Source organism: Oncorhynchus masou, chromosome 11 (genome assembly GCF_036934945.1).
Source record: "Oncorhynchus masou masou isolate Uvic2021 chromosome 11, UVic_Omas_1.1, whole genome shotgun sequence".
NCBI lineage: Eukaryota > Metazoa > Chordata > Actinopteri > Salmoniformes > Salmonidae > Oncorhynchus > Oncorhynchus masou.
Genome location: NC_088222.1, coordinates 35,087,976 through 35,664,691, shown reverse-complemented (window position 1 = coordinate 35,664,691; position 576,716 = coordinate 35,087,976). Strand labels below are relative to the sequence as shown.

General features: G+C 43.3%; 7 protein-coding genes, 1 long non-coding RNA gene and 3 pseudogenes across 19 annotated transcripts in view; 7 read left to right on the top strand and 4 right to left on the bottom strand.

The window, feature by feature from the left end:
• LOC135548594 (active breakpoint cluster region-related protein-like) overlaps positions 1 to 111,389 on the bottom strand; it is a 229,614-nt gene extending 118,225 nt beyond the window's left edge. For 2 of the 7 annotated variants that reach the window (XM_064978349.1, XM_064978350.1), the window contains exons 1-5: positions 110,330 to 111,389; positions 32,272 to 32,450; positions 8,826 to 8,924; positions 5,309 to 5,494; positions 447 to 554 (exon numbers count right to left, since the gene is read on the bottom strand). In XM_064978349.1, coding sequence (XP_064834421.1) covers positions 447 to 554; positions 5,309 to 5,494; positions 8,826 to 8,924; positions 32,272 to 32,450; positions 110,330 to 111,164 — 1,407 coding nt within the window. In that variant the 5' untranslated portion in view covers positions 111,165 to 111,389. Of the gene's footprint in view, positions 1 to 446; positions 555 to 5,308; positions 5,495 to 8,825; positions 8,925 to 14,518; positions 15,077 to 32,271; positions 32,451 to 44,596; positions 44,813 to 77,750; positions 78,493 to 110,329 lie in introns of those variants that run through there. The other 5 variants (XM_064978354.1, XM_064978355.1, XM_064978352.1 and 2 more) reach the window with 4 other exon arrangements.
• LOC135548595 (uncharacterized) lies at positions 110,489 to 117,755 on the top strand. Its single transcript, XR_010456852.1, has 3 exons — positions 110,489 to 110,510; positions 111,920 to 112,014; positions 117,491 to 117,755. It is a non-coding gene; the product is annotated as an uncharacterized LOC135548595 (long non-coding RNA).
• A 6,865-nt stretch (positions 117,756 to 124,620) lies between these two features.
• Positions 124,621 to 135,032, top strand: c11h11orf54 (chromosome 11 C11orf54 homolog). Its single transcript, XM_064978348.1, has 8 exons — positions 124,621 to 124,759; positions 124,870 to 124,968; positions 125,085 to 125,158; positions 125,246 to 125,347; positions 125,703 to 125,879; positions 126,265 to 126,414; positions 132,933 to 133,049; positions 133,131 to 135,032. Exons 1-8 carry the CDS (start codon positions 124,693 to 124,695, stop codon positions 133,302 to 133,304), a joined length of 960 nt encoding a protein of 319 aa, XP_064834420.1. The 5' UTR covers positions 124,621 to 124,692; the 3' UTR covers positions 133,305 to 135,032.
• Positions 135,033 to 146,615: 11,583 nt separating this feature from the next.
• On the top strand, positions 146,616 to 165,556 carry akap10 (A kinase (PRKA) anchor protein 10). Of its 3 annotated transcripts, none has more exons than XM_064978346.1 (15): positions 146,616 to 146,819; positions 150,888 to 151,022; positions 152,034 to 152,219; positions 154,030 to 154,566; positions 154,944 to 155,042; positions 155,328 to 155,412; positions 157,106 to 157,229; positions 157,445 to 157,581; positions 158,701 to 158,845; positions 160,691 to 160,855; positions 161,093 to 161,205; positions 161,809 to 161,891; positions 163,257 to 163,309; positions 163,411 to 163,503; positions 163,791 to 165,556. In XM_064978346.1, exons 3-15 carry the CDS (start codon positions 152,138 to 152,140, stop codon positions 163,794 to 163,796), a joined length of 1,722 nt encoding a protein of 573 aa, XP_064834418.1. In that variant the 5' UTR covers positions 146,616 to 146,819; positions 150,888 to 151,022; positions 152,034 to 152,137; the 3' UTR covers positions 163,797 to 165,556. The 3 variants fall into 3 exon arrangements, with proteins under 3 accessions (XP_064834418.1, XP_064834417.1, XP_064834416.1); XM_064978345.1 differs by lacking the exon at positions 150,888 to 151,022 and adding an exon at positions 150,798 to 150,845 and having other exon boundaries at positions 161,812 to 161,891; XM_064978344.1 differs by lacking the exon at positions 150,888 to 151,022 and adding an exon at positions 150,798 to 150,845.
• A 419-nt stretch (positions 165,557 to 165,975) lies between these two features.
• Positions 165,976 to 391,746, top strand: LOC135548591 (LHFPL tetraspan subfamily member 7 protein). The gene is made up of 3 exons (XM_064978343.1): positions 165,976 to 166,840; positions 245,201 to 245,339; positions 388,721 to 391,746. Exons 1-3 carry the CDS (start codon positions 166,523 to 166,525, stop codon positions 388,945 to 388,947), a joined length of 684 nt encoding a protein of 227 aa, XP_064834415.1. The 5' UTR covers positions 165,976 to 166,522; the 3' UTR covers positions 388,948 to 391,746.
• Positions 391,747 to 393,451: 1,705 nt separating this feature from the next.
• Positions 393,452 to 397,076, bottom strand: LOC135547864 (spermatogenesis-associated protein 22-like; annotated as a pseudogene).
• A 25,031-nt stretch (positions 397,077 to 422,107) lies between these two features.
• On the top strand, positions 422,108 to 487,212 carry LOC135548590 (clathrin heavy chain 1). Its single transcript, XM_064978342.1, has 30 exons — positions 422,108 to 422,407; positions 439,315 to 439,522; positions 443,328 to 443,596; positions 443,767 to 443,928; positions 444,180 to 444,293; positions 446,173 to 446,346; positions 460,119 to 460,316; positions 460,659 to 460,859; positions 461,256 to 461,408; positions 461,738 to 461,860; positions 462,965 to 463,102; positions 463,233 to 463,397; positions 463,589 to 463,769; positions 465,297 to 465,460; positions 467,122 to 467,247; positions 467,446 to 467,588; positions 467,789 to 468,023; positions 468,229 to 468,351; positions 468,612 to 468,757; positions 469,051 to 469,234; positions 469,862 to 470,054; positions 470,262 to 470,419; positions 471,715 to 471,987; positions 472,235 to 472,552; positions 472,749 to 472,880; positions 473,039 to 473,149; positions 475,987 to 476,157; positions 476,511 to 476,732; positions 485,259 to 485,334; positions 486,757 to 487,212. Exons 1-30 carry the CDS (start codon positions 422,366 to 422,368, stop codon positions 486,891 to 486,893), a joined length of 5,040 nt encoding a protein of 1,679 aa, XP_064834414.1. The 5' UTR covers positions 422,108 to 422,365; the 3' UTR covers positions 486,894 to 487,212.
• On the top strand, positions 473,607 to 475,835 carry LOC135547974 (general transcription factor II-I repeat domain-containing protein 2-like; annotated as a pseudogene).
• Positions 487,213 to 498,919: 11,707 nt separating the features above from the next.
• Positions 498,920 to 500,647, bottom strand: ptrh2 (peptidyl-tRNA hydrolase 2). 2 transcript variants are annotated; one of them, XM_064977176.1, is made up of 2 exons: positions 500,586 to 500,647; positions 498,920 to 499,606 (listed from the first exon to the last, which is right to left on the bottom strand). In XM_064977176.1, exons 1-2 carry the CDS (start codon positions 500,623 to 500,625, stop codon positions 499,065 to 499,067), a joined length of 582 nt encoding a protein of 193 aa, XP_064833248.1. In that variant the 5' UTR covers positions 500,626 to 500,647; the 3' UTR covers positions 498,920 to 499,064. The 2 variants fall into 2 exon arrangements, with proteins under 2 accessions (XP_064833248.1, XP_064833249.1); XM_064977177.1 differs by having other exon boundaries at positions 500,576 to 500,646.
• Positions 500,648 to 511,824: 11,177 nt separating this feature from the next.
• LOC135548589 (general transcription factor II-I repeat domain-containing protein 2-like) lies at positions 511,825 to 514,071 on the bottom strand (annotated as a pseudogene).
• Positions 514,072 to 538,558: 24,487 nt separating this feature from the next.
• The window catches only part of LOC135548588 (vacuole membrane protein 1-like), an 80,393-nt gene continuing 42,235 nt past the window's right edge, over positions 538,559 to 576,716 (top strand). The window contains exon 1 of one of the 3 annotated variants that reach the window (XM_064978340.1): positions 538,559 to 539,242. In XM_064978340.1, the coding sequence (XP_064834412.1) occupies positions 539,144 to 539,242 (99 nt within the window). In that variant the 5' untranslated portion in view covers positions 538,559 to 539,143. The remainder of the gene's footprint in view (positions 539,243 to 576,716) is intronic. The other 2 variants (XR_010456849.1, XR_010456850.1) reach the window with 2 other exon arrangements.

Here is a 576,716-nt window from a genome sequence, read left to right as displayed (position 1 = left end):
CGACCTCTACCAGAGACACACACACCCACAAACATGACACACTCAGAGACACACACACCCACCAAGAGACACACAGACACACCCAGACACCCACCAAGAGACACACAGACACACACACACCCAGACACACACCCATACCCAGATACACCCAGACACACACCCATACCCAGATACACACACACACACACACACACACACACACACCCACCCACCCACCCACCCACCCACACCACCCACCCACCCAGAGCCTGGTTGAGGCTGAGTGGAGCTAATGAAGAGGAATGGAGCTGATGAAGCAGACTGTCGGGCTGGGAAAACACACAGCCCCAAAACTACACACACAAATACACACAACACCATATATTAGTACACATTTCAGCCCTCACAACTGATGTGCATGGTGTGAGTGTGCTTTGTGTGTTGACGTGTGTGTGACTAACATCTACCTCAGAGATCTTCTGGAACTGGGTGTTGGCCTGGCTGCATTTCTCTGCTGTCTCCACCGCTGTCTTGTAGTTGTCAACAAAAGCCTTGTACACCCCCAGCTGGCTGGCCTGGAGCACAGAGGAAGAGGACACGATATTAACACAGTGGACAGAGGAAGAGGAGGATGAAGAGGAGAATGAAAACGACGTTGTCTGGAAGTCTACTCCTAAATTAACTTTCCTTTATTTTATTCTATGTTTAGAACTACTCATACTACACCCAAGACTGGAGAGGAGTATTGGATGACGCAATTCAACTCCCTCTAAGAGGAACCCAATCACAATTCTATACAGTGTAAAGCTTAAGAGCAGGAGTGTCAAAAATACAGCCCATGAGATAAATACAGTTAAATAAATATATATATATACACAGTGCATTCAGAAAGTATTCAGACCCATTGACTTTTTCCACATTTTGTTACATTACAGCCTTATTCTAAAAAATTTGTTTTTTTAAATTCCCCCTCTCATCAATCTACATACAATACCCCACATAATGACAAAGCAAAAACAGGTTATTATAATTTTTTTCAAATTTATAAAAAATACCAAAGTGAAATATTACATTTACATAAGTATTCAGACCCTTTACTCGGTACTTTGTTGAAGCACCCTTGGCAGTGATTACAGCCTCAAGTCTTCTTAGGTATGAAGCTACAAGCTTGGCACACTTTTATTTGGGGAGTTTCTCCCATTCTTCTCTGCAGATCCTCTCAAGCTCTGTCAGGTTGGATGGGGAGAGTCGCTGCACAGCTATTTTGAGGTCTCTCTAGAGATGTTCGATCGGGTTCAAGTTTGGGCTGTGGCTGGGCCACTCAAGGACATTCATAGACTTGTCCCAAAGCCTCTCCTGCTTTGTATTGGCTGTGTACTTATGGTCGTTGTCCTGTTGGAAGGTGAACCTTCGTCCCGGTCTGAGGTCTTGAGCGCTCTGTTGCAGGTTTTCATTAAGGATCTCTCTGTTCTTTGCTAAGTTTATAATTTTCCCCTTGATCCTGACTCCCAGTCCCTGCCGCTGAAAAACATCCCCACAGCATGATGCTGCCACCGCCATGCTTCACCGTAGGGATGGTGCCAGGTTTCCTCCAGACGTGACGCTTGGCATCAGAACTAAGACTTCAATCTTGGTTTCATCAGACCAGAGAACCTCGTTTTTCATGGTCTGAGAGTCCTTTAGGTAAACTCCAAGCGGGCTGTCAATGTGCCCTTTACTGAGGAGTGGCTTCCGTCTGGCCACTCTCCCATAAAGGCCTGATTGATGGAGTGTTGCAGAGATGGTTGTCCTTCTGGAAGGTTCTCCCATCTTCACAGAGACACTCTAGAGCTCTGTCAGAGTGACCATCGGTCACCTCCCTGACCAAGGCCCTTTCTCCCCTGATTGCTCAGTTTGGCCGGGAAGAGTCTTGGTGGTTCCAAACTTCTTCCATTGAAGAATGATGGAGGCCACAGTGTTCTTGGGGACCTTCAATGCTGCAGAAATGTTTTGATACCTTTCCCCAGATCTGTGCCTCGACACAATCCTTTCTCAGAGCTTTGTCATTATGGGGTATTGTGTGTAGATTGATGAGAAAAATGTATATTTAATACATTTTAGATCAAAGCTGTAACGTTTACCAAAATGTGGAAAAAGGGAAGGGGTCTGACTACTTCCCGAATACACTGTATAAAAATGTAACTCAATATACTTTAAAATGACTAAAACCAAATGGAAACAGTGTAGTAATGATAATGGATCTACATTCATTCAGTTTCTTGACTGTGTCCAGCTCACTAAGAATCCCCCAAATGAAAACTACACAGTCAGAGTGCATAGCAAAATAAAAGATGGAGAGGACTATTATGCGTCCCCAGGGGCAAAGTGAGTTTGACACCAATTTAATACCCATTCAAATGATCTCTCCTGAGAGGCGTGAAGAACATCTATTGTGAACGATGCAGACTATAAATTCCATCGAGTCCAGGAGTGATTTGAAATCAACTCCGACACACTACCAGAGTTACCAGGGCCGCGGCTCCGCTGGCTAGAAGCCATCTCTCCCTTGGACACCTTCTAATCACATCCCCACAATACCCTTCCCTGCTTCGGGTCCCACGTTCCTGATTGGAGCACAGTCAAATCAGCCAGTCGCAATGCCCAGGCCTCTCTGTGCATTCTAATGAAGGCAATTGGACCAGGAAATGAATATGCATACATAAACAGCTCTGGTGAAGGGACAAGGGAGAGCTGGTCAAGACATTGATTGAGGGAGTGGGAAAGGTATGGGTCTGTGAAATAAATGAGAGGTAAGATTAATTAGAACTTGTTAAGCTACTGTATGTGTGCTCTGCCCTGCCTCCCCCATCCCTCCCTCCCCGCTCTCGTCCTCTGCCCGTGTGGTGTGATGCATTATCACTGTTGGAGAGGAGAAGTGGAGAAACCATGAGGTCTCTGAGGACACTTCAAAGCAGAGATCAATATTATTTCCCTTCTCCTCTCTCCCCTTCTGGCTCATCTTCCATTATGCTCCCCTGTACCCATCTTTCCCTGCAGATTTGGAGAGAACCCTCTGACCCAATCAGTCGTCATGGCAAAGGCTGTCTCCTAGCAACATTTACATCCTTGGCAGAAGCACTTCGGTCTCTCACCAGAAGCACTTCCGTCTCTCACTTAGGTACTAGAAAACACCCTGAGACATAGGAGAGGGTGAGAAATAAGTATGAGAGGATAGGAGAGAGAAAGAAAGAAAAAAATAAATAGAGGGAAAGAAAGGAGATGGAACACTGACGATTTCATCCCTCTTTCCCCCTCCTCCCTCTTTCCCCCTCCTCCCTCCTCCCTCTTTCCTTTGATCCCCCTCCATCTCCCTCTCTGTTTCTACTGTAGTGTCTCCAGTGCCCCACACAGGGAGCAGTGGGGAGTGTGCTGTGTAATTATGACACCATCTGTACACTGTTTGGTGGCTCCCTCACAGACAGGCCTGTCTAAATGTTTAGTCGCCATGCGACACACACACACACACACACACACACACACACACACACACACACACACACCTCGCAGATGGAACTGGATGATTCTGCTAATGGATGTCAGCGAGACATCTGTGGTGTGTGTGTGTGCGCCTGCACATGCGTAATTTGATGTCTTCCACTGAAAACGTACTAAATGAATTAACCGAATATACAGTTACGTCAGTATAATGAACATTTAGAATCTTTTCTATCCAATTGAAAATGGAGGTTAAAACTTTGCTTCTACGACAAACCAATACAGTCACATAAATGCAGAACACCATTCTAAGTGGAACACCGTACTAACTGCTAATCACATCAGTCTGCTCTGTCAGAGTGGTGTTGTATCACATGGAGAGCCCTAACTCCTTTAGAGACCTCCCTTATGAGACAGAACACTCCTAACCCAATCAGATTCATGGAACCGTTCCCTAAACCAATCAGGCTCCACACTCTGGGGTTTAATGAGCAGTGTAATCCAGGAAAGAGACGGTGTACATTATATACAAATTGGATTCATAACACATAATAAGAAATGTAAAAATGCGCACGACATACCAAATGGATGCTGTAGAACACCAAAAATGGGGACCCGTTTTGGCTAGAACACCACTTTCAAAACTACTGTCTACTTATATATATATATATAAATATAAATAAGAGCGAGAGAGAGAGAGAGAGAGAGAGGGTACAAGGGACAGGAAGAGGGAGATAAATGTCCACAAGACCCTTGTACCCTACAGTACATGAACATTTAATTGTCAGAAATCAGCCTGTTAGAGAAACTGATGTAGGGAGAGAGATGGATGGGGGAGTAGGAGCAGAATAGAGACAAATGTCTGGGCAGACCCCAGTGTAATTGAATGTTTATCCTAGAGGGGTATAGATTGAACAGAGGGAGGTGATACCATACATGTGAAATCTATGGAGTTACAATCAGGGGTTGGAATCAAAATCATTTTCCAATAATTTCATTAATAATTTTTAAAAATGTAATGTTCCGTTCCACTGTTCTGCCCAGCAAAATAAAGTTCTGAACTGGTTCAGATCGAACCCCAAAAAACCAACTGTTTATATTGTTCCTTTCTGTTCATTTTTAAACCTCCGAAATATATATTTTTTAAATCCGGCATTAAGCGAATTGAGCAGCTCGGATAGACAAGTGCAGGGCGCGATTTGCGACTGAAATTTTACGTGTGGGAGAGAGAGCTAGGAGGAAGTGCTGGGCATCTTGTTGTTAATGACACCTGAATTAGGCATAATTATACCCACGGATGACCGGCTTCTATGAAGGATCAATGAATGTATTTGAAGTTGAACTTCAGAATGTTGGCTAAATGCTGGACCAGAGTTAGCTAGCTAGCTAACAAGCTTGCGTGTGTGGAGCAGCACCAGAATATAAATAAAAATACAGCTAACATTTTTGTAGTTAATAAATCCAATGGCAAATGTGATAATTACAGTATTCTTTACTAGCATTGTTAAGGATACTAGAGTCTATTTTTCTCTAATAAAAATTCTCTCCCCCTAATTTCTGAATAACGCTTGTAACGTTGGAAGACTAGTAGATTATGCTTTGGAAGGGGAGGCACTGGCAGGCAGGCAGACACTGGAATACAATTCATTTGAACTAGATTTCCAACTTGTCCACCAACTTCCTGTTCTTCCATCTTTCTGGAGTCTCAAGAGTTGTGCAGGTTTGTATTCCAACCCAGTACTACTAACACACCTAATTCAACTCCATCAAAAATCAATCTTGATGATAAATTGATAGATTGACCAGTTGAATGATTGACTGACAGGTTGGTTGATTGATTGATTGCCACCCTTACCAGTTTCTGGAAGAGGTGTCCGACAGCGACCTTCTCATCCCACTGCTGGATGTGAGGGAAGAGGGCGTCGTAGAACTCCTTGTGGATCTCAAAGATGTCCTGGATCTTGTAGAAGATGGTCTCTACCTGCTGTATGGTCAGCACCGGCTGGGAGGTGGTGGCTGTCGCCTTCAGGGGGCGCATGGGCTGCACACACACGCACACACACATTCAGAAAAGAGTTAGTGTGTGTTGTGTGTATACCTGCACTGACGCTTTCAACACATAAATCATCATGATCCTGGGCGGTGCTCAGCAGTGCTTTATTATTAGGGGTGGGCGCTGCAGCATGACCAAAGACTAGAGAACAGAGTAGAATAGAGCTGAGCTGTTCCTTTTAGTACTGATGGAAACACAGCTCTGAACAGACCACGATTACAAATCGAACCAAACATCCCAAAATGTTGTTTAGAAATGTTTGCGCAGGCACCAAGCCGGAGCACCACAGTGACATCACTGCCTCTTTTTTTGGATTTCACTCCAGATAGCTAAACTCTTATCTGTACTTGATAAGCCAGGGGCTGGCGGATGATCCTTATCAAGTACAGATAAGAGTTTCAATACCCTGAGGGAAATCCAAAAGAGAGGATATCACAAATAGTTTCCCTCCAATCAAAACAGATTCACACCACCACGTCATTCATGTGTTGCTAAGGTCCTCCATCTCCACATCCCGGTTGAAAATCAGTGTCATAACAATAGTGTTGCTATGAGAAAGCTATTCATAAGCTTACAGAATGTTAGCTTTCATAAGCAATGCAATGGGCTAAATGCCCTTGTGTTGACCCATTGTAATAAACATCTGTGTTTATAATGATAAATTGTAATTATTTTGCCTCTGTGGCCTATTTATTGCCTACTTCCCTACTCTTCTACACGTTCACACATTGTACATACATTTTTCTACTTTTCTTTTATTTTGTGTTATTGACTGCATGTTTATGTGCAACTCCATGTCGTTGTTCGTGTCGCACTGCTTTGCTTTATGTGGCTCTCAACTGGCCTACCTGGTTAAATAAAGGTGACATTTGTAAAAAAAAAAAAAAATATAACAAAAATAATGTCCAAACAATTGGAATTGGCCACTCGTGGACTCCAGTCAAGTTGTAGTGACATCAAGGATGACCAAAGGGAATTGGATGCACCTGAGCTCCATTTGGAGTGTCATAGCAAAGGGGTGTGAATACTTACGTAAATTAGATTTCTGGATTTAAATTTGCAATAAATTTGCAAAAATGTATAATTCCATGTTTTCCCCTGTCATTATGGGGTATTGTGTGTAGATGGATGGAAAATATACATTGCATCCATATTTTATTCAGGCTGTAACACATTCAGTCCATAAAAAATAATTATTAGCCCACTTTATGAAATTCTTTATTTTTGCATATTTTTGATAATGAATGTTATCAGATCTTCAACCAAAACCTAATATTAGATAGAGGGAATATGAGTTCACAAATAATCAAAACATTGACACTTATTTAAATGTATTTAATTAACAAAGTTATGCAACACTCAATTCCCCTGTGTGAAAAAGTGATTGCTCCTTTCCACTCAATAACTGGTTGTGCCACATTTAACTGCAACCAAATGCTTCCTGTAGTTGTTGATCCGTCCCTTACGTCACCTTGGAGGAAATTCGTCCAAGTCTTGTAGAGAGAACTGCGTTAAATCACTGATATTTGTGAGTTTTCAAGCATGAACTGCTCATTTCAAGTCTTGCCACAACATTTCAATTGGGATTAGGTCTGGACTTTGATTAGGCCATTACAAAACCTCAAATGTGTTGCTTAACAATTTCCATGTAGACTTGATTGTCTTGCTGCATGACCTAGCTGCACTTCATCTTCAGCTCACAGACGGACGGCCTGACATTCTCCTGTAGAATTCTCTGATACAGAGCAGTCTTCATGGTTCCTTCTAGTAAGACAAGTCATCCAGGCCCTGAGGCAGCAAAGCATCCCGAAACTATCACACCACCACCACCATGCTTGACTGTTGGTATGAGGTTCTTCCTGTGGAATGCACTCCACAGCGACGTGAGAGACTGATCAACAAACTACAGGAAGCGTTTGGTCGGAGTCATTGCAGCAAAAGTTATTGAGCGTAAGTGGGCAATTACGTTTTCACACAGGGGCATTGGGTGTTGCATAACTTTGTTCATGAAATAAGTACGTAATTGTTGTGTTATTTGTGCACTCAGGTTCCCTTCATCTAATATTAGGTTTTGGTTGAAGATCTGAAATATGCAAAAGTAGTCAAAATTCGAAAGGGGGAAAATCCTTTTTCACAGCACTGCAATGTGGAATAAATTCAATGGGTATGAATACTTTCTGTAGGAAGTGTATGCTGTATCCAGATAGTGTTGTACCTACCACGGCAGGACGTCATTGTTTTCAATGCAACGCTGTGTGTGTGTGTGTGTGTCTGGGCAGAGTGGCGCTGGTCGAACAGGTGGAGCCAAACCAGATAAACACAACCACCATTCATCACCATCACCTTTCAACCAGGAAAGCGCCCCGGTGTGTCGCCAGACCTGCCAGGCCCACTGAAATCTTGCAGGACGCACCACAACACACAGCCGTCCATTCAGTCCTCTGCCCTGCACCACTCCACATAAAACTGAGGAGGTTGTGGAACCAACTGCTGTTTATAGTTATATATATATATATTTTTTTTATTGTCACATACACCAGGAGAGGTACAGCGAAATGTGTTGTTTTACAAATTAGGGTTAAGTGCCTTGCTCAAGGGCACATATTTTTCACCTTGATGGACCAGGTATTCAAACCAGCAACCTTTCGGTTACTGGCCCAACACTATTGAATGTTAGATCTCAACTTAATTTAACTAGGTAAGTCAGTTATGAAGAAATTCCTATTTACAATGACTGCCTACCCCGGCCGAACCCTCCCCTAACCCAGACGATGCTGGGCCAAATTGTGCACCGCCCTTTGGGACTCCCAATCACGGCTGGTTGTGATACAGCCCGGGATCGAACCCGGGTCTGTAGTGCCTTAGACTGGGGCGCCACTCAGGATCCTGTTCTAACCGCTAGGCAACCTGCTGCACTCGTAACGGTTGTTCCTGTTTAAGACCCTGGTTTGCAATACTGAACCCATTTTACAGTTGTGCAGAGATAGACAGGATGTGACATCAAGCTGAAGTTGCATGGGGTACACAGTCATCCTGGTTCAGGATGCGCTTGGCCTTTGTTCTGTTCTAAATATGACTGACCACTAACCACTAATAGCACTCACAGAGATGAGAGCACAACTTCTCGAAAATGCATAATGCTTTTAGGAACCCAGTCTCTACTTGGAGCCACCATGGTGCCGACACACTGGCCTGAGGGCTAATGCTGTCCAGCACAGTCCCACACAGACAGCACTACATAAAGGAAAAGGAAGAGCGGGGGGGAAGTCCGCCATATCGTGTCCTTGATAGTGAGCGTGTGTGTGCGCGCACGCCTCACCAGAAGCAAAGCCTCCAGCTGGTTGATGTAGATCTCCTCACTGGCTAGGAAGCCAGACAGAACCAGTTTCTTCATCTCCAGACCCTTTTCGATGTCACCCTGCAGAAAGGCCAAAAGAAAAGGACATCAGTCAGACATGCTTCTATACACTACTATGATACTACAGCAGGTCAAACAGTGGTGGCAGGGTGGTGTTCAACACAGTACTGGAACAAACACATTGGCTCTGTCTGTAGGGCCACAGCCACGTGCACAAACACTATGGACTGGCTCATAACTTTAAGTGAGGACTCTCACTGGAAAGGAAAAGATCCAAGCAGATTCAAATCTTGATGGGAGTTTTTGTGTACATAGCTTGTATGAGTGCACATATATTTGTATTTGTACAAGAGAGGCCATTTTCCTGGTGCCCTCTACTCTCCTCCCACAATTAGTCATGGGCACTAGGCAGGCAGAGGGCAATCAAGTCCAAGTGGAGGTGTTTGTGTTGGCCCTGAGAGACAGCGAGGGAGGAGGTAGGAAGAGAGAGTGCGAGGGAGAGTGTGTGTGGATAAGGCTGTGCAGGTTCAGACCCTTCTTGTTAAAGCAGGACCAGGAGCTCACCCTGTCTGCTGTCCTACTAAACCACACCTACAATCACACACACCAGGGATGCGTTTCAAAACGACACACACTAGCCTTCAACAGGTGACACGCACACACAGTGTACACCCAGAGAGCACAATGTAACCTACAGCCCTAGACAGGTGCTTTCATGTGATCAAAGGGCCCAGTTCTGACAATACAAACCCATATTACAGTTCATTCTGACTCATGTGGCTCTTAGGGTTGAATTAATTAGTTTCATTCCTCCAGTTCCTTAAAAGTAGTCAGTATGGATTTCAGTTACAATACTATTTCATGTGAAAGGAGAATAGCAGAAGACTCAACAGCCAGATCACATGAATTAATAAAATACTGGCTGTTTATTTTAATACCAAACATGTCTGGAAAAAACACGGGTTTATTTTCCTTTTGGAAACATTACATAAATGGTACAGTTGTTGTATTGCTCAGTCTTGAGGAAGTCCCACCCAGCAGACTAATAGCCTGTAAACCAAATTTAGAGGCTTTTTGAACACTCCCATTTATATGCTTTAATTTAAATTTATTCACACTAAAACTTAGTGGTAATCTGTGAGTGGTCCATCCATTTTTGGAATTCTAAAGCAATGATATCCATTGATTCTTGAAGGACAGTCATATCCCATCAGAAGCCAAAATATAAGCTGGTTTTATTCCATTGTTTGTAAACAAGGTAATTGTAAACAAATATTGTATAGCTTGAAAACATGGTTCAAACTATCATGTTGATATCATTGATGGTGAGACTTCCCATCCATAGTTCTGTCTACGAATATGGGAGTGGTTACATTTCTCCAGCCCCATCCCTGAGCTTTTTACCAAAACAGGGGAGGGAGTTATTTGAACTGCAGATTGCCTTTAAGGAAAACAACAGACTATGTTCTCATGAAACCTGTTAGATGAAACTTTTTGACAGGGCCCAGTAGTATAATGTATTATTATAGCGTACGGTCTCTCTCACCACACCCATAGAACTCAAGGGTCAACTTAATGACCAACCACACAAACTAGTCCCATGGCTCTTATAATGTATCCACACCAACCCTTTTTAAAGATATTATCTGGTACTTTGTGTACTTTTTTGCCAGTAGTTCTGAAAGTAGCGACCACGAGCCAAAAAGTGGTCGCCAAAAAGTGGATGAACACGTCACAAATGTGCTGATATGTGCACCACGTCATTGCTCTCTCTCTCTCTCGCTCTACTGTGGGAGGTTTAAGCCCAAAGCGGGAGGTTTAAAAAAAGACTTCCTAGCAGCCAAAGTACCGGAGCATGTCTTTAACATATAGCTGCAGTCAACAGGTGAAGGTGACAAAGGGAAAGTAACATATTGTATCAGAGCAAACAGACAGACAAATGATACATGTAAAACAGAATCTTTGATACCATCTGACAACTGTTGATGCGGCTGTCTACTGGGAATTTCTGCTGAATTGTGTGTGTGTGGGTGCGACTGTGTGTGTGTGTGTGGGTGCGACTGTGTGTGTGTGTGTGGGTGCGACTGTGTGTGTGTGTGTGTGTGTGCGACTGTGTGTGTGTGTGTGTGTGTGTGTGTGTGGGTGCGACTGTGTGTGTGTGTGACTGTGTGTGACTGTGTGTGTGTGAGTGTGTGTGTGTGTGTGTGACTGTGTGTGTGTGTGTGTGTGTGTGTGTGACTGTGTGTGTGTGTGTGTGTGTGACTGTGTGTGTGTGTGTGTGTGACTGTGTGTGTGTGTGTGTGTGACTGTGTGTGTGTGTGTGTGTGTGTGTGTGTGTGTGTGTGTGTGTGTGTGTGTGTGTGTGTGTGTGTGTGTGTGTGTGTGTGTGTGTGACTGTGTGTGTGTGTGTGTGTGTGCAGAATGAGGGGAAGCGGGAGGTGGATTAATTATTAACAGGAGCAAATCCTTCCCATGTAATCAACAGGCAAAGCTGAGGCTGATAAGAGACAGGCAGGGAGACGGAGCACCAGGAGTTCACACTGTACCTCACCTTATTAACCCCAATGACCTCACGGATCCCACTAACACCAAGTCACAGTGACGGGACATGGGAGGTTCCACTTCCACTGTTAAGGGTAAGAGGTCTTACTAGTTAGTGGCATCAGACTGAACCACCAGAACGGAGTACAGTCGCTCTCTTACCAGGTCCTACTAGGTCTGCCTTGCTTAAGAGATTCCATCTGAATGAAACTAACCTGGATAAATTATGCTAAACAAAACCTTCATATAGTGCTGACCGCTGATTGCTACTTTATGTGGTTGTCCCACCTAGTGAATGCACTAACTGTAAGTTGCTCTGGATAAGTGTCTGCTAAATGACAAAAATGTACACTACCGTTCAAAAGTTTGGGGTCACTTAGAAATGTCCTTGTTTTTGAAAGAAAGGCACATTTTTTGTCCATTAAAATAATATCAAATTGATCAGAAACACAGTGTAGACATTGTTAATGTTGAAAAAAGACTATTGTAGCTGGAAACGGCAGATTTTTGTTAAATGGATTATCTACATAGGCGAACAGAGGCCCATTATCAGCAACCATCCCTCCTTTGTTCCAATTCTGTTCGCTAATCCAAGTTTATCATTTTAAAAAGGCTAATTGATCATTAGAAAACCCTTTTGAAATTATGTTAGCACAGCTGAAAACTGTTGCCCTGATTTAAAGAAGCAATAAAACTGGCCTTCGATTACAGGCTCAAAATGTCCAGAAACAAAGAACTTTCTCCTGAAACTCGTCGGTATATTCTTGTTCTGAGAAATGAAGGCTATTCCATGCAAGAAATTGCCAAGAAGCTGAAGATCTCGTTCAACACTGAGTACTACTCCCTTCACAGGACAGCACAAAAAGTTTCAGAAAAAGTTCTTAGTTTCTGGCCATTTTGAGCCTGTACTCGAACCCACAAATGCTGATGCTCCAGATACTCAACTAGTCTAAAGACGGCCAGTTTTATTGCTTCTTTAATCAGAACAACAGTTTTCAGCTGTGCTAACATAATTGAAAAGGGGTTTTCTAATGATCAATTAGCCCTTTAAAATGATAAACTTGGATTAGCTAACACAACGTGCCATTGGAACACAGGAATGATGGTTGCTGTTAATGGGCCCCTTTGTAGATATTCCATAAAAAATCTGCTGTTTCCAGCTACAATAGTCATTTACAACATTAACAATGTCTACACTGTGTTTAAGATCAATTTGATGTTATTTTAATGGACAAAAAAAAAAGGCTTTTCCTTCAAAAACAAGGATATTTCTAAGTGAACCCAGAGGTTTGAACAGAAGTGTAAATCTGTGCCTCTCGGCTCGACCAGGACACTGAGAACGGTGCTCCTCTATTAGTTCTGATAGGAGTCAGGATGACTTAAGAGGTTGCCAAACGCACTGCTGAATGAAACAGAAGTGGAATCGGGGTCCTTTCCAGGAAATGCTGGGGTGTTTCTGATGGCCATGCTCTCGCAAATGGAAAATGAAACAGATAGAGTCAGGACTTCCTACAGTAACAGCGTGCTAATACAGGCTTTACAACGCTGCACAACGCTGCACAACGCTTTACAACGCTGAGGCGGTTTGACAGGTTTGCCACTATATAGGGCTTTTGTTCGACAGACAGGCAGCAGTCTGACAAGCACTGTGACATGAAACACACACAGAGATGTGGCTGAGCTACTGAAGGCCAGGCTCAGGTTCTGTGTTCTGTGACGTGGCACTGTGTTTGTTTGCACAGATTGTTATTTCATTAGACCAAAGAAAACACACTTAAGTCACAGTAAATCCTCTCTCCTAAACATTGGCCTCAAAGCACTCTGCTTGTAATCATCCTGAGCATTCTGGAAGACACACAAACAGATAAATATGCCTATAAAGAGCCAGTAGACTTGTGTAATTCCCAGGCCCAGTGTGAAGTAGTGGAGTTTGAGGACAGACAGGAAAAATTCTTCTCCAGAGGGCTACTGTATGTCTGGAAGACGCTCCCGAACCTGTAGGCACAACGTTGTGGAACTTTCACATATAAATATATTCTGTAGCACAACAAACACACCTTTCTGACATGTGGAATAAGGAACTACCGATTACATTTCTATCTGCAGCAGTCCACAATATTCGGGTACTAAACGTGACCGAGGAGTTTGCTGCACCTTTTCTAATAAACCTGCCTAGTTTATGACTTAGGCATGTAGTGTACAGTACTCAACAAAGCTGAGTTCAATGCTCTTTTCCCAATCACAGTGAGGCACTGGTTAATGAGTTATAGCCAGGTGACTCAGCTGGTAAGAGGCTGGCTAAGAGCAGCATTGTCTTTATCAGTCCAACTCAACCTGTAGGAACACACACACACACACACGTCAGTCAGCGTGAGGGACGTCTCCTACAGTTTTATACTGACACCACACAGTGTACACCTGGCCTGCATTGGGTGTTTCTTCTCCGTCCGATCAGTAGGCTGAGGACAAATCTGAAATGGCACCCTATCACCTACATAGCGCACTATGCGATCAAGCCCTACCTGTAGGAACACACACACATGGTCTGTGATGTCAGTGATGTCAGTGAAATATTTATTCTGACAGCATTAACTTCCTCTCTTCCTCCTTCGTTCCACCCCTCCTCTCCCCAGAGATAAATACGACGTGACAGGAGGAGAGTAAATCTGGTTCAGACTGGAGCACGTCTCCACCCATCAGGTTGAGGGGTCTGTAAGGAGCTCTCTGGCCAACACACACACAACCCTATCACAGTGGAGGTCTGCACACACACACACACACACACACACACACACACACACACACACACCATGCAGTGAGGCCACATTGTGAAAAGGCACCAATAAGACTACCCACTTGGTTATTTTTAGCCAGGCACACAGTAAAGACCTAGGCTGTGTATGAGTGAGCAAGCAGTGGTGCGTTGGCAGTTTCTTCCTGCTGTCAAATCCTGTTTCAGTGGAAGGCTGAGGACAAATCTGAAATGGCACCCTATTCCCTACATATTGCACTCTACTTTTGGCCAAAGCCCTATGTTGTCAAGCCCTATCTGGTAAAAATAAGTGCATTATATAGGGGATAGGGTGCCATTGTGGACGCAGCCTGAGACTCACCCTGAACTGCCTGTGGACAGGAGTCATCAGCATGTCTCCTGGTGGGAGTGGACTCTCCAGGTCCATGTCTCCACACTCAAACACATTCTCATCCTCATCCTCCAGCACTTTATCCAGGTAGCACAACACCTTCTCTTCATCCACCTCCATGGTCCTCCTAACAAGGCCTGCTCCCCGTCTTGCTACTTCTCACCCTTCCTTCTTCAGGCTTCTCTCGGCCTGACCAGGCACATCAGTCCTTCCTCCAGTGCAGAAAGCCGGTCTAGTCCTTCCTTCAGGGCCCACAACCCTCCTCAGCCCTCCTTGAAATACTTAATGTTCTGCTGTTTAGTCTCTCTCGCTGTCTTGTCTTTATTTTCTTCCTCTTCTTGTTCCTTATCCTTCTGTTAAGAGCCAGATAGCCTTTAGCTGGAGCTCCACTTCATTCAGCTGTTGCTGGTGTTGTGCGCAGCAGACACACACATACACACTCGCTTCGTAACACAAAACGAACATGAGGAGAGAGCGAGCCCCGCCTACCTCCTTCCCTTCCCCCGTCTTCCTGGTGTGTGTCACTGTTCTGCCTCTGTCGATGAGGCCTCTCCCCACCTCCCCTCCCCTCTCCACAGCAACGGCCAGAGAGCACAACCCCCAGTCACTTCCTCAAAGGGTCTTGCTCTCTCTCACTCTCTCTCACTGAGTGAATGCTGTTCTAGGTGTATGTAATTATAGGTCAGAGTTCAGATGCCGTTTCCTGAATATATAGAGGTTTCTGCACAAGCACAGAGTAGGCCCATAGAACAATCGCTTCGTAACCAAATAAACATACCACAAACAAGAGAGGAGTAGAATGGCTTTGTGAGTGACGCATCACCACAAGAAACATGACCACATATATATTAGTTAAATGAAAATAAATGGACATAACAGAAATAGCTGCTTTATATTTCTTGATGTAAAGAGACAGTCAGCACTTGGAATTAAAAAAACTACTTTAAAAAACATTTTCAGCAGTCAAACTGATCTTTCTGACTTCCAGTGTGATCTAGTGATGAAGATCAGAGTGCATAACATAAAAGACGTTACTTATTATGTCCGCATGCGTGAGTGTACACACACACACACACACACACACACACACACACACACACACACACGGAGCTCTTCAGCATTGCAGAGCGTATATTTCCAGCAGGGTGGAAACTTTGACACTTATTTTATTTGCACTGTTGGTTTTCTCCTAATAGACCCATGGCCATGCTCCCTTGTTCAGCACAACCAAACAGTGAGTCAGTGACTGGACAGACAGACCGAGAGACACTTATAACAGGCCTGTGGAAAGGACCTCCCACTGTCCAATAGCCTTCAGACTCCATGGAGAGGGACTCAGTGTCGATGAAAAGATCTAGTCAATGAGAAGTACTATGGGACACTGTTAGACATAGGGGACACTGACACACCCAGAGGAAAATCCAGCTATGGTCAAATCTCACACACTTCTACTGTTAGGGGTTGTATTAAACCTTTTACGACCTGCATTTCACAAGAGAAAAGCATTTATAGCTTTTCAGTTCTGCACAAAAATATAATCATATCTTGTTCTCTCCTCTATTGACCATACCTTATAAAATGTCATTTGTCTGTACACTTGTATCAAGTTAATTGAGGATATATATTTTTTTAATAATGTGAAAAAAACAGAAAATAAGTAGCAAACACCTCAAAACAGGGAAATGGCATCCTGCAAGTCATGAAGAAAAATATTTGGGTTTGAGTGTTTCCCCTTTCCTCGGAGCTCTGCAGGCCAACCAACCAGATGTCAACATGTTGATCATGTGACCTGAGGCAGCAGTATTGCTGACATAAAGCAGAGCAGATTGTGGGATTTAAAAAGTAAAGATAATACTTGATGGAACTGACTGAGACACACAGGGAAATTATTGCTACTATCTCCCAAATATACACACACACACACACACATACAGTGCCTTGCGAAAGTATTCGGCCCCCTTGAACTTTGCGACCTTTTGCCACATTTCAGGCTTCAAAACAAAGATATAAAACTGTATTTTTTTGTGAAGAATCAACAACAAGTGGGACACAATCATGAAGTGGAACGACATTTATTGGAAATTTCGAACTTTTTTAACAAATAAAAAACTGAAAAATTGGGCGTGCAAAATTATTCAGCCCCCTTAAGTTAATACTTTGTAGCGCCACCTTTTGCTGTGATTACAGCTGTAAGTCGTTTTTTTATTTTTTTACCTTTATTTAACTAGGCAAGTCAGTTAAGAACAAATTCTTATTTTCAATGATGGCCTAGGAACAGTGGGTTAACTGCCTGTTCAGGGGCAGAATGACAGATTTGTACCTTGTCAGCTCGGGGATTTGAACTTGCAACCTTTCGGTTACTAGTCCAACACTCTAACCACTAGGCTATCCTGCCGCCCCAGGGGTATGTCTCTATCAGTTTTGCACATCGAGAGACCGAAATGTTTTCCCATTCCTCCTTGCACACCTGCCTGGTGTGTTCCTTGTTCTTCATGATGCTCTCTGCGCATTTAACGGACCTCTGAGACTATCACAGTGCAGGCGCATTTATACGGAGACTTGATTACACACAGGTGGATTGTATTTATCATCATTAGTCATTTAGGTCAACATTGGATCATTCAGAGATCCTCACTGAACTTCTGGAGAGAGTTTGCTGCACTGAAAGTAAAGGGGCTGAATCATTTTGCACGCCCAATTTTTCAGTTTTTGATTTGTTAAAAAAGTTTGACATATCCAATAAATGTCGTTCCACTTCATGATTGTGTCCCACTTGTTGTTGATTCTTCACAAAAAAATACAGTTTTATATCTTTATGTTTGAAGCCTAAAATGTGGCAAAAGGTCGCAAAGTTCAAGGGGGCCGAATACTTTCGCAAGGCACTGTACATACATACATACATACACACATATTTTGTTCAGTGTGTGTGTGTATATACAGTTGAAGTCAGAAGTTTACATACACTTAGGTTGGAGACATGAAAACTCGTTTTTCAACTATTCCTCAAATTTCTTGTTAACAAACTAGTTTTGGCAAGTCAGTTAGGACATCTACTTTGTGCATGACAAGTAATTTTTCCAACAATTGTTTACAGATTATTTCACTTAAAATTCACTGTATCACAATTCCAGTGGGTCAGAAGTTTACATACACTAAGTTGATTGTGCTTTTAAACAGCTTGGAAAATTCCAGAAAATGATGTCATGGCTTTAGACGCTTCTGGTAGGCTAATTGACATCATTTGAGTCAATTGGAGGTGTACCTGTGGATGTATTTCAAGGCCTACCTTCAAACTCAGTGCCTCTTTGCTTGACATCATGGGGAAATCTAAAGAAATCAGCCAAAACCTCTGAATTTAAAAAAATAAATAATTTTAGACCTCCACAAGTCTGGGTCATCCTTGGAAGCAATTTCCAAGCGCCTGAAGGTACCACATTCATCTGTACAAACAATAGTACGCAAGTATAAACACCATGGGACCACGCAGCCGTCATGCCACTCAGGAAGGAGACGCGTTCTGTCTCCTGGAGACAACGTACATTGGTGACCTTGTGAAGATGCTGGAGAAAACAGGTACAAAAGAATCTATATCCACATAAGCTGAAAGCTCAGCAAGAAGAAGCCACGGCTCCAAAACCACCATAAAAAGCCAGACTACGGTTTGCAACTGCACACGGGGACAAAGATGGTACTTGTTTGTTGTGGGAAGCTTGTGGAAGGCAACCTGAAACATTTGACCCAAGTTAAACAATTTAAAGGCAATGCTCTAAAATACTAATTGAGTGTATGTAAACTTCTGACCCACTGGGAACGTGATGAAAAAAATAAAAGCTGAAATAAATCATTCTCTACTATTATTCTGACATCTCACATTCTTAAAATAAAGTGGGGATCCTAACTGACCTAAAACAGGGAATTTTTACTTGGATTAAATGTCAGGAATTATGAAAAACTGAGTTTAAATGTATATGCCTAAGGTGTATGTATATTTCTGACTTCAACTGACTGACTGACTGTCTGTACACACACACAGTAGGAAGAACAAGTATTTGATAGACTGCCGATTTTGCAATAAAATGCAAATGAATTACTAAAAATCATGCAGTGATTTTCTACATGCTCTGTAAGTAGGAAAACCTGCAAAATTGGCAGTGTTTCAAATACTTGGTCTCCCCACTGTATGCATACACATATACACACACATATACATACATACACACACACACACACACACACACATATACACATACACACATACACACACTTATACATACATATACAAATACAGTATATCACAAAAGTGAGTACACCCCTCACATTTTTGTAAATATTTGAGTATGTCTTTTCATGTGACAACACTGAAGAAATGACACTTTGCTACAATGTAAAGTAGTGAGTGTACACCTTTTATAACAGTGTAAATTTGCTTGTTTAGCCATTAATGTCTAAACCGCTGGCAACAAAAATGAGTACACCTCTAAGTGAAAATGTCCAAAATAAAGGGCCCAAAGTGTCAATATTTTGTGTGGCCACCATCATTTTCCAGCACTGCCTTAACCCTCTTGGGCATGGAGTTCACCAGAGCTTCACAGGTTGCCACTGGAGTCCTCTTCCACTCCTCCATGACGACATCACAGAGCTGGTGGATGTTAGAGACCTTGCACTCCTCCACCTTCCGTTTGAGGATGCCCCACAGATGCTCAATTGGGTTTAGGTCTGGAGACATGCTTGGCCAGTCCATCACCTTTACCCTCAGCTTCTTTAGCAAGGCAGTGGTCGTCTTGGAGGTGTGTTTGGGGTCGTTATCATGTTGGAATACTGCCCTGCGGCCCAGTCTCTGAAGGGAGGGGATCATGCTCTGCTTCAGTATGTCACAGTACATGTTGGCATTCATGGTTCCCTTAATGAACTGTAGCTCTCCAGTGCCGGCAGCACTCATGCAGCCCCAGACCATGACACTCCCACCACCATGCTTGACTGTTGGCAAGACACACTTGTCTTTGTAGTCCTCACCTGGTTGCCGCCACACACGCTTGACACCATCTGAACCAAATACTGCACTGACAGGCTGACCTCCCACCCCTTCAACCTCTGCAGCAATGCTGGCAGCACTCATACGTCTATTTCCTCTGGATATGACGCTGAGCATGTGCACTCAACTTCTTTGGTCAACCAAGGCGAGGCCTGTTCTGAGTGGAACCTGTCCAGTTAAACCGCTGTATGGTCTGGGCCACCGTGCTGCAGCTCAGTTGCAGGTTCTTGGCAATCTTCTTATAGCCCAGGCCATCTTTATGTAGCGCAACAGTTCTTTTTTTCAGATCCTCAGAGAGTTCTTTGCCATGAGGTGCCATGTTGAACTTCCAGTGACCAGTCAGTATGAAGGAGTGTGAGAGCGATGACACCAGATTTAACACACCTACTCCCCATTCACACCTGAGACCGTGTAACAGGAACGAGTCACATGACAACGGGGAGGGAAAATGGCTAATTGGGCCCAATTTGGACATTTTCACTTAGGGGTGTACTCACTTTTGTTGCCAGCGGTTTAGACATTAATGGCTGTGTGTTGAGTTATTCTGAGGGGACAGCAAATTTACACTATTATACAAGCTGTACACTCACTACTTTACATTGTAGCAAAGTGTCATTTCTTCAGTGTTGTCACATGAAAAGATATACTCAAATATTTACAAAAATGTGAGGGGTGTACTCACTTTTGTGATATACTGTATAAACATACATACACACATTTTTTTTTTAATACAACATGTTTCATGAGCTGAAATATAAGATCACAGAAATGTTCCATATGCAAAAAAAAGCTTATTTCTGTCAAATATGGTGCACAAAGTTGTTTACATCCCTGCTAGTGAGCAATTCTCCTTTGCCGAGATAATCCATCCACCTGACAGGTGTGGCATGTCAAGAAGCTGATTAAATGGCATGACCATTACACAGGTGAACCTTGTGTTGGGGACAATGAAAGATCACTCTAAAATGTGCAGTTTTTGTCACACAACACAATGCGATAGATGTCCTGCGTTGTCTTGGTCATATGCTTAGGGAGGTTGTCCTGTTTGAAGGTGAACCTTCAACCCAGTCTGAGGTCCTGAGCTCTCTGGAGCAGATTTTTAATCAAGGATCTCTGTACTTTGCTCCGTTCATCTTTCCCTCGATCCTGACTAGTCTCCCTGTCAGGCGGCCAGCTCTAGGAGGAGTCTTGGTGGTTTCAAACTTTTTCTATTTGGGAATGATGGAGGCCACTGTGTTCTTGGGGACCTTCAATGCTGCAGATATTTTTTTGGAACCCTTCGCCAGATCTGAGCTCTATGGACAATTCCTTTGACCTCATGGCTTGGTTTTTTTCTCTGACATGCACTGTCAACTGTGGGACCTTATATAGACAGGTGTGTGCCTTTTCAAATCATGTCCAAATCAATTTAATTTACCACAGGTAGACTCCAATCAAGTTTTAGAAACATCAAGGATGCTCAATGGAAACAGGATGAAGCTGAGCTCAATGTTCAGTCTCATAGCAAAGGGTCTGAATACGTATGTAAATAAGTTATCTGTTTTGTATTTTTAATCAATTTATAAAAAAATTATAAAAACCTGTTTTCACTTTGTCATTATGGGGTATTGTGTGTAGACTGCTGAGGATTTATTTTTATTTAATCCATTTCAGAATAAGGCTGTAACATAACAAAATGTGGAATAAGTCAAGGGGTCTGAATACTTTATGAATACACTGTACATATAGAAACAGTCTCCATTAAACAACACTCATACAGTAACTAGCCTACATTTTCATCATTAATAATTTTCAACACAACACTAGATTCTCATCACTGCTCAATCAACAGCAAATAATGATTTTAGTCAGTCTCCCTGGCAGGAATGTATAGCCACTATTTTCTTGTTCACACTGCATGCCTTAATGCTCAAATCAGTTCTGTTTTTCTATTCCGTTTTGGAATACTGACTGTCCAAATGGCAAGTTACAAGTGACCAAATCAAACGTGTGTTCAGACAGCAGTCATCTGCTGCGCTACTTGTCATTGTAACGCCGGATGTGTGCACTGTCTTTTTCCGCCATTTCACCCAGTGGGTGGTGCTATAAGACACCATGGGTGTGGGTTTCAATGTGCAAGGACTGTCTGATGCATGTCAACACACACACACACACACACCTTTTTTGCACTATTGGTTAGAGCCTGTAAGTAAGCATTTCACTGTAAGGTCTACACCTGTTGTATTCGGCGCACGTGACAAATACACTTTGATTTGATTTGAACAAAGCCAGAGCTATTAAGATGGGGGGGGGTGAGCTGCTGAGCGGGAGCTGACCTCCCATAGGGGTGTCAGGACAGAGAAGAGCTTGGACTGGGCTGAGTGGGAGCTGCCCTCCCATAGGGGTGTCAGGAGAGAGAAGAGCTTGGACTGGGCTGAGCGGGAGCTGCCCTCCCATAGGGCTGGGAGGGCCAAGAGACCAGTAGCAGAACAGAGTTCTCAGGTTGGGAAGTAGGGTTTGAGGAGAGCCTGACATTCATGAGAGCCCATGAGCGCAACATTTCTATAGGCTATGCAATTGCAGGAGAAAACTGTGATGGCTACTAATAAAAAGATGAGGATCCCATCAGCTTTCTGTAGGCTAGGCCTACTATATTTATTTCTCAACTTTCTTTATATTAAGCACATTGCTTATCTTTACAACAGGAGTATAGCCCACACCTCATGTAGCCTAGCCCATAGGCCTATTTGTTTTAATGAGGTTTGTATCACAACTAAAGTGGCCAAATAACTTCTTAAAATTAAGCAGATTCATCCGCTTTACAAGGGGTGAAGAGCCTAACTGGCATTTATAAGCAGTGCATGAGTTTCAAATTTGGGGACGATAATTTTTACTGTAAAAATGCAACTTTATGATAAAAGCATTACATGCATAATTGCATTTGCGGTCACTTTTGATAATGGTGTTTTCCGCTAATGGAAAATTTGCGCTTTTAGCCTAACTACAGTACCATGTGTGCATTGCTGCGCTTATAATGTGACGAAATAGCCTAATAGTTTTTGATGCTAATGGTTGTATAAATTTGGGATCTATCGCATCCCACAACTGTCCCTGACTATGTTTGGAAAAAGTATTTCTCGCACAGAATAGAATAGGTTGACTTTTGTACTATGGGGGATTGTAGATTGACATAGGCTAGTACTTTTGCTGTTCGTTAGGCCTCATCTTGTTGGCTGACAAAGTAAATGTGGACAGTTCTTCCAATATCTTCAATATGCACCTCGGAATTGGATAAGGACACACGCAGTTGCGTCCACGATGTGTCCATCTTCACTTGTAGCCTGTGAGAAAGACCCACACACACGTGATGGAGAGCCATGTGAGTGAGAGACGCTTTGGATTACACAGCACACACAGGGAGAAGGGCACAACTCAGCACTCCGGCCTGCAAAAGGCATGGATTTTTTTTAGGGTGCATTACGGCCACAAAGGGGATGTCACCATGAAACTCGAGGCATTATCAAGTGCTTGTCAAATTTTGAATGAGAGACTATTGGAGTGAGTACAGCCTGCCCAGAAAACTAAGCAGAGCTCATGGCTTTCAAGCAACTTTTTCAAATCATCATACAGTCATATGAAAAAGTTTGGGCACCCCTCCGAGGCTGCATAATCATTTACTCTGTCGTTACAGAACATGATCACAGTGGCATGCCATTCATTTTCTAATGAAAGCCGAGTACTGGGGTATTGTCCAGACAAAGATTTTTAGTGTAGCAACATTAAGTTGTATGAAATTAAATGAGATGTGCAAAAATGTGGGCACCCTTGTCATTCTGTTGATTTGAATACCTGTAACTACTTAGCACTGATTAATTGGAACACACAATTGGTTTGGTGAGCTCATTAAGACTTAATCTTCATAGACAAGTGCATCCAATCATGAGAAAATGTATTTAAGGTGGCCAATTGCAAGTTGTTCTCTTTGACTCTCCTCTGAAGAGTGGCAACTTGGGGGCCTCAAAACAACTCTCAAATGACCTGAAAACAAAGATTGTTCAACATTATGGTTTAGAGGAAGGCCACAAAAAAGCTTGTCAGTGTCCACTGTGAGGAACATAGTGAGGAAATGGAAGACCACAGGCACAGTTCTTGTTAAGGCCAGAAGTGGCAGACCAAGTAAAATATCGGAGAGGCAAAGGCGAAGGATGGTGAGAACGGTCAAAAACAGCCCACAGACCACCTCCAAAGACCTACAACATCATCTTGCTGCAGATGGTGTCACTGTGCATCGTTGAACAATTCAGTGCACTTTGCACAAGGAGAAGCTGTATGGGAGAGTGATGCGGAAGAAGCCTTTTCTACACACACGTCACAAACAGAGTCGAAAAAAGGAGGCTCTACTAAATATTGATGTGATTTTTCTATTGGGGGGCCCAAATTTATGCACCTGTCTAATTTTGTTTTAATGCGTATTGCACATTTTCTGTTAATCCAATAAAACTCATTTCACTACTGAAATATTCCTGTGTCCATCAGTTATTGATATATCAAAATGAAATTGCTGATCCAAACACCCAAATATTTATAAATGGAAATCATGGAAATTGTCAGGGGTGCTCAAACTTTTTCATACAACTGTAAAAGTCTCATCATGCAGCCTTACAATGTATTAAAAATCAAAACATTTAGCCCAACGTTTGTAGAACAACTAAAGTTACATAAATAACTCTAAATTAAGAATATAGGAGTACCTATTTATTTGTTAACAACTCAACAGATTAGCCGCATGTGAGCACACCCCCAAATCGTTTGGAGAAAATAAACTAATTTTTATTATTAGTTTTTAAAAATGGCTTGTAGGCGTGTGGAAGCCAGAAGATGCCAAATGTCTTTGTTAATTAACGGTAAATTTCTGTGAGACCGACAGTGATTTGTTGGAGAATCACCAGCTGACGAAATGCGTTACCGCCACAGCCCTAATCATGGCTAGATTTAATCTAATTTCACTGTGATTGGTGAAAATCAACATGCATTAATATCTGTATACTGTCAATCACAGACATATGATTTGCATTTAGAGGAACAAAATAAGACAAACTGTTCCCTGTCCATACTTCAGGTCAGTATGATCAATGATCATGCCATAATACATTGATGCGCATGATGTGTGTGTGAGTTGTACAGTAGTAGACCGAGCTGCATACACTGTGTTAACATCTGTCTCTCTCCCTCTACTTCACAATATGTAGACCTCTTCAACTACTAAAAACAGACTTTAATCCAACTGAAGCAGTCTATTAATGTGTGATATAGTGTGTGTTTTACAGTATACCTAGCTTCATAAGCTGTATGTGTGTGAGCATCTCTCTCTCTACACCAATGTGATATGTACTTTACACTACTGAAAAAATAAATAAGTTAATACTTTAAAGACTTAAAAGTACTACTTTAGTATTTTTGGGGGGAATCTGTAATTTACTATTTATATTTTTGCCGACTTTTACTTCACTACATTCCTAATGTAAATGATGCACTTTTTTACTCCATAAATGTTCCCTGACACCCAAACGTACTTGTTATATTGTTACAGGAAAATGGTCCAATTCACACACTTCTCAAGAGAACAATCCCTGGTCATCCCTACTGCCTGATCTGGCAGACTCACTAAACACACATGCTGTTTGTAAATGATGTCAGTGTTGGAGTGTCCCCCCTGGCTATCCATCAATAGTGTGCCGTCTGATTAATATAAGGAATTTGAAATGGTTCATACTTTTACTTTGATACTTAAGTACATTTTTTGCAATTCCATTTACTTTTGACACTTAAATATATTTAAAACCAAATACTTTTGGGCTTTTACTCAAGTAGTATTTTACCGAGTGACTTTCACTTGAGTCATTTTCTATGAAAGTATCTTAACTTTTACCCAAGTATGATATTTAGGTAATTTTTTCACCACTGTTTTTATTTATTTATTTATTTATATATATATATTTTTTTTTATATATATACATTTGGCATTAGCATTGCTAGCTTCATTAAAACCTGTTAACTGATTTGGGATGTCCTTGGTCTTATCTATTTGTTAGAGTGCCTATACATGAGGCCAACTTTACCATATTATCATGGAGGTATACTTGCAATCCCAGTCTCATTACTTTGTGTAAATAATATCTCCTAACTTTAAAAATGCAAAATTCAAATACAAAATAAATTGCTTAGCTTATATTTCTTCTGTGGCTGGATGAAATAGCAAACATGATGAGAATTCAGCGAACACATTACTTCATCTTTGTTACTAATCAAATCAAATGTATTTATATAGCCCTTCTTAGATCAGCTGATATCTCAAAGTTCTGTACAGAAACCCAGCCTAAAACACCAAACAGCAAGCAATGCAGGTGTAGAAGCACTCCCTGAAGAAACAGTAACATCCATACTGTAGTTTGGCAGATGTAATAGATTTCGTTCTCAGTGTGTGCACCCTTATGCTCACTGAAATCTATGCCCACTGTGGAGAAGAGCATCTCCCAATGGGCGAAATGGCGTGGAAAGGGCCTCCCGAGTGGCGCAGTGGTCTAAGGCACTGCATTGCAGTGACACTAGAGATTCTGGGTTCGAGTCCAGGCCCTGTTGCAGCCGGCCGGCCGGCTTATGTGTTCTGACCATTGCCTCATGAGTCATCCTTTTGCAGATCAATTTGCTGTGTAAGCCCACTGCAGAAGTTACTGCTGCAGAGGAAATGTCTGTTGGTGCGATGTCTCTCTCCCACCACTAGGTGGAGATGGAGCTGTACCACTGGCCTGTACTGAACCATAGTACATGAGGAAGGAAACCTGTCACAATGATAGAGATATGACTGCAAGCTACTCTGTTGGAACAACTGACAATGTTGTTCTCTTCAGCATGAAGTAGAGATTCCAGGTGTATAAAATGAGTCAGTTAGACTAAAAGCGGTTGCTCCTTAGTTCACAATACAGTGTGACGTAACAATACAAACCACACACCAGGCCTCAGCTTTTTTTCCATAAACTTTTTACACACATTCCATTTTTGTATGGCTGTTTCACATGACCTTTCAGTCAGCCTGAGGCCTTTGTGGAAGATAGAGGTCAGGACGGGTTCAGCTCTGTCCCTATCCTGACCAGGGCCAGGTCGATTAGAAACGCAACAGTTGGATGTCGAGAGCTACCTTACTGTAAGGCTCATTTCATTACGGCAGAGTGGGAGGTAAACAGCCATGTGTTTCAAACACGTCCCCTTGAGAGGAGTCACACCAGTGTAAACTTGGGGGAGGAGCTAAGGGAAGTAGTTGCAGTGTGGAAGTTGGAGAGGGATAATGTAACGATTCCTGTGACCACTGACAAAGCTAGAAATATTGCAAATGCAGTTGCACGAGCTGAATTGGGGCCACAGATAGGATGCTTTGCTCACGTTATTAATCTAGCATCTCAAAAAGCAATGTCAGTGAATCTAATCTCTCGTCTAATAGCAAAGATCAGGAAGGTGGTATCCTTCTTTCATAAAAGCACAACTGCTGCACATGTTTTCAAGACAAAACAGGAGATGCTGGATCTGCCAAACCACAAACTAACCCAAGATGTCCCTACGAGATGGAATTCAAGCCATGACATGGTTGAGAGATACCTTGAGCAGAAAGTTGCGGTGTATTCTACACTGACTGAACAAGCTGTGAGGAAGAATGTCAAAGATATTGTGACTTAGTCTGAAAATGACAAACAAGCAGAGGAAGGTATCAAAGTGTGCAAACCTCTCAAAACAGTCACAACACTGAAATGCACTGAGCATTCCATCAGTTTCCATGGTCCTGCCTATGAAAACAATGATCCTGAAAACAATGGTGGCATCTTTTATTTTTACTTTTATTATATATATTTTTAATTTTACCTTTATTTATACAGGTTTTTTCTCATTGAGATAACATCTCTTTTCCAAGAGAGACCTGGTCCAATAGCAGCAAGGGGAACAACGTTTCAGACAAAACAACATACACTAACACAACATTAAACAAAACTATAAACACACATACAGTACAACATATTACATTAAAAACAAACATCGACTAAAAACAGCTGGCCTAAAAACAATTACACTCTTCTCTGATATATACATCGATCAAGTGTTTAAACTCCACCAACGAAACTAGATCATCACATTTTAAAATGTTCAGGAGAGAATTCCAGGACCACGGTGCGAAGTAACTAAAACTATTTCTACCATGACCTGTTCTAATTTTTGGTACTGTTAGAAGCAAATCAGAATGTGACCGTAATTGATATTTATTTATGAACCTGACTAAAAAAGAACAGAGATAAAATGGCATTTTACCCAATATGGCCTTATAAATCAGTGTATACCAGTGTTTAAGCCTACGCAAGGTCAATGACGACCAGCCAACAGCGCTGTAGAGATCACAATGATGTATTAGACATTTCTTATTTGTAATGAGCCTGAGGGCTGCATGATACGCTGAGGCCTGCATATATATAACATCAATAAAATCTTTATTTAACCAGGTAGGCTAGTTGAGAACAAGTTCTCACTTACAACTGCGACCTGGCAAAGATAAAGCAAAGCAGTACGACTGAAACAACAGAGTTAAACATGGAGTAAACAAACATACAGTCAATAACACAACAGAAAAAATAAAGTCTATATACAGTGTGTGCAAATGGCATGAGGAGGCAAGGCAATAAATAGGCCATAGTAGCAAAGTAATTACAATTTAGCAGATTAACACTGGAGTGATAGATGAGCAGATGATGTGAAAGTAATGATACTGGTGTGCAAAAGAGCAGCAAAGTAAATAAAAACAATATGGGGATGAGGTAGGTAGATTGGGTGGGCTATTTACAGATGGACTATGAACAGCTGCAGCGATCGGGTTAGCTGCTCAGATAGCTGATGTTTAAAGTTAGTGGGATAAATGTCTCCAGCTTCAGCGATTTTTGTAACTCGTTCCAGTCACTGGCAGCAGAGAACTGGACGTAAAGGCGGCCAATGGAAGTGTTGGATTTGGGGATGACCAGTAAGATACCTGCTGGGGCGTGTGCTACGGGTGGGTATTGTTATCGTGACCAGTGAGCTGAGTTAAGGCGGAGCTTTACCTAGCATAGACTTCTAGATGACATGGAGCCAGTGGGTCTGGCGACGAATATGGAGCGAGGGCTAGCCGACTGGAGCATACAGGGCGCAGTGGTGGGTGGTATAAGGCACTTTGGTAACAAAACAGATGGCACTGTGAAAGACTAAATCCAATTTACTGAGTAGAGTATTGGAAGCTATTTTGTAGATGACATCGCCGAAGTCGAGGATCGGTAAAAGAGTCAGTTTTACTAGGGTAAGTTTGGCGGCGTGAGTGAAGGAGGCTTTGTTGCGAAACAGAAAGCCGATTCGAGATTTGATTTTGGATTGGAGATGCTTAATGTGAGTCTGGAAGGAGAGTTTACAGTCTAGCCAGACACCTAAGTATTTGTAGTTGTCCACGTATTCCAGGTCAGAACCGTCCAGAGTAGTGATGCACGGTCGGGTGGGCGAGTGTGGGCAGCGATCGGTTGAAAAGCATGCATTTGGTTTTGCTAGAGCAGTTGGAGCCCACAGAAGGAGTGTTGTATGGCATTGAAGCTCATTTGGAGGTTAGTTAACACAGTGTCCAAAGTAGGGCCAGATGTATACAGAATGGTGTCGTCTGCGTAGAGGTTGATCAGGGAATCACCCGCAGCAAGAGCGACATCGTTGATATATACAGAGAAAAGAGTCAGCCCAAGAATTGAACTCTGTGGTAACCCCATAGAGACTGTCAGAGGTCCAAACAACAGGCCCTCCGAATTGACACACTGAACTCTATCTGCGAAGGAGTTGGTGAACCAGGCGAGGTAGTAATTTGAGAAACCAAGGCGATTGAGTCTGCCGATAAGAATACGCTGATTGACAGAGTCGAAAGCCGTGACCAGATCAATGAAGGTGGCTGCACAGTACAGTCTTTTACCGATGGCGGTTATGATATGGTTTAGTACCTTGAGCGTGGCTGAGGTGCACCCGTGACCAGCTCAGAAACCGGAATGCACAGCAAAGAAGGTACAGTGGGATTCAAAATGGTAAGTGATCTGTTTAACTTGGCTTTCAAATACCTTAGATAGGCAGGGTAGGATGGATATAGGTCTATAACAGTTTGGGTCTAGAGTGTCACACCCTTTGAAGAGGGGATGACCATGGCAGCTTTCCAATCTTTAGGGATCTCGGATTAAACGAAAGTGAGGTTGAACAGACTGGTAATAGGGGTTGCAACAATGGCGGCGGATAATTTTAGAAAGAGAGGGTCCAGAATGTCTAGACCAGCTGATTTGTACGGGTCCAGGTTTTGCAGCTCTTTCAGAACATCTGTGATCTGGATTGGGTGAAGGAGACGCTAGGGAGCGGGCAAGTAGTTGCGGAGCTGTTGGCCGGGGTTGGTGTAGCCAGGAGGAAAGCGTGGCCAGCCGTAGAGAAATGCTTATTGAATTTTTTGATTATCATGAATTTATCGGTGATGACCGTGTCGCCAAGCCTCAGTGGGCAGCTGGGAGGTGCTCTTGTTCTCCATGGACTTTACATTGTCACAAAACCTTTGGGAGTTAGAGCTACAGGATGCACATTTCTGTTTGAAAAAGCTAACCTTTTACTTTCCAAACTGACTGTGTGTATTGGTTCCTGGCTTCCCTGAACAGTTGCATATCGCGGGGACGATTCGATGCTATTGCAGTCCACCACAAGATGTTTTTGTGCTGGTCGAGGTCAGTAAGGTCTGGAGTGAACGAAGGGCTATATCTGTTCTTAGTTCTATATTTTTTGAAAGGGGCATGCTTATTTAAGATGGTGAGGAAATTACTTTTAAAGAACGACCAGGCATCCTCTACCGACAGGAGGAGGTCAATATCATTCCAGGATACCAGGGCCAGGTCGATTAGAAAGGGCTGCTCGCAGAAGTGTTTTAGGGAGCGTTTGACAGTGATGAGGGGTGGTCGTTTGACCGCGGACCCATAGCAGATGCAGGCAATGAGGCAGTGATCGCTGAGATCCTGATTGAAAACAGCGGAGGTGTATTTGGAGGGCAAGTTAGTCAGGATAATATCTGAGGGAACCCATGTTTACGGATTTAAGGCGGCCAAAGGAGGTGAACTGATGGAATTACGTCTGCAGAACAGTCGTAGTGGTACCGCGGTGTGCCGTGTTGACGAAGGGACCGGGCCAGATGGCGAAAGAGGTATTGTAGTTGTGGTAATTTTGTTTGCTTGCCGGGAGAGGCGCCTGGCTCAGGGCTAGCTTCGAGGCTGGGTCACTCAGTGGCAGCTAGCTAGCTGTGAGGATCAATGGTTCAGGGTTTACGGCAGGAATCTGACGGTGTAGTGGAGAAAAACAGTCCGAGGCTGGCAGGTATTATCCAGGCAAAAATAAATGTCTGGTGCCTGAGCAGAGGGTAAAGGCCGCGAGCAGTGGCTAACAATGACTAAATAGCTATTAACTTAGATAATTAGCTGGCTACCTTTTGATGAAAGTTTTGGCTATAGGGTCTAAAACAATAGCAGATTCGTGTCACATTGAGTGAGGCGGGTTACCGGAAGGTATATTTAATTTAAAAATGGAAAAAGAGATTGAAAAATAAATTGGAATATATACAAAAAAGACGAGAAATACAAAAAGTAAACGAGAGGACAAAAAAACCAAGTCTGCACTGCTACGCCATCTTCATCTGAATTAGATGAACCCTCAGTAAGGGGTTTCATGACTGCTATCAGAGTTAACCTGGAGCCTAGATATGCTGGCCCCGGTGTCAAAGACTTCTTACACAAGAGCACTGCTTTGGACTCCCGGCTCAAGTCCCTACTGCACCTGGATGCTGCTCGTCTGAGAGTCTACAATGAAATCACAGCAGAGATTGTGACCAATATACAACAAATATTTTTTTTATTTTGTTAATGTGACATGTATTAATTCATGATTTAACAATTAACTATAAAGCAATAATTGTAATTGTCATAATAGTGTCTGGAGTTGTTCACGACACAGGAGCAGGGAACCAAGTCAAAGGTCAAGGTCATAGAGGAGGAGGTGACCTCATACAGGGAAGTGGACTGTATTCCCCAGATGCTGGTCCGCTTACATGGTGGAAGACCAAAGAGTTAATATACCCTCATGTTGCCATGTTAGCAAGGCACGACCTGGCTGTGCCTGGGACCTCTGTCCCTCGTGAGAGGCTATTCTCCACAGCAGCTGACATTGCCACAGCAAGCCGATCTGTGCTCACTGCAGATAGACTAATCTTCTTAAAGAAAAACTTGAAAACAAAACAAACTTTTTTATCAGATTTTCAAGTAACCAGTCTTAAGTGGTCCTATTTTGTTTAAGGCACTGCTATGTGACTTAATTTGGATATATGCTGCTGGACTATGCACTCCTGTTGAAATTCTGTTTTAATTGACTATTTTATTTCCGTTTTAAATTACTATTTTATTTCATGTTGTAAGACAGGCACTGCTGTTTTTTGTTGTCCCTTTGTTTCCATCTGCTCCTGGGAATTCAAGCGACCCATGTTTACTATTATAATAAATGGAAAATACCCAACTGTGACACCACCGTATCGTACCGTGAGATTTGTGAACTCTTTCACCCCTAGTGTCTGTGCGTAAACGCATGTGTGTATGGGACTCACCCCGGGCAGCAGGTCCTCTGGTGGGACAGGGGAGATGGCATCTCCATCAGGGCCGCATGCACACAGGCTGGGGGAGATGGTGGGGGACTCGTCTATGAAGGGCATGGTCTCTGAACCGTCCTGACTCTTATGATCCTCTGCTGCATCACCGTCATACCCGTCTGTGTTATAGTTGAAATCTGAAGGAGAGAGAGGAGAAGGGTTAGGATACAGTGCATAAAGAATGATGGGAAACACAGACCCATGTTGAAGAGAGAGAGTAAGATGGAGAGGGTGGGTCGAGAGGTTGGGTCGAGAGGTTGGGGGGGGAGCGAGAGAGAGGTTGGGGGAGAGAGAGGGTGGACAATGAGAGTGCAAGAGGGAGAGAGCGCGAGAAGGGAACTAATGTGGGAAATGTGTAGGCTGGACATTCTGGACAAGAAAGATTGAACCTGCCCCACAACAAGCTGGACACAGCTGAATGAATACAGTAGTGCAAAAACTAGTATGTTATCCAGGGCTATAGGCTACTACAGAATAACTACTACAATACAGAGCAGCCGGGGCATTACTAGATAATGCCATTACTGAGGATACTTGAATAAGCACATATAGTACCAGTCAAAGGTTTTAGCACACCTACTCATTCAAGGGTTTTTACTATTTTCAACATTGTAGAATAATAGTAAAGACTTCAAAACCATGAAATAACACATATGGAATCATGTAGGAAGCAAAAAGTGTTGACACTTTGCATTGATGACATCTTTGCACACTTTTGGCATTCTCTCAACCAGCTTCATGAGGTAGTTACCTGGAATTTATTTCAATTTTAGGTGTGCCTTGTTAAAAAGTTCAATTGTGGAATTTATTTTCTTCTCAATGCATTTGAGCCAATCAGTTTTGTTGTGACAAGGTAGGGGTGATATACAGAATATACTGTAGCCCTATTTTGTCAAAGACCACGTCCATATTATGGCAAGAACAGCTAAATAAGCAATGAGAAACCATAGTCCATCATTACTTTAAGACATGAAGGTCAATCAATCCAGAAAATTTCAAGAACTTTGAAAGTTTCTTCAAGTGCACTCACAAAAACCATCAAGCGCTATGATGAAATTGGCTCTCATGAGGACCGCCACAGGAAAGGAAGACCCAGAGTTCATTTGGGTTACCAGCCTCAGAAATTACAGCCCGAATCAATGCTTCAGAAAGTTCAAGTAACAGACACATCAACTGTTCAGAGGAGACTGTGTGAAACCACTACTAAAGAACACCAATAAGAAGAAGAGACTTGCTTGTGCCAAGAAACACGAGCAATGGACATTAGACCGGCGGAAATATGTCCTTTGGTCTGATGTGTCCAAATTTGAGATTTTTGGTACCAACAGCCGTGTCTTTGTGAGACACAGAGTAGGTGAACGGATGATCTCCGCATGTGTGGTTCCCACCATGAAGTATGGAGGAGGTGGTGTGATGGTGCTTTGCTGGTGACACTGTCAGTGATTTATTTAGAATTCAAGGCACACACAACCAGCATCGCTACAACAGCATTCTGCAGCGATATGCCATCCCATCTGGTTTGCACTTAGTGGGACTATCTTTTGTTTCTCAACAGGATAATGACCCAACACACCTCCAGGCTGTGTAAGGGCTATTTGACCAAGAAGGAGAGTGATGGAGTGCTGCATCAGATGACCGAGCCTCCACAAATCACCCAACCTCAACCCAATTGAGATGGTTTGGGATGATTTGGACTGCAGAGTGAAGGAAAAGCAACCAATAACTGCTGAGCACATGTGGCAACTCCTACAAGCAAAAGCTGAAGCTGAAGCTGGTTGGGAGAATGCCAAGAGTGTGCAAAGCTGCCATCAAGTCAAAAGGTGGCTACTTTTGAAGAATCTCATATAAAATATATTTTGATTTGTTTAACACTTTTCTGGTTACTTCATTATTCATTTATTGTGTTATTTCATAGTTTTGATGTCATCGCTATTATTCTACAATATAGAAAATAGTCAAAATAAAGAAAAACCCTTGAATGAGTAGGTGTCCAAACTTTTGACTGGTACTGTACATAACCAATGTACTGTTTTGTAAGATGTAACTAAGACAAAATGAAAAGACTGTGGGTATTGGGTGCCTACAATACCCACTGTAGTGTGCATAGGTCACAAGCCCATAGTAAGTCAATAGAGCTAACTGGCTAGCTACTACTGTTATCTTCTTGATGCACCCATCCCATTAGCGGGATAATTTTCGTCAACATCCGTTGAATTGCAGAGCGCCAAATTCTAATGAAATTACTAAAAATATTTAATTTTCATGAAATCACAAGTGCAATATAGCAAAACACAGCTTAGCTTGTTGTTAGTCCACCTGGCATGTCAGATTTCAAAAAAGCTTTTCGGCGAAAGCATACCAAGCATTTATGTAAGGACATCTCTCTCAGCAGACAAAACATTACAAACAGCTAGCAGCCAAGTAGATTGGTCACGAAACTCAGAAAAGCAATAAAATTAATCGCTGACCTTTGATGTTCTTCGGATGTTTGCACTCAAGAGAATCCCAGTTACACAAAAAAAATGTTCCTTTTGTGCCATAAAGATGATTTTTATATCCAAAATACCTCCATTTGGTTGGCGCGTTATGTTCAGAGATCCACAGGCTCGAGCAGTCATGACCGGGCAGACAAGAATTCCAAATAGTATCCGTAAAGTTCGTAGAAACATGTCAAACGTTTTTTATAATCAATCCTCAGGTTGTTTTTACAATATATAAAACGATCATATTTCAACCGGGACTGTAGATTCTTCAATAGGAGAGAAAGAGAAAATGTCTGCTCCAAGCAGTTGAGCATGCAAAATGCTGCTGGCACCCAGCCATACAATGACTCGATGTGATCATTCAAAATAAAAGCCTGAAACTATGTCTAAAGACTGTTCACAACATGTGGAAGCCATAGGAAAAGGAATCTGGTTGATATCCCTTTAAATGGAGCAAAGGCAGGCAATGGAACAGAGAGCTTTCAGGAAAAACAGCACTTCTGGGTTGGATTTTCCTCAGGTTTTTGCCTGCAATATCAGTTCTGTTATACTAACAGACAATATTTTGACAGTTTTAGAAACTTTAGAGTGTTTTCTATCCTAATCTGACAATTGCATGCATATTCTAGATTCTGGGCCTGAGAAATAGTTTCATTTGGGTACATTTTTCATCCAAACATCAAAATACTGCCCCCTACACTCAACAGGTTATCTAACCAAAGAATTGACATCTACTTTGGATACCATTGGTTTTAGTACATTTTTGCCTGTTATACTATCTACTTAGCTACATTATTACAATTCACATATAGCTAGCTGATAGTTACAGTATGAAGTAAAACATTTGCCCCTGAACAGACAGTTAACCCACTGTTCCTAGGCCGTCATTGAAAATAAGAATTTGTTCTTAACTGACTTGCCTAGTTAAATAAAGGTAAAATAAAAAATAAAAAAATAGCTTTCTGTATATCTTGGTTCATCTCTATTGCCATTGTCCTGGCTAGACGGAGGAAGGTTCAGTAAATGGGTTTGTCCATTCTCAGTCAATATGGCTACGTGGCTCGGAGAATGCACTTGGAGCATGAGAGTGTGGAGCACGGTAGTATGCATATTATTAATGTCTAGGCCCTTCAGCAAGAGAGACTCTGGCTAGAAAGCCTCTCTCCACAACACACAGTAGTATTGATAGAATCTAGCTGTGATGACCAAATTGAAAATTAAAGCAGTGTCAGAGAGAATTTGAAATCCTCAGTGGCATATAGGCCTACATAGACAAGAGGCCTAATATGAACCGGACCAACCCATGTGTCAGTCACTGACGTGGTTGACAACACAGCTAATGGACCACCCACCTGTCACTCAACTACTAGGTCATACCCATACACCACAGGGGCTTTCCTGTGTTGCCATGCAACGCGTCATGCCATCTGTTGTGCTGGGTGACAAGGGCATGAGAGCCAGCTGACTGAGCACAGGGCTATAAAGCCATTCTAACTGCAGCCATATGGCTTTATATGCTTCATTAAGCACTGCTTATTCAAAACATAAACCTTCTGTACATGACTGGTAAATTCAGACTCATGTGAAGCCCTATGGACCCCTTTATATTCCACAGTGTAAATCTTAATACAGCATCATTGATTTGTAATAAAACGTGAGGCCAGCAGCCTGTCATCGTTGCCAGTATTGGCTATTAAAATATTGCCATTGTGGTGTCTGGTAAGTAAAATATGTCAAGGAAAATCACATAACGGAGAGTTTAATTATTTTGTACATAATGTTGCTGCCACCATCTCTTATGACCGAAAATAACTTCTGGACATCAGAACAGAGTTTACTAACCTCGAACTTGAAGAAGCTGTAGACCACACCATCTACCAAGAGAGTTCTCATCTATATTATTCGTAGATGTCTACTTACCACCAAACTGATGCTGGCACTAAGACTGCACTCAAACAACTCGATAAGTCCATAAGCAAACAAGGAAATGCTCCTCCAGAAGCGGCGCTCCAAGTTCCCGGGGACTTTAATGCAGGCAAACTTAAGTCAGTTTCACCTCATTTCTACCAGCATGTAACATGTGCAACCAGAGGAAATAAAACTCTTGACCACCATTACTGCACACACAGCTCTTCACCACCCTCCATTTGGAAAATTCTTAGCATAATTATATCCTCCTGATTCCTGCGTAAAAGTAAAAACTAAAGCAGGAAGTACATGTGACCTGCTCAATACGGAAGTGGTCAGATGACACGGATGCTACGCTACAGGACTGTTTTGCTAGCACAGACTGGAATATGTTCCGGGATTCATCCAATTGCATTGAGGAGCATACCACCTGTAACTGGCTTCATCAATCGGTGCATCGAAGATGTCTTCCCCACAGTGACCGTGTGTACTAGGGGTCAACCTAAGACGATTTTTCAACACTGATACCGATTATTGGAGGACCCCAAAAAAAGTCAATACCGATTATTGAAGATAGATAGATACGCACTTGTAATAATGACAATTACAACCATATATGATTTAATAATGAACACTTATTTTAACTTAAAATAATACATACATAAAATCTATTTAGTCTCAAATAAATAAGCATTCAATTTGGTTTAAATAATGCACAAACACAGTGTTGGAGAAGAAAGCAAAATTGTAATATGTGCCATGTAAAAAAGCTAACGTTTAAGTTCCTTGCTCAGAACATGAGAACATATGAAAGCTGGTGGTTCCTTTTAACTGGGAATATTGAAGTCTCATGTTAAGAAGTTTTAGGCTGTAGTTATTATAGGAATTATGACGCGTCGACTATTTCTCTCTATACCATTTGTATTTCATTTACCTCTGACTATTGGATGTTATTATAGGCACGTTATAATTACCAGCCTAATCTCAGAAGTTGTTAGGTTTGAAGCCATAAACAGCGCTGTGCAGCAAGCATTGCTAAAAGCTGCTGGCAAATGCAGTAAAGTGCTGTTTGAATGAATGCTTACGAGCCTGCTGCTGCCTACCACCACTCAGTCAGACTGCTCAATCAAATATCAAATCATAAATTTAATTATAATATAGTATTCACAAGAAATACGAGCTTTTGGTCATTAATATTGTCAAAACCCGGAAACTATAATTTCGAAAATAAAACGTTTATTCTTTCAGTGATATACAGAACCGTTACGTATTTTATCGAATGGGTGGCAACCTTAAGACTAAATATTGCTGTGACATTGCACAACCTTCAATGTTATGTCATAATTATGTAAAATTCTGGCAAATTAGTAAGCAACGAGCCAAGCTGCCCAGACAGTTGCATATACCCTGACTCTGCGTGCAATGAAGGCAAGAGAAGTGACACAATTTTACTAGTTAATATTGCCTGCTAACAGGGTTTAAAAAAAATACTTCTGTGTATTGATTTTAAGAAAGGCATTGTTGTTTATGGTTAGGTAAATCTGTGCAACAATTATGCTTTTTTCACAAATGCGCTTTTGTTATTAAAGCATCACCCGTTTGGCAAAGTAGGCTGTGATTCGATGAGAAACTAACGGGCACCGCATTAATTATATGCAATGCAGGACAAGCTAGTTAACCTAGTAATATCATCAACCGTGTGTAGTTAACTAGTGATTATGATAAGATATCAAAAAAATCTAAGATAAGTTTATGCTAGCAAGGAACTTAAGGCCAGCATCCCAGAGTCGCCTCTTCACTGTTGAGATTGGTGTTTTGAGGGTACTATTTAATGAAGCTGCCAGTTGAGGACTTGTGAGGCGTCAGTTTCTCAAACTAGACACTCTAATGTACTTCCTCTTTCTGAAGCGTGTAGCACGTAAAATGTGTCTGTCCTCAGCTGCAACACTCACTAAAGAGTTCCAGACGGCAACGTCCATACAAAGACTGTTTGTCGGGAGCTTTATGAAATGGGTTTCCATAGCCGAGCAGCTGCACTCATGCCTAATATCACCTTGCGCAATGCCAAGCGTCGGCTAGAGTGGTGTAAATATCGCCGCCATTGGACTCCGGAGCAGTGGAAAAACGTTCTCTGGAGCAATGAATCACACTTCACCATCTGGCAGTCCAACGGACAAATCTGCGTTTGGCGGATGCCAGGGGCTGCTACCTGACCCAATGTCATGTACCAACTGTAAAATTTGGTGCAGGAAGAATAATGGTCTGGAGCGGTTTTTCATGGTTCGGGCTAGGCTCCTTAGTTCCAGTGAAGGGAAATATTAATGCTACAACATACAAAGACATTCAAGACGAATCTGTGCTTCCAACTTTGTAGCAACAGTTTTGAGAAGGCCCTTTCCTGTTTCAGCATGACACTGCCCCTGTGCACAAAGCAGGGTCCATACAAAAATGATTTGTCAAGATCGTTGTGGAAGAACTTGACTAGCCGGCACAGAGCCCTGACCTCAACCCTTTCGAACTCCTTTGGGATGAATTGGAACACCGACTGCGAGCCATGCCTAAATCCCCCAACATCAGTGCCCAAACTCAATTTTTATTGTTTTATTTCACCTTTATTTAGCCAGGTAGGCTAGTTGAGAACAAGTTGTCAATTGCAACTGCGACCTGGCCAAGATAAAGCAAAGCAGTGCGACACAAAAAACAACACAGAGTTACACATAGAATAAACAAAACACACAGTCAATTATACAGTAGAAAAAATGTGGCTGAATGGAAGCAAGTGCCCGCAGCAATGTTCCAAAATCTAGTGGAAAGCCTTCCGGGAAGAGTGGAGGCTGTTATAGCAGCAAAGGGGGGACCAAGTCCATATTAATAGCCATGATTTTGGAAAGAGATTTTCGAGGTGTCAACATAGGAATATGTACACTACATGACCAAAACTATCGTTATGTTACGAAGTTAGTCTAAAGTTTTTATTACCGAATGTATTCCCATTCCTTATATTATAGACAGAGTTCGAGGCCTGCATGCTTGGGAGAGAATCGCCATATCAGACAGAGCTACATGAAGATGGAGAATATGGATAACGGCCTCAAAGACAAGTAGATAGTCAAACATTCCCCACAAACTGTCCCAACATTCCCTGCTCTTCCAGAATTCCCAGTTGGAAAATTCATAGAATAAGCTGAAAATCCAGTGTAACTTGTGGACTGCCACCTCCTACCCATGGTGTATCCAGTGGCAGGGGGTTGAGGGGATTGGGGTGAATGTAGGTCAACCAGTCCTTCTACCACGACACTGCCTGCAGCTCTCCAACACACACAAACACGCTGGCCTTTACTGTCGGTCTCCACCGCTCTCCGTTTTTAGGTTTGCCGGTAATGGGCAGTCACTACCATCATGGGACTTTTATTAATTGTTTTATTCTGTGTTGTTATGGAATTCAACCCACATATTGCATAGTGCATTTCATGTAAAATAAATAAATAATTTAGAACCGAAACAACCTCAAAAAGCACTAATCGCTCTGCACTAGCATGTGTCTGTGTGACTTTTATGTCTCAATAAAAGTTAGCCAGCATGAGAACATTGTGTGAGTGTGGAAGATTTTTTAATTTCACATTTATTTAACCAGGTAGGCAAGTTGAGAACAAGTTCTCATTTACAATTGCGACCTGGCCAAGATAAAGTAAAGCAGTTCGACACATACAACAACACAGAGTAAAACAAACATACAGCCAATAATACAGTAGAAAAATAAGTCTATATACGATGTGAGCAAATGAGGTGAGATATGGGAGGTAAAAGGCAAAAAAAGGCCATGGTGGCGAAGTAAACGCAATATAGCAAGTAAAACACTGGAATGGTAGATTTGCAGTGGAAGAATGTGCGAAGTAGAAATAGAAATAATGAGGTGCAAAGGAGCAAAATAAATAAATACAGTAGGGGAAGCCGTAGTTGTTTGGGCTAAATTATTGATGGGCTATGTACAGGTGCAGTAATATGTGAGCTGCTCTGACAGCTGGTGCTTAAAGCTAGTGAGGGAGAAAAGTGTTTCCAGTTTCAGAGATTTTTGTAGTTCGTTCCAGTCATTGGCAGCAGAGAACTGGAAGGAGAGGTGGCCAAAGGAGGAATTGGTTTTGGGGGTGACCAGAGAGATATACCTGCTGGAGCGCGTGGAACAGGTGGGTGCTGCTATGGTGACCAGCGAGCTGAGATAAGGGGGGACTTTACCTAGCAGGGTCTTGTAGATTACCTGGAGCCAGTGGGTTAGGTGACGAGTATGAAACGAGGGCCAGCCAACGAGAGTGTACAGGTCGCAGTGGTGGGTAGTATATGGGGCTTTGGTGACAAAACTGAAGGCACTGTGATAGACTGCATCCAATTTATTGAGTAGGGTATTGGAGACTACTTTGGCGATGTCATTTACAAAATAAAGGATCGGTAGGATGGTCAGTTTTATGAGGGTATGTTTGGCAGCATGAGTGAAGGATGCTTTGTTGCGAATAGGAAGCCGATTCTAGATTTAACTTTGGATTGGAGATGTTTGATATGGGTCTGGAAGGAGAGTTTACAGTCTAATCAGACACCTAGGTATTTGTAGTTGTCCACGTATTCTAAGTCAGAGCCGTCCAGAGTAGTGATGTTGGACAGGCGGGCAGGTGCAGGCAGCGATCAGTTGAAGAGGATGCATTTGGTTTTACTTGTATTTAAGAGCAGTTGGAGGCCACGGAAGGAGAGTTGTATGGCATTGAAGCTCATCTGGAGGGTTGTTAACACAGTGTCCAAAGAAGGGCCAGAAGTATACAGAATGGTGTCATCTGTGTAGAGGTGGATCAGAGACTCACCAGCAGCAAGAGCGACACAATCATCTCCTGTTTAACTGATTATCCTAATTAGGCATGTGTAGCTGTGACAGACAGACAGGGCTAAACTAGAAAGGTCTGCCTGACTGCCTGGGAAACACTCATTAAGAGGCTTCTTCATTAAGGAAAAATTAAGTGAACAACTGACCAGTTCCCAGAAAGGCTCTATGTGCGTGCGTCTGGCACTGCTCTGCGTTCAGATAAAACATACAGGCTTCCGGACTCCCGAGTGGCGCAGCGGTGTTGAGGCGTCACTTCAGACCTAGGTTCAATCCCGGGCTGTGTCACAACCGGCCGTGATCAGGAGTACCATAGGGTGGTGCACAATTGGCCCAGCGCCGTCCGGGTAAGGGGAGGGGGCAGGGGGGGATTTACTTGACTCATTGCGCTCTAGCGACTACTTGTGCCTGACCTCGGGCGCCTGCAGGCTGACCTCGGTCGTCAGGTGAACAGAGTTTCCTCCGACACATTGGTGCAGCTGGCTTCCGGGTTAAGTGGGCGGGTGTTAAGAAGCGCGGTTTGGCGGGTTATGTTTCGGAGGACGCATGACTCGACCGTCGCCTCTACCGAGCCCGTTGGGGAGTTGCAGCGATGAGACAAGATCGAAATTGGGGTAAATTAAGAAAGTGTAGTAGGTCAAGGAGATAAAGACATCCGCCATAAACAACCATGAAGTCCCAGTAAACACTGAGCTTGTGCATCACTAATTCATTGTATGGTAAAGGCCAGAGGGAAAGGCCACCGAGAGAGACTGGCCTTTATCTGTAGTGATGGACTACTAAAACAACAGGGCAGAGAGAGACTGGCCTTTATCTGTAGTGATGGACGACTAAAACAACAGGGCAGAGAGAGGTGCTAGAACAGAGCTGGTTGAACCACTGCACTGAAAGAGACAACTGAAACCAACACATTGTAGAGCTAGGCTAACTAATACAAACAAATTCTGTGAACAGTAGTACCATTCCTAAAGAGAATCCAAGTCCGGAGCAGTCGTCATGTTAAATTACTTCAGGAGCTCTAATGGTCAATAGAGACATGAGTCCATGAGACCCTGGTCCGACTGTGCCAATGACGCAGGAGTGCCCACATTGTGTAATTACTGAGGCAGAATGTACTTACTGTTTAGTCAAGCAATAGATCTGTTGTCTACTCAAACTGAATATCTACTCTAAAGCTTACTGAGGCATTCTCCAACTATTCTGATTTATCATCTTGCAACAGCAGTTGTATTCAGAACATCAAAATGTGCATCCCTCATTCTAGACATTCCTCACAAGAATGACAAAGTGTAAGCATATCAGTTATTTAATTTTCAACAGTTCATTTCAATTAATTTCAACACAAGGGGAGAAATAGCCACAGAAACCCATTGTGTATATACAGTGAGAGGCCATTCTCTGGAGACTAACATAGCAAGGAGGCTGTGTGTGAAATTCAGGAAGAGGAGGAAGAGAGTCAATAATCGTAGCGCTCTGTGTGCGTTAACAAATTACAAATGCAAACAGGGAAGAGGAAGACAGGTGGAGCATGAAGAATTATTACCTTTCTAGTGAAGAGATAGAGAAGTGATAAGCCTATAGCCTACCTTTGTACTTTATACAAGCAAAATACCATTTACAGAAGGCAGCTGTGCAATGAGTGGTGAAAACTGAAAACGGGTCAGTCCACTTAACACAGGCCCTGGCCCCTTCCCCAAGGTCCACTAGTGCTCAGTGGTAATAACTGCCTTCCCAAAGGACACACACACACAAACAAACATCCATTCGCTCGCTCACACACACACACAAACATCCACTCGCTCGCTCACACACACACACAAACATCCACTCACTCGCTCACACACACACACAAACATCCACTCGCTCACACACACACACACAAACATCCACTCGCTCACACACACACAAACATCCACTCGCTCACACACACACACACACACAAATCAGCTAATGCTTTCTGACATTCTAATCTCCCCCATTGCCAACACGCACAAAATCAATACTCTCCTATGTCTGTCAGTCGGTCAATGAGGGATTCTCCAGTTGAGCGGCGACATACTTACCCAGGCAAGTCTAACCTGCGATTACTTTTCAATGGAGTAGATAAGTACTACCCCTGAGACTGACGGGTTTAGATGGGCCAACTTTAACATGAACGACACACAACTGACATGCTATTACATGACAACGTCACGTAAGGGGATCAACTCTCCCAACTGAAGATGGTAATTTTATAGAGAAAACAGACAGGTCCATAATTTATGGCACCCTTCATGGAAATGAGCTAAAATGTGTAAAATAAATGATACAAATACTAATCAATATCGCATGCAATTATTTATTTTTGTATTATATTTTATACTAATACAATTGCTCAGAGAAATAGATTTAGTTTAACAAGTAATACAAAAAAACTAAGATATGGGTACTGGGGCCCTTGTTAAGAACCAAGACAATAAAACTAAGCACTAATCAAAATCCACAAAGAAATGGTTAATTAATCACAAAATCAATATTTTTCCAATGGCCATCTCAGTCTCTGGACATGAATCCAAATGAAAACATGTGGTTTGAACTGAACAGGGCGTCTAAATCTGGAAAGATTCTGTATGGAGTCGTAATGGTTCAAGACAACAAGGGTGCCAATCATTTTGACCTCTGAATTTGAAGAATAAAATAAATATTACGTTATAGAAAAAAAAAATCTTTGAGCAAATGTATTAGTATAAAATAGTATAAAACATGTTTTTTTGCATACAATATAGCTCAGTGTTTGTATTATTATTTATTTATTTAACAGACTTTTTTGCTAATCTTTATCAAGGGTGCCAATAATTATGGACCTGACCTTACACAAGGGTCACAAATCTCACCATTTCAGAATGCCCACATAATAACACCACCATTCCAGAAGTGAAAATACAATTTCAATAAAATGCCAGGAAGGCATGAATCAATCACATCAAATACATTGACTACAGGCAGAAATGGACAGACAACACAGATAAACACAGTGAACCAACTTTACCATGATGATCGTGGGGTGAGATGAGCGAGCGAATGGCGCACACAGCCTCAAAGAAAAAAGCCATATGTCCTTAACTTGTGTCACTTCAACACAACAAACAAAATCATCAGATCAACCTCAACACTCTATACCAAATCCACATAGGCAGTCCCCCGCACTGAACTCAAAACACACACAGTTAAAAACACACTCCACAGCACAGGGCTCAGCATAGGAGTAAAACCAGTGAGGTTTGTTTCAAATGGCCTCATTCAAATTCCCATAGTCAAAGAGCTCAGGAGGAAACACACACAACCCAAAATGTTGTCTTCCCAGCTCTGATGTGAAACACCACAGCCAGTTCCTCTAACATACGTCACCTGGTATAACCTTGGAATAGTCCTGATATTAGCAGCACTAAAACACACACACTATAGCCCTGATATTAGCAGCACTAAAACAACACACACTATAGCCCTGATATTAGCAGCACTAAAACAACACACACTATAGCCCTGATATTAGCAGCACTAAAACACACACACTATAGCCCTGATATTAGCAGCACTAAAACAACACACACTATAGCCCTGATATTACCAGCACTAAAACACACACACTATAGTCCTGATATTAGCAGCACTAAAACAACACACACTATAGCCCTGATATTAGCAGCACTAAAACACATACACACACTATAGCCCTGATATTAGCAGCACTAAAACAACACACACTATAGCCCTGATATTAGCAGCACTAAAACAACACACACTATAGCCCTGATATTAGCAGCACTAAAACACACACACACACACACACACACACACTATAGCCCTGATATTAGCAGCACTAAAACACACACACACATACACACTATAGCCCTGATATTAGCAGCACTAAAACACACACACTATAGCCCTGATATTAGCAGCACTAAAACAACACACACTATAGCCCTGATATTAGCAGCACTAAAACACACACACACTATAGCCCTGATATTAGCAGCACTAAAACAACACACACTATAGCCCTGATATTAGCAGCACTAAAACAACACACACTATAGCCCTGATATTAGCAGCACTAAAACACACACACACTATAGCCCTGATATTAGCAGCACTAAAACAACACACACTATAGCCCTGATATTAGCAGCACTAAAACAACACACACTATAGCCCTGATATTAGCAGCACTAAAACACACACACTATAGCCCTGATATTAGCAGCACTAAAACAACACACACTATAGCCCTGATATTAGCAGCACTAAAACACACACACACACACACACACACACACACACACACACACACACACTATAGCCCTGATATTAGCAGCACTAAAACACACACACTATAGCCCTGATATTAGCAGCACTAAAACACACACACACACACTATAGCCCTGATATTAGCAGCACTAAAACAACACACACTATAGCCCTGATATTAGCAGCACTAAAACACACACACACACACACACACACACACACACACACACACACACACACACACTATAGCCCTGATATTAGCAGCACTAAAACACACACACTATAGCCCTGATATTAGCAGCACTAAAACACACACACACACACACACACTATAGCCCTGATATTAGCAGCACTAAAACAACACACACTATAGCCCTGATATTAGCAGCACTATTACAGTGACGTAGGTCAGAGGGCCATGGTAAATCATTGAATCAGTCGGTGAATTACATTAACAGTACAGTGTTTCCTCTCTCCACTGACTGCCTCTGATAGGGAAACAAAAGATTTACAACAGCGACAGTACAGTAAATGACAATGTTGCTATAGGAAACATGCCAAGTCATGCAAACACAGCATGAGCATACATACAGATTCATCTTCAATTCATGTGATTTAATGACTCACAATTTTATGTGTCACGGTGATCACAAACAATGGATGATTATTGGATTTAAAGCCAAGTTATCAAGTCATTAGAGTGTAGTGTGTAATTACATTCCCTTTGCAGTTTGATATCATGTCTACTACTCGAAAACCACTCCTGACCCAAAAGCCACTGTCTGTGTACTACAGAGTATCTATGGGGATCAGGGCTGCTTTGAATAGACAACAGGCAGTCATTTGTGTGATAGTGTGTTACACTCACTCTCTCCCTCTAAAATCACTTTCACTGTTGGTTTCCCTGAGGTAACTCCAGTTTGACAGTGCTCAGGGAAGGAAATAAGCGAGGTACTGAATGGAATATGTGCATACTGGATAACACAAAAACACACAGGTCACATAATCTGTAGTATCTGAAGATTGCCTACAGATGTAGACCAAGTAGATAAGAGCTGTGTGTGGAGTTCGGAGGTCACTCATTAGAATGCCTTTTAATCAATATAATCAATGTCCTATCTGTATTCTCTGATTAAAGTAATGCAGCAGCGTGTGTGTGTGTGTGTGTGTGATTGAAGCCTCTAGTTTGATCAATGAGATCCCTGCTAATGGGCTGATAATCACAGTAACATAGAGGTCTTGCACTTAAAAAAAAATGTATTTAGCCTTTATTTAACCAGGTAGGCCAGTTGTTCGGCCAGTTGTTCTCATTTACAACTGCGACCTGGCCAAGATAAAGCAAAGCGACACAAACAACACCGAGTTACAAATGGAATAAACAAACGTATAATCAATAACACAATATGAAGAAAAAAATCTATATGCAGTCTGCAAATGAGGTAAGACTAGGGAGGTAAGGCAATAAATAGGTCGTACTGGCGAAGTAATTACAATTTAGCAATTAAACACTGGAGTGATTGATGTGCAGAAGATGTGGGTCTCCAGCTTCAGTGATTTTAGCAATTCGTTCCAGTCATTGGCAGCAGAGAACTGGAAGGAAAGGCGGCCAAATGAGGAATTGGTTTTGGGGGTGACCAGTGAAATATACCTGCTGGAGCGCGTGTTACGGGTGGTGGCTGCTATGGTGACCAGTGAGCTGAGATAAGGCAGGGATTTACCTAGCAAAGACTTATAGATGACCTGGAGCCAGTGGGTTTGGTGACGTATATGAAGTGAGGGCCAGCCAATGAGAGCATACAGGTCGCAGTGGTGGGTAGAATATGGGGCTTTGGTGACAAAACGGAAGGCACTGTGATAGACTGCATCCAATTTTCTGAGTAGAGTGTTGGAGGCCATTTTATAAATGACATCGCCGAAGTCAAGGATCGGTAGGATATTCAGTTTTACGAGTATATGTTTGGCAACATGAGTGAAGGATGCTTTGTTGCAAAATAGGAAGCCAATTCTAGATTTAATTTTGGATTGGAGATGCTTAATGTGAGTCTGGAAGGAGAGTTTACAGTCTAACCAGACAGTTTGTTTACAGTCTACTGAGTGATGAAGACATGCTGAAAGGGATCTGATACTCAACAGCCTCACACTGTGGGCCCCATACGTCAGGCTTCAAATGATACTGTTCCAAATCAACCCCTGGCACCTAGTCCCAACCCCCTGGAATATTTACATGTAAATACGATGGGCATGAGCAATATGGTATAAGGTTCTTTCTATAAACTGGGGTACCAGTGAGCATTTATTTCTCTCTCATGTTTGGAGTCTTCACAGATTTTACAAAAAAATAGTGTGACATAATACTTTTCTTTCATTAAATGTATGATACTGCTGTCATTATATATCATGTAACCTCTCTGTTACTATGTGAAAACAGTTTTCATGGACACACATATCCAAAATAATGTCTGGATTGCAAAATCAAATGCTTCTAACAGAAAGTGTAACTTTACCAAGATGAATCAAACAAAAATCCATGCTGTCATTGACAGGGTTCTTCAATAATTACGCATAATAGTTGATTGATGCTCATTTGATGTCTCGCTGTTTAGTTAGGTGGGGAAATTATCACACAGCATCAGCTGATTCCAGTTAAGGATGTGTGAGATACTGTATGTGATTGAACAACAGCCAAAGTGAGGGAATTAATGTTGATCTGGAGAATTTACAGAACATTTTGGTGTCTATATTGTTCCGGCGGTCAAGATAATGTCATGGATATTATGTCAAGAGGTAAGATTACGGTCCATGTATGTTTTGATCATTTGTTTTCCAAGGTAAAACTGAGCATTCAGGAATGTGAAAAGGGCTTGTTTATTCGTTTTTGCATATAAAACCAAAAAAACACCTTGATATTTTTATTTTCACATGTGGTTGGGGTTAAATGTGGAATGCCTGTCATTGGTTAAGTGCACAGCCAACACGTCCTGTCCTTTCAGTTCATCCTTCTAACTCCATTCTATGAATCTATTCATTAACGTCATTGGGATAGGGGGCAGTATTTTCACATCAGGATGAAAAGCGTGCCCAAGGTAAACTAGGATATGCATATAATTGGTAGATTTAGATATACTCATTTAACAGTTTTAGAAACTTTAGAGTTTTCTAACAGAACTTATTTGGCAGGCGAAACCCAGAGGACAAACCATTTAAGAAAAAAAAAATTGAGGTCATTGTTTTCAATTGGAAACTATATTTATGAGGAACCTGGTTGCAGTTCCTATGGCTTCCACTAGATGTCAGTCTTTAAAAATTGGTTGATGTTTTTCTGTTGAGAAATGAATTAGTAGGGCTGTTCATTGTGAGTGTCAATCCAAGTAGAGTCTTCTGTTTCGTGTGCATGACCAGGAGCTTGCTCCACGTTGTTTTTATCTTATATTTTACACAGTATATTCCATCTTAAATTTGATTGATTATTTACTAGTTTAGGATATCTAAGGTTGGATTAGTAACATTGTTTGAAATTTTGACAAAGTTTACAGGTAACTTATTAGATACTTTGTAGTCATGTTGGGCAAGTTAGAACCGGTGTATTTCTGAATCAAACGCACCAAATAAATTTACATTTTGGGGATAAAAATAAGGAATTTATCAAACAAAAAGGACCATTTGTGATGTTTCTGGGACCTTTTGGAGTGCCAACAGAAGAAGATCTTCTAAGGTAAGGCATTTTTTAATATCACTATTTCTGACTTTCGTGTCGCACCTGCCTGGTTGAAATATGTTTTTCATGTGTTGGTATGGGGGGGCGCTGTCCTCAGATAATCGCATGGTTTGCTTTCGCCGTAAAGCCTTTTTGAAATCTGACACGGCGGCTGGATTAACAACAAGTTAAGCTTTATTTTAATGTATTGTACTTGTGATTTTATGAAAGTTAAATATTTATAGCAATTTAACTTGAATTTGGCGCTCTGCAATTTCACCGGATGTTGTCGAGGTGAGACGCTAGCGTCCCACTAATCCGACAGAAGTTAATTGATTATTAGCTGCCCATACCATGCCACAGTTACAATGTAAGATTCCTCAATTTCTGCATAAGATTTAGTGTGTATTTACTTATTAATGAACTGGATGTGAGGAATCAGGTAAATGCTATATCCCCTTGTTTCCCCTGTTCCTCGCCTCCCTCTCAAAGCACATAGTGGGAGAGGAGTGAAGGTTCCTCCCCTCAAGCTACAATGCACTTTCAATGAGAGGCAAGGAGTGGAGGAAACAAGGACAGAAGAAGCAAGAAGTAGACTGCTAGTTTTCAGACTTAGACAATTCTTTTAGTTTTTACTGATAATGATTTTATTATTGATAATTATTATTGTCAATGATTTTACTGACAAAACCCAGTGTTATTGTATTATATCAACTATTAAAACATATAGAAATGCTGTTTCATTTTCATTCTTCAGCAGTGTTTAGCATGGCTATAACCAATAGAGAATTTGACAAAAGCACAAAAAGACCTGGCAACTAGGCATGAAAGAAACATGCGGTGTCCATGTTTCTTGTGACATTTTGAATGACATGTAGATATTTTATTGTTGCTAGGTGGAGTTACGGTCTCATTGTTCCAACCTAGACTTATTTTTTTTAACTACACATATGAAGCTGCAAGAAAATCATATTTCAATGTATATCCAAAACATTTTGAAAATGTTGACCCCTTTATTTATTGAAAGACCCATTCACCCCATTTTGCTCTAGGATAGGTGGAATGTTCTGCATATTGGACACAATTATCTAACCGTTACAGATCAACAGGGTCCATCTGGAAGTCAAGCATTAAACTGTAAAACTCTGACAAACTGACCCACAGGATGGTTCAATCTGCCATGTCTCGAATGTAAAAGCCCATAGCTTTCAGCACGGCTTTGTTCAAAATACACAAATAAAGCATTTACTTCATAAGCCCAAGAGGCATTCAATAACTGCAGTAGCCTAAGTAACACATTAGTGAACTGACAGGGTCAAAAAAGGTCGCCACTGCGTTTAAGTGCCACTGTGCAGAAGGTGACTGATGTATTCTGTCCCTGTTCCCGGTCTCAGTACCATCAACAACTGCTGCAGTTTCACACTGTGGTCAGATTTGTCTAAGACATTTAAGAGGCCAGAGGAATAAGAAACAAAAACATTTGAGAGAGAGAGAGATGACACAAGAGCAATATTGCCTACCGGTACAATGTATAGTATTATGGATGATAACTTTTCACTTTAACTCAGAGATATCATGGTATTTGTGCACTGAATGCTAACTCTGTGAGGTCAAAAGTCATGTGTCCCTATAGTTCCATCTCTGTCCCCTTCCCAGTGTTTTGATGTGTGTTGCGTAACCAGTGAGGCCCTAGGGAGCATTGAAGCATGCTGAACCTTGGGTCTGCAGATTCAACACGCTCTCCTCCCCTCCCCTTCTGTCACTTCCTATTATTCCCTTAACCTCTCCTGATGGACAGCTCCCCAATGCTTCTTCCCCCGCCTGACTGCCACACTCCATCACAGTCTCCATTGCGAGGGCAAAACATGCCATGACAACTCGCCACCGTCATTCATGCTTCCCTGAATGAGATGTGTCAGAGGCGAGCTTCTGATGGGGATGAGCCTATTTACACCACAGTAATACTGAGAAAGTTAAGGAAAGGTTTGAGTCACTAACTAGTCTCAGTGGTGCTCTATCAGACTAGAGCAACATGTCGCATACGAACACACAGTGCAAAGAGCCGCGGGCTGAAGTGATCGAGTTCATTAGCCAGAGTTAGTGCCATAGCAACTACACACTGTGTGAGGCTGTGATTCACTGCATAGCCTAAATACCAAATCCATACCTGCATAATTGCAGTCATTTCTGTAAGTACAGGCCACATATTCACTGGATCATTGTTACTACGGAGCTAATTAGGCCTAGTTTATTCTATTGTTGGAACCGGCCCCAATTATGGAAAACAAACTATCGAATGAGTTTTCCAGGAGAGAATGAAATATGGACGTTTTTGAGAGAATAAATTGTCAACGTCCATCTAAATGTGGCCTGACAGAATGTATTTCACACTATTTTACTCTGCTTCTCTCTCATACATTCAATCAATACAATTAAAATGGTATCATCAGGCATACAATCAGTGGAGGCAGATCTGACTGATGAGTTAAGCATGTTTGGCACACAGCCCTCTCACACACACACAGTCCCCCTAGTCCTCTGTGGGCTGGAGGAATGGAATGATGGCTGTTGTTAAATCAGGGAAATGTTTTGCTAATGTAATTTGGAGGTTACTCGGTGAACCGTTATGGGGATGGAAGTGATTTTAGTGGGCGGCTGCGCGAGATACTGATAAAGATATACCGATATACCGATAAAGAGCGAGAGCTGCACTTCCTAACCTCCAGCCAAATGTATGACTATAGAGACACAACAAAAAAGAAACGTCCTCTCACTGTCAACTGCGTTTATTTTCAGCAAACTTAACATGTGTAAATATTTGTATGAACATAAGATTCAACAAGAGACATAAACTGAACAAGTTCCACAGACATGTGACTAACAGAAATTGTATAATGTGTCCCTGAACATTAAGTACTAAGTACATCAGTGCACTGCAGTGCATCTCCTCCTCGTGGACTGCACCAGATCTGCCAGTTCCTGCTGTGAGATGTTACCCCACTCTTCCATCAAGGCACCTGCAAGTTCCCGGACATTTCTGGGGGGAATGGCCCTAGCCCTCACCCTCCGAGCCAACAGGTCCCAGACGTGCTCAATGGGATTGAGATCCGGGCTCTTCGCTGGCCATGGCAGAACACTGACATTCCTGTCTTGCAGGAAATCACGCATAGAACGAGCAGTATGGCTGGTGGCATTGTCATGCTGGAGGGTCAAGTCAGGATGAGCCTGCAGGAAGGGTACCACATGAGGGAGGAGGATGTCTTTCCTGTAACGCACAGCATTGAGATTGCCTGCAATGCCAACAAGCTCAGTCCGATAACGCTGTGACTTACCGCCCCAGACCACAACGGACACTCCACCTCCATCCCGCTCCAGAGTACAAGCCTTGGTGTAACGCTCATTCCTTCTACGATAAACGCGAATTCGACCATCACCCCTGGTGAGACAAAACCGCGACTCGTCAGTGAAGAGCACTTTTTGCCAGTCCTGTCTGGTCCAGCGACGGTGGGTTTGTGCCCATAGGTGACATTGTTGCCGGTGATGTCTGGTGAGGACCTGCCTTACAACAGACCTACAAGCACTCAGTCCAGCCTCGCTCAGCCTATTGCGGACAGTCTGAGCACTGATGGAGGGGTTGTTCGTTCCTGGTGTAACTCGGGCAGTTGTTGTTACCATCCTGTACCTGTCCCGCAGCTATGATGTTTGGATGTACCGATCCTTTGCAGGTGTTGTTACACGTGGCCTGCCACTGCGAGGATGATCAGCTTTCCATCCTGTCTTCCTGTAGGGCTGTCTTAGGCATCTCACAGTACGGACATTGCAATTTATTGCCCTAGCCACATCTGCAGTCCTCATGCCTCCTTGCAGCATGTCTAAGGCACGTTCACGCAGATGAGCATGGACCCTGGGCATCTTTATTTGTGTTTTTCTGAGTCAGTAGAAAGGCCTCTTTAGTGTCCTAAGTTTTCATAACTGTGACCTTAATTGCTGTTCATGTCTTAATGACCGTTCCACAGGTACATTGTTCATTAATTGTATATGGGTCATTGAACAAGCATGGGCAACATTGTTTAAACCCCTTACAATGAAGATCTGTGAAGTTTAGATGTTTACAAATTATCTTTGAAAGACAGGGTCCTGAAAAAGGGATGTCTCTTTTTTTGCTGAGTTACTTCCCTCAGATTACACAGATCCACAGAGTATTTGAAAATTCCCATATCTATTGGGTGAAATAACACAGTGTGCAATCACAACAGCAAGATTTGTGACCTGTGACCTGCCACAAGAAAAGGGCAAACAGACAGACATGGCGGATTGATGCAGTTAGGGCTGGCCCTTTGGGTTGTAGAGAATATTCATCACCCCTTTCCCTGGAGGCAGCTGAGACAGACACGTTTTAAATGGGTGTGAAAACATTGACCGATGGGGCTGCCTTGTCCCCCCCTATGTTCCCATACCAACGTAGGCATCTTGCTGACTGTGAGCTCTGCTCTGAAGCTGCATCAGGGTCAGAATAGACATCTTGGGCTAACCCGAGGCCGGCCTACCACTCATGATGACACTAGACTAGAGCCAAAATGGCTGGTATGAACCACTATTCTGTCACTTCATCACCTTAAGCACAACATTTGGCATATAATAGTTTTACACTTCAAGGGGTTTGTCAGCCCCCACCACACACAGTCATGAGACTGGTATTGAACTCATATGAGAGGCTGGCTGGGATGTGGCTGTGTGGTGGTGTAATGGGGATGGGTGAGTGGACCAGAGAGACTGCTAACACATACGTCACAGCTCAGCTCTCCACAGGATGATGCAGAGTGACAGGGAGAGCCATCACATGAGCAAGTACACAGACAGAAGACATATCTGGTGCACATCACCTCCATCAATGACAGCACTGTATCGAGGAAGGAAAAGCTTGAGGCTGCATTTGAACTGACAAAGAAAAAAGGGATGTTACTATACATCACATGGTTCATCTGATTTTCATGTGTTGATATTCTGTGTGGGTGGGTGTCAGCCATCAGCAGTGGTGTGTTGTTGTGGGATGTTCTAGGGAAGGAGAAGTGCATGTGCTGTGTGTGTGTGTGTGTGTGTGTGTGTGTCTTTTTGTAAAAAAGTCAGTCACTCTGTGGACTCGCAGCTATTTTAACTCGGCACTGCTCTGACACGTATTGGTCATTCATATCGCACGCACACACACTTCTCCTACTCTCTCCATGTCCGTATCAACAGCATGTGTTCATGATTGAAAAATCTGTCCGACTACAGTGCAGTAACTTTCCTGCAAGTTTCACTTCGGCAGTGAGCAGAGCAAACAAACCCTATCAGCACGTTTCTCCTGCCTGGCTGTCTCAGCACCTTTCTGCAGTGTTCTTTGGTGGGAGGTGGTTACATAACCCCTGGCAGCCAGAACCGAACCCTGCAGCTGGCACTGGTAGAGCTTTTTGTTCAGTTTCATCTTTAGCAACAGGTAAGAACAGGACACACACACTGTTCCCCAGTGGAGAGGTGGAGTGTATGGTCTCATCTGGAGAAGACCTCAAGGGGGCCATATTGCACCTTGGTTTTTATTCGGGGAGGTCATTACGAGAGAAATATGAATGACTGTGCATTCGCCTGTGTGAGTGTGTTTGTGCTGGACTGTTGACAAGATATTCTACAACAACACCCTGTGCACCTCTCCAAAAACAGGACAGTTCTCTCAAAATAGGACCCACACTACAACAGAGCCATATTCTGAAACACACTGCTGACGAGAGAGAAAAAGAGAGAGAGCGAAAGAGAGCAGGCTCAATGTACATCCAGGTCCCTGTGAGATTAGAGCATTTACAGGCGTGATCGATGATGACAATACGCCATAGTGGATTTAAGTGTTGCCTGTGCATGTCACTGTGTACATGCAGACCTTTGTGCTTCCCACTGTCGTGTGCTGGGCTGGCAGTCAATCACAACGTGACACTGGGGAAATTAAAGTATTTATTAAGGCCTCGCTCCATACAGTGCAGCACAAGGCAGGGTGCTAAGTGATGTTCATAAACAACATGGCCAGACAGGGTTGAAACAAACATTATATAGCTCCTACACAGCAACAGCCCAATGCCTCCAGAAAATAGCAGGCATACTGAGATCCTTTTAACGTAATTTAATCAACTGATACACAGACAAAATGGTGCTGACATACATGGCAGCTCTGCTTCTAGCTCCCAAGCAACTTTGAAGTTATTTCTTACATTATTAGCCCAGAATGTTTTTTGTGTTATTACATACAGCCGGAAATTACTTTTGGATACCAGAGGAGCGCTAACTCCCCCGTGTTAAGACCAGAAATACAACTTTCCCAAATCCGGATCCTTTGTTCGTACCCCCCAGGGCAATTTTACTTAACCCAGAGGCTGCGCCAAGGCGCCGCCGGGCAGAGAAGAGGTATTAGGAGTGGACCGACCCAGGAAGCTTGCACAGCATCCACCGCTTCAGAGTATATTACTCGCTAATGTTCAGTCCCTGGACAATAAAGTAGATGGTCAGGGCAAGGATCTCCTTCCACAGAGACACCAAGGACTGTAACATACTCTGTTTCACAGAATCATGTCTCTAACTGGGTATACGGTCCCCGTCCATACAGCCAGCTGGATTCTCAGTTCATCGCGCAGACAGGAATAAAGAACTCTCCGGGAAGAAGAAAGGCAGTGGTGCTTGATTCATGATTAACTACTCATGGTGTGATTGTGATAAACTACAGAAACGTAAGTTATTTTGTTCAAAAGCCAATGGTATGACCTCCCAAGAGAATTATCTTTGGTTATAGTCATAGCAGTGTATAGTCCCCCTCAAGCCGAAACCACGACAGCCCTCAAGGATCTACACTGGGCTTTTTGCAAACTGGAAACATATCCTGAGGTCGCATTTATTGTAGCTGGGGATTTTAACAAAGCACAATGGAAAACACTACCGAAGTTCTATTAAATAATATTGCCTACAGTACTCACGCTTCAGAAACTCTCATTGACGTAAACACGGATACGGTGATGGAGTCCATCAGGAAGTGTATAAGGGATGTTGTTCCCACTGTGACTATTAAAACCTACTCAACCAAAAACCGTGGCAAAATGGTAACATTGACGCAAAACTGAAAGCACGAACCACCGCATTTAACCACGGCAAGGTGAGTAGGAATATGGTTGATTTCAAACAGTGTAGTTTTTCCCTACATAAGGCAATCAAAAAGAAAAAACATCAGTACAGAGAGAGACCACCTGGGTGGAGTGTTAACAGACATATTCAATCTCTCCCTATCCCAGTCTGCTGTCCCCACTTGCTTCAAGATGTCCACTATTGTTCTTGTAGAAAGCAAAGGTAACTAAACTAAATGACTATCGCCCCATAGCACTCACTTGTCATTATAAAGTAGAGGTTGACCGATTAATCGGAATGGCAGATTAATTAGGGCCGACTTCAAGTTTTCATAACAATTGGAAATCGGTATTTTACACCTTTATTTAATCTTTATTTAACTAGGCAAGTCAGTTAAGAACACATTCTTATTTTCAATGATGGCCTAGGAACGGTGGGTTAACTGCCTGTTCAGGGGCAGAACGACAGATTTTCACCTTCTCAGCTCTGGGGCTCCAATCTTGCAACATTATAGTTAACTAGTCCAACGCAATAACGACCTGCCTCTCTTTCGTTGCACTCCACAAGGAGACTGCCTGTTACGCGAATGCAGTAAGCCAAGGTAAGTTGCTAGCTAGCATTAAACTTAAAAAACAATCAATCATAATCACTAGTTAACTACACATGGTTGATGATCATGCATTGCGTATAATCTGACAGAGCATACAAGCATACAAGTATCTAAGTATCTGACTGAGCGGTGAAAGGCAGAAGCAGACGAGTAAACATTAATTCAAACAGCACTTTCGTGCGTTTTGCCAGCAGCTCTTCGTTGTGCGTCAAGCATTGCGCTGTTTATGACTTCAAGCATATCAACTCCCGAGATGAGGCTGGTGTAACCGAAGTGAAATGGCTGGCTAGTTAGCACGCGCTAATAGCGTTTCAAACGTCACTCGCTCGTTCTGAGCCTTGGAGTGGTTGTTTCCCTTGCTCTGCATGTGTAACGCTGCTTTGAGGGTGGCTGTTGTCATTGTGTTCCTGGTTTGAGCCCAGGTAGGAGCGAGGAGAGGGACGGAAGCTATACTGTTACACTGGCAATACTAAAGTGCATATAAGAACATCCAATAGTCAAAGGTTAATGAAATACAAATGGTATAGAGGAAAATAGTCCTATAATTCCTATAATAACTACAACCTAAAATGTCTTACCTGGGAATAGTGAAGACTCATGTTAAAAGGAACCACCAGCTTTCATATGTTCTCATGTTCTGAGCAAGGATTGTTAACGTTAGTTTTCTTACATGGCACATATTGCACTTTTACTTTTCTTCTCCAACACTTTATTTTTGCATTATTTAAACCGAATTGAACATGTTTCATTATTTGTTTGCGGCTAAATATATTTTAATGATGTGTTATATTAAGTTAAAATAAGTGTTCATTCAGTATTGTTGTAATTGTCATTATTACAAATAAATAAAAATAAATAAAATCAGCTTTTTTGGTCCTCAAATAATCGGTATCGGCGTTGAAAAATCATAAATCGGTCAACCTCTATTATGAAGTGCTTTGAAAAGGCTGGTTAAGGATCATATCACCTACACCTTACCGGACACCCTAGACCCACTTCAATGTGCATACCACACCAATAGATCCACACTGCCCTATCCCATCTGGACCAGAGAAATACCTGGACCAGAGGAATACTGTTCATTGACGACAGCTTAGCATTCATCAGCATAGTACCTGCCAAGCACATCATTAAGCTTGGGGCCCCGGGTCTGAACCACGCCTTGTGCAACTGGGTCTTGAACTTCCTGACGGGCCTCCCCCAGGTGGTGACTGTAGGAAACAACACCTCCACGACACTGATCCTCAACACAGGGGTCCCTGTTCACCCATGACTGCATGGCCACGCACACCTCCATCATCAAGTTTGCAGACGATACAACAGTAGTAGGTCTGATTACCAACAATGACAAGACAGCCTACAGGGAAGGATGGGAGGGCCCTGGCGGAGTGGTGCCAGGAAAATAACCTCTCGCAATAAAACGAAGGAGCAGACCGTGGACTTGTGGCAGAGGGAGCACGCCCCCATCCACATCAATGGGACCACAGAGAAGGTGAAAAGCTTCAAGTTCCTCAGCGTACAATCTGAAATGGTCCACCCACACAGACAGTGTGGTGAAGGCAACAGCGCCTCTTCAACCTCATGGGGCTGAAGAAATTAGTCTTGGCCCCTAAGACCATCAAACTTTTACAGATGCTGTCAGGCTGTTTCACCACCTGGTACGGCAACTGCACCGCCCACAACCGCAGGGGTCTCCAGAGGGTGGTGCGGTCTGCCCAACGCATCACCGGGGGCACACTGCCTGCCCTCCAGGACACCTACAGCACCCGACGTCACAGGAAGACCAAAAAGATCATCAAGGACATCAACCACCCGAGCTGCGGCCTGTTCACCCCACTATCATCCAGAAGGTGAGGTCAGTACAGGTGCATCAAAGCTGGGACCGAGAGACTGAAAAACACCTATCTTAAGGCCATCACACTGTTAAATAGCCCTCCACCTTAGAGGCTGCTGATTTGAGTGTTATGTCACGGTGGTAATTAGCTCAACTTGAGGGCTGCTATGAACATCATCCAGCTCATTTTGCACACATGAAATCGGGTGTGTTAGTGCCAGTCTGGAACAAAAGCCTGAACACCCTGCGGCTCTCCAGGACACTAGTTGCCCACCCCCGGCTTAACTAAAAGGCACCGATTTGTCCATTGAGAGAGTACAGTAGAGACCGCAGAGATCAATCAGGTTTATGCATTAATCAATACACACAGACAACCACACTCACATGTGCTGTGCAGATCCTCTGGAAGTGCCTGGAAGAGCGGTTCAGGCACGCAAGAAAGGAGAGAGATACCAATTCATGGAGCTGGCTGAGCATTACATTTGAATATTATTTTACATGGAAGCCCTTTACATTAGACCTGGTTATGCAAGACCTGTGCATTTGGCTAGCCCGCAGGCGCACGGAGTCGCTAGAGTGCGATGATCCAAGTAAAGCCCTCCGGCCAAACCCTCCCCTAACTCGGACGATGCTGGGCCAATTGTGCGCCGCCCTATAGGACTCCAGATCCCTGCCGGTTGTGATACAACCAGGACTCGAACCCAGGTCTGTAGTGACGCCTCTAGCACTGCGGTGCAGTGCCTTAAATGCTGACCATACCACTCGCGTCGCAAAATAAATTTCACACCTACATATTGTTCAAGCATTGCACACACACTGCATGTGCGCATCAACTAGCATCTGCATAGCCTGCCGCTAAAAATAGAACTTGGTTCTATTTGTGGCGCTTGATGCACTGCAAGCCCCGCCTCTCCCATCGGTGTTTAGGAGCATATACCCACGTGGGTAATTGAATGATGAATTGAGGTCCACACTCCAGTCCAGTTGGTGGTGGTAATTCACCTTGAAGTTAGTTGCCAACCACCATATAAAGTCTAAAGAAGAAGAAGAAGCCTGAAGGAGGAGAGATTACTAGAAATGAATTCTGTTTACCCTTTTATCTGTATATTAAATTGTATAGTAGAGGACCTTGTGCATTTCAGGTAAAATAACAACCCCAATGTTTATATCCGAGGATAAATTAGCTTGCAACTGCAAGCTAGTTAGCTAAATTGCCAGAAATAGTTGCTTATCGACTGGTCCCCAAATCAATATAATTGGATCAGAGTTCGTTTTCATATTTCAACCTGCGTGTCCTGATCGCGTCTTGTGTGGGTGGACAAAATCAACATGGCGATGGTCTGGTCAGCATGCTAGTCCGCAGCGCCACTTGGGAGGCCCCAAAGTGCTGTGTTTAATGGAAGCGAAGGAACAAAACAGAGGAAATTACAGAAGCAGGAACAGGTTTCTCATCATCAGATGAGGCTGTTCAGCCGTATGCCTGTAGAGAGAGATAAGGACCCCCCCTCCTTCTCAAATGCCACATGCATACATCAACTACCACCAACCGCCGCTGTTACCATGGCACCCAGCGCTGTACATGCTAATCAGCTGGCCACCCCGGTGAGGTAGGTACTACGCGATTATAGTTATTTGGGTTGCAAAGATTAGGATGTGCACACAAACACACACACAAGGTTTGGGCGGTATCCAGATGATCAGATCGTCATACCCGTCCTCAATTTACGTTATTACCGTCTTAGTATACACGGGGGTGCCAAAAACGCAAAGAAAGCAATCTGGTAATAGATGCCCAATGGGCTAACAAAATGTGCACAAATAATAGCGAATTTCCATGAAGGCTGCTAGGTAAAACATGCTAATGAGTGCAAAATAAACAACTTGCAAAGACTGGCAATCCAGCCAATAAAGTTTTACATATATTAGGTAGAAAATATAGAATGTAATTTTTGGTATGTTTGGACAATTACAAAATAATGTGAAAAAGAGAAATTGTGGAAATGAACAAAAAGTTGATGCATGCTTGTCTGAAGGAAGAACAGTGCTGGCTTTGGAGAAGCATGTGTACACGCTGTGTCTGTTTGGACTCTGGAGTAATTAGGGCAACAGGCCTGCCTGCTTCTTGTTTCCTCTGACACCAATGTGTCGGACAGTACTTTGTCCAGTGGAGCCAGGCTATTTTTCTCTGGTAAAATGCAAATGAACTTTAATCAAAACATTAAGAATTGTAGCTAGCTACCTTCTTTCTATGATAAACATTCAAAATAAATACAGTTGAAGTCGGAAGTTTACATTCAACAATTCCACAAATTTCTTGTTAACAAACTATAGCTTTGGAAAGTCGGTTAGCACATCTACATTGTGCATGACAAGTAATTTTTCCATCAATTGTTTACAGAGATTATTTCACTTATAATTCACTGTATCACAATTCCACTGGGTCAGAAGTTTACATACACTAAGTTGACTGTGCCTTTGAACACTTGTTAAAATTCCAGACAATGATGTCACTGCTTTAGGAAGCCTCTGATAGGCTAATTGACATCATTTGACTCAATTGGAGGTGTACCTGTGGATGTGTTTCAAGGCCTACCGTCAAACTCAGTGCCTCCTTGCTTGACATCATGAGAGAAACAAAATAGCAGCCAAGACCTCTGTCAATGACCTCTGTCATTGCCAACAAAGGGTATATAACAAAGTATTGAGATAAACTTTTGTTATTGACCAAATACTTATTTTCCACCATAATTTGCAAATAAATTCATTAAAAATCCTACAATGTGATTTTCTGGATTTTTTTTTTCTCATTTTGTCTGTCATAGTTGAAATGAACCTATGATGAAAATTACAGGCCTCTCATCTTTTTAAGTGGGAGAACTTGCACAATTGGTGGCTGACTAAATACTTTTTTGCCACACTGTAGCGTAACACTTCTACTGTCATTGGATGAACATGATGCTATTTTCTGCCTAATATATGTGGCACTAATATATTTTCTGTGAAGTGAAACTATAGTTGCACATCCCTGATCACTCTATTAAAGCAAAAAAACACATTTGACGATCACTATAAAACAACCTCAATGCACAGCTGGACTCACCTTCTCCTGCTTTCTCCAGATGTGCTACTTACAAACACATGACAGGGTAAGCTTCATAATGTAAAATAATGTGACAGGTGAAATGAAGAACACAATCTGCTTTAAAAAAAATAAAATAGTAGCTACAAATATTTAAATTGATTGAAAAAAATAAAGATATTTCAACGGAATTGAAAAACCATCCCATTTCCAAATACCTTGGTATACCGCCCAAGGCAAGCATATACACACACCTCCCCCACGTCCCAGCAAGTGGTAAAATAATATCCATCTGCCCATTCTCTCCCTTTGGCCCTACACAGGTGGGTGGGTGATATATCACTGCCTACTCCTTGCCAACACACTCCCACGCACAGTACATGAGTGTGTAGGTGTGTGTGTGAGAGCCTATAACAATGCTGAGTACCATTGCATCCCACTGAATAAGCCCCTAGTATGACAGGGCCAGCTCACGCCCCATGACAGACCTTGACAGAGCCTACTGCACGAGGCATTTACTGTCCTCTCTAATGTAAGCCCTGAGGAATGTGTGTGTAAAGAGAGAGTTTGAAGAGAGAGAGAGAGAGAGTGTGGGTGTGGGTTATGTAATGTCCATCCAGCCACCACATCCATACATCAGTATTCTTCACAGAAAATAGAGTGAACTGCACTCACTCTGCACTGGAGGAGAGGAGGAGGACCGGATTTGATGACCTGCACAGGTGTGAGCAGATAGGGAAATGAGGCTGAGAATGTCTTTTAAAAGAAGCTTTGGTTCTATTAGAATAATGCTAAAGCTACTGTTTTGTCATTTGTCAGTCAGACAGAATGAACACAAGCTATCCTGCTGAACAGGAACACCACGTATCCTGTCTAAAGCAAGACTACGAGGATAGTACGCCGTTTGTTTGTTTGTTTGTAGCAGATTGTCTGACAGCAGCGATATCATCCCAACCTTGACAATCTGACAATCAAGCTTGATGGAAGTTTCTCTACATGCTGGAATGACAGAACAAAATCTCACCGATAGCTGCTTCTCTCTGTATTCAAATCAGAGACTACCAAGCACGCACACTCCAAATCAAACAGAGAAAATATCATTCGTGTGACCCCTACCATCTCCCTCTCGCTTGCTCTTTCTCTCTCCCTCCAAATTTGACATATCTAACAGTCTCTCCCTAAGCTCTCCAGTACAGAATACTGATGTAGGTGAATCAGGTGCAACAGTCAAATGATTCCTCCACCTCTCTTACTCTGAAACAGAGACAGCCGGAGAACAAGAGAGAGAAAGAGACCAAAAGAGATTTCACCTTTATTTTAATGGGGAAGAACAATATGGGGTAGAGGGAGTGAGGGGGTTGCCATAATGTACAATCCAGGATTTACTCTTTCCATAATAGGTCACGACATAAAACACGGTGCTTGGGAGAGAGTGAGTGAGAAAGAGAGAGAGACACTGAACAGCAGTCCTAAAGGGAATTTCCATGTAAAAAGGACCCATGAGCACCAACATGTGAAGTTCATAGGAGCATTTCAAATCTGGTGTCAAATGAAAGCCAAGTCTTTTTTTATTTAGCCATATTAGGGCTGAGCCCAATAGGTTGTTGTCAATAGGTTGTTGGTCGACCAAGATTTTTTAAAGGCCCACGAGACACCGGTCTTACTCATGTCCATCTCAGTGAACTAATCCATTGCGGAGGCCGTGAGGATGGCACCGTCCAAGAAGAAGTGGAGTGTGGCTGCACAATGCACGTCTCTCTCCAGAATGAGCTCTCCTGTCAATTTGTGCACATTCATTGTTTCATAGTGTGAATTGTTTGCGTTTGATTGTTAATGTCTATCAATTCCCCATTACATATAATCACCAGCAGTACATTTACCATTAATTCCAATAATCTTGACTCTACAATCTTTGTTTGGTTAAGGTAATGTCTGTTAATGCATTCAATATATAATTATTCCAGTCTTACCATTCTCATTTTCGGAGTGGACATGTTTGCATTGCGCACTACTTATGCTACACTTGTGAGAAACAAGTTGAGGTTTATTTCATTCCATGTACAAGTTTTGTCAATTTGGTCATTGTATTTTGTTTGGAGCACTCCTGCCAATGTGCAGTAAGGATGTGCACCTGATTACCCATAGAACGCACCACCACAAATGAGCTGTGGAGCTTCTCAAAGTAATGTTTTCTTCTCCTCAAACAGCAAGCAAACTAAGTCTGTTTTTACATCCATTGAGAATGACAATAGTTCCTTAAAGTATTTGACAAATCTTTCCAGCTCTCTCCCTTTTGATAACCACTCAGCGTGAAAGGGAAAAACGTCATGCTTTGATCCAGTGGAAACGTCATAAAATAGGCCGACCTGATTACTTCTATTCCCTTGCGCAAATAGCCTACAGCTGTGTCTGTCCCGAGCTCACTGGCTGGGGAAACTGAGGGCACAGAATATTTTATACCATGTTGCAAGGAGCTTCAGGCCACACCCAAGTTAATAGTTGATTCAATGTGTCAAGTTCATTGTCGAAAGGCTATGCATAGCCAATGTGATTTAAAGGAGATTTTTTTATTTTTAAATCAGGATATTTTCCTCCAGGCTGCAATGTTTTTATTTGATGGCTTTATAGGCTATTTTTACATAATTGGCAATACAATTTTCTTTTTAGGTTTGTATCTTTTTTATTTTGATTAACCACATGACAATGATTGAGAAGACGTTCTTCTAAATTAAATAAAACTGTTCCAAGAAAATGTGCAGTTCGCTTAAAGCATCAAACAAACTCAATGCATAAATGGTTGATTGTTATATTTAGTTTTGGATAAATCATTTGCTTTCTGTAAGTTTCACAAAACTTTGCCTTGTGCTTTGTAATTCCGTTCAAAAACTCACATATCTTTAAGATATTTTCTGATCTCTCCCTCATGAGGGAGGATTAAGAAAGTTCACAGGAGTAAGTCGCTCTGGATAAGAGCGTCTGCTAAATGACTTAAATGTAATGTAATGTAACAAGTAAAAGGTAGACCTACCAATTAGTTAGTGTTTTTACTGATATCAAGATCTTTTATGAATTATCAAGTGATTAAAACTCGTAATTCATTTACCAAATCAGTAACGGAATTACCTAAAAATCTATGCAATTGAATTGGCTACAATGGGAAATCATAGTAGTCACAAAACACAGTTGGGTCACCTGCTACTGTTTTCCCATCCAGTGGCCTACTGTTATGTTCAAATTATAACTGTTGTTTTTTTTCTCTTTCTGTCTTCTGGAGTTCAAAGCAAGACTGAAAATCTGGACAACCCCTCCCTCTCACCCACTCTCCCTCTAGCTGCCGCTCTCTTCTCTCTCTCCAGTTAATGGTACGTCTCCCGGCACCTACCCGCTTTCCATTTACTCTAACAAGCATCCTCACGTACTGACCGACACCGGACGTCCATTAACGTTGAAAAGTAGGTGAAATGTGGTCAGACCAATCCTGGCTGGATCATCATAGATGTCTGTTTCACAAGTTCAGACGTCACAGTACAGTAAAGCACAGTACTGTAAAGTGGAGTACAGTAGAGCACAGTATAATGTACTGTACTCTACTGAACATATCTACTTTACTGTACTCTACTGAACTCTACTGTGATGTCCGAACTTGTGAAATATTGATGACCAAATGTGGTATTGTTTGGGGGCAGAGCTCATTTTAACAGCCACTTTGTAGAACACCCAAATATGCAAAAGCAGCATATTGCATATTTCTACCTTTGTGTAATAATATAATAATAATAATAATATATATCCCATTTAGCAGACGCTTTTGTCCAAAGCGACTTACAAGTCGGCTGGGGCCACTACTTTTACATATGGGTGGCCCCAGCGGGAATCGAACCCACGACGCTTGGCGTTGCAAGCGCCATGCTCTACCGACTGAGCCACACAGGACTATTCAGGATACATCACCATGATCTAATTCCGTTACAGTAAATCCACTTGAAGTGTATTTGAACTACAGTAGGTTATCAAACTCAAGGTGTCATGTTATAGCCAACACTCCATTCTTTTGGAGTTTTTGGAAAATGTGGTCGTAAAAAAAATAAAAAAAAGAGGGACATTTTACCGTAATTCTGTTAGCAAACGTTGCATCTGCACAGTTCTTTCAGTAAACATGTTTTTGTGAAATGTTTTGTATTAATTATTAAAAATGTCCTTGTGCATAGAGTTGTATGGTTTGTTAAAGTTTGAAATCAATGTTTTTTGTTTGGCATACATTTTTAAGAAAAAAATCTGAGTCAAAGCTTAATTCCCTTACTGTGGAATTGCCCTACAGTAGAAATACCAGTCATTTGCTGGCCTTAATCTGGACAATAATTATGCTTCTCTCTCTATGTGAGCGAGCTGAACTTTTGAGAGTAGACACAGTCTTTCTCTTAAACCCGTAGAAGATGAGAAGCCATTTTGTTACCTCACATAAATACTGTAACACCACCTGGCAAAGAGCCAAGAGACAGACACCTCAGGGAGACGAGTGGTGAGGGAGAGAGTGTACCTACAGGGGAAAGGGAAGGGCACTCCATACCGTTTCAATCTTTAATCACACAGAAAAAAAACAAGGAACTCAAATTAGCAGTTTAATGGGTATTTGGTTTAAAGGTGTCACAGCTGGGATCAAACAAACTAATCAAATAGTGACAGATAGGTAGTTTGCTTTCCACATAATAAATCTAGTGTCTAATAAAACGGCCTTAATGGATAGTTTGATCTCCTATTGAACAGTCTGTGTTTGTTCACCTGTGTCTGTCTGTCTGGCCCCAGCTCCCATTCAGTCATGAGGCCCGATTCAAATAACATTATTTATGAAAAAACGGAGTTCAAGGATTTCAAGGGGGAAAAAGTTAATCAGATCGTTCTCAAAATGTTCTTAGTAATTCATAGTTTTATGAACTTGGTAAATATCTTATTTTGTGGCATTGACATTGAAACCAATAAATATACCTATGTTTATAAGGATGATAGGATTTGGCCCACTATAATAAAGTGTTCATATTTCCATTTTATTACATTTATCTGCTATATGGCTCTAGATTATTGTAATTTAGGGGGGGGGGCTCAAACCCTTTATGCACAAAAACAAACGTAATTGTTTCACACATTATAGTCTTCAGACTAGCTATATCAAAAACAAAAATGGATAACCATGAAAAGCACAATAAAAACTTCCGCAAACAAGAGCTTGAAGTGATGGTGGAGGAAATAGCAGCCAGGAAAAGGTTGCTGTTAGGGACACTCCAAAAACTGCAGAGACCAAAAAGAGAGGATGGGCGAGAGTGGCAAAGTAGGTCTCTGGCGTCGGAGGTATGGCAAGGGACAGTGATGATGCCGTAAAAAAGTGGTCCGACATCAAGTCGGCTGCTAAGAAGACGGGAGCTGAGAGATCATTCATGTGGACTAGCTGGTGGAGAAGGCGTTGTACATGGTAAGAGACGATGGTGGTAGAGGGACTGCACGACCGGTAAATTAGGTACCTACGTTTGCTAGCTAACGCGTAACGACATTGCTAACAACGTTAACGTTAGCCAAGTTCTTCTTTGCAAATTGGCGAGTGAACGCTAGTTATTTAATACTTCTTGAATATTGTAATATATTGTTAATTACTAGCTAGCTAGATAATGCGCATTTAATTTGTTTTCTTGCTGTGTTTAAATGTCCGGTAGCCAACTGTTTGTCACAGTGGCGCATGAAAAATGTTCATGGTTACAAAAGTATCCATTCGTCACAAGACAAGGGTTGAGCTGTTCTAATGTTAAGTACATTTCCAAGAAGAAATCCTAAAACATTTTCAAGAATCCAATTTCTTCAACTATTTTCTTAGGGGGGGGAGAATTAAGAATATTTCCAATAACTTAATTGAGGAATAGCAATTTGGCTTAACTTTCTTCATAAGTCTATACTTAAGGAAAAACTGGCAATTAAGACATTTCTTAAGAAGGTTTTGTGAATCCGGACCCTAGAGGTTATCGGGCCTCAAGTCTTAATGAAGGAGAAAGCTAACCCCCTCTCTTATCCCCCCCACTACTCCTCCTCCTCTCTTATCCCCCCACTACTCCTCCTCCTCTCTTATCCCCCCACTACTCCTCCTCCTCTTATCCCCCCCACTACTCCCCCTCCTCTCTTATCCCCCCCCCACTACTCCTCCTCCTTTATCCCCCCCACTACTCCTCCTCCTCTCTTATCCCCCCCACTACTCCTCCTCCTCTCTTATCCCCCCCACTCCTCCTCCTCCTCTCTTATCCCCCCACTACTCCTCCTCCTCTCTTATCCCCCCCCACTACTCCTCCTCCTCTCTTATCCCCCCCCACTACTCCTCCTCCTCTCTTATCCCCCCCACTACTCCTCCTCCTCTCTTATCCCCCCACTACTCCTCCTCCTCTCTTATCCCCCCCACTACTCCTCCTCCTCTCTTATCCCCCCACTACTCCTCCTCCTCTCTTATCCCCCCCACTACTCCTCCTCCTCTCTTATCCCCCCCACTACCCCTCCTCTCTTTTCCCCCCACTACCCCTCCTCTCTTTTCCCCCCCACTACCCCCCCTCTCTTATCCCCCCCCCCCCACTACCCCTCCTCTCTTATCCCCCCCTACCCCTACCCCTCCCTCTCTTATCCCCCCCACTACTCCTCCTCTCTTATCCCCCCCACTACTCCTCCTCTTATCCCCCCCACTACTCCTCCTCTCTTATCCCCCCCACTACTCCTCCTCTCTTATCCCCCCCCCACTACTCCTCCTCTCTTATCCCCCCCTACTCCTCCTCTCTTATCCCCCCACTACTCCTCCTCTTATCCCCCCACTACTCCTCCTCTCTTTCGCTAGACTGCTCTGAATGACTAAATCGTGCCATGCCTTCCGGGAGCATGTAAACAAGGCAGCCAGCACATTGGTTGAGGGAGTGGTGTTGCTGTGCTGTCATTGGCTGTCTGTGATGGGTAGGGGCGGGAGGCTGTGGTCACCAGCACCTGAGGGTTAGACTAGATATTCTACTAGCCATAGTAACAGTCAGAGCCCAGCCCCAGACCACCACTCATACACTCAACTACCCCCATTTCTAATACATTTTAGGGGTCTTAAAAAGTATTAGAAACGCATCAAGACACAATGCTGAAGTAAAGATCAATGCAAACTAATAAACATTTAGTTTAGGATCTTTTTTTCTGCTTTCTTTAAGTTTAAGACATTGCCATGTGCCTTGAAATTCAGTTACTAAAAACCCACATCTTTAAGATATGTTCTGATTTCTCTCCCTGATGGAGGATTATGAAAGTTCACAGTAGTGATAAGTAAAAGGTAGACCTACCACTTCGTTAGTGTTTTTACTGATATCAAATTTATGAATTATTAATTGATTAAAACTCAATATTATTTTACCAAAATCGGTAACCGAATTTCTGCAATTGAATTGGCTACAATGAGAAGGTAGTAGTCACAAACCACAGGTCACCTGCAACTGTCCCTCCTTCACCTGGCATACTGTCATGTTCAGCTCACAAATGTTTGTTTTTTCTTTCTGTTTTCTGGTGGTCAAAGCAAGTCTTGACTCCTTCTCCCCTCCCTACTGTACAGTAGAGAGGTGTGTAGAATAATACCCACACTTAAAGGATTACATATTGCTACCTTTGTGTCCATATTTACGATACATCACCATGAAGAGAATGACATTCATATCCATAATTATGCACTTCTGTGTAGTACAGATCAGAGACCCATGATGAAATTCCATTACTGCAATTCTGTTACTGGGTGTAAATCCACTTCACTTACTGTAGTTCAATAACCAAAATAGATTTTTTCAAACTCAAGGTGTCATGTTATAGATGTCTGCAACCCCATTATTTCTGCAGACATCTTTTGGGAAGACGTGGTCACAAACAACTGAAGGAGATTTTACTGAAATTGTGTTACCAAACTTTGCATCTGCACAGTTCCTCCTGTAAATGTGTTTTTGTAAAATTGGCAGTGTAAATTGTTAAAGAAGTCCTTGCACATAAAGTTCATGTTTGTTTTGTGTTCCGTAACCATAAAATTGCCCATAGATCTGTGTCCGTTTCCCTCTCATTCGCCGAGATTGTTTCCATTCTCATCTCTCAGCAACCCCTCTCCCACCTCTCCTCTCCCACTCAATCCCCACTCCCTAAACCTCTCTCCCTTCTCTCTCTCTCCTTAGTTAACCTCTTACACTTATGGTGGCGCTATTTCATTTTTGGAAGAAAAACGTTCCCGTTTTAAACAAGATATTTTGTCACAAAAAGATGCTCCACTATGCATATAATTGCTACTGTTCGAAAGAAAACACTCTGACGTGTCCAGAAATACAAATATCTTCTCTGTGCGTGCCCTTTAACGTGAGCTTCAGGCAAAACCAAGATGACTTGGCATCCAGGAAATGACAAGGATTTTTGAGGCTCTGTCTTTCATGATCTCCTTATATGGCTGTGAACGCAAGAGGAATGAGTCTGCCCTTTCAGTCGTTTCCCCAAGGTGTCTGCAGCATTGTGACGTATTTGTAGGCAGATCGTTGGAAGATTGACCATAAGAGACCACATTTACCACGTGTCCGCCCGGTGTCCTGCGCCGAAATTGGTGCGCAAAAGTCACCTGCCAGTATTTTTCCATGGGGCACAGAGAGAGAAGCAAGCTTCCACGAACTGCATGTCAATGAAGAGATATGTGAAAAAACACCTTGAGGATTGATTCCAAACAACGTTTGCCATGTTTCGGTCGATATTATGTAGTTAATCCGGAAAAAGTTTCACGTTGTAGGTGACTGCATTTTCGGTTCGTTTCGGTAGCCAGGCGCAATGTAGAAAACGGAACGATTTCTCCTACACACAGACGCTTTCAGGAAACACTGCGCATTTGGTATGTGGCTGGGAGTCTCCTCATTGAAAACATCAGAAGCTCTTCAAAGGTAAATGATTTTATTTATTTGGTTATCTGGCTTTTGTGAAAATGTTGCGTGCTACATGCTACACAAAATGCTATGCTAGCTTTGCATACTCTTACACAAATTAGTCAATTTCTATGGTTCAAAAGCATATTTTGAAAATCTGAGATGACAGTGTTGTTAAGAAAAGGCTAAGCTTGAGAGCAAACGCATTATTTTAATTTTATTTGCGATTTTCAGAAATCGTTAACGTTGCGTTATGCTAATGAGCCTGAGGCTTAGTCACAATCCCGGATCCGGGATGGGGAGTTTCAAGAGGTTAAATCTCTCATTAATTTTCTTTCTCACATGCACCAACATTACATGCCCCAAGCCCTGTTGTTTCAGTTGATTTAGTATGGGAAGGGATGTGCTACAGATTACAAGGCCCAGCCCCATTCCTCACCAAGCACCAGCACAAACAGACATCCAGGACAAGAGACAGAGGCTGATGCTGGAGGAGAACACATCTCATTCTTTATCCCTATGCACTGAGCCATCACCTACAAGACCACAGTACTGCTACGTATTGCTTTACGTTCAATCAAATGAACAGTTACAGCACCTTCAGGAAGTAGTCACACCCCTCAACTTTTTCCACTTTGTGAAATTACAGCCGGTTAAAATATATTAAAATGTACATTTTGTGTCACTGATCTACACACTCACACAATAGCCCATAATGTCACAGTGGAATTAAGTTTTTATACATTTTTACAAATTATTAAAAAATGAAATGCTGAACTGCCTTAAATCAATAAGTATCCAACCTCTTATGGAAAGCCTAAACTTCAGGAGTAGAAATGTGCTAAACAAGTCAGATAAGTTGCATGGATTAATTGTGTGCGATAAATGGTGTTTACCATGATTTATTCATGACTGCCATCTCTGTATCCCACACATAGAATTACAGTGCCTTCGGAAAGTATTCATACCCCTTACGGATTCTACATTGTTGTTACAGCCTGAATTTTCTCACTACACACAACACGTTTTTAAATTAAAACACAGAAATATCAAATTTACATAAGTATTCACACCCGAGCCAATACTTTGAAGCACCTTTGACAGCGATTACAGCTGTGAGTCTTTCTGGGTAAGTCTCTAAGAGCTTTCCACACCTGGATTCTGCAACATTAGCCCATTAATCTTATCAAAATCCTTCAAGCTCTATCAAGTTGGGTGTCTAGCAATGATCAACAACCATTTTCAGGTCTTGCCATAGATTTTCAAGTAGATTTAAGTCGACTGTAACTCAGCCACTCAGGAACATTCAATGTCATCTTGTTAAGTAACTCCAGTGTAGATTTGGTCTTGCGTTTTAGGTTATTGTCCTGCTGAAAGGAGAATTCATCTCCCAGTGTCTGGTAAAAAGCAGACTGAACAAGGCTTTCCTCTAGGATTTTACCTGTGCTAAGCTTCATTTCCATTTAATTTTTAACTGAAAAACTCCCCAGGCCTTAATGATTACAAGCATACCCAGTAATGTGTTGGATTTGGCCAAAACATAAAACTTTGTATTCAGGACAAAACGGTGAATGGCTTGGAAGGAGAGGAAGGAAACTATACTAAACTAAATGACAAAGTGAAAAGAAGGAAGCCTGTACAACATGCATCCTGTTTGCGATAAGTCCCCAATGTAATACTGCAAAGAATGTGGCAAAGAAATTAACTTCTTGTCCTGAATATAAAGCATTATGTTTGGGGGAAATCCAACACAGAGTACCACTTCACTCTTTATTATCAAGCATGGTGGTGGTTGCATCATGTTATGAGTATGCTTGTCATCGGCAAGGACTATGGAGTTTTTGGGATCGATAAAAAGAAAAGGAATAGAGCTAAGCACAGGCAAACTTCTAGAGGAAAACCTGGTTCAGACGACTGCTTTCCACCAGACACTGGGAGACAAATCCCCCTTTCAGCAGGACATTAACATAAAATGCTAGGCCAAATCTACACTCGAGTTACTTACCAAGAAAACCTTGAATGTTTCTGAGTTGCCTAGTTACAGTTTTGACTTAAATCAGCTTGAAAATGTATGGGAAGACTTGAAAACGGCTGTCTAGCAATAAACAACTTGACAGAGCTTGAAGGATTCTAAAAATAATTGAGAAAGGATAAAGGGAACGGAGGGTAATGGACGTGCTTTACACAGTAGGAACTAAATCTATTCAAATCCATATTATCTTGTCTATCTAAATCAATGTAAGAGCCAATATACCGTACACAAACAGAGGTGGAGTTCACAATCAGACATGATAAACTGGGTGGTTCGAGCTCCGAATGCTGATTGTCTGAAAGCCGTGGTATATCAGACCGTATACCACGGGTATGACAAAACATGTATTTTTACTCTTCTAAATACGTTGGTAACCAGTTTATAATAGCAATAAGGCACCTCGGGGGGGTTGTGGTTTATGGCCAATATACCACGGCTAAGTGCTGTATCCAGACACTCAACGTTGTGCCGTGCGTAAGAACAGCCCTTAGCCGTGGTATATTCGCAATATATCACACCCCCTCAACATAATTCAGAGCCACTGTGGGAGCTGTAGGTCCCTTTCAAGGCTGTGGAGGCCCAATCTAAAACATGATAGGCAGTGTGGCGAGCTCGTCAAGGGATCTGTTCTGTGGTCGGGACCCGATTGATGTGTTTGGAAACACAATCAGGCTCCAGTCCATCTGCAGTGGACCAACTGATCTGGACCCACACCCCACAACACAATATGGAGTGGGGCTGTTCTTTTCCCGAGATAGCAATACGTTCAGATCATTTTTGCAGGAATGAATGTGATGAATGCGCTATACACCTTCAGCTAGTATTATTTTACCCTCACTCCTCTCTGCCCCCTTTCACATCTTTCGCTCTAGTTTCTGGGAAGCTCTCCAAAATCATTTTGTTTTCCCCATTTGCTGATCCCTGCGAGCCAAACACACACATCCTGATGCCCAGAAACACTCTAACAACCACCATTAAACACTCTGCCCTTTAAGCATCAGGGGCTAGTGCGCTGCTAACACAATGGATCCACACATGGGCGTAAATAGGGCTGCAGAGACTCCCATTATTTTCTTGGCGAACTCCTAGAAGTAGGATCTATTCCCTCTATGTTAGCACCAACCCACTCAGTTCAACCCACAGAACAAGCTCATAATTAGGTAGGCCGCTGATGTTAGCACTTCTATTGTGGGCTGGACATTGGCTTCATAACGAGGCACTCAGACCTAAGTCCTAGTATTGCATCCTCTATAGGAGAGACAAATGTAGCAGCAAAAGCAGTTTGAGGGTGACATAAGCTAAGCCATATTTTATACTGGAAAGCCACTTAGTCCCCATTTCAGAAACCAACCAACTTCCCGCCCCACTCATTCATTGCCACACAGCACTCCATCCACTTTCACATGGAATGACCCTGTGGGGAGTGTATTAACTGAACCCAAGATCAGCCTAACATACAGTAGCTCGAAAGCTTCTCTCATACTGCATAGGCTCCAAACCCTGCTTCATAAACAAGCCTCCACTCAAATCGCTACAGCCAAAGACAATAGGATAATTGTACAGAATCAGAGTTCAACAGCAGCCACAAGGAGATGAAACCTCAGTGGCATGTTCACATCTGAAAATACCTCGAAACACCATGTAACGTACTAGGGATTACAAATTAACCTCTGCTGGGACTCTAATAGGTGATATTACTACACAACCACCCAGGATGGCCTGATTTAGCCTGCACCCTGGCATCCCAGTGGCGTGATGACTGGCATCCCAGTGGGCAGTCCGGGCAGACGCACTACAGGCAGCTGGCTGTAGCTGTACAACTGGCACAACAGTGGCACTGCCAGCCAATCTGCCCCCTCTGCCTCTTGATAAGTGTGTGGCGCTAAAACCCAAGTTAGCCTTCCCTGCAGTGACTAGGATTATGGGGGTATGTGTGTGTCCTCTGCTGCCATATTGAAGGCTCTTACATAATCTCTATCCCTTGATGTTTTGCTTCAGCATCAACGTGACATTACAGTAGTTTAGGGAATGTTTCTGGAGAGGTCTCTAAATATATATTATACTGGACCCGTACGGTTGGCTTGGGCGTCGAGCTCAAGGGACAATACTGGAGACGAGACACAAACCATTCCCAGTGCTCATATGGATGGAAATAGCATATTCAATTTAACTGTTACAAGAACAAGCTATTCAGGTAGTTACAACAAATGACAAGCTGCTAATGCTAGCCTAGGCTATATATTGGTACAGCCATGTCTGGCTGTGCATCGTATTGTACCCAAGGAGTGTCCAAGTGCATGTGTAAGCTGTCAGAGACAATTGGTCTCTGAGCTGACTGGTGACTCTGACAGAGGAGGGGAGACGTCTTGGAACTTTCTCTGAAGAGAGAGGAAGATATTTGTATGAATGAGTGATAAGTGTGTGTGTGTGTGTGTGTGTGACAATGAGAGTGCGCGACAGTGGAACCGCCTCGGGTACCTCCTACTACCCACCACTCTGTGTTAACATGTCATGTTTCATACTGACTATCATTAGACACAGAGGGGCCTGGCTGGCCGGGCCAAGATTGGTGCAGTAAATGAAGCTAACCAATAAACACTGGAGTACAAAATATCACCACAACGTGAGTGTGATTTACTGCAACATTCATCATGACCAACACCCTCACCTGTCCACTAGATCTGTCTCTCAACTCATGACAAGCCATAAGAGGAGGAGCAACTATAAAGGGAGGATGGAGAGATGAATGGAAGGAACATGCATAGCCTTCAATATAATGGAAGTAGCCCTCAAGATAATCTAACAATGTCTAGGGATATCTGAGTCAACACGGTCTCCTGTTGTGCTAATATTCCTTCATTGGAAGTTCTTTGTTTGCAGTCTAACCTATTCACAAAGGGAACGCGACGTGTAAATGACACATTCATTGTGTTATTTTGTCAGCGCTGCTGCCAAAGGAGACCATTCAATCAATCACTGGCTGCTCGGCACTTCACTCTGACCCATATTCATTATTAGACAAACATCGGTCTCATAATGTCTTTCAAATGTGGTCTATATTTTTCCATCTATTTTAGTAGGTAGGCTAACTTGCCCCAAGGAATAGGGGGGAAAAATGAACACAATTGTAAAAAAATAATAATAATTTGCATCATTGTTTGTGATGCTCTGTGTCCAGCATGGCAGGTTCTCAGATGAAGTCAGACACAAAGCGTTACCTGGCCGCCAACAGATCGTTTCCTTGGTAAACCCATTTGGCCTGATAATATGGTACTTTATGCTCTTAGCCCCCCCACCCAATTGCTAAAACCCCTCCACCAACCCCGCTCTTCTCCATCGCTCCCACAGTTCCTCTGTCAGCCCCAGAAGGGGCGGATTAAGTGAAAACAGCAGAACAAACAACAACAAGCTGTTACATAACCTAATCTCTACTTCTCTGAGAAAAGACTGAATCACGACACACTCACGTAAGGGTAACTCATCTAAATGTGTGTGTGTCACGACTCATTTTCCCCAGTTAATGTAGCTCTACAGGCAGCATGTATCAGTGCTCCCATCACTGTCCAGTCAAGTGTACAAATCACACACACCATAGAATCCTGAGTTAATACAAACTACATCTTCTGTACATATTTAGAATATCCTAATCCGAAATGGAAAAATACATTAAATCATGATAATTCATGATCACAGTCATGTTCTAAACCAGTGTTTTGGCAGGTAGTAGGTTGGGCTACTTACAGGATAAAGAAAACATCCATTCACAGAAACTGTACAATAAAGACACTGACCACAGTGAAACATCGACATGGATAAAACCAGTGGAATGGATTCATCTCTATCAGCACGTGTGTCCTGGTTACAAAAGTACATGGCGTTCTCTCTGCAATCAACACGGAGTCTATCGGCCCAAGTTGGTTAAATATGCTCCGATTTGAGCTCTTCAAATGGTGGAAGATAATTTGAGTGATTTCAGTGCAGAATTGCATTGTTTTGAATGTGTATTAGGATATTTAATTCAAATTTCATGTTTCTGAATGTGTAACACACAAGTTGTATTTCATGATTTGAAACTGAACTGAATATTGCATTATTTTAAAAATATGAGACTTTTATGCATTTGTAAACTTGATACCAAGACAATGAATGCAATATTTACCATATTGAAACTGAACACATAAATATTACATTTGAATATTCAATTGAAATCAAATTTTGAAACGAAATGCAATATTCAGTCGATTCAGTTTCAAATCATGAGATACAAGTTCAATTTATGAATTGAATGATTCAATGTGATATACAGCTCTGTACACACACACACACACACACACTTTAGATTAATGAGCAAAACAGTGCTCCTGGAAGGTGAAATAACATGTAGGACTGGGGTGTCTGGTTATGGGTGACTACAGTGATGGACTCTAATTGGGAGCGGTGACTAAACACAAAGTGTGCTCGCCGTGTGTCTCTGGTCCGAACGTGATCAGACATCTCAGCTCCAAGAAGGGGGTGGATGGGGGCTGGAAGGGGAGTGAGGAGATGGAGGAAGAGAGGAGTAGAGAGTGATACATACTGCTGTAGAGCGTATCTATCCAAGAGAGTCGGGGGAGGCCACGAGTGCTCAGGGGCTCCATCCTCCTAGCAACGATTCCTGTTAAAAAAACAACCTCCTTTCCCTTTCTGTTCTTCTTCTTTTTCACAGGTGAAAAGCAGTCGTCATCTCGCGCAACAAAAGACCAGCAAAAACAAACACTTTGGGTCCAACAGGCGTACGGACAGAGAGAACAGGAGAATAAACGAGTGTCCAGCCCTCTGCTTTAATGGTTGCTCTCAGACTGAGCTCCAACGACAGGCAGAGAAAACAAACCGACAGGCTAGAGACGGTCACAGCCAACCGTTGCTAGGGAAGAGGGAAAGCTCTCTCGCTCCCTTTTGCTCGCTCACTCCCACCCCCTCTTTCTATCTCTCGAGCATGCACGCACAGCTCCTCTTGCTCAGTCTTCCAAGTCCCTCTCTCTCCTTGTGTGTTCTCTTCCTCTGAATGTCTCTTGCTCTGGTATGAGCACATCAACATCAGAAACTCCACATGACGTTTCTATGTCATGTCTTTTTTCAGGGACAAGGAGACAAACAAAAACAGACCTGTCTCTCTCTCTCTCAAGAGGTTGCATTAGCACAGTTTTCTGTACTGTAATACTCTGGTACAGCCTGTGTACTAATGGACAAGGAAGACTAGCCTGTGTGTCCTAATGTGTTTCTGAATGGCTCCACAAATACACCCCTCTCCTGACTGGACAAGACATGTGCTGTTGGCTGTACAGTATTGGCCAGTACTAAAGACACCACTACCAGCTTGTGATTAGGGCAGGAACAATACCAGTATCGCGATACTCGTTAGTAGTGTGACAAGGAAACAAAACATGAAGCAGATTTAAGTTGTTTAGGAAAACAGCCCTAATGTTAAAAACAAATCATTGTGTTGTCATCCAGTCACGTATTTATTTTCCAAGCTATAGCACACAATATGTTACATACAGCAGATGTTTAAAGGACCAAAGAATTGTCTACTTCATCTTTCCATTTTTGCCATGGATTGTTTTGGGGCGATATTGGTATCGTCACAGTCCAATCTGTGATATGGAGCGATGCAGATCAACCATGTGTTGTAACCGGTTTCTGAGACTGATGGTGTTCGGAAGTGATGGGGGCAGAGGGGTTGTTGTGATCGTGTCAGAGACAAGAGACTAGTTTGTGTGTGTGTGTGTCTCCAGACTGACTCTCTGGGACACTGCTGTGGGGGAGAGAGAGATCAGAGGGGAGAGCATGAAAGAGATATGAAAATAAAAGGAAGTGTACAACAGATGACAGTAAAAGGGCCAGAGAGATGTGGGTGTAGAGAAGGGTAGTGCTGAAAACAATAGAACAAGAGGTAGAGAAAGGGAGGGGCAGATGGCTCTGTCATCTTTTCTCTTCTCCATTCCCGTGACAACGAGCCCTATCATCCTCACTGTTCGGCTGACCCCCCCCTTCGTACTAGAAACAGACACACTTTCGGAATCAAATTAAAAAGACCCTCCTGTTAGCAGGAGTGTCTCTCTCTCCTGTTCTTCGCCAAGTAAACCTAGCAAACCAGTGACCATCACTACATGTCCCGGCTCCTCACACACTACTGTAGTAGTAATAGTAGTTTTGGTAAATCTCATGTGTGTGTGTGTGTGTGTCTGACATCTCCACAGAGACACAGAATTGAGTGGGATCATTAGAGGGAACTGAGAATCACAACAGCAGTACACACACACCGCAAACTTGATATTCACCAAAATTCAGTTAACCACCAATACGCACCGCTCAATGTCCTTCAGCATGGCCACGGATACAGACTGCAGTTGTTCAGGCTTGTAGCAGAAAATAAAAATCTGACAGTGTCAGGCCTTTAACATTGAGGGATCACTGTTCACAAGCCGCTCTCCTCCCTAACAATAACAAACCAATTAACTGTGTGTGTGTGTGTGTGTGTGTGTGTACAGAGATCTTAAAGTCATGCATCACAAAGACCCTCTGAAGTGCTCCCTCTTCCCTCCACCCCCTTTTTACTTTCAACCCCCAAACCACCCCCTCTCTCCTTCAACATTGTGGGAAGATGAGGGAAGTGCTCTCCTGCAACCCCCATCCAACCCGCCCAAAACATCTCTCCTGTTCTCTCCCCCCTTTAGGATGGGGGGGAACATGTGAGGCAGAACAACATCAATTAGAACACAAAGCCTTGTGGGAGGATCCCCTCCTAGAGACACAGTTGGCCTAGAGCGCTGCTCTTTGTCTCTCCATGAGAGACTGGAATTGGCCAGTCTGTGGGGCCTCCACACACACACACGTGGCCACGCACATGCAGACACACGCAGGTCTAATCTAGCCAGAGGTCACGTCTGAGGAGATATCCATCCCTGCCTTATTTGCACCGCTAGCTCCTCTGTGTGTTTGTAAGTCTGCATACATTGTATCTGATGTGTCATTCAAACTAAAGCATATCATTGTATGTTTTTATGAATCAAACAGCAGATGTAGGCGAGAGAAATCATTTGAAAAGACAAACATTTCTAAGGGTTAGCGATGTGGGTTTAGACAAAAAAAAAGCCATGAGAGAGAGAGAGAAAGCGAGAGAGGTAAGTGGCTCTTCATCAATGATGGATTCATGAGCAGCAGAGCTCTGATCATCATCCTTTGTCTTCAATCTGGGACAACGGGCGGGCCGTGCTCTCTCACATTCTGTCACATCACAGTCACAGAACCAGGACAAAGTGTGTGTGCCTGTGTCTGGCACACTCCATCTTACAGGGCATTGCGAGCCAAAACCAACCTCCCCCACTCTCACACACGAACACTAAACACCAATCTGCGGGAGGGGCCAAACAAAGAGAACACATTCGCAGTGCCGCGTATTTCGCCTTCCTGTTGAGTCATAGTGAGCAGTCACGCTGTGGGGTAAAACAGGCCAAAACCCAGTTTCTACAGTAATGTGACAGACACAACAAAGTTAATGCTTTACTTCTAAAACTGTGTGTGTGTGTGTGTGTGTGTGTGTGTCCTAAACGTCCCCTCAAGGATAGTAAAATAAGAAGACATTTCCTTCATCCCCATGAAGACAAAAACTTTTTGAAGCTTAGTGGTTAGGTTTAGGAGTTAGGTTAGGGTAAAGGAAAATAGGATTTTGAATGGGAATCTATTTTTGGTGAGAATAACAAAATGTGTGCGCTTGCGAGTGAGCAGGGCTGAGCATCTGCATCCCGTTGTTCCACCCAGTTCAGGCCTCTCTACAGTATTGGGTACTCCTGTGTGATGGCAGAGGGTACCAGATGGTAGGGGTAGACTGGATACCCCACCCCAGTCAATCATAGTGGGTAACATGACCCCATCAATACCCTCTCTTGGGAGCCAAGCTATCACACATATGACCCCTCACCTCCTTACAGAGACCTTGGAGCACCAGTCGCAGAGAATCTGCTTAGCAGTCATAATCAACATCAATGTCTGTTAGTGGAATACCTTAACATTTAAATGAAATAAACAATAATCATTCAATATTATACTACCTAATGGATGAGGGTAGAGGGAGATATTACAGCCAGTTGTCCCTTCATTGTAGATCCCAGGCAAACAATGGGCTAAGTGATGTTTACAGAGAGGGAATTAGCCTACTCAACTCAACTCCACTCCCAAACAGTAGAGCAGTGAACCTTGGTAACAAAGGAATGGCAATAATGGCAAGGCACCAAACCATACACAACACCAGACAAAGACAGACTGGTTAGCTGGCTGTCACAGGGGGCATCATACCACTTAAACTGGGCTCCCCAGGTTAGGCATGACCCCCCATACACTCCTTCCCCTCCTACATTATTCAATACAGGATGTGGCTATGGCACTCCCCAATCCTGCTTGTTATGGCAAACACAGCCTATTGGCATGGGAAGAGGGCGGGGGATGCATGTGCATGTCTGTACATAATTAGCAGGCCAGCCCACCAGCCAATCACCAGGTTGTGTTCTCCCCAGCTCCACTCTGCCCAGATACCCCTGAACCCCTCATCTACCCCTCCCCCTCATTCCTGTCACCCCACCAGCCCCGCCCCTGGCCTTGTCGCCCTAGGGAAAGACAGGGAGGAGAGAGGGGGTAAGAGGGAGAACAGAGGAGCGTGGCTGCAGGTGCTTCTCCTCCAGTCAACTTGCACTATCCTCCCTGCCCTCCCTCCTCAGTCTCTCCGGGGCAGTCAGTCTATACCAGGGGGTGTGGTGCCACACTGCCCTCCGCCTCCTCCATTCGCTTGGCTGATGTTCCCTCCGTTCCCACATCGCACCCCCGCGGAGGGGTGTGTGTGTGTGATGGAGAGTTGTGATGCCCCTTTAGTTCCATACACAGGAACTTGACTTATTTCCACATGACGAGCTCCATCACCAGGAGGGATGGAGAGAGAGGCAAAAAACCATGCTTTAAAATGGGGTCCTGATGCACAGCCGCTCTTGAATGAATAGTGAGTGTTGTGTTCTGATGTGATAGTGATGGCACTTGAGTCAACTCATTACAGATTACAATCATGACAAATTGTTTGAAAAATAATATTTTCAATTCAAAACAAAACCAGAGGACAAAAGTAAGTAACTTATCTATAAAAGCCATTAGAATCCTTCTGATTAGAGCCCGACCGATATATCGGGTGACAGATGTTGTCGGCCGATATTAGCCATTATCGGCTGCCGTTTAATCCACAGAAAAGGACCAATATAAAATGTGGCGAAAACACTTTGAACCACTAACCCCTTATGCTTTTTTGCATTTAATGTACTTGTCCTGAAGAGGGCACTCTTTACGCGGCTAAAAGCCTATCTTGCCTTGGCGCTACAGCAAGACTTGACACGATCCCCCAACGCAACTACACCAAGGAGCGTGAACTACTGTGAACTAACTGTTACTGCTTCTACTGTGAGTGCTGAGTAGATAGAAGCTTGCCAGCTCAATGAAGTGCCAAAAATGAGCACTGGTCATATACTGTTACGTGAAATGCAATGGTAGGGTGTTGGGTGTGGTGACACATGGATGCTATTCCCACATGTAAAGAAACTGCCATGTTAACGTTCAACTCTGTGGTAAAGTTAACGTTATAGCCATTTCGTGAAGCCCGGGAAATCTAGTGTGTTATATTTTCTTTTTGTTTAGAGTATTCCTCATGCTCTGTCATTCAAATGTTGTCAGAGACAAACATAGCCGGTTACAAAGTAGCACTTCGTAGCTACGTTTTAATGTATGGATTCATTGTCACTTGTCAGGGACTGGTCCAAATTCACGTTTCGCCACCCCCATTTCCATGACGAGTGCTAGCTAGCTAGCTATGTGAGAGTACTTGACGCCTCATACACTGAGGGTTAGTGCAATTAAGTATCCTTGGGTTGTCCCAATGGTCAACCCTTACCCGAACCTTACCCCTTACTACCGTAACCATTTTAAAGTGTAGGTAACATAAACATAACCATCTCCTACTCTGGCCCTATGTGCAGGCTGCTTCCCCCTTTATCCCCAAGCACTCCCTGGCCTAACAACCCCAAAGCCTTTCCTTGTTGGGGGTGGAGCCAGCTACATGCAAGATAGCTCTCCTCACCCTGCCACAATATTTACATATGAGTAAAGCAGTATGTAAACATTATTAAAGTGGCCTGTGATTCTATGTATATAGGCCACAGCCTCTAAGGTGCAGGGTTGAGTAACCGGGTGGTAGTTGGCTAGTGATGGCTATTTAACAGTTTGATGGCCTTGAGATCAAAAAATGTTTCGGTCTCTAGGTCCCAGCTTTGATGCACCTCCAATGTTTGTAAATGTAAAAAACACACTGTATAGCCTCTTGACATGGTTAAAACAATCATGTTATATCATGGATGGTCTGTCCTTGCATCCATTGCTCTGTCTATTAATCTGAGAGTGCAGGATCCACAGCCTGTTCATCCCGCTGTCACTCAGAAGGTGAGGTCAGTACAGGTTAGAGGTAGACCGATTATGATTTTTTTTTAACGCCGATACCGAAACCGATTATTGGAAGACCAAAAAAATCGTTACCGCTTAAATCGGACGATTTATTTTATTTGTAATAATGACAATTACAACAATACTGAATGAACAATTATTTTAGCTTAATATAATACATCAATTAAATCAATTTAGCCTCAAGTAAATAATGAAACATGTTCAATTCGGTTTAAATAATGCAAAAACAAAGTGTTGGAGAAGAAAAGTAAAAGTGCAATATGTGCTATGTAAGAAAACTGACATTAACAATCCTTGCCCAGAACATGAGAACATATGAAAGCTGGTGGTTCCTTTTAACATGAGTCTTCAACATTCCCAGGTAAGAAGTTTTAGGTTGTAGTTATTATAGGACTATTTCCCTCTATACCATTTGTATTTCATTAACCTTTGACTATTGGATGTTCGTATAGGCACTTTAGTATTGCCAGTGGAACAGTGTATCTTCCGTCCCGCTCCTCGCTCCTCCCTGTGCTCGAACCAGCAACACAACGACAACAGCCACCATCGAAGCAGCATTACCCATGCAGAGCAAGAATGAGTGACGTTTGAAACGCTATTATTACTACTGGCTAGCCATTTCACTTCGGTTACACCAGCCTCATCTCGGGAGTTGATAGGCTTGAAGTCATAAACAGCGCAATGCTTGACGCACAACGAAGAGCTACTGGCAAAAACGCACGAAAGTGCTGTTTGAATGAATGTTTGCGTGCCTGCTTCTGCCTACCGCCGCTCAGTCAGATTATAAAAGTCGGCACCCAAAAATACCAAAATCCGATTGTTATGTGTACCTGTGAATGTATTTCAAGGCCTACCGTCAAACTCAGTGCCTCCTTGCTTGACATCTTGGGAAAAATCAAAAGAAATCAGCCAAGACCTCAGAAAAAGAATTGTAAACCTTCACAAATCTGGATCATCCTTGGAAGCAATTTCCAAATGCCTGAAGATACCACGTTCATCTGTACAAACAATAGTACGCAAGTATAAACACCATGGGACCACGCAGCCATCATATCGCTCAGGAAGGAGACGTGTTCTGTCTCCTAGAGATTTACGTACTTTGGTGAGAAAAGTGCAAATCAATCCCAGAACAGCAGCAAAGGACCTTGTGAAGATGCTGGAGGAAACAGGTACATAAGTATCTATATCCACAGTAAAACAAGTCATATTATCAACATAACCAGGTCGCAGTTGCAAATGAGAACTTGTTCTCAACTAGCCTACCTGGTTAAATAAAGGTGAAATAATAAAAAAATAACCTGAAAGGCCGCTCAGCAAGGAAGAAGCCACAGCTCCAAAATCGCCATAAAAAGCCAGACTACGGTTTGCAACTGCACATGGGGACTAAGACCATACTTTTTGGAGAAATGTCCTCTGGTCTGACAAAACAAAAATAGATCTGTTTGGCCATAATGACCATTATGTTTGGAGGAAAAAGGGGGGGGGCTTGCAAGCCGAAGAACACCATCCCTACCATGAAGCACGGGGGTGGCAGCATCATGTTGTGGGGGTGCTTTGCAGCAGAAGAGACTGGTGCACTTCAAAATAGATGGCATCATGAGGGGAAAATGATGTGGATATATTGAAGCAACATCTGGAGACATCAGTCAGGAAGTTATAGCTTGGTAGCAAATGAGTCTTCCAAATGGACAATGACCCCAAGCATACTTCCAAATTTGTGGCAAAATGGCTTAAGGACAACAAAGTCAAGGTATTGGAGTGGCCATCACAAAGCCCTGACCTCAATCCTATAAAAAAATGTGGGCAGAACTGAAAAAGTGTGTACAAGCAAGGAGGCCTATGAGCACAAGCTCTGTCTGGAGGAATGGGCCAAAATTCACCCAAATTATTTTGGGACGCTTGTGTAAGGCTGCCTGAAACGTTTGACCCAAGTTAAACAATGTAAAGGCAATGCTACCAAATACTAATTGAGGGTATGTAAACTGACCCACTGGGAATGTGATGAAAGAAATAAAAGCTGAAATAAATCATTCTCTTTACTATTATTCTGACATTTCACATTCTTAAAATGAAGTGATGATCCTAACTGACCTAAGACAGGGAATATTTACTAGGATTAAATGTCAGGAATTGTGAAAAACTGAGTTTAAATGTATTGTGGCAAAGAAGGGGGTCGAGTGGTAAATGGCAGATATGTGAGAGCAGAACTAATAAACGGGCTCTGCCCGATCACTAAAATGGCCACCCCTGTCAGAACTACAGATCACAAAATGGCCGACCACCAAAACTACAAGTCCCAGAAGCAAGGGGAACCCTCAGAAGGTGGAGCCAACCCACAGATAAAGGGTCAAGAAAAACCAGGAAGAGAAGAAGAGAGTGCTGGAAGGATCTATGAACAATAGAGAAAGAGACAATAGAGATTGGCTGGATTTACCGTGTATGAGCTGGACTGTTTTGGACTTACCTGTTGGCGTTTGGACCTGGACCTACCGAGAACCTGATTCGTGTACCGAACCCTGCTATCCTTGACCTCGCCTACGGCCTGGGTGGACCAGGACGGAGAAACAAACACACAGGTACTGTCCTGTTCGAAAGAACTCTCATTCTTGGGTGATTTGGTGACAGTTTACCACTTAGTTTGTGACAAACGCTCCTAACCTTGAAGAGGTTTGCCACAGTATTTGGCTAAGGTGTATGTAAACTTCCGACTTCAACTGTATAACTTACAAGTCCAAAAATGGATGTAGCAACTACAGATTGCCCCTTTAAGTCTATCAAAAGTGTGTGAGTTTGAACGTGTCCATTAGGCCTATGGATTTTTTTTATCAGAATGAATTAGATTAGAATAAAATTGAGGCTTTTAGGCTTGGATCCACAAATATGCATCTGTTGCAAGAGTGCATTTTTCACTGGCTGTCAACTGGTTTCAAAAACGAAATGATTGATGGTCAGCTTAAACTACTTGAATTCAACCATTATTGGGTTGAAATACACATTTGGATTTGTGAACAGCCATTCACAACAACCTTAATCCGTCTGGCGCAAATAGCTAAATGAGAGAGCAGCAATTTGATGCACAATGCGCTAAGTAGATATCAATAATAAGTGATATCTGTATCGCCATAGACTACACCACTACGGTCATCCTTACCTCCATGCGTTTGGATGCCGACAGCAGTCGCACCATTGGAAGACATAGCTTGGACTGTAGCCTACAAAAGCCTATTCCTGCTCTTTTACCGAGCTCAAGCAAACACATTTGGTGTGTCATCACAGTTACCGGCTTTTTTGTAATCCCTTACTTGTCATCCGTTAGTACCCAACCTTGTTTATTGGTTAGGATAAATATTCCAAACTCCCTTTTATTTCATTTTAAAACGAAAATGCTTGAAAGCACTTCGAAGCATGATTCACTCGTATGCTGTGTGATGACATGAATGAATGATTGGTACAGTGGCCCATATATTGAAATATAGACCTAAGTAAGTTACAGTATTAACATTAAACAGGACGCGTTCTAAGCAATTCAGCCTGATGGTGGTTATACAAGGTACCTACTTACTATAAGAAGCCTACAAATGATAATGATAATTACAGGAAAAAGAGGACCGAGCACGTCCCCATTCTCATCGACGGGGCTGTAGTCCACTACAGGTTGAGAGCAAGTTGAGAGCTTCAAGTACCTTGGCGTCCACGTCACCAACAAACTAACATGGTCCAAGCACACCAAGACTGTCGTGAAGAGGGCACGACAAAGCCTATTACCCCTCAGGAGACTGAAAAGATTTTGGCACGGGTCCTCAGATCCTCAAAAGGTTCTACAGCTGCACCATCGAGAGCATCCTGACGGGTTGCATCACTGCCTGGTATGGCAACGGCAAGGCACTACAGAAGGTAGTGCGAACAGCCTAGAACATCACTGGGACCAAGCTTCCTGCCATCCAGGACCTCTATACCAGGCGGTGTCAGAGGAAGGCCTTAAGAAGTGTCAAACACTCCAGCCACCCAGTCATAGACTGTTCTCTCTTCTACCGCACGGTAAGCGGTACCGGAGCGCCAAGTCTAGGTCCAAGAGGCTTCTAAACAGCTTCTACCACCAAGCCATAAGACTTCTGAACAGCTAATAAAATGGCTACCCAGACTATTTGCAGTGCCCCCCTTACACTCCTGCCACTCTCTGCTGTCATCTATGCATAGTCACTTTAATCTTTAATAACTCTACCTACATGTACATATTACCTCAACTAACCGGTGCCCCCGCACAATGACTATGTATCGGTACCCCCCTGTATATAGTCTCGCTATTGTTATTTTACTGCTGCTCTTTAAATTACTTGTTGCTTTTATTTCATATTCTTATCCGTATTTTTTTTTAAACTGCATTGTTGTTAGGGGCTCGTAAGTAAGCATTTCACTGTAAGGGATACACTTGTTGTATTCGGCACTTGTGACGACTAAAATTTGATTTGATCATTACTTATGACAATCATAATTGTAATAACAATAAGCACAAGGAGGGTATAGGAGCGAACGCTGTGTGCCTATTGTCTGAGACAACAGTAAATCAATTATAAATAATACTAGAGAGTCTGTCCTAACAAAAACAACATTGCAAAGCCTTTATTACAGCAAAGACCAAAAACAGCTGAATTTGTGAAATTGCTTTATCCAACATTGTGAGGCTTGGTGCTCACGGAATCAGAAGGATATTAAACAAAAACACTAACTGGCACAGGAGCTGTCGTATTTCTGCAGATATATATGGATGAAGCCAGGCACGTTTAACAGTAATGGTATTGATTATAGACCTAGTTAAGTTGAGGTTTCCTCTCTCCTCAATTTTCTTAGGGTGAGGGCTGTTTCCTCACTCCACTGCCACCACTGCCTCATTGTTCTCAACACCAGTATGCTGAATTAGTCCACTGAGACACGTGCGAAACAGACAAATGTCTTGTACACCCATGAAAAAAAAAATATATATATATTTATTTATTTGCAACTGTTTGACTAAAGAAATCTTGGTTGACCAAAAGTCTATCAACCAGTCGACGATATGGGGTCAGCCTTAGAGGAGTACTACAGTTACAATACCAGCTCCCTATGTGTAGGGCTCATCAGGCATAGTCAGGTAATATATCCTTTACAGAAATATAAAAAGCATCATGCAAGAGTTACTGTTTATATAAGGAAATCAGTCAATTGAAATAAATTCATGAGGCCCTAATCTATTGTTTTCACATGACTCTGCATGGGCGCAGCCATGGGTGGGCCACTGGAGAGCCAGGCCCAGCCAATCAGAATGCATTTTTCCCCACACAAAAGGGCTTTACTATGACAGACAAACATTTCTGGGATCAAGGTAATCGAGGAGAGACGGTGAGGAGAAGGAACGTGGAAGAAAATGTGATTGTATGAAATGAGACTCCTCGCATCCTGACAGGTGGTGGATCCCAAAATACATGTGTAGAGTGATAACAAAATGTAGCTAGTTGTGCAAGACATTTTCTAGATAAAAGGATAAATAGCATATTGTTTAAATGTCCTTCAGGAAAACAACTTCTTCAAAGGGTATGTGGCAGCAATCTAAACTTTTTCACAAAGAACTCTAGTAGGATACACATAACTATCCCGCAATGAAAAGGTGTCTATCGAGGAGGGGAGGACACTCTTCCACTCTTCTCAACCAGTTTCCATGTCACGGAGGAGAGAACAGACTTTTACCCAAATGAGACAAGGCCTCAGTGTTGGTTTTGTTTAGGGGGGATTGGGTGGAGAGGGGGGAATGAATGTGCATTATTTAAAGAGAATGTTAGGGTGTAGTCTGGTGCTTGTAATAGCAGACAAGGTTGATAGATGGAAGAGGATGCACGTTGCCCCTAGACACTGATCTAAAGGCCAGTCTGCTGTTTTAACTCCTAACAGAGAGAAGAGGGAGACGTGTTATCAGTGGATGGTCTTTGATATCACGACACACATCTACCGTAATACAGCTGCACCACCACAACCTTTTGAAGAATGAGAGGTAGTTCAGCAAGATCCATATGTCTGTCTGTCTCCATGTCTGTGTCAGTGTGTGTGTGAATCTGTGTTCATTCTGTGCCCGGTGCAATCACTGATCTATTGGAGGTGAAATGTTGCATCCCCTGAATTGTGCTGTGATTGGGCAGACAGTGGATTAGGTGGTCTGGTAAATCCAAACACACACTGACACATGTCACATGTGATATTCATGCTGTGTTTTTATCATTAGTGTTTGTTTTCATGCATAAGGCTGTGTTTGTCCCATTTCTGCTGTCACACGGGGAGTCCCACACAGAGAGCAGAGCATACTTTAAAACACTGCCTTCAGATTCCTGGGTCACCCTACTAACACTACCACGTTTTAACTGGGCTAACCTTTCATCAACACTTTCACATAACACTAGTCTACACTGGGGTTTAGGATTTACTGAATTATTGGGTTTTACCAGAAAATGATCCTAATCCATTGGATAATTTGTCAAGTTACATACATTTTTAGCTAGTCTGTATAATGTTTTTAAAGACCATTTTATAAATGGTATACGTGTAATTGCATTTTGCAACCCCGCTCCCCCAGTCGTCCCAACATGGTTTTGACCAGTAAAGTGTTGCTTCACTGCTTGCATAGCAGCAGCAAGAAAACACGCGTGTCTATCCTGTTTGAAACCAATGCGTAGTCGAGCTACAGCACCCCTGATAAATGTAAATACAATTTGCCAAAGTTAGAGAATTTCTGCAGTCTGTTCATAAAGATATTACATCATTCAGAAAGGCCTATAACTTAGTCACAGAGGATCATAAGATTCCTTTTTAAAAACTGCTGTGGATTGTGTGTAGATCCTGTGGCAAATCGGTCAGTGATGACATGTCATGAAGACAAAACAGGCCTTACACAATATTTAAAATACAATCGCGGTTAAACAGGTTTGAAAGCAAATTGCTCCTGCAGAAAAGATTAGACTCTAATCTGACTGCTGTCGGCAACCAACATATTTGATCAACTTCCAAATATTGTTTCACAAAAGTAAAAAACGAGAGAAAAAGGCTTTTTGCACGAACACATCAGCCATCACCGGCTAGTGAGCTGTGCCTGATTGGTTGAGTCAGTGAAACTGGAAAGCATCATTTCCTCTCCACACACCTAGTCCTAGACTATTGATGGATTCAAGACAACGTTGTTTTATTAAGCTCAGATTCTCAGTTTGACAGTGGCAAAGTCACCTGTCATTTTAATCATTTGTGCAGTAATAAAAAACATCCTTCCAAAGTCTCCTGTAATGTAAAATTAGGCAGAATTATATGAAATGTGTTTATAAAAAAAAGGCAGGTTTTTTTCCCAGACCCTAGGCTACTAGAGTGTTCCCCATGTGTGTGTAACTTCTGGAAGTGCATCTACTCCACTGATCTATGCCACCACGCAATTGTGATGACATGCATGCAGTTTTTTCCCCCTCATGCGATCCGGTACTTCTGAGCTCCCTCGGTTACACCCTCTTGCGCTCACATTTTGTTCTGGCACAGCCCGATTTACCAATTAAGCACTGTTTACCTGTCAGTGTTTTGATTGGCTGTGATATTCGCTTATTGTTTTCTCCTGCCGGATTGGCATCTGTTGTCAAAATTGGAAAGCTGTTTTGACTTTGGCTGTGGAAATCAGGTCAAGTGGCCAATAACAAAAAAAAAACGAATTCCTGGTTGCTATTATTCTACACTGTTTGATGAATTTCAGTGTGTGAGAAAACCAGCACAGAATAGTGTAGTGAATCAAAGTGCCATTTAAATCGTTGAGAAATATATATTTTAATACCAAAAAATATCGTTTGACCAGCTGTTGGAAGCTGGTGGACCAAAACCGAAAGCAAAAAGGCTCAAACGCAAGTCTCAGCCATGTTACTTGAATTATTGAATGGGAGTTTCAAAACATGTCCTCAAATGGAATGAAATTGACAGCCAACCGTGGTGCTATCTAACAAACCTGAGAGAGATACAACCAGACGACTTCGTGCAGAGAGAAGAATAATAGCACCACAAAACCATCCATAACAGACGTTGCACCTCACGAAATGCTTTGATGAAATATCAAATAATCCAGAACCATAACCTGAGGCTACCGCTCATTCCTGAGATAGTCAAACTCATCAGTCACAATAACACATCCTTACAGGTTTAACCCAGTTACACATAGATAGATGACACTGAAATGTTATTACTGAGGTTGCAGGCTCAATGGCTGCAGACTTAATGGCCACTGCTGCTAGAAAGGGTGTTCTGCATTTAAATGTGCCCCCATCATATTTCCTGTGTCATGTTCATATTAACAGATACTCTAATGCCCTCTAGCGTTCTGACTATGCCAACACTGATTCAGGTCCTCAAGTGCAGAGTTAAACTAATTCTAATCAAGCGAGAACAGAATATCAGTGTTTCAGCTTGGATTTTTTTCAGCAGCAGTGACAAAGTTAGAACAGGGAGGGGGTGGGGGGGAAATGGCATGGTCTCTGTCCCAATTTTTTGCTGTTTTATCCTACACATTTTGCAAGGGCTTATGCTATCTGAGTGACTCAAATAATAATAAAATATATATATATACACACACACACACACACACACACACACTACTGTTCAAAAATATGGGATCACTTAAATGTTGTGTTTGAAAGAAAAGCAATTTTTTTGTCAATGAAAATAAGGTGTAGAAATTGTTAATGTTGTAAATGACTTCTGTAGCTGGAAACAGCTGATTTTTAATGGAATATCTACATAGGCGTGCAGAGGCCCATTGCCAGCAAGCATCACTCCTGTGTTTCAATGGCACGTTGTGTTAGCTAATCCAAGTTTATCATTTTAAAAGGCTAATTGATCATAAGAAAACCCTTTTGCAATTATGTTAGCCCAACTGTTGTTCTGATTAAAGAAGCAATAAAAATGGCCTTATTTAGACTAGTTGAGGACCTGGAGCATCAGCATTTGTGGATTCGATAACAGGCTCAAAAATGGCCAGAAACAAATAACTTTCTTCTGAAACTCGTCAGTCTATTCTTGTTTTGAGAAATGAAGGCTGCGCTGCGAGAAACTGCCAAGAAACTGAAGATCCCGTAAAACTCAGTGTACTACTCCCTTCACAGAACAGCGCAAACTAGCTCAAAACAGAATAGAAAGAATGGGAGGCCCAAGTGCACAACTGAGCAAGAGTACAAGTACATTAGTGTGTCTAGTTTGAGAAACAGACGCCTCACAAGTCCTCAACTGTCAGCTTCATTAATAGTACCTTCAAAACACCAGTCTCAACGTCAACAGTGAAGAGGCGACTCCGGGATGTTGGCCTTCTTGGCAGAATTGCAAAGAAAAAGCCATCTCTCAGACTGGCCAATAAAAATAAAATATTAAAGATGGGCAAAATAACACAGACAATGGACAGAGGAACTCTGCCTAGAAGGCCAGCCTCCCGAAGTTACCACTTCACTGCTGACATTGAGACTGGTGTTTTGCAATCTAATTTACATAGGTATTCACACTCCTGATTCAATACTTTGTAGAAGCACCTTTGGAAGCCATTACAGCTGATTACAGATTCTTTCTGGTTAAGTCTAAGACCATTCCACACTGGGATTGTGCAAAAACATTTCATTATTCTTTTCAAAATTCTTCACACACAGTCAAATTGGTTGATCATTGCAAAACAACCATTTAAGGTCTTGCAATAGATTTAAGTAAAAAAACAGTAACTCAGCCACTCGAACACTCACTGTATTCTTGATAGCAACTACGGTGTAGATTTGGCCTTGTGTTTTAGGGTATTGTTAAGGTGAATTGATCTCGCAGTGTATGGTGGAAGACCGACAACCAGGTTTTCCTCTAAGATTTTGCCTGTGCTTAGTGCCATTCTATTTTTAAAAAATATTCTGAAAAACTCCCCAGTTCTTAACGATTACAAGCATACCCATAACATTATGCAGCCAGCCCTATGCTCGAAAATATGGAGTGGTACTCAGTAATGTGTTGTGTTGGACCAAAATATAACATTTTGTATTCTTTACAAAAAGACAATTGCTTTGCCTCATTTTTTGCAGAATTCATATCGTGCCTTGTAAACAGGATGCATGTTTAGGAATATTTGTATTCTGTACAGGCTTCCTTCTTTTCACTCTGTCAATTAGGTTGCAGAGTAACTACAATGTTGTTGATCCATCCTCAGTTCTCTCAGATCACAGAAATTAAACTCTAACTGTTTTAAAATTACCATTGGCCTCATGGTGAAAACCCTGAGCGGTTTCCTTCCTCTCCAGCAACTGTGTTAGGAAGGATCTTTGTCGTGACTGGGTGTATTGATACACCATCCAAAATGTAATTAATAACTCAAAAGGGATGTGTTCAATGTCTGCTTTATTTTGTTTTACCCATTTACCAATCTACCCATCTTTGCAAGGCATTGGAAAACCTACCTGGTCTTTGTAGGTGAATATGTGTTTCAAATTCAGAGATTCAGCGCCCCATCTGCCTGTTTTGCATGTTATTTTGGCATGAATACATGTCACATGTTTGAAAACGTAAAATATATATATATACAGTTGAAGTCAGAAGTTTACATACACCATAGCCAAATACATTTAAACTCAGTTCACAATTTAAATCCTAGTAAAAATTCCCTGTCTTGGGTCAGTTAGGATCACCACTTTATTTTAAGAATGTGAAATGTGAAAATAACAGTTGAGTGATTTATTTCAGCTTTTATTTATTTTATCACATTCCCAGTGGGTCAGAAGTTTACATACCCTCAATTAGTATTTGGTAGCATTACCTTTAAATCGTTTCATTTGGGTCAAACGTTTTGGGTAGCCTTCCACAAGCTTTCCGCAATAAATTGGGTGAATTTTGGCCCATTCCTCCTGACAGAGCTTGTGTAACTGAGTCAGGTTGGTAGGCCTCCTTGTTCACACATGCTTTTTTCAGTTCTGCCCACAAATGTTCTATGGGATTGAGGTCAGGGCTTTGTGATGGCCACTCCTATACCTAGACTTCGTTGTCCTTAACTTCTTCGGTATAGGGGGGCGCTCTCTTAATTTTTGCATAAAAAATGTTCCCGTTTTAAACAAGATATTTTGTCACGAAAAGATGCTCGACAATGCATATAATTGACAGCTTTGGAAAGAAAACACTGACGTTTCCAAAACTGCAAAGATATCATCTGTGAGTGCTACAGAACTGATGCTACAGGCGAAACCAAGATGAAATTTCAAACAGGAAATGGCCCAGATTCTGAAGGCGCTGTGTTCCAATGTCTCCTTATATGGCTGTGAATGTGCCAGGAATGAGCTTACACTTTCTGTCGTTTCCCCAAGGTGTCTGCAGCATTGTGACGTATTTGTAGGCATATCATTGGAAGATTGACCATAAGATACTACATTTACCAGGTGCCCGCTTGGTGTCCTCCGTCAAAATTATTGCGTAATCTCCAGCTGCGTGCATTTTACCATTTGCTTCAGAGGAGAAAGGCAACTGCCACGAATGATTTATCATCGAATAGATATGTGAAAACACCTTGAGGATTGATTCTAAACAACGTTTGCCATGTTTCTGTTGATATTATGGAGTTAATTTGGAGAAAAAAAACTTGGCGTTGTAATGACTGAACTTTCGGGGGTTTTTCTTAGCCAAACATGATGAACAAAACGGAGCGATTTCTCCTACACAAATAATGTTCTTGGAAAAACTGAACATTTGCTATCTGAGAGTCTCATCATTGAAAACATCCGAAGTTCTTCAAAAGTAAATAATTTTATTTGAATGCTTTTCTTGTTTTTGTGAAAATGTTGCCTGCTGAATGCTAGGCTAATGCTATGCTAGCTATCAATACTCTTACACAAATGCTTGTGTAGCGATGGTTGAAAAGCATATTTTGAAAATCTGAGATGACAGTGTTGTTAGCAAAAGGCTAAGCTTGTGAGTGAATATATTTCTTTCATTTCATTTGCGATTTTCATGAATAGTTAACGTTGCGTTATGCTAATGAGCTTGAGGCTATGATTACGCTCCCGTATAAGGGATTGCTCGACGCCAGAAGTTAAGCAATTTTGTCACACCTTTAGAAGTATGCTTGGGGTCATTGTCCATTTGGAGGACCCATTTGCGACCAAGCTTTAACTTCCTGACTGATGTCTTGAGATGTTGCTTCAATATATCCACATCATTTTCCTTCCTCATGATGTGAAGGGCACCAGTCCCTCCTGCAGCATAGCACCCCCCACAACATAATGCTGCCACTCCCGTGCTTCACGGTTGGGATGGTGTTCTTCGGCTTGCAAGCCTCACCCTTTTTCCTCCAAACATAAATGGTTATTATGGCCAAGCAGTTCTATTTTTGTTTCGTCAGACCAAAGGACATCCCTCCAAAATGTACAATCTTTGTCCCCATGTGCAGTTGCAAACCGTAGTCTGCCTTTTTTATGGTGGTTTAGGAGCAGTGGCTTCTTCCTTGCTGAGCGGCCTTTCAGGTTATGTCGATATAGGACTCGTTTTACTGTGGATATAGATACTTTTGTACATTTTTCCTCCAGCATATACACAAGGTCCTTTGCACTTTTCACACCAAAGTATGTTAATCTCTAGGAGACAGAACGCATCTCCTTCCTGAGCGGTATGACGACTGCGTGGTCCCATGGGGTTTATGCTTGCGTACTATTGTTTGTACAGATGAACGTGGTACATTCAGGTGTTTGGAAATTGCTCCCAATGATGAACCAGACTTGTGGAGGTCTACAATTTTTTTTCTGAGGTCTTGGCTGATTAATTTTGATTTTCCCATGATGTCAAGCAAAGAGGCACTGAGTTTGAAGGTAGGCCTTGAAATACATCCACAGCTACACCTGCAATTGACTCAAATTATGTCAATTAGCCTATCAGAGGCTTCTGAAGCAATGACAATTTTCTGGAATTTCCAAGCGGTTTAAAGACACAGTCAACTTAGTATATGTAAACTTCTGATCCCCTGGAATTGTGATACAGTGAAATAATGTCGGTAAACAAGCATTGGAAAAATGACTTGTGTCATGCACAAAGTAGATGTCCTAACCGACTTGCCAAAACTCTAGTTTGTTAACAAAGAATTTGTGGAGTGTTTAAAAAACGAGTTAATGACTCCAACATAAGTGTATTTAAACTTCTGACTTCAACTGTATATTGTTTTAAAAAGGCAGTAAATGAGGCTGAATGAACTGTTTTGTGGCCAGGCTAGGCTCTGCTGCCAGACAAGGCTCCAGGTGTAGCAGTGGTAAGATGTTGGGAGAGCTTTATGTAGGCCCTAACAGTTTGTAGGCACTATTTGTCACCGTTATAGTGCAATTAATGTGTTGTTTAGTGTTGTGGCTTTGCCACTTTTTTTGCCCCACCAAGAGTTACATGCTAAAAAAATAAATAGTAATAAAATAGCCACTGATTTAATAAAGAAATTTCCGCTTTTCATTTTTTATAATTTGTCAAATTAAAAAAACATATCCACTGACATTATGGGGTAGTGTGCAGGACAGTGACCAAAAATCTTAAACACAACAAAATGTGGGAAAGTCCAAGGGTGTGAATACTTTCTGAAGGCACTGTATATTCTTGCCATGTAACTACTGTGAAAAAAGTCCATGTATTTAAAATGTGTAGAATGAACATGAAAAAAAAAAAAATGTTGTCAGCATCACATGCTGATATGAGCATCAATCATTTGATTGGATTCAAGTGGTTCTCATCCGCCACACCTCGCACCAGTTAGACACAGCTGAGGTTTTCCCTCAAGGTTTTCCCTTTCCCTGCGATGGTGCTAGTGTGAACTATGGTGGCACTGACAGGTTTATTGACACACTATTCCCTTTAGTGTTAGTTGCAATCTGCTTTGTATACACTTCAACCAGCTACCCGAATGCTCTGACAAAGGTTGTGACTCATGAGGCTGAAATGTTGACACCAAACTTACAAGTGTTAGTTTGCAAGTGCTCCTTCTCCTTTATTCAACATTTCCTTAAGTCTTAATGTAATGATATTAAAGGGATCTACGCTGACTTTTATTTAAGTATTTATTTTTACAAATATTTTAGGTAATAAGACTACAATTCTTAATTTTTCTTGACGCACTGGTGCTCCTAAATTGAAATTACAAATCGCACAACAAAATAGTGCTTCCGAGTGCTTCCTCATAGTTGGATAGATCGCAGGTTGCACAGTAACGTAGTTGCACAGTTGAATTCCAATATAAAATGAATTCTCTATGTAGAACCAAAGTTCATAACCATCTCCGTGAAGAGTTCTCAGTCATTAAGAGGAAATTAGTTAAGTCATATTTGAGAGCTCTGTGTGTGTGTGTGTGTGTGTGTTTGTGTGTGTGTGTGTGTGAGAGAGAGAGAGGACTGAATGAGCTGCTCTATGAGGGCCTAGTCCACAGAGTAGAGACACACAAGCCAGCTCCCACAAACCACCACAGCAACCCGCCACCACATATCTAGCACCTCACCAGGGTCTCCATGGCAGCGGGAGCAGGCAGCCAATCAGCAACAGCCGTTGTTTCTCTGATTTCAGATCCGTGGGAGGCAGAGAGAAGAAAAGGGGGCCCTGTTGCCCCGCTATTAAAACCCGATAGCACAATGAGCCACTGTGTGACTATGTGCGTGTCACAGTGTGTGTGTGTGGGGGGGGGCATGTATGGGACCGTCTATGTATTAGATTAAATCAGTGACTTGAGAAATCAGTTGGCTGACTGGAAACCACACTTTGTTCTTTAAAAAAGAGGAAGTGTCTGACTGCTTTGATATTGTGTGATGGCAGAAGCAAAGATATGAAAACAAACTCACCCTAAAAACTGTATAAAATTTCATTTTAAGGCATGGTTATGAAATATGGAAATATGACTTTCATAAGAGAAGTTGCCTTTACTCCATACCCCAAGTCTACAAATATGTGGTCTAAACAGTAGCAAAGACAGCTTGGTAGTTAATCTTTTAGTAGTTTGATTATGAGCTCCCGAGTGGCGCAGCGGTCTAAAGGCACTCCATCTCAGTGCAAGAGGCGTCACTCCAGCCCCTGGTTCGTATCCAGGCTGTATCACATCCGGCTGTGATTGGGCCAATTGTGTGCTGCCCTATGGGCCAGTGTCGTCCAGGTTTGGCCGTCATTGTAAATAAGAATGTGTTCTTAACTTGCCTAGTTAAATAAAGGTTCAAACATTTTGATGGTGTGTTTGGCGGATTCCCGATACATTCAGTAACTCGGTGACTCCCCCCCCACCCTTGGGTTCCTGTAACAACTCAGCAATTCATCCCCCTCAGGGAGAAGACCACTCCTCTACCACCCCTGGCACACACACAAAGAGCAGCAAGTCAGATGACACACACACCAGATATACAGAGTCCCCTATGTATTTATTTGGACAGTGAAGCTGACAATTTAGCTCAAAACTCTGTTTGGATTTGAGATCAAATGTTTCATATGTTTTACCATTTAGAAATGAAAGCACTATGTATCTCATCCCCCCATTTGAAGGTGTCATACATTTTTGGAGAAATTCCCTTGTGTATTAAAGGAGTCAAAAGTTTAGTATTTGGTCCCATATTCCTAGGACACAATGCCCACATTGTGACTAGAACCTTTTTGGATACATTTGCAGTTTGTTTGGTTGTGTTTCAGATAATGTTGTGCCCTATAAAAATCAATGGTAAATAATGTGTGTCAATTTGGAGTCACTTTTAATGTAAATTAGAAAATAATATGTTTCTGAACAGTTCTACATGAATGTGGATGTTACCATGATCATGGATAATCCTCAATCAATAGTGAACCATGATGAGTGAGAAAGTCAGAGGCATAAATATCATATCCCCCCAAAAATGCTAACTTCCCCTGTTATTGGTAATGGTGGAAGGTTAGCATGTCTTCGGGTATGATCTTTGTGCCTCTAACTTTCACACTGTTGAGTTAATAGGAAACCTATTGCAATAATATAAATAATCGCTAATAGAACAGACGTGACTATTTACGATGACAGTGGGTAGACCGGCGGCCATCTTTACAATATTAATTAGATGTTAAAATTGCAATTCAATAAAAATGTAAATGGTGTAGCATTCTAAACGGCAGTGGTCTGAAGGGATCCATTCTATGATTATATTTCTATGATTGAAATGCCACCCACCCTGTATTCAAGAGCATGTTGTGTCTCAACCAATTGAGGGCATAGCAGAAAAACCTCATGATGTAGAATAGGGTCTAAGCTGCAACATATGTGTATATGAAAACAAATTTAGTTCACATGTTTGGGTAATTGATGTTAAAAAAGTGCTATACATAAGATTTTTTAAATTGTTATTTCTGAAAATGTCCATAATATACGGCATCTGCAGTAATAGCGGAATGACTGTTCCACAGTATTACTTACATGCCAGTGTTGTGATTGGCTGTGATATCTGCCTATTGATTTCTCCCGCATGAGCGGCATCTTTTGTCAAAATGGGAAAGTTGTTTTGACTTTGTAGCTGTGTTATCAATGCATTATGTGCCAGTCTAGAATTCAGCCAATGTCAAATTGATGATCTAAGGAAAGAGAACACAGAGCTGAAAGGTACTGAAGACTATTCATGGCAAGGTGGAGGTGGAGCCAAGGGAGAACAAACAGCTTAAAGAAACCTTGCTTGATATACAGTGTCGATCAACGCGGGACAATCTAATATTTACAGGGATACCGGAGAATACCGGACAACAGCAGAGGCTGTGAGGATACTCTCCGAGAAATTATGTCAACTCAACTAAAACTGCCCACTGATGTTGTGTGCAATGTCACTTTCTCCAGAGTCCATAGAATGGGTAAGGCCTCTGGAAATAGGTCACAGGCTATTATTGCATGTTTTGACAAATTTAAGCAAAAGGAAATGACAAAGAGCAGAGGTAGAAAACTCAGAAACAATGATTTTGGAATGAATGGTGCATATGGCTCTACAGTGTCCTATCTGGATGTATGTAGCCCTTCCTAACAAAATACAGGAGCTTTTTAACTTGGTCAACATAAATAATCACATTTTGGATTTGACCGAAGTGCATTTCGATGCATCTGTAAATGATGGGCAAATAAACATTCATGGATATAGTCTACTGAGAAGAGACAGGAATAGGAATGGTGGGAGTGTAGCACTGTACATTCAGAATCATATACATTAAAGTCATCCCTCTTAAAAGGTATGTCAAATAGAGACACTATGGGCTCAAGTACATCTGCCTCACCAGGCAGCCATATTGGTTGGATGTGTGTATTGACCTCCAAGCTCTAAGGTGTCCTATCTGGATGACTTATGCACTGGGTTTGACCAGACCACAGATAGCAACAGAGATGTAATTATCTTGCGAGATTTTAAAATAAATTTCAAGGATCATAATAATTTGAATAGAACAAAATTGATGAGATTTGTTTCAAAACCACAGTTCTCGGCATATGGTTAATGATACTACTATGATCAACTAAGATGGGTCATCGTTCAGACACATGCATTGACCTGCTCTTCTGTAATATACCATTACAATGCTTAAAAGCCAGATCAATGCCAGTGGGCTGGACAGACCATAATATTGTGATCATAACCATAAACACCAAGGTTCCAAAGAAACTCCCAAGGATTGTGGTCAAGAGAAATATGTAAACATTTAATCATGAACTATTTCAAAATGATTTGGCTGCTGTACCCTGGGAGCTGATTTATCTAGAAGATGATTTAAATCACGCTACAGAATGTTTTATTGATTTGCTCACTGAGGTAATGGACCATCATGCCCCCAGTAAGAAAGAGTACAGTTGGGGCACGTCAATCTCCATGGATTGATGAACTAGGTGAAGCTTTTTCTCAAAGAAATATGTAGAAAGTCTTAGCAGCCAAATCTGAACAGAATTATAGAACATTGTGTTTATGCAGTTAAATTAAATCGTAAGGGAAAAAAAACGTTATTTTAAAACAATGCTTTCATTGATTGGAAAAATTATAAAAAATAAAAAAAGAAGTATGGAATACAGTTAACGGCTTACTTGGTACATTTTTCTCATCATGCCCATCTAGTGTGGAGGTTGGCAGGAGAACAATAACAAAACCAGCTGATAGTGTCAATCATTTTGCAGATTTTTTTACAAAGATATTTGATTTACTGAGCAATAATGTAAACACACATTCTTCCTAACAAGCTATTGTCCAATGGATTGATGATCATATTATGAGCAACAAGACCCGCTCCTTTCGTCTACAAATGGTGTCAGTAGGAGGTGTTAAATCTATTGAAGTCATTACCCGATGGTAAATCTACAGGTTATGATCTTATGGATATTTTTTTTTACTTCGCTATGCTGTTCCCAGAAATACATATTTAATTGCTCACTGGAAAAGGGGATGTTGCATGTATGGAAGCATGCTAAACTGAGTCCTATTCCAAAAGACGGCAAAGAACCCATTACTCCTGCCAATAGTCGACCAATTAGAGTACTCCCTTCACTCAGTAAGATATTGGAGAGTATTGTGAGTAGACAAATATGGGACTACATGGAAAAGAATGATCTGATTACAGCCAATCAGCATGCTTATCGCAAAAACCATTCCACTACCACTGCATTGGTTTACATGACTGACCAGTGCCTCAATGCTATTGATAATGGCAGGTTTGTGTACAGCATTTTAGTACAGCATTTGATTAATTTTGACAAAATTTTAAGTAGGTAGCATTGAATTGGGTACAGTCATATCTAACTGACAGGAAACAGTCCACCTATATCAATGGTTCATTTTCTTCCCCCCATGCTTTAAACTGTGGAATACCGCAGGGCAGCTGCCTTGGGCCACTTCTTTAATTAATATATACCAATGACCTTAATTATGCCTTATCTGAAACTCAAGTTACGATATTTGCAGATGATACTACAATTTATACAGCAAGACAATTGGTTCAACAGGTACAGTAAGCTTTACAAGGAGATTGAGAATATCAGGGAGTGGGTTTGCCGGAACAAACTTGTTTTAAACACCAAGGAAACCAAAGTTATGTTGGTCTATTCCACTAGGAAAAGGTCAACACAGCATGGGATACAATTAAGTATAGGGGGAGTACAAATTAAGGAAGTGGCAGAAACCAAACTACTGGGAGTGCAGCTAGACAACTGATTATCATGGTCGTCTCAAATAACTACTCTATGTAAAAAATAAATAAAAAACAGTATGCGTGATAAGAAGGATAGCTAACTATTTACCAGGAAAGATTCTTAAGCAAATAACACAATCATTAATTGAGAGAGGTGAACTACTGTTCTGTTGTCTGAGGAAATGCATCAGCAAGTGAAATTAGGAGGCTACAGACTGCACAGAACAAAGCAGGAAGGATTGTTTTAAGGTGGAGATATGGTTATTCTGTTGTAGTCATGGACAATGCTCTTGGTTGGTCATCAAGAAACAAGATAATAAATTTAAAAAACATGCTTATTTTATTTAATATACACCATTTAAAAACAGCCAAACTCTATTCAGTTGGTAAGAGACAGACATTCAGTAAATACTAGGAATATATTGTCCACCATCTGTGTTATCCAGACAGAAAAGAGAAATGGGAAAAATAACATTTCGATATAGAGCAATAAAGAAATGGAATAATTGAACTGAGCAAACCAGAAACCTTTAAAACCATTTAAATATCATACACAGGAAAGTTGTGCTGGACTATGGTAGATGAAGAATCAAAATATATTTTTAAACTGTATTTATCGGGTCAATATGTTAGTGTATTATGTCTGTAACAGTGTGTTATGTGAAAATGTGTTCATATTATAAATTGTATTTTAATGTTTAAGGACTCTTGGAAGATTAGTCCAAGTGAGGATTAAAAGAGATCCAAATCAAATCTAGTGGAAATCAGGTTGAGTGGCCAATATAGAAATACCTCTCATTTCCTGGTTGCTAAAATTCTACGTTGTTTTCTGAACTGAAACTGAGCGAACAAACAATGTAGAGAATCCTTGTATCATCTAAATCACTGCGAAATTATTTTCAATAACATAAAAACATCATTTTTATAGCAGTTTGAAGCTGGTGGTTCAAAACCTTGAGTAAAAGGCTCAAGCGCGAGTCTAAGCCATATTATAGGAAATGGGATGTGGGCGAGGGGCGATATTTGTTCTGAATGCAACCAAGTGCTATTGCAATTCATCTTAGCTTCCACATTGGGGCGCAATTCAGGGAAATTCTAGGTGTAGCACCTTTAAAGGATTCCAAAATGTCCAATTTTTTTTTTTATATATTTTTTTAATGTATCCAAGAAATTGTAAAATAGGTTGACAACCCTGTTTGTAAGATTAAATTATATCAAACTAAGCCGTTCATCTTTTCCAGTGATGAAGACATTGATGTCTCATGGTATGGTGGGGTATGCAAAGTTGGTCAACTTTGAGCACTTATCTCGTGAATGTTTTGGCATTCAGGTCAAAAAAGTCCCTTTCTAACCACTTCTTCCATGGGCAAACATGTATGGAAAGTTGTTTTAATCAAAAATGGATGCTGTCAAAAAGTGATGGAATTCAAATGGATTTACCCTTTCAGAATCCACATTCTAGCCCGGCTTCTCTCCTCACTACAAACTCTTCACTTGAGCTCAGCAGTTTAGAGCGTGAGCCTGTACTTATTGTTCACACCTTCGGCAGAAGCTATTGTGTGTGTCATTTCCCCACAAACACACATCCTGCCTGCCTGGCTGCCAAGATGACACGCTGATCACCAAGGTAACACCACAGATAGGCCGTTGAGAACAGGCACTAACAGCCTGAGTTAATAGCCAAACAGCTTGACTTCCATATTTAAGCACATTCTCTAAATGGCTGAAATAAATGGGAAATCTCATTTTAAGTCAGTCTCCTTACAAAGGGACTAAATGATGACATAAGCCACATAAATTATCCTATGTGGGGAAATGGAGGATGTATGTTGCTTAGAGGACAGCAGCCTCAGCTCAATGTAGTATAGCCTACTGTACTGAGCTGTCAGGGCCAGACACACACACAGCACATGTAGGCAAAGTACAAAAACATATTCCAGACACACACGTTACATTGGGTAACAGCTGGCTGTGTTGTCGGCATACCAGCTAAGCAGGACGGGCCTCAACAGGCCCTACATTTCTGAGAGGAGAGAGACGTGGATAAGGAGACGAACGTGATATAAAATTAATCTCCAGCAACGTGACAGAGATAGGTTTGTTCTCTACTCTTCCAAAGGAACCCTGCTGTTAGAAGTACAGCAGCCACATGGCGGAGTTCACCCCAATTCTAATTGCATTAGGTTAACCAAAACAACATGCAATGTCATGGTGTCAAACGTATAGTACACATAAAAGTAGAGATGGGAGTTGGTTGTAGCTTTTGTCATTATTGTTGTTAGTTTGTCATTGCTCATGAAGAACAGAGAAAGTCTAACAGGCAGGGAACTCGAAGCAGATGCAAATCCTCTTTGAGGTGAAATATAACCTCAGCCAAGGTGTGAATTACCATGGAAATCATGCATCGTATCAAAGAGAGTGACTGGAATCCAACTGACCTCGTTTTCTCTGAAAAAGACAAGTGACAGGAATGAGCAGAACTCTATGGTCTGATGGCTTGGTCCCAAGTCCCATACCATTCATCTGGAAGTGTTTCCCCTATATTCATTTAGCAGTGGCGCACTGCCTAGACTAGCTTTTAAGATCAGAGTGATCTTCCTCAGATTCTCATCAGATCGTCCGAGAAACATCCAAGGTAACTAGCTAGCTTGTAATCCTGTAAGTGTTGACAACCATATTCATAGATGTAATAATTGTTAGCTAAAATACAGTAACATTACACTAGATAAATAATTATTTGGGTTAATATAAAATTGGTTGGTGAGGTCATTGAGATCCCTAAAAAAATAAAAATAAAAAAATTATCCAAAATTATATTCACAGTGCAGTTATCACAAAACTACCACTAACAGGGGTGGCAGGTAGCCTAGTGGTTAGAGCATTGGGCCAGTAACTGAAAGGTTGCGTGATTGAATCCCCGAGCTGAAAAGGTAAAAATCTGTCGCTCTGCCCCTGAACAAGGCAGTTAACCCACTGTTCCAAGGCCATCATTGTCAATAAGAATTTGTTCTTAACTGACTTGCCTAGTTAAATGAAAGACTGCAAATGCCATTTGTGCCACAACGCGCACTACTGAAAACAGGTGCATCTTCCTCATCAATATCAATGTTCATCGTTTACTCCTGTTTCAACAGGGATTCACTTAATAATGGCAGTTGAGACATACAGTTAACATTAGAAAGCTACAATTATTTCATTTTTTAACCAATAGAGACCCACATGTGGAGGAGTTTGTTTTCTTTTGCCCTGTGTTTGATTTGTGAGCTCAGCTTAAACTTGGTGGGCAGGCTTTTGTTAAACCCTAGACTAATGAAGAAGCAATTTGCCTTCATCAAAACAATGTTTTTGTTGCATATTTCAGTCTGGAAACTGCCTGGGTTTAGGGGGAGTTATCAATGTAATCTATTCTAAATGGCACACTAGCGGTTCGCAAAAAAAGCTTTAAATAGACGAGACAAATTTATTATTCCAAACCGTGGTTGGAACCCATATTCCCCTACTTTAAATCAACCAGTCCATTTTGAATTTGCGATAAAGATGTCGTGATTTGTCAAGAAATGTATCCCAACAGTTAGTTTTTAAAGGCAGTAATTTCTGTAGGCCTAATGGGAGGTGTGCAGAGCGTGCGTGTGTGTGTGCTTGTGTGTAGAGGGAATGGTCTGATAAAATCGAGTGAGCGACATGTAATGGAGGGAAAAGAACTGATCACTTGGCTAGGTTTATTTTTTGTTGCGAGTCGCCAATGGACATAACAAATAAAAGAAACCATAGACGAGTTTTAATTCAAGTTGATTCTTCGGGACAAAATTTCACTTGCCCGAGACCACCTGCGTACCTTCATTGCTCCCCATGTAATATTTGTGATAAAAAATGTATATAAAACATAAACAGTTTTAATGCTAATAATTATTATTTTCTCCATTTGTCACTTTCCTAATTGAGACGAAGAGATCAAATTCAGATTCACTCGATTTTCAGATGAGTTTCAAAAGAAGAGAACACAAGAAAATGTTTATGCATTTTGAAGTATAATGTCCTTTAAAAAGAGTAACCTGAAGTGACCTTCTTAGTCATTCAACAACTTGGAAGCCCACTTAGTTGCCCACTTTCACTCAGTCGGGGCTCGTGAAACCTGTTCTCAAAATGACTAACTTACGACAGTTTATTTCGTAACTGTTTCCTGCTCAGCCCTCTCAGCAACAGAACTGATTGACTCAAATCAACATAGAAGGTAAATCTGCATCTGGTTAACTCACAGACCACAGAGTGTATTGGAATTCATTGTCTATTCATCTTATTCAACCATTTGCTCCTGCAAGTGAATGTTATGTTTGTGAAACTAAGGACATGCTGATGCTGTCTGTCAGAGCCAGACTGGAATGTGCTGCTAGAATTTAGATTGTCATTGCTCTAGCACCTGGTCATTAGAGGGACGATGAAGCTGCACACTCTCTCCATTAGCCCTAATCAACCACTCATCCATGTCAAGTCCCTCTCCTAGGGTATTTCCCTCGATACATGAGCATCATAGAACTATATACAGGTAAATGCCAAAATAAAACAAACACCAGCATAGTGTCTTAATATGACGAGCCACCAGAACAGCTTCAATGCGCCTTGGCATAGATTCTGCAAGTGTCTGGAACTCTATTGCAGGGATGTGACACCATTCTTTTACAAGAATTTCGATGGTTTTGTGTTTTGTTGATGGTGGTGGAAAATGCTGTCTCAGGTGCCACTCCAGAACCTCCCATAAGTGTTCAATTGGGTTGAGATCTGCTTACTGAGAGAAACACACTTTAAACCCCTCTTTCAAAGTTAGAGATCTCTTCTTTTGGCCATGGCAAAATAATGGGAAACGTGACCCTAAGCATGATGGGATGTTAATTGCTTAATTAACTTAAGGAACCACATCTGTGTGGAAGCACCTTCTTTCAACTTTGTATCCCTAATTTACTCAAGTGTTTCCTTTATTTTGGCACTAACCTGTAGATACTGCCCCTCCTTACTTTCAGGCTATGCTCAAACCCTACTCCCCAACCCGAGTACTCCGTTCTGCCTCCTCAGGTCTCTTGGCCCTCCCACCCCTACGGGAGTGCAGCTCCCACTCAGCCCAGTCCAAGCTCTTCTCTGTCCTGACACCCCTATGGGAGGGAGGCTCCCACTCAGCCCAGTCCAAGCTCTTCTCTGTCCTGACACCCCTATGGGAGGGCAGCTCCCGCTCAGCCCAGTCCAATCCCTTCTTGGTCCCTATGGCGGAACCAGCTTCCCCCTGAAGCTAAGACAGCAGAGTCCTTGCCCATCTTCCAAAAACATCTGAAACTTCAAACAGCATCTTAAATAATTCTCCTCACCTCAACCCCTCCACCTTTTAATTTAAAAAAAGTCAAAAGTTTGGACACACCTAAAACATAAGGGTTTTTCTTAATTTTTTGTACATTGTATAATAATAGTGAAGACATCAACACTATGAAATCACACATATGGAATGATGTAGTAACCCTAAGTATTAAACAAATCAAAATATATTTTATATTTGAAGTTATTCAAAGTAGCCACCCTTTGCCTTGATGACTGCTTTGCACACTCTTGACATTCTCTCAACCAGCTTCACCTGGAATGTGGTTGCCTTTCCTTCACTCTGCAGTCCAAATCATCCCAAACCATCTCAATTGGGTTGAGGTTGGGCGATTGTGGAGGCTTGGTCATCTGATGCAGCACTCCACTGCTCTTCTTCTTGGTCAAATAGCCCTTACACAGCCTGGAGGTGTATTGGGTCATTGTCCTGTTATAAAACAAATGATAGTCCGCAGAATGCTGTAGTAGCCATGTTGGTTAAGTGTGCCTTGAATTCTAAATAAATCACTGGCAGTGTCACCAGCAATGCACCACCACACCTCCTCCATTGTGGGAACCACACATACGGAGATCATCCATTCACATGTGTAACCTTTATTTAACTAGCCAAGTCAGTTAAAAACAAATTCTTATTTAAAATTAAGACCTACCGAGGAACAATGGGTTAACTGCCTTGTTCAGGAGCAGAATGACAGATTTTTACCTTGTCAGCTCGGGGATTTGATCCAGCAACCTTTCAGTTACTGTCCCAACGCTCTAACCACGGGGCTACTTGCCGCCCCTTACAAGGACACGGCAGTTGGAACCAAAATTCGCAAATTTGGACTCAAAGCAAGTCTCTTCTTATTATTTAGTAGTGGTTTCTTTGCAGCAATTTGACCATGAAGGCCTGATTCACTCAGTCTCCTCTGAACAGTTGATGTGTGTTACTTGAACTATGTGAAGCATTTATTTGGGCTGCAGTCTGAGGCTGGTAACTAATGAACTTATCCTCTGCAGCAGAGGTAACTCTGGTTCTTCCTTTCCTGGGGCAGTCCTCATGAGAGCCAGTTTTATCATAGCGCTTGAAGAAACGTTCAAAGTTTTTCAAATTTTCCAGATTGACTGACCTTCATGTCTTAAAGTAATGATAGACTGTTGTTTCTCTTTGCTTATTTGAGCTGTTGTTGACATATGGACTTGGTCTTTTACCAAATAGGGCCATCTTCTGTATTCCACCCCTACTTTGTCACGATACAACTGATTGGCTCAAACACATTAAGGAAAGAAACTCCACAAATCAATTTTAACAAGGCACACCTGTTAATTGAAATGCATTCCAAGTGACTACCTCATGAAGCTGGTTGAGAGAATGCCAATTGTGTGCAAAGCAGTCATCAAGGAAAATAGTTGCTACTTTGAAGAATGTCAAATATAAAATATATTTTGATTTGTTTAACACTTTTTTGGTTACGACATGATTCCATGTGTTATTTCATAGTTTTTGTGAAATTTTAAATGGGTGGTGAAATTGCACTTGCAATACACCCACCTTCTAGCTTTGACTCTATGGACAGCTACTTTGAGGAAAAATGTACTTTATATGCCTGTGGTGTGGTTGTCCCGCCTAGCTATTTTAAGATGAATGCACTAACTAAGTCGCTCTAGGTAAGAGCATCTGCTAAATTACTAAAATGTAAAATGATTCAAATGCTAAGTTAATCTTTTCCTTGCTGTCATTTAGTCATGTGTGAACTGCCATGTCAAACATTCCTTGTGACTGACAAAAACCAGAACAAAGTATTGCCTAATAAAGCCCAACAACCTGAGTAAATATTGACAAACTCCTTCAAGGATGAAATGTGGTTTTACCTGCTATTGTGGAATCTGGTGCAAAGGTTAACACTTTCCAACAATCTTTACTCAAACTTCACAGCCACAATCTCGTTCACTTATAATGCACTGTCATACAGTGCCGGCCATAGGCTAGTTATAGAGATGGTGCAACACCAGTCATTCTCTCATGATTGTCTTATCAGTGCCATTGTCATAAAACTTTGACTCCACAAATAGCACCTTCCAGTGCTGTGTAAACCCCAACTGTTGTGACCAAGGAAATAAATATATTACCTGAAGAGGAGTCTTCATGGTCGGAGCTCAAGTAGCCTTCACTGCGTCTGTCTGGAGTGCTGCACCCGGAACCACCGGTAAGGGATGCAATGAAGGGCGCAGGTATGCAGGAAGGAGACTGCCTCCCATCATCACTGGAGTCGAAATCTCTACTCTGGCGGAATGGGCAAAGGGTGTCCGGGTAGGGTTTCGACCTCTGGCTGTCTCTGGTGGTCGTTTTGGTGTTCACCAGGTTGCTCTTGACGAAATTCTCATTGAGCTCAGCATCCTCGTATTCATGGTCACTCGCCTCCCTGCTATTGCTATCAGTACCGGAATTCAGTTTCCCTATTATGCGGCCGATGCAGTTTCCATCAGCTTGAGAGAGCCCTGATGAGATCGCATTCCCTTGTTTCTGGAAGCTTGGCTTTCGCGGGGGCGCGGGGGGGATAAGTTTACCTGTCCTACTACTGATCCTGATCGGCGGCTCTGGTTTGCTGCCTGGCGTCTGTAGTTTCATGCTTGCACTACCAGTAGCAGGCAATTTCATACTTTCGCCGTCTACTTTTTCATTATCCCATTTCCTTTCTGTTTCTGTCTTTGATAATATAGGTTCAATATTCAAGTTTTCCCATCTTTCCATGTCAGAACTTTTATTCTGTCTAGCGATGGTGGTCTGTAGGTATATCACCTTGAATTTCTCCTCCGACAGCGCCTGCTGCAGCGTTTTGAGATTGGCTTTACGTGTTTCTAGCTCCGTCTCAACATCTTCCACCGAGATTAAATCCATTTTAGGTGCTTCCACGTCAGGAAATTCCCTTTTCCAATGTTTTTCGAATTCCTCTTGATCCCACATATTGTCTCCTGCGAAGATCGGCGATTCCGTGTAATTGCCCCTTGAGGAAATTGTTCCCTTTTCAAACAGTATTGATTCTGTCGCATATGGAACCTTTTATCGGCTAAAATTCCCACAAACTCATTCCATACTTGCCACTCCGTTGTACATTAACACACACACTTGTTAAATCTCCAACGCAATCGCTTGATCAGTTTGGTATATCCAAATAAAAAGTTTCGAGTTCCGGTAGATAGTTGGTGACGTAAACCAATTAAATGCGACAGTCGTATGGCGCATTCTAATCAACTGGAAACTGGTAAATCTCTGACCGCCGACTTCAGTGCGTTCAAGTCAACTGGGAACACGGGAAGAAACGAGTTCCGAGTGGGAGAAATCATTTGAAATCACCAACTGTCAGAGCAGCTCACAGATTACTGCACCTGTACATAGCCCACCTATATTCTAGCCCAAACAACTACCTCTTTCCCTACTATATTTAATTTATTTATTTTGCTCCTTTGCACCCCATTATTTTTATTTCTATTTTGCACATTCTTCCATTGCACATCTACCATTCCAGTGTTTTACTTGCTATATTGTATTTACTTTGCCACCATGGCCTTTTTTTTGCCTTTACCTCCCTTATCTCACCTCATTTGCTCACATCCTATATAGACTTGTTTATACTGTATTATTGACTGTATGTTTGTTTTGCTCCATGTGTAACTCTGTGTCGTTGTATGTGCAGAACTGCTTTGCTTTATCTTGGCCAGGTCGCAATTGTAAATGAGAACGAGATCGAGATAAGACCGAGACCGGGAGGTGGTCAAGGGAACCGAGACCAGGTCAAGACCAAGACCAGAAAAATGTTAGTTCAATTCAAGAGTTCAAGATGTCCAGTATTTCTGTGTTCATATTTCAGAAGAACATATGTATTCTTTAGGTATTCAGTAGGGTGAAAAAAATGCATGCTGAGGGCAAATAAAGCCACTTCAAATTATTACTAACCCAAAGATAATGGGGGACAATGAGGGCCTTCTACACCTTCAGAGAAAGGCCAAGGATTTATTAAATAAAAATAATAATCATTCTCATTATATTATTATTTTAAATTATGTTCTGTTTCAATCTCTTCAGTTTTTCTTAGAAAGTAAAGGGTTAACACTGAAGTTAAAAAATATATCCAATCAGGATTTCTTTGGTCTTCTCTGCTGAGATAAATGAAGCTAGCTAAATCAGCCATTGGCTCAGCCATCAGAAGCTAGATAGAAGGCATCTGCCATTAGGGTAACATTTGGGAGTGACATTTTGACTTGAGTAGGACCGTTTTTACAAAAAACGTTTAGAAACTTCTGCCTTCTCAAAGGCCAACAGGTCACTGTGTAATAGCGAGCAGTAATTTTCCCACGGTCTAGCTAGCTATCTTTGGTTGTAGGTTAGTTTGCAGCAGCTGCAGCTGGTGTTAACAAAGAGGATGTTGTTGCTAATTTGTTAGCTTCTGCCTTTTCGATAATAACTTTCAAAAATAAGTAACCGTTCACTGCAGTGGGCTAGATCAGGGTCACAGAGAGGGATTTTTGTAGTCTTAAACAAATCTACTTAACCATGTGTGAGGTGTATACATTTGTTTATGTTTTTTGAAGACACCTGTACCATGTCAGATGAAGAGTGGGGTGCAAACTAAAAATGTGTCCCAATATTACACTTTATACACATCACAGGAGACTGAAATATAACATCATTGTTTGACATAGAAACACATTGGATTTTCGTTGTTAATTATAATTATGATTAACAATTATGATTTTTTTAAATAAATTGTGAAACTATGAAAGATATTAATAACATTACACCCAAGAGGCCAAAGAGGGTGCTTTTGGTCATTGACCATTGCAGGAAAGGGTTGTTTCAAATCATCATATGGTGAGTGGAACTTTGTTTTTTGTAATAATAATTGTAATAATTTTTTTGTTTTTGCTCAATCTGATTGGGTGGGCCTTGCAGGGTCTTGCTCCCTAGTGGGTGCGCCTGTGTCCACCTAGGCCCACTCATGCCTTCGCCCCTGATGCAAACAGCACATGACCTCTGAATAGCACATCACAAATATTCTACTAACCAAGACTTCGGGAGACAATCTTTTTCAATACCTTTTTTGCATACCCATTGTCAGTGGTGTAAAGTGCTTATGTAAAGATACTTTAAAGGATTACTTAAGTTGTTTTTTGGGGTATCTGTACTTTACTATTTCTATTTTTGACTACTTTTACTTCTCTACATTCCTAAAGAAAATCATCTACTATTTACTGCATACATTTTCCCTGACACCTTTCTACTAAGGTATCTTGACTTTTACTCAAGTATGACAATCGGGGACGTTTCCACCACTGCCCATTGTTGCCATAGTTAGCGTTTACTGGTAGATATCATACATTGAAATGTCTTTTCTACCTACCTGCTCCACGCCAAAACCAGTTGAGAGCTACATGCTCTTGCTGCCTGCAGATGATACTCTGCTGAAACTAGGCTATGTGAGGCACATGTGAATATCTTTCACATGCTTTGCGATTTTGTAGACTACTTTGTGAATTATTTCACTATTGTACTACATGATTGATACAGCTTATACCTCCACTACACTACTTTGATACGCTTCAGTGGGGATTAAGAAGTGAGTATACGCAATGCCAACTGAAAATAAGTGGGTATATATCTGCATTTATAAACTGGGTGGTTCAAGCCCTGAATGCGGATTGTCTGACAGCCGTGGTATATCAGACCGTATACCACGGGAAGGACAAAACATTTATTTTTACTGCTCTAATTACATTAGTAACCAGTTTATAACAGCAATCAGGCACCTCAGGGGTTTGTGGCGTATGGCCAATATACCACGGCTAAGGACTGTGCGTAAGAATAGCCCTTAGCCGTGGTATATTGGCCATATACCATACCCCCTAGTACCTTATTGCTTAAATAGCCTCCACTACACCACTGGCCCTTTGTGTTTTACAGAAAGTGCCTTCTCCTACACAAGCACGCTGGTATTTCCGCTGCTGTCCTTTCAGCATCAATAACCTATCACACACTGAAGGCCTTGGTCCAATAGGTTTGTCACCGTGCAAACATGTCTATACTAGACATAAAGACTGTTCGGGTATTAATGTTTCAACAAAGGAGTGTATATATTTGGCCTGGCGAGGCGGTTTTATACACCAATTGAATGGAAGCTGATAATTATGAGTTTTTTATAGTGGTGGGAAAAAATACCCAATTTTCGCACTAGAAAGCTACTCAAGTAAAAGTGAAAGTCAGCCAGTAAAATACTACTTGAGTAAAAGTCTAAAAGAATTTGGTTTTAAATATACTTAAGTATCAAAAGTAAATGGAATTGCTTAAAATATACTTAAGTATTAACAGTAAAAATATAAATCATTTAAAATGTATTAAGCAAAGCAAATGGCAACATTTTCTTGTTTAAAACATTTACTGATAGCCAGGGGCACACTCCCAACACATTATTTACAAAATATGCATTTGGGTTTAGTGAGTCAACCAGACCAGAGGCAGTAGGGATGCCCACGTGTAAGGGCTGAATTTGACAATTTCCTGCCCTGCTAAGCATTCAAAATGTAATGAGTACTTTTGTTTGTCAGGGAAAATGTATGGAGTAAAAAGTACAATATTTTGTTTTGGAATGTAGTGAAGTAAAAGTTGTAAAAAATATAGATAGGAAGGTACAGATACCCTAGAAAACAACTTAAGTAGTATTTTAAAGTATTTTTACTTAAGTACTTTACACCATAGTTTTTTTTACTCTGCTGGTCTCACGAAGAAATTATGAGTATTCATTGTCCAAGACAGAGTACAAATGTATCTGACACCGAGACAAGACAGAGACACTCAAAATGTCAAAATGTACTACAGCACTGCTTCAGTGTGTAACTGCTGATAGAAATATTTACATTGACAACTGGTTCTTGTATTAATCATGTCTCCATTTCATCAGTTTTGAGGCATTCTGTTTTCAGGCAGATTCCATTACCCATCCTTATGTCTACACCGTTAGGAGGCCCAGTACACATTTGGTATGCGCATGCTTTATTTTTTAAAACTGTACTGTAAGTTAAGGGCTCGTAAGTAAGCATTTCACTGTAAGGTGAAATACCTGTTGTATTCGGCGCATGTGACTGATAGAACTTCATTTGATTTTGATTTGGGGTGGGTTGCTTTCATTCTGTAGAGATGGTGTGCTCTAGTCTAATGTTGTAGGCTAGTACACAGTTGACTGTTATCATATGATAGAAGCAGCAGACATTACCTTTGGAGGGGCATGTGCTCAAATAACTATGCAACTCATCCAACTATTGACTTTTCTTCAGAAATGCCACTAGTTCGTTGCCAAAACATTGACAACAAAACATATCGACATAGTAAAATAAATAAATGTGTGTCAAATAAAAATAAAGGATATTTCATACTGAAACACTCATATTAAAACCCAATGGTATTCACTTAGTTGATTGTTTATATTTAGGATGATGTTGTACAGCTTTGCCATTCTATTTTTTATTTAAAAAAGAATCTTATTTAATTATTTCAAATATTTTAACATGTGATAAGGCCCACAGTGGGCCAGAGATAATTACAGACACCTGTAATAATCTGAAGTACCCAGAAGGGCCACTAGATGTCATGTGATAGATTACATAAAATCCTTGAACGATACCAAAATTCTGGTAGTTTACTGGTAAACTTCGAAAGTTTCCAGTAATTTACCATCCCTTTGCAACCCTCGGTGGGCTATCATCTGATCATCGTGAATGCAGATTATGTAAATCAGCCTGTTAGCTATCTAGCTATACTGTTGAAACAAAATAACTAGTCTTTACCTGTAGCTGTGACTGGAGTTTATTCTGCTGCTGATATCTGTCTCTTAGGCCTACTAACAAATGGTCAAATTAAAGCCTTCCCTTCCCTGTTCCTGACCGTAGCTTCTGCTTGCAGGACGAGGGCAGCATGCGCAACATTTAAATAATGGGAAATTAATTTCAATAACGAGAGAAAAAATGGACTTAAAGTTAAATAAAAATGGTATAGTTAAACAATGCCACCAATCTGAAAGGGCACTTTTCTCATAGGAAGGCAAAAGGGAAGGTGCTCAGGCACCCTTAGACCTTTCTCTGTGCACTGGCCTGGAACAGGATAGTATGCACTGAACACGCAAAGCTTTTCTGCTAAACCAGCTTTTCTACTATATGTCACTTGAGTGTTGGTTATCTACATGAAAATGTTATGCAGTTGTGCTTTGTGTATTTTATCAAATTGTATGCAAATTCGATATTATGGCACCGTGCTGAATGTGCATTGTTCTACCATTGCTAACTGGTTAATCAAATCCTATCAATTATGAAAATAAACTTTTCACAAAGATATGCCACAGACTTACACAACCCAAGAATGATGATATCTGCGACATGAAAATCTGTCTCTTACAAGGGAAACCCAAAACTTGATTAGATCATCTCAAATATGTTACTGTACACATGGCTGCATTCACCCAGACCTCCAGTAATCTGAGCTGTAATGCTATTCAATAGAAACCAGAACAATTCTATCACTCTTGAGAGTGGAGGGGGATATAATGACACAAGATGGGTTTGAGTGGCCTGTTGGATCCTTGCCCAGAACTGAAATATCATTCTCCTAAAAGCTTTCTTTTGCCTGTGGGAATCATAGAACCCAAATCAATAGTTTGAGAGCTTGGTTGGATTGCCATACAGCAGGCATGACTGTAACTGGCCAATGTACATGCAATTGTGAGACAATTAGACAAATCCGATTGCTGCCTGGTGGTGCAAGGTGAGATGACATTACAGAAAATGTGTGTGAACCTTCTGCTAATTTGTTCCTACTAACCGGATTTCTGGTATGTAAAAATACAGCTGTCAGATATGCAGGGCAAGGCTTCTTATCTAATCATTAACCAGGAGACTTCCGACTTTTTGATCTCAGTAAAAGTGACACATTGAAGACTACAACTCCAACCTATGAAAGCAATTTAGTATTAGACAAATTTGTTTGGATCCAATGGTTGGAAAGGGTACAATTACCATTCCATTGACCACAAGACCAAGAGGCCATTGTTATAGCAATGATGTCAGTTGAATTTGGTGTCTTGTTAATGGAGCAGTGCTGTCCTCTTGTGGTCAACATAATGTGGAAGGACCACCAGAGGGCAGGCTGGGCTCACGGATAGTAGCACAACCAGGCATGAGAGACAAGGTAACCAGAGGCAATTAAGCACAGCTGATGGTACTAATGACATACTCTCCTTCCCCTATAAGAGAGAGAATGGAACCAGCAGAGAGAGGAGGGGAAAACTATCTCTGGAAGATGGCCACCGAGACAGAGGAGCTATCCAGGAAGAACCACTAAGACGGTGACAATCCAGTGACTTTTGTTGTAGTTTAAAGATAATCCAATTGTGTCCCTGTTTCATCTGGAGAAGATGTATGTTTTTCCTTGGAAGATTTTCATTGATTATGTTGGAGTGTTTTTGTTGACCAAATGCCCTCAATAGAGAACTGTGTTCAATCAAGAAAACCTACTCCTGACTCGTTTATTCCACCTTCCTGCTTTAGTGACGCCCAATTACTTGGTCTGCTCACAATAATGACATTAAAGAGATGGCCTATTCTGAAAACAAAAACGTACAAGACACACAAGTTTGTTTTTGATTCCAATAATCAGAAGATATGAGTGCGTGTACATCTGCCTTCATTTTTTCAGAATTGTATAATGAAAGACAGTATGATCACATTGCTGATTTAATGCAAATTGTCATATTTATTGATTGTCCAATTTACAACAAAAAGGCATAGGATATACCACAATTGAACTGTTCTGAGGGATTGGAATTAAATATTTAAATCAGTTCCCTATTGCCTCAACTTTTTAACATTTCAGCAAACAGCAAATGTGTAGGACATATACATACATACATACAGATTTCACATGTCCACTTATGTTATTTAAAAAAATAGACATCACAGGTTAAAGCCGACTTATAATACATCAATAATATCAAATCCTTTATTCCTTCTGACAGCAAACACATGTACATGTCTGAAACACCTTGTCACGTGAAAATAAATCACGTTAACACACAACTTCATAGCAAAATATAATCTGTATTTATTCCACATCTGGGATACAAATGATACTTTCCCTCACAAATGTCATGCAGTTATCATAGAAATCACTTAATTTAAGGCAATAGTAGCAGCACCATAACAACCATTGTGGAGGTTAGGTCAAATTGATTGTATAAAGAGGTTTGGTACCATCGAGAGGTTCAGTTATTGTATTTGAAGGCCGAGCTCACTTGCTTATTGGTTGTAACAACTCGATTGAAAGTATAATAAATATGACAAAGATTCACAGGTTGTACATTATCATTTTAACTTCCTGAGCAGTTATTTGCTATACAGTATTAAGAAGAGTGCTGAAGTTCTGTGGCTCTTCTGGGGAGTGCTGTTCTTTGTATGTCTCAACTATATTGATACACTTACTTTCCTTGCACTTCCCAACACATTAAGTTGGCTTTATAAAATGTATTAAAAAAATAGCATTGAATATACAGTATATTTATCGCAATAATTATTTGGATCAAAAAAGTTGAAACAAAATAGTGCATCTAGTCACAGCTATTGAGTGTACTCTAGATAGTTGTTCTTATAACAATAAATTAAACATCAACAAAAGAACAGAAAACATGATTCTCTTATCATCAACGTGAAATATTTGATATTTTTAAGTAGCTTTCTTGCACACAAATTAAAGAATCCTCAACAGTTATGAAAAAGATAAATAATTATGAAGCCTATGTACAGTATGTTTGGCTGATGTTATTTTGTAAAGAAGATTGACTAATTATGTGCATGACTTTTTCTTTCCTCATCGATTAATCCCCATCTCCATCTGTATTTGCAAATTGATCAATCTATTGGCTCCTAATCACATGGAAATTAACCAACTTCCAACAAGTATGCCATTCAGCAGCCTAGCGGGCCTAGTAAGAGGAAGGAATGAGCAGACACCAGACTTCAACTCACTCTTGGCCCCCTACTGCTTGTTTATAGAAAATGGGGCGGTAAGATTGTTGCAGTGGTTGCAGTTTTGAAGTATCATGCAGCTTTTTAAAATGTATATTTATATTTGTTTTCAAGCATAATTATACATACAGTGCCTTCGGAAACTAGACCCTTTGACTTTTTCCACATTTTGTTACTTTACAGCCTTATTCTGAAATGGATTAAAATATTTTTTTAAATTGCAGCAATCTACACACAATACCTCATAATGACAAAGCAAAAACATAGAGATATTTCTATGAATTGATTGGGGTCCACCTGTGATAAATTCAATTGATTGGACATGATTTGGAAAGGCAAACACCTGTTCATATAAAGTCCAAGCCATGTGGTCGAAGGAATTGTCCGTAGAACTCCGAGACAGGATTGTGTCAAGGCACAGATCTGGGGAAGGGTGTCAAATAAGGTCTGCAGCATCAAAGGTCCCTAAGAACACAGTGGCCTCCATCATTCTTAAATGGAAGAAGTTTGGAACCACCAAGACTCTTCCTAGAGCTGGCCGCCCGGCCAAACTGAGCAATCGGGGTAGAAGGGCCTTGGACAGGGAGGTTACCCAGAATCCGATGGTCATTCTGACAGCTCTAGAGTTCTTCTGTGGAGATAGCAGGCACGGTGTTCAGTCTTGTTCCATGGTCAGAGCCTTATTCTGCGCTGGTGCCTAATCCAGATACGGCGTCCAGTTCCGCTCCATGGCAGCAGCCTTCCTCTGCACCGATGTCCAGGCCAGGGCTGGTGTCCAGTCCGGCTCCATGGCAGCAGCCTTCCTCTGCACCTATGTCTAGGCCAGGGCTGGTGTCCAGTCCGGCTCCATGGCAGCAGCCTTCCTCTGCACCTATGTCTAGGCCAGGGCTGGTGTCCAGTCCGGCTCCATGGCAGCAGCCTTCCTCTGCACCTATGTCTAGGCCAGGGCTGGTGTCCAGTCCGGCTCCATGGCAGCAGCCTTCTCTGCACCTATGTCTAGGCCAGGGCTGGTGTCCAGTCCGGCTCCATGGCAGCAGCCTTCCTCTGCACCTATGTCTAAGCCAGGGCTGGTGTCCAGTCCGGCTCCATGGCAGGCCTTCCTCTGCACCTATGTCTAGGCCAGGTCCGGCTCCATGGCAGCAGCCTTCCTCTGCACCTATGTCTAAGCCAGGGCTGGTGTCCAGTCCGGCTCCATGGCAGCAGCCTTCCTCTGCACCTATGTCTAGGCCAGGGCTGGTGTCCAGTCCATGGCAGCAGCCTTCCTCTGCACCTATGTCTAGGCCAGGGCTGGTGTCCAGTCCGGCTCCATGGCAGCAGCCTTCCTCTGCACCTATGTCTAAGCCAGGGCTGGTGTCCAGTCCGGCTCCATGGCAGCAGCCTTCCTCTGCACCTATGTCTAGGCCAGGGCTGGTGTCCAGTCCGGCTCCATGGCAGCAGCCTTCCTCTGCACCTATGTCTAGCCAGGGCTGGTGTCCAGTCCGGCTCCATGGCAGCAGCCTTCCTCTGCACCTATGTCTAGGCCAGGGCTGGTGTCCAGTCCGGCTCCATGGCAGCAGCCTTCCTCTGCACCTATGTCTAGGCCAGGGCTGGTGTCCAGTCCGGCTCCATGGCAGCAGCCTTCCTCTGCACCTATGTCTAGGCCAGGGCTGGTGTCCAGTCCGGCTCCATGGCAGCAGCCTTCCTCTGCACCTATGTCTAGGCCAGGGCTGGTGTCCAGTCCGGCTGGTGCCTTCCTCTGCACCTATGTCTAGGCCAGGGCTGGTGTCCAGTCCGGCTCCATGGCAGCAGCCTTCCTCTGCACCTATGTCTAAGCCAGGGCTGGTGTCCAGTCCGGCTCCATGGCAGGAGCCTTCCTTAACACCGAGGTCCAGTCCAGGCACAGTGTTCAGCCCGGGGCCATGGCTGGATCCTCAGGATGAGCGGCTTCTTCGGCCCGCACCAGAGCCGTCCTCGATGCTGGCGGATCCGCGAGCTGAGTGGGTACTTCGCCCCGCACCGGAGCCGTCACCGACACTAATCACCCCCCCTACCCTCCCCATTTGGTTTCAGGTTTTGTGGCCGGAGTCCGCACATTTGGGGGGGGTACTGTCACGCCCTGACCATAGAGAGCCATTGTTTCTCTATGGTGTAGTAGGTCAGGGCGTGACTAGGGGTGATCTAGTATATCTATGTTGTGTTCTAGTTTCTTTTTCTATGTTGGTGTTCTGTATGATTCCCAATTAGAGGCAGCTGGTAATAGTTGTCTCTAACTGGGGATCATATTTAAGTAGTTATTTTTCCCACCTGAGTTTGTGGGATCTTGTTTTTGTGTAGTTGCCTGTGAGCACTCCATTGTCTTCACGTTTCAGTCATTCTTTATTGTTTTTGTGTGTTTCAGTTAATAAACATGTGGAAACCATATCACACTGCACATTGGTCCAATAATCGAACGTGACGAAAGGCAAAGGCATGCATTGCAATATTCACACTTTTTTCCATTTCTCTGACATTGTTGTTATAAGCTAGATATAGGAATCTATTCTAAATGCTTCACACATTTATGAAGAAGCATTGATGAGGGCACAGCACTGACTTAACCAATTTATCGCCTGTCATCTTTCCATGTGTGCTTACCTGTCTGCTGAAGACTAAATGCCAAGGTCTGTGACGACGGGATAAGATAAGACATTTTTCTGTCCACTAAGAGCAGCATTGAAATACTGTGAGATTTATTTTTGTGAAATCATGATTGGGGGTCTCTAGAATAATCTTGGATGGTTGTCACTAGTTACCACAGCCACAAAGTCGAAATGGACTATATCATGAAAATGTATGATGTTTTTTTGGTCTTAATTTAAGGTTATGGTTAGGTATAAAGTTACCAGTGTGGTTATGGCTAGGGTTAAGGTTAGGTTTAAAATCACATTTTAAATCTAATATGTAACTTTTTGGGCAACATAGAAACTTTGTAGGGTAAAATAAAAAATAATTGGTAATGGAAAATATATTTCACAGCTGTTTAGATGGTACAATGATTCTCTATAATATACTTGCATGTTTTGTCACACAAACAGAATTTTAGCAACCAAATAATTGGGAACATTTTCTGCATAGCGCACTGTTAATTTTTATTTAGAAATGGGTGGGGTTTATGACCTTGCGGCTGTGGTAAGTAGTGATGACAGGCATGTTTGGACAAATTCACTATAGTGATCCGATTAAATTACTAGAGGTGCTGTGTCATAAACCCTCAAAGTTCTATAATGGGGCCAAAATGGTAGCCATCTTGGTCAGGGAGAAATCCAAAACAAGTCTCATTGGAAAGAATGGCAGTGGAGGCGGCATTGGTGATGCATTTCCTGCTTTTACTTATGCAGGAAAATAAAGGTAAGGCATGTGATGTATCAGAAATTGTGTAATGTAATTATAATCAACCTAAAATATTGTAATATAATTATAAATACAGCTTATATGGGTTTTATACAAATGTTCTGTATAAATAGCCTCTAAAATATATGTAAAGAGTCCATAAATGTCTCAGTTTGAGTGTTATTATATGATACAATATCAGTACTTGTTTCGTTTACAACTTGTGTAAATCCTATCATCAACTGATGGCATATTGGCAGTTAATTTGAAAAATATATAGACTAATTATTGTAAAACTATCTGACTAGCTAGCTAACACACACATACAGTGCAGATTAATTCTTCACATTCATTGTTTTACACAAAATCTTATCACAGCACTGGCAGCTCATGATTGACATTTGCGCCATTATAAGAAGGTTCAATCTATTGTAGTATTCTCTTAACTCTATGAAATGCAGTCTTTTTTCTTTCATTTTTTCTGTTTAAAAACAAATCAATACATAAAGCACATGAGGGAACACAAGCATACATAGATTACAAACAATAGACAATCGAGCTAGGGGGTACAATATCACAACATTACACAAGGACCTTAAGGGACATGCATATACTTACAATTCTAACAGCTTTTTTGTTAGTGGAGCATTTAACCGTCTTAAAATACAGTTCAATTTCTTTTTGTAGGGTACGAAAATGTGGTTTTCTGTTTGTCAATTTACATTTGTGTAAATGAAATTTGGCCAAAAGAATAATGAAATTAAATTACATAACAGTACACTTCAAACAGTACACTTCTCCACAAGAGTGTAAAATCTTCATAAATGTGTACAATTATAAACATACTGTTTTCTTGCCACAGATTCCTTACATGAATACAATGCCAAAAAAGATGCAACACTGTTTCTGGGTGGTCATTACAAAAGGAGCAATTTGAGTTGATGTTTTCCTTAAACTTCTTCATATAGTAGTTGGCAGGATAATATTTATGAATAATTTTAAAGGAAACTTCCTTAATTTTGTTAACAAGTAGGTATGTGTGTGGCAACATCCAAACTGTTTCCAACAGATATGATCAATATATCCACTCCAATAAGGCATGACATAAGGTATAGATACAACATCCTGCTGAAACAAGGTTCGTATTGCTCTGTTGTTGAATGGACCAAAATAGAAACACATCTTTCCTACTGATGAGACAATAGGGTCAATGGAAGGTCGGCTCTGAGGGTCAGGTCTTGACACGTTCCTGAATAACATAGCAACACCTGAGGGAATGGCATCTAAAACAATTGCAAAATCTTTAGGTGTTACAGGGACCTTGTAAAGTGATAAGAATTCCTTATAACTGAGTAAAATACCCTCTGCATTTACCAGTTGGCTCACCAATAGGATATTATTTCAGAACCAATATTCTAAAAACAGAGAGGTATTTTTATACAATATATCCCGATTATTACATATATAATATCTGTGTGGAGAAAATTTGTGTTTATAAATTAAGGACCATGACAAGAAAACCTGCCGATGAAAAGCAGAAAGTTTCACTGGAACTTTGTAAATATTATAATTGCAAAACAACATGAAATTAAGGCCACCAAATGTAGAGAAGACATGATGAGGAATAAAATTCCAGATAGAAGTGGGTCTTCTTAGGAATTGTTTTATCCAATTGATCTTAAGTATTTTTTAAAGTAGTAAAGTCCAGAAAAGTCATTCCACCATTCTCATAAGTGTTCATTACAACAGTTTTTTTAATGTAATGGGTACGGTTTCTCTAAAGAAAGTTGAAAAGCATATGGTCTATCTCCTTGCTTATTTTACAGAGCACCATGTGTTAGTCTAGAGATACCTTCAGCCTTGGTTATTAGGACTCTACCTTTTAAAGACAAGTCCCTCTGTAGCCATTGATTTAGTTTTTTCTGGAAATGCGCAGTCAACCAGGAATTGAGACGGCAAACGTCGTCACGTCACGTCAGAGAATATTAGTTGGCCAACCAAGATTTTTCTAGGAGTTCTTCATTGCGTTTCACAATCAGGTGCTCTTCAGTCGCTTGAAGCTTGTGATTCCTACAGGATACAGAATGTCAGACGTCAGCAAGACTGAAAAGTTCCAGTTATATGTCCCGATTTTGGAGGAATTATGTGACGGTAAAACATACTTTGGAAATTGCGACCTAGTATTATGCATAGATTTACTGAACACTAATAATATTGAACTGTCTGGTTCTAATCTTCATTTCCTCCACTTGCCACTACAGTGTTGCAGAGAGGGCTGAAGAACAATTTTGCTGACGCGCAAGTTTGTGTTGTCGACTGTCCAGACCTCACTCAAGATCCGTTTAAGTTTCCCGTCAAGGGTAACACGTTGCAACTTCTTGGAACACTGTATCGTTTTGCATTTTCGTAATTTTTATGCAGTTATACTTTGTTACCATCTCAACCTCGCTGTAGTATCTATTTTACCTATCGACAGGGTTGTGTGGAAAACCTCGCATTACAGATGTGGGGGGAGTGCCCTATTTGGTCCCCCTGGTCAAAGTGGACAAGGTACAGGAAATGAATGCCATAACGATAAACTAATGTGAGATGAATGCTATAACAATTGGTCCAATATAAATTCTTATTTATCTCAAGGAGTACAACATGAACACTGTGTCAAAGGAATTGGAGCTACCTGGAGCATTCATTCTTGGTGCAGGAGCTGTATCCTCCAAAAATGTTGGAATGAATGCAGAGGTTTGTTAACTGTCAAAATTATCTTCCAATTGTCTTGATATATTTATGGAGTATTTTGTCAGACTTATTATGATTACATGAATAGAAAGACTACCTAAAGTTGTCATTTTTGATTACAAACTTTGGGAGGATAGGATACATTATGGCAGAGTGGTAAAGTTAAATGTGCAAGACACATTTCAGTTGATTGCTTTCAGTTTCGCAGCTGACTAGGTATCCCCTTTTAAATAATAATTAGTAAATTATAATTAATAATTTCCCCTTAAATAATAATTAGACACAACTAAGGTTAATATAGTTTGTTTTATTTATCAATATGTTGAGTCTTATCTCATTTTGATTATCATCACCCCAGATGATGCCTCTGGTGCTCACTGAAGCTGAGGGAAGGCCTGCAGTGAATAGCAGCTGGTTTTCCTCCATAAATCCAGATAATAACCAGTGTCTTTTGGAGAAATACAGCGATAAGTTCTCAGACTGTGACTTTGGACTGCTGGCGAACTTGTATGCATGTGAGGGGAAGCCTGGAAAGGTAAGAAATGGATGGTTTGGCTCGTAAGAGAATGGGGAGTGTGATATTTGGAATTATAACTAGTATTACTATGATGCTCGTAACAAGTTAAAAACCAAATGAGATTTTAGGGCTGAGTGTCATTTCAATTGTGCTTAATCATTGTGTATTACTCATTATTTTGTTTTCCTGGTGAATAATACCCTCATCTGGTTATGCATTTACATAAACAAAATGCACTTTAGGTTCATGATTTAAATAATGTTTACACAGATTATGACCTCCCTGTCTGTGTTTGCTCCAAAGGTTTACTTTAGGTCTACAAATATTAACAGAAGAAAAGTGACTATGAACTGGTTGTGTAATCAGTGCTGAAAATGTAGTTTTTCCTTCTTATCACTGTCAGGTCATAGAGGTGAGAGCCAAAAGGAGAATAGGAGAAGAGAGCCTTGTGGGTGCTCTGAGGAAGACCATGGAGGAGCACTACCCCGATAAAAGCCTGGCTCTGGGGGGCACCTTCCTCATCCAGAAAGGGAAGGCCAAGATCCATATCATGGTAAAGACATAAAACATGCAGATGTGTGTTGACAGGATGCTGTGACATGGTGTTGTGGTTTCAAGGCTCAATGCATGCTTATTGCTTAAAGGGGCAATCTGCAGTTGAAACAACAACAAAGCAGACTCCATGCCACTGTTTTGGTTAAAAGCTGAGTGCAGGGCCTGGAATGTAACCACTCTCAATTCTTAGATTCTTTGGATGTAAGAACTGACCATTATGATATCAAAACTATAGTTATGTTTCGCTATATTGGATCACTCCGCGGTGGAGGGATACATCTGAGGTGAATGAGGATTTACTCCCGTGTACATCTGTGTCATGGCTGGGGTCAGCCCCTATATATATAGACCCCATGGCCGCGACACACATTCTCTTTAATTTTCTTGGCGGATGTCCGTATGGTTTGAGGTACAAACTTTCTGAAGTTCGCTTGGTAAGTCACTGGTAAGTAATATTTACATTTACATTTAAGTCATTTGGCAGACGTAATATCTTGCGTGGAAGTATACTCACTGGCTGTTTGCAGCCTGGAGCAGCTGGCCACACGGCCAGCCCCTCCTCTTGAGTGCTCCACTTGCTGCGTGAGGTTGATCTGTATCTTCCGCCCGTGGTTTGTCGTGCTTGTGTTTCGTTAGCGTTACACTACGACTGTGTGCACATATTAATATATTGGTGGCTCTTGCTGCCACAAACTGGATTTACCTTACACAACTTGCCGACTGGCTTGTTTTGTGTGTGTGGTGAATTTCTTTAACATGCTGTCCCGTCACTATAGGCGCGGGTTCTCTCCTACTTACCCTACACGGGTTCTCTGCTAATTCCCCGACAGGGTTTTCTTGTTCTTTCTGCAGAATGTAAGAGTATGGTGGTGGGCTGCCACTACGTTGAGACATTAACTTTGGAGTTCCTTACCATAGTTACTCTATCATATGGTGCTGTTTTTTGTTTTCTGCTTGGATATTAAACCTGCTAGGTAAAACTGCAGTTGACAAAAAACACAAATCAAATCCATTACCTGGTTGCTGTTTTTTGTCAGCCTGTTTTTCCCACAGGGGTCTTCCCCTGTGTTTGCAGAGGTACAAGGTAATATGTCCCTCACCGGGTTCCTATTCCTCCAAGCAGGTCACGACATAGCTCTCCCAGGGCGTCGGACCCCTGCTCCGTGGCCATGTTGGCTTGGCTGAGTTTATGACTTCCTTTTGTGACAGGTGTGATGCTGGCATCCCCCTGGGGATCCGCATACCTCATGTATGCACTGCCTGGGTTTGAGCCATACTGGATGCCTGTCTTGTGTGGTGTTCTTAGAACGTCTGCACCTGGCGCATTTGGATGCCATGCGCAAGGGGGTCGGCCAGGCTGGGGGCTCCCTCCCTCCCTCAGGAGTGGTGCGGCAGCGAGCTGTTAGTTCCCCTACTGGGCCCAGTACCCCTCCAAGGAAGTGTGGCAAGAGCCACCGCAGGCAGAGCCCATCTGCTGCCAGTCCTGGACGGGGGCATGTGTTGGACCGCTGGTACCACCTTGAACGGAGGGCGCATGCCCTTTGTCAGGAGGTTAATAGTTTCGATGGAAACGACAGCTGCTCTCTGTTGACCAGTGATGCTGTACCTGGGGGACGATGCTGGCACTGTTCACCACGTGAGCAGGGCTGACAGGTCATCAGAAGCCGCCAGTGGGGCTTCATCGCCCCCAGCGTCTCGAGAGGCTATGAGGAGCTTACTCACTTGGGTAGCCACTGCACTGGACATCAACTGGTGGACAGTGAGGACTCTCCATCTGTCCACATCTCTGCTGAGTTCCGCAAGGCCTTGCAGGAGAGCAGGGCCTCTGCCAGTGCATCTTTGATGCGACCTTGAGAGCCACATATGGGTCCCTCAGCATCCATGCTGCTGTAGGCCTACCTGCAGACTTTTTTTTTCTTGGCTGTTTTCCTAGCACCCCGGGCCGCTCACCCCATCACCCCAGGGCTGATGTTGGCTCAGGGGTTGATAACATTCTAGAGCAGACCGATAAGGTTCGTAGGGACCGGGAGACCCTGAGACGGTATATCATGCCGCCTCCTCAGGCCCCGGGTCCATGGCAGACGGACCGTTGCCACCCACCTGCACCTGAACGACGGTGGGGTCCCCTCCTGCTCTATCGCCTTGTGCAAGGGATGACAGTGGGGAGGGGCACAGTGTGAGGTGATGCAACAGCCTGTTTTTCCCACAAGGATCTTCCCTGGTTTTTGCAGAGGTACTGGGCAATTTATCCCTCGCCGGGTTCCTATTCTTACAAGCGGGTCACGACATAAGCTCTACCAGGGCTTGGGACCCCTGCTCTGTTGGCTTGGCTGAGCTTATGGCTTCTCTTTGTGACAGGTGTGATGGTGTCAACCATCACCGCCATAGGGACTTTCCTGGGGGACCCATGTGCTCGGGGTGCCAGAGGAGGCGGGCCCTGGCAGGTCCCCTGACACACCCTTCCCCGGCATTGGCCGCTTCTCCCGGTCTCAAAGTGGAAAGTGGGAGGAGTGTGTGGAGTCCCCATGAGTGTTGTCCTCAATGCTCGGGTACTAACTCCAATTCCAGTGCCAGCCTTCGTGTCACACCCCACCCCCCCGAAGAAAACCCTGCAGCTGGAGATTCTCACTTCTGGACAAGGGTGTTGTCCGCAGGATGACTGTGGCTTCTACTCCACTTACTTTGTGGTCCCAATTCTGGACCTCCGCAACCTCAATCGTTCATTGAAGGTGCTTAGGTTCCACATGCTGTCCCCAGCCCACGTGTTGCAGGCCGTGTCCAGGGACCAGTGGTTTGTGATGCTAGACCTGATAGAGGGGGAACCTGCCAATGCCTGTTGGGTTTGCTGACGGCGGCCTCGTTGTTGATTCCCCTGGGCCTGCTCCATCTCCGGCCAACTGTGGTTCAACTCCCACCAGCTGCACCCAAAGAGCCACTGCCAGCTGCGGATGACCACACAGTACCTCAGGATGTTGTTGAGGTGGCGCTGTCACTCCTTTCTCTCAGACATGTCCTGGTGAGAACGAACAACACCACAGTGGTGGCTTACATCAAACATCAGGGTGGACTGAGGTCCCACCACCTCCATATTATGGCATGGAAGCTCCTTCTCTGGGCTCAGGGATGTCTAGCGTGTCTACGCGCAGCACACGTACCTGGCATCCTAAATGTGGCAGCGGATATGCTCTCGAAAGAGGGCCTGCCACCATGGGACTGGAGCCTACATCTCCAGGTGGTGCAGCACCTGTGGGACAAGTTCGGGAGGGCACAGGTGGACCTGTTTGCCTCCCTGGATAATCCACACTGCCCCTGTGGTACTTCATGTCGGAGCCACCAGAGCCTCTGGGCTTGGATGCCCTGGCTCACGATTGGCCAGGGCTGGAGCTTACACATTCCCCTCTTTTCCCCTGATTCAGGCTGTGCTGGACAGGACCAGGATGGCAGAGCATCGTCTGCTTCTGGTGGCCCCATACCGGCCCAGACGTCCATGGTTCAGCCTTCTCCTGTCCCGGTTGTCTGGGCACCTTGGCAACTTCAACTGACACCTGACCTGCTGTCTCAGGTCAGGGGAACTCTGTGGCATCTGAGGCCACACCGCCTCAGTCTGTGGGCTTGGCCACTGAACGGCACCAATGGTCCATGTTAGGACTACAGGATGGTGTAATGAACACCATGCAAAAAGCAAGTATGCGGCAGGTTGTAAGCAGCACCCCAGTTGCGCTGTTGTTTTTTCTGCTCTTGGTGCACTGGTATTGAGGTTGTGCCCGAGTCATGCGGGGTACAGTATGTTCTCCAATACCTGCAGTCTCGCTTGGATGAGGGCTTGGCAGCCTCTACACTGAGAGGGTAATTGGCCGCTATATCTGCCTACCATGCGGGGTGGATGGACAGGCCAGTGAGGCGCCATCCCTTGATCTCCAGGTTTATGAAGGGGGTTGGTCGCCTGCGTCCAGCTAGAACCCTCTCAATGGCGAGCTGGGGTCTGGATGTGGTCTTTCAGCTTGGCAAAGCCACCTTTCGAACAGTTGGAGTCTGCCACCCTGAAACACCTCTCTATGAAGGTGGTTTTCTTGGTAGCAATTACTTCCATGAAGAGGGTGGGTGAGTGCCATTCTGTTTCGGTAAGTTCTGAGTGCTACCGGATGGACCCTGGGGGGAGGAGTATATCTCTCTGCCCCAACCCTTCATTCTTCCCAAAGGTTCTGTCAGACAGGCATGTGAACATCCCTTTATGACCCCCCCCCCAGGAGTAAATCCTCACCTCAGATGTATCCCTCCACCGCGGAGTGATACCAATATATTGCAGTGATCCATATTGCTTACATAACCGTGGTTACATACGTAACCTTAATTTTAACCATGTTTTGAGGCCATACAGTGTGTTTTTACATTTACTTTGTTTATAAACATTGGAGTAAAATAATGTTATTTTAGGTTCTGATTGGGTATGACAGATTAACTAAGCTCATGAGGCAATTCAAAGTTATATTATATGAGAGTTAATTGGTAGATACAGTACATTCGGAAAGTATTCAGACCCCTTCCCCTTTTCCACATTTTGTTTCATTACAGCCTTATTCTAAAATGGATGGGGGAAAAAAAAGAAATCCTCATCAATCTTCACACAATGCCCCATAATACCCCACAGTTGACAGTGCATGTCAGAGCAAAAACCAAGCCATGAGGACGAAGAAATTGTCTGTAGATTGTGTCGAGGCACAGATCTGGGGAAGGGTACCAAAAAAATTCTGCAGCATTGAAGGTCCCCACGAACACAGTGGCCTCCATCATTCTTAAATGGAATAAGTTCGGAACCACCAAGACATGTACCCCCCCCCCCAAAAAAAAATCATACAAAGTCAGGGGATCTGAATACTTTGCAAACGCACTGTATCAATGTACAGTGCATTCAGAAAGTATTCAAACTCCTTGACTTTTTCCACATTTAGTTTGGTTACAGCCTTATTTTAAAATTGATTAAATAGTGTTTTCTTCCCTTCAATCTACATACAATACCCCATAATGACAAAGCAAAAAAAGGTTAATAAAATACAAAACTTGATATCGCATTTACATTTGTATTCAGACCGTTTACTTAGTACTTTGTTGAAGCACCTTTGCCAGCGATTACAGCCTTCCGTCTTCTTGGGTATATTTGGAGAGTTTCTCTCATTCTTTTCTGCAGATCCTCTCAAGCTCTGTCAGGTTGGATGGGGAGTGTCATTGCACAGCTATTTTTAGGTCTCTCCAGAGTTGTTCGATCGAGATCAAGTCCGGGCTCTGGCTGGCCACTCAAGGACATTAAGATACTTGTTCCGAAACCAATCCTGTGTTGTCTTGGCTGTGTGCTTAGGGTCATTGTCCTGTTGGAAGGTGAACCTTCGCCCGAGTCTGAGGTCCTGAGCGCTCTGGAGAAGGTTTTGATCAAGGATCTATCTGTACTTTGCCTCATTTCATCTTTTCCTCGATCTTGACTAGTCTCCCAGTCCCTGCCGTTGTAAAACATCCCCACGGCACGATGCTGCCACCACCATGCTTCACCGTAGGGATGGTGCCAGATTTATTCCAGACGTGACGTTTGGCATTCAGGCCAGAGTTCAATCTTTGTTTCATCATGTCAGAGAATCTTGTTCCTCGTGGTCTGAGAGTCTTTAGGTGCCTTTTGGCAAACTCCAAGCGGGCTGTCGTGTGCCTTTTTTACTGAGGAGTGGGTTCCGTCTGCCCACTCTTCCATAAAGGCCTGATTGGTGGAGTGCTGCAGAGATGCTTGTCCTTCTGGAAGATTCTCCCATCTCCACAGAGGAATTCTGGACCTCTGTCAGAGTGACCATCAGGTTTTTGGTCACCTCCCTTATGAAGGCCCTTCTCTCCCGATTGCTCAGTTTTGGTACCCTTCCCTAGATCTGTGCCTTGACACAATCCTGTCTTGGATCTCGAAGGACAATTCCTTCGGCCTCATGGCTTGGTTTTTTCTCTGACATGCCCTGTCAACTGTGGGACCTTATATAGACCGGAGTGTGCCTTTCCAAATCATGTCCAATCAATTGAATTTACCACAGGTGGACTCCAATCAAGTAGTACAAACATCTCAAGGATGATCAATGGAAACAGGATGCACCAGAGCTCAATTTTGAGTCTCATAGAAAAGAGTTTGAATACTTAGGTAAATAAGGTATTTCTGTTTTTAATACATTTGCAAAACCTGTTTTTCTCTTTGTCATTGAGGTATTGTGTGTGGATTGAGGATTTTTATTTAATCCATTTTAGAATAAGGCTGTAATGTAACAGTGGAAAAAGTCAAGGGGTCTGAATACTTTCCGAATGCACTGTACATGTCCAAAATGGATGTAGCAACTGCAATTGCCCCTTAACTAATTTTTATGTCTTAACATGTGTGTCATCCAACCACAGCAATGGACACCAACAGTGTCAGAATTTATGTAGGCTTTTTTTACTGAAGCCTCAGAGAGCATTACCAAATCCCATTTGTTGTGTTTCTGGTGACTCTGTGCATAGCCAAGGGAGTTCTCAGCCTGCCCACTCAACTCCAACGATGATGTTAACAAATGGCTGAAACATTTTGAGGTCAGCGCACCACTGATATGCCAGTCTGTGATGGTCTCCAGAGACCCCGTAAGTATAGACTTAATCTACGATCCCTAACTGGACCTTTTTCTTTTGGCACTTTTTACTAACTGGCTTTTTACTATCCAGGGTTTGGACCTCCGTGTGGAGCACACTCACTGCTTCAGCCACCATGGAGAGGGTGGTCACTACTACATAGACACCACTCCTGACACTGTGGAATACCTGGGTTACTTCATGCCTGCCGAGTTCGTCTACCGCATCGACCGACCCAGTGAGACCCACGAAGTCGGGCGAGACTGAAACATGACACAACTTAAGTCAAATTAATGTTAGAAAAATCTTACCTTTTTGATGTTGATTTATCTAACTGAATCAAGGATTGATGATCAACATTCTATTTTACTTTATGCATTTTTCAAAAGGCCTTTGATTTGACGATTTTATAACAAAGACCACATTTGTTTTAGTCAAGACGATATTGTGCGATTTAAAGCTAAACGTTTTCAACAATAACTTAAACATTTCATTAATTGTTTGATAGAAATGCATTTGATTCAAATAATTGTAACATTTCATTATGTTGTACTTTAGCGAATAAACTACCTGTCAGTGACATGTGTAAAAAATAAATATTTCATTATTATTTCTAGATCAGTCAGTCACAATTTACTCATGATACTTTGTTTTGATCTTCTTTAGTCACGGCCACTGACATGACATGCGTGTTTCTACCTTATACTGCCAGGTAATGGAATGCCGAAAGGAAGGTAGAAAGCTTCGCTGCCTTTCATGGTTGTCACTAGTTAAGAAAAGTCAAAAGTGGCTATATCATAAATATTCATGAACATTTCTTAAATTAAGGTTAGCAGTGTGATTAAGGTTAGGTTAAAAAAAATCTGATTTTAAGCCATAATTAGGACTTTGTGGTTGTGGAAACTAGTGATGACTGCCTTTCATGTGTCAATGGCTGTGTTCGAGAGCATCAAAACTGTGATTGTATCATGGGTAAATTGTGACTGACTGACTGATCTTCAAATAATAATGAGTATTATTTATGATACAAGATCTGTAGATCCGTCAGTCGCCTGCCATATTTTTGATGCTCCCGAACTTGGCCAATATGTTCCATTCATTTTCATTGCACTCATAACAAATGCTTGTGTATTGCTGTGAAAAAGTTCTGGGATTGGCAGAGCTCGCTCCTGTCTGTGGATGTCACACATCATCTCCCGCCTTTTGGAGGTTATGTCTGTTTTACTGCTAGCTAAAGAAACTCAGCTGATCAGGATGGCTAACATATTGTATCTGAAACAGTTTTCAAAGTTGGATTTTTTCTAGCGAGCTAGGGGGTGATACAGGGTAGAAGCCCAACACCTGAGCTTTGGGACCAAATACAATGCCAAAAAAAGATGCAACATGGTTTCTGGGTGGTCATTACAAAAGGAACCATTTGAGTTTTTTTCCTTAAACTTCTCCATATAGTAGTTGGCAGGATAATATTTATGAATAATTTTAAAGGAAACTTCCTTAACTTTGTTAACAAGTAGGCATGTGTGTGGCAACATCCAAACTGTTTTCTAACAGATATGATCAATATATCCACTCCAATAAGGCATGACATAAGGTACACACAACATCCTGCTGAAACAAGGTTCGTATCGCTCTGTTGTTGAATGGACCAAAATAGAAACAAATCTTTCCTACTGATGAGTCAACAAGGTCAACAGAAGGTAGGCTCTGAGGGTCAGGTCTTGACACATTCCTGAATAACATAGCAAAACCTGAGGGAATGGCATCTAAAACAATTGCAAAATCCTTAGGTGTTACAGGGACCTTGTAAAGTGATAAGAATTCCTTATAACTAAGTAAAAGACCCTTTGCTCACCAATAGGATATTATTTCGGAACCAATATTCTAAAAACAAAGTAGTATTTTTATACAATACAGATGGACAATGGCTAATGTAGTGATCATTTCCTGTACTCTGAGGGGTTCTAATGAGCCAAATAAACAAATGAAATGCCTTGACTTACTGAGGAATAAAATGTACATTGCTCTATTGCAAGAAACATCTTTTGGGGGATGATGTCCATAGACTTCAAAACAAATACTACAAACTGGCAGCTGTTTCCTGCTTCATATCTACATCTAAAGGGATGCTTATTCTACATAAATGCAATCTACCCCTTACAATTTAAAAAAAGTGGAAATGATAAACAGGGCAGATTTACTTACTTATGTTCCATTCTGTATGGTAGGAAAATAGCATTTGTATCTATGCTCCTAACTCATATGACAAATATTGTCTCCCTTCTTTTTCCTCAAATTTACAGAAATTAAGACTTCAGAAATTCTATTGATTGGAAAATCATTGTTAAATGCTGGAATACTCTCTTAAAAACAACTATTTAAGACAGAGAGAACTTTTGCTAAAAACAAGTAGACTGGAATTTAATGAGCTGTTGTGACGTAGAGAAGAATTCATTATGCAGGGGTGTGACAAAAATACTATTTTCAAGAGAGTAGGCCAAGCCACTTACTAGTAGTGCAGCTTAAACATGCTGAAACAACATCATCAAAACAGCTAATCAGATGTTTTGTTTTATTTATTTCACCTTTCTTTAACCAGGTAGGCCAGTTGAGAACAAGTTCTCATTTACAACTGCGACCTGGCCAAGATAAAGCAAAGCAGTGCGACAAAAACAACACAGAGTTACACATGGGATAAACAAATATAGTCAATAACACAATAGAAAAATCTATATACAGTGTGTGCAAATTTAGTAAGATTAGGGAGGTAAGGCAATAAATAGGCCATAGTGGCAAAATAATTACAATTTAGCAATTAAACACTGGAGTGATAGATGTGCAGAAGATGAATGTGCAAGTAGAGATGCAAAGGAGCAAAAAAATGTTTTTTTTTAAATGGGGATGAGGTAGTTGGGTGGGCTACTTACAGATGGGCTGTGTACAGGTGCAATGATCGGTAAGCTGCTCTGACAGCTGACGCTTAAAGTTAGTGAGGGAGATATAAGAATCCAGCTTCAGTGATTTTTGCAATTCGTTCCAGTTCTCTGCTGCCAATGACTGGAAGAAAAGGCAGCCAAAGGAGGTGTTGGCTTTGGGGATGACCAGTGAAAAATATCTGCTGGAGAGCATGCTATGGGTGGGTGCTGCTATGGTGACCAGTGAGCTGAGATAAGGTGGGGCTTTACCTAGCGAAGACTTATAGATGACCTGGAGCCAGTCGGTTTGGCGACAAATATGAAGCGAGGGCCAGCCAACGAGAGCATACATGTCGCAGTGCTGGGTAGTATATGGGGCTTTGGTGACAAAAAGGATGGCACTGTGATAGACTACATCCAGTTTGCTGAGTACAGTGTCGGAGGCTATTTTGTAAATGACATCGCCAAAGTCAAGGATCGGTGGGATAGTCAGTTTTACAAGGGTATGTTTGGCAGCATGAGTGAAGGATGCTTTGTTGCGAAATAGGAAGCCAATTCTCGGTTTAATTTTGGATTGGAGATACTTAATGTGAGTCTGTAAGGAGAGTTTACAGTCTAGCCAGACACCTAGGTATTTGCAGATGTCCACATATTCTAAGTCAGAACCGTCCAGAGTAGTGATGCCAGACGGGTGGACGGGTGCGGGCAGCGATTGGTTGAAGAGCATGCATTTAGTTTTACTTGTATTTAAGAGCAGTTGGAGGCCATGGAAGGAGTGTTGTATGGCATTGAAGCTCGTCTGGAGGTTTGTTAACACAGTGTCCAAAGAAGGGCCATAAGTATACAGAATGGTGTCGTCTGCGTAGAGGTGAATCAGAGAATAACTAGTAGCAAGAGCGACATCATTGATATATACAGAGAAAAGAGTCTGCCCGAGAACTGAACCCTGTGGCACTCCCATAGAGACTACCAGAGGTCTGGACAACAGGCCCTCCGATTTGACACACTGAACTCTATCTGAGAAGTAGTTGGTGAACCAGACGAGGCAGTCATTTGACAAATCAAGGCTGTTGAGTCTGCTGATAAGAATGCGGTGATTGACAGTGTCGAAAGCCTTGGCCAGGTTAATGAAGATAGCTGCACAGTATTGCTTTTATCAATGGCGGTTATGATATCGTTTAGGACCTTGAGCGTGGCTGAGGTGCACCCGTGACCAGCTCGGAAACCAGATTGCATAGCGGAAAAGGTACGGTGGGATTCTAAATGGTCAGTGATCTGTTTGTTAACTTGGCTTTCGAAGACTTTCGAAAGGCAGGGTAGGATAGATATAGGTCTGTAACAGTTTGGGTCTAGAGTGTCACCCCTTTGAAGAGGGGGATGAACGTGGCAGCTTTTCAATCTTTTGGGATCTCAGACGAAAGAGAGGTTGAACAGGCTAGTAATAGGGATTGCAACAATTGTGGTTGATAATTTTAGAAAGAGAGGGTCCAGATTGTCTAGCCCAGCTGATTTGTAGGCGTCCAGATTTCTCAACTCTTTCAGAACATCAGCTATCTGGATTTGGGTGAAGGAGAAGCGGGGGAGGCTTGGGCAAGTTGCTGTAGGTGGTGCAGAGCTGTTGACCGGGGTAGGGGTAGCCAGGTGGAAAGCATGGCCAGCCGTAGAAAAATGCTTATCGAAATTCTCAATTATCGTAGATTTATCGGTGGTAAACAGTGTTTCCTATCCTCAGTGCAGTGGGAAGCTGGGAGGAAGTGCTCTTATTCTCCATGGACTTTACAGTGTCCCAGAACGTTTTGGAGTTTGTGGTACAAGGTCCAAATTTCTGTATGAAAAAGCTAGCCTTTGCTATCCGAACTGCCTATGTATATTGCTTCCTAACTTCCATGAAAAGTTGCATATCACGGGGGCTATTCAAATCAAAGTTTATTTGTCACGTGCGCCAAATACAACAGGTGTTTGAGTTTATTTTATTTTTACAGGGACAGTGCACATTAATGAATGTTTCAGTAAAAGTGACGGTTTTAGCCAGCCAGCTCATTTTCAACCGCAGTCCCTGGGCAGGTTATTAAAAACAATTACAATATAGACAATCATTGAGCAGTGAGCACACGCAGAGCAACATAGGGCAAGCAATATGTAGCATACAGACAGAGCAACATAGAACAAAAAGAAACAAGACCAAATCCATAAAAGCAACAAAGTGTTTCCACACCTCACAAGCTACAGACAACAGACAACATGGAAAGCGGCAATACACGGCTCGGGAATATGTTCACAAATCTGATTGACCTTTAGCCATGTCTTCATGTTTTTTGTGAAAGTGTGATATGTTGTGCAGTTGTGTGTCTGATGGCAGTGTATTCCAGACATGGGAAGCTCTCACAGAGAAAGCGGATTTACTAAAGGTGCTTTTCCTTAAGGGAACTATACAGTCACCTCTCATGGCTGACCGTGTGGATCTGCTGCCATATGTTTGGGTTTCTTGTTTAAGAAAAATACTGAGTGGAGGGGGAGCCAGGCCATTTAGGATCTTGAATACAAGACATGCGGCGGTGTATTGCACCGGATGTAACAGTGATGATGGCTATTGGGCTTCCAATCAAGCACTTTGAGAGCCTGTGTGTAGACAGACTGAATAGGTTTAAATGTTGTACAGCAAGCTTGGGCCCAGCTAGTCAAGCAGTATGTTAAGTGGGGGAGTATCATAGATTGAAGTACAGTTTTGCTACCTCTGTAGTCAAACAATTTCGTATAAATCGGAAATTAGCTAGGTTGAATTTGGTTATTTGAATTACCTTTTTCACATGCTTTTTAAAAGAGAGGTTGGAATCAAGTATAATGCCACTGAGCCACTTTGTAACCTGGACCATTACAGTAGTGAGTTCTTGTGCAGCTTGTTGTTTGCTCTTTGCATGCACATATATCACTGTATCATCTGCATACATTTGAACTTCAGACCCAGTACAGACAGAAGGCAGATCATTAATGTACAGGCTGTACAGAAGGGGCCCCAGTATTGACCCATCATAGCTAAGAGTGGGCGACAGCTCATTGCTCACTCTGACACACTGAGTTCTGCCTTCAAGGTATGATTTCATCCATCTCAAGGCATCAGGGGAAAAGTTGAACTTTGACAATTTTGTGATGAGAATCTCATGGTTAACAGTATCAAAAGCCTTCCTTAGGTCCAGAAACACAGCCCCAACAACGCCCCCTTTGTCCATCTTGGACTTCACATTTTCCAGAAGAAAGCAGTTGACTGTTTCTGTGGAGTGTTTCGCTCTGAAGCCAAACTGCATGGAGTGTAATGTGAAGGGGCTATTGTTGAGGTGAGCAATCAGTTGTTCTGCTACACACTTTTCAACAGACTTTGACACCACAGGTAGTATATTAATGGGCCTGTAGTTACTCACGTTAGCAGGGTCGCCCGATTTAAAGACGTGATGCTGTGCGCTTTGTTGCAAACGTTACTTTGCTACCTGCCAACTTTACGGTTTTTACTTTTTAATTACCGTTTTATGTTTAGATTTTTGTCCCTCGCTCAACTTTTTTCATTAAAGTTTTTCACCCCGGACACTTTATCTGGACATGGTTCTACACGAACTGCACCAGCCGAAGCTAAGTAGTAACATTAACATTATGCCTTCTAGTTGCAGTCGCTGTACTTCTAATATACAGGAGAACGATCGCCTTATGGCGAGGATAGCCGTGCTGCAAGCCCAGCTTCAGACACAATCATTAGGCAAGGGTATGAAACAGCATTTGTACCACCAATAAGTACAGATAGTAATATAAATTCCCTCGCACAGTCCCCGCAGCCGGACAATTTTCTCATGGCTTCTGGAAGGAAATGTTGTAGGAATGCTCAACCGGTGTTGCTCATTCAGCCGACAGAAACTTTCAACCGGTTTTCCCCATTTTTCAACGAGTCGGAGTCAGAGGCCGAGCCTTCTCTGGTCTCTTCTCCACCCGTTATGGGGTCTGAGACATTGAAGCCTCCCACCATTAGCTCTGACAAATTGAAAACCCTAGTCATTGGCGACTCCATTACCCGCAGTATTATACTTAAAAAGAATCATCCAGCGATCATACACTGTTTACCAGGGGGCAGGGCTACCGACATTAAGGCTAAGATGGTGCTGGCTAAGGCTAAAACTGGCGAGTGTAGAGAGTATAGGGATATTGTTATCCACGTCGACACCAACGATGTTAGGATGAAACAGTCAGAGGTCACCAAGCGCGACATAGCTTGAGCGTGTAAATCAGCTAGAAGGATGTCAGCATCGAGTAATTGTCTCTGGGCCCCTCCCAGTTAGGGGGAGTGATGAGCTCTACAGCAGAGTCTCACAACTCAATCGCTGGTTGAAAACTGTTTTCTGCTCCTCCCAGAAGATAGAATTTGAAGATAATTGGCCCTCTTTCTGGGACTCCACCACAAACAGGACAAGCCTGGCCTGCTGAGGAGTGATGGACTCTATCCTAGCTGGAGGGGTGCTCTCATCTTATCCATGAACATAGACAAGGCTCTAACTTCTCTAGCTCCACAATGAGATAGGGTGCAGACCAGGCAGCAGGTTGTTAGCCAGCCGGCAGGCTTAGTGGCGTCTGCCAGTAGCACAGTCAGTGTAGCCAGCTCAGCTCTCCCCATTGAGACCGTGTCTGTGCCTCGATCTATGTTGGGCAAAACTAAACATGGCGGTGTTCGCTCTAGCAATCTCTCCGGAAAAAAGACCTCCTCCATTCCTGTCATTATTGAAAGAGATTGTGATATCTCACATCTCAAAATAGGGCTACTTATTGTTAAATCCCTCACTTCCAAGGCAGTATATTATAGTCAATTAACTAATCACTGATCATAATGTTGATGTGATTGGCCTGACTGAAACATGGCTTAAGCCTAATTAATTTACTGTGTTAAATGAGGCCTCTCCTCCTGGTTACATTAGTGACCATATTCCCCACGCATCCCACTAAAGCGGAGGTGTTGCTAACATTTACGATAGCAAATTTCAATCTACCAAAAAAATGGCTGCATTTTCATTTTTTGAGCTTCTAGTCATGAAATCTCTGCAGCCTACTCAATCACTTTTTATAGCTACTGTTTACAGGCCTCCAGCGCCGAAAACAGCGTTCCTCACCGAGTTCCATGAATTCCCATCGGACCTTGTAGTCACGGCAGATAATATTCAAATGTTTGGTGACTTTAATATTCACATGGAAAAGTCCACAGACCCACTCCAAAAGGCTTTTGGAGCCATCATCGACTCAGTGGGTCTTGTCCAACATATCTTTGGACCTACTCACTGCCACAGTCATACTCTGGACCTAGTTTTGTCCCGTGGAATAAATATTGTGAATCTTAATGTTTTTCCTCGTAATCCTGGAAAATTGGACCACCAATTTATTACATTTGCAATTGCAACAAATCATCTGCTCAGAACCCAACCAAGGATCATCAAAAGCTGTGCTATACATTTTCAGACAACCCAAAGATTCCTAGACGTCCTTCTAGACTCCCTCCACCTACCCAAGGACGTCAAAGTACAAAAGTCAGTTAACCACCTAACTGAGGAACTACATTTAACCTTTATTTAATACCCTAGATGCAGTAGCACCACTAAAAACATTTGTCATAAGAAACTAGCTCCCTGGTATACAGAAAATACCCGAGCCCTGAAGCAAGCTTCCAGAAAATTGGAACGGAAATGACGCTACACCAAACTGGAAGTCTTCCGATTAGCTTGGAAAGACAGTACCATGCAGTATCGAAGAGCCCTCACTGCTGCTTGATCATCCTATTTTTCCAACTTAATTGAGGAGAATAAGAACAATCCTAAATGTATTTTTGATACCGTTGCAAAGTTAACTAAAAAGCAGCATTCCCCAAGAGAGGATGGCTTTCACTTCAGCAGTGATACATTCATGAACTTATTTGATGAAAATATCATGATCATTAAAAAGCTAATTACGGTCTCCTCTTTAAATCTGTGTATTTCTCCAAAGCTCAGTTGTCCTGAGTCTGCAAGACACTGTCAGGACCTAGGATCAAGGGAGACACTCAAGTTTTTTAATACCTTATCTCTTTGACACTGATGAAAATAGTCTCTAAACCAAGCTGGACCCTATTCTAACAAAAAAAACTGAAAGAGCTGCTTCCTGTGCTTGACCGTACTATGTCCCTATCCACTGGATGTGTACCAAACTCACTAAAATTGGCAGTAATTTTTTTGAGAAAGCTGTTGCACAGCAACTCACTGCCTTTCTGAAGACAATGTACGAAACACTTCAGTCTGGTTTTAGACCCCATCATAGCACTAACACTACACTTGTTAGGGTGGTAAATTACCTTTTAATGGTGCCAGACCAAGGCTCTGCATCTGTTTTCGTGCTCCAAGACCTTAGTGCTGCTTTTGATACCATCGATCACCACATTCTTTTGGAGAGATTGGAAACCCTAATTGGTCTACATGGACAAGTTCTGGCCTGGTGTAGAGCTTATCTGTCGGAAAGATATCAGTTTGTCTCTGTGGATGGTTTATCTACTGATAAATCAACTGTACATTTCGGTGTTCCTCAAGGTTCCGTTTTAGGACCACTATTGTTTTCACTCTATATTTGACCTCTTGGTGATGTCATTCGGAAACATAATGATAACTTTCACTGCTATGCGGATGACACACAGTTATACATTTCATTGAAACATGGTGAAGCCCCAAAATTGTCCTCCCTGGAAGCCTGTGTTTCAGACATAAGGAAGCGGATGCTGGCAAAAATGTTTACTTTTAAACTCGGACAAAACCGAGATGCTTGTTCAGGTCCAGCAGGATCTGACAATTAATCTTGATGATTGTGCTGTCACACCCTGATCTGTTTCACCTGTCTTTGTGATTGCCTTCACCCACCTCCAAGTGTCACCTGTTTTCTTCATTAGCCCATGGGTACTTACAGTGGGGCAAAAAAGTATTTAGTCAGCCACCAATTGTGCAAGTTCTCCCACTTGAAAAGAAGAGAGGCCTGTAATTTTCATCATAGGTACACTTCAACTATGACAGACAAAATAAGGAAAATAAATGAGGCCAAAATACCAGCAAACAGTGTGTGAAAACCTTGTCTTCACCTCTGTCATTGCCAACAAAGGGTATATAACAAAGTATTGAGATAAACTTTTGTTATTGACCAAATACTTATTTTCCACCATAATTTGCAAATAAATAAATAAAAAATCCTACAATGTGATTTTCTGGATTTTTTTTCCTTCATTTTGTCTGTCATAGTTGAAGTGTACCTATGATGAAAAAATGAACATCAAGGATTTGAAGGCCAAGATTCTTGCTGCCCTCAGAGAGGACATTTGATCTATACTCAAGTCGAAACTCGAGGTGCTTAGTGAGGACTTCAATTGTATTAAGTCATAGTTACAAGCAGTCAAGAATGAACTCGCAAAGCATACAGCAATGGTTCATACAGAACTGGATACAGTAAAGAAAACCGTCTCCGACATGGAAAAAGGCTTCCCAACATACTCAGACGACATGACTCTGCTACAAACCGAGGTTAAGGAGCTCAAAACTGATGTGACTAGCCTTAAGATATAGGGGGCAGCATTTTCACTTTTGGATAAATAGCATGCCCAATTTCAACTTCCTGCTATTCATGCCAAGAATATAAGATATGCATATTATTAGTAGATTTGGATAGCGCACACTGAAGTTTCTAAAACTGTTTGAATCATGTCTGTGAGTATAACAGAACTTTATGTAGGAGGCAAAACCCTTTTTTGAGGTCTGTCCAGTGCGTTCTCATTGGGAAACGATATTTCTTAGGAACTTGTTTTCAGTTCCTACCGCTTCCACTGGATGTCACCAGTCTTTGGAATTTGGTTGAGGTTATTCTGGGTAACACTGTTGAGAGTTGCGCAAGACTTGAAAAGTAACTTGGTTTGTTGTCTTCCTGTATTGAACACAGATAGACCAGTCTTCAATTTGAGCTATTATTAACATTTAAAAATACCTAAAGTTGTATTAATAAAGTAGTTTGAGATGTTTTGGCGAAGTTTACAGGCAACTTTTGAAATATTTTGTGACGACGTTGCGCAATTTGGAAGCTGTTTTTTTTCTGGATCAAACGCACCAAATAAATGGACATTTTGGATATACAGTGGGGCAAAAAAGTATTTAGTCAGCCACCAATTGTGCAAGTTCTCCCACTTAAAAAGATGAGAGGCCTGTAATTTTCATCATAGGTACATTTCAACTATGACAGACAAAATTAGAAAAAAGTCCAGAAAATCACATTGTAGGATTTTTAATGAATTTAATTGAATTTATTTGCAAATTATGGTGGAAATAAGTATTTGGTCAATAACAAAAGTTTATCGCAATACTTTGTTATATAGCCTTTGTTGGTAATGACAGAGGTCAAACGTTTTCTGTAAGTCTTCACAAGGTTTCCACACACTGTTGCTGGTATTTTGGCCCATTCCTCCATGCAGATCTCCTCTAGAGCAGTGATGTTTTGGGGCTGTTGCTGGGCAACACGGACTTTCAACTCCCTCCAAAGATTTTCTATGGGGTTGAGATCTGGAGACTGGCTAGGCCCCTCCAGGACCTTGAAATGCTTCTTACGAAGCCACTCCTTTGTTGCCCGGGCGGTGTGTTTGGGATCATTGTCATGCTGAAAGACCCAGCCACATTTCATCTTCAATGCCCTTGCTGATGGAAGGAGGTTTTCACTCAAAATCTTACGATACATGGCCCCATTCATTCTTTCCTTTACACGGATCAGTCGTCTTGGTCCCTTTGCAGAAAAACAGCCCCAAAGCATGATGTTTCCAGAACTTGCACAATTGGTGGCTGACAAAATACTTCTTTGCCCCACTGTATGTGCATGCAAAGTGCAACCAACAAGCTACACAAGAACTCACTATTGTAATGGTCCAGGTTACGAAGTGGCTCAGTGACTTGTGTTTGCATCTCAATGTGAAAACAACTGCCTGCATATTTTTCCACAGAGGGCAACAGATGCTACTGAGCCAGATGTCTATATGTCAGGGGAGAAGCTCCAGGTGGTATCTGATTTTAGGTACCTGGGCATTATACTTGATTCCAACCTCTCTTTTAAAAAGCATGTGAAAAAGGTAATTCAAATAACCAAATTCAACCTAGCTAATTTCCGATTTATACGAAATTGTTTGACTACAGAGGTAGCAAAACTGTACTTCAATCTATGATACTCCCCCACTTAACATACTGCTTGACTAGCTGGGCCCAAGCTTGCTGTACAACATTTAAACCTATTCAGTCTGTCTACACACAGGCTCTCAAAGTGCTTGATTGGAAGCCCAATAGCCATCATCACTGTTACATCCGGTGCAATACACCGACGCATGTCTTGTATTCAAGATCCTAAATGGCCTGGCTCCCCCTCCACTCAGTATTTTTGTTAAACAAGAAACCCAAACATATGGCAGCAGATCCACAAGGTCAGCCATGAGAGGTGACTGTATAGTTCCCTTAAGGAAAAGCACCTTTAGTAAATCCGCTTTCTCTGTGAGAGCTTCCCATGTCTGGAATACACTGCCATCCGACACACAACTGCACAACATATCACACTTTCACAAAAAACATGAAGACATGGCTAAAGGTCAATCAGATTTGTGAACATATTCCCGAGCCGTGTATTGCCGCTTTCCATGTTGTCTGTAGCTTGTGAGGTGTGGAAACACTTTGTTGCTTTTATGGATTTGGTCTTGTTTCTTTTTGTTCTATGTTGCTCTGTCTGTATGCTATGTATTGCTTGCCCTATGTTGCTCTGCGTGTGCTCACTGCTCAATGTTTGTCTATATTATAATTGTTTTTAATAACCTGCCCAGGGACTGCGGTTGAAAATTAGCTGGCTGGCTAAAACCATCACTTTTACTGAAACATTCATTAATGTGCACTGTCACTGTAAAAATAAAATAAACTCAAAAGTAAACAAGTCCACAAGTTGTGACCGGGAAGCTTCTGGAAGGCTGGCTGGACCAGCACGGGAGAGTTGAGCATAGTTCAGTGTGTATGTGTTGTGCTCTTTCACTGAGTTGTAAAAGCAAGCAGAGTACAAATTGACTACTATTGAGTTGACTGATGTAGTTGGCAAGGTCACTGTTTAACTTAACATAAAAAAATAGTGTTTATACAGACTTGAGCTAATATTGTAATTGACATGTAACATTAGCTAATGTTTCATCCATTCTCAAAGATGTGTATTGTAATGACATTCTGTGATTGTCATTAGGCCTACACTTGTAGCCTGAATTGATGCATCCACTTTTGGCAACTCACCTCACCTCCACCTTGTCCACCAGCATCTCAGCCACTCATCTCCCCTTGACAAAATGTAAGTGTTCTCCTCAAACCACAACGCAATTTGGAGCGTATACCACCCGGTTTCCAGTCAATTGGCAAATTTTTCATGGAGCTAGTGTATAGTTTTTTGGTCATGTTGTTGTCATTGTGATAGGCGCACGTTTTACCGGTACAGCATACCCTCACTATTTATATTGCCTGGATGCCGTACCACCAAACTCCCCCCTGATAATATCTTCCTTGTGGCTATTGCCCTCTGCTGTCACAAGCAAACAATGCAAGTTTCCCACAATGCTGCTGCAGCATCAGTCCGGAAGTGAGACGTATTGACAATATGGCCACTGGTTTCAGAAGGGGGAAATGTTGGATATAACAGTCCAGTCGGTTGCAAATACACCCATTTCAGTTGTCTAGAGTCGATGCATGTGAATGAAGGGACTCGGGAATCCACGGGATGTTGTCATTGAGCTGAGGATACATTCAGAGCGTGAAAATCGTCATGTCGTTTTTCAGGAGGAAAGGTAAGGAAGTATGCTAGCCTAGCCAGCTAGCGCAAGCCGAAGGGTGCAAAGAAGAGGCTTGCGGGAGAGGTTGAGAAATGCTCGATGGCTAATGACTGAGATGAGAATGCGCTTGACAGGTCTGTGTCAAGTCAAGGCCTTCGACAAATATCCGTTGGAGAAAGATGGATTATTTAGCAAATACATTTCTCTTTCAAATCTGAAGAAATACAACATGCAGCCAGATGATCTAAAATCTATGTTAGCAAACTAATCCAGTTTTCCTTCTCAATAGCGTTTGCCACTTAAATCGCTAGCTGATGTTCAGACCTAACTAGCATCCATGATCGATCTCAATTCATTCTTGGACAATGCTCGTTAGATTGGGTATTAACTATCCACACCGTCGCCTTTTACTTGGTGATGTGTTAGCTAATAATGCCACATACATTTCTTTAGTTTGTCTGTCTTCCATGCCATTCTGCTATGCCCCATGGATAGGCCATTATTGGATTAAAGGAGCCTAACTTTACTCCTTAGTCCAAGGACCTCTCATGTTCTGGTTAAAGCAATAGTGTGCAACTGCAGCCCGCAATTCAGGGCATTCATGCATGTGGCTGCCCCTCGAACATCCCATTGGTTCCTGAATGAACCTTCCCCTCTCCTCCCATCGCCTCCACTCCTCCCTTTGCAAGCACACAGTGTCGCCCCGCCTCCTGTCTACCGTTTTCCCCCGCCGGCGGCAAGCACAGCAGGTGGGTAGCTGGGGCAATACCTTGTGTTGGCTAGCTAACTAGCACACTGTGTCGCCCCCTTCTGCTGTGTATCGGACTAGCGCACAGTGTTTTTCGCACCTGCCTACCGAACACCTGCCTTTTCCATCGTTAACAGCACTGCGAGAAAACAGTGCCCGACAGGCGGGGCATGGACACTGTCTACAGGTATACGACTAGCTAGCAACCGTTGTCGCTCCTGCCCCTTCTTCTGTGGTGCTTATTGGCGGCTGGCATCTAATGTTAACGCCACATACAGACGCTTCCCGCCTGTCCTAGTTTAAAATCAAATCAAAGTTTACTTGTCACGTGCGCCGAATACAACAGGTGTAGGTAGACCTTACAGTGAAATGCTTACTTACAGTCTCTAACCAATAGTGCAAAAGGGTATGAGGTAAAGAAATAAAACAACAGTAAAAATACAGGCTATATGTAGGGAGGCTCCATACAGACACTGGTTAGTCAGGCTGATTTGAGGTAGTATGTTCATGTAGATATGGTTAAAGGGACTGCATATATGATGAACAGAGAGTAGCAGCAGAGTAAAAAGAGGGGTTGGGGGGGCACACAGTGCAAATAGTCTGGGTTTCATTTGATTACCTTTTCAGGAGTCTTATGGCTTGGGGGTAAAAACTTTTGAGAAGCCATTTTGTCCAAGACTTGGCACTCCGGTACCGCTTGCCATGTGGTAGTAGAGAGAACAGTCTATGACTGGGGTGGCTGGGGTCTTTGACAATTTTTAGGGCCTTCCTCTGACACCGCCTGGTGTAGAGGTCCTGGATGGCAGGCAGCTTAGCCTCAGTGATGTACTGGGCCGTACGCACTACCCTCTGTAGTGCCAATAGAAGAAAAACGAGGGGGTGCCTGCACATGCAGGAATGCCCACATGCAGGAATGCTCACATGCAGGAATGCCCACATGCAGGAACACCTGGTTTTAAATGGCACATTGGCTCTGGAAGCCAAAACAGCCAAATACTCCACCTAAACGTGAATCGATTCTCAATTGCAGTATGGTTCTAGAAAGACTGATTTATCTTTAAATTGTTTTATTTTATTTAACCAGGTAGGCTAGTTGAGAACAAGTTCTCATTTACAACTGTGACCTGGCCAAGATAAAGCAAACCAGTGCGACACAAAAAACAACACAGTTGCACATGGAATAAACAAACATACAGTCAATCTACTTCCACATCACATCAAAATAATTTCACAAATACAAAATACACACTTACTGTACACTGTTTTAACACTGGATTTAACACAGTGGCAGCCGACAGTATTTTTCAGTGACATCACTTTGTGGCGTCAGTCTTCCGTACACACAGGTGTTCGGAGACTCAGATACCTAATGAGCACTGGTCGTTCACTCATGTTTTTTTGTATTTTACTTTTTGTCCCCAGTTTTCGATCTTGTCTCATTGCTGCAAGGGGCTCGGAAGAGTCAATTTAATGACTGGCGAACGGGGTCAGCCTGCAGTCACTTGGCCCGCCACATGGAGTCGCTAGAGTGCGATGAGCCAAGTAATGAACACGGGTCTGTAGTAATGAACCCGGGTCTGTAGTAACGCCTCTAGTACTGCGATGCAGTGCCTTAGACCGCTGTGCCACTCGGGATGCCATCCACTCTGTCTTTTGTCTGTGTTCCGTAAACAAGTGCTGTAACATGGAAATATGGCCATGTGGGAACCCTAACCCTATAAAGGTGTGTATCAATTTAAAATGATTTCTCACCAACATGAAAGATGAGGTCCTTGTACTTCCAAAACTGTACTGCAAGCAATGCGTGTTAATGTTCAGACCGAGCGCCGCGGCTCTTAACACAACTCCCCCCTACAGAAGACGCCTTCATCCAATGACTCTTGAATCATGATCAAGGGCTATGCCGTGCAAAGCAGGAACCGAACTCATGACCTAATGATGCACCTTACTGCAACTTACCTTTCAAGTGCTTGATAGATGTACTATGCAGAAATCGCTCCTCCATTTCCTGGTTGCTAAAATTCAAATAGTTTGTCTAATTTCAGTTTATGTGACAAAACAAGCAACTATAGGGTAGAGAATCATTGTACCAACAGAACCCATAGAAATAGCACACACAGACCGCTTCTTAAACGTGCTACCACTTCTTAGACTTGCTTTCTATGCGCGACAGATCTATAATTTACATTTCAATGTGAATTTGGTCAGGTCGCCCAAAAAGTTACATATTGCAGCTTTAAAGGATTGACTTAAGCTAATTGTGTTAAATGTCTCTTGGCTACTCAGTATTTACCTTGGGATTGTGGTCCAAAGAGATTCAAGCAAATATTATTACATGAAAATTACTAGGCCAAACTATAAACCTTGATTCCTGGGCTAGTAACACACACACACTTGTCTTGATAGCTACTGTAAAGTATTAGGCCTACAGTGCCGCAAACCATGGATAATATGAACTTATGATGATAACAATCATATGTAGACACCGATTTCTATACCAAATGAAATGATAAATGCTCACCATAGGATGCCTCTGTAATGAAAAATAGGTGTCCATCCTTCCCCCTGAGGCCTGCAATACACAGACCAGCCCCTATCTGCTGACCCACTCCACTGACAACTGAAAGAGCCTCAGAAAGACTCCTTGTGTCATTGCACAGAAGGTTCAGTTTCACCACACTATTGTAACCAGGTGATTTCTGTTACTTCATGTAACAGGAGGACTGAAATGTGGAGAAAAACAGGACATTGTTTCCGGACTGTTCACTATGGTGATGAGAGTATTTTGCAGTACCAACATGACAACGAAGTGGGGAAAATGCCTCTGCTGTGACACTCGAGCTGATAGACCAAGACCACTGCAGTCAATAAACACGCCTTGTAAAATGGCAGCCAAGCTTCAATGTGAAGAATAACTCGTGGGTGGCTCCTAAAAGGAATAAAACAGCTAGTTTCTCTCTCCGTATGTTATCCGTGTGTGACAGTGAGGATCTGTGCATGAGTGTTTGCTGAACAGACAGGGTTATCACTGTCACAGGCATATCTGTTTCCCGACCAGGCCTACACCGTTATGTAACTGGATAGTTTTGTGAGTGCTTTTTCAGTGACACCGCATCATCCCTATTGCTTTACCCTACAATGACTCCAGGCCCAATATTCCAGTCACTGATCTCCCCCTGTATTGCGAATCAAATGTTAGAGACTGCTCTAATTACAGTGCTATGTAATTCTTTTTTGACCCACAGCCAAAGGAAAGGAACCTGAGCGACCAGTTGATGCTAAAGTCAATAGAGGTGGGTACCACACTACTAACCCTCTGAAATTATGAATTGCAGTGATGTGCTGCTGCCACCTGATGTTTCATTTTTGAGAAGCCCTGAAAATAGAGGAAGGCCCTTGTTGGATGTTCTTTGAAAGCAGTCCAGTGCCTCTTTAGTTGCAGTGCTGTGTTCCCTCACACCTTTTTGAAGGTACTGGTATTTCCCTCTGAGCTTTCCCTTTTTAATCATTCTTCCTAATTATATTTGTAGTTATTTCTGTAAATATTCTGAGAGAGAATTGATTGAGGTAGGTAATAAGACACATCACTGAGTATAGAAAACATTAAGAACACCTGCTCTTTCCATGATATGGGGCGGCAGGGTAGCGTGTTGGACAAGCAACCGCAAGGTTGCAAGGTCAAACCCCCGACCTGACAACGTACAAATCTGTCGTTCTGCCCCTGAACAGGCAGTTAACCCACTGTTCCTAGGCCGTCATTGAAAATAAGAATTTGTTCTTAACTGACTTGCCGAGTTAAATAAAGGTCAAATAAAATATAGACTGATAATGTTAATCTAGGTGAAAGCTTTGATCCCTTATTAATGTTAGATGAAGGGGAGTAGATGGCTTAAAAATCCTTCTTTGCCATGATACACACAGTTTCCTGTCTACCACCCAAAGGACATCCAGCCAACTTGACCCAACTGTGGGAAGCATTGAAACCTGCATCACTGTGGAACGCTTTTGACACCTTGTAGAGTCCATGCCCAGACGAATATAGGCTGTTCTGGGGGCAAAGGAGTGGGTGCAACTCAATATTAGGAAGGTGTTACTAATGTTTGGTGAACTCAGTGTATACCAGGCAGTAATTGTAGCTGAAGTTGAGACTTTGGTTTAAGAGTTGATAGAGAGATAGCCGTGAAGTATTTTCCCTTTTCAGACAGGCTCACAGTGACCTTTTTTAATAAGTTAAAACTCAATAAGTCTCTCGCACCACAGTGTTTCATAAAAGGTCACAGCACCTTCTGAGCTCTAACTGGAGACATTCATGTACTGGATCACTACAGACTTCAGTTAAATAAGTCGTTTTTCAGGACCATAACAGGTTGATGTTGTGGGTTTCTGCCATCTAGAAAGTTAAGCCTACATTGACTGTATTGATCAAAGGAATTAAGATGTCTATTTATTTTCAACCATCCTCCTTTCCTCCTCCCCTATAGTCCCAACGAGCCCCCAGTCCCCCTCCCTGAGCCTCCGGAACCATCATGCCATCCTGGAGGCGGCGGGGCCCAGCCATGTGGCTATCAATGCCATCTCTGCCAACATGGACTCCTTCGCCCGCGGACGCACAGCAATCCTCAAGAAACAGCCCATCCACATGGAGGCTGCACACTTTGGGGATCTAGGTATGTACCTCCAGTCCTCCACTGATTTGTCTTAGCTTTCATGGCGTGTATTAACAAGTGTTTCAGAGTAGCAGTTCTGATCTGGGATTAGGTCATTATGATTGAAAAGGTAAAACTGATCCTAGATCGGTGATTTAGATTGATTTGAATGGATGAGCTCTTTCGCTTTAAATCCTGTCCTTTTGACTGGATGGTGTGTGCTCATGTATGAGTGAGTTGATACAAAATGATAATGGTGGCTCGTGGACATGGTGCTGCTGTGTTTAACTGCCAACCGACCAGGCTAATCCTGCAACGCACTCGCTCCAGCTTCATGCATGGGTTAGCATTTTGACCAACCAGCACGCTACCAGCAACGTTTTTTAGTATGATGCATAAGTATGGCCCAGAGGTTTTCCTGAGTGAACACATGGTCTGGTAAAACTCCTGATCCTACTTATAATGTATGTGTCGTACTGAGAAGCTTGCTGTGCCCTAAGTACGATAAATCGTCTTCCCTCTGAAGATGTAGGCTATTTAAATCAAGCAGTTCATTAGTTGGTGGATATCAGGAACTTGTTTTATAGTGCTACAGCAGCCAGCTACACCAGTATTGTTTATGACATGGTGAGTAACAACACCTGCTGGGACAGGTCCTTTAGTTACCGTTGAGTCAGAGGGAGGGGGAGGTTGAACCAGTGGTTTATCTTTGAGGCCTGGCCTGAGAATGCAGTAGAGTAGGGTGACAACACTACAGTGCATTCTGAAAGTATTCAGACCCCTTGACTTTTTCCACATTTTGTTACGTTACAGCCCTATTCTAAAATGGATGAAATACAAAAATGAACCTACACACATTACTCCAGAATTGGTTTTGTTTTTAGAAAATGTATTAAAAATAAAAACAGTGTTCAGACCCTTTGCTATGAGACTTGAAATTGAGCTCCGGTGGATCCTGTTTCCATTGATCCTCCTTGAGATGTTTCTACAACTTGATTGGAGTCCACCTGTGGTAAATTCAATTGATTGGACATGATTTGGAAAGGCACACACCTGTCTATATAAGGTCCCACAGTTGTCAGAACAAAAACCAAGCCATGAGGATGAAGGAATTGTCCGTGGAGCTCAGAGACAGGATTGTGTCGAGCCACAGATCTGGGGGACGGAGCGAGAGGAGAGGGGGGACGGAGCGAGAGAGGGGGAGGGGGGACAGAGCGAGAGGGGGGGAGGGGGGACGGAGCGAGAGGAGGGAGGGGGGGAGCGAGAGAGGGGGACGACGGAGCGAGAGAGGGGGGGGGACGGAGCGAGAGGGGGAGGGGGAGCGAGAGGGGGAGAGGGGGGGGGGACGGAGCGAGAGGGGGGAGGAGGGGGGACGGAGCGAGAGGGGGGGGAGGGGGGGCAACGGAGCGAGAGGGGGGGAGGGGGGTGCACGGAGCGAGCGAGAGCTAAGCCTCCGGCTCAGTCACCCGTGGCAGCCTGCCAACTCTGAAAGATACCAGGAACACACAACACTTATCACAAAACACCTCAGTCAGCTCACTGTTTAGTGCTCCAACTTTAGTCCATTATGTAATTGGAGGCCCCCAGCCAGGCTTCAGTCAGTCATTCATATGGCCTCTCTGGTCATGTGACCCAGGAAATGTGCTGTAGTTGAATAGGTTTTTAAAATATTTTTTTTGTAAGTATTCCCTTTTGTTATTGATTGTGTATGGTTTTATTCAGAATGCTGTGGTTGTTTAGGCAGGGTTACTGTTAAAGACTTTGTGAGAACTGCTGCTGTAAAAAGGTCTTTATAATGACATTTGATTAATTGGTTGATTGTGTGTTTCAGGGCGCTCTAGTGTGAACTACCTGGCCTCTGAGACGCGTTCACGCTTGTCTAAGACGGTGGATCAGATTCTGAGGGACAACGTGGCCATGCCCTACTACATCCAGTTCCAGGAGGCCCGCGGGGCTGACCACCTGGTCTGCTTCTGGCTGGAGGCAGAGAGCTTTCGCTCCACCAGCTGGTCTCGGGTCCGGGCCCACAGCCTCAACTCAGTCAAACACAGCTCCCTGGCCGAGCCCGCCTCTCCCCCCATCTCCCCCGACCCCTCATCCTACTCAGACATGGACCTACACTCCATCCCCAGGCCTTCCTCCTCACGCCCCCTTACCCCCAGCCCCCAGGACGCTAACAGTAACAGTAGTGAAGGCCCCACGGCGCAGCTCGTCCACAGGGACTCCTTCAGCTCTGTGGTGGACCAGAGGCCTGGCACTCCCAGCAGAGCAGACACCCCCACCAGACAGCCCTCTTACGGGACAGGGACGTCATTCAAGCTGCAGTCCACCAACGCCCTCAAGGAGCTTTCAGACAAGCTCATGAAGAGTATGTTTGACTGGTTGTAATTGTAAAGAATCTGTTCATAATTTACTTGCATAGATAAAGGTTAAGTAAGTAGCCTGGAGTCTCTTCGAGCCGACTGGTGGTGCATGTTTCAGAGACTCTATGGCTGTACTTAAACTCCTTTTGTATGTTGGGCTTGTCTTTGTCATTTATTTATAGGCCTGTATAACTCACTGACAAGAGAAGGCAAGTATATTCACTATATTTGTTCTTAGTTCCACCGTGTGAAACAACTGACTGTCAGAATGATGACGTTAATTTGTTTTATTTGCACATTGGAGGTAACAATATCTGAGTTGTACACAGTTTATGACGCGTGTGGCTGGCTGTTAAACATCTTCTCCTCCTGTGTATTGTAGGTATAGAGAGAGATGCAGTGAGCATCTTCACCAAGTACATCTCTCCAGACGCTGCTAGGCCCATCCCCATCACAGAACAGCTCAGAAACGACATAGTTGGTAAGAAATGAGGCCTGATTGCCACCTATTTGCCATTAGTATGAGACTTTGACTCTTAAGACATTGCAGTCACTGTATGAGTACTGTATGAGTACTGTATCAGAACTTTGAGTACTGTATGCATTCCTAAGAATGTTAGACCTAGTAAGAATGTTGCAGCCAACGTTAAAGATCAAATCAGCTGTAATCATCTCAATATATTTAACTTGGTTTCGGGATAACTATTTTGTGGATGATTGATAATCGGTTGTGTGATTGTGACTTTTTTTTGTCATTTTTTGACAGCTAAAATCTGTGGGGAGGATGGACTGGTGGACCCAAACTGTTTTGTCATTGCACAGTCTGTCGTCTTCTCCATCATGGAACAACAGTACGTTTTTCCAATCTTCCTGTTTTCGTATCCGTTGAAAGATTTATTTATCCAATTAGTTGATGTAAAGTGCCAGTGTTTTTCTTTAGTTTTCATGATTTTTCTCCTAGGATGAAAGTTTTACCGCTGTTCTGTAATACACTAATCCACTCCTAGATCATAAATGTAAATGTGACCAGATACAGTTAAGTTCGGAAGTTTACATACACTTAGGTTGGAGTAATTAAAACTACTTTTTCAACCACTCCACAAATTTCTTGTTAACAAACTATAGTTTTGGCAAGTCTGTGAGGACATCTACTTTGTGCATGACACAAGTCATTTTTCCAACAATTGTTTACAAACTGATTATTTCACTTATAATTCACTGTATCACAATTCCACTGGGTCAAACGTTTACATACACCAAGTTGACTGTGCCTTTAAGCAGCTTGGAAAATTCCAGAAAATGATGTCATGGCTTTAGAAGCTTCCGATTGACTCAAGTTATGTATATTAGCCTATTGGAGGGGATGTATTTCAAGGCCAACCTTCAAACTCTGTGCATCTTTGCTTGACATCATGTGAAAATCAAAAGAAATCTGCCAAGACCTAGGAAAAAAATGATAAACCTCCCCAAGTCTGGTTCATCCTTGGGAGCAATTTCCAAATGCCTGAAGGTACCACGTTCATCTGTACAAACAATAGTATGCAAGTATAAACACCATGGGTCCACTCAGCCGTCATACTGATCATGAAAGAGACTTGTTCTGTCTCTTAGAGATGAACATACTTGGGTGTGAAAAGTGAAAATCAATCCCAGAACAGCAGCAAGAGACCTTGTGAAGATGCTGGAGGAAACAGACACAAAATTATCTATATCCATAGTAAAACAAGTCCTATATCAACATCATGATCTGATGAAACAAAAATAGAACTGTTTGGCCATAATGACCATCGTTATGTTTGGAGTAAAAAGGAGGCTTGCAAGCCGAAGAACACCATCCCAACTGTGAAGCACAGGGGTGGCAGCATCATGTTGTGAGGGTGCTTTGCTGCAGGAGGGACTGGTGCACTTCACAAAATAGATGGCATCATGAGGTAGGGAAATTATGGGGATTCATTGAAGCAGCATCTCAAGACATCAGTTAAAGCTTGGTTGCAAATGGGTCTTCCAAATGGACAATGACACCAAGCATACTTCCAAAGTTGTGGCAAAATGGCTTAAGGACAACAAAGTCAAGGTATTGGAGTGGCCATCACAAATCCCTGAACTCAATCCTCTTGAACATTTGTGGGCAGAACTGAAAAAGCTTGTGCGAGCAAGGAGGCCTACAAACCTGACTCAGTTACACCAGCTCTGTCAGGAGGAATGGTCCAAAATTCACGCGACTTATTGTGGGAAGCTTGTGGAAGGCTACCCAAAACGTTTGACCCAAGTTAAACAATTTAAAGGCAGTGCTACCAAATACTAATTTAGTGTATGTAACCTTCTGACCCACTGGGAATGTGATGAAAGAAATACAAGCTGAAATAAATAATTCTCTCTACTATTATTCTGACATTTCACATTCTTAAAATAAAGTGGTGATCCTAACTGACCTAAGACAGGGAATGTTTACTAGGATTAAATGGCAGGAATTGTGAAATTAAATGTATTTGGCTAAGGTGTATGTAAACTTCTGACTTCAACTGTATAATCTATATTTCCCAGGCACTTTAGTGAATTCTTGCGCAGCCATCATTTCTGTAAGTACCAGATCGAAGTGTTGACAAGTGGCTCTGTGTTCCTGGCAGACATCTTATTCTGTGAGTCGGCCCTCTTCTACTTCTCTGAGGTAAGAGCAACACAACTGATGTTACTGTTGCTCGCTATTAAATATACACAGCCACAGTTTATTAAGTTCATTCATAGGTGTTTTACTCATCAGTGGTACTGGTGGTGGTTGTTTCTCTTCTGTTATTCTCTTTTCTATTCCACATTAGTGTCATATGGTAGGTGTTAATAGAAGTGTCGTTGGTAATAAAGCTAGTATGTTGTGTGTCTCCCCAGTACATGGAAAAGGAGGACGCTGTGAATGTGCTGCAGTTCTGGCTGGCAGCAGATAACTTCCAGGACCAGCTGGCTGCTAAGGCTGGCCAGTACGACGGCCTGGAGGCTCAGAACGACGCCATGATCCTTTACGACAAGTAACTGCTCACACACATCTCAACAAATAGGGATCTAGCATTTGTCTGCCGATCGTTCAGCTGTGTTTGAGAGACCACCCGCTGTAGACGTCTGACTGACGACATTTTCACACTGTTCTACATGTAAAATCGATGCATGCTTGGTTTGCAAATTGCGGCGGGCGCTCTGTTCAGCGGTTTTAAATACTCTAGGCCAGTAAACGTATTGGTGTGCCTAAGACATCTATTTACACTATTTGACTTCACTACCTTTTCCTTCACGCTACCTATGCCTTCACACTATCTTAGAAAAGGTACAGTTTGGAGATTATATGGCAATTTTTAGACCAAAGGTGAGATCACAACCGTTCACAAGACTGAATCCAAACATTACACTGTTGTACTGTTTTACATTTATTGTACTTTTTGTCACATTTGTTTGATAATATGATCTGAAAATACTCTGGAAACATTCAGTATCATATCACAATATTCTAGAAAAATGTGGGGTCGTTGCAACATAAGACATACAAATTACAAGGGTTTGAGTGAGAGGACTAACTGGTGTCTTCAAGCACAGTTCCTAAGTAATTTCAATGCACTTTTATTACTCAAAGAATAGTCTTCAACTATAAGGTGATTTAGAAATATATATATTTTTTAGCTCTCCTTGCTGTGCCGGTGAGGAACTAGCGCAGGCACACTTGTCACTGTTTTGTTTGTAACAGCCCTGCATCCACGCCATCACACAATTACTGTTGTTTACGCAATCCAAAAATGGTCCATTTATAAATCGTAACCTGGGTCAGATGGGCATCATTTGAAAGCCTGTTCTATTGCTAGCATGACTAGCTAAGTTCTAAAATAACAAACTTCATGTCACGCGAGGTGCTCAAGTTCAGAATGACTGTCAGTCAAAACCCATACAGTGCTTTGAAGCACAGAGCCTAAGTTCTGACGTATTGTATAGCAAAACTTTGACAGCCCTGCGTTCCAATTTAAGCATTTATCACTGCCCAAGTCTTCAATTTTCAACCGTATATTGGTATGAGTGTAAAGGGCTACCACCTCCACATTACTCAGCCTGGCTTGTTTATTTGAGCACCAGTTTAATAATGATCTCATCTGTTCCCTCCCCAGGTATTTCTCACTCCAAGCCACTAACCCGCTGGGTTTCGATGACTCTGTGCGGATGGAGATAGAGTCTAATATCTGCCGGGAGGGAGGGCCTCTACCTGACTGCTTCACCACTCCTCTCAGACAGGCCTGGACCACCATGGAAAAGGTGAGGGTCGTAGGTCACCCAGTTACCTGGGCCAAATACATATGACAACATATAGGAAACACAGCGGTCACTGCGAACTCACCACTGTAAAATCACCTGGAATTCAGCCAGACAAACAAAACAGAAATTAGACATCAAAATGATTTACTTTTGGGAACTCCTTTAGATTGAGACCATGAGGCTTAGATTATCAATGACAGGCCTTTGTGGTTATTGAAGGTAGTGGTACAGCCATAGATACAGTGCATTCGTAAAGTATTCAGACCCCTTCCCTTTTTCCACAGTTTGTTACAGCCTTTTTCTGAAAAATTATTAAATTATATTCTTTCCTCATCAATCTACACACAATACCCCATCATTTATATATATATTTTAATTTAAAAAACAGATACCTTGTTTACATAAGTATTCAGACCCTTTGCTATTAGACTCAATTTAACTCAGGGGTATCCTGTTTCCATTGGTCGTCCTTGATGTTTCTACTACTTGATTGGAGTCCAGCTGTGGTATATTTAGTTGATTGGACTTGGTTTGGAAAGGCACACACCTGTCTGTATAAGGTCCCACAGTTGACAGTGCATGTCAGAGCAAAAACCAAGCCATGAATTGTCCGTAGATTGTGTCGAGGTACAGGTCTGGGGAAGGGAACCAAAAATGTCTGCAGCATTGAAGGTCCCCAAGAACACAGGGACCTCCAATTTTAAATGAAAGTAGTTTGGAACCACCAACATGCTTCCTAGAGCTGGCCGCCTGGCCAACCTGAGCAATCGTGGAAGAATGGCCTTGGTCAGGGAGGTGACCAAGAGCCCGATGGTCACTCTGACAGAGCTCCAGAGTTCCTCTGTGGAGATCGGAGAACATTCCAGAAGGACAGCCATCTCTGCAGCACTCCACCAATTCGGCCTTTATGGTAGAGTAGCCAGACGGAAGCCACTTCTCAGTAAAAGGCACATGACAGCCATGAGAAACAAGAAGATTATCTGGTCGGATTCGTCCAAGATTGAACACTTTGGCCTGAATGACAAGCGTCACGTCTGGAAGAAATCTGGCACCATCCCTACGGTGAATCATATTGGTGGCAGCATCGTGCTGTGGGGATGTTTTACAGTGGCAGGGACTAGGAGATTAGTCAGGATAGAGTGAAAGATGAACAGAGCAAAGTACAGAGAGATCCTTGATGTAAACCTGCTCAGGACCTCAGACAGGGGCGAAGGTTCACCTTCCAACAGGAAAACGACCCTAAGCCCACAGCCAAGACAACGCAGGAGTGGCTTCGGGACAAGTCTCTGAATGGCCTTGAGTGGCCCAGCCAGAGCCCGGACTTGAACCCAATCAAACATCTCTGAAGAGACCTGAAAATAGCTGTGCAGCGACGCTCCCCATCCAACCTGAGAGGATCTGCAGAGAAGAATGGGAGAAACTCCCCAAATAAAAGTGTGCCAAGCTTGTAGCGTCATACCCAAGAAGACGGAAGGCTGTAATCGCTGACAAAGGTGTTTTAACAAAGTGCTGAGTAAAGTGTCTGAATACTTATGCAGATGTGATATTTCAGTTAGATTTTTTTTTTATATACATTGGCAAAGCCTGTCTTTATTGGATATTGTGTTGAATATTCAGCGGGAAAATAACAATTTAATCAATTTTAGAATAAGGCTGTAATGTAACCAAATGTCAAGTGGTCTGAATACTTTCCGAATGCACTGTGTGTCTCAGTGGTACGACTTTGTTGCCAAGGCTAGGGATGATGTTGAAACACTTTGTCAGGCTCTGGAGAAAACGGAAGACCTTTGTGACTAAAAGGCATTTTGAAGTTTAACAAAGCTAATGTCATATTTCTTCTCGCAGGTCTACATGCCAGGCTTCCTGTCGAGTAACCTTTACTACAAGTATCTGAGTGACCTTATCAACTCTGTCCGAGCGGATGAGTTTGTGCTGGCTAGCGCTCCCGGTCAAGGCGTGGCCTCTGACCTTGACCGCAGCACCAACACAACTGAGGGGTCTCAAGCCCAGGTAGATAACCCCACACCTGACCTGCTCACAACCTGTACTTTCACTTTAGCTCTGCTGGCATTTTCCTCTTTTCATTGTCTAAGTGCACGCAAATCAATTATGTTCAACAGCAGTAGCACTCATACCTTTTGTTCAATAGTCAGTGGGTATTAATTTGTTTACTTAACATAAATAGTTTGATTTTCCCTCTAGTTCTGCTCTAAATGTGCAAATCATTATATATATTTTCACTTACAGCAAGGTGCCAAAAAGGTGGCAGCAATAAAAATCTTGAAAAACTTTGACGAAGCAATAACAGTGGACATAGCCAGCCTGGACCCAGAGTCCCTGTACCAGCGCCCCTATGCTGGGTGAGTTTCTACATAGTCTACCCAGGCCTCCTTTCGTTTCTTATTCTCACCACTCTCAGTACAGTCACCTCAAATGGCTCTGTAAACCACATTACTATTTCAAATATTTGATTTGGATTTTCATGTTTCTCTACTGGACAAAATGAGTGAAAATTGTTTTTATAATCGTGCAAAATTTCCTCCATAGCTACCCTTCAACTGCCCTGATTTTACTACTGTAATTTCCCCAAGAGTTCTTTGATGCTTGCTAAGTAGGCCAGTGTGTAATGACCATTGATGTGACTAAACTGCTCCAAATACATATTTTCAAAGACTGCATTGCAGTCCTCTGTGACATGGCAGATTTGTAGGTCATCCCCATTACATTACAATCCGCTCTGATGGCATTCTAATGGCCCAACACAGGCTGATGTAGGTAGTGTCCTAGTTGCAGTAAGAGATTAGCTTGGTCTCAGATCTGTTTGTGCTGGGACCGAATGACTATGACTATTAGGAGTTGGCCATACAACACAAACTGATATTGGACCAGGCTAGTAACAGGGTGCTGTCTCCATTAACATCCTATATGTATGACTTCATTGGCTATGTCCCTTCATTGTTCAGAAGAATGACGTTTGGGAAAGTCAACGAGCTGGGCCAGTTTATCAGGGAAGCCGAACCAGAACCGGATGTGAAGAAATCCAAAGGTAACAGGCAAACACTAATGTAGCAATTATTTATAGGCTATAGAGTTCCTTCAGAAAGTGTTCAAACCCCTTGACTCATTCCACATTTTGATGTTACAGCCCGAATTCAAAATGTATAAAATGATTACCCTACCGTGAAGCATGGGGGTGGCAGCATCATGCTATGTAGATGCTTTTCAGTGGCAGGGACTGGGAGACTGGTAAGAATAGAGGGAACAATGAATGGAGCCAAATACAGGCAAATAGTTGATGAGATCCTGCTTCAGAGTGCAAAAGTCCTTAGACTGAGGCAAATATTTATGATCCAACAGAACAAGGACACCAAGCATACAACCAAAGCAACCCTGCAATGGCTTCAGAACAAGAATGTGAAAGACCTTGAGTGGCCCAGCCAAAGCCCAGGCTTGAATCCCATTGAAAATCTGTTGCTGTTCACTGCTGCGCCCTGTCTAACTTAACAGAGCTTGAGAACTGTTTGCAAGGAAGAATTGGAGAAAATCCCCAAATCCAGATGTGTAAAGCTGATAGACACCCCCAAGATGACTCAAAGCTGTAATCACCACCAAAGGTTCTTATTCAAAGTTTTGACTCAGAGGTGTGAATACTTGTGTAAATGAGATATTTTTTTTTTTTTTTTTTTTAAGTGTATCCACTTTGTCATATGGGGTCAGTGTAGATGGGTGAGAAAAAGAATCAATTTTGAATTCAGGCTGTAACCCAACAAAATATGGAATGTCAAGGGGTATGAATAGTTTCTGAAGGCACACATCTGTCAGCGACAGGTGTGGCTGAAATAGTAGAATCCAATCATTTTAAGGGGTATCACGGAAACTGTTGAGCGTGAAAAATCCAGCACCGTTACAGTTGTTGACACAAACTGGTGCGTCTGGCAGCTACCACCATTCAAAAGCAGAAATATTTTGTCTTGCCCATTCACCCTCTGAATGGCACACATACAAAATCCATGTCTCAATTGTCTCAGCTCTTTCTGACGTGAGGCACTCCCAAATAAAACCCAAGGTGCTTTTAGATCTTATAAAAGACTATACAGTAAAACATGAATCTATTATTTAGGATTTCTTAGAAGAGAACATTCTCTGAGAATAGAAGAAATGGATATAAGCCCTGGACTAAACTTGTACTGTATATATAAAACACTTTTTTTGTACTAGATTTCATGGCGCTAATCACAAACCAGCTTTTCCAGCCCTCGGTTTCCTCCAAATGCATACATCACATACTAAGATAATTATGTTCTGTGATATATTTTTCATGTACCTCATATGTCCAGTAGCTTACAGAGGAGCAGTAGATAAGAGGCTCATCCTTGTGACCATTGCCCTATTTTCCACTCTCTCCTCACAGGTTCCATGCTCTCTCTAGCCATGAAGAAACTTGTTCAAGGCAACTCTGATGAGGTATGTAAAACAACAAAACCAAGCTCCTCTTGTGTTGTATCTGTTTGAACTAACAAACACTAGGATTGATGAACACTTTGAATCGTAACATGTGTGTTTAGGCCCAGGAGGAGATGGCCTGGAAGATCGCTAAAATGATCGTCAATGATGTCGTACACCAGGCGCACCACGACAGTCCTGGCGAATCCACCAAGGTAAGTCAGTCTGCCTCAATCTACAACATGTTGGACTCTTGATAAGTGTACTGCACATTGGATAAGTACAAACTCTTGAGTGCATTGAAGACAATTTGCCCAATTTCTGTAAATGCCTTGTAATTGTCACGGATATCTGTATACTCTGGTTTCCTATTCCTGACAGTCCAAAGCCATTGCATTTATCTGCCACTATACAGTCAACTATAGAAAATAACTCCTCACCTGTGACACGTTTACTGTTGTATGATGATTGACAATGAAACATGGACAATCTCTCTCCCCAGTTATGAGCCTCCTGTGGGGAACCAAAGCATTGTCACTCCCCTCGTCCCTCACCCTATAGAGACAGACTGACAGACACACGTCCCCTAGTCCAGTGATGAACTGTACACTGGAATTACCTTAAGATGAAACGCATCAATAGAGATCAAAGAACAAATGCATTCCATGATCTCCTGCGTTAACTTGTACCTGTGTGTGTGTGTGAGTGAGTGGAAAAACTTGAAGTAGATCATCCATCCTTCCAACTGTTTGTAACACTATGAAGGCATCGCTGAACAAATGAAGAGGAAAAAGAAAAACAAAGCAGTGGCACAAAGAGCACCAGAGTACCAGACTTCCTTCCAGAACAAATTCCCTAGGGCAGGAGAGATGACAAGCTATGACACAAAATGGGGCTGAACGGGAGCTGTCAGAAAAGCAGCACGTCAGAAAGCATCGGCCCTGCCATGGTTACCTCTGTTACCATGCCATCCAAGAGGGAGCCTGCAGGGACCTGAAGCATCCTTCATAAAGCGATCACTAAGAAGATTTGGTTGTCCACTCCTCTCTTGATTCCTGCACATCGTCTCTCCTTACACCACCACCACCTCTTGCCCTTATGCCCATTCCTTATTTCTTGTTTTTAATGACATCTCTTTGAAAGGGGTCAGAGTGACACATAAAATTTTAAGATGGAATCCACCAGTCGGTGCTTTGTATAGTTTTATTTGCGGCTGATGCATAACTTGCTAATATTCCTGGGCCCTCCTGGAGTATTGTGGCGGTGGGGTGGGTTACTATGATGATAGGTTGAGTTGTCTTGCCCTCCTCGCTGTGCCCTAATGTACTGTAGAGGGCTGGTCAGACATGTTACGGTGAAACTGGAATATGGACCATATTGATTTTGCGGTCGAGCTAACCACATGCATTTCGAGCTCTAGCTCCTTGTCCATGTCATTACAGAGCAAAGACAAATGCATAAATACTCCTTGTTGTGTACTGAAGAAGTTCTACAGTTGCAAAGAAAGAACAACTCCGTGCTACTCAATATAATTTTATACATATTTAGATTTCTCTTTAACCCCAATATATTCATGTTAGTTTTTTTTATGGTGATTGTTGACCTTTTCTTTTTTTGTATGTACTGTCAAAAGCAATGTCTCAGCAAATCTCAATTACAAATGTTCAATTGAAAAGTCTACTCTTTGAATATAATGTTAATATTGCTATGATTTGAACCTCATTGAGATGTGTGGAAAAGGACTCTCTTGGTACTATGTACCACTAATATTGTTTTTCTGACATATGTGTACGTAATCTATAATATATTTAAATTGTGTTGGATTTCTATATATATATATATATATTAGTTTTTATTTTTATTTGGCAGAGTACTAGAAGGAACAGAAGTGCTACCACTGATGAAAAATGACACAATTCCTCTGCACGAAATGCAAATCTTGTTTGCCACCAAACATGGGGATTGATTTGGCTCCATTTCAGTTATCATTAGCTTGATGGCTGATCTTAGTTTGTGGCCAACATGTTCTTAATTGCACTTGGGTATTTAAACTCCAGCATTGCAAGATAATGATGCAACCTGTAATTCAGCAAATTAGTGCTTATCCCAGTGCAGTGTTTCAAGTGTGTGTGGTTGGCTTTTGAATAAGTTCATAGAGATGCTGCAGTTTTGTGCATCAAAATTGTTTTATCCCCATTTTGTTGTACAGTATGAAATACTTTATTGTAAATATTTTATGGCTATCCTATAATAAAACTTTTCTGCCTATTTGTCGCTAAAGTCGTTTTAAAACAGAAAAATGCGATTTCTCTTGTTGCAATGCCGTTTAACCAGTGGGGGGCAATGTGGACTATTGTAACGTCAATGAGCAAGATACATGTCTAACTGCGAATGATCAGCAATAATCAAGTATGTAAATATTCAGTGATTTTGATTTTGTTTAAATGAAGGGGAAAAAACATTTCCCAGTAAGTACTGTATTTCACTGTACATATTCTAATTGTTTTCCAAAGACAATTGCAGTAAAATATGGGCACGTTTGCTTATTTTGGTAAAATGTGTATGCGTAATGGTTTAATATCACTAATCTAAAATGTATATCCTCAGCAACATGAGGACACAAGGTAAGGTTTACTACATTGATGGGGATACGCCCACATGAGTATTCACAGCGCGCAGTGACGCGCGCGCCAATGTGGAGACTTTTGTTGTGAAGCGCACTGGTTACCACGCTTAACCAAAACCACGGCTTCTGCTGAGCAAAAAGCGCGGCGACTCAAATACCGGACCGATAAAGAGAACTGCAACACTAACCGTATGTTTAAAAAAAATATATATAAAAAAAAATCTCGTGCGTAAAATTCGATAAGAGTATTTGATAGTTCCAGGTGGCGAACATCCTACGGACTGACAGTTACGTATCTGTGTCTCGGGTGCGTGTTAAACATCTTTTGTGTTCTGCGGTGACTCACATTTCTATATTCAAGTATAGTAACGGATAGCCTATTTAAAGTAGACATTACTTCTTGTTGAGGTGGCAGTTTGTTTACCTAGACGTGCTCATGTTTGACTATTTTATGAAATCAGGAGCCGATGTTTAGGTCACTGGAATATCCCTTTAAATAATCATCTTTACGGATAACAAATTAACTCGTTATCTTGCTTCAGGAGGCTGTTGATGTAATATTTGTTGGGGGAGAGCTTCAGCTGATCTTTTCTGGGTGTGTGCTCCAAATGCATTCATTGCTGGATCGGAAGAAGAAAGAAGCCGGGGTTGGGATCGAGCTGTCTCCGAGCTACTCGTTGCCCCAAGCTGCGAGGATGTTCAGTTGTGTGGGCTGCTTTTGGGTCCTTCTGTCCTCTGCTCTGGTCGCTATCTGTAGTTTCAGTTTTATATCCCCTGCGTGGATTGTCAAGGACCATCTGAAAAACAAGGACTCGGTGAGCTTCGGCTTACTTTGGCACTGCTCGGAGTCACTGGACCATATGTACAGATGCTACACCTTCGGAGGACTCGGAAAATTTGCCGAGATCCCGTCCAGCTCGTGGCAGGTATAGAATTCACTGACCATACATGCATAGGCTTCTTGAATGGAGGTGTTGCATACAATGTTAAATGTTTTACATCCGAAATCCTCAGTGGTATACATGTTCATGATGTATGTGATGTGCACAATCAATGATACACATTTGCCTTACAAGGCCATTATTAATTGAGAGAGGACTTGCAGGAGCTGTCATGATTCTACTTCATCACTGTGTGGAGTTTTTTCAGGATTCGAATGTTGTGAGTGACATGGCAGCATGCACAATCAATAAGATTGAACTGAAGTCATTAAGTGTTGTTTTAAAGACGATCAAGTCAACTGGTGGTATTGAGTTAGTTATGTCGGGATGTCAACCGTTCCCACGTGACAAAGCTGAGGTTGTGATTTAAAGGGATGTTTAGGGATTTTGGCAATGAGGCCCCTTATCTACTTCCCCAGAGTCAGATACACTCGTGGATACCATTTTATGTCTGTGTGCGGTTTGAAGTAAGTTGCTAACTAGCGGTAGTGCAATGACTGCTAGTCTATGCTAGCAAATACCCATAGACTTCCAGTCATTGTGCTAATGCTAGTTAGTATTGGCTCGCAAAACTACCTCATATCGGACACTTGTGGTATCCTCGAGTTCATCTGACTATGGGGATGATAGAATGCCTCATTGCCAAATTCCTGAAGTAACCCATTAACCTTCCACAGCAACAAGCTTTCTGATGGATGGAGTGGGGTCTTGTGCCATCAGTGTTTACCCAGACCCAGAGGGGTTAATGTGGGCATGTGTTTGGCATCATATCTGGCCGATATCTGGGTTTCTATTCTGCCATTATGATACTATTTTACTAAACAGAGGTAGTACTAGCTACGTTAGTGATGAACCGTAATACTGGCAATAAGGATCTTGACATTTCTTATTTTACTTATCACTATTATAAGGGAAGTTGTTTGTTGGAGCGAAGGGGGACTGGGCAAGGGTGAGCATGGCTGTTGAATGAGAATACATTATTGTAGGGATTATTGTGCTCTCACATCACACAATCTTCCACCTACAGTCAGTGGGCTTTTTTCTTTATCTCGTAGGATAAATGGTCACAGAACTACTGCCATGCATAGACCCAGACACTGCAGACTTCATTACTGAATACAATTCCTTAGGATTTCTGTTTTTCCTATTCAGAATATGAATGCTTTGATTGGTCAAAGCATTTTTATTTAAACCTTTATTTAACTTGTCAAGTCAGTTAAGAACAAATTCTTATTTACATTGACGGCCAAACTCTAACCTAGACCATGCTGGGCCAATTGTGTGTCGCCCTATGAGACTCCTGATCACAGCCGGTTATGATACAGCCTGGATTCGAACCAGGGTCTGTAGTGACGCCTCTAGCACTGAGATGCAGTGCCTTAGACAGCTGTGCCACTTGGGAGCTCATATTGTATTTAATGGGTTGCAAACTGTGAGGGAAACAGAGGCTCTCGCTCCTCTTGTTATGCCAATTTTAATTAACAGATATGCACTTTTGAAAACGCTTCAACAAGCAATAATCTTTCAGAAAAAGCATTATTATTCAACATTTTAAAGTCCATTCAATGCAGAACAAGGGCATGAACTAAAAAAAAGACTGGGGTACAGCTATGGGACCTTGTGTCAAATGGAATCAACAAGAGATTTCACTGAGGCTGGCAAAGTCCCCGCCAAAATGAATTAGTGATTCTGTAAGTTCTCATTTGCAACTGTGGGACTGGGACAGCCAGAAGCATGCCTCCCCCAGGAATCCAGTTGCATCGCTCCAGCATTCCTTTGGAGCAATCCTGTGCTTCAATCGTTTCTCTAAATTCTAGATTAGAAAGAGCAGGGTAGTTGGACACCCTACCATGCTGTGAAAAACTCTAGCTGCAATAGCCCACCAGCTACCTCAGGAGTTATGATTATGTATGAGGGGGAGAAATTAACATTTGAAAGGGAGATAAAAAAACAAAAAAAGTATGTGGACACCCCTTCAAATTAGTGGATTCAGCAATTTCAGCCAAACCCGTTGCTGACAGGTGTATAAAATCGAGCACACAGCCATGCAATTTCCAGAGACAAACATTGGCAGTAGAATGGCCTGTACTGAAGAGCTCAGTGACTTTCAACATGGCACCGTCATAGGATGTTACCTTTCCAACAAGTCAGTTCGTCAAATTTCAGCTCGAGCAGGGCGTATACGACAGTCAGCAATGGATGAGGCTGAAATAGCCGAATCCACTAATTTGAAGGGGTGTGCACATACTTGTAGTGTACATACACAGCCCAACACACACACACTTTTTTGCACTGACTCTATTTACACACATTGGACTGTACTCACACATACTTACACCCCAACACACACACATGCATACTGACGCCACACTCACACACCTTCACACTCACCACATACACTGCTGCTACTGTCTTATCTATCCTGTTGCCTAGCCACTTTACCCCTACTCTATGTACATAGTTACCTCAATTACCTCGTAGCCCTGCACAAGACTCTTACTGGTACTCCCTGTATATAGCCACGTTATTTTTTTACTCGTTATTCATTATTCACTGTGTATTTAATTATTTGTACCTTTTTTAAAATATCTTTAACATTGTTGGAGAAAGACCTGTAAGTAAGCATTTCACTGTTTAGTTTACACCTGTTGTTAATGAGGCAGGTGACAAATAAAATAAAATGTTATCTTTATTATGACTAATTTCTGAGAAGTCTTACCTGTTCTGTCTTTCGGCCAGGCAGTAATACCCAGGGAGTCGCTGACTGAGCGCAGTAATTCTTGTACATAGATGCGTCTGTGATCGAGGTGGCCCATGCATCCCAGCATCACGCCCCCATGGCCATTTAATAAAGGTGAAGTGGCCAGTAATGTTTCATAAGGAACACATTACGGTCCACCTCTGCTTCACCCCCGCCAGGCAGACACCTCTCATTGGTGTGCAGATTATTCCACTGATGCTCTTGCCCTCCATAAAAAAAATCTTGACCTCTCTCTCTCTCACACACACACACACACACACACACAAATATACATACACATACTGTACGTATGCATGTAAGCATATACAGTGCCTTTGGAAAGTATTCAGACACCTTAAGTTCATTTTGTTACGTTACAGCCTTATTCTAAAATGGATTAAATAAAAATCCTCAGCAATCGACACACTACCCCATAATGACAAAGCGAAAACAGATTTTTTATTTTTTTTTGCAAATGTATTTCAAATGGAAAAACAGATACCTTATTTACATACGTATTCAGACACTGCTATGAGACTCCAAATTGAGCTCAGGTGCATCCTGTTTCCATTGATCATGCTTGAGATGTTTCTACGACTTGATTGTGGTAAATTAAAATAATTGCACATGATTTGGAAAGGCACCTGTCTATTTTATTTATTTTATTTCACCTTTATTTAACCAGGTAGGCAAGTTGAGAACAAGTTCTCATTTACAACTGCTACCTGGCCAAGATAAAGCAAAGCAGTTCGACACATACAACGACACAGAGTAAAACAAACAGTCAATAATACAGTAGAAAAATAAGTCTATATACGATGTGAGCAAATGAGGTGAGATAAGGGAGGTAAAGGCAAAAAAAGGCCATGGTGGCAAAGTAAATGCAAAATAGCAAGTAAAACACTGGAATGGTAGATTCGCAGTGGAAGAATGTGCAAAGTAAAAATAGAAATAATGGGGTACAAAGGAGCAAAATAAATAAATACAGTAGGGGAAGCGGTAGTTGTTTGGGCTAAATTATAGATTTTGTAGTTCGTTCCAGTCATTGGCAGCAGACAACTGGAAGGAGAGGCCGCCAAAGAAAGAATTGGTTTTGTGGGTGACCAGAGAGATATTCCTGCTGGAGCGCGTGCTACAGGTGGATGCTGCTATGGTGACCAGCGAGCTGCAGGGTCTTGTAACTAGCAGGGTCTTGTAGATGACCTGGAGCCAGTGGGTTAGGTGACGAGTATGAAACGAGGGCCAGCCAACGAGAGCGTACAGGTCGCAATGGTGGGTAGTATATGGGGCTTTGGTGACAAAACAGATGGCACTGTGATAGACTGCATCCAATTTATTGAGTAGGGTATTGGAGGCTATTTTGTAGATGACATCGCCAAAGTTGAGGATCGGTAGGATAGTCAGTTTTACGAGGGTATGTATGGCAGCATGAGTGAAGGATGCTTTGTTGCGAAATATGATGCCAATTCTAGATTTAACTTTGGATTGGAGATGTTTGATGCAAGTCTGGAAGGAGAGTTTACAGTCTAACCAGACACCTAGGTATTTACAGTTGTCCGCATATTCTAAGTCAGAACTGTCCAGAGTAGTGATGCTGGACGGGCGGGCAGGTGCAGGCAGCGATCGGTTGAAGATCATGCATTTAGTTTGACTTGTATTTAAGAGCAGTTGGAGGCCACGGAAGGAGAGCTGTATGGCATTGAAGCTCGTCTGGAGGGTTGTTAACAGTGTCCAAAGAAGTGCCAGAAGTATTCAGAATTGTGTCGTCTGCGTAGAGGTGGATCAGAGACTCACCAGCAGCAAGAGCGACATCATTGATGAATACAGAGAAGAGAGTCGGCCTAAGAATTTAACCGTGTGGCACCCCATAGAGACTGTCAGAGGCCCGGACAACAGGCCCTTCGATTTGACACACTGAACTCTATCTGCGAAGTAGTTGGTGAACCAGGCGAGGCAATCATTTGAGAAATCAAGGTTATCGAGTCTGCCGATGAGGATGTGGTGATTGACAGAGTCGAAAGCCTTTGCCAGGTCGATGAATACGGCTGCACAGTAATGTCTCTTATCGATGGCGTTTATGATGTCGTCTAGGACCTTGAGCGTGGCTGAGGTGTACCCATGACCAGCTCTGAAACCAGATTGCACAGCGGAGAAGGTACGGTGTGATTCAAAATGGTCGGTAATCTGTTTGTTAACTTGGCTTTCGAAGACCTTAGAAAGACAGGGTAGGATAGATATAGGTCTGTAGCAGTTTCAGTCTAGAGTGTCACCTCCTTTGAAGAGGGGGATGACCACGGCAGCTTTCCAATCTTTCGGAATCTCAGACGACACGAGAGGTTGAACAGGCTAGTAATAGGGGTGGCAACCATTTCGGCAGATAATTTTAGAAAGAAAGGGTCCAGATTGTCCAGCCCGTCTGATTTGTAAGGGTCCAGATTTTGCAGCTCTTTCAGAACATCAGCTGACTGGATTTGGGGAAAGGAGAAATAGGGAAGGCTTGGACGAGTTGCTGTGGGGGGTGCAGTGCTGTTGACCGGAGTAGGGGTAGCCAGGTGGACAGCGTGGCCAGCCGTAGAAAAATGCTTATTGAAATTCTCAATTATAGTGGATTTATCGGTGGTGACAGTTTCCTATCCTCAGTGCAGTGGGAAGCTGGGAGGAGGTGTTCTTATTCTCCATGGACTTTAGTGTCCCAGAAATTTTGAGTTTATGTTGAGTTTGTGTTGCAGGAAGTACATTTCTGCTTGAAAAAGCTAGCCTTGGCTTTTCTAACTGTCTGTGTATATTGGTTTCTAACTTCCCTGTAAAGTTGCATATCACGGGGGCTGTTCGATGCTAATGCAGAACGCCATAGAATGTTTTTGTGTTGGTTAAGGGCAGTCAGGTCTGGAGAGAACCAAGGGCTAGCTTTTTCAAGCTGGTTCTAAATTTCTTTAATGGGGCATGCTTATTTAAGATTGTGAGGAAGGCATTTTTTTTAATAACCAGGCGTACTCTACTGACGGGCCTGCTCGCTGAAGTGTTTCAGGGAGTGTTTCAGGGAGTTGTTGTTTGAGTGGAGGTCGTTTGACCGCTGACCAATTACAGATGCAGGCAGTGATCGCTGAGATCTTGTTTGAAAACAGCAGAGGTGTATTGAGAGAGTAAGTTGGTCAGGATGATATCCTTGAGGGTGCCCGTGTTTACGGCTTTGGGGTGGTACCTGGTAGGTTCATTGATAATTTGTGTGAAATTGAGGGCATCTAGCTTATATTGTAGGATGGCTGGGGTGTTAAGCATGTCCCAGTTTAGGTCACCTAGCAGCATGAGCTCTGAAGATAAATGGGGGACAATCAGTTCACATATGATGTCCAGAGCACAGCTGGGGGCAGAGGGTGGTCTATAGCAGGCGGCAACGGTGAGAGACTTGTTTTTAGAGAGGTTGATTTTTAAAAGTAGAAGTTCAAATTGTTTGGGTACAGACCTGGATAGTAGGACAGAACTCTGCAGGGTATCTCTGCAGTAGATTGCAACACCGCCCCCTTTGGTCGTTCTATCTTGTCTAAAAATGTTGTAGTTAGGGATGGAGATTTCAGAGTTTTTGGTGGTCTTCCTACGCCAGAATTCAGACACGGCTCGGACATCCGGGTTGGCAGAGTGTGCTAAAGCAGTGAATAGAACAAACTTAGGGAGGAGGCTTCTAATGTTAACATGCATGAAACCAAGGCTATTACGGTTACAGAAGTCATCAAAAGAGAGTGCCTGGGGAATAGGAGTGGAGCTTGCCACTGCAGGGCCTGGATTCACCTCTACATCACCAGAGGAACAGAGGAGGAGTAGGATAAGGGTACAGCTAAAAGCTATGAGAATTGGTTGTCTAGGACGTCTGGAACAGAGAGTAAAAGGAGCAGATTTCTAGGGCCGATTAAAATTAATTCAAGGTTTTGTGTACAGACAAAGGTATGGTAGGATGTGAATACAGTGGAGGTAAACCTAGGCATTGAGTGATTATGAGAGAGATATTGTCTCTAGAAACATCATTGAAACCAGGTGATATCATTGCATGTGAGGGTGGTGGAACTGAAAGGTTGGATAAGGTATAATGAGCAGGGCAGGGCAGAGGCTTTACAGTGAAATCAACCAATAAACACTAACCAGAACAGCAATGGACAAGGCATATTAACATTAAGGAGAGGCATGCTTAGCCGAGTGATCATAAGGGTCCAGTGAGTAGTGAGGTTGGTTGGGGTCTCTGCGATTCAGACAGCTAGCCGGGCCATGGGTAGCAAGCTGGCAGAGGATGGAGGTCTGTTTTTAGCCACCTCGTGCGCTTCCGTCAGTAGATTAGTGGGGTTCTGTGTGGTAGAGGGGACCAATCCAATTGGCAAAGTATATATAGATTATAGTCACCCCAAAAAATTGTCCGATGGACCTATTCAAATAGCAGACGATAAGACCACTAACGTTTAGCGGGCCGCAGATAGGCGTTCAGGTAACGTCACAACGGAGGGGCCAGTTGGATAACTCCCTCGGGCAGATAACGTCGGTATTCCAGTTGTGAAGGCCTGGTGGGGCTCCGCGTCTGTAGTAAAACGGGTCCGCATAGGTGATTGTAGCCCAGGAGTGGCTGATGGAACTCTTCAGCTGGCTAGCTCTGGAATAATTGATGTTTGCTCCGGGACTGACGTAAGCCTATAGTCACTTGGATAGCAGCTAGCTTGCTACAAGATCCAGGTGTAAATGTCCAGAGCTTGGGGTAGAAATCCGGGGATATGGAGAGAAAATAGGTCCGGAATGCTCTGGTCTGAGTCGCGTTGTACAAAACTGGCGATAGCTTTTCGAGCGAAAGGATAGCTGATGACCGCCAACCGTGGTTAGCTGAATACTAACGTTAGCCAGTGAATTGGCTAGCTTCTGTTGTGGATTTCAGATTTGAGGTGAATAATACTTTTTTTAATATAAATTGGTGAGGCGGGTTGCAGGAGAGTGTTTTGAAGTTGAGTTTTTAGAAAGATATATTTTTCTTCTTTTTTTTCTATCAAAGGACGTCTGACTGCTATGCCATCTTGGATGAAAAATTATTTAAGGTCCCATAGTTGACATGCATGTCAGAGCAAAAACCAAGCCATTAGGTTGAAGGAATTGTCAATAGAATTCCGAGACAGGACTGTGTCGAGGCACAGATCTGGGGAAGGGTAGCAAGTGGCCTCCCTCATTCTACAATGGTAGAAGTTTAGTTACCACCATGACTCTCCTAGAGCTGGCTGCCTGCCTGTCCAAACTGAGCAAATCGGGGTAGAAGGGTCTTGGTCAGGGAGGTGACCAAGGACCGGAGTTTCTCTGTGGAGATGGGAGAACCTTCCAGAAGGACAACCATCTCTGCAGCACTCCACCAATCAGGCCTTTATGGTAGAGTGGCCAGATGGAAGCCACTCCTCAGTAAAAGGCACATGACAGCCTGCTTGGAGTTAGCCAAAAGGCACCAAAAGACTCTCAGACCATGAGAAACAAGATTTTCTGGTCTGATGAACCAAGATTGAACTCTTTGGACTGAATGACAAGCGTCACATCTGGAGGAAACCTGGCACCATCCCTACGGTGAAGCATGTTGGTGGTGGCAGCATCATGCTGTGGGGATGTTTTTCAGCGGCCAAGACTGGGAGACTAGTCAGGATTGAGGGAAAGATGAACGGAGAAAAGTATTCACCTTCCAACAGGACAATGACACTAAGCACACAGCCAAGACAACGCAGGAGTGGCTTCGGGACAAGTCTTTGAATGTCCTTGAGTGGCCCAGCCAGAGCCTGGACTGAAAATAGCAGTGCAGCAACCAGAGACCTGAAAATAGCTGTGCAGCAACGCTTCCCATCCAACCTGACATAGCTTGAGAGGATCTGCAGAGTAGAATGGGAGAAACTCCCCAAATACAGGTGTGCCAAGCTTATAGCGACATACCCAAGAAGACTTGAGTCTTTATTCGCTGCCAAAGGCGCTTCAACAAGGTACAGTGTAAAAGGTCTGTGATATTTCTGTTGCAAAAACCTATTTTTGCTATTGTGTGTAGATTGATGAGGGGGAAAAATAACTTAATCAATTTTAGAATAAGGCTGTAACATAGCAAAAATGGAAAAAGATGGGGTCTGAATACTTTCCGAAGGCACTGTACCTTATGCACGTACACACACACAGACTAACTGCCACCCACAATCACAACCTGTTTCCCTCTGACAAAAAAAAGGTGTACAGTAAGGCCCCCCCATCTCAGAAAGCCATGGGGTCTGTGGAGTCCAGCAATGTGTGTGTGCGCTAAGAGCTCCATCAGAGCCCAGTAGAGGGGACTGAACGAGAGGGGACTGAATGACGAAGGAGAAGAGGTCTGTGGCTCTCTACAACTCCCTCTGTGCCTGGTCTAGATGTGCTCTGGTTTGCATGGTGAATTTCTGTTCTTCCTCCATGTTTGAAAGCCATGGTTTCTCTGCTCTACCATCCAAGCCTTGGCACTGAGGAGCCATCCCAGAGATGTGTGAGGCTGCAGCCCTGACGGGCAGGCCTGATAGTGTCTGCTAATGTGGCAGCTCTGCTGCGAGGGAGGAATGACTGTTTTAAATACGGGTTAAAAAACATTTGCATATGTACAGATGTAAGTCCTGATCTCTTAGAATAGAACACAGACGTGATACAATGGAGTTATACAATAATTATACACTATCACAGTGTAATGAGCAGTCGCTATATTACAGTTCATTAACAGAATTGTTTGCTATGGTTTTACCGTACACAAAGTAACAGAAGTGATCGTCTGAATCAATCCTCTAATTATCTCAGGTTATTTCTCCTTATCATAAGACTGACTGGGTTTTGTTTTTGTTATCGTCCCTCAGAGCTGCCTGAGCCCTGCCTGCGTGTCCTCGGGCTGCAGGCAGTGGTTGCCAGATTAGTACGTACAGTCAGTCCAGGTGTTAGCGGTTGCCAGGTTGGATGAGGTGTTATCCAGGGACTTGTACTGTGACCTGCTGCTAGGTAAAGTGTGGAGGAGGAGGTGGTGGTGCTCACCTCGCCTGCCAGAAGAATTGAGATTTAACAGCTTAGTGAGCTTCCAACAGCTGAGGGCTGGTATTGTCTGGGTTCAACACACACAGCTGTGAACACTGGCACTGCTGGATTAACCTGGCCATGTAGCACACTGGATAACAGCTCTGTCTTGACATATCCAACTGCTGTGTGAATGGTGTGGGTGTGTGTGTGTGTACATCTACAAAGATTGTCATGGTTGCGATGTAGATGAGTCATGACCAGCCTCCAGAAACATTGATTTGAAAGATTTGTAGAAGTCCATCCTCATCTTTTGTTTGTCTCTAAAGGGAAATGGTTATGTTGACACGCTAGAGAGTTTCACGGTTTGGAGGAACCGGTTGTCTAGCAATCAAATCAATGCACAACATAATCCTTTCCTCACTCCCATACATAGCTGCCAAAACAATGAGTCACACATTGTCCTTTCAGACATCTTCTTTTAAATACTTAATCTGAGTCTGTAAAAAACACTTCCTTCCTTAAACAGTATATAAACCCCCCAAAGCTTCAAAATGCAATTTTGACATTCAGACTTCATAGTAACAGAACTGTCTCTCAGTGGAAGTGGTGTGCTTTTCAAATAGAACTGACTGAACTTTTAGATGGTGGTAGCCAGTCCAGGCAACTGGCATATATTTCTTCTCTGCACCTACAGTACCAGTCAAAAGTTTGGACATACCTACTCAATACAGTGTTTTTCTTTATTTTTACTATTTTCTACTTTGTAGAATAATAGTGAAGACATCAAAACTATGCTTAATAAATTATTCCATGTGTTATTTCAAAGAAGTGTTAAATCAAAATATATTTGACATTCTTCAAAGTAGCCAACCTTTGCCTTGATGACAGCTTTGCACACTCTTGGCATTCTCTTAAGCAGCTTCACCTGGAACTGGTCTTTTACCAAATAGGGCTATCTTCTGTAAACCACCCTTACCGTGTCACAATACAACTGATTGGTTCGAACACATTAAGGAAAGAAATTCCACAAATTAACTTTTAACAAGGCACACCTGTTAATTGAAATGCATTCCAGGTGACTACCTCATGAAGCTGGTTGAGAGAATGCCAAGAGTGTGCAAAGCTGTCATCAAGGCAAAGGTTGGCTACTTTGAAGACTGTCAAATATATTTTGATTTAACACTTTGCTTAATATATGATTCCATATGTGTTATTTCATAGTTTTGATGTCTTCACTATTATTCTACAATGTAGAAAAGAGTAAAAATAAAGAAAAACCCTTGAATGAGTAGGTGTGTCCAGACTTTTGACTGGTACTGTGTATTGGAGGAGGAGGCAATGATGTGCTCTGCTTGAACCTGTTAAGGGCCCTCTGCCTGCCCAACAAAACGGGGAGCCCGGCTGCTGCTGTGTAATACATTGATGGATGAGGCCTGTGTGTGTGTGTCTACTCTGTATCTCCCCTGTCCTGGAACCTATCTCCATTTTGAGAGAGAAGATGAGAGGAGATTAGAAGCGTGGTGGCTTGCAGGTTGGGCCGAGCCAAGGTCCCAGAAGGGCCCACATCTTACAATGACACGCGAGTCAAAGGATTCCCTGTCACTCCCTGAGATATACACCAGTTACGTCCATACACTTTCACAATGAAGAGTTGCAGTCTCTGCAAATCGAAGGCAGTCACTGCCTGTCCCTCTCTGGTGCAGGTTTTCCTCTCTGTAGATATATCTGTGAGCGCTGACAGTACATCTGTTTAGTGTCTCCACCTTTCTTCCACCCTTTCAGTAGGAGTAGGCCTCAGATTCATGGCTAATGGGATAGCTTGCTCTGAGCTGTGCTGAAAGCTATTCGTCCAGGCATGTGTGTTTCTACTATAGATTATGTTATGTGGCCTAATGTAAGTGTCTCATACCTCTGTGGCCCATGGGGACAGGGCTGCCTTGGTGTGGAGCAGCGATGAGAGACAAAAGCAGACTGACCCGTCACAAAAAACGGCAGAGATTTATCTGGGTGGATTCTCCTGACCTGATTCTATCTCTGTCTTACACAGTGAAGACCGGCAAAATGTCCTGACTTCTGAGAATTTTAGTTGGTTTACTATTCTTATAAGGACTTTAAATATAGTTTAGTAAAACGTGTCCACACACACACACACTCACACACACACTAAAGCATAACTGTGATCAGAAGTGACAGTGATGTGATTGATAGTGGCTGTCAATGTCAACGCTTATACAGTAATTAGGGCTCCATGGAATGCTAGTTGGGAGCCAGGGGCTAGAGAGAGGACCCAGGCGCTAGAGAGAGGAGGAGGGTAACATCGATGAGTGGGGGGATATTCATTTGGATGAGAGGGATGGAGGGGAAGAGAAGGAAAAAGAGGGAGAAAGTGAATTTGGATGAGCGAGAAAGAGAGAAAAGAAGGAAGTGAATTTGATGAGAGGGAAGGAGGTGGAGAAAGAGGGAGAAAGACGGGGAGTATTTGGTATTTTATTAGGTTCCTCATTAGCTGTTGTGATAGCAGCAACTACTATTCCTGGGGTCCACACAAAACATGACATATTACCGAACATGAATAGACAAAAACAGCTCAAGGTTAGAACTACATACATTTTAAAAGCTTTGTGCCGTGAGGTGTGCTTTGTGCCGTGAGGTGTTGCTTTATCGTTTATTTGTTTTTGTTTTTAATTTATTTATAAACACAAATCAAACAGAAACAACACAAAAATAACACAGCCACCACACCACAATATGCCCACACCTGTCCATCAGCGCACAAAAACACACTGTAGCCACCCCTTTCAATACACATATACAACCGGTCTTACGTAGCAAAATCTGAATTTGTGTTTTTTACATTTGATAAAAGTAGAGACTCAGAGCTAGAAAATGGTATATCATGCACTACAGATGAGGAACAATGGGAAAGTAATTCTGCTTTGAAAGTTGATCAATTTGAAACCCCCCTTTTGAGAAAATGGCCCTTGACTAATTTTGTACACCTACTGGAGAGCTCTTCTTTGTCTACACCCATTCAGCGTTATTCACACCCTCTTAAGCCTTAGCCCCACCCATCACTCTTGTGAAGTGGAGTCTTTTGCTAAGAAATGTAGCTAGCTAGCTAGCTAATCAATTAACCATAATCCCAACCCATAGATACAGTACACACTGATTGTCATAATTAGCCACAATGATGAAAAACTTTGGGCAAAAATACATCTAGCAAGTGGATGGGTCACTATTGTCTAGACATGTACACATGTTCATGAAATTCAATTGATGGCTGTAATCACCCCCAGACACACCTTGCTAACTTGATGGGTCATGTAATCATTCTCTTGTGAAGTGGAGTCTTTTGTTTAGACATGTAGCTAGCTATCTAGCTAAACAATGAACCATAATCCCAACCCATAGCTACAGTACAAAAAGCCTTAGCCCCAACCATCTCTTAAGGGTTCACATATGAGGCCATGTGCTAAACAGAGTGAGTATGGTAGTGTACTAAACAGCCAAATATTTCAAGACTAAAGGCTGGTTGATACTACGTCTATTGACATGTCTTTAGGCAGTTGTCACAGTGACATCATGAACATTACATTTTTGTCCGACATCTAACTTGTCGTTGTCATTATGAAAAAGTATAAACATAAAAACTACAGACTGCATAACGTCAGCAGCCTGGTGGTCCAGGCTAAAAAATACATTTCGTTAAGGGGGGTGCTAATGAGCAAGCCATGGAGTAGGTAGTGTTTTTCCCAGCTCCTGCTCAAATTGTGTTTATTTAGTACTTTCTTTGTGCTTTGACCCCAAAAAAACAAGGAAACACAACATTTGAATGACTTGCTTTACTTTGTTCAACTTTTGTTTTAATGCGTAAATGGCGCATAACCTGCAAAAGTTTAAGTTCACTGGAGTCGCTGACAAAAGAGGAAACACTAGGCCAAAGACGAGGAGCTCGAGTTCTTCAACAAGTGGGAGCAGCGGCTCCTCCCTTTTGGCTCGGTGAAAAAAAATGAACATTAAGGATTTGAAGGCAAAGATTCTTGCTGCCCTCAGAGAGGACATTTCATCTATATTGAAGTCGAAACTCGAGGTGCTTCGTGAGGCCTTAAATTTTATTAAGTCATAGTTACAAGCAGTCAAGAATGAACTCGTAAAGCATACAGCAATGGTTCATACTGAACTGGATACAGTAAAGAAAACCGTCTCAGACATGGAAAAAGGCTTCCCAACATACTCAGACGACATGACTCTGCTACAAACCGAGGTTAAGGAGCTCAAAACTGATGTGACTAGCCTTAAAACTTCTTAAGGTATAGGGGGCAGCATTTTCACTTTTGGATAAATTGCATGCCCAATTTCAACTTCCTGCTATTCATGCCAAGAATATAAGATATGCATATTATTAGTAGATTTGGATAGAGCACACTGAAGTTTCTAAAACTGTTTGAATCATGTCTGTGAGTATAACAGAATTTATGTAGCAGGCAAAACCCTTTTTTGAGGTCTGTCCAGTGCGTTCTCATTGGGAAACGATATTTATTAGGAACTTGTTTTCAGTTCCTACCGCTTCCACTGGATGTCACCAGTCTTTGGAATTTGGTTGGGGTTATTCCTTTATGCAATGAAGAAGTACGGCCATCAAGGAACTGGGTAACACTGTTGAGAGTTGCGCAAGACTTGAAAAGTAGCTTGGTTTGTTGTCTTCCTGTATTGAACATAGATAGACCAGTCTTCAATTTGAGCGATTATTAACATTTAAAAATACCTAAAGTTGTATTATAAAAGTAGTTTGAGATGTTTTGGCGAAGTTTACAGACAACTTTTGAAATATTTTGTAGTGACGTTGCGCAATTTGGAAGCTGTTTTTTTTCTGGATCAAACGCGCCAAATAAATTGACATTTTGGATATACAGTGGGGCAAAAAAGTATTTAGTCAGCCACCAATTGTGCAAGTTCTCCGACTTAATGTAATCCCAAACACACCGCCTGGGCAATGAAGGAGTGGCTTCGTAAGAAGCATTTGAAGGTCCAGGAGTGGCTTCGCAAGAAGCATTTCAAGGTTTGGCTTAGCCAGTCTCCAGATCTCAACCCCATAGAAAATCTTTGGAGGGAATTGAAAGTCTGTGTTGCCCAGCAACAGCCCCAAAACATCACTGCTCAAGAGGAGATCTGCATGGAGGAAAGGGCCAAAATACCAGCAACAGTGTGTGAAAACCTTGTAAAGACTTACAGAAAACGTTTGACCTCATTGCCAACAATGGGTATATAACAAAGTATTGAGACACTTTTGTTATTGACTAAATACTTATTTTCCACCATAATTTGCAAATAAATGCATTAAAAATCCTACAATGTGATTTTCTTGATTTTTTTTCTACTTTTGTCTGTCATAGTTGAAGTGTACCTATGATGAAAATTACAGGCCTCATCTTTTTAAGTGGGAGAACTTGCACAATTGGTGGCTGACGAAATATTTTTTGCCCCACTGTATATGGACGGAATTAATCGGAAAAAAAGGACCAATTGTGATGTTTATGGGACATATTGGAGTGCCAACAAAAGAAGCTCATCAAAGGTAAGGCATGTTTTATATTTTATTTCTGTGTTTTGTGTAGTGCCTGCAGGGTTGAAATATGCTACCCTCTTTGTTTACTCTTGTGCTATCATCAGATAATAGCTTCTTATGCTTTAGCCGAAAAGCCATTTTAAAATCTGACATGTTGGCTTGATTCACAACGAGTGTAGCTTTAATTGAGTATCTTAGATGTGTGATTTAATGAAAGTTTGATTTTTATATAATTTTATTTGAATTTGATGCGCTGCATTTTCCCTGGCTTTTGGCCAAGTGGGACGCAAGCTTCCCCGATACCATAAGAAGTTAAGGAACAATGCATACATTTACAACGTCATACGTGAAGATCCAATATCAGGATCATGGGTGTGGCTGAGGACCTAGGCTCAAGTTGGACTTCATCTGTCTCAAAGTTATAGAAGGAAGCCCTCAAAATGGATAAAGACATCCTTGTAGACCGCTCACATTGGGCCTCTCAAATAAGAAAGCCTGGCGGAAAACTTCGCATCATTGTGGATAAACTACAGTATTGATGTTCTTCGGCGTGCCAGAGAATTTGACCCATGCAACGGAGCATCCATCTCTATCCCAGACTATGCCCCCAGCGTTGCTCGTGACCGTGCCGTTTTCAATGATGTCAAGAGTCTGCTCCATGGATGGACCGACGTTCGGTATGGTGAGACTTTTCCTTTCCATCTCCATATGGAACGGCACAGAGAAGGAATTCCAAGACTCCCATAAGGTGATAGCCTTCGTGAAGGCGAACATTCAACCGAGGTCGGACAATGCAAATGGCTGAATGTTCACCTATTAGGTGAATAGATTAATGGACCATCATGTCTGCAGACTCAGCACTGCAGACTCAGTCTCTCTTTTGTAGATACTGTATAACATTGCCAGTGGCATCAGTTGAAATTGTTATTATTAGGTAACGTGAGTCGTACCATTTGGTTGACGTTGTTATTAGGTAACGTGAGTCGTACCATTTGGTTGACGTTGTTATTAGGTAACGTGATTCGTACCATTTGGTTGATGTTGTTATTAGGTAACGTTAGTGCCTTAGTTCTGGTGAGTCAGTTTTCCTTTTATTTTATTTTATCATGAAGCTGCTCATTTTAATTTCTCGATGGTACCCGTATTCAGGGTAAATAAGTATTCCTATATTTTAAATCCTTCACTATTTCAGCACAGCTCTCTACTCGTTAGGTTTAGTGTTCCCCACTACAAGCACATTGTGTGGATATCTTTGCATGGGGATTAGCGGTTACCTTGTTCTATTAGGTGACAAGGGTGGGTTTTCTTTTTCATACCAGCCATATTTATTCATTTATTTATATTGTATTTGTTCAATTTTGTGATATCCAATTGGTAGTTACAGTCATGTCCCATTGCTGCAACTCCCGTACGGACTCGGGAGAGGCGAAGCTTGTGAGTCATGCGTCATCCGAATTACAACCCTGCTTCTTGACACACTGCTTGCTTAACCCGGAAGCCAGCCGCACCCATGTGTCAGAGGAAACACTGTACAACTGGCGACCATGTCAGCGTGCATGCGTCTGACCCACCACAGGAGTCCCTAGGGCGTGACGGGACAAGACTCAGCATGCCATTTCTTTATTGTAGTGGGAAGACTGTACTGTATAAAACATGTTATCTTAGCTAACATTTATGCACCAAATTGGGATAACAACAGTTAATTCTTCACAAATGTATTTTCTCAATTACCAAATATGGACACACACCACCTAATACTAGGTGTTGATATGAATTGTGTATTGTCGCCCAATCTGGATCGTAGCTCTCATATGGGTATCCTCTTCATCAAAGACGGTATCTGCAATTCGGTATCCGCAATTCAGCTAATTCCAAATGATTTTGTTCAGTGTAAGATTAAGTGAAATATTCAATGTCTAGGGGAACTTACAAATAAAATCTTGGATTTGGATATGGCATATTCACACACTTCATCCTCAGATTTAATAAAACAAAGTTTGACACTTCAGACAGAATTTGATCTTCTTTCAACTTGACAAGCTGCAAATCAAATGAGTAAATCTTGTTTACAAAATGATGAACATGGAGAGAAATCAGTAAAGGCTAGCGCACCGGCTGCGTCAGAGAACCGCAAATCAAACCATACCTGAGATGACTGACGAGCTGGGTAACAAATGTATTGATCATTTAGAGCTCAATTCATGCTTTCAGAACTTTTACTCACAATTATACACTTGTTAATCCGCTGGTATTGCTACCTTACTCGACACCTTCTTTGAGATCTTAGATATTTCTACAGTTGTACCTGAGATGCTGAATTAGAAGAGCAGTGCTCTGTAGAAGAGAGTGTTGGCAATTAAATCTATGCAGTGTGGTAAATCCCCTTGACCCAATGGATTTCAGAGCGAAAGCTTAAAATAATTCTCAGATCAATTTTCTCCTCTCTTGCTTTCTGTATTTGAGGAATCATTCTCCTCAAACTCTTTACCCGCAACAATGAGACAGGCATGTATTTCACTTATTCTTAAAAAGAAGACTCTTGAGTGTGGTTCATATAGGCCAATTTCTTTATATAATTGCAATGTAAAGATACTTTGTAAAATGCTTGCCTGTCATTTGGAGTCGGTCCTTCCCTCCATTATCTCTACAGATCCAACTGGTTTAATAAAAAATATATAATTTTTTCAACAGACTTTTATAATATATTTTATCATCCCTCTTCATCTGGCACTCCAGAGATATTGTTATCACTTGATGCTGAGAAGGAGTTTGATCGGGTGGAGCAGGATTATATTTTTTATACTCTGTCCCAATTTCGGTCCCAATTTGATGTCCTGGATCAAAGTCCTTTTCTCCTCCACTATGGCTGCAGGTTAATATTTGTACGCACTATCTCCAACTTCAACGTGGGACAAGACAGGGTGGTCGTCTTTCCCCTCAACTGTTTGCCATCGCAATCGAGCCTTTAGCAATACGTAATAACACTACTATCAAAGGTATTCGAAGAGGGGGCTAAGAGCATAAAGTCTCACACAATGCGGATGACATGCTACTGTATATGTCTAACCCTTCAGCTGGTCTTCCAGATATTCAGGTTCTACTAAAGACAGTTGGTAAAATATCCGGGTACAAGGTTCATCTACGAAAAAGTGAATTGATACTTATTAATCCTTATGCCGTGCAAACTTATTTTAAGAATGACTCCAAAGAAATGGAAATATTTGGGTCACACACAATTTCAAAGTACTATGTCCCTCGACACTTCGCCTGAAACAGGATCTTGAACGCTGGGATTAACTTTCTCTTTCTTTGGTGAAAGAATTAACACTGTTAAAATGTATGTATTACCTTATCTCCATAGATGATGATAAACTGATATCTGCATATATCTGGAACAAGAAAAACCCTTGGATACATAAGAGAATATTGAGATCTCTCCCCCATTTTCTCCCCCATTTCTAAACTTTCAATATTATTACTTGGCAGTTAATATAAGAATCATTCTATATTGAATGCCAGAAATCCCAGATGTTACAGACCCAAAACTGCTCAACAATTGCATGAACCTGTTTCCAAATACACTAAGAACCTATTCTGAAACACTCTCAAATCTGGAAACAGTTCAGGCGATCATTTGATCTCAGTGAAATTTCAACTTCTGCTCCGTTATTAAAGTACCATACATTCTGTCCATTATTAGACCGGGTGTTTCATATCTGATCTGGAAAAGGGATCTCCTCACTGAACGACTTGTACATTGATATGGATCTTTTGAACAGTATGAAAGTTCAATATTCCTAGATACCATTTCTTTAGATCCAAAACTACACAATTGTAGGTGTCTTCATACTGACAGTTGTGTTGTCTTCGCTTGATATATTGTTGTCCCTGCATTTTTGTCCTTTGTGCAGTTTATCTGTGCCCAGTAATGTTTGTAACATGTTTTGTTCTGCTGCCATGTGGTGCTACCATGCTATGTTGTCATGTAATGTTGTTGACTTAGGTCCCTCTTTATGTAGTGTCTCTCTCTCAGTGGTGTTTGTTTTGTCCTATATTTGTACTTATTTTTGTTATTTTGAAGACCCCGTCACCGCAGCAGGCCTTTTGCCTTTTGGTAGGCCGTCGTTGTAAATAAGAATTTTTTCTTGACTTGCCAAGTTAAATAAAGGTCAAATAAAATAAATAAAAATGCTGTAGTCACTTCCCAACACACCCACCTGCCTCCCTTCTAGATTCTATTTTTAAAGTGAGCCCTTATATCAAAGGGGGCTTAAGCTTGATTTATACGTTATTAAACTCACACAATCTGGATTCCCTGAACTCTCTTAAGAACCAATTGGCTAAAGGAAGTTATGCTACATCTCAGGCTAGGGAAAATACGCTACTCCATTTTATATCTGGCAACCTTTCCTATCATTTGAAGAAGACATGAACCCAGCTAATTTCCCAACTCTATAAACCAACCCAAATGTATAATTTTTTATAACTATTTTTTTACTACTTTTTGTTTTCTCTTTAAAAAAAAACTTTTTAAAACTAATTGAATATATTACTGTTTGTATATCATGCCTGCTATAAGTCTGATATTGGGGTGGGGCTCTGTAAGAGCATGGGCGGGTTGGGTTGGGTTTGATTTGGAAGGGGATCCATGTGTGTTTTGCCTTCAACCTGTTCTGTCTGTGTTATCTGTATAATCATGAAAAATGGCAAATAAAAAAATCTTTGATGAAAAAAACAAACATGTTTGTAGTATACGTCAATCTACCAAACCAGGCAACTAAAAGCAACTTTCTAAACAATATTTTGGTTTGTTTACAGCTTTTTTAGCTCAGCTAGCTAATGTTAAGTGAGCTGGCTAACCAGTTCAAATAATGACCATATCATGTAGCTGACAAAGTCTTAACTTTAGCTAATTTATATGAATTATTACAGGTAAATCAACTCTCAACAAGATCATTATTTACAAGTTAATGCCTTGTAAAAAGGCAGGAACCTTCCCTGTTGCCATGATTGGCTGAGATAATGGATGGGCTGGACATGCTCAGAGATGAGTTCGGATTGGTCTGCCATGTAGCACGCTTATGTTTTTAACATGAGCTGCTCAATCTGTGTAGATAATCCTTGCAACCGTGGCTTTTTTGAAAGATATACATTTGAAGGCGAAGTTTACATACACTTAGGTTGGAGTCATTAACCACTCTAGGGTATGTGGGACGCTAGCGTCCCATCTGGCCAACATCCAGTGAGATTGCAGAGCGCCAAATTCAAATACAGAAATACTCATAACAATTCAGAAAACAAAACATATTTTACATAGGTTTAAAGATTAACGTCTTGTGAATCCAACCACGGTGTCAGATTTTTAAAATGCTTTACGGTGAAAGCATACCTTACGATTATTTGAGAACATAGCCCAGTTGACAAATTATTACAAACAGTAACCAGCCAAGCAGAAGCGTTAAACTCAGAAATCGAGAGAAAATTCATCCCTTACCTTTGATGATCTTCATATGGTGGCACTTAGAAGACATATATTTACTCAATAAATGTTCCTTTTGTTCGATAGTCTCTTTATATCCAAAAACCTCAGTGTTGTTTACGTTTTCTTCAGTAATCCAAAGGCTCAAACGCAGTCAAAACAGGCAGACAAAAAAATCCAAATTGTATCCAGAAAGTTCATAGAAACATGTCAAACGATGTTTATATTCAATCCTCAGGTTGTTTTTAGCCTAAATGAGCTATAATATTTCAACCGGACAATAACGACGTCAATATAAAAGGTAAACAAGAAATGCACTCTCGGGATTGCGCATGAAAAAGCTCTGTGACACGTCAGGGTCCACTCATTCAGACTGGTCTTACTCCCTCATTTATAAGAATACAAGCCTTAAACAATTTCTAAGGACTGTTGACATGTAGTGGAAGGCATAGGAACTGCAAATTGAGTCTTAAGTCAATGGGTACTGTAATGGCATTGAATAGAAAACTACAAAACCAACAAACAAACAAAACTTCCTGAATGGATTTCTCTCAGATTTTTGCCTGCCAAATCAGGTCTATTATACTCACAGACATTCTTTTAACAGTTTTGGGGACTTTTGAGTGTTTTCTATCCAAATATATGCCTATCATATCTTCTGGGCCCGAGTAGCCGACCGTTTAATTTGGGCATGCTTTTCATCCAAAATTCAAAATGCTGCCCCCTACCCTAGAGAACAAATTTCTTGTTAACAAACTATAGTTTTGGCAAGTCTGTTAGGACATTACATTTACATTTACATTTAAGTCATTTAGCAGACGCTCTTATCCAGAGCGACTTACAAATTGGTGAATTCACCTTCTGACATCCAGTGGAACAGCCACTTTACAATAGTGCATCTAAGTCATTAAGGGGGGGGAGAAAGGATTACTTATCCTATCCTAGGTATTCCTTGAAGAGGTGGGGTTTCAGGTGTCTCCGGAAGGTGGTGATTGACTCCGCTGTCCTGGCGTCGTGAGGGAGTTTGTTCCACCATTGGGGGCCAGAGCAGCGAACAGTTTTGACTGGGCTGAGCGGGAACTGTACTTCCTCAATGGTAGGGAGGCGAGCAGGCCAGAGGAGGATGAACGCAGTGCCCTTGCTTGGGTGTAGGGCCTGATCAGAGCCTGGAGGTACTGCGGTGCCGTTCCCCTCACAGCTCCGTAGGCAAGCACCATGGTCTTGTAGCGGATGCGAGCTTCAACTGGAAGCCAGTGGAGAGAGCGGAGGAGCGGGGTGACGTGAGAGAACTTGGGAAGGTTGAACACCAGACGGGCTGCGGCGTTCTGGATGAGTTGTAGGGGTTTAATGGCACAGGCAGGGAGCCCAGCCAACAGCGAGTTGCAGTAATCCAGACGGGAGATGACAAGTGCCTGGATTAGGACCTGCGCCGCTTCCTGGGTGAGGCAGGGTCGTACTCTGCGGATGTTGTAGAGCATGAACCTACAGGAACGGGCCACCGCCATGATGTTGGTTGAGAACGACAGGGTGTTGTCCAGGATCACGCCAAGGTTCTTAGCGCTCTGGGAGGAGGACACAATGGAGTTGTCAACCGTGATGGCGAGATCATGGAACGGGCAGTCCTTCCCCGGGAGGAAGAGCAGCTCCGTCTTGCCGAGGTTCAGCTTGAGGTGGTGATCCGTCATCCACACTGATATGTCTGCCAGACATGCAGAGATGCGATTCGCCACCTGGTCATCAGAAGGGGGAAAGGAGAAGATTAATTGTGTGTCGTCTGCATAGCAATGATAGGAGAGACCATGTGAGGTTATGACAGAGCCAAGTGACTTGGTGTATAGCGAGAATAGGAGAGGGCCTAGAACAGAGCCCTGGGGGACACCAGTGGTGAGAGCGCGTGGCGAGGAGACAGATTCTCGCCACGCCACCTGGTAGGAGCGACCTGTCAGGTAGGACGCAATCCAAGCGTGGGCCGCGCCGGAGATGCCCAACTCGGAGAGGGTGGAGAGGAGGATCTGATGGTTCACAGTATCGAAGGCAGCCGATAGGTCTAGAAGGATGAGAGCAGAGGAGAGAGAGTTAGCTTTAGCAGTGCGGAGCGCCTCCGTGATGCAGAGAAGAGCAGTCTCAGTTGAATGACTAGTCTTGAAACCTGACTGATTTGGATCAAGAAGGTCATTCTGAGAGAGATAGAGGGAGAGCTGGCCAAGGACGGCACGTTCAAGAGTTTTGGAGAGAAAAGAAAGAAGGGATACTGGTCTGTAGTTGTTGACATCGGAGGGATCGAGTGTAGGTTTCTTCAGAAGGGGTGCAACTCTCGCTCTCTTGAAGACGGAAGGGACGTAGCCAGGACATCTACTTTGTGAACGACACAAGTAATTTTTCCAACACTTGTTTACAGACAGATTATTTCACTTATAATTTACTGTATCACAATTCCAGTGGGTTAGAACTTCACATAATCTGAGTTGACTGTGCCTTTCAAAAGCTCGGTAAATTCCAGAAAATGAAGTCATGGCTTTAGAAGCTTCTGATTAGGTTAATTGACAATATTTGAGTCAATTGGAGTTGTACCTGTTGATTTATTTCAAGGCCTACCTTCAAACTCAGTGCCTCTTTGCTTGACATTATGAGAAAATCAAAAGAAATCAGCCAAGACCTCAGCAATTTATTGGTAGACCTCCACAAGTCTGGTTCATCCTTGGGAGCAATTTCCAAACTCCTGAAAGTACCACGTTCATCTGTACAAGCAATAGTGTGCAAGTATAAACACCATGGGACCAAGCAGCCATCATACTGCTTAGGAAGAAGACGCATTCTGTCTCTTAGAGATGAATGTATTTGGTGTGAAAGTGCAAATCAATCCCAGAACAAGAGCATAGGACCTTGTGAAGATGCTGGAGGAAACGGGTACAAAAGTATCTATATCCACAGTAAAATGAGTCCTATATCGACATAACCTGAAAGGCCGCCCAGCAAGGAAGAAGCCACTGCTCCAAAACCCCCATTAAAAAAAAGCCAGACTACGGTTTTCAACTGCACATGGGGACAAAGTTTGTACTTTTTGGAGAAATGTCCTCTGAGCTGATGAAACAAAAATAGAACTGTTTGGCCATAATGACCATCGTTATGTTTGGAGTAAAAAGAGGGAGGCTTACAAGCTGAATAACACCATCCCAACCATGAAGCACAGGGGTGGCAGCATCATGTTGTGAGGGTGCTTTGCTGCAGTAGGGACTGGTGCACTTCTCAAAATAGATGGCGTCATCAGGAAGGAAAATTATATGGATATATTGAAGCAACATCTCAAGACATCAGTCAGGAAGTTAAAGCTTGGTCGCAAATGGGTCTTCCAAATGGACAATGACCCCAAGCATACTTCCAAAGTTGTGGCAAAATGGCTTAAGGACAACAAAGTCAAGGTATTGGAGTGGCCATAACAAAGCCCTGAACTGAATCCCATAGCAAATTTGTGGGCAGAACTGAAAATGCGTGTGCGAGCAAGGAGGCCTACAAACCTGACTCGGTTACACCAGGTCTGTCAGGAGGAATGGGCTAAAATTCACCCAACTTATTATGGGAAGCTTGTGGATGGCTACCCGAGACGTTTGACCCAAGTTAAACAATTTAAAGGCAATGCTACCAAATACTAATTGAGGGTGTGTAAACGTCTGACCCACTGGGAATGTGATGAAATAAATCATTCTCTCAACTATTATTCTGACATTTCACATTCTTAAAATAAAGTGGTGATCCTAACTGACCTAAGATAGGGAATTTTTACTCTGAATAAATGTCAGGCATTGTGAAAAGTTTAAATGTATTTGGCTCAGGGGTATGTAAACTTCCAACTGTAACGCTAGCCATAGAGATCTGCAAAAGTGTTGCTACTGCGTTCAATAACATTGCTGCCCAGAATTTACCAGGCACCATCAACTAAGTGGGAAAATGTTTTGATGGACTATATTTCTGCATAAGGTCAGTGTGAACTGGAGTGACTTGACGCAACAATGGGCCAAACAAGCTGTAGCTAGCTACAAACCAAATGGAAAAGTGTCAGGTTCCTCATGATGAAACGTGGATGAACACTTCTTCCGTGAAGTGTTCGTCCATGTATACGATATGAGTCCAGCTACATTGTCAGATATTATACATTTCTAATTTTGTCAGTCGTTTTCATTGCAAGTTAAAATGTATTGTCATCACGTTGGCCTCACGTTGGCCTCTGTGGGTATAGCAAGCCCCATCCCCCTCTCCCCGCCTCAACCTCAACGAGGTTGCTGTGGTCAGAGAGGTCGTAATAAATTCCTAAGAAGACCCTGCCTCATGGCCACATAGTATGAGGGAGAGTAAATTTTCATTGAGAACAAAGCAATTCCTTCCACCTCACAGAACTTGAGGTACGAACAAATTTCATGTTCCGGAGAAAGTATAAAAGATTGGTGACGAATCCAGCTACGAACTGGTCCGTTTGTCACAACTTGGGGAAGCTCATGGGAGACGGTGTGGCCACATTACCATAACGCTGTTTTTTATAATAGCCTCAGATATGAGGTTTACATCTAATTGTTGTATAAGATGAATGAGTGAGTATGATACTGTTTGTAAAATTGTGTAATATGATTTTGGACTGTTTAATGAAGGAAAACTCAAAAAGGGGATTGGAGTTAACTTAATCAGAGGACCGCCCCTGAGCCCAGTTAGGGTCAGACATCCTGGGACAGCCCTTTTCTGCCATTCCGAATAAAAACCCAACTTTGAGAAATTATCACCAGACCATGTTTTTCTCCATTAGGGGAGGACAAAGGTTGTGGACCATTGCTGGATCTTTTAACCATATCACATGGTTAAACTCTGAGACTATCGTTACTGACAGAATATGAACAAGTCTTTGATATTAATTACTAGTCTGCAGCTAGGAATTCGGTATCATTGAACACGAAGAATGACAACCGCCGAAACATCCATTCTATAACGAAACAAATTAATGTCACTCTGAACTATCTATAACCACGACAGAGAGAGAGGGAGAGAGACGGACAATTCTACAAAATAAATGAACTTTGCACCAGCGATCAAGATGACACACTGAGCGTAAATATATATATTGATTGCAATTGTTCCCGAATGAGTGAACGTTCATGTGTAAAGGATTAGCATTTCAATTGTTATAATTATTAACTCTGTAGTGACTTCTTAGTCGACCCCCACTTCCCCTTTTGTCTAACAAGCCGCCATGCCGGTTTAGCCCAGTAGGGCACATTCTCCTATCATTTCTTGTAACCACATTTAACTTGTTTGTTTATGCATTTCTGTGAATTACTTAGTTAGTAATGAATAAATTATTTAAGACAATTGATGTATGGATGACTCATAGTGAAGACTGGGTTAGTGCAGATAACCAACAATTTATGACGTTTGGAATGAGACGAACGTGAGGTAAAGTAAATAATTCATTAATTCGAAGACTAATTGATCAGATACATATCTGAAAAGTTATTTTAGGAAATGATAACTTTGTAATCTTAATATTTTTCCTTGGTGCCCCGATTTCCTAGTAATTACGGTTACCTGATTAATCAATCCAATCGCGTAATACTAATTACAGAGAATCTTTGATAAAAACTATGTCTTCAGTTGATGATAGTAATGACACGGCAGTACTGTTAGCTAGCTAGCAAATGTTAGCTAGCTAGCTTGCTGGCTCGCTAGCTAACATTACATGTATGATCTGGGTCGTAATATTATTAGTATCTGAGAAACCATTTGCATTGCTAGTTATAGCCTAATGTTAGCTCGCTAACATTGAACATAGTTGGTTAGCTTTAGCTACCTGCAGATTCATACTCCAGCATTTCATGCATCGTGGCTAATTATGACAATCAGTGTGTACTGTATCTATGGGTTGGGATTATGGTTAATTGATTAGCTAGCTAGCTAGCTAGCTAGCTACATTTCTTAGCAAAAGACTCCACTTCACAAGAGTGATGGGTGGGGCAAAGGCTTAAGAGGGTGTGAACGATGCTGAATAGGTGTAGACAAAGAAGAGCTCTCCTGTAGGTGTAGTAAAAACATTCAAGGGACAGTTTCTCAAAAGTGGGGTTACAAGTTTATCAACTTTCAAAGCAGAATTACTTTCCCATTGTTCCTCATCTGTATTGTATGATATACCATTTTCTAGCTCTGAGTTTCTACTTTTATCCAATGTAAAAATCAATTTCTAATATTTCTAAATATGACTGAATTGTGGCGGTGGGTCACATTTTGCATGGTACAGCCTGAATTCAAAATGTATTAAATAGATGTTTTTTCTCTCACCCAACTACAAATAATACCCCATAATGAAAAAGTGAAAACATGTACTTAGACATTTTTGCAAATGTATTGAAAATGAAATACATAACTTAGGTTTCACACCCCTGAGTCAAAATTTTGTTTGGCAGTGATTATAGCTGTGTCTCTAGAGCTTTCCACACCTGGATTCTGCAACATTTGCCAATGATTAATTTCAAAAAATGTCAAGCTCTGTCAAATTGGTTGTTGAACATTGCTAGAGAACAATTTTCAGGTCTTGCCATAGCTTTTCAAGTAGATATAAGTCAAAACTGCAACTTCAGTGTAGATTTGGCCGTATGTTTTAGGTTATTGTCCTGCTGAAAGGGGAATTCATCTCCTTGTGTCTGGTGGAAAGCAGACTGAACCAGGTTTTCCTCTAAGATTTCGCCTGTGCTTAGCTCCATTCTATTTTTATTTTTTTATCCTGAAAAACTCACCGTCTTTTTAAAGATTACAAGCGTACCCATAACATGATGCAGCCACCAATATGCGTGAAAATATGAAGAGTGTTACTCAGTAATGTGTTATGTTTGAGGCAAATCCAATACAACACTTTGTATTCAGGACAAAAAGTGAATTGAAGAGCCACATTTTTTTTGCAGTATGACATTAGTGCCTTGTTGCAAACAGGATGCATGTTTAGGAATATTTGTATTATGTACAGGCTTCCTTTTCACTCTGTTACTCCACAATACTAAACTATGTTGTTGATCCCTGCTCAGTTTTCTCCTATCACAGCCATTAAAGAGTTTAACTGTTTAAAAGTCACCACTGGCCTCATGGGGAAATCCCTAAGCGATTTCCTTCCTCTCCGGCAATTGAGTTAGGAAGAACACATCATCCTGTCAGTAGAGGATGCCTGGTTGTTCTTTAAAAGTGCTTTACTCACCATCTTACATAAGCATGCCCCTTTCAAAAAATGTAGAACTAAGCACAGATTGTTCTTGGTTCTCTCCAGACTTGACTGCCCTTGACCAACACAAAAACACCCTGTGGTGTACTGCACCAGCTTCGAATTGTCCCCTTGATATGCAACTTTTCAGGGAAGTCAGGAACCAATACACACAATCAGTTTGGAAAGCAAAGACTAATTCCAAAAAGTTTTGGGATGCTGTCAAGTCCTTGGAGAATAAGAGTACATCCTCCCAGCTGCCCACTGCACTGAGACTAGTAAACACTGTCACCACTGATAAATCCACGATAATTGAGAATTTCAATAAACACTTCTCTACAGTTGGCCATGCTTTCCACCTGGTTACCCCTACCCCGGCCAACAGCTCTGCACCCCCTGCAGCTACTGGCAATGTTCTTCAGGCTTGTAAGCATCCCCCTTTTTCCTCCAAACATAACGATGGTCATAATGGCCAAACAGTTCTATTTTTGTTTCATCAGACCAGAAGACATTTCTCCAAAAAGTACAATCTTTGTCCCCATATGCAGTTGCACACCGTAGTCTGGCTTTTTTATGATGGTTTTGGAGCAGTGGCTTCTTCCTTGCTCAGCGGCCTTTCAGGTTATGTCGATGTAGGACTCATTTTACTGTGGCTATAGATACTTTTGTACCTGTTTCCTCCAGCATCTTCACAAGGTCCTTTGCTGTTGTTCTGGAATTTATTTGCACATTTCGCACCAAAGTACATTCATCTCTAGGAGACAGAACGCATCTCCTTCCTGAGCGGTATGACGGCTGCGTGGTCCCATGGTGTTTATACTTGCGTACTATTGTTTGTACAGATGAACGTGGTACCTTAAGGCGTTTGGAAATTTCTCCCAAGGATGAACCAGACTTGTGGAAGTCTACCAATGTTTTCCTGCCTGAGGTCTTGGCTGATTTCTTTTGATTTTCTCATGATGTCAAGCAAAGAGGCACTGAGTTTGAAGGTAGGCCTTGAAATACATCCACAGGTACACCTCCAATTGACTCAAATTATGTCAATTAGCCTATCAGAAGCTTCTAAAGCCATGACTTCATTTTCTGGAATTTTCCAAGCAGTTCAAAGGCAGTCACCTCAGTGTATGTAAACTTCTGACCCACTGGATTTATGATAATACAGTGGGTCAGAAGTTGGGGAGGCAGGGTAGCCTTGTGGTTAGAGCATTGGACTAGAAACCGGAAGGTTGCAAGTTCAAATCCCCGAGCTGACAAGGTACAAATCTGTCATTCTGTCCCTGAACAGGCAGTTCTTAACTGACTTGCCTAGTTAAATAAAGGTAAAAAGATAGAATATTTCACTTATAATTAAAAATATATATGTCTGTAAACAATTGTTGGAAAATTTACTTGTGTCATGCACAAAGTAATGTCCTAACCGACTTCCTGTTTGTTACCAAAAAATTTGTGGAGTGGTTGAAAAATGAGTTTTAATGACTCCAACCTACATGTATGTAAACTTACAACTTCAACTGTATATTGTGAAGAACTCCACAGACATGTGACCTTAGAATGTATGTTCAAGATAGCATGCAATGATTGTTAGCAATTTATTTATTCTTCAATAACACAAACTCCAAAGCAAGAGAGAAGGATAAATCAAGATGTTATGATGGGAGATAGATGTTCAGTCCCCCCCACTCCTCAGGTTTTCTCCAGCAAACAAAGGAACATGATGCCATTTATAACTCTCCACACGAGCCTGGGGTTGACCAATCAGAAGTCCTTGCAGTACAACTGACCAATGGCCAAATAACAAGTATCCTGCCCCCGACTCAATGAACAGAACGTAGCACACCTCACTGAGTTCAGGAGTGACATTCCACAGATTCTAAACAGCTGTTGAACTGAAACCCAACTCCTATTTACAATTCCCTATTGACCATTAGTACTATAATTAGTTTAGTACTCTCGTCCTCTCGTCCTCTCATTCTCTCAAACTCTGCGTTGTGTATTTATCTTCAACATATTGTTATACTCACCCCCCCCTAGACCATTTTAAGAATGAATGTACTTCATGTATTTTTAGAAAACAATAAACATGAAAAAATAAACCGAATAAAAACATTAGCAGTATGCATAAAATAATTTACGTTAAACACCTTGTATTTCTATAAAACAGAAAGGGCATATTGTACTTGCCGTTGCAATAAGAAATACATTTCACACAAAGTTAAAGAAAAGAGGTATCAACAGGTGTGATACCACATCTGAGAGAGCATGGTTCGTTACAGCACCGAGAACAGTTACCATGGGAACATTGACCACAATCATGAGGCTTGTTGTGATTGAAGACCCTTATGATCCCCACCACATTCTGGTGTACACCACTGACACCCATCTCCAAAAGGACACGATTGATGAATCTTATGATATCCCCTATCACGTAACCATCAGATTTTAGCAGACAAACATCAGGCAGTAGCACACTTGATAACCTGGATGAGGATGACAAAAATAACCACAACTCCCACTATTAGAAGTATCATGCCCATCAAAAAACTTCCACATGTACCGAATGTGGAAGACAACCACATGACTAAGCCTACATCATCTTGATTGTAATCATGATATTTCGCGCCCTCAGTCCTGATCTTTTGGATTAGGTCAGTTTTCTTTCCTCAGACTTATCATGAATATAAGTACAGCATTCAGCACCAACAACAGCACCTTGTGCGGACAGAAGATAATCAAGGACCAAACGATTTTGCATCGCCACACTCCGGATGTCATCCATCTCAGCTGTAATTAACTCTAGACTCTCAATTGTACTATTAGCTAGGATTTCCTAAGAATTAGCCACATGAATAACATCCCGTGCTATTTTAGAAATACCTTAAGATGGAAACTCAATTACCAAGTGATTACCAATCTCTTCGTTTCTGTAATCACACGTTTATGACAGTGTGAAAAAGGAGAGTTTACAGAATGTCTTACATGGGGTATGACACGACCCTTACTAACACGACCCTTACCACAACTTTGGTAACCAGGAATAGGCATAGGATCCACAGATAAAGTAAGTCTCATTAGGAGCTATCATACCATTATTGATGATATTACCGAAGGTATTGGCATAAAAAGTAGTCATAGTGCCATTACTGAGAATCGAATCAACAGACATTAGACATTCCGCAACAGTACCATCCCAGGCAGATAGGTCTGTTGTCTGATCACACGGACTCTGTCCTTCTTTGACAAACGCATCCTGGTGCAGTTGAGACAAATTCCAAGAGTCTCCTATTAAAACATACCCACCCAACAGGGGCATGTGTAATAACTACGTAAGGTGGTCGCTGATTAGTGTCATTGGTAATCTCAAATGAACGTACTGCAGAGCTGGGTGCTCTCTCATGTTGATAATCAACATTCTTACCCCCTTGTACCAATAATGACTTTATGCCAATTAACGTCTATCCATATACCCAAAATTTCACTCTGGTTAAAAGGAATAGCCCTTAATGGAATACCTGCCCTTGATGTGAATGGTGCATACGTGCAAACCCAACACCTACTTTGATTGACTACTGTGGCATGGTGTAGAGAGAGGACTAGAAACGTATTGACACCAGAGTGTCCCTCATCCTTCTCTGTGTTAGAAATGGAAACCCCACCCACGTCCTGTATTAGGAGGATACGCACAAGAAAGTCATTTCAAACATCTGTCACTTGTCTGCAAGTCAATAATATTCAATCGTCCTGTTGTCAAGATAATCATTAACAAAGACCTTTTAAAAGTGACCAGCTCTTCCACACTGGTATCAGTCTCACATAGATAACTGTTGGAAATGATGTTCTGACAGTCTGCTGGTAGTGAGGAATTCTTCTTCCGTTCCACTGGTTGCACTTCACCGGTGATCTTGTATTATTTCAGGTACAGTCCTTGAATCGAAGGATATTGCTGCAGCCTCAGACGATAGATTATCATGTAATGAGGGAAACAAAAAGTGAAAGTAACATGTCCTGGTTTTAAGATAAATTGATATTTCACATAGATTTCCCTAAGTAAGCATGTCCCAATTTTCAGGAAATGTTGGAAAATTTCACCGAGACAACATAGAAGCTTATTAGGTTCTGCTCATCTTACTATGCTTCTTCACCCAAGATTGGCCCCCAATTGCTAACCAATCAGTTCTTTATTATCTAGGCTCTGGTTTGTCATCCAAATGGACAACCTTGCAATGAACGGCATGTATCCATCGTGATTTTCCCTGAACTTTTACTGTTGACCTCATTATGAGCAAAACTTGATAAGGACCTTCCCATTTTGGCCCTAATGTATCTGTCACTTTTTTTTTTTTTTTTACAACTATCACCCACTGTCCTGGCACTACGTCATGTCCCCCCTCGGGAGTTATTCCCCATTAGGATGCAATAGTTAAGCGTTGTGTCACTCATGAAGTGAACGTCTGCTTTTCTCAAATCTAACATGCCTGGTATTATCACATTGACCATTGTAGTAACTAACAATGCCCAGCCATCCTCACACCCCCCTCCACAATGCTTGAACCATCTGTGGATAAGATAAACTCAGGGTTATCCAACAAATGACTCTATAAACCCATTAGAGAGCTGATCCAAAACCAACTCACAACAGTCGTGTTCAAGTAATGTTGCATCTGTAGGATACATCAGAGTAGCTGGATTACATGGTGTCTTTTCAACTATACCCATGTCCCATAGATCTTTAATCACTACTTTAGTAGTGTCCATAGCTTCTTTGCTAATGGGATATTGTTTTGTGCAAGGTGGGGCAACACCTGTCAAACACACTGGTTTCATATCAAAGGTTCCACACTCATTTTTATTCGTTGTCCAAATAGTATGGTTCTGAACTCTAGATCCCTGCGTCAATCTTCATTGGACCAATAGAAATTGATAATGGTTTGATTTGTTTCATAGCTGTCTTACCTCAACTCCTGTCGCTCTCATCTTGTTACCCGTGTACTATGGACATGTATGTTTTGCATAAGATATGGGACATAGTGACTTCAGCACCCATATCTACAAAACAAATCTACTGCAAAGTTGTTAACCATCATGTTCACACACATTCCATCCGATTTCATATGTACACCAGCTAAGATGGGATGTAAGAGGGGAGTCTCTATTAGTTTACCTCCACAGCATCCAGCAAACTCTGCTGCAGACCTGGAGAGAGATTCTTAAATTTCTGCACAAGTAATTGTGTCGTTAGGGCTGTTGTCTTGTTTCCATTTTCCCTTAGCTGGACCCTTCTTCTCCTGCCGACTTCTCATAAAATCATGTTTTCTTTTCCGACATTCTTGTTGCCAGTGACCAGAAATCCCGCAATAATGACATACACCAGGTTTCTCTTTTACTGAACGGATAATGTTGTTGGTTTCACTCGGAACCTGCACAACTCTGATAACCACATCTCGTGAATGCTTAAACGTTTGTGACCATTCATCCAACTGTTTTGGAGATGTGGATTTATGTGTGATCACTCTCTCTAGACGTTTATCTTTACTCCCATTTACGGCCTGTGTTCTGGTGGGCCTAAGACATCGTTCGTCACTGCTGTCAGAATCTGTTGACTCAGACAGGCAGTGCTGACCAGTTGCTTGAAACCTGATCTGCCTTGCACAACTCAGTGTAAGGATATATAGATCGGAGAACAGAGAGGCCATAGGTGGGGGTCATGTCTGACCTTTTCACCCGTGTCTCTTGCTCTACTTTGAAATGGTTCTAGACAGTGAATTTAAAGTATCTTTCATGCTCACATCCGAAAGAGCTGTTCCACCCTTTTCTAGAGTGGTTTTCTCACATAACAATGACATTATATTAATGTGAAAAGTTGTATAATATATATCTCTCTGTTTATATATTTATATAACCCCTTTTGAGGACCCAAACCTCTTCCAGAACACATTGTTTCTGTAGGGCCTGGCTACCCATAACTTATGTTCACCTCAAAAAGCTTGTTGAAGGCTTACATTAACCACCCATGTAAAAATCGCTACTCAATTAACAACTCACTTCTATACAACAAGAAAAACAAAAACAGAGGCCTCAAACCTATAATAGAGTAAGGACTCCAACCGTTTTAATTGAGTAACAAAGGACTAAACTCTGTAATAAAACAAAGGACTTGAACACTTATACATCACAGATACATGTCACTCATTGCATGCACTATTTTAACCTGAGTTGGTTCTTTTAAAATTATATTAGTCTAGACTCACCCAGAAATTCTGCCATAAATCAGGAGATAGAGTTGACTCCCCAAAGTGAGTTGCACACAGCCTTCTCTCTTTCTTCTGGATCAACACACAGTTGATACGTTTTCTTGTTGTTGTTGTTAAGACCAATTCAACTGGGTCTCGGTGTTAGCTATTTATGCTATGCTTCAATAACAGACTTCAAAGCAAATCAGGGGGAGAAAAATAGGTTTATTTGAGAAGGACAAATCAAGATGTTATGCTGGGAGGTAGATGTTCAGTCTCCCCTCCCCTCAGCTTTTCTCCATCGAACAAAGGGACAGGATGCCATTTATAACCCCCCACCCTAGCCTGGGGTTGACCAATCAGAAGTCCTTGCAGTACAACTGGCCAATGGCCAAATAACAAGTATCCTGCCCCCGACTCAATGAACAGAACGTAGCACACCTCACTTTGAGTTCAGGAGTGACACTGACACTCACTACTCACTAATGTTCAGTCTCTGGACAATAAAGTAGACGAGCTCAGGGCGAGGATCTCCTTCCAGAGAGACATTAGGGACTGTAACATACTCTGTTCCACAGAATCATGGCTCTCTCCAGATATACTGTCCCCATCCATACAGCCAGCTGGGTTCTCAGTACATCGTGCAGACTGGTATAAAGAACTCTTCGGGAAGAAGAAAGGCGGTAGTGTATGTTTAATGATTAACCTCTCTGGGATATGTGGGATGGTAGCGTCCCACCTCGCCAACAGCCAGTGAAAGTGCAGGGCGCCAAATTCAAAACAACAAAATCTCATAATTAAAATTCCTCAAGCATACAAGTATTTTACATACAAGTATTTTGTATGTATTTTACATTTTAAAGATCCAATTCTTGTTAATCCAGCCACAGTGTCCGATTTCAAAAATGCTTTACAGCGAAATCACCAAAAACGATTGTTAGGTCACCACCAACTCACAGAAAAACATAGACATTTTTCCAGCCAAAGAGAGGAGTCACAAAAAGCACAAATAGAGAGAAAATTCATCACTAACCTTTGATGATCTTCATCAGATGACACTCAAAGGACTTCGTTACACAATACATGTATGTTTTGTTCGATGAAATGCATATTTATATTTTTTTAAATCTCATTTTACATTGGCGCGTTACGTTCAGTAGTTCTAAAACATGCGGTGATTGTGCAGAGAGCCACATCAATTCACAGAAATACTCATCATAAATGTTGATGAAAATACAAGTGTTATACATGGAATTAGAGATATACTTCTCCTTAATGGGGCGGCAGGGTAGCCTAGTGGTTAGTGTTGGACTAGTAACCGGAAGGTTGCAAGCTCAAACACCCGAGCTGACAAGGTACAAATCTGTCGTTCTGCTCCTGAACAGACAGTTAACCCACTGTTCCTAGGCCGTCGTTGAAAATAAGAATTTGTTCTTAACTGACTTACCTAGTTAAATGAAGGTAAAATAAATAAAATTAAATTAATGTCCAAATAGCTTCTTTTGTTAGCTTCTTTTGTTTGGTAAACAAATACAAACGCTCATTCAGGTCCAGCCGAACGTCGGATGAAAAGTTCAAAAAGTTATATTACAGCTTGTAGAAACTTGTCAAACTTGGTATAGAATCACTCTTTAGGATGTTTTTATCATAAATGTTCAATAATGTTCCAACTGGAGAATTTCTATGTCTGTAGAAAAGCTAACTCTCTCGTGACCGCGCCTCAGAGCCTGTGGCACTCTGCCAGACACCTGGCTCAATCCCCTCTCATTCGCCCCCACTTCACAGTAGAAGCCTCAAACAAAGTTCTAAAGACTGTTGACAGCTACTGGAAGCCTTAGGAAGTCTAATATGACCCCGTTTACACTGTATATTGGAATGGCAAAGAGTTGAAAAACTACAAACCTCAAGTTTTCGCCTGCCATATGAGTTCTGTTATACTCACAGACATCATTCAAACAGTTTTAGAAACTTCAGAGTGTTTTCTATCCAATACTACTGATACTATGCATATATTAGCATCTGGGACAGAGTAGCAGGCAGTTTACTCTCGGCACCTTATTCATCCAAGCTACTCAATACTGCCCCCCTGTCATCAAGAAGTTAACTACTCATGGTGTGATTGTGATAACGTACAGAAATGTAAGTCCTTTTACTCACCTGACCTAGAATACCTCACAATCAAATGGCGACCGTATTACCTCCCAAGAGAATTCTCTTTGGTTATCGTCACAGCCCTCAAACCGATACCAGGACGGCCCTCAAAGAAGTTCACTGGACTTTATGCAAACTGGAAACCACATATCATGAGGCCGCATTTATTATAGATGGGGATATTAACGAAGCAAATTTGATGAAAATGCAACCGAAGTTCTACCAACACATTGACTGTGGTACTCAAGCTGCTAAAACGCTCGCCCACTGTTACTCCCCCTTCCGGGATGCCTACAAGGCCCTCTCCCACCCTCCCTGCGGCAAATCAGATTATGACTCCATTTTGCTCCTCCCTTCCTGTAGGCAGAAACTCAAATAGGAAGTAACCGCGCTAAGGACTTTTCAACGCTGGTCTGACCAATCGGATTTCATGCTTCAAGATTGTTTTGATCATGCGGACTGGGATATGTTCCGGGTTGCCTCTGAGAATAACATTGACGTATACACTGGTAACTGAGTTCATGAGGAAGTATATATGGCATGTTGTTCCCACGGTTACTATTATAAAGCCTACCCAAACCAGAAACCGTGGATAGATCGTAGAATTCGTACAAAACTGAATGCACAAACCACTGCATTTAACCATGGCAAGGTGACTGGAATTATGGTTGAATATAAACAGTATAGTTATTCCATCCGTAAGGCAGGCAAAATGTCAGTACAGAGACAAAGTGAAGTCGGAATTCAACGGCTCAGACATGAGACAGGGTCTACAGACAATCATGGATTACAAAGGGAAAACCAGCCACATCGCGGAAACACTGTCTTGCTCCCGGACAAGCTAAACACCTTCTTCACCCGCTTTGAGGATAACACAGTGCCACCGATGAAGCCCGCTCCCAAAGACTGTGGGCTCTCGTTCTCCGTGGTCGACGTCAGTAAGACATTTAAGTGTGTTAACCCTCGCAAGGCTGCCGGCGCAGACTGCATCCCTAGCCGCATCCTCAGAGCATGTGCAGACCAGCTGGCTGGAGTGTTTACGGACATATTCACTCTCCCTATCTGCTGTCCCTACTTGCTTCAATATGTCCACCATTATTCCTGTAACCAAGAAAGCAAAGGTAACTGAACTAAATTACTTTTGCCCTGTAGCTGTCACTTCTGTCATCATGAACTGCTTTGAGAGGCCAGGTAAGGATCATATCACCTCTACCTTACCTGACACACTAGACCCACTTCAATTTGTGTACCGCCCCAATAGATCCACAGACGATGCAATCACACTGCACACTGCCTAATCCCAACTGGACAAGAGGATTACCTATGTAATACTGCTTTTCATTGACAATAGCTCAGTCTTCAACCCCGTAGTACCCTCCAAGCTCATCATTAAGGTTGGGGCCCTGGATATGAACCCAGCCCTGTGCAACTGGGCCCTGGACTTCCTGACAGGCCGCTCCCAGCTGGTGAAGGTGGGAAACAACACCTCCACTTTGCTGATCCACAACCCAGGGGGCCCACAAGGGTGAGTTCTCAGCCCCCTCCTGTACTCCCTGTTCACCCGTGATGTGCATGGCCACGCACGCCTCCAACTCAATCATCAAGTTTTCAGACAACACACCTGATTACCAACAATGGCGAGACAGTCTACAGGGAGAAGGTGACGGCCCTGGCGGAGTGGTGCCAGGAAAATAACCTCAACGTCAACAAAACAAAGGAGCGGATTGTGGACTTCAGGAAGCAGCAGGGGGAGCACTCCCCTGTCCACAGAGACGGGACCACAGTGGAGCATATTTTTTATTTTATTTTTTTATTTCACCTTTATTTAACCAGGTAGGCTAGTTGAGAACAAGTTCTCATTTACAACTGCGACCTGGCCAAGATAAAGCATAGCAGTGTGAACAGACAACAGAGTTACACATGGAGTAAACAATTAACAAGTCAATAACACAGTAGAAAGAAAGGGGAGTCTATATACAATGTGTGCAAAAGGCATGAGGAGGTAGGCGAATAATTACAATATTGCAGATTAACACTGGATTGATAAATGGTCATGTACAGGTAGAGATATTGGTGTGCAAAAGAGCAGAAAAGTAAATAAATAAAAACTGTGGGGATGAGGTAGGTGAAAATGGGTGGGCTATTTACCAATAGATTATGTACAGCTGCAGCGATCGGTTAGCTGCTCAGATAGCTGATGTTTGAAGTTGGTGAGGGAGATAAAGGTCTCCAACTTCAGCGATTTTTTTCAATTCGTTCCAGTCACAGGCAGCAGAGTACTGGAACGAAAGGCGGCCGAATGAGGTGTTGGCTTTAGGGATGATCAGTGAGATACACCTCCTGGAGCGCGTGCTACGGATGGGTGTTGCCATCGTAACCAGTGAACTGAGATAAGGCGGAGCTTTACCAGGCATGGCCTTGTAGACGACCTGGAGCCAGTGGGTCTTGCGACGAATATGTAGCGAGGGCCAGCCGACTAGAGCATACAAGTCGCAGTGGTGGGTAGTATAAGGTGCTTTAGTGACAAAACGGATGGCACTGTGATAAACTGCATCCAGTTTGCTGAGAAGAGTGTTGGAAGCAATTTTGTAGATGACATCGCCGAAGTCGAGGATCGGTAGGATAGTCAGTTTTACTAGGGTAAGCTTGGCAGCGTGAGTGAAAGGAGGCTTTGTTACGGAATAGAAAGCCGACTCTTGATTTGATTTTCGATTGGAGATGTTTGATATGGGTCTGGAAGGAGAGTTTGCAGTCTAGCCAGACACCTAGGTACTTATAGGTGTCCACATATTCAAGGTCGGAACCATCCAGTGTGGTGATGCTAGTCGGGCAAGCGGGTGCAGGCAGCGATCGGTTGAAACGCATGCATTTGGTTTTACTAGCGTTTAAGAGCAGTTGGAGGCCACGGAAGGAGTGTTGTATGGCATTGAAGCTCGTTTGGAGGTTAGATAGCACAGTGTCCGATGACGGGCCGAAAGTATATAGAATGGTGTCGTCTGTGTAGAGGTGGATCAGGGAATCGCCCGCAGCAAGAGCAACATCATTGATATATACAGAGAAAAGAGTCGGCCCGAGAATTGAACCCTGTGGCACCCAGGAAAGCTTCAAGTTCCTGAACATCAAGGCTTTTAGATATACTTTTGTAACTCTTTCCAGCTTTATTCACGTCAACAATTCTTAATCTTAGGCCTTCTGAGATCTCTTTTGTTCTAGGCATGGTTCACATCAGGCAATGCGTCTTGTGAATAGCAAACTTACATTTTGTGAGTTTTTATAGAGCACGGCAGCACTAACCAACATCTCCAATCGGATTGGACTCCAGGTTAGCTGACTCCTGACTCCAATTAACTTTTGGAGAAGTTATTAGCCTAGGGGTTCACATACTTTTTCCAACCCACACTGTGAATGTTTAATTATATATTCAATATAGTCAAGAAAAATACAATCGTGTGGGTTGTTAGTTTAAGCACACTGTTTGTCTATTGTTGTGACTAAGATGAAGATCAGATAAAATTGTATGACTAATTTATGCAGAAATCCAGGTATTTCCAAAGGGTTCTTGTACTTTTTCTTGCCACTGTATTTCTTAATTCCATTCTTTTACTTTTAGATTTGTGTGTTTTGTTGGGAATTGTTGCTGCTACACCCGCAATAACATTGGCTAAATATTTGTATGTGGCCAATACGATTTGATTTTAAATTGTGGCCATGGATTTGTTAGGCTACTTATTTTAAGGTTGAATAAAAACGGTCACATTAGTTTGTAAGATATCCTTAACTTTAGGCTGTATACTACATTACAAAAGTAATTGTGTTAGGTTGACAACACAACCAAATATCAACATTAAAGGAGATGTACAGTATCTAATGGATAGTTTCATCTGAGCCACTGGATGAATCCTATTCTTTAGCTTTTATTTTTGGTTTAGTTCCTTGACGTGAATCCAACCTATCATTTGTTAACTTGTCGACAAGTTAATAGGCTATTTACTGTATTGCAAAAGTGTTGTTGAATTCTGTTTGGTTGTTAATGCAACCAAATATCAACATTTGAAGATGTATATTTTGTGCCACTGACTTAGTCTGACTTTAATTCCAGTTTGTCTACAAATCTATGACATTAAAATCACTATTTACTCTGTTTTTTAATTAATTTATTTTATTTTACCTTTATTTAACCAGGTAGGCCAGTTGAGAACAAGTTCTCATTTACAACTGCGACCTGGCCAAGATAATGCAAAGCAGTGCGACAAAAACAGAGTTACACATAGACACATAGTCAATAACACAAAATAAAATAATGGAAAAATCTATGTACAGTGTGCAAATGTAGAATAGGGAAGCATTAATTTAGCATTAATACTGGAGTGATAGATGTGCAGATTATGATGTGCAAGTAGCTATACTGGGGTGCAAGATGGTAAGTAATAATATGGGGCTGTGGTAGTTGGGTGTGCAATTTACAGATTGGTTGTGTACAGGTACAGTGATCGGTAAGCTGCTCTGACAGCTGATGCTTAAAGTTAGAGGGAGATATAAGTCTCCAACTTCAGTGATTATTTTTTTTGTTCAATTTGTTCCAGTCATTGGCAGCAGAGGAAGGAAAGGCGGCTAAAGTAAGTGTTGGCTTTGGGGATGGCCAGTGCAATATACCTGCTGGAGTGCGTGCTACGGGTGGGTGTTGCTATGGTGACCAGTAAGCTGAGATAAGGCGGGGCTATACCTAGCAAAGACTTATACAGTGGGGAGAACAAGTATTTGATACACTGCCAATTTTGCAGGTTTTCCTACTTACAAAGCATGTAGAGGTCTGTCATTTTTATCGTAGGTACACTTCAACTGTGAGAGACGGACTCTAAAACAAAAATCCAGAAAATCACATTGTATGATTTTTAAGTAATTAATTTGCATTTTATTGCATGACATAAATATTTGATCACCTACCAACCAGTAAGAATTCCGGCTCTCACAGACCTGTTAGTTTTTCTTTAAGAAGGTCTCCTGTTCTCCACTCATTACCTGTATTAACTGCACCTGTTTGAACTCGTTACCTGTATAAAAGACACCTGTCCACACACTCAATCAAACAGGCTTGCTGTGGAAAAATACTTATTGAAATGATCGATTATCGTAGATTTATCGGTGGTGACAGTGTTTCCTATCATCAGTGCAGTGGACAGCTGGGAGGAGGTGCTCTTATTCTCCATGGCCTTTACAGTGTCCCAAAACCTTTTGGAATTAGTGCTACAGATGCAAATTTCTGTTTGGAAAAGCTAGCCTTAGGGAAGCTAACTGACTGAGTATATTGGTTCCTGACTTCCCTGAAATGTTGCATATCGCGGGGGTTATTCGATGCTAATGCAGAATGCCACAGGATGTTTTTGTGCTGGTCAAGGGCAGTCAAGTCTGGAGTGAACCAAGGGCTATATCTGTTCTTTGTTTTATATTTTTTGAAAGGGGCATGCTTATTTAAGATGGAGAGGAAATGACTTTTGAAGAACAACCAGGCATCCTCTATTGACGGGATGAGGTCAATATCCTTCCAGGATACCCGGGCCAGGTCCATTAGGAAGGCCTGCTCGCTGTTCCATCTGACTGCGCAATCCACTGTCTCATCAGCCCAGCCAAGCAATTTCTAAACTTGATCTCCACTATAAAATGCATCTTGACATTCTCACATTTCTTGTAGACAAACATTTGGTTTTCAACATTTGCAACATTGTTTCAATATTCAAATGTCCAATAGTAATGAACGTGTCGGGACGAGACAGACAGGCAGGCAGTGTTTCTCAGCCTGTCGAAATCATGAATCAGCCGGCATAAGAAATGTCAATTGAAAAAATGTAAAACGAAACGAACTGCAGCTAGTTTGGGTTCCCAAGTGGCGCAGCGGTCTAAGGCACTGCATCTCAGTGCCAGAGGCGTCACTACAGATACCCTGGTTTGAATCCAGGCCGTATCTCAACCGGCCGTAATTGGGAGTCCCATAGGGCGGCGCACAATAGGCCCAGTGTCGTCCAGGTTTGTCCGGTGTAGGCCGTCATGGTAAATGAGAATTTGTTCTTAACTGACTTGCGTAATTAAATAGAGGTAACAAAATGTATACACTAACTGTCAAATGTTTGGGGTCACTTAGAAATGTCCTTGTTTTTTAAAGAAAAGCATATTTTAAAAAATAAATAACATACAGTGTAGACATTGTTAATGTTGTAAATGACTATAGTAGCTGGAAACAGCAGATGTTCTTTATGGAATGTCTACAGAGTGTACAGAGGCCCATTATCAGCAACGATAACTCCTGTGTTCCAATGACACATTGTGTTCCAAATCCAAGTTTATAATTTTAAAAGACTAATTGATCATTAGAAAACCCTTTTGCAATTATGTTTGTACAGGTGAAACTGTTATACTGATTAAAGAATCAATAAAACTGGCCTTTAGACTAGTTGAGTAACTGGAGCATTTGTGGGTTCAATTATAGGCTCAAAATGGCCAGAGACAAAGGACTTTCTTCTGAAACTCGTCAGTCTTTTCTTGTTTTGAGAAATAGACTGATGAGTTTCCTCCAGACACTACCTTCTCGGGCGTTATCACTTAAATATTCAGTGAGTATAGAAAACATTAAGAATACCTGCTCTTTCCATGAGATAGACTGACCAAGTGAAAGCTAGGATCCCTTGTTGATGTCACTTCAATCAGTGTAGATGAAGAGGAAGACACAGGTTAAAGAAGGATTTTGAATTCTTGACAAGGATTGTGTATGATTGCCATTCCGAGGGTGAATGGGCATACCCTTTGAACAGGGTATGGTTCCAGGTGGTTTGTGTCAAGAACTACAATGCTGCTGGGATTTGCATGCTCTACAGCAGTGGTTCCCAAAATGTTTATAGTCCCATACCCCTTCAAACATTCAACCTCCAGCTGCGTACCCCCTCTAGCACCAGAGTCAGCGCACTCTCAAATGTTGTTTATTGCCATCATTGTAAGCCTACCACACACACACACACTATATGATACATTTATTAAACATAAGAATGAGTGTGAGTTTGTGTCACAACCCGACTCATAGGAAGTGACAAAGAGCTCTTATAGGACCAGGGCACAAATAATAATAAAATAATAATTAATAATTTTGCTCTTTATTTAACCATCTTACATATTAAAGGTTATTTGTTCATTGAACATTGTGAATAACTCACAACAGGTTAATGAGAAGGATGTGCTTGAAAGGATGCATGTAACTGTTTTCATGCTTGTGAGGGTGAGAATCTGCTCTCAGATAGGTACGTGGTTGCAAAGGACATCAGTGTCTTAACAACGTGATTTGCCAAGGCAGGATACTCTGAGTGCAGCCCAATCCAGAAATCTGTCAATGGCTTCTGATTAAATTCAATTTTCACAGAACCGCTTGTTGCAATTTCGATGAGGCTCTCTTGTTCAGATTTTAGTAAGTGGAGTCTGGGCATGAAAGGGATAACGAATCCAGTTGTTTGTGTCGTCCGCTTCGGGAAAGTACCTGCATAATTACGCACCCAACTCACTCAGGTGCTTCGCTATATCACATTTGACATTGTCCGTAAGCTTGAGTTCATTTGCACATAAAAAATCCTAATAAATCAACACACCAATAGAAGGTGCTGCCCAGCCTTTTAGTTGAAGATCTGACGTTATTTCAAAGGTACAAATTCAACATGTTTTACAACATGTTGAAAATTGGTTACCATGATGACATAATTCTGTGGTTGAAATTTCAGCCTCAAAACAACAGTTTATGACTTTATGACACATCTGTTGCATTTTCCACGTAGATTCCACATCACAATACATTGAAAAATGATGTTGAAACAACTTTGATTCAACCAGTTTGTGCCCAGTGGGAGCAATCTAGGAGGAGATGGAAAAGGAGTTGCAAATGATTTGGACAGTAGATGATGTGTCCTTTGACAGCTAACCTTATGAGAAATCATGTGTGTGTGGGGGGATGCTTCTTTCTGTCTCACACATTATCTTACATGCCCTGAGGCCAGCCTCTGACTGGTGCAAAAACTAGTGGCTACATTTACATCCATCATTTGTGGATGGACATTTCTGATTGCAGCTAAAACTGTTGTGACACCTCTGAACAAACTAGGTTTGACATCATTCCACTCCAACCGCTCCATGCTCTGCGTGTATGTGTGTCTTTCAGCAGGGTTGGGATAAAGCAGAACACTAATTTCCCTTGTACATTTGTGGACACTGGGGAATAATGTCATTTTAATTTGCTGACAAGCGCCATTTGATCATAATCATAAGGAGTGCAAGGTGAACAAGTTGACCTGTAAGCAAAGCTCCAGTTCCTCAGAGCCCATTCATTCCCAATTGAGTAGACTAAATCACATATACTGTGTGTGTGTCAGTAGCCTAGAGCTTCCCATCCCAGTGGTCTGGATCTTGCTGATGTTGAGCCAGTTCAGAGGGCAATCCAATTTCAAGACTAATTTAGCTCATGTGATTGAGAGAAGCTTAGGTATTTGTCAGTGGGGTTAACCTCTTACAGGCCTGGGATTTGGGGTCGGGATTTGTCCCAAGTCAGGCTTTAGGTGATTGTGGTGGTAAAGGCAGACATGGGTGATGAAGGGGAGTCAGGAGGATTAACAGGGGGTACTGGGATGTCTACAGTGTGATGGATGAAACAGGTGGGCCTGAAGGACGGAGAGATGGGAAGAGAAAGAGAGAGAGACATGCAGGTGATCTCTTATTGGGCATACCACAAAGCGATCATGATGGATCCCTATGTACAGTATATATCTCTATGTGGTTATTACATCATGTGCAGCACTGACAAATCTCACCTCCCTGCTCATTTAATCTTATTTGAAAATGCGGATGAGAAGTGGGGCAAATTTGTTTCGCCTTCTGTAACGTATATTTCTCTTACTAAATCACCCTACTACAGAAATTGCATCAACTCCATCTCTCGCGTCCTCAAACAAGGATATGCCTCTACTGAATTTATACATGCTTTTGTGATATTTAAGACCCTCTGATCAGCAATTCCCATGTAGAAACAGATATGTGGCTTTCTAATAAAGATCAGGGATGGAGGTGAGAAGGGAGAGAGAGCGGGGGAGGAGAGAGGAATAGATATGGAGAGCAAGAGAGAGAGAGAGACCCAGGAAGCTGCTGAGTCAGGCTATTCTGGGCGTCTGCTGTCCATTTGTCAACCAGCCTGTCACCTCACTGCCTACCTCCATTGTAGACCCGGAGGGCAGTTTACGTATGTATTGATTTAACAGGCAATGCTTGAACATTTATTTTTTACATAAACGATAGCTCTCTTGGCTTGATGCATGGAGCCAGGTTCAGGTTGTAGCCACGAGCTTGTCTCCATAAGTAGGCACTGCATAGAAGCCAGGGATAATGGAGAAACACAAGAGGGGAAAAGAACACTTCACCATCCGCGCTAATGTTGTAAATCACCCAACATCTAATAGATGAGAAGAACAGCTTTTATTTTTGATTATAGAATCTTGAATTATCGCTGATTTAGGGACCTCTTCATGGCTATGTCTCGAGATATTTTCTCTCTCTCCCTGATGAAAAAGATCAAACATTATTTCGGAGGATTCTCTTCAAAAGCTCTCAAACAGTTATTCAAGCCTTTTTAAACTCAGTCAGTCAAGTCATGCAGATTGAGAGTAAAAATAGTAGGTCCTCTCGGAGTAGAGTTCTATAGAGTTAAATAAACAAGCACTTTATTTACTGTAGTTAAAGGGGACACAACCTTTTTAGCTGATATTTGAAAAATATGCAGCGAAATGTACAGCATGTCTAACACCCATTGTTAGATCAACCCTGGAAGTCTCCTATATAAGACATTTAACGATCAGTATGCATTTGATTTGTCGGAGGCTTTCTGTAACCCATTTTTGCTAGTTTGTTATCATGACACGTTCAGGTAATAACCATAAGTGTAGCACTTAAACTAAGAGCCTACTCTAGTCATTTCCGAGGTATGCTATGGGAAAGAGTTTATTTGCCATCTATTCCATTTGTGGTACGAAAGACTTTGAGAACAACTTAAATAAGACGGCCACTAATGACCAACTCTAAGACCCAATTGCATGTTTTGTCACAAATAGAATGTGCTCCCAATTATATTTATTTTAGACTAATGTGTGTTTTACTCAGACAAAAACCCATAGTGAATCCACTACCAATTCACCCATTATTTATAGGTCACAAGAGACAATAGTGGTTATAGTCAGTCAATTACCCATTATATTGTATAACTGCTAGATAAGATTATTTTATTCACAGTCTAACCCAGGCCTCTGAACACAGGAAGTTAATACTGATTAATAAGGCCCCCACCACAGTGTGACAAACTCCTCCTTCAGAAGAAGTTAAGTTCTACAGCGTATTGTTGTTGAGTTGCATCATTTCCATGGGAGCGATTCTGAGCTATTTTACATTCAGAAGATGTTCTCTCTTGAGCATAAGGAAATGATGTTTCAATCAGGCTGATGCAATTCTGTTTCAAACACAGCAATTGCGTTAATTTATCTCTGTGTAAAGCATCCCACAATGAAACATGTCAAAGCATATTTTCTCAATCTCTCTCAAGGTGGTTTTCTGAAAGGTATGAGGGACTCCAAGGTTCGTCTTTGTCATTTTGTATGATTTTTTTCCCTCTTATTTTGAAAAAAGGAAGCAGTTGTCTGAAACGTTCCTCTTTACCTAATAGGATCATTAGGACTAATAGGATCATTAGGACTAATAGGATCATTAGGACTAATAGGATCATTGGGACTAATAGGATCATTGGGACTAATAGGATCATTAGGACTAATAGGATCATTGGGACTAATAGGATCATTGGGACTAATAGGATCATTGGGACTAATAGGATCATTGGGACTAATAGGATCATTGGGACTAATAGGATCATTGGGACTAATAGGATCATTGGGACTAATAGGATCATTGGGACTAATAGGATCATTGGGACTAATAGGATCATTGGGACTAATAGGATCATTGGGACTAATAGGATCATTGGGACTAATAGGATCATTAGGACTAATAGGATCATTAGGACTAATAGGATCATTAGGACTAATAGGATCATTACATTGATTTTGGTTAGAGAGTTTGTTGTTATTGAGCATGTTGTTGTGTGGCTGATAGCGTTTAGGCCTAACCATTCATCAGCAGTAGTAGAATTGTGTAGACCAAAGCTGATATGGTACAGTGGAGGCTTGTGACTTGACAAATTGAGGAGGATGGGAGACCCACAGTATAAGCACGGCCCGCACGGAGACGACAAAGCATGTTTTAAAAAATCGCCAAAGACAAATTATTTTAACCTCAAGCATTTAATAAAGATATTTATAGTACAATATTATGGGGAATGAGAATGCTACTTACACAGTGTTGGGAAGGGATCACAGCAGGGATTGGATGAGGGTATAAGGCTTGAGTTGAGGTATTTGTATTTATTAAGGATCAGTCGAGCTGACGTGTACAGTATAGTGTTGAGCTACTCTTCCTGGGGTCCAAACACATTAAGGCAAAATATAAAACAGCGTCAGCAGTGGAAAAAGTACCCAACTGTCATACTTGAGTAACAGTAAAGATACCTTAATTGTCACGCCCTGATCATAGAGAGCCCTTGGGGTTCTCTATGGTGTTTTAGGTCAGGGCGTGACTAGGGGTATTGTTATTTCTATGTTGGTGTATTTTGTATGGTTCCCAATTAGAGGCAGCTGATTATCGTTGTCTCTGATTGGGGATCATACTTAAGTTGTCCATTGTTCCCACTTGCATTGTGGGATATTGTTTGTGTTTGAGTTTTGAGCGCTATGGCTTCCACGTTTATTATTTTTGTCGTTTCACTGTGTAATAAAGTATGTGGAACTCAACTCACGCTGTGCCTTGGTCCTTTCCTATCGACGATCGTGACATTAATAGAAAATGACTCAAGTAAAAGTCACCCAGTAAAATTCTACTTGAGTAAGAATCTAAAAGTATTTGGTTTACAATATACTTAAGTATCAGAAGTAAAAGTATAAAATCATTTGAAATTCCTTATATTAAGCAAACCAGGTGGCACCATGTTTTAATTGTTTAAATTAAGAATAAATAAATAATAATTTACGGAAAGCCAGGGGCACACTCCAACACTCTGACATCATTTACAAACAAACCATGTCGGTTTAGTGAGTCCACCAGATCAGAGGCAGTAGGGATGACCAGGGATGTACAGTTGCTAAGTTTTTTTTCCTGTCCTGCTCAGCATTCAAAATGTATCGAGTTCCTTTGGCTGGCAAGGAAAATGTATAGAGTAACGAGTACAATATCTTCTTAAGGAATGTAGTGAAGTCAAAGTAGTCCAAAATATAAATAGTAAAATACAGATACTCCTAAAAACTACTGAAGTAGTACTTTAAAGTATTTTTACTTAAGTACTTTACACCACTGAACAGTACATCATATAACATTGTTACACCACTACATATCTACGACACAAAATGTATAATATTACCATACAACAATATTACAATGTACGTGTGTGTGCTAGCGCATGTGTCTGTACCTGTGTGTGTCTCTTCACAGTCCTCTCTGTTCCATAGGGTGTATTTTTTTATCTGTTTTTTAAAATCTGATTCTACTGCTTGCATCAGTATCCTGATGTGGAATAGTTTCATGTAGTCATGGTTCTATGTTGTACAGTGCGCCTCCCTTAGTCTATTCTGGACTTTTGTAAAAGATTGTAAAGTGATCTTTGGTGGCATGTCTTGTGGGGTATGCGTGGATGTCCGAGCTGTGTGCTATAGTTAAAACAGACAGGTCAGTGCATTCAGCTTGTCAACACCTCTTACAAGAACTAATGAAGTCAATCTCTCCTCCACTTTGAGCCATGAGAGATGGACATGCATACCATTGTTAGTGCTCCCCGTGTACATTTAGGTGCCAGCTGTGCTACCTTGTTCTGAGCCAATTGTAATTTTCCTAAGTCCCTCTTTGTGGCAACTGAACCAACCACACGACTGAACAGTAGTCCAGGTGCTACAAAGCTAGGGCCTGTAGCACCTGCCTTATTGATAGTGTTGTTAGGAAAGCAGAGCAGCGCATTATTATGGACAGACCTTTCCCCATCTTAGCTACTGTTGTATCAATATGTTTTGATCATGACAGCTTACAATCCAGAGTTACTTCAAGCAGTTTAGTCAACTCAACTTGCTAAATTTCCACATTATTCATTACAATATTTACAGTAGTTGTATAGGGTTTAGTGAATGATTTGTCCCAAATACAATGCTTTTAGTTTTTAGTTTAAATTTTTTATTTTATTTAGGACTAACTTATTCCTTGCCACCCATTCTGAAACTAACTGCAGTTCTGTGTTAAGTGTTGTAGCTGTTTCAGTCGCTGTAGTAGCTGACGTGTATAGTGTTGAGTCGTCCGCATACATAACTATACACTGCCTTTACTCAAAGCCAGTGGCATGTCATTAGTAAAGATTGAAAAAGGAGTCTTGACAGCTGCCCTGGGGAATTCCTGATTCAACCTGGATTATGCTGGAGAGGCTTCCATTAAAGAACACCCTCTGTGTTCTGTTAGACGGGTAACTCTTTATCCACAATATATCAGGGGGTTTAAAGCCATAGCACATACGTTATTACAGCAGTGGACTTTGATTGATAATATCAAAAATCTAGTCTAAAGTCTAACAAAACAGCCCCACAATCTTTTTATCATCAATTTGTTTCAGACCATCTTCAGTCATTTGTGTAAGTGCTGTGCTTGTTGAATGTCCTTCTCTGTAAGAGTGCTGAAAGTCTGCTGTCAATTTGTTTACGGTAAAATTGCATTGTATCTGGTCAAAAAAAATTTGGGAACAGGTTGATTGGTCGGCTAATTGACCCTGTGAAGGGGGCTTTACTATTCTCAGGTAGCCAAAGGACTTTTGCTTCCTCCCAGGCCTAAGGGCACACACTTTCTAGTCGGCATATATTGAAGATAATGCAAATAGGAGTGGCAATATCGTCTGCTATTATCCTCAGTAATTTTCCATTCAGATTGTCAGACCGCAGTGGCTTCTCACTGTTGATAGACAACAATAATTGTTTTACCTCTTCCACACTCACTCTACAGAATTTAAAAATGACAATGCTCGTCTTTCATCATTTGATCAGTTATACTTGGATGTGTAGTGTCAGCATTTGTTTCTGGCATGTCATGCCTAAGTTTGCTAATCTTGCTAATGAAAAAATCATTAAAGTAATTGGGAATATCAGTTGGTTTTGTGATGAATGAGCATCTGATTTAATGAATGAGTTTGCCTTTTTGCCCAACATTTTATTGAAGGTGCTGCAGAGCTTTTTACGATCATTCTTTATATCATCCATCTTTGTTTCATAGTATAGCTTCGTATCATTTTCATTCAGGGGTGTTCAGAGGCATCAGTGCAGGACAGGGGTTGAGGTGTTCATAGACTCAGTGCAGGACAGGGGTTGAGGTGTTCATAGACGCAGTGCAGGACAGGGGTTGAGGTGTTCAGAGGCGTCAGTGCAGGACAGGGGTTGAGGTGTTCATAGACTCAGTGCAGGACAGGGGTTGAGGTGTTCAGAGGTGTCAGTGCAGGACAGGGGTTGAGGTGTTCATAGACGCAGTGCAGGACAGGGGTTGAGGTGTTCATAGACTCAGTGCAGGACAGGGGTTGAGGTGTTCATAGACGCAGTGCAGGACAGGGGTTGAGGTGTTCAGAGGCGTCAGTGCAGGACAGGGGTTGAGGTGTTCATAGACTCAGTGCAGGACAGGGGTTGAGGTGTTCATAGACTCAGTGCAGGACAGGGGTTGAGGTGTTCAGAGGCGTCAGTGCAGGACAGGGGTTGAGGTGTTCAGAGGCGTCAGTGCAGGACAGGGGTTGAGGTGTTCATAGACTCGGTGCAGGACAGGGGTTGAGGTGTTCATAGACGCAGTGCAGGACAGGGGTTGAGGTGTTCAGAGGCGTCAGTGCAGGACAGGGGTTGAGGTGTTCATAGACTCAGTGCAGGACAGGGGTTGAGGTGTTCAGAGGCGTCAGTGCAGGACAGGGGTTGAGGTGTTCAGAGGCGTCAGTGCAGGACAGGGGTTGAGGTGTTCATAGACTCAGTGCAGGACAGGGGTTGAGGTGTTCATAGACTCAGTGCAGGACAGGGGTTGAGGTGTTCATAGACTCAGTGCAGGACAGGGGTTCAGGTGTTCATTGACTCAGTGCAGGACAGGCTCATCATGGATGATGTTGGAGAAGAGCTCAACTCTTCCACTGAGGGCAGGACAGAATTTGACTGGGAAGACAAAACAATAATACAATACACTAAACAGCTAAGAAGCAGTTAGTCCAAGCAAGGAGTAAAATCATATCAAATGCTATTGATATGTAATAATGTGATTGTGTATGTGATTGACTCTACATACAGTAATGAGAGAAAAATGACAGATCTACTCAGAGCTTAGAGAGGAAACATTCAATGTGCAAGGCACATGAGACTTGGCTTCAGTTCATGTCAGGAGAGAGTTGACAATGTAGAGTGGAGTGGACATCACCTCTTAATCAGGGAACAGAAAGGGACTTGGGTGTAAATACAAATAGCAGATACATTCCATTACAGCACTGCCATCATAGGTTTGGGCAACAGTTTCTCCATCATTAAACTCAGACATCTCAGAATTCACAAAGTCGAACTCAGACTGCACATCTGGCCCACTTGAACCATCAAAGTAGCCCAAGAAACGTTCCTGAATAAAGCCCTGATCATCCACATCCACTACGAGCAGACTGTTGGCACCATAGGTCCCAGAGTGGTGGGGCAATATTTTCCCCCTCGGGCCCAGAGTTTTTCCTTATCTGGTAACCTAACCAGGAAAACTCTGGGCCCTATTTAATCAGTTGTAAAATAATTTTATATGAGCTATGATGGGACCAGTTTTTCTAATCCGGTCACATGGTTTTTAAAAAAGTCCTGGAAAAAAGTAATGACCCTGTGGAGGATAAAACCCTGTCAAACTATAGCAACTTTATACTTGTTCATGTGGATTCTATTTAGGCCAGACTAACAGGGGGCTTTCCTCTGCCCAGACACAGAGACAACAACTTATAGACAATAGAACTCACAGGGCTGAGCTTGCTTTATGCATGTTTGCATCATGCAGGCCTATGCAACTGCAGGCCTAATAAAAAATGAACTACAGTATATCATAAATATTATGTTGATTGATTAATTCCAGTAAATCATTTTGGATTGAAAAGGTATAGGCAGGCTAGCCAGCCCGTTTGAAAACCATTTTCTCCAGACAAACAAATGGACTATGAATACATAACGTTGCCAATTAGTTTACCCTGACCAGATGGACAGGACGCATCGGCTGTATGCAGCTGCTCTTATTAGTAGCCTACAGTTAATCAGACTGAAAAATGGTCTCATTTTCATCCCGTACAGCATGTCAGATCTCTGATGTTTAGGTGTAGACAAGGCTGCTGCAACATTTATGTCATGACTTTTAGCTTTTCACCGTTGCTAAATCAATAAAGCAAAAACATGGACTGCGTCAACCTCTTTTTAAATGCACTTTTATTGGATGATGCGATGGAAGCGATCAAATCCTTCTGAATTGATTTCGACATCCCAGAGAAGACAGTAGAAACTTCCATACGCTCAGCAGGTAAAGCCTCGAAATGTGCAATTACCTCTGCAAGTTCATTGTATTTGCCCTTGTTAGCTGAACTTTCCCTGTCATCGTGCCCTTAAGTAAAAGTAATTATTGCCGATAAGCTGCTTGTGACTGTTTCTTCTTACCTTATCCCTGTGTTGCGCAGTTTGAGTATGCAGAAGTTCGTCCATTACAAGCTTGAATCTGATGTGGACAATTAAAGGGGTTCTTAAACAATAAATCCTCTACATTGTTGTTAGCATTAGCTAGCCAGTCTGGCGGAGAACTGCAATCTTGTAGCTAGCTAATGTTAGCACTTGTTAGCAAGACAAATTGAAATAAATTGTACTAACTAAAATAAAGTTCTAAAACCAAGAAAAAATATATATAATCTACCTCCTCCGTCTCCTGTAGTTTGGAGAAACTAATTTAAATGTAATATTTTGTTTTTAATTAAATGCTCAACTATCACTTTCCACTCTGTCTCTATCCAATACAAGCTTCTCAACACAAAGAACCCCCATAATGCTCTGTGGCACAACCCTAATACACCACACTAGGTTCGTTCCCTGATCTTAATCCTATGATTGGATGGACAACATGTCAGTTCATATTGCAAAATCTTTAATTGGTTGGAGGATGTCCTCTGGAAGGGGTCATAATTACCATGTAGGTCTATGGAAAGGGGTAAGTCCTATGAGCCTCCTAGTTTTTATATTGAAGTCATTGTAGCCAGAGGAGGACAGGGAATAGCTGTCCTCCGGCTACACCATGGCTCTAGCCTAGATTGTGTTGTTGAGACTACTGTGTGTTTTAAATCAGTGATGTGAATATATTTAGTATAGTTTTATCTAAATAGGATAACTTTTTTAGTGTTTCATTATTTTTTATTTATTCTGAACTTCACTGAGTAGGATGGTCCTTCCCATCCTCCTCTGAGGAGCCTCCACTGGTATGGTACAGTGTGCATGAATTATGAAATGTGCGCTGGGGACGAGTCGTAGGCCAGGTCATGCATAAATGCAGTAGCTGCCTGGCTGTGTGAGTTCGGGCGCACAGAGAGAACGTGAAAGGCACACTCAAGGGCAGCCTCAACTCTCCACAATTCACCACACACTCCCTAACCTTTCCCCGCCACACACTTTCTAACCCCTGTATGTCTCTATACTAGGCTGAGAACTCTTTGTTTTGACAGGTTGACAGTATTCTCATCGGTTTTCTCTCATAAACTAAACATTTTCTCCAGAGTTTTGTTTTGACTCACTCAGAGACCTGTTTGATATTTGACTTTTATCTCAGACACCAGAACACTCTGAACACTCCTCAGATTGGTTGTCATACATTCTGCCTTTATAATCTTGGTAGTGACTATTACAAAATTCTGTTTCTCAGAGAGAAAGGCCAACATGTTTTAAACGGTGTATGGATGGAGATGGAGCCTTTTATAACATTTTTGATAATGCACTTAACTTTCCCCCTTTCTTTAGAAATGATTTATGTGCTGTTTACCATCACTAACAGGGCGGGTAGAGTAAGGTGAGATTATGCATATCTACTCAGAGTTTTGGTAAATAAAACACCCAAAGTGAAAACAAACCTTCTTGCTTTCAGAACTTCCAGAGTAAGGGAACATTATGTTTATAAGTATGTGGCTTTGTACAGTATTACAGAGGCTTGGGAAATACATCTATTATAGTATCTTCTATTACTTTGAACTCAAACTTACCCCCTCTCTCCTCTCATCTCTCTCTCTCTGTATCTATCACTCTTCCTCTCCTCTCATCGTTCTCTCTCTGTATCTATCACTCTTCCTCTCCTCTCATCTTTCTTTCTCTTTCTGTATATATCACTCTTCCTCTGCATCTTTCTCTCTCTCTCTCTCTCTCTCTCTCTGTATCTATCACTCTTCCTCTCCTCTCATATTTCTCTCTCTCTGTATCTATCACTCTTCCTCTCCTCTCATATTTCTCTCTCTCTGTATCTATCACTCTTCCCCTCCTCATTTTTCTCTCTCTCTCTCTGTATCCATCACTCTTCCTCTCCTCATCTTTTTCTCTCTTTCTGTATCCATCACTCTTCCTCTCCTCATCTTTCTCTCTTTCTGTATCCATCACTCTTCCTCTCATCTTTCTCTCTCTGTATCCATCACTCTTCCTCTCATCTTTCTCTCTCTGTATCCATCACTCTTCCTCTCCTCATCTTTCTCTCTCTCTGTATCATCACTCTTCCTCTCCTCTCATATTTCTCTCTCTCTGTATCATCACTCTTCCCCTCCTCATTTTTCTCTCTCTCTCTGTATCTATCACTCTTCCTCTCCTAATTGTTCCCTCTCTCTCTGTATCCATCACTCTTCCTCTCCTAATTTTTTTCTTTCTCTCTGTATCCATCACTATTCCTCTCTGTATCCATCACTCTTCCCCTCTTTATCTTTCTCTCTCTATATCCATCACTTTTCCTCTCCTCATCTTTCTCTCTCTCTGTATCATCACTCTTCTTCTCCTCTCATATTTCTCTCTCTCTGTATCCATCACTCTTCCTCTCCTCATCTTTCTCTCTCTCTGTATCCATCACTCTTCCTCTCCTCTCATATTTCTCTCTTTCTCTGTATCCATCACTCTTCCTCTCCTCTCATATTTCTCTCTCTGTATCTATCACTCTTCCTCTCCTAATTTTTCTCTCTCTCTGTATCCGTCACTCTTCCTCTCCTCATCTTTATCTCTCTCTGTATCCGTCACTCTTCCTCTCCTCATCTTTTTCTCTCTCTGTATCCATCACTCTTCCTCTCCTCATCTTTCTCTCTCTCTGTATCCATCACTCTTCCTCTCCTCATCTTTCTCTCTCTCTGTATCCATCACTCTTCCTCTCCTCATCTTTCTCTCTCTCTGTATCCATCACTCTTCCTCTCCTCTCATATTTCTCTCTCTCTGTATCCATCACTCTTCCTCTCCTCATCTTTCTCTCTCTCTGTATCCATCACTCTTCCTCTCCTCTCATATTTCTCTCTCTCTGTATCCATCACTCTTCCTCTCCTCTCATATTTCTCTCTCTCTGTATCCATCACTCTTCCTCTCCTCATCTTTTTCTCTCTCTGTATCCATCACTCTTCCTCTCCTCATCTTTTTCTCTCTCTGTATCCATCACTCTTCCTCATCTTTCTCTCTCTCTGTATCCATCACTCTTCCTCTCCTCTCATATTTCTCTCTCTGTGTAGCCGTCACTCTTCCTCTCCTCTCATCTTTCTCTCTCTGTATCCATCACTCTTCCTCTCCTCATCTTTCTCTCTCCCTGTGTATTCATCACTCCTCCTCTCCTCTTTCTCTCTATATCTATCACTCCTCCTATCCTCTCATCTTTCTCTCTATATCTATCACTCTTCCTATCCTCTCATCTTTATCTCTCTCTCTATATCATCACCCTTCCTCTCCTCATCTTTCTCTCTCTCTGTATCCATCACTCCCTCTCATCTTTCTCTCTCTCTGTATCTATCACTCCTCATCTTTCTCTCTCTCTCTCTGTATCCATCACTCTTCCTCTCCTCATCTTTCTCTCTCTCTCTCTATCTATCACTCTTCCTCTCCTCTCATCTTTCTCTCTCTCTGTATCTATCACTCCTCATCTTTCTCTCTCTCTCTGTATACATCACTCTTCCTCTCCTCATTTTTCTCTCTCTCTCTGTATCCATCACTCTTCCTCTCCTCTCATCTTTCTCTCTGTATCCATCACTCTTCCTCTCCTCATCTTTCTCTCTGTATCATCACTCTTCCTCTCCTCTCATTTTTCTCTCTGTATCCATCACTCTTCCTCTCCTCTCATCTTTCTCTCTGTATCCATCACTCTTCTTCTCCTCTCATCTTTCTCTCTGTATCCATCACTCTTCCTCTCCTCTCATCTTTCTCTCTGTATCCATTACTCTTCCTTTGCACGCCCATTTTTCAGTTTTTGATTTGTTAAAAAAGTTTGAAATATCCAATAAATGTCGTTCCACTTCATGATTGTGTCCCACTTGTTGATTCTTCACAAAAAAATACAGTTTTATATATTTATGTTTGAAGCCTGAAATGTGGCAAAATGTCGCAAAGTTCAAGGGGGCCGAATACTTTCGCAAGGCTCTGTATCTATCACTCTTCCTCTCATCTTTCTCTCTCTATATCTATCACTCTTCCTCTCATCTTTCTCTCTCTCTCTCTGTATCCATCACTCTTCCTCTCCTCTCATCTTTCTCTCTGTATCCATTACCCTTCCTTTGCACGCCCAATTTTTCAGTTTTTGATTTGTTAAAAAAGTTTGAAATTTCCAATAAATGTCGTTCCACTTCATGATTGTGTCCCACTTGTTGTTGATTCTTCACAAAAAAATACAGTTTTGTATCTTCATGTTTGAAGCCTGAAATGTGGCAAAATGTCGCAAAGTTTAAGGGGGCCGAATACTTTCGCAAGGCACTGTACCATTGTGTCTCTCTGTATCCATCACTTCCTCTCCTCTCATCTTTCTCTCTGTATCCATCACTCTTCCTTCTCTCATTTTTCTCTCTGTATCCATCACTCTTCCTCTCCTCATCTTTCTCTCTGTATCTATTACTCTTCCTTTGCACGCCCATTTTTCAGTTTTTGATTTGTTAAAAAAGTTTGAAATATCCAATAAATGTCGTTCCACTTCATGATTGTGTCCCACTTGTTGTTGATTCTTCACAAAAAAATACAGTTTTATATCTTCATGTTTGAAGCCTGAAATGTGGCAAAATGTCGCAAAGTTCAAGGGGGCCGAATACTTTCGCAAGGCACTGTATCTATCACTCTTCCTCTCATCTTTCTCTCTCTATCTCTCTCTATATCTATCACTCTTCCTCTCATCTTTCTCTCTCTGTATCTATCACTCTTCCTCTCATCTTTCTCTCTCTCTGTATCTATCACTCTTCCTCTCCTCTCATCTCTCTCTCTTCATCTATCACTCTTCCTCTCCTCTCATCTTTCTCTCTCTCTGTATCCATCACTCTTCCTCTCATCTCATGCCCTTCCCTCTGCTGTCCTGTTTCTTCGTGCAGCTCAGTGTTGCTCAGTGTAAGAAATAAACTGAACATAATTGTAGGATTCTGCCTCTCTGCATTCCATTTGCTGTTTGTCAGTGTGCCAGACATAGCTACATAGGTTTATTCTAATTAGCACAATCACGCATAGTTGGCTTTTATAGTTAGCCTGTTTTATCAGGCATATTTAATTCTGAATGACTACAGTTTGAATAGCTGCTTGCTTTTTCTCTACTGCTATATTCCTGTGTGTTTTTCTCTTTTTCGCATGTACCTCAAAGTAAAAAGGAAAACAAATGCTGTGTTTGTTATTAAAAGAAGAGAGGGTGTATCAATTGCGGTACAATTCAATTAGTCCTCCATTGAAATTGGTAAAGAAAAAGGAAGACCCTGTGCTTGTGCATCCTCTTTTCTCTCTCTTTGACAGCCCCTATATAAATAGGCCTTTTCAGAGACTCTCACACAATTCCCTGGCTGGTCTGGGACTGGGATGTCATCATTAACACAGGCCTGTGAAGGCTTCCATACAGTTCAAACCATCCATTTGATCCCTGATCGGATATGACTGCTATTGTGATGTATTATTTACCACAGTCCAATGGAATGGGTAGGAGGGAAGGAAAAGAGTTAGGAGGGAGGGAGTGAGGGAAGGAGGGAGTGAGGGAAGGAGGGAGTGAGGTAAGGTGTGGTTATTTTTTCCACTGCACTTGAGACTGTGTCTGCTTCCCATTGGGACATTAACATCCATTTAATTGAGGGATACGGGGGAGAAGGGCTTTTGTCTGTGATGAGGCGGCCGTCGACTAATGGGGTGTGAGCCTCGGGTGAAGTAACACTCCTCCTAAAGAGGACAGCGTCAGAGTTGCTGGGAGGGTGATGGTAAGGGAGAGAACACTGTAGGCTACATCAAACAATCTACAGAGCCACGGCTATGGGATTTACAGCAATAGAGCCACAACCACTGTATAAAGGGGTTGGTTGTTTAGCAACAAACCGACGTGTGCGCAAGTACGCGTTTCACAGTAAAGTCTACACGTGTAGTATTGAGCACGTGACAAATACAATTTGGTTTGATTGAGTTTAAGAAAGATCTAGATGAAACAAGCCACCTATGATTCCTCACATGGCAGTTTCTTGTGATTGTTGCTAGCTATCTGGCCATCCAGAATCACAACAACACACAGACTTCAGCTCCAATTAAGCATGACCATCATTTTCGTGGCATTGTCAGCTAACCAATCTATGGTGCCTATGATACAGCTGTTCTCTCTAAGCCTTTGTGTGAGGGTTAGGGTGGAGTTGGCTTAGATTATTGACAACATGTAAACCATATTTTGTCTCCAATGTTTATTGAAAACAAATACATTTGTACAATGAGAACTTGTTGTTTCTGAAATAACTACATAGTTACAGTTGGTTGGTTAGCTCGTGGAACCGGTGTGAAATGGCTAGCTAGTGCGCGCTAATAGCGTTTCAATCGGTGACGTCACTCGCTCTGAGACCTTGAAGTAGTTGTTCCCCGCAGCTTTTGTGGCGCGATGGGTAATGATGCTTCGAGGGTATCTGTTGTCCATGTGTGCAGAGGGTCCCTGGTTCGAGGCGAGGAGAGGGACAGAAGTTACACCAGCTTGCAGCTTTGCCATATTAGCATAGACGTGACATCCGTCAAAACACCTCAAAACAAGACCGTATCAAGAACAAGATAGAAATCAATATAAATGGTCAAATCTGACCATAACTCTATCCTCCTGATTCCTGCTTACAAGCAAAAACACAAACAGGAAGTACCAGTGACTCGCTGAATACGGAAGTGGTCCGAGGAAGCGGATGCTAAGCTACAGGACTGTTTAGGACGTGTACTCAGAGAAGGCGCTGACCAGCTGGCAAGTGTCACTGTCATTTTCAACCTCTCCCTGACCCAGTTTATAATATCGACATGTTTCAAGCAAACCACCATAGTCCCTGTCCCCAAGAACACCAAGGTCAAATGCTTTGAAAGGCTGGTCATGGCTCACATCCTCCCAGACACCCTGGACTCGAGCTATCTGGCCACCCAGAATCACAACAACATACATCATTTTTGTGACATTGTCAGATAACCAGTCTATAGTGCCTGTGATATAGCTGTTCTCTCTGAGCCTTTGTGTGAGGATTTGGGCTTTGGAGGTGGTGATGTGACTAGATTTTTGTGAGTTTAGTGGTTCTTTACTGTTTTATTCAGTGTATTCTATGGTATTTTCCAATGGCAGTGCAAATGTGATGTGATGTGAAGTGTGTGTGACAGATGGGCGTTTTGATCACAATCATATTGTCTTGATTGGCCAATATATAATGTGAGGATGCTATTTTATTAAGTTATATACTATATCCTCCAAAAAAGTAGGCCAGTTTCTTAATGCTTTTTAGTATGATGATGCGTTATAAGAAATGTAGCTCTTGATCTAGTAAAAACTGTAATTGATTGAATAAAGACTGCAGGGGCTGCAATGCTTCCTGTTTTTATGAGGAGGCTGATGAGACTGACATTTTTTTTTAAAGAAAAATATGTTTCTAAAATAGCAGCTGAAGTTAGCTCTATGAAACTCTACAATGTGGCCCATAGCCATCTTTTCCACAGCCTTACGTAACAGCCATTCAATAGGTTTCTATAGCTCTGGCATCTGCATAAAGACATCATGTCTCCTGTGGGATGCTGCTGCTTTATAACACACAGTTCTTGCCAATGCTGCTTCTGCCATCCACCCACAACAACAGATATTATGGAAATGTTTTCAGGATCTCTCTAATGAGATTGGGACTTCTCAGGGGGAATCCAAGACTTTATTTCCACATCTAAAAAATACTTGATCAGACATTGCCCCGGGTTTTACGGCACCTTCAGCCAATTTAAATAAAATAAGATGTCATTTGCCACCGGCTTTCGTAAACAACAGGTGTAGACGAGCTGTGAAATGCGTACTTCTGGATCATTTTCCCAACAATGCAGAGTTACAGATGAAGATAAAAAAATATATATAAAATAAAAATATAAATCGTGACATGAGGAATAAATACACAGTGACAAATTAATCAAAATTAGTAAAAATGACTATATACAGGGAGTGCGTGTACTGAGTCGATGTGCAGGGGTAGAGGTAGCTCTGTACATAACAGTGCCTTCAGGGGGTATTCATACCCCTTGACTTATTCTACATTTTGTTGCGTCACAGCCTGATTTAAACAATTATTGAAGTCATTTTTTTTCTCAACCATCTACACACAATACCCAATAATGACGTTATTGCAAATGTATTGAAAATGAAATACAGAAATAGCTCATTTACATAAGCATTCACACCCCTGAGTCAATACTTTGTAGAAGAACCTTTGGCAGCAATGTACAGCTATGAGTCTTTCTGGTTAAGTCTAAGACCTTACAACATCTGGATTGTGCAACATTTGCCCATTATTCTTTTCTAAATTCTTGAAGCTCTGTCAAATTGGTTGTTGATCATTGCGAGACAACCGTTTTCAGGTCTTGCCATAGACCACTGGGACCTGTATGCGCTTGTTGGCTGGCCCTCGCTTCATATTTGTCGCTAAACCCACTGGCTCCAGGTCATCTATAAGTCTTTGCTAGGTAAAGATCCGCCTTATCTCAGCTCACTGGTCACCATAGGAACACCCACCCGTAGCACGCACTCCAGCAGGTATATTGCACTGTTTATCCCCAAAGTAAACACTTCCTTTGGCCGCCTTTCCTTCCAGTTCTCTGCTGCCAATGACTGTAACGAATTGCAAAAATCGCTGAAACTCTCTAACTTTAAGCATCAGATGTCAGAGCAGCTTACCAATCACTCTACCTGTATACAGCCCATCTGTAAATAGCACACCCAACTAGCTCATCCCCATATTATTATTACCCTCTTGCTCTTTTGCACCCTAGTATCTCGGGATGCTGGCCTTCTAAGCAGAGGTCCTCTGTCCAGTGTCTGTGTTCTTTTGCCCATCTTTTCTTTTTATTGGCCATCTCTGAGTCGCCTCTTCACTGTTGACATTGAGACTGGTGTTTTGCGGGTACTATTTAATGAAGCTGCCAGTTGAGGACTTGTGAGGTGTCTGTTTCTCAAACTAGACACTCCAATGCACTTGTCCTCTTGCTCAGTTGTGCACCGGGGCCTCCCACTCCTCTTTCTATTCTTGTTAGAGACAGTTTGCTCTGTTCTGTGAAGGGAGTAGTACACAGCGTTGTACGAGATCTTCAGTTTCTTGGCAATTTCTCGCATGGAATAGCCTTCATTTCTCAGAACAAGAATAGACAGACAAGTTTCAGAAGAAAGTGCTTTGTTTCTGTCCATGTTGAGCCTGTAATCCAACCCACAAATGCTGATGCTCCAGATACTCAACTAGTCTAAAGAAGGCCAGTTTTAACAGTTTTTAGCTGTGCTAACGTAATTGCAAAGGGGTTTTCTAATGATAAATGAGCCTTTTAAAATGATAAACTTGGATTAGCTAACACAATGTGCCACTGGAACACAGGAGTGATGGTTGCTGACAATTGGCCTCTGTACTCTGCCTCTGTATTTAGTCAGCCACCAATTGTGCAAGTTCTCCCACTTAAAAAGATGAGAGAAGCCTGTAATTTTCATCATAGGTACACTTCAACTATGACAGACAAAATGAGAGAAAAAAAATCCAGAAAATCACATTGTTAGATTTTTATTTTATTTTGTATTTTTATTTGCAAATTATGGTGTAAAATAAGTATTTGGTCAATAACAAAAGTTTATCTCAATACTTTGTTATATACCCTTTGTTGGCAATGACAGAGGTCAAAAGTTTTCTGTAAGTCTTCACAAGGTTTTCACACACTGTTGCTGGTATTTTGGCCCATTCCTCCATGCAGATCTCCCCTAGAGCAGTGATGTTTTGGGGCTGTTGCTGGGCAACATGGACTTTCAACTCCCTCCAAAGATTTTCTATGGGGTTGAGATCTGGAGACTGGCTAGGCCACTCCAGGACCTTGAAATGCTTCTTACGAAGCCACTCCTTCGTTGCCCGGGCGGTGTGTTTGGGATCATTGTCATGCTGAAAGACCCAGCCACGTTTCATCTTCAATGCCCTTGCTGATGGAAGGAGGTTTTCACTCAAAATCTCACGATACAGGGCCCCATTCATTCTTTCCTTTACACGGATCAGTCATCCTGGTCCCTTTGCAGAAAAACAGCCCCAAAGCATGATGTTTCCACCCCCATGCTTCACAGTAGGTATGGTGTTCTTTGGATGCAACTCAGCATTCTTTGTCCTCCAAACACGACGAGTTGAGTTTTTACTAAAAAGTTATATATTGGTTTCATCTGACCATATGACATTCTCCCAATCTTCTTCTGGATCATCCAAATGCTCTCTAGCAAACTTCAGACGGGCCTGGACATGTACTGGCTTAAGCACGGGGACACGTTTGGCACTGCAGGATTTGAGTCCCTGGTGGCGTAGTGTGTTACTGATGGTAGGCTTTGTTACTTTGGTCCCAGCTCTCTGCATGTCATTCACTTGGCCCCCCCGTGTGGTTCTGGGATTTTTGCTCACCGTTCTTGTGATCATTTTTACCCCACGGGGTGAGATCTTGCGTGGAGCCCCAGATCGAGGGAGATGATCAGTGGTCTTGTATGTCTTCCATTTCCCAATAATTGCTCCCACAGTTGATTTCTTCAAACCAAACTGCTTACCTATTGCAGATTCAGTCTTCCCAGCCTGGTGCAGGTCTACAATTTTGTTTCTGGTGTCCTTTGACAGTTCTTTGGTGCCATTAATACAGGTAATGAGTGGAGGACAGAGGAGCCTCTTAAAGAAGAAGTTACAGGTCTGTGAGAGCCAGAAATCTTGCTTGTTTGAAGGTGACCAAATACTTATTTTCCACCATAATTTGCAAATAAATTCATTAAAAATCCTATAATGGGATTTTCTGGATGTTTTTTTCTAATTTTGTCTGTCATAGTTGAAGTGTACCTATGATGAAAATTACAGGCCTCATCTTTTTAAGTGGGAGAACTTGCACAATTGGTGGCTGACTAAATACTTGTTTGCCCCACTGTATAGAAAAATTAGCAAAATTTTAAAATTAAAAAAGCTGTTTTTGCTTTGTCATTATGGGGTATCATGGGTAGATTGATGAGGGGAAAAACGATTTAATCTATTGTAGAATAAGGTTCTTAAGTAACAAAATTGAAAAATGTCCTTGTTCTGCCACAACTCTGAGAAGCGTAATATATTACAGTTTTTCCGGTCCCATTGATAGGATAGTCTCGAACGGAGCTCATCCAGTTTATTCTCCAGTGAATGCACGTTCGCCAATAGAACAGAGGGCAACGGTAGTGTATTTACTCGCTAACGTAGTCTCGTCAGGGTGCTGACTCGTCTGCCTTGGTTTCTCCACCGCTTCCTCTTTCGAGTCCCGGAGATTAGGGCCTGGTCCGGAGTAAGCAGAACATCCAGAGCTGCTGACTCGTTGATGTAAAAATGTTAGTCCAAATCGAGGTTAGTGATCACTGTTCTGATGAACAGAAGTTGTTTTCTGTCATAGGAAATGATGGTGGAGACATTATGTACATAACAATTCAGATCAGCGGAAAAATACACAAGATAGCAGAATTGGACAAGAGCCCGAAAAACGGCTGCTATCCACTGCAGCGCCATCTTATCCAGTTGCTGAGGTGGTCGAGTTCCTGACCTTGTATTTCAATTTTTTATAATCATATTTTTTGTACACTAAAGGCCTGTTAACTCAGAGAAGGTACTGAATATTGGTTATGTGATTTGCTGCGAAGTGAACAAACCCATGCTTCAGCATTAGGGGATAGAGACAGTATCGAGAGCAACAAGAGCCACCCACCAAGGAGGCCATGTTTGTCCTTCACCCATTCCAATGCACACATACAGTGCGGTCCATTGGGGTTCCAGGTGGGGCAGCAGGTGGTGGTATGTGGCCCTGACAGGAAGACAGCTGCCTGAGTGTTAGGCCAGAGTGGACTCAGGCCAGGAAAACTGGGACTACAACTCTGGAATGCAGCTCTGGATACAGTCCTGAATTGGGCCTCTGTTTCTCTGTCAGTGGCTCTACCCTCCTGCTGTCCTGTCCTGTAGAGCTATTGATTAAGGAAAAGGATAGGGCAAAATGTATGGGCAGGCTCTGAGAGGCCACTCCACATGCCTGACTGGGGTTACACATGCATGCACACATGTAGACACACAGACATACACACATCTTTGTCAGTGGTAAATACAGGCAGTTAGAATGCAGGGATGTTAGAACGTCCGTCTCCCCACAGCGTTGTTGGCAGGCGGAGCAGGCTCTCACAGGGACCCACAACAATGGGCTCTGTCATGCATGTGGTCTGCTGACTCTGGTCACTCTGGCTGTGACCGTCCCTGGGGCTGGGGGTGGCTCTGCTCTGTGCTTTGAACTTGACTTTTTGCCCACTCTACCAACGCCCCCACCTGGTTCTGGCTCTCACTCTCTGCTGAGGAGAGGGACTGACCGGGGGAAAACAATGAGAAAAAATCAAAAGAGAGAGACTGTGTGTGTGTGAGAGAGAGAGAGAGAGAGGAAGTTTGCCTCAGTTCATTCAGCCAGGATAAATTGTAAGGCTGACTTCAGATTACTGCTGTGATTTTTGATTAAACATGTCAACAACATTTAAAAAAATATATTTAACCCTTTTTATACCAGCTAAGTTGACTGAGAACACATTTTCATTAACAGCAACAACCTGGGGAATAGTTACAGGGGAGAGGAATGAGCCAATTGTAAACTGGGGATGATTAGGTGACCATGATGGTATGAGGGCCAGATTGGGAATTTAGCCAGGACACCAGGGTAAACACCCCTACAATAAGTGCCATATGATCTTTAGTGACCACAGAGAGTCAGGACACCCGTTTAACGTCCCAATCCAAAAATCGGCACCCTACACAGGGCAACTGCCCGGGGATATTTTTTTTAGACCAGAGCAAAGAGTGCCTCCTTCTAAACCTCCGAAACCACTTCCAGCAGCACCTGGTCTCCCATCTAAGGATTGACCAGGACCAACCCTGCTTTGCTTCAGAAGCACACCAGCAGTGGGACGCAGGGTGGTATGCTGCTGGCTTCAGTAAACAATGCTTTTTCATATTTATTTTTTTGAGGCACGAATATAATGGATTCCTTATGACAATGACAGGCCATTTAGTGTTACCCCCTCTGACTTACCCAGAATGGGAAAGTTAGTTTCCCCCTTTTGGGGGAGAATATGATAAACTCCACTCCGCTCGATCTATAGGAACCCTACTATAGGAAGCCCTACTGCTAAACTAGGCCTGGAAACCCAATTTACAGATTAGCATTCCAATAAGCATTCCCCATCAACATGATTTGGGATAGGGTAATTACTCTAGAACAGGATCTAAGGGGAGAGGCTATATCAAATTAATGACAGATTACATTTCTCAACCGTCAACCATCCTATCTTATAACATGTTGACTTCTCCAGTTATTATTAGATGAGGACAATAAACATTTACAAACACACCCATTTTCTGAGGTGAATTTTAGGAATTTGCCTCCATGTTTCCATGCCTGGCTGTCTGGTGTCAAGGGAAACTGAAGAACATTCTAATGTCCTCTTCATAAGTGCTTTGTGAATGTCATGGCCTTCCTTGGGCCTGGCTGTCCTCAACATAAAATTGACACTCCGTCCACTTGTCAGGTCATTAATCTCCTCCCCCCCTTATCCCTCATCTCCTCTCCATCTTGTATTCTTGCAGCGTGGGCCCTTGGTGCAGGGCATTGTCAGATATTCAGGGCGGATTGTCTGACACGACACACACAGTTGCACACAATCCTCTGTCTCTACTAAGCGACTGTACCCCAGTAAAGATCAATGAGGAGATGGATGTATAATTCAACACATTCATTTAGGGGATGGCGGCATTTGTGGGACTGTTTTGGCAGAGTGAAAGGATTGTTCGGAAAATGATGAAGTTACAATATAGAGTACCAGGGAAGAAAAACAACTGATTAAAACAGAGTGAGAGGGAAGAGAGTAGGGACCCCTCCCAGCTGGTTCCGTGTGTGTGTGTGTGTGTGTGTGTGTGTGTGTGTGTGTGTGTGTGTGTGTGTGTGTGTGTGTGTGTGTGTGTGTGTGTGTGTGTGTCAGTGTCACAGGGCAATATCCAGGCCTCATTCAGCCTCTCTCAGTGTAAAGTGATGCTTGTGGAAGCGCGTGTGTTTGTGCATGTGATGTTACTCAGGGTAAAGTGCTGTTTTCAGAGATGTGTGTGTGACTAAGCTAATGGGCTCAGAGCGACACGGAGAGATGTCAAGGATGACACTTACTATGATCGCTAGCTACACTGCTACATCACTGAATGCTGATGAGCCCATGGTCGAGCTAGCTAAGTGGAGGGTCGGTGCTAAAAGGAAGAGGGAGAGAGAGAGAGAGGGAGAGCATAGCTGCTGTGCTTTGGGTCACTGTCATCCCTCTCAGTATGCAAAACAATAACAGTTTACATAAAACAGCACCCACGCGTCGGTCCAGTTATATAGCAAACTAATCACATCTGCATAGTATGTATATCAGTTAGGCTGCAGCGGGTATGTATTCACTTCACCCAGAGTCCTCTATACAGGCAAGGCTTTAGATTGTCAAGTGTCTGGGTTGTTTGTGTCAAGGGTATGCATAGAGCACTAATGGGAAATGTCTCTCTTTATGTCGTTTTGTGGTGTCTCTCTTCTCATGATGTGTGTTTTGTCCAACATTTTATTTTTTATTTTTAAACCCAGCCCCAGTCCCCGCAGGAGGCCTTTTGCTTTTTGGTAGGCCTTCATTGTAAATAATAATTTGTTCTTTAACTGGCTTGCCTTGTTAAATAAAAGTTACATAAACAAAATGTTAAAAAAAATGTAATGGTCTGGTCTTTATACTGCTGTTCCAACAGCGATGAGTGTTGAGGATGTGGGCAATTCCACGATAACGGATTACGCTTTGACTCAGTTTTCTTCACTTTAAAATGTACAGCGCAGCACAGACTAGTTCAGTAGAGTACAATACAGCAGAATAGGGTAGAGTTCAGTAGAGTACAATACAGCATAGTAGGGTAGAGCATAATTCAGTACAGTGCAGGAGAGTGCAGAATTACCATTTTTTTTGCGCGTTTTAATGACTTAATTCATAAATAAAATTGATATTAGTAAAATCCCTATAACTAATTGGTAGGTCTACCACTACTTGTTACTTTTGTTAACTTTCATTATCCTTCCTCCTCATCGGGAACAGACATTTGGAAATATCTTAAAGGTGCTACACACAGGAGTTTTTGAATTTTTGCATTGTAATGTCAGAATGTCCATATAATACAGTGCATTCGGAAAGCATTCGGACCCCTTCCACATTTTGTTACATTACAGCCTTATTCTAAAATGTATTAAATTGTTTTCTGCCCCCATCAAACTACACACAATAACCCATGACAAAGTGAAAACAGGTTTTTAGAAATGTTTGCGAATGTGCACTGTATCTGGCGCTAATAGTGGAACAATAGTGTTTCACAGTATTACTTACCCGCCAGTGTTGTGATTGGCTGTGATATTCGCATATTGATTTCTCCGGTCGCAGCGGCATCTGTTGTCAAACTGGGATATATGTTTTTGTGGTTGTGTTATCTAGTGGAAATCGTTCTGTCATTTCTTGGTCGATAAAATTCTACACTGTACGCTCAATTTCAATTTCTGTGAGAATTTCAATTTCTAGCACTAAATAGTGTATGGAATCATTGTCCCATCTAAAAAGCTGTTTGAAGCTGGTGGGACAAAACCGAAAGTTACCAGGGAATTAGCGATTTCGACTAGATAACACAGTGGGAAGTCAGAACAGCTTTCGCAGTTTGTCAACAGATTCCGCTCTGGCGGGGGAAATCAGAAGGGGAATATCACAGCCAATCACAACACTGGCGGGTAAGTAATACTGTGAAACACTATTGTTCCACCATTAGCGCAAGTTATATTATGGATATTTCTGAAATTACAAAAAAAAGTCCTGTGTAGCACCTTCAAAGACGTGGGTTTTTGGTAACGGAATTACAAGACACAAATAAATATTTCTTAAACGTATAGAAGCTTAACAATTTCTACAAAACGAAATATAACCATTTTTATTAGTTGGCAGGGGTCTTTACGTCAACATTATTGTGTTTTGATGTATTTCTGATACATTTTACGACTTTTCGGGTAGATGTTTCCTAAGACATATTTTCCATCTGTTTATCCAGCAATCAAAACATTTACTTATGCATACTTTTTAAGATTGAAAGTCATTAAAAAAAAAATATATCTATGCCTTCATTTCCTAAAAATATAGACTCGTAACTTTAATTTAACACCCAATTTGATATGCTCTTATGAACTTCACATGTTGGTGCTCATGGATCCTTTTGGATGGAAATGCCCATGTGTACTTTCACAAGCTCCAAATGAAAATACTGTTTTGTGATACCCTTATTGGAAGGAGGAACGCTTTCTTATGGCTGCAGCTGCACTTACTGTATGCTCTGCACTTTCTAAACCACCGATTGTAGAACTCCCAATTGTGCATACAATGAAATATTATTGTCCTGTTGTGTGTAATCCTGGACTTCCTCGATTTAATTGGAAAAGGTAACCCATGGAACCTCCACCTGAATGTTACTTTATTACTCCATACTCTTAGTCGATTTAGGGCATTTCTGAACCAGGGCTGTAACTGTTATTGCTCTCCAATACAGGCCTTGTGTGTGATATTGGATTGTAGTAGGAAACCAATCAAATGACTGAGCCCCAGCCCTGACCCTAGGTCATAGTGGGACCGTGTGCTTTCGTGTTAGTGTGTCTGCGTGCATGCATGGTTTAACACTGCTGTTGTCTTATACCACAAGATTGACCATCCTGTGCGAGTGTTTACTATAGACCTACTTTAGATGCTGAACAGCCAAAGTGATAATGATGACCTCATTTAACAGAGCTTAGGGCGTTGTCTATTTCTTCTCCTTATCATCTCCACCATAATTTACTTTTTGTTTTTACAATTTCATTCTTCAATGTAACTTCCAATTGACTTTCTCTATCTCCGGCTTGTTGTGTTGTTTCAGTGCTCTGCGTAGTTATTCATATATATTTACAATCTATTTAAGAAACATATCTGAAAGTGCCAGTGCTGTTAGAACCCAATTTTCTACTAAATTAACTCTGGCTCGAAGCATCGCTTAGCACAACACTACACCGTAGTGGAAAAGGGCTTCTCATTTCTTTCTGTCTCGAGTGTAAGTAAACGTTGCGATCATAATGAGTTCATTATAACGCGTTCGTATCATCAACAGCCGAAGACGCTAAACACAATATCGCTGACAAACACAGAATGTAAAGACTTGATTAATGTTGTCCTCATTAATTGAAATGTAGGTTTTGTTTTATAGATGGAGACAGGGCAACAAATGCGATAGGCTTTATTAAATATTATCTGTAGGTGTTTAAAATGGCAAGTGTAAAATGTCATGTGAATACATCTATTACTGCTTCCCAGTTAATTAGCTGAATGAAAGGAAGTTATTCTGCTAGTGGAGAAATATTGCTGTATCCTGCCTGTGTGAAGTGAGAGGATGTTACTTGCTTCATTTTTATATGCCCAACCTTGAATTTGTCCACGAAACTGCACTTGGGGACAGTTAAATGGCTCCTATTGCAGTCGTTCGTATTATGATTTTACATTATATTACATTATGTATTATTTGTAGATTGTGTTGCCTATTGAAACTGATGCAGCCACAGTAACCTGTAGTTCCATACAGTAAATGACTGCTACTGTTAAGTAGGTATGTATTGTGGGGACCAGGGGTGGGTAGGTTACTTTCGAAATGTAATCCGTTACAGTTACTAGTTTTCTGTCCAAAATTGTAATCAGTAACGTAACTTCTGGATTACCCAAACTCAGTAACGTAACCTGATTACATTCAGTTACTTTTAGATGACTTTCCTCTTAAGAGCTCCGGAGTTCCGCAGCGGTCTAAGGCAGTGCCACTCAGTGCAAGAGGCGTCACTACAGTCCCTGCTTCGAATCCAGGCTGTATCATATCCGGCCGCGATTGGGTCCCATAGGGCGACACACAATTGGCCCAGCATTGTCTGGGTTTGGACAGGGTAGGCCGTCATTGTAAATACGAATTTGTTATTAACTGACTTGCCTAGTTAAATAAAATAAAAATAGGCATTAGAAGAAGACAAAAATGAATTGCCAATTGAACGACATCTATTGCAGGATAAATCAATGTTAATGTTTACATAGTTGGCCTTATATGGATGTTACATTTTACTCTATGGGTTGGTTATGTAGGCTTCTTCTAACCCATTACTTTCTACTACATATAATAATACAATTAAATTATATATTTACATTAAAAACCAAAGTCGATCAGAATTCCAGTCATTCTAATAAATGTTATACGGATGTGGAAGTATACATTGGCCAAATTGTTTTACCTAAGCATAACCCAAAAACTAAGGACTTATTAGCCAGCCCTACTCTGTTTAGGATATTGTTGTCATGGATGACTGATTGGGCTCATTGATTCGAGTTGAAAAGTAAATGATGCGTTCATGGAATGGCGTGAAAAATGAATGCTATATGCTGCATTTGCTATAGGCCTATTGTTTACCTTTTTGTTGGTGACACTTTGATATCTTGTTAATATCTAGCTGTTTAAAGGGAAAATCCTCACTTGAAACAATAACAAAACGGCAGCCCCACGTTTTGGTAAAAAGCTGAGGGATGGGCCTGGAAAAATGTAACCACTCTCAGATTAATAGACAGAGCAATGGATGCAAGGACTGACCATCCATGATATCAAAATTATTGTTTTAACCATGTTAAGAGGCTATACAGTGTGTGTTTACATTTACAATGTTTACAAACATTGGAGAAAAACAAGCTTATATTTTGGGTTCTCATGGTGTGTGACAGTTGAACTAAGCTCACGAGGCATTTACAAGTTATATTCTTCAAGAATCAATGGATATATATATAAAACAAATAAATAAATACAAATTATGTAGAAACTACAGATAGACTTAAAGGGGAAATAAAAAGTGTGTGAGTTTGAGCATGTGTCCATTAGGCCTATGGATTTTTTTAATCAGCATGAATTAGATTGAGCAATAAAAGCCTACATGTTTATTCCATAGGCTGGGATCCGAACTATGCAGCTGTTGCAAGAGCGCGTTTTTCACGGTATGTTCACAGGTTTCAAAAACAATTGATTGACAGGCAGTTTAAACTTCTTGAATTCAACCATTATTGGGTTCAAATACACATATAGATTTGTGAACAGCCATTCACAACAATCACAATCCGTAAGGTGCAAATAGCTAAATGAGAGAGCAGCAATGTGATTCACATCATTGCACTATGTAGATATCAATAAAAAGTGATGTCCGTATCGCCGAAGACTTCACCGCTGCTGTCATCCTTACCGACACGCGTTTTTTCAAATTGGATAATCTTTGGATGCCGACAGCAGTCGCACCATTGGATGATAGAGCTTGGACTGTAGCCTACAAAAGCCTATTTCTGCTCTTTTCCCGCGATCCATCAAACACATTTGGTGTGTCATCATAGTGGTCTCTGACTTTTGTTCAACGAGAGCGAGTCTGACCATATTTCAATTTGCGCCTTTTTTCAATGCTAATTTGAATTTGAATGTCATTGAGAAAACAGAGAAGTGTCAACTAGTTTGTTTTGAAAACATCCGTTCTGAATTTAAAAGTAATCCTCGAAGTAATCATCGAGTTTTTCAAAAGTATCTGTAATCTTACTACAACATTGAGGCCCAGCGTACCTTTAAATGTGTCACTGAATGTAAAAATAGACATGGCAGGGAGGCAGCTAGGCGCTACACCAGGAGGCTGTGAGACAAGTCAAGATCAAGCAATGAGGGACAGAACCAGACATTCCCATGCATACATGAATATCATTTTGGTGAGAGAGGAAAAGAGAACAAAGAACATCATATTTAATGGCTTTTCTACAGAGCCTACTCTGTACAGTATACCTTCCTCTCACCTCTCATGTGATCAGCAATGCAGCAGAAACACCTTCATCGTGACCATCATCAACATCATCATCATAAGCATTGTTGTTCACTTTTGATTATTGCTTTGGTTATGATCCGATAGTAAAAGGCATGTTGATTTTAACCCAGTATAACAGCACATATCTCCTCCCTCTTTTTCTTACACTCTTAGAAAAAAGTTTCCAAAATGGTGATTTTTGATTCCAGGTAGAACTGTCTGTTGAAAGGGTTGCACATGGAACCCAAAAGGGTTCTACTTGGAACCAAAAGTGTTCTAACTAGAACCAAAAAGGGGTTTTCAAAGTGTTCTCCTATGGGGATGGCCGAATAACCTTTTAAGACCTGGACTAAAGCATCCGCCAACTCCTGGACAGTCTGTGGTGCAACGTGGCGTTGGTGGATGGAGCGAGTCATGATGTCCCAGATGTGGTCAATTGGATTCAGGTCTGGGGAACGGGCGGGCCAGTCATCAATGCCTTCCTCTTGTAGGAACTGCTGACACACTCCAGCCACATGAGGTCTAGCATTGTCTTGCATTAGGAGGAACCCAGGGCCAACTGCACCAGCATATGGTCTCACAGGGGGTCTGAGGATCTCATCTCGGTACCTAATGGCAGTCAGGCTACCTCTGGCGAGCACATGGAGGGTTGTGCGGCCCCCCAAAGAAATGCCACCCCACACCATGACTGACCCACCACCAAACCGGTCATGCTGGAGGATGTTGCAGGCAGCAGAACGCTCTCCACGGCGTCTCCAGACTGTCACATCTGTCACGTGCTCAGTGTGAACCTGCTTTCATCTGTGAAGAGCACAGGGCGCCAGTGGCGAATTTGCCAATCTTGGTGTTCCCTGGCAAATGGAAAAACGTCCTGCACGGTAGGCACAACCCCCACCTGTGGACGTCGGGCCCTCATAGCACCCTCATGGAGTCTGTTTCTGACCATTTGAGCAGACACATGCACATTTGTGGACTGCTGGAGGTCATTTTGCAGGGCTCTGGCAGTGCTCCTCCTGCTCCTCCTTGCACAAAGGCGGCGGTAGCGGTCCTGCTGCTGGGTTGTTGCCCTCCTACGGCCTCCTCCACGTCTCCTGATGTACTGGCCTGTATCCTGGTAGCGCCTCCATGCTCTGGACACTACACTGACAGACACAGCAAACCTTCTTGCCACAGCTCGCATTGATGTGCCATCCTGGATGAGCTGCACTACCTGAGCCACTTGTGTGTGTTGTAGACTCCGTCCCATGCTACCACGAGAGTGAAAGCACCGCCAGCGTTGAAAAGTGACCAAAACATCAGCCAGAGGAAGCATAGGAACTGAGAAGTGGTCTGTGGTCACCACCTGCAGAACCACTCCTTTATTGGGGGTGTCTTGCTAATTGCCTATAATTTCCACCTGTTGTCTATTCCATTTGCCCAACAGCATGTGAAATTTATTGTCAATCAGTGTTGCTTCCTAAGTGGACAGTTTGATTTCACAAAAGTGTGATTGACTTGGAGTTACATTGTGTTGTTTAAGTGTTCCCTTTATTTTTTTGAGCAGTGTATATACAGTTGAAGTCGGAAGTTTACATAAACATAGGTTGGAGTCATTAAAACTTATTTTTCAACCACTACATTCATTTCTTGTTCACAAACTATAGTTTTGGCAAGTCGATTAGGACATCTACTTTGTTTATGACACAAGTAATTTTTCCACCAATTGTTTACAGACAGATTATTTCACTGTATCACAATTCCAGTGGGTCAATGTGCAGAAATGTCCTCTGGTCTGATGAAACAAAAATGGAACTGTTTGGCCATAATGACCATCGTTATGTTTGGAGGAAAAAGGGGGAGGCTTGCAAGCCAAAGAACACCATCCCAACCGTGAAGCACAGGGGTGGCAGCATCATGTTGTGGGAGTACTTTGCTGCAGGAGTGACTGGTGCACTTCACAAAATAGATGGCATCATGAGGGGGAAAAAATTCTATGGATATATTGAAGCAACATCTCAAGACATCAGTCAGGAAGTTAAAGCTTGGTCGCAAATGGGTCTTCCAAATGGACAATGACCCCAAGCACACTTCCAAAGTTTTGGCAAAATGGCTTAAGGTCAACAAAGTCAAGGTATTGGAGTGACCATCACAAAGCCCTGACCTCAGTCCTATATAAAATTTGTGGGCTGAACTGAAAAAGTGTGTGTGAGCAAGGAGGCCTATGAACCTGACTCAGTTACACCAGCTCTGACAGGAGGAATGGGCCAAAGTTTACCCAACTTATTGTGGGAAGCTTGTGGAAGGCTGCCTGAAACGTTTGACCCAAGTTAAACAATGTAAAGGCAATGCTACCAAATACTAATTGAGGGTATGTAAACTTCTGACCCACTGGGAATGTGATGAAAGAAAGAAAAGCTGAAATAAATCATTCTCTCTATTATTATTCTGACATTTCACATTCTTAAAATAAAGTGGTGATCCTAACTGACCTAAGATATGGAATGTTTACGAGGATTAAAGGTCAGGAATTGTGAAAAACTGAGTTTAAATGTATTTTGCTAAGGTGTATGTAAACTTCTGACTTCAACTGTACATACAAATACACATTCCTGTTACACGATTTCTGATGTCCATCCAGTTTGATTTCTACTTGCCATATATTTCACAGAAGTTCTGAACCCTTATACATTTTACAGACACAGTATATTTGACATGTATCTTGTTGTTATTAACCCTTCAGCTCCATTCAACCCCTCCATCTATCTCTTAACACCGATTTCTATTTTTCATATATATTTCAACTGTGCTGTGATTGTTAGTATTGCTATTTGCAGCGTTAGCTCCAGGTAAATGTTGCAATACTTCAGCCATTCCTGGACCTGTGACCAAAAACCAGCTACATATGGACAGTACAAAAAAAAAATGATCTAATGACTGTCTCTTCACAGAAGAATCTGCAGAGCTAGGAAGGTTGTATCCCCCATCTTTATATATATATATATATAGAAAAATTCTAAGTTTTGAATCCGATGTCATTTTGTGTGTCAATTCATTAACCATGTGCCATTGAATCAGTACATCGAAAATCTCTTCCCAACTATTTTGCAATCTATATGGCACAGCTGTCAATTTTTTGGTCCTGAAATGAAACTGGTATATATTTTTATTTAGCACAATTTTCTCCAACCACTTTTGGTCGTTAATGCAGGGCCGACAGACAAGGGTCTGAATACTTATGTAATGTGATATTTCAGTTTTTTATTTTTATAAAATTTGCAACAATTTTCAAAAACTCCTTTGTCATTATGGGGTATTGTGTGTAGATTGATGAAGAAAAAAATGAGCTTTAATCGATTTTAGAATAATGTTGTAACGTAACAAAATGTGGAAATTGTCAAGGGGTCTGAATACTTTACGAATGCACTGTGTGCGTATATATATATATATATATATATATATATATAGGTATTCCCACGCATGATAGAGAGACACGTGATCATATACAAATATAAGCAAGTTGTGAAATTATTATGTTTTTAGTTGAATATGTTATCTGTATGGGCTTCAGAATAGCGGGGGTTGCTTTTTCATCTATCACTCTCTTTTTTTTTCTTACCTTCATAAGAAAAATGAAGGTGACCGTCCTCATTTTCTCTGCCCCAAACTTGCAAGAACAATTTAATTAAGTCTTCTGCCAGGCATGGAGATTCTTGCTGTCTTTTTTCTCCCTCCGTGTCAGTCAGAAGGGTGAAACACATCAAGTACGCGACTAATGACACTTGTATTAGTGGTGTCATTCCCTCATGCATGTTATACAGTTTTCTGTGATCGCCGCGGCTTGAATGCTAATCACTCACAGGACTTGTTCCAACAACTCCACTTTGTGTGTGTGTGTGTGTGTGTGTGTGTGTGTGTGTGTGTGTGTGTGTGTGTGTGTGTGTGTGTCCAGGTGGTAGGAAGGTAGGATGCGCAGCAGCTTTATCAAAGTGGCTCCTGCCAACATACTGACTCAACTCCAGCCACCTTAATAAAAGAAAAATTGATGTAATAAATGCATCACTAGCAACTTGAACAATGCACTTCATATAATGTTTGCATACCCTACATTACTCATCTCATATGTATTTTACTGTACTCTATACCATCTATACTGCATCTTGCCATCTTGATGTAATGTATCACTAGCCACTTTAAACAATGCCACTTTTATATGTTTACATACCCTATATTTCTCATATGTATATACTGTACTCTATACCGTCCACTGCATCTTGCCTATGCCGTTCGGCCATCACTCATTCATATATTTTTTTATGTACATATTCTTATTCATTCCTTCACACTTGTGTGTTTAAGGTAATTTATGTGAAATTATTAGGTTAGATTACTCGTTGGATATTACTGCATTTTCGGAACTAGAAGCACAAGCATTTCACTACACTCGCATTAACATCTGCTAACCATGTGACAAATACATTTTGATTTGATTTATCAAAGCCAGTGTGAGACAGGGTGATAGGCTAATGAATGAAAAGACTGTCAGGCAGATCAAACAGCAGGAATCGGGATGAGGAAGGAGGGTGTCTGTCTGGGGAATTCTCCTGGAACCCCCACTCACCTGACACACAGCTCCTTCCTTTCCCTACCTAGAACGCATTGGGCGCATAGCATCTACATTCCAGGACCTCACCTAGCCCACAGTTTGTGTGTGTTCGTGTTAGTGGATTGTGTGTGCACAGTTGTCTGTTAGCGTGGGTTGTGTGTTGTGCTTGCCCGGTGTTCTCCTCAGCCTCTCTCTTTCTGTCTGTGTAACCAGTGTGTGATTAAACATAGTGTAATGAATGAGGACAGTCAGGGTCAATCCTTTGTTGTTCTGATTTGAAGCACTGTCTCAGGAAACAGAACAATTTTAACCAATGTGTGTGTTTGTGTGGGTCTGTGAGTGAGAGTAACATGTTTAACGCTGTTTCTAGCTTTCAAACAATCACACATTATATTTAGTATGGTTCAACCTGTCAGTTGCTTCCTTGATATGTACTGGTTGCTGAATAGCAGGCTGATATTCAAATATGCATTAATAGTGTATTTATGTTTAACGAGTGATCAACCGTTGAACTTACCTCTTTCTCTGGTGTTTGTGTGTGTGTTTCAGACGAGTGCAGTGCTGTGTTCTGGAGGATGTTCTCTCCTGGCAGTCAGCTCTCTGTTGGCCATCATCACCATCTTCCTGCCCAGCGGAGGCTGTGAGAGGAGGATCTGTACACTGGCTGGATACATGCAGATGGCGGCGGGTGAGTACAGAACAGAAACATACACACACACGCAGTTTTCCACTTGTAACGTAAGTCACTGGCAGTCACTCAATTAGCTCATGTTAGCAAAACATTTTTAGATGCTAGCCAGCTATCAAATCAAATCAAAATCAAATGTATTTATATAGCCCTTCTTACATCAGCTGATATCTCAAAGTGCTGTACAGAAACCCAGCCTAAAACCCCAAACAGCAAGCAATGCAGGCGTAGAAGCACGGTGGCTAGGAAAAACTCTATCTAAACCTTGTAGTACAAATTACCAACCTGCCACGCACGTGGGCCCTAACCTCCAGGGGGCCCCACAGATTTTTTTGTTGTCACTCTCAATCAGATATCATATGAACATGGTATAAGTCATGGCAAAATGTGTAGAATTGCAGAAAATCTGCTTTAAAACTGCAAAAGTTTCTCATCACCCCATGGCAGAATGGCAGTAAATTAGCTTTAGAACTACGAAACAATGCTTCACCTCATGACAAAATTTGTGGAATTGCTGAAAATGTTCTTTAACTCAGCCCAAAAATGTATCTAACCAAAATCTCTCTTCGGGCCCCGACAAGGCTTGAGGCGCTTTTGCCTGATTAGCTTCCCTCATGTTTTCCAGGAATTTCTGATGCATTTCAGTGACTTACTGCTGCAAATACAAATTGTTACACCTTTCCCATATTCAAGTAATTTGAAACATATTCCAGTTATTAGCCTGATGAAAGTAGAATCTTGGTTGCAGTTTCTGTGCCACTGTTTTTTAATACATCTTTAATACGGGTCATCAGAATCTGTTGTTAGGTGTCGAGTTATATAGCTACAATTAGATTTTTGGAAGTGTGATTTTATGATTGCTTACTAAACAGATATTGTTTACCTGTTATATTTCTAAATAGATAATGCCTATTTGTTTGGCCAGTGGCCCACCAATCAGATTATATTTTGGCCCACCAAACCTAAATATTTGAGCACCCCTGACCTACACGGTAGATAGCGTTGTCTACTCAACGGCTGATATACAAGTCAAGGTGAATCATAAGAGAGTTATGAATGAAGTCCCTTGGTCCCATAAGTAATTATTTCTCCCATTTCTCTGCTTGGACCTTCTTTGGTGATCTAGGTAGGCTATATCTTCATCTGTAGAGCAATTCCATAGAATGACACTGAGACTCTGATTTTTCACCTTAAAAGTATGCCAAACCAAAAACATTGATTGCAAAGTTGAACAGACCATACAACACAACGTCTACTTTTAACAATTTCCAGTGAAAATTTTACTGAAACACGTTTACTAGAAGAACAGTGCAGATCTACAGTTTGGTAACAGAAAAACAGTCAAATCTCCCATCTGTTTTTTTACGAGACCACATTTTTCCAAAGAACTCTGTTAAATATCTGCTCCGAATTAAGATTCAAAGATGTCTGCAGAAAGAATGAATTGTCAGGTATGTTATGACACCTTGATTTTGAAAAAATCTATTTTGGTTATGGAAGTACAGTAAGTGAAATGGATTAACACCTAGTACCAGAACATTGTAACATATTGACTCCATGGGTCCATAATTTGTGCTACACAGAAATGCATAAGTATGAATGTCATTCCCTTCAATTTGGTTGGTCCGGACTGGACCAAAATATGTACCACTCATAGACGTATATTTCGCATATTTGGATAGCACAGTACAGAAAAGTAAAGTATAATTCAGTACAGTACATCAAGTAAATTATACTGTACTTTACTTTCGTGTGCTCTACTGTACTAAAGTATAGTTCACCTGTTCTCTACTGTTGTTTTCTCTACTGTACTGCACTGCGCTCTACTGTATTGTACTGTTCTGTCCAGATTTTGTGAAACAGACATCTATGATTGGTTCAGATTTGGACTGACCTTCAACCACTTTTCAACGTCCATGGACATCTGGTGTTGGCTGGTGCTCAGTGGGTGAGAGGGCTGGTTACAGTAAATGGAACGAGAGGGGGTTCATGGGAGAGTTGACATTAACTTGAGAGAGAGAGTGAGTGGTTGTCCAGACTGTTTTCACACTCTTGATTTGACCACCACGTGATAGAAAGAGAAAGAAAACAGTTATGAGCTGAACACAACAGTATGCCAGTGGAAGAGAGGACAGTAGCAAATGAGCTCCCATTGTAGCCAATACAGTTGCAGTCATTCTGTTGCAGATTTTTTGGTCATTATGTTTCCGATTTGATAACAGAAGGGCACATTTTAATCATTTAATAAATAATAAACTAAATAGATATCAGTAAAAACACTACAACTAATTGGTAGGCCTACCTTTACTTGTTAATTCTGTGATCTTTCATTATCCTCCCTCATGAGGGAGAGAAATAAAGAAATATCTTAAAGATATGTGGGTTTTTGGTAACTAAATGACAAGACACTAGGCAATATTTCTTAAACTTACAGATGGCAAATAATTTCTGCAAAACAAAATGTACATGTTCATATTTGTTGGCAGCTTTATATCAACATTAATGTGACTTGATACATTTTTAATACCTTTTAGGACTGTTTCTGCCAGATGTTTTCTTAGACACCTTTTCCAGCTGTTTGACCAGAAGTCAACGCCTTTACTTATTCCTAATTTGTAGGATGGAAAAAGGTTAAAAAACTGTATATGACTTAATTTAAAAAAACTATAGACTCTTTGCTTTAATTTGACACCAGATTTGACATGTTCCTATGAACTTCACATGTTTGTGCTCATAGGTCATTTTACATGGAAATGCCCTTTAGTGTTCACTATAGGTATTAATCCAGTACACAGATATTTACAAGCTACATACAGATAAAGCTGCCTATCATCTGAAGTGAAGAGGAGCTCACTTTGTTGCCAAGGCACAACACAACACTCACACAAAACCAAACAGAAGCTGCTGCTCTTCAGGCCTTCAGCGGGCCGTTGCCAGGTTACGGGTTGCGGTGGTGGAGTGAAGTGTTGCTCTGGCGTAGTGATACGAGGAGGGCACCGGGGAGATCTAAAGGTGGCCGTGAAAAGACAATTACTGTCCCTTAACACAGGTCATTGGTTCAGGGGGACTATCAGGACCCTGCTTTTATTCAAACAGGGACGTAGCATCATAAAACTAAGCTTAAGCGTTGCTGGTGATATGATGCTAGGGTATAATGTGATGTATACACACAACGCCAGCCAGGTAAACTAACCAGTCCTAGCTGCTGCCCACCACCCGGTTGCATAGGCCCTCCACACACTGTATCGAGTGTGCACGTGTGTCCGTTCCGGTGTGTTTGTGTGTAGTTATGTGTTTATCAAAGTGTGAGATGTTTTGATATCTGAAGAGCACAGACTGCTCTAACCAACAACTCTGACACTCCCGCAACACTCCCACGACATCCAGTAAACTATAAAGGATATTCTGTAGAACGAGAGAAGAGAAAGGACTGACTAAGTACTGCTATTATTTCCTATCTTGAAACATATCCAACTCTTGAGAAAAAAGCCCCTGAAACAACAACAACACACTTTTTCAGACTGGGCTTTTCAGACTCATTCTTTGGAAATGCTCCTGGATTTCCTGCCGAAAGCCCTTTTGAAAACCTCAGGTCTTTTTTAGCCGCACCGTGGAGTTCAGGAAGTTTCAGAAATGAACAAGTCTTACAACTCTTAGTTTTAGTACTTACTTTCCTCCCTGATTATCTCACTAAGATTAGATATACTTCTAGCTTGAAATGATGAGAAAATGTTTGTTTACTTTTCCCTTCTCATTTACTTAGCGTCAGCACAACAGCATTGATTTTAGCCGATGAGCCATTGGATTATCGACTAATAGCTTGACGTATAGCCAGGGAAGTGGTATTTAACACAGGCTAATTAGTGGCTATATTCATTAGTCAGGTTAGATTGCAACCTCAATCTATATTGACAAAGTCGAGAGCTTAGTTCCTAGACAGGGCTAACGGTCTGTTTAAAAGGCCTGTCTCCCACCTTTTTGAACTCTTCATACCTCTCCAGCCTCGACAAGGGCTGTGTCCACCCATACTCCAGGCCAGATCTGTGGCAGAGCTTGAAAAGAGTCTGCTATAAAAAATTAAGAGAGTCACACACTATAATGTAAGCTTCCAGTAATATATTGGTTAAACCCACCATTTTGACAAAGAGCCCAGGCAGTAGGAAGCCAGTCTAGGCCAGTCAGCCTCTCTGTGTAATCCTATAGTGTGATATAGCTCTCACCGTCTATGGTATCATTTGTACAATGCATCAGAACAATGCAGAAGCTTTAGTTTCTCTGTTCAGTTTCCAGGTTGTCTCATCTTGATAAACAAGAGTTTTTTTGGATAGAGTACGAAGCCCCAGAACAACTGAGATCAAACTAGTGTTTCTGTTTGTTTTCTCAGGCCTGCTGCGCGTGTGTGTGCATGTGTGTATGATGGAAGACCGATATCAAAAGGCATCAATGGACAGATAACACTACAGTGGGAACAATGGCTTCATTATGCTGTGCAAATTAACACCGTTTTAAGAATGTGTTCATTTGTAGACTGTTAATAAGAAATAATTGAAGAATAGCTTTTAAGATAATGGTAGCCTAGTGTATTCGTGCATTTGCTTGTGTGCATGTGTTCGAGGATTTAGCTCCCCTCACTCGCTAAAGCCTTGACTCCTCCAGAGTGTGTGCTCCCATCCTCACACACACACATGCAGCAGAACTAGAAAAGGCTTTTTAGACATAAAACAGCCCTGCTCTTTGTCCTTTCCCAGCTCTGAACTCCCATGGGTGAAGTCCAGGATTAGACTTTGAACTCGCTCAACCTTCGCTGGCTCAACGCAGCACAGCGCTTCCATTCGGTGCTGCTGAGGTTCAGGGTTCTTCTTCCCCCCCGTGCCGCTACATGGTGGAGTGTACAGTGTAGAACGTGGCTAGCAGTCTGAATGTTTTAACGGGAACATGGAGGGGCATATTTTATTGGGCTGTTTCTCTTAGTGGGCTTAGGACGGCTTTGTGACCTGTGTGTGTGTGTGTGTGTGCTGGAACCGTATGGTCTTATTTCTATTACGGCATACTGGATGACTCTCATTCAATTCATTTGTCGATAGGTTTAGGCTACTATATAATACTCAACATTTCCCTATACCCACCATAAGGTTACTACAACCTAGCCCAAGCATGAAAGTTTACAACGTAGGTGCACACAGGTTGACAGTCTAATTTGAGGTCACAGACAGTGACACATGGAAAAACAGTGACATTTAATACCGCCTTACACACTCTGCATCTAGCTGCATCTAGTTGATATAGGGTGTAATCATTAGTCCAACAGTTGCAAACAAGAGTTTCTATTGGACAAATTCAGGTATGTTTATACCCGTTTTGTTCCGTTTGCTTCCATTAAGATTTTTTTTTCAACAGAATCGGCGGAATGAATACACCCCTGAGCACGCGTAAACACAGCTAACTTTCATAGCAGCCACTTTGTATTCCTTGTCGCATCTAAGCACTCTCCTCCTCCCACCTCTTCCCTTCGCTTGTGGACTTCAATGCACAACACATCAGCTGTATGTGACCAGGCAAAAAATATTAGGTAAAGTAACGTAGCTAATAGAACTAACGCATTAGTAAACCCGCTACAATCATGCAGTAACGTTACAATGTACAGTCAGTAAGCAGTTACACCGGTGGGCCCCTGTGGCAAGAAATTAGTAATACAAAAAGCTTACCATGACTTGGAAGAGTTCCAGTGTTGTGTTGGCCAGCTAGCTAACATAGCATCCCTCTGTTTGAGCAGGGTGTTTCAGTAGGCTAAACTAGCTAGCTGCATTAGCTAGCTAAGTAAGTGAAACTGAGAAAAAATGACTTCTCTCTCTGACTTCTCCTTCATTTTGGAAGAAATTAATTTATTAAAAACTGTTAAACTATTGTCTTTCTCTCTGAGTCAACTACTCACCACATGTTATACACTGCAGTGCTAGCTGTAGCTTATGCTTTCAGTACTAGATCATTCCCTGATCCTTTGATTGGGTGGACAACATGTCAGTTCATACTGAAAGAGCTCTGATAGGCTGGAGGACGTTCTCTGGAATTTGTCATAATTACTGTGTAAGTCTATGGAAGGGGGTGAGAACCATGAGCCTCCTAGGTTGTGTATTGAAGTCAATGTACCCAGAGGAGGACAGAAGCTGTCCTTTGCTTACACCATGTTGCTACCATGAGGCTACTGTAGACCTTTTTTACATAACATTGTGTTTTAATCAATTATTTGGTGATGTGATTATATTTAGTATAGTTTTATCTAAAAAGGCTACATTTTAAATGTTTTACAATTGTAATTTTCTATGAAATTTACTGAGGATAGTCCTCCCCTTCCTCCTCTGAGGAGCCTCCACTGGTTTCACAGTAAGGCAGTGGAAAGCTGGGTAAACTGAGGATGCCACCCGCCCTTATACATACTCGCACATTCTCAGGAATGTTTTTTCCCAATCACTATACGGGTCTCTTATCTTTGCCTGTCACGCTCATGCTTTTTAGACCTCCTCATTATTCTAATCAGTCATTTCAATGCAGCACTATGGGAAAGACAAGCTCATGTCAGGTGAAGAGAGTATTGTGACAGAACAGTGACTGTGTGGTTCTTTTGTTCAACACTGAAGACACGTCACACTCTGTTGGAGCCACAGGCAGTCACGGATACAGGCATGATGTAATTACATTTGCCTCGGGTAGCATACTGTATTTACCACAAAACAGCGATGTGGAATATCATATAATTGAATAAAAAGCTTTCGGTACATTTCACTTGTTTGTTTTTGACTCATACAAGCACCCAACCAAAAATAACCGAATCCAAGAGCATTTGATTCATCAGTTAGAGTGTCATTCTCAACTGTAATACAGTTAACCTCCACCCAACCTCCGCTATCAGATTCATATTTTCAGGCGTTTCTCACACACACACACCATTGTATTGTGTTCCTGTGTGATAGTGCTGAGGAGGCAGCGGCCTGCTGTATCAACCCGCCCCTGGGCAGAGCTGCTATGCAGATGTCCTCTCAAACATGAATATCAAAATATTACAACTACTTTTATTAAACTCTGCAGAACAGTAGCACTGGTGTGGTGTGGTGTGGTGTGGTGTGGTGTGGTGTGGTGTGGTGTGGTGTGTGTGTGTGTGTGTGTGTGTGTGTGTGTGTGTGTGATGTGCGCACATACACTTGAGGCCCATGTGGTTTACAGCTGAGCTGCACCTGTGCTTGATGATGCTGTCGTTACCGCTGGCTTCATCAGTGCCAATGTGTATAATGAACATGTGCCAGCTGTCAATCATCACAGTGGTGTTTCAGTTAGAATGTACTACAGAAAAGATGGAATGCACTGTTCACCAACATCGGGATGGTTGGAATCGAAGATAGTGATAGTAATGAAAATACCTTATAGTAAAACCTGTCACTCCTAGTCCTAACTGTAGCACACATAATATTGGTTGAGGACCTGTCTGTTGAGATTATTTTCTGCGCCTCTTTGGAACATATCTACCATACTATTTTCAGCATGCCTTTGGAGTGCTACATTTTATCTACCCAGGAGCAAGCCCAGGGTGGTAACAGAGATCTGAATGCGGTTCTCCTTTTTGAACTCTCTCTTTCTCTCTCTCTCTCTCTCTCTCTCTCTCTCTCTCTCTCTCTCTCTCTCTCTCAACTCTCTCTCTCACTCCCTCTCCAACTCTCTCTTTTTCCAGCTCGTTCTCTCTCTCATCCTCTCATTATAAGGAGAACACAATATTCCGTACATCCTTACCAGAGGAGACAGGGAGAGCATCTTTCATTACCAGTGGCCTTTACAACATAAATTGTTCTGAAAATAAGTCAGCCAGCAAGATGCTCAGTGAAGCAGTTTAACTTTTTATATTATATTAATATACATAATAACAGTGCATATTAAATCAGTTAGCGCAGGGTCCAAAGTTCATTCCCACAGGCAAAGCAAATCTTTTTTGTAGGTGTAGCAAGTATTGGGGCCAGGAGGTTGTGACCAGAACAGGACCCAATCTATATGTTATAATAACTGCCAATCAGAAGAGGCTGATGAGAGGAGCTATAGGAGGACAGGCTCATTGTAATAGCTAGAACAGAATACATGGATTGGTATAAAAAAACATAAAACGTATAGAAACCACATGTTTGAGACAATTCCATTTATTCCATTTCAGCCATTACAATGAGCCCGTCCTCCAATAGCTCCTCCCACCAGCCTCCTCTGCTGCCAATATCTAAATAAATGGTCAACTCCCTCCGATGTGGGGCATGCTGCTTTTCAAATCAAACACACTTCTGAAAGTGCAGTGTGAAAAACACTGCTATCTGCAATGACTGAACTGCAGCTCCAGTCCAGTTGTGTTTTTTCCATTGGTGTTCCCATTTGCAGGTTAGCAGAACTTGACCCAGTTTAGCTGCTGTGTGTGATGCTGACAAAATGACCTTTCACCTGTGACTCACAGCCCGCTGTGACAGTAGACATCAATCAAGGATGTGTGTCCTCCAGAGTTATGAGGGTGTGTGTGTGTGCGTCTTTGTATGTCTCTTCCTAGCATGTGTCACTCTCTGTATAATCAGAGATCCATTTGCGTTGGCTGTTGATTGTAATATGGTTGGTCCCCTGTCATGTCTCTCTACTGGTGCCGCAGAGCTTCTACTCCTCACAGTGAAAAATGCTTCAAATATATTCTCTCTCCTTCAAACCATGGATATTTCTCTTTCTTGCTGTGTGTGTTTCCTCCCCTCAGTGGCTGGACTGCTCCTCTACAGTATGTGTTTGATGTTGGGTATTGATGGACACTGGTGTATTTCACATACACAGATACTGTACATTTAGCACACTACTAATTGGTCTGCCAGCCAATTAAAGATGCACAGTCATTAAGAATGTGCTGTCATGCCTCCTGATTCATCTGTGTTTAATCGACTCGGGAGCACTGGCTTTGTGGACGTCTTGGCTTCAACCACTGTTCAATATGTTTAATCTTTACATTACTTTAATGTTGTTTTTTGAGAGAAACCATGATTTTCAACCTGGACTCAGGGGTAGACGTAGCATAGTAAACGTAAAGCCACTTCGTTTGTTAGGGGCCATTCGTATCTTATGTATTCATTTGTGGATGTCCATCAGCCATTTTGTATGATATGCTACTAATTTGCAATTCGAAAATATTAAGAATTTATAAAACGTATGATATGTTACAAATTGTAATGTTAGCTTAGCTAGAGTTTTGGGTTAGAGGTTAGGGTTAGGATTTAGGTTAAAGTTTTATGGTTAGGGGAAGGGTTAACTAAGTCGTGGCTAATTAGCTGAAATGCAAAAGTCTTCCGTGATGAGATTCGAACACGCAACCTTTGGGTTGCTAGATGTTCATGTTATACGGCTACCTATCCAGCCTGACCAACCGCCCAACTTTAGTTTTTGCCTTAAGTAACCTTCTGTCTTGTGTAACCATACCAAACGTAACAAATCATACTAATTTGAGTGTCCTGGGTTTATGTTTACTATGCTACGTCATTTTCTCTTTATTTTACTGAGAAATACAGTTCTGTGTTGTCTAGTCACTCTGTTTCTATATGCAGCTCAATGTGCTTCAAGTGAAACACACATGTACACACTATCAAAGTGGGGGAAGCAGCACATTGCTGAGTCGTGTCATTGCACAGACTTATGAATATCAGATGGTGTCGCAGACAGAGGGGTGGGAGAGAGAGAGAGGTGGGGAGAAGGGGAGTGAGAGGAAGAGAGAGGGGTGGGGGAGTGAGAGGGGGAGAAGGGGAGAGAGAGGGGTGAGGGCGTGAGAGGGAGAGAGAGGGGTGGGGGAATGAGGGAGAGGGGTGGAGGAGTGAGGGGTGGGAGAGAGAGGGGTGGGGAAGTGAGAGGAAGAGGAAGAGAGAGGGGTGGGGGAGAGTGGCCATGAGAGGGGAGGGGGAGTGTGAGCGAGAGAGAGGGGTGGAGAGAGAGAGGGAGAGGGGGGGGATGGAGAGAGAGCGCGAGAGAGGGAGCAAGCTTTAAATCTTTCATGTCCTCTTGGAATCAGCAGATATTTCTAAGGATGCTGTGCTTTATTTTTCTGATTCTTCTTCTTTCATTTTAAATGTGGTGGCTGGATTGAATTATTTTCCTTGATTAAAAGAGGAGGTTTAAAGCAGAGAGGTGTAAGGTACAAAAACGAATGACTGTTCTTGTTTCTGATCTCCTCTCACTCTCTTCCTTTTCTTCCTTCTCCTCATACTCTCATCTGACTATGAAAGCCCTCTTACACACACGCACACATGTGCACACGCACGCACACACGCACACATACACACACACTCAGCCCGTTGCCCATGAATATTACATGAGTGCTTCATTTCTGAGGGCCTCTCGGCTTTTTCATTTTGCCAAGTTACAGTCAGGCCTCAATGTTGATTGGCTGGAGTCAATGTCGCCTACTCAATGCTCTCAAAGATTTTTACATTTACATTTAAGTCATTTGGCAGACGCTCTTATCCAGAGCGACTTACAAATTGGTGAATTCACCTTATGACATCCAGATGACATAGACAAACCTAGCTTCCTACAATGTAGTCCCGCACCATCAGGCCTGTCAGTCATCCTGATTCACATTTCTTCCATCTGCATCAACATAATATTTATGTGTGTGTTTATGTGTGTTCGATCTTGTGCGTGTGAGTTTAAGCTGTGGCCTGGTTCCCATCAGTTTCCCGAAGTGGGCTGTGAGTGGTAGATGAGAACATACAGTAGACATGACTCATCAGAGGGACTGTGTGATTGGACATGTCAAACTGTGTTAGGTCTCTGTTTAGCTCTTCCCATTGGTCACCCAGCCATGAAACAGTTAAGTCTACTGTTGGTGATGTACTTTTTTAGGTGTTGCTTTGTACACTTCATTCTCTACTTTTGTTTTCCTCTTGCGGTTAAATCCATCTGCACACATCCACAAATGCACACCCCCACACACACACCCAGAGTGATGGATCACCCAGGCTTTCTCCATCAGTGTCCTATTGGTAGGTCTCCTGAGCATCTCATTACCATAAGCTAAATTGATGTGTTCCCTCTGCTAAGTGAATTAAAAACAGTGCTCCAGGAAGACAGCCCAGGGGAAGGCAGCCTGACTGACTGGACTGGACTGACTAACTAACTGACTGAATGACTGACTGTCTGACTGACTTCCTGCTTTGAAAGACGTCTGGCAGGTAATGGCAGGTGTTGATAAAAGCTATGGGGCGGTCTCTGGTGGAGGCTGCATGTGTTTTAACAGAATGGGTAGGCCTGTGTGTGGTATGTGTGTTATTTTTAACAGAATGGGTAGGCCTGTGTGTGGTATGTGTGTTATTTTTAGCAGAATGGGTAGGCCTGTGTGTGTGGTATGTGTGTTATTTTTAACAGAATGGGTAGGCCTGTGTGTGGTATGTGTGTTATTTTTTAACAGAATGGGTAGGCCTGTGTGTGGTATGTGTGTTATTTTTAACAGAATGGGTAGGCCTGTGTGTGGTATGTGTGTTATTTTTAGCAGAATGGGTAGGCCTGTGTGTGTGGTATGTGTGTTATTTTTAGCAGAATGGGTAGGCCTGTGTGTGGTATGTGTGTTATTTTTTAACAGAATGGGTAGGCCTGTGTGTGGTATGTGTGTTATTTTTAACAGAATGGGTAGGCCTGTGTGTGTGGTATGTGTGTTATTTTTAACAGAATGGGTAGGCCTGTGTGTTATGTACTTGAGTGAAGACCCAAAAGCGGTTTTAACAGAAAACAGAGTTCTTTAATGAAAAACAGGAATGGCATAAATCCTCTTCCAACGTAGTCAGTGGAACAAAAGAACGTTGGTATAATGCAGGATGCACCTGCCAGGCAGACTCCGACAGGATAGGACAAGGTGGAAGCAAACGCGACGACAGCTTGCTTCTGGCATCAAAAAACACAAACAAGAATCAGACACTGAAAGTAGCAGGAACAGAGAGAGAAATAGAGACCTAATCAGAGGGGGAAGAGAGAACAGGTGTGAAAGAGTGAATGAGCTAGTTAGAGGAGATGTAGAACAGCTGAAGAATGAGAGACAGAGAAGGTAACCTAAAAAGACCAGCAGAGAGAGACAGAGTGAAGAGAAAGGACAGGAACAGACATAACAAGACATGACAGTACCCCCCCCACTCACCGAGCGCCTCCTGGCGCACTCGAGGAGGAAACCTGGCGGCAACGGAGGAAATCATCGATCAGCGAACGGTCCAGCACGTCCCGAGAGGGAACCCAAATCCTCTCCTCAGGACCGTACCCCTCCCAATCCACTAGGTACTGCTGACCACGGCCCCGAGGGCGCATGTCCAAAATCTTACGAACCCTGTAGATGGGTGCGCCTCGACAAGGATGGGGGGGGAGGGACGAGCGGGGGCGCGAAGAACGGGCTTAACACAGGAGACATGGAAGACCGGGTGAAAGCGACGAAGATAGCGCGGGAGAAGAAGTCGCACTGCGACAGGATTAATGACCTGAGAAATACGGAACGGACCAATGAACCGCGGGGCCAATTTGCGAGAAGCTGTCTTAAGGGGAAGGTTCTGAGTGGAGAGCCATACTCTCTGACCGCAACAATATCTAGGACTCTTGGTCCTACGCTTATTAGCGGCCCTCACAGTCTGCGCCCTATTACGGCAAAGTGCCGACCTGACCCCCTTCCAGGTGCGCTCGCAACGCTGGACAAAAGCCTGAGCGGAGGGGACGCAGGACTCGGCGAGCTGAGATGAGAACAGCGGAGGCTGGTACCCGAGGCTACACTGAAAAGGGGATAGACCGGTAGCAGACGAGGGAAGCGAGTTGTGGGCGTACTCTGCCCAGGGGAGCTGTTCTGACCAAGACGCAGGGTTACGAAAAGAAAGGCTGCGTAAAATGCGACCAACAGTCTGATTGGCCCGTTCGGCTTGACCGTTAGACTGGGGATGAAAGCCGGACGAGAGACTGACGGAAGCCCCAATCAAACGGCAAAACTCCCTCCAAAATTGAGACGTGAACTGCGGGCCTCTGTCGGAAACGACGTCAGACGGAAGGCCATGAATTCGGAAAACATTCTCGATAATGATCTGAGCCGTCTCCTTAGCAGAAGGGAGCTTATCGAGAGGAATGAAATGAGCCGCCTTAGAGAATCTATCGACAACCGTAAGAATAACTGTCTTCCCCGCTGATGAAGGCAGTCCGGTGATAAAATCTAAAGCGATGTGAGACCACGGTCGAGAGGGAATGGGAAGCGGTCTGAGACGGCCGGCAGGAGGAGAGTTCCCAGATTTAGTCTGCGCGCAGACCGAACAAGTGGCGACAAATCGACGCGCGTCACGTTCCCGAGTGGGCCACCAGAAACGCTGGCGAATGGAAGCGAGCGTACCCCGAACGCCGGGGTGGCCGGCTAACTTGGCAGAGTGGGCCCACTGAAGAACGGCCGGACGAGTAGGAACGGGAACGAACAGAAGGTTCCTAGGACAAGCTCGCGGCGACGGAGTGTGAGCGAGTGCTTGCTTTACCTGCCTCTCATTTCCCCAGACAGTCAACCCGACAACACGCCCGACAGGGAGAATCCCCTCGGGGTCGGTGGAGACCTCAGAAGAACTGAAGAGACGAGATAAAGCATCAGGCTTGGTGTTTTTTGAGCCCGGACGATAAGAAATAACAAACTCGAAACGAGCGAAAAACAGAGCCCAACGAGCCTGATGCGCATTAAGTCGTTTGGCTGAACGGATGTACTCAAGGTTCCTATGGTCAGTCCAAACGACAAAAGGAACGGTCGCCCCTCCAACCACTGTCGCCATTCGCCTAGGGCTAAGCGGATGGCGAGCAGTTCGCGATTACCAACATCATAGTTACGTTCTGACGGCGATAAGCGATGAGAGAAAAACGCGCAAGGATGGACCTTGCCGTCAGAGAGAGAGCGCTGAGAAAGAATGGCTCCCACGCCCACCTCTGACGCGTCAACCTCAACAACAAACTGTCTAGAGATGTCAGGTGTAACAAGAATAGGAGCGGATGTAAAACGATTCTTAAGAAGATCAAAAGCTCCCTGGGCGGAAACGGACCACTTAAAGCACGTCTTAACAGAAGTAAGGGCTGTGAGGGGAGCTGCCACCTGACCGAAATTACGGATGAAACGACGATAGAAATTAGCGAAGCCCAGAAAGCGCTGCAGCTCGACGCGTGACTTAGGAACGGGCCAATCAATGACAGCCTGGACCTTAGCGGGATCCATCTTAATGCCCTCAGCGGAAATAACGGAACCGAGAAAAGGGACAGAGGCGGCATGAAAAATGCACTTCTCAGCCTTCACATAAAGACAGTTCTCCAAAAGGCGCTGGAGGACGCGTCGCACGTGCTGAACATGAATCGAGAGAGACGGTGAAAAAATCAGGATATCGTCCATGTAAACGAAAACAAAAATGTTCAGCATGTCTCTCAGGACGTCGTTAACTAGTGCCTGAAAGACAGCTGGAGCGTTAACGAGGCCGAAAGGAAGAACCCGGTATTCAAAGTGCCCTAACGGAGTGTTAAACGCCGTCTTCCACTCGTCCCCCTCCCTGATGCGCACGAGATGGTAGGCGTTACGAAGGTCCAATTTGGTGAAAAACCTGGCTCCCTGCAGGATCTCGAAGGCTGAAGACATAAGAGGAAGCGGATAACGATTCTTAACTGTTATGTCATTCAGCCCTCGATAATCCACGCATGGGCGCAGGGACCCGTCCTTCTTCTGAACAAAAAAAAACCCCGCTCCGGCGGGAGAGGAGGAGGAGACTATGGTACCGGCGTCGAACGAAACCGACAAATAATCCTCGAGAGCCTTACGTTCGGGAGCCGACAGAGAGTATAATCTACCCCGGGGGAGTAGTTCCCGGAAGGAGATCAATACTACAGTCATACGACCGGTGTGAAGGGAGAGAAGTGGCCTTGGAACGACTGAACACCGTGCGCAGATCGTGATACTCCTCCGGCACCCCTGTCAAATCGCCAGGCTCCTCCTGTGAAGAAGAGACAGAGGAAACAGGAGGGATAGCAGACATTAAACAGGTCACATGACAAGAAACATTCCAGGATAGGATAGTATTACTAGACCAATTAATAGAAGGGTTATGGCGCACTAGCCAGGGATGACCCAAAACAACAGGTGTAAAAGGTGAACGAAAAATTAAAAAAGAAATGGTTTCGCTATGATTACCAGAGACAGTGAGGGTTAAAGGCAGCGTCTCACGCTGAATCTTGGGGAGAGAACTACCATCTAAAGCGAACAAGGCCGTGGGCTCCCCTAACTGTCTGAGAGGAATGTCATGTTCCCGAGCCCAGGTCTCGTCCATAAAACAGCCCTCCGCCCCAGAGTCTATCAAGGCACTGCAGGAAGCAGATGAACCGGGCCAGCGGAGATGGACCGGAAAAGTAGTGCGTGATCCAGAAGGAGAGGCCTGAGTAGTTGCGCTCACCAGTAGCCCTCCTCTTACTGATGAGCTCTGGCTTTTACTGGACATGAGGTGACAAAATGACCAGCGGAGCCGCAGTAGAGACAGAGGCGATTGGTGATTCTCCGTTCCTTCTCCTTGGCCGAGATGCGGATACCCCCAGCTGCATAGGCTCAGCATCCGAGCCGGCGGAGGAGGGTGGCAGTGATGCGGCAGGTGGCAGTGATGTGGAGAGGGGAGCAGCGGAGAACGCGAGCTCCTTTCCACGAGCTCGGCGACGAAGATCAAACCGTCGCTCTATGCGAATAGCGAGAGCTATTAAGGAGTCCAGACTGGAAGGAACCTCCCGGGAGAGGATCTCGTCCTTAACCTCGACGAGGAGACCCTCCAGAAAACGAGCGAGCAAAGCCGGCTCGTTCCAGTCACTTGAGGCAGCGAGAGTGCGAAACTCAATAGAATAATCCGTTATGGATCGATTCCCCTGACATAGGGAAGACAGGGCCCTGGAAGCCTCCTCCCCAAAAAACAGAACGGTCAAAAACCCGTATCATCTCCTCCTTAAAGTCTTGATACTGGTTAATGCACTCAGCCCTCGCCTCCCAGACTGCCGTGCCCCACTCACGCGCCCGTCCGGTAAGGAGAGAAATGACGTAGGCGATGCGGGCTGCGCTCCTGGAGTAAGTGTTGGGCTGGAGAGAGAACACCACATCACACTGAGTGAGGAATGAGCGGCACTCAGTGGGCTCCCCAGAGTAACACGGCGGGTTGTTGATCCTGGGCTCCGGAGACTCGGAAACCCTGGAAGTGGGCGGTGGATCGAGGTGGAGTCGGTGAACCTGTCTTGTGAGGTCGGAGACTTGGACGGCCAGGGTCTCAACGGCATGTCGAGCAGCAGACAATTCCTCCTCGTGTCTGCCTAGCATCGCTCCCTGGATCTCGACGGCGGAGTGAAAAGGGTCCGGAGCCGCTGGGTCCATTCTTGGTCTGATTCTTCTGTTATGTACTTGAGTGAAGACCCAAAAGCGGTTTTAACAGAAAACAGAGTTCTTTAATGAAAAACAGGAATGGCATAAATCCTCTTCCAACGTAGTCAGTGGAACAAAAGAACGTTGGTATAATGCAGGATGCACCTGCCAGGCAGACTCCGACAGGATAGGACAAGGTGGAAGCAAACGCGACGACAGCTTGCTTCTGGCATCAAAAAACACAAACAAGAATCAGACACTGAAAGTAGCAGGAACAGAGAGAGAAATAGAGACCTAATCAGAGGGGGAAGAGAGAACAGGTGTGAAAGAGTGAATGAGCTAGTTAGAGGAGATGTAGAACAGCTGAAGAATGAGAGACAGAGAAGGTAACCTAAAAAGACCAGCAGAGAGAGACAGAGTGAAGAGAAAGGACAGGAACAGACATAACAAGACATGACACTGTGTGTGTGGTATGTGTGTTATTTTTAACAGAATGGGTAGGCCTGTGTGTGTGGTATGTGTGTTATTTTTAACAGAATGGGTAGGCCTGTGTTTGCTACTGAGGCATTTTAATGGGGTGTTTTTGGTTGTGTGTGTGCTTTATTTTTAACGGAATGGGTAGGCCTGTGTGTGTTATGTGTGTTATTTTTAACGGAATGGGTAGGCCTGTGTGTGTTATGCGTTTGCTTCTGAGGCGTTCAGAGAGAGAGAGAGAGAGAGTCTCTGCAGGATATTGTATTGATGCAGCGCTCTGCTGTGCTCTGAGACAGAGATACAGCTCTGTTTGACAAGATAAAGACGGTACACACACAGAAGCACGCTACAACCCCCTCTCTACATTCCTGTCTCCCCTAAGCACCACACACACTCTACCTTCACATCATAACACCCCCACACTGGTATGTTCACATTCAGACACATGCAGACAGATTGCATATACTCAGGCATGCCTCTGCGCACACGCATGCATGTACCTTTATGAACAATAAACACAGAATGCTGAGTTGATATTTGCAACAAAGCCTCTTTCACTCATGCTGCCAAACATACCCTCGTAAAACTGACTATCCTACCGATCCTTGACTTCGGCGATGTCATTTTTAAAATAGCCTCCAACACTCTACTCAGCAAATTGGATGCAATGTATCACAGTGCCATCCATTTTGTCACCAAAGCCCCATACACCACCCACCACTGCGACCTGTACGCTCTCGTTGGCTGGCCCTCGCTTCATATATGTCGCCAAACCCACTGGCTCCAGCTTATCTATAAGTCTTTGCTAGGTAAAGCTCCGCCTTATCTCAGCTCACTGGTCACCATAGCAGCACGCACCTGTTGCACGCACTCCAGCAGGTATATTTCACTGGTCACCCCCAAAGCCTATTCCTCATTTGGCCGCCTTTCCTTCCAGTTCTCTGCTACCAATGACTGGAACGAATTGCGAAAATCCCTGAACCTGGAGACTCCTATCTCCCTCACTAACTTTAAGCACCAGCTGTCAGAGCAGCTCACACTCACTGCATCTATACATAGCCCATATGTAAATATCCCATCCAACTACCTCATCCCCATATTGTTACTTATTTTTATTTATTTTTTCTCCTTTGCACCCCAGTATCTCTACTTGCACATTCATCTTCTGCACGCCAGTGTTTAATTGCTAAATTGTAATTACTTCACCACTACGGCCTATTTATTGCCTTTACCTCCCTAATCTTATCTCATTTGCACACGTTTTTTTCCCTATTGTGTCATTGACTGTACATTTCTTTATTCCATGTGTTACTCTGTGTTGTTGTTTGTGTCGCACTGCTTTGCTTTATCTTGGCCAGGTCGCAGTTGTAAATGAGAACTTGTTATCAACTGGCCTACCCGGATAAATAAAGGTGAAATAAAACATTAAAACATAATATTCCATTGCTGGCCGCGCTCCATTACTGCAACTCTTTTGTAAACCTACTCAACTGTGGACAATACAATACCTCAGTTCCACATCACAACCTTATAGCATGTTATTCTAGTTAACTCACCCAACAACTCTCATCTCCTCCCAATGGGAGGATCCCTTGGTTTAATCAATCTTCTACTGTGATGTCTTCCATCAACCTGTTAATGGAATCTGTCCTCAGACGATTGATGCTTTTCACTGGGGATCCCTCTTTTTCCACTTGAACCAGCATGGACATAATGTGAACTCTGTTGACAACTAGCTCTCACAGTATCATGTCAGACGTTCATCCATATCTCACAAACGTCAAATTTAGACGTGTTTAAGGTTAAGTTTAGGCATTAACTCCAGATTTCTAAGGTTAGGGTTAAGTTCAGGCATTAATTGCAAATCTTAAGGTAAGGTTTGGGATAGGTTTAAAACAATAATAAAAAATATAACTTTCTATCACTGGATTCAAACTTGCAACCTTTGGAATCAGAGGCTTTCGCCCATCCGCCATTCCCGCCTACAACGCCATAGCAAAATCGAGTTAAGTTAATAACATTCACTGTTGCCCCTAGTGGCCGGTTTCCACATCATCTCCCAATGTCCTCAGACATGGCTTTGCCAACCCACCATACTGACTGGTATCACGGGTGACGTGTCTGCTGTTGAAGGGTTGGTACACACACACACACCACACACACAGTGATTCATAATCTACCACACTGTTAGAATGCAGGTTGACCTTTATTGTCATGAGTCTTCCTCTGGAGGCAGAACTGAGCAGTTTCCACTAGATGTTTATAATTTAAATTTAGGGTTAGATTTTATTACTTTGTGGCTGTGCCAGCTAGTGACCACTGCAGAGCTGCCTTCAGTACATGAGTCATCCCAATAAATGCCAACCTGCTGTTTCAACATGCACCACTCTCGCACACACAGAGAGCACCCTACCCATCTGCTAATGGACTCATTCACCTTGGGCTGGGTGCTCATGCTGTTCATACTGATTGATCTGCTGATGGGGTTGATACTGATACCTGTGATCAGGTCTACAACCATCTAAAACTAGTTGTCTGGGAGGATGACTGCGCCGCGCGATGAAAGGAATGAAGGTGTCATCTCTGGTCTTATTTTCCTTTCTCGCTGTGCATGGTGCTCTCTCTATGACAGCAGCAGTACATAAGTACAGTTCCATTCCTGGTTGGTTCATACCCTGTCAGAACTGAACAGGGTTACTGCCTGAAACGTCTACCATGGGTCAAATGTGTTGAACGCGAGTGAAGAGAGAGACCGAGAACGAGAGGGAGAGGGGGAAAAAGCAAAGGAGGATAGGATAGAGAGACTGTCCTGGGAAAGACTTATGGGTTAACCTGCAGACTGGATAGAGCACTGTAGGAGAATAACCTCCCCCTGTTTCCCTGGGGGGGGGGGGGATTCCCTTGACAACCACACTCCTAGACCACTTTAAATGTATACACTTGAATTGAACGATGAAAAAATATATCGTTATTGTTCTTGGTATGTGTCATGTCTTTGCTATGCCGGATTAAGTGATATGACATGCTATTCTATAAAATTATTTCTCTGTAATTAATATTACCTGATTGAACTAATCATGTCAATGTAATTAACTAGAAAGTCGGGGCACCACGAAAGAATGATTATAGAGCCGTTATCTTCCAAATACACTCTTAAAGACCTGGTAATCTTTTACATCAATAGCAGTCCATTCTTAATCTTCACCTTATTCAGTCTCATCTGAAGTCGTAGAATTCTTGGTTATCTTCACAAACCCTGGCTAACAAGTTGAATCAGCAATACAAAATTTGGTTGAATTATTTATTTACTAAATACCAAAACAATCACACAGAATTACACATACACAGGATGGGTCATACATTGATTAGTAACTATGTCATTAAAGAAAATGTCCCTAGCAGACTGAACAGATATGACGGCTGGTTACACAAAGAAAGGGGGTTGGGTTTTGAATGAAAGCACGGGAAGACTGAGGAACAAAGGAATTTGGTCTCTGATCGGACCTTGTAAAGCTATGCTATCCTAAATACAGAATCTTATGCATTCTAAATAACCGCCATTTGGAAAAGGAAAATGCAAGAAATATTTACTCTGAGCTGTGCTTCAATAGGTTGGTCGTAGATGGAAGGCCGTGTTGCCCAACAGAGATCTTCCTGTACTCTGAAGAATGTTTGGAAGAAAGGATGCGTTGTAGTACCGTCGTGTGTATGGTAGAAGAGATACTTTGTCCGTCCTTTCCTAGCCCACGTTTACAGCTGCTTCTGCTCACTCAACGGCTAGGAGGTATCACTTCTTTAGTGAATAAGAGTTCAAAGTTCATACCAAGTTGCCATACTTTAAGCTCATGCTGAAGTTGGCTTAGTTCTGTAGTTTGATATTAGCCCTTTTAACGTATGTACCGTCGTCCTCGGGAACACAAATGTACAATTTTCGTAAAGGGCTTATGTAGTAGGGGAGAGAAGGGCGTGTTTCATAGTTCACAATCAATGTCTGTTCACAGAGTTTACCTTGTGGAAACAATTCTCTCATTTAGAAGCTAAAATTACATTTAATCTTTTCACAAATAGTTTCATATTTAAACATTTAAAATGCACAACAACTGTTCCATTATGTAGCGAATGTGCCCACTCTGCTTTTGGCATGTGTGCTCTAGCCAACAGCGTGCAGATATAGTGTGGGTATAGCCTTGATGAGATTATTATGGACAAAATTTAATTAATTTTGATGTCAAACGGCAGCCAAGCATCGATCATCATGTCACCAGAATGTCTCTTGTGCTCCATATGGGTTGAGTAAGTGTGTGTGTTTGTGCACATTTATGTCTATTCTTCTTCTCGAAAACACGATGAGATGTGGGCTGGGTGGTAGCCTAACGGTTAAGAGGTTGGGTCAGTAACCAAAAGGTTGCTGGTTTGAATCTCTGAGCTGACTAGATGAAATCTGTAGATGTGCCCTTGATCAAGGCACTTAACCCTAATTTCTCCTGTAAGTTGCTATGGATAAGAGTGTCTTCTAACTGACTCAAATGTAAAAATGTGGAGATGTGATTGAGATGCAGAGAGATGTGTGTGATATATGGAGGGTTAGTGCTGTGACTGCTGTCACTGGGGACCCATGTGGCTGCACTCAGTCAGTCAGTGTACTAATCAGTGGTGTGAAGTACTTAAGTAGTTTTTTTGGGTAACAGTAATTTACTTTGGTCGTTTTCACACACTTATCAAGTTAACATCCCTGGTCATCCTTATTGACACACTAAACACATGCTTCGTTTGTAAATTATGTCTGAGAGTGATTGTGTGCCCTGGGCTATACGTAAATGTAAAAAATACTAGAAAATGTGGCCGTCTGATTTGCCTAATATAAGGAATTTGAAATGATTTATACTTGTACTTTTGGTACTTAAGTACATTTCAGCAATTACATTTACATTTGATACTTAAGTATATTTTAAACCAATAGTTTTAGACTTTTACTTTTTTAAGTAGTATTTTACTGGGTGACTTTTACTCGAGTCATTTTCTATTAAGGTATCTTTACTTTTATTCAAGTATGACAGTTGGGTACTTTTTCCACCAGTGGTATTCATGGACTGGTTAGGACGGTGATGATCACTGTTCTCGTTGTATGAGATGAACAACCTCCCACTCTGAAATTAACGAGACATGGTCCCACCCCTGTTGATGATGCTGTTGTGTTGTTGATGGGTGGGTGGGACGCAGAGGAGGATTGCATCCGCAATCACCAGCAATGTTGTCACTACTGTAAGATTAAATGACCAAATCTAACAGGCTTTTTTTGCCCATCTCTCAGAGCTTCGAGTCTCTTAGCACGATCAAGTAAAAAATAGAAGTTCAGCACCGATTAGGCCTAATGGTGTGTCAAGCTTGCTGGAACATCAGCCCTGGCGTGCTTGCCTTATCCAGCGTTGAGAATGCTTTTGACAACCCTTGACATGTACGCAAGCACACACACGCACACACATTTATGAAACCTTGTGCTTTTTTGACAACACTTGATGCAGCAATGATTTACTTTAGTCTCTTGAGTTTGGTTCATTCCCTGTTGTTTACAGAAGTTTAGCTGTGGTTGCTATGCCCTGGTTTGGACCTAGACCTGTCAGTGTAAATAGAGCAGAGCCTACAGACTACACATAGAAGAGAAAAACAGGCTGTCAAACATATTCAGCACACCCATCACGTTTGACTGTACTACTCAACGGATCTGATGAGCTCAGGTTTGTTTGGAGAGAAAACCCTTTCAGGAGAAGTGAATGAGATCAGAATGGGAGAACATTCCAGAATGAGAAAGCAAAGATCTGTGTTTATAGGAGCTTAATCTGTACTTTCTCATACATTTTTCATTTGGGCTTCTTCTGGGGATACTGTTCTCTGAGGACTTCTGAATAGAGCTGTCTCTGATGAGTCAATAAGACCTTTGAAACTGAAATGTTTGGAAGAGTTTACTCTAGCAGTCAGGTCAGAGCACTAAAGTGGACATTCAATCAAAAACGTTCCCTTTTTTTACACAGAATACAGAAAGACGAAATGTGAATATGCAACACACAGTTCAATGGGAATATGCAACACAGTTCAATGGGAATATGCATCACGTAGTTCAATGGGAATATGCAACACATAGTTCAATGGGAATATGCAACACATAGTTCAATGGGAATATGCAACACAGTTCAATGGGAAGATGCAACACACAGTTCAATGGGAAGATGCAACACACAGTTCAATGGTGAAGATGCAACACACAGTTCAATGGGAAGATGCAACACACAGTTCAATGGGAATATGCATCACATAGTTCAATGGGAATATGCAACACATAGTTCAATGGGAATATGCAACACAGTTCAATGGGAATATGCAACACATAGTTCAATGGGAATATGCAACACATAGTTCAATGGGAATATGCAACACATAGTTCAATGGGAATATGCAACACATAGTTCAATGGGAATATGCAACACAGTTCAATGTGAATATGCAACACACAGTTCTGAAGATTCAATGTTTTTTGAATCAGGAGCAGTAGACTGTTATGATTGGAATAGGAGAAAAAAACGACTCTCTAGCTTTTCTAACAGAATTGCAAATCTCTGAACAAAGTTATGCTTGTTGTCCTTGAGTTCAGTCATTCCAAAGAAGGATGTTGTTAGTATGTGTTGAAATTGGCTGTAAATTGCCTCTCTTTCTCTCTGTCACAACCAATTTAATAGTGGCAGAGTTTTGCAGGCAGAGAACATCTATTTGATGCAAATCCTCTATTATGCCAACAAACGGGTAAAAACAGAAAGTGTGTGTGATGTTTTTTTTTTCAATCTCTCCATCCCTCTGTTTTTGCCTGGGGCTGTGTGTGTGTGCTGTCTGATGCTGGTGTGTGGTGTGGGTGTGTGTTTGTGTGTTTGATGAGTGGCGCTGAGAGTCATCAGCCACCACAGTGGCTCAGCAGTCTCAATCTGTCACAGCCCGCAGCCACACACACACACACACACATGTTATAATCCCTCATACTCTCTATCTGGATGCACACACAACACCCGTGCATACTCACACATATATACACTCTTTCCAAAACATTTGAAAGCACATTTAAAAAGGAGAAAAGTTCAATAAAGTGTGAAAAACTCAAGTGGTGAGCTATTTACCATAGTGCACATTGTTTCCACACCCAGTATCTTCCTTCAGCATTGCTCCCGAGTGGTGCAGTTGTCTAAGGCACTGCATGTCAGTGCTAGAGGCATCACTATAGACCCTGGTTCGATTCCAGGCTTTTTCACAACAACAATTGGCCCAGCTTCATCCTAGTTAGGGTTTGGCCGGGGTAGGCCGTCCTTGTAAATAAGAAATTGTTCTTAACTGACTTGCCTGTTTAAATAAAGGTTAAATAAAAATAAAGAAATACATTGTGACTGAGTGGTGGACCTGAGTTATGATAATCCTTATTATTCTCTAATCTAGGATTGGATTGACAGACATCTTGTTTCTAATCCTAATCCCCCATCACCAGTCTGCCTCGGGGGAACTCTAATAGCCCTGCTGTCAACGAAACCCTTGATGGGACAAAGCTGGGGTTTAGAGAGCCTTGATGTGCCATGGCTGAAAGGTCATCTGTTAGAGGTCACCAGAGATCAAATGGACACTTTGTATGACCGAGTGATGTGTTATCATATTGATCCATAGCGATCATGGGTATTATCCCAGACCCACACAATTAGATTCATGATCTGAAAAGGACTTTAACTAGACTATGTCTATTTTGTTAGGCATATACCATTATATTGGCTGTTATTACTTCATCACATTGGTTTTCTTAGAAAGCATATTCACTATCATAAAGATGCGTAGAAATGCTTTGTTGTTGAAATGTTTGTTGTTTGGTGGGCTGAAGGAGGTGTTGGTTGGAAAAGGACTGGCTCTCTTTGTGAAGTGCAATGATAACCTGTCATAGCCTTAGATTGAGCTCTTACCGCAGAGACTTTTTTATTTATTTCTGTGAAGCAACCATCAATGTATTTATTATGCTAGAGAGGATTTCACACAATGGCAACATGTCGACCAGTGATTCAGCTGGAAGCAAAGTTGTTTGAGAGAGAGAGAGAGAGAGAGAGAGAGAGAGAAAGACAGAGAGAGACAGAGAGAGAGAGAGAGAGAGAGAGAGAGAGAGAGAGAGAGAGAGAGAGAGAGAGAGAGAGAGAGAGAGAGAGAGAGAGAGAGAGAGAGAGAGAGAGAGAGAGAGAGAGAGAGAGAGAGAGAGAGAGAGAGAGAGAGAGAGAGAGAGAGAGAGAGAGAGAGAGAGAGAGAGAGAGAGAGAGAGAGAGAGAGAGAGAGAGAGAGAGAGAGAGAGAGAGAGAGAGAGAGAGAGAGAGAGAGAGAGAGAGAGAGAGAGAGAGAGAGAGAGAGAGAGAGAGAGAGAGAGAGGCTTCATGATTTCACTTCACTGTCAATTCCTAAAAGCATGTGTAGCATGGCTGCAATTATCTGGACAATACTTTATATGCGGCTCAAAGGAGATGGTTAGAAGAAAATGACAGTTTTGTCTTTGAAGAATGCATTTCCACTTTCTCTCTTCCTCACAGCTCCCTCCTCTTTCTTATACTTTCTCCCCTTTGCTCCTTATTTTCCTCATTCTTTTTCTCTCTCTTTCACTCTCTCTGTCTGTATTTTTCTGTATTTGTTTCCTCCTCTCTCACTGCCCAAGAGAACTGCTGAAAAGATGTCTGTTTTGTGTTCTACTGATGGGGCAGTGAAGGATGCACTGCTTACAGGGAGAATCAGTGTCATTTATGACATTCTGATTTGAGGAGATGCCATGTGAATGGTATTCTAAAAGTGTTTCATGATTGTTTGGCTCGCTACCTATCACCTGTGTTTTGAAGATGCTGTGATATGTGTTGTTAAAGGGATAGTTAACTCACTGAGCCTTTTTCTAAAATGTTTTATGAGTTGGAGAACACATTGGGAGGGATAGACCATTCCTCCATACAGAATATTTCCAGATCCTTGATATCCTTCAATATCCCAGTGCTTATGCTCTGCCCTCTTCAATTTAACCAACAGGTTTTCAATGGGTTTTCAATTCTGGAGACAGAGATGGCCAATAAACAATTTATTTGTGGATTTTGATGTGTGCTTGTGAATATTGTCTTGCTGGAAGATCAACTTGCGGCCGAGTTTCAGCATCTTGAATCCTGGCAGAGGCAACCAGGTTTTTGGCTAAAATATCCTGGTGCTGGGTAAAGTTCATGATGCCGTTGACCTTAACAAGGGCAGGACCAATGGAAGCAAAATAGTCCAATAACATCACAGATCCACCACCATATTTTACAGTAGGTATGAGGTTATTTTCTGCTTATACATTCTCATTTCAATGCCAACCCACCACTGGTTTGCGTGGCCAACGAGCTCTATTTTCATGTTGTGTGTATGCGGCCATGCATATTGCTTAAATGTGTGTGTCTGTGTGTGTTTATGCGTTTGTGTGTGTATGTATACAGATGTAGGATTTTAATTGGATTACTCTTTTGTTGCTAGGAAGTTTCCTGCGCTGCAGGAAATGCAGATGAGCTTCTTGATTTTTAAGAAATTAGCTGAAATCCCACACTAACACACAGTTATATTAGAAGTATTTCACGTTTCCTGTAGCCTCATTTTGACCAGCTAATAGCCCCCTAACATGCAACGTTATGGACTAAACCTTTTAATCCTGTTGCTGTGGGATTATTTATTTTTCTGCGACAATACAGGTCAAATTAAGATCCGACATCTGTATTTATGTATGTGTCTGTGTGTGGTGAGCGACATTGTTATGCCTGGCTGCTGCAGGTCAGTATACAATCATTCCAGTAGGAGCTCAGGTATGAGAGGGGCGATCAGTGGTTCAGACGTAATAATGCTCCATATGCAGGCAGCCTGTGAATGGGCCATAGCAGGAGGCTGAGTGTGAAAGTCATGTGTTTGCCTCTATTGCCGCTCTCAAGCTGTTGCACTTGTAAACAAGGTCATTGCCGAGACTGGAGCATTGAATAGAGCATTGAATAGACCAATAGGGTACTGTATGTTTAACATTACTGAGCGATGTACTAACACTGCTGATACTACTGTGTGAAGGGTTATTTCAGTGTGTAAAGCTGTACCTATACAATATACTGGATATCTGTTGTGTATCCAAAAAGGAATCTAGTTTGAGACCACAATTTTAGGATGTCAACACATCACTTGACCTTACTTGACCCTCAGTCTGGGGGGGGGGGTTCTCTGCTCCAACAGGTAAGGTGACTCTCTCCAACTTGCTATGGAGTGTATTCTGGGGAGTGTGACGTGCCTCTGCATGACTGAATGTGTGTTTGTGTTGTCAGGCTGCCAGCACCAGCCTGCATTTTAAATGTTTAATTTTTACCTTTATTTAACTAGGCAAGTCAGTTAAGAACAAATTATTATTTACAATTACAGCCTACACCGGCCAAACCTGGACAACGCTGGGCCAGTTGTGTGCCGCCCTATGGGACTCCCAATCACGGCCAGTTGTGATACAGCCTGGATTCGAACCAGGGCGTTTGTAGTGAAGCCTGAAGACCACTGTGCCACTCGGGTAGTCAAAGATGTCAGTGTGAGACTTGTATGTTTGGAGCTGTGTACCACTCGGTAGGAGACGACTGTAACTCGGTAGGAGACCACTGTACCTCTAACAGAGGCCCATGCTGTGCCATGCGTCACACACACGCACCCACTTAGAGTCTCCTAGGGTGTGTGGTGGGAGGGGGTGGTAGTGGGGGTGTTACTCAGCTGTATACAGAATCACCCAGAGCTCCAGGGTGGCTCATATCATCTCTCTTTGATTCAGAAGGGTTGGGTTAAATGCAGAAGACACATTTCAGTTGAATGCATTCAGTTGTACAAAACGACTAAGTATCCCACTTCCCCTTCTTTCTCTTACTCTCTCTCTCTACCTTCTCTCTCTGTCTTCTGATTCAGAGTAGTTGGGTTAAATGTGTAAGACACATTTCAGTTGAATTCGTCATTGTACAACTGACTAGGTACTCCCCCTCTCTCTTTCTCTCTTGTTATTGTTCTCTTTATCTCTCTGTCTCTTTCTCTCTCTCTCTCTCTCATGTGTAGGGCTGTTGTGGTGACTGTGTTACCGCCACAGGGGCAGTCCAATTCCACATGACAGTTGAGTCACGGTAACCAGGCTTCTCCAAGCTCGGCTGCTGCTGATGATCATTAGTAGCCTACCAAACTTGCTAACTGCCTGGTTGGTACTCAGCACTATATTAGGATATTACTATATTACTATATTACTTGGCAACTATATAGGATATTTATATAAGTGGTTAGAATGTTTATCGCACTGATCGGGTTAAGAAAAGTGGGGGTGTGGCTATATATGTAAAATCTAAATTCTATGTAAGCGTGGCAAAGTCTGAAACTATTTGTAAACAGTTGGAATTTCTTGCTTTGAATATTGAGGTTTCTGTATGACTGTGATTGGCTGTTTTAGACCCCCCTCTGCTCTCTATAACTGTGATTGGCTGTTATAGACCCCCCTCTGCTCTCTATAACTGTGATTGGCTGTTATAGACCCCCTCTGCTCTCTATAACTGTGATTGGCTGTTATAGACCCCCCTCTGCTCTCTATAACTGTGATTGGCTGTTATAGACCCCCCTCTGCTCTCTATAACTGTGATTGGCTGTTATAGACCCCCTCTGCTCTCTATAACTGTGATTGGCTGTTATAGACCCCCTCTGCTCTCTATAACTGTGATTGGCTGTTATAGACCCCCCTCTGCTCTCTATAACTGTGATTGGCTGTTATAGACCCCCCTCTGCTCTCTATAACTGTGATTGGCTGTTATAGACCCCTCCCCTCTGCTCTCGGTGATGCATTTTCTTCTTTGACGCACCTTATGTCTAAACTTCTTTACAGTGAAATGATCTTGATTGGTGATCTCAACTGGTGTTGGTTAAAGCCGGTGTCTGATGATTTAAAAATGTTTAGTAATTCTATGAATCATACCCAGTTGATTAACTCACTCACAAGCCCAAATCTTACAAGCCTAGTTAAATCTACCCTGATTGATTTGATATTGACAAATGTTTCACATACATTTTCTGCGGTTGGTGGTTTTTGTAATGATTTAAGTGACCATTGTGCTGTTGTTGCTGTTAGAAATACTAAGGTTCCTAAGACAAACCCACGTTTTATTCGTAAGAGAAATGTGAAGTGTTTTAATGAGCAGGCTTTCTTTCATGATTTGTTTTATTTTGACTGGAGCAGATTGAGCTTATCCCTGATGTGGAAACTGCCTGGAATTCTTTCATGATGGTTTTTTCCAAATAGTAAACAAACATGCCCCATTCCGTAGGTTCAGGCTTAAAGGGCGGGATAATCCATGGTTTTCTTCTGAACTGTCTTGTATTATTCACGACCGTAATCTAGCCTGGGCTAAAGCAAGGAAATCATGTTCTGATGCTGATTGGCTTATTTTTAGGCAGTTACGAAACAAGTGTTATTTTCTGCTCAGGAAGGCCAAGTCTGAATATTTTATGTCTGTTACCACTGATAACCTGAATGACCCTAGAGAGTTTTGGAAGGCTATTAAGTCTATGTCTGGTTACAGTAATGCCAATGAATTACCGTCATGTGTTTTGAAGGACTCTGTTGCTATATATGACAAAACTGAAATGCTGAATTGTTTCAATAAGCACTTTGTATCATCTGGTAGACTGTTTGATTCAGTGTCTTCTGTCTCTGTACAAACCTGTGTGGATGAACCAGTGAGAGCTGGTCAAACTTTTAGCTTTTTGCCATTCTCAGTGCAGGTGGTACATAAAGCCCTGAAATCCTTAGATCAGAGAAAGCCTGCAGGTCCTGATCTTCTGGATCCCTGCTTTTTAAATCTGGCAGCTGATTTCATAGCGGAACCACTTACATCTCTGTTCAATCTAACCTTGGAATGTAATAAAATTCCAAAGATCTGGAAATCAGCATTTGTCCTACCACTTTTAAAAGGGGAAGATCCAACTATTTTAAATAATTATAGGCCGATCTCAAAACTGTCACCCCTGGTGAAAATACTTGAAACCCTTGTAAGTGAACAGTTAAAATAGTTTTTATTTACTAACTCTATTTTATCAATGTACCAATCGGGCTTCAGGAAGAAGCATAGCACAATTACAGCAGCCATGAAGGTTTTAAATTATATCACTGAAGCCATTGACAAAAAACTGCACCGTGTCTCACTTTTTATTGATCTCTCTAAGGCTTTTGATACAGTTGATCATGCTATACTAAGGCAGACAGAGATTGTTGAGTGTAGGTCTTACGGAGCATGCAGTTGCAAGGTTTGCTAACTATCTGTCTGATAGAACTCAGTGCACTCAATTTGATGGGCTGTTAAATTGTCTGTCTCGAATGGTGTGCCCCAAGGCTCTGTACTTGGTCCTCTCTTATTCACTATTTATATAAATGATTTAGACAAAAATGTCAAAAATGCACAACTTCATTTTTATGCTGATGATACTGTTGTGGCTCATCTCTTACAAAAGCTTTCCAGAACATGCAAACTGCTTTTTATACTGTTCAACATACCTTGTGTCAATTGAAGCTTATCTTCAATACTGACAAAACTAAACTAATGGTGTTTTCTAATGCAAAAAAATCTGAACCTTTCACCTATTACTACCTGTCGGTGGCAAGGAGATTGAGGTTGTAACCTCATATAAATATCTTGGAATTTTAATTGATGATGGCCACTCTTTTAAATTGCATATTCAACAACTTACAAAAAATTGAAGCTGAAATTAGGATTTTATTTTATAAGGCTTGTTTTTTTTTTGAAGCCAGAAGGAGGCTAGTATCAGCTACATTTATGCCTTTACTAGACTATGGGGATATTTTATATATGAATGCTTCCGCTCAGTGTTTGAGATCAATTGACACCCTTTACCATGGCACTTTGAGATTTATTTTAAACTGCAAAACCCTTACGCACCACTGCACTTTGTATACCAAGGTTCGCTGGCCTTCTCTAGTCACTCGTAGGCTCAGTCACTGGTATACTTTTATTTACAAAGCCTTTTGGGGTTTTCTACCTTTTTATTTGTGCATTTTTATTGTTCAGAAATGTGGTGGGTACTCTCTTCGTTCCCTGGACTTTATCCTGCTAACTGTTCTAAATGTCCGAACTGAATTTGGTAAAAGGGTTTTTATGTACTCTGCGCCATCGTCTTGGAACACCTTACAAAATACTTTTAAACTGGAAGAACTTGTCCCGATTGGTGTTTTTAAATCACTGATGAAGGATTTCGAGGCTGATTCCCTGACCTGTCAATGTTTTTAATTTTCTGTTTTATACTCTTGTGAATTCAATGGTTTTTACTAGATTACTTGTAGTTTTTCATGTTGTCTGTTTGTAATTTCTTTGTAATGACTTGGTGCCTATCTTGACCAGGGCGCTCTTGAAAAAGAGATTTTATCCTGGTTACATAAAGGTGAAATAAAATGATTGCCCCTCTAAACAATCTGATATCAATTCAAATGTAATCGAAAATCTAATCCAACAATTCATGAGAGCCCATGAGCTCATGTTATGCACCATTTCTATAGGCTATGCAATTGCGGGAAAAAACAGAGTGATGGCCACTAATAAAAAGATGAGGATCCCATCAGATTTCTATAGGCTCGGCCTACTATATTTATTTCTCATCTTTCCTAATATTAAGCACATTGCTTATATTTACAACATGAGTATAGCCTACCTGGCTGGCATGAAAATAAACCATGTGGAAAGCTTCCTCCATTTGCTATTTAAGTGCATAGATGACATATTTTTCCTGCATAATAATGGTCCATGGTAATGGTCCATTCTAAATCGAAACAAATGTCACACATATAATATTTAGTATATGAAAAGACAACATTAAATCAAGAATAGGCTAATATTGTCAACAATCAGACTATCACTAGATCATTTTCACCATAAAAATACACATTTTATAATAAAAGCGTTACATGCATAATTACATTTGCGGTCACTTTTGATAATGGTGTTTTTCGCTAATGGAACATTCGCGCTTATAGCCTACTACCATGTGCGCATTGCTTCGCTTATAATTTTAAGAAATAAACTATTACGCTATCAACATTTAAAGCTAAACGTTCTGATCTGTTGCGTCAGCCACATCGCATCCCACAACTGTCCCAGATTTATCGCATAGAATAGATCGATTTTTTGTACAATGGGGGATAGTAGATTGACATAGGCTAGTGCTTTTGTTGTTCGTTAGGCCTCCTCATCTTGTTGGCTAATGAAAAGTAAATGTGGAATGTTCTTCCAATGGCTTCAATATGCACCTCGGAATTGGATAAGGACGCGCGCATCCTGATGTGTCTGTCTTCGCTTGTATGTAGCCCGTGAGAAAGATCATGTGACAGAGAGCGGTGTGGGTGAGAGACGCTTCGGATTGCCCATCACACTCAGGGAAAAGGGCACAACGCAGCACACTCCGGACCGCAAAAGGCATGTTTTTTTTTAGGGTGCATTAAGGCCAGAAAGGGGATGCCGCCATGAAATTCGAGGCATTATCAAGTGCTTGTCAAATTGTGAATGAGAGACTATTGGAGTGTGTACAGCCTGCGCAAAAAAACTAAGCAGAACTCATGCCTTTTTAAAGCAACTTTTTTCCAATCATCATTAGTCTCATCATACAGCCGTACAATGTATTATAAATCAAAATATATAGCCCAACGTTTGTAGTACAACTAAAGTTACATGAATAACTCTAAATTAAGCATATAGGAGAACCTATTTATTTGTTAACGGTTCAACACAGAATAGCCGCATCTGCGCACTCCCTCAAATCGTTTGGAGAAAATATTAATATTTTATTCAGCATTGTTCAATTGTATTCTTCATACAATAAAATCATGCCACGGAGTTCTAACCAAATATTGTCTGCTAAATGAACTAATGTAGCCCACAGCCATTTGGCATAGCCACATCAGGACCTAATATAAGGACAATTCAGAATATGCTATTATTTTCTTATGAAATAGACATTTTATTCATATCATGCTTCTTTAGACCTGTCTAAAAATAAATAATGGATTCATTGTGAAGTTGTAGGCTATATTACATGGATTTATTTGACGTTTTGAAATGGCTTGTAGGCTATGTGTGGAAGCCAGGAGATGCTAAATGTGTTTGTTAATTACCGTGCTACGACAATTATTACCTTGACCGAAATTTCGTGACCACCACAGCCCTAATCATGTGAACAACAAGCCTGACACAGTAATGCCAACGATGTCACCCCCAGAGTGGTCATATCATGCCACCAGCCTGGAACCTAAACCTCCCTGATCTGCCCATACTACACTCTGAGGGAGGGAGGGAGGGAGGGAGGGAGGGAGGAGAGCAGAAGAAGAGAGGGAGGGAGAGAGTAGAAGAGGGGACCATAAAAGGGAGAGGAAGGGAGGCACAGAGGAAGAGAAACTGCGAGATGGAAGGAGAGGGGGAGGGAGAAAGAACCAGCAAGGGAACAGAGAAGTGAACCCTCCCTAGATGGATGTCACTGGATATCCCACCTGAGGAGTGTCTCAGTGTGTCGTGCCTTCTACAGCAGACGTCAATCTTCTGTAGAAGTCAATCAGATCACATTTAATTTATCCCCCCCCTCAATTAACCTAATCCGAGGGGCTTCCATAGATCTAACCCCTTTCTACTCTCACCATAGAAGATTTGCTGTATTTACTTTTCAGGAAGACTCCTGGCATTACCTGGTGTTGGAGGGGTTACATTTTTACTCTTACCTTGGCAGCTTAGCAGTTCTGAAGCCTCTGCTAGTTTAATATATTGATTAAAAATTTGGTTTTATTTCAAATGTTTTGGATTTATGTTGATCTATTAATCTCAGCATATTTTAGCTAGCTATGGATTACCTGTCTAACATACACAGCTACCAAAAAACTTCGGACTCTAAGGATACCGAGGACACACACACACACACACACACACACACACACACACACACACACACACACACACACACACACACACACACACACACACACACCCATATGCATAAATACACACACATTTGTGGAACAATGTTTTATGCAGAACCAGATCAGATCGTACTTGTTGATGTGGGCCTTGTGTTTGCCTGATTAGTGTTTACTTTACAGGACATTCATTCATAAGCGTGTAATGTACATGTAATTGTTCGAGGTTGTTTGTGTGATGTCAGGTATTGCAGGTATTCTCTCTCTCCTTGCATCCCTCTCTATGTTTGAGCTCCTGTTCTCCAGTTAATCTGATACTACTCCTCTGAGTCTGTCCTCGCTCTGTCTGTGACTCTTCCTCTCATAGCTGGGGTTCTAGTTCTAACCTCCTACACAACCATAGAGCTTCCCTCTGTTGTTGTGAGTTTGTCAACAGACGGATTCAATGGGGCCTCTCTGGGTAGGCAGTGTTTCAAATGTGATTTCTCTATGGGGGGGGGGGGCTCCTTTGGTGAGGGAGAAGATGCTCCGCATGCTCTCCTCAAAGCTTATGGTCTGAAACTAAATCAACAAATAACAACACTGGACACGATGGAACACATATTTTACCATCTCATGCTGAGGTCATCTGCCTTTGGCCTAAAGATCAGGAACCCAGACTTCACCAAATAAATCAGAAATACAGACATTGTTATCCTACAAGAAACATGGTATAGAGGAGACTGACCCACTGGTTGCCCTCGAGGTTACAGAGACCTGGTAGTCCCATCCACCAAACTACCAGGTGTGAAATAGGGAAGAGACTCATGGGGTATGCTAATTTGGTATAGATCAGACATAACCAACTCTATAACATTTAAACAGGAGCATTTGACATCTGGTTAGAAATAAATAGGGGAATTATCTCACCAGAGAAAAACGTCCTCCTGTGACTGTACATAGTCAATGGTAGGCTGTGATGGGACTCCTACGGTAGGTACACCTGTAGCTCATCTCTTGGCAGTAGTACTGTAGACTACTTTATCACTGACCTCAAACCAGTCTCGCAGAGCGTTCAGTCAGCCCACTGACACCCCTATCAGGATGCTATAGATGGAAGGAGGGGTAATGTAGAAACCTACCAAAAAACTATTGGCCAACAACAAATCCATTCCCTCTTAGACATCTTCCTAGACTAAATGTTTCCCTGCAATAGTGAAGGTGTAAACTTAGCAGTAGGAAGCCTGAACAGTATATTTAACCTATTAGCTAAGAAATCAAATTTAAATTCAGGCAGAAGACATAAGAAAACTAACAGCGATGATAAAAAATGGTTTTATGAGGAATGCAACAACCTAAGAAATAAATAAAGAAACCCGTCCAACCAAAAACACAGACAAGCAGAAAACCTTAGCTTACGCCTCCGCTATGGTGAAACAATACAGGAATACATTAAGAAAAAACAAGGAACAGCATGTCAGAAAACAGCTCAATGTGATTGAAGAATCCATAGAATCAAATCGCTTCTAGGGAAATTGGAAAACACTAAACAAACAACAAACAGGAAGAGATATCTGTCCATAATGAAGATGGATGGATAAACCACTTCTCCACCCTTTTCGGCCATAAAACAAAGAACCAAAAGTAAAAACATATACATGGTAATTTAAAAAACATAGAATCAGCTATTACAGACTACCAGAATCCCCTTCATTCTCCAATTACATTGGATGAGCTACAGGACAAAATACAAGCCCTCCCTCACACTCCTCAAATGCACACACACACACACACACACACACACACACACACACACACACACACACACACACACACACACACACACACACACACACACACACACACACACACACACACACGTACACCTACACTCACGTACACCCACACCTACACTCACACATCCATAGAACAGTTATTGACAGTGTATTTGGAAAGTATTCAGACCCCTTGACATTTTGTTATGTTACAGCCTTATTCTAAAACGGATTAAATAAAACATTTTCCTCAGCAATCTAGACACAATACCCCATAATAACAAACTGAAAACAGGTTTTTAGAAATGTTTGCAAATTTATTAAAAATAAAGAACATGTCTTATTCACAAGTATTCAGACCATTTTCTATGAGACTCAAAATTGAACTCGGTTGCATCCTGTTACCATTGATTTTCCTTGATGAATATACAACTTGATTGGAGTCCACCTGTGATAAATTCAATTGATTGGACATGATTTTGAAAGGTACACACAGTCTATATAAGGTCCCACAGTTGACAGTGCACGTCACAGCAAAAACCAAGCCATAAGATCAAAGGAATTGTCCGTAGAGCTCCGAGACAGGATTGTGTCGAGGCACTGATCTGGGGAAGGGTACCAAAATGTCTGCAGCATTGAAGAACATAGTGGCTCTCCATCATTCTTAAATGGAAGAAGTTTGGAACCACCAAGACTCTTCCTAGAGCTGGCCACCCGGCCAGACTGAGCAATCGGGGGAGAAGGGCCATGGTCAGGGAGGTGATCAAGAACACGATGTTCACTCTGACAGAGCTCCAGAGTTCCTCTGTGGAGATGGGAGAACCTTCCAGAAGGACAACCATCTCTGCAGCACTCTACCAATCAGGCCTTTATGTTAGAGGGTCCAGACGGAAGCCATTCCTCAATAAAAGGCACATGACAAAAGTCACCTAAAGACTCTCAGACCATGAGAAACAAGATTATCTGGTCTACGGTGAAGCATGGTGGTGGCAGCATCATGCTGTGGGGATGTGTTCAGCGGCAGGGACTGGGACACCTGTCAGGTTCGAGGTAAAGCTGAACGGAGCAAAGTACAGAGAGATCCTTGATGAAAACCTGCTCCAGAGCACTCAGAACCTCAGACTAGGGCGAAAGTTCACCTTACAACAGAACAACGACTCTAAGCACACAGCCAAGATAACGCAGGGTTGGCTTCGGTACAAGACTCTGAATGTCCTTGGGTGGCCCAGCCAGAGCCTGGACTTGAACCAGATCGAACATCTCTGGAGAGACTTGAAAATAGCGGTGTAGTGACGCTCCCCATACAACCTGACAGAACATGAGAGGATCTGCAGAGAAGAGTAGGAGAAACTCCCCAAATACAGTTGTGCCAAGCTTGTAGCATCATACTCAAGAAGACTCGATGCTGTAATCGCTGCCAAAGGTGCTCCAACAAAAGTACTGAGTAAAGGGTCTGAATACTTATGTAAATGTAATATTCAAATTTAAAAAATGAAATAAGTTAGCAAAAATATCTCCACCTGTTTTTGCTTTGTCATTAAGGGGTATTGTGTGTAGATTGATGAGAATGAACAATTTAATCAATTTTAGAATAAGGCTGTAACGTAAGAATGTGGAAAAAGTCAAGGGGTCTGAATACTTTCTGAAGGCACTGTACAGCATATATCAGTGATTTGGCGAAGGCACTAGAATAGCTTGCAGTACCTGGCCTCCCCTACTGGACTCGGAAAGCAAATGTCTACTGTTTGCAAATGATCTGATGCTCCTCTCCCCAACCAAGAAGGGCCTACAGCAGCACCTAGATCTTCTGCACAGATTCTGTCAGACTTGGGCCCTGACAGTGAATCTCACTGAGAATAATGGTGTTTCAAAAAAGGTCCAGTAGCCAGGACAACAAATACAAGTTCTTTCTCGACACTGTTGCCCTAGAGCACACAAATAATTACACCTACCAAGGCCAAACATCAACACGACAGGTAACTTCCACAAGGCTGTGAACGATCTAAGAGACAAGTCAAAAAGGGCCTTCTACACCATCAAAAGCAGGGGTGTCAAAGTCAAATGGACGGAGGGCCAAATAAAAAATTTAGCTACAAGCCGAGGGCCGGACTGTTCGAATGTTCATTGAAAAATTTTTAAATGACGCATATAGTCTAGTGAACCTAATTGAACCTACTGAAAACCTAACAAATATATTCCAATATGATCAGATAAATAAAGCAATATTTTCTTATGGCTCTGTCAGTAATCTTTAATTTTCAACAGACACAAAAGACAAATTTCCTTTATATAAAAATCCCCATAACATGAACATTAAATGAAAGAAACCGGTATTCAAGGCACCATCAGTAGCCTATATTTTCTATTTTAGCAAAAGTGGGCTAAATTTACTTCAAAGAAAAAAACAATAATAGCAATTTTCTATCATCCACTCAACTGAAATATTTTTAAAATATAATTGGATTGAAATACAATAAAATAAAGTGCAAAAATCTATTAATCAAAAACAACACTTTGTTTAAGGAGAAGTAACATGCAGTGAAAACAAATATTAAACTTTAACTTTTAAACTTGAACTGAGTAAAAACTCTAAATATGTGATTGCACAGTAATGTTCACTTGTTTGAGGTTGAGGGTGATACTTGGTGGTGTCCCATCTTTTCCACAAGTTCATCAATGTTCGGGGTAAGGCTCTGAGCTGAGGAAATCCTCAGAATTGAGTGGAGGTGTTCAGCAGTAAGTCGACTTCTGTGTGATGTTTTGTTCAGGTTCATCAAAGAAAAAGTTGTTCACACAGGTATGTGCTGCCAAACATAGACAACGTTTGAGCAGCCTGGATGCGCAGCTGGGGCATTGTGTCGGGGAGGAAACGGGCGAACTCCGCAGCACCCACTGCCGCATATTTTGCCCTCAGTGCATCATTGCATTGGAGGTCAATCAACTCCATTTGGAGGTTTGGTGGTGAGCTTTCCACGTCAACAGCAAATGGGTTACCGAGCAGTTCCAACCTGCTTTTTTGTGCTTCAAAGTCAGCAAATCGGCGTCGAAAGTCAGCGGCAAGCATACCTATTTTATCAGCCAACTGTGCGCTCGGGAACGCACTGGTAGAGAGCTTCTCTTTCATGGTCTGGCAGCTGGGAAAGTGGCTCAAATTTTCTTTCCGCATCTGCGTCTCCCACAGAGTCAGTTTGGTTTTAAATGCCTTCACTGTACTGTACATATCAGAGATGACATGATCCCGACCCTGCAGCTGCAAGTTCATTGCATTCAGATGACTCGTAATGTCACACAGAAAAGCCATTTCACACAGAAACATTTCGTCTCGGAGTTGTGTTGTGTCTTTCCCTTTGCTGTCCAAGAACAGACAAATCTCCTCACGAAGCTCGAAACATCTTTGAAGCACCTTTCCCTGGCTTAGCCATCGCACCTCTGTGTGATAAGGCAAATCACCATGCTCCGTTTCTAACTCCGTCAGAAATGCCTTGAACTGGCGGTGATTCAAACCTTTGGCTCTGATAAAGTTAACTGTGCGCGTGATGATGCTCATTACATGCTCCATTTTCAAGGCTTTACCGCACAACGCTTCCTGGTGTATGATACAATGATAAGCTGTCAGCTCACCTGTCGCGTTTTCCTCTTGCATCTTTTCCCGTATCTTCGCCACCAGTCCGCTCCTGTGTCCACACATCGCAGGTGCTCCGTCGGTTGTCAAACCCACGAGTTTTTCCCAAGGCAGCTCCATCTCATTTACACATCTTGACACCTCTTCATACAAATCATGCCCCGTAGTTGTGCCATGCATAGGACGTAAAGCCAAAAACTCCTCTGTCACGCTTAGGCTGGAGTCCACTCCGCGGATGAAAATTGACAACTGGGCAATGTCAGAAATGTCGGTGCTCTCATCCACAGCCAAGGAATATGCAATGAAATCTTTTCCCTTTTTCACAAGCTGCTCTTTTAGATTGATGGACAACTGGTCTACTCTCTCGGCAATGGTGTTTCTGCTCAGACTCACATTTAAAAAGAATTGCCTTTTTTCTGGGCAAACTTCGTCACAAACTTTAATCATGCAGTTTTTGATGAAATCCCCCTCCGTAAATGGCCGGGCTGATTTAGCGATCTCTTCTGCCAAAATAAAACTGGCCTTGACAGCAGCCTGGCCTTGTGATTTGGCTTTTTTGAACAGAGCCTGTCGAGATTTGAGGCCTCGTTTTAATTCCTCTGCCTTTTGTAGCCTTTGTTCCATGTCCATATTCTTGTTTTTGTCCGCGTGTTTCGTTTCATAATGTCGTCTCAGATTATACTCTTTCAGTACCGCCACACTTTCTCCACACAGAAGACACACAGGTTTTCCAGCTACCTCCGTGAACATATACTCCGACTCCCACCTTGTTTGAAACCCCGGTTCTCAGTGTCCACCTTCCGTTTTGCCATTTTTGATGGGTATCTGAAAGTTAATTTTACTGTGATGCTGACGACTGCTGTGCCAATAAATATTGAAATGAAGCAGCCTACTGCTCGGTGCGTCACCGTTGCATTGTGGGAAATGTAGTATTGGTGCGTGTAAAAGATCTGCGGGCTGCCGGCTTGCTGCGGTCTGCGGGCCGGTTCTAATAATAAATCAAGATCATCCCAGGGGCCGTAAAAAACCTTCTCGCGGGCCGGATGTGGCCCGCGGGCCTTGACTCTGACATATGTGATCAAAAGGAACATATAAAACTCAACATCCCAATTATGATTCGGCTAAAATGCTAAAATCAGTTATAGAATTCATTGCCCTCTATGGTTGTGAGGTCTGGGGTCCACTCACCAACCAATAATTATCTGTATGCATACAGAGAAGATGCTAGTTATCAACGTCCAGACAAGAGCTGTTAAATTTTACCACCACCTAAAAGGAAGCAATGCCCACACATTCCACCACAAAGCCCCCATCTACAGAGAGATTAACCTAGAAGAGTCCCCTCAGCCAGCCGGTTCTGGGGCTCTGTTCACAAACACAAACAGACCACACAGTGCCCCAGAACAGCAATACAATTAGACCTAACAAAATTATGAGATAGCAAAAAGATAAGTATTTTTTTAGCACACTGGAAAGAATCGGAATGCTATCTGGCCCGAAACAGCGAGTACAGAGTGACAGAATACTTGACCACTGTGACTGACCCAAAATTAAGAAAGTATGTACAGACTCAGTGAGCATAGCCTTGCTATTGTAATGAACACGAGGGGAGCCAGGGGTGGTTTCATGCGCAGGGCGCAGCAGGTGCTTATTGCAAAGGACAACAGGAGGAGGCAGAAGGTCATACACAGGGGGTCCAAAAGGGAAATAGTACATGGCAGGGAAAAGTATAGTAACGTAGCCCGGGAGATCAGGCAATAGGTGGATAACAGGAAATCCAATAGGTTAAAGTTCAGTCAGGGAATAGGTAAAAAACCGCCATACAAGGGAGGAGTAAATCACAGGGAAAAACAGAGCTCAGAAAGCCATTTGTCACAAATCAAACAATACCTCAGTGATGGGTTGCAATGAACTGAACCAAATAATGTGTGATAATGACATACATGTGTGTGAACAGGTGATTAGAATTAAGGTGATTGGGATCTGGAGAGTGAGCTGTGTTCATGGGATCGACGTGTTTGAGGGTGTGAGTTGGAAGCAGACGTTACAGCTATTGAGAGAGGCTGCCATAGGCTGACCTGTAAATACCACCAATATGTATCTTCCCCTACTATTCATACAACTATTTGTCCATTGCTAAAACACTGTACATACAGTAGCTGAAATGTATTTTATCATTTTGAAATGTCTTTAAGTGCAATGTTTGCTGCTCGTTCTATTAGTTTGTGGATGTTTAGTTTCTTACGTTTGTTTGTCACTTGCCAACATACAGACATGTCTCCCATGCCAATAAAACCCCATTGAATGTAGAAGTAGTGGTTGTGTGTCAATAGATGGGATCTTATATGGTTTGGTCCTGTTTGAAGTTGGGCCAGGAACTTGGAGGTATGTGGTGCCACGGTGGGAAAGCCCCACGAACCTTGGCTCTATTAGGATCCCACTATGTTCCCATCCCAGTTCTCACACCCCTGTAGGCTCTGTGTGTGATCTGTTGGGGATAAATAGCCCTGCTTTGTTTGGCGGATGTATCAGCAGCACACCACCCACCCGGCAGAAACTCACACACCTATTACCCTGACACACACAGTTCTCTCCTCATCACCCCCTGAAATGATAGCCTCTATTTACCCAGACTCTGCATGGTGCACGTCAGCCTTGAAAAACAGCATGTTTAGCGCACGGCCATTACAAATCCCAGTCATCACCAAGCCATGAGAGGAGGATTAATTAGCAGTGAGAAAAGAATAGAGATGTCAAAGATGTCAAAGAAACATTTTCTTTCATAGCAGGCTGAGTACAGGGTGGCAGGCTGGTGATTGAATCAGTGGTCCTCAGAGTATGGCCAGCTAGCCATTCCCCTCTTAGCTATAAAAATATTGTCAGAGCTGCTGTGTCGACAACTTCACTAATTACTCTAAGTAGGCTGGGGGGGTTTCTGTGTGTCTTTGGCTCTTATATCATAACATCTGCAGGTAAATCGGCACATGCAAATCAAAGGAATGTATCCGGGGGTTTGCATGATTGTGATTGATTATGTGCCAAATGGGATGTATGGGGATTGTGTATGTCCACACCTGATAATATGAGTAATGTAGTCATTCATAACAGAAAGATGGAGAGGCTACTCACAGTAGATATGATGTTTTGGTACAGGATATGCCATGACAGCTCTAGTGTGTACTCCTCTCTCTCTCTCCACAAAGACTCTCGTCAGGACCGACAGATGAACGGGGAAAGCAGGACATCACACACTTGATATCAGACCAAGAATCTTTATCCTGATGGGGTACAGTGAGGTGAACGTAACCTCAAACTGACCCTGTCAAAATGATGAGACATTTGGGAGACACACACACACACATACACTTCTCCCTTTCAGTGTATTCCTAGATAACATCTCAGACCAGACTCTAGTTGTGTATTTTAGACAACCTGTTGTATAAGTACCAACATGGGGGACACATATGCCCCAAAATAGAAACACAATTAACCACAGGCTATATCATGTCTGTCTGTGTGGATTCAGCTGGGTCCCTGTGCACTAACTCCTCCACCATGGGAGAGTGGAGGGAATAGAACTAACAAGGCTGGAACTCAAACACTGTGTGTGTGTGTGTGTGTGTGTGTGTGTGTGTGTGTGTGTGTGTGTGTGTGTGTGTGTGTGTGTGTGTGTGTGTGTGTGTGTGTGTGTGTGTGTGTGTGTGTGTGTGCGTGCGTGCGTGCGCGTGTGCGTGCGCCTGCGTGTGTGTGTGTGTGTGTGTCAAGGCTGGGTCTGGTAGACTCATGTCTCATTATTCAGTCCTTACAGGTACACAGCATAGCTGCATCCACATTCATTTACCACCCATTTACCCTGTCTCAAAACATCCAAGGGCCAACATACAGACATGAGCAGTCAGGGATCTTGATTTGTATTTCTCTCTCTTTCTTACTTGTTGGTCTCTTTCTAGCTCTTTTTCTCTTTATTTTTTACTGGTCTCTGTCTCCCTCTTCTCTATCGGTCTTTCTCCCTCTCTCTTTCTCTTCCTCTCTCCCTCTATATCTCTCTATTAATTCCCCCACCCCTCTCTCTCAGTGCCCCCTAGCTTTAGGCAGCGGGAGGTGGTCTGGGGGTTGGAATGAGGGAGATGGGTAAGATAGGCTGGGGGTTGGAATGAGGGAGATGGGTAAGATAGGCTGGGGGTTGGAATGAGGGAGATGGGTAAGATAGGCTGGGGGTTGGAATGAGGGAGATGGGTAAGATAGGCTGGGGGTTGGAATGAGGGAGATGGGTAAGATAGGCTGGGGGTTGGAATGAGGGAGATGGGTAAGATAGGCTGGGGGTTGGAATGAGGGAGATGGGTAAGATAGGCTGGGGGTTGGAATGAGGGAGATGGGTAAGATAGGCTGGGGGTTGGAATGAGGGAGATGGGTAAGATAGGCTGGGGGTTGGAATGAGGGAGATGGGTAAGATAGGCTGGGGGTTGGAATGAGGGAGATGGGTAAGATAGGCTGGGGGTTGGAATGAGGGAGATGGGTAAGATAGGCTGGGGGTTGGAATGAGGGAGATGGGTAAGATAGGCTGGGGATTGGGGGAGGTAACTGTATTGATGAGGAGATGAGCGCAGGTCCTGAGGTGAGGAGACTTATAGGCCCTGTCGGCCCCTACTGTCATGGCCACTTGTTTTATTCGACAGAGCAGAGCGCAGGGGAGAGATGGGTAATTGGATTCAGGTGTCCCCACTCTGCTCTTAGAGATGTCTCACTTACTCCCTGTTCGTGTTACCATCATTGCTCAGTGTGTGTGTGTGTGTGTGTGTTTGTGAGCGCATGTGCACGTATTTACCCAATAGCTCTCTCTTAATAGCTGCACTCTCGTCACTGATACAATCTCAGTGGTTTCCCTGAAAATGTGAAACTGGGCTCTTTTACGGTAGTGATGGTCACAGCTCAAATAGAAAGCAGAAATAAAAGGAGAAATTATCAAAACAGGTTGCTACGGTCTTTAACATCTGAGCTTAGGTCGGGGAGGAAAGCAGGTGTGTGTGTGTGTGTGTGTGTGTGTGTGTGTGTGTGTGTGTGTGTGTGTGTGTGTGTGTGGACACAGACAAAAGTCCTGTGGAACATCTGGATGCCAGTGATTGCTACGCTCACTTGCGTTACGAGCCAAATTAATCAAACCTGGTCAAACATGGTCCTCTCACACTAGAATAGTCGTGAAAAAGGTAGAGCAGTGCTTCTTCTCACTCAGGAGGTTGAAACGATTTGGCATGGCCATTCATATCCTTAGGAACTTAGAAACTTTTACAGCTGCACCATGGAGAGCATCTTGACTGGTTGTATCACCGTCTGGTATGGCAACTGCACTGCCCTCAACCGGAAGGCCCTACAGAGGGTGGTGCGGACTGCCCAGCGCATCACTGGGGGTGAGCTCCCAGCCATCCAGGATGTACATGCCAAGTGGTGTCTGAGAAAGGCCCGAAGAATTGCCAAAGACTACAGCCACCCAAGACATGAACTGTTCTCCATGCTCCCTTCCCTCAGGTGGTACCATTGCATCAAGGCTCAGACCAACAGACTCCTAAAAAGCTTCTATCCCCTGGCCATAAGACTGTTAAATGGCTAACAGCTACTGCTCTCCCTCTCCCACAGGCTATCCACACTGAATCTATACCATCCACAGTTCTCCACCCACTCAGACACACAGACCACACAGAAAACATGTTTTTAGAAAATGTTGTACATTTATTGAAAATTAAACATCTAAAACTAGACACCCCTGAGTCAATACGTTGTAAAAGCACCTTTGGCGGTGCTTCACAGCTTTGAGTCGTCTTGGGTATGTCTGTGTCAGCTTTGCACAACTGGATTTGTGGATTTTCTCCCATTCTTCCTTGCAGATTTTCTTAGGCTCTGTTAAGTTAGATGGGGAGTGGCGGTGAACAGTAATCTTCAAGTCTTTCCACATATTTTCAATAGGATTCAAGTCTGGGCTTTGGCTGGGCCACTTAACATCTGTCACATTCTTGTTCTGAAGCCATTCCAGCGTTGCTTTGTCTGTATGCTCAGGGTCATTGTCCTGTTAGAATGGACATATTGTCCCCAGTCTAAGGCCGTTTGCACCCTGAAAGGTTCTCATCAACTATTTGCCTGTATTTGGCTCCATTCATTGTTCCCTCTATCCTTACCAGTATCCCAGTCCCTGCCTCTGAAAAGCATCCCCATAGCATGATACTGCCTCCACCATGCTTTACGGTAGGGATGATGTTAGACGGGTGATGAGTTGTGCCTGGTTTTCTCCAGACATAGCGCTTTGCATTCAGGCCAAAGAGTTACAATTTTGTCTCATCAGACTACAGAATATTTTACCTTATGATCTCAGAGTCTTTCACATGCCTTTTGTAATTCTCCCATTTCAGCCAAGGAACTCTTGTTCTGTCAGAGTGGTCATTGGGTTCTTGGTCACCCCCCTGACCAAGGTCCTTTTTGCCCGGTTGCTCAGTTTGGTCAGATGGCCAGCTGTAGGCAGTCTGGGAGGGTTCATTTTTTTTCAATTTCCCAATGATGGAGACCACTGTGCTCTTGGAAACTTTAAACACTAGAATTTGTCTTATACCCTTCCCCAGATACATGCCTCATCACAATTCCATCTCGGAGATCTACAGACAGTTCCTTGAACTTCATGGTATAAGTAAGCATTTCACTGTAAGGTTGGATATACAACCTGTTGTAAATGCAACACCTGTTGTATTCGGCGCACGTGACAAATAAACTTTGATTTGATTTGATCGTTTCTGTCTGAGATGCACTGTCAACTGTGGGACCTTATATAGACAGGTGTGTTTATTTCTAAATCATTTCCAAACATTTAAATAGGCCACAGGTGGATTCCAATCAAGTTGTATTGACATCCCAGTAATGATTAAGGGAATTGGATGCACCTGAGCTCAATTTGGAGTGTCATAGCAAAGGGGTGTGAATATTTATGTCAATTAGACATTTCTGTATTTAATTTTCTTTTTCTCCCCAATTGTCTCATCGCTGCAACTCCCCAACGGGCTCAGGAGGCGAAGGTGGAGTCACGCATCCCCTGAAACATAACCCGCCAAACTGCTTCTTAACACCCGCCCGCTTAACACGGAAGCCATTCGCACCAATGTGTCGGAGGAAACACTGTTCAACTGACGGCCGAGGTCCACCTACAGGCGTCTGGCCCGCCACAAGGCTCGATGAGCCAAGTAAAGCCCCCCCAGCCAAACCCTCCCCCAAACCCCTTGAAACTGTGTGTGTGTGTGTGTGTATCATGAGGTGCATTAGGAGGCTACACACGTCTTCCCCTCAAATGGGACAGAGAGTCCGCACTGACAGAGGGGGGATGGATGTAGGGATGTAGAGAGGATGGAATGGAAGGAGTGGTGTGGAGGTGTAAATCAATGGGTTCATGTTAGCAGAGTGATTGCAGGTCAATACCAGCATTGAGGTCTCAGTGAGTAGGACCAGACCCATTATGTTGTTGCAGACTGAGACTCTCTCTGTCCCAGAGGACACAAGGTGATATACCCCTCATCTACACTGTGCCCTATAGCTCTCTGAAACCCTGCTCAACCTAGGGTTTAGGACGTGGTGGAAACAAGAAACAAGACCACAAAATGGAATCTTTATCTTAAGGCGAGCTGTGGCTTCAGGCCCGATGGTGCTAACCTTAGAAAAGTAATTCCAATTTCTACTCCTTCTTCTATTACTAATAGGGATAGACCAAATGGTGCAGTTCTATGCAATCATATATTCATACCAACTATATCAATATCAACCATCTGGCAGAGCCTGCAACCACCAATTGAATATAGTTTGTTTGAGTTGAAGACTCCATGTGACTTTAGAAATTGTAAAGGTATTTGGTATTTTATTAGGATCCCCATTAGCTGTTGCAAAAGCAGCAGCTACTCTTCCTGGGGTTCACACAAAACATGAAACATGACATAATACAGGACATTAATAAACAACAACAGCTCAAGGACAGAACTACCTAAATTGATGCATCTGAACATTAGTAGCTGACTTCTTAAACTGGATTATATCAAAATCTGGGCTATGCAGACAAATCCGAACATTCTGGTATTGACTGAAAGGTAGACCTCTAGGGACATTCTCTACTCAAATATTTATATTGAGGGTTTTATGTGTTTAGAGCTGACAGACAAGGTAGAGGTGATGGAGTAGCCACTATTATTCAAAATAATTTATCTGTCTCTTTACTGAAAACCATTTCCCTTGATCTACAATTTTTAAGCCTTTGTCTGGGGAAAAATGTATCCATAACTGTTACAGTTAAGTAAACTCTGATTGATCTTATTTTAACGAATACACGAGCAAAATATGTTTCTACTGGTGTCTTCACCCAATACATTCCCCAGTTGTTTGTGTTAGAGATGTCAGAATATAAAATCGAAGCCTTGTGTCATCACAAAGAGGATTTATTTGAAATAATAATGATGCTTTGGTCAATACCTGGAACACAGGCTTAGACCTGGACTGTCAAGCTTTTAAGCAACTGATTCACAATGATATTGGGCTGGATGCTTATAGGGGAAACTTGCTGAATGATCAGATAAATTATAGTCTAAGGTTTTCTTTTAGGCTATTCACACAAAAAATAAGTCCTGGATGCTTTGCTAGCAATAGACGACAAGAAGTCCACAGGCGACAACCAATTGGATCCTGGTCTTCTTAAGTGTACATAGCCCATAATTATTGGCTCAATAAACAACTCTTTAAAAAAAAACATTGTTATCAGGAAATATTCCAAAAGTATGAAAATCAGCGCTTATACTGCCACTGCATAAGGTCGGGGATAGTAGTGATCTTAACAATTATCGCCCCATTTCAAGGCTTCCTTGTCTAGCTAAGATTCTTGAATCCTTGGTAAATGTTTAACTGAGCTCTTTTTTATCTGAGACATGTATTTTGAATGTAAATCAATCAGGGTTTAGACCTGGGCAGAACACTATTACAGCAACCCCTTTAGTTGTTAAAGATCTTGTCAATGCTTTAGACACTCAAATGAAATGTGCTGCTTTGTGGGTGGAACTGTCAAAAGCTTTTGATAGTGTTGATCATGCGATTTTATTGCATAAGTTGTGCTCGATAGGCCTGAGCTCTGACGCCTGTTCATGGTTTCATGGTTGTCTTAGTGACAGAACTCAGGCCATTGTGATTGATGGAGTCTGAATTAAGTCTGGATTTCTTGAGGTACATAAAGGTGTACCACAGGGGCTGATTTTGGGACCTGTTCTCTTTACTATTTATGTAAACACCATTGGTCAATCTGTAAAAAATGGTTAACTTCATCGATGCGGATTATACTATTTTGTATGCTATCGCCCCGACTGTTGACCTGGCTGTGTCAAAGCTACAGTCTGATTTTATAGCTCTGCAGGAGTCCCTTGTTGATTTTCAACTTGTGCTTAATATGGGCAAAACGAAATACATGTTTTTAACCTCTCGTAAGAATGTTACAGATGAACATCATGTTAGATGAGCTGGTTAAGAAGCTAAGGATCTAAAGTTGGCTTTTTATACAGAAACATATTGTGCCTTTTAAGCAGCAGGAAGCAGATTATTCAGTCAACCTTTTTATCTGTTCTTGATTATGGTGATATTATTTATCAAACTGCAGCTGCTATTACTCTTAAACCTTTGGAGGCCATCTACCATAGTGCCCTTCAATTTGTTATATGTGACAGTTTTGATACTCTTCAATCCATCCTTTATCAAAAGGTTGGCTGGATGACGCTAGAGACCTGTAGATCTCGACATTACTCTTTTTTTTTACAAGGCCCTACTTCATTAACTTCCATCTTATCTAACTTTGCTATTGAAGTATAGACACCTGAGTTGCCTAACCCATTCACAGGATTGGTTAAATTTTGAGGTTCCTAGGGTCTCCACCGAGCTAGGTAAATCTGCTTTAATTTTTAATGCACAGTGAAGAGGCGACTCCGGGATGCTGGCCTTTTAGGCAGAGTTGCAAAGCACACAGACACTGGACAGAAGAACTCTGCCTAGAAGGCCAGCATCCCATAATCACCTCTTCACTGTTGATGTTGAGACTGTTGTTTTGCAGTACTATTTATTGAAGCTGCCAGTTGAGGACTTGTGAGGCATCTGTTTTTCAAACTAGACACTATTGTACTTGTCCTCTTGCTCAGTTGTGCACCGTGGCCTCCCACTCCTCTTTCTAGTCTTGTTAGAGACAGTTTGCGCTGTTCTGTGAAGGGAGTAGTACACAACGTTGTACGAGATCTTCAGTTTCTTGGCAATTTCTCGCATGGAATAGCCTTAATTTCTCAGAACCAGAATAGACTGCCACGTTTCAGAAGAAAGTGCTTTGTTTCTGTCCATTTTGAGCCTGTAATCCAACCCACAAATTCTAATGCTCCAGATACTCAACTAGTCTAAAGAAGGCCAGTTTTATTGCTTCTTTTAGCAGTTCAACAGTTTTCAGCTGTGCTAACATAATTGAAAAAGGGTTTTCTAATGATCAATTAGCCTTTTAAAATGATAAACTTGGATTAGCTAACACCGTGCCATTGGAAACAGGAGGGATGGTTGCTGATTGACAACATTAACAATGTCTACACTGTATTTCTGATCAATTGTATGTTATTTTAATGGACAACAAATGAGCTTTTCTTTCAAAAACAAGGACATTTCTAAGTGACCCCAAACTTTTGTGTGTGTGTGTGTGTATATATATATACCGCTCGGGCTCAGGAAGGAGACACGTTCTGTCTCCTAGAGATGAATGTACTTTGGTGCGAAAAGTGCCAATCAATCCCAGAACAACAGCAAAGGACCTTGTGAAGATGCTGGAGCAAACAGGTACAAAGTATCTATATCCACAGTCCTATATCGACATAACCTGAATGGCCGCTCAGCAAGGAAGAAGCCACTGCTCCAAAACTGCCATAAAAAACAGACTATGGTTTGCAACTGCACATGGGGACAAATATTGTATTTTTGGAGAAATGTCCTCTGGTCTGATGAAACAAAAATAGAACTGTTTGGCCATAATGACCATCGTTATGTTTGGAGGAAAAAGGGTGAGGCTTGCAAGCCGAAGAATACCATCCCAACCGTGAAGCATGGGGGTGGCAGCATCATTTTGTGGGAGTGCTTTGATGTAGGAGGGACTGGTGCACTTCACAAAATAGATGGCGTCATGAGGCAGGACTATTATGTCAATATATTGAAGCAACATCTCAAGACAGTCAGGAAGTTAAAGCTTGGTCGCAAATGGGTCTTCCAAATGGACAATGACTCCAAGCATACTTCCAAAGTTGTGGCAAAATGGCTTAAGGACAACAAAGAGTGGTCATCACAAAGCCCTGACCTCAATCCTATTGAAAATTTGTGGACAGAACTGAAAAATCCTGTGCGAGCAAGGAGGCCTACAAACCTGACTTAGTTGCATCAGCTCTGTCAGGAGGAATGGGCCAAAATTCACCCAACTTATTGTGGGAAGCTTGTGGAAGGCGACCAGAAACGTTTGACACAATTTAAAGGCAATGCTAACAAATACTAATTGAGTGTATGTAAACTTCTGACCCACTGGGAATGTGATGAAGGAAATGAAAGCTGAAATAAATTATTCTCTCCACTATTATTCTGACATTTCACATTCTTAAAATAAAGTGGTGATCCCAACTGACCCAAGACCTTTACTAGGATTAAAGGTCAGGAATTGTGAACAACTGAGTTTAAATGTATTTTTCTAAGGTGTATGTAAACTTCCTACTTCAACTGTATATACAGTGTATGTGTATATATATATATATATATATTTTTTCACCTTTAACCAGTTAAGCTAGTTGAGAACAAGTTCTCATTTACAACTTCGACCTGGCCAAGATAAAGCAAAGCGGTGCGACACAAACAACATCATGTCGTTACACATGGAATTATCAAGCGTACAGTCAATAACACAATAGGGGGAAAAAAAATCTATAAGCAGTGTGTGCAAATGGCGTGAGGAGGTAAGGCAATAAATAAGCCATAGTAGCGAAGTAATTACAATGTAGCATATTGACACTGGAGTGATAGATGTGCAGATGACGATGTGAAATACTGGTGTGCAAGAGAGCAGAAAAGTAAATAAAAACAATATGGAAATGAGGTAGGTAGATTGGGTGAGCTATTTACAGATGGGCTATGTAGAGCTGCAGCGATCGGTTAGCTGCTCAGATAGCTGATGTTTAAAGTTAGTGAGGGAAATGTAAGTCTCCAGCTTCAGCGATTTTTGCAATTCGTTCCAGTCCTTGGCAGCAGAAAACTGGAAGGAATGGCGGCCAAAGGGGTGTTGGCTTTGGGGATGACCAGTGAGATATACCTGCTGGAGCACGTGCTGCGGGTGGGTGTTGTTATCGTGACCAGTGAGCTGAAATAAGGCAGAGCTTTACCTAGCATCGACTTATAGATGACCTGGAGCTAGTGGATCTGGTGACGAATATGTAACGAGGTCGCAGTGGTGGGTGGTATATGGGGCTTTGGAAACAAAACGGATAGCACTGTGATAAACTGCATCCAGTTTGAGAATTGGATGCTGTTTTGTAAATGACATCGCCGAAGTCGAGGATTGGTAGGATAGTTAGTTTTACGAGGGTATGTTTGGCGGCGTGAGTGAAGGAGGCTTTTTTGCAAAATAGGAAGCTGTTTCTAGATGTAATTTTGGACTGGAGATGTTTAATATGAGTCTGGAAGGAGAGTCTAGGTATTTGTAGTTGTCCACATATTCTAAGTTCGATCCGTCCAGAGTAGTGATATTCGTCGGGCGGGTGGGTGTGGGCAGGGAACGATTGAAAAGCATACATTTGGTTTTACTAGCGTTTAAGAGCAGTTGGAGGCCAGGGTGGCAGGGTAGCCTAGTGGTTAGAGCGTTGGACTAGTAACCGAAAGGTTGCAAGTACGAATCCCCGAGCTGACAAGGTAAAAATCTGTTGTTCTGCCCCCGAACAGGCAGTTAACCCACTGTTCCTAGGCTGTCATTGAAAATAAGAATTTGTTCTTAACTGACTTGCCTAGTAAAATTAAGGTAAAAAAAAAATGGATGGAGAGTGGTATGACATTGAAGCTCATCTGGAGGGTTGTTAACACAGTGTCCAAAGAAGGGCCAGATGTATACAGAAATGTGTGGTCTGCGTAGAGGTGGATCAGGGAATCACCCGCAGCAAGAGCGAAATCGTTGATATATACAGAGAAAAAAGTTGGCCCAAGAATTGAACCCTGTGGTACCCCCATAGAGACTGCCAGAGGTCCGGACAACAGACCCTCCGATTTGACACACTGAACTCTGTCTGCAAAGTAGTTGGTGAACTAGGCGAGGCAGTCATTTGAGAAACCAAGGCTGTTGAGTCTGCCGATAAGAATACGGTGATTGACACACTCGAAAGCCTTGGCCAGGTCGATGAAGATGGCTGTGTTTTATCAATGGCGGTTATGATATTGTTTAGTACCTTGAGCGTGGCTGAGGTGCACCAGTGACCAGCTCAGAAACCGTATTGCACAGTGGAGGATGGGACGGTGGGATTCGAAATGGTCAGTGATCTGTTTATTAACTTGGCTTTCGAAGATTTTAGAAAGGCAGGGCAGGATGGATATAGGTCTATAACAGTTTGGGTCTAGAATGTCACCCCCTTTGAAGAGGGGGATGACCGCGGCAGCTTCTCAATCTTTAGGGCTCTCGAACGTTACGAAAGAGAGGTTGAACAGACTGGTAATAGGGGTTGCAACAATAGCAGCAGAAAATTTTAGAAAGAGAGGGTCCAGATTGTCTAGCCTCGCTGATTTGTACGGGTCCAGGTTTTGCAGCTCTTTCAGAACATCTGCTACAGTATCTGGATTTGGGTGAAGGAGAAGTTGGGAAGGCTTGGGCAGGTTGCTGCGGGGGGTGTGGAGCTGTTCGCCGGGGTTAGGGTATCCAGGAGGAAAACATGGCCAGCCGTTGAGAAATGCTTATTGAATTTCTCGATTATCGTGAATTTACTGGTGGTGACAGTGTTACCTAGCCTCAGTGCAGTGGGTATATTTAGGGTATAATGAGTATAATGTGTGTATTTATGTTCACGGTGCATTTGCAAACGAGATCTAGGTTTCAATATGTCTTCCCAGGTAAAATACAAAGTAAAGGAGCCCAGGTGAGTCCAATATTGCGCTGATGTGCGTAATGATGTTGACAGGTGTGCGTAATGATGGGCAGCCTGGTGCTCTCGAGCACCGGGAGCTCGAGGGCATCCCAATTAGTTATCTCTTCTCTTTTCCTTCTTTTATCTCTTCTCCCCTCCTTTTCATATTTCATCTCCTCTCATTTTGTTATTTTATTGCCTCTCCTCTCATTTTTTCTCCTCTTCTGTCCCCTCCCCTCATTTCCTTCTTTTTTCTCCTTTCCTTTCCTTTTATCTCCTCCATTCTACTTTCCTCATTTTACCTCCTCTTCACTCCTCTCTTTTCCTTCTTTTATCTCCTCTCCTCTCTGCTCCTAGCCACGTGCTTCTTATTAACATGACAAAAGGCCTTAATATCAGAGGCTGTTACAGTACAGTAGCACCTTATTCCCCTAACATGCTATCTGAGGAAGACGGTAGTGTTCTTCAGCGTAGTAGGCTTTGCTTTGTTCTTTCACCATGTAAATAGTACAGAACATGCATAGATTTTTTTCCACGTTGTGGCTGTTATCGACAGTTTCATACATCATGTTAACTGCTGAAGCAAGATGGTCAGGCTTTTACAGAAAGGTCAATGCTGAGGTCAAGAGCCTCAAAGAACCATACAGTGTAGCAGCATGGCACAGGACTGGATTGGACCGGACAGGACTAGATAGCAGCACAACTGTCTGAAGTATTAGGACTTCCAGTCTATAAATTGTTTCTCAGCTGGTCTCCAAACCATCCCCAACCTAATCTATTTATTGTTGTCATTATCACCAATCATTACAACAGCCCCCACATGTAATTACCCATTAATGATGTTGTGGATGTTTACATATCCAGATAGTTTTGGAGCAGGTCTTTGTCTTTTGTCTGGAGAGAGGAGGGGTGTATGGTAGGGTGTGGTGGTATGAGCCCGTTATTCAGAGACATTCAGACAGTAGACACTATCTCGTTCTCCCTTTCTCTCGCTCTCGCTCTCTCTGAATGTGTGAGTCCAGGCAGACGCCCGCTATGAAAAGCTTAATTGAGAAAAATTCAAGGGAAAGAGAGACCATTCATCTAAGGGAAGGAAGGGGGGGAGCATCTTCTCTTAATTTTTCCCTTTCTACTCGCTGAAGTGAACAAGTGAAAATTGCATTGGGTGACAACATGGGGATAAATTAATTTTGCAGCTTCTTAATTGTGTTTCGCTCAGTAGAATGTCAAAGAAAGGGGAATGGTTGGTGGTTTGGCTTTGGGAGGGTGGATGGAGGTATGTGTGTATATGAATTGGGTGTGGGTTTAGGGTGATTTCGCCAAACCCACTGGCTACAGGTTATCTACAAGTCTCTGCTAGGTAAAGCCCCGCCTTATCCCAGCTCACTGGTCACCATAGCAGCACCCACTCGTAGCACTTGCTCCAGCAGGTATATCTCACTGGTCACCCCCAAAGCCAATTCCTCCTTTGGTCGTCTTTCCTTCCATGACTGAAACGAATTGCAAAACTCTCTGAAGCTGGAGACTCACATCTCCCTCACTAGCTTTAAGTACCAGCTGTCAGAGCAGTTTACAAATCACTGCACCTGTACTTAGATGAGCTGTTTACAGATAGGCTATCTACCTACTTCATCCCCATACTGGTATTTATTTATTTATTTTGCTCCTTTGCACCCCAGTATCTCTACCTGCACATTCATCTTCTGCCGATCTACCATTCCAGTGTTTAATTGCTGTTATGTAATTACTTCGCCACCATGGCCTATTTATTTCCTTAACTTACCTCATTTGCACTCACTGTATATAGACTTTTTGTTTTCTCTTGTTCTACTGTATGTTTTGTTTATTCCATGTGTAACCCTGTGTTGTTGTATGTGTCGAATTGCTACGCTTTATCTTGGCCAGGTTGCAGTTGCAACTTGTTCTCAACGAGCCTACATGGTTAAATAAAGGTGAAAAAATAAAAGAATTGGGTGTAGGTTGAGGGAGTATGGAAATACAGTATGTGCTGTGTGCGTGTGTATGTGTATGTGTGTGCTTGTGTTTCAGCATCAAATCAAATTTGATTGGTCACATACACAGATCTGCAGATGTTATCGCAGGTGCAGAGAAATGCTTGTGTTAATCCAGAATGTTTTTTTTTTAATATAATTAAGAAATATTAGATCGAGCAATATCAGAGAACAGAATATAAATATACACTGAGAGGATAAAACATTAAGAACACTTCCTCATATTGAGTTGCACCCCTCACCCTTTTCCCTCAAAACAGCCTCAATTCGTCAGGCATGGACTCCACAAGGTGTCGAAAGCGTTCCACAGGGATGTTGGCCCATGTTGACTCCAATGCTTCTCACATTTGTGTCAAGTTGACTGGATGTCCTTTGGGTTGCATGTGTGTTTGTTTGAAATGTATGATTGTTGAATGAAGGTAACCATGGGGTAAATTGTGCATTTTGGTGAGTGTTTCTAGCCTCACTGATGTTACTGAGACTTGCTGATGTAACGTTAGTCTTAACAAAGAGAAGACACCTCAGGATGATGACACATGGCCCAGATCAAAGGGTTGCCACGGTAATGAACACCTTATTAGTGACATCATTGGGAAGCGCGTAGCCTCTCATCACACGTAACAGATCTATTTAAATCATACCCCTATTACACAATGTATTCCTCCCTGCCCCTGACTTAGCCAGGCAGCTCTGGCCTGGTGATCCAGACAGCCAGGGGTTCATGTGGGTTCACCCCTGACACAGCATAGCAGACTGGCCTAACTCATCAGCCCGAGCCCTAATCTGTGAGTATATGTCAAACAAGAGGCTTTTTATCCCAGATTAATTAATTAATTCACCCTCGTGGCTTCCTGCTGTAGGGGATTGATGGTGCAATATATCTGCTGAGAGCGGGAGAGAGATCAACCATTGACTTCCGTCCTCAACTCAGGGCAATGCATGAACAATAGCAACTTCTCAAGTTCTTGTCGGAAACCTGTAGCCCCTAACTCCTTCAACAGACACACACACACATGCACACGCATGCATTCACGCACACACACATACTAACACACACACACAGCAGGGCTATGTAAGACAGACAATTAACTCAGCCAATTAACTAACAACTCATATTATTAGCTGAGGTCCATTCCACTATACTATATCTTAATAATCTGTCTACTTGGCATTCATTCTGCCTGTTAGGACAGGCTATGATTCATTAGCTCTTAAACTTTCATTTAAAAAAAAAAAAATTCATACACTGTAGTGAATTATTCTTTAGATTGGGACTTGAATCCTTCGCACTGAGGATGTTGTGTAGGTCTCCTATCCAATCCCTCCTTTATTAGCTCTCTTCTTCTGCAGTCAGGATGATAAGCCAATCACCAGGACTTCCTGTTGTCACTCCTCCATATACTGTATACTCAGAGAGGAAATCATGTCTCCATGGTCACACTCCCTGACAGTGGTTTGACGGGCAGTAAGCAGTCAACCTCCTAATAATGTCCAGAGACTGCTAAGCAGAGACACGTTGGTTGACTGAATACTGAGTACTGGGCTGTGTTGTGTTGGGTGATGGTTGTGGTGATGGGATCCACAAATCCCCAGCAGGCAGCTATGTCTTGGCCACATCCACCCAGAGCCTTTCCACACACACAAAGAAAGGGTGTGTGGTTTTGAACACCAAGAGAAGAGAAGAGAAGAGAAGGGAAGGGAAGCTGCTGTAGCTGGTACCAGATTTATCAACTTTACTCCTCGAAGACATTCGGTGCCCTCTCTCTCTCTCTCTCTCTCTCTCTCCCCTTCTCTCAATATCTTCCCCTCTCTATCTTTTCCCTGGCTCATTTTCTCAGGTCTGTCTCTTTTCTCCCAGATGTGCCACATTAATTCCACAGCTGCTCTCCCTATTAATGTTCACCGTCACAGCTTGCACACCCTCATTTCCTGCTTTTTTCAACCAGTCCTTTCCTGTGTGTAGGTGCTTGTGTGTGTGTGTACAACAGAGTGTGCGTATGTCCTATCGGGTGTTGGTGCGTGTGTGTATACTCATATCGGTGTGTATGAGATGGAGCAGCTGTTCCACAGTAAAACTATAGTTGAAGTGGTGTCAGGACGAGATATTGCTGAATTACTCAGTCATGGAGGTGTCATCAGCGTCTTCTCTCATGCTTGGCTGTGCCCCCCCCACCCTCTACCACTCCCTCTCCCATTTAAAGAAACCCACCCAGCCTGAGAATTTTTCAATAATCCACTCTCCACAGGGATGGTTTTCCGCACATTGCCCAGGCAAGCTCCCCTCTCCACCCTCCACCCCACACCAGGCCCAGGAAGGGTTGAGCCCCTGTTGGTGCAGGCTCAGTGAGGCTTCCCTGGGGAAAGGGCGCTTTGCCCCCCCCTCCTATCCATGGACTGGAGGGAGGTCTCCACCAATCCACCACACTGCATCTCCAATATGAATCTGGTTTGAAATCTGCATTGATGAATTGCATGTGATTTTCATCAGGCATCACTTATACAGGTCATACATTATTAATTTGTTGATTTTACAGCTGAGGCGTCTGTATCATAATGATACATTTCTAGTTAATATATACGAAGGGCATAAAGTGTATTTATGTTCTGCTCCTTAAGCAGCGCTGTGAATATTAATGCGCCAGGTAATCTGATTTGTCTCATTTAGGCTCGTCGTACATCAGCCGAGCACAGTGCGTCTCTCTCTCCCTCTCCCTCTCACTTACTCTGTCCCTCTCACTCTCTTACCTTCACTCACTCTGTCCCTCTCACTCTCTCTCTCTCTCTCTCTCTCTCTCTCCCTCTCTCAATCTCTCCCTTTCTCTACCTCCTCTCTCTCATCTCCCTCTCTCTCTCTCTCTCTCTCTCTCTCTCTCTCTCTCTCTTTTCTCTCAATATTTTGGTGATGGAGAAGATGTGAAGGTCATACCTTTCTGTGTTCGCTGCGTAACTTAATGAAGGTGAAGGAGAGACAATCTGGAGGCAAACAGCGTTGCATGCTCATACACACACACACACACACACACACACACACACACACACACACACACACGTCACGCTGGTGGGTGATAACAGAATTAGAGCTGGCACACTCTGCCATGCTATTGTGGTAATACTTGGCTATTTTGAGGCTGGAGCGGGTAGTGAGTGGTGGTGAGCGAGGATTTTGGGATTGGAGGCAGGAAAGACGTTGCCACCCAATCTTTCTGTGTGTGTCATTATGAAGCTTGTGTCAGTCATTTATCCTCTGATTTCATCCATCCTGCCTGTAATGTCAGACAGACACTGTTAGACAGCCCTACACTACATTTTCTTTAGGGGCAAGGCCACGGCTGATTGTGTCCTATTCAGGGGGTTGTTTCCCCCCTTTGATATTATTGACCATCATTTGTTATTGGAAGAAAATGTATGTGGCTTTCATCATCCTCCATATCATGGATAGGAGCTATATATCTAACAGCGGAGGCTGCTGAGGGGAGGACGGCTCATAATAATGGCCGGAACAGAGCAAATGGAATGGCATAAAACACATGTAAACGATGTGTTAGATGTATTTGATACCATTCCACTAATTACGCTCCTGCCATTTACCGCAAGCCTATAGTCTGGGTAGATATTTGATTAGCTATTCAGGAGTCTTATGGATTGGGGGTAGAAGCTGTTTAGAAGCCTCTTGGACCAAGACTTGGCACTCCGGTACCGCTTGCCGTGCGGTAGCAGAGAGAACAATCTATGACTAGGGTGGCTGGTGTCTTCAACAACTTTTAGGGCCTTCCTCTGACACCGCCTGGTATTGAGGTCCTGGATGACAGGAAGCTTGGCCCTGATGATGTACTGGGCCTTACGCACTGCCCTCTGTAGTGCCTTGCGGTCCGAGGCCGAACATTTGCCATACCAGGCAGTGATGCAACCCGTTAGAATGCTCTCGATGGTGCAGCTGTACATTCTTTTGAGGATTTGAGGACCCATGCCTAATCTTTTCAGTCTCCTGAGGGGAATAGGTTTTGTCATGCCCTCTTCATGACTGTCTTGGTGTGCTTGGACCATGTTAGTTTGTTGTTGATGTGGACGCAAAGGTACTTGAAGCTCTCAACCTGCTCTATTACAGCCCCGTTGATGAGAATGGGGGCGTGCCCTGTCCTCTTTTCCCTGTAGTCCACAATCATCTCCTTAGTCTTGATCACATTGAGGAAGAGGCTGTTGTCCTTATACCAAATAGTCAGGTCTCTGACCTCCTCCCTATAGGCTGTTTCATCATTGTCGGTGATCAGGCCTACCACTGTTGTGTCATCAGCAAACTTAATGATGGTGTTTTGCCTGGCCGTGCAGTCATGAGTGAACAGGAAGTACAGGAGGGGACTGAGCACGCACCCCTGAGGGGCCCCTGTGTTGAGGATCTGCGTGGCGGATGTGTTGTTACCTACCCTAACGACCTGGTGGCGGCCCGTCAGGAAGTCTAGGATCCAGTTGCAGAAGGAGCTGTTTAGTCCCAGGGTCCTAAGCTTAGTGATGAGCTTTGAGGGCACAATGGTGTTGAACGCTGAGCTGTAGTTAAGGAATAGCATTCTCACATAGATGTTCCTTTTGTCCAGGTGGGAAAGAGTAGTGTGGAGTGCAATAGAGATGGCATCACCTGTGGATCTGTTGGTGCGGTATGCAAATTGGAGTGGGTCTAGAGTTTCTGGGATAATGGCGTTAATGTGAGCCATGACCAGCCTTTCAAACAATTTCATGGCTACAGACGTGAGTGCTACGGGACGTAGTCATTTAGGCAGGTTACCTTAGTGTTCTTGGGCACAGGGACTATGGTGGTCTGCTTGAAACATGTTGGTATTACAGGCTCAGACAGGGACATGTTGAAAATGTCAGTGAAGACACTTGCCAGTTGGTCAGCACATGCTTGGAGTACACGTCCTGGTATTCCATCTGGCCCAGCGACTTTGTGAATGTTGACCTGTTTAAAGGTTTTACTCACATTGGCTGCGGAGAGCGTGATCACACAGTCATCTGGAACAGTTGGTGCTCTCATGCATGTTTCAGTGTTACTTGCCTTGAAGCGAGCATAGAAGTTATTTAGCTCGTCTGGTAGGCTCGTGTCACTGGGCAGCTCTTGGCTGTGCTTCCCTTTGTAGTCTGTAATAGTTTGCATGCCCTGTCACATCCGACGAGCTTCGGAACCGGTTTAGTACATTTCCCATAGCACTTAACAAATCCCCGCTATTGGACATTCTTCTAATGAATACCCCTCACAAATACACATCGGCTGGGATATTCTGTAATGATGTCAGTAATCACTGTGCAATTTCTTGTGTTAGAAATACAAAAATGACCCTGGTATATTTTTAAAAGACATTTTAGACAATTTGATGAGCAAGCGGTCTTACATGATCTGTACCATAATATTGACAGAGTAAGTCTGATTCCCGATGTTGACAATGCCTGGGACTATTTTTATACGAAATTTGTGTCCATTTGTGATAAGCATGCCCCAGTGAAGTGTCCGGTTCTAATATATCCTCTGGCCTTCCTGACCATTTAATGATGGATTCTAATGAACTGAAGGATAAAGCTGATATTGTAGGGTTTTTTAACAAGCACTTCATATCTACTGGTTCAGTGTTTGATAATGGTGGGGCCCAGGCCTCTAATGTAAGCTCTGTTACAGTAAACTATGATATACGCTCTCAAGTGAACTGTTTTAACCTTGAGCCTGTTTCTTATGCCGAGATCTATAAAAGCACTGAAGGCATTAAAATGCCTGCAGGTCCAGATAACCTGGATCCCTACCTCTTAAAGATAGCAGCTGGTATTATTACTGACCCTGTGACTCACGTTTTTAACTTGAGTCTCTTGACCAATTCCATACCCAGCATTTGTAAATCAACTTATGTCCTCCCACTACTAATGGGGGGAGTCCCTCAGATGCTAATAACTTGTCCTATTGTCCTATCTCTAAACTCTCTAAACTCCCTATCCCTGGCCCAAGTCTATGAATCCCTGGTGAACTCACAACTGCAGCTATAGCAGTGTCAAATTACATCATTAATGCACTTGATAAAAATAAACATTGTGCTGATTTATCAAAGTAATTTGATTCAGTCGACCAAGAATTGTTGCTAGACTCAGAAACATTGGTCTCAGTGAAGGGGCAATAAATTGGTTTAGGAACTATTTTTCTGACAGAACAAAATGTGTATATGCTGACAATGAGAAGTCTAGGTTTCTTGAGATTGAAAGAGGTGTGCCCCAGGGTTCCTTTTTAGCTCCTGTGTTGTTCTCAAATTCTATTAATGATTTGGGAAATGGGATGCAACCAGCAAAGTTACATCTATATACAGATTATATAGTACATAGCTCTTTCTCTGGTTCAAGCTGTTGAAGAGCTCCAGACTGCAGGCCTCCCTTTGTGGTTTCAAACTGGACTTGAATGTACAAAAAACTAAACTAAAGACCTTTACCAGAGCTCACACTCAGCCAGAGAAGAGCATTGTCACATCTGGTGGCTTATCCATTAAAAAGTGTCATCCTACAAATACATAGGTGTATGGTTGGATGACAAGTTGTCCTTTAAAGTTCATATGGAAAATCTTGTGAAGAAGCTTAAATTGAAATTGGGTTTTTGTTTTTGTAATAAGGCTTGCTTCTCACTAGAAAGAAGCTTGTTCAAGCCACTTTTCTCTCTGTAATTGATTATGGTGACTTGTTGTATATGCATGCAGCCTCCTCTGTCTTCCAGAGACTGGACTCTGTTAATCATGCATCCTTGCCTTTTATTACAAATGCAAAGTCACTCACCCACCATTGCACCTTGCACGAAAAGGGTAGATTGGACCTCCATTTATATTAGCAGAAAGCTACATTTGTATGTGTTCATCGACAAAGCCTTTTTGGGTAAACTGCCTCTTTACCTCTGTAGTCTGGTCTCCTTCACCACCAGCAGTTACCATACCCGGTCTGCTAGGTGGTTGCTACTTTAAGTTCCCAGGACATTACAGTATTAGGCAAGACTTGTTTTATTTTATTTTATTTATTTAACCTTTATTTAACCAGGTAGGCCAGTTGAGAACAAGTTCTCATTAACAACTGAGACCTGGCCAAGATAAAGCAAAGCATTGCGACACAAAACAACAACACAGAGTTACACATGGAATAAGCAAACATACAGTCAATAACACAATACAAAAAAAGTTTATATACAGTGTGTGCAAATGGCGTGGGGAGGTAAGGCAATAAATAGGCCACAGTAGTGAAGTAATTACAATTTAGCAAATTAACCTCTTGGAACTCCCCATCTCGGATCCGGGATCGTGACTAAAGCCTCAGGCTCATTAGCATAACGCAACGTTAACGATTTCTGAAAATCGCAAATAAAATGAAAATAATGCGTCTGCTCTCAAGCTTAGCCTTTTCTTAACAACACTGTCATCTCAGATTTTCAAAATATGCTTTTGAACCATAGAAATTGACTAATTTGTGTAAGAGTATGCAAAGCTAGCATAGCATTTTGAGTAGCATTTAGCACGCAACATTTTCACAAAAACCAGATAACCAAATAAATAAAATCATTTACCTTTGAAGAGCTTCTGATGTTTTCAATGAGGAGACTCTCAGTTACATACCAAATGCGCAGTTTTTCCTGAAAGCGTCTGTGTGTAGGAGAAATCGTTCCGTTTTCTACATTGCGTCTGGCTACCGAAACGAACCGAAAATTCAGTCACCTACAACGTAAAACTTTTTCCGAATTAACTACATAATATCGACCGAAACATGGCAAACGTTGTTTGGAATCAATCCTCAAGGTGTTTTTTCACATATCTCTTCATTGATATGCAGTTCGTGGAAGCTTGCTTTTGCGCACCAATTTCGGCGCAGGACACCGGGCGGACACCTGGTAAATGTGGTCTCTTATGGTCAATCTTCCAATGATCTGCCTACAAATACGTCACAATGCTGCAGACACCTTGGGGAAATGACAGAAAGGGCAGGCTCATTCCTCTCGCATTCACAGCCATATAAGGAGACAATGGAAAACAGAGCCTCAAAAATCCTGCTCATTTCCTGGATGCCGTCTCATCTTGGTTTTGCCTGAAGCTCACGTTCTAGGGCACGCACAGAAAATATCTTGGTAGTTCTGGACACGTCAGAGTGTTTTCTTTCGAAAGCTATCAATTATATGCATAGTCGAGCATCTTTTTGTGACAAAATATCTTGTTTAAAACGGGAACGTTTTTCATCCAAAAATGAAATAGCGCCCCCAGACCATCAACAGGTTAACACTGGAGTGATAGATGTGCAGAGGATGATGTGCAAGTAGAAATACTGGTGTGCAAAAGAGCAAAAAAGTAAATACAAACAAAATGGGAATGAGTTAGGTAGATTGGATGGGCTATTTACAGATCGGTTAGCTGCTCAGATAGCTGATGTTTAAAGTTAGTGGGGGAGTCTCCAACTTCAGTGATTTTTTTGCAATTCGATTCGATTTTTGCAATTTGTTCCAGTCATGGGCAGCAGAGAACTGGAAGGAAAGGAAGCCAAAGGAGGTGTTGGCTTTGGGGATGACCAGTGAGATATACCTGCTGGAGCGCGTGCTACGGGTGGGTGTTGTTATCGTGACCAGTGAGCTGAGATAAGGCGGAGCCAGTGGGTCTGGCGACGAATATGTAGCGAGAGACAGCCGACGACAGCATACAGGTCGCAGTGGTCGGTGGTATATGGGGGCTTTGGTGACAAAACAGATGGCACTGTGATAGACTACATCCAGTTTGCTGAGTAGAGTGTTGGAGGCTAGTCAGGATAGTCAGTTTTACGAGGGTATGTTTGGCGGCGTGAGTGAAGGAGGCATTGTTGCGAAATAGGATGCCGATTCTAGATTTAATTTTGGATTGGGGATGTTTAATATGAGTCTGGAAGGAGAGTTTACAGTCTAGCCAGACACCTAGTTGTTTGTAGTTGTCCACATATTCTAAGTCAGAACCATCAAGAGTAGTGATGCTAGTCGGGCGGGCGGGTGCGGGCAGCGATCTGTTGAAAAGCATGCATTTAGTTTTACTAGCGTATAAGAGCGGTTGGACGCCACAGAAGGAGAGTTGTATGGCATTGAAGCTCAATTTGAGGTTTGTTAAAACAGTGTCCAAAGAAGTGCCAGATGTATACAGAATGGTGTCGTCTGCGTAGAGGTGAATCAGGGAATTACCCGCAGCAAGTGGTACATCATTGATATATACAGAGAAAAGAGTCGGCCCAAGACTTGAACCCTGTGGCACCCCCATAGACTGCCAGAGGCCCGAACAACAGGCCCTCCGATTTGACACACTGAACTCTATCTGAGAAGTAGTTGGTGAACCAGGCAAGGCAGTCATTTGAGAAACCAAGGCTGTTGAGTCTGCCGATAAGAATACGGTGATTGGCAGAGTCAATGAAGACGGCTGCACAGTACTGTGTTTTATCGATGGCGGTTATGATATCGTTTATTACCTTGAGCGTGGCTGAGGTGCACCCGTGACCAGCTTGGAAACCGGATTGCACAGCGGAGAAGGTACGGTGGGATTCGAAATGGTCAGTGATCTGTTTGTTAACTTGGCTTTCAAAGACTTTAGAAAGGCAGGGCAGGATGGATATAGGTCTTGACTGCCTTCTCGTCTTGTGCACCAGAGCCATGAAATAGTCAACAATCCGTGCTTCATCTACATATGTTAGTGCCACTGAATGAATTTAACATTTTGATGGGAGACTCTGTTACAGAGGAGTGTAAATGCTTTTTCTAGGCTGAATCATGTCGTTGTATTGTATTGTTGTATTTTTTTACTTCTTGAGTGTAGGGGGCAGCATTTTTGTTTTTGGCAACAACAAAAAACATACTCATTTGAAACTGCCTATTTCTCAGGCCCAGAAGCTAGAATATGCATATCATTGTCAGATTAGGATAGAAAACACTCTAAAGTTTCCAAAACTATCAAAACATTGTCTGTGAGTATAACATAACTGATGTTGCAGGCGAAAACCTGAGGAGAATCCAACAAGGAAGTGCTGTTTTTCCTGAAAGCTCTCTGTTCCATTGGATGCCTTGCCTCCACTTAAAGGGATATCAACCAGATTCCTTTTCCTATGACTTCCTCAAGCTGTGAACAGTCTTTAAACATAGTTTCAGGCTTTAATTTTGAAAAATGAGCGAGAAAGAACCCATCGTGACAGTGGATGCCTGGGTGCCAGCTGAGTTTTTCATTGCCAACAGCCATTTTCTCTCCCTCGCCTATGGAAGAAGCTACATTCCGGTTGACATATTATCGATTATATATTGTAAAAACAACCTGAGGATTGATTATAAAAAACATTTGACATCTTTCTACGCACTTTATGGATACTATTTGGAATTTTCGTCTGCGATGTCGTGACCGCTCGAGCCTGTGGATTTCTGAACATAACGCACCAAACAAAGGGAGGTATTTTGGATATAAAATCATCTTTATGGAACAAAAGGAACATTTATTGTGTAACTGGGAGTCTCGTGAGTGCAAACATCTGAAGATCATCAGAGGTAAGCAATTTAATTTATTGCTTTTCTGACATTCGTGACCAATCTATTTGGCTGCTAGCTGTTTGTAATATTTTGTCTACTGAGAGAGATGTTCTTACATAAACGCTTGGTATGCTTTCGCCAAAAAGTTTTATTGAAATCTGACATGCCAGGTGGATAAACAACACGCTAAGCTGTGTTTTACTATATTGCGCTTGTGATTTCATGAAAATTAAATATTTTTAGGAATTTAATTTGTATTTGTATTGATTGTTGCTGCCTTCTTGGCCAGTTCTCTCTTGAAAAAGAGACTGGGTCTCAATGGACTTTTCCTGATTAAATAAAGGTTAAATATATATAATTAAAAAAATAGCCGTGTTGTTTTTTTATATGCAGTTGAAGTCAGAAGTTTACATACACTGAGGTTGGAGTCATTAAAACTCGTTTTTCAACCACTCCACAATTTTTTTGTTAACAAACTATAGTTTTGGCAAGTCGGTTAGGACATCTAGTTTGTGCATGACACAAGTCCTTTTTCCAACAATTGTTTACAGACAGATAATTTCACTTATAATTCACTGTAGTCCAGTGGGTCAGAAATTTACATACACAAAGTTGACTGTTCATTTAAACAGCTCGGAAAATTCCAGAAAATGATGTCATGGCTTTAGAAGCTTCTGATAAGCTAATTAAAATAATTTGATTCAATTGGAGGTGTACCTGTGGATGTATTTCAAGGCCTACCATCAAACTCAGTGTCTCTTTGCTTGACATCATGGGAAAATGGAAATAAATCAGCCAAGACCTCAAATAATTGTAGACCTCCACAAGTCTGGTTCATCCTTGGGAGCAATTTTCAAACGCCTGAAGGTACAATGTTCATCTGTACAAACAATAGTACGCAAGTATAAACAGTAAGAGAGTCCTAAATCGACATAACCTGAAAGGCCGCTCAGCAAGGAAGATGCCACGAAAATGATGTGGATATATTGAAGCAACATCTCAAGACATCAGTCAGGAAGTTAAAGCTTGGTCGCAAATGGGTTTTCCAAATGGACAATGACCCCAAGCATACTTCCAAAGTTGTGTCAAAATGGCTTAAGGACAACAAAGTCAAGGTATTGGAGTGGCCATCACAAAGCCCTGACCTCAAACGCATAGAAAATTTGTGGGCAGAAGTGAAAAATCGTGTGCGAGCAAGGAGGCCTACAAACCTGCCTTTCAATTTTTACTAGGAATAAATGTCAGGAATTGTGAAAAACTGAGTTTAAATGTATTTGGCTAAGGTGTATGTAAACTTCCAACTTCAACTGTATATCATTTTTTTATTTTACTTTTTTGGGGGGACAATAAACAAAAACATACATAGTCAAAAACAATAAACAACTTAACATTCACATGCACTACATGAACGAAAGTATGTGGACACCCGGTCGTCGAATATCTCATTTCAAAATCATGGGCATTAATATGAAGTTGGTCCCCACATTGCTGCTATAACAGCATCCTCTCTTCTGGGAAGGCTTTCCTCTATATGTTAGAACATTGCTGCGGGGATTTATTTCTATTCAGCCACAAGAGCATTAGTGAATTCGGGCACTGATGTTGGAGCAATTAGGCCTGGATCGCAGTCGGTGTTCCAATTCATCACAAAGGTGTTCGATGTGGTTGAGGTCAGGGCTCTGTGGAGGCCAGTTAAGTTCTTCCACACCGATCTTGACAGGCCATTTTTGTATGGACCTCGCTTTGTACAGCACGGGGACATTGTCATGCTGAAACAGGAAAGGGACATCCCCAAACTGTTGCCACAGACCATTATTCCTCCTCCACCAAACTTTACAGTTGGCACTATGCATTGGGGCAGGTAGCGTTCTCCTGGCATCCGCCAAACCCAAATTCGTCCGTCGGACTGCCAGATGATGAAGTGTGATTCATCAATCCAGAGAATGCCTTTCCACTGTTCCAGAGTCCAATGGCAGCAAGCTTTATACCACTCCAGCCGATGCTTTCGATTTCACATCATGATTTTAGGCTTCGTGGGGCTACTAGGCCATGGAAACCAATTTCATGAAGCTCCCGACGAACAGTCCTTGTGCTGATGTTGCTTCCAGAGGCAGTTTGGAACATGGTAGTGAGTGTTGCAATCGAGGACGGATGATTTTTACGCGCTACGTGCTTCAGCACTCAGCGGTCCCATTCAGTGAGCTTTTCCTTCACTCTGCGGTCCAACTCATCCCAAACTATCACAACTGGTTTGCGGTCGGGTGAGTTTGGAGGCCAGGTGATCTGATGCAGCACTGCATCACTCTCCTTCTTGGTCAAATAGCCCTTACACAGCCTGGAGGTGTGTTTTGGGTCATTGTCCTGTTGAAAAACAAATGATAGTCCCACTAAGCGCAAACCAGATGGGATGGCGTATCGCTGCAGAATGCTGTGGTAGCCATGTTGGTTAAGTGTTCTAAGTGTTCTAAATAAATCCCTAACAGTGTCACCAACAAAGCACCCCCACACCATCACACCTCCTCTTCCATGCTTCACGGTGGGAACCACACATGCGGAGATCACCCATTCACCTATTCTGCGTCTCACAAAGACACGGCGGTTGAACCCAAAAATCTCAAATTTGGATTCATCAGACCGAAGGACATATTTCCACCGGTCTAATGTCCATTGCTCGTGTTTTTCTTTGCCCAAGCAAGTCTCTTCATATTATTATTGTTGTGGTTTCTTTGCAGCAATTCGCCCATGAGGACCTGATTCACGCAGTCTCCTCTGAACACTTGATGTTGAGATGTGTCTGTTACTTGAACTCCGTGAAGCATTTATTTGGGCTGCAATTTATGAGGCAGTTAACTCTAATGAACTTATCCTCTGCAGCGGAGGTAACTTTGGGGTTTCCTTTCCTGTGGCGGTCCTCTTGAGAGCCATTGTCATCATAGCGCTTGATGGTTTTTGCGACTGAACTTGAAGAAACTTTCAAAGTTCTTGAAATTTTTCGAATTGACTAACCTTCATGTCTTAAAGTAATGTTGGTCTGTCATTTCTCTTTGCTTATTTGAGCTGTTCTTGCCATAATATGGACTTGGTCTTTTAGCAAATAAGGCTATATTCTGTATACCACCCCTACCTTGTCACAACATAACTGATTGGCTCAAACACATTAAGAAGGAAAGAAATTCCACAAATTAACTTTTAACAAGGCACACCTGTTAATTGAAATGCATTCCAGGTGACAATCTCATAAAGCTGGTTGAGAGAATGCCAAGAGTGTGCAGGGCAAAGGGTGGCTACTTTGAATACCGGGGCCTCATTGCGGTGACGGTCTGCGGCAACTTTCTGGCTCAGCACGGAGTGAACCAGTCATCCACCGCAGGAGCCTCGGTCTGACTCTGATGCCAAGGAGCCAGAACCGGCTGATACCCTAGAAGGGAAAGGAGAGAGGTTAGTGGAGGAGTGGTGGAGTGAGTTTTGGGCCATCTCTGCCCAGGGCACGAACGCTGCCCACTCCCCCGGCCAGTCCTGGCAATAAGACCTCAGAAACCTACCCACATCCTGGTTAACTCTCTCCAACTGCCCGTTACTCTCGGGGTGAAAACCTGAGGTAAGGCTGACCGAGACCCCCAGACCTTCCATGAACGCCCTCCAGACCCTCGATGTGAACTGGGGACCCCAATCAGACACTATTTCCTCAGGCACCCCGTAGTGCCGGAAGACGTGAGTAATCAGGGCCTCCACAGTTTGTAGGGCCGTAGGGAGACTGGGCAAAGGGAGGAGACGACAGGACTTAGAAAAACTATCCACAACGACCAGGATTGTGGTGTTACCCTGTGAAGGTGGAAGATCGGTTATGAAATCCACCAACAGGTGCGATCACGGCCGTTGCGGAATGGGTAAGGGTTGTAACTTACCTCTGGGCTGGTGCTTAGAAGCCTTACACTGGGCGCACACCGGGCAGGAGGACACATAAACCCTCACGTCCTTAGCCAAATTGGGCCACCAGTCCTTCCCACTAAGACGCGCCATCCGTCTGATCCCAGGATGACCAGAGGAGGGTGACGTTTGTGCCCAATAGATCAGCCGGTCGCGGACAGCGGACGGGATGGGACGTACAGATGCCCAGCTGGACACTGGAGGGGAGCGGGCTCTTCACGTGACACCCGCTCAATGTCCGCGTCCAGCTCCCACACTACCGGCGCCACCAGGCAAGAGGCGGAGAGTATGGGAGTGGGATCCATGGGCCGCTCCTCTGTGTCATACAGCCGGGACAATGCGTCTTCCTTACCGTTCTGGTTGCCTGGTCTGTAGGAAAGGGTAAACACAAAATGGGTGAAAAACATGGCCCACCTTGCCTGGCGAGTGTTCAGTCTCCTCGTCGCCTCCAGATTGTGGTGGTCAGTCCAGATGAGAAAAGAGTGTCTAGCCCCCTCAAGCCAATATCTCCACGCCTTCGAAGCTTTGACGACAGCCAACAGCTCCCGGTCCCCCACATCATAGTTTCGCTCCGCCGGGCTGAGCTTCTTCGAGAAGAAGGCACAGGGGCGGAGCTTCGGTGGCGTACCCGAGTGCTGAAAGAGCACAGCTCCTATCCCAGCCTCGGACGCATCCACCTCCACTATGAACGCCAAAGAGGGATCCGGATGGGCCAACACAGGAGCCGAGGTAAACAGAGCCCTCAGGTGACTAAAAGCCCTGTCCGCCTCAGCTGACCACTGCAAGCGCACCGGGTCCCCCTTCAGCAGTGAGGTAATGGGAGCCGCTACCTGACCAAAACCTCGGATAAACCTCCTGTAGTAGTTGGCAAACCCTAACAATCGCTGTTCCTCCTTTACCATGGTGAGAGTCGGCCAATTACGCACGGCTGCAATGCGGTCACTCTCCATCTCCACCCCTGACGTGGAAATCCGATACCCTACGAAGGAGACGGACTGTTGGAAGAACAGGCATTTCTCAGCCTTGATGTACAGGTCATGCTCCAACAGGTGACCAGGCACTCTGCGCACCAGGGACACATGCTCGGCGTGTGTAGCATAGTATATCAAAATATCATCAATATACACCACCACACCCTGCCCGTGCAGGTCCCTGAAAATCTTGTCTACAAAGGCTTGGAAGACTGATGGCGCATTCATCAACCCGTACGGCATGACCAGGTACTCATAGTGCCCAGAGGTGGTACTAAAAGCCGTCTTCCACTCGTCTCCCTCTCGGATACACACCAGGTTGTAAGCGCTCCTGAGATCTAGTTTGGTGAAGAAGCGTGCCCCGTGCATTGATTCTATCGCTGTGCCTATGAGCAGTAGAGGGTAACTATACCTCACTGTGATCTGATTTAGACCCCGGTAGTCAATACACGGATGTAGACCGCACAATCGCCGCGTCGATGAGGTGGTAATTGAGTTGCCTTCTTTTTGGAGAAGGCGAGAGCCAAATCGAGGGGAATATTCAATATTCAAATATTCAAGGGGAATGTGCACGGTGGAGACCTGGTCTGGACTCTCCACCGTAGTAGCACCAACTGAAACCCCTAAACACCTACCTGAGCACTCTCGCGACCACCCTGTGAGAGCCCTCTATGGCCAAGGAACAGTGGGGTTTTGACAAGCTAACCAGGGTAGGCCGAGCACCACTGGAAACGCAGGAGAGTCAATAAGGAAGAGACTAATTCTCTCCGTATGACCCCCCTGCGTCACCATGCCCAAAGGCGCTGTGACCTCCCTAATCAACCCTGACCCTAATGGTCGACTATCAATGGCGTGAACGGGGAAAGGCACATCCACGGGAAAAATGGGGATCCCTAAACTATGGGCTGAAGTTCTATCAATGAAATTCCCAGCCACGCCTGAATCGACGAGCGCCTTATGCGGGGAATGCTTGGAAAACTCAGGAAAAGTGACAGATACAAACATATGTGCACCAGAGGACTCTGGGTGAGGATGGTGCCAGCTCACCTGGAGTGACGCCAGAGCGCCCTACCTGCTGCCTCGATTCACAGAGAAACCCACCCGGCACCGACCGGCAGTGTGACCTCTGCGGCCACAGATAGTGCACGAGCGGGAACCACCTCCAGTCTCCCTGCTCACCGCCCCTCTCAGCTCTATGGGTATCGGAGAGGGGGTGCGGTAGGATGGAACCCCCAGACCCCGATCTGAATGTCCGCGAGTAGCCAGCAGGTTGTCCAGCCCGATGGACAGGTCCACCAGCTGGTCAAATGTGAGGGTGGTGTCTCTGCAGGCCAGCTCCCGATGGACGTCCCCGCGCAGACTGCAACGGTAATGATTGATTAGGGCCCTGTTGTTCCATCCCGCGCCGGCAGCCAGGGTCCTAAACTCTAGTGTGAACTCCTGGGCGCTCCTCGTCTCCTGCCTCAGATGGTCGCCCTCGGGTAGGTGGTCGAAGACTGTCCGGAAACGGCGGGTGAACTCCTCAAACTGGTCCATCCGCATCTCCCTCTCTCCACACGGCGTTGGCCCACTCCAGGGCTTTCCCGGTACGGCACGAGATGAGGGCGGACACCCTCTCCCGATCCGATGGAGCTTGGTGAATGGTGGCCAGGTATAGCTCCAGTTGCAGTAGAAACCCTCGGCAGCCCGCAGCCTCTCTGTTGTACTCCTGGGGCAGGGAGAGACGAATCCCACTGGAACCAGATTGAAACGGAACGCTCGGGGGAGACCACGGTTGTGCTGGTGGAGGCGCTGGAAGAACTCCCTGTCTCTCCCAGTGGTCCAAAGTCTGGACAACATGGTCCATGGCAATGCCAAGTTGGTGGAGCAAATGCTCCCAGCATGCTCCTGGATGCACTCCTCCACCTCCATGGCCGGGGTACCTTGTCCTGCTGACTCCATATTGGGTCGGTGATCCTGCAATGTGGTGCGTGCTGTAATGTGGTGCGTGATTGAAACCAGGTGTGATGTGAGACCAGACAAAACCAATGGAAAATGAAAAATGGATAAGCGAAGGCTAGAAGGTCAATGACGTCGACCGCCGAACACCGCCCGAACAAGGAGAGGGACCTACTTCGGCAAAGTCGTGACAATTTTTGAAGTGTAGCTCTTGCAGGAAAACAACATCTGCTGACCATCTCTTTAAATGTTCAAGAACCTTATGCTTTTTTTGCCATCATGAAGCCTGTGCACATTCCATGTAATACATTGGATTGTGTTTACCATTACTTGTATAGAATCAAAGTTAACGTTGTCTGTTCTGTTTGTCATTGAAGAACCAGACAAACCATATTAGCAGACGTCATATGAGAGCGGTGGACATCCCATCGATATGGAAGAGCCATAGTATGAATACATAGTTCGTGTATACATTACATATATAAAACGTGTGAACATGAAGGCTGAGCAAACACTTAACAGAGAACACTATTTGAGACGCTATGCCTTTTTAAGGCTTTTAAACACCTACTCCCCTAATGTGCCAAAAATCTGTGAATTTTGTCATCATAAATACATTTGAGAAAGACTGCCAATTAAATACTATGGTCAGTTTGTAATTGTTTGTGAAATAAATTAAAGTATAGTGGTTGGTGGGCTCTACTTGGGGAGAGTGGGTGAACCGAGACACCGAAGTAAGTTGAGGCAACCCAAGTACTTCAGGGAAGTATCTGACACCCTCCCAGTTCCCCCACCCCAATCCCAATCTCCACTCTTGCCAATTGGATTTGAACTATAATGGTAAACAAGGAATAATTGTGACTTGACCTCATCTCCTAATTTGGCCAGAACTCTAAAACATTTTACAGCAGGTTTGCAAGGCACAAAAATAACTCCCACTCCCAGTTTTTCTCCCCCCTTTATTCCCCCCCCAGCCAAGCTTGTTCCACCCTCACATCCTTGCACATCCTTGTCCACCGAAGCCAAGTTTGTCCCAACCTTCCGTCTTTCCCCCCTCCCTTTTTCTCAGACATATTTAACCCCTTCCATACATCTACTTACTCATCCATTCTTCTTCATTCACATACAATTTACTTTCATTAATCTGATGACTGTTATTTATTTAATCAACTATGTTTAATTGTTACCCGATTAAATGAATTATGTAACAATTAACTCATTAGGATTTGGGGCACTATGGAAGAGGTTGTTTAAAAGAGATAACAACTACTGAATGAAACTCTAGGATTAGGATATATATCTGTAAGAACCAACGCTGGAGATGAGAAGCAGGTACGGAGAGTGAACATTTAATTTTACATAGACATGGAACAGGACAGGAACAGCGTCAGCACCGGGTAACACAACAACAAACTACAATTAATTCTGAAACAGGGAACAGAGCTGGGGAACAGACAGATATATGGTAATGACTCAGGTGATTGAGTCCAGGTGAGTGCCATAAATTGCAGATGTGCGTGACGAGGGAAGCATTGGTGCGTAATGATGGTGGCAGGAGTGCATGGTGCTAGGCAGTCTGGCGCTCTTGAGCAGGCGTGCCAGTAACCCCACATGGACTCCACCTGGCATCCCACCTGGATTAGCCTGATGGGCCGGCCGACGCGTGGGCGCTGAACCAGCCAGCTAGGGGCGTAGAAGCCCGACGAACCGGCAGAGGCTTGGAAGCCTGACGATCCGAGTTGAGGCATGACAGCCTATGAGCCGGCTGAGGCCTGACGTGGGATGGGCGGTTGCCGAGCCAACCGGGGCAAGGAAACCTCTTGAGCCGGGTAGGGCGTGGAAGCCCGGCAAGCCAGCTAAGGCACCCCAATCGGCGGCGGCCCCTGGACTCGACGTCACCACCAACCAAAAAGCCAGCACTCCCCGATGCTTCAATTGATGGCTTTAGCATTCTGTAAGAACTGATGCTGGAGATGAGAAGCAGGTACGGAGCGTGAACATTTCATTTTACATAGACATGGAACAGGACAGGAACAGCGTCAGCACCGGGTAACACAACGACAAATGACAATTAATGCTGAAGCGGGGAACAGAGCTGGGGAACAGACAGATATAGGGGAGGTAATGACACAGGTGATTGAGTTCAGATGAGTGCAATAAATCGCTGATGCTCGTGACAAGGGCAGCAGGGACTTATCGTTGATACATTTCAGAACTATTCTCACAGTAACCATATTGTTTTCACACGGACCGACGCCTGTTTGGAATAAGAAATCATGAATGTATTTACGTTTGAATGCCTTTGTTTATCTCTGTCGGAACCAGCCCTCCTTAGGAATGTTGTTGGTCTTTCTGCGGAACACTTATATGGCTCTGATTGTCCAAAAGGGGTCTCCCCTTTCCCGTCTTCTACTGTTGTTCACTCTGGAAGATAGCTAGCCATCCGTGTTGGCGGTTCCCATTGGTGATGAGCGTAGTAGGATATTCTCACTTAGATTTGCTTTTCTAGATATTTGACTCAAGACAGCTGATCAGCTGTTCCAGTGATTGTCTTAGAGGGGAGTTTCTTTTCCCCCTCGTGTCGGTATTCAGGATTCAGACCACTTTGGACATGAGCTGCAGCTCGCCGTCTTTCTGCTCTAAAGGAAGGTGAGTTTATTTCTTCACCTCGTGTTGAGGTTCAAAGTTCCAACCATTTCAAACGTGTAGCTCCCGCCTCACGTTTTCTGGTCTAAAGGATGATTTCTCTCCCAAGCCTTTATGCACGCTGGTCAAAAGGGTCCGGTTCGGTCAGGCTGACACACTCTCTGACCTCACTCGGGGCGTGGCTACTTACTTGCACAAAGTTATAAAAACCTATTATCGCTTATGGCTCCTGATATCACATTACTTTCTTAATTGTTCATATTTCACACACAACGTTAAAGATGAAGATCTCATACCTGTAGTGGAAATACTTTTCAGGTTACAGTATTTCCTCCTTGTCATCAAAAAGGATATCACAAAATAATAACCAATATGACATTAGTTTTCTATATATAGATCATCTCTGACCATTCCCCACGTTCTTATGTTAGAAATATTGCTCCAGTATTCGCTTTTTGAATGTGTTAGAGTTTCGGCGGGAAAAAGTCTGTTAACAAACAACATTCCATGGTGGATTTTACTGGAGGGGAAAAGAGAGAGTCTTCTTCTGTAATTTACAACAGGGTGTGAGCTGTCAACCCCCACCAGCTTCCCTCTTTCCCTCTTCCATGGGTGAGAGAAGGTCTGGTTATTGTCAACCATTGCCAAGCTGATCTGACCCATTGTGATCCTCACAGGACAGTCATGACAACACCGTATACACTATACCTCCGCACACCCATTCTCACCTGCACATACACACACACACACACCCACTCACATCTGCACTCCCCCCCCCCACACACACACAGTTATTGACATAGAGTGTATTCAGAAAGTATTCCGAACACAGTGGCCTCCATCATTCTTAAGTAGAAGAAGTTTGTAACCACCAAGACTCTTCCTAGTTCAACCAAGTTTGAACTCTGGCTGACGGCCAAACTGAGCAATTGGGGGAGAAGGGCCTTGGTCAGGGAGGTGACCAAGAACCCGATGGTCACTGTGACAGAGCTCCAAGGTTTCACTGTGGATATGGGAGAACCTTCCAGAAGGACAACCATCTCTGCAGCACTCCACCAATCAGGCCTTTATGGTTGAGTGACCTGATGGAAGCCACTCCTTAGTAAAAGGCACATCACAGCCCGCTTGGAGAAACAAGATTCTCTGGTCTGATGAAACCAAGATTGAACTCTTCGGCCTGTCATGTCTGAAGGAAACCTGGCACCATCCCTACGGTAAAGCATGGTGGTTGCTCCAGAGTGCTCAGGACCTCAGACTGGGGCGAAGGTTCACCTTCCAACAGGACAATGACCCTAAGCAAACAGCCAAGATAACGCAGGGGTGGCTTCGGTACAAGTCTCTGAATGTTCTTGAGTGGCCCAGACAGAGCCCGGACTTGAACCCGATTTAACATGTCTGGAGAGACCTGAAAATAGATGTGCAGCGACACTCCCCATCGAACCTGACAGAACTTGAGAGGATCTGCAGAGAAGAATGGGAGAAACTCCCCATATACAGGTGTGCCAAGCCTGTAGCATCATACCTAAGAAGACTTAAGGCTGTAATCGCTGCCAGAGGTGCTCCAACAAAGTACTGAGTAAAGGGTGTAAATACTTATGTAAATGTCATATTTAAGATTTTTATTTTTAATACATTTGCAAACATTTCTAAAAACCTGTTTTTGCTTTGTCAATGTGAGGAATTGTTTTTAGGTAGACGAGAAAAGAAAAATGATTTAATCCATTTTAAAATAAGGCTGTAACGAAACAAAATGTGGAAAAAGTCAAGGAGTCTGAATACTTTCCGAATGCACTGTTCATGCTATATTTCACCCTTTGTATTGTCTTTTCAGTGTCAATGTAGCCCATTGGCATCAGCTACTTCTATCGTTACTAGAATAAAGAAGAATAGATACTTGGGGAAAGTATAGATTGTATTGGGGGAGGGGGAAAATAGTATTGTTGTATTGTTCATTCGTCGTAGTGTTCTTAGTTCAAATTTGTGTTGCTGTTCTTGTCCATTAGTGATCTGTATTTTGTCATGTTTTGTGTGGACCCCAGGAGGAATAGCTGCTGCTTCTTCAACAGCTAATGGGGATCTGAATAAAAATCTATAAAAAAATCTATAGTAGAATAAAGCAGGGCTTGCACACTCAGATACACCGAGCACACCTTCATTCGTTCTCAGTCCAATTGGACCAAGTCTTTCCCCTCAGAAAAAAGTCCCTAGCCCTTCGTATTATCTCTGTACTATATTATACAGCTGGAGCATGTATTCCTATAGAGCAGCCAGTAACTGTGAGAACACTGCTGGGGCTCCCTAAGGCTAATGGCAGTCACATGTCACACTGCTGCCATACTAGTGTTCTATCTGAGGCCTTTCACACACGCACGCACATGTACGCTCAAACTCATGTACACACACACCGCTGCCATGTTACTGTCACTTCTGAGGTCTTTAGGATTACTGCCCTTGAGGATTTATCCTCAGACTGAGAGAACCACAGACAGACACAAACAAAAACATCCAGAGATGAAGGGGTGTGTTGGTGGGGGTGCTGTAAAAAAGTAAACCTGGCAAGAAAGGGCCTCTCTGAGGCTGAAGACGGAGGGGGATGGAGGGAGACAGGGAGACGAGCTAAATCTGGAGCCGTGGCTGAGCGCGGCCTGCCTCACCAGATAACAGTAATTCTGCAAATTGAAGTTTTTAGATTTTCTCTGGGTGCCACTCTTTCCCCTCTCCTTCTCCCCGCGTTTCCACTGACGCTACCACCACCGCTCTGCTCTCCCCAAGACTTAAGGCTTCTGGTGAAATTATTCTCTCTGGTTCTGTAGAGCCTACTGGCCAGGAAGATAAAGGGAGGGAGCGAGAGGGAAGTGGAGAGGTGGAGAGAGAGAGCAGGATAGAGAGGAAGGGAAGTGGAAAGGTGGTGACGAGAGATGGAGAGAAGGGAGAGAGGGAAAGAGAGAGGGATGGAGGTGGAGGGAGATTGAACCAAGTGGTGGAGAGAAGGGAGAGCTGGAGAGGGAGGGAGTTGGATAGACAGAGCGACAGAAAGACACAAAGAGAGAAAGACAGATGGGTTTGTGTGGGACTAAGACTGAAAGACAGAGAGATAAATAGCTGGAGAAGGGACAAATAGAGAATAAAAAAGGGAGGGTTAGGGATAGGGCTGTGGCGGTCATGAAATTTGACAGCAAATAACTGTCATCTCACGGTAATTGACCGTTAATTAACATCAACACATTGAGCATCTCCTGGCTTCCACACATAGCCTACAAGCCATTTTAAAAGTCTAATAAGTCCATGTAATATAGCCTACAACTTGACAATAAGTCCATGATTTAATTTAGACAAGTCTAAAGAAGCATGATATGAAGAAAATGTATATTTCAGAAGAAAAGAATAGCATACTCTGAGTTGTCCTTATCTTAGGTCCTGGTGTGGCTATGCCAAATGGCTGTGGGCTACACTAGTTAATTAAGCAGACAAGATTTTCGTATAATTACGTGGCATTATTTTGTAGTATTTTATAGTATGAAAAATACAATTGAACAAAGCTGAATAAAATAGAAATATTATCTCAAGCGATTTGAGGGAATGCGCACATGCGGCTATTCTGTGTTGAGAGGTTAACAAAGAAATAGGTACTCCTTTTTAGAGTTACTAATGTAGCTGTAGTTGTTCTACAAACGTTGGGCTATATGTTTTGATTTATAATACATTGTAAGGCTGCATGATGAGACTAATGATGATTTGAAAAAAGTTGCTTGAAAGGCAAGAGTTCTGCTTCGTTTTTTGTGTAGGCTGTACTCACTCCAATAGTCTCTCATTCACAATTTGACAAGCACTTGATAATGCCGTGAATTTCATGAATCCCCTTTATGGCCTTAATGCACCCTAAAAAAGCATGCCTTTTGCGGCCCGGGGTGTACTGAGCAATCCGAAGCGCCTCTCACTCACATGGCTCTCCATCACATGATCGGGTCTTTCTCACAGGCTACAAGTGAAGACAGACACACTGGGGACCAAACTGCAAGCATCTTATCCAATTCCTAGGTGTATATTGAAGATATTGGAAGAACTGTCCATTTTTACTTTTCGTTGGCCAACAAGATGAGTAGGCCTAACGAACAGAAAAAGCACTAGCCTATGTCAATCTTCTATACCCCATTGTACAAAAGTCAAACTATTATATTCTGTGCGAGAAATACATTTTCCAAACATAGTCTGGTGAATTTGTGGGTTGTGATAGATCCCAAATTAATACAACCGCTAGCATCAAAAAGTATTTTTGGTGCAATGTGGCTGAAGGAACAGATTAGAACGTTTATCTTAAAATGTTGATCAACTTTTGGGTTATTTCTATAAGCGTGAATGTTCTATTAGCAGAAAACACCATTATCAAAAGTGACTACAAATGCAATTATTTATGTAATGCATTTATTATAAAGGTGCATTTGTTACAAAAATGATCGTCCCCAAACTTGAAACTCACACACTGCTTATAAATGCCAGTTAGGCTCCTCACCCCTTATAAAGCGGATGAATCTGCTTAATTTTAAGTTATTTGGCCACTTTAGTTGTGATACAAACCTTATTAAAACATATAGGCCTATGGGCCAGGCTACATGAGGTGTGCGACTATGATTCGAAAAAAGACGCAAAAAAAGGCATTGTTTCTTATGCTGGGCATCATTCACAAGTGATAATATATAACATGAGCTCATGGGTTCTCATGAAGTGCTTGATTAGATTTTCAAATGATGTCAGAGTGATTAGAGGGACAATAGAGTGTTGAGTATCAGGCAGTTAGCAAGTTTGGTAGGCTACTAAATGACCGTCAGCAGCATCAGAGCTTGGAGAAGCCAAATTACCGTGACTAAACAGTCATGTGGAATTTGACTGCCGTCATGACTAGTGACCGCCGGTGTGGCGGTAATACGGTCACCGCAACAGCCCTAGTTAGGGAGAGTAATGGGGTTGGAATGAAACAGAAATAGAGGTATTTAGTTAGTGAGAGAGATTGGGAGAGAGACAGAGACAGATAAAGATTGTGGGGTTGAGAGCCAGGGGTGGATTGAGAGTGGGAGAGAGTGATGGAGAAAGAGAGTTATTGAGTCAGTGGTAAGAAGATTCCAGGGAAGACTCCTCCTCACACCTCTGCCTTTAGAACCACAACATTAACTGGGGTTACATGTGGATCAACCTCAAGATAATAATTTAACCGGCATTACTGGAATTATAGGGTTAATTTATCACCAAAGACCGTCATGCCTGAGCAGTACCCATAACAAGAAATGTTACCTGGAAAGATGTTTTATTGTGAACAGTGAATAGAACAAAAAGCTTTTGAATGTGATCCGGTGCAAAATGAGAGGAAAACGTTGGGAACCACAGCTGTTTACAGTTCAGCCACCCTTGACCAGCTCAAAATTCATTTTTCTCATAAACATTGTCAATCTCAAAATAAGCAATGGCCTTGGGTTTTATGATGTGCAGTAATTGCTTTCGGTATTCTTAGGATGTAATGCAGAGTGCACTGCTGTGATTCCCTGGCGTCCTTCGGGCTTAAGTGCGAGGACAGACAGTTATGTGAATTTCTCTGTGGGGCTGAGAAACTAAGTGTAGCCCTTTCTCTCTCTGTCAACAACAGTATTCCTGTAATTCACTAGGGTCTGACTCTCTCTTTCCTGTTACAGTAACTTTACCAAAAACCTGTTGCCCAATCCGAGACACATACCATACGGTGTGAGTTCATTTTAGGTCCTCTATTTGCATTCTTTTGGACCAGCATCTGCTGGCCTCTCTTTGTTTTGTGTCTGTTCCAATTCCTTTTGTTTTCATCCTCTCCAAAGAGGGAAGCAGTTGTCATCGTAACCACAAGTGCCTCTGTTGAGTTTGTGTGTGTGTGTCTGGTCTTCAGGGTGATGTGATAAATATTTATTTCCAGAACAGTAGAGGGAGTGGGGGTGCTGGAGTGTCTCTGATGAAGCAGACTGAGGGAATTGGCCACTGTTGCTCCTCTGGTAGATATACACACACACACACACACACACTCCTCAATGGATCAGGATGGATTGTGCAGGCAGTCTCCTGCTTTATAGTATTGCTGAGTGAGACCTGAGTGCTTCCCGAACGGGGCCCTCAATATCTGTTATGGGAGGGTGTGGATGCTGCTGCTTTGTGCTGTTGTTTTTGAGTGGGTAGATCAGCTTTAATATTGCAGATTGTAGCTTCAATCAATTGTCTGCATAATTTCCAATCCACCATATATTTGTGTGTTAATATATACAGTACCAGTCAAAAGTTTGGACACATCTACTCCAGGGTTTTTCTTTATTTTTACTATTTTCTACATTGTAGAATAATATTGAAGACATCATAAAGATGAAATAACACATATGGAATCATGTAGTAACCAAAGAAGTGTTAAACAAATCAACATTTATTTTATGTTTGAGATTCTTCAAAGTAGCCACCATTGCTTTGATGACAATTTTGCACATTCTCTCAACCAGCTTCATGAGGTCATCACCTGGAATGCATTTCATTTAACAGGTGTGCCTTATTAAAAGTTAAATAGTGGAATTTCTTTCCTTCTTAATGTGTTTGAGCCAATCAGTTGTGTTGTGACAAGGGTAAGGGTGCTATACAGAAGATAGCCCTATTTGGTAAACAACCAAGTCCATATTATGGCAAGAACAAAACAGCTCAAATAAGCAAAGAGAAACGACAGTCCATCATTACTTTAAGACATGAAGGTCAGTCAATCCGGAACATTACAAGAACTTTGAAAGTTTCTTCAAGTGCAGTCTCAGAAACCATCAAGCGCTATGATGATACTCGCTATGATGATACCTCTGCTGCAGAGGATAAGTTCATTAGAGTTAACTGCCACCAAATTTCACAGTGGGTGCGAGACTTGGAGAGGCCTACAAGCCACAGTGTGTCACACCCACTGTGAAATTTGGTGGAGGATCGGTGATGATCTGGGGGTGCTTCAGCAAGGCTGGAATCGGGCAGATTTGTTTAGTGAAGGACACGTGAATCAAGCAACGTACAAGGTTGTCCTGGAAGAAAACTTGCTTCCTTCTGCTCTGACAATGTTCCCCAACTCTGAGGATTGGTTTTTACAGCAGGACAATGCTCTATGCCACACAGCCAGGTCAATCAAGGTGTGGATGGAGGACCACTAGATCAAGACCCTGTCATGGCCAGCCCAGTCTCCAGACCTGAAACCTCTGGAATGTGATCAAGAGGAAGATAGATGGTCACCAGCCATCAAACAAACCGAGCTGCTTGAATGTTTTGCTCTTTGAGTGGCATAAAGTCACTAAACATCAATGTGAAAGACTGGTTGAGTGCATGCCTAGACTATTCATTTCTGAACACTTCTTGAGTTAAAACATTAGTATTGTGTTGTTTAAAAATATATAGGAACTTATTTTCTTTGCATTATTCGAGGTCTGACAACATTAAATATTTTTTGTTATTTAGACCAGTTGTCATTTTCTGCAAATAAATGCTCTAAATGACAATATTTTTATTTGGAATTTGGGAGAAACGTTGTCAGTAGTTTTATAGAATAAAACAAAAATGTTAATTTTACCCAAACACATACCTATAAATAGTAAAACCAGAGAAACTGATAATTTTGCAGTGGTCTCTTAATTTTTGCTGTATATATAACACTCCACTTTTTACAATTGACTCTTAAATAAAATGTTGAATCATGTAAGAAGCAATACATGAGAACAAAGGATTGCCTGAGACATTTATCCTGCCAGAGGAGGGCTATGAAATTCACCCACTCTAAAGTGTCCATTCAGCAGTTGTTTTTTTATACAGTTATTTATTTATGTTTAGTATACATAAATATATTCTATATTATTCATGCATAACTCAACATAGTAATATTCAGTGCCTTCAGAAAGTTAGAATAACACTTGACTTATTCCACATTTTGTTGTGTTACAGTCTGAATTCAAGATGGATGAAATCGTTTTTTCTCTCTCACCCATCTGCAGAAAACATCCCATAATGACGAAGTGGAAACATGTTTTTAGAAATGTTTGCAAATGTGTAGAAAATTAAGTACAGATATATCTAATTTACATAAGTATTCACACCCCTGAGTCAATACTTTGTAGAAGCAGGCTCGGCAGCGATTACAGCTTGAGTCATTCTGTGTATGTCTCTAAGAGCTTTGCACACATATGGATTGTGAAACATTTGCCCATTATGTTTTTCAATATTCTTCAAGCTCTGTCAAATTGATTGTTGATCATTGCTAGATAACCATTTTTAGGTCTTACCATAGATTTTCAGGCAGATTTAAGTCAAAACTGTAACTCGGCCACTGTCTTCTTGGTAAGCAACTCCAGTGTAGATTTGGCCTTGTATTGTAGGTGATTGTCCTGCTGAAAGGTGAATTAATCTCCCAGTGTCTGGTCGAAAGCAGACTGAACAAAGTTTTCCTCTAGGATTTTGCCTGTGCTTAGCTCCATTCCGTCTATTTTTTTAACCTGAAAAACTCCCCAGTCCATAACGATTACAAGCATCCCCATAACATGATGCAGCCACCACTATGCTTGAAAATATGGAGAGTGGTACTCAGTCATGTGTTGTATTGGATTTGTCCCAAACATAACACTTTGTATTAAGGACAAAAAGTGAATTGCTTTGCCACATTTTTCCAGTATTACTTTAGTGCCTTGACGCAAACAAGATGCATGTTTTAGAATATGTTTTAGAATATTCTGTACAGGCTTCCTTCATTTCACTCTGGCAATTAGGTTATTATTGTGGAGTTAGTACAATGTTGTTGATCCATCCTCATTTTTCTTCTATTGTACTCATTCAACTCTGTAACTATTTTAAAGTCACCATTGGCCTCATGGTTACCTTCCTCTTCAGCAACATACAGGACACCTGTATGTCTGTAGTGACCAGATGTATGGATACACCATCCAAAGTGTAATTAATAACTTCACCATGCTCAAAGGGATATTCAATGTCTGCTTTTTCTTTTACCCATCTACCAATAGGTGCCCTTCTTTGCGAGCCATTGGAAAAACCTCCCTGATGTGGTTGAATCAATGTTTGAAATTCCGTGCTGGACTAAGGGGCTTTCAGATAATTGTGTGTGTGGGGTACAGAGATGAGGTAGTCGTTCAAAATCATGTTAAATACTATTATTGCACACAGAGTGAGTGCATGCAACTTATTATGTGACTTGTTAAGCAAAGTTTTACTCTTTAATTTATTTAGTCATGCCATAACAAAGGGGTTGAATTCTTATCGACTCAAGACATTTAAACTTTTCATTTTTTATTAATTTGTTAAAAAAAAAAAAAAAAAAAAAAAAAAATCCTTTTTGGTATTGTGTGACAAAACATCTACATTTAATCCATTTTAAATGCACAACAAAATTAGGAAAGAGTCAAGGCATGTGAATACTTTCTGAAGGCACTGTAGCATGATGTTTCCTCCCTGTAATGACTTCTAGGATTTAATTGACTATTTCCCTGCAGCAATAAATAGCTATTGTTGTGAATGTTTGACATCTATATGAGAATCTTGTGCCTGAATGTTTAGCTACTCAGGATATTCTCACTTGAAAACAAAGTCTGGAAGAGCTCTTGCTATGGGATAGGAACCATGAAGTCTTGTTATGCTGTGGCTGGATTTCCATTTAAAAAGGTCCACAAAAACCTAAGCCCTCCCATTCCCAGTCTCTCCAACCGTCTTTTTCCACTGTTGGTTTCTTAATGGGACATTCACAATGGCAAGTCTTCCCAGCGCCATATGGGTCAAATCCTTTGGTGGAGGAGGACGAAGTTCAAAGAGGTGTGTTTGCTCCCAACACCTCGACCCTAGCCTGAACAAATTACACACATTAGTTGCTATTGGACAAAGACCCGGCTAAAGAGGGGGACTTCTTTAGGGGACTGACGTGGAGGGGGAAACAAACCACCGAAGAAGACGCTCCTATTTTGCATTGCAATAGGCTGAAACGAGCAGGCTAGCTGGATGAAGTCATGGGGCTGGCTAGCCATCAAACAGAACAGACAGAATGTGAATGTGTGGAGGGCTGGAGGCTGGTCTGGGGTGAGACTGGGGCTGTGGCTGGGCCTAGCCAACCCATGGTCCATGGATAATTGTTTTTGGAGAGAGAATGCCCTAGCCAGCCTGTTCTCTGCCATTGAAGTCTGGAGGCGCTGCCTGTTTAGAAGCCATTCAGCCAGAGGCAGAATAAGAATGGTCCCTCAATTGAACCTTCCAAAATATTAGAAAAGAAAGCCTGAAAGAAAAGAGGGAAGGAGGAATTTCGTTATTGGATTCCTCCTTTTCCCAGAGAGAGTGTGACCGAGGCTGCAAAACACTTCAACGATAGGAGGTATTGAGTCCACTGCTACTATTGAGGAAACCTTGATACTGTTTTGTATCTTCTCAATGGAGTTTTAGCCTATAGTGTATTAAACAAAAATTACATTGTGACATAAAACCTGCTTTACCACACACAACCATGATAGTACTCTTACTTAATAGAGAGAAAGAGCCGTTCATAACACATAGTAACCAAGGTCAGGGTTAGCTTTTTAATTACCTCCTATTGAGTCTCAATAGACTTCCATGTTTACGTCTTGGTCTTTATTGCCCTCTTATCCAATAGGGTTCAGACTCAGCATAAAAGGGTGTTTCTAAATACCATGTCCCTACTGCAAATATTGAATTAGCAGGTTTTAACTTATCTACTCGGGTCTCTATAAACACTTTGCTCTCCATGTCCTGGACCTAAAATCGAATTGGTTAATGTCACAGTGAAATATGACTCTGGACTAAATCAATGGCATTTCTTATAAACAGTACACCTCACTAGGGCTGTTGTGGTCATGAAATGTTGTCAGCCGGTGATTGTCAAGCAAATAACTGCCGGTCTCACGGTAATTGAAAGTTAATTAACGTCTCCTGGCTTCCATGCATAGCCTACAAGCCACTGATTCAGACCTTTGGAACATCTACATAAAAAAGTCTAATTAATCCATTTAACATAGCATACACCATCACAATAAATCCATTATTTATTTTAGACCGGTCTAAAGAAACATGATATGAAGAAGAACAGAATAGCGTACTCTAAGTTGTCCTCTCATATGATGGCTGCCGTTTTACGATCCTGTAACCAATTGTGCTACTGTGTATGTTTTTTCGCATTATTTTTGACTTATTTGTACATAATGTTTCTGCCACAGTGTCTTATGACCAAAAAGAGCTTCTTGATATCAGGGCAGCGATTACTCACCCCGTAGTGGAGGAATTCTTCTTCTTCAACGAGTCGGACAGGAAGGATTTACTACGGACACCCTACAAGGCCCTCATCCCCGTCATTCGCAGGAGGAAAAGACGGAAATATCGTGGACGACGGTCCGGGTGCCTTGTAAGGATCCGTCACCGACAGGGTAATCTACCTTTGCCATCGGTCCTATTAGTCAACGTACAATCAATCGATAATAAAATGATGAACTACGAGCACGGACTGTATATCCTACCAACGGGACATTGGAAACTGTAATATCTTATGTTTCACCGAGTCATGGCTGATCGACGACATGATCAACATACATCTGGCAGGTTTTATGCTTTTTCGGCATGATAGAACAGCGGCCTCTGGTAAGACAAGGGGCATCGGCCTATGTATATTTGTAAAGAACAGCTGGTGCACGAAATCTAAGGAAGTCTCGAGGTTTTGCTCGCCTGAGGTAGAGTATCTCATGATAAGCTGCAAACCACACTATTTACCAAGAGAGTTTACATCTATATTTTTCGTAGCTTTCTATATACCAACGCAGACCGATGCTGGCACTAAGACCGCACTCAATGAGCTGTATACGGCCATAATCAAACAGGAAAACGCTCATCCAGAGGCGGCGCTCTTAGTGGCCGGGGACTTTAATGCAGGGAAACTCAAATCAGTTTTACCTAATTTCTATCAGCATGTTACATGTGCAACCAGGGGAAAAAAACTCTAGACCTCCTTTACTCTACACACAGAGATGCATACAAAGCTCTCCCTCGCCCTCCATTTGGCAAATCTGATCATAATTCTATCCTCCTGATTTCTGGGTCAACAAGAAAGTGGTCTGATGAAGCAGATGCTAAACTACAGGACTGTGTTGCCAGCACAGACTGGAATATGTTCCGGGATTCTTCCGATGGCATTGAGGAGTACACCACATCAGTCACTGGCTCCATCAATAACAATCCCCACATTGACCGTATGTACATACCCCAACCAGAAGCCATGGTTTACAGGCAACATCTGCACCGAGGTAAAGGGTAGAGCTGCTGCTTTCAAGGAGTGGGACTCTAACCTGGAAGCTTATAAGCAATCCCGCTATGCCCTCCGACGAACCATCAAACAGGCAAAGCGTCAATACAGGACTAAGATTGAATCATACTACACCGGTTCCGACGCTCATCGGATGTGGCAGGGCTTGCAAACTATTACAGACTACAAAGGGAAGCACAGCCACGAGCTTCCCAGTGACACGAACCTACCAGACGAGCTAAATTACTTCTATGATCGCTTCGAGGTAATTAACACTGAAACATGCATGAGAGCACCAGTTGTTCCGGACGACTGTGTGATCATGCTCTCCGTAGCCGACGTGAGTAAGACCTTTAAACAGGTCAACATTCACAAGGCTGCAGGGCCAGACGGATTACCAGGACGTGTACTCCGAGCATGCGCTGACCAACTGGCAAGTGTCTTCACTAACATTTTCAACCTCTCCCTGACTGAGTCTATAATACCAACATGTTTCAAGCAGATCACCATAGTCCCTGTGCCCAAGAACACTAAGGTAACCTGCCTAAATGACTACCGACCCGTAGCACTCACGTCTGTAGCCATGAAGTGCTTTGAAAGGCTGGCCATTGCTCACTTCAACCTCATTATCCCAGAAACCCTAGACCCACTCCAATTTGAAATACCGCCCCAACAGATCCATAGATGATGCAATCTTTATTGCACTCCACACTGCCCTTTCCCACCTGTACAAAAGAAACACCTATGTGAGAATGCTATTCATTGACTGCAGCTCAGCATCCAACACCATAGTGCCCTCAAAGCTCATCACTAAGCTAAGGACCCCAGGACTAAACAGCTCCCTCTGCAACTGGATCCTGGACTTCCTGACGGGCCGCACCCCAGGTGGTAAGGGTAGGCAACAACAAATCTGCCACACTGATCCTCAACACGGGGGCCCCTCAGGGGTGCGTGCTCAGTCCCCTCCTGTACAGGCATTACTCCAACACCATCATCAAGTTTGCCGATGACACAACATTGGTAGGCCTGATCACCGACAATGATGAGACAGCCTATAGGGAGGAGGTCATAGACCTGGCCATGTGGTGCCAGGACAACAACCTCTCCCTCAACGTGATCAAGACAAAGGAGATGATTGTGGACAACAGGAAAAGTAGGAACGAGCATGCCCCCATACTCATCGATGAGGATGTATTGGAACAGGTTGAGAGCTTCAAGTTCCTTGGTACCCACACCACCTGGGGCGGCAGGGTAGCCTAGTGGTTAGAGCATTGGACTAGTAACCGAAAGGTTGCAAGTTCAAATCCCCGAGCTGACAAGGTACAAATCTGTCATTCTGCCCCTGAACAGGCAGTTAACCCACTGTTCCTAGGACATCATTGAAAATATGAATTTGTTCTTAACTGACTTGCCTTGTAAAATTAAAATTAAAATCACCAAACATACTAAGACAGTCATTAAATTAAACCCATGCCCTTCGGCTGAATATAATAATTTGAATTCCTTTTTCCCAGCTGCCGTGCTCCGAAGCACCTCTCACTCCCATGGCTCTCTGATATCTACATTTTTATTAGCCAATGCCCGTCACATGATCAGGTCCTTCTCACAGTCAAATCGGCTAAGAAGTAGGCTACAAGTGAAGACAGACACATCAAGGATGCAACTGTGCACGTCCCTCTTATCGAATTCTGAATTCCATGTTGAAGATGTTAGAAGAACTGTCCACATTAGCCTAATTTTCATCAGCCAACAAGATGAGTGGGCCTAATGAACAGCAAAAGCACTAGCCTATGTCAATCTACTATCCCCCATAGTACAAAGTTGACCTATTCTATTGGTCAACTTGTCCTTCTGTGCAAGAAATAAATATTCCAAACATACTCTGGGACAGTTGTGGGATGTGATAGATGCCAAATTAATACCACCTCTCGCATCAAAAATGTATTTAAAATCAATAAGACTGATGCAACAGATCAGAATGTTTAGCTTAAAATGTTGATTAACTATTAGGCTATTTCTTTCCATTATAAGAGCTACAATACGCACATGGCAGTAGGCTTTAAACGTGAATGTTACAAACTGAAATCAATTAGCGGGGAAAAAACTGTGATGCATGTAATGCTTCATTATAAAGGTACATTTTTATGGTGAAAATTATCTTCCCCAAACTTGAACTTCCATGCCACTTCTGTATGCCAGTTAGGCTCTACACTGGTTGTAAAGCAGATTAATGTGCTTCATTTGGCCACTTTAGTTTTGATACAAACCTTATCAAAACATATAGGCTAAGTTACATGAGGTGTGCGACTATATTTTGAAAAAGTCGCAAAAAAAGCACGAGCTGTTTCTTGCCTTACTGCTGGGCATCATTCACAAGTGATAATATTGTGACCCATCAGACTATTCTTAATTTATTGTGGTCTTAACATATACTAAATAATACAGTTGAAGTCAAAATTTTACATACACCTTAGACAAACTCAACTCAGTTTTTCACAATTCCTGACATTTAATCGTAGTAAAAATTCTGTCTTAGGCCAGTTAGGATCACCACTTTATTTTAAGAATGTGAAATGTCAGAATAATAGTAGAGAATGATTTATTTCAGCCTTTATTTCTTCCATCACATTCCTAGTGGGTCAGAAGGTAACATACACTCAATTAGTATTTGGTAGCATTGCCTTTAAATTGTTTAACTTGGGTCAGACATTTTGGGGAGCCTTTCACAAGCTTCCCACAATAAGTTGGGTGAATTCTGGCCCATTCCTCCTGACAGAGCTGGTGTAACTGAGTCAGGTTCGTAGGACTCCTTGCTCGCACACGCTTTTTCAGTTCTGCCCACATATGTTCTATGGGATTGAGGTCAGGGTTTTGTGATGGCTACTCCAATACATTGACTTTGTTGTCCTTAAGCCCTTTTGCCACAACTTTGGAAGTATGCTTGGGGTCATTGTTCATTTGGAAGACCCATTTGCGACCAAGCTTTAACTTCCTGACTGTCTTGAGATGTTGCTTCAATATATCCACATAATTTTCCATCCTCACGATGTGAAGGGAACCAGTGCCTCCTGCAGCAAAGCACCCCCACAACATGATGCTGCCACCCCTGTGCTTCACAGTTGGGATGGTGTTCTTCGGCTTGCAAGCCTCTCCCTTTTACCTCCAAACATAACGATGGTCATTATGGCCAAACAGTTCTATTTTTGTTTCATCAGACCAGAGGACATTTCTCCAAAAAGTACGATCTTTGTCCCCATGTGCAGTTGCAAACTGTAGTCTGGCTTTTTTATGGCGGTTTTGGAGCAGTGGCATCTTCCTTGCTGAGCGGCCTTTCAGGTTATGTCGATATAGGACTCGTTTTACTGTGGATATGGATACCTTTGTACCTGTTTCCCCCAGCATCTTCACAAGGTCCTTTGCTGTTGTTCTGGGATTGATTTGCGCTTTTCGAACCAAAGTATGTTAATCTCTGCGTGGTCCCATGGTGTTTAAACTTGCGTACTATTATTTGTTCAGATGAACGCGGTACCTTCAGGCGTTTGGAAATTGCTCCCACGGATGAATCAGACTTGTGGAGGTCTCCAATTTTTTTTCTGAGGTCTTGGCTGATTCCTTTTGATTTTCCCATGATGTCAAGCAACGAGGCACTGAGTTTGAAGGTAGGCCTTGAAATACATCCACAAGTACACCTCCAATTGACTCAAATGATGTCAATTTGCCTGTCAGATGCTTCTAAAGCCACAACATAATTTTCTGGAATTTTCCAAGCTGTTTATAGGCACAGTCAACTTAGTGTATGTAAACTTCTGACCCACTGGAATTGTGATACAGTGAAATAATCTGTCTGTAAAATTATGTCCTAACCGACTTGTCAAAACTATAGTTTGTTAACAAGAAATTTGTGGAGTGGTTGAAAAACAAGTTTAAATGACTCCCACCTAAGTGTATGTAAACTTCTGACTTCAACTATATGTCTGAAATTTGTTTTAGAATGGACCATTGTTTTGTTTTAGAATGGACCATTGTTTTGTTTTAGAATGGACCATTGTTTTGTTTTAGAATGGACCATTATCATGCATCGTATTAGTGGCGTAGGGGAAAAAATGCATGTTATCTATGCACTTACAGTGGGGCAAAAAAGTATTTAGTCAGCCACCAATTGTGCAGGTTCCACCACTTAAAAAGATGAGAGGCCTGTAATTTTCATCATAGTTACACTTCAACGATGACAGACAAAATGAGAAAAAAAATCCAGAAAATCACATTGTAGGATTTTTAATGAATTTATTTGCAAATGATGGTGGAAAATAAGTTGATGGGCTCTCCTTGAAGTGATTTGATTTTTGAAAACATTTGCATTGATGTCAGAGTGATTAGAGGGATGATGGAGTGCTGAGTACCAGGCAGTCAACAAGTTTGGTAGGTTACTAAAGACCAGCAGCAGCATCAGAGCTTGGAGACTAAACAGTCACGTGGAATTTGATTGCAGTCATGACTCGTGGTAATACGGTTACTGTAACACCTCTCTCTCTCTCTCTCTCTCTCTCTCTATCTCTCTATCTCTCCCTTTCTCTACCTCCTCTCTCTCATCTCCATCTCTCTATCTCTCTCTCTAATGATTCAAAGTGACGAGGAGTATTGAAAAATACCTGAATATTGTAAATGCTGTCAAAGTCTCTGTGTCTCAGGGTGATGGTGAGGTATATCACAGGATTAAGGGCCGATCACCTTAGCCTTCACTCCTCATATCTCTGCCTTGTTTCTGTCTCCCATGACCTTGAATGTCATAATATACGTGTGGCTTTTCTCCCTCGCAGTTTTTATGTCTTTCCTAACCTTTTAAAAATGTCTGGGCCCATTCCTAAGTCTATAATCTCCATCCATCTTTGTCAGGCCGGCCAGCGCACCCAGAAATAAATAATCGTATTTCAGTGGCATTAAACAGCCAATAGCGTCTAACATCGGAAGAACCTGGAGTAACCAGGTTAGGAGTGGAGTTGCACATTTATCTGTCAGGCCCAGACACCAGATACAGTATGTACTTCCTGGTCTGACTGTGCTCGTCCTGGCTCTGTACAGACACGGAATGGCAGAGTGAGCCACCTTCCTCTCCTCCCAGATGCAAATATCTACATTTCCCTCACATGGTCTAAGAGTGGTGTTATGAGATCGTGTTGTTACCCTCAGAGTGTCTGAGTGTTACCAGCAGGCTTTTTCCTCTGGGCATATTCTTTTCAGATGTCTATGTTGTTTGTCCTGAAGAAGAGAAACATGTATCAGCTCCCATCGGCGTCTCATCCGTCATTGTCTCTAACTGTCCCCGTGTCTCTGGCTTAAAGACTGTTAAATAAGGCTGAGTATTGTCTCTGGCTGACTGTTGTTGTCAGACCTGGCTATTGTGAATGGGAACGGATAAAGCAGCCTATTATATGTTTTCCCCTTTTGTTGTTTTTGTGCTGACTTGTTTGGACAATTTGAGAGATAGAGATGATGGGTGTGTGTACGTGCATGCATGGTTGAGTGTGTGTGTAGATCGTGATCGGTAATCATTTGCTACGGGGAAATGAGCCTCCTCATCAATCAAGTGGCCGTTCGTTAAAGGTTACGTCGTCTCCACGGTTACGTCCATCAGACGGAGGGGAATATATTCTGTGAAAGCATTATCCTTCATCATCAGCCAGAGGCGAGCTGACACAATTTTTTGTGGTTGTGGGGGGGCTGATTTGGACTTCCTGTCCTCAGGGATTGAATATATCAAGGAATCGTTTAGATGTCAACCGAAACCAGAGAGAAAGAAAGGCATGTTCTCAATTCTAAACACCCCAGAGACTGAAGGCTATACGTGCTGCTGTACGTTGTGTTTAGTGATGATTAGCTTACATTAGCTATGTGTTACATTTCCTGTCCTATTGTCATTCATCCACGAGTGAAGTGGACGTTATTATTTCATGGAGTTACCATGGTGCTGTGTCTGTAGAATAATGTTGCTAGAATACATGTTAGGTATTTACATACATAACTGTACTAGGCACCTGGCTGTTGAGTGGAAAGAATATAGCTGGTGATTTTATCTGCTGGCCAATACACCAGTCTGAAGTGGTGAAGTAGGCCTCAGGATGCTGAAGAAATTTGCCTTGACCCCTCACAAACTTTTTCAGATGCACAATCGAGAGCATTCTATCGGGCTGTATCACCGCCTGGCAACTGGACTCCGCAGGGATTTCTAGAGGGTTGATATTACCGCCTGGCAACTGGACTCTGCAGGCATTTCCAGAGGGTGGTGCGGTCAGCTCAACGCATCACCGCACACTGCCTATCCTCCAGTACCCTGCCCTGAACCTTAGATACAGTCACTAGCCGTTTACCACCCGGTACTCTACCCTGCACCTTAGAGACTGCTGCCCTATGTACAGTTAGTTACGCTGGTTATACACACTGCATATTTATTGTGACGATGTGCGCTGAGAGTCAGGAAGCAAGTTCAGGGAGTGAGTGTTTTAATAAATAAATGTAAAGTAATATAAAACAAGAAACCACAAACAACGCACAGACATGACAGTAGAACAGAATCAATAATGCCTGGGGAAGGAACCAAAGGGAGTGACATATATAGGAAAGGTAATCAGGGAGGTGATGGAGTCCAGGCGAGTCTGATGACGCGACGCTGCGTGTAACGATGATGACAGGTGTGCACCATAACGAGCAGCCTGGTGACCTAGAGGCCGCAGAGGGAGCACACGTGACATTTATTTATATAATGGATTCTTGCCATAACTCACTAAGATATGCAGTATTGACTGCTGTACATGTCATTCTTAGTACAGTGCCTTCAGAAAGTATTCATACCCCTTGACTTATTCCACATTTAGTTATGATACATTAGTTATGATGCCTTAATTGAAAATTGATTGAATATAATTTGTTGTGTAAACAATACCCCACAATTACAAAGTAAAAACATGTTGACATTTTTTTTACACATTTATTGAAAATGACACCCCTGAGTCAATACTTTGTAGAAGCACCTTTGACAGCGATTACAACTGTACGTCTTTCTGGATAAGTCTCTAAGAGCTTTCCACACCTGGATTGTAGAATATTTGCCCATTATTATTTTTTTAATTCTTCAAGCTCTGTCAAATTGGTTGTTGATTATTACCAGACGATTTTCAGGTCTTGACATAGATTTTCAAGTAGTGTGGCAGACCAGAGGGTTAGGTCAAAACATTTACACAGATCAGACACGGACAGAGTAGGATTAGCTCAGTTTCAAAGGTGTTTATTAAACTAATAATTAAAAAGAAAAGAATAGGTCTCCCCCATGAGACCCTCTCCGGGATCACGTCTTCTGGGCTCCAGGTCTTGCTGTATCCTGTGGGGATCAAAAACTGAACTCCCTTCTGTTACGTCTGGAACCGTCACCAACGTTACGGGAGTCCTTTCTTCCTCACCAACCCCAATCAGCCCCAATTAGTCCTGGCCGAGAGCCCGTCGAGACCTGGCACGTCCAGCAGAGGGAGCCATCGCCTTGTGATGTATACTCCGTCTGTCACCAGGCCTCGACGAGTCTCCCCCTGGTGGCTGACCTGCTGTTCGCCACCCCCCTTAACTCTGTCGGGGAGGGGACTGTCATCAGTGCGCCGTATGTCTCCCTTCTCGATAGGGCATCCACGTTTCAAAAAAAAAAGCGTTGAAGGGACAAGAACCACCTGGTGACCCTTTTTGTGTCCCTTCCCCTGGCCATCCAGACCAGGGGAGCATGGTCCGTGACCAGGGTGAAGTGGGTACCTAACAGGTAATACTTGAGTGTCTCTAGCGCCCACTTCACCGCTAGACACTCTTTCTCAACAATAGAGTACTTCTTCTCTCTGGGTATCAGCTTTTGGCTGATGTACATGATGGGGTGCTCCTCCCCATCTGGGACAGAATGGCCCCTAGTCCCGTGTCACATGCATCCGTCTGGACCAACATCGGAACCTGGAAATCGGGCGTTACGAGAATCGGATGGGAGCACAGTGCTTCCTTCAGGCGCCTGAACGCTGCTTCGGTCTCGTCTGTCCATTTCAGGATGCGGGCCCTGGTTAGATCGGGAAGCTCTAGCCGCAACGTTGGGGATAAACCAGCTATAGTATCCTGCCAGTCCCAGGAAGGACTTGACCTGTGTCTTGGTGTGTGGAACGGCCAGTCACGTACCGCGTGAACGTTCCTCTCCTGGGGCTTGACGTTCCCCCGTCTGATAAAATACCCCGGGTACTCCACCTCCTCGAACACTAGTTTGCATTTCTTGGGGTTCGCGGTCAACCCGGCTTGTCTGAGCATGTCCAGCACCGTCTGAAGGCGCGTCAGGTGCTCTTCCCAACCTTGGCTGTGGGTGATGATATCATCAGTTGCTGGAATGTGGGCGGGGCTCCGTGTAGACCGAACGGGAGCACCCGGTACTGATACAATCCGTCTGGTGTCGAAAACGCCGTCTTCACCCAGGAGGAGGCTGCCAACGGTACCTGCCAGTATCCTTTGGTCAGGTCAAGCGTGCTGAGGTACCGGGCCTTTCCCAATCGGTCAATGAGCTCATCCACCCTCGGCATGGGGTAGGCGTCGAACAAGTTTATGTCGTTCACACCCCGGAAATCATTACAGAAGCGTAGGCTACCATCCGGTTTGTGCACCAACATGATGGGGCTGCACCATGCACTGTGGGACTCTTCAACGACCCCATCCTCAAGCATAGCCTCCACTTCTTGTTTCCCAGCCTTCCTCCGGGCCTCCGGAATCCAATATGGCCTATTTTGTACCATTTCCCCGGGCCGGGTATGGATGTGGTGTTCAATGAGGGCTGTGCGGCCCGGCTTCTTGGAGAACACCGCCGTGTTCCGATCGACGAGCTCCCTGAGCTCTTTCTTCTGGGCTGGGTCGAGGTCCTCATTGCCTTGGACCACCACTGGTATCGTTGGCGTCCTGGGTCCTGACCATAACATGGCCAAGGCTGTCCTCTCGTGCCACTTCAACAGGTTCACGTGGTAAATCTGTTAGGGTTTCTGTCTCTTCAGTTGCCGTACGCGGTAATTGACAGGTTCCAGCTTCTCGATCACCTCGTATGGCTCATGCCATGTTGCCAGAAACGTACTCTTGGCTGTGGGGATTAAGACCAACACCCTGTCTCCCACCTGGAATTCTCGGTGCTGGGCTCCCCAATTGTACACCTGGGCACGTTGTGCCTTCTCCATATGTTCCCTCATGACTAGCCATATGGCTGTCATCCGCTCCCTCATCGTCTCCACGTGCTCTACCACGCTGCGTAAGGGGGTCGGTTGGGCTTCCCACACCTCCTTGCGAGGTCCAGTAAGCCGCGTGGCCTCCTCCCATAGAGGCGTTCGGAAAGGAAAAACCCAGTGGAGGACTGGGGTACTTCTCGGATTGAGAACATTAGGTGGGGTAGTAGCTGGTCCCAAATCTTCCCGTCCTGCTTGATGACATTCTGCAGTATTTGTTTGAGCGTTTGACTGAACCACCCGACGAGCCCATCTGTCTGCGGGTGAAAGACGGAGGTCCGGATCTGCTTGATCTGCAGGAGAGCACACAAATCTTTCATTTGGCGGGACAGAATCTCATTACCTTGGTCTGTCAAGATCTCGTTCGGGATGCCCACCCGGCTAAAAAGGTGGAACAGCTCCCGGGCGATTCCCTTGGATACCCCTGCCCGTAGGGGAATGGCCTCCGGATACCCGGTGGCATAGTCTACTATACCAGGATGTACTGGTGTCCTCATGCTGTTTTTACCAGGGGTCCCACAATGTCTATGGCAATGTGTTGAAAGGGCACACCGATGATCGGTAGGGGACCAGTGGGTTTCGGAAGTGGGCCTTTGGGGGCAGTCATTTGACACTCCAGGCAGCTGCGACTGTAGTCTTCCACGGCCCTCCTCATCCAGGGCCGGTGGAACCGGGCGGCGATCCGTTCCCGGGTCTTCTCCATTCCCAAGTCCGCCCCCAACAGGTGGGTGTGGGCTAGCTGAAGAACGGTCCCGACGTACCGTCGGGGAAGCAACAATACCTTTCAAAGTTCCCCCTGTTGGCCTGATACAAAGCTTATTCTTGATTCTGAAATGGGGGTATCGCCAGTTGCTCACCCCCAGAGGTAGCTGTCAATCCACTGCTATCGCTTGGGCTGCGGCCGCTTTCAAGTTAGGATCCTCCCACTGGGCCATTCCAAATTGTCCCCTCAGTTGGCCCCCAGCGGGTGTCTCGACTGGCCCCTCGAAATCGAGGAGGTGGAGGCTGGGCTCTTTCTCCTGTGGTTCCCCACGAGGGTGTTGGGTTCCGGCACCCCCTCCGACTCTAGACCCGTAGATACAGGTTGGTCAACCTTTTGCTTCCGGGCCACACAGGCGATGGGTCATCCTCGCTCTCGTCTTCGGCCGGCTCATACTTTCTTCCTCAGCTCGTGCCCCCACAGGGCCGCGAACAGCGGACAATCTCGTCCCCCTAGGAGAGGTACCGGCAACTCTGGTACTGCACCCACCATCATCTGGCAGCTCCCTTGTGGCATAACGATGTTGGCCCATACGGTTGGATACCGCTTTCTGTCCCCGTGAACACAGGAAATGGATATCTCCCTACCACGTTTGGTCTCCTGGTTCAGCAGGCTCGTGGTTAAAAGGGTAACCATACTTCCAGAGTCTAATAGTGCTTCCGTGTCGTGTCCGTCAACCTTCACTGGGACCATGGGTGCAGTTGATTCATGGTGAACCCAAAAGGAGGTGACATAGTTCACTGTGTGACCCACCTCGCCTCCGGGGCTTGCTGATGGCATCGACTCCTCTTGAGCCAGGCAATTCCAGGCAATGTGCCCCCGGCGCCACACTTAAAACACCTTTGGTCTCCATCTACTAGGGGTTGTCGGTGGTGGGTCAGCCCTTCCCCTGCTGTCTCTCCAGGGTTTTGCTGTCCTTTGGCCCTGCCGACTGTCGGTTCGGGGTACACAGCAGTGGTGCTGTCCTTCCGACTCCTCGAACGGATCGCCGACTCGACCTGGCTCCCACTCAGCAGGGCCTGAGTGTTCTGATGCATCTCCACTGCTTCCAGGAGGCCCTCCAAGGTCTGGGGCACGCATAGACTCGCTGCCCTCTTCATGTTGTGGGGTAGTGCCTGTAGCAAGTGATCCAGGACCCCTTTGTCTCGGATGGAGAGGGTGGATACGATGGTTAGGAGCCATTCCCTGGTGACGCGGAGTCGGTCGCTCATCTGGGCTCGGGGGGATGCGCCGGCTACGAACCTCCGGTTGTGGAAGAGTTGAGCCCGATTGGCCAGGCTGTACCCGTAGCAGCTGAGTATCTCGCGTTTGAGTCCCTCGTAGTTTGCCGCCTGTTTATCGTTCAGGTCCCAATACGCCTTTTGGGCATTCCAAGAGAGGAACGGGGCTAACAGACTGGCCCACTTTTGCCTTGGCCATCCTTCCCGTAGTCCTGTCCGTTCAAACGTACAGAGGTAGATTTCGATGTCGTCATCTTCGGTTAGCTTGATTAAAAATTGGTTTGGATGTGATTCAGTAGACGCTCCTCGTAGCTTCCTGATTTACTCAATGAGGCGGCCATTTGAACTGAGCTATCAACTCGTCCATGCTGAGGCTGCGAAAACGTCAACCCTGATTTGACCATGTTATCAGAATCCCCGCATTCTCCACCAATAGTGGCAGACCAGGAGGTTAGGTCAAAACTTTTACACAGATCAGACACGGACAGAGTAGGATTAGTTCAGTTTCAAAGGTGTTTATTCTAATAATTCAAAAGAAAAGAATAGGTCTCCCCCATGAGACCCTCTCCGGGATCACGTCTTCTGGGCTCCAGGTTCTGCGAGATCCTGTGGGGATCAAAAACTGAACTGTATCCTGTTACGTCTGGAACCGTCACCAACGTTACGGGAGTCCTTTCTTCCGTGATTACTCACCAACCCCAATCAGACCCAATTCGTCCTGGCCGGAGAGCCCGTTGAGACCTGGCACGTCCAGCAGAGGGAGCCATCGCCTTGTGATATATATACTCCGTCTGTCACCAGGCTCAACGCGTCTCCCCCTGGTGGCTGACCTGTTGTACGTCACAGAAGATTTAAGTTAAAACTGCAACTCGGCCACTCAGTAACATTCACTGTCTTCTTGGTAAGCAACGTCAATATATTTTTGGCCTTGTGTTTTAGGTTATTGTCCTGCTGAAAGGTGAATGAATCTCCCAATGTCTGGTGGAAAGTAGAGTGGTACTCAGTAATGTGTTGTATTAGATTTGGACTTGCCCCACACATAACACTTTGTATTAAGGACTAATAGTTAATTGCTTTGCCACATTTTTTGCAGTATTACTTTAGTGCCTTGTTGCAGACAGGATGCATGTTTTGGAATAATTGTATTCTGTACAGGCTTCCTTCTTTTCACTCTGTCCATTAGTAGTATTGTGGAGTAACTACAATGTTGTTGATCCATCATAATTTTTCTCCTATCACAGCCATCAAACTCTGTAACTGCTTTAAAGTCACCATTGGCCTCATGGGAAAGCCCTGAGCGGTTTCCTTCCTCTTCAGCAGCATGCAGGACCCCTGTATGTTTGTAGTGACTGGGGTGTATTTATACACCATCCAAAAGTGTAATTAATAACTTCACCATGCTCAAAGGGATATTCATAGTCTGCTTTCTTTGTGTTTGATATTCACTGCTAAGCTGATAACAGATAATTGCATGTGTGGGGTACAGAGATGAGGTAGTCATTCAATAATCATGTTAAACATTATTAGAGGGAGTCCATGCAACTTACTATGTGACTTGCACATGAGCACATTTTTACCCCTGAGCTTTCCATAACAAAAGGGTTGAATACTTATTGACTCAAGACATACATTTTTTATTAATTTGTAAAAAACAAATTGGGGCGGCAGGGTAGCCTAGTGGTTAGAGCGTTGGACTTGTAACCGGAAGGTTGTGAGTTCAAACCCCCGAGCTGACATTCTGCCCCTGAACGGGCAGTAAACCCACTGTTCCCAGGCCGTCATTGAAAAGAATGTGTTCTTAACTGACTTGCCTGGTTAAATAAAGGTAAAATAACAACAAGAAAAAAAACAATTCCACTTTGTTATTGTGTGTAGCCCGTTGACGAAACATCTCAATTCAATCTATTTTAAATTCAGACTGTAAAACAACAAAATGACGAACAGTCAAGGGGTGTGATTACTTTCTGAAGGCACTGTCTATCTTGTGTACATTCATCTGGTGTGATATACATATAGATTTCATCTGGATTACTGGGTTGTTAATTGGATTCCTCAACATTTCTTTCTTTTTTTTTCCTTTTTTTAATTATTTGTGTACTTGTTTGACATTTTACTGCACTGTCAGTAGTCAGTAACATATGCATTTCACTGCACCCACTATAACATTTGCAAAACTGTGTAGACAACCAATAAACTTTGATTTGATTTGGTTTGAATACCAGTTCCTCTTCATGAGATTGATTTTCCATCTTGTTCAATAGGTGGGCCTGAGCGATGCAAACCTTGAATGCATAGTGTGTTCCATAATTCCACATGTCATAACAGTCATAATAAATGGACATCACCCACAAGCCAGTGGGATACATTTCATTTTATGAGTATGCATTCATAAAAGTCCATATTTAGTATGCCATACTAATAATCTCAGATGCCTCATGTCAAGGCTTGACGGGGCTTGGAGACTCTTCCTGTGATAACCCAAAAGCTCTCCTCTCTTCACTTCTCCTCTCCTCTGAATATGGCACTGTTCCTATCACTGATTTCTCCAATTACCTGCTGCACCCCTCTACCTCTCTTATTGGTCCTGTATGGAGGGAGAAGAGAAGAGAGGAGAGAGGGAGGAGGAGAAATAGAAATCCACATACATGATTTATACGAGTGTGACTGCGTCATGTGTCGGTGGGTTATCTTTTATTTATGAGGGCTTCAACAGCGAAGCGGGCAGATGTTAAGCTATGTGGGGATCTCATCTTGCCAGATCGCTCTCTACTGGCTATAAAGCCAGAGAGAAGGGGGAGGAGAGGATAGGAAAGTGGAGAGGAGGAGAGGAAAGAGGAGGGAAGAGAGGAGAGGACAGGAAAGAGGAGGGGAAGAGAGGAGAGGAAGAAATTGGAGAGGGTCTGTTAGAATTTCTATCTGTAATACAAGGGTAGAGACATTTTTTTACTTATTTCTTTATTTCACCATTATTTAACCAGGTTGGCCAGTTGAGAGCAAGTTCTCATTTACCACTGTGACCTGGCCACATAAAGCAAAGCAGTGCGACAAAAACAACAACACAGCGTTACACACGGGATAAACAAACGTACAGTCAATAACACAATAAAAAAATCTATGTACAGTGTGTGCAAATTAAGTAAGATTAGGGAGGTAAAGCAATAAATAGGCCGTAGAGGCGAAATAATTACAATTTAGCAATTAACACTGGAGTGATAAATGTGCAGATGATGATGTGCAAGTCGAAATACTGGGGTGCAAAATAGCAACATAAATAATAACAATATGGGGATGAGGTAGTTGGGTGTGCTATTTACAGATGGGCTGTACAGGTACAGTGATCAGTAAGCTGCTCTGACAGATGATGCTAACAGTTAAAGAGGGAGATATAATTCTCTAGCTTCAGTGATTTTTGCAAATAGTTCCAGTCATTGGCAGCAGAGAACTGGAAGGAAAGGCAGCCAAAGGAGGTGTTGGCTTTGGGAATGACCAGTGAAATATACCTGCTGGAGCACGTGCTACAGGTGGGTGTTGCATTTGGTGACCAGTGAGCGGAGATAAGGTGGGGATTTACCTAGCAAAGTCTTATAGATGGCCTGGAGCCAGTGAGCCGAATATGTAGCGAGGGCCAGCCGACGAGAGCATACAGGTGCACAGTGTTTCCTCCGACACATTGGTGTGGCTGGCTTCCGGGTTGGATGCGCGCTGTGTTAAAAAGCAGTGCGCCTTGGTTGGGTTGTGTTTCGGAGGATGCATGGCTATTGAGTCTGCCGATAAGAATGCAGTGATTGACAGAGTCGAAAGCTTTGGCCAGGTCGATGAAGACGGCTGCACTGTATTGTGTTTTATAGATGGTGGTTAGGACCTTGGTTTAGGACCTTGAGCGTGGTGGCTGAGGTGCACCCATGACCAGTTCAGAAACCAGATTGCATAGCGGAGAAGGTACGGTGGGATTCAACATTCTGTTTGTTTTCTTGACTTAAGAAGATTTTAGAAAGGCAGGGCAGGATAGATATAGGTCTACAACAGTTTGGGTCTAGAGTGTCTCCCCCTTTGAAGAGAGTGATGATCGCTGCAGCTTTCCATTCTTTGGGGACCTCAGATGATATGAAAAAGAGGGTCGTAATATGGGTTGCAACAATTTCCTCTGATAATTTTAGAAAGAGAGGTTCCAGATTATCCAGCCCAGCTGATTTGTAGGGATCCGGATTTTGCAGCTCTTTCAGAACATCAGCTGTCTTGATTTGGGTGAAGGAGAAGCAGGGGGGCTTGGGCAAGTTTCTGCGGGGGGTGCAGAGCTATTGGCCCGGGGTAGGTGTAGCCAGGTGGAAAGCATGGTCAGCCGTAGAGAAATGCTTATTGAAAGGTTGTATCTCTGGAGGCACCAGTTAAGCCAGGTGAGGTGTGGTGGGTGGGACAAAAGCGGCATGTTGGGCGGGGCTGGTGGCTCTACAGTGAAATAAAACTATAATAACTAACTGTGTACAGCATTAGACAAGGTATATTGACATTTGGGAGAGGCATGTGTAGCTGAGTCATCATAGGGTCCAATGAACAGCAATAGGTGAGTCAGCGAGCCGTTCGGTAGTCGCTACTATACTAGGCGAGCTGGTTACACGGTGATTCAGAAAGCTAGCGGGCCGGGGCTAGCAGATGGGTCTTCGGCGACGTCGCAACGGAAAAGCCTGTTGAAACCACCTCGGACGATTACGTTGGCAGACCAGTCGTGATGGATCAGCGGGGCTCCGTGTCGGCAACAAAGGGTCCAGGCCAATTGACAAAAGAGGTATTGAAGCCCAAGAATTAGCTGGTAGACCTCTTTGGCTAGCCAGGAGATGGGCCTAGCTCGAGGCTAGCTCAAGACTATCTGGTGCTTGCTTCGGGACAGAGGCGTAAGCCAGCAGTAGCCACACGGTTGCAGCTAGCTAGCTTGCGATGATCCAGTGTAATGGTCCAGAGCTTGCAGCAGGAATCCGGTGATGTGGTAGGGAGAAAGTGGTCCGATATGCTCTGAGTTGATATCGCGCCGTGCAGACTGGCAGGTACTGACCAAGCTGAAGCTGGCTGGTGTCTGAGTTAACAGTGAAGACTGTTAGCAGTGGCTAACTGACTACTAGCTAGTAGCTGGTTCGTTTCATAGCTTCTGATGGGGGTTCCGGTTCTAAAGTATAAAAATAGCAGATCCATACCAGATTGGGTGAGACGGGTTGCAGGAAAGTATATTCAGTCCGTAGATGGAAAGTGAGATTAAAATATATATGAAATATATATGAAAAAAATGAGGAAAACAACTATTTACACGGGACAAGACAAACACAAAGTCTGACTGCTATGCCATCTTGAAACAACTATGCTTGCGCTCTGTCTGCTTAGAGTAAAGACTGTTGAGAGAGTGTGGCCGTGGGTTGGGGGGTTGTTGGGGGAAATGCTTCTGTTCTATGACGTTTTTATGGTTCATTAAATCGTGAAGAAGAAAATATTCAGTAATTTTCTCAACTCGGCTGTCTTGTTCATCTTGGGAGTGAAAATGCTCTTTGTTTTCTCTTCTGTCAACATCTCATGTAGAGGCGCTAAAGACACATTATGATGGTAATGAACCCCTCAATGTCAACCTCTGGTGATCAGAACCATGCATCACCATGACCTCAAATTAACATGAAACACATATTTTATAAAGATGTCATGCTAATGTGATAATATTGCAAATATGAGTATTTACAGAGAGGAGAAAGTGCCTCAGTGTGGCTGGTCTGTCTGTCAGCTCCCACATTCCAATACTCCTCTTACACTGGCTTCATCAGAACATGGCAATCTTGTTGATAAATCTCTTAGCCCCAGGCTTTAGGGCGGTGTGTGTGTGTGTGTGTGTGTGTGTGTGTGTGTGTGTGTGTGTGTGTGTGTGTGTGTGTGTGTGTGTGTGTGTGTGTGTGTGTGTGTGTGTGTGTGTGTGTGAGAGTGTTATGGATAGATGTGTGTACTGTAACAGGAGGTAAAGGTTATGCCATGACCAGGTCACAGGAACCCCCAGGCATCAAACAGAACCAACATACAGTACATGTTAGTTTAAATGGCAGCTACAGCGCTCTAGGCTTATTTTCATCTTAACAGCCCAATGACATTGGCTGGCATAGCAGCAGAACCACATTTAAAGCCTCATATATCCAGAACTCTCAATGGCCTCTCTCTCTTTCTCTCTCTCTCTCTGGCTCTATCTATCCATCCATCTCTCTCGTTCCCTGCTTATGGGGTACAGATCCCCTTTAATCCTTGTTGTAAATGCCCGGGATGTGTTTTTCATAATCAGCCAGGAGCTGCAAGGTCTGGCTCTGCAACGCTGGCTGATATAACCAATATTACCGTGGTGATTCTCAAAGTCATGACACTCAGCGTTTCTTATTTTTACATGGCGAGCTCATTATCTAAATTGAAGCAATTAGTGATATGAGGGCTGTATACTTGACATTTGGCTCCTGAAGCAGACACTTAAAGTAAAGAAGGGTATTAATCTTTCTACTGGCAGGACCTACAGTACATGGAGAGGAATCTCTATTATGATCTACTTTTTAGCCAAATAAAAGAAGGAAATAAAAGAAGGAAATGTGATTAGAGTGGTTGGGTTCATAAGGGTGTTTGTAAACTTAGTGCTTACTAAGAGCTCATATGTGATGAAGGGAGGGAAGATCTTTTTCTATGCAAATAACTCTTAAAAGGCATTCTGACCAGTTTAATAAGGAAACATCCACGTTGTTGTCAGATGGGCCTTGTGATGAAATACTCAGTACCTCGTTGTGATGGTGTCCCATCTCACTGAGATAAGAGTGTCTCTGTGTGTCAGTGAATCTGTGTGTTAGGCTGCGTTGCAGAAAGACAGGCAATCAGGAAGTCAGCAACACTGCCTAGTATATAGGTCCTGGATGGCAGGAAGCCTGGCCCCAGCGATGTACCATGTCCTACACATTACCCCCTGTAGCACCATATGGTCGGATGCCGTGCAGTTGCCATACCAGGCGGTGATGCAACCGGCCAGGATGCTCTCGATGGTGCAGTTTTTTGAGAATCTGGGGGCCCATGCCAAATCTTTTCAGTCTCCTGGATAAGAATCTGCTAAATTACTAAAATGTAAATGTATCAATTGGGAAGAAGAGATGAAAATAATAATAACCTGGGTGGACATATCTAGAAACACGTCCAAGACGAGCTATTCTGGAGGGAATACTCTGGGAAAATCCAGTTCAGTTTTCATTACACCTATAATACAATCATAATAAAAGTACAACCGTGACATCATACCAAGTTGCTGGTGTAAGTGTGAGTAGAAGAGGGCTAACCATACCCACATACTGTCCTATATTCCTGCCCAGTCCTCAATCATTTCTGGACCAAAGTATTGGATGATACATTTGAACGCTGACTTTCTCTAAATCCAGAACGTATACTGCTGGGGATAACCCCTCATACACTGGTCCTCCAATCCAAGTATCTCTTCTGAGAATAGCAGCACTTAAACAGATTACTAGAAACGGGCTTACACCTATGGGACCCCAAATAAGCAATTGGAAAGAAACAATTAATGAAATCTATTGTATTGAAATGATAACTCATAGAATAAGAAACCAAATTATTCTATTTGAGATACGAAAAAGAAGAAAAAAACTGACAATATATTCTGAAATATTTATAGGCCCTAACAGGAGAGAATTGACATGTTTTAAATGGACAGGTGGATGCGTGTGCGTGCGTGTGTGTGAATGGTTGTGTGTATGTGAGCGTAGCAGTGCAAGTGTGTGTGTGTGGCGTGTGTGTGTGTGTCTCTCTCTCTCTCTCTGTGTGTGTCTCTCTGTGTGTGTGTGTGCACGCTCGCGGGTGTGTGCTTGTGCTTGCGTGCGTGTGTGCATGTTTGTGCATGTGTGTGTTATGCACGCAAAGACAGTGAAGATGCGATGCAGATAGGGATGTCAGGATGCCAACACCATGTATGAGATTTAACATGTACATAGAATAATAACACTTCAGATACATGTCCAAGCCAACACCAAACAAAGGACACCCTGTTTTGGCTTTATTTTATATATTGTTTTATTAGTAGTATTTTGTATTATTATTGTTTATTAGGGTCAACAATGACCTGTATCATAGTACAAATTCCAGTATTGTCTTATGGAATGCCGATTGTTGGCCTGTTTGGGGGCCAACAATCACTGAGAATACCAAACATTAGGAACACCTTCCTAATATTGAACAACCTCAATTCCTCGGGGCTGGACTCTACAAGGTGGCGAAAGCGTTCCACAGGGATGCTGGCCCATGTTGATTCCAATGCTTCACAGTTGTGTCAAGTTGGGTGGTGGACCATTCTTGATACAGCAGTGTTGCAGTTCTTGACACAAAATGGTGCGCCGGGCACCTACTACCCCGTTCAAAGGCACTTCAATCTTTTGTCTTGCTCATTCACCCTCTGAGTGGCACACACACACAATCCACGTCTCAATTGTCTCTAGGCTTAAAAATCCTTCTTTAACCTGTCTCATCCCCTTCATCTACACTGATTGAAGTGGATTTAACAGGTGACATCAATAAGGGATCATAGCTTTCATCTGGATTCAGTCTATATCATGGAAAGAGCAGGTGCCTTAATGTTTTGTTTTCTCAGTGTATATATTTTGTTGTGATTGTTTAAACAACAACAATAACAAGAAAATGTTTAAACAATAATCATTGATGTAAAGAGGGGGATTGATACACAGATCAACAGAGAAGGACCGTGACAGATGGACGTGGGTGAACTATAGATCAGCAACAAGATGTAACTAAGCCTTGGCCTGTTCCCTTGTGGTTTCTGCCCCTGCCATACAGCTCTGATCACACACAGCAGCAAATCACCCTGCTTGTTCTGTACTCACCATACCATTCCCATTATTATAATATCCCTGGCTTACTATCCCATCCAGGAGCCCAATAGGATCTCCATTTCAGATGGCTAATAATGCAAAGTACCATATCCAAAGGAGAGCAGAGGGAGTGGGAAGGAAAGGCTTTAGGTAAAGCCTGTTTAGTGGGGGAAATTGTGTGTGTGTGTGTGTGTGTGTGTGTGTGTGTGTGTGTGTGTGTGTGTGTGTGTGTGTGTGTGTGTGTGTGTGTGTGTGTGTGTGTGTGTGTGTGTGTGTGTGTGTGTGTAAGGAGCTTGGACAGATGTAAGATAGGAATAATTCATTGGGAGGTAATGGGATTTCAGCTGGGCTTGTGTTTTATGTGTATGTGTGTGTGTGTGTGTGTGTTGCTGCTGCCTGTTTACCACACCCACCCATCACTTTTGAATTATTAAAGAGCCTTGAATTCCCTATTAATGTAATGCTGCTTTAAAATGGAACAGGCAAACAAAGACTTGGATTCCCAGACAGATAGATGAAAGAAAGGAGGAGCAGAAAGGAGAGAGGAAAGGAAAGGGGATTGTTTCCCTCGTCACATGGAGCCTTAATTTAATCTCCCACTGTTTGCTCTGAGATTAGACAAGGTCATTTGCATTTGCAGTCTGATTATTTTACATGCTGTTACTAGGCCTACAGAGGGAAGGCAGAAGGAGACGCAGACAAGAGCTATCAAGCTTTAAATGAGAAAAGGTGTTTGTGCATGTGTGTGTGTGTGTGTCTGTGTCATTGTGTGCGGGCATGTGTGTTTGATAAGTGTCTGTATGAATTTCTGTGTGTCCATGAAATCCCTGTGTAAGCCTGTTGAGTGTACTGTATGTGTGTATGCACAGCATATCGGTATGTCTTTGTATGTCTGCATACGTTTCCATCAGGGGTGTATGAGTGTGACAGTGAGCATGCGTGTTCAGAACAGGGCCATAAAAGGAAAGCTAAGGTGATTCTGGCACACTGTCAATGCTCCTGCCAGTACTCTCAGTATGATTAGCATGCATTTCCAGTACTCTGTGTGATTAGCATGCTCCAGCCAGTACTCTGTGTGATTAGCAAGCTCCTGCCAGTACTCTGTGTGATTAGCATGCTCCTGCCAGTACTCTCAGTGTGATTAGCATGCTCCTGCCAGTACTCTGTGCGATTATCATGCTCCTGCCAGTACTCTGTGTGATTAGCATGCTCCTGCCAGTACTCTGTGCGATTATCATGCTCCTGCCAGTACTCTGTGTGATTATCATGCTCCTGCCAGTACTCTGTGTGATTATCATGCTCCTGCCAGTACTCTGTGCGATAAGCATGCTTTTCCAGTACTCTGTGTGATTAGCAAGCTCCTGCCAGTACTCTGTGTGATAAGCATGCTCCTGCCAGTACTCTCAGTATGATTATCATGCTCCAGCCAGTACTCTGTGTGATTAGCATGCTCCAGCCAGTACTCTGTGTGATTAGCATGCTCCTGCCAGTACTCTGTGCGATAAGCATGATTTTCCAGTACTCTGTGTGATTAGCAAGCTCCTGCCAGTACTCTGTGTGATAAGCATGCTCCTGCCAGTACTCTCAGTGTGATTAGCATGCTCCTGCCAGTACTCTGTGTGATTATCATGCTCCTGCCAGTACTCTGTGTGATTAGCATGCTCCTGCCAGTACTCTCAGTGTGATTAGCATGCTCCTGCCAGTACTCTCAGTGTGATTAGCATGCTCCTGCGAGTACTCTGTGTGATTAACATGCTTTTCCAGTACTCTGTGCGATTATCATGCTCATGCCAGTACTCTCAGTGTGATTAGCATGCTCCTGCCAGTACTCCCAGTGTGATTAGCATGCTCCTGCCAGTACTCTCAGTGTGATTAGCATGCTCATGCCAGTACTCTCAGTGTGATTAGCATGCTCCTGCCAGTACTCTGTGTGATTAGCATGCTCCTGCCAGTGCTCTCAGTGTGATTAGCATGCTCCTGCCAGTACTCTCAGTGTGATTAGCATGCTCCTGCCAGTACTCTCAGTGTGATTAGCATGCTCCTGCCAGCACTCTGTGTGATTAGCATGCTCCTGCCAGTACTCTCAGTGTGATTAGCTGGGTGGGTGGAATCGATGGGCCTTGGATTGCGGGCCAGGCACAGGCACACACACGTAAACACAAACACACACCGGTCTGCGGGCCAGGTACTTAAATCCGTACAGACTGTGGTGAAACGGGACACATACACACATGCAAGAAGACACACACACACACACACACACACACACACTGAGATGGGACGAGAGCAGGAGAGGGACGTGTAGAGCGGGCGGAAGAGCTACCTGCCTGGCGTCTCTTCCATGGGGAATACGGCTCCCCACCATTTAAGGCCCCATCGATCAAGGGAGAGTGTGGCATTTTTACTTAAGCAGTGCCGGGCTAATGGACCTGGCTCTTTCCCAGATACCTAGTGAGCTGGGAGTGGGACTGGAACCCAGGGAAAGGCTCGCTAACAGAGGGAGGGGGGGGGGTCTTCATTAGTCCAGGGGTATAGGATGGCACTGCCAACAGGATACAACACCTGGAGCACTACCATTCGGCTCTGGGTTGGAGTGGTGGTCTGGCCCGGGTCGGTGCCAAGGCAGATGGCACAGTGGGTGGTGGGATGGGTGGTGTTGCGAGAAGGCGGTGGTGGCAACGCGCTGGTGAACACTGGCTGTTGCTGGCTCTGCCCTCCCTCCCTGCGAGGGTCACGGACAACAAAGTGGCCTGCTCATTTGGCACTGTGAGAGTGAGTGAGTGAGTGAGTGAGTGAGTGAGTGAGTGAGTGAGTGAGTGAGTGAGTGAGTGAGTGAGTGAGAGAGTGAGAGAGTGAGAGAGAGAGATAGGGTTGCAGTGATGGTTTACTGTCTGTTGGAGAGTGGTGATATCAGTCCATTAACAGGATGGTGATGTTCTGTAAGCGGTCAGTCAATGCAGTCGCTGCACAGTGTTCTCTGGCGGTGTGCAGGTTTACACACCACCAGAGAACACCTGTCTCTTTACAGTTAGTTCAGCCATCAGTACTGAAACACATTTGTCTTCTTTTATCCTGCTAACATACACTCAATATACAGTAGACTGAACACACACTCAATACAGGACAAATACAGACATCAGCTCAAGCCAAACATCAATGCACACTGAACATACACTCGATATAAGCCAAACACAGACATCAATACACACTAAATCCAGTTGAACTGTGTGTGGGTGTGAGTGATGATGTGACATAGGCGAATGGGTTTGTTGTGTTGTCTTTACTAATCAGCCCGACATGTTCACACATACTCAGTCTCAGCGCTTCAGCGCTCATCATCAACACCCAAAGATCAAGACCAAATTGAGCTGCCGCCTAATATGCAATCATGACATGACAGAGAGAATCACCAATGACACGTTGGCCAATGAAAACAATACACATTCCCTTTTAGATATGTGCAAGCAATAAATATTCTATTATCTGTAGATCTCTTTAAGAGCGTTGTAATAAAATAAAAAGTATCGGGTTGTAAAACGGCCTATGTGGCATCAATATGAGTCAGAAACAGTTATTCTAGTGTCAAATTGACTACAAAGTGTAAATAGATCATTTTGGTAATAAAGGCAGTCTTGCCTAAAACTGATTTTCGGCATTATTCTGAAAAAATGGTTAGTCACGGAATGAAGGGTATGTAACAGTTGTCCTTGGGTTGGGTTTATTTCAGTCCTGCCCACATACCTACAGCTGGCAGCACCCAATCATCAGTTCGAAGCGCAGCTGCACACGAGCCGATTGTAATGCCCAGCACACTGGTCATGATACATTTTGTTTTACTTTGATTATCCCTATGAAGCTAGTTAGGGCCCATTAGTAAATTGCACAATGTACATGGGATAATACTTCAAAATGTCAATAGTTCCAAATTTCAATTATAAAAACCTCAAACCAACTATAAATTATACAAATGCATATACACATGTTGAAAGTATTTACAAATATTGAAAACTAAAAGGTGTGCAACATGAAAATATTGTCCCATTTACATTGTGTTATATATTGACGGTCCTAACTAGCACAACTTTTCCACGGTCAAACTAATTTTGCCACGGTCTCACAATGGCTGACAAAATACGTTGGCTAGCTAGCCTAGGCTACTTCCAGACAGAAGACCTGCTTAGACTGTTTCCAGTTATCTAGAAGGGTGGGGGACTTTAACTGTGTGCTGTTTTGGCAGAGTGAATGTACAAACACTTCTCACATGCAAACACACAAAAGACACCCACATCAAAGCATGCCTCCAAGACCCAATGTACTGGCACAAACTGGTTGAATCAACGTTGTTTCAATGAAATTTGTTAACGTATTGTGACGTGGAATCTATATGGAAAAAAACATTGGATTTAAAAAAAAGTCCTTAATGTAAAATTTTGTTCTGAGGATGAAATTTCAACCACAGGGATTATGTTTCAACATAGACAAACCTTCAAATATCAACATTCTGCTTGGATAATTAGATCTGTGCTACTGACTTAGTCTTTAATTCCTGGTTGTCTACAAAGTAATACTTCATATGTTGGATTCACATCTCAATCTCAACCAAAAATCTAAATGAAACAATAGGATTAATCCAGTGGCTCAGATGAAACTATCCAAGCATTAGATACTGTACATCTCCTTTAATGTTGATATTTGGTTGTGTTGTCAACCAAGTACAAGTCAATATTACTTTTCTAATAACCTAAATAACTTTAGGCTATTTAGTGTATCTTACAAACTAATGTAACAGTATTTATTCAATCTTAAAATGAGTAACACATCCATGGCCACATTTTGAGGTTAGTGTTACTAAATGTAGTGCATATTCAAGATCGCACGCAAAAGTCCCAGGTCTGTGGAGATCTTCACCATTGCTATAAATATCTGTACATAATCTCAAACAGCATTCATCACCTATGTATTTTCAATGTAATCGCAACTACAATCCAGGTATTTGGTCACGCTATTAGATTAAGCACCGCGATAACAAATCAAGTTGTATAAATAGAAAATATCTGGATGTGGGTTAACAGAACCACGAGCCACTGCGACACCTCATGATGAGTTCCATTTTTGTTATTCCCCCCCCCCCCCCCATCAAAGTTGCCCCTCCCTGGTTTAGTTGGTTGAAAGCATAGTGATAACACATTGGGAATTCAACAAACTTCTGGCTGTCTTTTTGAGTGGGTGAATAGAGGTTGAAATCTCATTGGACAACATCTCAGCCAAACATTACCCACATTTCCACATTGAAATGACGTGGTGTGACCAGTGGGAAATCTCGTTCTTAATTGCCTTTCCTAATAAGGAAGATGGAAACCGTGGCTAAATGAGTTAGTACGGCCTCCTTTAAAGACAAATCCCCTCTGTAGAAATGCATATCTGTTGGCTAGCAGAGCAGAGAGAAGGTAGTGACGGCCCATGCTAAGGCTAATTAGCTCACTCATGCCTAGAGCTGTATGGCTTTGATCATTGCATGCGACTCAGTATTCTCTGAGTGTCTGCATTAAGGTGAAGAGAATAAACACTTATTCTGCACAAGGTGAAAGTCCCTACTCCTCTCCCCTATAACATGGGTTTGTTAGATGAAACCAGAACCATATAGTACACACTGATGTTTGGTGGAGCCATAAGCCACTGAGGCATTTGAGAGACATAGCTGTCATGTGAATACAGCCAGGGCCTCAATATGATGTAAACTCCACAGATGCCTCTGTCAGCTTTACTCATCATCCTGGATCATGATGTGGGTCATTTAAATACTGTCTGTCAAAATGCCCCGAATTACTGCCCCACATCGTCATCAAACGACGATGGCCCACTGTAGCTTAGTGATAATCTGCTGATAGATTGGCCCCTAGTTAACATAGCTCGGGTGTTCGGTGCTGCATTGTGCTATGTTGAATGTTAACCAGCCATTGTGTTGTTGTGATAAACGCTGCATTATCATGATAATTTCGCACCGGCCTTCCTTGGCTTTGTTTGTGTGTGCTGGTGATAGCTAGCAGAGCAAGGGGAGAAGATGGGCTGGGGAGGGTGGGGGAGAGAGGAGGTCAGGAATGGTACAGGGATGATTTGCAGTGGAGGAATACATTTGGTGGCAGAGGTGCTGAGGGCTTGATAATGGACATCTGCCATACATCTTAGTCTTTATTTGCTGTGTACACTGCCACACCTCCCCCAGGGTGTCTTCACCACTCCAGAATGCATATAGCAGCTTTTTACATCCCTGTTTAAGTCTAGGCTTAGATAACGCTCTTCTCAGACAGGGCTGCCAGTGACCCTAGCACTCCATCTCCTCACTGCTGATGTGTTCATCGCTCTCACCAGTGCTCCTTTAAAGATCGAATCCGCATTAGGGGAAAGAGCGCCACTGTTCGCCCCATCGCCTGTGCATATTCTGCGGTCCTATCGCATGTGCAATGATGTCATAGGGAAAAAACAGTGTTCATTGTTTGCAGTAACTTCTTTGTTGTTGTAAATATCCCAAATGGCCGTTGCATTTTCACCAATTAAGGATTCCAGCTTTAAGTGCCAGAAGCTGTGACCATTAATGTGAGGTGTGCAGGTGTGTGTATTGAAGAACATCTGTGCGCTCTGCATGTAAGTGATTATGATTTGATGTCTATGTAGTTATGTTAGTAGTATATGTTTGTCATTGACAGGCATTGTGTGTGTGTGCGTGTGTGTGTGTACTGCAGAAACCTGCAACAGCTCTCAGGGAGATAACAGCTCAATGTAGTCCTGCCTGCCTCTCCCTCCTTCTCCCTCTCTGCTGATAGCTCTTAATAGTGAGTCCCCTGATAGCTAGCCGCTCCACGCCACACCACTAGCCAGGGCCCGCGAGCGCACAGCTGTCTAAACAAGCAGGGGAAACTAACGATGCATATTGGACAATTTATGCTAGACCACGGGTCAGATAGATCCAGCCTGGAACATTGACATTGACCGCTGGGTAAACGCTTCTTTAGGCTCGCTTCGTTCTCCAGGAAATTGAGTCTGCTTTTGCCTGTTTGTTCCTTACCGTTACCCTCCTTGTTACCCCCCTAATTACCCCATCCACCAATCTCACCTCTCTGACCTCATCTCCTTGGGCTGGGTGGGTGTTTTTTTCGCCTTGTGACAAATAGTTCATTTTAGGATGATCCTCAAGGAGAGAGACAATGATAAATGATCAAATCTTGCTGTCTCCCTCCCACACACATGGGAGGGGGACACGAGACACACGCACACACAGACACACCATGAATACTGATGATATAAGATGATTATATGGCAGTCATCTCATCACCAAAACAACAGACACTGGAAAAAATGTATTCCACTGTTTTAGAATGTTGTGTTTATGAAAAGAGAGTATGCTTTCAGGCCCTCCCAGGTCATTCCCTGTGCTGTTGTTCCTGAGTGATCCGTCTCCGCTGCCATAAAACTGTGGTTGCAGTGATCAAGGCAGAATCAATGAGAAGGGAATTAAATCAGGACTCAACCCAGCCGAACCACTGTGCTCTCAGGCTGTCAGTGTGTCTGTGATGGATGAAGAGATGGAGGAACACATTAACACACATCACTGTGTTTCATTAAAGACTCAATTTCCCACTGTGAATGGACAGAGGTCAGAGTTCAACGCCAGCCCCCCTGGGTGTTGGTCAGTGGGGGTGGGAGGGGGCATAACTATGTGGGAGCCAGAGAGGTTGTTACTAAGGAGGGGTCAGAGGTTAGAGGTCATCACGCCACACACAGACCAGAGTCTGTGAGAACCACTTGATCAGAGCTGACCTCATGTCAGCAGCTAACAGGTCACAGATCATAGCTTTCATCCATGGCAATGTAACCAAGGAATGAGGCTGTGCTGATTATTAGATTATTTAATAGACCTCAATGGCCTACTTTCTTTCATTGCTCTCTCTTGGTCAGGTCGTTATTATAAAAGACAATGTGTTCTCATTCTCAATAATACATTTACATCAATGACTTTCCTGGTTAAATAAAGGCAATACATTTCCTTGTTCTCTCTCCACCCCTTCAGTACCACTGATCTGAAAGACAATGGCAGGTGAAAGTCTTATGGTAGAAACCTTTCCATTCCATTCACCTATCAGAGATCATGAAGGAAAGGAGACAAGGAGAGGAGACTGTTTCAGAGTATTGAGACATAGCGTAGGTCTTTGTTTCAGGGGCGCTCATTAGAGGAATAGGGAATTGTCATGAAAGAGGAGGATATCCTCAAGCCTTGTTTAAAAAATCATTTTATACTCCCCACATCACACCCTCTCTCTCTCTTTCATCACACACCCTCTCTCCTTCCACCAAATATGAAGATTACATTTTCTGGGTTCAACCTCTAACGAAAGGGGAATGATGAGGGGTGGGGAGGAATGGAGGGGGGGGGTCTCTTTAATGCTCTGTCTTTGCTGCGAAGGACTAGGTGTCTGTCGCCATGGCAGGTTTATCATCAACCTGTTTGGCCAATGAGAGGAGGGTGGGGGGGTGGAGTCCCTTGAGACGCCATTAGTGTGGGAAGCCCTTAAGAGCTGTCATTAGACCTGTGTGTGTGTGTGTGTGTGTGTGTGTGTGTGTGTGTGTGTGTGTGTGTGTGTGTGTGTGTGTCACCATGCTCATCAGCACACAGGCCCCCCCATATGCAGAGGTGACGGGGAGGTGAAGGAAGGAGGGAGAGAAGGAGGAGGGGAGAGTCTCATCAAAGCCATACATTTTCATTTACAGCTGTGGTTAACCAGGAAAGAAGTGGAGAGAGGGAGAGGATGTCTGCAGGCATGATCGCTCTCGGTCTTCAGTAGAGAGTTGAAGCGATTACACCTGTCTGTATTATAATGTGATTGGACTGGGATCAGAGATGTAATGGTCATGAAAACAAAATCCAGGGTGTGTCCAATTTGAGAGACCAGCGAACAGTGGAGCAGGAAGGAGAGACGAGAGGGCTAGTACAGCCACTGTATCAGTCTACACATCCTCCTTTATGAATGTGCTGTATCTCTAAGAACCTCTTAATCAGAGAATAAAGTTTCCCTTTGTTTTCTGTCTCTATGTGAACTGTGTATAAAGACTTCTGAACAATGGCCTTGTTGCAGTCCTTTATCTTACTAAGCCCTTCTGTGTGGAAAATGATACAAGGATGGCCATAAACATGTATGTACATGCACAAGTATACGCACACACACACACACACACACACACACACACACACACCAGAGCTGCTTGTTTGTTTACTCTGTTGGAAACCCAGAACAAAGGGGGATGCTCCTCTCTTGTCAGCAGGATGCATAAAGGCAGGCAGAGTGGAGAGTAGGCACTCTGGCACAGACATCAATGTTTTCAAGCAAGCACACACACACACACACACACACACACACACACACACACACACACACACACACACACACACACACACACACACACACACACACTTTTATGTAAAGAGGCTGTTAGAATCCCAGGGGGATTTTAAACTCCTCATCCGGAATGTGACAGAGAAGAAACATAAAATCTTAAAAAGTCCCACTTCTGTGGTTTCTATAGGTGTGTGCGTGTGTGCGTGCGTGCGTGCGTGGACTTGTGTGTGTGTCACCATGCTCATCAGCACACAGGCCACCATATTCAGAGGTGATAGAAGGTGGGAGAGAAGGAGGCGGTAGGGAGAGGCTCATCAAAGACATACATATTCTTCTGTTCACTAACAGCTGTTAACCAGGAGAGGAGAGGAGAGGATGTCTGCAGGCATGATCTCTCTCTCTCTCTTTAGTAGATAGTTGCACCTGTCTGTATTATAATGCACTTTTCGAGGCTGGCAACACACTGAACTATTGCATGAGAGTACCAGCTGTTCCGGACAACTGTGTGATCACGCTGTCCGTACGCTGTCCGTAGCCAATGTTAGAAAGTCCTTTAAGTCCAGGTTAACATTCACAAGGACGCAGGGCCAGACAGGTCGCCCTCAGGTGGTGAAGGTTGGCAACAACACATCTGGCCCGCTAACCCTCAACACGGGGGCCCCTCAGGTGGTGAAGGTTGGCAACAACACATCCGCCACGCTAACCCTCAACACGGGGGCCCCTCAGGTGTGCGTACGTAGTCCGCTCCTGTACTCCCTGTTCACCCAGACTGCGTGGCCATGCACAACTCCAACAAAATCATTAAGTTTGCTGACGACACAACGGTGGTAGACCTGGTCACTGACGACAATAAGACAGCCTACAGGAAGGAGGTTAGAGATGCCGTGTCTGTGACTATCATTAAATGTGAAGACTTATTTTATCAAATCAATTCTCAATGTGTAATAATTATAACGTAATTAAACTAATCATGTAAACTTTAATTCACTAGGTAGTCAGGGCACCACGGGAAAATGTTTATTGAGTCTCTATTTCCCAAATCGACTCTTCAGATATTTTCATATCTTATCAAAACAGTTGCTTATTAATTAATTATTATTAGCTCATCAGTTCTCTTTACTGAACATCGCAAACCCTTGGATATCTACATGAACCCTAGCCTAAATGATGAATCAGCAATATACAAATTGGCTTAATTATTTATTTACTAACTAACGAAATAATCACAGAAATACTTAACAAACAAACAGGAGATATTAAGGTTACTACATGATACAAAAAAGTCCCTAGCTGTAAGGAAGTCTGTGTGTAGCTGGTGTATAGGAGTCAGGCACAGGACAGCAGATATGAGTAAATTAACGGATTTTACTCAACATAAATAAATGCAATACAAAAACAGAGCCCACATTAACTTCTTGGCGCACCCATCCCGTTAGAGGGATCATTTTCGTCAATATCCGCTGAATTGCAGAGCGCCAAATTCAAATTAAATTACTAAAAATATTTAATTTTCATGAAATCACAAGTGCAATATAGCAAAACACAGTTTGGCTTGTTGTTAATCGACCTGGTGTGTCAGATTTCAAAAAAGCTTTACAGCTAAAGCAAACCAAGCATTTATGTAAGGACATCTCTCTCAGCAGACAAAACATTACAAACAGCTAGCATCAAAGTAGATTGGTCAGAAAAGCAATAAATTGAATTGCTTATCTTTGATGATCTTCGGATGTTTGCACTCACGAGACTCCCAGAGAGAGAGAGAGAGAGAGAGAGAGAGAGAGAGAGAGAGAGAGAGAGAGAGAGAGAGAGAGAGAGAGAGAGAGAGAGAGAGAGAGAGAGAATTAGAGAGAGCATACTTAAATTCACACAGGACACTGGATAGGACAGGAGAAGTACTCCAGATATAACAAACTGACCCAAGCCCCCCGACACATAAACTACTGCAGCATAAATACTGGAGGCTGAGACAGGAGGGGTCAGGAGACACTGTGGCCCCATCCGAGGACACCCCCGGACAGGGCCAAACAGGAAGGATATAACCCCACCCACTTTGCCAAAGCACAGCCCCCACACCACTAGAGGGATATCTTCAACCACCAACTTACCATCCTGAGACAAGGCCGAGTATAGCCCACAAAGATCTCCGACACGGCACAACCCAAGGGGGAGGCACCAACCCAGACAGGAAGATCACATCAGTGACTCAACCCACTCAAGTGGATTATTTTTATATCCAAAATACCTCCATTGGGTTGGGGCGTTTTGTTCAGAAATTCACAGGCTCGAAACATGTCAAACATTTTTTATAATCAATCCTCAGGTTGTTTTTACAATAAATAATCGATAATATTTCAACCGGACCGTAGCTTTTTCAATAGGAGAGAGAGAGAAAATGTCTGCTCCAAGCTGTTGCACATGCAAAACTCTGCTGGCCCTCAGCCATCCACTGACGCGATGTGATCATTCTCGCTCATTTTTCAGAATAAAAGGCTTGAAACTATGTCTAAAGATTGTTCACACCATGTGGAAGCCATAGGGAAAGGAATCTGGTTGATATCCCTTTAAATGGAGGGAAGGCATGCAATGGAACATGGAGCTTTCAAAATAAGAGGCACTTCCTAGTTGGATTTTCCTCAGGTTTTTGCCTGCAATATCAGTTCTGTAATACTCACAGACAGTATTCTGACAGTTTTGGAAACTTTAGAGTGTTTTCTATACTAATCTGACAATTATATGCATATTCTAGCTTCTGGGCCTGAGAAATAAGCAGTTTAATTTGGGTACGTTTTTCATCCAAACATCAAAATACTGCCGCCTACACTCAACAGGTTAACGGACCTTCCTACATACAAACAATCACTCACAAAAAACATGGGGGAACAGAGGGTTAAATAATGAACAAGTAACTGGGGATTTGAAACCAGGTGTGTAAAACAAAGATACAACAAATAGAAAATGAAAAGTGGATCGGCGATGGCTAGAAGGCCTGTGACGTCGACCGCTGAACACCGCCCAAACAAGGAGAGGGACCGACTTCGGCAGAAGTTGTGACAGTACACCCCCCCCCCCCCCCCTGAGCAGCTCACCGACACCGACCTCAGGGACGACCCGGAGGACGAGGTGCATGGCGATCCGGGTGGAGATGGTGGAAGTCCCGCAGCAACGAAGGGTCCAGGACGTCCTCCACCAGCACCCAGCATCTCTCCTCCGGACCGTACCCCTACCACTCCATGTGGTACTGAAGGCCCCTTCCCCATGCCTCGAGTCCAGGGTGGCTCGAACAGCATACGCCGGGGCCCCCTCGATGTCCAGAGGGGCCGGAGGAACCTCCTGCACCTCAGATTCCTGGAGTGGACCAGCCACCACTGGCCTGAGGAGAGACACATGGAACGAGGGATTAATACGGTAATCTGGGGGAAGCTGTAATCTGTAGCATACCTCGTTCAGTCTCCTCAGGACTTTGAATGGCCTCACATACCACAGAACCAGATTCCGGCAGGGCAGGCAGAGGGGCAGGTTTCGGGTCGAGAGCCAGACCCGGTGCAAACACCGGGGCCTCACTGCGGTGACGTTCGGCACTCGCCTTCTGCCGCATGATGGCCCGTTGCAGGCGCACAAGGGCAGCGTCCCTTGTCTCCTCCGAGCGCCGAAACCAGCCACCGCAGGTGCCTCGATCCGGCTCTGATGCTACGGTGCCAGGACCGGCTGATACCCTAGTACACACTGAAAATGAGATAGGTTAGTGGAGGAGTTGCAAAGGGAGTTTAGGGCCATCTCTGCCCAGGGGGTGAAAGCTGCCCACTCCCCCGGCCGGTCCTGGCAATAGGACCGCAGAAACCTACCTACATCCTGGTTAATTCTCTCCACCTGCCCATTACTCTCGAAGTGAAAACCTGAGGTGAGGCTGACCGAGATCCCCAGGCGTTCCATAAACGCCCTCCAGACTCTAGACGTGAACTGGGGACCCCGATCAGAAACTTTATCCTCAGGCACTCCGTAGTGTCGGAAGACGTGGGTGAACTGGCCCTCCGCAGTCTGTAGAGCCATAGAGAGACCGGGCAAAGGAAGGAGATGGCAGAATTAGAAACCCGATCCACAACGACCAGGATCGTGGTGTTTCCTTGTGTCGAAGGAAGATCCGTCACGAAATCCACCGATAGGTGTGACCACGTCCGTTGTGGGACGGGTAGGGGTTGTAATTTCCCTCTGGGCAGGTGTCTAGGTGCCTTGCACTGGGCGCACACCGAGCAGGAGGAAACATAAACCCTCACGTCCTTAGCTATAGTGGGCCACCAGTACTTCCCACTAAGACAGCACACTGTCCGACCGATGCCAGGATGACCAGAGGAGGGTGACGTGTGGTTCCAACAGATCAAACGATCGCGGACATCAGACGGAACGTACAGATGTCCCACTGGACACTGGGTGGGAGTGGGCTCTGTACGTAATGCCCGCTCGATGTCCGCGTCCACCTTCCGGTGCCACAAGGCAAGAAGCCGAAAGTATGGGAGTGGGATCCGTGGACTGCTCCTCTGTGTCATACATCAGGGAATCAGTCTCCTTGCTGCCCGGATGTACTCCAGATTGCGGTGGTCAGTCCAAATGAAGAAAGGGTGTTTAGCTCCCTCAAGCCAATGCCTCCACGCCTTCAGAGCCTTGACAACAGCCAACAGCTCCGGTCACCCTCAGAGTAGCACCTCCGAGCTCCATAGGTGTAGTGTCGGAGGTGATGGAATGGACGGGCCCCGATCCAGACGTCCGCGGGTGGCCAACAGGTTATCCAGCCGGAATGGATAAATCCACCAGTTGGTCAAGGGTAAGGGTGGTGTCCCTGCAAGCCAGCTCCCGACGAACGTCCTCACGTAGATTGCACCGGTAATGGTCGATCCGGGCCCTTTCATTCCATCCCGCGCTGATTGCCAGGGTCCTGAAGTCCAGTGCAAAGTCCTTTGCGCTCCTCATCCCCTGTTGAATATGGAACAACCGTTCCCCCGCCGCTCTCCCCTCCGGTGGATGATCGAATACCGCCCGGAAATGGCGGGTGAAATCCTCATAGTGGACCAACGCTGCACCTTCTCTCCCCCATACGGCATTGGTCCACTCAAGTGCTCTCCCCAACAAACAGGAGATTAGGGCAGACACATGCTCGTGTCCCGAGGGAGCCGGGTGGACGGTCGCCAGGTAGAGCTCCAACTGGAGCAGGAACCCCTGGCCCCCGGCAGCCGTCCCATCATATGCCCTCGGGAGCGAGAGCCGAATCCCACTGGGTTCAGGTGACGGAGGAGTGGACAGCGGTGTGGGTTTGGGTGAAGTGGACGGGGGTGTGGGAAAAACCCTTTTCTCCCATCGCTCCATGGTGTGCAGCACGCGATCCACGGCTGTGCCAAGATTTTGGAGCGTCGTCGCGTGCTGCTGGACGTGCTCCTCCACTGCGAACTGAGGACCGGGTGTACCTGCTGACTCCATATTGTGGTGCGTGTTTCTGTCAAGAGTCAGTGTGCAGCAGGTAGGACAAAGTCAGGAGCAGGACACAGAACTATGTAACAACGTACTTTACCCGGAAAATCACAAACAAATTCCATACAGGGAAAAATATTCCAGCTCGACACAACAGAATGACAACTTAACTAAGAACAAACACGCACAAAACCATGTGGGAACCAGAGGGTTAAATAGGGAATAAATTGTAACGTAATGGAAACCAGGTGTGGCTAGAAAGCCGGTGACGTCGACCGCAGAACGCCGCCCGAACAAGGAGAGGCACCAACTTTGGCGGAAGTCGTGGCATCCTGTCCTTCATGAGATCACCAAATGAAACACACTCGTCATGACTGTCCGTTAAGTCTCCCACATTCTCAAAAATATAAATATTGTTTAATTATTCAAACTTTTGATGCCCGAGTGTCTCTCTGTGTTCCACAGTTTACATTCCAATCTCGAACACCACAGAGCATAAGTGCAACGTATTTTATGACCGTCATAAAACAGCCGACCACCCGCTCTCCCCCTCTACGAGAGAGGGCAAGCTGTACAGCAGACCCACTGTACCCTGATCCTTCAGATCGTCACAGGAGAGTTATGACCGAGACCTGGCTGTGTGGAATACAACCTCTTCCTCAACGTCAGCAAGACAACGGAGCTGATCATGGACTACAGGAAACGGAGGACCGAGCACACTCCCATCCACATCGACAGGGCTGTTGTGGAGCAGGTTGAGAGCTTCAAGTTCATTGGTGTTCACATCACAAAGGAACTATCATCATCACACACAGTCGTGAAGAGAACACGACAACGCCTCTTTCCCCTCAGGAGGCTGAAAAGATTCTTCATGGGCCCTCAGATCCTCAAAAAGTTAAACAGCTGCACTATTGAGAGCACCTCGACTGGCTGCATCACTGCTTGGTATGGCAACTGCTTGGCATCTGATCACAAGACGCTACAGAGGGTAGTGCGTATGGCCCAGTACATCACTGGGTCCGAGTTCCCTGCTATCCAGGGCCTATATACCAGGCGGTGTCAAACACTCCAGCCACCCAAGTCATAAACTGTTCTCTCTGCTACTGCACGGCAAGCGGTACCGATGCATCAAGTCGGGAACCAACAGGACCCTGAACAGCTTCTACCCCCAAGCTATAAGACTGCTAAATAGTTAGTTAAATAGTTAACCAATAGCTACCCAGAATATCTGCATTGACCGTTTACTCTTTTGACTCATCACATATGCTGCTGTAACTTTTTATTATCTATCCTGTTGCCTAGTCACTTTATCCCTACCTATATGTACATATCTACCTCAATGACCTCATACCCCTGTACATCGACTCAGTACTAGTACCCTGTGTACATAGCCAGGCTATCATTACTCATTGTGTATTTATTCCTTGTGTTATTCTATTTTCTATTTATTCCTCATGCTTTTATTATTATTTTTTTTATTCTACTATTTCCCCCAAAAAATCTTGACGTTGTTGGGAAGGGCGCGTAAAGTAAGCATTTCACTGTTAGTCAACACCTGCTGTTTACAAAGCAAGGGACAAATAACATTTCACTTAATTTGATTGGGCTGGGTATTACGTGTGCTCCCTCTCCGGCCTCTAGGGCACCAAGCTGCTCGTTATGGCGCACACCTGTCACCATCGTTACGCCCACCTTCCGTCATCAGACTCACCTGGACTCCATCACTTCCCTGATTACCTTCCCTATATATGTAACTCCCTTTGGTTCCTTCCCCAGGCATCATTGTTTCAGTTTCCTGTCTGTGTGCTGTTAGTGTTTCTTGTGTTGTATTATGTTCCGTTTATTTATTAAAACACTCTGCTCCCTCAACTTGTTTCCCAACTCTCAGTGCACATCGTTACACTGGGACCATAGATGTAGTGGTTAAAAGAGCACAATCCAGGGTGTATCCAATTTAGGAAACCAATTGTAAGGGAATACGCTGGTAGAAATGTGAAGCAGGTACAGTGAACATTTTATGTGTGTGAACATTTAATATCAACGGACATGGAACAGGACAGCATCTGGACATGAACACATAACGACATTAATGCAGACACAGGGAACAAACGGGGGATCAGGCAGTTCTAGACAGGGCAATCAACAAATGGAAGGAGCCCAGGTAAGTCCAATGAGCGCTGCTGTGTGAAATGATGGTGACAGGTGTGTGTAAGGAAGGGCAGCCTGGTGCCCTTGAGCTCCAGAGAGGGAGAGCTGGAGCAGGCATGACACCAATGAACAGTGGAGCAGGAAGGAGAGAGGAGAAGGTGCTAGTACTGCCACTGTATCAGTCTACACATCCTCCTTTTATAAATGTGCTGTATCTTTAAGAACTTCTTAATCAGAGTATAAAGTTTCCCTCTGTTTTCTGTCTCTATGTGAACTGTGTATAAAGACTTCTGAACAATGGCCTTGTTGTAGTTCTTTATCTTACTAAGCCCTTCTGTGTGGAAAATGATACAAGGATGGCCATAATCATGTATGTACATGCACAAGTATACGCACGCACACACACACACACACACACACACACACACACACACACACACACACACACACACACACACACACACACACACACACACACACACACACACACACATCAGAGCTGCTTGTTTGTTTACTCTGTTGGAAACCCAGAACAAAGGGGGATGCTCCTCTCTTGTCAGCAGGATGCATAAAGGCAGGCAGAGTGGAGAGTAGGCACTCTGGCACAGACATCAATGTTTTCAAGCAAGCACACACACACACACACACTTTTATGTAAAGAGGCTGTTAGAATCCCAGGGGGTTTTAAACTCCTCATCTGGAACGTGACAGAGAAGAAACAAAAAATCTCCAAAATTCCCACTTCTGTGGTTTCCATAGCAGTGTGTGTTGGTGTGTGTACATGTCTAGTCTGTGTCTGCATGTGCAACTGCCATTATCCGTGTCACACAGGGACAGGGTGAAGCGGCGAAAGTTCATTCCACCCCAGTCTAGGTGACACAGTGAAGGTATTTATTCCCTATAGCCTTTCTATCCTGCCCTGTAGCTCTATGAGACCCAACAGGCTTCCACCAGACACAGACATACAGTACCTCCAGTGTCTGAAGTTAGTGAGTTGAGGGAGATGCTATTTATGTTTGGTCCAGTCTAGCCCCCTACTGTTTCATCTTCAGCCCCCCCCCCCCCCCCTCACACACACACACCTCTTCCCCCTCAGTCACCCCAGGCCCCCTCCAGACGTGGTGGTGAGGTGTAGGCTGAAGGTAATGGTTTTCATTTCACTTTAATGCCAGTCACCGTGGGTCCCTGCTTCATTACAGCAGCACGGCGGGGCCCCCTGTCTCCTGGAGGAATTCATTACGCTGCCCCCGGTCTACACCATGCCTGCTACATAGTTTCACACACATATGCAATAAGTTAACACACACATGCAGGCACACACACACTTCTTGGGGCAGACTGATTAATGGGAGCTCACACCTAGTTACTGCGCTCAGGTGCCTCTCCTGATCTTCCCCTTTTGTCTCGTCTGCTGCTGAGAGTAGCCAATAGAAACAGTCGCTTTGTTCTTCACAACATGATACTGGATGGACTATATTACTGGGATTCCTGATGATATAACTGATTCTCAATCCCACCTTTTCTATTGAGCTTTTATTGAGCCAGTGAATAAGACCGAAAATCTATTTGAAAATATCCTTTTTGATTTCAAGGATGTATACTGTATATCATGTTGATGGTGCCAAAAGTGAATAGCACTGAAAGTATTCAAAGACAAAGAGGACCCAGATAGTCTACATATAATAATACATTTATTATGATGGCATCATTACAGCAGCACGGCGGGGCCCCCTGTCTCCTGGAGGACCCAGATAGTCTACATATAATAATACATTTATTATGATGGCATCATTACAGCAGCACGGCGGGGCCCCCTGTCTCCTGGAGGACCCAGATAGTCTACATATAATAATACATTTATTATGATGGCATCCCCCTGGGCAAAAACTAGTTGAATCAACAATGTTTCCATGTCATTTCAACAACAAAAAGTATATGTGATTGGCTTTGCAAAATTGTCATCAACATATGAGAATTTTGTCTTTTTTTCACACATTTAACCTTAATCCAATGACATGGTGACATTTTTTGTTAATTTCACATTGAATTAACGTTCGTCGATAACTCAACCAAATAGAAATCAAAAATAGATGCTGATCTGATGTCTGTGCCCAGAACAACAGAACAAATTCCACAAGAAAAATACTCAGTGTTTCGGTATCGCCTTCGTCAGGGAGTACAATGAGTCTATTTGAAAACAGTCTCTAATATCAAGGACGTTCTGTATACACCAGGAGGTCTATAGTGCAGACAAACACATCCGATGAAACAAAAGCAGACATCTGCATTGGCCCTGTGCCATAACAAATATGCTGCTCACAATATGAACATGTTTCATGTCGAGTGCCTGGCACAGTGAGTTTACCTCACATTGAGATTACCTGTGAAGGCTAGTATGGCTGCCAGGGTATGGCTGACTACACATGCATGTTTCATGTTGAGTTTACCTACAAAGATCAGTGTGGTGTCGGTTATAGCTGAGTACCACAGTCAGCCGGTGGCATCTTAATTGGGGAGGACAGGTCCATAGTAATGGCTGGAACGGAATTAATGGAATGGTATCCAACATTTCATTCACTCCATTCCAGCCATTATTATGAGCCGTCCTCCCCTCAGCAGCCTCCAGTGCATGTTTCCTGAGAGAGAGTTTACCTCACATGCAGCTTATCGTGAGGAGGGAAGCGATGTGATGTCCTGTTCACATCTGACATATTATTCACACTCCATCCCCCTTGGGGCCACAGGAGGCCTACTAAACCCAGGGGACAGCTAGCATGATGGTTCAGTCTCAGGACCCAACCCAGTCCCAAAGACACACTGTCACTGTCACAGTGCACACAGTCTACCTAATGCAGCCAACCAAACACAACACACAGACAAAGGCTCAGGTTTGAACACAAACCAGGACTAACATTGTCACATGTGCTCAGCTGGGTGAAGTCCAGCATACACTGTAGACCTCTGAGACCAGGATGGTGAATTCCAGAATGTATAGTAGATCTCCAGGGAACAGACTGGGTTAGAGAGGAGAGAAAATGTAAAAATGTACTCATTTATTTCCGTCTTATGTACCCTGTATTTTCTCATTGATTTGTGTCCTATGCAAATTCAATCTAGTTAGCAGGCTACATGGGACAGTCATACTGAGACCAAGGTCTATTTTACAGATGAGCCCTGAATGACATAAAACACACACATCAATATAAATACTAAAGGCAAGCAGAAAGAACAACACAGTCATAAAAAACACACCTTCATCAGTAATGAGGTCCTCAATCATCTGTCTGAATTGGCCCAGAGGCACCAAAACATCATTTAAGAACTTAAGAACATTTTGAAGATTGTTCCACAAGGAAGTTGCAAGAAAAGCTGATTTACATAACTCAGTTGAGACCAAAGGAATTTCCAGAGTTCTCCATCCCAGAGACCGGGTGTGATAACTCCTATGACTAAAGTTTAGTAACGATGTTAGGTACAGTGGGACTTTTTGTAAAAGGGCTTTATAAATTAGAACATAGCAATGTATTAACCAACGTGACATCAAAGAGGGCTAACCAACTTTCTGGTAGAGAATGCAGTGATGAGTACTGAAATTGTCATCAGTAATGAAGCGCAGTGCACTATGATAAATTGCATCTAACAGCTTTAATGAAGTGGCAGCTGCGTTCATGTAGATGATGTCGCCATAGTCTAGGACCGATAGGAACGTGAACTGAATAATCTGCTTTCTGCCTGTGTTTTGTGTGCCACACATAGCATATGCATGTCAAGGACAACCAATTTGTCTGACATGTAAATTACTTTGCGACATTAAAACATGGATAGAGATATGGAAATAAAATTATTTACGATGATAGATTAGCTGTGGCACAGAGATTCACTGGACACATCTTAAGACAGATTTCCATAGACTGCTTCTTTGGAAGTAGGCCTACAGTACTGGCATGTGCATGTTGTGCACTGAACGACTGTAATTCTTTGTCCTTTCTTTGTGTCTTCTATCTATAGGCTCTAGTTTAGGTTTTGTTTTCACCTTTCATAGGTTGTTGTCGTGCATGTTTAAAGAGCTGCTTTAGGGGCCGAATGAACAAATAGTTCCTCTGTCCTCTTCTCAGTTCATATAGATATAGTTGTATAACCCTATATGAATATTCATATAGACAAGTGAGAGAGTCTATAAGCCCTCGACACCATATCATCCTTATTGTCCTGGAAGCTGACTGGAAGAGATGGTAATGCGATGGTAATCTTTTATCTTTCTTCCTTCCTTTCTTCATTTCTCTTTTTTCTGTCTTTCTTTCCCCCTATTTCCCCCTCTTTTCTCCCTCCTTCTTTCTTATTTGTTCATGCGGTACAAGAGGCACTTATACAAGTCTGATGTGAGTGCGATGGTTGTCTTGACCACACACAGCTGAACTAATAACAGTGATAGCAGAGGGCTATTAGAACATGGTTCTCTGCTCTCTGATTGACCGCTGCTGTTGTGCCCCAGATTGCCATGCCCACACTGTAGGTGGGTAGCGATTGTACAGGGCAATTTTTGTAGCCCTTCTAATCTCTTCCCTCTCAAAGTATTTCCATTTGTGCTCTTTCTATCTTTCTCTCTCTTTTCCTCTCTTCCTTTTCCTCTTTCATTCCTCATGTGCTCCCTCTTCCACTTACTCTTCATCCCAAGGTCAACAGGTTTCTTCCCATTTCAGAGAGAAAGCAACAATCCATAGATTCACCTGTGTGATCACGCTTTTTACAAACCCTTTTCATACAGTCTTAGACAGGCAATTTCATATAGTTAAAAACATGTTTGATCAATTCTGACCACATTTCCGTTGTCTGAGTAGCCTTTTTGTGCTGCCTAAAAACGGCAGGTTACTGGCTGGACGAAAGTTATAAAATAAATGTTTTGTCTTTTTAATATTTTTAGTGAATAAAAACAACCATAGTTCTATGCTGTCTTATTGAATCTGAATTCTGGCTGAATTCCCATCCTCTCATCTTCTTTCTCTCTCTCTCTCTCTCTATCTCTCACTCTCTCTCTCTCCCCCTCACTCTCTCTCCCAACTCTCTCTCTCTCCCATCCCTCTATCTCTCCCTCACTCTCTCTCCCATCTCTCTCCCTCTCTCTCTCCCTCACTCACTCTCTCTCCCTCTCTCTCTCTCCCTCACTCTCTCTCTCCTTCCTCCCCCCCCTCTCTCTCTCTCTCTCTCTCCCTCACTCTCTCTCCCATCTCTCTCTCTCTCCCATCTCTCTCTCTCTCTCCCATCTCTCTCTCTCTCTTCCCCATCTCTCTGTCTCTCTTCCCCATCTCTCTCTCTCTCTCTCTTCCCCATCTCTCTCTCTCTCTCCCATCTCTCTCTCTCCCATCTCTCTCTCTCTGTCCCATCTCTCTCTCGCTCTCTCCCCCATCTCTCTCTCTCTTCGTCCTTCCTTCTCTCTTCTATTCAGTGGGTTGCATTGTTTTAATCATGTCTGTGGACCCCATTCTTCCTGTAGCTTTGGTTTGTCTGCGTTTAAGGTCAGCCACGACCCGCCCTCTTCTTTCCCACTGAAACAAGGTTATTATAGTAAACTACATCTGAAACAAAAACTAATAATGAAAAAACTATTTAGTAAACTGAAATAAAATAATTAACAAACCCATTTGAAAAACTAAAACTATACTGTAACTATTATCTTTGACTCCAAAACTACACTACCGGTCATAAGTTTTAGAACACCTTCACGTGTGCTCCCTCTCCAGCCTCTAGGTCACCAGGCTACTCGTTATGGTGCACAGCTGTCACCATTGTTACGCGCATAATGACACTCACCTGGAATCCATCACTGCCTTGATTACCTGCCCTATATATGTCACTCCCTTTGGTTCCTTCCCCAGGCATCATTGTTTCTGTTTCAGTTTAATGTCTGTGTGCTGTTAGTGTTTCTTGTTTTGTATTATGTTTTGTTCATTCATTAAATGTATTCACTCCCTGAACTTGCTTCCCAGCTCACACGTTACACACCTACTCATTCAAGGGTTTTTCTTTATTTTACTATTTTCTACATTGAAGAATAATAGTGAAGACATCATAACTATGAAATAACACATATTGAATCATGTAGTTACCAAAAAAGTGTTAAACAAATCAATATCTATTTTATATTTTTCAAATAGCCACCCTTTGCCTTGATGACAGCTTTGCACACTCTTGGCATTCTCTCAACCAGCTTCATGAGGTAGTCACCTGGAATGCATTTCAATTAACAGGTATGCCTTGTTAAGTTAATTTGTGGAATTTCATTCCTTCTTAATGCGTTTGAGCCAATCAGGTGTCTTGTGACAAGGTAGGGGTGGAATACAGAAGATAGCCCTATTTGGTAAACGACCAAGTCCATGTTATGGCAAGAACAGCTCAAATAAGAAAAGAGAAACGACAGTCCATCATTACTTTAAAACACGAAGGTTAGTCAACATGGAACATTTCAAGAACTTTGGAGTTTCTTCCCACACCGATATCGCTTTCTCTCCTTGATTTATTTCCCGTCTGTTGTTTTTTGTCTGTACTGGTATTGACATCTGATTTGGTCCCTCATTGCACATTGACTACGTTTACACCTGCATCATTTCACCAAATGAGTGCCTTTTGCATCCCTTCAATATTTTATGTAGAAATGGTGCCCTATAATATAGACCACATGGAAAAATTCTAAACATTTATATGAATAAAGTCTTGCTAAAGTGCCAGAATTTGACGTCCCTCTGTCAACCCTTGCTTTCACTGTAAAACCCTAGTTATTTTTGAAGATTATTATTTGTTCATGTGATTCATGATTCATTTATTTCTGTCCCTCATTGTAATGTCAACTCTGTGACATGAACTAAACTCTCGTTTATTTCTGTCCCTCATTGTAATGTCAACTCTGTGACATGAACTAAACTCTCGTTTATTTCTGTCCCTCATTGTAATGTCAACTCTGTGACATGAACTAAACTCTTGTTTATTTCTGTCCCTCATTGTAATGTCAACTCTGTGACATGAACTAAACTCTTGTTTATTTCTGTCCCTCATTGTAATGTCAACTCTGTGACATGAACTAAACTCTTGTTTATTTCTGTCCCTCATTGTAATGTCAACTCTGTGACATGAACTAAACTCTCGTTTATTTCTGTCCCTCATTGTAATGTCAACTCTGTGACATGAACTAAACTCTCGTTTATTCCTGTCCCTCATTGTAATGTCAACTCTGTGACATGAACTAAACTCTCGTTTATTTCTGTCCCTCATTGTAATGTCAACTCTGTGACATGAACTAAACTCTCGTTTATTTCTGTCCCTCATTGTAATGTCAACTCTGTGACATGAACTAAACTCTCGTTTATTCCTGTCCCTCATTGTAATGTCAACTCTGTGACATGAACTAAACTCTCGTTTATTTCTGTCCCTCATTGTAATGTCAACTCTGTGACATGAACTAAACTCTTGTTTTATGGTGAAACTGTCATGTCTTGTTATGTCTGTTCCTGTCCTTTCTCTTCATTCTCTCTCTCTGCTGGTCTTTTTAAGTTACCTTCTCTGTCTCTCATTCCTCAGCTGTTCTACATCTGCCCTAACTAGCTCTTTCACTCTTCCCCACCTGTTCTCTCTTCCCCCTCTGATTAGGTCTCTATTTCTCTCTCTGTTCCTGCTACTTTCAGTGTCTGATTCTTGTTTGTATTTTTGATGCCAGAAGCAAGCTGTCGTCTCGTTTGCTTCCACCTTGTCCTGTCCTGTCGGAGTCTGCCTGGCAGGTGCAACCTGCACTATACTAACGTTCTTTTTGTTCCGCTGACAACATTGGAAGAGGATTTATGCCATTCCTGTTTTTTCATTAAAGAACTCTGTTTTCTGTTAAAACCGCTTTTGGGTCTTCACTCAAGTTCATAACAGAAACTTATTCATGGTGAAAAAAAATTCAAGGGAACATTGAATATCTAATAGTGAAATCATAGAGGAAAATCAGGTGAGTTTATTCTACTTGTTTTGGCCATGTTTTGTATGTTGTATTCCACCTTTCTTTAACCAGGTAGGCCAGTTGAGAACAAGCTCTCATTTACAACTGCAACCTGGCCAAGATAAAGCAAAGCAGTGCGACACAAACAACAACAACAACAACAACAGAGTTACACATGGAATAAACAAACATACAGTCAATAACACAATAGGAAAAAAAGTCTATATACAGTGTGTGCAAATGAGGTAAGATAAGGGAGATAAGGCAATACATAGGCCATCATGGCAAAATAATTACAATTTAGTAATGTTCTGGTGTTTTGTGGTGGAAAACTGTGCGGGTTGAGCGTAACAAGTCAATCCTGTTACCCATAGATAGACAAGCTAGAAATGTTTGAACAATTACATTTTTTTGTGAATCTTGCATTCAATAGCCACTCTCTGTTGCACACAACAAGCTTCCATCAGCCATAAAGGGGATTAATGCCTGATGCCTGTTACGGTCAACCCTGTTACTTTATTTGGCACTTACTACCTCTTGAGATATGAAAAAGTGTTTTTTTATGAAGTTGAACATGTGCTCTTTATGATATAATGTTAAAATGAGGTGAAATCAAACATTTTTATTTTAATGAAGTTACACTTCTGAAAAGGAGCCAAATTGGAATGACCCTATTTTTGTCTGGGATCAGAGATTTCCTGCTATTGTTTTTCCTCTACAGAGCCTTGGCCTAAAAACATATTTCTCTCTTTCCCCTTCCCACATTGGAGTCACGACTACTACTTTCACTTTCACAGCATTGGGAATCATTTACATGGAGTGTTTTCTATGTGTGTGTGTGTGTGTGTGTGTGTACATGTGCGTGTGTTCTTGGTTGCGTGAACACCTCCAGCCAAACGTTTCTAGGACATGAGGTTATTCAAGAAGAAGCAAATGCATTCACACAATTTCCCAGAGGCACACTGTGCTTAATTATCAACAACGCTTGTGCAGACTGCTGCTACAGCACAGCTCATCACATTAAGATATGGTCCCTCCGTGCTGTTTTATACCCATGACCTTCCACTCCTAGCTACAGTCCCATCTGACTACCTGAAATTCACCATAGTTTACCACAACCTATAAGCTAACTTCATCGTTAGCTGCAAGCAATAGAGTTTCATCTTCATACCAGAATATTTATCTCCCTGAGCACATTGAGGTGTGTTTACAGAGGAATAAGAACTCGGGTGATTCTCGCTTGGATCCTTGGGCATATATAAAACCCATTTTCCTTTAGACTCACTGTCAATCACTGCAACTGAGATGATATACACATCTCTCCCTTGTCTCTGTCTGTGGCCCTCCAGTAGCACCTAGACATATTCATGGAAGGTACTGTAGATTGGCATATGAGATGTGAACCCTCCTGTCATCTCCACACTCCCTGTTTAATTCCCTGCATGGTCAGACATGCCTGTAGCTTTAATGTGATGGTGGGCCGTCAGGACCTCTCTCCTCCATCTCCTTCAGACCAGGGGGAGAGGAGAGGTCGTCCACACCTATCACCTGCCTGCCTGGCTGCCTGGAGAAGGAGACGGAAATGGGAATAGGTTCCGCATGCGGGCGATGAAAAGCAATTTCCAAGAGACACCGTATCCCCACTGCCAACCTTTCTGCTTTCATTATAGGGCTTTATGGTAGGAAATTATAGGAAAATGACTTGACTGAAACACACACACACACACACACACACACTGATTTAACAAAAAATATTAAACTGCAAACGGCTCATAAAGATTTAAAGATAGATATACACATCTACCCACCGTCAACATCCACTTTGTGCCACAGAACGAACACCAGTCCCACTTCTATTAGAAATAAGAACAGAGACATGCAAACGCGTAGGCAGGATCACAACACCTGTGGTGTTGTGTATCTGCAGCATCTGTTAATCAAAGCAAAGGGAAAGGTGGACAACAGGAAAAATGATCACTAGAACGAAAGAGGTTTGATGTATGGCTATGAGGCTGCAGCTGTAATTAAACAATATTTATTGGTATTTCCAGGGCCTACAGCATGTTTCATGTCACTGTGTTTCATAACTGACAAACAGCGCTGGCAACACAAATAAATGAGTGGTGTGCTGGCAAATAAAGATGTATTATACATTTGTATATTCTTTAAAAAACATTCTTACACCCGCTCCCAAATATTTGCAAGGGAACAATGCAAGGATACACTTCTCTGACAGAGGAGTAAAAATAACAGTGTGTTTGCCATTGTGAAGAGGAACATTCTTTGTTCAGTTACTGTGACCTTAACTCTCAGGTATGTAGTTAGGTGAGGTAAGGTTAGGTAAGACATATTGTTCTGTATGTGCGTGACTGTACTGCCCCTAGTCGTTTCAGTGCACAGTACCAGACAGATAGAATCCCAATTGGGACAGCAGCCAAACGGAAAGTTCCTTTGGAGAATGAGAGCAGACTCCTGTGGATAGAGACACACAGGCTCGCATCCTGTTCCTGGTAGCTGAGTCTCTGTGGATGATATCTGAGTCTCTGTGGATGATATCTGAGCCTGCGTGGTGGCTGGGTTGTTCTAGTCAGGCCTCCTGCTGTGGGCTAGTCTTTGGTAGGACTGGGAGTGTCACAGATATGCTTGTGGGTCATACTGTAGGAGATAAGTGACCCCCGGGACAACATTAGCCCTCATATTCATCTACCATGTTTGCTGCGAGACTGGAATGCAGATATAGGGGTGTTGGGAGACGAGGAGAAGAGGAGTCACTGACAATCCATTTAATCTCCTCTCTCGCCGTCGAAACGATTAGCATAGTTATTCTGTCGTCTTGTAACTTGGCACCCCGTGTATATAGCCAAGCTATCATTGCTCATTGTGTGTTTATCATTGTGTATTTTTATTGTATTTATTTATTTATTATAAGGTTTTTTGTTGTATTCTGTGTTGTTGGGAAGGGCCCGTAAGTAAGCATTTCACTATTAGTTTACACCTGTTGTTTACGAAGCCTGTGATTTGACTTGTCAAGTGTCAAAGCTCTTCCCTTTGACCTTAGCTTATCCTCAGATTCACACCAGTGTTTCTAACCCAGGGGGAAAACATGATTGTTGAGGTTTGTGTGTTCAGCCATTTCTGACACTAATCATGGTGGGGGCTGTAGCTGTAGTCATTGACAGAGCCAGAGGGAGCAGACAGAACGGACAAATAACAGCAGCCAGCAAGCCAATCAGGCCTGGCTAACCAGAGCAGAGGATTAGACAGACCAGGCCAGGGAGGAGCCATCACATCAATCTTTAATTCAATCACACGGGCAACTTTCCTCAGTGCTAACTGAGTTATGGCAGTCAGCGTTGGGAGGTAATAAAGTTTGATCCAAAGCAGAAGTCTTGGCGATATAATGAATGGCCCTCCAGGTCCCCAGCACCAGCAGCAGGATGGTTTGTAATTAAGTACTCTGATGGTACGTGGAGGAAATACAGGATGACCACCACAGAAATAGAATTACTAGCATGGGTACACTTAACGTGTGTAGGTATACTCAACATGATGCCTGTTCTAGTCATCCATTTCTAGGATGACCACATCATCTTCTGAGACTGGGCCACATTCTACCTCACTACTCACTGATGGAGATCACTGTCATATAACCCTCAGCCACAGGGCATTGGACTGACTAGACAACTAAAAGGTCATGTATCACAGGCTAATGTTCTCATTCGATGATTCACCAACAGGTGACAACTCTATTTGAATATGCCAAAAGTCTATGTGCTAATACGTTAGTACTCTATACAGTGTAAAGTTCATCGCCTTTTGTTTTAATGGGTGTTGTTTGTGCATGCGTGTTGTTGGATGCTCCACACACACTAACCTACAGTATCAGAGTGCATGCACACAATATCCAACGCTATGGCTGACCCTGTAAATCTACACATATCGCTGCAGCTATCCGGTGTATGTGAAAACAAAACATATTTTGTATTTTATTTTATTGGTATATGACGTCTGTGGTATCATATACTCTCACTAAAACCTCTCAGTCCCCGTATATAGCCCTCCCTGAGCCTGACCCAGAGAGAGTGAATGGGGACCTCAGTCCACCCTGTGTGATTGGATACAGAGTTACCATGGTGTCACTGTGGTTCCCAGCCGAGAGTTAATGCATTGTCACGCATGGACGCTACCTCATCACACACCTTACTCTGGGGACAGGCCAAGGGCCAACAAGTTCTCTTCAAATACCTTTATAGAAACTTTATATTTTTCTCATTCTCACGGCTGTGTAATTCAGTATCATTTTCTGGCGTGTCTCACTAGTTCATTGACAAACGTGAGCAGTCAAGCGACCAGAGAGAGCAATAAAGTCAAGGCTGAGCTCTCCTCACTTCTCCTCTCCTTCCAACATTTCTTTTCTCCTGTCATATTCTCACTTAACAGTCCAGGGAAAAGAGAGAGGAGAATCAAGGCTGCTCTACTGAGCTTTGTCTGTCTCTCTTCACGTCACATCTCCTCTCTTCTCTTTCTTTTCCCTTTATCTTATCTTCTCTTCTGTCTTCTCTTTTCTTGTCTTCTCTTCTGTCTTGTCTTCTTCTCTTTGCGTCTCTTCTCTTCATTTCTCTTTTCTTTGCCTCTTCTCTTCTCTGCTTTCCACCCCCCGACTCTCCATTTCTCTCCCTGAATCTGATTGAATACTAAACATACTCCTACAAAAGTAGGATGTTTATTTTAGAGGATTGACTCTGCTAAAGGTTCAGTGATAATCAGAGCTTAGGCCTCCTGACTTCACGGCTGTCCGTGAAAATTATTGGAGGACAATTATACAAAGTGTTGCTGTATTTGTCAAAAACATGATCTTTTTCAACCATCGCCGGTTGAGGCTGTGCCCTTCAAACCATCGCCGGTTGAGGCTGAGTGCCCTTCAAACCATCGCCGGTTGAGGCTGAGTGCCCTTCAAACCATCGCCGGTTGAGGCTGAGTGCCCTTCAAACCATCGCCGGTTGAGGCTGAGTGCCCTTCAAACCATCGCCGGTTGAGGCTGAGTGCCCTTCAAACCATCGGGAGAACATCTCTCTGAATCTCTCTCAGTTGTTCGCCACAAACAATTATCCCAATTGTGTAACATTCTAGGGTTGTTTTTCCAGGATTTCAAACTTCAAGGATAACCGTGTCAGTGGTGTAACCACAGAGGACGTATGAGCCTGAGCATAAAGTCAAACCCATGTGGATGAACTCAAAGAATATCCTTAAACAGCATATGTTGCTAAACAGAGAGGCAGGCCTCTGTTTTGGCTGGTGATTTACTATCATTAGTATCACATCGGCTTTGCTGTTGTTGTATTCAGCCAGACAGGCTGCAGGGTAATTTATAAGTGCGGTTAGACTCTCAGTGCTGTTCTTGCTACAGCACACACGCATGCATGCGTGCACACACAAACACACATACATACACACACAGATAAACACAGAGAGCTGATAGAGTGGCAGTGATTCGTGACTGACTTACCCCAAGTTGTAAAACTATAGCTTTGCTTTCCATTGTGATCCATGTTTGCCGTCTCTGTGTTTGTCTGTCTGTGTGTCTGCGTGTCTGTATGGATGTGGGGTGTCTGTAAATAAGACACATTAGCCCCTGGGTGACCTACAGTATCCTTTTCCCATTGTTTCCTCTGTCTTTCTCTTCCCCGTTAATTGTTCTCATGCCCTCCCTTCCAGTCCCACCTGATTCCAATCTCCAAGAATGTACATGGCTTGTGTGCACATGAGCGTGGATGGCGCAGGAAGCACAGTAAACGGTGTCTAATAGGAACAGGAAGAAGGAAGGAGATGTGTGTTGAAGTGCTGTGCTGAACGCTTTTCACTGCCATGCAGCTATTGTGGAGACGGCTCTTTAAACTCCCGTAATTACGTTTTAACAGCTCTTCTTCGTGGCTAACTGCCTTTATTACTGCTGTACCTGCCGCCCAACTGGCCAAGTGTAGCGTCAAAAGTCCTCCTGCCCACTCTTGATGGATACTCATTGTATCTGGGACCAGTTCCGAGGCGCCCATCCAAATTCCCGTTGTTGTTTTAGGATTTAGATCATCCTTGGTGCTCTGCAATTCTATGTGCAGTTTACAGTATGTAAGTCAACTTAATGGTTGTTTGTGGCCCGTTTTAATGCTACATTATTTACTTTTATGTTATCGTAGCTTGGGTTTTACAGCACTTGACAAGTCGCCATTGTGGATATTTTGTATTCAGGTGAACTCCACAAACACTCTCAAGTCAAGTCCCAACTCCAGAATAACTGAGTTTGCCCTTTATAATCACACATTCATTATGTCTCTCTAAACATGTCAATAAAACATGGGACATTCAATATGGCATATGAGATGAGAGCGGGATGCTTTCTCCACTCCCCTGGCCCTGTTGGATGGGAGAATAATGAATGCTGTGAGGTTACCATGTGCAGTTTCACTGCATCGCACCATTGTGTAATTTGTTACTGCTCCCTCAGCTTCTATATTCATGAGATTGCATTTACCCATCCGTGTCCATAGTGGGCTGCTACTGCTAATCTCTCAAATGAAGTTTTCACCTTTTACTCAAGGTTGAACACGAGTCAAATCACTAAATGGTATGTACTGTATATGCATGCATACAGTACATGTAATCCTGAACATCATCAAAACCATCATATACTGTATGTACAGTTAACGTTGGACGTTTACATACACCTTAGCCAAATACATTTAAACTCAGTTTTTCACAATTCCTGACATTTAATCCTAGTAAAAATTCCCTGTTTTAGGCCAGTTAGGATCACCACTTTATTTTAAGGATGTGAAATGTCAGAATAATAGTAGAGAGAATTATATATTTCAGCTTTTATTTCTTTCATCACATTCCCAGTGGGTCAGAAGTTTACATACACACAATTAGTATTTGGTAACATTGCCTTTAAATTGTTTAACTTCGGTCAAACATTTCGGGTAGCCTTCCACAAGCTTCCCAGCTTAGGGGAATTTTGGCCCATTCCTCCTGGCAGAGCTGGTGTAACTGAGTCAGGTTTGTAGGCCTCCTTGCTCGCACATGCTTTTTCAGTTCAGCCCACACATTTTGAATAGGATTGAGGTCAGGGCTTTGTGATGGCCACTCCAATACCTTGACTTTGTTGTCCTTAAGCCATTTTGCCACAACTTTGGAAGTATGCTTGGGGTCATTGTCCATTTGGAAGACCCATTTGCAACCAAGCTTTAACTTCCTGACTGATGTTTTGAGATGTTGCTTCAATATATCCACATAGTTTTCCAACCTCGTGATGCCATCTATTTTGTGAAGTGCACCAGTCCCTCCTGCAGCAAAGCACCCCCACAGCATGATTCTGCTTCACGGTTGAGATGGTGTTCTTCGGCTTGCAAGCCTCCCCCTTTTTCCTCCAAACATAACGATGGTCATTATGGCCAAACAGTTCTATTTTTGTTTCATCAGACCAGAGGACATTTCTCCCAAAAGTACGATCTTTGTCCCCATGTGCAGTAGCAAACCGTAGTCTGGCTTTTTTATGCCGTTTTTGGAGCAGTGGCTTCTTCCTTGCTAAGCGGCCATTGAGGTTATGTCGATATAGGACTCGTTTTACTGTGGATATAGATACTGTTGTACCTGTTTCCTCCAGCATCTTCACAAGGTCCGTTGCTGTTGTTCTGGGTTAGATTTGCACTTTTAGCACCAAAATACGTTCATCTCTATCATCACGTATCCTTCCTGAGTGGTATGACGACTGCGTGGTCCCATGGTGTTTATTCTTGCGTACTATTGTTTGTACAGATGAACATGGCACCTTCAGGCATTTGGAAATTGCTCCCAAGGATGAACCAGACTTCTCCATTTTTTTTATGAGGTCTTGGCTGATTTCTTTAGATTTTTTCCATGATGTCAAGCAAAGAGACACTGAGTTACCAGAAGCTTCTAAAGCCATGACATAATTTTCTGGAATTTTCCAAGCTGTTTATAGGCACAGTCAACTTAGTGTATGTAAACTTCTGACCCAATGGAATTGTGATACAGTGAATTATAAGTGAAATAATTTGTCTGTAAACAATTGTTGGAAAAATTACTTGTATCATGCACATAGTAGATGTCCTAACCGACTTGCCAAAACTATAGTTTAACAAGAAATTTGTGGAGTGTTTGAAAAACTAGTTTTAATGACTCCAACCTAAACTTCCGACTTCAGCTGTATACCACAGGGGGCTGTTGAGGGGAGGACGGTTCATAATTATAGATGGAACGGAGCATATGGAATGACATCAAATGCATGGAAACGCCATGTTTGATGTATTTGATACCATTCCACTTATTCCGCTCCAGCCTTTACCACGAGCCCGTCCTTCCCAATTAATGTGCCACCAACCTCCTGTAATGTGTACTGTACATTTATTATATCACAGACTGACTGTGTATACATGTTTTTAATCATCAATAGGCAACAGAAATCAAAGATAAATGCTTCAGTTTAATCTTCCCAGTAATCCTATAGTACATAACACAGTAGCTATAGATCTTCCCAGTCGTCCTACATACAGCAACACAGTAATCTACTCTAGTCTTCAGACTTTATCCAGGTAAAGTGAGTCCAGGGTTGTCAGACTTGTACATTCTTGATAAGTCTGTTCCCATTAACAGAGCTATGCAGCCTAGAGCGATCATATCGACCTGAGGCACAGTGCTTATCTGATGCAGACAACAATTGCCCCCTCTCCGTATACCTACCCTCAAGGCTTTCGTGCCACTTGTTTCAAAGCTATGTTATGTAGTTTGATTTAATTCCTGCATCGACTATTTGGGGGCCTGGCATGTTTCTTCATTATTTATCCATTTGGGTTTTGGCTGTGTGTGACTGCTGTCATCTCTCTGTTGTGGAGAGGAACGGCGAGGGAAGTGCCTTGAAAAGGAAACCCTGCCTGTGTCTTTGTGCACCTTCCACAAAACCAATGATAGTTTGATAGAGAAGGCCATTAAAGTATCATTAGCCAGGCTGCTTTGAAGAGCCGGGCCCCTGCAGATAAACACAGGGCCATTCTGAGCAGGACAGAGACAGAGCTCTGGGTGGATTGGGGGTACAGCATCCTCAGCTCTGGGTTGGGGCTCCAGCAGACACATCCTCAGCCTCAAACAGCTCACTCTAATGGGGTGATTCTGGTACACAGTGCCCTAACTTCCAACACATACAACTTCTCCCCGTTCCCTCTGCTTCTTGGACTTTTTCTCAACCCCTTCTTTCTCTGACTCAGTTTTTCTCCTTCTCATTTTCTCTCCTTGTTTTTCTCCCTATCTCTATCAGTTTCTCTCTCCTCGGTGCCCTTAGCATGACTCTCACCAGTCTCTCCCAGAGAGTTTTCAAACACACATCAACAAGTTACATCTTATCACTCTCTCTGCATGGACCATGTCATAATATAGAGCTCCCTTCAACCCTTTCCCAAAAATCTATAACATTGTAGCATAATTTTTTTTTGATACTTGACATCCCCATTGCCTTATCTTATAACTTCACTATTACACTATTACACTCTGCTGCTACACTGTCCTTGAAACTCAGAAACTCTGGAATCAATACATGAACAAAAGATGATACGTGTTTAATGCGTTTTATAGACAGACAGACAGACAGACAGCTGTGAATGATAGCTCGTTATCGATAGTACCCTATTATTTCATTGTATCGTAAAAAAACAAACAATGACAGTCCAGTTTAATGGAAATATAACCTTAGTTTTTCCTCAACATGAGTAAGAGTAGGAATGATGATACTCAGCAATGGATAGCTGCTTCTTGGCAGCGCTGGCTGGCAAACCTAACTCAATTTGGAAAAACTGAGCCACTCTCTCAGCCAGTCGCTACAAGGGGCACTAAGGATGTGATACTGTCTGGGAAAGCTGATTGCTGCATATTAAAGTGCCAGGCTCTTTTCTTGTGGTCGTCAGTTTGGCATGAGAAGTGCTAATGGTTTTTGGGAGACATGATTCACTTTGCATTAGCCAGGCCTGTCAATCCAGAGCCATCAGAGCTCTTTTTTCCCCTCTCCTCAATCAGTCCTTCCTCCATCACTCCCTGGCTGAGTTGAGACTCAATCTCAATAGTGATTTATTTTTCTATAGGTGCTATTCAGGGTGCAACTGGAGATAGGGCAGACAGTGAAGCTCCTAAATTACACTTTTGACCGTATCTCTGGGCTGTCGGCTCATAATGCAAAACCTCTAGTGCCACCAAGTGGCCAGGGGTCAACATTACCAGGAACACTTGTCAAGCTGAACGCAAAGAGCCGGGATGGAAACTTTTACAGCTGGATCTTTGATTTAGTTCAGTTGGAAGGATGATGAAATGTAAGGATAACTGAGAGAAGCACATGAGAAGGAGGGATGTAAGATATATTTGTGGGAAGCTGAACAATAGGGGATCTTGTTGTCCAAAGTGCTGTCTAAAGATATTGTATTTGAATGTAACCCTGGTTGTAACCAAAGCCTCTTCCATTTCTCATCTCTCCAGTGTTTATCATGGGATCTGGGCTGCTGGTCTATCCCTTTGGGCTCAACTCCACCTTGGTGAGATCCTTCTGCGGGGACTCAGACATCTATTATGCCGGGGACTGCCAGATTGGCTGGGGATACATGCTGGCCATCGTCAGCGTCATGCTCACACTCTTCCTGCCTTTCTTCGCCAAATATGCCCCAAAGGAGCACCTGTCCCCGACACCCTTGCCCACTCTCTTATAGGGCAACAACGGACCCCACCCTCATCCAGTCAGTCTACTACAATACTCCCTACGTCCGTGTATGATGTCATGGAGATGGAGAAACCCCTGCGTCCACTTCTTCTGTAGGATGCCATTTTAAAAAGCCCTGCCCACTGATATACACAACTGTGAATAACATTTATGTACCGTCTTCCTTCAAGCAAAATATATTTCTTTGATCTAATAATTTACCTTATTGTTATGTTCTTTGTTTTACTGTCAATTTGTGACTTTGCATTTTCTGTTTTTTTTTCTGGAAAAAATACATGTTTGAAAGAAACACAAGGATTAATAACAACAACCTCTGTTCAGATGGACAGAAGTATACATAAATATTCATCCGTTATACATAGAAAGTTGGTTAAACATTACAGTAACCAGACAGTGGGTGATGGTCAGGACTATAACCATAATGACTCCAGGGTGACATTAATAGTGGGCAATACTGAATAAGTGTAACATTCCAGAATCATCAGAGTTGTTTGCAAGAGAAAAGGTGGGACAATAAGGAGAATCTTCAATCGTCAAGGGTGGCATGAGATTAACAGACAATATGAAACATTTCTACAGTTATCAAAGGACATGGACACACTTCAATCTTCAATGGGTTCATGTGGATATGGCGAACAGTCAAGACGATAGGAGACCCATGTAACATCAAGACAAAGCAAGGATCAGAAAGTTATGACATTGACTCAGACCCATAGATCTCAACACAGTGAGCGCATTCAAAGACTCCGTCCAGGGGAGTTTGAGGAAAGGGGATTGTATATAGGTTTGGATCTAGATGCAGTTTGGATCCAGTATTGAACAACACTCTGGCTGTAAGGATGCCATAAGATGGACGTGTAGCACAGTGAAACATTAGCCTGGGGACTCGCCATCTGACTTAGCCTACACCTTCAACATGGTTCTAAAAGGTCAGAGACCATTCACATTTTCAACAAGTCTCAAGCAGTGAACCATTGGACAGTAACAATTCTAGAGAAATTGTTGGACATGTTTTTCAATGGAGGAGATGTACCAAACAATACAGAAGTGTCTGACCTGCCTTCAAGACAAATTAATATAGATAAAGAGGTGTGCATAATAACACAATACTTGTCTGATAGTCAACTTTTAAGGCATGTGAAAAGCATTTGCTACAAATTTGATGTTGGGATGACATGGCATCCTTCTACCAACCTTTCCAGAGTTCCTAGTGTTAATATGGTTGTCTTGTTAGCCCAAGTTATTATTATTTCAGTTTTTACACAACACAATACTAGCGATACACTATAATTCAGGACTACGTTAAATCAGGCGAAAGGCAAGAAGATAAGATAGCAGTCTTGAAATTCTAGACTAGAGTGCAGATAAAGTTGGGGTTAGTTAATAGTAAAACAGCTGATATAGATTAAAATATATCTGCTCTGACCATACCAACGTGTGCCTTTATAACAAAACCAAGACAAGTTACTTCAATACTACACTCTTAGAAAAAAGGGTTCCAAAACAGTTCTTTGGCTGTCCCCATAGGAGAACCCTTTTTGGTTCCAGGTAGAACGCTTTTGGGTTCTACATTGAATTGAACCCAAAAGCGTTCTACCTGGAACCAAAAAGGGTTCTTCAAAGGGTTCTCCTATGGGGACAGCCGAAGAACCCTTTTAGGTTCTAGATTGCATATTATTTTCTAAGAGTTTATTAATATCAGGTTACTATCTACTTCAACTGTGGATATTGTAGTGTAGAAATGTTCACGTTATTATTTTCCCTGTGTGCTGTACTTTTCCTGTATATGTTTCAAGATGTGCTTCTTCTGTACATTATAATCTTCTTGAATTTGGAAGAATGTTCTGTAGAAGAAAAAAACTGATCTCTTCTTAAAGCTTGAAGGTAATGAGAGAGAGAGAGAGCTGTACTTGTGTTGAATTATGCCCCTTGCAATTTATTCACAAGAGGAAAATCACTTTAATCACTAAATTAAAAGGTTGTGACATGCAGCTAATTCATTAATTCCTGGCATGCCCATACACCAAGTAGAGTGGCACAACTTGAGAGCAGTACAAATTGAACTTAGCCCGCAGTTATCAGTGTTAAGTTGAACCATTATCCAGGTAATATGTAAAGTGTGGCTAAAAATAATTAACTTCTGAGATAAACCAAAGGATTAGTGTGTTTTTGCCATCACATTTCTCCTAATTGAATCGTTTTATTCTTATCATGTTTCATGGACAAATTGTATAATTTCCCTGACTACGCAGCCAATTCCACAAATCGGTGTGCTTTTACATACATACAGCATTCCAAGGTGTGTGTGCATGCGAGCTTAATACTGAGATGAACGTCATTGAAAATGGCCAAAATTACTTAAAAAGAGGAAAAGTCCTGATAAAAAAACGTATGTAATTGTGTTGCCATGTTTTGAAAAGACCAAGAAAGAAATGCTGGTATTTGTATTGGACCTCATACTGTGCTTGATACTGGGAATGACTGGGGTTCACTTACTGCACAGGATTTGTACCCCGATATAATGTTGAAACATTGTGTGTCAAGTCTCAGCACTGGTGAAACTGTTTTTGTAGAGTAGTAGAACTAGTTTTTCCATTGTAATATGTTGGTTGTAAATAAACTAATAACTGTATGTTATTGTAGCTCACTTTTCATTCTTAACTGCCCCCCCCTTCAAATATATAATTTGACTTATTACATCAACAATGTTTGTTTTATCTGAAACTTCCCTCTTAACAATGTTTGCTGTTCTGTGAATTTTCTTTGTAATTAAAAGTTTAAATGAGGAAGAGAAGGGTTTTTTATTGTGTCCAAAAACAGAATTGCACATATTACATTTGTGTTAAGTATTATATACACAAGAAAAATATGAAATATCTTACCTGTTATCTGATGATATACAGATGCACGTACAGTGCCTTGCGAAAGTATTCGGCCCCCTTGAACTTTGCGACCTTTTGCCACATTTCAGGCTTCAAACATAAAGATATAAAACTGTATTTTTTTGTGAAGAATCAAAAACAAGTGGGACACAATCATGAAGTGGAACAACATTTATTGGATATTTCAAACTTTTTTAACAAATCAAAAACTGAAAATTTGGGCGTGCAAAATTATTCAGCCCCCTTATGTTAATACTTTGTAGCGCCAACTTTTGCTGCGATTACAGCTGTAAGTCGCTTGGGGTATGTCTCTATCAGTTTTGCACATCGAGAGACGGAAATGTTTTCCCATTCCTCCTTGCAAAACAGCTCGATCTCAATGAGGTTGGATGGAGAGCATTTGTGAACAGCAGTTTTCAGTTCTTTCCACAGATTCTCGATTGGATTCAGGTCTGGACTTTGACTTGGCCATTCTAACACCTGGATATGTTTATTTTTGAACCATTCCATTGTAGATTTTGCTTTATGTTTTGGATCATTGTCTTGTTGGAAGACAAATCTCCGTCCCAGTCTCAGGTCTTTTGCAGACTCCATCAGGTTTTCTTCCAGAATGGTCCTGTATTTGGCTCCATCCATCTTCCCATCAATTTTAACCATCTTCCCTGTCCCCGCTGAAGAAAAGCAGGCCCAAACCATGATGCTGCCACCACCATGTTTGACAGTGGGGATGGTGTGATCAGGGTGATGAGCTGTGTTGCTTTTACGCCAAACATAACGTTTTGCATTGTTGCCAAAAAGTTCAATTTTGGTTTCATCTGACCAGAGCACCTTCTTCCACATGTTTGGTGTGTCTCCCAGGTGGCTTGTGGCAAACTTTAAACAACACTTTTTATGGATATCTTTAAGAAATGGCTTTCTTCTTGCCACTCTTCCATAAAGGCCAGATTTGTGCAATATATGACTGATTGTTGTCCTATGGACAGTCTCCCACCTCAGCTGTAGATATCTGCAGTTCATCCAGAGTGATCATGGGCCTCTTGACTGCATCTCTGATCAGTCTTCTCCTTGTATGAGCTGAAAGTTTAGAGGGACGGCCAGGTCTTGGTAGATTTGCAGTGGTCTGATACTCCTTCCATTTCAATATTATAGCTTGCACAGTGATCCTTGGGATGTTTAAAGCTTGGGAAATCTTTTTGTATCCAAATCCGGCTTTAAGCTTCTTCACAACAGTATCTCGGACCTGCCTGGTGTGTTCCTTGTTCTTCATGATGCTCTCTGCACTTTTAACGGACCTCTGAGACTATCACAGTGCAGGTGCATTTATACGGAGACTTGATTACACACAGGTGGATTGTATTTATCATCATTAGTCATTTAGGTCAACATTGGATCATTCAGAGATCCTCACTGAACTTCTGGAGAGAGTTTGCTGCACTGAAAGTAAAGGGGCTGAATAATTTTGCACGCCCAATTTTTCAGTTTTTGATTTGTTAAAAAAGTTTGAAATATCCAATAAATGTCGTTCCACTTCATGATTGTGTCCCACTTGTTGTTGATTCTTCACAAAAAATACAGTTTTATATCTTTATGTTTGAAGCCTAAATGTGGCAAAAGGTCGCAAAGTTCAAGGGGGCCGAATACTTTGGCAAGGCACTGTACATATTTAACATTGGGAAATTCATAAACACACAATCTTAATATGTTGCCTGTTACAAACAGATGGCACCCTTTACAGGCAAGCAGGTGAAACTGTATACACTTGAACTGCCCAGTTCAGAATATTCTTTCAAAAATAAAATAGGGGTATCACGTACTACTCATCCCTGGAGAATCTTCAGACATGTCAAGGATCTATATACAGTTTCTAATAGTGGAGAGCACTTGCCATGTAGTGATACTCAAGAACCCATTGGCAAAGACAATTGTTTTGCCTTTGAACAGTTGCTGGAAGCTCCCTTATGTGTTTCTGTGCTGCTGATCAGACTTCACTGAGTGATTTCACCAGGTCCCTCATCTCAGCATCCGAGGCTTTGATAGACTCATGTGCGTTCCTCTGCTCTGAGGGCAGAGCGGCCCTGACAGACACACAGGTGAGGGTGTCCCTGGTGTGGTCGTAGTTCCCCACACAGCGGTGCACCTGGCCTCGGATCAGCCTGGGCAACTCCAGCTCCTCGTGGGGATGGAGCAGAGACGCATTAGACATAAAGGGTATACATCCAGCACAACATGGTAAAGGTAACATAATGGGTATCCACCCTGGAGATACACTACGATTTGAGAAGCCATATCCTCCAGCATTGTTGAAAAACTAACTACTGCTTTATAATGCTGGTGATCAGCAGCAGCTGGTAAGTATCCTGTTGAAATAAAAGTCACCAAAGTTCTTGATATTGAAAAAAAGTGTGGATTTTTTAGGCCTTAAAAAATGTGCTGAACATGAAGTAATTGATTGTTGTCCTGTGATTAACTCTAGACAGCCCTGTAACTGCATGTCTCAATTTCCTATTGAGGCGGAAGTGTTTTTCTGACTCACATTTTCATAGAAGACACACTGCACCACCTCTTTCCCATCTCTCATGAGGAAGTTCTTAGCTCCATGAGACCCGGCCGGCGGTGACTGCAGAGTCAAGAGTGGCTGTGGGACGAACATAGAATATAAATTAATAGAATAAAATAATATTACAAAAATTGTGTATAGAGTACCAGTAATAGTAAATACAATGTTAGAAAAGTGACACTTCTTGAGAACTTACCGAAAATCTCAAATAGATACGGGGCTCTGCCCTTGAAATGGCTCCAGTGTCTAATGCCATCAATGACAGCAGTCAGGATCCTCAGAGTTCTCAGTTGCTGGTTTGACCTGGAACACAGATGGCGCCGTCACAATATAAGAGACATTAATACTTTAAAATCACTGATCTAGCATTGAACAACATACATTTTACAAGATAGTATGAAAAAATATTAACAATATTTTTTAACTTGATTAAGCATACCTACAATTGGGTTAAATATGAAAACTATATAATTGTTATTTTATGGTAAGTAATCTACGGAAACCTGTTTTCCTACAGCAGGGGTATTCAGCTTTTACCCTACGTGGTAAGGCCTGCTGGTTTTCTGTTCTACCAGATAATTAATTGCACCCACCTGGTGACCCAGCTCTAAATCAGTTCCTGATTTGAGAGGAACTGGCTTCAAGGTCCAAAGTTGGGTTTGAGGGTCCTACAGTGTTAAACTATAAACTACAATTAGCACAGATTACTTACATGTTGTACCTGAGACTGAGAGGTATTTTGAGTTTGATATGTGTCTCTACTATCTTCCATCAGTTGTTTCTGTGGCCCAGTGTTGGTGGTGGTTATACACTTTCAGGATGTGTTCTGCTTCTGTGTTCCAGGACCATGACTTGGTCTGCTTGGAGGGGGAGTGGGTTTAGACTGCTGGGAGTAAAGAGGAGGCTCTGGTGGGTTGTCCGGTCTCTGTCTGTAACCTGACTGCAGCTGACCCATCTGAGAGTAGCTGCTTGGGGATACCGGCTTGCTCTGTGTGTTCCCACTGCTGCAAGGGGCATTGTAGTTGCTCTGTCTGGGGTTTGTAGGGGCTCTTGAGTCCTGCCTCACTGGTGGCTGTCCCATCTGCAGACTGGACATATGCGAAACACTGATATGACAGGTTTGTGTCTTGCAAAATCAACCGTCAAAAAATAATCTCTAGTACTATACAGCATATAGACAGTGTTCATCTGCAGGTTAACTTTATCTGCACTATAATGACTGCCTCTACAGAGAGACCTATCAATTTTCCCTACCCTGTATTCCCAGTGTTGTATGGGTGCGAAGGTGCAAAGCTTCTCCCCACAGGTACCGGAACAGGTTGACTGTTAGGACACAGACTGTGGTTGAGACTGCTGGTTGCCTTGTCTGCTGCACTGATTGTGCTGACCAGCAGGTGCAGGACACCTTGGGGCTTGATCTTGGTAATAGCCTGTGTTACCTGAGGTAAAAAAATGTTGTGACAGCATTGAGATTTTGGCAGCAAAAATGATTCTTTGTGTGTAGTGCCATCTAGTGACTGAGATAGAATCTCACGGTTTTAAAATCCAAGAAAAATTAATAATAAAAGCAAAGTTTATGAATAACAGAACACATCTGATTATTGCTACTACTGAAGTCCATGAGCAGTAGCCTATACTCCTCTTACCTGATGTGTTGATGACGGATGAAGCAGAGCTGTGTGTAGGCATGTATTCATTGCCGGAACAGAATTTCTTCTCTGAGGGATTGGATGTCAAAGGCAGCCTACTCCTTTTCTTCTGGTTAAACAGAGGCACAGAGAGGCAGCCTGGAAAGCAAACAATCATGAGACATTTTTCTCATGACAGTTTTGACAATGTTTTGTACAATGTTTTGACAATGCAGCAATCAGTTTATGACATGAATGCAGTCATCACATTCTAATGAATACAATTTCAACCTGGCCTATTTGCATTGACCCCTCGATCTTTAAAAAAATATATATATACACTTCTGCTACTCACTGTCAGCACATTGACTCGGTACTGGTGTTGTTCGGAAAATCTCCCCCCTACCAGAATTCTCGCCCCCCCCTCCCCCGCTAAATACTTTTATTTTGTGGCTAGTCAAATACTTTCTGTGGCATACATCAGTGTCAAATACTTTCTGTTGAACTAACTTCACCTCAGGATAGGCAACCGAAATTAATAATGAATGTATGTGTGTTATATTAAACAGAGGGAGTAAAATGTTGGCAAGCAGTTAACATTTGTGAACAACTATGGCTGGATTATTATTTTGGCAAAGATCTTTATTTATAGACTAATAAAAATCAGTAGCGGATTTAGGTACAGGCGACAGGGGCAGCCGCCCAGGGATGCATCTTGCTGGGGTGTGCGTATGTGGGGGGCGCTGAAGGGGGGAGGGAGGGAGGGCTGAAGGGGTAGGGAGGGGGCGCTGAAGGGGGGTGTTGTCCCGAAACCCGCCAACCAGCCAGAATCCCCCCGCGTTCTTCATTGCTGCGACTTGCCTGCAAGTCGAGACTTCTGCTCTTCACTCTGTTGTCAGTTTACCCTATATTCCACTGCTCTTAGTAGCAGAAAGCATTTTTGCCTGCAGTTTTCGGTTTGGCTCTTTGTTTCAAGTGTATGTGGCGGTTCGAGCTTGTATGACACCCTGGGCGTACGGGGGTAGACAGGGGCAGCCGCCCAGGGATGCATCTTGCTGGGGTGTGCGTATGTGGGGGGGAGGGAGGGAGGGGGGGAGGGGGGGAGAGCACCTTCAGCGCCCCCTCCCTACCCCTTCAGCCCTCCCTCTCCCTCCCTCCCTCGCGCCCCCCACCCCAGTAAGATGCATCCCTGGGCGGCTGCCCCTGTCTACCCCCGTACGCCCAGGGCGTCATACAAGCTCGAACCGCCACATACACTTGAAACAAAGAGCCAAACCGAAAACTGCAGGCAAAAATGCTTTCTGCTACTAAGAGCAGTGGAATATAGGCTAAACTGACAACGTAGTGAAGAGCAGAAGTCTCGACTTGCTTGGCAAGTCGCAGCAATGAAGAACGCGGGGGGATTCTGGCTGGTTGGCGGGTTTCGGGACAACACCGGTACCCCCAGTATATAACCTCGGTATTTTTCTTAAAACTGCATTGTTGACTTAAGGCTTGTAAGTAAGCATTTCACGGTAACGTCTACACTTGTTGTATTCTGCGCAGGTGACATAACGTTAAAATTTGATTTGAATTTCACAAACCTGCAGTAGGTCTGGTCTGCTGGTTTTCATATCTTTGCATCTTATTCCAGTGTCTTCACTCAGAGTCTATTCCATTAATAAAAAATAAAAACATTTTTACTAGTTAGCCTGACACCGCTATCTACAAAGCATAAAAAACAACGTATTGCTAGCTAGCTGTCGTTATCACTGTGCCCAAATACAGTAGTTACCAAGCTACAGTATAACGTTAGCTATTGATATTTTTTTTGCTATCTCTTTTAGTAGCAAGCTAGCTAGCTAAATAACAACCAATTCATCAAACAATGTTTAGTTTTTGTCAATGCTAGCGAAGTTACATTTAATGAAATAATGTATTTCCAGTGTTAACCTGTGGTTGCTGTTCCAAGTAACTGGCTAAATACCTATTGTAGTGAGCTCGTCAGCCTCTTCCAACCGTCCTATAATAAAGCAGGGGCCCCCTTTTTCGCCAGTCAGATCAAATGGGCACGCGCTACTGCCCCGCGATTTCCCACTTCTTGGCTAGCTAGAACACTTAGCTGTTCTAGTTATCTATTAGCTAAGAGAGGGAGGCTGCACTTTATATAAATACAACGTTGTTGTTTTTTTAAACAAATGGACGTTTTTCCAAGTGGACTGAGTAAGTGGTTTGGCCGACATACTATGGCCTCTAGACTCTTCTCACATGGTCAGGTACTGGTAACTGGGCTTTAACTGTGCTCTTGTAATGAGTTAGGCATCATCACATATGGGAGAGTGGGTAAATTGAGAGAATTTACATTCAGCGTCACTCTTTATTTTTATTTCTTTATTTCACCTTTATTTAACCAAGTAGACTAGTTGAGAACAAGTTCTCATTTGCAACTGCGACCTGGCCAAGATAAAGCAAAGCAGTGTGACACAGACAACAACACAGAGTTACACATGGAGTAAACAATAAACAAGCCAATAACACAATAAACAAGTCAATGACCCAGTAGAAAAAAATAAACTCTATATACAGTGTGCAAAAGGCATGAGGAGGAGAAAATAATTACAATTTAGCAGATTAACACTGGAGTGATAAATTAGCAGATGATGATGTGCAAGTAGAGATACTGGTGTGCAAAAGAGCAGAAAAGTAAATAAAATAAAAACAGTATGGGGATGGAAGATTGGGTGGGCTATTTACAGATGGACTACGTACAGCTGCAGCGATCGGTTAGCTGCTCAGATAGTTGATGTTTAAAGTTGGCGAGGGAAATAAAAGTCTCCATCTTTTACAGCCTGACTCTGTCAAGGGAAATATAGTATTCTTTCTAACAACGATATCTACATATACAGTGCCTTGCGAAAGTATTCGGCCCCCTTGAACTTTGCGACCTTTTGCCACATTTCAGGCTTCAAACATAAAGATATAAAACTGTATTTTTTTGTGAAGAATCAACAACAAGTGGGACACAATCATGAAGTGGAACGACATTTATTGGATATTTCAAACTTTTTTAACAAATCAAAAACTGAAAAATTGGGCGTGAAAATTATTCAGCCCCCTTAAGTTAATACTTTGTAGCGCCACCTTTTGCTGTGATTACAGCTGTAAGTCGCTTGGGGTATGTCTCTATCAGTTTTGCACATCGAGAGACTGAAATTTTTTCCCATTCCTCCTTGCAAAACAGCTCGAGCTCAGTGAGGTTGGATAGAGAGCATTTGTGAACAGCAGTTTTCAGTTCTTTCCACAGATTCTCGATTGGATTCAGGTCTGGACTTTAACTTGGCCATTCTAAAACCTGGATATGTTTATTTTTGAACCATTCCATTGTAGATTTTGCTTTATGTTTTGGATCATTGTCTTGTTGGAAGACAAATCTCCGTCCAAGTCTCAGGTCTTTTGCAGACTCCATCAGGTTTTCTTCCAGAATGGTCCTGTATTTGGCTCCATCCATCTTCCCATCAATTTTAACCATCTTCCCTGTCCCTGCTGAAGAAAAGCAGGCCAAAACCATGATGCTGCCACCACCATGTTTGACAGTGGGTATGGTGTGTTCAGGGTGATGAGCTGTGTTGCTTTTACGCCAAACATAACGTTTTGCATTGTTGCCAAAAAGTTCAATTTTGGTTTCATCTGACCAGAGCACCTTCTTCCACATGTTTGGTGTGTCTCCCAGGCGGCTTGTGGCAAACTTTAAATGACACTTTTTATGGATATCTTTAAGAAATGGCTTTCTTGCCACTCTTCCATAAAGGCCAGATTTGTGCAATATACGACTGATTGTTGTCCTATGGACAGAGTCTCCCACCTCAGCTGTAGATCTCTGCAGTTCATCCAGAGTGATCATGGGCCTCTTGGCTGCATCTCTGATCAGTCTTCTCCTTGTATGAGCTGAAAGTTTAGAGGGACGGCCAGGTCTTGGTAGATTTGCAGTGGTCTGATACTCCTTCCATTTCAATATTATCGCTTGCACAGTGCTCCTTGGGATGTTTAAAGCTTGGGAAATCTTTTTGTATCCAAATCCGGCTTTAAACTTCTTCACAACAGTATCTCGGACCTGCCTGGTGTGTTCCTTGTTCTTCATGATGCTCTCTGCGCTTTTAACGGACCTCTGAGACTATCACAGTGCAGGCGCATTTATACGGAGACTTGATTACACACAGGTGGATTGTATTTATCATCATTAGTCATTTAGGTCAACATTGGATCATTCAGAGATCCTCACTGAACTTCTGGAGAGAGTTTGCTGCACTGAAAGTAAAGGGGCTGAATCATTTTGCACGCCCAATTTTTCAGTTTTTGATTTGTTAAAAAAGTTTGAAATATCCAATAAACGTCGTTCCACTTCATGATTGTGTCCCACTTGTTGTTGATTCTTCACAAAAAATACAGTTTTATATCTTTATGTTTGAAGCCTGAAATGTGGCAAAAGGTCGCAAAGTTCAAGGGGGGCGAATACTTTCGCAAGGCACTGTATTTCAGGATGTTGTATATGTCTCGAAATAATCCGAATGCAAGTAAACGTTCGTTTAAAAAAAAAAAAAAATACCCAGACAAGCTATTGGGTAAATTGAGCAACAGGACAGGGTAAATTACACTGCCTACACATTTCTGTACTGAATGAAATATTACCACTACATTTAAAGCAAGGTCTATATTTCTTTCCCAAACAATTGTTTTTTTCCCCATTAGTAATTTTAATGATCTTTTAACACAGCTTTAACACCTAACAAACACTTATTTAAAACTATTTATATACATACACCTTTTGTACTTTACCCCCTTTTTCTCCCCAATCTTTGATCGTGTCTCATATCTGCCACTCCCCAACTGGCTCGGGAGAGGCAAAGGTGGAGTCATAGGCCAGGCCCTGTTACCTCAGATCCCAGTGACATAATGGCTTGCATTACGCCTGGGAAGAAAACACCTCAATTTGCTCAACTTGCCTTTGGCTCAACCGTCAATTTACCCCATGGCCATTGGCTCAACTTACCCCAGGACAAACATTTTGACTCCTGCAAGGACTGACGCTGGAGATGGGAAGCAGATACAGGGAGTCAACATTTATTCAGGAACAGACAGGTAACAAAACAGGAACAGTGTCAACAAATGACAATTAATGCAGCAGCAGGGAACAGAGACGGGGAGGTAATAAACAGGTGATTGAGTCCAGGTGAGTGATAATACGCTGATGCGTGTGACAGGGAAAGGCAGGTGTGCGTAATGATGGATATTACATTTTTGCATCTGAGCTCCTAGAGTGTGCGGCTCTCCTTTATTTTCAAGTACGTAAAGATGGTGACAGGAGTACGTAAAGCTGGGGAGCCTGGAGCCTTCGATCGCCAGGGAGAGGGAACGGGAGCAGGCGTGACAGTACCCCCCTCTAGGGGCGCCACCCGGCGTCCCACCTGGGCGAGCCGGGTGGGAGCAGCATCAACACGCGGGTAAACAACGACAAACAATAATTAATGTAGCAGATAGGAAGAGAGATGGGGAACTGACAAATATAGGGGAGGTAATAAACAGGTGATTGAGTCCAGGTGAGTCCAATAATATGCTCATGCACGTGACGGGGAAAGATAGGTGTGCGTAATGATGGTGGCAGGAGTGTGTAAAGCTGAGGAGCCTGGTGGCCTTCCAGCGCCAGAGAGGAGGAGCGGGAGCAGGCGTGACACCTCAATATCTGTCATTATTGAAAGAGATTGTGATATCTGACATCTAAAAATAGGGCTACTTAATGTTAAATCCCTCACTTTCAAGGCAGTTATAGTCAAAGAACTAATCACTGATCATAATCTTGATATGATTGGCCTGACTGAAACAGGGCTTAAACTTGATGAAATTAACGTGTTAAATGAGGCCTCACCTCCTGGTTACACTAGTGACCATATCCCCTGTGCCTCACGCAAAGGCGGAGGTGTTGCTAACATTTACGACAGCAAATTTAAATTTTACCACCCCCAAAATGACTGCATTTTCATCTTTTGAGCTTCTGGTCATGAAATCTATGCAGCCTACTCAATCACTTTTTATAGCTACGGTGTCACAAGAAACTAGCCCCCTGGTATACAGAAAATACCCAAGCCCTGAAGCAAGCTTCCAGAAAATTGGAACATAAATGGAGCTCCACCAAACTGGAAGTCTTCCTACTAGTTTGGAAAGAAAGTACAGTGCAATATCGAAGAGCTCTCACTGCTGCTCAATCATCCTATTTTTCCAACCTAATTGAGGAGAATAAGAACAAGCCAAAATGTATATTTGATAGTGTCGCAAAGCTAACCACAAAGCAGCATTCCCAAGAGAGCATGCATTTCACTTCAGCAGTTAAGAATTCATGAACGAAAAGGTCATGATCATTAGCAAGCAAACTACGGACTCCTTTTTGAATCTGCCTTCCTGAAGACAAATAATGTACATGAAACGCTTCAGTCTGATTTTAACTCTGTCAATTAATCATAACTACAATCATAGCACTGAGACTGAACTTGTGAAGGTGGTAAATTACCTTTTAATGGTGTCAGACCAAGGCCCTGCATTGGTCCTCGTGCTCCAAGACCTTAGTGCTGCTTTTGACACCATCAATCACCACATTCTTTTGGAGAGATTGGAAACCTTCTTGCATGGTTTAGATCTTATCTGTTCAAAATATATCAGTTCGTCCCTGTGGATGGTTTGTCCTCTGACAAGTTTTGGTGTTCCTCAAGGTTCTGCTTTAGGACCACTATTGTTTTCACTATATATTTAACCTCTTGGTGATGTCATTCAGGAACACAATGTTAACTTTCATTGCTATGTGGACAATACACAGCTGTACATTTTGTTGAAACATGGTGAAGCCCCAAAATTGTCTACCCTGGAAGCCTGTGCTTCAGACATAAAGAAGTAGATGGCGGCACATTATTTTTAAACTTGGACAAAACAGATGTTAGTTCTAGGTCCCAAAAACAAAGAGATCTTCTGTTAGATCTGACAATCTTGATGGTTGTGCAGTCGTCTAAAAAAAAACCTGTGAAGGACCTCTGCATTACTCTGGATACTGATCTCTCTTTTGAAGTATATATCAAGAATATTTCAACGCTTTTTTCCATCTTTGTAACATTGCAAAAATCTGAAACGTTCTGTTAAAAAATGATGCAGAAAAACGAATCCATGCTTTTGTCACTTCTAGATTAGACTACTGCAATGCTCTACTCTCCGGCTACTCGGATAAAACACTAAATACACTTTAGTTAGTGCTAAACACGGCTGCTAGAATCTTGACTTGAACCCTAAAATGTGATCATAATATTACTCCAGTGCTAGGCGCTCAACACTGGCTTCCTGTTAAGGCTAGGGCTGATTTCAAGGTTTTACTGATAACCTACAAAGCGTTTACATGGGCTTGCTCCTACCGCTCTCTCAGATTTTTCCCTGCCATACATACCTACACATATTCTACGGTCACAAGACGCAGGCCTCCTTATTGTCCCTAGAATTTCTAAGCAAACAGCTGGAGGAAGGGCTTTCTCCTAGAGAGCTCCATTTTTATGGAATGGTCTGCCTATCCATGTGAGAGACACAGACTCGGTCCCAACCTTTCAGTCTGTACTGAAGACTCATCTCTTCAGTCAGTCCTATGATTGAGTGTAGTCTGGCCCAGGGGTGTGAAGGTGAACTTAAAGGCACTGGAGTGACAAACCGCCCTTGCTGTCTCTGCCTGACCGGTTCCCCTCTCTCCACTGGGATTCTCTGCCTCTGACTCTTTTACGGTTGCTGAGTCACTGTCTTACTAGTGCTCTTCCATGCCGTCCCTTGGAGGGGTGCGTCACTTGAGTGGATTGAGTCACTGGCGTGATCTTCCTGTTTTTTGCCCCCTCAGACTCATGCGGTGGAGGAGATCTTCATGGGCTACACCCAGCCTTGTCTCAGGGTAGGGGGTTGGTGGTCTGTTGATATCCCTCTAGTGGTGTGCGGGCTGTGCTTTGGCAAAGTGGGTGGGGTTATATCCTGCCTGGTTGGCCCTGTCTGGGGGTATTGTCGGACAGGGCCACAGTGTCTCCCGACCCACTCCCAATATCTATGCTGCAATAGTCTAGGTGCCGTGGGGCTAGGGTCCATCTGTTATATCTGGTGTTATTCTCCTTTCTTATCCGGTGTCCTGTGTGAATTTAAGTATGCTCCCTCTAATTCTCTTTCTCTCCCTCCCCTCCCAGAGGACCTGAGCCCAAGGACCATGCCTCAGGACTACCTGCCCTGTTGACTCCTTGCTGTCCCCAGTCCAACTGGCCGTGCTGCTGCTCCAGTTTCAACACTTCTGCCTGCGGCTATGGAATCCTAATCGGTTCACCGGATGTGCTACCTTGTCCCAGACCTGCTGTTTTCAACTCTCTCTCTCTACAGCACCTGCTCTTTCAACCTCTGGATGCCCTGCTATGAAAAGCCAAGTGACATTTACTCCTGATGTACTGACCTGTTGCACCCTCCACAACCACTGTGATTATTATTTGACCTTGCTGGTCATCTATGAGGTCAGTACAGGTGCATCAAAGCTGGGACCGAGAGACTGAAAAACAGCTTATATTTTTCAGTCCTTTAAAGTCATCCATCATCTCTGCTCCTGCAGTATCAGTCAGCCAGCCAGACCATATAATGGTATCTATGTGCTCCCCATACTGTACTGTATTCCTATTTAGCTATATGCCTAAGTATACTGCAGAGCTGTTTGATTGAATCATTTTACTAATTCTTCAAAGTAGATAACGTATACTTTCACAAACTGTCTCGATCCCTCTCGTTGCAGTCTGTGTGCATCTAACCCAATGACTGTATGATCTAGCCTAGCAGGCGTAAAAGTGTATCCTTCCAGAGATCTGTATATAATGTCACAGCCATCAGACTGTTAAACAGCTGTCACTAACACAGAGAGGCTGCTGCCTATATACAGACTTGAAATCATTGGCCACTTTAATAATGCCACTTTAATAATGTTTACATATCTTGCATTACTCATCCCATATGTATATACTGTATTTTATACCATCTATTGCATCTTGCCTATGCCACTCGGTCATCGCTCACCTCACTCCAAGATGGCGTAGCAGTTTAGATGTCTTTGTCTTGTCGTTTCCCGTGTATATATATAGTGTATATATATATATTTTTTTCTTTAATTATTTTTCTTCTGGATGGGTGCACCTCATCCACGCTCAAGGTCCTAAACGATATCATAACTGCCATTGATAAAAGACAATACTGAGCAGCTGTATTCATCGACCTGGCCAAGGCTTTCGACTCTGTCAATCACCACATTCTTATCTGCAGACTCAACAGCCTTGGTTTCTCAAATGACTGCCTCACCTGGTTCACCAATTACTTCGCAGATAGAGTTCAGTGTGTCAAATCGGAGGGCCTGTTGTCCGGACCTCTGGCAGTCTCTATGGGGGTGCCACAGGGTTCAATTCTCGGGCTGACTCTTTTCTCTGTATACATCAATGATGTCGCTCTTGCTGCTGGTCATTCTCTGATCCACCTCTATGCAGACGACACCATTCTGTATACTTCTGGCCCTTCTTTGGACACTGTGTAAACAAACCTCCAGACGAGCTTCAATGCGATACAACTCTCCTTCCGTGGCCTCCAACTGCTCTTAAAACCTCTTAGAACTACCCATCCCGGATCCAGTATATTTGTCATCAGCAACGCTGAATAGCATAGAGCAACAGTCAAAAAATATTACTAAAAATATTAATATTCATGAAATCACAAGTGAAATATAGTGAAACACAGCTTAGCCTTTTGTTAATCACCCTGTCTTCTCAGATTTTGAAATTATGCTTTACAGCGAAAGCAATACAAGCGTTTGTGTAAGTTTATCGATAGCCTAGCATAGCATTATGTACACTTTGCATCAGGAAGCTTGGTCATGACCTTTGATGATCTTCAGATGTTTTCACTCACGAGACTCCCAGTTCGACAGCAAATGTCCCTTTTGTTCCATAAAGATATTTTTTATATCCATATACCTCCATTAGTTTGGTGCGTTATGCACAGGAATCCAGCGGAAATAGCGGTCACGACAACGCAGACAAAAATTCCAAATTATATCCATAATGTCGACAAACATGTCAAACGTTTTTTATAATCAATCCTCAAGGTGTTTTTCAAATATCTATTCGATAATATATCAACCGGGACAGTTGGCTTTTCACTAGGACTGGGAGGAACAATGGCCGCCTCTCTCTTTTGTGCAAAAATCATTCTGAGAGCCCCCACTTGACCACTTACGTAATGTGGTTGTTCACGCTCATTCTTCAAAATAAAGTCCTGAAACTATGTCTAAAGGCTGTAGACACCTTAGGGAAGCTATAGAAAAAGGAATCTGGTTGATAACCCTTTCAATGGTCAATAGGGATGCATAGGAACACAAAGCTTTCAAAATAATAGTCACTTCCTGATTGGATTTTTTGCTGAAGCTGGAGACTCCGATCTCCCTCACTAACTTTAAGCATCAGCTGTTAGAGCAGCTCACAGATCATTGCACCAATACATAGCTCATCTCCATATCCCCATCGACCTCATCCCCATATTGTTTTTTGTTTTTTTGCTCATTTGCACCCCAGTATCTCTACTTGCACATTCATCTTCTGCACATCAATCACTCCAGTGTTTAATTGCTGAATTGTAATTAATTCGACACTACGGCCTATTTATTGCCTTACCTCCCTAATCTTCTCATTTGCACACACTGTATATAGATTTTTTCTATTGTGTTATTGACCCTACATTTATTTATTCCATGTGTAACTGTGTTTGTGTCGCACTGCTTTGCTTTATCTTGCACAGGTCGCAAGGTTGTACAGGTTGTAAATGAGAACTTGTTCTCAACTGGCCTACCTGGTTAAATAACAGTGAAATATGTATTTTTGAATAAATATATTTATTTTTATTCCATCCCTTTTCTTAGATTTGTGTGTATTATGTAGTTGTTGTGGAATTGTTAGATTACTTGTTAGATATTACTCCACTGTCGGAACTAGAAGCACAAGCATTTCACTACACTCCAATAACATCTGCTAACCATGTATATGTGACCAATAATATATTATTTTATTTGATGAACGTTTGAACATCTTGGAGACCAACCCGGCCTTAATGGAAGCCTCCTCCCTAAGTTTGTTATATTCACTGCTTTAGCACACTCTGCCAACCTGGATGTTCTAGCTGTGCCTGAATCCTTGCTTGGGAAGACCACCAAAAATTCTGAAATTTTAATCCCAAACTACAACATTTTCAGACAAGATAGAACTGCCAAAGGGGGCGGTGTTGCAATCTACTGCAAAGATAGCCTGCAGAGTTCTGTTCTACTATCCAGGTTTGTACCCAAACAATTTGAACTTCTACTTTTAAAAATCCACCTCTCTAAAAACATGTCTCTTACCGTTGTCGCCTGCTATAGACCACCCTCTGCCCCCAGCTGTGCTCTGGACACCATATGTGAACTGATTGCCCCCCATCTATCTTCAGAGCTCGTGCTGCTAGGCGACCTAAACTGGAACATGCTTAACACCCCATCGTACAATCTAAACTTGATGCCCTCAATCTCACACAAATTATCAATGAACCTACCAGGTACCTCCCCAAAGCCTGCAAAAAAAAAAAAAAAAAAAAAGCCAAACACGGGCACCCTCATAGATATGATCCTATCCAACTTGCCCTCTAAATACACCTCTGCTGCCTTCAACCAAGATCTCAGCGATCACTGCCTCATTGCCTGCATCCGTAATGGGTCAGCGGTCAAACGACCTCCACTCATCACTGTCAAATGCTCCCTTAAACACTTCAGCGAGCAGGCCTTTCTAATCGACCTGGCCGGGGTATCCTGGAAGGATATTGATCTCATCCCGTCAGTAGAGGATGCCTGGATATTTTTTTAAATGCCTTCCGAACCATCTTAAATAAACATGCCCCATTCAAGAAATTTAGAACCAGGAACAGATATAGCCCTTGGTTCTCCCCAGACCTGACTGCCCTTAACCAACACAAAAACATCCTATGGCGTTCTGCATTAGCATCGAACAGCCCCCGTGATATGCAGCTGTTCAGGGAAGCGAGAAACCATTATACACAGGCAGTTAGAAAAGCTAAGGCTAGCTTTCTCAAGCAGAAATTTGCTTCCTGCAGCACTAACTCAAAAAAGTTCTGGGACACTGTAAAGTCCATGGAGAATAAGAACACCTCCTCCCAGCTGCCCACTGCATTGAAGATAGGAAACACTGTCACCACTGATAAATCCACCAGAATTTCAATAAGCATTTTTCTACGGCTGCCCATGCTTTCCACCTTGCTACTCCTATCCCGGTCAACAGCACTGCACCCCCCACAGCAACTCGCCCAAGCCTTCTCCATTTCTCCTTCTCCCAAATCCGTTCAGCTGATGTTCTGAAAGAGCTGCAAAATCTGGACCCCTACAAATCAGCCAGGCTAGACAATCTGGACCCTTTCTTTCTAAAATTATCTGCCGAAATTGTTGCCACCCATATTACTAGCCTGTTCAACCTCTCTTTCGTGTCGTCGGAGATTCCCAAAGATTGGAAAGCAGCTGCGGTCATCCCCCTCTTCAAAGGGGGGGACACTCGACCCAAACTGCTACAGACCTATATCTATCCTACCATGCCTTTCTAAAAAGTCTTCGAAAGCCAAGTCAACAAACAGATTACCGACCATTTCGAATCTCACCATACCTTCTCTGCTATGCAATCTGGTTTCAGAGCTGGTCATGGGTGCACCTCAGCCACGCTCAAGGTCCTAAACAATATCTTAACCGCCATCGATAAGAAACATTACTGTGCAGCCGTATTCATTGATCTGGCCAAGGCTTTCGACTCTGTCAATCACCACATTCTTATAGGCAGACTCGACAGCCTTGGTTTCTCAAATGATTGCCTCGCCTGGTTCACCAACTACTTCTCTGATAAAGTTCAGTGTGTCAAATCGGAGGGTCTGCTGTCCGGACCTCTGGCAGTCTGTATGGGTGTGCCACAGGGTTCAATTCTTGGACCGACTCTCTTCTCTGTATACATCAATGAGGTCGCTCTTGCTGCTGGTGAGTCTCTGATCCACCTCTACGCAGACGACACCATTCTGTATACTTCTGGCCCTTCTTTGGACACTGTGTTAACAACCCTCCAGGCAAGCTTCAATGCCATACAACTCTCCTTCCGTGGCCTCCAATTGCTCTTAAATACAAGTAAAACTAAATGCATGCTCTTCAACCGATCGCTACCCGCACCTGCCCGCCTGTCCAACATCACTACTCTGGACGGCTCTGACTTAGAATACGTGGACAACTACAAATACTTAGGTGTCTGGTTAGACTGTAAACTCTCCTTCCAGACACATATCAAACATCTTCAATCCAAAATTAAATCTAGAATTGGCTTCCTATTTCGCAACAAAGCATCCTTCACTCATGCTGCCAAACATACCCTTGTAAAACTGACCATCCTACCAATCATTGACTTTGGCGATGTCATTTACAAAATAGCCTCCAATACCCTGCTCAACAAATTGGATGCAGTCTATCACAGTGCAATCCGTTTTGTCACCAAAGCCCCATATACTACCCACCATTGCGACCTGTACGCTCTCGTTGGCTGGCCCTCGCTTCATACTCGTCGCCAAACCCACTGGCTACATGTCATCTACAAGACCCTGCTAGGTAAAGTCCCCCCTTATCTCAGCTCGCTGGTCACCATAGCATCTCCCACCTGTAGCACACGCTCCAGCAGGTATATCTCTCTAGTCACCCCCAAAACCAATTCTTTCTTTGGCCGCCTCTCCTTCCAGTACTCTGCTGCCAATGACTGTAGTTCGTTCCAAAAATCTCTGAATCTGGAAACACTTATCTCCCTCACAAGCTTTAAGCACCAACTGTCAGAGCAGCTCACAGATTACTGCACCTGTACATAGCCCACCTATAATTTAGCCCAAACAACTACCTCTTTCCCAACTGTATTTAATTAATTAATGAATTTTGCACCCCATTATTTTATTTCTACTTTGCACATTCAAATCTACCATTCCAGTGTTTTACTTGCTATATTGTATTTACTTTGGCACCATGGCCTTTTTTTTGCCTTTACCTCCCTTATCTCACCTCATGTGCTCACATCGTATATAGACTTGTTTATACTGTATTATTGACTGTATGTTTGTTTTACTCCATGTGTAACTCTGTGTCGTTGTGTGTCGAACTGCTTTGCTTGATCTTGGCCAGGTCGCAATTGTAAATGAGAACTTGTTCTCAACTTGCCTACCTGCTTAAATAAAGGTGAAAACAAAATGGCCATGTACTGTTATAATCTCCACCCGGCACAGCCAGGAGGGGACTGGCCACCCCTCAGAACATGGTTCCTCTCTTGGTTTCTTCCTACAGTAGGTTCCTGCCTTTCTAGGGAGTTTTTCCCAGCCACCATGCTTCTACATCTGCATTGCTTGCTGTTTGGGGTTTTAGGCTGGGTTTCTGTAGAGCACTTTGTGACATCTGCTGATGTAAAAAGGGCTTTATAAATACATTTGATTGATTATGAAACCTCTAACACAAATTAATTTGACTTGGTGAAAACCATTTTTTGGGGACCTAACTTGCTTATCACTTTTTCTTCCTTCACGGACTCCATGAATTGATGACCTCTTCCCAAATATATACATTCCCCACTCTCCCCTACCACAATAGATGCAATCTGAATCAGTTACAGTATATGAATAGTAGGCTACACACAATGCATTTCCAATGTCATGAATAAAATAGAGAATCACTGATTGTCAAGGTTGTGTTTTTGAAGCACTGATGTTTGAAGTGGGGGTGAGAGTGAGCAGACTGATATCCACCTACTGCAGCCTCCCACAGTTTCAGGGCCAGTGGTTGAATGTCTCAACAATTCTGTGTCCTGTCCCCTGCTCTTTTATTCTTTAATGGGAGGGATCAAAGAGCATATACATTGACATGTCTCCACAGTCAGTAACATCCCCTCAGCTCCAAACCAAAGGGTGCATGTTACTGCTGTGCTACCAATGGAACTCCAGACACTTTATAAACTGGTATAAAGAAAATTAGAGATAGAGATTGTGACAAAGTAGATGTGTTTTTGGTGTATTCTAAAATGTCATTTAGAGCAGATTCTTTTTTTTTTTACCTGTTTCCAATCATAATCATTTAGCTGCCAGTGTGGCGGTTGATAATCAGACAAGGGGGATGATTGTTTTGCTGAGGCTATATCTCTTTCATATCAATTCTTAGTAAAGTGCACTGCAAACTTGATTAAAAGCGATGAGCCTTTTGGCTCACACATATTCAATTTCATATTGAGTATATTGTCATTTGCTCAGCCTAGATAGAAAAGCAGTGGGATCTGCACAAGTAGAGCACATGACAAATGAAGATACACTGACAGTCTCACATAGTTACATTCATTATCACATTCACAATTTGGGCTATTATTTTCAAAGGAGGGGTTTTGTATGTATTATATCAAGGTGGGGGAAACATTTACATTTAAGTCATTTAGCAGACGCTCTTATCCAGAGCGACTTACAAATTGGTGAATTCACCTTCTGACATCAGTGGAACAGCCACTTTACAATAGTGCATCTAAATCATTTAAGGGGGGGGGTGAGAAGGATTGCTTTATCCTATCCTAGGTATTCCTTGAAGAGGTGGGGTTTCAGGTGTCTCCGGAAGGTGGTGATTGACTCCGCTGTCCTGGTGTCGTGAGGGAGTTTGTTCCACCATTGGGGGGCCAGAGCAGCGAACAGTTTTGACTGGGCTGAGCGGGAACTGTACTTCCTCAGTGGTAGGGAGGCGAGCAGGCCAGAGGTGGATGAAGGCAGTGCCCTTGTTTGGGTGTAGGGCCTGATCAGAGCCTGGAGGTACTGCGGTGCCGTTCCCCTCACAGCTCCGTAGGCAAGCACCATGGTCTTGTAGCGGATGCGAGCTTCAACTGGAAGCCAGTGGAGAGAGCGGAGGAGCGGGGTGACGTGAGAGAACTTGGGAAGGTTGAACACCAGACGGGCTGCGGCATTCTGGATGAGTTGTAGGGGTTTAATGGCACAGGCAGGGAGCCCAGCCAACAGCGAGTTGCAGTAATCCAGACGGGAGATGACAAGTGCCTGGATTAGGACCTGCGCCGCTTCCTGTGTGAGGCAGGGGCGTACTCTGCGGATGTTGTAGAGCATGAACCTACAGGAACGGGCCACCGCCTTGATGTTAGTTGAGAACGACAGGGTGTTGTCCAGGATCACGCCAAGGTTCTTAGCGCTCTGGGAGGAGAAAACAATGGAGTTGTCAACCGTGATGGCGAGATCATGGAACGGGCAGTCCTTCCCCGGGAGGAAGAGCAGCTCCGTCTTGCCGAGGTTCAGCTTGAGGTGGTGATCCGTCATCCACACTGATATGTCTGCCAGACATGCAGAGATGCGATTCGCCACCTGGTCATCAGAAGGGGGAAAGGAGAAGATTAATTGTGTGTCGTCTGCATAGCAATGATAGGAGAGACCATGTGAGGTTACGACAGAGCCAAGTGACTTGGTGTATAGCGAGAATGGGAGAGGGCCTAGAACAGAGCCCTGGGGGACACCAGTGGTGAGAGCGCGTGGCGAGGAGACAGATTCTCGCCACGCCACCTGGTAGGAGCGACCTGTCAGGTAGGACGCAATCCAAGCGTGGGCCGCGCCGGAGATGCCCAACTCGGAGAGGGTGGAGAGGAGGATCTGATGGTTCACAGTGTCGAAGGCAGCCGATAGGTCTAGAAGGATGAGAGCAGAGGAGAGAGAGTTAGCTTTAGCAGTGCGGAGCGCCTCCGTGATACAGAGAAGAGCAGTCTCAGTTGAATGACTAGTCTTGAAACCTGACTGATTTGGATCAAGAAGGTCATTCTGAGAGAGATAGCGGGAGAGCTGGCCAAGGACGGCACGTTCAAGAGTTGGAGAGAAAAGAAAGAAGGGATACTGGTCTGTAGTTGTTGACATCGGAGGGATCGAGTGTAGGTTTTTTCAGAAGGGGTGCAACTCTCGCTCTCTTGAAGACGGAAGGGACGTAGCCAGCGGTCAGGGATGAGTTGATGAGCGAGGTGAGGTAAGGGAGAAGGTCTCCGGAAATGGTCTGGAGAAGAGAGGAGGGGATAGGGTCAAGCGGGCAGGTTGTTGGGCGGCCGGCCGTCACAAGAAGCGAGATTTCATCTGGAGAGAGAGGGGAGAAAGAGGTCAGAGCACAGGGTAGGGCAGTGTGAGCAGAACCAGCGGTGTCGTTTGACTTAGCAAACGAGGATCGGATGTCGTCGACCTTCTTTTCAAAATGGTTGACGAAGTCATCTGCAGAGAGGCAGGAGGGGGGGGGGAGGGGGAGGAGGATTCAGGAGGGATGAGAAGGTGGCAAAGAGCTTCCTAGGGTTAGAGGCAGATGCTTGGAATTTAGAGTGGAAGAAAGTGGCTTTAGCAGCAGAGACAGAGGAGGAAAATGTAGAGAGGAGGGAGTGAAAGGATGCCAGGTCCGCAGGGAGGCGAGTTTTCCTCCATTTCCGCTCGGCTGCCCGGAGCACTGTTCTGTGAGCTCGCAATGAGTCGTCGAGCCACGGAGCGGGAGGGGAGGACCGAGCCGGCCTGGAGGATAGGGGACATAGAGAGTCAAAGGATGCAGAAAGGGAAGAGAGGAGGGTTGAGGAGGCAGAATCAGGAGATAGGTTGGAGAATGTATGAGCAGAGGGAAGAGATGATAGGATGGAAGAGGAGAGAGTAGCGGGGGAGAGAGAGCGAAGGTTGGGACGGCGCGATACCATCCGAGTAGGGGCAGTGTGGGAAGTGTTGGATGAGAGCGAGAGGGAAAAGGATACAAGGTAGTGGTCGGAGACTTGGAGGGGAGTTGCAATGAGGTTAGTGGAAGAACAGCATCTAGTAAAGATGAGGTCGAGCGTATTGCCTGCCTTGTGAGTAGGGGGAAGGTGAGAGGGTGAGGTCAAAAGAGGAGAGGAGTGGAAAGAAGGAGGCAGAGAGGAATGAGTCAAAGGTAGACGTGGGGAGGTTAAAGTCGCCCAGGACTGTGAGAGGTGAGCCGTCCTCAGGAAAGGAGCTTATCAAGGCATCAAGCTCATTGATGAACTCTCCGAGGGAACCTGGAGGGCGATAAATGATAAGGATGTTAAGCTTGAAAGGGCTGGTAACTGTGACAGCATGGAATTCAAAGGAGGCGATAGACAGATGGGTAAGGGGAGAAAGAGAGAATGACCACTTGGGAGAGATGAGGATCCCGGTGCCACCACCCCGCTGACCAGAAGCTCTCGGGGTGTGCGAGAACACGTGGGCGGACGAAGAGAGAGCAGTAGGAGTAGCAGTGTTGTCTGTGGTGATCCATGTTTCCGTCAGTGCCAAGAAGTCGAGGGACTGGAGGGAGGCATAGGCTGAGATGAACTCTGCCTTGTTGGCCGCAGATCGGCAGTTCCAGAGGCTACCGGAGACCTGGAACTCCACGTGGGTCGTGCGCGCTGGGACCACCAGATTAGGGTTGCCGCGGCCACGCGGTGTGGAGCGTTTGTATGGTCTGTGCAGAGAGGAGAGAACAGGGATAGATAGACACATAGTTGACAGGCTACAGAAGAGGCTACGCTAATGCAAAGGAGATTGGAATGACAAGTAGACTACACTTATCGAATGTTTAGAACGTTAAGCTTACGTAGCAAGAATCTTATTGACTAAAATGATTGAAATGATACAGTACTGCTGGAGTAGGCTAGCTGGCAGTGGCTACGTTGTTGACACTACACTAATCAAGTCGTTCCGTCGAGTGTAATAGTTTCTACAGTGCTGCTATTCGGGGGCTAGCTGGCTAGCTAGCAGTGTTGATTACGTAACGTTACGTTAAAAGAACGACAATAGCTGGCTAGCTAACCTAGAAAATCGCTCCAGACTACACAATTGTCTTAGATACAAAGACGGCTATGTAGCTAGCTAGCTACGATCAAACAAATCAAACCGTTGTACTGTAATGAAGTGAAATGAAAATGTGATACTACCTGTGGAGCGAGACGGAATGTTGACCGGGTTGTTGAAGTTCAATTCGGAAGACGTTGGCTAGCTGTTGGCTAGCTAGTTAGCAGTGACTCCTACGTTAAGGACGACAAATAGCTGGCTAGCTAACCTCGGTAAATTAAGATAATCACTCTAAGTCTACACACTCTAAACTACACAATCACCTTGGATACGAAGACAGCAAAGACAACTATGTAGCTAGCTATCACTACACTAATCGAGTCGTTGAGTGTAATAGTTTCTACAGTGCTAGTGGACGTTAGCTAGCTGCTGTGCTAGTGGACGTTAGCTAGCTGCTGGGCAGAAAGCAGTGTAGACTACGTTAGGACGACGAAATACGATAATTACGCAATTATCTTTGATACAAAGACGGCTATGTAGCTAGCTAAGAAGAAATTGCTAAGATTAGACAAATTAAACCGTTGTACTATAATGAAATGTAATGAAAAGTTATACTACCTGCGGACCGAAGTGTAGATGCGACCGCTCGCTCCAACCCGGAACCGGAAACAGTGTATGAAGGGCAGCGTGCCAGGTCATGACCACTGGCAGGCCTACACATGCTTTATTTACAATCATTGATTGCCAGACAGAGAGGGGGAGAGTGAAAATGTCAGTGAATGTGTGTTTGCGTGCGCATGTTTGCATTCCATAGCGTCAGAGAACCTCTTAAGTATGTTTGGGACATCTCACTGTGCGAGCTCCGGCTCCCTGCACTGGCTCCTAGTTAGTCCATTCTTTAAATCACTGGGGGAATACTTCTGCCCATTAATCAAGAGCAAATAGTTACTCTTACATAATGTCTGTCCAAGACTAGAGAGACAGTTTTCTGTTTACATTTTTTCCTTAGCACATATTATTTATAATTTAAGGAAGGCATAGATGTTTAGAGAATCAATGGCAAGAATCTAAGTGGTGGATCTGAGCCGGTTTACTTTATCCATGTTGAAGATGGATCTGTTACTCTGCACTTGAAGAGGAAAATAGGAAATGACAAGGGTCAGGGCTGTTAACAGCGTTTCGCTTCATTAGCTCTCGGCCTGAGGGTAATCGCTGACTCCTCAGCGTGCCTGTGACATACCGGCAGCAAGTCCGAAAGCCACCCTTTTATGACACACATGGCCTCTCTGTATGAGCAACTGTGTCTTGTGTGTCCAGGGTCCCTACCTTCATGGCAATGGAGATTTGCATAGTCTTCTCAGGGAGAGGAGCCTTCTTCCTTGCACTGCACTCTTTAATCTCCTAGTAGTAATTGGTCTCCCAGCAGATGAGAACTGATCAATTTCTACTCCTTGGTGCAAAACCAATGGCTCCTCTTCAGAGGTGGTATCCAATTGTTTTTTAGTAGCTACTATCTTGTCTCATCGCTACAACTCCCGTACGGGCTCGAGAGAGACGAAGGTCAAAAGCCATGTGTCCTCCGAAACACAACCAAGCCGCACTGCTTCTTAACACAGCGCGCATCCAACCCGGAAGTCAGCCGCATCAATGTGTCGGAGGAAACACCGTGCACCTGGCGACCTTGGTTAGTGTGCACTGCGCCCGGCCCGCCACAGGAGTCGCTGGTGCGCGATGAGACAAGGATATCCCTACCGGCCAAACACTCCCTAATTCGGATGACGCTAGGCCAATTGTGCTTCGCCCCACAGATCTCCCGGTTGCGGCCGGCTGCGACAGAGCCTAGGCGCGACCCCAGAGTCTCTGGTGGCACAGCTAGCGCTGTGATGCAGTGCCCTAGACCACTGCGCCAACTGGGAAGCCAAGGAGACAGATTTAACAAAGAGTATGGACTTTAAAAAAATATATATAAATAAAATGGACAAAGTAGCTTTAGGCCAACCATTAATGTGCAAAGGTGGAAGTTATTCCTTAAACAGGTCTTTCTCCAGTTTATGGAGTGGGGAATTCCATTCCAGGTTTCCCTCCAGCTCGGTGTTCTCCAGAGCCACCGCCTCTGGGTAAGGCCTGAAGCACAAAGAAATGTTGAGCAGTACAATGCCTCAATTGTTTTTTAATAAATATTTAAAATTAAGGCCGAGTGTCTGCGGGTTTTCGCTCCTTGATTGATACAATAAGATCACTGATTAGTAGGAACTCCACCTCACCTGGTTGTCTATGTTTGGTTGGTTCATGGATCAGAGACCAGTTGCTGCTGGAAGTGGTGTTAGAGGACCAGTAGGATGCACTCTTTCCTCTGATCTAAAGTGTTTCTAAACACCCCATTGGGAAAAATAAATGGTGATAAAATGATTGGAACCATTTCCATGTTTGACCGCTATGTTTTATGGGTATTATGACTGTGGTACTCTATTTGATGCCTTGCAGAGGCAGCCGAGCTGCTAGGGGCGTTGACGAAGGCCCTCAGTCAAACAGAGAACTGGTTTCCACAGCCACAATGTCTCTCGGACAAGGTGACTTTTATCAATATATTTGCCTGTATTTACCCCCACAAACGAAATGCTAATTAGGCTATCATAAAGAACTACAAATGCCATGATCTGGATGAGAATGCTGAATCGAGGAAGATGTAAGAATCTCTGGATTAACTATCTAATGTTAGTTCCATTTAAAAAAATGTACCTGTAAGAAAAGATGCCAGCTCGAGATGACATGCAGGGATTTGTAGTCTTGCATGACGTCTACTTTGATGCTAATTAGCATTTGAGAGTAAATAGACCTGAATACATTGATAAAAAAGTAACCTTGTCCACTAGACTTACTGTCATGCCCTAGCCAGAGAGGTTTTTATTCTCTATTTTGGGTAGGACAGGGTGTGACTAGGGTGGGCATTCTAGTTTCTTTATTTCTATGTTGGAGTGGTTCCCAATCAGAGGCAGCGGTCTATCGTTGTGGGCTATACTCAGCCTTGTCTCAGGATGGTAAGTTGGTGGTTGAAGATATCCCTCTAGTGGTGTGGGGGCTGTGCTTTGGCAAAGTGGGTGGGGTTATATAGTTTGTGTCCGGGGGGGGGGGGGTTGGGTCAGGGTCAGTTTGTTATATCTGGAGTACGTCTGTCCAATTTTTTGTCCTGTGTGAATTTAAGTGTGCTTTCTCTAATTCTCTGAGGACCTGAGCCCTAGGACCATGCCTCAGGACTACCTGGCATGATGACTCCTTGCTGTCCCCAGTCCACCTGGCCATGCTGCTGCTCCAGTTTCAACTGTTCTGCCTTAGTCGACCATGCTGGTCATTTATGAACATTTGGGCCATGTTCTGTTATAATCTCCACCCGGCACAGCCAGAAGAGGACTGGCCACCCCACATAGCCTGGTTCCTCTCTAGGTTTCTTCCTAGGTTTTGGCCTTTCTAGGGAGTTTTTCCTAGCCACCGTGCTTCTACACCTGCATTGCTTGCTGTTTGGGGTTTTAGGCTGGGTTTCTGTACAGCACTTTGAGATATCAGCTGATGTACGAAGGGCTATATAAATACATATGATTGGGAATCATATCTAAGTTGTCCTTTTTCATTTGGGTTTTGTGGGTAGCTGTTCTGTTTAGTGTCTGCACCTGACAGAACTGTTTCAGTTTTCCCTCTTATTTTGTTCAAGTGTTTTGAGTATTGCATTTATCATGAACACTTACCACGCTGCGTTTTGGTCCACTCCTTCGTATGACGATCGTTACACTTACATGGTTAACAAAACTTCACACCAGGGTCATCCTATTCAAAACAGACCATTTGTGTTTCTATTTACTCTGTAGAAAAATTATTGGAACCATTTCCCTGTTTTGACCACTAGGTTTACTGACACCTCCACTGTGGGGCTACAAACACAGATCAATATGCAGTGAACCAATGGGAATACACCTTGAACAATTGTTCCTGCATTCTCGAGGGTGGGGTTAAAATCAGATCGCAAGTTGTTACATTCACCTGCTGTTGCACTCCTGTGATTGTTGGCAATGCACCTATGAATCCACCACAGGAGGTCGGTGTCACCTTAATTGGGGAAGATGAACTCGTTAATGGCTGGAGTGGAATGGTTTCAAACACAAATATATGGAAACAATACATTTGCTGGCACAATCCACAACAACTGTTTACTTATGAATGTAATTTCATCAGAGCGTGATATGAGTGTGTGGATGGTTTGTTCCTGTACCATAGAGGCCAATGAGGTTTAAGCTGTGGGAAGCAACCACTATGCCTGCATGAACTGGACTGACATTAAAACAGTGCAAATGAAAAGACACCGTTGATGTCAGCTTTTATTCTTCTACCAAAGGAACAGGTGGGTACTTCCAATACATGACCACCAATAACCCTAGCTCTTAAATATTTTCTCCATATGCCGGGTTTTCAGCGGTTACATTCACCCATGGTTGGCCTCCATGTGAAGTACAATTCGGACACTGTTTTAAAGTTCAGAAACGTCAAATCATTGCTTTCAAACCTGTTTGAAACATATGCTGATGTCACTTATTTCATACCAACGAGAGAATCTTTCAAATAAAAGGTACACTTACTGTAGAAATTTCTCAGAGATCCACAGGCTTTGTGCACATCCAGTTGACAAATGACACTTCATCTCCAGTTACTTACACACAGGTGTTTGGAAAATGCAAAGGTGTGTAGTAATTCAACCTTTACCGTTTCTCGGGGGGGGGGGAACATACAAGACTTGAACATACAAGACAAACTGGCACAGAAAGATAGGAGACACAGGTATAAATACACCAGGGAAAATAAGCGACACCTGGAGGGGGTGGAGACAATCACAAGGACAGGTGAAACAGGTCAGGGCGTGACAGAACAAGCGTCAGGGATCTGAACAAAACTCCCCCGGGCCAGAAGATACCATCAATAGGGTGTAAAACAGTTAGTGTCTATAATTGAAACCCTGCCATTTCTCTGTGTAACTATAAATACAGTAAGACATTCATGAAATAATAACAACATTGCAACAGCACTATACAATGAAGCACATTTAGTTGTAAAGTTGTTTCCACTCATAATAATTGCACTGTTATAGCTATTATAGTTAGAGAGCACTTGTAAAAGTCTTGTGTATGTGAAGATGATGAGGGCCATATAGGCTACAGTGGAGTAAACAAGAATCACAATGAGTGTGTGTTCCCAGAGACATCTTCAAGTAACTACATTTATACAACGATGCTTTTTCAATTAGACTTAGGATTTTGGATCACGCTACTCTGCATGTTAAGTAGCGTGATCAATTAACATACTGAATTATCACACAGAACTACTTCCTGTCATTTCCACAACTTCACTTTGATCAATGTCTTACATAATGTAAGGGGGCCAGTATATAAATGCAGTATCACAACGTGCTCAGAGAGAGAGAGAAAACAATGTTGTGTACTCATAGAAAGAAAGCTGAAACTAAAGTTCAATTAGCATTTTCATAGACAGTACTTAGGCACCAAATATTGTAAGAGTCAATAAAACCAGTGGAGGAAGAGATAGCTTGCAGCTGTACTGACACTGGATTATGCATATGCAGCCATGAGTCATTCAATAAAATGTTTCATGGTTTTCAATTTCATGATTTGCAATATATTATTGTTGTGTAACTTGCAGCTCAAGTCCAAAAACAGTAATGGGTTTGCATTGGGTTTGAGTTCTATCGGAAATAACTGTAATTCACAAGGCGTGTGGGCTCCTGAGTGGCGCAGTGGTCTAAGGCACTCAGTGCGTGAGGCGTCACTACAGACACCCTTGTTGAATTCATCTGCAGACTAGCCAATTGTAAACAACTCTTCTTACTCTAAAGTGCAAAATCTAATAGCTTACTGGTGGATCCAGATAAGATCATTGTCAATGCCTCTTGTCTTTATTCGATCTGATTTAGGAACCAATGTGTTTACAAAATATCAAATGGTCAGAAATACCCACCCATTCTTGATCAAGATAACTTCTTTAACAAGAGGACAAAATAAGGAGAAATGTTTTTGTATTAGCTTATTCTTGACCACTCCTTGTCCACTACTTGAGCAAGTAAGTGCTGGCTCAGACGCCTGCTGCATCTTCATGATGAAATGGCATTACTGCCAGAAGGTCAGCTTCACTGTCAAGTCCCAAGGAAGGCTTTGCCAACCCTCATTATTTTATTGTGCAATTATAGCCTATTACACTCAGTTACCATGCAGATTGTGGCCACATAAAGTAGAAAATGGCTACTTGGATGTCTGACACAGCCTTAGCACTCTGGTATGATAAAGATGTTGATAGACATCTGGATACAGAATCCAAGAAAAATTGGATTGTTTTTGAGTTGGATGATCTATTGTGCAAATACTCTCAGTCGAGATCGTTCAACAACTATTTTAAACAGGTCGTTATTACTTATTTCAACTGAAACGATACACTCACCTCAAGATTTAGCTGAGTAAGCAGCTGACGTGTCCTTGTGTCAGCTGATTTACTACTACCAGTGCTTTGGAAATGGACAGGATGGAGCTGTGTTGACTTCAAAAATGTATATTTGACCGAAAGGTCTTGATGAAATGTGGGATGATTCAGTTCTCAGCAAGTGGATATGTGGAAAGCCCTGTTTGACTTTTGAATGCAAATTAATTAAAGTAGTTCATATTTGCTGCGCATACAGTATGTAAACATTAATTGTTTATTGTCTATAATTAGGGGCTTCACCTGTTATCACCTGAATTCAAGAGGCATACAAAACTCCATTATCATGATTTTATTGTAAACCGAATAACAGCTTTCACCGGTGCGGAACAGGAGTAGCCTACGCACGACGCAAGTAGGAACTGACGTGCATTCACGAGGACGAATGATGTGGCAAAAATCAAAGGGCGAATCGCAAAGAAATAGTACCAATGTATCCTTATCTCCCAAATGGTATGCTCCCTTTACACACAAGTCAATTTTCTTGGATTGTATAAAAATGAATAGGTTTCAATGGTGAATATCCTACATCAGTTTAATCATGATTAGAAATGACAATTTTTGAAACATGAATATCAATATTCGTCCGCCCCACTGAAGTTCACAGCCATTTCCGGATTGTTTCTCTCCTCTTGAGCAGCTGCCACCGCCATTGCAGGTTCAGGGTGTTCAGTGCAGCTGCAGCCGTCCGTCATCAGGGGAACAGCGCAAGTTAACAGCAAAAGGACGAATAAAATCACCATTACATTTTCATACAAGACTTCGAGTCTACCCAATTGGACTTTAAACGAGCTGTTCCCTGGTTGTCCGGCTAGGATCTGAGAAGAAGCCGTAGTTTGTTAGCATTACTTGGAGAATCGGGAGGAGAGCAGAGGAACCGTCATGGCTCAGATTCTGCCTATCCGCTTTCAGGAGCACCTGCAGGTATGTTGTCTGTTGAATGAATGGTAATATTTCGAAAAATATATTATGTATTACTTGCCTCATATTCATTGTTCTTTAGGATATCAAATTAACCGATAATTAAGCAAGCGTCATTGATCTCTGAATGAAAAATAGCTCCGTCTCAACATAATGTGAGTTAGCTTAGCTAGCTTATGACATATCGTCGACCGGCTCCGTGGGAAGTTGACACATAATAGCAATGGAGTATATTATTTGGTTAGATATCGTTTCTACCTAGTTATCTTACCCGGTGGTATGGATGGCGAGGTCGTTGGTAGGCAGATAAACTGTTATTGTTGAAGTTAGAAACTCAAATTAAATCTAGTTAGCTAGCTAACCTGTAACAAACTCTAGTTAACTACTTACGTATGTGTCGTAGTGGCAGCTAGTTAGCTACATTGCTAAGGAAATAATGGAATACCAATTTAGCAATACACCATCAATCGCAAACTACGATGCCGGGTGGTTTGGATGTTGTCCACATATAATGTTATAGCTAACGATCGCTAGCAAGCTAGGTAGCTAAATTGCTGACTATTCAACCCGGATCAAAGATTAGTTAGCTAAGCTAAGTGGCTGGTTAAAGTTAGCCAACGTTCTAACCCGTCACACATCTGACTTATCAAGCGATTTGAGTTTGAATTTCCAACCCTCCATTTACACTTGTTCTTGCCCCAGTTTTGAAAAGGCTGATCGAGCTCAGCCAGCTGAGCGAGGTCTCGAGCTAACACCAAGTCTGATAGTCAATACTCAATAGGCACCGTTTGTCTTTCCGAACTTAACAGTAACAATCTCGTTTCATTCATGTTGATTGCTTATACATGTTAGTGCTTTGCTGGTGGTAGTGAATGGACGTTACATCCTAGGTACACACATCTTGATATTATGAGAGAGCATGTCATCAGCAGGTGCATGACACACCTTCACAGGAATGCAGACTAGGCTTTCTTATGTGTTTTTTGTTTGTATGAATGCATACTGACCAAAGATTTCTCATATCACAGATGACACGTTTTATAATTACTTTTTTCTTTTTGATATGAGGCTCTTAAGCAGGTTGGCTGTAGCTTATGTTTAGTGGACGATCACCTCAAACACTAAAATGCTCCACAAATGACACCTGACATAGATCACTGTTTATTTTTTAAATATTTATTTATTTATTTAAAAGGAACCTTTTATTGAACTAGGCAAGTCTGTGAAGAACAAATTATTATTTACTATGATGTGGATGATGCTGGGCCAAATGTGCACCACCCTATGGGACTCTCAATCAAGGCCGGATGTGATACAGTTTAGATTCGTGTGTGAATCAGGGACTGTAGTGACTCTTGCACTGAGATGCAGTGCCTTAGACCGCTGCACCACTCCGGGATCCTTGTGATGTCTGAGACCAATAAAACCAAGGAGAACTGTGTCTGTGGTTTTCGAATGACCATACCTTAGCCTGACATAGGTTACATGTCATGGTGACTGTTGAACTCTGACGGTCAGGTTGAGTAAGTGGAAAACATTCATGCTCCTTGGAGAGCATGGATTGTGTCAAGACTTGGCTTGCAAGATCTGTTACCTAGCTAGTGAATAAATCAGTCTTAGGTGTTTTTGTGGAGCCTCCGATTCAGAACAAGACATGCGATCCGCCTACATCTTGGCTTGGGAAAAATCATTTGGTTTGCTTTGTTTATTTGCTGCTACATAATGCATCGTTTGTTTGTTTTTACAGCATGTCTCGCACACAAAACCCGTTATTAGAAGCACAGCTGGATAGATTGTCACAGTCACTACAATACTTCCATAGACACAAGCGCTGCTCGTGACTGAGACTACATCACTTGTGTTGTTCAATTGTGTAGGTTATTTTCTACATCTGAAGAGGTACTGTTACATTGATTTTACTTTATCTTCTCTATTCTCATGGATATTGTTTTGCCTGAGTGTAATTGTTACTGTTATTCTCAGTATTTAAGTCTGGTGAAAAATGATTATTCTCAGGAGGATAATGGCTAACCACATGGTGAAGGGAGGAAAAAGCATTTCCCTCTCTGTCCCCCTCTGTCACTTTGAGCTAACGTTATTGGAGGGCTATCCTCTAGATTTTGTTGTTGTTGTGCAGACAGGGATGGTGACTTCAACACAAATGAACCCTACAGGCAGTGCCCCAATCATGAGACCTATTATCCACTCCAGCCTTTACTGCTGCACAGCACAGTGCACTCACAGCAATATCACTACTGTACCTGTTCTGTTGGCTACTGAAGCTACATTTGATTCGGCAACTTTAAATAATATAGCTCTGGAGTTATTCATACATCAAGTCTGAGGTTGACAAGCCTGTGTAAAGGCCTTTTGTCTGTGGAATTAGAATGTACAGTTTTATAGAGGGGGGGGGAAAGTCTGATGCCCTTGACAGGTCCATAATTGCAGGAGTGGGTGTTACAGTAGATGAAGGTGGTACTGTTAGAATCTGTACTGGCTATTCTGTGCATTGAGCTCAGCTGGCGTTTCATTTATATCTGCAGACGCTGGAAGGCAGGGGTGTCGTGCAACAGATCCACCACCTCTCATGCATTCTGACTGAGAAATATTACTACTCAGAATGATAGATTTGACTGAAATGTGTGTGTGTTTAGAATTCACATGGACCTGTGGTGCATTCTATCGTTTTAAGGCCATCTCAGGTTATTCTCAACATGAAAGTGTGTTCACTGCAAAGCCAGAAGGATATTTTATTTACACAAGTAATTGCATTCATTTGTTTCTGTGGCCTTACAACAGCTGCCCACAGCACACACGTTTAGGGTGATAAGAAGTTATTACTGAAGTATGTATCCTCTGATATCTGTGTCATTGGCACGTAAAGGTCATTGTGTGTAACTGATATATACCATACGGGAGTCCAGCCACCATCTCTTATGCATGACCTGCATATGCTTACATGCATGTTTCACGGATGGTATGGAGCTGGGCATGAGCAGCGGATCATGCAGAATGTGCCACGTCATTCAACTGGGCATTTCACAGTGGGCTGTAACTGGTAATGAAGAGCCAAGGGTTCCCTTTAGTGTCATTCAGCCATTTACATTATAAAAGACGTCACGGTGCTCCAGTGGGCAGGTGATGGATGGTTTCTCTAAAACAGCTTAGTCACAGAGACCCAGCCAGCCAAGCTCTATCAGATCCATGACTTCTACAGATAGCCAGATATTGGCAAATTACCAGAATCTCGCAGTATTCTTCAAGGCACACGTGGCTTCACCCATACCGACCCCACAGGCTGAGGGGAAACCCATGGTTTAACTTCAATGCAGTGCTGCTGGCTGGGACACTGTGCTGTTTATCTCCCACTGGGCCAAGACATTAAAGATGGAGTCCACAGTAGGGGGAAACGGAGCCACTGGCCGCTCCACCACCATTGTTATTGTTTTTGTTGCGGAACTGAGGAGCATCGCGCAGCATGGTCCAAAAAATGGTGGTACATATTGTGCCACTCTGTCGCATGCGCAAACATGTTAGCAAAAAAAAGTGTTGGTTTACAGTAATTTCTTTGTTGTAATATCACAAACGGACATGGCTGTTTGACCACTAAGGATTCCAGCTTTAAAGCCTCCCACCCACTTTATTTGCTCTCCCCCTGCTGGTGTCCTGTCCTATCCTCACTCATCCGGGGCCACTTGCATAGCTTGCAATTTTATATATCAACCATTTACACAGCTGGGTGTTTAGTGAGCCCTGGCTGTGATAGATTGGGACTTTTCTCTCTCTAAGTAACAAGACCACTGCTTGTTTTTCCAGGCGTTATTTTACACACTCACATTCATAAATCCAGACACTAAGAATGTAAAACGCTGCCAATTGTGCAAAATTTAGAGTTGAGAAATATATCAAACATGACTGGAAAGCTGGGATCCTGCTCTTTTAAGTAATTGCAGACTGTTGTAGTTTAGGAATGTTAGGCAGTGAATAGGCTTATTAGAACACATTTAGTTCAATTGGCTGTGTGAGGCGTTGCATGCTCTCGCCACCTAACATTAGATGTTATATAGATAACAATAGCATTATTAAAAAAAAAAAAAAATGTGATTTGTGTAAATGTTTGTCTTGACAAGCAAGCAGCAACATGTAGTCCTAGGCCTACGTAAACTTTTCTTTGCTGATAATGACATCGCTATGTTGGCTGTCTGATATGAAAAAAGACTGAAAAGGTGGACTTTTATTCTGTGATTGTGGAATGCGTGTGCCAAAGTTCATCTCAGAATTGACGGGTTTCCCGTCTCCGCTGGGACGGGTCTGTCACTAGTATCCACGACATACTGAGGCGGGGCTCACTCGAGACAGAGTGAAGGCTTTGTCATTCTTGGCTTCGCTTGGAAATCAAATGCTGGTTAATAACAAGTTTGAAGCATCATCATGAAGATTGTGATGGATTAAATACAAATAGAAGGGATTTAAAAAAAATATGTTTTGGAGTTTGAAAATGTACTGGCCCAAGCAGGCTATATGAAAGCTTGATTAACTGGCCGGGTGAGCTCGGCAGATGTTGCCGGGGTAGCCCTGGATGTCGAGCACTGACAACCAACCATCAAACAGCAGCAGGGAGGCAGTGTAACCATTAGACACACATTCACATGCCCTAATAACTTGTGCCCCATGCAATGCAAGAACAGGCCATTTTCAACACCACAGACAGCGACCCAAATGCCAGTGATTAGGCTTACTTGTAGACAGCGTTTCACACACACTGCCTAGGCAGAGCCACTGATTTGAGATGTATACTTACACAATACACACGAATGTAATAATAGTAGAGGGTGCTACTGTAAATAAACAATTTCCGTCTGTCCTTCTGGGTAAAGACATCAGTGACTGAACTGTAGAATATATCCCTGTTGGCCCTCAGTTTTAAGTGTCTTGGTCTCGATGCAATGGAGATGATGTCAAGGGATGAGTCATCCTTGATCGGTCCGTTTTCGACTCTTCATCCGTTTCAGCACAGAAAATGACCTCTCAACGGATGCTGTTGTGGCTGGTATAGTGCGGACCAGCTGCAGTAACTTTGTTGCCTCGGGATAGTCTGTGTCAGGTCATGCTGGAACAAAAAGCTGAGGAGCTGTCCAGGTGATTTCTCGTACCATTTGTGAACTGTACAATCTGACAAGATGAGCCTTAAGTCCTAACGAAGTCTAAGTACTGGTGTCGATCTTCTGTGACCTTGTTTTTATTTTTTTGCAGTTTACCAAGTCGACCAGATTTAAGTTCACCAAAGAGGTCAAACCTGTCTGTCCTCTGAACATTGATTTTGTCCGGTATGTTTTCGATTTGCCCCCTCTACTCAACTGATTGTCTGTTTACAACAAGTTTCGCAGTTCTGCTCGAATCGCTAATAGAAATTATCAAAGTATTATCGCTGCTCTTCCAGTGCTTTCATTGTGCTACTGCTACGTGAGAAACCCATATCCATCACTTTGTTCTGTAGAACACGGTAGAGTGCGCCAGTTTCATTAAATTCCACCATAGACCTTGAGCACAAAGCAAACACAGTGGTGGTCTCTAAATGGGTTGCTAGCTTGTTTTTTTTCAGCAAAGGCATTTAGTAGTCCCACTTAGTTTCCACTGGGCCTGTTTGATGAGCTGGCACTCTCATCGTTGCCACGAAATGCCAACTCCTGTTTACCTAGATAGCATTAATTAGCTAGGTCTTTCAAAATCTCACGGTTCTATTTTACCTTTGCATTGTGCATGCTTATGTTCCATCTCTGTTTTTCATTCATTGCGAGTTCTGTCCGTGAGCTGTAGGGCTGTCCTCGACTAAAAAAATTAAAAAATCTTGGTCGATGAGACTCGTCCTGTTCTTTTGACCAATCTATTGGTTGAAATGTTTAAACATATTTTTCCATATAGACAGACACAACTTATTTGTTTGAATAAAAACAACTTCTTATGCACATATCTTGTCTGATGCTTTAAGCACACTGGTTGACTAAATAATTAAAACACACATGACTCAAAGAGCCCGTTGACAGAGTGCCTGTGTGACAGGCGCATGCTGTCTCGCTCTCCTCCCTACTGCAGAAAGTGTGTATTGCGCTGTCTGTGCTGAAGCAGCAACATTTCAGCCATTTAGTTTCCTTCTTGTTTCTGACTGAAAAGTTCTGTTACTGAAGTCCCTAATTTGTTTAGGAAAAACATTCCCTATCCCTCAACCCTTGCTCTCTTTACGTAAAACATGTAAGCATCACATGTATGTGACCCATAGGGCCTGACCTATAGCCCATCATAATCACATCAATAAATCGGTTATAACAAACTCCGAATGTGACAGCAAAATGGATGCAGAAGACATGAAAAAGAAACTCGAAACGGGCTAATGTTTACTGGTTCCTCAGGGTGGAAAGAGAAAGTCAAATCTGTGGAATATTAGGTGTGTTGCGATTTGATGCTCCAAACATATTGCTCAACACATGTCTGTTGCAGAGGGATGAGAGCCATGATAATCAAGCTTTGATCAATAAAATAAGTGTTTAAAACAAATTGTCTCCCTATTTAAAAAGATGGAGAACAAGCTATGAAGGAAATATACTGGAGTTTTGGTGCTGGTACACTATCTCGCAAAATAATTTTCGCTACTTGGCTGTATCAGATCGTTGACAATCGTCAAATATCCTGATTTGTAACTAATAGATTTATTTTCCACCATCACTATGAAGTAGCTTAGTTTTATCATACTAGGGCTGTCGAGCAGAGCATAAAACATTATCTCTGTTAATGCAGCATGAACAAGTTACAACCATGTAACCAGTTCAGCTGAAAATGAAATGGCCTCAGTCCTCAAGGTCGCTTCCATTGCTCCTCCTACCTAGCTACATTGTACATGACTGTGCTCCTCTCCTTACTGCCTTCAAGTCTTTATGCATTTTAGCATGGCAATAACCCTTGCCAAATGGCATTTAAATGAGACATGACATTTTACCCCACCAGTTAAAAAAAATAAAATGAGTGGAATTTTTTTGCCCTGCTCTCTTTAAGACATCAACTTTAAAAGGTTTTTGTGGTCATCTTTAAACTCTCACATGGTAACTGGCTAATATCTTGTGACATGCTTGTGAGCATATGGATTTGCTGAACACTTGACATTCCTCAGTGCAGGCCACCGGACTGTAGAATAACGCAGCAAAGCATTTCACAAAAAGGAAAATACAGTGCCTTGCGAAAGTATTCGGCCCCCTTGAACTTTGCGACCTTTTGCCACATTTCAGGTTTCAAACATAAAGATATAAAACTGTATTTTTTTGTGAAGAATCAACAAGTGGGACACAATCATGAAGTGGAACGACATTTATTGGATATTTCAAACTTTTTTAACAAAACAAAAACTGAAAAATTGGGCGTGCAAAATTATTCAGCCCCTTTACTTTCAGTGCAGCAAACTCTCTCCAGAAGTTCAGTGAGGATCTCTGAATGATCCAATGTTGACCCAAATGACTAATGATGATAAATACAATCCACCTGTGTGTAATCAAGTCTCCGTATAAATGCGCCTGCACTGTGATAGTCTCAGAGGTCCGTTAAAAGCGCAGAGAGCATCATGAAGAACAAGAAACACACCAGGCAGGTCCGAGATACTGTTGTGAAGAAGTTTAAAGCCGCGTTTGGATACAAAAAGATTTCCCAAGCTTTAAACATCCCAAGGAGCACTGTGCAAGCGATAATATTGAAATGGAAGGAGTATCAGACCACTGCAAATCTACCAAGACCTGGCCGTCCCTCAACTTTCAGCTCATACAAGGAGAAGACTAATCAGAGATGCAGCCAAGAGGCCCATGATCACTCTGGATGAACTGCAGACATCTACAGCTGAGGTGGGAGACTCTGTCCATAGGACAACAATCAGTCGTATATTGCACAAATCTGGCCTTTATGGAAGAGTGGCAAGAAGAGAGCAATTTCTTAAAGATATCCATAAAAAGTGTTGTTTAAAGTTTGCCACAAGCCACCTGGGAGACACACCAAACATGTGGAAGAAGGTGCTCTGGTCAGATGAAACCAAAATGGAACTTTTTGGCAACAATGCAAAACGTTATGTTTGGCGTAAAAGCAACACAGCTCATCACCCTGACCACACCATCCCCACTGTCAAACATGGTGGTGGCAGCATCATGGGTTTACTTCAGCAGGGACAGGGAAGATGGTTAAAATTGATGGGAAGATAGATGGAGCCAAATACAGGACCATTCTGGAAGAAAACCTGATGGAGTCTGCAAAAGACCTGAGACTGGGACGGAGATTTGTCTTCCAACAAGACAATGATCCAAAACATAAAGCAAAATCTACAATGGAATGGTTCAAAATAAACATATCCAGGTGTTAGAATGGCCAAGTCAAAGTCCAGACCTGAATCCAATCGAGAATCTGTGGAAAGAACTGAAAACTGCTGTTCACAAATGCTCTCCATCCAACCTCACTGAGCTCGAGCTGTTTTGCAAGGAGGAATGGGAAAAAAATTCCATCTCTCGATGTGCAAAACTGATAGACATACCCCAAGCGACTTACAGCTGTAATCGCAGCAAAAGGTGGCGCTACAAAGTATTAACTTAAGGGGGCTGAATAATTTTGCACGCCCAATTTTTCAGTTTTTGATTTGTTAAAAAAGTTTGAAATATCCAATAAATGTCGTTCCACTTCATGATTGTGTCCCACTTGTTGTTGATTCTTCACAAAAAAATAGTTTTATATCTATTTGTTTGAAGCCTGAAATGTGGCTAAAGGTCGCAAAGTTCCAAGGGGGCCGAATACTTTCGCAAGGCACTGTAACTACCTGGAAACCAACCCTCAGTCAGCAGAACTAGCTTGACCAGTGGCTGGATTCCACTCTGTGTTCCTCTTCCTTTTTCTCCCTTATATCCATCAGGCCAGGGCACCCTTTTTCCTCACCCCATGGTTGGTGCTGGTCAAATGTCCTGTGGTCACATGGTCGCCGTGGAGACAGGTCCAGCCTGTTGTTTCAGTCCGTGGGACAATGGGCTCCTGCTTCCTGTTGTGGCGTTCTAGAGCGGGTTGGGGCTGCAGCCTCTGCAAGCCTCAGCACATCCTACCCTTGACCTTCCTTTAACTCCCGCAGAACGCGGGGGGCTTTTGTGCTGAGCAAGGTGCCCATGTTCCCTCGAAGGAAAAGAGGAAACGCTAACCTCGGGTTAAATTTGCAGATTAATTCATGGGGCAGGGGCTTCCTCTTATGAGAGAGCTTAAGAAAGCTGTTGGTCAACTTCAAAACATACAGAATGCTGTACATTACACCGGTTTTAAGGTCTCTGCACTGGCTGCCTGTGAGTTAAGATTCTTCTTTCTGTTTTTAAATCAATCCACGATTGTGCAGCCCAATACATGTCAGACATGCTTTTAAGCGATGTACCCAGTAGGTCCCTCAGGTCCTCTGGCACTGGCCTTTTATCTATCCCAAAGCCTGGGACCAAGAGGCAATGGAGAGGCAGCCTTTAGTTATTATGCCCCCAGCATCTGGAATAGCCAGAGTACATGAGGGGAGCTGAAACTGTGAACATATTTAAGAGATCTTTAAACACATTGTTATCTTTACTTTTCCTTAGGTTGCTTTTTAGTTGTCCTTCTGTTTTTTTAAAATCTTATGTATGTTGTGTATCAAATATTTCAGCTTTTATTTTATTATTTTCCTGTAAAGCCAATTACGTTGCATTCCCTGTCTGAAATGTACAGTATAAATAAAGCTTGATTTGATGATTAACATGGGGTCAGGGAAAGTGTCTGATTTGCGGTTTAGCCTAGTGGTCGTAACATAAGCTTTGATTAAGCCAGGGAGAGAGTGCAGTTACATGTGACTTGGATGCTCATTCGTCGCCGCTAGGCTCCAGCTTTGTGAAAGGGTTTTATTTCCAGTTTAAGGTCACTGATTCCTGGTGAGTGAAGAGCGGGCTGCAGTCGTGGCCACAGCGTTGCGCTACTGCAGCTTCTAGAGAGCTGAAGCGGAAGTTGCCAATGATAACACCAACAATTTCAACTGAGCTTGCAGATTTCTTGTAAACAGATTACTGATTTTCTAAAATATATATTTTATTTTTTACAAACTGTCACTAACTGAAAACCCCTTATGAGATTTGCTTTCTCTATGGAGTCTGTGCTGCTAATGTTAAGCTCTGTTCCACACAGTGCACTACTGCTGTTCCACTGTCTGCCAGTGAGGCTGTAGTGGATATCCATTTGATCCAGCCATTCCAAGGCATCTGGAACCAGGAGCTGCTAGGCTCAGCCCTTATTAATAAATGATTGACACATCTCAGTCTACATTTCTTGTTGGCTTCTCAGTCTTACATAACAGAAGTATGCAGAGCATGCTCCACTGTAATGCCATATAAGATCTAGTTAGGGGCTTTCATGTCATTGTGACAGTGGAGTGGGCGAGAAGGGTTTGTGGTGGTAATGGATGAGGAGAGGTTTGATGGTGGGTGAGGAGTGACTTACTGTTGCCTTGTGGCAGTCTGTCTGCTTCTTCCCACAGCACAGCACCTGCAGAGTCAATAACCTGGCTGGGAGCATCACTCAGAATCATGCTCCCTCTATTTCATCCCTCTCCCTTTGTTTCCCCCAATCTCTCTTCTGTTTCCCCTCTCTCGCTCTCTCTCATTATGCTGCCGTGGCAAAGTGAACTTGGACAAGGACACCCACCGGATAAATAAGCATGTCGCGCTGTGGCGTCAGCCGTGACCCTAACTCTTTCTCTCTCTCTCTCTCATATCATCCATCTTTCATTGTCTTTCAAGTCTCTTTCCTGCTCTTTACTCACTTCTGTTACATCCTCGATTTACTCCTTTCTTTTATCGCTCTTCTGTGTCAAGTCTCGTGGCATGTGCTTCCCTGCTGTGTTGGCGTACATGTCCATATTTAATGCAGCGATACGCTGGAAATTTGCCAAAACCCACCAATCCTGCTTGTGCCAAGGGGTAGGTAACCCAACAGCAGGTCTGTGTGAGGAGAGGACACAGCCTCATGATTAAATGAGTGATTTTCCAGCCACCAGGTTGGTGTGTACAATGGTGTCTGTTTGTTCTGGTTTCACCCAAATGCCTCCCCAGTGATGTCATGCATGGCTATGTGGGGTGGGCTATGTTAGTGCCTGCCCAGCTTGCACTCATGTATGCCTGGTCATGGACAATCTGTGTAGACAGACAACATTTGATTTGAGCAAAATGCTTATGTCACATGCGCCGAATACAACTGGTGTTGACTTTACCGTGAGATGCTTCCAATGATACAATAGTAACACGAGGCATAAAATACACAAGCATCTTTTTAAGTGGGAGAACTTGCACAATTGGTGGCTGACTAAATACTTTTTTGCCCCACTGTATATTCCCTTTGATTTCTCAGCCATGGGAGTTTAGTATATTTTTGTAGGATGATTTGCGCTGGTCTTTTTGTAGATCATTGGTGTAATTCTCCAGGGTTTTGTCCTTTTAAGGCATCAGTGTCCATCAATAATAATAATTAGGTGGGTGCTCATTTATCCTATTTCACAAATGTACATATCCCAACTACCCTTTAGACACTCTCTGTGTGGGGTCACTGCCAGAGCCTGACATTATCGAAGGCGACCTGGAGCAATTAGGGTTAGTTGCCTTGCGTAAGGGCACATTGACAGATTTTTTTTTCATCTTGTCGGCACGGGGATTAAAAATATTGCGATTTGACAATATATACAGGACAAAAATAGAAGGATAGAAGGAAATCAGTCAATTTAAATTTCATTAGGATCTAATCTATGGATTTCACATGACTGGGCAAGGGAGCAGCCATGGGTGGGCCTTGGAGAGCATAGGCCCACCCACTTGGGAGCAAGGCCCAGCCAATCATTTGTTTTTCCACTACAAAAGGGCTTTATTACAGACACAAATACTCCTCAGATTCATCAGCTATCCGGAAGGCTTGTCTCAGACGATCCTTCAGACTATACCGCAGATGAAGAAGCCGGATGTTGAGGTCCTGGGCTGGTGTGGTTACACGTGGTTGTGAGGCCCGTGGACTGCTTTTTGTGCATATGGAACATTTCTGGGATCATCTATTCCAACTTTACATGTTGTGTTTATTTTTATTCAGTATAGAGCAAAACATTTGGGTGAACTGTTGGAATCATAAAATGGAATGATTTACATTTAAAAGTGAAGTAGGAAGCGGCATCGTTCTTGTTTGGAATCGGTTGATTGCATTTGACCGAACAGAACAGCATGCCAACTTATAGTGAATTTAACAGTGGGGAGGAGGAACTGCGCCGCTTGAGTGACAGGGGGTGTGGCTCTGTGTGTGGGAGGCAGCTGCAAGAGGAGGAAAAAATGTTACACCTGGCTCAGTGACATTTTAAAATATTGCATGTCATATTGAACTCTTGCAATTTTTGATTTTGCAAATGTGAATTTGATTAATCCTATATCCGAGCCACTAAAACGGGTGCGTTTCAAACACATCATAGTCCTGTCATCACACTGGTTTTATGAATGGAATCTCTTAAAGAATGTCCTTGAATCTGAATTGTGGTAGTATGTGTTTTGTTCTGGGCTTGGGTCAAGTGACGGTTATCTCTAGGGAGATGGTAGCCTTTGTTGTAGTGTGTGTGTGTGTGTGCGTTTGGCTGGCTGGCTGTTACCCACAGTGAACAGACAGGCCGTTCTAAATGTGACCATGTCTTTACTGAGGGATGAATCGTGTTTGGCTAGGGGCTGCAGGTCTCCATTGTCTACTGTTCAATTCACTTAGTGACCGTTACTGCTTTAGCACTTCCTATGCCGTGTTCCCTACCACCGACATCAAGGGTTCCCTCCAGCCAATGAGAGATGGTTAGACCCAAGATGCAGTGATGTCATCAGGGCGATTAGTAAATAGAACTCTAAACTGGAATGTACAGGAACTGAAGTGCAACTTTCTATAATAGAATTTCTACCATACATTTAGATGGGTATCTATCTCCTTTTTTTTGTCCTTTCTGTTATAATGATAAAGGAGTTCCCTCTTCACCCTGACCATTCTCTTTAACATGTCATTCCCATAACAGGCTCTTAAATTACTTTTACCAAAGGTTATGGCTATACTGACTAGATGCATGTCTCTCCGCCCTAACAATGGGAGTCGTTGTCCACAGTGGCAAGGCTGGCTATCTAGCCCCTGCCTATCCCGTTTCTTTGGATTGGTGGAGACATCTCATTATTGTAATCCTTTTTTGTGAATATTCAATGAGTTTTGTTGACGTCAACCACCTGTATTCATTATAGAGAGATGAGGCTAGCAGCATAGCATGCCATGAATATGCAGAGCCATCTCGAAGCCGACTCCAATATAGATTTTTATTGAAGTTGCCAGGATCTCACGTCCTACTTATATCAGTACACTCATAACAACATAAGCACTACAAAACTTCTGTTAGATCAAATAAACCACACGTAGCAAATAAGCCATACATGTTTTTGAGGTTGACCAAATTCAACACTCATTAACCTCCATTTTAAAACACCTTGCTTGGTGTTGTGAAACAATGAAAAAACACCACATGCTGGAGGGAGATTTTCTGCCAAGTTGTGCCTCTGTCTTCCTCTCTGCTTTTACACAACTTTTGAGTCTACTTCCATGACTTTTGTCTTGTGTGTAGGGTAGATGGATAATTGAAAAGGAAGAACTGAGGCTCCACATGAGTGAAAGAATTCGGTGCCTGCCTGGTGTGGTTGTGGACCATTGATGAAGGTTCAGGTCCTGGATTTGTTTTACCACATTTCCAGGAACGACTCATGTTAGTTAATTAGCAGTGGTCTAGGCCAGGGGTGGGGTATTGACCCATGTGCTTTCTTTTCTTTGCTATACCCTCAGGCCTGATTCAGTCTAAACCGGTATCTCTGTTACCTGGATATTCCAACAACAAATGAACATTTTACCTGTGCACAGTGTGCAGCAGGAGAGCATGTTTGAACTGTTTCAGATTGTCAGACCGAGGCCACATTGTTTTGTTCAGTAGGCAACATTAATCCGATCAAGATGTTTAAATCCAAAAATAGAATGTATTTTTACCATTAACCCTTAAACCTGGCTACTGGTTTTGATTTGAGTAGGCTCGGTCTCCATGCTTGTGCTTTGTGTACACTCCAGGGCATTAGCTAGGGGGAATCCAGTGGTAAAATACCTGGATACCCAATACCCATTTGCTTTGTGGGGAGGCATACAATTATTTGCTTACAATTTAGGAATGAATGTTGTTTTGGTCTTTTGTGTAGTAAAGATGTATTTTAAGAAAAGAATGAAGCTGTCATCTGATATTATGTGTAAAAAGAAATGTCTTTGAATAGTTGTGCGCCATGGGGGGTTGTGCCATACAGCTGTGTACAGAACAGTTCAGAATCAGAGATGTGTACTGCTTGGCGTAACAATTACATAACGCCTCCCCCTGACCCTCTCTCTGTCAGATTCTATTCCTGTCAGTTACCATAGCCCCTGCAGGCGCTGTGGCACCTCCAGCCCTGTGTGTTTCTGTGTGTCTTGATGGAGAGCTCCCTGTTTTTCTCCTTCACTTTAAATTCGACTCCCCTCAATGTTTTATGTTTTATTTCTTTAACCTTTTAGTTAACTGGGCAAGTCAGTCAAGAACATATTTACAACACCGGCCAAACCCTCCCCTAACTCGGACGACGCTTGGCCAATTGGACGGGACCCTGGATCACAGCCGGTTGTGAAACAGCCCATGATCGAACCCGGGTTTGTCGTGAAGCCTCTAGCACTGTGATGCAGTGACTTAGACCGCTGCGCCACTCAGGATCTCAAAGCAAAGTTGGTTTTGGCTGCATTTCAAGTCTGAGCAGCTAGATGGATGGATGGGGGCAGAGGGAGAATCCTCCATCTAATAGCCCTGGAGGGAGAAGGAGCTCCGTGGCCCTCAGAATCAATGAGACATATACCTGCAGGTTGTAGACTACTGCTACCCTGTCAGAATCACAAACTGACACATGCCTTGCAGCCCCAGTTCAATGTACACTCCCACATTACTACACAAGTAGTATGAGGTGAGAACGTAAAACAAGGTGAGAAAGACATGCTCAACTTGTCCTCAGAAATAAAGTCGCCAAATGTGACGGTGAATAGTGATAGATCAATGCTAGATAGGCCCATGGGCACAGTGTGCCACTTCACCCGCTGCTACCCTGCAGATGGCCGGTTGTTGCTGTGTCAGGGTTTTTATGAGTAAGTGTGAGTATGTTGTGTAGGTGTTATGCCTGGCAGACACAGGGTGACAGAGTGGTGCCTGCGAGGCAGCTTGTGTAATGTTGATCTGGCCTCACGCAGGTCTTTGTTATTGGAACATGAGTTGACTCCTTGTTTTCCTTCTCATGCAGGCTGATAGTCTCTGTATGCCATGTTGTCAGCAGTAAGTTCAACAGATCAGAGCAGGACTTGCCACTCAACTCAAGCTATACCTGGCCTTGAGAGCACCTATGTTCCTCTGCAGGAGCTATCTGGACCAGCTTTTCAAAGAGACTCAGGAATGGGGTGTGTTGGCATCACGATGCCTCGTCATCATCAGACATACATGTTTGGCTGGCACACCTAAAATGTACAGCACATGATTACACGTTGGAGTTCTAATTGGTGTTGTCAGACCATTACTATGAGCTGAGCCAAATGTAGTATGAGATTGTGAACCGGACTTTGGAGTCCACGTTGAATAAGGGCCCAGATGTTTTGCAACAGAGTTACTTAGTGGTGAAATGCTGCCAAATGAAACGTTGGCCAAGGATCACTCCCCATTCCCTACTCCTGTTCCCAGTCCTAGAAACCATGCAGCTCTGCTCTGTTCTGATCGTCTCTGTTGGGGTGCTGCGCGCTGCTCAATGTCATCACCAGTCACAACAGCACCACCACCACACCCCTTTTAAGTACTGTGTGCTGCTGACCTGATGTTAAATCCCTGGCATAACACTTGTTTAGCCACCAAGGCCATTCATTCATCCCATGTGCTGCTACTGCAGATAACCACACAACATGTAGATACTGTTGTCAAGCTTATTACCATCAAGTGAACTAAGTTGCAACATGTGGAAGAGTGAAGACCCTTTGATTGTCTTCCAAGTATTTCTGAATAGTCTACTGAGTATGCCCCTTCCCCATGTTCTTTCCCACTTCATAGCCAGTCAGCCGGCACCAATTGACAGTGGAGTCTGATGAAAATGTTGATGTTTGTAGAAAAGCAGTGTGCCTGTGTGAGAGAGGCTGTCTTGCTATTGATTGGCTCATTATTATAACAGTACGTTCGGAAAGTATTGACACCTTGAATTTTTCTACATTGCGTTACTTTACAGCCCTAGATTAATACATTTTAGTATATCTATGCACAATACCCTATAATGACCAATCCTGACCTTGTAGCTCCACGGACAATTCCTTCAAGCTCATGGCTTGGTTTTTCAATTGAGATGTAATGTCAACTGTTGGACCTTTATTATTTGTGTGTGTCTTTTCAAATCATGTCCAGTCAATTGAATTTACCACAAGTTATAGAAACAACTCAAGGATGATCAATGGAAACAGGATGCACCTGAGCTCAATTTTGACACTCAGAGCAAAGGGTCTGAATACTTATGTAAACAAGGTATTTCTGTTTTTTTATTTGTAATTATAGTGTTTTGTGTGTAGAAGAATGAGGATTTTTAAAATGATTTAATCCATTTTAAAATAAGGCTGTACCAAAACGTGGAAAATTGAATGGGTCTGAATGCACAGTGTACACATGCACACACTCAAGGTATTCCAGCTGGTAGTTTTTTTTGTTCTTCCTATTACTCAGGTAATTGATAGCTGAAAAGCTCCTAATCTTGTCTCCCCCTCCCCCCTAGCTCCAAAACTTGGGGATCAACCCGGCCAACATCGGGTTCAGCACCCTGACGATGGAGTCTGATAAGTTCATCTGTATCCGGGAGAAGGTGGGCGAGCAGGCGCAGGTGGTGATCATAGACATGGCCGACCCCAACACGCCCATCCGCAGGCCTATCTCTGCAGACAGCGCCATCATGAACCCCGCCTCCAAAGTCATCGCACTTAAAGGTAAGCCAGTCGAAACTGACAGTCTGAATTTCATTAAGCCTTCATTTAACCAGGATACAATCCCTGGGAAACAATAGGATTTGTCAAGTTATCTGATGTATAACAGACCTACCGTTTTGTACACTTGAGTTGATGTTTTTATTGATGCAGTACAGACACATTTAACCCTTAATGGGCCTGCCTTCATGATTCAGTTTTGACATGTTTGTTATGTAGCCAGCAGATTTCTGTCAACAACCAATGTTTACTTCAACACTGAATGGACATCAGTTTATGTCCACATACATACAGATATTTCTATTTAGTTTTGTAAAGTATATTTGATTGTCCCAGACATTAGTCTTACTGACCTATGACCCAACAGTAGTGTAAGTCTTGTTCAGCAGCCATAATTGCTTTGTCTGTTTTGTTATGTTATGTTTTGTTTCTCTGTTTGTTCTTTTTCATTTTTTTTTTTTTACTGCTTTCTTATCTGTATGCAGACGGTGAGTTAAAATTTCAGTACAACAGAGTTGTGGAAGTTTTAAATCCTGTTTTTAAATCCGCATTCAAACATCCTTAAGACTTAGTTCAAGTCCACACTATGTTCACTCGAAACACTTGCACACACTCGTTCACTCTAGTCCCTCCTTTCATATTAGACATATCATCATCATCATGTTATCATCCAGCTTGGGACTGACTCCCACTGTTCCAGTCCCCTTGTACTCTATTCCAACCCCTGTCTATGCACACAGATGGACATAATTGTGAAAATACAGTGGCAGGACACATTTGTTTCATACATGCTATATTTGGTGCACCTGTGTTTAAGCTATTATCTAACTGTTAGGCCAATCTAAACAGGATTTATCTTTCACAACCTTCTAGCTTGAATGTTGGCATTACATCAATATTGTTTCTTAGATGTACCAATGATTTAGTATCTGTTTGGGGTGGAAATATTGTGGGTTGACACAAATTTGTTGCTTGCCATTTCGATTCCCTCCCCAGTTCCTGTGTTTGAATCTGTTGTCCAAACCCTTGGGATTCAATGGGGTTCACTACCTTTGTCATAAGAGCTGTGTAAGAGATTAGGTTATGTATTATCCTGAAACGAGACCACATAAGTTGTGGGTAAAGCAGTAAGTAGACGTGAGCTAGGTTACTCATGATGTAATCTGATTATTTTATTGAGAGATTTAGAATTCCTTCATAGCTAGCTAATGATCACTGTAGATCCGTGCTCCTCCCTCTGTTAGAGGCATCACCTGGGTGATGATAGTGATTTAAATCAATGTTTTGTATTCTAATGGTAGTTCTGCTCAGACTTAGATGATGTTGCATGTCCAGTGAGTCTTCCGCTGGTGTTCTATCCTATCAGATGATGGTGTGGATATAGCAAGTGTACATTTCAGGCCAGAAGGAGATTGGAGATGATGAATAGGGCCCCTTGACAAGTTAGAAAGGCCCAGAGGGCTGAAAAATCAGATTAGCCACCAATTGATAGGTCGTTAACGTTAAATAGCCTTTGATTGGTTTAAACCAGTAGATTCAATAAGAGTCATGCTTCTCCCTGTGGGTCCAACACTGCCCCTCTCCACCCCCATCCCTACTGCCAATCCTAATGTAATTTACACTGGCCCAAACCACTTAAACAAACCTAGATTGGAAATATTTCCTGGGATTCCCTTCAGACAGACCGACAGACCCCATCTATGTGACCGTAGTGCTCGGTGTTTCCTCCTAGCTTCCCGTCTCTCCTTCTTTGTATCGTGACCCTGCGTTTTCCCTGACTGCCTGGTTACAGCAACCAGTAATATATCTGAAAGGCAAATTTTCTAGCTAGTGAGTGAAGGACTATTTCTGAAATGGCACAGTACCGAAGGGCCAGTCATCAACTTGGAGTTAAACATTTTTTTTATACCTTTGAGGGTAGGATGGCCGTGTCAATACACAATGTTTGGAGGAGGGACTCATTATTAGTCTGTGGCTACAGCCAATAGGCCTATATACGCATTTCAGGAGTAGCTATAGTCAACAATTACCTAAGTATTACTGTTACATGAAACCTTGTCTTAACCTGCAATTTAGTTTTGGAGCCCGCTCTTCATTCACAAACATATGACCAAAGGACACAAGTTGAGTGGCAAATGTGAGAAAAGGGACTTCCAGTGCCTAAGATAGTAAAAACACTCATATGCTGTAAAATGCCATTAAATGATCATCTCATTTGAAGCAGAAAGCAGTTGAGATTATACTGGATTAGCAGGCATGACTTTTTCCATTATTTGGCATCTCATTCGCAATCATTTGTGTTGTACTGTAGGACGGAATTACAGGTTGTATTACTATGTAGTGGGAAACGCAGGGCCGTGGTCTTCTAGCTTAGTAGCATATCTAACTTCTCTTCTTCCTCTTCCCTAATCTGCCCTCACTCTTTGCCACCGTGCTAAATCTATCATGTGATGGTTTAGTGACCCTGGGGGATGGGAGAAGCAGAAAATGCACCATGCAGATTCTCACGTGCACCTCCAATTGCTTAATCTGGTCTAATCAAAACTCACTTTGTTAATTTGGTTCACACTTTTTAAATGGGGCTGCCGATGCTGTAATTGGTGCACTGCAAACTATAGTCTGTGTGATGTTTATGATTATGAAGCCATGGCTTTGGTATCAAAAACTCATAACACGGGAAATAATTATTTTGCAACTTTTTATGAATTTGGGAATACAATAACAGGGAATACAATAATTAATGCTTCTTAATAAAGCTTTAACTGACTTCACCCAAAACTAATCAAACAAAACACAGGTGAGTAACCTTTTCTAACCGATCCATCATTGATACACTGAGTACGCCAAACATTAGGGACACCTTCCTAATATTGAGTTGACCCCCACTCCCCCGCATCGTTTTCCCTTAGAACGGCCTCAATTCGTCAGGACATGGACTCTACAAGGTGTTTAAAGCATTCCACAGGGATGCTGGCACATATTGACTCTAATGCTTCCCAAGGTTGTCAAGTTGGCTGGATGTCCTTGATACACACAGGAAACCCAGCAGCGTTGCAGTTCTTGACACAAATCGTTGTGCCTGGCACCTACTGTACCCCGTTCCAAGGCACTTAAATATTTTGTCCTGCCCATTCACCCTCTGGATGGCACACATCCACAATCCATCTCTATTGTCTCTAGGCTTACAAATAATTCTTAAACCTGCCTCCTCCCCTTCATCTACACTAATTTGAAGTGGATTTAACAGGTGACATCATTAAGGGGTCATTGCTTTAATCTGGATTCACCTGGTCAGTCTGTCATGGAAAGAGCGTGTGTTCTTAATGTTTTCTATACTCAGTGTATATAAACAAAGTAAAATAACATCTAATAACGTACAATGGTACAGGCTTAATCAATATTGAAAACCTCTTTTCATTGACTTTTTTATAAGGGTGTCCTTTTACAGTAAGTCCCCAACCACACTGTCAACAGTCCTTTCCCTCTAATACGGTCTAAGTATTAGTCCTCTTCCTGTTTTATCTTATAATTGACCTGGATGCTGATATGTAACATTTTAGTGGTCTGTTTAATTTCTTTGCTTAATCTCTGACTGCTGTGTCATGATGTCCTTCTTGCCTGATGCTCTCTTTGGGCCATAACTACCATTTCGAGCTTGACTCTCATTACTCAAGTGACATTTGGCGTTTACTTTACTTTTCCCTCAGTCTGACGTGTGTGTTTGTGTGTGTTTGCTGACTTCTCAGAGTAGCCATAACGGGTTGTTCTCCCATTCGATGCCTCTCTCTGCTCCCTCTGCCCCTCTCAGCCGCCAAAACCCTTCAGATCTTTAACATTGAGATGAAGAGCAAGATGAAGGCCCACACCATGACCGACGACGTCACCTTCTGGAAGTGGATCTCCCTCAACACAGTGGCACTTGTGACTGACAATGCCGTCTACCATTGGAGCATGGAGGGGGACTCCCAGCCAATCAAAGTCTTTGACCGGCACTCCAGCCTGGCGGGCTGTCAAATCATCAACTACCGCACTGATGCCAAGCAGAAGTGGCTGCTGCTCATCGGCATCTCCGCACAGGTTACTGTCTTAGACACGCACACAAACACACATTAACTCAATGACAGTGAATATATCTAATCACACACACACACACACAGCTGTGCACTATCAAACTCAACTAATTGCTGTAGCAGAGAATGCTATTACCTTGTAATGAACATAAAGAGCATGTGTTTTCTCTGTTGCAGCAAAACCGTGTGGTGGGTGCCATGCAGTTGTACTCTGTGGACAGAAAAGTGTCACAGCCCATCGAGGGCCACGCTGCCGGCTTCGCCCAGTTCAAAATGGAGGGCAACACAGAGGAGTCCACACTGTTCTGCTTTGCTGTGAGAGGACAGGCCGGAGGAAAGGTAGGCCAAAGGACCTGGGTACTGAGGTTAGGGGGTGATATTGGGGTTGGTTGGTGGAGTTGTTTTTAATTTTTTTCTCGACAATACTCAGCTGGCAAAGCTGGTTGAAATGACATAATTATAACCAGATTACAACAGGTTAAATTCTAGCTGTGTTGATGTCATTGCAGCCAGTTTTTCCCGCTGGCTAAGCACGTCATTGTAGACGACTGTAAATGACATTGTTCTCTAATGGTTCTTCTCTATTGTAGTTGCACATCATTGAGGTGGGCACCCCACCCACAGGGAACCAGCCTTTTCCAAAGAAAGCAGTGGACGTGTTCTTCCCTCCAGAGGCTCAGAATGACTTCCCTGTGGCCATGCAGGTACATCATAGCAATGTACTATACTTATCACTCTAAGACCAGCTGTACTGCACTGGCGTGGTTATGAATCTGTCATAATTGCATGCTGGGAAGGCTAATGTGAAAAGAAAAGTAGTATTGTTCGTGTTGGCAAAGTAATGTGAGAAGGATATTAGTGTTAGCCAAGGGAAGCCTAGTAGGTAGCTGTGGACTGTACTTAACACTGATAGCCACTGTTGACCAAGGACACCCTGACATTGTAGCACAGCACATAGTGTCTTTGTTGTTACTGCCTGAATTCAAAATCGATTACATTTATTTGTTTCTCACCCATCTACACACAATACTCCATAATGACAGTGATTTTTATTTTTTGTTGTTGTTGAAAATGTTAGTTAATTTATTGCTGTACAGAAATCGAATTTGCGTAAGTATTCAATACATGTTAGAATCACTTTTGGCAGGGATTACAGCTGTGAGTCTTAATGGGTAAGTCTCAAAGAGCTTTCCACACCTAGATTTTCACTATTTAACCATTTATTTTCAAAATTCTTCCAGCTCTGTCAAATTATTTGTTGATCATTGCTAGAGAACCAATGTCAGGACTTGCCATAGATTTTCAAGCAGATTTAAGTCAAAATTATCACTCGGCCACTCGGGAACATTCACTGTCTTCTTGGTAAGCATTTTTTTATCGTGAAAAACTCACCAGTCCTTAACGAATACAAGCATACCCGTAATAGGATGCAGCCACAACTATGCTTGAAAATATGGAGAGTGGTACTCTGTATTGGATTTGCCCCAAACATAACACATTACAACACTTTGTATTCAGGACAAAAAGTGTATTGCTTTGCCACGTTTTCAGCAGGATTACTTTAGTGCCTTGTTGCAAACAGAATGCCTGTTTCGGAATATTTTTATTCTGTACAGGCTTCCTTTCCCCCCCCACTCTGTCAATTAGGTTAGTATTGTGGAGTAACTCCAATGTTGTTGATCCAGCCTCAGTTTTCTCATCACAGCCATTAAACTCTGTTTGAAAGTCACCTTTGGCCTCATGGTGATATCTCTGAGTTCCTTCCTCTCCTGCAAATGAGTTAGGAAGGACGCCTGTAACTTTGTAATGACTGGGTATATTGATAGACCAACCAAAGTGTGATGAATAAATAAACCATGCTGAAAGGGATATTATAAAAAAACAATTTTTTTTTTTTTTTTTTTTTTACCCATTGGTACCCTTTGCGAGGCATTGGAAAACCTTTCTGGTCTTTGTGGTTGGATCTGTGTTTGAAATTTACTGCTCAACTGCGTGACTTTACAAGTATCTGTATGTGTCGGGAACAGAGATGAGGTAGTCATTCAAAAATCATGTTCAACACTATTATTGTATACAGAGCCAATGCAACTTATAATGTGACTTGGTAAGCACGTGTTTACTCCTGAACTTATTTAGGCTTGCTATAACAAGGGGTTGAATACAAAACATTTCAGCTTTTCATTGTTAATTAATTTGTAAAATGTCAAAATATAATTCCACATTATGGGGTATTGTGTTTAGGCCAGTGACAAACAAACCTGAATTTAATCAGTTTTATAAATTCAGGCTTTAACACACCAATTAGGGAAAGTCGAGGGGTGTGAATATCTTCTGAAGGCACTGTAGTAGGGGAGGGGGCTAAAGATTAGCACAGGAATGTATTAGCACCGGAAGAGTAGAGCTCTAATACTATTTTCATGAATGAATGAATAAAATGTAATAAATGAATGAAAGACAACTCTTCTGCTCTTGAAGGGATTTATTTTGTACAATCGTACAGAATACTCTGCTTTTACATATGTTACACTTTACACGTTTTGCGCCTCTATGCATTTATTTTTAAATCTGACTTTTTCCTCTCAGATAAGCTCCAAGCAGGATGTGGTGTTCCTCATCACCAAATATGGCTACATCCACCTGTACGACCTGGAGACTGGCACCTGCATCTACATGAACAGGATCAGCGGGGAGACCATCTTTGTCACGGCCCCACACGAAGCCACCGCTGGGATCATCGGGGTCAACAGGAAAGGACAGGTACAGATACACCCCTCTACCTCTCCCACCCTCCTCCTTACCATCTTCCTCTATCGCCACGTTCTTGGAAAGACAGAAATAACATATGACTTGGTTTTATTTTTATTTTTTTCTTGACACTCACAGCATCTTCCAGTGTAAAGAGAACTATCATCACCACAAATGTGTTGATTATTTTACACCTCTTTTGTACCTAACAATTTGTAGTGCACACTACATTATAATCCATTCAGCTAGATGAATCTAGTTGTCTTCCTAGCATTGTAACTATTGATGTGCTCAATGTAAACCAGCCTCGTGTCCCTCATGACTATACCACCGCTGGTTCAGTACTGCTCTGCTTTCCATACATTATACAGTGCCTCTCAGGACACCAGAGGAGGAGAAGGCTGGGTCTGGAATACATACAGCAGCACCCTATATAATACCCCCGACCGCCACATCTAAGACCCAATAAGGCAGTCATCAATAATCCCACCCTCTTTCATATCCAACCAAGTTTTCAATGGTAAGCAGCACAGGGAGGTGGATAGATGATAAGAAGAACTGGAGTTGAGCGAACGGCCTGTTGTCAGAGGACTCCATCTAAGCAAGGAGGTGTCCGTTCGTTATAAATAATCAAAGGTGTAGAGTTTCACAGGTGATCCAGAGAGATTCCACACACACACACACACACCTCCACTGAAGGCATTAGAGCAGGATAACAGCATCCACCTAACTGATTATTAATGTTCCAGTCAGGCCACAGACCACATGCATTATTGAGTGGAGGAGGGGAAACTGATCTAAGACGCACTCTGTCAGACCTGCATTGCTGGAGCTTAGAGCACACAGAGCTAGACACTGGCTGGGGCTCCTATAGAGCAGTGAGCAGAGACGCTGGCTGGGGCTCCTATAGAGCAGTGAGCAGAGACGCTGGCTGGGGCTTCTATAGAGCAGTGAGCAGAGGTACTGGTGGTAGTTTGTATGATAATGGCATAGAGACGCTCAGGCTGGGGATCCAGTACAGTTTTTCCCCTATATGCATTTAAATCAATGCCACTGCAAATAAATATATATATATATAATTTTGTTTTTGTTGTTGTAATGTAGATGTATTCCCCGCCCCCGCTAACTCTGCTGCTGAAAAAGATTATAGGAGAAACTCTGTAGTAGACAGGTATAATAGTAGACCACTGTCTGGTTGGCTGGGAGACATCCTCCACTTGACTAGGTCCAAGGTAAATGAATGGCAGTGGAAATATTTAGGCCTCATCCTGTATTCCTGTCAGTGGAACGTTTGATGGGTATATAAATTTGCTTCCCTTTGGTGGCTGAAGATGGAGCCTAGCTTGCTGGAGTTGGAATGCGAGGGCACAGTCGTCATGTGTGGTTTGATTGCTCATGAGTTGGAATTAATTGAAAAAGCTTAAAAGCATAATGCCTTGGTAGTAGGGATGCCTGCGTGCTTAGCAGGTCCTACAGTGGCTGTCTTTTCCATCACTGAGTCCCACACAGAGAGCTGTGGGGTTGGGCTCGCCTCTCCTCTTCCCCCTTGTGTGTTTCAGGGGGAAGAGCTGTGGGGTTGGGCTCGCCTCTCCTCTTCCCCCTTGTGTGTTTCAGGGGGAAGAGCTGTGGGGTTGGGCTCGCCTCTCCTCTTCCCCCTTGTGTGTTTCAAGGGGAAGAGCTGTGGGGTTGGGCTCGCCTCTCCTCTTCCCCCTTGTGTGTTTCAAGGGGAAGAGCTGTGGGGTTGGGCTCGCCTCTCCTCTTCCCCCTTGTGTGTGTCAGGGGGAAGAGCTGTGGGGTTGGGCTCGCCTCTCCTCTTCCCCCTTGTGTGTGTCAGGGGGAAGAGCTGTGGGGTTGGGCTCGCCTCTCCTCTTCCCCCTTGTGTGTTTCAAGGGGAAGAGCTGTGGGGTTGGGCTCGCCTCTCCTCTTCCCCCTTGTGTGTTTCAGGGGGAAGAGCTGTGGGGTTGGGCTCGCCTCTCCTCTTCCCCCTTGTGTGTGTCAGGGGGAAGAGCTGTGGGGTTGGGCTCGCCTCTCCTCTTCCCCCTTGTGTGTGTCAGGGGGAAGAACCAGGGTCCAATTTGCTGCGTCTGCAACCAGGCACAGGAACACAGTTACAGGCACTGACTGGCCATTAGATGGAGGAATCCCTGCAAAAATAGCTACAGCACAGAGCTGGCCTGCAGTAATTAGGGGAGAAAAGGGGGAGAGAAAAAGAGGGTAATGTGATTAACTGTCAGAACCAGTTGATAATGTCACTGCTCGCTGTAGCCACGAAGGTTTGACTCACTGCTCATCTCTGCCTCTAGCCACTACTAACATATATACCCTCCACACACACACTAGGGTTTAATATTTTCCCGGTATTTTACAAATGTTCCATCCCGAGAATAAATCGCTTTTCCAGGTAACCTGGTATTTCCCGCCAACACCGGAAGTGTTGTTCAAAAGCATTATCTGGCATATAAATAGGCCTTTGTTTGGATTTGATTAGAGCTTTGATCCAAAATTCAAGCCTAAGCCAGACATTAAATACATTTAATGAGCCCAAGCCCAAAAAAGCCCAAGCATTGTGTGGTTATCCAATAAATATGATGTAGGCTACTGTACATTACTCATGACAGAAAAACACAAAAGCCCATGGATGTCGCTAGCTATATGCTCTCTTGGGTAAATAAATGAAACTAGCTCCAGTAGACTAGTCTTTTTGAGTGTGAACTGTTACTGTATTGTGTTATATTGATTGGAATTACGCACATCAAATCAAAGTTTATTTGTCACGTGCGCTGAATACAACTGTAGACCTTACAGTGAAATGCTTACTTACAGGCTTTAACCAATAGTGCAAAAAATGTATTAGGTGAACAATAGGTAGGTAAAGAAATAAAACAGTAAGAAGACAGGCTATAAAAGTAGCTAGGCTACATACAGATACTGGTTAGTCAGGCTGATTGAAGTAGTATGTAGATATGGTTAAAGTGACTATGCATATATGATAAACAGAGTAGCAGCACCGTAAGAAGAGGGGTTGGGGGGGCACACAATGCAAATAGTCTGGGTTTGATTACCTTTTCAGGAGTCTTATGGCTTGGGGGTAAAAACTTTTGAGAAGCCATTTTGTCCTAGACTTGGCACTCCAGTACCGCTTGCCATGCGGTAGTAGAGAGAACCGTCTGACTGGGGTCTTTGACAATTTTTAGGGCCTTCCTCTGACACCGCCTGGTATTGAGGTCCTGGATGGCAGGCAGCTTTGCCCCAGTGATGTACTGGGACGTACGCACTAGCCTCTGTAGTGCCTTGCAGTCAGAGGCCGAGCAATTTCCGTAAGAGGCAGTGATGCAACCGGTTAGGATGCTCTCGATGTTGCAGCTGAAGAACCTTTTGAGGATCTCAGGACCCATGCCAAATCTTTTTAGTTTCCTGGACCATTCTAGTTTGTTCTTGATGTGGAAACCAAGGAACCTGACGCTCTCAACCTGCTCCACTACAGCCCCATCGATGAGAATGGGGGCGTGCTCGGTCCTCCTTTTCCTGTCGTCGACAATCTTCTCCTTAATCTTGGTTACGTTGAGGGATAGGTTGTTATTCTGGCACCACCTAGCCAGGTCTCTGACCTCCCTATAGGCTGTCTCATCGTTGTCGGTGATCAGGCCTACCGCTGTTGTGTTGTCTGCAAACTTAATGATGGTGTTGGAGTCGTGCCTGGCCATGCAGTCGTTGGTGAACAGGGAGTACAGGAGGGTACTGAGCACGCACCCCGGGGGAGCTCCAGTGTTGAGGATCAGTGTGGCAGATGTGTTGATCCCTACCAGCACCACATGGGGGCGGCCCAACGAAGTCCAGGATCCAGTTGCAGAGGGAGGTGTTTAGTCCCAGGATCCTTTGCTTAGTTATGAGCTTTGAGGGTACTATGGTATTGAACACTGAGCTGTAGTCAATGAATAGCATTCTCACTTAGGTGTTCTGCTTTTGTCCAGGTGGAAAAGGGCAGTGTGGAGTGCAATAGAGATTGCATCATCTGTGGATCTGTTTGGGCGGTATGCAAATTGGAGTGGGTTTAGGGTTTCTGGGATAATGGTGTTGATGTGAGCCATTACCAGCCTTTCAAAGCACTTCATGGCTACGGACGTGAGTGCTACGGGTCTGTAGTCATTTAGGCAGGTTGCCTTTGGGTTCTTGGGCACAGGGACTATGCTGGTCTGCTTGAAGCATGTTGCTATTACAGACTCAATCAGGGACATGTTGAAAATGTCAGTGAAGACACCTGCCAGTTGGTCAGCACATGCCCGGAGCACACGTCCTGGTAATCCGTCTGGCCCCGCAGCCTTGTGTTGTTGACTTGTTTAAAGGTCTTACTCACGTCGGCTATGGAGAGCGTGATCACACAGTTTTCCAGAACAGCTGATACTCTCATGCATGCCTCAGTGTTGCTTGCCTCGAAGCGAGCATAGAAGTGATTTAGCTCGTCTGGTAGGCTCGTGTCACTGGGCAGCTCTTGGCTGTGCTTCCCTTTGTAGTCTGTAATAGTTTGCCAGCCCTGCCACATCCGACGAGCGTCGGAGCCGGTGTAGTATGATTCAATCTTAGTCCTGTATTGATGCTTTGCCTGTTTGATGGTTTGTCGCAGGGCATTGCAGGATTTCTTGTAAGCTTCCGGGTTAGAGTCCCACACCTTAAAAGCGTCAGCTCTAACATTAGCTCAGTGCAGATGTTTCCTGTAATCCATGGCTTCTGGTTGGGGTATGTACGTGTAAGTGTCCTCGATGCACTTATTGATAAAGCCTGTGACTGAACTGATGTGGTGTATTCCTCAATGTCATCGGAAGAATCCCGGAACATGTTCCAGTCTGTGCTAGCACAACAGTCCTGTAGTTTAGTATCTGCTTCATCTGACCCCCTATTTTTAGACCGAGTCACTGGTGCTTCCTGCTTTAATTTTTGCTTGTAAGCAGGAATCAGGAGGATAGAGTTGTGGTCTAATTTACCAAATGGAGGGCGAGCTTTGCGCTCGTCTCTGTGTGGAGTACAGGTGATCTAGAATTTTTTTTCTCCCTCTGGTTGCACATTTAACATGTTTATGGAAATTTGGTCAAACTGATTTAATTTCCCTGCATTATTGTTTCCGGCCACTAGGAGCGCCGCCTCGGTGAGTGGTTTCCTATTTGCTTATTTCCTTATACAGCTGACTAAGTGCGGTCTTAGTGCCGGCAGCTTTCAGTGGTGGTAAATAAACAGCCATGAAAAGTATAGTTGAAAACTCTCTAGGCAAGTAGTGTGGCCTGCAATTTATCACAATACACTCTACTTCAGGCGAGCAAAATCTAGAGACTTCCTTTGATTTCGTGAACCAGCTGTTTACAAATCTGCACAGACCCAGAGTGCGCTGTTCTATCTTGCCGGTGCAGCGTATAACCTGCTAGCTAAATATCCATGTCATCATTCAGCCACGATTCCGTGAAACATAGGATATTACAGTTTTTGATGTCCCGTTGGTAGGATATTCGTGATCGTACCTCGTCTAGTTTATTGTCCAATGATTGCACGTTGGCGAGTATTATGGACGGTAACGGCCACTCTCCTTTTCCTGGGTCCTGACCATGCATCCGGCTCTTTGTCCTCTGTACCTGCGTCGTTTGCTCTTGAAAATAACGGAGATGTTGGCCCTGTCGGGTGTTTAGAGAATGTGCGTCTTGCTTGTTGAAGAAAACAATCTTTGTCTAATCCGAGGTGTGTAATTGCCGTCCTGATATCCAGCACCTCTTTTTTTTTTTTTTTTTTTTTTTTTTTTTTTTTTTTGCCGTAAGATACGGTAGCAGAAACATTATGTACAAAATAAGTTACAAATCACATGAAAAACCCCCACATAATAGCACAATTGGTTGGGCGCCCGTGGAACTGCTGCCATTTCGTCCAGCACCATGCTAAAGCAGAGAGAGATTGTGATTCTCGTGCAAAGCACTAGGCTAGTGAATTAGATTTTGATTTCATAATATAATGGGGCCTATTTGTATAATTGGTTGGCTGCTGACATATCTTTCATAATATTTCCCCTAATGTTATAGCCTACCTTCTTTCTATTGTAGCTTCATTCCTTCCTCGCTTTCAACAGTTAAATTGAATGTTTCATTGTCCATATGTTCATCGTTCTAATGACATGGTTGAATAATATAGGACAAGAATTAGATACAGAATGCCTTCACTTCTCTTAATGAAGATTGAATGGTTATGGGTCTGAATAAATAACTGCTTTAGCCTACTGCCATCTCGCATTCGCTCTTTCAAACTATCCGTGAGTTCTATTGGCTGCTGTATTTAAGGTTCAGTAATTCTGCTTTTAATAATTTATTGGTATAAGAAATGCTAAAAAAAAATCAATACCCAGCAAGCTATTCTAGTCGAGCTTTTCCTACATGGGACTTGAAGAGCTACGGAGCGTTTTTTTTTAAGGGGAGAGGCCAGCGAAGCACAGGTGCGTGCCATGCTTACGTATTGCATAAGTGACAAGGCTGTAAAATGGAAGCTTATTATGCATAACCTATTATTAATTTGCTAAATGTAAGGCTAATACTACATTGAATGTATTACCTGAAAGGGGTAGGCTAGGACATATCTCATTCTTGAACAGGATCTATTTTAGATGCAATTTGAATTGAGTTGATGGTGAGAAGAGTAGTGAATTAGAGGCGCATGTGGTCTTTATTACTGTAGCATAGACTATGCTGCAGCAAATGCATGCCTACCTGTCACAATGAGTTGATAGGTCTACATGCGTTGAACTGCGCTCCATAGTGAGATGGGCTGTTTGTCCCCACCCAGAGCGTTGATGATTAATTATGCAGAGGCCGTAGAGAAGCCTGATTTAGACATTGACTATCATTTAAAGTTCCATTTCATTAATAATATATTATAATTGACTGGTTTCTCAGTTATATACCCTGGGAAAAGGTGTGTGATTTGGGGCAGTAAATCTCTATAACCGGGTTCCCGCCATTCAACACACACAGACACAGACACAGACACAGACACAGACACAGACACACACATAGACACACAGGTGGAGAGAGGGCACATCCCCACAAAGAAGCTCTAATTTCACTCTTTCCCTCCATCCCACCCGCCTTTATTACCCCAAAGGGGAATTTGGGGAATTGTCTTTCTGACCGCTCCTCTGAGTGAAGGGGAGAAGGAGGTGCCGTCATGCCTGTTAACAGCTGTGGGCAGTGACCTGCTGCGCTTGTTATCGTTGGGCTCCTCCTCTCCAGTCCCCCACATAGAACCTACCACCAGAGATGCATGTTACTGTCACACTAATGATGCATTTACCATCATTACCATGTACCAGCCCCAACCCACTGCCTGGCTCAGTGCTCCCAGAACAGTTAGAGTTTAACCTAATATGCCTTGTTGCCCTCGGTGCATTTCAATTCTGTTTTTGTCACAGACATCTATCTCAAAGCTCCTAGAAGTAAAAGTCTGTGTGGTTGAATTTGCGTGTGTAATACAGTATGTGGTTTACCGAGCTGAGTCTATGATGCACTCTATGCAGTTGGCTTTTGACTGGCCCTGAATCTGCTGCCTGTTGGTGAGAGTATAGGCCACTACATATGGAGCAGAGGCCATTTCATTGGCAAGATTAGCATACTTAGGCATGACATTCCAGCAACAAATGCTGACACTACACATCCAAATATATCTGACCAAATTGTGATTTTGAATTCAGTAAAGTAAGTGTGGAAGAGGTGAAAAAATAGTTTATCAACAATGACAAACCACGGGGTCTGACACTTGGATGGGAAATTACTGAGGATAATAGCGAACGATATTGCTACTCCTATTTGCCACATCTTCCATTTAAGCCTAATAGAAAGTGTGTGCCCTCAGGCCTGGAGGGAAGCTAAAGTCATTCCACTACCCAAGAATATTTAAGCACCCTTTACTGGTTCAAATAACTGACCATTTAGCCTGTTACCAACCCTTATTTTAAATTTTTTTATTTTACCTTTATTTAACTAGGCAAGTCAGTTAAGAACAAATTCTTATGAGTAGACTCCTGGGAAAATAGTTTGTCCAGATACAGTGCTATTTTACAGTAAACATATTGACAACATACTTTCAGTACGCATATAGGGAAGGACATTCGACAAGCACAGCACTTACACAAATTACTGATTGGCTGAGAGAAATTGATGATAAAAAGATTGAGGGGGCTGTTTTGTTGGACGGGCGGTAGGGTAGCCTAGTGGTTAGAGCGTTGGACTAGTAACTGGAAGGTTGCAAGTTCAAATCCCCGAGCTGACAAGTTACAAATCTGTCGTTCTGCCCCTGAACAGGCAGTTAACCCACTGTTCCTAGGCCGTCATTGAAAATAAGAATTTGTTCTTAACTGACTTGCCTAGTTAAATAAAGGTAAAATATATATTTGTTTTAGACAGTGTGGCTATTAACATTATCAAGTAGTCTTGCTGGAAAAACATATGCGTTGTCACTTTAAAACCCCCTGCTATATTGTGGATAAAGCGTTACCTGTCAGAGGTTGTTCTTTAATAGAAACAGGAATTCCCCAAGGCAGATGTCTTAGCACCTTTTTTTTCAATCTTTACTAATGACATGCCACTGGCTTTGAGTAAGGCCAGTGTGTATGTATGCGGATGACTCAACACTATACATGTCATCCACTACAGCAACTGAAATGACAGCAACACTTAACAAAGAGCTGCAGATAGTTTCAGAATGGGTGGCAAGGAATAAGTTTGTCCTAAATATTTCAAACTAAAAACATTATATTTGGGACAAATCATTCACTCAACCTTAACTAAATATTGTAATGAATGTGGTAATTGAGCAAATAGAGGAGACTAAACTGCTTGGATTAACTCTGGATTATAAAATGTCATGGTCAAAACAGATTGACACAACAGTAGCTAGGATGGGAAGGAGTTTGTCTATAATGCTGTTAATGCAGAACAGCACTTTATCAACAAGGCAGGTCCTACCGGCCCTAATTTTGTCGCACCTGGACTACTGTTCAGTCGTGGTCAGGTGCCACAGAGGGGGAAAGCGCGGCTGGCCCTTGGATTTACTCAGAGGGATAATATGCATGTCAATCTCTCCTGGCTGAAAGTGGAGGAGAGATTGACTTCATCACTACTTGTTTTTGTAAGAAGTGCTGTCAAGCTAAATGCACCGAGCTGTCTGTTTGAACTACTGGCACACAGCTCGGACGCTCATTCATATCCCACAAGACATGCCACTTGAGGTCTCTTCAGTCCCCCAGTCCAGAACAGACTATGGGAGGTTCACAGTACTACATAGAGCCTTGACTAAATGGAACTCTATTCCACATCAAGTAACTCATGCCAGCAGTAACAATTTGATAAAAAAAAAAATAAACAATACAAATGCACCTTATGGAACAGCAGGGACTGTGAAGCAACACAAACATACACACGATACACACATGGATTTTGTTATTGATATGTGGCGGTAGTAGAGGCAATTTTAAATAGATTCTTACTTTACTAAATTATATTACACAGCTTTTTGTTTTTTATATATTCCATAATAGCCAAATGTAGCCCATTACCAGCTGAGTGTACATAGAGATAATCAAGTGGTGGAAAAAGTACCCAATTGTCATACTTGGGTAAAAGTAAAGATTGCTTAATAGAAAATGACTCCAAGTGAAAGTCATCCAGTAAAATTCTAAAAGTATTTGGTTTTAAATATAGCTAAGTATTAAAAGTAAGTATCAAATTCCATATTGAGCAAAATAAAAATGATAGCCAGGTGCACAGTCACATTATTTACATACAGTGCCTTGCGAAAGTATTCGGCCCCCTTGAACTTTGCGACCTTTTGCCACATTTCAGGCTTCAAACATAAAGATATAAAACTGTATTTTTTTGTGAAGAATCAACAACAAGTGGGACACAATCATGAAGTGGAACGACATTTATTGGATATTTCAAACTTTTTTAACAAATCAAAAACTGAAAAATTGGGCGTGCAAAATTATTCAGCCCCTTTACTTTCAGTGCAGCAAACTCTCTCCAGAAGTTCAGTGAGGATCTCTGAATGATCCAATGTTGACCTAAATGACTAATGATGATAAATACAGTCCACCTGTGTGTAATCAAGTCTCCGTATAAATGCGCCTGCACTGTGATAGTCTCAGAGGTCCGTTAAAAGCGCAGAGCGCATCATGAAGAACAAGGAACACACCAGGCAGGTCCGAGATACTGTTGTGAAGAAGTTTAAAGCTGCGTTTGGATACAAAAAGATTTCCCAAGCTTTAAACATCCCAAGGAGCACTGTGCAAGCGATAATATTGAAATGGAAGGAGTATCAGACCACTGCAAATCTACCAAGACCTGGCCGTCCCTCTAAACTTTCAGCTCATACAAGGAGAAGACTAATCAGAGATGCAGCCAAGAGGCCCATGATCACTCTGGATGAACTGCAGAGATCTACAGCAGAGGTGGGAGACTCTGTCCATAGGACAACAATCAGTCGTATATTGCACAAATCTGGCCTTTATGGAAGAGTGGCAAGAAGAAAGCCATTTCTTAAAGATATCCATAAAAAGTGTCGTTTACAGTTTGCCACAAGCCACCTGGGAGACACACCAAACATGTGGAAGAAGGTGCTCTGGTCAGATGAAACCAAAATTGAACCTTTTGGCAACAATGCAAAATGTTATGTTTGGCGTAAAAGCAACACAGCTCATCACCCTGACCACACCATCCCCACTGTCAAACATGGTGGTGGCAGCATCATGGGTTTACTTCAGCAGGGACAGGGAAGATGGTTAAAATTGATGGGAAGATAGATGGAGCCAAATACAGGACCATTCTGGAAGAAAACCTGATGGAGTCTGCAAAAGACCTGAGACTGGGACAGAGATTTGTCTTCCAACAAGACAATGATCCAAAACATAAAGCAAAATCTACAATGGAATGGTTCAAAATAAACATATCCAGGTGTTAGAATGGCCAAGTCAAAGTCCAGACCTGAATCCAATCGAGAATCTGTGGAAAGAACTGAAAACTGCTGTTCACAAATGCTCTCCATCCAACCTCACTGAGCTCGAGCTGTTTTGCAAGGAGGAATGGGAAAAAAATTCAGTCTCTCGATGTGCAAAACTGATAGAGACATACCCCAAGCGACTTACAGCTGTAATCGCAGCAAAAGGTGGCGCTACAAAGTATTAACTTAAGGGGGCTGAATAATTTTCACGCCCAATTTTTCAGTTTTTGATTTGTTAAAAAAGTTTGAAATATCCAATAAATGTCGTTCCACTTCATGATTGTGTCCCACTTGTTGTTGATTCTTCACAAAAAAATACAGTTTTATATCTTTATGTTTAAAGCCTGAAATGTGGCAACAGGTCGCAAAGTTCAAGGGGGCCGAATACTTTCGCAAGGCACTGTACAAGCATTTGTGTTTAGTGAATCCTCCAGATCAGAGGAAGGAGAGATGCCCAGGGAAGTTTTCTTGATAAGTGCGTGAATTAGGCCATTTTCCTTTCCTGCTAAGCATTCAAAATGTAACAAGTACTTTTAGTTGTCAGCTAAAATGGTAAAGGGCATTCATTTTATTTAGGGATGTTGTGAAGTAAAAGTTGTCAAATCCAGATACCCAAAAAAACTACTTCAGTAATACTTCAAAGTATTTTTACTTGAGTACTTTACACCACTGATAATTAAACAGGCCCTCATTGACCCCAAGTCCGACCCCCACTTTCCCCGTTTGACCTCGCTGACTTTCCTCTCCCACCTGATTGATTGCTCGTCCTCCAGAGTTTAAAAAGAAAAGAAAAAAACATAAATAATCTGGCTTGCTGGTACTTAACTGGGTTGGTGGAGGAAAAGTACATAGAGCGAACAAACCAATGGTTAGCTAGTGCGTCTCTCCAGCAGAAAGCGAACACCTCTCACTCTTCATCCTTTCCACACATGGCTGTGTCCTTTGTTTACTTGTGACGATGTGGATGGGATTGCCTTACACACTGTTACAGATCTCTGGCTCTGGCCCACCATCTACCGTCCTGTCTGTTAGGAACCTGACCTGGAGCATATGCTGGCGTCTCGTACACGGTTCCCATTGAAGGACATGTAAAGAACAGACGCCATTGTAGCTGGATAGTAGATACACCCCCCTGTCAACAAGTAGGTCAATAAACACTATTGAGTTGAAGAGAAAAGGATCAATAGAGCAATGTTTTGTTATTGATTTAGTTTAAACTGAAATATAATTTTCTGTCAGCCCCATATACAATAAGCCCTATGTACATGTAGCCCCTTACACATATACCGGTAGGCAGGTTGAAAATGGCCGATTTGGGCACTGATAAGTGCCTACATTGTAACACAAGGGCTGTACAATAACACGCTATACATGATGTCAGAGCTCAGGGTCTCCACTTCACATCTCTGTATGGGTTTTGACTGACAGCCGTTCTGAACTTGAGTCCCTCGCTCAACATTTTTTGTTTTCTTAGTGAGGGAAATGCTTTAAGTTAAGAGGACTATGTATTTTGAAAAATGATAGATTGATGATTATAATAAATACCACTTTGTTGTCATACAAGCAAGCCAAACACCTGTGAGTCCAAATCTGCACTTCACATTTCCATATCATAAAACTCATGTCATATACAGTGTCAACGTTTATGATCAGTGTTTGACTTAGTTACAAGATGACTTGTTATACCCTGGGTTGTCCTGAACAGAATGAGCCTATGTTTGTTGTATTGTGAAGAAAATTTGCATTAATGACTTGATTCTATACGTTTCTAAATGACGATCTGCCTTGTGAAAGCCTAACACTGTAAGATGGTATTGTATAATTCAGCTAGTCATGGTGGTGCTAGAACAAGCTTTCAAATGATGCACACCTGATCCAGATGACCATTTCTAATGGATCGTTGGATTGCGTAACAACAACAACAACAACAACAACAGTAATTGTGTAAAGGGGGCATGCAGGGCTGTGTTCCAAACAACTACAGGTGTGCTTGCTCTTGTTCCTCAATGGCACAGCTCGGAGAGCTCAGAAAAACACAATGTTACTTAGGAACTGTGCACACTTTGCAGAGGTGTGTGGACACTTGGAGACACCAGTTAGTCCTCTCACTCTAACCCATATTTGTTTGTCTTATGTTGCACTTAACCCACATTTTCCTAGAATATTAGTATAGTATTTTCAGGTTTCATTATCAAAAATGCGTTGAGGTACATTAAATGTAAAATGCACAAATCAAGTGTAATGTTTGGATTCAGTCTTGTCTGAACTTTTGTCATCCCCTTTAAAAATGTCCCATCTCAAAACTGTTCCCTTTTTTTTATTGCTACCATGTGTATGTTTTCCATATTTTAATTTAGCCCTATCCATACAGGCCAATTGCCACTCGTGGGAAGGTTTTTAAAAATATAATTTTATTGAAAATCCAAAACATACAATATACTTGCAGTGAAGCCTTTCAACAATTACTAAAGAGGAAACAAGAAAAAGACAGAAGAAAACAGCAAACAACAATGCAAACAGTCCTACTAGTGGGAAGGGTTAAAGCACTAACTCTCTTTTTTTTTTTTTTTTTGCTGCCCCATGACCCCCCCCTCAACAAAATAAAAAAGAAGCCTTTTGGTTTTTCTTGGGACATGGCCAATTCAACAAGGTTATCATTTCTTGTCATCGAACCCAGTCTTAAACGACGACCCAGTGGGGCCAAGAACCAACTATTGGGTCCTATGTTTATGTTCAAACTCATCTCTCACCGATGTCCTCTCCAGGTCCTGTCGGTGTGTGTGGAGGAGGAGAACATCATCCCCTACATTACCAATGTGCTCCAGAACCCAGACCTGGCCCTGCGCATGGCTGTCCGTAACAATCTAGCTGGGGCCGAGGAGCTGTTCGCACGCAAGTTCAACAACCTGTTTGCTGGGGGAAACTACTCTGAGGCTGCCAAGGTGGCTGCCAACGCACCAAAGGTAACTTGTATAGAAACAGTACAGGGTCTTGCTACAGGGGATGTCTGATCACATCGCTGTGATTTAATGGAAGGTTTAACTTACTGATGTCCATATCCTGTTACATCAATACACTATCAAAGTGATTTAGAAGTTCACTTGATCACGAGAGACTTTGGATATGCAAATGCAAACGATGAATAGTTTGTCTCCAGCATGTATGTGTTGCTATGTACAATATGTTGCTAGCAAAACCCTCTCACAGCCATGCATCAGCAGTATCGCTCTGTGTGAATATGAACTGCAGCAGACCCGCTCCACCCATGTCTTGTTGTTCCGTCTCCTCTCTGCTCTCTCCTCCAGGGTATCCTGCGTACTCCAGACACCATCCGTAAGTTCCAGAGTGTGCCAGCCCAGCCGGGCCAGACCTCTCCCCTGCTGCAGTACTTTGGCATCCTGCTGGACCAGGGCCAGCTCAACAAGTTTGAGTCCCTGGAGCTGTGCAGGCCTGTCCTACAGCAGGGACGCAAGCAGCTGCTGGAGAAGTGGCTCAAAGAGGACAAGGTGTGTCTGTCTCTGAGAAAGGGGGGAAGAGATGGTTATCTGACTTCCTGTAGGAAGAGGCCTTTCCTGAACTGTGTGTTTGTCCATGTTCATATCTCCCCAGTCATCTGGGTTGTTTGTCCTTTCTTTGACGTGAGGCAATCAGTTTGCTATGCTGAGCATTTGAAGAGGTTAAAATATATATATTTTTCCCCCTCCAGAGAGTGCTGGGGAATATGGGTGCCTCCTTAGTCGGTCTCAATGCGCCCCCCCCCCCCCCCATAGTTTCCTGCTTCACACTAAATGTGAATGTTTAAAGTGTTAAAAATCACTCACAACATTTATATTCCAAACATGGGGTATGTTCTCTCGCCTGTAGGGTACTTGTGGTGAAACTAACAGTTTGTTTCTTCTCAGCTGGAATGTTCTGAGGAGCTGGGGGACCTGGTGAAGTCAGTTGACCCCACCCTGGCTCTCTCCGTCTACCTGAGGGCCAACGTACCCAACAAGGTCATCCAGTGCTTTGCTGAGACCGGACAGTTCCCCAAGATAGTCCTGTACGCCAAGAAGGTACGTTTTCACTCTGAGATGGAGCTCTGTTGATGATCTTGTTTCCTTTCCTTGGTTTGGTTTCCTTATGACACAGTTGAGGAAGTGGATGAGCTGTATATTAGCATCCCGAGAGGGGCTTCAGAATGGGGTCGGCTTCATTGGGTCCAAATGGGGGTTGGAAGGAGGGCATTAGCTTTCATTAGCTAGATACTTGATGTATGAATGAAAGGTACGTCATGTGACAATGAAAGAGGGTTTAAAAATAAAGAAATCAATACATACTCTAAATATGTACGTTGAGTAGGATGGTAAATGTAACTACTGTCTTGCTCTTCCTATGTCGGTAGGTGGGCTACACTCCAGACTGGATCTTCCTGCTGAGGAACGTGATGAGAATCAGTCCAGAACAGGGCCTGCAGTTCTCACAGATGCTGGTCCAGGACGAAGAGCCTCTGGCTGACATCACACAGGTTGGTGGTGGGGGTGGGGAAGAGGTAGGATGAGTGTGATGGAGAGGGGAGGGAGAGAGTGGGAGAGGGATGAGATATAGGGGGAAGATGAGAGGGAGGAAGACGGAAGGGAGAGATGAGGGAAGGCTAACCTGCTGATAACACCGCTCGCGTTACGTGTGAGAGCGTTACAATGATTGTGTACATTTGTTTTGCATCTACACTGCTCGTGCACGTCAACGAGTGTCTGCGTAGCCAGGCGCTAAAATAGAACTTGGTTCCATTTGTGTCGCTTGATGCGCTGCAAGTCCTTCCTTTCCTGTCTCATTGGTTTTTAGGAGCATTTACCCATGTGGGTAATTGAAAGATGAATTGAGGTCCACACTCCAGCCCAGTTGGTAGTGGTAATGCACCTTAAAGTTGGTTGCCAGTCGCCATATAAAGTCAGAAGGAGGAGAGATTACTAGAAACAAACTCGGTTTACCCTTTTTTCTGTATATTAATTGTCGGAGTAGAGGACATTGTGCATTTCAGGTAAAATAACTCAATGTTTATATTCCAGGACAAATTAGCTAGCAACAGCAAGCTAGCTAGCTAAATTGCCATAAATGCTTTTCGACCTGTCTCCAAATGAATATAGTTGGTTCAGAGTTCATTTTGATATTTAAACCTGTGTGTCCTGATCACGTCTGGTGTGGGTGGACAAAATCAAAATGCGTGCTATGGCGCACACACGCTCCTGATCTAGTCAGCATGTTAGGAAAGAGGGAGAGGTCGAAAAGTGATTTAAGAGAGGGAGAGAGGAACAGAACCTAGACTAGAGCATGCCATCTCTCTCATCCACGTCATTCACTCTCCACTATTATATTCCTCCTGTCTGGGCTTGGCAGGACTGTCTACTCTGAACTGTCAATGTGCTGATCAGATCTGGGTCAAATACATTGGTCAAAATTAGGAAGCACTTGATTTAGTTTGACTGGTACAATGGAACCAATTAAATACTCCCAAAAGTGCAATCTCAAAGCTAAATCAAGAGTTTCAAATACTCATAATTGTAAGTAGTGTATTTCTGTGTCTTCTGTTGACAGTTATGTTGTTACTCTCGTGTCCCCCCTGTCTGTTCAGATCGTGGATGTGTTCATGGAGTATAACCTAATCCAGCAGTGTACCTCATTCCTATTGGACGCCCTGAAGAACAACAGGCCATCTGAGGGGCCGCTGCAGACACGCCTACTGGAGATGAACCTCATGCACGCCCCACAGGTGCACACCCTACCCCCCTTACATTTAGATGAGGATATGATAGTCAAATATCCGGTGGCCCTCAAAAACGAACAAACCATTATTGACATTCACACTTCCAACACTGTTCCATGCATATCCTTCTCTGTAGGTTGCTGATGCTATCCTGGGCAACCAGATGTTCACCAACTACGACCGTGCCCACATAGCCCAACTGTGTGAGAAGGCTGGCCTGCTGCAGAGGGCTCTGGAGCACTACACCGACCTGTACGACATCAAGCGGGCCGTGGTGCACACACACTTGCTCAACCCAGAGGTATGACAGCTAGCATGTGTCAGCTAGTGTAAAAAAAATAACTGTCACATTTAGTTTCAATTAACACAGCTAGATGAATGTCACTGTCGTGTACTTCCTCATGACACTATCTAACTCTGACCCTACTCTCTTCTCTCATGCCCCCCCCCTCACTTTCTCTATTTCTCTCTTCCCTCTCTCCCTCCCCTTAGTGGCTGGTGAATTTCTTTGGCTCCCTCTCAGTGGAGGACTCTCTGGAGTGCCTGAGGGCCATGTTGTCTGCCAACATCCGTCAAAACCTGCAGATTTGTGTCCAGGTGGCCTCCAAGTACCACGAGCAGCTCTCCACCAACTCCCTCACCGAGCTCTTCGAGTCCTTCAAGAGCTTCGAGGGTGAGACATACAGCCATGTACACTATTTTCCACTTCTCTTCCTTGGACAGGGTTTGAGACTGTGACCATAACACTTGCATTTGCGACCCTTTGACTTAGCAGTCCGACACCAGTGTTTTTGTTATTGGTCTCTAGGGTGCCAGCGCCTAATATGTAGCTGGTCACGTTAGTTTTTGGCTCACAATTTGCTTTTATTTTGTCTCGGTATTGAAAAAGTCTTTGTTGAATCTTGGCAATGTACAATTCAGTCATCATGCGCTGTTTGAATGAACGTCTTTGAAGGTTTCCCAAAAAACCTTCCTAATTAAATGTTGACTGCAAAGTAGGCCTACCTGACACAATGATATCATGATGATTTGTAACAATCGCTGGGCATTTGTTTTGCATACACTGCCATCACATGTAGCCTACACTGTACATTTGACAGTACAAAAACACAGCTAGCCAAACACAGCAGTCTCTTGCTAGGTGTGCAATTGAAGGGGAACTACACCCTTCACATTTTTTAAATAATTATTATTCCAAGACCTCAGAGGTGGTTTAAGCATTGTAGATTTAGAACGTCAATAAATTTGTGTATATAAATAGAGTGATTTTGAGCGAGAACCTGAACTCGGAAACAGGGAAAAACTAACCCCGGAAAAATGTAATTTCCCAAAAGATGAAACTGATTTTAAAGGGCCCAACAACTGTAGACTGGCAAATGTACCTGAATGTCAAGCCCTGCAAGGGAATGCTAATTTAAAAGGTGGTTTGTCATTATTAGCCTGGTTCTGTATGGAATATAGGCACATTATGAGAGACAGGTCAGATCACAAATTGGTGCGACCAAGTCGTGCTGGTGCCATCAACTGGGAAACGTTGGTAGCACCAGTGACGGCAGTGGAACAAGTTAGTGTAGAACCCTGTTGTTCCAGCTATATGCCCAAGTAGGCCAGAGGCAGCAGGATTGTTGATCGACTCAATAGAATGGCCTGGAGGGGTGAACATTGGGACTGGGCTGGAACTTCTTAAACTCAGGGTGGACTAGAGACGAGGTGGCCAGTCATAATGGAGCTACAGCTTAATAAACTAAGTGAGAGCCACTGTTTTCAATTGTCCAAAACAAACATGGTGGAAAGTATTAGGGACAATGCCATTTGTCAAAATCACAAAGGGAGGAGAGTCCATTTAAACTATCTTTATCAGCTAATTCTGACTGTTTGGTATTATATCCTGAAATGTGATGTACATTTAATCAAACAAGGGGCGATGAGATGGTGACAGTAGTCGTCTGCTCCGGTCTCTTGGGGGGCAGTTGCAGCCCTCTCGTAATCGCTGTTCTATTTTCCCAGCAAAATGTATACTATTGAACACGCTTATTGTGTTCTTCATATTTCTCATGGTTTCTTTCTAGTATTACATTGTTATTGATTATTGCATGTTTGGTTTTTGAGTTTGCAAGAAGTGCATATGACTGACATGGTCTCTGGTACTGTATTTCCTCCTGACTGACATTGTCTCCATGGTGTCTCCATGGTGTCCCAGGTCTGTTCTACTTCCTGGGTTCCATCGTTAACTTCAGCCAGGATGCAGAGGTCCACTTCAAGTACATCCAGGCTGCCTGCAAGACGGGACAGATCAAAGAGGTGGAGAGGATATGCAGAGAGAGCAACTGCTACGACCCAGAACGAGTCAAGAACTTCCTCAAGGTAGGATATGGAGTCTGGTGGGAGAAGGTATCTAGGGAGGTGAAATGTAACTGACTGAAGATGTACTGTACTCTCCCTTTTCGTTTTTGCTTTTCTCTCCTTTGTCTTTCTTTAGTTTAACTTTATTCTTTCATTCTCGTCTGTTCTGGTGTGTTCAGTCGGTTGATCCCCTGGACCACTCTGTCGCTGAAATTCAATGATGACATGGTTTTAAATGTAGAAATTATATTGAAATGAAATTGACAAAACTTCTGTCAATCCTATTTATATGTATATCGGCCTGCTAACACTAGCATTAGTGAAACGCATTCAATTTTCTTTCATTGGTAAGAAGTGATGCCGGTTATTATCTCTTGTGCTTTTCTGTTGTCTATGGAATGCGAGGATATGTACCAGATACATCTATCCCCAAGTGCAGGACTTCTGGAGATACAGGATTAAACCTGGGATATGTATTATGATTATAACACAACCAGGTGCTGTACTAGGTCTGGGCAATATGGCCTAAAAATCAAATCTCTTTAATAAAAAACTTTTTTTTTTAACATGTATGGGAGAGTCACGATATATACACTACATGGCCAAAAGTATGTGGACAGCTGCTTGTTGAACATCTCATTCCAAATCATGGGCATTAATATGGAGTTGGTCTCCCCCCCCCCCCCCTTGCTGCTATAACAACCTCCACTCTTCTGGGAAGGCTTTCCACTAGATGTTGTAACATTGCTGCGGGGACATTACTGTATGGACCTCGCTTTGTGCATGGGAGCATTGTCATGCTGAAACAGGAAAGGGCCTTCCCTAAAATGTTGCTACAAAGTTGGAAGCACAGAATTGATTGTCTAGAATGTCAATGTATGAGTTAAAATTTCTACATTTTATACATCTGTCAGCAACGGGTGTGGTTGAAGTAGCCAAATCCACTAATTTGAAGGGGTGCCCACATACTTTAGGTCAGGTAATTTATCTGGATTTTTTAAAATGTAAATTCTCTAAAGAAACTTTGCACAATTTAAAAGTCAATAAACTGCATGCACAATTTCACATTTTCTAAAACAGTTTGTTCTGGAGTGGAATATTGGGTGTGTTGCAGTACCTCAGTAGTACCTGCAGATGGAGTCCTAGGTCTTTACATGTGTGATTGAGCCATAGGGTTTTCTTTCTGTTTCTCTCCTTTTTTGCCCTTTTTCTTTTCATCTGTCCACTCAGTCATAGTAAACAAAATGTTTGAGGTACTTAAGCATCTTCTAACCTCAAAGTGTGATGCCTCCCGTTTGTCCGAGTTACGTTTTTGATGTCTAATTTTCAAATCACTCGAGCAGGATCGTTTTAACTGGAAATAACTTCCCAAATTCATTTTAAGTGATTCTAATATGCATTTTATCATTAGTACATTAGTGGTTGTAAGACCCCAACAAGATTAGTCAAACGTATAGCTCGGATTTTAACATTGAACCACTTGCTACATTCTTAAAAACATCTATACATACAGGAACTAAAAACAAAAAAAACACTCAAAGCTTCAATACTAGCCATTACGATCCCATATAGCCTGTGAATTCTCAGTGGTTAAAGTGTCAGGTTTGGCTGTGATCAGGTGTACAGTCTCAAAGAGATGTCAAACTAACCTTGACCCACCCCCCTGCTCTGTGATTGGACAGGAGGCCAAGCTCACCGACCAGCTCCCGCTCATCATCGTGTGTGACCGCTTCGACTTTGTCCACGACTTGGTCCTCTACCTGTACCGCAACAACCTGCAGAAATACATTGAGATCTACGTGCAGAAAGTAAGTCAAACTCACACACTAGCAAGCATCGACGAGACAATACTTTGTCTACATTTCCAAAATGTACCAACTTTCAAACTTGATTCTCAGTTTCTAACTACAGAAACTATATTTATTAGGGCACTCGAAAACACACCCACACTCAAAATGTAGTGTCCAGGAATGTGTGCGCAGGATATTGACATGCATGTGTGTTAGGTGAACCCCAGCCGTCTGCCGGTGGTGATTGGAGGGCTTCTGGACGTGGACTGTTCTGAGGACGTCATTAAGAGTCTGATCCTGGTGGTCAGAGGACAGTTCTCCACTGACGAACTGGTGGCCGAGGTGGAAAAGAGGAACAGGTACAACAACCCCTTATCAGATGGCAAAAAAAGAACTAGTACTTAGAGGGGTGAAATGTAGTTATGTCTACCCCAAGCTCCCAACCTCTTCAAACACCAGAGTATCAGCACCAAAGTGTCTTTATAGTCTTTACTATACTAGCTGTGTTATCAGTAGTAGTCAGCAGGCTCATCTTTCTCTCTCCCCTCATTTTCCTCAGGCTGAAGCTTCTCCTGCCCTGGCTGGAGGCCCGTATCCATGAGGGCTGTGAGGAGCCCGCTACCCACAATGCCCTGGCCAAGATCTACATCGACAGTAACAACAACCCTGAGCGCTTCCTGCGTGAGAACCCCTACTACGATAGCCGCGTGGTGGGCAAGTACTGTGAGAAGAGGGACCCCCACCTGGCCTGCGTGGCCTACGAGAGAGGACAGTGTGACCAGGAACTCATCAATGTCAGTAGCCTGTTCTTCCTCTCCTCTTATAGGAAATAGTTTCATATATAATTACATTTTTTACAGAAAGGCATTGCGTGATAAATTATCTACATTGTTATGTATGATTTTAAAAAGCAATACTGGGAATACCCTACATATTAGGTTATTTCAGAATGTGAGGTGAGAGCCTGGTGGAGTAATTGTTCTCTCTGTTTCCTCTCAGGTGTGCAATGAGAACTCCCTGTTCAAGAGTCTGTCTCGCTACCTGGTACGTCGCAGGGACCCGGACCTGTGGGCCAGCGTGCTGCTGGAGACCAACCCCTTCAGAAGACCACTCATCGACCAGGTAGGACCTCATCTTTCTGTTACCCCTGTGCCAGCTCTGAACCAGGGTTGGGGTTGTTTTCCTGTTCAATTTATGAATTGTAAATTGACCTATGTTTTCAACAAGGATTTTTCAGGTAATTCATTGAATTTCAGTTCACTTCTTCAATTGACTCAATTGATAGTGGAATTGGGTTGAACCCTACTGTGAACAATAAAGGAGTTTGAGGTTCATGCATCTACTCATGACCCTGTCTAAATCTCTTTTTCCCTCACTGTCAGGTGGTGCAGACCGCCCTATCTGAGACCCAGGACCCAGAGGAGGTGTCAGTCACAGTCAAGGCCTTCATGACTGCAGACTTGCCCAATGAACTCATTGAGCTACTGGAGAAGATCGTACTGGATAACTCCGTCTTCAGTGAACACAGGTAACAGAGCTCTTAGTGCTCTGATACCTGTGCTCACTGTAGGCTGGGCTGTCCATTGTGTGTCTTCTCTCTCGGTCTTCGCTCCATCTTCGTCATAGTTTTCCAAATCAATCAAATCAAACTTTATTTAAAGTAAATTTAAAACCACAACACACTTTACTGTGCATGTGAAGTAAACTTTACGACTTTACACATACAATTGCTGAACCTCACTACGGTGAATTATGGGATGGTGCATGATTATATGGGGGTTTTGTGTGTCGATGCTGAGGATAGTTTGTGTGTTGATCCAGAAACCTGCAAAACCTGCTGATCCTGACGGCCATAAAGGCGGACCGTACCCGTGTGATGGAGTACATCAACCGCCTGGATAATTATGACGCCCCAGACATCGCCAACATCGCCATCAGCAACGAGCTCTTCGAGGAGGCATTCGCTATCTTCAAGAAGTTTGACGTCAACACATCCGCTGTGCAGGTGAGAGATGAACCCTAACCCCCACAAACTCCATTGGAGTAGTCATATCACACCTTTCTATCTCTCTTAAGGCTGTCTCAATGTCAGTAGTCTTGTCGCTTGAGCTTCCATTCACCCTCTCCTTACGTTCAATATCACTGATCTGAAAGTATTGGACAGGTGAAAGATGGGGGAGGGGATATTGGACAGGTGAAAGGTAGGGGAGGGGATATCGGACAGGTGGGGGAGGGGATATCGGACAGGTGGGGGAGGGGATATCGGACAGGTGGGGGAGGGGATATCGGACAGGTGGGGGAGGGGATATCGGACAGGTGGGGGAGGGGAGGGGGAGGTTGGGCTTTTTAACTTTTCCTGTTTATACTGAATGTATTATTACTTAAACTCTATGTATTTCAGTTTTTTCTTGTTTTTCGTGGCAGCCTATGGGTACATGTTTTCTAAACTTAAAAATGTAAATAGATAATGAACCTTAACTCCTCCCACCAACAAAAAAATACACGTAAAAATTAAGATGGTAAAAATAAATCTAATAAAGGAAAGGTGTTGAGAAGAGGAAGCTCGTCAACATGATTGACACACCGTCTGATTCTCTGTGATGTTGACTCCCCTGTTGTCTCTCCTCCCCAGGTTCTGATTGAGCACATTGGGAACCTGGACCGTGCCTATGAGTTCGCCGAGCGTTGCAACGAGCCGGCCGTGTGGAGCCAGCTGGCCAAGGCTCAGCTGCAGAAGGGCCTGGTCAAGGAGGCCATTGACTCCTACATCAAGGCTGACGACCCCTCTGCCTACATGGAGGTGGTACAGGCCGCCGACCAGAGTGGTGAGGATGGTGGGGCAGACCATAGCTGGGGGCAGGGTGGGATAATGGGCAAAATCACCCAAAGTCAGTGAATGGTCTGCAAAATTCCCAGCTGTTTTTGGTGACTTTCTGTAAACATCATTGGCTCACTGACTGACTTCAGGATCCAAGGTACTGTAACCTCCCAGCCTCTCTTAGCTGACTAATGGTTGTTCTGGTGTGTGTTAGGTAACTGGGAGGACCTAGTGAAGTTCCTTCAGATGGCCCGTAAGAAGGCCCGGGAGTCCTATGTGGAGACAGAGCTTATCTTTGCCCTGGCCAAGACCAACCGCCTGGCTGAACTGGAGGAGTTCATCAACGGACCCAACAACGCCCACATCCAACAGGTACTGTCGACAAATCAATACAACATGTACCGTACCTAATTAACTGGCCACTGAGTATGTATTTACTAGATGACTGATAGCGGGCGCTGTTCTGAAGTCACTGTTCATTATGACACTCCCACTTTACAGCATTTCAGTCATGTTTTAAGGACAAAAAAAGTAGTTTTAGTGGGCATTGCGACATAAGAACTAAAATATTCCAATGTTTTAATTTTCCATTTTTGAAAAATGATTGGCTTCAGTTCATTTCATACAGCACTGTGGTATGAAAAAAAAATTACATATTAATCGACGTAAACATGTAGCTCAACTCTCTACACTACGAAGCAACACAATGTCGATTGTATAATGAAAAGCTGGAGAACATAATCCATTATCCCATAATGTTTTCAATATTGCTGAAGCATGAAGCAAATACATAGACATTGCAATGGTCACGATCACTAAATGACTCTTAGTACAAAAGCCTAAGACTAGATTCACTCACACTATAAAAAACATGGGTTGAAAGGACTATTAGAAAATCCATAAGAACAGCAGTTCAATTGTACATACACACAATATACAGACATTTGCTTACATGCATTGCTATGGTTACACAGTACCATTTTGGTGCTTCCATGTCAAATGTTTTCCAACATGCCTTGAATTGGTGCTGGCTGCATCCATATGCGTGCACATTGTGACATTGTTGACAAGTTGGCTATTTTAACGTGGGGATATAATGTTTCCCCTGAATAGCTTCCATTAATCAAAGCCCTGAAAGGAGAAGTAGGATTATGGTGGCCTGGTGGCTTCAAAAACTCTTATTGGCAAAGACCTAGCGTCAGCGATCCAGGTTTTTAATACGCCGTTGCATAACAGGTAGTGTTACTGTAGGCCTGACTGCATGCAACAGGTAGTGTTTCTGTAGGCCTGGCTGCATGCAACAGGTAGTGTTTCTGTAGGCCTGGCTGCATGCAACAGGTAGTGTTTCTGTAGGCCTGGCTGCATACAACAGGTAGTGTTTCTGTAGGCCTGGCTGCATACAACAGGTAGTGTTTCTGTAGGCCTGGCTGCATACAACAGGTAGTGTTTCTGTAGGCCTGGCTGCATACAACAGGTAGTGTTTCTGTAGGCCTGGCTGCATACAACAGGTAGTGTTTCTGTAGGCCTGGCTGCATACAACAGGTAGTGTTTCTGTAGGCCTGGCTGCATACAACAGGTAGTGTTTCTGTAGGCCTGGCTGTTTGTTTTCCCGAACAACTCCTTATGTAAGATGTTGATTGACAGTCATACGATTCTCCTCACCTAAGGTCGGCGACCGCTGTTATGACGAGAAAATGTACGATGCGGCCAAGTTACTGTACAACAACGTGTCCAACTTCGGCCGCCTGGCGTCCACCCTGGTTCACCTCGGGGAGTACCAGGCGGCGGTAGACGGGGCGCGCAAGGCCAACAGCACTAGGACCTGGAAGGAGGTGTGCTTCGCTTGCGTGGATGGGAAGGAATTCCGGCTGGCCCAGATGTGTGGCCTCCACATCGTGGTGCATGCTGATGAACTGGAGGAACTCATCAACTACTACCAGGTAAGACTGATGCACACACACACACACGCCCCATTCGGTCTCAATGCACCTTATCCTCCTTGCTGCTAGACGCTGTCAAGGTTGTTAGTATTAAATTTGTGTTCAGTGCAGTCAACTTGAAAAATCTTAATTTCGTCCACCTCTCTCCACACACTCGACAATCACATTTGGTGCTTTAAAACCTCTTAATGCTTTTCCTTCTACAAACACAAAACGACCTTTAACCAACACCCCCCCCTCTGTTCAGGACCGTGCTTACTTTGAGGAGCTGATCACCATGCTGGAGGCAGCCCTGGGGCTGGAGCGGGCTCACATGGGCATGTTCACTGAGCTGGCCATCCTCTACTCCAAATTCAAACCCCAGAAGATGAGGGAGCACCTGGAGCTCTTCTGGTCCAGAGTCAACATTCCAAAGGTTCTGCGGGCGGCGGAGCAGGCCCACCTGTGGGCGGAGCTGGTGTTCCTGTACGATAAGTACGAGGAGTTTGACAATGCCATCATCACCATGATGAACCACCCCACAGATGCCTGGAAGGAGGGCCAGTTCAAAGACATTATCACCAAGGTACCAGTCATTGCTGCATAGGAACTATGACAAAGCTTGACTTAATGTGATATTGTTCAGTGTTTCTTTTTAAAGTACATTGAAACCTCTCAATACTTTCATTTATTAAACAATTTAAAATGTTAAAATTGTGCATATTGGCTTCTCTTCACAATACTTTCATACATGACAATCTCTCTTTCCTGTGACTGTGTAGGTGGCCAACGTGGAGCTGTATTACAAAGCAACCCAGTTCTATTTGGAGTTCAAGCCGTTGTTACTGAATGACCTGCTCATAGTGCTGTCCCCCAGACTGGACCACTCCCGTGCTGTCAACTTCTTCAGCAAGGTGAGACGAGCACTCTGTCCCCCCCTATCTGCCAACACAGGAAACTGAAGCATTGATACCTTTTATAGTAGTTACTCTAAGACTGAAACAATATGTATAGTACAGTGCACTCTGCTTAAAGTGAATGCAGTTCTAGTAATCAATGGTGTGTGTTCCAGGTGAAACAGCTGCCCCTGGTCAAGCCCTACCTGCGCTCAGTACAGAACCACAACAACAAGTCTGTCAATGAAGCACTTAGCAACCTCTTCATCACAGAGGAGGACTATCAGGTTTGTTGGTTACATTGTCAAGCAAGGAAGACGGACACATTTTCCATTGAATAATTTTTTTATGTAGGACAAGGCTTAAAGAGATACTTAAGGATTTTGTCAATGAGGCCTTTTCTATTTCCCCAGTCAGATTAACTCGTGGATACCCTTTTGTCTCTGCGTGCAGGTTGAAGTTTCTCAGTAGTGTTAGCACAACGACTTTAATAAGTCTAGGATAACTGCTAGCATGCTAGTAGATGCCATAGACTCCCAGTCATTGCGTTAATATTAGCTTATGAAACTACCTCTTAACTTCCTTCATAATGGCACATACAGGCACATACAAATGGTATCCATGAGTTGATCTGACTCTGAGGAAGTAGATAAAAGGATACTTACTATTGCCAAAGTAAGTATCCCTTTAATCTGGGTCTGGCGAACTGTCTCTATATACAGCACATATGTCAGAGTCAAGGCCCGCGGGCCACATCCGGCCCGCGAGAAGGTTTTTTACGGCCCCTGGGATGATCTTGATTTATTATTAGAACCGGCCCGCAGACCGCAGCAAGCCGGCAGCCCGCAGATCTTTTACACGCACCAATACTACATTTCCCACAATGCAACGGTGACGCACCGAGCAGTAGGCTGCTTCATTTCAATATTTATTGGCACAGCAGTCGTCAGCATCACAGTAAAATTAACTTTCAGATACCCATCAAAAATGGCAAAACGGAAGGTGGACACTGAGAACCGGGGTTTCAAACAAGGTGGGAGTCGGAGTATATGTTCACGGAGGTAGCTGGAAAACCTGTGTGTCTTCTGTGTGGAGAAAGTGTGGCGGTACTGAAAGAGTATAATCTGAGACGACATTATGAAACGAAACACGCGGACAAAAACAAGAATATGGACATGGAACAAAGGCTACAAAAGGCAGAGGAATTAAAACGAGGCCTCAAATCTCGACAGGCTCTGTTCAAAAAAGCCAAATCACAAGGCCAGGCTGCTGTCAAGGCCAGTTTTATTTTGGCAGAAGAGATCGCTAAATCAGCCCGGCCATTTACGGAGGGGATTTCATCAAAAACTGCATGATTAAAGTTTGTGACGAAGTTTGCCCAGAAAAAAGGCAACTCTTTTTAAATGTGAGTCTGAGCAGAAACACCATTGCCGAGAGAGTAGACCAGTTGTCCATCAATCTAAAAGAGCAGCTTGTGAAAAAGGAAAAGATTTCATTGCATATTCCTTGGCTGTGGATGAGAGCACCGACATTTCTGACATTGCCCAGTTGTCAATTTTCATCCGCGGAGTGGACTCCAGCCTAAGCGTGACAGAGGAGTTTTTGGCTTTACGTCCTATGCATGGCACAACTACGGGGCATGATTTGTATGAAGAGGTGTCAAGATGTGTAAATGAGATGGAGCTGCCTTGGGAAAAACTCGTGGGTTTGACAACCGACGGAGCACCTGCGATGTGTGGACACAGGAGCGGACTGGTGGCGAAGATACGGGAAAAGATGCAAGAGGAAAACGCGACAGGTGAGCTGACAGCTTATCATTGTATCATACACCAGGAAGCGTTGTGCGGTAAAGCCTTGAAAATGGAGCATGTAATGAGCATCATCACGCGCACAGTTAACTTTATCAGAGCCAAAGGTTTGAATCACCGCCAGTTCAAGGCATTTCTGACGGAGTTAGAAACGGAGCATGGTGATTTGCCTTATCACACAGAGGTGCGATGGCTAAGCCAGGGAAAGGTGCTTCAAAGATGTTTCGAGCTTCGTGAGGAGATTTGTCTGTTCTTGGACAGCAAAGGGAAAGACACAACACAACTCCGAGACGAAATGTTTCTGTGTGAAATGGCTTTTCTGTGTGACATTACGAGTCATCTGAATGCAATGAACTTGCAGCTGCAGGGTCGGAGTTCGCCCGTTTCCTCCCCGACACAATGCCCCAGCTGCGCATCCAGGCTGCTCAAACGTTGTCTATGTTTGGCAGCACATACCTGTGTGAACAACTTTTTTCTTTGATGAACCTGAACAAAACATCACACAGAAGTCGACTTACTGCTGAACACCTCCACTCAATTCTGAGGATTTCCTCAGCTCAGAGCCTTACCCCGAACATTGATGAACTTGTGGAAAAGATGGGACACCACCAAGTATCACCCTCAACCTCAAACAAGTGAACATTACTGTGCAATCACATATTTAGAGTTTTTACTCAGTTCAAGTTTAAAAGTTAAAGTTTAATATTTGTTTTCACTGCATGTTACTTCTCCTTAAACAAAGTGTTGTTTTTGATTAATAGATTTTTGCACTTTATTTTATTGTATTTCAATCCAATTATATTTTAAAAATATTTCAGTTGAGTGGATGATAGAAAATTGCTATTATTGTTTTTTTCTTTGAAGTAAATTTAGCCCACTTTTGCTAAAATAGAAAATATAGGCTACTGATGGTGCCTTGAATACCGGTTTCTTTCATTTAATGTTCATGTTATGGGGATTTTTATATAAAGGAAATTTGTCTTTTGTGTCTGTTGAAAATTAAAGATTACTGACAGAGCCATAAGAAAATATTGCTTTATTTATCTGATCATATTGGAATATATTTGTTAGGTTTTCAGTAGGTTCAATTAGGTTCACTAGACTATATGCGTCATTTAAAAAATTTTCAATGAACATTCGAACAGTCCGGCCCTCGGCTTGTAGCTAAATTTTTTATTTGGCCCTCCGTCCATTTGACTTTGACACCCCTGATATACAGTAACATTTCTATTACCTTTACGTGAAACCAGTGTTTATTGCTTCACTGAACAACAAAGCAACTCCTTCCTCATCCTTTCTTCCCTCCGTGGTCTCAGGCTCTGAGGACGTCTATAGATGCCTATGACAACTTCGACAACATCTCGCTGGCCCAGCGCCTGGAGAAACACGAGCTGATGGAGTTCAGGAGGATCGCTGCGTACCTCTTCAAGGGTAACAACCGCTGGAAACAGAGTGTGGAGCTCTGCAAGAAGGACAGACTCTACAAGGTAATCATTCATTCGCTTCTCCTTACCAGGGCTTGTTTCTCCTTAGACTGCCATTCACTGGTGAAAGTGCCATTGTCATTTAATGTAATTTGTTAGGGGAGAGAGGTGGATAATGGGAATTATTTTCTGGTAAGGTTAGTGGTTAAGATGATTGCTGGTGTACTTTGTTGCAAATCAGAAATTCTCAATGGGACATTAAAGTTATGCCTAGGTGGAATAAGTGCTATACTTTCTAAGCATTACTAGATTGCGCCACACCTGCCACTTTGTCTTGGTATCTACCTTCCCCTCTAAAGTATCAAGTCACTTTCCTGATCTTGAACCTCCTCCTCATAGTTCCCATTTTCCTCCAGGATGCCATGCAGTACGCGTCAGAGTCCAAGGACACGGAGCTGGCTGAGGAGCTGCTGGGCTGGTTCCTGATGGAGGACAAGAAGGAGTGCTTTGCCGCCTGCCTTTTCACCTGCTACGACCTGCTGAGGCCAGACGTGGTGCTGGAGACTGCCTGGAAGCACAACATCATGGACTTCTCCATGCCCTACTTCATCCAGGTCATGAGAGAGTACCTCTCCAAGGTTGGTGGCCGTTTGGACTTGGCTAGGTGGAGTGTTGAGTGGGCAAAGCGGTTTTATTCTACGTGTTCATTAAGGCATGCAACGGAAAATGTCAGTTTTATTCCATTTGTTGGCTAATGAACACGACCCAGGTCTGCTTTCAGAGGTAGTTGGGTGAACTGTCCCCTAATCATTGATCTAGGGTCCGTTTGGAATGTTTTAACCCCAAAAGGTTAAAGCGGCTATCAGCAGTTGAAACGACAACAAATGAAGTCCCCGCCCCTGTTTTGCTAAAAGCTGAGGGACGAGACTGGAGAAATGTAACCACTCTCAAATTCATAGACACAGCTATGGACTGACAACAAAATCATAGTTTTAACCATGTTTTGAGGTTGTTTACTTTGTTTACAATCATTGGAGTAAACAAGCTGATATTGTGTTCTGATGGGGTATGACAGTTGAACTAAGCTCACGAAGCATTTAAGTTATATTCTTCACAAATCAATTGGTACACATTGTTAATTTTAAGTCCAAAAAAGGATGCAGCAACTTCAGATTTTGCACCTTTAAGGTCAGGATTGAGTGAAAATAAGCTGATCCTAAATACCATCGTCCACTTTGACCCAAAGCCATTCAAACACTCTGTGCAGTGATCTTCTGTTACAGTCAACTGCTTTTAGCAGTTGGCCATGTTTGAAAAGCCACTTAGTCAGTAGCACAATACCTTAATTTTACATGGCAAGTTCAGTTTCTACCAGAGATTCTTCAATGATTCCATTAGAACTCAGTCCAGCAGTCTAGACTTCCCAGCACATGTGTTGTAATAGAAATATAATTATATGTGTGGCATGCCAGTAGACTCTAGAGGAAGACAGTTATTTTGTTTTTCTATCAACTTGCCTTTTTAGTGCCTCGTCTCTTCTGTCTGAGTTTGATCAAGCTAAACAAACCTCTGCTCCGATGCCTTATACTCATGCCATTAGTTTGAATTCCCCTCTTTTGTTAACCATTTTACAGCTTTTTTGTTTACCCTTTCCATATCAAAGACAGTAATTGATATATTGTTTTAATGCGCTGACAAATTAAACTGCATCATCTGACATTAAAATGTAATTTTAGTACAGTGCAAGTGTCTTGTTGATGCGTTGTTTCAAGGTGGTGTCCCCTCTGCTTTGAAACGATCTTTAGTTCCTCTCTAGAGTCCAGTTTGTTTTCTTGTCATTGATATTAAGTGCCAAGTAAGTGGAGCTTGTCATTGGATGCTGCATGTGGGACTGCTGTGACTTGAGCATGTCTGTCTGCACACTTCAACCACAGCCATATCTATCTCTCCATCTACAGTACCAGTCAAAAGTTCAGACATACCTACTCTTTCAAGGTTTTTTCTTTATTTTTACTATTTTCTACATTGACCTCAACTATGAAATAACACATGGAATTATGTAGTAACCAAAAAAGTGTTATATTTTGATTTTCTTCAAAGTAGACACCCTTTGCCTTGATGACAGCTTTGCATTCTCTCCACCAGCTTCACCTTGAAGGAGATCTGACATGTTGAGCACTTGTTGGCTGCTTTTCCTTCACTCTGCGGTCCAACTCATCCCAAACCATCGCAATTGGGTTGAGGTCGGGTGATTGTGGAGGCCAGGTCATCTGATGCAGCACTCAATCACTCTCCTTCTTGGTCAAATAGCCCTTACACTGCCTAGAAGTGTGTTGGGTCATTGTCCTGTTGAAAAACAAATCATAGTCCGACTAAGAGAGAACCAGATGGGATTGCATATCGCTGTGGTAGCAATGCTGGTTATGTTTGCCTTGAATTCTAAATAAATCACTGACAGTGCCACCAGCAAAGCACCATCACACCTCCTTCATGGGGGGAACCACACATGCGGAGATCATCCGTTCACCTACTCTGCATCTCACAAAGACACAGCGGTTGGAACCACAAATCTCAAATTTGGACACATCAGACCAAAACCAGATTTCCACAGGTCTAATGGCCATTGCTTGTGTTTCTTGGCCCAAGCAAGTCTTCTTCTTATTGGTGTCCTTTTAGTATTTTCTTTAAAGCAATTCAACCATGAAGGTCTGATTGACTCAGTCTCCTCTGAGCAGATGATGTTGATGTCTGTTACTTGAATTCTGAAGCATTTATTCGGGCTGTAATTTGAGGCTCTAATGAACTCATCCTCTGCAGCTGCGGTAACTCTGGGTCTTCCTTTCCTGTGGCGGTCATCATAGCCCTTGATGGTTTTTGCGACTGCACTTGAAGAAACTAAAAGTTCTTAATTGACTGACCATGTCTTAAAGTAATGATGGACTGTCATTTCTCTTATTTGAGCTGTTCTTGCCATAATATGGACTTTAGAAGGAAAGAAATTCCACACCTGTTAATTGAAATTAATTCCAGGTGACTACCTCATGAAGCTGGTTGAGAGAATGCCAAGAATGTGCAAAGCTGTCAAAGGTAATGGGTGGCTACTTTGAAGAATCTATTTTGATTTAACACTTTGGTTACTACATGATTCCATATGTGTTACTTCATAGTTTGTCTTCCCGATTCTATAATGCAGAATATATATATTTTTTAATAAGAAAAACCCTTGAATGAGTAGGCGTGTCTAAATGTTTAAATAATATTGTATATATGGATGATTTATAAAGCCGGGCACATTTAAATTAGGTTTATAATCCATAGCCTAACTTAAGTAGATTTCCTCTTCAATTTTCTTAGACAATTAGCCTAATGGGTTGTTTCCTCATCATTGCTTCTGCGTCCACCGCATTGTTCTCAATCCCAATATGCTGGTTAACTTCGCTATTGTGCACATACAGTAGCAACACGGGGAAAGATTGTTTCAGAGCCGCAGACAGTGACCGTATCCAATGCTGGAGAAAGCGCATTTGTTATATATTATATAACCATATACAATTTCAGTATGACATGTCTTAGAGTGATGGACTGTGCCATCCCCGTGGACTCCAATGGGTTAGACTACTGAGACAGGCGCGAATCAGACCGGTGTGTTGTGCGCCTTAACAAATGTAAAAAATAATTTGACTGCTCGACTCAAGAAATCTTGGGCGACCAACAGCCTATCGACCAAACAATTGACCAGTCGACTAAATGGGGTCAGTCCTAAGCTACATATTACAGTGCCTTCGGAAAGTATTCAGACCCCTTGACTTTTCCTAATTTTGTTAGCCTTATTCCCTGACCATACCGCGAGCATTGCAAAATAAATGTAGGTATCTGTTATTCAATTATTGCACCCGCACTGCTCGTGCGTGTCTGTGTTGCCAAGGGCTAAAATAGAAGTCAATCCTATTTCTGACGCAGATCGCGCTGCAAGTCCTGCCTCTCCCATCTCCTCATTGGTTTATATAAGCAGGTACCCACGTGCCATCTCATTGGTTATACCCACGTGGGTGATTGAAAGACGAACTGTGTTGCCATTTTTTCGTTGTAATACTATGAAAGTTTATATTCCAATCACCATATAAGTTGTCCGTTTTATGTGTGGATTAATTGTCGGAGTAGAGGACCTTGAGCATTGCAGGTAATATAACTCAATGTTTATATCCCAGGACAAATTAGCTAGCAAGTGTAAGCTAACTAGCTAAATTGCTATAAATATTTAATGCTTTTCGACCTGTCCCCAAATGAATGTCATTGGTTCAAAGTTTGTTTTGATATTTTAACCTGCGTTTGGTGTAGGGGGACAAAATAAATGTATGCGCAGGCGCACAGCCGGTTTGGGTTCTGTGTTATTCTAAAATGGATTAAATAAAACAATTCTCAGCAATCTTCACACAAATACCCCATAATGACAAAGTGAAAACAGGTTTAGTAATTTTTGCAGATATATTGAACAAAAAAGATAACTTTTTTACATAAGTACTCAGACCCTTTGGTATGAGACTTGAAATTGAGCTCGGGTACATCCTGTTTCCATTGATTATCCTTGATGTTTCTACAATGTTATTGGAGTCCATCTGTGGTAAATTCAATTGATTGGACCTGATTTGGAAAGGCACACACCTGTCTATGTAAGGTCCCACAGTAAGTCAGAGCAAAAACCAAGCCATGAGGTCGAAGGAATTGTCGATAGAGCTCCGAGACAGGATTGTGTTGAGGCACAGATCTGGGGAAGAGTATCAAAAAAATGTCTGCAGCATTGAAGGTCCCCCAACCACACAGTGGCCTCCATCATTCTTAAATGGAAGAAGTTTGGAACCACCGAGACTCTTCCTAGAGCTTGCCTCTCGGCCAAACTGAGCAATGGGGGGAGAAGGGCCTTGGTCAGGGAGGTGACCAAGAGCCCCCAAGAGAACCTTCTATAAGGACAACCATCTCTGCAGCACTTGGTAGAGTAGCCAGACGGAAGCCACTCCTCAGTAAAAGGCACATGACAACCCACTTGGAGTTTGCTAAAAGGCACCTAAAGGACTGACCATAAGAAACAGGATTTGGTCTGGCCTGGATACCAAGTGTCACGTCTGTAGGAAACCTGGCACCATCCCCACATTGAAGCATGGTGGCAGCATCATGCTGTGGAGATGTTTTTCAGGGACTGGGAGTCTTGTCAGGATTGAGGGACAGATGAATGGAGCAAATCAGAGATCCTTGACGAAAACCTGCTCAGGACCTCAGACTGAGGTGAAGGTTCACCTTCCAACAGGACAATGACCCTAAGCACACAGCCAGGTGTCTGTAAATAAGCAAAAATGTATACAAATCTGTTTTTGCTTTGTCATTTTGGGGTATTGTGTGTAGATTGATCAGGGGGAAAAATAATACATTTTAGATTAAGCTGTAATGTAACAATGTAGAAAAGCTCAAGGTCTGAATTCTTTGAGGCACTGTACATGTATTATATGGCTCTGCATGGAACAGTAGTCCAGCAGCTCTCTAGGCCAGCCAGTGGAGGATGCTAGTTGAAGCATGTCTGTCTATCAATAGAACAGGGCTAATGCAGTCTGGACTGCTCTGCTCACAATATTTTAGTACAGCTGTACACTAGCCTACTAAATTGAAAACATTTTGCCAATTTTCATATTTGGCCAGCACAGTAGAAACTATTTTGATTCATGTAAATGTGAAAAAGATAAGTCTTGTAGTTATCTTAAAAACAATATTTCTTAGGATGGAAAGGATAATTCAACTATAAATATTCAGAAATGGTTTGACTTCCTTTGACAGGAGTGTTACTGTATTTTCTACAGTGTGTATATTTGGTTGCCTGTCTCTGTATGCTGTCTCAGCCTGCTCTCTCTGCACTATGGGGAAACAGATTTTTATTTTCTAAGCTGCGCTTCTTGAATTCCCTTCCAGGTTAATGCAATTAAGGAAAAGGTGAAAGTCTCTTCCTATATTCCATCTCTTGATTTCATTTTTGTTCATCTATCTTGAAGGACTGCAACCTCAGGAATCTGCATGAGTTTTATTTTAGGTCTGTCATCTGTTAAACTATCATTTATCCAAACACCCACACACCGAGTAGTGTCCTCTCAAACGGACTCTCACCGACGGGGCAGCCCAGCACTGTAGTAGATCTGTAGTTACTCAACAATGACAACCCTTAGTCTGAGGAAGACTACCAACGACGCCAGTCTGCCATTGGTTTCCAGTCCTGACCTTTCAACCCACTGAAGCACCCTTGATGCCCCAAGAGTGTCAAAGAGAAAAGTTTATTTTGTAGAATAAGTTGGAACGCCTTTTAATGAACTCTGTCTTGAGTCTCCACATACTGCCGGCACATAGTTAAGACCTTTTTTCAAAAAGGACTGCAAACAAGTTGTAGACTGCATTTAACCATAGTACTAAAACTGTGAAGCAATCAATTGTTTGTGAAGAGAATGCAGTTTTCAAAATGTTTTAGAAATTACACATTTTGTAGTGATGACATTTAAGTAATAAGGCCTGAGGTAAATGGTCAATATATCACGGCTAAGGGCTCTTATGCACGACGCATCGCGGACTGCCTGGATACAGCCCTTAGCTGTGGTATATTGGTCTTATACCACAAACCCTTGTGGTGCCTTATTGTGATTATAACCTGGTTATCAATGTAATTAAACCAGTAAATAGTACTTCTTTGTCATACCCATGGTTTATGGTCTGATAACACGGCTTTCAGTCAACCAGGGCTCGAACCACCGGGTTTACAATTGAAACTGCCATGTTTGTATTGACAGTGAATTAGAAGCTGAGCAACAACAACAAAAATCATTCGAGGTACATTTTTCACGGGCAGTAACTGGAAAGTGCATTCCTTCACATTTAAAATATCTAGGAGAGTATGTACTGTATGTTTAGTTTCTTCAGAAAGTATTCACACCCCTTGACCTTTTCCACAAATTGGGATTAAAATGGATTTAAGTCTTAATGATCTACACAATTTATTTTGAAAGATTAATCTAAATCAAGAGTAGTTTTATTTTTCATTAGTATTCACCCCCCTGAGTCTATACATGTTAGAATCACATTTGGCAAAAATTACAGCTGTGAGTCTTCTTTAGTAAATCTTTCTTCAAGCTCTGGTTGTTGATCATTGTCATACAGCCATTTTATGTCAAAACTGTAACCAAGCCACTCGGGAACATTCAATGTCGTCTTGGTAAGCAACTCATGTATATTTGGTCTTTTAGGTTATTAACCTTTGAAAGGTGACTCCATCTCTCATTGTCTGTTGGAAAGTAGACTGAACCAGCTTTTCCTCTAGGATTTTGCCTGTGCTTAGCTCTGTTTCCTTTTATCCTTTTTATCCTTGCCAATGACTAGAATACCCATAACATGATGCAGCCACCTCCATGCTTTAAAATATGAAGAGTGGTACGTGTGCTGTTGGATTTGCCCCAAACATAATGCTTTGTATTCAGGACAAAAAGTACATTTATTAGCATACAGGATGCATGTTTTGGAATATTTGTATTCCTTTTCACTCCATTTAGGTTAGTAGTGTGGAGTAACTGTAGTTGATCCATCCTGTTTTTTCCTATCACAGCCATTAAACTGGAACTGTTTTAAAGTCACCATTGGCCTCATGGTGAAATCCCTGAGCGGTTTCCTACCTCTCCAGCAACTGAGTTAGGGAGGGCACCTGTATCTTTGTAGTGACTGGGTGTACTGATACACCATCCAAAGTGGTAATTAATAACTTCACCATATTCAAAGGGATATTCAATGTCTGCTTTATTTTGACCCATCTACCAATTGGTGCCCTTCTTTGCGAGGCATTGGAAAACTTCCATAGTCTTTGTGGTTGAAATTCACTACTCAACTGAGGGACCTTAACAGATACTTGTGTGTGGGGTAATCATAAAAAAATATATAAAAATCTTATCCACTATTGTGAGTCCATGCAACCTTTGTGACTTGTTATGCACATTTGTACTACTGAATGTGTTTAGACTTGCAATAACAAAGGGGTTATATACTTATTGACTCCAGCTTATTGATTTTATTTGTATTGTGTGTAGATCAGTGGCACAATGTGGAAAAAGTCAAGGGGTGTGAATAGTTTCTGAAGGCAATGTATGTTTGTGTGAGAAACGGGTAATGGTACCTGCACATTTGGAAATGTTCTCTGGTTTTAAAATATGCATGTGATGAGGCCATGCCATTGAGTAGCTAGGAGACATTGCTGTTGGCTGACGGGAATAAGGGTCCTTGAGTGGCTGGACTACAAATCATCCCAAGCTTTCACTCCCTCTGCGCTGTAGTACTTATGCCTCTTTCATGCACACTGTTAACCAGCTCTAACAACTACTGTTGCATGTTGCTCTTCTCCTTTCAATGAAGCATTGGCTAGTTGGGATTTTGTGGGAAGAGATTTACTGATGGTAGTTACTTACGTTCCTAACAAGAGGTATGGAGGGAATTAAACCCACTTTAAACACTGAGAATCACAGCTAAACAGTGAAGAAAACGGGGGTGTATTTTAATTTGCACAAAATGCATCTTGCCAACACAATTAAATTTTCTTCCTAACAACGTTTGGACAGCTGCTATTTTTACTGCTATGCTTAAAACATCACTCCCAGGATTGGAGTTAGTGGGCTGATATTGACATGCTATAAACTAAGTATGTTAGATTTATAAGGAAGGTTGAATGGTTCTTAGATAAATCAGTGAAAATACCATTGGGTAGTTGGCATTCCTGCTTTTGTAGGCCTGATTCATACTTGATATGGGTTTGGTTTTCTACATACATAGCAATGTATATCTGAAAACTTCAAGTAGATTGGTGGCTGAATGGAGGGACCAAAGTCAATGGAGTCTTTCTCCAGTCACGCATATCTTAATGCTCATTTTTCTTTGAGTTTTAAATGCATGTTGACGAGGCAGCTCACAGCAGCCTTGTATGTGTTAAATAAAAATCACCTAAAATGTACACACTGAACGGTGTTGTCCATCAATCACTTAACATTTAATTTAACTACTAAATGAAAGAAGTCGAATGAAGACTTTCCAGCACATCTAGTCTTCTAAGGCCTGCCTGCTTGTAGCTGTTTCATTGTTCTTTTTGACCTTTATTCCAGGTGGACAAGCTGGAGACCTCCGAGTCCCTACGGAAAGAGGAGGAGCAGGCGACGGAGACCCAACCCATAGTCTATGGTAAGTACCTCGCGCATCATTCACTACCAGTGTTGGGGGTACCGTGTTACAAAAGTATCAACTGAAATTTTATTGGTCACATACACATGGTAATGCGAGGGTAGCGAAATGCTTGTGCTTCTAGTTCCGACAGTGCAGTAATATCTAACAAATTCACAACGACTACCTTATACACAAATGTAAAAGGATGACTAAGAATATGTACATATAAATATGGATGAGCGATGGCCGTGTGGCATAGGCAAGATGCAGTATATACATATGAGATGAGTAATGTAGGATATGTAGGCATTATTAAAGTGGCGTTATTTAAAGCTGGTCTGCGCATGCACTGAGGACGCGGCTCGGGATAGGGAATTCTCTTGGTAGATAATGCGGTCGGCATTTGATTGTAAGGAATTCTAAGTCAGGTGATTACTTTACGTAATCAATTAAAGTAACACACACCCTTTACAGAATCTTCTCTCTACCAGGCGTGTTTCCATGATTCAATCTCAACTTGTTTCCTCATTTAGTTCTCGAGTGAAGAAAGGTTGTTTGGCAGCAGCAGCCCATAGAAATGTATAGAGGGTGCACCTTTTAATCTTTGCCATTGATCGGTTCTGTGAAAGCTAAGCCCCATAGAGGGCTTTTCCGTGTAGTGGTAAGTGTGTCCTCTATACATCTCTATGGGGCTGTGTAAGTGCAGTCTATAACCAGAAAAGAGTCATCTGTTCAGTTGTATTTTAAAGTAACATTAACTGATCAACACACTTGAACGGAGACCATGTACAGCTGTTCACACTGACTTCTCATGACCTAGCCTTTTGTACAGCAAGTAATAAAGTTTTTACTCGAAGACAAAAAGTAAATGCTAATGAGAAATGTATAAAATGTCATGTAAATTTTTGGGGGGGGTGTTTATTGGTGACATGCATGTGTATAGGACTGTCTCGGAATCACAATTTTGAAATTCGTATCATTCATAATAGTTCCTGTGTCAAAACGCTGGTATTTCTCCTCCGAACAGGTCCTGATCATTTAAAATGCTGAGCCAACATGTTTTCAGCATTTATTTTTCTGTCCATAACTGATCAAAACTCACTTCCTTGTCCCTCTGCAGCAGAAAGGCAATAGTCAAGTGAACAACACATTTAAGCTTCCTTGTGGTCCAGTGGTTAGTATGTCTGACTTAGACATATGCCAGAGTCAAAATTGGTTTGAATCTGGCCCACTGCCCTTTGACTCGATCTTTCCAGTCTCTCTGTTCTATAAAAAAACTGAAAAGATTAAAGGAGCATTGCCCCACTCCTTCCTTGGCACTCCGGAATGTTGACAGAGTTGCGTTGTGTCTTGTACGCCATGCTAAAACAATTTTGTGAATGAGTAAACAAATCAAATCTGAATAGATTCTAATCTAATACATGTGTAACTCTCCTCCAGGCACACCCCAGCTGATGCTGACTGCTGGCCCCAGTGTGACCGTACCCCCCCAGCAGGCCTATGGCTATGGTTACCAGGCCCCTGCGGGCTATCCCCAGGCCCCTCAGGCACAGCCAGGCTTCGGCTACAGCATGTGAAGGCCCTTCTGGTCCGGAGCAACCCTGGAGCCCATCCTTCACCCCCCCAGCTCAGTCCTTCACCAGCCATTACTATCTTCTACTCGCAACATACAGGGGATTCCAACAAGCAGTTATTACTGTTTTAATTATCGGTTTCCTTTTTGTCATGAAGGACTCAATTTAATTTCCATTGTCAAAGAAAAGGATTGGATGACAAGGATTTTTTTCCCCCCACATTCCATTATATTTACTAATGTAATTTGTCCATTTTTATTTTTATGTACAATGAGGGGGCTTGTGGGAAGAGCGAGTCCTTAATAAAGGTTGTTGTGAAGCATCTGATTTGCACTCTGTAGTGAGAACTCATGTAGATGTGTGAGCAGCTTGTTCTGTCAGTCTGTAAAATGCATTTAATTATTGTATATTCAGAAACTAAAGTTACAATGTTCTATATTTGAACACGACTGCCGCTTCCATGAACCACAAACCAACTAGAAACACTACGTACAATACCAGTAATGACCTACACAGGGTTGAAGGGGTTGTGTAGCTCTCGAGAGAAGAAAATTGATTTTAAAATGCATACAGACATGATTTCCATCCTTCCCATTCCAAGCATATGCACGTTCTCCAGTCAGACCGTGCGGTGTAGAGATGAACTCTGCTGCGTGTCACAAACCTTTCCTCGTGCTGTAAAGAGTGCTCTTGTGTGGGACCATTCCATTTAGGAGGGATTGATTACTAGCATTAAAGAAGCCCTGTTCTTCAGTTCAGTTAGACCTGTGTTTTACTAACCCACCACACCTTGCACCCTGCTCCAGGTCACTGTTCTGGAGTGTACAGAAGAGAGAATATAAAACATAATAGCCTCTGTCCTGCCAGGTTATTTTTCTTTCTTTTGCTGTGTCCAAAATGGCACCCTACTCCCTATATACTGAACTACTTTTGACCAGGGCCCATAGGGGGTTTGCACTATGTAGGGAATAGGGTGCCATTTGGGACATGACTTATCAGTTTGTCCTCTGATCTAATTAATCACAGGACTGTGGTAATTTCGTGTTTTTATCGAAGGCTTGCGTGTATACAAAGACATTAATCTACCCTATACTCTCTAAAAACAAATGACTTTAGATTTAACAGTGCACTTAAATACATTGTGCAGAATCTCTGGATCATGATGAATGAAATGGCAGTTTTCTTTTCCACATAAAATAAAGGCTTCTTGTTTGTCAAGAAAAGTCGGGTCAAGTCTCGTTCCCTTCTGAACTTTTCTGTCAGACTAACACACATCGACCGGTCGCAGTAGATCACGTGCTGGGTGTCAATGATTGGTGGCGACTCAATAATTAGAATATATACGGCCATCCGCTGTGCACGGTCGACATTTGTGATGGTCACTTACATCTTATGAACCTTCCCATCAAGGCATCCTGTAAGGAAAATCCATATCACTCCATATGTACAATACAGTACGTTTTAACTACAAGCCAGTGCTCAGATTGGTTTGGGGTAGTTCAAGCACAGCCAAAGTTAACTGTATGCCTATTGGGTCAGTATCAGTTACTGCTAGAATGCCAGTCTATTGACAGCATACTGAGTCTGATGTTCAAAAGTAACCTATTCTATTAGGGGATAAGAGTACCGCAGTATGAGTCATAACCTAGCGGTCAAACAGGGACACGGTTCCAATTGTTTTTCCATAAGTGTTTCTAAAATCCCCTAAGGGCTAAGTTTCATGTAGACTTAGCCTGGGGTGACAAGTGAAAATCTCTAGGACAAGGTAACTTTCAATATTCACCTGTATTTCCCCCCCCCCCCCCCAAAAAATGAAACTGATCTGGACGAGACCGCCGAATCGAGGCATTAACTATAATGAATCAATGTCTTAGTTCAGAATTGTACATCTGTCTTGTGCAAGTTTTAAATTGACAATACCTGTCAGCTAGAGATTTGCAGGAGCTTGCAGAAAGTGCTAGTTTTGATGTGAATTAGCATTTTCAAATCAAATGGAGCCAAATATATTGATAACCATGTAAACCTACACAAAACACAGCCCTTATTTGAAGTGTTTCTAAAATCCCCTATGGGAAAAATGATTGGAACCATTTCCCTATTTGACCGAACAAGGTCTAGTGAACCAATCTGTTCCGAGAGGAAAAGGCATAACTTCTTTTTGTTTTCCCCAGATAGAAATAGCACCATTGTCAATGCACTATAATTTACAACTTGATAAGAGATGAAAGTAACTGAGTAATCTGTTTGGAAAATGGAATTGTAAATAGGACACGTTTCACCTTATCACTGTAGTCACAACCACAAACTATGCAACAGTTCATAAGTCAATTAGGCCCTAATCTACAGATTTCACATAACTGGAAATACAGGTATGTATTGTTAGTATCTGTTGGTAACCAATACCTTAAAAAATTAAAATGTTGGGACGTGGATCAGAAAGCCAGTCAGTAGCTGGGGTGACCACCACCAGCAGGTAGAATGTTGTCCCACTCTTTAATGGCAGTGTAAAGTTGCTGGATATTGGCGGGAACTGGAACACGCTGTTGAATCAGAGCATCCCAAACATGCTCAGTGGGTGACATCTGGTGAGTATGCATGCCATGGAAGAACTGGGACATTTTCAGCTTCCAATTCTCCAGCGTGCCAGTGGCCATCAATGATGAGCAATTGCCCACTGAAGTCGGTTACGACCCCAAACTGCTGTCAGGTCAAGACCCTGGTGAGGACGGCGAGCACATAGATTGTGCAAGTCCAGGTGGCTGGTCTCAGACGAAGCCGCATGTGGAGGTCCTGTACTGGTGTGGTTACAGGGGTTGTGATGCCGGTTGGACATACTGTCAAATTCTCTAAAATGACATTGGAGGCAGTTTATGGTAGAGAAATTAACAAATTATCTGGTAACAGTTCTGATGGACATTCCTGCAGTCAGCATACCAATTGCACGCTCCCTGAACTTGAGACATGTGTTTTGTGACAAAACTGCACATTTTAGAGTGGCCTTATTGTCCCCAGCACCAGGTGCACCTGTGTAATGATCATGGTGTTTAATCAGCTTCTTGAAAAGACAAACTGAAATTACATAGGTGCTGCAAGCTAGCTGTGAAGATCAGAAGTAGTGGTCCAGGGATTACAGCAGGGATCCGGCGTTGTTGTGGAGAGACAGTCCGATACTGGTAGACTGGCGAGTATTATCCAGGCTAAAAACAGGGCTGGTATCTGTGCAGAAGGTAAAAGCCGCTAGCAGTGGCTAACAGTTACTAAATAGCTTGTAGCCAATTAGCTGGTTAGCTTCTGGAGATTCTTGAATGTGTTCTAAAATTTAAAATAATAGCGATTTCGTATCACATTGGGTGAGGCAGGTTACCAGGAGGTATAATAACAAAAAATTAATGTTGACGATGTGGTTGTTACTGACAAGAAGCACATGGCTGAGCATTTTAACCACCACTTCATTAAGTCAGGATTCCTATTTGACTCAGCCATGCCTCCTTGCACGTCCAACATTTCCTCATCTCTCACCCCTTCTAATGCAACTATCCCCAATACTTCTCCCTCTTTTCCCCCTGCCCCACTACAAAATTTCTCCCTGCAGGCAGTCACTGAGTCCGAGGTGCTAAATATCTATAGCTCCTTAAATATGACCCCCCCAAAAAATAATCTGGGTCAGATGGTTTAGACCCTTTAAGGTTGCAGTGACACATCCATAACATGAGCGGAAACCAGATTGTATACCAGAGAGAATACTATAGACATAAAGAAAGCCAGTCAGTTGATTGACAAGTTTGTCCAACACTTATGATAAACAGGGCAAAATAGAGAGGCCTATAAATTAGGATCAGCTAGATCTCCCCATTTTAAATATGAACCGTGGCTGTCTTCCAAGCAATGGGAACCTCCCCAGAAAGGAGAGACCGGTTAAAAAGGTTGATAGGGGCAGTAACCTTGAAGGTCTTCAATGATGTCACCATTGCCCTTGATTCAAAGCAATGTTGTGCTATTTTTATTTACTTCGCCAAAGCTTTTGATACGGAAGACCATTCCATTCTTGTGGGCCAGGTAAAGGAGTATTGGTGTCTCTTAGGGGTTTTTGGCTGGTTTGCTAACTACCTCTCTCAACGAGTGCAGGGTATAAAGTCAGAAAATCTTCCGTCTCAGCCACGGCCTGTCACCAAGGGAGTACCCCAAGGCTCGAATAAAGGCCCCGCGCTCTTCTCAATTTACATCAACACCATAGCTCAGCAGTAGGAAGCTCTCTCACCCATTTATATGAATATGATAGTATTATACTCAGCTGGCCCCTCTCCGGATTTTGTGTTAAAAGCTCTACAACAAAGCTTTCTTGGTTTCCAATGAGCTTTCTCTACCCTTAACCTTGTTCTGAACACCTCCAAAACAAAAGGTCATGTGGTTTGGTAAGAAGAATGCCCCTCTCCCTGCAGGTGTGATTACTACCTCTGAGGGTTTAGAGCTTGAGGTAGTCACCTCGTACAAGTTCTTGGCTAGACGGTACACTGTCCTTCTCTCACCACATATCAAAGCTGCAGGCTAAAGTTAAATCTAGACTTGGTTTCCTCTATCGTAATCGCTCCTTTTTTACCCCAGCTGCCAAACTAACCCTGATTGATGACCATCCTTCCCATACTAGATTACGGAGAAGAAGTCTCTCCCATCTCCTCATTGGTTTATAGAAGCAGGCACCCATGTGCCATCTCCTCATTGGTTATACCAATGTGGGTGATTGAAAGACGAATTGTGTTGCCAGTTGTCGTGGTAATACTATGAAAGTTTAGATACCAATCATCATATGAGTTCAAAGATGAAAAAGCCTGGAAGGAGAAGAGATGACTAGAAACAATTCGGTTGACCATTTTGTGTGTGGATTAATTGTCGGAGTAGAGGACCTTTTGCATTTCAGGTAAAATAACAACTTAATGTTTATATCCCAGGACAAAGTGGCTAGCAACAGCAAGCTAGCTAATAAGGACAAGTTAGCTAGCAAGTGCAAGCTAACTAGCTAAATTGCCATAAATGTTGAATGCTTTTCAACCTGTCCCCAAATTAATGTCATTGGTTGAGTTTGTTTTGATATTTTAACCTGCGTGTCGTGATCGCGTTTGGTGTAGGGGGACAAAATAAATGTATTGTAGCGACCCGCACAGACAGCTGTGTGTTATGTGTTAGGCTAGGAGGTGGTTGTGTTGTACTGACCAGTACCCGGTGTTCGCGGGGTCCGACATGTCAATCAACCTGCTATCTGCCAATCACGGGAATGCCTGGAATGTTCTGATGCCGGGCATCCTGGTGGTTGGCGGAGTGGCGTGGAGGGGGGGTGGAGCATTGGAAGTTAAGACCAGGTTCAGCTTTTTGTTCTCTCTCTCTTACGTCTGGGCTTCCCAAGAGAAGGTCACGATTGGCTTGTGGGTTATCTGTTATCTTTTTGGCGTGTGCTACGGCCCAAACAGTAGCCCGTGTAAAGTTGGTTTAATAAAACGTCAATTCGCAAACTCAAGCCTCTGTCTGGACAATTGCTCATTTATGATCTAGTCAGGTCATTACATTGGTGTCAGAAGTAAAAACGTTAATACAAGTTAGCCAGCTAGCTAGCTGACTTATGTGGCTAGCTACCGTAGGTGAGAACGGGGATTGAAAATGCGTCGAGGGAATCCGAAAGTGAAGGTGGAGGTAGGGGACGATTATGGCCAAGGAGGTGCGTGTGAATGGACGTCGGGGGTTCTGTCTGAGGAGATCGCCAGGGCGTCGGAGCGCAGAGGCCGCTTGAGGGAGGACGTTAGAGCGATGGCGGCTGAAGCGGGCATGAGTGCTTCGTCGTCTGTATTTCGCGCGGATTCTGGTGGGCGGACCGAAGTGGCGACGTCGACGCTGCGTGACGAGGAATCTGGGGCTCAGGATGTAAACAAACATGGCGGCGCCCAGTTCCCGGCTGCGTCCGTATCTGTTAAGACCCCGAAGTATTCCGGTAAGGCGGATTGGGAAGCTTTTCATGCTCAGTTTGAACTGTTAGCTCATTTTAGGGGGTGGTCGGATGAAGAAAGGGCACTGCAGTTGGCTTTATGCCTCACGGATGAAGCTCTGGCCTGTTTGATATTGATTAGCCCCGAGGACAGGCATGATTATGGTGCTTTAGTGGGAGCACTGAGGAGGCGCTATGGACAGTGTGTACAGCCCGGGCTACTGCGCTCCGAACTGAGTAATAGACGCAGACAGCCTGGAGAGCCTCTACGGGTGCTAGCTAATGACATTGAGAGCCTCTCTCGGCGGGCATATGCTCACATGCCCCCTCCGTGCAGAGCGAGCTAGCACGGGACCAGTTCATACAGGCGCTCTCTCCTACGGAGCTGCGCATACAGACCCAGCTGGCTCATCCTGAGTCATTGCAGACAGCCTTGGAGATGGCTTTGGAGAGGGAGCTGGTGTGGGCTGGGGCTTCAGCTGGGGCTTTGGTGGGGGTGCAGGGAGACACACCCTCTGTGCGAGCTGGGGGCAGAGCAGCCCGGAGCCGGAAAAGCCTGCTTGGGTGGCCGAAATGACAAAACTCATTCGGGCTGTGTCGCTACAGGCGGCACGAAACACAAGCCCTGGTCCCAGGGTCTGCTGGGGTTGTGGCCAGCCAGGCCATCTGCGCCGAGATTGCCCCATGTCCCCCAGAGCTCAGGGAAACGGCTCGGGGTCCGCATAGACCGGGTAGTGCGGACCCCTGGCTTTCTATCCCAACCACCATCATCTTCAGGAGGAGCCCACCGGCACAGACGGGGAAGCAAGGCTCCACTTCCCCCAGAAGCAGACGAGGGCAAGCGGATGGAGCCTGTTGTTGTGGTGGGCCGGACCTGTGTTGGGGACTTTTGTCATGTCCCTGTCACTGTGGAGGGGGTGCCCTGCTCCGCCCTGGTGGACACTGGGTCCACAGTAACCCTGGTGAGGCCAGATATTGTGCCAGGTTGGACTCAGTGTGAGCCTACAACTGTGCAGCTCCGCACAGTCACAGGTGAGCTGGCACCCATGAAAGGGAAGGGAATAATGACTCTGACAGTAGGGGGCAGGACTGTGCGTCATCCTGTGTGGGTGGCGGCTGTGCAGGACCCTTGTATCCTGGGGTTGGACTTTCTTAGGAGCACAGGCTGCCAGTTAGACCTAAATAGGGGCACACTGAGCTTCCAGGGAGGGACGGAAGTCACCATGGCTCCCCCTAATGTCACATTCACTCAACCCAACAAACCCTTTACTCCAACAGTTAAAGCAGCAGAGACTCATGGCTGCGCCCCCTCCCCCACAGCTGTGTGTGACTTTTCCCCAGTCCCCCTGTCACCTACGGCGGTGTGTTACATTCCCCAGCTACCTCCATGACACAGCCCTCTGTGAGCCCGGGCCGCAACCCCCAGCCCAGCTACCCCAGATGGGAGAGGAGAGGACACTGTCTGCAGTGAGGGAGATATGGGGGAGGAACTGTGTTGGTCTTGACCCCGAGCAGCAGGAACGGTTGTGGCAGTTGCTGTTTGAATTCAGAGACAGCTTTGCGTTGAGTGAGGAAGAGGTGGGTCAGACTCATCTGGTGCAGCATGAGATCGACACAGGTGATGCTCGACCCATCAAGATGCGTCCCCGCCGTATCCCGCTGGCACGCCAGGAGGCGGCAGACAAGGCTGTGTTGGAGATGCAGCGGGCAGACTTCATTGAGCCCTCAGACAGCCCCTGGGCGGCGCCAGTCGTCATGGTTCCGAAGAAGGGGGCAAGCTGAGGTTCTGTGCGGACTACAGGCGGCTGAATGAGGTAACCAGGAAGGACTCGTACCCCATACCACGTATCGATGAGTCGCTGGACCTGGTTAGGGGGTCCTCCTGGTTCTCCTCACTAGACCTCCGCAGTGGCTACTGGCAGGTGCCCCTCTCCCCAGAGGCCAGAGCCAAAACTGCGTTCTCCACTAACAGAGGACACTGGCAGTTCAAGGTCCTGTGCTTTGGCCTGTGCAACGCTCCAGCTACTTTTGAGCGTTTGATGGACAGGGTGCTGGATGGCATCCCCCGACAGCAGTGTCTGGTATACCTCGATGACATCCTGGCCCATGGCAGCTCCTTCCAGTCAGCCCTGGGGGCGCTACGGCGTGTGCTGGAGAGGGTGGCTGCCGCAGGTCTGAAGCTCCACCCCGAGAAGTGCCACTTCATGAGGAGAGAGGTGTCCTTCTTGGGCCACCGAGTGGGGAAGGAGGGGATCAGCACCATGGAGGACAAGGTAGGGGCTGTCAGAGACTGGCCCACCCCCACCGACCAGCGTCAGCTGAAGAGCTTCCTGGGCCTGGCCTCGTACTACAGGAGGTTTGTACGGGGCTTCTCAAGCGTTGCTGCTCCACTGAACCGCCTGCTGCCGAAGGACAAGGCTTTCACTTGGACAGTGGAGTGTGAGGAGGCGTTCAACACCCTCAAACGTGCACTGATCGAGGCCCCCGTGCTCGCCCCCTGACCTCACCTTGCCCTTTATCCTGGACACAGACGCGAGCAATGTGGGCATGGGTGGGGTGCTGGCCCAGGTGGGGCCAGAGGGGGAGAGAGTGGTGGCGTACTTCAGCAAAACATTTGACAAACATGAGCGCCGCTACTGTGTCACCCGGCGGGAGCTCTTGGCTGTTGTGGCTTCCGTCAAACACTTCAAGTACTACCTGGGTGGTCTGCCCTTTACTGTAAGGACTGACCACTCTGCTCTCCAGTGGCTCATGTCTTTCAGAGAGCCAGAGGGGCAGGTGGCACGCTGGTTGGAGGAGCTTCAGCCGTATGACTTCACGGTGGTGCACAGGGCAGGGGCACGCCACTACAACGCCGACGCCATGTCCCGTCGGCCCTGTACTGCAGACGGCTGCCGCCACTGTGAACGGAGAGAGGGACGGGAGAGAGAGCTGCGGGCAGAGGAGGGTGTCTGTGCCACAGTGTGTCGGGCGGCGGGCCTGTCTGCTGCGAGCTGCAGACTGTCGACGTGGCTGAATGGCGGCAGCAGCAGGGACGGGACACAGACCTACAGCCAGTGCTACAGTGGGTAGAGGCGCAGGTGAGGCCACCATGGGAAGAGGTGACAGCGCTCTCACTCGCGACCAAAGGGTTGTGGTCGAAGTTTGAGAGACTGCGGCTGGCTGATGGCGTGCTACAGCGGGCATGGAAGGAGTCAGCTACGGGAGAGGAGAGGTGGCAGGTGGTGGTCCCAAAAGCATTGCGGGAGGCTGTGCTCCAGAGTACTCATGGGGGTGGGGACTGGACACTTTGGGGTCACAAAAACACTGCGCCGTCTCCGTCAGGGCTTCTACTGGGGGCAGCACAAGAGGGATGTGGAGGACTTTTGTCGCCGCTGTGACAACTGCACAGCGAGAAAGGGCCCCCAGGCCGCTCTCATGCTCAGCTCCAACAGTTCCCAGTGGGGGCTCCCATGGAGAGGGTGGGAGTGGATGTAGTTGGGCCGTTCCCCACCACAGACAGTGGAAACCGCTGGGTGCTCACGGCCATGGACTATTTCACAAAATGGCCCGAGGCCTATGCTCTGCCTGACCAGGAGGCAGAGACCATCGTCGACGCCCTGACAGCGGGGATGTTCAGCAGGTTTGGAGCTGCAGAGTCCATCCACAGCGACCAAGGCAGAAACTTTGAGTCCCGTGTGTTCGCCACCATGTGTGAGAGGCTGGGTATGCACAAGACCCGCACTACTCCTCTCCATCCTCAAAGTGATGGCCTTGTGGAGCGCTTCAACAAAACGCTTGGACAGCAGCTGGCCATCGTCTCTTCCAAACACCAGCGGGACTGGGACAAGCACCTGCCTATGGTCCTCATGGCATGCCGCTCCGCTGTCCAAGACTCCACCTCCTGCACGCCTGCCCTCCTCATGCTGGGGAGAGATCCGCACCCCTGCGGAGATGGCGTTTGGTCGGCCCCTGGATAGCCCTCATGTTCCTCCGGGGCCGGAGTATGCCCGGAGAGTCGAGGACCGCCTGGAGACAGCCCACACCTTCGCCAGGGAGCAGCTGGTGAATGCAGGTGTGAGGCAGAAAAGGAACTATGACGTGCACACCCGGGGAAGGCACTTTGTGGCTGGGGAGCTGGTCTGGGTCTACAGCCCCCTAAGGAAAAAAGGCAGATGCCCCAAGTTGGACAGTCACTGGGTGGGACCCTGCAGTGTCCTGGAGAGGGTAGGGGAGGTTGTGTACCGGGTGCAGCTTCCTCCCAGGGGGAGAAAGGTGGCACTGCACCGGGACAGGTTAGCCCCATACAGAGGGGCCTCTTTTCCCCAAACCCCAGGAACCCCCACAATTCCCCTCTCTGGCAATGACATTCTCCAGGCACCCACCCTCAGGTGCCGCAGACAAGGCTCCAGACAGCCCACTCCCCCTGTCTCCCCCCCTGTGTCACCGCGTGGTTCCCCAGAGCCACGGACTGTATTACCCGTTCCCGCTTCCTTGTCCCCCATGCCTTCATCCCCTGATTCCCAGAGGGGCACTCTGCGACCATCACGGACACGCAGGCAAAGGAGACCTCCGGGTCGCTTCAGAGACTTTGTTTGTTCCCTCGGGGACGAGGGACTTTGTGGTGGGGGGGCTGTGTAGCGACCCGCACAGACAGCTGTGTGTTATGTGTTAGGCTAGGAGGTGGTTGTGTTGTACTGACCAGTACCCGGTGTTCGCGGGGTCCGACATGTCAATCAACCTGCTATCTGCCAATCACGGGAATGCCTGGAATGTTCTGATGCCGGGCATCCTGGTGGTTGGCGGAGTGGCGTGGAGGGGGGGTGGAGCATTGGAAGTTAAGACCAGGTTCAGCTTTTTGTTCTCTCTCTCTCTTACGTCTGGGCTTCCCAAGAGAAGGTCACGATTGGCTTGTGGGTTATCTGTTATCTTTTTGGCGTGTGCTACGGCCCAAACAGTAGCCCGTGTAAAGTTGGTTTAATAAAACGTCAATTCGCAAACTCAAGCCTCTGTCTGGACAATTGCTCATTTATGATCTAGTCAGGTCATTACAGTATGCACGATGGCGCACGCGCGCAGCCGGTTTGGGTTCGGTGTTAGGTCTCTCTTTATGTAGTGTTGTGTCCTATATATTTTTTGTTGTTGTAAGTTTTTAATCCCAGCGTCCGCCCCCTAAGGAGACCTTTTGGTTGGCCGTCATTGTAAAAAATTATTTGTTCTTTATTAACTGACTTGCCTAGTTAAAGGTTAAATTTAAAAAAAATTAAGAATGTTAAATGGCTACCACAGCATTTTGCAGCGATACGCCATCCCACATGGTTGTGCTCATGTTTTTCAACAGGACAACATTTTGATTTAACACTTTTTTGGTTACTGCCTGATTCCATGTGTTATTTCATAGTTTGTCTTCACTATTAATTTTACAATGTAGAAAATAGTGAAAAGAAAAACCCTTGCGTGAGTAGGCGTGTCCAATCTGACTGGTACTATATATTTTAAAGACTAAATAAATCCCGTTGCAGACCAAGCCGTAATAGTTTGAACCCAATGGTTGGTGTAGGCAATAGATGAAGGTATAACCTACTATTGTACACTAACCTTCCAACATTACTTTGGGTTAAAGAACTGAATATGGCAACTTTTGGGATGAATCAAACCACTATTTTTTTTAACCAATATTTTGTGTGGAAAGGCTCTCCAAACCAGTTTATGATTAATAAATTATTTCCTAAACCCTCAAGATCAGAGTATATTTAAATCTACCAATTGGTGCTGAAACCGAGACAAATATGCATACATTGAGATGGCTTCCTTATTGATCCCTAATGTTCTGAACCCGTTCTCTCGATAGATTAGATAAATGTACTGATAACCCCACAAGAAAATCTCTTGGCCACCAAGTGGGAGGGTTTTCAGCAATTGAATGAAATGTATTCAGAGCGTGCAAGGTAGCCAGCAACACCTGCAGAGCACGTTACACGACTGAATAAGGTTTGGCTGAATACCAAATACTTAGTGTTTAAGTACATTTTCTAGGTCTGAATCAGCTCCTTAATGCAAATGTGAGGACAAAATGACATGATGTTTGGACCTTTTAATGAAAATGTATGTACAGTTCCCAAATGACAATTTCTCCATTAAAAAACACATTTTAAAGTGGACCATGATTATCCTACTTCAAATTCAACTAATACAGACAACTCAATTCAAGTCTTATTTCGTGTCTAATAGAGCTTCAAGTGTCCAGTGACTTTGTCCACAAGATCAGCTGCTCCAGGGCCTACTCCCAGCACAGTACGGGATCCTGGCGCTATCTGGGTCCTCCCTGCATCTTGGATCAGACTGACAGGCAGCCCTACCTCTTTGGCATGGGTTAGCAGTTCTATCAGACTGTCCTCATCTGGAGCTTTAACCACAACCTTGGGTTGGCCACAGTACTCCCATTGTTTCAGAAGCTCAGGGTTCCTGCGCTGGACCTGTTTATAGGCCGACACGGCGGCGTGTGAGCACTGGGCGGCCACTTTCCCCTTGCCCATCTTCAGGTCGGATCGGACCACCAGGATCATTTTGAACTCCCCTCCTTCTCCCATGATGCTGGTGGCCGTTTCACCCCTACTGCCATTCCCCATCGCCGCCCCGTTGTCTTTGGAAGAGTTGCTGAACCGAGCCCGGAAGTGCCAGCCAAGGAAAAGTCCACAGCCCACTCCTCCCAATACTCCAATGGCTACCTGGCCGTATAGGGAATCCATCTTGAGACTTGTCAAACCTGAAAGTTGATTTAAGGCTGTGAATATATTGGAGGCTACATCTCTTAGCTACGTAGTCTATTAGAGCCCTATAAAATCTGTTTTACTTTTTTCCCGTATTCCTTTTTCCCTAAATTCTGTTTTCCAGGTATCCATTTTCCCAAGATTTATTTCAGCTCTTTGCGATCAAAATCACACTTCTAATTTAATACGAATAGCAACTTTATTGGATGTTCGAGGTCAACAATACTGCTTAAACCACATCAGGAGACTACATTTGAGGTCTGGGGAAATGGAGAAATTTCGATTTTTGGGGTTACGTACCCTATCATTCCAGTGGGCACCTAGCAAGAGGATATTCAGTTATGTTTTGGGATTTATGCAAATAATCATGATATCATTCTGGCAGGTATGCATAGGCTACTTTGTAGTTAACATTGAATCTACCAGAAGATTTTTCACTAGCATCATCGCTAACGGCTACACAGACGGGGAATTGTCGTTGCCTCTTCAGAAAGTTGCATTAAATAAGAATCACTGATGCATTATGTTTGTCTTTTGATAAACGTGTGCTAATTCATTTAATACGTTTGTTTAATCGCATCGATTCCGTTCGCATCTCAGAATTTATAGGGCCCGCATAGTTGGCTAACTAGTTTGGAACTAAAATCACCTAGCTACCTAACGTTACCCTAAATGTGTTTCCACTTCAGATAAACAGTGACCAGTCATCAGTTGATCTTATAGGATTTTTGAAAATACAAAGGCTGAACACATGCATGTTTATTTATGGTAACTTAACTGTTTGAACAAAATATTCAGAACCTGAGAGTAGGCTAACGTTACCTTCAAAGCATCTCTGCTACCATTGAACAAGCATGTAGCTAACGCGTTATCTAGCCTGAGTCAACTTCGCAATATCACCTCAAGAGAGGCATAATTCGTGTCCTTCATAACGTTTTGCATAGCAGTTTATAACCAAACTTTACCGATTTTTACCTGCTCCGGGCGAGATCAACACGCTTACGTTCGTCTTCATCTACCGTCCACTTCTGATGACGTCACATTAAATACACTGGACACGTTTCGGGCTGCCGGTATGAAGAACATGCATCAACTGGGAGAAGCACATAAATTGGGTATCTCTGAGTTTATGCAGCTTTTTAGGTTTGATGCTCTATTAATAATCAAAATAATTGGAGTATTTGGAAAATAACATGGTTCAATTAGTAGTACTAATATAGTATTACTAGTATATACTAGTATTACTATCCCATGTATTTAAATCAAAGATTCTCTAGGTCAATCTTTTTAATGATGGATCACACGTCAGAGTTACATTTTTTAAAGAAAAGTGTAATAATCATGGCCAAATCAAGGCACGTGCCCAGAAATCATATTTTACATGGCAAAAACTGTAGAATTGGCTTAGCTTTAAAACGGCAAAGATTGCTCTCCACCCCATTAGTAGAATTGCATGAAATTTGTTATAAAATTGCAAAATGTTCTCTCAAACTGCAAATGTTAAGAAAACGATTGCACTGATTCGTTGCTCTCGAACGCACCCTGAGCAGGTGCCCGCTCAGTTTTACCTGACTTTGAAGCACCTGGATATACTCATCGCCTAGCAGTTAATGGACGGGGCTTCGATCAAAGCCCATCCAAATGATAAGGTGTTTTGTGGTACAACTATTCCTATTGGCTGGGGTGGATCGAGGTATGCATTTCAGCGGAAGTACACTCAGAGACCGAAGAGGAAGCGAGACACCAATAGAGATAGATATAGGACTCATCTTTATATATGTGCCATTATAGCGTCTGTGACACCACAAGCGCCTTTGAGGTAATCTCAATTTTGAAGTAATCAATTTTCTTCTTAACAATTGGCTGATCCCTCCTGATGATCTGTTTGGACATGACTCCAACAGTGTCATCATGAGGAATCAGTAAATGAAGTTGGAAGTCCCACCCAGTTGACTACATTAAAATGGTGGAAGTCCTTAATGGTGCTGCCCATGCTTAAATGGCCTTTTGGCCACTAGAGGCCTCTATCATTCTCTATGGACACGCCCACAGTTTTTTTCTGGTTTAATGAAAGTCAGTGAACTGTGTAGACCATACACAGCTGCTATTGCATTGGTGTCTATTGGAGATATACACAGTTAGGTAGATCGAAATGGTAAACGGCCTCAGTGAATTATCTTCGTTTATCTCCCATCTTTGGTACACGGTCCATGGAATAAAACACACGTCTGTCTCCTGTGCTGCAGGCTGCGGCGTTTGACAGCTCGAGAGTGAAAGGAGAGGGTAGGGGGACTATTTGTACCGTTCATGTCTGCTCATTGTCGTGGTGTGTTCATAATAATAGTTAGTAGAATAACATTAGGACAAATACAGTCTGTCCCCATTTGACGTTAGGCTATTCTCCATCATCAGCGTGTCTTTGTAAAATGCCAGTCTATCATCAGGTTACATACGCGTGCCAGTGCCAGGTTTTGCTCAGGATAAAACAGGGTTGACATTAATATAGCTACCTTAATAACATATTTTGAGCAGCTCTAAAATCAAGTAAGTGAATAAAATAGGGAGTCCTTGATGAATGCAAATGTTCTAGTGTCTTGGAAAAAACCTGTTGGCAGGCTAACGTGTGAACATGCTTTTATAACAGTGGTAGGATCTGGATAATTAATGCCATGGTGTATGAATGAAACCAGGTTAGTATCAATTAAACTATTGCCTTGTGAATTAAATCAGGTCATATGGGTTTTATGGTTTTGAAAAACAAAAATGAGCCGTTCTATTATATTCTGTTCTGTATGCACCTGGCATCTACTTGAGATTAACACCAAAAGTGCGTAGGCAGTCATTTTGACTGGATATGAATTTTAAACTGAAATATCGTTGAAATGTTTAAAGTAATTCCCACCTCTGTCCTTAACTTATATTAAATACGTTTATTTAACACACATGTTGTTAGTATTGTAATGAAACAGCAGGGAGCAGGTCTCGAACCCTCAACCTTTGAGCCCGAGGTCCGGCGAGCTATCAACTGTGCTGCAAAAGCATGCTCGTGCCAGAGAGTCGATTTCCGCGCTTACAAACCCAGGGACGTTACAGTATTCTGATTTCTATATAGTATCAGAAATAGCAGATTCTAAAGTTTCCAAAACCCTTACCTTTGCCAAATAACTCTTTGGCAAAGGTAAGGGTTTTGCGCAGAAGATTGCCTCCAGTAACAAACTAATGAAAGTGCTGTGAGTATTCAAATGTTACACAAGACATTCAAAAAACACAACCAAAGTGTATTCTCTGTTGCTCTTCTTTTGTTCCTCGATAACATCACAAATTCCCATCAGATCAACTCCTTGAATGCCCTACTCCTTGAAGTTTGCAGTTGTGTCTAAAAAACACTATTTTGTTCAAAACATTTTTTACCCTTTAGTGCAGTGATTCCCAACCAGGGGTACTAGTGTAACGGGTGTGAAATGGCTAACTAGTTAGTGATGCTCTCTAGTTGAGTTTCAATTGGTAACAATGCTTTGTGTGAGGCAGTTGTCTGTGTTCAGATGGTCCCTGGTTCAAGCCCAGGTTGGCGCGAGTAGAGTGACGGAAGCAAAACTGTTACATTGGTGCCGTGACCCGGATCACTTAGTTGGGCTCTGCCTAGCTTCTGGGGTTGCTGCAAAGGGGGGCGAGTGTAACCGGTGTGAAATGGCTAGCTAGTTAGAGGTGCACGCAAGTAGTGTTTCAATCGGTGATGTCACTCGCTCTGAGACCTTGAAGTAGTTGTTTCTCGTGCTCTGCAGCTATTGTGGAGTGACAGGTAACGATGCTTCGTGGGAGGCAGTTGACGATGTGTTCAAAGGGTCCTTGATTCAAGACCAAGTTGGGGCAACACTGTTACACTAGAACCGTTGCGTGTACTTGAGAAGACTCATAAGACCATAGGCCTACTGGTAAAATGCACATGAGGGGGTACTTCAGCGGTACACCAGGCAGAGCAAAATTCAGTTGGTGGTACAGTAACTGAAAAAGGTTGGGAACCACTGCTTTAGTGTGTGTACTTTACTGTATTTGTAGGTTACTAGGGGGAAACTACCCCCTGGGTTAACTGCCCCCCCCCTTGTAATTCACATTAGGACCTCAAGATGTCACTAAAATATTTCCCCAAAACTTGCCCTCACTGCCACTGCTCCTGCTCAACAAAAATGTCCTCTGTGTCATCACAACTTTGAGATATTTCAACAAAAACATTTTTTTTTTGGGGGGGGGGGGGGAGAAGTTGTATATCTAACTTCATAGGAATATATCAGGATAACTGGTGCACTTTTGTACATCACACTATTCTGTACATTTGGCCTTTATTTTAGCGCCACCAAAACGTAATACTTCCAGGTCAACTGTAATATGAATACCACCAAAGCACAATTTTCCAGCAAAATCAATGTCGAGACCTTCATGCTGCCTGTTTTTGCATGATTGAAGAAGGCAATCGAGCACCACCGGGTCTTTTGCATGGTAATGAAAGGGATATGTCGTGTGGGGAAACAACTTTTTTGACCTGATTTCTGTCCAACTTATCACCTAAAATGTAAATAAAACACTATAAAGAGTTTATAAACTCAGCAAAAAAAAACTGGCCTTACTCAGGACCCTGTTGTAACGGCGTTCTTCGTTTGTTGCAAGAGAGTCGGACCGAAATGCAGCGTGTTGGTTACTCATGTTGTTTAATGAATGACGAATACATGAAAATACTGAGACAAAATACAAAACGGAACGTGAACCCTAAGTACAGCCTATCTGGTGAAACTACACAGAGACAGGAACAATCACCCACGAAATACAAAGTGAAACCCAGGCTACCTAAATACGGTTCCCAATCAGAGACAACGAGAATCACCTGACTCTGATTGAGAACCGCCTCAGGCAGCCAAGCCTATACTAAACACACCCCTAATTAACCACAATCCCAATGCCTACAAAAACCCCAATACGACAACACAATAAACCCATGTCACACCCTGGCCTGAACAAATATATAACGAAAACACAAAATACAATGACCAAGGCGTGACACCTGTATTTCAAAGATATGTAAAAATCCAAATAACTTCACAGATCTTCATTGTAAAGGGTTTAAACACTGTTTCCCATGCTTGTTCAATGAACCATAAACTATTAATGAACATGCAACTGTGGAACGGTCATTAAGACACTAACAGCATACAGACCATAGGCAATTAAGGTCACAGTTATGAAAACTTAGGACACTAAAGAGGCCTTTCTTCTGATTCTGAAAAACACCAAAAGAAAGATGCCATGGTCCCTGCTCATCTGCGTGAATGTGCCTTAGGCATGCTGCAAGGAGGCATGAGGACTGCAGATGTGGCCAGGGCAATACATTGCAATGTCCGTACTGTGAGACGCCTAAGACAGCGCTACAGGACGGACAGCTGATCATCCTCGCAGTGGCAGACCACGTGTAACAACACCTGCACAGGATCGGTACATCCGAACATCACACCTGTGGGACAGGTACAGGATGGCAACAACAACTGCCCGAGTTACACCAGGAACGCACAAACCCTCCATCAGTGCTCAGATTGTGCACAATAGGCTGAGAGAGGCTGGACTGAGGGTTTGTAGACCTGTTGTAAGACAGGTCCTCACCAGACATCACTGGAAACAACGGTGCCTATGGGCACAAACCCACCGTTGCTGGACCAGACAGGACTGGCAAAAAGTGCTCTTCACTGATGAGTCGCGGTTTTGTCTCACCAGGAGTGATGGTTGGATTTGCGTTTATCGTCGAAGGAATGAGCGTTACGCCGAGGCCTGTACTCTGGAGCGGGATCGATTTGAAGGTGGAGGGTCCATCATGGTCTAGGGCGGTGTGTCACAGTATCATCGGACTAAGCTTGTTGTCATTGCAGGAAATCTCAACGCTGTGTGTTACAGGGAAGACCCTTCCTGCAGGCTCATTCTGACATGACCCTCCAACATGACAATGCCACCAGCCATACTGCTCATTCTGTGCGTGATTTCCTGCAAGACAGGAATGTCAGTGTTCTGCCATGGCCAGCAAAGAGCCCGGATCTCAATCCCATTAAGCACGTCTGGGACCTGTTGGATGGGAGAGTGAGGGCTAGGGTCATTCGCCCCAGAAATGTCTGGGAACTTGCAGGTGACTCAGTGGAAGAGTGGGGTAACATCTCATAGCAAGAACTGGAAAATCTGGTGAAGTCCATGAGGAGATGCACTGCAGTACTTAATGCAGCTGATGGCCACACCAGATACTGACTGTTACACATTATTCAATTTTTGTTAGTCACATGTCTGTGGAACTTGTTCAGTTTATGTCTCAGTTGTTGAATCTTGTTATGTTCATACCAATATTTACACGTTAAGTTTGCTGAAAATATGGAACTTCCGGCGCCGACAGAGATGGCCGCTTCGTGTTCCTAGGAAACTATGCCATTTTTTTGTTTTTTGTTGCTATTTCTTACATTGGTACCCCAGGTCATCTTAGGTTTCATTACATACAGTCGGGAAGAACTACTGGATATAAGAGCAACGTCAACTCACCATCAGTATGACCAGGAATATGACTTTCCCGAAGCGGATCCTGTGTTCTGCCTTTCACCCAGGACAATGGAATGGATCCCAGCCTGCGACCCAAAACAACGACGTCGTAAAAGAGGGAAACGAAGCGGTCTTCTGGTCAGGCTCCGGAGACGGGCACATCGCGCACCACTCCCTAGCATACTTCTCGCCAATGTCCAGTCTCTTGACAACAAGGTTGATGAAATCCGAGCAAGGGTAGCATTCCGGAGGGACATCAGAGACTGTAACATTCTTTGCTTCACAGAAACATGGCTCACAGAGACGCTAACGGAATCAGTGCAGCCAGCTGTCTTCTTCACACATCGCGCCGACAGAAACAAACATCTTTCTGGTAAGAAGAGGGGCAGGGGCGTAAGCCTTATGGTTAACCAGACGTGGTGTGGTCACAACAACATTCAGGAACTCAAGTCCTTCTGTTCACCTGATTTAGAATTCCTCACAATCAAATGTCGACCGCATTATCTACCAAGGGAATTCTCTTCAATTATAATCACAGCTTATAATAATCACAACTTCTACAGATTCACAATCGAGAGCATCCTGTCGGGCTGTATCACCGCCTGGTACGGTAACTGCTCCGCCCACAACCGTAAGGCTCTCCAGAGGGTAGTGAGGTCTGCACAACGCATCACCGGGGGCAAACTACCTGCCCTCCAGGACACCTACACCACCCGATGTCACAGGAAGGCCATAAAGATCATCAAGGACAACAAACACCCGAGCCACTGCCTGTTCACCCTGCTATCATCCAGAAGGCGAGGTCAGTACAGGTGCATCAAAGCAGGGACCGAGAGACTGAAAAACAGCTTCTATCTCAAGTCATCAGACTGTTAAACAGCCACTACTAACATTGAGTGGCTGCTGCCAACACACTGACTCAACTCCAGCCACTTTAACAATGGGAATTGATGGAAATTGATGGAAAATATATCACTAGCCACTTTAAACAATGCTACTTAATATAATGTTTGCATTATTCATCTCATATGTGTATGTATATACTGTATTCTATATCATCTACTGCATCTTTATGTAATACATGTATCACTAGCCACTTTAAACTAAGCCACTTTGTTTACATACCCTACATTACTCATCTCATATGTATATACTGTACCCAATACCATCTACTTCATCTTGCCTATGCCGTTCTGTGCCATCACTCATTCATATATCTTTATGTACATATTCTTTATCCCTTTACACTTGTGTGTATAAGGTAGTAGTTTTGGAATTGTTAGGTTAGATTACTTGTTGGTTATTACTGCATTGTCGAAACTAGAAGCACAAACATTTCGCTACACTCGCATTAACATCTGCTAACCATGTGTATGTGACAAATACATTTTATTTGATTTGAAATAAACGCAGTTGACAGTGAGAGGATGTTTATTTTTTGCCGAGTTTGTCTATTTGAAGTTTTGTTGAATTTGAATAGGGTTTTTAGGGCAGCGCTAAATTTATATTCATAATTAAACTGTAGCTGTCACGGTTTTTGAGTCATGATGGCTCGCAGTGATTACACAAAATTAACAATTGATTGAATTCACTATTGCTGAACTCACAAGTAATTAACTTTACAATCACCATTAGAGAAGAGGCTGTACGGCACAGAATGAGTTACACCGTGATACGTCACAATTTAACATACAGCGTCAGAGGGGTCAGGTTTTAAAAAAACATTTCTCCAATACTATTGTCTATTACCATGTCAATCAATGCTTGATTGGAAACGTAGTCCACACCCCACATTTTGATGCCAACACAGTCGCTACAGTCCCATTAGTTTTCATTGCAGCCTCGTTTGAATGCTGCAGTTGCGCAAATGTGTATGGATTTAAAATCTGGATTATTCAAATAATATTTAGTGCAATTGTAAAATAATGGATTGTATGGTAAAGGAACAACAATGATAGAACAAAGAAAATGTGCAGGTGAGTTAAAAAGAGGGACTTTACATCAAATATCCTCATAGTGAGGATATTAATGGTGACATGTGCAACACCATTTCCCCACCCCTCCCATATTTTAATCATTAAAATAAGACAATTAGACTTAGCTTTTAACTAGTACTTACTAAACAATTTCTAAATAAACGTGATTAGATGGATTTTAACACACTTTTGTGAAACCCTATGCCATAATCTTCTAGCAGGGTAACTGGCACTTTTGTTTTTAAATGTCCCTTTTCTAAAAACAAAATTTTATGAAATAACTAAAAGTGTCAACTGTAGCCATTTATTTACCTTTATATTTTATTTGCCAAAGCATGACCATCATCCACATACCCCCCCCCCCAAACGTAGCTTTTTATGACCACAATTAGACAATATTATTAGGTAGGGAGGGGGCTAGTTACCCCCTAGAACCCTATTTGGGATGTAGCTTTTCAACAGGAAAAGTTCTACAATAACTGGAGGAAGTCTATAAATCTGCTATTTTAGAAGGGGATCAACTCCTGACAGAATGTTAGGTTATAGCTTAAGTGCAAGAAGGACATATTCGTGTTGCATTGGCTCTCTATCAAGGTTTATTAAAACAACATGCCATGCATTATTCTTATATGTTTTATCTTTCTTGGCTTGAAATAATGGATGTAGGCCAATTTTAATAGCATGCACACAATAGCATGCCATGCATAAGTATTTAATTATAATGCAATACTTGTCACAAATGTACACTACTGTTAAAGTTTGGGGTCACTTAGAAATGTCCTTTGTTTTTGAAAGAAACACACTTTTTTGTCCATTAAAATAACATCACATTGATCAGAAATACAGTGTAGACATTGTTAATGTTGTAAATGACTATTGTAGCTGGAAACGGCAGATTTAAAAAAAATGGAATATCTACATCATCAGCAACCATCACTCCTGTGTTCCAATGGCACGCTCTGTCCGCTAATCCAAGTTTATCATTTCAAAGGCTAATTGATCATTAGAAAACCCATTTGCAATTTTGTTAGCACAGCTGAACACTGTTTAAAGAAGCAATAAAACTGGCCTTATTTAGACTAGTTGAGTATCTGGAGCATCAGCATTTGTGGGTTCGATTACAGGCTCAAAATGGCCAGATAAAAAGAACTGTCTTCCGAATCTCGTCAGTCAATTATTGTTCTGAGGAATGAAGTAGAGGTCGACCGATTATGATTTTTCAACGCCGATACCGATACCGATTATTGGAGGACCAAAAAAGCAGATACCGATTAATCGGCCGATTTAAATTTGAAAAAATGTATTTGTAATAATGACAATTACAACAATACTTAATGAACACTTATTTTAACTTAATATAATACATCAATAAAATCAATTTAGCCTCAAGTAAATAATGAAACATGTTCAATTTGGTTTAAATAATGCAAAAACAAAGTGTTGGAGAAGAAAGTAAAAGTGCCTTATGTGCTATGTAAGAAAGCTAAAGTTTCAGTTCCTTGCTCAGAACATTTGAAAGCTTGGTGGTTCCTTTTAACATGAGTCTTCAATATTCCCAGGTAAGAAGTTTTAGGTTGTAGTTATTAAAGGAATTATATGACTATTTTCTTCTATACCATTTGTATTTCATTAACCTTTGACTATTGGATGTTCTTATAGACACTTTAGTATTGCCAGTGTAACAGTATAGCTTCCGTCCCTCTCCTCGCTCCTCTCTGGGCTCGAACCAGCAACACAACGACAATTAGCGTGCGCTAACTAGCTAGCCATTTCACTTCGGTTACACGAGCCTCATCTCGGAAGTTGATAAGCTTGAAGTCAAACAGCGCAATGCTTGACGCACAACGAAGAGCTGCTGTCAAAACGCATGAAAGTGCTGTTTGAATGAATGTTTACACGCCTGCTTCTGCCTACCACCTCTCAGTCAGATACTTAGATACTTGTATGCTCAGTCAGATTATATGCAACGCGGGACACGCTAGATAATATCGACAACCATGTGTAGTTAACTAGTGATTATGATTGATTGTTTTTGATAAGTTAAGTTTAATGCTAGCTAGCAACCTACCTTGGCTTACTGCATTCGCATAACAGGCAGTCTCCTTGTGGAGTGCAACGAGAGAGAGGCAGGTCGTTATTGCGTTGGACTCGTTAACTGTAAGGTTGCAAGATTGAATTCCCCGAGCTGACAATGTGAAAATCTGTCGTTCTGCCCCTGAACAAGGCAGTTAACCCACCATTCCTAGGCCGTCATTGAAAATAAGAATGTGTTTTTAACTGACTTGCCTAGTTAAATAAAGGTATTAAAAAATTGGCAAATCGGCGCCCCAAAATACAGATTTCCGATTGTTATGAAAACTTGAAATCGGCCCTAATTAATCGGCCATTCCGATTAATCGGTCGACCTCTAGAATGAAGGCAATTCCATGCGAGAAATTGCCAAGGAACTCACGATCTTGTACAACGCTGTGTACTACTCCCTTCACAGAACATCGCAAACTGTCTCTTGCCAGAATAGAAAGAGTGGGAGGCCACTGAGCAAGAGGACAAGTCCATTAGTGTTTCTCAAACTAGACAGACGCCTCTTGCGAGTCCTCAACTGGCAGCTTCATTAAACAGTATCCGTAAAACACCGGTCTCAACGTCAACAGTGAAGAGGCGACTCCGGGATGCTGGCCTTTAGGCAGAATTGCAAAGAAAAAGCCATATCTCAAACGATTAAGGCAAAAGAACACAGACACTGGACAGGGGAACTCTGCCTCGAAGGCCAGCATCCCAGAGTCACCTCTTCACTATTGATGTTGTGACTGGTGTTTTGACCCCCTTATCAGTATGTCTTTTCAGTGGTAATTTAGGTCATGTCTTCTCCAGGACATGACCTGACAATCTCCTCACCCTGGGTGTCTTCTCAGTTTGGTCTGGGTAAGGCTGCCATTCATTTTCTTTGCCCAATCCACATAGAGATTCGTTAGATGCCTTTTCCAGTAACGTTATATGATTGCTTTACTTTTAGAGCTTTAATTAGTCTTGATCTCTTGGGGTAGTTACTAGGCTAATTATGAAACATCCGCTCACATTTACTCTTGCCTGCCATTATATGGCCTTTTGGTACTGCTGATACTTGAAACCAGTGCGTAGCCTACTGCGTGGAGGGAGTGTTGCTAGAACTGCTTACCAAAAACATTTCACATTTAATTTGACGCGGTTATTTAGACTTATGTTGTTGCGTTCGAAGCGTAATAAAGCCTCGATGATTTATCATAGTCCATATACGTGTAGGTGTACACACAGCAGTATTCTAAAATATTGGCTTTCATACTTTTCCAATTCTCAGCGCAGCTCAAGCAATTCCTCCAACTGTCAACACATTCAAATGAATTGAGGACGTGTACCGGAGACGCGTTGGTTGGGAATTGTGTGGAGGTGAGTATTCAGGCTGTCCATCCCCTGCAGATGGTGGTCTCAGAGCAATGTAAGCTATTTCATAAAGGGACGCCGGACTATCGCGTCCTAGCTTCTGTGGACTATGATTTACGCTTTAGACCAGGGGTGTCAAACTCAAATACCCAGTGGGCCAAAATGTAAAACCTGAACAAAGTCACGGGCCAACATTGAACAAATTAACCTTTTAATATGGACCCAAACAAGTTTTGCTTTAACATTGAATATGGAACAAGCATCGCTTATTACCATACAATATATACTTTAATAGTTGAGACATGCAAAATCGAATTTCAAATGAAAAAACACATCAATGGCATTCATTTATTAAATAAATAAAATTTAAATAAAAATTGTATGCCTCTTTTCTATTTGCAGCCTTCTGATTTAAATACCAAAATAAACTTTTTCCACTGGCTAATAATTTTACAAATAAAATGATAATAAATCAATCAACCATTCAAGCCCATGCCTTGTAGCAAGAAAAAGTGCATAAAGAAAACGTTAATAATTGCACACTGGTCTAATCTGATGTGCCCAAGCCAGATACCTGGCATCTCTTCTTGGATGCTAGTTCATCAATGTCTGGGCTCAAGCTCTGAGCTGAAGAAATCCTCAGTATCGAGCGAAGATGTTCATCAGTCAGACGTCTCCTGTGAGTTGTTTTGGTCATCTTCATCGAGGAGAAAAGTTGCTCTCATAGATAAGTGCTGCCGAACATGGAGAGCATCTGAGCAGCTTGGGTGCGGAGCTGAGGCATTGTGTCAGGGATGAACCGTGGAAACTGTGAGGCGCCCACAGCATCATACTTTGACTTCAGCGTGTCGTTGCACTGGAGTTCAATCAGCTCCATTTGGATGTTGGTTGGTGCATTTTCCACATCAACTGCGAAGGGATTACTAAGCAGTTCAAACTTGCATTTCTGGGCATCGAAGTCGGCAAATCGCCGGCTAAACTCAGTGGCGAGAACACTGAGTTTTTCAGCAAACTGTGCGCATGGGAACACGGCGGTAGAGATCTGCGCTTTTATGGATTGGCAGCAGGGAAAATGGCAAGGGTTTCCTTGCAGCATCTGATTCTCCCACAGGCACAGTTTAGTTTTGAAGGCCCTCACTGCAGCGTACATGTCTGTGATGATGCGCCCCCGCCCCTGAAGCTGCAGGTTCAGCGCATCGAGATGGCTCGAGATGTCACAGAGAAAGGCCAGCTCACACAGGAACTTTTGCTCCCGGAGCTCTGCTGTATCCTTCCCTTTGGTTTCCAGGAATTGACATATTTCCTCACGCAGCTCGAAACATCTGTTCAGTACTTTTCCTCTGCTTAGCCATCTCACCTCTGTGTGATACGGCACGTCTGTGTATTCCGAACCACACTCCTCCAGAAAAGATTTAAACTGGCGGTGATTTAGACCTTTGGCTCTTATAAAGTTAACTACCTGTGTTACTGTGGTCATAACATGTTCCATCTTTAGGGCTTTGGCACACAGTGCTTCCTGATGTATGATGCAGTGGTAAACAGTTAGCTCACCTGCACAGTTCTCTTCCCGCATCTTCTCCCGAGCCATGCCCACCAGTCCACTCTTTTTACCGCACATCGCTGGCGCACCATCTGTCGTTAATCCAACGAGTTTATCCCACGGCAGCTTTATTTCAGTTACACATTTGGAAACCTCCTCAAATATTTCCTTTCCTGTGGTTGTGCCATGCATTGATTTGAATCCTAATAGCTCCTCCGTAACACACAGATTTGAGTCCACTCCATGGATGAAGACTGACAGCTGAGCAGTATCAGATGCGTCGCAGCTCTCATCCACAGCGAGGGAGAACGCAACAAAATCTTTTCCCTTTTCCATCAGCTGGTCATACAGATTGGTGGCAAGATCACATGTGCGATCAGCTACTGTGTTCCTGCTCAGGCTCACGTTTGAAAATGCTTGTTTTTTCTCTGGGCATACGAGGTCACAAACCTTCATCATGCACTTTTTCATGAACTCTCCCTCATTAAAGGGCCGGGCTGATTTTGCGATCTCTGCTGCCACTATATAACTAGCCTTTACAGCAGCCTCGCTTTGTGATGTTGCTTTTTTAAACATATTCTGTTGTGAAACCAAGCTTCTTTTCATCTCCTCTACTTTCTGGCTCCTTTGAGTCATGTCCAGGTCCTTGTATTTGTCATGGTGTTTCGTTTCATAGTGTCGTCTAATGTTGTACTCCTTACTTACAGCCACGTTGACTCCACAAACAAGACAAACAGGTTTGTCTTTTACATATGTAAACAGATATTCTGCCTCCCACTTGTCCAGAAAGCTCCTGTTTTCTGCCTTTCTTTTCGCCATTTTTGGAAAGGGTTAGCTCGCTGACAGTTGTAGCGTCTATGTTGCTATGACTACTGTCACAGAGGAGAGAGCGTTTCTGGGTCCTGTCCTGATTGGCGCGCGAAAACAGCAGAGCATTATGGGATTCGTAGTATTAGTGGTGAATGCGCTGTATAATACTGGCGGGCCAGCTCTAGTAGTAATTTGGTATTGTCTCGCGGGCCAAATATAATTACCCCGCGGGCCAAGTTTGACACCCATGCTTTAGACCAATATCCGTGGAGGACGCACACCCCATAACGTGCACGCCCCACAATTCCCAACCAATGCATCTCCGGTATGCATTAGCTTGAATACGTTGACAGTTGGAGAAATGTCTTTAGCTGCACTGAAAAGTATGAAATCTAACGGTCCAATATTCTAGAACACTGCTGTGCATACCAGTACAACCAGTATAAAACCTTAACGGCGCACGGGGCCTCATGCACACAGCCTGTTGTTTTGAAGGAAGTTATTGCACAATCGAGTCCAGTTCATGCACACGTTGTGCTCGCTGCTGGATTTAGAACACGCGCTGTTTGGTTCTTTTCAGCAGTATTTTGAAATTGCTGATTTGTGAAAACAACATGAGTAAATCAATGATCGTCCTCGAATGATGAAGCGCAGTCATTTGTGATGCATGGAATTGGTCAACATTTTTGCATCAAGTTGCGTCAACACAGCCAAACAACAGTCCCGTTGACGCAGGAGAGTAGACAAGACATAAAGCAAGGTGCTTGAATAGCTCTGCAACGCAGCTGGACATGACTCATATTGCTCTCCTTTTTGTATGACGGTCAGCAGACTGTCAATCCAAAGGTTTTCGGTTTCAACCAAATCTTCTTCTCTCATGCAAAAACAGTCAAGGTATGACTAGAGACCGTTAGTTGAAATTGATATCTGGCATCCAATACCTTTACTCCCCCTAAACTTTAAATATCTAGGTTAACTTTGAGGGTACAAATCAGTCTGTTGTGCTGCACCAACTCTCATGTAAATAGCCTCAGTGACCTCACTCTGCATTGTTGTTTATGCTCCTACATGTAGCCTTTAAACTCAACACTGATTGACACATTTTAATGCTGCTGTATTATCAGCCTACTATATAAATACTGTCTGCAGGCATCTCTTCCAACCCTGTATTTGTCTTAGACGGAACCAGTAAAACATGGTATGTTCTCTGTAGTGTTGGTTTTTAAATAGTCCGCTCATTCACTTACCAGGGTTTTAAAATGAATTGTATTTGTAATTACGGATGAACTGTTACATACCTATAGGCCGCCCTATACCATTTAGCTTTATGTTTTCATTGTCCATCACATTTGTTCCAAAGGCAGCCAGCTAGTATTTTCACAAAGGAAAAAAAACATGACCCTACTCTGGCCTCAGAATTCCTATCTACAATCTAAAGAGCCATCATGGGCCCAATGAAAGTCAATGATGTACATTGACTGGGCTGACAGACAGCAGACAATGTGGAAACTGGATCCAGGGGCCCTCCTGCATTGGAGCCGAGGGCACTAAATAGAGTGATTAAGAGGCTGTGTGACACTGAGACTTTCACCAGATTGTGAGATGAGCAGTCTGTGTGCCAGTACTCTGAGCTCTGAGGTCTCTCTCACACACAAACACATATCCTCAGAGAAATGGGGGTGGGCAGGACACTGGGTTTATAAGTGTCCCTGCTATGTCTCACTCTTACCACCTCCCGCCTGGTTCTGGTCCGTAACATCCCATAGAAAGACTGTGTAGCAGAACAGATGTGTCTAGAGATGCAGAAGGATGGATCCTTTCACTGAAGTATCTGAGAAGGGAAGCATGGTCAGAAATGTTGGCTTGTTAGTGTGTTCTTGAGAAAAACATGTGGAGGATAGAATCTCTCATCACCATTGGTCCTTATCTCTGACACATGATCCTGTTGTCTAGATACTATAAATGTTACCTTGCATCTGCACTGTTCTACTCTGTTCTTCAGAGGCTGTCTGTTGTGTTCATTTCGGACATATAATCTATGACCTTAAAAAACAAAACACACAGATACACTCACTGACCAGGAGATCAGAGCTTTCACGGAGCCTGTGCTGTGTCCTGCAGATTAGTGGTAACCCGATAAAGCGCTGTGTGACCTAATGATACTATCAACTTCTGCACTCTGATCACCACTCAGTCACATCTAGACCTGCCAACAGCACAGTCGGTCCCATATCCTGCAGCCCTCTGCTTGTGACTTAGCCTACCAACACCACAGAGTCTGGACAGACAGAGGCCCCTAGGTTTGCTCTAACCACAGTCTATCCCCTATTTGATTATTGTTGTTCCTCTCTCTAAGTGTCCCCCCCAATCCTCCCACTACTCAATGAGATGGCAGAGAATGGGGCTCACTGCGAGCTCCCTCAGTGGCACCGAGCAGCCAAGGAGCAGCACAACGGGCAGTCTGCAGGTAGGGACCGCTGAATGAATCACCATATGACCATGACCATAAAGTGAATGATTGTTATTGTTGACGTAACATACAGTGTAGGCCTAAGTACTTTTCTTCACACTGGCTGAAGAAAATAACCTGCACACTGCACTTTGACAGTATCACTTGAGTTTATTTAAGCTACAACGTAGCAGTTCACACTGACTGACATGTCTTTAGAGGCGGTTAAGGCAAACCCCACTGTGTGGGTATGTGTTGATAAAGACTCCTTGTCGCAGAGGGAGAGAAAGTAAAGGGACCGTGAGAAGCGCGTCTCTAGTGTTATGGAAGAAACCGCTCGTCACGCTACACTACTTCATGCTTGAGCTGCTCATCACCCTGTAGGACTGGATGTGGAGGTGAGACACTCACTCAGACTCTCACCTGTCACCTGCTATTTGTTTAATTTATTTGACCACTTTTCTCCCCAATTTCATGTTATCCAATTGGTAGTTAGTTTTGTCCCAACGCTGCAACTCCCGTACGAACTCGGGAGAAGTGAAGGTCGAGAGCCGTGCGTCCTCCGTCCTTGCCATCATTTAGGACTAGTTTGTGTGGTCTTCTCAGTTTTGATATTGTTGAATATAAAGTGTTAGAATCAGTGTTACAAAGTAAGTGTTGATTCTAAAGTTTTGAATACAAAGTATTGAATATGTGTTACAAAATGGGAAATACAAAGTGTTGATTGTGTTGAAATAGAAAATATTATAGTGTGTGTAAAAACAGATGTTAAGTTCATGAATCCCCCCAACACTGATCTATTGCATTTCAGACTGAGCAAGTAAACAGTCTAGCTAGTCTGGTGTTTGTAGGAAGACGAAGGTCTGAGCCCACACACATACTCCCTACTGCTGAGGAGGGTGAGGTCTTGATATGGCAGCCCAGCCACAGAAAGATGTGGAGGCAGCAGGGTCAGAGTCTCCACTACAAGATATAGGCTCTTTCTCAATTTGCCTTTCCCCTATTCCTCGCATACTCTGTCCTCGCCTCCTTGTCTAACTGCATTTGGGGAGAAGATTCAAGGTCCCTCCCTTTGGACCTTCTCCTTCAAAATGTCTAGAGAAGGAGATGAGGAGAAAGGATATGCAGACAGACAGACAGACCTTGACTCTCTCTGATCCCCTCCTGGCTCGCTCCCCTGTACTGAATCCTGTCTGCCTGGCTGTACAGTCAGACAGTACAAGACAGGATCATTTATTAAAACAACTTCGTAAGCAGGGAGTAGTCAACCTTCATTGATGTAGCTATTAAAGATGCCAATTAGATGCCCTGCCAAAATAGTGAATTTTTTTCTTACCCAGCCCAGTTTAAAAAGTGTTTATCAGAATTATATGATGAGTTTATGTAGAGTTCAGTTGAATAATACTCTTACAAACTTTGTATCACTGCAGGCTCAATGTTATTGATGATATGGAACCGGTTTCTGATATGAATAACTTTGCCCCAGGCATGATCCCTATGTTGATTTCCCTGTTTTTAGTCACCTAATACTCTATTGACATAAGGGCCTTATTAAAGGAGGTCATTGTGCACACCTTGAGAGCCTCTTGAGTCTGAGGGCAACATGTTTATTTACTTAATGACAAGAGGATGTGGTGAACCTCGGGCATCACAAGGCGAGTATTGTGCTGCCAGAGTAAGTGGCTGCTCAGTTCAGGAAAGCACAAGTTGTTTTTACAGCAAGTGGATCACATGGTGAGAGAGAGAAAGATGGCGCTGCAGTGGATAGGAGCCGTCTTACTGGCTATTTTGAATCTATATTTTTTTTAGGCTGATCTGAACTTTTTTGTACATAATGTCTCCGCCATAATTTCCTATGACAGAAAACAACTTTTGGACATCAGAACAGCGATCACTAACCTCGATTTGGGTGAACATTTCTACTTTAACAAGTCGGCAGCTCTGGATGTTCTGCACGCCATCATTCATTGAATCACAAAACCTACTGATATTGCCAACTACTTTAATTAATTTTTAATTGGCAAGATAAGCAAACTTAGGGATGACATGCCAGCAACAAACGCTGATACTACACTTCCAAGTATATCGGACCAAATTATGAAAGACAAGAATTGTACTTTTGAATTCTGTAAAGTCGGTGTGGAAGAGGTGAAATAATTATTTTTGGATATCAACAATGTCATGCCACCGGGGTCTGACAATCTGGATGGAAAATTTACTGAGGATAATAATAGCAGACAATATTGCCACTTCTATTTGCCACATCTTCAATTTAAGCATAATAGAAAGTATGTGCCCACAGGCCTGGAGGGAAGCTAAAGTCATTCCACTACCCAAGAATAGTAAAGAACCCTTTATTGGCTTAAATAGCTGATAAATCAGCCAGTTACCAACCCTTAGTAAACTTCTGGAAAAATTGTGTTTGACCAGATACAATGTTATTTTACAGTAAACAAATTGGCAACCGACTTTCAGCACGCATATAGGGATGGGCACTCAACAAGAACAAGCACTTACACAAATGATTGATAATTGGCTAAGAGAAAATTGATGATAAAATGATTGTTAGACTTCAGTGCAGCTTTTGACATTATCGATCATGCTGCTGGAAAAACGTATGTGTTATGGCTTTACACCCCCTGCTATAATGTGGATAAATAGTTACTTGTCTAACAGAACACAGAGGGTGTTCTTTAATGGAAGCCTCTCAAACATAATCCAGGTAGAGTCAGGAATTCCCCAGGGAATTGCTTTTTTTCAATTTTTGCTAATGACATGCCAATGGCTTTGAGTAAGGCCGGTGTGTCTATGTATGCGGATGACTCAAAACTATACACGTCAGCTACTACAGCCACTGAAATGACTGCAACCCTTAACAAAGAGCTGCAGTTAGTTTTGGAATGGGTAGCAAGGAATAAGTTAGTCCTAAATATTCCCAAAACTAAAAGTGTTGTACTTGGGACAAATCATTCACTAAACCCTCTCGTAATGAGTAATGTGGAAATTGAGCAAGTTGAGGTGACTAAACTGCTTGGAGTAACCCTGATTGTGAACTGTCATGGTCAAAACATATTGATACAACAGTAGCTAAGATGGGGAGAAGTCTGTCCATTATAAAGCACTGCTCTGCCTTAACGACACTATCAACAAGGCAGGTCCTACAGGCCCTGGTTTTGTCGCACCTAGAATCCTACTGCGCCAGATGTGGCAGGGCTGGCAAACTATCACGGATTACAAAGGGAAACCCAGCTGCGAGCCGCCCAGCGACCCAAGCCTACCAGGCAAGCTAAATGCCTACTAGGCTCACTTCGAGACAAGCAAACTGAACCATGCATGAGAGAACCAGCTGTTCTGGACTACTGTGTGATCTTGCTTTGCGTAGCCAATGTAAGTCCTTTAAACAGGTTAATGTTTGCAAGGCCGCGTGGCCAGACAGAATACCAGGACGCGTGTGCTAACCAGCTGGCAAGTGTCTTCACTGACATTTTCAACCTATCCCTGACCAGGTCTTTGATACCAGCTTATTTCAAGTAGACCACCATAGTCCCTGTGCCCAAGAATGCCAAGGTAACCTGCCTAAATGACTACCTCCCCGTAGCACTGACATCTATATCCATGAAATGCTTTGAAAGGCTGGTCGTGGCTCATATCAACACCATCATTGCAGACACCCTGGACCCCCTCCAATTTGCACACTGCTCCAACAGATCCACAAATGACACATTCTCTATTGCACTCCACACTGCCCTCACCCACCTGGACAAAAGGAATACCTATGTAAGAATGCTGTTCATTGATTACAGCTAGGCATTCAACAACATAGTCCCCTCCTAGCTCCTCACCAAGCTCAGGACCCTGGGACCGGGCTGTGAGGGTAGGCAACAGCACATCCGCCACACTGACCATCAACACAGGGGCCTCTCAGGGGTGTGTGCTTAGTCCCCTCCTGTACTCCCTGTTTACCCACGACTGTGTGGACATGCATGACTCCAACACCCTCATCAAGTTTGCTGACAACACAACAGTGTTAGGACTGATCATCGACGACGATGAGGCAGCCTATAGGGAGGAGGTCAGAGACATGACAGCTCCTCTTCGTTCGCAGAAGGCTGAAAAGATTTGTCATGGGCCCTCAGATTCTATCAGAAGTTCTACAGCTGCACCACTGAGAGCATCTTGATTAGCTGCATCACCGCTTGGTACTGCAACTGCAAGGTACCTGACCGCAAGGCGCTACAGAAGGTGGTGAGTACAGCCCAGTCATCACTGGGGCCAAGCTCCCTGCCATCCAGGACCTCTATACCAGGCTGTGTAAAAGGAAGCCCCAAAAAACTCCAGCCACTCAAGCCATAGATTGTTCTCTTTGCTTCCGCAAGGCAAGCAGACCCGGAACATCAAGTCTGAGACTAACAGGCGCCTGAACAGCTTCTATCCTCAAGCCATCAGACTGCTAAATGGATAACAAAATGGCTACTATCTGCATTGACCCTTCTATTGTTATTTATGACTGTCTCTATGCACACTCACACTCAGAATTCTACAAACACACACATTCATACTGACTCTACACACATGCACACACTCGCATACAATCATCATGTACGCTGCTGTTACTCTGTTTATCATATCTTATCCCTATACATATTTCAAATAAAATAAAAAGTAAAAATATTTGTCACAAATGCGCCAAGTACAACAGGTGTAGACCTTAAAGTGAAATGCTTACTTACAAGTCCTTAACCAACAATGCAGTATTAAGAAAAATAAGTGTTAAGTAAAAAATACAGTACAAATAACAAATAATTAAAGAGCAGCAGTAAAATAACAGCAGTGAGGCTATATATAGGGGGTACTGGTACAATCTTAAATCTAACCTTACCACTCCAGTATCTCTACACATTGTAAATATGTTATTGGCACTGACCCTGGAACTGACCTTGTAAATAATTTACTTTCATTCCCGTGTTCTTCTTATTTCTCGTGTTTTTTGTTGTTGTTGTAATTGAATTTTTATTTTTCATTTTTTTATGGTACTACTGATAATGATTACTGCAATGTTTGGAAAGAGCAAGCAAGAAAGGCATTTCACTGTACGTGACAATAAAACTTGAAGTTAAGGGTTAGGGTTGAGCCAGCATGTGGACATGAATCTAAGTTTAGGGTTAGGTTTAGGATTATAGTTGAGGCTAAGGTAAGGGTTGAGCCAGCGTGTGGACATGAATCTAAGTTTAGGGTTAGGTTTAGGATTATAGTTGAGGCTAAGGTAAGGGTTGAGCCAGCATGTGGACATGAATCTAAATTTAGGGTTAGGATTAGGATTATAGTTGAGGCTAAGGTAAGGGTTGAGCCAGCATGTGGACATGAATCTAAGTTTAGGGTTAGGATTAGGATTATAGTTGAGGCTAAGGTAAGGGTTGAGCCAGCATGTGGACATGATTCTAAGTTTAGGGTTAGGTTTAGGATTATAGTTGAGGCTAAGGTAAGGGTTGAGCCAGCATGTGGACATGAATCTAAGTTTAGGGTTAGGTTTAGGATTATAGTTGAGGCTAAGGTAAGGGTTGAGCCAGTATGTGGACATGAATCTAAGTTTAGGGTTAGGATTAGGATTATAGTTGAGGCTAAGGTAAGGGTTGAGCCAGCATGTGGACATGAATCTAAGTTTAGGGTTAGGATTAGGATTATAGTTGAGGCTAAGGTAAGGGTTGAGCCAGCATGTGGACATGAATCTAAGTTTAGGGTTAGGTTTAGGATTATAGTTGAGGCTAAGGTAAGGGTTGAGCCAGCATGTGGACATGAATCTAAGTTTAGGGTTAGGTTTAGGATTATAGTTGAGGCTAAGGTAAGGGTTGAGCCAGCATGTGGACATGGAGCTAGGTTTCGGGTTAGGATTAGAGTTGAGGCTAGGGTAAGGGTTGAGCTAGCATGTGGACATGGAGCTAGGTTTAGGGTTAGGATTAGAGTTGAGGCTAGGGTAAGGGTTGAGCCAGCATGTGGACATGGAGCTAGGGTTAGGATTACAGTTGAGGCTAGGGTAAGGGTTGAGCCAGCATGCGGACATGGAGCTAGATTTAGGGTTAGGATTAGAGTTGAGGCTAGGGTAAGGGTTGAGCCAGCATGTGGACATGGTGCTAGGGTTAGGCTTACGGTTAGGGTTAGGGTTGAGCCAGAAGGTGGATATGAGGGCCTCCCGAGTGGCGCAGTGGACTCATGAGGCGGCACACAATTGGCCCAGCATCATCCGGGTTAGGGGAGGGTTGCACTCTGACATGGTCGCCAGTTGTACGGTGTTTCCTCCGACACATTGGTGTGGCTGGCTTCCGGGTTAAGCGACCAGTGTGTCAAGAAGCAGTGCAGTTTTTCAGGGTCGTGTTTTCGAGGACACATGGCTCTCGACCTTTGCCTCTCCCTCGTCCGTATGGGAGTTGCAGTGATGGGACAAGACTGTAACTGCCAATTGGATAGCATAAAATTGGGGAATATGAAGGTAAGGGTCAGCTATATTCACTTAATAATCTCACATTTTATTGAACAAACATTTAAATCATGAACTGCATTTCAGTTCATTCCTGAACAGACAAATAATATAATGGCAATGCAACCCTATGGGCCATGGTCAAAAGTAGTGCACCAAATAAATCAAATCAAATCACGTTTTTATTTGTCACATACACATGGTCAGCAGATGTCAATGCGAGTGTATCGAAATGCTTGTGCTTCGAGTTCCGACAATGCAGTAATAACCAACAAGTAATCTAACTAACAATTCCAAAACTACTGTCTTATACACACAAGTGTAAGGGGATAAAGAATATGTACATAAAGATATATGAATGAGTGATGGTACAGAGCAGCATAGGCAAGATACAGTAGATGGTATCGAGTAGAGTATATACATATGAGATGAGTATGTAAACAAAGTGGCATAGTTAAAGTGGCTAGTGACACATGCATTACATAAAGATGCAGTAGATGATATAGAGTACAGTATATACGTATACATATGAGATGAATAATGTAGGGTATGTAAACATTATATTAGGTAGCATTGTTTAAAGTGGCTAGTGATATATTTTACATCATTTCCCATCAATTCCCATAATTAAAGTGGCTGGAGTTGAGTCAGTGTGTTGGCAGCAGCCACTCAATGTTAGTGGTTGCTGTTTAACAGTCTGATGGCCTTGAGATAGAAGCTGTTTTTCAGTCTCTCGGTCCCAGCTTTGATGCACCTGTACTGACCTCGCCTTCTGGATGGTAGCGGGGTGAACAGGCAGTGGCTCGGGTGGTTGTTGTCCTTGATGATCTTTATGGCCTTCCTGTAACATCGGGTGGTGTAGGTGTCCTGGAGGGCAGGTAGTTTGCCCCCGGTGATGCGTTGTGCAGACCTCACTACCCTCTGGAGAGCCTTACGGTTGTGGGCGGAGCAGTTGCCGTACCAGGCGGTGATACAGCCCGCCAGGATGCTCTCGATTGTGCATCTGTAGAAGTTTGTGAGTGCTTTTGGTGACAAGCCAAATTTCTTCAGCCTCCTGAGGTTGAAGAGGCGCTGCTGCGCCTTCTTCACGATGCTGTCTGTGTGGGTGGACCAATTCAGTTTGTCTGTGATGTGTATGCCGAGGAACTTAAAACTTACTACCCTCTCCACTACTGTTCCATCGATGTGGATAGGGGGTGTTCCCTCTGCTGTTTCCTGAAGTCCACAATCATCTCCTTAGTTTTGTTGACGTTGAGTGTGAGGTTATTTTCCTGACACCACACTCCGAGGGCCCTCACCTCCTCCCTGTAGGCCGTCTCGTCGTTGTTGGTAATCAAGCCTACCACTGTTGTGTCGTCCGCAAACTTGATGATTGAGTTGGAGGCGTGCGTGGCCACGCAGTCGTGGGTGAACAGGGAGTGCAGGAGAGGGCTCAGAACACACCCTTGTGGGGCCCCAGTGTTGAGGATCAGCGGGGTGGAGATGTTGTTGCCTACCCTCACCACCTGGGGGCGGCCTGTCAGGAAGTCCAGTACCCAGTTGCACAGGGCGGGGTCGAGACTCAGGGTCTTGAGCTTGATGACGAGCTTGGAGGGTACTATGGTGTTAAATGCCGAGCTGTAGTCGATGAACAGCATTCTCACATAGGTATTCCTCTTATCCAGATGGGTTAGGGCAGTGTGCAGTGTGTTTGAGATTGCATCGTCTGTGGACCTATTTGGGCGGTAAGCAAATTGGAGTGGGTCTAGGGTGTCAGGTAGGGTGGAGGTGATATGGTCCTTGACTAGTCTCTCAAAGCACTTCATGATGACGGAAGTGAGTGCTACGGGGCGGTAGTCGTTTAGCTCAGTTACCTTAGCTTTCTTGGGAACAGGAACAATGGTGGCCCTCTTGAAGCATGTGGGAACAGCAGACTGAGATAGGGATTGATTGAATATGTCCGTAAATACACCAGCCAGCTGGTCTGCGCATGCTCTGAGGGCGCGGCTGGGGATGCCGTCTGGGCCTGCAGCCTTGCGAGGGTTAACACGTTTAAATGTTTTACTCACCTCGGCTGCAGTGAAGGAGAGTCTGCATGTTTTCGTTGCAGGCCGTGTCAGTGGCATTGTATTGTCCTCAAAGCGGGCAAAAAAGTTATTTAGTCTGCCTGGGAGCAAGACATCCTGGTCCGTGACTGGGCTGGTTTTCTTTTTGTAATCCGTGATTGACTGTAGACCCTGCCACATACCTCTTGTGTCTGAGCAGTTGAATTGAGATTTTACTTTGTCTCTATACTGACGCTTAGCTTGTTTGATTGCCTTGCGGAGGGAATAGCTGCACTGTTTGTATTATTTGCCCTGATTAAAAGCAGTGGTTCGCGCTTTCAGTTTCACGCGAATGCTGCCATCAATCCACGGTTTCTGGTTTGGGAATGTTTTAATCGTTGCTATGGGAACGACATCTTCAACGCACGTTCTAATGAACTCGCACACCGAATCAGCGTATTCGTCAATGTTGTTGTCTGACGCAATATTAAACATATCCCAGTCCACGTGATGGAAGCAGTCTTGGAGTGTGGAATCAGATTGGTCGGACCAGCATTGGACAGACCTCAGTGTGGGAGCTTCTTGTTTTAGTTTCTGTCTGTAGGCAGGGATCAACAAAATGGAGTCGTGGTCAGCTTTTCCGAAAGGAGGGCGGGGCAGGGCCTCAGGTTTTGCCAGCCCTGGTTGCGCAATCAATATGCTGATACAATTTAGGGAGTCTTGTTTTTAGATTAGCCTTGTTAAAATCCCCAGCTACAATGAATGCAGCCTCAGGATGTATGGATTCCAGTTTGCAAAGAGTCAAATAAAGTTCGTTCAGAGCCATCGATGTGTCTGCTTGGGGGGGAATATATACGGCTGTGATTATAATCGAAGAGAATTCTCTTGGTTGATAATGTGGTCGACATTTGATTGTGAGGAATTCTAAATCAGGTGAACAGATTTGAGAAGGATTTGAGTTCCTGTATGTTTCTGTGATCACACCAAGTCTCGTTAGCCATAAGGCATACGCCCCCGCCCCTCTTCTTACCAGAAAGATGTTTGTTTCTGTCGGCGCGATGCGTGGAGAAACCAGCTGGCTGCACCGACTCCGATAGCATCTCTCCAGTGAGCCATGTTTCCGTGAAGCAAAGAACGTTACAGTCTCTGATGTCCCTCTGGAATGCTACCATTGCTCGGATTTCATCAACCTTGTTGTCAAGAGACTGGACATTGGCGAGAAGAATGCTAGGGAGTGGTGCACGATGTGCCCGTCTCCGGAGTCTGACCAGAAGATCGCCTCGTTTCCCTCTTTTACGAAGTCGTTTTTTTGGGTCGCCGGCTGGGATCCATTCCGTTGTCCTGGGTGAAAGGCAGAAAACAGGATCCGCTTCGCGAAAGTCATATTCTTGGTCGTACTGATGGTGAGTTGACGCTACTCTTATATTCAGTAGTTCTTCTCGACTGTATGTAATGAAACCTAAGATGACCTGGGGTACTAATGTAAGAAATAACACGTAAGAAAACAAAAAACTGCATAGTTTCCTAGGAACGCGAAGAGAGGCGGCCATCTCTGTCGGCGCCGGAAATAGGGAATAGTGTGCCATTTGTGACGCAGTGTGTGCCAGCCAGTGTTAATATCCTGTGGCACTCTGAGCCTAATGAGTGTGGGTCAAGAGGAGAGAAGGTGAAGGGAGTCTATAAAGCCTTTAATATGGTTGTCAGGGATTAGGGCCTTAAATCCTCCAACACCCCTCAGCCCCAGACGCCCACTTAAACACACTGGGATAGGATCAGCCTGCGTGCCAGCTCAAGGCCAGCCACCATCTCATCTGCCCGTTTTATCATCCTCTTCTCCCTCCCCATATCTTCTTCTTTACCTCCTACCCCTCTTCCTCTTTTCCCTGCTCCTCCTCTTTCTCTTCGTTCCCTCTTCCCTCCCTCTCTTCTTTCCTCAGGTTTAGGGTGTCAAATACATTATTTCTTGTCTTTGCTGGTGCTGGTCACCCTCTTCTCCACCGCCTACTCTATTGAAGGAAAACATAAGAAGGTGACGTGTATGTGTGTGTGTGTCACGTCTGTGATACATTAGGTGTTAATTTGGTACAGTGTGTGTGTGCATCAGGGGTTGCTAATTAACATTCCTAAGCCTTTATAAAGCTGTTGTCTTCCGAGACCTGAAAAGCTGAAAGAAGTCTTGAACGTACTACCTGCCCTATTTACCACCGTCCCTATTTACCACCGGCCCTATTTACTTCCTGCCCTATTTACTTCCTGCCCTATTTACCACCGGCCCTATTTACCACCTGCCCTATTTACCACTGGCCCTATTTACCACCTGCCCTATTTACCACCTGCCGTATTTATCGCATGCCCTATTTACCACCTGCCCTATTTACCGCATGCCCTATTTACCACCTGCCCTATTTATCACATGCCCTATTTACCACTGGCCCTATTTACCACATGCCCTATTTACTGCATGCCCTATTTACCACTGGCCCTATTTACCACCGGCCCTATTTACCACCGGCCCTATTTATCGCATGCCCTATTTACCACCGGCCCTATTTACCACCTGCCCTATTTGCCACCGGCCCTATTTACCACCTGCCCTATTTATCACATGCCCTATTTACCACCTGCCCTATTTACTACCTGCCCTATTTATCGCATGCCCTATTTACCACCTGCCCTATTTATCGCATGCCCTATTTACTACATGCCCTATTTATCGCATGCCCTATTTACTACCTGCCCTATTTATCGCATGCCCTATTTACCACCTGCCCTATTATCACATGCCCTATTTACCACTGGCCCTATTTACCACATGCCCTATTTACTGCATGCCCTATTTACCACCGGCCCTATTTACCACCGGCCCTATTTATCGCATGCCCTATTTACCACCGGCCCTATTTACCACCTGCCCTATTTGCCACCGGCCCTATTTACCACCTGCCCTATTTATCACATGCCCTATTTACCACCTGCCCTATTTACTACCTGCCCTATTTATCGCATGCCCTATTTACCACCTGCCCTATTTATCGCATGCCCTATTTACTACATGCCCTATTTATCGCATGCCCTATTTACTACCTGCCCTATTTATCGCATGCCCTATTTACCACCTGCCCTATTATCACATGCCCTATTTACCACTGGCCCTATTTACCACATGCCCTATTTACTGCATGCCCTATTTACCACTGGCCCTATTTACCACTGGCCCTATTTATCGCATGCCCTATTTACCACCGGCCCTATTTACCGCCTGCCCTATTTACCACCGGCCCTATTTACCACCTGCCCTATTTATCGCATGCCCTATTTACCACCTGCCCTATTTACTACCTGCCCTATTTACATGCCCTATTTACCACCTGCCCTATTTACTACCTGCCCTATTTATCGCATGCCCTATTTACACCCTGCCCTATTTATCGCATGCCCTATTTACCACCTGCCCTATTTATCGCATGCCCTATTTACTACCTGCCCTATTTATCGCATGCCCTATTTACTACCTGCCCTATTTATCACATGCCCTATTTACCACCGGCCCTATTTACCACCTGCCCTATTTACCCCATGCCCTATTTACCACATGCCCTATTTACTACCTGCCCTATTTATCGCATGCCCTATTTACCACCTGCCCTATTTACCACCTGCCCTATTTACCACCTGCCCTATTTACAACCTGCCCTATTTACCTCATGCCCTATTTACCACCTGCCCTATTAATCACCGGCCCTATTTACACCTGCCCTATTTATCACATGCCCTATTTACCACCTGCCCTATTTATCGCATGCCCTATTTTACCACCTGCACTATTTACCACCTGCCCTATTTACCACCGGCCCTATTTACCACCGTCCCTATTTACCACATAACCTATTTACCACCGGCCCTATTTACCACCTGCCCTATTTACCGCATGCCCTATTTACCACCTGCCCTATTTATCGCATGCCCTATTTACTACCTGCCCTATTTACCACCTGCCCTATTTACCACCTGCCCTATTTATCGCATGCCCTATTTACCACCTGCCCTATTTACCACATGCCCTATTTACCACCTGCCCTATTTACCACATGCCCTATTTACCACCGGCCCTATTTACCACATGGCCCTATTTACCACCTGCCCTATTTATCGCATGCCCTATTTACCACTGGCCCTATTTACCACCTGCCCTATTTACCACCTGCCCTATTTACCACTGGCCCTATTTACCACCGGCCCTATTTACCGCATGCCCTATTTACCACCTGCCCTATTTACCACATGCCCTATTTACCACATGCCCTATTTACCACCTGCCGTATTTATCGCATGCCCTATTTACCACCTGCCCTATTTACCACATGCCCTATTTACCACTGGCCCTATTTACCACTGGCCCTATTTACCACCTGCCCTATTTACCACCGTCCCTATTTACCACTGGCCCTATTTACCACCTGCCCTATTTACCACCTGCCCTATTTACCACCGGCCCTATTTACCACCGGCCCTATTTACCACATGCCCTATTTACCACCTGCCCTATTTACCACCTGCCCTATTTACCGCATGCCCTATTTACCACCTGCCCTATTTATCGCATGCCCTATTTACCACCCTGGCCCTATTTACCACCTGCCCTATTTATCACATGCCCTATTTACCACCTGCCCTATTTACCACCTGCCCTATTTACCACTGCCCTATTTACCACCGCCCTATTTACCACCTGCCCTGCCCTATTTACCACCGGCCCTATTTACCACCTGCCCTATTTACCACCCTATTTACCCCCTATTTACCACCTGCCCTATTTACCACCTGCCCTATTTACCACCTGCCCTATTTATCACATGCCCTATTTACCACCTGCCCTATTTACCACCTGCCCTATTTATCGCATGCCCTATTTACCACCTGCCCTATTTACCACTGCCCTATTTATCCACCCTGCCCTATTTATCACATGCCCTATTTACCACCTGCCCTATTTATATGCCCTATTTACCACCTGCCCTATTTACCACCTGCCCTATTTATCACATGCCCTATTTACCACCTGCCCTATTTACTTTACCACCTGCCCTATTTACCACCTGCCCTATTTACCACATGCCCTATTTACCACCTGCCCTATTTACCACCTGCCCTATTTACCCTGCCCTATTTATCACATGCCCTATTTACCACCGGCCCTATTTACCACATGCCCTATTTACCACCGGCCCTATTTACCACCTGCCCTATTTACCGCATGCCCTATTTACCACCTGCCCTATTTATCGCATGCCCTATTTACCACCTGCCATATTTATCGCATGCCCTATTTTACCACCTGCCCTATTTACCACCTGCCCTATTTACCACCTGCCCTATTTACCACCTGCCCTATTTACCACCTGCCCTATTTACCACCTGCCGTATTTATCGCATGCCCTATTTACCACCTGCCCTATTTATCGCATGCCCTATTTACCACCGGCCCTATTTACCACCTGCCCTATTTACTCCTGCCCTATTTACCACCTGCCCTATTTACCCCTGCCCTATTTACCACATGCCCTATTTACCACCTGCCCTATTTATCCATGCCCTATTTACCACCTGCCCTATTTATCCACATGCCCTATTTACCACCTGCCCTATTTACAACCCTATTTACCCCCTATTTACCACCTGCCCTATTTACCACATGCCCTATTGCCCTTACCACCTGCCCTATTTACCACCTGCCCTATTTATCGCATGCCCTATTTACCACCTGCCCTATTTACCACCTGCCCTATTTACCACCACCGGCCCTATTTACCACCTGCCCTATTTATCACATGCCCTATTTACCACCTGCCCTATTTATCGCCCTATTTACCACCTGCCCTATTTACCACCTGCCCTATTTACCACCGTCCCTATTTACCACCTGCCCTATTTACCACCTGCCCTATTTACCACCTGCCCTATTTACCACCTGCCCTATTTACCATTTATCCATGCCCTATTTACCACCTGCCCTATTTATCACATGCCCTATTTACCACCTGCCCTATTTACCACACTGCCCTATTTACCACCTGCCCTATTTACCACCTGCCCTATTTATCGCATGCCCTATTTACCACCGCCCTATTTACCACCTGCCCTATTTACCACCTGCCCTATTTACCACCTGCCCTATTTACCACCTGCCCTATTTACCACCCTATTTATCACCCCTATTTACCACCTGCCCTATTTACCACCTGCCCTATTTATCGCATGCCCTATTTACCACCTGCCCTATTTATCGCATGCCCTATTTACCACCTGCCCTATTTATCGCATGCCCTATTTACCACCTGCCCTATTTATCCCCTATATTTTTATCACATGCCCTATTTACCACCTGCCCTATTTACACATGCCCTATTTACCACCTGCCCTATTTACCACCGGCCCTATTTACCACCGGCCCTATTTACCACCGCCCTATTTACCACCGCCCTATTTACCACCTGCCCTATTTACCACCGGCCCTATTTACCACCTGCCCTATTTGCCACCGGCCCTATTTACCACCTGCCCTATTTATCACATGCCCTATTTACCACCTGCCCTATTTACTACCTGCCCTATTTATCGCATGCCCTATTTACCACCTGCCCTATTTATCGCATGCCCTATTTACTGCCCTATTTACCACATGCCCTATTTATCGCATTTACCACCTGCCCTATTTACTACCTGCCCTATTTATCGCATGCCCTATTTACTACCTGCCCTATTTACCACCCTATTTACCACCTGCCCTATTTATCACATGCCCTATTTACCACCTGCCCTATTTACCACATGCCCTATTTACTGCATGCCCTATTTACTACCTGCCCTATTTATCGCATGCCCTATTTACCACCCTATTTATCACATGCCCTATTTACCACCGGCCCTATTTATCGCCCTATGCCCTATTTACCACCTGCCCTATTTACCACCTGCCCTATTTACCACCGGCCCTATTTACCACCTGCCCTATTTATCACATGCCCTATTTACCACCTGCCCTATTTACCACCTGCCCTATTTATCGCATGCCCTATTTACCACCCACCTGCCACCGGCCCTATTTATCGCATGCCCTATTTACCACCGGCCCTTTTACCACCTGCCCTATTTACCGCATGCCCTATTTACCACCTGCCCTATTTACCGCATGCCCTATTTACTCCTGCCCTATTTACCACCTGCCCTATTTATCACATGCCCTATTTACCACCTGCCCTGCCCTATTTACCACCTGCCCTATTTACCACATGCCCTATTTACCACTGCCCTATTTACCACATGCCCTATTTACCACCGGCCCTATTTACGCATGCCCTATTTACCACCTGCCCTATTTACCACCGGCCCTATTTACCGCATGCCCTATTTACCACCTGCCCTATTTACCACATGCCCTATTTACCACATGCCCTATTTACCACCTGCCGTATTTATCGCATGCCCTATTTACCACCTGCCCTATTTACCGCATGCCCTATTTACCACTGCCCTATTTACCACTGCCCTATTTACCACCTGCCCTATTTATGCCCTATTTTACCACTGCCCTATTTACCACCTGCCCTATTTACCACCACTGCCCTATTTACCACCCACCGTCCCTATTTACCACCTGCCCTATTTACCACTGGCCCTATTTACCACCTGCCCTATTTACCGCATGCCCTATTTACCACTGCCCTATTTACCACCGTCCCTATTTACCACCTGCCCTACCACCGTTTACTTCCTGCCCTATTTACCCTGCCCTATTTACCACCGGCCCTATTTACCACCTGCCCTATTTACCACCTGCCCTATTTACCACCGGCCCTATTTACCACCTGCCGTATTTATCGCATGCCCTATTTACCACCTGCCCTATTTACCACATGCCCTATTTACCACATGCCCTATTTACCACATGCCCTATTTACCACCGGCCCTATTTACCACCTGCCCTATTTACCACCTGCCCTATTTACCACCTGCCCTATTTACCCTATTTACCACCTGCCCTATTTACCACCCTATTTACCACTGCCCTATTTACCACCTGCCCTATTTACCACATGCCCTATTTACCACCTGCCCTATTTACCACATGCCCTATTTACCACCTGCCCTATTTACCACATGCCCTATTTACCACCTGCCCTATGCCCCTATTTACCACCTGCCCTATTTACCACCTGCCCTATTTATCGCATGCCCTATTTACCACCGGCCCTATTTACCACCTGCCCTATTTACTGCATGCCCTATTTACCACTGGCCCTATTTACCACTGGCCCTATTTACCACCGGCCCTATTTACCACCGTCCCTATTTACCACCTGCCCTATTTACCACTGGCCCTATTTACCACCTGCCCTATTTACTGCATGCCCTATTTACCACTGGCCCTATTTACCACCGTCCCTATTTACCACCTGCCCTATTTACCACATGCCCTATTTACCACATGCCCTATTTACCACATGACCTTTTACCACCTTCCCTATTTACCACCTGCCCTATTTACCACCATCCCTGCCCTATTTACTTCCTGCCCTATTTACTTCCGGCCCTATTTACTTCCTGCCCTATTTACCACCGGCCCTATTTACCACCTGCCCTATTTTCCACTGGCCCTATTTACCACTGGCCCTATTTACCACCTGCCGTATTTATCGCATGCCCTATTTACCACCTGCCCTCTTTACCGCATGCCCTATTTACCACTGGCCCTATATACCACCTGCCCTATTTATTGCATGCCCTATTTACCACTAACCCTATTTACCACCTGCCCTATTTACTGCATGCCCTATTTACCACCAGTCGTATTTACCGCCTGCCCTATTTACCACCGGCCCTATTTACCACATGCCCTATTTACCACCTGCCCTATTTACCGCATGCCCTATTTACCACCTGCCCTATTTACCACCTGCCCTATTTATCGCATGCCCTATTTACCACCGGCCCTATTTACCACCTGCCCTATTTACCACCTGCCCTATTTACCACCTGCCCTATTTACCACTGGCCCTATTTACCACCTGCCCTATTTACCACCTGCCGTATTTATCGCATGCCCTATTTACCACCGGCCCTATTTACCACCTGCCCTTTTACCACCCTATGCCCTATTTACCACCTGCCCTGCCCTATTTACCACCTGCCCTATTTACCACATGCCCTATTTACCACTATTTACCACCATGCCTATTTACCACCTGCCCTATTTACCACATGCCCTATTTACCACCGCCCTATTTACCACCTGCCCTATTTACTCCATGCCCTATTTACCACTGCCCTATTTACCACCCTGCCCTATTTACCACCTGCCCTATTTACCACCGGCCCTATTTACCACCTGCCCTATTTACCACTGGCCCTATTTACCACCCCTGCCCCACCTATTTACCACCTGCCGCATGCCCTATTTACCACCTGCCCTCTTTACTGCATGCCCTATTTACCACCGGCCCTATTTACCACTGGCCTATTTACCACCTGCCCTATTTACCACCTGCCCTATTTACCACCCTATTTACCACCTGCCCTATTTACCACCGCCCTATTTACCACCTGCCCTATTTACCACTGGCCCTATTTACCACTGGCCCTATTTACCACCTGCCCTATTTACCACCTGCCCTTTATCGCATGCCCTATTTACCACCTGCCCTCTTTACTGCATGCCCTATTTACCACCGGCCGTATTTATCGCATGCCCTATTTACCACCTGCCCTATTTATCGCATGCCCTATTTACCACCTGCCCTATTTATCGCATGCCCTATTTTACCACCTGCCCTATTTACCACCGGCCCTATTTACTTCCTGCCCCACTTACCACCTGCCCTATTTACCACCGTCCCTATTTACCACCGTCCCTATTTACCACCTGCCCTATTTACCACCGGCCCTATTTACCACATGCCCTATTTACCACCTGCCCTATTTACCACATGCCCTATTTACCACCTGCCCTATTTACCACCGGCCCTATTTACCACATGCCCTATTTACCACCTGCCCTATTAACCACCTGCCCTATTTACCACCTGCCCTATTTACCACTGGCCCTATGTACCACCTGCTGTATTTATCGCATGCCCTATTTACCACCTGCCCTATTTATCGCATGCCCTATTTTACCACCTGCCCTATTTACCACCGGCGCTATTTACTTCCTGCCCCACTTACCACCTGCCCTATTTACCACCGTCCCTATTTACCACCGTCCCTATTTACCACCTGCCCTATTTACCACCGGCCCTATTTACCACATGCCCTATTTACCACCTGCCGTATTTATCGCATGCCCTATTTACCACCTGCCTTATTTACCACATGCCCTATTTACCACCGGCCCTATTTACCACCTGCCCTATTTACCGCATGCCCTATTTACCACCTGTCCCTATTTATCGCATGCCCTATTTACCACCGGCCCTATTTACCACCTGCCGTATTTATCGCATGCCCTATTTACCACCTGCCCTATTTATCGCATGCCCTATTTACCACTGGCCCTATTTACCACCTGCCCTATTTACTGCATGCCCTATTTACCACTGGCCCTATTTAATACTGGCCCTATTTACCACCGGCCCTATTTACCACCGGCCCTATTTACCACATGCCCTATTTACCACATGCCCTATTTACCACATGAACTATTTACCACCGTCCCTATTTACCACCTGCCCTATTTACCACCGTCCCTATTTACCACCGTCCCTATTTACTTCCTGCCCTATTTACTTCCGGCCCTATTTACCACCTGCCCTATTTACCACCGTCCCTATTTACCACCTGCCCTATTTACCACCGGCCCTATTTACCACATGCCCTATTTACCACCGGCCCTATTTACCACCTGCCCTATTTATCGCATGCCCTATTTACCACCTGCCCTATTTACCACCTGCCCTATTTACCACTGGCCCTATGTACCACCTGCCGTATTTATCGCATGCCCTATTTACCACCTGCCGTATTTATCGCATGCCCTATTTACCACCTGCCCTATTTATCGCATGCCCTATTTTACCACCTGCCCTATTTACCACCGGCCCTATTTACTTCCTGCCCCACTTACCACCTGCCCTATTTACCACCGTCCCTATTTACCACCTGCCCTATTTACCACCGGCCCTATTTACCACATGCCCTATTTACCACCTGCCCTATTTACCGCATGCCCTATTTACCACCTGCCCTATTTACCACCTGCCCTATTTATCGCATGCCCTATTTACCACCGGCCCTATTTACCACCGGCCCTATTTACCACCTGCCCTATTTACCACCTGCCCTATTTACCACTGGCCCGATTTACCACCTGCCCTATTTACCACCTGCCGTATTTATCGCATGCCCTATTTACCACCTGCCCTATTTACCACATGCCCTATTTACCACCGGCCCTATTTACCACCGGCCCTATTTACCACCTGCCCTATTTACCGCATGCCCTATTTATCGCATGCCCTATTTACCACCGGCCCTATTTATCACCTGCCCTATTTACCACCTGCCCTATTTTCCACTGGCCCTATTTACCACCTGCCCTATTTACCACCTGCCGTATTTATCGCATGCCCTATTTACCACCTGCCCTATTTATCGCATGCCCTATTTACCACTGGCCCTATTTACCACCTGCCCTATTTACTGCATGCCCTATTTACCACTGGCCCTATTTAATACTGGCCCTATTTACCACCGGCCCTATTTACCACCGGCCCTATTTACCACATGCCCTATTTACCACATGCCCTATTTACCACATGACCTATTTACCACCGTCCCTATTTACCACCTGCCCTATTTACCACCGTCCCTATTTACCACCGTCCCTATTTACTTCCTGCCCTATTTACTTCCGGCCCTATTTACCACCTGCCCTATTTACCACCGGCCCTATTTACCACCTGCCCTATTTACCACTGGCCCTATTTACCACTGGCCCTATTTACCACCTGCCCTATTTACCACCTGCCGTATTTATCGCATGCCCTATTTACCACCTGCCCTCTTTACTGCATGCCCTATTTACCACCGGCCGTATTTATCGCATGCCCTATTTACCACCTGCCCTATTTATCGCATGCCCTATTTACCACCGGCCCTATTTATCACATGCCCTATTTACCACCTGCCCTATTTCCTACCTGCCCTATTTATCGCATGCCCTATTTACTACCTGCCCTATTTATCGCATGCCCTATTTACCACCTGCCCTATTTATCGCATGCCCTATTTACTACCTGCCCTATTTATCGCATGCCCTATTTACTACCTGCCCTATTTATCGCATGCCCTATTTACTACCTGCCCTATTTACCACCGTCCCTATTTACCACCTGCCCTATTTACCGCATGCCCTATTTACCACATGCCCTATTTACTACCTTCCCCTTTTTATCACATGCCCTATTTACCACCTGCCCTATTTATCACATGCCCTATTTACCACCTGCCATCCCTATTTACCACCGGCCCTATTTATCGCATGCCCTATGTACTACCTGCCCTATTTACCACCGACTCTATTTATCGCATGCCCTATTTACTACCTGCCCTATTTACCACATGCCCTATTTTACCACCTGCCCTATTTACCACCTGCCCTATTTATTGCATGCCCTATTTACCACCTGCCATCCCTATTTACCACCTGCCCTATTTATTGCATGCCCTATTTACCACCTGCCATCCCTATTTACCACCGGCCCTATTTATCGCATGCCCTATGTACTACCTGCCCTATTTACCACTGGCCCTATTTACCACATGCCCTATTTACTACCTGCCCTATTTACCACTGGCCCTATTTACCACCTGCCCTATTTATTGCATGCCCTATTTATCACATGCCCTATTTTACCACCTGCCCTATTTACCACTGGCCCTATTTACCACATGCCCTATTTACCACATGCCCTATTTACCTGCCCTATTTACCACTGGCCCTATTTACCACTGGCCCTATTTACCACTGGCCCTATTTACCACCGGCCCTATTTACCACCTGCCCTATTTACCACATGCCCTATTTACCACATGCCCTATTTACCACATGCCCTATTTACCACATGCCCTATTTAATCAGTACATTAGCTGTACCACATGAACAGCTAAAGTACTGATTACACACACAGATCTTACCAAATGAACAGCTAAAGTACTGATTACACACACAGATCTTACCAAATGAACAGCAAATATACCACAGTAAAAGTGTCTGCAGAGACCCAGACAGAATTGTTTTAAAGCTGCAGCACCAAATATATTATAGTCCATGTTAAACTCCTAAACTCTAGTCCTAATGTGTTACGTCATTAATTCTTGGTAACCCTGAAAACAATTGGACATGGCTGGCACTTCCCACCCAGGATTTTTAATAGGCCATGAGAGACGCTGCTGGTGCTTATCATGTATATATTTTTTTCCTGTGTTCACTTGGGTTTTCTGGGAAATGAGTTCGGTGCCAAAAAAACTCCACAGTGTTCCCGTAATCTACAACATCACTGGCTCTTCCTGAAAACAACCTGTTTGCCCATGCTTGAGGTGGTGTTTGGTCTATATCGTGTACTATCAATGGAGTGAGGGAGAGATGGGCGGGGGAAGAGAGAGAGTTGTGTAAGAGCTGACTGACTTGTAGAAGAACAATTATTCTGCTCTTCTTTTTGTCTGTGTTGTTCTGAATCTAAACACTCCTACCCTATGGGCTTGTCCTCTAAAACTCTCAACAACAGGCACTAACTGATATTCTCTCACCTTTGCTCTCTCTGCCTCTCTTTCTCTCTCACACTTGCCCTCTCTCACCCCTGCCACTCTCTGCTTCGCCTCTCTCTATCACTTGCCCTCTCTCACCATCTCTGACCCTCTCTCCCTCCCTCACTCTCTCATTTGCCGTCTCTCACCCTCTCTATCTCCCTCACTCTCTCATTTGCCATCTCTCACCCTCTCTGCCCCTCTCCCTCCCTCACTCTCTCTCTCTCACTCTCTCCTCACTGCTCCCCCTCTCTTTCTGTGGCGCACTTTCACTTTCTGCCTTGTTTACCTTCTCTCACTCTTGGCCCTCCCTCCTTTCTCTAGAACAGAGTAGGGTGCACACAGTGCACACGCTCAACCTCCTACTGTCTCTCCTACTTCGTTTTTCTCTCACTCTGCCTGAGTCTCCCATGGCTGACTGTCTCTCTGTCTTCAGTGAAGCTGGCGCTGTCTCTCTGTCTGTGTGTCTGTCCCCTGTGTGCAGCACATGTTGATGAGCTTCCTGTGGTGTGCCTACTGGGTAGACTTGGGTAACCTGTCCTCTGTGGGACTGGGGACTGGCATGCACACCATCCTCCTGTACCTGGTAAGAACTCTCATTTACCATGCAACTACACATTTCCACAATGGTCAGAGATAGCCTCAGAACACTGTTATGTACCATGCAAATGCATGTTCATATTCAATAGAAATGCCTGCTGAGGCTCAGATTGCAGCTAGCCTATAAACACTTTCATATACCATCCAAATCCTTGTTACTTCTCAGGTTGAAATATCCTGTTTGTATGATGTTACTTAGTCAGTCCCACTGCGTATATCTGTCTCAAACTCGGTATTGATCTTTTGTGAGTTGCTGCTAAGAGAGTTGTAATAGGAAGTTGGAACATCGCTAAAAGTTCAAGGAGATTCCCTGTGTCCCAGAGGGTAGTGTGTGTTTTTGTGTGCATGCGTGCTGGCGTGCATCACTGCATGCATTTGTGTGTTAGGTGTATGCGTGTGTGTGTAGAACACTGTGTTGTTAAGTTTCCCTCAGTGAATAGGCACACACTGTGGCGGAAAGGCGGGTAGCAGTAGTGTTTTGACAGGCAGTCCAAGAAATAATGAGCGCACTCAATGACCCCGCTGACTGAGTGCATGTAAGGACAGCCAACCTCTTGCCTCCCTTTTTCTCTTTTTCTTATCGCTCTCTTTTTTTCTTTCTCTGTCCCTCCCTCCCATTTCTTTCTCTTTCCACCTCTGCTCTCTCTCTCTCTCTCTCTCTCTCTCTCTCTCTCTCTCTCTCTCTCTCTCTCTCTCTCTCTTTTCTCTCTCATTCCACCCTCTTCACTCCCTCCTCTCCCTGTTTTGAGCAGCAGTGCGGAGCGGAAAAATGGGGGCTGGCTGGCTCAAGATCTGGGCTCCCAAGCATCTGGTAGTCTTTACAGCTTGTTCTGAGAGCATTATTAACACTTAGCCACCCATCTGTCATTTGGGAGCAGCGCAGTCACAGTCCCATTGCATCGTCCAGTGGAGCTGAACTGGAAACTGTCCTCCATTCTGTGTCATGGAGAGCACACTCAAATGTCATTTGAGCCATTTTTATATTAGAATTTTTGTTGGGTGACCTGACTTACTTTCTAAGACGCCTGTCTGTTTCAAAGGAGGACGTCGCCATCTTATGGCCTTATTGATGGATCAGTAGATTTTCAGTGCTGTTTGAGGAATCCGTTCAAGTTTCCTGCTTTTGAATGTGGAGCTGATTGAGACAGCTGGATTTAAGGGGGCTATTGCAGGGGATGAATTGAGTCATTGTGAGTTTGTGCTACCCTACCCACAGAGGCCTCGGTAGAACCATAGATTTATGGTTAGAACACTGCTCTTTCTCTAATCTATCTTGTCCATGTTCACTTCTACAGGAAATGTTCACTACAACAGGAAACCATATGAATGTTTGTTATGATTTTTGCAATGTTTGATGGTTGCAGCGACTTGTTTATAGAAACGTTTGTGGTCATACGCACATCCTTAAAAATGTAGGTGCTGGGCTAATAAAGAATACTTGTAAAGAACCGGAAGGCTTGCACACTGTTTATGCTTCCCAATTCACCGCTTTATTGTCAACGTGACTTGTTTCCTCTTTCTAGATACGGTCCTTCTTCTTCTTCACAATGGTTGATGCAGCTTTCCTGCTTGGGTTGAGGGGGTTCACTGTGAACCCATGCCTTTTACCTTCTGTGAGCAGTAGATGGCGACATTTGTCAGTGAATGTGAGTCAGACGCTGCATGCAATGTATGTAGCTGTACTGACCATGTTCGAGAGGATCAAACACAACTATATTTTTTTACACTTCAAAAGTTGACAATCTGCACCGTTTGGTTCCCAAGCCAGGTTTTTTTCACTCTATAGCCATGGCAGTGTGAAATCAGGAATTCAATGCATCCTTTTTTAGTCTTCTTAGACATAACTGACCCGGGGAAATAATGGTAACTGTGTTATTCACCACCACTTCACCAATCCTCTTTATATGCTGTGTACATCTGGGCTCATATTTACAAGGTATCCAAGACTACGAGTGCTGATCTTGGATCACTTTTGCTTTTCAGATCATGAAAAATTATTTAACCTTTATTTAACTAGGCAAGTCAGTTAATAACAAATTCTTATTTACAATGACGGCCTACACCGGCCAAACCCGGACGACGCTGGGCCAATTGTGCGCCGCCTTATGGGACTCCCAATCACGGCCAGTTGTGATACAGCCTGGTATCAAACCAGGGTGTCTGTAGTGATGCCTCAAGCACTGAGGCGTCACTACAGACCACTGTGCCACTCGGGAGCAGCGGTCCGGAGTGAAAAATAAGACGGGACAATATTAAGCTTTTCAAAGTAGGACTTCCATTGTTTTTTATAGTTGAACAGTTTTATTTAAATTCTGCATTTCTGACTGGATTTATAAATTTGGACGAAATAAAGACATTCTTTATTTTTGGTTGATTATGTCTGAGCCTCATTCCCTCCCACCTTAAAAATATATATATTATTTTCTTACAGAAACATGGTTAAGGAATTTGTGGGATTGAACCTGAAATCTTCAACTCTACAGTCAGATCATTAATCCTCTGCATTACCAGGCGATAACAATGCAACATTTTCCCATCCTCTTCATATATTGTGTACTAGTAATACTGTGTACTAGTAACGCTGTATTTTAGGTGTAAAAAATATGTTTGTGTTTTTTATAATTATCAGCTGATCAAAAGTCCTATGAATGAAATTAAAATGGCATGTGTGTCTATATCACCTTCTAGTGGGCCTATAATACAGTCCTCAAATGCAAATCGCCATTAAATCTGGAGAGAAACAATGTGGATGTGTTCCAGTTAAACCTAAAACAGATATGAACGTCACAACTGACTTATTTGGAAATTGTGGAACATTACGCAACATTGTGGGAATGTTCTGTGCAACCTTTACAAATATCACAAGAATATTATTTCAACATGTCCTGTGCTACTTCAACATTTTTAATAACGTCATCACAACTGAGCATATTTTGTGTTTTGGGAACCTATAGTGCATTCGGAACGTATTCAGACCCCTTGACTATTTCCACATTTTTGTTACGTAATAGCCTTTTTCTAAAATGAATTAAATCAATAAAATCATTGATCGACACACAATAGCCCATAATGACAAAACAAATACCTTATTTAAATAAGTATTCAGACCCTTTGCTATGAGACTTGAAATTGAGCTCAGGTGCATCCTCTTTCCATTGATCATCCTTGAGATGTTTCTACAAGTTGATTGGAGTCCACCTGTGGTAAATTGATTGGACATGATTTGGAAAGGCACACACCTGTCTATATAAGGTCCCACAGTTGACATTACCAAGCAGAAACCAAGCCATGAGGTCGAAGGAATTGTGTGTAACGCTCCGAGACAGGATTTGTGTCGAGGCACAGATCTGGGGAAGAGTACCAAAAAAGAATGGGAGAAACTCCCCAAATACAGGTGTGCCAAGCTTGAAGCGTCATACTCAAGAACACTTGATACTGTCGTCACTCCAAAAGATGCTTCAACAAATTACTGAGTAAAGGGTCTGAATACTTATTTAAATGTGATATTTCAGTTTTAGTATTTAATTTTTTATTTTTTTTAAATGAATAATAAAATGTTATGGGAACCTTTAAAGAACTCTGAAAGGTTGTGGCGTCAACATTCTTGCAACATCAAAGCAATGTTTTTTGCACCCTGATATAAAGATAATCTGAATGTCCGTACAACGGGACAGTTTTTAGTGTTTTGGAAACCTATCTCTTGTCCGATCCCCACACAATCCACACAACCTAAAACATTCTGGGAACCTTTTAAAGAACAGATTAAATGTTGTTCTTGGAATGTTTTTGCAACATCAGGTGAATTGTTTTGCACTTTAAAAGAAACTTTGTAGAATCATCCGAATAACTGAACTATTTTTGTGTTTTGGGACATATATTTTGTGATGTCCCCACAATGTTTCCACCAGACTGTTTCCACAACCTAAATGAAACATTCTGGGAACTTTTTAAAGAACATCAGGCAAATTTTTTAAACGAACATTGTAAAATCATCAGCACAACTGAACAGTTTTTGTGTCATGAGAACATTTGCTGCAACCTATCAAATGTTGTAGGAACTTTCACATAACCAATTTTGGTTTGCTGGGAAAACATTACTGGTACATTGTCTTATTACCTGAACACTTTTGGGAAATGTTCTGTGGTGGTTGTTACAGATGTGTCCACAACATTTTATTGAATGTTAGCAGAGAATTCTAAACACCTAAGTAGAATTTAATGGGAATCCTAGCTAATGTCCTGGAAAGGTTCCCAGTTTGCTGGGCATTCTCTCCTTTAGGAGGTAATGCTGCGTTCACATGCTATTGGAAACTTAGGCCTAAAATTAATGGAAGTTATTTGCGTAAAGCTTCATATTGGTTGATTATGATACTTTCAAGTGGGATACTCAGAGCTCATGTTTCTACGAGTTTATAAGCATGACAATTCGGAGTTTCCTAGTTCCGACTAGCACATGAATGCAGCATAAGACCATTGGAGTTATAGCATTCCTATAGGAAGTCACTGAGAGGTCATCAACCAGAGCTTCCTGTGGACATAAAGGGCTCTGCTTATGAGGCGTCCTGTGACTGAGTGTCATCATGGAACACATTCATTCACTACTCTGGTGTCAGCAAGCATGTGACTATTTCACTACATGAGTATTGTCATGTGACTTTCACTTCCTTTGTCTGACATAGTGGAGTGAGATATATCTGTGTGTGTGTGTGTGTTATAGAAGGTTGTCTTTTTTAGTGACTTTAGTCATCACTGTCTGAAATGTACAGAATGTTGCATTCTCCTGAACACTGCTGATTCCATATATTCCGGTAGTATGTAATACCATCAGCACCCAGCATAGGGAGGTAGAGTCACTGCTGATGATGTCCTGACTGACTCACTCGGACAGTGAAGTGGAGACTCCTGTCCACTGGCATTGGCAATTGCTGCACTTGTCTCCTTTTGTGTTTGTGTCACAGTGAGACTGAGAGAGAATGAGTATACACTACCATTCAAACATTTGGGGTCGCTTAGAAATTTCTTTGTTTTCCATGAATACGTACATGAAATGAGTCGAAGAAATGAATAGGAAATATAGTCAAGACGTTGACAAGGTTATAAATAATGATTTTCAATTGAAATAACAATTGTGTCCTTCAAACTTTGTTTTCGTCAAAGAATCCTCCATTTGCAGCAATTACAGCCTTGCAGACCTTTTGGCATTCTAGTTGTCAATTTGTTGAGGTAATTTGAAGAGATTTCACCCCATGCTTGGGGCGGCAGGGTAGCCTAGTGGTTAGAGCGTTGGACTCGTAACCGAAAGGTTGTGAGTTCAAACCCCCGAGCTGACAAGGTACAAATCTGTCGTTCTGCCCCTGAACAGGCAGTTAACCCACTGTTCCTAGGCCGTCATTGAAAATAAGAATTTGTTCTTAACTGACTTGCCTAGTTAAATAAAGGTCAAATTAAAAAAAAAATGCTTCCTGAAGCACCTCCCACAAGTTGGATTGACTTGATGGGCACTTATGTACCATACGGTCAAGCTGCTCCCACAACAGCTCAGTGGGATAAGATCCGGTGACTCTGCTGGCCACTCCATTATAGACAGAATACCTTATACCTTGACTGCTTCCCTAAATAGTTTGTGCATAGTTTGGAGCTGTGCTTTGGGTCATTGTCCTGTTGTAGGAGATAACTGGGTATGACATGGAGTTGCAAAATGGAGTGATAACCTTCCTTCTTCAAGATCTCTTTTACCCTGTACAAATCTCCCACTTTACCACCACCAAAGCACCCCCAGACCATCACATTGCCTCCACCATGCTTGACAGATGGCGTCAAGCATCTTTTCATTTTTTACTGGATCTCACAAATGTTCTTCTTTGTGATCCGAACACCTCAATCTTAGATTCGTCTGTCCATAACACTTTTTTTCAAATCTTCCTCTGTCCCGCGTAGGTGTTTTTTTTGCACATCTTAATCTTTTCTTTTTATTGGCCCCTCTGACATATGGCTTTTTCTTTGCAACGCTGCCTAGAAGGCCAGCATCCCAGAGTCACCTCTTCACTGTTGACTTTGAGACTGGTATTTTGCGGGTACTATTTAATGGAACTGCCAATTGAGGACTTGTGAGGCGTCTGTTTCTCAAACTAGGGACACTAAATGTACTTGTCTTCTTGCTCAGTTGTGCACCGGGGCCTCCCACTCCTCTTTCTATTCTGGTTAGCGACAGTTTGCGCTGTTCTGTGAAGGGAGAATTATGCAGCGTTGTATGAGATCCTCCGTTTCTTGGCAATTTCTCACAATGGAATAGTCTTCATTTCTCAGAACAAGAATAGACTGATGAGTTTCAGAAGAAAGTTCTTTGTGTCTGGGCATTTTGAGCCTGTAATCGAACCCACAAATGCTGATGTTCCAAATAGCTCCAGATACTCAACTAGTCTAAAGAAGGCCAGTTTCATTGCTTTTTTAATCAGGACAACAGTTTTCAGCTGTGCGAACATAATTGCAAAATGGTTTTCTAGTGATCAATTAGCCTTTTAAAATGATCAACTTGGATTAGGTAACACAACCTGCCATTGGAACACAGGAGTGATGGTTGCTGATAATGGGCCTCTGAACACATACGTAGATATTGCATTAAAAAATCTGCCATTTCCAGCTACAATAGTCATTTACAACATTGTCTACACTCTATTTCTGATCAATTTGATGTTATTTTAATGGACAAAAAAGGCGCATTTCTTTCAAAAACAAGGACATTTCTAAGTGACCCCAAACTTTTGAACGGTAGTGTACATGGACACGACTGGCTGTTGGAGAAACACACACACACACACACACACACACACACACACACACACACACACACACACACACACACACACACACACACACACACACACACACACACACACTCACCTCTTCTGCCTTCGGTTGGAGTGGACTCATGATTCACCAAGCTGCTTAGAGGTAGAGGGTAACTGCTCTTGAAAACAATAGAGTTGTCAATGCATCTCAAAACCAGAGGGTAGATCTGATTTCAAGGTTAGGCAGAGAGGCTGTGATGACTATAGTTCTCCTAGTGTGTATATGTGTTTAGTTTCAGCTCAGACACATGACTCAGCACTCCTGCTTCTGGCCCATCTGCTCTGGCAACACAGGCCTTTATTTCCAGCCTGTCTCCTCTTTACCAACACTCTCTACCCCTCCACCCACACAGCGGGCACAGCTCTCACAGCAGGGGCCTGGGGTGGGGTGGGGGGTCTATCCCTCTGCTCTCTGTCTCGCCCTTTGCCAGGCCACGTGAGAAGGGGAGGCAGGGATGAAGGAAGGGGGAGGGTGAGAGTCGCTGTGACTTGCTGAGGCGTGGTTCCCCAATAGCTGGATCTCGGACACAACAGTCTCCACTCCCAGGGGCTTTAGGTTCCAGAATACACACATCCTACAGACAGATCTAAGTATTTGTACTATACCTGAGCCCATCAGCAACTACGATGATGATGATGATGATGATGAAGACTATGAGGGATTGCCCTCTCGTCACAGCATCCAGAGCAGTTTTTGTGTGTGTTTGTGATGTCCTCCTAAATCATGTAAGATTCTATTGTGTGTTTTCTAGTGTCAACCACGGATGATGTGACAGTATACCATTTAAATCCAGTTTTAATGGGCCTGGAATGGATGACTGAGACTTGGGGAAATCTAGGCGAAGCTGTAAATAGTTTTGATGAGAGCTCATTTGAGTCATCCACCATTAAATTGCATTCAGTAATGGCTGTTGTCATTAAGTAATTATGGGCAGCTTAGAAAATTGCTGTGATTAACAGTAAATCAACAGCAACAATGTATTCAAAAAAACGTTATATTCCAAGTCTAACACATTTGTGTTTGGATAAACGCAACCAGGCCAGGGTAGTCCCAATCCCACCCACCCTCTCACCGCTATTTCTGTGACTCGTCCTTTTTGTGTGTGTGTGGGGGGGTCATTCCACCAATTGGGTGCCTTGTGAGTAGTGTAACTTGATTTCACCTCATTTTAACAATCTGTCATGAAGAGCACGTGTTCAACTTCATAAAAACAAATTTTCCCATCTCAAGGTTAAATGAAAAAATATACTGTAGTAATACTATTAAGTGGCAAATAAAGTAACAGGGTTGACGATTTCATCTTTAAACAGCCATAAATCCCCATATGACAGGGGGAATAAAAGTTTGTTGTGTGCAACAGGGAGGGGCAATTTTTAAAGTAAGCTTCACAAAAAATAAATAATTGTTAAAACATTTCTAGCCTGTCTGTCTGTGGGTTTACATGTTATGTTCGACCCGTTCACTTTTCCACCACAAAACCCCAGAACATGGCCAAAAGGAGTATAACTAGCGCATCTGCTTTTACACTATGGTTAGACTGTTAGATGTCTAATATTTCTTTAGAACATCTCATTTTTTGAAAGAATAGTTTCACCACATTAAAATGAGAGTTCAGTTCACGTAACAGGGTTGACCTGAACATGAGGGACAGAATCACTAATCACATGAAATCAATATTCATTTCCAGAAATTACTTTGTTGAAGCAAAATGATGGTGAAACTTGGAGACATTTTGGGATTAAGTGGATTCAAATCTTCCTGGAAGTCACAGAGTGTGCACAAACGGACATGTCAAAATGCTGAGCTAGGGGCACTTTATTAAATTATCCATGTGGTCTATATTAAAGGGGACTTCAATTACAGCAAGCTTTGGTGCACAATTTCTACTTATCAAAGGGACGCAAACGGCACTCATTTCGTGGGAACGACCTGTGTCTGCGCTCTTTATGACTATCACCATAATGGCAGCTGAACCTCCAGAAAATGCAATCTGTACATGGGATAATAAAAGCACTAGTTTTGTAGCTTATCTAAGCAGTGTGATTTTCCATGTCTTATCTTTCAGAAGTAACCCAATGGATTGGCTAACTAAAGGATACATTCTGTAGTTTTCTATATCCAGCCTCGCGTAGGATTGTCTAAATTACACGTTGTCGAAAGGTTTGCATAGCATATACAGATTTCCCCTGAAATTAAGTTTTACTGTTGGTAATTATGATGACCAACACAGCTGAAATTAACGACAACTGTCTCAGAGCACGCCAACCAAGATCTGCAGTATCTTTCCACTCAGTTGTATCAGTGCTGGACTATTGTCTAGTTAAGCCGGGTGTACAATACGCAATTTTTGCCCTGATTTCGCTCCCCAAACAAGTTTTTGAGATCAGAGGCAAAATCTCCATGGGGTCAGAGACGCAATCTGAGGGCTACCGATCCCGTCCAGACGTCCCAAAATTGTCAAACATGTTTGATTTTATCGGCACAATCTGCAATGCTCTTGTAGTGTGAGATATGCAACGACAACATTTGAGAACGGTGATCAGCAATAGCCAATGAGAGCTCGCCAGAGAAGAAGCCAGTGAGATTACGTTTTATCTCATCGACCCAGAATGTGTGTAGACTCTCGAACAGGAGCGACGACGACATTTGTACTTGCCGAAGTGTCAAATCGTTACAGCTCTGACAAGCTCTTTACACACAATGTTATTCAATTCAAAATGTATTGGCAAGGTATTTCACCTCTGTATGGCAAACGTGGATATCTGACTGAAAACGTTTGATGCTGCTTTGATGCTGCTTTGAACCGTGGATTGATGGCAGCAACCGTGGATTGGTGGCAGCATTCGCGTGAAACTGAAAGCGCGAACCACTGCTTTCAATCAGGGCAAGGTGTCTGGTAACATGACTGAATACAAACAGTGCAGCTATTCCCTCCGTAAGGCAATCAAACAAGCTAAGCGTCAGTACAGAGACAAAGTAGAATCTCAATTCAACGGCTCAGACACAAGAGGCATGTGGCAGGGTCTACAGTCAATCACGGACTACAGGAAGAAATCCAGCCCAGTCACGGACCAGGATGTCTTGCTCCCAGGCAGACTAAATAACTTTTTTGCCCGCTTTGAGGACAATACAGTGCCACTGACACGGCCTGCAACGGAAACATGCGGTCTCTCCTTCACTGCAGCCGAGGTGAGTAAAACATTTAAACGTGTTAACCCTCGCAAGGCTGCAGGCCCAGACGGCATCCCCAGCCGCGCCCTCAGAGCATGCGCAGACCAGCTGGCTGGTGTGTTTACGGACATATTCAATCAATCCCTATCTCAGTCTGCTGTTCCCACATGCTCAAGAGTGCCACCATTGTTCCTGTTCCCAAGAAAGCTAAGGTAACTGAGCTAAACGACTACCGCCCCGTAGCACTCACTTCCGTCATCATGAAGTGCTTTGAGAGACTAGTCAAGGACCATATCACCTCCACCCTACCTGACACCCTAGACCCACTCCAATTTGCTTACCGCCCAAATAGGTCCACAGACGATGCAATCTCAACCACACTGCCCTAACCCATCTGGACAAGAGGAATACCTATGTGAGAATGCTGTTCATCGACTACAGCTCGGCATTCAACACCATAGTACCCTCCAAGCTCGTCATCAAGCTCGAGACCCTGGGTCTCGACCCCGCCCTGTGCAACTGGGTACTGGACTTCCTGACAGGCCGCCCCCAGGTGGTGAGGGTAGGTAACAACATCTCCTCCCCGCTGATCCTCAACACTTGGGCCCCACAAGGGTGCGTTCTGAGCCCTCTCCTGTACTCCTTGTTCACCCACGACTGCGTGGCCACGCACGCCTCCAACTCAATCATCAAGTTTGCGGACGACACAACAGTGGTAGGCTTGATTACCAACAACGACGAGACGGCCTACAGGGAGGAGGTGAGGGCACTCGGAGTGTGGTGTCAGGAAAATAACCTCACACTCAACGTCAACAAAACTAAGGAGATGATTGTGGACTTCAGGAAACAGCAGGGGGAACACCCCCCTATCCACATCGATGGAACAGTAGTGGAGAGAGTAGCAAGTTTTAAGTTCCTCGGCATACACATCACAGACAAACTGAATTGGTCCACTCACACAGACAGCATCGTGAAGAAGGCGCAGCAGCGCCTCTTCAACCTCAGGAGGCTGAAGAAATTCGGCTTGTCACCAAAAGCACTCACAAACTTCTACAGATGCACAATCGAGAGCATGCTCCGCCCTCAACCGTAAGGCTCTCCAGAGGGTAGTGAGGTCTGCACAACGCATCACCGGGGGCAAACTACCTGCCCTCCAGGACACCTACACCACCCGATGTTACAGGAAGGCCATAAAGATCATCAAGGACATCAACCACCCGAGCCACTGCCTGTTCACCCCGCTATCATCCAGAAGGCGAGGTCAGTACAGGTGCATCAAAGCTGGGACCAAGAGACTGAAAAACAGCTTCTATCTCAAGGCCATCAGACTGTTAAACAGCCACCACTAACATTGAGTGGCTGCTGCCAACACACTGACTCAACTCCAGCCACTTTAATAATGGGAATTGATGGGAAATGATGTAAATATATCACTAGCCACTTTAAACAATGCTACCTTATATAATGTTACTTACCCTACATTATTCTTCTCATATGCATACGTATATACTGTACCCTATATCATCGACTGCATCCTTATGTAATACATGTATCACTAGCCACTTTAACTATGCCACTTTGTTTACATACTCATCTCATATGTATATACTGTACTCGATACCATCTACTGTATCTTGCCTATGCTGCTCTGTACCATCACTCATTCATATATCCTTATGTACATATTCTTTATCCCCTTAAACTGTGTATAAAACAGTAGTTTAGGAATTGTTAGTTAGATTACTTGTTGGTTATTCTGCATTGTCGGAACTAGAAGCACAAGCATTTCGCTACACTCGCATTAACATCTGCTAACCATGTGTATGTGACAAATAAAATTTGATTTGATTTGATTTTGAGCCACAGCTCGTTCTAGCTATCTAATCACATCCTTGTTTTTGTGAGACAGCGTGGTATCGAGAATCCTCATGACCAAGTGAAGAATCTTGTAGTGTGTGACCCCCTGTCTGTGCCACATTGTTTAGTGTGCACACCACTACGTTGGCAAGACAAAAAACGTCAGGAAAGACGGTCGTTTAATGGGAGAGGCTCAGCGACATTAGGATTTTAAAAGCCGTGTAGTGTCTGCCCGGCATTAGAAGTTTTGATGACTATCAACATTTATGTACGCAGTTATTCACATTCATCCAGAGAAACAAAGTTCACATAACCAGACTCCATTACAACCACACTGACACTTCCTCTGAAACACACACACACACCAGTTGTTGTCCAGTCCCAGAGACTCAGTGTAACTTAAGGCAGTGCAGTAGTGGTGTGGCTCTGTGGCTGACAAGTTATCTGTACATACCTGCCTATAGTCAGGGCAGGGGCCAGGTGGCTGACCGCTGGCCAACCCTCCAAACACGTCAGAACACAGTGCAACACGATAGAGCCCCTTTACAGAGCCCCTGGATCTTTGTGTCAGTGAGCTGTGAGTCACGGCCCTGTGTCTGCTATCTGCCGCCTCACTGAAACCACATCTTAGTAGTGGATGAGTGGTGAGGGGGGTTAATTAAATAGGAGTGGGAGGGCTACACAGACACACACATACTTGTGGTGGAGGGGGAGTGCTCTGACAGGTGTGTGTGTGTGTGTGTGTGTGTGTGTGTGTGTGTGTGTGTGTGTGTGTGTGTGTGTGTGTGTGTGTGTGTGCGTGTGCGTGTGTGTGTGTCTGTGTGTGTGTGCACGTTTGCATGCTTACTCTCGGTGTCAAAGGTGGCATAGGAAACCTGTGGCTGTCCATCTATTTTCTGGTGTCAGAACTGGTGCTTTGTTTGTTGCCTTTGTGCTGTAGTGACACACCAAGATCATGTTCAAACCCCTTTGTAAACCTTCCTGTCACCTGACTTCACAATCCTTTTCAATGTCACTTCATCCATTGGCACATTTGAAATAGATCTTTAGTTCAATTCAAATGGATCTAAGTCAATTTGAAGCAACTGGCCTACTGTATTGATTTTGAGCTGCGTAGTAGTGGGCTTTATAGAACTGAATCTGGTCTTTGATCCGAACCTACTAAAAAGCTGCATTAGTTACGGCATTATAAAGCTGACATGACTGTGCTGGTCTGATCAGGCGTTTCACGCCCCCGGAGGTGGTGGCAGTTTCAGGGTTAATGTGTGCCACAGCTGCTCTGGGGGCTATTGTCCAACCAAACGGTAGTAAGCCTCAATGGAAAACCGGGCACAAAAGCGTGTGTGTTTCTGAAGGGCATAAACAAGAGGCACAAATGTCTTCATTCATCTGTTGATTCATTCATTCATTCATTTCTGCTCAGCACAGGTCGGCTTGTTTTGGCTGGTTTGTAGCTTGTTCTTTAGATGTTTGGGGCTGCTGGTGAAAGATGCAGGTACGATCAAAGTGACATTGGACTACCGCACTTGCAGTCGTTTGGGTGTAAAGTAAATAACACTAGTTTAGTGTGTGTGTGTGTGTGTGTGTGTGTGTGTGTGTGTGTGTGTGTGTGTGTGTGTGTGTGTGTGTGTGTGTGTGTGTGTGTGTGTGTGTGCGTGCGTGCGTGCGTGCGTGCGTGCGTGCGTGCGTGCGTGCGTGCGTGCGTGTGTGCGTGCGTGTGTGTTTTAGAACTGCTGAATCACACTCACAACAATTTCAATCTCACATCTCTGAGGCATGTGGCTGAGTATATCTACCAGCCTCTCCTTAACTGGACAGAGAAGGAACAGGAGCATTGTTAACACCAAACACAACAGCCTCTCACTGTGAAAGAAAGTCACACACCCAGTCCCCCTCAGAGGAAGGAAGCCATGCTAGACCAGAGTGGGGTTCGTCAGTGTGTAACCCTTCTGGAATGGCAGAATCACGGCTACCATAGGAGGCCAAACCCAACCAGACCAGACCTGATAGTTTGAACCAACCAGAGGAGCTGAGAAAATCCTAGCAAAGGCAGTAGTTCATTTGGTTAGCATGATGCTGGGATGGTCTAAAACTGCATGGAAATTAGGAATTCTACAGAAGTGGTGTAAATTGCTGTCCCCCCCCAAAATAAAACTTAATTCAATCCAAGTCAATAACCAACATATTGTTAATTACTATAGTACGAAGTCATCACCTATTTCTATTGAGGGTTGGCTGTCCCAAATCCTGACTTCATGTTTGAAAATAAAGCAATTTCTTTATACTAATATTAACATCTTGTTGTTCTATATTATTACATTGAAATACAGACTACTGATCTAATTAATGGTTTTGTTTATTTTTAAACATATTTCTCAAAAAATATGCTGTCCCACCTTTTGTAACTACCAAAACACACATTAAATTAAAAATCTATACTTTTGATTTAACCTTTATTTAACTAGGAAAGTCAGTTAAGAACAAATTATTATTTACAATGACGGCCTACACCGGCCAAAGCTGGACAACGCTGGGCCAATTGTACACTACCCTATGGGACTACCAATCACAGACGGTTGTGATACAGCCTGGATTCGAACGGTCTAAGCACTGAGATGCAGTACCTTAGACCGCTGCGCCACTCGGGACCCCTAATATGAATGGGTCTTAAGTCACACCCCTACCAATATCACCAGGTGATGGGATTGCACCCCTCTCCAGCATGTCTCTTCTGTACTGTACTCAAGTTTGCTCTACATAAGTTTCTTACAATTGAAGAAAGGGCCCATGGATTCTTGATCTAATGATCTCGTGGTCTCAACTCACTGGTTCTGGGGGGTGGATCTTGGGACCAAAGTCCTGGTATAAATCTTGGTCTTGTCTCCTGGATATAACCTTAATCGTTGGTTTGCAAGCTGCCTCCCCCATGCTTCACAGTTGGGATGGTGTTCTTCGGCTTGCAAGCCTCCCGCTTTTTCCTCCATAACAATGGTCATTATGGCCAAGCAGTTCTATTTTGTTTTATCAGACCAGAGGACATTTCTCCAAAAAGTATGATCTTTGTCCCCATGTGCAGTTGCAAACCGTAGTCTGGCTTTTTTTATGGTGGTTTTGGAACAGTGGCTTCTTCCTTGCTGAGTGGCCTTTCAGGCTATGTCGATATAGAATTCGTTTTACTGTGGATATATTTTTGTACCTGTTTTCTCCAGCATCCTTTGCTGTTGTTCTGGGATTGATTCGCGTTTTCACACCACAGCGTGGTCCCATGGTGTTTATAATTGCGTACTATTGTTTGTACAGATGAATGTGGTACCTTCGGGCATTTGGAAATTGCTCCCAAGGATGAACCAGATTTGTGGAGATCTACAATTTTTTTCTGAGGTCTTGGCTGATTTCTTTAGATTTTCCCATGATGTCAAGCAAAAAATCACTGAGTTTGAAGGTAGGCCTTGAAATACATCCACAGGTATAACTCCAATTGACTCATATGATGTCAATTTGCCTATCAGAAGCTTCTAAAGCCATGACATAATGTTTTGGAATTTTCCAAGCTGTTTAAAGGCACAGTCAACTTAGTGTATGTAAACTTCTGACCCACTGGAATTGTGATACAGTGAATTATAAGTGAAGTAATCTGTCTGTAAACAATTGTTGGAAAAATGACTTGTGTCATGCACAAAGTAGATGGCCTAAGCGACTTGCCAAAACTATAGTTTGTTAACAAGAAATTTGTGGAGTGGTTGAAAAACACATTTTTATGACTCCATCCTAAGTGTATGTAAACTTCCGACTTCAACTGTAGGTCTATAACAGTTTGGGTCTAGAGTGTCTCCCCCTTTGAAGAGGGGGATGAACGCGGCAGCTTTCCAATCTTTGGGGATCTCAGACTATACGAAAGAGAGGTTGAAATAGGCTTGTAATAGGGGTTGCAACAATTTCGGCTGATAATTTTAGGGAGGGTCCAGATTGTCGAGCCCAGATGATTTGTAGGGATCCAGATTTTGTAGCTCTTTCAGAACATCAGCTGTCTGGATTTGGGTGAAGAAGAAACGAGGAGGGGTTGGGTGGGGCTTGGGCAAGTTGCTGGGGGTGCTGGGATGTTGGCCTGGGTAGGGGTAGCCAGATGAAAAGCAAGGCCAGCCGTAGAAAAATGCTTTTTGAAATTATCGATTATCGTAGATTTATCGGTGGTGACAATGTTTCCTATCCTCAGTGCAGTGGGCAGCTAGGAGGAGGTGCTCTTATTTTCCATGGATTTTACAGTGTCCCAAAACTTTTTGGAATTTGTGCTACAGAATGCAAATGTCTGTTTGAAAGCTAGCCTTAGCTTTCCTAACTGACTGAGTATATTGGTTCCTGACTTCCCTGAAAAGTTGCATATCGTGGGGGCTATTCGATGCTAATGCAGAATGCCACAGGATGTTTTTGTGCTTGTCAAGTCTGGGATGAACCATGGGCTATATCTGTTCTTAGTTCTACATTTTTTGAGTGGGGAATGCTTATTTAAGATGGAGAGGAAAGCACTTTTTAAAGAGCAACCAGGCATCCTCGACTGACGGGATGAGGTCAATATCCTTCCAGAATACCCGCGCCGGGTCAATTAGAAAGGCCTGCTCGCTGAAGTGTTTTAGCGAGCGGTTGACAGTGATGACAGGTGGTCGTTTGACCGCGGACCCATTACGCACACAAGCAATGAGGCAATGAACGCTGAGATCCTGGTTGAAGACAGCAGAGGTGTATTTAGAGGGCAAGTTGGTCAGGATGATATCTATGAAGGTGCCCATGGTTACGGATTTAGGGTTGTACCTGGTAGGTTCCTTGATAATTTGTGTGAGATTGAGGGTATGTAGTTTAGATTGTAGGACAGCCGGGGTGTTCAGTTTAGGTCACCTAATAGTACGAAATCTGAAGATAGATGGGGGGCAATCAATTCACATATGGTGTCCAGGGCACAGTTGGGGGCTGAAGGGGATCTATAACAAGCGGCAACAGTGAGAGACTTATTTCTGGAAAGGTGGATTTTTAAAAGTAGAAGCTTGAATTGTTTGGGCACCGACCTGGATAAGTATGACAGAACTCTGCAGGCTATCTCTACAGTAGATTACAACTCCACTCCCTTCTTGTGGAAAAAGTTCACAAATATTGCTGATTTGATTGCACACTTTGGTATTTCACCCAATAGATATGGGAGTTTATCAAAATTTGGATTTGTTTTCAAATTATCTGTGGGTCTGTGTAATCTGAGGGAAATATGTGTCTCTAATATGGTCATACATTTGGCAGGAGGTAAGGAAATGCATCTCAGTTTCCACCTCATTTTGTGGGAAGTGTGCACATAGCCTGTCTTCTCTTGAGAGCCAGGTCTGCCTTTCTCAATAGCAAAGCTATACTCAGTGAATCTGTACATAGCTTTCAAAGCTTTCCTTAATTTCATGTCAGTCACAGTGGTCCGGAATTCTGCCACTGTGTACAGTCTGTTTAAGGCCAAATAGCTAGTTTGCCTAGTTTTTTTGTTAATTATATCCAATGTGTCAAGTAATTATCTTTTTGTTTTCTTATGATATGGTCAAATTGTGTTATTGTCCTGGGGCTCTGTGGGGTCTGTTTGTGTTCGTGAACAGAGCGCCAGGACCAGCTAGCTTGGGGGACTCTTCTCCAGATTCAGGTGATGGATTTGTTATGGAAAGTTTGGGAATTGCTTCCTTTTTGGTGGTTGTAGAATTTTGAACAGCTCTGTATTTTGATAATTAGCGGGTATCGGCCTAATTCTGCTCTGCGTGCATTTGGTAAAAAGCCCATTTGACATTTGCTCAGTACATTGTTTTCGCTGAGGGAATATGAGTCTGCTGTTAATGATAATGCAGAGGATTTTCTCAAGGTTGCTGTTGATGCATATCCCACGGTAGTTATTGGGGTCAAATTTGTCTCCACCTTTGTGGATTGGGGTGATCAGTCCTTGGTTCCAAATATTAGGGAAGTTTAAGTATAGCCAATTGGAATTTGCGGTCTGTATATTTTATCATTCCATTTAGGATAATATCAACACCACAAGCCTTTTTGGGTTGAGAATTTGTATTTTGTCCAGTAGTTCATTCAATGTAATTGGTGAATCCAGTGAGTTCTGGACTATTAATAGTTGATTCAAAGATTTCTATTTGATCATGTATGTGTTTTTGCTGTTCTCTCTCTGTCTCTGTCTCTGTCTCTGTCTCTCTCTCTCTCTCTCTCTCTCTCTCTCTCTCTCTCTCTCTCTCTCTCTATCTCTATCTCTCTGAGGGGGGTTAGAGATTAAATGTGGAGGCTGGTGCCATTATGACTTGGGAGGTGGTGACAGGGTAGAGATGGGTGGATGGGACTCAGATGAGGTAATGTGGCCAGCCGACATGGATAAATCACTGAGCCCATCCCTCCCTCAGACCCCACCCCCATTCCCTCTTCCTCCCCACACCCCAACCCCTCTCACCACAGGATCTCACCCATCCCTGGGAGGCCTACTGTGTGTGTGTGTGTGTGTGTGTGTGTGTGTGTGTGTGTGTGTGTGTGTGTGTGTGTGTGTGTGTGTGTGTGTGTGTGTGTGTGTGTGTGTGTGTGTGTGTGTGTGTGTGTGTGTGTGTGTGTGTGTGTGTGTGTGTGTGTGTGTGTGTATGGCCCCAGAGTGTGTGTGTGAATACATCTCTTAACCATTCCACACCTCTCCCACACTGTTCCCAAACCCCAGCCAGCCCTCCTGCTGACATCCTACCACTATGGTCTCTGTAAAGTTGTGCAGCTTTACAGTTGAAATGGGACACGACAAGCATGAGGGAAGCCCAGTTTGGCTCCCATGTATCCCCTACTACAGCAGCCAGCAGTAGCCCAGTGAGTTGTATTATGAGAAGTGGTTGTGGAAATGACCATGAATGGGCTGTGACTAATGTGTTACCCTGGCCCCTGACCAGACAACAGAAACCTGCAGATGACCGTGCTGCTTTTGGGGGTTATGGTTAGGTTACAGTCAGTTAACGGTCAGCCCTTTAGGTGTCTGCGCTCTAGTTTGGGATTGAATTGTTGCTACGCTGTTGGCACTTGGCACCATAGTAGCCCACAAGCCAAGGGCAAGCCAATATGTTGCCAAAGTGGGCACACTCACTGACTGCATTGATTGCTTGGTCACTCTGTTGGCACCGAAGCCACAAGCCAGGCCCTGGCCAGTATTTTGCCTAAGTGAGCACACTGAACTGTGCCATGCGTCTTGTTGTTTGAAGTCCAAGTGGAAAGGACTGGCTCTGAGTCTGAGTGAGTCCCTATTTTGTGTTCTTCTGTACCTGGTCCGTTTCTCTGGAGGCTCAGGACACTTGCCAATACTTTTATGACACATATTTAAGAGTAAGATGTCAGGGTTGAAAGTCTGGTTATAAGTTTCTTGGCAGAATGAGTGAGTGATTATTGTTTCCTGTCATAATGTGCCTGTCATTTGCTACAGACAGCTCTTGGCAGCTCTAGAACATGGTGGAATATAACAGTGGAATACTGTTTGAGTATTCAATAGGACAAGTGCGATGACAGACAGTTGACAAACCCATGGCGGTGGATGAATGTGTGTTAGGCCTTATTTAGCAGTAGAGGAACATACTGACTGGCCCTTTTGTCAATGTCAGTCCTTTACCCCCAGACTTTCACTTCTTCCTTCTGTGGGTTCTACATGGCACACTGTGTTCCACTTTAGCAAATTGTGGAACCTAACTTTACCACTGTCAGGCTATGGGTCTTGGTCAAAGGCACTATATAGGAAATATGGTGCCAAGTTCTCCGTCACTGTGACAGATTTTCATCATACAGATTCTGGAGAGGTCATTTAAACATATGCAATTAAACTATCTGGGGGATGCGTGAGAGGGGGGGGGGCTGGTTTGGAGATGACAGCCTAATGCAGTCAAAGGCTTGTCTGTTCTACTAAATATATTCTCAAGTAATTCATTTTCTCTGTTACGTTGTGTGCACTGAACTAACATGCATGATTGTTGCTGAATGAAATAGTCTATAATGTGCACCACAGCAGGGCTCAACGCAGACAGCGGTGTGTAGTGTACTGTAGCTGGCAAAGTCATTCGAAGCCTGTACGTTATCACTCAGGCTGTAACTTTCCAGTGCTACTATTTTTGCAATGTAATGTTGTTATTAAAACAAAATCAGACCGCCCCATAGTAGAATAGTTGACCTATTTACCTCATCGGATTGTTGTTGTGTGGTCTATGCGAGAGTAATATTCCTCTCGAGATGCGTTCAAGTTGGGAGAGCCATAGGAGGGACAAATGTCTTCTGACAAGCAGTCTATGCAGAACATTTCTAAATGCAATCGCAGGAAAACACTTTGGAAAGCAGTTGTGGCAAATGTATTTTGAAAGGAGTTTTGGCCTTTGCGGTGGTGTGTATATATGGATGCTGCCCATAGCAAGGTAAGTCAGTGAGCATTTGGCCTCCCTTAATAAATAAATACATCTAAAATAATAGCCAATCAGCATTGAGCTAAACTGAGTGAGCTCAACTGTGAATGGTCCTTGCGCACCAAAAAAAGTGTCAAGGGAAGCCCGTTTGGATTTGATTTGAAAAGCAAAATGTAATTGACAGTTGTGTCGTTGTCATCTGTCATCTGAACCTTTTCCTGAATTAGCCATGGATGGAGATAGGGATTTGGACCATGATTATAACGGTGATTCTGATCCAACTATAAATTCATACATTGTGCCCTTGCCTGAGATAATGGAAGTTCATCATTTAGCTAGATTTAACTAGTAGGTGAAGGTTAACTAGCTAGCTAATCGTTGCCCATGACAGGAAGTTAGACTAGCTAACAAGCATTTTATCCAGGTAGTCTAGGACAACAAAAACTAAAATCGTGTACATTATGACAAGAGTCATAGACTGTTTCGGAAACATGAGAGAGGAGGATGGCATGGTGTTTCTCTATGAGTAGGGTGAGTCAACATGTTTTTTCTACTTGCACGCCTGCATGCACACACACAAATCAGTACCATGGACAGCCACATCATATTTACCTTACGTTAATTGGACCAAATAGTTTTTGGTATTTTTAAGTTGTCACTGCATTAGAGCAAATCAAATTGAATTGGTCACATACACATGGTTAGCAGATGTTAATGCGAGTGTAGCGAAATGCTTATGCTTCCAGAACTAACAGTGCTGTAATATCTAACAAGTAATCTAACAAATTCACAACGACTCCCTTATACACACAAAAAGCGATGACTAAGAATATGCACATATAAATACATGGAAGAGCGATGGCCGCCTCACGATGTCATAGAATACAGATGTTATAGAATACAGTATATACATATGAGATGAGTAATGTAGAATATGTAGACATTATTAAAGTGCCGTTATTTAAAGTCACTGGGGATTCTTTATTAAATCCATTTATTACATAAGTGGCCAGAGATTTGAGTCTGTATGTTGGCAGCAGCCACTCTGTTTGTGATTGCAGTCTTTCATTCTCTCGGTCCCAGCTTTGATGCACCTGTACTGACCTCGCCTTATGGATGATAGCAGGGTTAACAGGCAGTGGCTCGAGTGGTTGTTGTCCTTGATGATCTTTTTGGCCTTCCTGTGACATCGGGTGCTGCAGGTGTTCGTTCTGGAGGGCAGGTAGTTTGCCCCCAGTGATGCGTTGTGCAGACCGTACTACCCTCTGGAGAGCCTTGCGGTTGTGGGCGGAGCAGTTGCCGTACCTGGCTGTGATACAGCCCGACAGGATGCACTCGATTGTGCATCTGTAAAAGCTGTTGCGCCTTCTTCACCACACTGTCTGTGTGTGTGGACCATTTCAGTTTGTCCGTGACGCCAAGGAACGTAAAACTTTCCACCTTCTCCATTACTGTCCCGTCGATGTGGATGGGGGATTTGATGATGTTGAAATGGTGCTGGAAAAGTGGTGGCAGCTCCTGTTTTCAACTCTGTGGTTCTAAATCAATAGTTGTTTAGTAGTCTGACAATGTCGGAAACATTGCTTGCCCATGCTGTTGGTCATGTAACTGTTTGTTACATGTAATATGCTTTGTGGACTTCACCGGACGGATGTTGCCCTCTGGATTTTTGATGAAACAGAAGGTGTGGTTGAATTTCTTATTCTGTCACTTATTTACTCGGCCTTAGGCCTATAAATCAGGGTTACGAGGCATATGAACTAACAGGTCATAAAGCAAACAACACAATTATCACAACACACAGGTTGTAAGATGGCTTTTTTTGCTGGCTTTGCTTCCCCAGTGATTTTCCCCACACACCACTACTGGGCCTTCAATTGCGCACGTAGCATCGTGTTATAAATGCAGTTTCACAACAGAGCTCTTAAAGAGGCAATGGCTTCTTAAAAAGGCAATGACATACTTTGTAATAGGAACCCCAAAACATTTTTTTTTGAGTGCATAATAATAATTTATAATATTAATTTATAACAACAATCAGGATGTTGTGGCCAAGGGGATAAATGCAGATGGCCAAACCCCATGCTTCATCCAAAGTACTGTCACGCCCTGACCTGAGTATTCTTTGTTTTCTTTATATATTTTGGTTAGGTCAGAATGTGACGAGGGTGGTATGTGTGTTTTTGTCTCATCTAGGGTTTTTGTACTGTCTAGGGGTTTTGTAGATTTATGGGGTTGTGACCATTCTAGGTGTTTATGTTATGGTTGCCTAGATTGGTTCTCAATTAGAGGCAGGTGTTTATCGTTGTCTCTGATTGGGAACCCTATTTAGGCAGCCATCTTCTTCGTGGGTTATTGTCTATGTTATGTTGCATGTCAGCACAGTGTTCATTAGCAGTCACGTTCGTTTGTTGTTTTGTTAATTTGTTCAGTGTACTTCGTGTTTTTTTCGTCATCCATTAAACTATGCATTCACACCAGCGCTGCCAGAGCCTTCCTCCTGCCCAGCGCTGTTAGAGTCTCCCGTCTGATCCTGAGCCATCAGAGTCTCCCGTCTGTCCTGAGCTGCTAGAGTCTCCCGTCTGTCCTGAGCTGCTAGAGTCTCCCGTCTGTCCTGAGCTGCTAGAGTCTCCCGCCTGTCCAGCGCTGCCAGAGCCTTCCTCCTGCCCAGCGCTGCTAGAGTCTCCCGTCTGATCCTGAGCCATCAGAGTCTCCCGCCTGTCCTGAGCTGCTAGAGTCTCCCGCCTGTCCTGAGCTGCTAGAGTCTCCCGTCTGTCCTGAGCTGCTAGAGTCTCCCGTCTCATCCTGAGCCATCAGAATCTCCCGCCTGTCCTGAGCTGCTAGAGTCTCCCGTCTGTCCTGAGCTGCTAGAGTCTCCCGTCTCATCCTGAGCCATCAGAATCTCCCGTCTGTCCTGAGCTGCTAGAGTCTCCCGTCTGTCCTGAGCTGTCAGAGCCGCCAGTCTGTCCTGAGCTGCTAGAGTCTCCCGTCTCATCCTGAGCCATCAGAATCTCCCGTCTGTCCTGAGCTGCTAGAGTCTCCCGTCTGTCCTGAGCTGTCAGAGCCGCCAGTCTGTCCTGAGCTGCTAGAGTCTCCCGTCTGTCCTGAGCCGTCAGAGCCGCCAGTCTGTCCTGAGCCATCAGAGCCGCCAGTCTGTCCTGAGCCGTCCGTCAGCCAGACGATGCCAGAATCGCCCTTCACTCCGGAGCTGCCGGAGTCTCCCGCCTGTCCGGCGCGGCCGGAGTGTCTCGCCTGTCCGGCGCTGCCGGAGTCTCCCGTCCATCCGGCACTGCCGGAATCTCCCGTCCATTTGGGGCCCATGGCTAGGATCCCCAGTCGGAGGTCGGCGAGGGTCGCCGCTCAGGGTCGCCACGGGGGCGGTTGAGGAGGCGGACAAAAACTGTGGTGAAGTGGGGTCCACGTCCCGCGCCAGAGCCGCCACCGCGGACAGACGCCCACCCAGACCCTCCCCTATAGGTTCAGGTTTTGCGGCCGGAGTCCGCACCTTTGGCGGGGGGGTACTGTCACATTCTGACCTTTATTTCCTTTGTTCCTTTGAATTCATTTGAGACATCCCAAGTTCAAGCATTCATTCCATTGGCAGAGTCATGAAAAGAGTGACAGGTTTAACTACTAGTCATACAGTATAATGTCACTGCCAGCTTAACTCCTAACATATAGTCAGTGTCAACCTCCCTCCAGTTCTAAGCCTGTCTCTTTTGCTTGTGTCCTGTTCACCTTACCAGTATCCTCTCTCACCTTAGTGACGTGGACAAGATACAGAGGCTGCTATCTGCCTGTTTAGGGTTGGGCTCCAGATTAGCCATGACTCATCAGGACAACATGAGAAGACTTGTCTGTGTGTGTGTCTGTGTTTTGTGTGTCTACTTGTAGGTGTGTGTGTAAGATGAGAAGCAGTGACCAAGCGCTCTGTGCGTGTGGGAGAATGGGAACAGGCAGGCAGTGGCACACATGTAGGTCTCTCCTGCCATTCTCTGACCTTGTGTGTTTTGTAAACACACCAGAGTGCCAGAGAAATTAAGTGTTGGACAAACACTCAGACAAGCAGTCTACTCTGTTGTAGTGGGAGTCTGCCTGTGTGTCAGGGCAGTGTGTTCCCAGTTCCTGGCAAGAAGCTTGGAGTCTTTAAAAAAAATGTATTTAATTACATTTTTCATAACAATTATTTATTTACAACATATCACACTCAATCAACAACCAAGCACACTATACAGTATATAAACACATGACACAACATTGTTCTCTCTCATCCAGGTCTAAATCACGTTTTTGACTAATAAAGGCACATTTCTATACTTTCCTTTGTTTACATATCACATCATTTCATCCTCAAAAAACTAAAACACAAGAATGTTGCATGTATGGGAAACAAATAAATAGGCCAGCAATTTAGTTTCTCATTATCAAATCAAATCAAATCAAATGTATTTATATAGCCCTTCGTACATCAGCTGATATCTCAAAGTGCTGTACAGAAACCCAGCCTAAAACCCCAAACAGCAAGCAATGCAGGTGTAGAAGCACGGTGGCTAGGAACAACTCCCTAGAAAGGCCAAAACCTAGGAAGAAACTGAGAGAGGAACCATGCTATGAGGGGTGGCCAGTCCTCTTCTGGCTGTGCCGGGTGGAGATTATAACAAAACATGGCCAAGATGTTCAAATGTCCATAAATGACCAGCATGGTCAAATAATAATAATCACAGGCAGAACAGTTGAAACTGGAGCAGCAGCACGGCCAGGTGGACTGGGGACAGCAAGGAGTCATCATGTCAGGTAGTCCTGAGGCATGGTCCTAGGACTCAGGTCCTCCGAGAGAGAGAAAGAAAGAGAGAATTAGAGAGAGCATACTAAAATTCACACAGGACACTGGATAAGACAGGAGAAGTACTCCAGATATAACAGACTGACCCTAGCCCGCCAACACGTAAACAACTGCAACATAAATACTGGAGGCTGAGACAGGAGGGGTCAGGAGACACTGTGGCCCCATCCGATGATACCCCCGGACAGGGCCAAACAGGAAGGATATAACCCCACCCACTTTGCCAAAGCACAGCCCCTACACCACTAGAGGGATATCTTCAACCACCAACTTACCATCCTGAGACAAGGCCGAGTATAACCCACAAAGATCTTCGCCACGGCACATCCCAAGGGGGGGCGTCAACCTAGACAGGAAGATCACATCAGTGACTTAACCCACTCAAGTGACGCACCCCTCCTAGGGATGTGATAAAAGAGCCCTAGTAAGCCAGTGACTCAGCCCCTGTAATAGGGTTAGAGGCAGAGAATCCCAGTGGAAAGAGGGGAACCGGCCAGGCAGAGACAGCAAGGGCGGTTCGTTGCTCCAGAGCCTTTCCGTTCACCTTCACACTCCTGGGCCAGACTACACTCAATCATATGACCCAACAAAGAGATAAGTCTTCACTAAAGACTTAGTTTGCGTCTCTCGCATGGGTAGGCAGACCATTCCATAAAAATGGAGCTCTATAGGAGAAAGCCCTTCCTCCAGCTGTTTGATTAGAAATTCTAGGGACAATTAGGAGGCCTGCATCTTGTGACCGTAGCGTACATGTAGGTATGTACGGCAGGACCAAATCAGAGAGATAGGTAGGAGCAAGCCCATGTAATGCTTTGTAGGTTAGCAGTAAAACCTTGAAATCAGCCCTTGTCTTGACAGGAAGTCCGTGTAGAGAGGCTAGCACTGGAGTAATATGATCAAATTTTTGGTTCTCGTCAGGATTCTAGCAGCCGTATTTAGCACTAACTGAAGTTTATTTGGTGCTTTATCCTGGTAGCCGGAAAGTATAGCATTGCAGTAGTCTAACCTAGAAGTGACAAAAACATGGATTAATTTTTCTGCAGAATTTTTGGACAGAAAGTTTGATTTTTGCAATGTTACGTAGATGGAAAAAAGCTGTCCTTGAAACAGTCTTGATATGTTCTTCAAAAGAGAGATCAGGGTCCAGAGTAACGCCGAGGTCCTTCAGTTTTACTTGAGACGACTGTACAACCATTAAAATTAATTGTCAAATTCAACAGAAAATCTCTTTCTCTTTCTCTTTCTTTCTTGGGACCTAGAACAAGCATCTCTGTTTTGTTCGAGTTTAAAAGTAGAACGTTTGCTGCCATCCACTTCCTTATGTCTGAAACACATGCTTCTAGCGAGGGCAATTTTGGGGCTTCACCATGTTTCAGTGAAATGTACAGCTGTGTGTCATCCGCATAGCAGTGAAAGTTCCCCAAGAGGTAAAATATATAGTGAAAAGGAACACCAAAATTTACAGTTGATTTGTCAGATGACAAATCATTCACAGAGACAAACTGATATCTTTCCGACAGATAAGATCTAAACCAGGCCAGAACTTGTCCGTGTAGACCAATTTGGGTTTCCAATCTCTCCAAAAGAATGTGGTGATCGATGGTATCAAAAGCAGCACTAAGGTCTAGGAGCACGAGGACAGATGCAGAGCCTCGGTCTGATGCCATTAAAAGGTCATTTACCACCTTCACAAGTGCAGTCTCAGTGCTATGATGGGGTCTAAAACCAGACTGAAGCATTTCGTATACATTGTTTGTCTTCAGGAAGGCAGTGAGTTGCTGCGCAACAGCCTTTTCTAAATTTTTTGAGAGGAATGGAAGATTTGATATAGGCCGATAGTTTTTTATATTTTCTGGGTCAAGGTTGGGCTTTTTCAAGAGAGGCTTTATTACAGCCACCTTTAGTGAGTTTGTTACTCATCCGGTGGATAGAGAGCTGTCTATAATGTTCAACATAGGAGGGTCAAGCACAGGGAGCAGCTCTTTCAGTAGTTTAGTTGGAATAGGGTCCAGTATGCAGCTTGAAGGTTTAGAGGCCATGATTATACCTCATAATACCTCATACCCCTGCACATTTTCTGGTACTGGTACTCCCTGTATATAGCTTCATTCTTGTGTGTTTTATTAATCTTGTGTTACTATTATTATAAATGTTTTGCTCTGCATCATTGGGAAGGGCAAGTAAGCATTTCACTGTAAAGTCTACACCGCATGTGACAAATACAATACAATTTGATTTGATTATTAATTACATACTGTATTATAATTGATTTGATTATTAATTACATACTGTATTATAATTGATTTGATTATTAATTACATAATGTATTATAATTGATTTGATTATTAATTACACACTGTATTATAATTGATTTGATTATTAATTACATGCTGTATTATAATTGATTTGATTATTAATTACATACTGTATTATAATTGATTTGATTATTAATTACATACTGTATTATAATTGATTTGATTATTAATATCATACTGTATTATAATTGATTTGATTATTAATTACATACTGTATTATAATTGACATACAGTACATTTCCCCCTGTTTTCATTCCTTCGACGACAGAAGCTTCAAACTTTACCCATATCGTTTCGTATTCCTTTGAATTTCGATTTCCATTTGCAATAGTTTAAGAAAATGTACAGTATTCATTGACCACTTCTGAAAATGAGGGTGGCTCCTCCTTTTCCAATGCCTTAAAATGACCCTTTTAGCAATGAGAGTTTAGACAGGCAGGCCAATTCTGATCTTTTTTTCCCTATTTGGTCTTTTGACCAATAAGATCAGCTCTGAAAAAGAGCTGATGTGAAAAGATCTAATGTGATTGGTCAAAAGACCAATTATGTCACGAATCTCACCGAAGATGGTGCCTCTTCCTGTTCGGGCGGCGCTCGGCGGTCGTCGTCGCCGGCCTATTACCTGCCATCGATTCCCTTTCCGTTTGTTTCTGTTCATTGGGAAATTGGGTACACCTGTTTTGAGTTAGTGTTTGTTTGTAGGTTATTTAAGGGCACTAGGCCCGCTGGGTATTTGTGCGGGCTTGTTTTTGTTACTCTGTTGTATGGTGGGTTTTTCCCGTATATGTATTCTCCGGACTCTTTTAGTCCTGTTGTTTCGGCTGGTAATTGCATGCGCCCTGTGTTTTGGCGTGACCGTTTTCATGCGCCGGAGAATAAATTTGACAATCTACTGAACCCTGCTCTCTGCGCCTGATTCCACCCACCACACCTAGTAAGCCGTAACAAATTAGTGGAAAAAAACTATTGGACTGCCTGTCTATTTGTCACATGCGCCAAATACCTCAAGTGTCGACCTTACCGTGAAATGCTTTCTTACAAGCCCTTAACCAACAGTGTAGACCTTACCGTGAAATGCTTTCTTACAAGCCCTTAACCAACAGTGTCGACCTTACCGTGAAATGCTTTCTTACAAGCCCTTAACCAACAGTGTAGACCTTACCGTGAAATGCTTTCTTACAAGCCCTTAACCAACAGTGCAGTTCAAGAAGAGTTAAGAAAATATTTACCAAATAAACTAAAGTAAAAACTAATAAAAAGTAACACAATAACAATAACGAGGCCATATACAGGGGGTATCGGTACGGTCAATAAGGTCATTTGTACATGTAGGTAGGGATGAATTGACAATGCATAGATTATAAACAGCGAGTAGCAGCAGTGTACAAAACAAATGGAGAGGGGGGGTTGTCAATGTAAATAGTCCGGTGGCCATTAGATTAATTGTTCAGCAGACTTATGGCTTGTGGATAGAATCTGTTAAGGGGCCTTTTGGTCCAGGATCCAGTTGCAGAGGGAGGTGTTTAGTCCCAGGGTCCTTAGCTTAGTGATGAGCTTTGTGGGCGCTATGGTGTTGAACGTTGCGCTGTAGTCAATGAACAGAATTCTCACATAGGTGTTCCTTTTGTCCAGGTGGGAAAGGGCAGTGTGGAGTGCGATTGAGACTGCGTCATCTGTGGATCTGTTGGGGCGGTATGCAAATTGGAGTGGGTCTAGGGTATCCGGGAGGATGCTGTTGATGTGAGCCTTTCAAAGCACTTCATGGCTACCGACCTGAGTGCTACTTCGCTTCCTTGAGCACAGGGACTATGAAGGTCTGCTTGAAGCATGTAGGTATTACAGACTCTGTCAGGGAGAGGTTGAAAATGTCAGTGAAGGAGTAGGCTTACAGGAGTAGGCTTACAGTAGACTCGTCAGTCTTGGAAGTTTCCTGTGTTGTGTTTTGGGGATATTGCAGTATCCAGTGAAGCTTCTGAGTAATTATTATTTATTTATTTTACCTTTATTTAACCAGGTAGGGTAGTTGAGAACAAGTTCTCATTTACAACTGCGACCTGGCCAAGATAAAGCAAAGCAGTGCGACACAAACAACAACACAGAGTTACACATGTAATAAACAAGCGTACAGTCAATAACACAATAGAAAAAAATTAAGTCTATATACAGTGTGTGCAAATTGCGTGAGGAGGTAAAGCAATAAATAGGCCATAGTAGCCTATTTGTTCCAGTCATTGGCAGCAGAGAACTGGAAGGAAAGGCGGCCAAAGGAGGTGTTGGCTTTGGGGATGACCATTGAAATATACCTACTGGAGCGCGTGCTACGGGTGGGTGTTGTTATATTGACCAGTGAGCTGAGATAAGGCAAAGCTTTACCTAGAATATGTATTGAGGGCCAGCCGACTAGAGCATACAGGTCGCAGTGGTGGGTGCTTTGGTAACAAAACGGATGTCACTGTGATAGACTGCATCCAGTTTGTAGAGTATTGGAAGCTATTTTGTAGATGACATCGCCGAAGTCGAGGATCGGTAGGATAGTCAAGTTTTACTAGTGTAAGTTTGGCAGTGTGAGTGAAGGAGGCTTTGTTGCAAAATAGGAAGCTGATTCTAGATTTGATTTTGGATTGGAGATGTTTAATATGAGTCTGGAACGAGAGTTAACCTGTTGAGTGTAGGGGGCAGTATTTTGATGTTTGGATGAAACATGTACCTAAATGAAACTGCCTATTTCTCAGGCCCAGAATCAAGAATATGCATATAATTTTTAGGATTAGGATAGAAAACGGATTAGGATAGAAAACACTCTAAAGTTTCCAAAACTGTCAGAATATTGTCTGTGAGTATAACAGAACTGATATTGCAGGTGGAAACCTGAGGAAAATCCAACCCGGAAGTGCGGTTTTTCTTGAAAGCTCTTTGTTCCATTGCCTGCCTTCGCTCCATTTTTAAAGGGATATCAACCAGATTCCTTTTCCTATGGCTTCCACATGGTGTGAGCAGTCTTTAGACATAGTTTCAGGCTTTTATTTTGAAAAATTAGCGAGAAAGATCACATCGCGTCATTGGTGCCAGCAGTGTTTTGCATGCGCAACAGCTTGGAGCAGACATTTTCTCTCTCTCTGCCATTGAAGAACCTACAGTCCGGTTGAAATATTATCGATTATATATTGTAAAAACAACCTGAGGATTGATTATAAAAAACGTTTGACATGTTTCTTCGAACTTTACGGATACTATTTGGAATTTTCGTCTGCCCCGTCATGACCTGTGGATTTCTGAACATAACGCGCCAACCAAATTTTGAATATAAAAATAATCTTTATGGAACAAAAGGAACATTTATTGTGTAACTGGAAGTCTCGTGAGTACAAACATCCGAAGAACATAAAAGGTAAGCGATTAATTTGATTGCTTTTCTGACTTTCGTGACCAATCTACTTGGCTGCTAGCTGTTTGTAATGTTTTGTCTGCTGAGAGAGATGTCCTTACATAAACGCTTGGTATGCTTTCGCCAAAAAGCTTTTTTGAAATCTGACACACCAGGTGGATTAACAACAAGCTACACTGTGTTTTGCTATATTGCACTTGTGATTTTATTTAGTAATTTAATTTGAATTTGGTGCTCTGCAATTCAGCGGATGTTGATGAAAATGATCCCGCTACCGGGATGGGTGCATCAAGAAGTTAACAGTCTAGCCAGACACCTAGGTATTTGTCCACATATTCTAGGTCAGAACTGTCCAGGGTAGTGATGCTAGTCGGGCGGGCGATTGCGGGCAGCGAACGGTTGAAAAGCATGCATTTGGTTCTACTAGCGTTTAAGAGCATTTGGAGGCCACAGAAGGAGTGTTGTATGGCATTGAAGCTTGTTTGGAGGTTAGTTAACAGTGTCCAAAGAAGGGCCATATGTATACAGAATGGTGTCGTCTGCGTAGAGGTGGATCAGGGAATCACCCGCAGCAAGAGCGACATCATTGATATATACAGAGAAAAGAGTCGGCCCAAGAATTTAACCCTGTGGTACCCCCATAGAGACTGCCAGAGGTCCGGACAACAGGCCCTCCGATTTGACACACTGAACTCTATCTGCGAAGTAGTTGGTGAACCAGGCGAGGTAGTCATTTGAGAAACCAAGGCTATTGAGTCTGCCGATAAGAATACGCTGATTGACATTGTCTAGCCCAGCTGATTTGTACAGGTCCAGGTTTTGCGGCTCTTTCAGAACATCTGCTTTCTGGATTTGGGTGAAGGAGAAGCTGGGGAGGCTCAGGCAAGTAGCTGCGTGGGGACGGAGATGTTGGCCGAGGTTGGTGTAGCCAGGAGGAAAGCATGGCCAGCCGTAGAGAAATGCTTATTGAAATGTTCAATTATCATGGATTTATCAGTGGTGATTGTGTTACCTAGCCTCAGTGCAGTGTTTAGCCACTATAGCCACTCGATAGCAGCTAGCTAATAATGAAGTGAAATTTTAAAAAACTCTAGGATTATAGTGAATCAAAATTATAAACCCACGCCAGAAGTGTTCTCTCTCAGTCAACATCCTAGATGAGTGATAGGGTATTGAGTCATGCAGGGAGTGCACCTGCCCCAGAGAAGACCATAGTAAGAACATTTCTCCATCCTGAGTGTACACACACACACACACACATTTCTCCCTGCTGAATGTACAGGCTGTTGCTTCACTGCACAGCCCTTGTTATGAACTTGAGTGAAGACCCAAAAGCGGTTTTAACAGAAAACAGAGTTCTTTAATGAAAAAACAGGAATGGCATAAATCCTCCTCCAACGTTGTCAGCGGAACAAAAAGAACGTTAGTATAGTGCAGGTGGCACCTGCCAGGCAGACTCCGACAGGACAGGACAAGGTGGAAGCAAACGAGACGACAGCTTGCTTCTGGCATCAAAAAACACAAACAAGAATCAGACACTGAAAGTAGCAGGAACAGAGAAAGAAATAGAGACCTAATCAGAGGGGGAAGAGAGAACAGGTGTGAAAGAGTGAATGAGCTAGTTAGAGGAGATGTAGAACAGCTGAAGAATGAGAGACAGAGAAGGTAACCTAAAAAGACCAGCAGAGAGAGAGAGTGAAGAGAAAGGACAGGAACAGACATAACAAGACATGACAGTACCCCCCCACTCACCGAGCGCCTCCTGGCGCACTCGAGGAGGAAACCTGGCGGCAACGGAGGAAATCATCGATCAGCGAACGGTCCAGCACGTCCCGAGAGGGAACCCAACTCCTCTCCTCAGGACCGTACCCCTCCCAATCCACTAGGTACTGATGACCACGGCCCCGAGGGCGCATGTCCAAAATCTTACGAACCCTGTAGATGGGTGCGCCCTCGACAAGGATGGGGGGACGAGCGGGGGCGCGAAGAACGGGCTTAACACAGGAGACATGGAAGACCGGGTGAACGCGACGAAGATAGCGCGGAGAAGAAGTCGCACTGCGACAGGATTAATGACCTGGGAAATACGGAACGGACCAATGAACCGCGGGGCCAACTTGCGAGAAGCTGTCTTAAGGGGAAGGTTCTGAGTGGAGAGCCATACTCTCTGACCGCAACAATATCTAGGACTCTTGGTCCTACGCTTATTAGCGGCCCTCACAGTCTGCGCCCTATTACGGCAAAGTGCCGACCTGACCCCTTCCAGGTGCGCTCGCAACGCTGGACAAAAGCCTGAGCGGAGGGGACGCAGGACTCGGCGAGCTGAGATGAGAACAGCGGAGGCTGGTACCCGAGGCTACACTGAAAAGGGGATAGACCGGTAGCAGACGAGGGAAGCGAGTTGTGGGCGTACTCTGCCCAGGGGAGCTGTTCTGACCAAGACGCAGGGTTACGAAAAGAAAGACTGCGTAAAATGCGACCAACAGTCTGATTGGCCCGTTCGGCTTGACCGTTAGACTGGGGATGAAAGCCGGACGAGAGACTGACGGAAGCCCCAATCAAACGGCAAAACTCCCTCCAAAATTGAGACGTGAACTGCGGGCCTCTGTCGGAAACGACGTCAGACGGAAGGCCATGAATTCGGGAAAACATTCTCGATAATGATCTGAGCCGTCTCCTTAGCAGAAGGGAGCTTATCGAGAGGAATGAAATGAGCCGCCTTAGAGAATCTATCGACAACCGTAAGAATAACTGTCTTCCCCGCTGATGAAGGCAGTCCGGTGATAAAATCTAAAGCGATGTGAGACCACGGTCGAGAGGGAATGGGAAGCGGTCTGAGACGGCCGGCAGGAGGAGAGTTCCCAGATTTAGTCTGCGCGCAGACCGAACAAGCGGCGACAAATCGACGCGCGTCACGTTCCCGAGTGGGCCACCAGAAACGCTGGCGAATGGAAGCGAGCGTACCCCGAACGCCGGGGTGGCCGGCTAACTTGGCAGAGTGGGCCCACTGAAGAACGGCCGGACGAGTAGGAACGGGAACGAACAGAAGGTTCCTAGGACAAGCTCGCGGCGAAGGAGTGTGAGCGAGTGCTTGCTTTACCTGCCTCTCAATTCCCCAGACAGTCAACCCGACAACACGCCCGTCAGGGAGAATCCCCTCGGGGTCGGTGGAGACCTCAGAAGAACTGAAGAGACGAGATAAAGCATCAGGCTTGGTGTTTTTGAGCCCGGACGATAAGAAATAAAAACTCGAAACGAGCAAAAACAGAGCCCAACGAGCCTGACGCGCATTAAGTCGTTTGGCTGAACGGATGTACTCAAGGTTCCTATGGTCAGTCCAAACGACAAAAGGAACGGTCGCCCCTCCAACCACTGTCGCCATTCGCCTAGGGCTAAGCGGATGGCGAGCAGTTCGCGATTACCAACATCATAGTTACGTTCTGACGGCGATAAGCGATGAGAGAAAAACGCGCAAGGATGGACCTTGCCGTCAGAGAGAGAGCGCTGAGAAAGAATGGCTCCCACGCCCACCTCTGACGCGTCAACCTCAACAACAAACTGGCTAGAGATGTCAGGTGTAACAAGAATAGGAGCGGATGTAAAACGATTCTTAAGAAGATCAAAAGCTCCCTGGGCGGAAACGGACCACTTAAAGCACGTCTTAACAGAAGTAAGGGCTGTGAGGGGAGCTGCCACCTGAACGAAATTACGGATGAAACGACGATAGAAATTAGCGAAGCCTAGAAAGCGCTGCAGCTCGACGCGTGACTTAGGAACGGGCCAATCAATGACAGCCTGGACCTTAGCGGGATCCATCTTAATGCCCTCAGCGGAAATAACGGAACCGAGAAAAGGGACAGAGGCGGCATGAAAAATGCACTTCTCAGCCTTCACATAAAGACAGTTCTCCAAAAGGCGCTGGAGGACGCGTCGCACGTGCTGAACATGAATCGAGAGAGACGGAGAAAAAATCAGGATATCATCCATGTAAACGAAAACAAAAATGTTCAGCATGTCTCTCAGGACGTCGTTAACTAGTGCCTGAAAGACAGCTGGAGCGTTAACGAGGCCGAAAGGAAGAACCCGGTATTCAAAGTGCCCTAACGGAGTGTTAAACGCCGTCTTCCACTCGTCCCCCTCCCTGATGCGCACGAGATGGTAGGCGTTACGAAGGTCCAATTTGGTGAAAAACCTGGCTCCCTGCAGGATCTCGAAGGCTGAAGACATAAGAGGAAGCGGATAACGATTCTTAACTGTTATGTCATTCAGCCCTCGATAATCCACGCATGGGCGCAGGGACCCGTCCTTCTTCTGAACAAAAAAAAACCCCGCTCCGGCGGGAGAGGAGGAGGAGACAATGGTACCGGCGTTGAGCGAAACCGACAAATAATCCTCGAGAGCCTTACGTTCGGGAGCCGACAGAGAGTATAATCTACCCCGGGGGGGGGTAGTTCCCGGAAGGAGATCAATACTACAGTCATACGACCGGTGTGGAGGGAGAGAAGTGGCCTTGGAACGACTGAACACCGTGCGCAGATCGTGATACTCCTCCGGCACCCCTGTCAAATCGCCAGGCTCCTCCTGTGAAGTAGAGACAGAGGAAACAGGAGGGATAGCAGACATTAAACAGGTTACATGACAAGAAACATTCCAGGATAGGATAGTATTACTAGACCAATTAATAGAAGGGTTATGGCGCACTAGCCAGGGATGACCCAAAACAACAGGTGTAAAAGGTGAACGAAAAATTAAAAAAGAAATGGTTTCGCTATGATTACCAGAGACAGTGAGGGTTAAAGGCAGCGTCTCACGCTGAATCTTGGGGAGAGAACTACCATCTAAAGCGAACAAGGCCGTGGGCTCCCTAACTGTCTGAGAGGAATGTCATGTTCCCGAGCCCAGGTCTCGTCCATAAAACAGCCCTCCGCCCCAGAGTCTATCAAGGCACTGCAGGAAGCAGATGAACCGGGCCAGCGGAGATGGACCGGAAAAGTAGTGCGTGATCCAGAAGGAGAGGCCTGAGTAGTTGCGCTCACCAGTAGCCCTCCTCTTACTGATGAGCTCTGGCTTTTACTGGACATGAGGTGACAAAATGACCAGCGGAGCCGCAGTAGAGACAGAGGCGATTGGTGATTCTCCGTTCCTTCTCCTTGGCCGAGATGCGGATACCCCCAGCTGCATAGGCTCAGCATCCGAGCCGGCGGAGGAGGGTGGTAGTGATGCGGCAGGTGGCAGTGATGTGGAGAGGGGAGCAGCGGAGAACGCGAGCTCCTTTCCTCGAGCTCGGCGACGAAGATCAAACCGTCGCTCTATGCGAATAGCGAGAGCTATTAAGGAGTCCAGACTGGAAGGAACCTCCCGGGAGAGGATCTCGTCCTTAACCTCGACGAGGAGACCCTCCAGAAAACGAGCGAGCAAAGCCGGCTCGTTCCAGTCACTTGAGGCAGCGAGAGTGCGAAACTCAATAGAATAATCCGTTATGGATCGATTCCCCTGACATAGGGAAGACAGGGCCCTGGAAGCCTCCTCCCCAAAAACAGAACGGTCAAAAACCCGTATCATCTCCTCCTTAAAGTCTTGATACTGGTTAATACACTCAGCCCTCGCCTCCCAGACTGCCGTGCCCCACTCACGCGCCCGTCCGGTAAGGAGAGAAATGACGTAGGCGATGCGGGCTGCGCTCCTGGAGTAAGTGTTGGGCTGGAGAGAGAACACCACATCACACTGAGTGAGGAATGAGCGGCACTCAGTGGGCTCCCCAGAGTAACACGGCGGGTTGTTGATCCTGGGCTCCGGAGACTCGGAAACCCTGGAAGTGGGCGGTGGATCGAGGTGGAGTTGGTGAACCTGTCTTGTGAGGTCGGAGACTTGGACGGCCAGGGTCTCAACGGCATGTCGAGCAGCAGACAATTCCTCCTCGTGTCTGCCTAGCATCGCTCCCTGGATCTCGACGGCGGAGTGAAAAGGGTCCGGAGCCGCTGGGTCCATTCCTGGTCTGATTCTTCTGTTATGAACTTGAGTGAAGACCCAAAAGCGGTTTTAACAGAAAACAGAGTTCTTTAATGAAAAAACAGGAATGGCATAAATCCTCCTCCAACGTTGTCAGCGGAACAAAAAGAACGTTAGTATAGTGCAGGTGGCACCTGCCAGGCAGACTCCGACAGGACAGGACAAGGTGGAAGCAAACGAGACGACAGCTTGCTTCTGGCATCAAAAAACACAAACAAGAATCAGACACTGAAAGTAGCAGGAACAGAGAAAGAAATAGAGACCTAATCAGAGGGGGAAGAGAGAACAGGTGTGAAAGAGTGAATGAGCTAGTTAGAGGAGATGTAGAACAGCTGAAGAATGAGAGACAGAGAAGGTAACCTAAAAAGACCAGCAGAGAGAGAGAGTGAAGAGAAAGGACAGGAACAGACATAACAAGACATGACAGCCCTATCCTGTCCTTGCTGTCCTGGTTCCTAATGTAATTCTTGCCCCACCTAACGAGAGAGAGAAAATATGCATGCCATGGCGTAATATTGTGTAATGATGGACTGCCCTGTGAGTGGAGTAGAACATGCGTCACTAAGCTCACCACTCCTACGTACAGTATGTCCTCACCAACACTGGCA

Excerpts from the sequence above, each read along its gene's own strand:
- c11h11orf54 (XM_064978348.1), top strand. The coding sequence starts at position 124,693 with ATGTCAGACGTCAGCAAGACTGAAAAGTTCCAGTTATATGTCCCGATT. Across the intron at positions 125,159-125,245 it reads CCCTGGTCAAAGTGGACAAG|GAGTACAACATGAACACTGT; the intron begins GTACAGGAAATG and ends ATTTATCTCAAG. Across the intron at positions 125,348-125,702 it reads ATGTTGGAATGAATGCAGAG|ATGATGCCTCTGGTGCTCAC; the intron begins GTTTGTTAACTG and ends TCATCACCCCAG.
- LOC135548591 (XM_064978343.1), top strand. The coding sequence starts at position 166,523 with ATGCATTCATTGCTGGATCGGAAGAAGAAAGAAGCCGGGGTTGGGATC. Across the intron at positions 166,841-245,200 it reads TCCCGTCCAGCTCGTGGCAG|ACGAGTGCAGTGCTGTGTTC; the intron begins GTATAGAATTCA and ends TGTGTGTTTCAG. Across the intron at positions 245,340-388,720 it reads ATACATGCAGATGGCGGCGG|TGTTTATCATGGGATCTGGG; the intron begins GTGAGTACAGAA and ends TCATCTCTCCAG.
- akap10 (XM_064978344.1), top strand. The coding sequence starts at position 146,798 with ATGTCGTTTTTCAGGAGGAAAG. Across the intron at positions 158,846-160,690 it reads CCTGGACCACCATGGAAAAG|GTCTACATGCCAGGCTTCCT; the intron begins GTGAGGGTCGTA and ends TTCTTCTCGCAG. Across the intron at positions 161,892-163,256 it reads GGATGTGAAGAAATCCAAAG|GTTCCATGCTCTCTCTAGCC; the intron begins GTAACAGGCAAA and ends CTCTCCTCACAG.
- ptrh2 (XM_064977176.1), bottom strand. The coding sequence starts at position 500,625 with ATGAAGACGAACGTAAGCGTGTTGATCTCGCCCGGAGCAG. Across the intron at positions 499,607-500,585 it reads GTTGATCTCGCCCGGAGCAG|GTTTGACAAGTCTCAAGATG; the intron begins GTAAAAATCGGT and ends ATCAACTTTCAG.
- LOC135548590 (XM_064978342.1), top strand. The coding sequence starts at position 422,366 with ATGGCTCAGATTCTGCCTATCCGCTTTCAGGAGCACCTGCAG. Across the intron at positions 444,294-446,172 it reads ACTTCCCTGTGGCCATGCAG|ATAAGCTCCAAGCAGGATGT; the intron begins GTACATCATAGC and ends TTTTCCTCTCAG. Across the intron at positions 463,398-463,588 it reads CACACTTGCTCAACCCAGAG|TGGCTGGTGAATTTCTTTGG; the intron begins GTATGACAGCTA and ends CCCTCCCCTTAG.